Consider the following 576,716-nt stretch of genomic DNA (forward strand, 5'->3'; position numbering starts at 1 on the left):
AGTTTGTGAAGCTAGCATTGTTCTAGACTAAAAAGGTTACCTCAAATGAAAGGTTGCAGCAATGACTGCCTTCACAGCCCATAGGAAAATGTTGTGCAATAGCTTTTGTTAAAAATAAGCACTTGTTGAGATTCATCAGTTTTCTGGCATTTCTCTTTTCTCATTCAGCATGGTCCCTGAGCCCAGCAGAAAGCTTCATCCTACTAACTGCCAGGTAGCTCAGTTTCTGAGAAACAACGTTGCAAACTGTACACCTCCGAAGTCACAGCAATTGTACACATTAAAAAAACCAAAACCTTAAGCAAGTCCCAAAGGGAGAGTCAAGTTGTGCTCCTCGTCATGTTTCACAGCAGCTCTCTCTACCCAGGGGTTGCCACCCCTTCCCACAGAGGTAAAAATTAGCGCTAGCAGCATGACTGACAGCTTCCTGTCCCATTCAAGGCATCACTCCTGCCAATGCAATGCACTCCCTGTCCTCCCCAGTGTGCAGCTGTGCTATAACTAGGTTACTCAAAAAACCATCCTCCATATAAAAAAAACTTTTATATTTTTTAAACTCACATCATTACAATGATTCTTCCCTTAAAATAAATAAATAACGGTATCTCATGAAACTTCTACCTAAATTCTAGTCACAGTAACAGCTAATTGAACTTCATAAATTATTTGCTTGTAAAGCAAAGGAGGCAAGTGCAGGCAGATGTGCATTCTTTGACTGTTAACTCCAGAGCATAATGCTGTTCTCAGAGTTAATGCAAGCATTTCCAGTGATCATTTTGCAGAAATCTCCTCTACTTGGAGACTGAAAACTGAACTTGAAGAGGGAAATCTGTATTTCAAATACCAATCTCACTCTGTACAAAAGACAAGGAAGACACAATAAACATATTGCTATGATAAAGATCAGTTCCACAGTTTGGAGCTGTGCATTACTTTTGCTGGTAAAGGAAATAAAAGCTTTGACACACACACCCTTAGTTCTCATACCCCAGAACAGATAATATGCCAGCAGCATGGAGATTGCTCAAACTTCACAGATCTTTTCCGTACACCTAGTCTTTCAAGTAGATCCTAAAAGCCAGATTTCCCCAGCTGAATATATTGAGTTTCTTTCTTTCTTTATCATACTACAAATGTTATTTAATCAATGTCTGGTGACTATAGAAAACAAAGACGCACCTTTCTCTTGCTTCAGAGGCTGAATGAAATGAAAAGGAAGGATGTGTTTCAAAGAAAGAGCAATGGAAACACACACACAAAATCCCACCAAAAATAAAGATCCGAATTACCTCAACTGCGGAACATTTTGGTTTTAAATTTTTGCTTCCAAACTACTGCTGGACTACCAGACCATCACACAAACCACGCCTGACTGGTGCTATTCCAAAGAGCCCATATAGAAATGTCCTGACAACAGAGATAGCAGAAGAATGTTGAGTCAAGAAGAGAGGCACCTGCCAATATAAGAGACATCTTAGCAGCAGTTCTCTGCACATGCCTAGGTCAACCTACTTCTCTCTATCATTTTCAGTACTACTTAATACATCCACATCACTTTAAATTATAAATCAAAAATAACCTCAACTCACAAGCATGATGCACAATGGCATAGGATGTTCAACTGTCTTCCCAAAGAAGAGACTGAGCTTTCCTTCTACGGAGGACCACATTTACTTTGTGTGTGCACAGAACAGTGGCTTCTGTTAACCCACCCAGGTCCTCCACACCTATAGCTTATTTGCCATTACATATCTTTATATCTGTATTAAGCACACACTAGTCAAGATTCTTGATGAACACAGCTTTGCTATGTTTTTACCAGTGAATTAACATATACTGTGCTAATATCTTAATTACATACTAATGTAACATACTACATGCAACTCCCGTAGCACGTTCTGTCACAGCTATAAGGCACACAGATCTGTAGAGTTGGGGGGTACACTACGTCCTGGGCTGCAGCAGCTAGAAGAGACTGAACAGTTCTTGTTTCCCTATCAGACTACCTTTGCAGGGAAATTTGTTTTTCTTCTGTCTAGGCTTCCTTAGTGCCTCTCACCTTATCACTATGTATCCCTGGCCTCTCCATAACCTACTAGCATTAGCTGAAATAAAAACGTTCCCCCTTGAGCCTTCCTGAGGAGTCTCTCAGGTCTTCTTTCAATGAGATGACATGGGACATCCTTATTTCATAACAAGAAAGCCCATGACCAGTCTTAACTACAAAAGTAAATTTTCCCCCTTCCCTGCTCCAGCAGCTGTTATGTAACAGAAGCAGCCACCTTTACCCCAATCACACCCTATCTTTCAGAATCTCACTAAAACTTAACTCCTCACTGATTCTGCCTCTCAAACATTTCTGGAGATCACTTCTTAATTCAACCTGGTAAAATTGCATAATTTAGGAAAATGCTTAAGCAAAGCAGATCATTTTCACCTGGCTTTGCTTGGGAAGGATGGGGAACAGCTGTGCTTGCAAAATCCTCACCCCCTGCAGCTCCAGGAGGACATGCGACAGCACCACTTGAATTCTGCCTTCCACAAGTTCACATTCCTACTTAGAATCATAGAATTATTAAGGTTAGAAGACCACAAGGATCATGTGGTCTAACCATCAATCTATCCCCACCGTGCTTACTAATTACCCTACTACTATCTATCCTTGTCTTGAAAACCTGCTGAGTCAGTGACTCCACCACCTTCTTGGACAGCATCTTCTGTTTTGCAAAACTAAAATTAACCACCCAGCAGATCCTGCTAGTGCCCAGAACACACTGGAGTGGGCCTGGCTGTGAAGGCTTAGGGCTCTTAGCTCACACTATGTGTTCAGCATTGCCATGCTGCCACATGAAGGGAAAAAAGACAAAACATGCAAACCTGTGTTCTGCTTGCATTCATGGTTACCACTGCAGTTGAAGATGTGGCTGTTTAAATGAAGAAAGGTGTTTTGGGAAGTTCCCTTTTTGGAGATGCATACAACGAGCCTGTGGGCCCATCACACGCTCATATTGCTTTCTGGGATCTTCCCATTCCAGTGGTCATTTTTGCTTATTTATGTGTTACGTGATCTGGGAGGAGGAACAAATTATACTCCTTAATTAGCAAAGCAGAATTTGCAGGCAAAAAAAAAAAAAGAAAAAAAAAAAAAGAAGTGTTCACTACTTTGGTATGAACAAGAGAGAACAAAACTTTTCCTGATTCTGACTTTTCTAGATTAAAGCCTGAGGACTTTCCAAGAGCTGGCAGTCCTCACAAACAGTAAGCACTGCTATAATGCTGACATCATAAGGTGTCAGTTCTCTTTTGAAGAAAGCACTCAATGAAGTTCTCCTGAGTCTTCAGCAAATCTTTCCAAGTTCTGAGCAGAGCAGTAATTGTTAACACTATTGACACAGGTGTATAAAAGACCCACAAAACATTAGAAGGATTAATACTAAAAAACCTGTAGCATCAGCCAGAACTTGGATAGAGCACACCCGTGTATGGTGCCCTCGTCGAGTGAAAACTAAGCAAGTTTTTTTATAATCCTTAAAGGTTAAGAAATGTTAGTCAGTCTTGTAGACTGCTTTGTCACACCTGCCTAGCACAGAGAACCCATTTTTGGAAGTGCTCCCTACTGGGCATTTGCCAGAGCTATCACAACCAGCAAAGTTTGAACAGTAAACATGTAATGGCCATTCTGAAGTTCATTGGATACACATTTTTGTTTTGAAAACTTCTACTGAAATAACTTAGCTAAAAAGCATCAGCCACAGCTGAAGAATAGCAAATGATTAACTGATACTTAGCTTGAAGATTTGGTGAGATGTCTGCAACTTCATTCCAAAGGCCAGAAGCAAGGGTAAGACACTGGATACGTTCATACACTTTGTGCCCTTGCACTACTGACTTTGGGAGTCAAAACCTGTCCAAAGCACCTTCCCCTATGCCAGTGCAGTGTGTATCATGTCAGTCAGAGGGTGTCACAGTGCTATGGAGGGAAATCAGGCGTCCTTTGAGGTCCTTGCTGCCACACCACAGGTTTTCAAAAATGCAACACAGGTGTCTGGGTCTTGTTCACACAAAGTGATGCAGCTAAGCAAGTGTGAATTCTTGCATGCATGAGATAAATGTGAAGAAAATGAGTTTGTAGTTGTGCAGTATTTCTTCTGGAGATTAACACACCCACTAAAGGGTTTGGCGTACTTTCTCTGGCCTGACTCCCAAAGCAATGTTTCCACTTATAAGCAGCTGAGTACAGGAGAGAAAGAGGATCCAACAGGAGTCTAGCTGCTCCAGGAGTAGGTGTGTTTGCAGACTTGGCGGCCGTGAGGGGAACAGCACAGCAGTCATGCCATCAACCTGGGAGCAGAGTGGGGCCAGCACTACTCACTTGTCAGTACATTTTCTTTGGAAGAAATCAGGCTCTGAGCGTGCCAAAATCCACACAAATAACAAACTTCCAGCAAGGCTTTGACAACACAGAGAGGAGAGAGATGGAAAGCAGTCACCTTCCTGTGCAATACAGGAGTGAAACCCGGAGGCTCTCCTCCCTTCTTGAAGCACTCTTGCAATGGGCTGTATCAAGTACTGTGGTATTAACCTATACTGGCTCTAATGATGGTAATGACAGGAAGGAGAGATCAAAGTAAGCTCTTTGTACTTGAAAAGAGTTTCTTCCAAACCAAATTTTATATTGTGTGTAAACTAAACAAGACATCAGACACTTTGTTTGAACATCTCCCAATCTTCCCCAAAATCCTAATTCCATTTTTAATTCCAATCTGTTGTGTTAGGACACTTATTCCTCTCCCTGTTCTCTGTTGTACACTGCCCAGGAGGGCAACTGAAATGTTAACTCTCCCATCACCTCTTTCATTCTGCACGCCTTCAGCCAAATGCCTTCACCTGGCTTTATGAACAAGACTTCTGATTATCTTCTTCCCAGAAGAGGAATTTATGAGTACAGCTCCTTATTAATAACAATATTATAATTCTTATTAAGAATTTACTGTTAATAAGAAATCTCCCAAACACGTGACTGATTTATACAGCGCTCATTCTCAGTAATACCTATACTGTGAATTATTGATGCCCAGCAGTTGGAATGTCCAGCAATGCTAGAAACACTCCTCCAGCATTAGCAGTCACACCACCATTTCCACAGACTTGAAAAGATGGAGGGCAGCTCCTGTGCAAAAATCCTGGTTTGTCTTCCTGCTGCAAGCTACACCTTTTTCATTTTCTTAAGCCAAAAATGAGCAACTTGCAAAAACAACATCTGTCCAGTGCATGACTAAGAAAGCAAGAAACCTCATGTGAAAGCTTTGTGGTGCAGGGAATGTTTTGTGTACCCTTGGGCAACAGGCATGTGGCAGCATGGGCTGGTGAGTTCTTTTTTTCCTTCATTTTCCACATAAACTTTAAGATAAATAGTCCTCAGAAGGAAGTAACTGGCGAGGGAGAGAGAACACAGAGGCAAAATAATCCAGCTCAGTCACACCCATGCTGGTGCTCACAAGGGCGAGCTTCCATGCCTATGCACTGTACCCAGGAGCTGCTAGCACATACCCCAGACCAGTGCAGGTCCTTCTGCCCTGCCCATGACTATCACTGCAACCCTGCAGAGCAGGGCATCAGCCATCCCAGGTGGGAGGGAAGAGGTGCAGCAGAACAGAGACCCTTCCAGATGCACCCAGAGCTGCACACGCTACCAAGGGGAAGCTGAATTCGACAAGGTACAAACACTACTCATGTTTAAGTGAGGATTGCTTCCTTAAACATTAGGCACTCCCAAAAAATCTGGCTGCCACACTGACTTGGGCAGCAAATGACAGCTGAGGCAGTATGTTGCTACTGGCCATTAACTTCTCATGTCCTTCATGAAGGTACACCAAGGTATTCAGCCTGCTCCTGTTCTGCTGCCAGCCAACGCTGTGCTGGCTGCACCGAGGGGAAAGGCTGCCTGATGCTGAGGAGGCTCCCACACAGTTCAATATATTCTCTGGCAGAAAACTGAGATTAAAGGCAAGCTAAACTCAATTACTATTCGTGTAACTAGAGTATCCTGGTTACAAGGCTTGTAACCATAGCAATCATTTAAACAAAGCTCAAAAGAAAAAAAATATTCTCTTGTTATTAAAATGCTGATCTTTGATTCTGATTCAGCTCCTTGATCTTCCTATTGTCCCATGTCTCAGAGGTGCTGTCTGCCTGCAGGTTTTATAGCTCAGCTCAGAGCCACCAAATGCCTCAGCTAGTATTTGTGCCTTGTGCTAATAGAATTATGTTTCCTAAACATAATACAAAAGAATTGGATTGTCACACCAGGATTCAGGTTTGTGAACATCACACAAGTAATCTGCTACCAGTGATGTTTCTTACAGGGCTCAGGTAATTAAACTGAGCCTAATATTAAGCACATTCAAAAGAAGCTATTACTTAGTCTGGAGCCAAATTCATTCAAAACCTTAGGGATTGAAAAATAAAATAAAATAAAAATAAATAAAATAAAATAAAAAATAAAAAATAAAAAACATAACATAACATAACAAAAGATGGGTGCATTTGGCAACTCTATATTATTATTTACATCTTCTTGCTTTTATATCCGGATTACCTTCTCCAAAGACTTCATTCCACAGTCATGACTCTTGTTATTAAGAGTCATGCAGGCATTACACAAAGAGCAGCACTGATTTGTTATTCTCTATCCAGATAACCAGGGAGATTTTTATTTTGAAAAGATCCTGCTGGAGCTTTTCATTTATTTACTTATTTTTCAAATGCTTGTTAAATGAGTATGTAACCAGGAAAACAGGACACTGAAGCAGTATGATAGATGTGATCTGTACACGTGTTTTTCTCACAAGAAAACAAGTGCAGTGTACATTTAACAAAAGGGAGTAGCTTCAGGGTTACATTACATAATGGAGCCAGATGTAAACTCCTGAATATATAGCTCTCCAGGCAGGTCCACTAGAAAAAGGAAACCTTTTTGCTCATGGGAGGAAGGAACAATTTCTTCTTGAAGCATAGCTTGACGGCTGCTCCAGAATGCCACAACAGCTGGCTTAGTCCTGCAAGATTTGCTCACATGAGCACTGCATCAGGCTGTTGCTGGGTCAATGAGCTGTGCCATTGGATGTAATTTTTCTGCATAACCCATTGATGTTAGTTGGACATCTCTGAATGAAAAGAGAGTATTCAGCAAACCCAGTGACTAAGACATGCATTTAATGCCAAAAAAATACTAATGTATCAACTCAATGACAACACAGCAGCTGCAGCTGTAACAGGAAATCAGGTTTTGTTTTATATGGCCAGGTTTTAGTGGCACCAGAATGAACAGAAGTTGTTAAGAGAGAATTGTGTCAGAATAGAAAACAGATGTGAATATAGCTGTGTGAAACCTGCACATATATTTTTAGGCACATACACCTACACACATATGCAGCCTGAATAGCTCCTTCCCCATCTCAGATACAATTAGGGATGCCTCCAGCAGGAGTATGAGCCTAGGCATGCTTCTGATCCAACTTGCCTGTGTCTCCTCTATTAAACTACATTCTATGTCATGTAACAGCTTGAAAAGTTTGGGTCTTTTTCAGTCTTTTTATTTCTTCATGTTCTCCAGTGATATTCGGTTTCTTTTAGCAACACAGTAATTACCACTTCAGATCAAACCTGAGGTTCTGCGATTTAATGTTCAATACCATATGCCTCTCTAAACATGGCAAAGACTGCAGTAATTATCTAGGAACAGTCTCCCCTTCATCTTAGCTCTCATTTTGTTTTACCACTCAGTTAACCATTATCTAAGATACCTGTGGCAAAATATCAACGTGGAAATACTTCATTCTCTTTCAATTTCTCAATTATGGCTTATTTACGTTTCCACTCAAAACCAGATCTTCATGCAGGTATACACAGCACTTTCCACGTTTAACACGACACATGGTTATTCAACTTGAACGCTGTTTAAGTCAGCCACACCACCCACTTCCAAAATTAAACCTGAACAGCTAGGGCTGTCTCTTCACAGAGCACTTCCAGCCTCGTCATCACACCTCATCCCGTCTGAGATGGCACTCCTTCCCATGGCAGTATTTGCTTTACCTTTTCTAAGTCTGGATTGCCTCCATCCTTCACGTCTCTGTGGTAAAATGAAAAGACTGGAAAATCCTGCTGTAAGCACATGACAATTTGTCAGACTGCTGAGAAGCTCACACGGGCAGCAGGGATACGAGGCTCCCTCCCCTCCAACAGGGCTTCAGGGATGAACAACCATGGGAAGCCCCTTTGACAAGTACTACTGTACTGTACTCACTCCCTCTGAATCCCTTCTGAGATCTCTCAGGCACCAGAGGGCACATTTCCACGAACAGGATTCAACAACACACACAGGATTCAGCTCTCTGCCCTCTATTCATCCCTCTTGACAGCTCTGGGGATGCAGCTCCCAGACCACGCTAGGCCGCAGGAAGAGCATTTCAAATGCCAACAGAGCAACAGACCTCTGTTATGCCGAGGGACATGTCACACACCACAGCTTCATTTCAAATGACACTAAGAAACTGCTTTCTTGTAATATCTGAGGTGAATATATTACGTCTCGCTGCACAGGGCATGTGTAAGAAACTAGCAGACAGAAGAGCGGGAAAAGAAGAACCCACACTACTAAGTGTCCTGTATTTATTACTTTTTTAATACAGAGAAGTCACAACAAAATATTCTCTAACAACACACGCAAATGATATCATAACCAATTATTATAATTTCGTCAACATTCATTTGCTATGTACATATTCTTCCATCTGCAAAAGTGCAATCCAAGAATGTCTCAACAAGAAACCTTTACGAACAAGTGTATTTTTGAGGGGTTTTCTCACCAGTGGCCTTACAACATGTTTGTCCTCAGTTACCTGATACACCAAAATAAAGAGTACATGAAAACAAAACAAAACGGTGTTAGACGCCTCCCTTGTAGGAATACTCTCTATTTTCCCAACTAAATTCATTATGAATACACTGCTCGCTACTGGACACATTAATGCAAATAGACTGTGGAATAGTCCATGGGCTACAGAACACTGTAGTTTTCATGACTCTGCGGCATTAGACAGAACAAGAATTTCAGCCTGTTCACCTTGGTAGATGTCAAATTATGTGTCAGCATGTAAGAAACGTCCATTTTGTTAGTTATGGTTACCAGAATTTACTTTAAAATGTACTACTGATGGATGAATTCATTTACACATCCAAAATATTAAGTCTAGCTAAACGCAAGCCTCTCCTATGGAAAACATTGTTAACTACTGGAAAGAAAAGCATTTGCACATGCAACTCCTATTACTATCACAAGGAGTATCGTGCATTTCAGAAGAGTAGAATGTACCTCCAAATCCAGAGGACTGTATTCTCATTTATAAAACATACTTCAGGCACAGTTTAATCTGACCACAGGCCAGACTAAAAAGAACACACAGCATCAGAAAAAATGAAAGGTAATGAAGAGTAAACTTTAGCCAAACAAGCGAAGCAAGCAGCTCCTTACCTACACAAATCACTTCCCTTTAGACATGTTTAAAATCTCACTGACTCCATCCAACGGTCATCATGATAGATAGCAAACCAAGTGTTATCCAGTTCAACCTCTTAAACAGCTATCATGTCCCAGAGAAGTTAGCTTTGCCCTTGTGCTTATGCAACACCCAGCCAAAAGGGTAGGCCTAACTGCTTGTCTGGAATCTGATGCATCTAACAAAATCTCACATTTTGCAGTAACCCATGATCAGATTCCAGTATTAGCAAGAAGCAGAGGAAGCATTCTCTACAAAGGGGGGACAATTTATTTTGGAGGAAAAGGTCAAAGAATCTTTCAGTCGTCCTGATAGTTTCCATTGAGGATCATTTTTGCCATTCTACGCTGAAAGAGAAGCTTTGCAAGAAAACAGGCATTTCCACTATCAACAGCAAAGACTTACTTAATAACAGAATGAAAAGATGAATGGAAAGAAAACTTTTTTTCTTTGATAGATTTGTAAGTAACTTTTTGTCACTGTTAAGACTTTAAAAAGGCATTTCCACTCCTGCTTTCTCAGCCTGCTGCATTCTTGGTTTTGACTTGAACATACTGTTCAACCTTTCATATGCTTGTGTTTTCAAAAAGTAGCCAAATTTCCTTTTTTTCAACTTCTACTCTATCTCGATTGTCATATCTGGAGAGACATCTAGGTACTTAAAGAATAAAATTATAAATTAAGCCACTCTAAGGCAAGTAAATGAACAAGTATTTAAAAGACCTCCAGATCCCACTTCTGCCCCACCACATGCATTGCACAGTGACACCTCTGCTCATCAAATGTTTGAAAAAATGGATAAAGAATGCTACTATTTCGTTATCCATGTAGTGTATGTGGGGATTAATACCCTAGGCTCAAGGCCGGAGTGACTAGCACTCAAGATCAAACACAACACTCACATATATATCCTTTTTTCTCATTACAGGAGTTTTGTCTTTGCTGTGTGATTTTAGACTGCTGGAATAGGCCAGTGCTTGCGCTTCTAATCTGGTTCTTACAGTACTGCCAGATAATGCAACTCCAGACCACCCTAACTCCATCAGGTTTAGGGAACACACCATCAAAGATAAAGGGCCCAAGTTGTTAATTCAAACTATAACTTGTTTGTACTGTATAAGGGAAGATCGTAATGCACAGCTAATAATGTTTAATCTGCTAGCTACCTTCTTCCAGCCCAGGTATGCCTGGGTCAGATTCTGCTCCTGTGGGCAACAATTACAGCTTTGGGACTACTGCGAATGGGGTAGCTGTAACTCAGTTTGTGCTAAGCACGCCAGAACAGTGTTAAAAGTCTCTCAGATTTTTTCTCACAGTTTGTCTTAAAAAGGAAACAGGATTTCCCAAAACTTGTACAAACACAATCCTAGGGAACAACTGCACAAAACCCCAAGGATGTGTTCCAAACACAAACATGTGGAAAAGAAGTAAGGACAGGGCAAAGTGAGTGCCAGCGATGTAGGATAGCACAGCCTGCTAACATCACTGTCCTGGCTCACCAGTGTAACTGCATGAGATAGCCCAGCCCTATCCAGATGTGAAAATCATTAGCTTGAGTTGGCTGGCTTCTAAGGATATTACCACTCAAGTTAGGAGTAAGTGATCTTTGCCAACATAAGCCCTCTGTGCAGCTTCAGTATTATTTGAAGAGTGTCTAATACTAAAAAGAAGCTAATTCTGCAGTGAAGACAGCCAGAAATTAAACTGTGAACTTGGCATTTTTTATGCACAAAGAAACATGGATATTCAGTTCAAGTTTTATGTGCACATTATTTTCTTAGTTTAGCGGAAAGCACAGTGTATGCAATGCTTTTTTGGCTTCTGACTTTTTTGTCTTGTTTCCCAAGATGTGCAGAGTATCAGGGTCATTTGCAAGATTGTGATTTCTACAGATACATCAAGACAGTAATTTGGGGAAAACTGAAAAAAAACCTCAGAAGAAACAAAACATAATCCCATCTAATTAAGAGAATCAAAACCCATACCTCTTGAGTGACCAACCACTCCATAAATACATCATGAACAAAGAAAGACCTCGCAAAAATCTCTGCTAGCTTTAGTAGCCAAGTAAAACATCAGCGACCTATTAAAACTTTTATTAAACCTATTTAAAAACTTTTATTTATGGAAGGAAAAAGTGGGGAGTGACAGAATTTGCAGATTCTGCAGGGCCAACCCCTATAACACAAATTCACTGCCTAATGCACAGACTACTATATACAGCACAGAGGCATGTAGAAAGTAAATACACTGTCTGCTTTCTAAAAAGTCTCCAAGTTTTTAGGCCCTGGTCTTACTTAACTTTTGAAAGACAAAGGTGCAGCAATTCATTGACTTAAAAACCAGTGCCGTGTGTCATATTGGGTGCTTATACAGCTCTTACAGGTCTGACAGCCCAGATCCCACTTTGTGGTCCTCTTTCCAAATCAGTCACACCAGTCTGCAGTAGTAAGCAAAGCGCCAGCCCCAGCAGACACATACAAACATCCCCATTCAGTTCAGCGTGTTCCTTCCACTTATCACAAGGTCCTAAAATATCTGTGAAGAAATAGCTTTAAATAAAGCATTTTAAGATATTCAGCATGTTTTGGTATAAACAGATGACCCAAGTGGTAACATTACAACACTGGTGGAAGCAGCACTTTTGCCATACGATCAGTCAGTGAGGGTAACACACATCAAACATACATGGCAGGAAGACGCTACGCCAAAAAAATAATTCAAGATTACCTTTTCTGGCATAGATTTACATTCACTTGTCACAATATCTTTGCTTTCCCCCATCTCGGGAAACCTGAAAGAAAGCCCACAAAGATAACCACCAGTCTGGGGAATGTATCCTCCTGTCCTTATTGGGATGTGAGGGACTTGATGAATTTAACAGTAACGGGACAACTTCTTTCCAAGGATTTCCCCATTTCCACCATGCTAGAGGGACAACAACCCTACATAATTACCCACTTTTCATCTGGACATATTTTTGCATCCTGTATGTCTCCCCACACCCTTCTTATCGACTGTATTACAATAATACAAAAAATAAAACCAAATCATTATAGCTGAACTTTACCCCACACCTGGGATATACTCAAAGGCCATTAAAATTGGCTTGCCTCCAACCTTCACAGAGATCTCATCAGGAGGATTCTGACTGAACAACATGTATATATACATATTCATATGTACACAGACAAAGAAGCTGCTCTTTCAGTTAGAAAAGAAAGTAATTTCATCACAGAATGAGTTCTATAAAAAGATATGTATTAAAGTTGAAATACCCATAAAATAGCTATTACTAAAGCAAAGCTTTCGTCAATAAGCCTCCAAAACTTTAAATGAAGAAAATGGCTTCACGAAGTGGTAGTCTAGATTTCCACAGTGAGGACACTGCTGGACGTTGCTGTATTCGGAGAAATACTGCATGCCAATCCGTACGTCTATTACTGGCTTCCCACAGTGCTTACAGTTCAGTCGAGCCTTTAAAAAAAAAAAGACAAGAAAAATACTTTTGAAATAACCAGATTTACTCCCATTCCTCGCCTCAGCAAGAGATACACCGCCCCGGCCTCTGGTAATTAACAGCTTCAGACAGGAAACCCGCAGCCACAGTGCCTACCATTAAGGACATTTTTCACCCAGACCAGTAGATTACAGGCAGGTAGAGTTTTTTCACACGAAAACACCTACAGCTCATAAAGTCTAGAGTTCAAGTATCATCCACTCTGACTGACAGGTGGTTTAGAATTTCAAAGCTCATATATGCATAGGGCTGCTCTGTGTTGGCTCACATCTGAACAAATTCATGTCCTCAGCATAAGAAGTGTTGTCTCGATAAATCACAAAGAAGCTCTGAATCGAGGAGAGAAACTTCACATGTGTGCCATGCAATCCTTACCCTAGAGTTCCCACTATGTCTGTTTAGGTTAACATTTTGATCTCTCCATGAAATGTATCAGCACTTTAATCTTCTGGTTTAACAATCTAATCTTTCTGGTTTAACAAATGTATAACTCAATCTACTTCATCAGTACAGCATGATATTGTATCATTTTCAATATCTACTTACACATTTATAATACACACCACAGGTTGCTTAAAGCACAAGAACTACTTGACAAAACCCAACTGAGGTAGGACCAACATTAACTGAGTAGATAGGAGAAATAATTAAAGATGAAGGGTGAGGGCTGGCAGAGCTACTCATATTCGGCATTAAGAACAACAAAAAAGTCTTCAGGAGACATCCAGCTGAGAAATACAGCCCATTTCCTGTACAGAAAGCTCAGCAGGCAATACAAAAACACTCAGGAGAAATGGAGGAGACTTAAGATCACAAAGGATGTTAAGAGTAAAGATGACAAATGAGCAGCGAGGGCCTGATACATAGCACAGCTTAGCCCTGCAGCCTAATATGCCAGTGAGAGCTTCAGCTCTTCATTGAAAAGAACAAATGATTTTCTGTATCACCTTTGACTTCATGCATTTTCTTGGGAGGAGAGGAGGAAGAAATTATTAAAGTACTACTGCTGATGAGACAAGACACAAAAGAAAGAAAGCATGAAGACCTCAGATATCTGCTCTGCTTGAAAAGCAGAAATTCTAAGAAATACAGTCTAATGGGGAATGGATTTGCAGTATTTTCTTTTTAAAAAGTGTGCTTTTTCCTCTTGCTACGGTTCGGCCCATCAGCTAGCTGCTAGCAACCTGACAGCCGCTGTAGTTCATTATCCTACAAGCACATTCGTGGAGTACAATTAAATATTTTGAAATAAGGTACGAAATTATTCAAAACAGAAATCAGCAAGGCGATTCACAGTTAAATTATATACCGAATTTAAATGTCATTCCTCTGTATGCACAGAATCATCTGCAACAATTGTGGTGAAACAATAATATGCGTTACCCAGCAATCACAGACACTGAAGCTAATGGTTTTATATTCAGTTCTATTACTTACCTTGTACTGTCACACTGTCCATTAATCATACAATTAAGATTCATGTATAATGAGACCTTAATTCTTGTCTTGCATGTTCAACTGAAGCAACTCGGATTTAATTTTCCTGTATTTTATAGAGCCAGCAAGTCAGCACCACTGTTTTATAATTGAAAGTCCCTATTTTAAAATAGCTAAAATCTCAAGCACAACAACGGAGGTCATGTCTTTAGCTATAATCAATACGTATATAATATTATACATTATATCAATGTAATCAATGTCATTTTTTCAGTTCCAGGAACTCCACTTGTCTTGCGAGCATTGGTAGAAATGCTAAGTTTAAAATCTGTGTTTCACACAGTGGTAAAACTATATTGCAGATGTCTCTTGTGCTGTCACATCTGTGAGGCCAGGGTCTGCCTTCTTTTTGAGCCTCCCTCGATACAGGACTTCTGGAACTCTGCAGTAGTAAGAAGCAAAGACTCTGCAAAGCTTTGTGGAAGGGATCCACAACATGATGAACTGGTGGGACGCAAACACCAAACACCTTAGCAAGCACCTGCTGGAAGTCGGAGACAAACCCTTCATGTTTGAAGGCAATGGCTAGCTCCTGATGTGCCAGAAGGTACCACCAAGCCATACCCACGAAAACAGTACTCAGTGCTATTTCCATGACTCTCTTCTGTGCATCACCCCTACCTCTGCAGCAAAACTGCTGAGTTTCTACTCCTTGGAAAGAAAGATCTCTTGGATGCTGATGGTCCTGACGCTTCAGGCATGTGTCTGCTTTGGAGTAACCTGAAGCCTTGACTCTTTCCTACCCAAAACATACATTAGGTGAGCATTTAATGAAAGTTAAGCTGCATCAGGCTGTGGCAGAATACCATCAGCCTAGTCAGTTGCAGTAAAGATTAAGGAGAGATGAGTTATCTCCATGCACAAAGACTCTCTAGACCTTCCAATTTTCTTGTCTTTTTTATTACATTTATCTTAGGATAAAACAAAACTCAAGCAACTAGAACCTTGAGTAGACAGATCACCCGCTAAACAATGCACAAGTACTACTAGAATTGCATATGATGCCAAAGATACTTCCTAGTGATCGTCCCAAGCATCAGCTTTAATTGTGAATGCATTTTATTTATTTAAAAAAACAAAAACAAGCATTGATCACTGACCATTACATTAGCTTTTGTCTAGCTATAGGCCTTTGTACTCCGTAAGTTAAGATCAAGGGACAGGGACTCATTCAGCTTTGCTGTACTGCACTCATAGGCTGCAAAAGGAAGGGATGGGAGAAGAGAAACACAGACCTTTATTATCATTAGTGGAATTTCACCTCAGGAGCCTTATGTACGATACTGACCTGACAACAGGGAGATGCTGCCAGAATATCATAGGTATACATAGTTCCCAGTTGATGCCAGCTTCCATCCCATCGGGACTTGCACTTAATGCAGATAATTTTGTGAACCCCTTCTAAGCAGTCTACACAAACAGCATAGAGATGCATAAGCCTTCCTGTGGACAGGAAACACACTTCTTAAGGAAACTGTAACAGAAGATTAAAACAGACATTTCCCGCAATGTGTCATTTGCCCTTTAGTGATACAAATCATACCTTATTAAAATCTTACTTTTAAAAAGAGTGAAAGATAAGCAAAAATTGTTTCCTTATGGAAAATACATAGGACTTGACTGAAGATATTTTCCACAGTTGTGAAACTCAGGAAGAAGTCAACACTATGCCCATTTCTGATCCCCCATTCTTCTACTTGCTGTAGACTTTAGCAAAATACTTAAAAGAAGTTGCTTAAACCACAATAGCAGACGCCAGGTTATTAAGCTATATGACAAGCTGCAGTTTTTCCAACAAGAAAATTGAAAACGTGCAGAAGTGTTGAAGCTTTCTAGAAAGATGGGTACAGGCTCATTTAACAACTTGCCAGAATCTTCCAGCAAGGAGAGAACTAAGGAACTAATATTCCCTATGGGAAAAAAAAAAGCAACAACCAGGTGAGCAACTTTCTTTCCTGTACATTTTTCTGACGATTCATTGTTAGTAACTGTACTTAGAAACACTATATATTACACAGATTTTAACATGCCATACAAATCTACAAGTCTATCAAGCTCTACCATGAACTTAAGCCCCGTATACATAATGGCTTTCAAAAACTAATTTATACTGCCTGCCATGAAAATCAAGTGGTTCAGATTTTAAAACAAAATATCTTCTCTGCACAAATGTCCCTGAACACAACAATGCAAAATCCAAGATGCCAGCTTCGCACGAAACAAAAAGCCCTACACAAATTACAAAGATCTCAAGTCTTGATTAGGTCTGATTTGCAGCGATTGAATCGATCTGTAGTTTAGTAGTTGGCTGTTACAAGTGGGCTCACACAGGGTACTAATTCTGTAATTTATCATATTTTGCACAGCTACACAAGAAAAAAGTTAAGAAGTAATGCAGTTACAAATCAAATACAAAGCAAGACTGACTGAATACAGACAGTGCTTTGTTGGACTGCAATTTGTGCTCATTAGCATCAAAGCACTGGACACATCACATTTTGTAATTTAAAGAGCACACAATTCATGTACCTTCTCTACATAAGTGGAATAAAATATTAACAATGTACAATTAGTTCATACCAGATACTTTAAAACTAACAGCTTACTTATAAACTGTTTTATTTTTAAACAAACTACTTCAGAAAAATTAGAAGGAAAACCAGATTTCTTTTAAAATATATATATACACAAAAACATTTCCTGGTATTAGTTGGTAAACTGAGTTAACTCCACAACAGGGCGTTCAGCTCTAGAAAATGTGACGTGATGAGATTGAAGTGCAAATATAATGAACTCCATTCCTAAAGTTTAACAACTCGGGATTGGAGACTTTCAACTAACTCCATGCACTAAAGTTTTCTGTTGTATAGGAGGACAATAGTTTTCATCATCTGAAGTTCTGCTTCTGCGTATTAGAACACTGCACTTCCCCACCACTTAATTATCAGGATCCTACAGGATCCTTCCTTTGCTACAGGAAATGAGACTCCTGATATCTTACACATGCCTGAAAAAAAAAAAGAAAAGAAAAAGAAAAAGTGGTTTTCTTTACTGAAGAGAAAATAACACCCTGGAACAGCACCTTGCAAGCCTAACTTCATTTCAAAGCTGAGAATAGTAGTTCTGATAATAAACCATTTTACCCAGCATCATGAAGTGAAAAAATTAACAATTATTCACAGTATTTCGTCAGAACAAGTTTTTCAGGTGTACCATGGAATGAGTAAGGAGCAATTAATTAAAGAAAAAAATAGCAAAACATCTGGCAGAGTTTCATTCTTAGTGGCAAACAAGAAGTGACGAGTTCCACTGTTACTAAACCAGCTATTAGCACTGGTAAGATCACAAGCACATTGTGCATGCCTCCTCACAGCAGCCAGTAAGCACTGTTACCTCACACAGGTATATTTTGTCTATCTTAGAGATTTTTCAGCTTATAAATTTCCTTGCCACTTTTTCCCTTTAAAGTACATTAGATGAAACAGAAACGATAATGTTAGCATGAGTACAGGTCAGTGATTTAGCACACAGTGATTTAAATAAAGAAAACAATACAAAGTTTGCTGAGGAAAGAACATTATTACATAACAGATATTATGACCATGCATGAGATATCACAAATTTAACAAAAGGAGAGTTAAGTGCTAAAATACCTCCTGTTAATGTATTCCCATTACACCTTCCAATGCAGAACTTCACGTTTTTGAGCACTAAACTAGGAATAGTTTTTCTGACTTGTGTTAGCCATACTGGCTGTCAGCAGATGGCAGGACAGATGTGTTTTGCTTTCCTCACTTAGTTTGGGACATACTTTTCGGGAAGAGCTGAAGATCATCCCAGTCCATGTTTGTTTGTTTCTCTGGGAGGAGAAAACATAATACATGCCTTGGCCCTAGCTCAGCATGGAGCTGGGACACAGTCAGAGTGCTGGCCAAACAGGTGGGAATTTGGAACTAAATCTAGATCCCACACTACTCCATCACCACTTCTTCCCAGAATAATAAAAGCTTGCTTTTACTATGCCTATCCTCTCCAGGCCACAGAAACTGTCCTTGCCAGGTCTGCACTAAAACAGGCCAGACTACAGTCCTTGCCATGCAAAAAAATACCGCCTCCAATAAACGAAAGTGATATTCTCCAGTCTGAAAGCAGACAAGAGGCATGGCTGGCAGTACAAATACGACTTTCACCCGTGCTGCAGCACAGCACTCTGAAATGTAAAAGGTTGTTTAAAAGGCTGATGTACGTCTTGGGAGGACAACTCACAACATATAAATCAGTACATACACACTGAAACAGGGTGGCTGAAAAATCTTCCTACAGTCTATCTAGAAACCTGGTAAGATATCTCCTGATTGTAAAAAAAAAACCCACGAGGCACGAATCTTTCTGCACAGTATTTGTTTTTTCTAATCTCTGCCAAGAATTTCAACCTGACCCACATTGTAACCTGAACATGACTCCAAACTTTAGAGTACAACTCAAAAATGCAGAATCAGAATGAAAATCTAAAATGGGAGGTGGGGTATGGAAAGCAGTCCCACCACCAAATGAAACCTAGCATGATGGACAGACAACCTGTACCTTGAAGGTGACAGGGAACATCATATTCAATTTCATCGTGTCTCGATGGGCTAAGAAACAGGGTTCCATCCACCAGCGGAAATTGTTCAAACACTGGCAGTGCCCTGTGGCACAGTGCACAGTTCACAACATTCCTGTGGCTGGCACTAAGAGCAGCAAGAATAAACTTCCGCAGGTCCTCCCCTTGGCCCACTTGGGCATCATCTTCCATTCGCACATGAAAAGTATTCAATTTATGCCTGGGTATGTGAGTGAGAAGCTCGGACAGGTCGAGCCTTCTCAAAAATTGCACAGGGGCATCGAAGTGTCCCGGCCGATGTGCTTGCAAACCAGCTGCCCCATAATCGAAGTGCGCGTTCCTGAACATTCCCCCTCCGGCGATGCTCTTCTTGTGCGGCTCCAGGTGGATGGCGTTCTTCAGAAACTCTCCTAAGTACCGCGATGAGCGGGGGCCGCTGAAATGGGTTGGGGCAAGGATCGAGTACCCGGTTGGTGGGGACTGCCCAGGAGACACGCAGGGGGAACGAACGGCATAGCTGCTGCCAACGACACTCTTCTCTTGAGAGTTCTGCCTGTCCATCGAATGCCTTCGCTGGATGTCATGACTTAAGCCCTTCTGTGGCTTGTTGGCTGGCCTGCCCTTTTTGGCCTCTTCTGCCGATTCCACCATAGACCTCCCCGTGCTCTTTTCTAACACCGATTTCTTCTTCTTGTCATCCTGCATTCGTTTCACCTGGTACCAGTCGGTGTCCTTCTTTAAATGACCCTGCCCGCATCGACAGGAGCAGAAGCGAAAAGCGAGGTCGTATCCCTTCTTTGTCCACATGTTCTGGCGACACTGCTTCTCATTCCAGCTCCTCGCTCTGCCGATGCAATTGAACTGGACAAGAATGCTGCTTTCCCACTCGTAGAAGCACTGAAGGTGCATCCAGGTGCTGTAAGGGCAGTGCTCGTTGTTGCATATAACCTTCTGGTAGTCATCCTTCTCAAGGTCCACTGGCCTTCCAAAGCTACAGATCAGTGGAGTAGCACAAGGGGCTTCTGTGGAACGAAAGCAGACACATTAACGATGCACACTGCTAGTGGCCTGTTCAAATGTTCAAATGCTGTGCCAAATACAAACATGAGTTCTTACTCATATACCACATGATCAAAGAGCCTACAAGCATTAGGTCCAAGTCAGAACAAAAAAACAGTCCCTGACAAAAAGAAAAAAAACACGTTAAGTACACGGAAGAAGCTACAGAAAGAAAGGAAATAACAGAATAAGGAAGCAAACAGACAATATAAACAGTTCAGTATTCAAAGACAAAGCACCTCAGAAGCATTAACCCCCCTCAAGGCCCTGTGGACATCATCGCATAAGTGAGCGTTAAATAGAAAGCTCTGTGAATGTTTCTGCAGGACTGGAGCCTGAGAGGCAACATGGAAAAAACACACAGGGATGCTGGTTTGAAAAACAAGGTAATACAGACAGACTTTGCAGTCACAAGGCAAGGCATACACTGATCTTTTCTTTAGGAATGTGCAAGAGACAGGGGATAGGGAGAGAGACAGGAAGCAGAGAACTTTGAACAGCAAGACAAATAGCTCATGTTTCTTGTATGGAAAGGAAGATCTCTGTTACATTTTCAGGCAAACAGAGGACATACTACCATTGCTGACCTACTTGACAGCTAAATTTTACAAACCAAATAGTCAGCAACACACACTGGTTAGAAAGCTAAATGCCACATGCTCTTTTATCAGCAAAGCAGCAGCCTTTGCTACGTGCTTGAGCAAAAAATAGAGTATTTCAATTCTTTTCCTGTAACAGTATCAAATGCACAGATGTTCTGTATTTATGAGCAATAACATTTTCCCCTCCCTCACCTAAATACCACAGGCTATGGAATGCTTCAATTACTGCGCAGTTGCAGCTGGAAGGCAAGAAATTTACATGTTGAGTTTCCACTCGATCTGAAGTGAGTATAATCTCAAAGTTTCTGGGTGCTGAGTCAAATGTGACATAAATCTGTTCTTCTAACTTCCTACTTCAGCAAAAGAAGCACCACTTCCAGTAGGGCTGTCAGGCTGCCTTTTTACCTCTGCTTTACTGAATTCAAGTAATTGCAGGCTTCTTCAGGGTCTTCCCCAGTCAAGTGCTGCCTCACCCAGCAAGAAGCAGCACAACAGACTCCCTGGAGCTCCAAGTCCCAGTCAGAACCCAAGGACTTGCAAAGGGGATGCACCACACCTCATCATGACAGCCTGCTGCACACTCATTGTTTTTCCCTAGGATTTCAAATTTCTACCTAACAAGCCAGGAAACAGTACGCATACTCACCTAACACACTGCAGCAATACATAAAACACTTAGAAACAATGTGTCACTGGCATGCTAGTGGTTTTGTCCCTTTCTAACAACCTGTTAAAATGTGAGAAACAAATAAATAAAACATCTTCAAGGTAACTTGAAAATTCAAGATCACAGAAGCTCTACAGACTTATTCACCCAGAACACACATGCACAAAGAGCACAACAAGATCTTCCCAAGCTGTGCCCTGGAATAAACTACATCCTTCATCTTGCTTCTCTGCCTCTGCTTCAAGAGCCTGAAACAGCACAGATGCAAGGAGAATTTGCTGCAATACCTTTCCTTCAGGAACTGGACTATTAACTGCAATGAAGGAACATTTTATAGAACATTGTTCTGAATCAGAAAAAGCCTCATTCAGCCATAAAAAGGAAAAGAAGATTACCAAATTGGAGAGAACACTGCTAGACAAGAAAAGCATCCCTTCAGGACTCTTTTGGAAGTTCCTTCTATACAGGTGACATTCTTTCCCTGATGTCTCATGTCTCTGAAAAGCCTGCTAAGAACATGCAGGTTTTAGGTTATCATCTGAGAGATGTGGATTTCACTGGCAACCAAAGACTAATTTTTCTCCATGTTTTTATTCCTTATTATTGAATATAAAGACAGAGGCTAAGAGCAAAAGCAAATGATAACTTATCTGCTCCAAATCAAAACCAATGAGGCTACCAACCCACAGAGATCTCCGATTGTTCTCACAGAGTGCCACCCTTGATTCATACACACCAAGCATCTCCACAAAGTTTTTCTTCATCCTCAGTCACTCTTTTATCATATTTAGGAGCAGACAGCATAGTTTGCAATTATGGCATCTGATGCAGTTTATCTCAGGAAAAAAAAACCACACCACAGATAAATTGAGACCACTGAAGGCAAATAATCGTGTGCAGCAAGATCTAAAAGGTACCACCACGGACAGCTCTCACACGTTTCCCACATTTACCCATTCTAGTATGCATCCTTTTACGTCACTGCCAGAAGGCAGGAAGAAAGGACATGCCAACGATTCGCTTATGGTCCTCCTGTGCTTCAGAAGTAAATGTTCTAACAGCTGCACATATAATTATAGCTGACAGCCAAAAGCGTAACTGCACAGACATGTCTAGAGATCTCCAGTTAAGACTGTACACTTGTTCTTTCATACTGGTAACACTAATTGATGAGAAAAGAAAGGCATTTCGTTAATGAGACTTTAAACATGGTTCTGGATTCAGATGAAAAAACACCCGATCTTCAATCCTCTAAGAAATTTACTGCCTCTTCTCAATGTGGACAAAAACCAAGATCAATATGGGAAGCAACCGAAATATGGAAATAATAATAAAACCAGCAGACTGAATGTATCTCTAATTATTTGATTATATCTATGTTCTGTATGCCTAGAGACTCTTTTAAAGGTGATTTTCAGTAGATTTTTCCTCTTTTCAAATAGTCCATTAAGAGGACTGTGGAGTTGTTTTTTTCCCACATTTAACTTAATTAGATGACAACAACTTTTTCAGACATTTTCTCATCTGATCTACCTAACCAGTGTAAACTGGCAACAACATGGAGCGTTTATTATGGCTAATGAAAGTTGTTTCAGCATTAAGCCCTAACACTTCTGTGGTACCAGCATATTAAAGAAGGCAAAAAAACACCGGCTGAAAAGTCTATAAAAATGATTGAGCCAACCGTCAGCTCAGTCTACCATTACAAGTTTCATCCGGTCTATTTGTGAAAAACAGACTGTTCAGGACTAAATATCCCCTCAACTTCTCTTTATCCATGTCTCTATCCAAACACAATCATGCCACATATTCCTACATAAAAAATAAATGAGCAAGAGAAAGTAAAGCAACTTTTTTGCAAAACTTAAGTTCACAGCAACAGATATGTCACATGAGCAAGAATGTCAGCGTTCAGTTTACTTAGTACGACAGCCTTTATTTCCCATTAATTAGAAATGCATTTCAAGATGGTTCTTCAAAAAGACAGAGATCAGATCAACACGTTTGTGTTTTATTGTAACGTTACTGCAGTTACCAAGAGATACTCACAAATAGAGGGAGTAAACTGAATTTCACGTCAGCTAAACTACCCATCCATACCTTTTTAGCCCCAAGGTGGTTGGTCACCTGAACACAAACTGACTTCAAGTAGCTAATATGCCATCAGATTTCTCATTTCCAAGTAAAAAATAAAACAAAATAAACAAAACAAAAATAACAACAAAAACAAACAAACAAAAAAACCTGCAGGAAAAATGAAAGACCAACTGGTATCAGGGAAGCGTCCACTCTTCTGAAATAAAGCCTAACTGAACATATCAATATCTCCATTTTATCTTTCAATTTCAAGACATGTCTCATTCCTCAGGAGAACAAAACAAGACAGCAGGTAGTTCTGTGCAGCAGAACAGCTTTGGTGTGCAGACCCAAGTGCACAGCCGTAATGGGCAGGCTGCTGATTCGGAACTACAGCTGCACACTGACTCTTTCAAGAAGTAATGTTCCACATAAAAAAGAAATGTTTTCTCACATTCCACTACAGTGATTTTCATCAGTAATTCTGAATGTAGTTTTAAGGGGCAGCTCATAAATGTCCTCTAAAATAGAAATAATATGTAATAATCCAAGTAAATGTACATCTGGGCAAAGATCACTCACTGTTTAAACAAGATTATATTTTTGACAGAACTAACATAAAATTAAATTTTCTTTCAAAATCAAGAAAGAAGATTTAAACATCAGTAGAAGCTGGGAACATAAACAGATGAGACAAATTTCCTTCAACATAAACCACATTAACCTGTTTCTACACACACACATACACACAAAAAAGACTTTAAGATAGCATATGAAGCCCGCCCTTCCTTCTTCATGACACAAAGGAAAGCAGCAGAACATTTGCCTGAGGAACTTCTCTCTGATGAAGCAAATGGTGGAGAATGTTCTTTCCTTCTGTTTACACACCCATCAGAAAACCAAAGATGCGACCAGCAAGCCAAATGCCATGACTCTATGGCTTCAGTTTCATTTGTTCTAAATCCTAGATGCAGATGCCTAAAGCAAAATTAGTTCTTTCCTCCATGTTCCCACATTATCCATTGTGCAAGCACCAGAGGTTTTCAGTCAGTGAACAGAAACAGATACTTATTCCTCTCCTAGCCAGCTTAGGTTTCAGCTCACCACACAGACATAGGGCTGATCATAATGACTGATGTCTATCCAAACTTCTGAGAATCCATGCAGGCCGATTAAGATTAATTTAAGCTATTCTTTAGGAGGGAGGGCAAGAAACAGGACAGCAGCACCTAACTACCCCAAATGTAGGCTTCTTTTGTGTCACGAGACCCCCTGTAAGACCCTTGAAAAGAAAAGCCATCACGAGAACTCTATCTTCAGCAAGCAATGCAGGAGCACATCTCAGGGTGATGTGACCCTTGCTGCAGACCCACCAACATCACTCCATAAGAGCCACTGACTCTAGAAAATCCTTCATCAAAATGGGAGTCTGGATCAAAGCCTTCCATGGCTAACCACTTGCACGTTGACACTTACGTGCTGAGCTGGGAGCTGAATCCTACCCTCAAGATCCAAGTAGCAGCGGACAATATTTACACTTGGAAGGGACTTTAAGAGATCAAAAGCTCTACCTGGCAGCTTACCCAATGTGCGAGATGTCATGAGCTCTACTAGTAAGTAATCATGTGAGGTGACCACCTTTCTTAAGGGAAGACTCTGGGTAATCTGGAGTTGCTAAACCTTGGCTCACCCAGAAATTCAGATGAGACTCCTGGAGGGCTCAGCAGTGCTAGAACCATGTACCTACACCACTTCACTTGTGCTGACTTCATGCTTGGCCTCCAAAGACGTCTCTTCCCCAAAAAAGCTGAGAAAGGCCTAGCAACTACATAGCAGTGGGAAGATGCAATGGAAATCACAAAGTCATACCTGTCATGTTAACGCCTTCTAACCTGAAGCACTGCCAGAACAAATGCTTGTTTATGAAAGAAACCATTAGCACATGATACAGAGTTGGTGTTGTTTGTGGCCCTTACTCAATCATTTGCACTCTGTTCAGTCATCACCTCACCAAAGTAAGTTAGAAAGCCAAAAGTAAAACTGCACAAACTAAGGAGAGGAGGCACCTACATGAGCACAGAAGCTTTGCAGTTTGCTTACACAGCAGCCATCCATACTCCAGGCTGGATCAACTGCCAACATAGCTGGTCCCATCATGAAAAGTCATACAATCTTACAGAAATAACCAAAATCCCTATTGTTGTTATCAGCAAGCCAAACTAGCCACCACATTTTTGTTCAGGATTTGTTCAGGATGTACAGAACTTCCCTGCACAGGAAAAATCCTGCCCTGACTTGCTGCATATACTTAATCCAGGTGAAAACATCACTAGCTCACCATATCAGGGAGAAGAGACTCAAGCCCCTGTTTCTATCAGCATCACAGCTAATGCCAGTGTATTCCTGCTTCTTCATTCTGAGTTGGCATCACCATGCTAAGTAAGGATTTTTACAGAGACCCCTACTGTGATGGATGCAGAGATTGGTGACTATCACAGAACTGACAAGCACTATTATGTTCAGAACCTTGGCAGTGGTTTTGTCCATACAGGAATCATTCTAACAGCAAAGCACTTCCACCATTAAATTCTCTTACTGCAGCCTTCCAATAACCTGTAATATCCTGAAGTGTTACAATAAACTAACCCTGGAGTCATGGAAATATCTTTTTATCTAAAATATTCTAACAACTGAAGCCAATTCTAATGCAACGACTTTAACAAGTTTCCAGTAGCAAACTGCAACTCATGCTGAGAGTAAAGGAATAAAGGCAGTAAGGTAAACAAATCTGCAGGCATCCTAAACCACGCTCCGAAGTAAACATGGTAGACTGGATTTGCTCAGAATCAGAGTCAGTTAGCAACAATGCCCTACTCAAAAGCACAAGGTAAAGAACAGTAGAAAGAGAAAAGGTTGAATCAAATGGTATCTGCATCTTTTTTCAGTTTCAAGTCTAAGGGTATTTGTATCATTGGTCTACGCTTTTCAAGTTTCAATATGACAGTATTTTTACTTCCCACATGAAAGGCAAAATAAGCTGGTATAAACTCAATGGGAAGAGGGGGATGAAGCCGCCCTAGCTGCAGTAACGAGCATCTCTGCAAGACAATGTCTCCTGAGGTTGGAGCTGTCTGTTCCAATAGATGTCTCTCTCACTATGCTGTGTTGGCTCCCAGCCCCGCCTGTGGGCCATCTCTGGCATCTGTGCAGCACACAGAGACCTCAACTGTACACTGCTCCCAAAATGCTTATCTGTAGCACAGAAGCAGAGTTGGGGAATACCAGGCACTCTCAACAGCCAGGCTCTGACTGAAGCTAACTCCTCTCCCAGCAAGCATTCGAGACAGGAACAGCAGCAACATCCCACTCGAGCCCTGGCAGGAGGACTGAAAGACTCTGCCATAGCAAAAGATAAAGGTTAGAATGCTCTCAAGATAAATGTCACAGGAGTCTACTGGGAAGCGCCAGCACTCCACTCAAAATCCTGCAAGCTTTCAAAATGGAATTATCCACTCCAGTGACTAGATTACTACTTCAAGAGGCCTGTTTGAAATTATTTGAATTTCTGTGAAAACTGTTTAAAGAAAGCCCATGCCCTACTAATGCCATTCTAATTCAGATAATTTGAAGATTAGCTGGATCATTTTTCCCTGAACAAGATGCAAGTTTTACCGCTATTTTTTCACACGTGCTGTAGCAAGAGAAGCAGAGAAGGAAAGATGTCTGACAGTAATCACACTACTTTAATATCAAACAATGTGTCAATATGCAAGCCTGAAAGTGAGGTTGGAGGAAGAAAACTTAGAAACATTGCTAAGGACTGGAACCTGATTTGTCGCTGCTTGTGAGATCACTGAGAGAAAAACAGGGGATGAGTACAGACAAAGTACAGCAATCAGTTCAAAAACTGCATTTCCTCATATGGAATCTAACAAACATCAAGCCTAACCCCTACTCATACAAGCGTTACACTTCAACCAGAGACTGATCACAATGCAGAATGCAGACAGGCCTTGATAACCACTCTGATAGCAAAAAGACCTGTTATAAAGAAATGAAATGAGCATGTAATTGTATCGAGATATTTATTTTATTCAGTAACACTACAGACATGATCCTATTTGTGAGTATCTGCAGAACATGCCTTGCACTTACCATGAAAAGATATAACTGCACAGTTTTAAAAATTCTAAAGATGAAAGTCCTTTCAAAACCTATTTGCACTGATAGTGACGGTGAAATTTGCATTCAGTTGATTTCTGCAGTCAAAAGAACTCAATGGAATTAGAAAGAAAAATGGTTTTCCTTAACAAAGTCTCTATGAATTAGATTTTGACACTTATTGCAACAGAGGAGAAACCTGATATTCTAGGTGGCTTCACTGATACCAGTGGGACCCCCTCTTTCAAGCTAAGTAGTAACAAGTTCACAGTACGTGTCACCAAAAGGCTGGACTGGAGTTACATGTTATATGTAACAGGGAATATTCAACAGCAAATACTCATCCATGCTTAAATATTGAAGCAATTCATGCTCTAAAAATACATTTTTAATTGAATATTGCACTGACAAATCTTCTGACTCTCTATCATACTTCCAGGATATAATCTTTTTTCGTAAATCTTACTGGCTGGCCAGTCACAGCCTTCAATACATTAGACACTGTTGCACTGACTGATTTTCTTCATACATTTGTTCTGTGTTAACATCTTTATCTGAAAGTAAATAAAAAACTTACAAACTTGTGGAACCCAGGTAAAGAGTATGCAAAAGCGCAGCAGGCCATTTTAAAGCCACGTGGCTATGGTTAAGTTCTCTAGAAATCTTACACTAATACAAAGATGCTTCTTGGGTAATTCTTTATTTGAGAGGTTAAAAATATTCAACTCAATAGAGTACTTTTATGTGCTGAGACATAAAACCAATAGAGAGCGTCCAAAGGAGAGCCACAAAGATGGTCGGGGGTCTGGAGGACAAGGTGTACAAGGAGCGGCTGAGGTCCCTGGGTTGGTTCAGCAGAGAAGCTGAGGAAAGGCCTCATGGCGGCTGCAGCTCCTCACAGGGAACGGAGAGGCAGCACTGAGCTCTGCTCCGTGTGACAGCGACAGGGCCCGAGGGAACGGCTTGGAGCTGTGTCAGGGAGGGGAAGCTGGGGGTTAGAAAAGGTGTCTTCACCAGAGGGTAGTGAACATGGAACAGGCTCCCCAGAGCCACAGGCAAGGCCCCATGCTGCCAGGAGTTCAAGAGTCTGACAACACTCTTAGTTTTATAGTCTGATTTTTGGGTGGTGCTGTGCAGAGCCAAGAGTTGGACTTGATGATCCTTGTGGGCTCCTTCCAACTTGGAAGATTCTATGATTGCATAATATTTCTGATTGATGAGAGAAAGTTCTGGTACAGAGTACACTGTACAAAGCTGATGTGTACTCCAGTACTCCCGCTGTGTGAAGTGAACCTGCTGCACATCTCCCAAGAGCACCTAATTTACCAGGAAGGCACATTATGTTTTTCACTGTGTCCTTCTGGGTTCTGGTCCTCAGTGAGATGATCCATGGGGAGTTCCTGTTGGCAAAGATAGCTGATCGGAGGCAGGTGCGCAGGTGGGAGGTGCAGCTCCAAATCAGCCAGCCCAGCCCTATCACAGGCACCACTGGTACAGCCCTTCCACTGGCAAAGCAGAAACTCCACTTCAGGGAACAATCTGCCTGTGGGACCTAAAGCACTGACCTCCAATAGCTCTCCCACTTCCTTTACTCCACTGGAGGATTCTCACAACCAGCATCCTGTATAAACCTGAATTGTGGTAATTCCATGACACCCAACATACTTAGCTCTGCCAGTTTTGCAGTTTAAGGGCTCATTCATGCCAGTGGGGAAAAAAGTATGGCCTTAAATACACCGTAAGACAGTAATTTAGAGAGAGCTATGCTGTAATTCTTTGTTACTTTATCTTTGCAGTTTAAAATGAACCCCATGTTAAAGTGGAAAACTACAGACATGGCGAATAGACAGCCAGCTTCTCCTTTTTATTATCATTTCTCCCCCTCATTTTCTCACAGTACCAATGCCGGAGAATCCAGAGTGACAAAGATATGGCAACAGAACAGCAAGATGCTAAGACAGGGACAGAAACAGAAGGAAGAGGACTTGGGTCTACTGGACAATGAAACCAAGAATGGATGCAAGGCAAAGAAAACAGTCGGAAGAATTTTGGAGGTGGAAACAACTGCATGTGGGGACTGGAACAAGAAGTTTATGGGATAAAAGGTATAAAAGGTAGACTGGCTACTCCTAGAAGTGCCCAAGCTTGACAATGCAAAAATAGAAAAGGAATTTACTACTCAGAACTGCTAGATCTTATGTAAACCCTGCAGGCGATCCTCTGCTATTGCTCTGAGCAAAGGATCCACAAAACATCTTGATTCTTCATGCTCGTTCATGCCTGCATATGAAGACCACCAATTACTGCCGTTGGGAATTCCAGTACTCCACAGGGTTGAAGTCACTGAGACACAAACTAAGGAAGCTGCTGATAGAATTTTACATAATCATAGCTCAGATTTTCCAATTTTAACACGAAAACTAGCATAAAAAATAATCTAGAAAAATGCATTCTTTTAGGAATATAATTCAATCCCTCTGAAGACAGAAAGTCTAAGAAATAAGGCTATTACATCAAATTTCACTTTTATCGTGCACTATGATAGTTAAATTATTCCCCTGACCCAATGACCTGCATCTCACTCAGCATAGAAAATGAATGTCACTCTGGTCAAGCAAGATTGAGCTATTATATACAGAATTCCTCCTTGCTCTGAAGGAAGGTATATGTGTACCATGCTACCAGTGAATGGGAACTCTCCAGGAAAAGAGGTGAGAAGACTCAGAAAAAGAAGCAAAGGGAGAAAGAGGAATGGAAGGCACAGACAGAGAATGAATTTTGCTTGTGGACACTAAGCCAGCACCTGCAAAAAAGGTACAGCACAAGATGGAGAAAAGTCATCACATCTTGTCAGTAGCTATGGCTTCTATCCCCTTGACCCCCATAATCTGAAGCCAGAATCTCAAACTCAGAAGACAGAGCCCTCCAGAGCAGTTGGATCTTTGAATGCACATAAATGAAAACACTACCAAAACCAAACACAAGCAGGTGGCCAAAAATTCACTGATATTCTGGAGGAAAACTGCAAGGATTAAAGCGAAAGTTAACCCCTTTCCACTGCAAAGGGCTGCTGCAACAGCAGTTCTGTGTAACACCACACTGCTAGACCTCCCTGCAGAGAGAAGCCCAGAGGAAGTTAAAAATTCTGTTTCATTCCAGCATTTGGATGTTGGGCAGAATCAATACATAGACCACATAATGAACAATGAAGACTTCGATCTGAATCGCTATCCCTTCCTTGGATGAAACAGGGTCCTGATGTAACTGCATAATTAGACTATCATACCAACAACACAATGCCAAGTCAAGGTCTGCAGTCTTAATTTTGCCATTATTAAATCCTCAGCCTTCATCTCTATATACTTGTCTCGTCACATTAATGAAAGAAAACAGGTTATATTATTAGGATCATCAACTGCTCTTCCAGGGCAGAGATAGCAGTGTAGGTGAGAGGCAGCAGAGGGGCAAGGGATGCAGAGAACCCACGCTCATGGGCAACGCAAGCCACAGTGTGCAGCTGCCTGCTCCCTGGGCAGCAGCACAGGGAGGAGCCTCCCTGCACCCAGCACACTTAATCTGCAACCTAGATAATCTCCCATGAATAATCGAGAGTTGACTGCAGACAGAACTCCATTAACCTCTCAACTCGCTGCACCAGGCCGTGTCCCCAGTGAAGTGCTTAGTGACCATTTAACCTCAAGCGCACCGCCCCTCACAAACACCTCAGGACTAGAACCGGGACCCCACAGGCCGCTGAAGGCCTCCAGGCCTACACTGAGATGCTTCATTTCAGATTCACAGGTTTTGAAGATACCACTAGCATCATCTGTATCGGAATTTTATTTTTTACTTAGAAAGAGTGTGGGCAAGGTAGGGATGGGTTGGTGGTTGGACTAGATGAACTTAGTGCTCTCTTCCAACTGTAATGACTCTGTGATTCCCTGCACATGAAAACTGGGTGCCCAGCTCTCCTTCAGGACAGGAGCCATTTCTTCTTTCATCCTTTGGACCAAACCTGTTGAAAGCTCTGGATGTGTCAGTAAGAATACAATTTACAAAACTTCCAGCTCAGGGTTATCTGATGGGCAGGAGCATAGATAAAATAAAGCTCATAACCACATGGACTCCTCCAACCTCCAGCAGCAACTGAAACGAAAAATCTGACCGGACGCAGTGATCCTCAGAAAACACAGAGTAGCTGTGTCAGGCACTCCAAGTAAATTCTGAAGCCAACATCATACCACCGTTGTGAGGACACAAAAGAAGGGACTGGGGTGCCCAGAGGAGAGGACAATTCTGATCACTGGAATCATAAGGAAGCAAGGAAGGAGGGAATAAAGCAGCATCTCAGGTTAGATTCTGGAAAGGCAGCTTCAGTTTCATAGGAGCCCAGCTAGCTTAGCCAATACCTCAACATCAGGACACCACCTGTAAAGCACACATCCCACCACCAGACTGAAGTCCAAGAAATTATCCAGCTCTTGCTAATCCTTCTGACTTTTCCCCTTGCTCACTGACACAATACAAAAAAAAAAAAAAAAAAAAGGAAAGGAAAGGAAATTCTAAACAATCTCCATGACTCTCTGGAGCAAGTAATATTCTCATAAAAGTAGTATGGCAAAGACCTTGTTAGCTGAAGTGACTCGTAATTAATTGCTAACATTTCTAAGGAAAAGTTTCCATTAAGCGATACATGGGAACTGGACATCTTGAAAACTGCAGTAAGACTCTTGGATCTCCAGCTGGCTAACAGCAGCCAAGCAAAGCTACTGCCAGAAAGCGTGAAGCTTCACCCTCCCGCCTCCCCCAGTGCACTGGAAGGGAGTAGCTGAAGGCCAATTTCCAAGAGGAAAAAAAAAAAGAAAATCAGAATAAAGGGCTCTATGCAGTTCATTGTAAGTGTAAGGGCAGAACGTAGATTCCTCTTTCTGGATTGGCAAAAAGTGTACAGAGATCCCAGCCCACCTCCAGCTATAGCTCAAAATATTGTAGTTCAGAGACTGCCTCCAAACACAAACAGCAAAGCAAATCTCCAGAAGAAAAGAACCTTACCAAAACTGAATCAGAAACCAAAGCACCAATCGAGGGCTGCAGAGAATGGCTGATCAGAAAAACGAAACTTGCAACTACCGCAGCAGGACAAATGAAACAGAGCTAAAAGAAGGGCTTCATTTCGTTTTTAATCGTGGTCAAGTAAGGTAGGGATTCAATTTCAATTCCATTTCCACACCGAGCCCTGTCCTGCTTGGCAGCAAAGCCTCCTCGCTTCCCTCCAGGCACCTCACGCAGACGGAGGGATCACAAAGCAGCCGGGGCCGCTCCGAGCCCCGCTCCTTCCGCGCGGAGGACGGGCGGACACGCCGGGCTCTGCTCCTCTCCCCGCCGCAGCCCCGGGCGGGCGGCTCCGCTCCTCCCCGCCTCCAGCATCACCGCGCGGCACCTGCCCGGCCCCCGCCCTGCTGCGACCCGCACCCTCCCGACGCCCCCCCGGCCGCAAAGGCCGCGAAGAGCCCGCAGAGCTCAGCCCGGCCCCGCCGCTCTCTCTGCCCTCCCGCCCCTTCCTCCTCGCGCTTCCACCCGGGCCTGCCCCGCCACCTCCCCGTGGCCGCCGCCGCCCGCGACCCGCTCTGCGGCCGCTCCCCGCCGCCGGGCCCCCGCGTCTCTCGCTCCCTCCCTCTCTTTCCCTCCGCCCGCGCCGCTGCAGGAGGCCGCGGAGCCCGGGCCGCCGCCGCTCACCGCTTTTGACGTCGCCGGGCGCCGCGCCGCCCGCGGCCGCCGCACCGCCCGCACCGCCGCCCGCGCCGCCGCCCGCCGCAGCCGCTCCGGCCCCGCCGCCCGCCGCGGCCCCGCCGCCTCCCGCCGCCGCGGCGCCGCCGCCTGCCGCCGCCCCGTTCTCCTGCTCGTCGCCGCTGCTGTTGGCGCGCTTGTTCTTCTTGCCCTTGCCGCCCTTCTGGTTCGGCATCGCGGGCCCGGCCGCCGCCGCGGCGGCGCGGGAGGGCGGCGGCGGCTGCGGAAGGCGCCGCCGCTACCTCCGGCTCATGGCGGGGCCGCGATAGCCGCGCAGCGCAGCGCCGCGCCCGCTGTGGGCGGCGGGGCCCGGGGGGGGAACGGGGCGGGGAGGGCGAAAGGCGTGTCCCGCTCGGCAGTGCCGCCGCCCCGCTTCTTCCCGGCGAAGGCGCTGGCGGCGGCGAGAAGCGGAGCGCGCCCGGGGTGGGTGGGAGAAAGGGGCCGAGCCTGGGCTGAGCCTGCCGAGCGGAGCGGGAGGGGCTTGCTGCGAGGGGGGAGCCCCGCTCCCGCCGGCACGGGGGTTGGGGCGGAGGGGCGGTGCGCTGGCGTGGGCCTCGGCGGGCCCCGGAGCGAACGGGAGGGCTGCGAGGCGGCCGCGGGGGTCCCCCTGAGCGCTCCCCGCCGGAACCCCAGCTCCATCCTAAGCCGCCGCGGCGGTGTGGGCGTCCGCACAGCAGCTCTCCTGCGGAGAGCAGCTGGAGAACGTCACCCAGAGGTGCGGAAATATTAAAAATATATATCCAAATAACGTAGTCTCCTGTTTGGAGGAGGGAAGAGGCCTAGAAGCGTGACAGCTCCAGAACTGGTTTCGCTATTTTAGGGATGGCTGCGTGGGTGACGGGTAGCAGAGGTGAGGTGTCAAGAGTGCAGGTTGGATGGAGACTCAAAGCGCTGTGCTCGTGCAGGGCTGGAAGTGGCTGTGCCTTTGCAGGGGCTTTGTGGAGGGGCAGCTGCGGGATTGGAGGCTCGTTGGGAGGCACTACAGAAAATGAGTGACAAATAATGCCAGGATTTCCGCACCCAGAGTGGAGAGGTGCTGTCAGCCGGCTGCAAACAACACAGCTTCTCACTTGAAGTTTCGCCTGCCAGTGTGCTCACCTCAGTACCAAGCAGCTCATCCCACTCGAGAATTAAAAATACAACCCGTCATGAGAACAGCACACCAGCCGCCAGGCTGCGTGGTTATTCTGAGCCTCACAAGCTTTTCCTTTCACATAAATTACCTTTTTGGTTTTTTTTTTTTCCTTCTGACCCAAATCCTGCAGATTAGGTTTCCATGATTCCCTTCAGGAAGGAGCACCCAGTTGTGCAGAACGTGCATTTGTGGAGACATTTGCAGCCAGTGGCCTGAGGCTGACCTGATCTGTGAGGAACTGCCTGCATGGGCTGTCTGGGCTGTGGGGTCAACATGGGTAGGCCTAAACCTGCAGGGAGTGAGTCTCATGGTGGGAGGCTCCCGCTGTTTGTAAGTCACTGTGTGTCTGCAGTGTCCATCTGAAAGAGTTCCCAAATCTGTTCTCGCTAGAACATACCTGGCTTACCTTGTACCTGCAGCTGCTGCCTGAGTTCTCCAGGAAAATCAACCTCTGTGTTTCCAAACACCCTTTGAAGCAGCTATTGAATGAAATTTTCCGTCACATGACCCATTTCTTTGCCTGCAGACAGCATTTTAGAGAGACTTTAAAGCAGTTTCTTGTGTTGGTAGGAACCTGAAGTCATTTGCTTTGCAGTATTTTGTATTCCCATAGCTAAATGTCCTACCTACCTTAGCTCACAGCTCTGAAGCTTCTAAATTGCATTTCTGTCTAGAAACCAGAGGAACATGGAAAGTGTGGCCAATTTCTGAGGCTACAGGTTCAGGCAATTCCTAATCCCAGTCATCTCAATTGCAGAATTTCCATTTATTTTGGCAAGGTCAGATTTCACCCCTAGGTCTTAGGATTTCCAAGACAAAGAAATGGATCCATCCCACTGCCGTGCTCACAGCCTCATAAATGGGCTTGCCTGCTGTGATGGATATTGAGGAAATCTTTCCAAGTCTTCATGTTCCTATAAAGCTATAACGCTATAAAAACCCCATGGACACACAGTAGGGGCCTTATTCATATACATATTGAAAGTGTGGAGTTTCAGACTAAGTGTTCCAATTTGAGCAAAGGAGAAACTACGTACAGTGTCTCTGAGCTGCTGGAGAAGTAACAAATGACTGGATATAAGGAAAAATGTTTTTTACCGTAAGGGTGATGAAGTACTGCAACAGATTGCTGGAGAGGTGCTGGATGCTCCATCCCTGGAGACATTCAAGGTCAGGCTGGAGGGAGCTCTGAGCAACCTGACCTAGCTGTAGGTGTCCCTGCTTATTGCAGGAGAGTTGAACTGGATGGCTTTTAAAGTCCCATCTAATTCAAACAATGCTATGATTCTAGGAAATGCTGAAATGCCATGACTGGGTACCAGTGTGATGTCTCTACCATTGGCTTTGCAAATCTCAGATCCTCACTTTGCAAGTCATGCCTTTCACTTCTGTTTTTCCTTCAATAGGTGAGACTCTCTTGGGGTGAAATCAGACTAAAGGCCTCTGGTTAACATTTCCAAGGAGAGAAGCAACCCTAGCCACCAGGACATGCTGGAAGCCACCTACCTGGAAAACGTCTCTGCAGAAAGGGAACTGCAGGGCCTGATGGGCCTTGGTCCAGTGGGTTTTTGTAGAGTCAGAAAGACCCCTCTATGTTGAGTCAGCAGTCTCTGTTGGGGGGGGTGAGTAAGGTCTCCAGCAACCCTTCCACAAAGACCTCCCATTCTCCATCCAGATGAACAAAGATAGCTGTACTTTTGGTCCATGGGTCTTCATGACATGTGTTCAGTTGGGGCTTTTACTGGAGATTTAAGAATGATGGATGTTCTGCACAGAGTAGGTGTGAGTATTTCACTCTCAAAAATGTTATTAGAAACAGGTAAACAGTTACTGTATTTGCATAAAAGTTGAAAAACTTAACTAGATCTGCTCAGGCTTGGATCTTTTCCATTTATCATACTCTCTCAGGAATTCGTTTATCAGAATAGACCCAATTTCCTCCCATATCTATGGAGAATAAAAGTTCCCACCAGATACATATTTTGGGTATTGGCCAGTATTTCACTCTCAGTGTAATCTCTTCTGAGATTAAAAATGTGCAGAAAGCATCAATAACAGAAATAAATGACTGTGCCAACAAATCAGTATGATGGTATAGGAGGAAACAAGACTTTCTCAATGGAAAATGGAAATATTCAATAAAGATATACTGTATTATAAAGATTTTATTTAGATACTTGAATGGAAGTATAAGGTGAAAAAGAAGGAATTAGAATAAGTTTAAAACAGCAAAAAAAATCAAACTCAGACCTCTGCAGTTGTTCTGCACAACTTTAAAAAGTTTGTTGAAGTCCAATTTTAAGCTCATCAAATCACCCAGAAAGCAAAAGATAATGTCCTTCATGGAAGGCAAAATAGACAAATTTGATCTCTTTATTTTATTGCTAGTTACCACTCTCCTTACCCAGATACCAGGATGCTGCTCACCGTTACTCAAGCTAGCAGAAGAGTCACCTCTGGGCTGCAATTAGTTGTCTTTCAAAAACATTCTTGCAGAAGATAGATGAATTCCTTGAGCTCTGCAGTCCCCTCAGCAGTGCTGCAGTGCTTGCCATCACCTCCAGTCCCTGGTTATTGAAGCACCTGCTGACCACCCAGGAACATCTGCACAGCCCCCAGTCTTGCGTGGCTTTGGCTGAGACACAAAGCAACATGGGGTTTGAGAGAGGAAGTGACACTGGTTCCTCAATCCACTCCTCGTTTCTCCTAAGTAGAATTACAAGAGTCCTTCCAATTTTTAAGACAATGAAAGCTGGGTTCCTCAAAGCATCTTTCCTCTAAAAGTGGAACAAAGGCAAGCAGGCTGTTCTAGTTGCAGTTGGTTGTTGAAATTTGCCAGGGAAAAGTGGTTTAATCAGAAAATGTGAATGCCTCAGCTCAGAAATGATTTGTGGAAGCAGGCTGAATGCAGTCTCTTGAGAAGCTCCAAGTGCTTTTTAAGTCCTAGGAAATCCAGCTCCAGAGCTGCACATTATTATAACATTTTGCAACTATTGAGGGAAAATTGGTGGCATCTGTTACCTTCACTGTTACTATTCACAAGAAGGAAAGTGATGAAGTTACAGGAAATTATATCAATTTCACAGTTATTTTTGAGATGACAGGTGGAACACAGATTTTCCAAGGGAATATCGTGTGTCTGTGAAAAACATCCTTACCGTAGGAAACTGCAAAACATAAAATTATCCACAACCTGAAAAACTTCCACTTCTCCATGAGTGTTTGCTGCAAAGAAGTTTTTAGTATTTCTGACGGACATTTATTGTCCAAGAGGAAAAAGGAAACACGATACGTTAGCTGTTACTTATTCCCTGAATAATAGGTTTTTGCAAAGGCCACAAGCAATACCTTCTTGGTGTCTGTAGGAAGATGCCACACCAACAATCATGGAAGTAGAAGCAAAGAAGTCTTCAGGTCACCCTCACAGCATATGCTTTTTGAGTTTCAGAACGTGCAGCAGGGCGATGTTAGCAGCCCTGCAGGCTGGCTTTAGCTCTGAGGGGAGAGACACACCGGGTCAGCCTCCTGATACAGCTAACTACGTATAAACGGCTGGGTTTGGGGATTTATAATGAGATCTCAGGAGATGGGTTCTGCTGTTGCTAATTGCTGCTACTCAAATGAATGGGAAGATTGGTTTAGACATCTGTGGCAGGGAAAGTGCAGAGCACTGCAGAGCTTTCCATGAAATTAAATGGTCTTGTGTGTAATACTTTGTGCTCAAGTAAGCTCAAGTGCTGATGATCAGGAGTGAAGGCCCGGGCTCCAGCAAAGGGGAAGCATGAGGCTCAACCTGCATCAAGACTGTCCCTGCTGCATTCCCCACTATTGCAACTGGGATGCTGCAGCTTCGTGCCAGGCACAGGGTTTGCCTGAGCGCCACCACAACAGTGGGCTTACTTGCTCCTGGACAGGAGGGAAGGGCTCACATAGCAACCACTGCCAGCTGTGGCATGTTCCCTGTTTGGAGGTGCGTTTGCTTTTCAAGCAGCAGGGCAGCACTTGCTGTTCCCCTACAGACTCATTCCTGCCAACAGATGGGCTGTATACACAAGTTAGGTTTCTGTCAAAAGCAGTGATCAAAATAACCACTGCATCCACAAAGAACAATGAGGATTAGAGTTCAGCCCAGCATGCTGGGAGGCTTATTTGCATTCCCTGATCTGACTGCCTTCCTTTCCCCACATATAAAAGCAGCCCCTTATAAACATGTATGGCTGTCTGCACCTAAGACTAGAGAGCTAAAAAGCTCTCATTGATGAAGGGATCAAAAGATCATGCTCATCACACCTCATTTATGAGTCTTTCTTACACATCATACATGTCTTCCACAATTATCATTTAATTTATGCCTCTCCACAAAAATACACCAGTCGCCTCAGTGGTCGCCCTGCTTACCATTTCCAGCAGTGAGCACTGCTGCCAGCCAGGTGCAAGGACAATGCCTGGCCATTCATTTCTCCACACCAGCTGTTCCCCTCAGCATGAACTGAGATCGGGTCCTGCTGATAAGAGCCATGCTACGGCTGCTGCTGTGAGTTCAGTTTTATCTTAAGACCTCATCCAGGCTGCTTGTTCTTGAAATGTGCATAAGTCTAGTGAAAGGTAAGTACATTTTAGAGAAATGCACATTCCAGACTTTAAATTGCTCACAGAATAGCTTGTGAGCTTAAGGGTTACCATTTCCCCTAGATCCATAGGAGATGTGGGTCGGTATGATGCTATAATTAGCAAAAGAGAATCATTAACCTACCATCAGTACCCATTGTGTTCTGTGCTCCAGCATGTGGCTTAAATTGTTGACTTAAATCCCAAATGACAGCACTCACAAGTCCAGTACCTGGTAAAAGCAAGTGGATGCCAAGAAGAGCCCATGGTACATCCCAACCCTGCAAAGGACCCCAAGCAGGGAGGAACCCATTGCCCTGGAGTTGCTTGTGAGCATAGACCCTGGTGTGCAGCAGGCAGCTTCAAGGTCCTGGAACCTTGAAGTGTTCACCCAGGCTTTTTGTTACATGGATTCAACCAAAAAGACAAGAAGGTGCTGTTGTTAAGGAGATCATACTGAATTAGTGGCACAGGAGAGAAAACTAGCAGAGTAAGTGCCATGAAGTCTTTGATGCCCACGTTGAGGATCCAGATTCAGCCACTTGCTTTCAGAAGCATCAAAACCAGTTTCCCATTTAAAAAGCCAACAAGCCTTTTCAGAGCATTTCTGGTTATGGTTTCAAGTTATGCTGCTCTTACCAAAACATTATGCATGAGATTTTATAAAATTGCTTCAAACAAGACATTTTGTAGCAAAGGGGGAGGCATAATCAGCATATGTAGGAAAACAATGCAACAAAAAATGAAAGATTAAACTGGGAAAATCTTTTCTTAGACATAGATTTAGACTCAGTGGTGTCATTTACAGATGCCTTCCAACTAATTGCTGTTAATTGAATTTTTCTAATAGTTTTATTTCCAAACCTTCTGTATGAATATTAAATGGAGATACAGCCTTACAACTGTGGCAATTACATTTAACTTATACCAGTGGAGATTTTCCTTCCACTCTTTTTTTTCCTCACAATCTCTTCTATTACCAGTCAGAATCCCTCACCAAGGGACATACTTCTGCTTGTCAGATTTCTGCTTGCTTCCCCCACCTGAGAGAAGGCATTTGCTGGTACTTTCACTCCCTCTCCCTGCTAATCTAAGTTGATCAGTAGATGCCAAAGCTAGCTTAGTTACTCTGTGTTATTCCAGTTTTATCTGCCAGTAGCTGGTCATTCTTTGTGTTGATTTGAGTGTCTGAAGAGTAGCATCTTACATTCCTCTACAGACTAAGCAAAATAAACACAAATGGTATACTCTTAAATACAATGTCAAAACTCCCAAAGAAATGAAACCACCGGCTTCCAGAGCCCACTCAGAAATATCTTCAGTTTCAATAGACCTTGCGTTAGGGACTCAGAACTGAGTACATGGCCAATCAAACTAGTGGTTCAGCAATGGATTCTGCTGGCTATTTCTTGTGAGCATTGGCTCTCAGGGCAGGAGATTGGCATTCTGTGTCCAGCACGTCCACGTGTTCGCAGCATGGCATTCAGCAATCCAGCCTCTCTTTTTAGTGTAAGATATCCCAGTCCTTAAAACAAGGACTATGATGAGGCTGTCTGTTCTAAATTGCCTTGAAATCTACACATGAAATATCACCAACAGTATCCATTTACACAGAGATTTTAAGAGCCTCAGAATATAATCTTGAAATTATATGACAACACGTACATTAACTCAAGAACGTTCAATTTGAATAAAGGTGTCTGAAAAGGTCATATTTCCAGTTTGTGGACAACCTGACTTCTTATTTTTATTTTCAATTTTGACTAAACTCAGAACAAATTCAGAAGTGATTAATATTTGACTGCTTCATAATATTTATGTTAATTTTAATAATATTAATATTTGACAAATTCAGAAGTGATTAATGTACTGACACAGAGCTCTTGGAATGGGTCCAGAGGAGGGCCACTAAAATGATCACAGGGCTGGAGCACCTCTCCTATGAGCAAAGGTTGAGGGTACTGGAACCGTTTAGCTTGGAGAAGAGGAGGCTCCGGGGAGACCTCACTGTGGCCTTGCAATACTTGAAGGGAGTGTATAAACAGGAGGGGGAATGACTGTTTACATGGGTTGATAATGATAGGACAAGGAGGAATGGTTTTAAACTAAGACAGGGGAGATTCAGGTTAGATGTTAGGAGGAAGTTTTTCACTCAGAGAGTGGTGACACACTGGGACAGGTTGCCCAGACAGGTTGTGGGTGCCCCATCCCTGGAGGCATTCAAGGCAAGGCTGGATGTGGCTCTGGGCAGCCTGCTCTAGTGGTTGGTGACCCTGCCCATGGCAGAGGGGTTGAAACTGGGTGATCTTTGAGATCCCTTTCATCCCAGGTCATTCTATGGTTCTATGATATTTCCTTTTACTGGGGTGTTCCCAAGAAAAGAGAACCAAATAAAGCAAAACAAACCCCCAAACCAACAGTAGCATCAAGGAATTATGGCTTCAAAATAACTAAATTCCCATGTGAATTCTGTACTGTAGACAAGTGGTGCTTCAGGTACGGGGTAAGGAGGAAAAGAAAATTAGTATTGCAGAGAACAAGAGACACCTTGTGTATTAAAACTGCTGTTTCCCTTCCTGCTGTTGAGCAGGCAGGTTTCATGGGGATGCTGACCCAGCAGCAAGTGGGACAGTATGGGATGAATGCCACTGGGTTAAAGCTTCCTGCAGGTACCAGCAGCAGCCCAGCTTTGCACAGAAGACATTGCCATTATTTCCAGCATCAATAAATGCTGGTACCAGTCAGTAAGAGCTAAGAGTAAGAGCTAAGTAAGAGTCAGGTAGCTAAAAGAAAATTGAGATACCTTTTTCATTCCCTAATTTGCCATCGCTCCTTGATTTCTCCAAGTGACTCTGACAGCAGTGCTAACCCTCAGAGCTTTATGGAGGATAATCCATCCACATTATCAAAAGGTCAGAGGGAGTGAGAGTTACGTTCAGCCATCAGAAACACTGTGGATGGCTGAAGTTTCTTAGAAAATATGAGCTTTTTTTCCAAGTTCCCTCATCCCTAATGAGCAAGAGCACTTCTGTTATGTATTGAGTTTAGTTTCAGACTGCAGTGTTGTTTGGTGTTCTGTTACAAAAGCCAAATAGATTTAATGTCCAGGCCTGTAAATTCTCCGCAGTGAAACAGAAAAAAAATGAAGACATAGAATGGAGTGGGGTTAATGGGAGTGTAGGCATCAACAGCCTGTAGCGATTTCTCATTAACTGCTGTGCTGATTTATATTGTTGTCATCACAGTCTTTTGGTATTGTTTCATTCAACTCACACAATATTGTTACAATTAGATCAAAATTTGTCTTCATGGGAGATGTTGCCCTAGCTGGAGGGCAAGCATGATATTTCTGGGCAACCTGTAGCACAATTTGGTTTCAGAAGCTGTCAGCTCACACCCACTGTATCTTCATTGCTGTACACAGGGCCAATGATCACAGTGTAGCCCATCTGCACTAAGCTTTTAGACAAAAGGCAAACACAGACCTTTGTGTGGGGCTGAGGATGGGAAAGGCAGACAGCTCTGCCTGCAGGGCCTCAGCACAGGCAGGATGTAGGCCAGATTTTGTTGGGTTCCCACTCACACCAGCAGCAGCAGCCCAAAGATGTCCCCCCCGCAGGATGCGTGCATTCATTGTGACTAATCACATTCTGCACACTGGATAGTAAAAAGGCCAATTAATCATCATCTCACTTTGCCAAGTAAGTAAATGCTATTACCCTCATCTTACCTGAAGGAAAAACAAGTCATCAAGCTATCACTGAAAGAGCTGGGGCTGGTGCCAGGACTGGGAAACAGGTATCCAGATTCTCAAGTTTGCTGGCGTTCACCCAGCTTCTCTCAGACAACAGAACTGATTTCACATGGAGTCAGGCTCCAGCTGGCTCCTCTGCAGCAGAGAAAGGTGTCAGCCAACACATCCTGATGTCCCACAGAATGTCCTGGGCAGCAGGACCCTGCAGAATCACCCAATCATAGAATTATTAAGGTTGGGAAAGACCTCTAAGACCATCTAATCCAAGTGTCAGCCCATCCCCCCATGCTCACTAACCATGTCCCTCAGTGCCACATCACATTTCATGAACAACTCCAGGGATGGTGATTCCACCATCTCCCTGGCCAGCCTGTGCCAGTACCTCACTGCTCTTTCTGAGTTTTCTTAATACCCAATCTGAACCTCCTCTGGTGCAACCTAAGGTAATTGTCTCCTGTCCTGTCACTGTCTCCTTGGAGAAGAGGCCAACCTCCACCTTACCACAACCTCCTTTCGGGCAGCTGTAGAAAGTGGTAAGACCTCCACTGAGCCTCCTCTTCTCCACACTAAACAATACCAGTTCCCTCAGCTGCTCCCTGTAAGACTTGTACTCCAGCAGACCCTTCACAGCTTTGTTGCCCTTCTCTAGACACACTCCAGTGCCTCAATTTCTTTCTTATAGTGAGGGGCCCAAAACTGAACACAGTGCTCAAGGTGTGGCCTCACCAGTGCCAAGTACAGAGGGACGATCACCTCTCTGCTCTTGCTGGCAACACTATTTCTGATACAAGCTGGGATGCTGTTGGTCTTCTTTGGCTACCTGAGCACACTGCTGGCTCATGTTCAGCTGGCTGTCAACTAACTACCCCGACCACTTTCTCTGCCAGAAGCATGTTACGCTTCCTGGCTATTGTCTTCTTGTAAACTATTCATTTATTGAGAGGAACGGGGAGCTTAAGGACCAATATCACATCAGTGTTCCACAAAATGCTCTGCATAAAACATCAGGGCATAGTTTCCCTCAAAGGGAGTCTCCCTTTGGTGACTCAAATCCCCCTTTAGCCCCACACCTCCATGCAGTAGCTCTAGAGGCTTCAAAATTAACAGTTGGTGAGCTGTGAAGAACAAATAATCCTTCATTCCTATTTAATTTGCATGTGGGCATGCAAATATGGGTGCAGAACTATACTTCTCATTAGAAAATAAAACAAATAGCCTGGACTGTCCTTCAACTCAGAGGTATCACAGATGCTTCACAGGTCTCAGATAACCCTGTTCTTTTTGAAGGCAGATCTTTGAAAAAAATCAGATACTAATTTCTTGTACCCTAGTTATAACTCAGTTCATCTCATAGACTTGCTGCAGGTGGGTCCATGAGACCACCTGTCTTGAAATAAGTCATCAGATATAGTGCAGCTTACAGTGCTTCCATGTTGGAAAGGAACAAAGAAAATAAATAAATAAATAAATAAATGAACAAACAAACAAACAAAAAGAATCAAACTTACCAGAGGAAACAAGTGTTTGGCCAAACACGGTTATCTGGGGAAGATGACAGTTTATTTACTCTAATACATCAATAATTCTCCATGCTATAAAAAAACTATCTGGTTCAGCTTGTTTACTGTCCTGGGTTTGGACATCCCGGGCTGAAATCCCCCAGGCACACACTCAGAAAGGAATCCTTTTCTCAAAAACAAGAACAAAAAAACCCTTCTCTCTTTGCTCTGTACATAGCTGACGTTGCCCTTCCACAACACCTTTGCAGTGACTGACTGTAGCAATGCGGCTGCAATTTGTCAACAGCAGAATGCAGCCCCAGTTTGATGGCATAAGGCAAACAGATTTTGTCATATTTGGGAGAGCTAATAATGAGGAGGTCTCTGTGGTTATTACTAGATCAGTAGCAAAATTCTGCAGATGCACAGGAAAATAGATCTGTAGTACAGCAAAGGGAAAAGTAGGAAGAGACAGGGATTTGAGCCTGGCTTCAGGATTCCATTCCCAGACAGTCCTGGCTTTTGCATGCACAAGGATGGTGGGGATGGATTTTGTGCTTGTAGCTGGTTGGGGAAGGCAATCATCCCCCCCTTTCTTTCTGGAAGGTAAAAAGTCATCCTGCCTCACATTTCAAAATAGTAATAATAAAAAATCGAAATGGGAGAATTTCCACAGTGGACACTTCCTAGCCCACCTGTGCAAATACCTTTGTATCCATTGACAACAAATCTCCAAGGTCCATCTGCTTCCAGCCAACACCCACTGATTCAACCCCACATGCTCCTACTTTATAGCCCTTCATTTCAGCAGAACATAGAGAGGAGGAGGGAGAAATCCAAGGGATTTGTTTTAATCCTTGAATGCAGCTTTAGATCTGTTTTGTATGGTGTCTGACCCACTCCCTTGTCTGTAAAAGCAATGTCCCATGCTGAACAAGCAACTCTATCCTGCCCATGGGGACAGCAAGGAGAGAAGAAGGGAGTGTGAGAAACTGATACAGCGTATGGTTTGAGTAAGCAGAATATAGCAGAGGCACTCTTTGCAATTTATGTCAAAAGATGTCCCACAGTTTTTCTTGGCTTTATTACTAAAACTTGCTGAAGTAAGGAGGCAGAGTACGATTTTACAGACTCTGACACATTTGGCTGAATGTTAGGAAAAAGCTTGGGAAATACCTTCCACACTCAAACACACAAAATAATGCATCCCGTAGTTTGTATCAGCTTGGCTTTCTGCATGCCTAAGATTTAAATGTAAATCTTTGCCTAACGTAGGAGTTTTTAAGAGTGTTAATTACATAGCCCTTTTTACAGAGTGCAAAGTGATTTGAAACCGTTGGGGAGCATTAATACCTCGCAGGGAGAGCTGCAGGTTGGAAGCGTTCAGTTTGCAGTACTGCTGAAACATATAAATCACTTCAGCTACAGTGGAATGTGATGATTTGAAACCATCAGTTTTGGAAATGGAAGAAAGGCGTGATCTTGAAAGAGTCAAACTGCTTTGAATGTGTTGAGCCCAGTCCTACAGCTCTGATTGAGAGGTGCAACAAACATCAAAGCGCGTGCTGTAAGATCAAATATCTTATGCTGGAAAATTTTCATCAAAACTTGCCCTTCCTACCTCTGCAAGTATTTAGAAACACTGGGCCCAATTGTACAGCAGTTTGCACTTGGCATAATCACCTGCTGTTGTGCAAACTGAGCATAAAATACCTCTTCTGAGCCATTAATAATTGTACATCATTTTGCCATCTTCATGAGGTGCAAAGCTATGGTGAATGAGTGCTTTGTTCTATAAGGAGAAAGAAGTTGAAGTGACACTTCTCTCACTTCCACAAGATTGTCAGGCTATAATAAGCAGAAAAGACGGTAAAATGAAGGCTGCCTACAAAACTGTGAAGTTACATAAAATGGAAGTAAAAAAAATATGGAAGCTCAGCAGTTTCATCCCTACTAGCATTATCAGCTGGAGAGCAGGTAAACATTGTCATCTTCTTGTCCTCTAACCTTGCTCACAGTCAGTCTTAACTACAGGGAAAGAACAGCTTGCAAATTCTTAATGTATTATTTATGCTAAACCTGCCCTAGCTGACAGCTATACCATGCTAATAGGAAATTCTAGAAAAGGAAACCTCTAAACAGGAATCAAGAGCAAACAGTTGTTAATTGTTGATGCTCAGTGCTCAGTATGATTCAATTAGTGACAGCTTTTGAAAATTCCACTCACTACTAAAAGCCTTCACTTATTCAAGAGAAATGAGTAAGGTTACCAAATTTCTAAGCATATCTAAATCATTCTTCCTCTGAACAGGTTTCCCTGCCTTTTGCCATGACCTAGTTCAGCACTTAGGATGATACGAGAGAGCAAACTGGACTTGTATGTGCAGGTTATGAGGAGCTTCATATTCAGCTTGATCAGTACTTGTTATTGCAAAAGATATCCAACCTTTCTGGAGTAGCTGGGTTGCCTCCACTGCCTCGTAGCAAGCTCCTGCAAGTTGGAGGGGAGTGGTGGTAAACGCTCTGCTTTCCACGGAGCTCCATTCAAACTGGAATGGCCAACAGTGTCTTTTAGGTTGGCACTAGTACTTCTGTCATTGGCACTGACACCCCCAAAACCTGACAAAATAACTGAGTGTGAGCCCTACCAAAGGGCTGTGCCCATCCATGTGCCAAAGCGGGAGCATGGTGCTTGTGCACAACTCACACACAGATGCAGAGTAAGCACCTGCTTGTCCAAATCCTTTGTGGAGGACACCATAATGAGAAAGTGTTCCCATCAGCCTGGGGACAGAAAGGAAAAGAAGGAACTCCAGCCATGCCAAAGGCCTCTCTGCACAGATGCTGATGAAGAGCCTGCCTCCTTCACCTAGCTGCAATTTTTGCAGAACGTGCAGGAATATAACATCTTCAGGGCTCCCTCTGCTCTATGAGATTTGAAATTGGCTGATAAGTACAAAATGCATAAAGGAGAAACTGAGAGAGAGAGAAGGCCATCACATATTTTATATCCTCAGAAAATTCATGCGCATTCAATATCCCTCTGTATATGTGTGCACGCTTATATAAATACATATATGTTTACAATATGTAACCATTCTTATTGATATCTATAAAAGGTCTCACACACACCATTACATACTGTGTTCTAAGCTGAGCATGCTAGAATTCTAGAATTATAAATGACACCTTCCATACAGCCTTAATTCAGTTTCTTGTATATGTGCAATGGGAGATAGCCTTTAATTAATATTTTTTTTCATGGGGAGCTAGTCATATGGTGAAAACTGTGATAAGAAGTGAGACTGGGAAGTAATTACACTCCTTGCTTCATTTACTCTGTCATGTAGGAAACGAAACTTCTGCAAAGAGTAAAAACCATGAGAGAGCATGACTTTCGGAATAAAGTGAGTGAACATAAGAAAATAAAATTCACTTGTATCCCCTGCCACTAGTACAGACTTCCTTTCTGACCATAACACCAGCTCCATCACTCTAATTCACTGGCAGTAAGTCTGCAGGTTAGACAGGGCACAGAAAAAGAATGAGGGTTAGTGCAATACGGTCTGATGTTATAGCAGCTACAGAATAGGGAAGGATGAGCCTTCATAAGAATGGAAAGGTACAAAAACAGGACAAAGCACCCAGTGGGATTCTGTACCTATTAATACCCCAACTCCATGTCATACGATACAGTACTTCCACTATAGAAAACCTGCAGTTGTCAGAATTCCCCCTGGGACACCTAAGCTCTGCTGTAATGTGTGAAATACCCAAGTTTTCCAAAAGACCAGTTACTCTGCTTGAAAACAAGAGAAGTACTTCCCCAGTTCTCCTTCCCATCACCACTGGTAAGATAAAAGACTTCATTTCAGAGTTGACTTCAGTAGTTGTTTTTTAGCAGTTAGAAGAAATAAAGATGTGAAAGATCCTGACCAGGGAACCACTCCACAGCTCCAGGATGGGACAGTGCAGCTCATACAGCAGTGCATGGCTCCCAGGGCTGTGCTGTGCTGCCCACAGCCCCAGGCCACGGGATGAACCCAGCCACCACCAAGTAGCAGAGGAACCCACGAACATCTTCCACTCCCTGCCAGTGATTATTCCACCTGCATGGCCTCGCCTTTATCTAGGAGTGCAGCAATAAGTTCTCATGAAAAAATGTTTAGGACAGAGTTCTTACCCTGTAAAGAAAATCCATGTTGTCTCAAAGGACTAAAAAGAAGGAACCCTTCATGGAGGGGATCTGCACAGCATGCTGTGGGAAATCCCATCTGGGGCCCATTTAATACTGCATGAACACAGAGTGCCTAGCTCCAAATTACTTGCTATTTATTTTCATCCTATTATTCTGTCTCATTAGAATGGCTGTTTTATTAAGCCATTTATTGCTGGACCTTTCTTACTGAGATCCAGAAATAATGTAGCACTGTCTCTGCCTGTCCTTTTCCAGCACTCTCTCCCACCTCACCACTATGCTGATGCAAAATGATGTCTAGTATGGGACTTGTAAAATAACTTTTTCCTGTATTTATGAATGGCCTTGAACAGCTCACACACTACGTGTGCTTGGGATGGCAGCATGCACAAACAGTGAGTGTAGCGACGATATCTGTGATTTTCACCCTGACTGACCCTTGTTCCTATAGCCATGGCCATACACATACCACATGAGAGCATCCCCACTGACTGCTGAACACTGGCAGAACTATGAAATCCAAAAACATTATTTGAAATTTGATGTTAAGTGTGTTTCTCTTATGGCATCACCTTAACCAAGCTCAGCTTTTAGATTTTAAAAGCCTTGCCCTCATATTGTAGGCTGTGGCTTGAAAACACAACCCATTCGCAGCTAGAAAAAAAGAAGACGGTCAAGAAAAAGAACCTCAGGCATCGTTTACAGAAGAACTTTCTAAAACCTCATCTTTACATCAGCCTCTCCGTACTTTTGCAGCCTGACTCATAAAACACTGCATGTGTGTGTGGGAGAGGTAGAGTGGGAGTGAAGGGATGGCACTGCCATTTTAAAAATAACTATAAATAGATGAAAGACCAACTGCCTCCATTTTACCCTCAGGACATCATGAACTGCCCAGGATTGTTGCCATCATCTCTAGCCAATAATGATATAGATGGGAAAAAAAAATGATTTGTTTTGTTTCTTAAATTTAAACTAGAGTGTCACAAGACTTGACAGCAACACATCCATCTTGCAAAGTACAGATCAAATCAGGATTTTTCTAGATGGGTTTGGTTGTGTTTCTTTTACCTTTTAAAACAGAGATGACTGATAGTGCAACTTTTAAAAGGTGCTTTTTTAAATTATAGCAGTCTGTGTAAAAGCGAAGGAAGAATTTGCAGTATTGTGGACTTTGCACCATTGAAACTACTTATTTTGCTTCTGCTGAAACTGGCTGGTTTCGGTTTCATTTCTGCAGAACCTTAAGGTGTATTGCGTCTCACCCCAGCCTTCCTGTTCCAGCACGTCCCTGTGGTGCCCAGGCTGCAGCCTCGTAGGAGTGTGTGACTCTTAAACCCAAATGCAGAGCCTAATGTCTTTGGCTGTATTTAAAATGTAACAGCAACATGCTGAGTATAGGCTTAAACATAGTGATGATACTGAGACTGTAGCATTACCACTTTTTTTAACCCTTCATTTTCTAGCCTCTGCATGAGACTAAAAGTGTTCAGCAAAACTTTCAAGACCTTTATTAGGACATGCATCTGTGCATGGGGTCCCAAGGGTGATTAGGAGCTCTAATGCAAGGTGTGTGACAAGGACTCGAGCTAATGTGGACTGCTGGCTGCCAAAGGTGTTCGTAGAGAAGAAAACAGTTCTGAGAAGCTGCACCATGGCAGTTCCTGCCGTTTAGCCAGCTCGCTGGGCTTGTTTAAGTGTAACACAATACAAATGTAAATAAGCAAAGCGTGCATTGTTTTCAGCAAGGTAAAGTAAGACAGAGGTTGGGGAATTCCACCCTGCTGCGTTAGCTTGAGCAAGTTGTTCCCCTTCGATATGGTTAATGGAGGAGCCCTGACCAACTCCCTGTGGAGCCTGAGGCACAGGCTTTATTATAAAGTGCTCTCTCTCCATCTGCTGACATGTTTTCCGGCACACTGTGTGCCAGGCGGGAGGCAAATGCAGAGAGCCAACAGCTACCCACTACAGGCACTCCTGCTGACTCCAAATCGGAAGGATTTGTCCAGATAATGAAATGTCTTTTGGTGGACTCTCATAAAGAAAATGACAGACATTTCCGTACAGGGTTGAGAATCCATGCTTTGGAGAATGGATCCAGGAGAGTTCAGGCATGAATGTTTCCTGATCCCTCCAGGACATGGGGCTGAGACAGGCACTTTGATGCCCTGAACAGACAAGGTGACAATGCCTCTGGCTGCATGGAGACCCACACAATTTCAGGTTCTCAGCAAAGTTTTCCAGACAGAACTTAGATGCTTGTAGACTTGGAGCTGCCTGAGTCCCTTGGAAGTGTTATAACATACTTGAATTTCAGTACTTGAATGTCACTGAAGGTAGCCTTAATGCAACTATTTCCATGTTTGACTTCTGTTCTACCATGACACAATGCTAAACTCCTGTGGGATGGTGTTGAGTGTCTTCAGTTGCAACTACCTCTCTATCTTTTTTATTTTTTCTCAGAAAACTGAAAGCAGACATTCATGAAAACTATACTGTCATGCTGTGCTCCATGATTGGAAGACTGAGAACATTATTACCTATTGAGACAGATCAGCCTCTTGACTGTTACACAGACCTATCAGTTATATACATTACCTTCAACAGAGGCTCACAAAATACTTAACGTATAGTCTCAGTTCACAGAATGACAGAATATCATTATTTGGAAGGGATCCACAAGGACCATTGAGTCCAACTCCTGGCTCCACACAGCAGTACCCCTAATTCAAACCATGTCTGAGAGTGCTTCCCACATGCCCCTTGAACTCAGCCAGCTTGGGGCTATGTCCACTGCCTAGGGAGCCTGTGCCATGCCCACCACCCTCTGGTGCAGAACCTTTTCCTAGCACTCCCCAACACACCTCCATGCTATTCCCAAAGGACAGTTGCCCCTCTTAGCTGCCAAGACACACCACTCACTCACGTTCAACTTGTCACCAACCAGAACCCCCAGTTCCCCTTCTGTGGTGTGGTTCTCCAGACTCTTGCCCTGCAGTCTGTGCATATAACCAGTGCTGCCTTATCTCAAGTGGAAAATCTGGCACTTGTTCTTGTTAAACTAAACTTTTTGTGCAGGTAATTGCTCAGTTCCTCAGCTTGTTAAGACCTCTCCACCTTTGAGACAGTCAACATCTCTTCTCAATTTAGTGTCATTTGCTAACTTACCTAGTATGCATGTCAGTCCTACATCCAGGTCATTTAAATTCCTGTAAAGTAAGCTTCTGCACCATTTGATCGACTTAGGTCAGTTAATACAGCTCACTGTATCTCTATTCAAACATAACTGTCATTTATTAAGCATTTCCCTTCAGTTTTTGAATACATGTTGTACCAATATATTTGCATAATATGCATTAACAGATAAGTGGTATGTAGTATTGTTCACTCTGGAGAAACAGGTTTAAGGATACCACTTGGTTAAAAGACTTTCGTTGTCATTCAGCACGCAGTGTTTGTATGGGAAGAGCTTTGAAAAGGAGTAAGATCATGAACATAATGCTGTGGTGTTTGTTAAAAATCTTGGGTGTGACTAAGCATTCATCTGAAAGGATGTTGGATCTTATGAGACTAGAATCTGCAGTGCTTGTGTAGCTGGTACTACTCCCTTGATGCATACCAGCCTGGTGCTTCACCTCCTACAGCTGTTCAGGTGCTCTGGCAGAAATAAGCATCATCTGCGATTACATCTGCAGTACATCACAGAGTAACAATTTTTCTGGTGCTTTGTTCAAAGTATCTGCCGGGAACCTAGCTTCAGCCACTGAATCTGGGGCTCAAGCTGTACTCAAAGGCAGAACTACACTGAACTGCCACCCTCTGGAAAACTTTATTAGAACAACTTCATCTTGAGTAGTTTATGTAACTAGATCTTAAATGTACTGGCTTTATAGCTTATACCCTTTCCCTTCCCTAACCCGTACAGCTCTTTTTAAAATAAAGGAATACTTAGAAATACGGACTATACAAATTCTTCAAAATCATTATACTAGAGCTACTCTTAGGCCTGCTGCTGATTTTATTCAAGAATGCTATTTCAGAACAAAATGCAGAAGATAACTTGCCTGGAAAATCAAACCACAGAGGATATAGGTTGGCACAGATATTGTATTTTCGAGCAAAGACATATATCTGTTTTTTAGCATCATCTGCAACATCAAGGTACTATTTGAAGGTACTAAGCTATTCCTTTGTCTTTGCAGTCGTTTGTTTGTAGTACACAATAAATGCACAAAAGGGGTGAATTTTTGGGTCTTCATCATGAGATCAGAAGATGTTCCCAAAGTTAAAAAAAATAAGACTGGTCTGTAGGAAAGCAAGAACAGAGAGAGTATTTTGGCATATATCATCATCTTTTGAGCTGCAAAACAAACTATGCCATATTGACTTTTGTACTGAGAGATATTCAGCCTTCATTATGTCACTGGGTTATCAAACTCATTTCTATCATAGGCAGATAACATGTTGATCAGTTGAACACTTGACAGACACCAGACCTTTTTTTTTTTTTGTCTAGGAGCTCACTTCCTTCAAACTTTTTGGCTCATATTTAGGTCTGCCCTTTGTAGCTGACACTGGGATGAATTGCTTTCTTAACACTCTATCAGAAAAGAAAAAAAATCCTTCATTACAAAGCACACAGATGCCATATTGGCTTGAGAAGAACATGCACACTTTTGCAATCTTACTGACTTTGCCAGCTTCCAAAAGAAAGGCACATTGAAAGTTTTGCTTGTTTGTCTGAGTCTTTGAAACCATAATTCCCATTACACATCAGGCACACATCGTACATCAGACAGGATTTTCAGGCAACGCTAATCATGACTTACGCTGCACTGTTGTCGTGGTTTTATGATTTTTGGTACTGGTATTCCACATCATAACATCATGTGGTGCATTTGGAGTTAAAGAGTTAATGCTCCAGCTCCGTGGATCATCGATAGTTCCAGGTATACCTGTCTCAGAAGAGAAGAAGAACTCCATTCCCCAGAGGACTGTGTGATGCTTTGCGTTCTTACGTGTTTACGCTCAGAGGGAAAGATAAAAACTGTCTGCGGTCACGGGACACTCTCTTTCCTTTGGGAAAGAGAGCAGTGGGTGCAGTGAGCACTGCACTCAGCAGTGGGTGCTCGCTGCCGTCTGCCTTCAGCATTAGCGTAAGGCCTTCGGTTTATCGGACACTCTCTCTTGCTCATTTTATTTGATTTATTAGATTTAATTCCAATTGTATTACATTGTGTTATTTTGCTTTCTGATATCTATATAGTAAATTAGCTTTCCTCCTCAGATCGTTGCCGCTGTTTTGTTTCTAGGCCCATCTCCCTTTTCCCTTTTCCCTTTCCCCCTTCCCCTTTCCTGGGGCGTGGGTCTGTGGGTCCCCCGCACCAATCATCATGGAACCAGGCCAAACCTGCCTGTAAACCGTTGACAACTGTGTAGACCAAAACCTTAGGACTGTTCTTTCATACCATATGGCACTGATACAAAGACATCATTACTGGTAGACCTTTCAAAACTGAGCGGTATGGCCAGGCCTGTGGCATTCACCAGTTCATGCTGCAGTGCCTTAACAAAAGGCTCTGCAACTGTGTTAAGCTTGCTTAACAGCTACTTGGCGCTGCTGAGGGAGTAAAGATCCTCAGCCTTTTTCTCAACATCCAACATAGTAAATGTGTAAACAAAGCTGCTAAGTAACAGTGGTGATATAATCATTTCTTTTGCATGCAAGAACTTCCTGCTCCTCCTACTCTTCTTTCATTCAAGTGTTGTTTGCAACAGAAACTAAGTAAAGACAAGCAGCTTTACACAAATCTGAATGGCAAAAGCGGCACTGCTGTCACTGAGAGAAATCCCTTGAAGCGGAAAAAACTCCTCCACAAAGGCTTCAGAAAGGAGATGAGAAATAAGCAAAAACAAGATGCAGTTTCAACATTCATTCCAACATGAAATAGGGATGGGAAAGATAACATTGCATCCATTTCAACCCTTCATTTGCTCAAATTTCCCGGAAAAAAACTATCCTCACATGAGAAACAGTTGTGACAACTGAAGCTGTTACCACTCACTGCCAGAGGTTACACTAACCCAGGCCTCAAGGATTTCACAGCTTACCCAAAATGCCTTTGGAAGGTACGTTTACATCCAGACAGTGAATTTTGAATGGAAACAGCTGAGGTCAGCATACGTACTCCACTCCATAATTACTTCGAATGTCCCTGCTCAAGATAAAATCAAAAGGTAAAATCTTAAATTGTACCAGCTATATTTGCCAGGAGCACATCTAAACATGCTCCCAGGTCTTAAGATAGATAGGAAGACTGAATTAGTTAAAGCACTTTTAATCTAATTTCCTAACATTATTGCATGTGACCTCCAGTGCTGTTGGAAGACCTACAAATTTCACCCGTCACAGGGACGGCTGGTCCTTCTATTGCTCACAAAAATAGGTAATAGCTTTCCCATACTTAGCTTTTCTATTATCGTGTCAAGTGCTCCAGGAACCACAACTTGTGTCCAGGCCATTGGCTGCAGTAATTACTTCCCTTACAGAAGTGTAGTCCCACACACGTTAAACAATCTTAGCATTTTATTTTCCCTGGAAATATTAGAAATGAAGCCAGGAGTGCTTGCATGGAGCCTGAAGAAACCCTCTGGAGGCCTCTAAACATGTTGCATGCTGCAGTGAGGGCAATCTCTTGCAAGCTTGTTCACGTTGCTCCTCTCTTGCTTTCAGAAACAGAGGGACCAAGAGCCTCAGCTATCCTGGGAAGCACAGAGTCACAGACACCTCAGGTTTGCTCCACTGCCAAGCTCCTCCGTCTCTTGCTACTCGAGTTCTCAGGCACATCAGAAACATTTATCAGCATTGTCAAGAGAATAATGAGACACAAAATCTCTTTACAATCCTATAACAGCTCTAGTCCAGCCCTAAGCCCCGAATCTGCTGGTACTTCAGTTTTCAAGACTAAGGTCTCTTTGGTGCCTAAAGAGGTGCTGTCAACAGAACTATATCTTAAGGCAGGCTAGAATTCTTCTTGCCAAAATTCACATCCCAAAACTTCATGAAGCACTCAGTTTGTCAGCATGTTCTGGCTATCCCACAAAGCCAGCGAATGACTCAGGCTTCTGAGAAAATAGAAGCAGATGAAAAAACAACTGCGGTTATCTGGTAAGGCAGAACTGCCTGACATCCTCCCAAATGCAGAGGGCCTGGCCCCCGTCCCCATTCTTCCCGCTGGTGGGGCACAGCAGCGCATGCACTCATACACACAGCTTTGCAAACAGAACTGCTGCAGCCAGCAATACCAGCAGCCTGGGCTGCTTCTGACCGCAGCCAGCTCCAGTTTCCCCACACGGTCCAGATGCTGGGGCCAGTGCAGGCAGAGGCAGCAGCAGATCTGTTTGCAAACAGGATTTCAGCTGTTTTCCTGTTGCACAAAGCAGAACAAACAGAAATGAAAGGGACAGCAGCGGGGATTACACATCTTCATGGAGAATCCATAACCACGCGTGCACTCCCTGCACTTGGAAGTAAGATGTAGTTTCTCAAGAATTTTGCACATATAAAAAGCAGCTAAGGAAATTCAACCATCCTGCAGCAGAGGACAGGGAGCACAGAGCAGCACGCTGCCAGCTGCACCATGCAACATTTTCTCCCTAGTCATGGGAGTATTTTTGCCTGCTCATAGGAACTGTCACTAAGCTAGAAAACCATTGAAATTGCTTCAACCTCTCCCCACCCTGGACTGACTTAGACAGCATTAAGATTTCTGTGAAGGAAACAACCAAGTCTGGAGTTGCCATGCTACTCCCAGCGAACACGACATGAAGTAATTCAGGGTACTCATCACCTATCTCCTTCTGAAGTCTGGAAGACACAAATAAAAACACAAAACAAGCATACAACACTGTCAGAGATGAATGAGAATCGCTATCAGTCACGGTTTTCCGTGCACAATTTGGTCACTAAACAAGCTCTGACATGTGAGCAAGCAAAAACTTTGTCCCTTACAGCTCCATGAAAAATAAAATAAAATAAAATAAAGCTACGATTAAAAATCAATGGACTTAGAAACCCTAGCTGGAAAAACAGATCATATTTAGCATGTGTTTATGTGCCCCTTTCCCTTGTCAAGCTGAAGAAGCTCTACAGCTGCCTTAAAACTGCATTCCTCACCTTAGCTGCTCTGACAAAGCTAAAAGCAATGAGGAATTTCTGCAGCACAAGTACACAAAGGAGAAGCATAACAGGGACAGGAAGGGTTGGTGGTTACAGTAAACTCTGTTGAGGAGATTCAGCAGCACGTAAAATGGTGATCACAACACAGAAGAAAATTAGTACTGTTTTTTGCTTTGTAGCTAGAGCAGTGCTTGGTTTATTCTTACAAAGCTTTATTTCCTACTTACACATCCAGCTCTTAGAATGATTTCATTACCATTCCCCACTCCAAGGAATGAGCATTCTTCAACTGAATCATGCAACAGAATCATTTCTATTTCACTTGCATGCTTTCTGTCACTTAATCATGCTACTTACAGAAACTGACCGCTTTCATTTCCATTTGCAAATAAAAAGAGAGACAACTACAATAAGAATGATATAAACTGAAGCATGTTCCTTTATTTTTTTTACTCTCATGGCACATTTTGATTTGTAAACTTTAAAATACCAGTTCCGTTCTTCGTATGTTAAAAATAACCACCAAGTACATTTGAGAGTATTACCTGAGATTTATTAAAAAAAAAAAAGAATAAAAAGAACTGGCATCTTTTATTTTAATCATGTACAGTACTGTTTCAGGAAGAATTACAAAAGGGAATGGTTTTCCAAAATAGGAAAATTTCCTTTCAACTGTAAAGATCTAGAAAACACATCAAAATACGTCAGAATGATCAGTCTGATTCAGAGGATATTGGAAGTCACTGTCTCCAACAATTCAATTAACGCAGCTGAAATGCACATTGCATCAGTCCTGCAGTAGCATGATATCAACATTGTCATGAACACCTTGTAAAAGCAGCTCTCCTTGGTAAGTGACAATCTTTCGTCGTTTTGCAGCCTTAAGAGTTCCCACTAGGGCTTCAAAGAGGTTGGCACACTTTTCATCAGCAAACAGCACACCGAATTTCACACTCACTTGTCCATCAGCATCTAATTCAAAGACAAAACATAAAGCATTTGGAGACGTTCCTTCAGTTCGGAGATTCCCAAGGATACAGAAGTTAAAGGCAGAGTATTGAAGGTAATTCCCATGGTGGTGTTTCCCAGCTGCCAGCAACCTGGTGTCCGACTTCACTTCCATGAGGTTTGACTTTATAAATGGAACCATGCTATGAAAGCCAGTGATAAAATAGTAGACAAGGGTTCTGCTTACTAAGACTTGCCTTTTTTTTCTTAGGCTTACTCAATGACCACATACCTGCCATGTTTATTTCTTACTGATGCCTTTCTGAAACCTACAACTAACCCAGACTATTTTACTTCTCCAAAGCGTAAAGAATAAAATTGTTTTAAAGAATCAAAATGGTTTAAAATGCTAAAAAGTTCTTGTTTAAACAAGAATTTTAATATAAATACTAGTGTAACATAAGCTATTCTTCAACATGCAAGAGGTATGTATTGGGTTTGGAAAAAGCAATGGAACTGGATCAGAACTAAAATACATGAGTCCATAACACACACAAATTGGATAGATATCTGTAAAGAAACTGGAGTTTTAACAATGAAGCACAATCTTGAGAAGTCAATACTCCAAGCAAATTCAAGCAAAGGCTGGGACTACACCTTCTGAATAGAGCTTTAGGCACATGGATGAATTCCTTCTAACAGCAAGGAACTGAATGATGTTGTGATTTCACAACTGATGACTTGTGAAATTTGGAATTTACCACGGAAGGATGTGAAGGTAATAGTGCTGTTTGTTTGACAGTTGCAGCAAGTATCTTTGGACTTAAAAGGTAATTTGACTGTTGATCTCAGTGGGTGCAAGACTTCAGGCCTGCTTCCTCTCTGCTGCAAATACGTTTTACTTCACAACATGATCACTTCAAAGGATGGGACATAGGGAGTACCATGCAATCCCATCTTAAACATGTGTGTGATATATTATCTGAACCCATTTAGCTAAATTTGCCAGGTATAACATGAGTATACCTGTACGATCAGAGATATTACAGTGCTTACTTTTGGTTCCCAGCCGCCGAATCTCCTCTACTAAGAGGCTAATTTCATGTTCCACGTTCATTGTGGTCTAAAATACAAAACACATTTTTAACAAAATTATTAGGAGACGTGTAATCCTCTGCACACATTCATCCCACCACATTTTCAGTTCATCAGGAACATCACAACGTTTTGTAAAACCCAGCAGCCTGAAGGCACATCGTTAGAGGATCGCGTGATATTTCAGCCCTGAAAAGACATAACGCTTCTACAGCTCCATCAACTGCGGGGAAACCGACAGATGCTAACACCTCAGTACCAACCAGCACAAACACACGATGTACTAGTCGCATAAAGAGCATCCCACGCTAAGAGCAGCAGGCACCTAGAAGGCACCTGGGGACCAACACTACACGACAATGTACAAGCGAACGTGGAGAAAGGAAAGCAAAGCATCAAACGCAGCTTGCACTGCAGTAAGGTCTGCAGACAGCAGCTGGAGCCGAGTGGGGTCTGAAAAGGTCTCAGACAGTCCTGAGCCCGTCAGACAACAGCTGGGGACAAGGACCTGCTCTATTGTTCCAGGAAACAGCGCTGCAGCGCAGATCTGGTGAGCACGCGGAGGTACAAATCGGCATCCGGATGCAGCACGAACTCCTCGCACAAGAGCTCCCCCGCTTTTCCACTGAGTTCAAGCAGGCTGGAGGCGAATCCCACAAACTCGCCGGAGCGCTAAAGATGCTGCTGCTCAAGTCACCAGGGAAAACAGGGCCCACGTAACAGAACGCTGACGCTCCCATTAGTTAACGTCTCAAACTACCAACTTCACTATTTGGCACTGCGACAGCACCGCCAGCTCTTTAACGCTGTGCTTTCAACACCTTCAAAGGTCGCTTTTTCTCCCCGCTAACTTTCAGCACTCCAAAGTCGCATCAGTTTGAAATTCCCTTCCCTGGCACACGAGTACGCTGTCAATTTTAGGTACTAATATTTACAGAAGATGGCGACCCGGCGCCTGAGCCCGCCCGCACAGCCCCGCAGCCCCCGCTGGGAGCAGCCCGGCTTCACTCCCCCTCCCCTCAACACGCGGAACGAGCGCTCGGTACCGACGCGACGCCCAGCCCGCCACCGCCGCCAGGCTCCGCCACTCACCCGCTCCCACCGCCGGCTCTCTACGGCCGGAAGACGCAGACGGGAGCACCGCCCGCCTCCGAGAAGTGGACGAGGGCGGTGGTTGCGCGGCCTCGCCCCGCCCGGTCGGCAGCGGGAAAGAGGAGGAGCTGGGGGAGCCGGAGCCTCCTCTCCTCTCCTCTCATCTCCTCTCCTTTTCCCCTCGGTGCGGTGAGCTCTGGTGCAGAGCGGAAAGACAGGATCACCTCCCTTGCCCCGCTAGCCACGCTTCTTTTGATGCAACCCACGATGCGATTGTCTTTCTGGGCTGTGAGGGCACGTTGCTGGCCCGTGTCCAGCTTGCCATCCACCGATACCTTCAAGTCCTTTTCAGAAGGGCTGTGCTCTGTCCTTTCGTTCCCCAGCTTGTATTGATAGCGGGGTGTTGCCGAACTCCTGTAACACAGAAAAACAGTTGTCTTTCCAGAGAAAACTAGTGAGCTAGGATAACATCTGATCTGAGTGATCTGCCAAAGAAAGTAGAAGAGCTGAACAGTGCAAGGGCCAAGTGACTGAGTATGTTTTACACAGACTGCAGCAGAGAGCAGGAAATGTAAAAATGGTGGAGATGGAGATTTTCTGTTGTTCTGTTTCTACAAAATTGTATTTAAAAATGAACAAGCAAACAAGCAACAACAAGAAAAGAGTGAAATAGTCCTTTGCAGGCGCACAGTCATGGAGATACTGCTCATGCACATTTCATATCACTGGTTTAGGTCATCATTGCATTAATGATTCAGATTCCCCTTTCTGCGTTTACTGAGAGCTATCCTCAAAGGTCATGAGATTCTGCATTAAAACAGGCTATTCTAATTTGATCTTCACTGGCATCTCACTGTAGTTTCTGTTTTCCTAGATTCACAATCAAGGCAGCTAAAACCAGAAATTACACAGCACAAGATTTAAAGCATAGTTTGAGAACATCAAAGCAGATGTGCTGGATCTGCTCAAGCAATCAGTTTAATCCAGTATTTTGCCTAGAGAAGTGACCAAGAAGTCAGAAGTTTGGCAAAAGTGTACAATAAACATCATTTGATCCCCTGGTTTCTCTCCTGGCTCCTGGGACTTACTGGATTAGGTTAGGGATTTGCTGAGGTGAATGTTAAACCCTAATAATCACATTTCAGAGTCAGAAATAGACATTTGTCTGTGAATGTCTAATTTCTTAAACTCAATCTTTTGATTTCATGTCCTTCTATGGCAGTTATTGCTTAAATTTATGGAACAATGTGGAAAAAATGGTTAATTTTGCTTATCTTTGCTTTTCTTACCGAGAATTCACAAAATGGTTCAAATTTCCTATACTGTGACCAAGAAACTATTCCATCTTCACCTTTCTCCATCATGTTCATGACTAGAGCTCTCCCACCATTCATCTTATTTTCCAGTTTTAGTTAATCTCCTGTAAGATGAAGGCCTTCCCATGTGCTGATGCTTCTTGTTGTTCTGTATAATTTTTGCACATCGTTCCTTGTTCTTTTTTTGACATTGAATTACTGGAATTGCTAGCATTATTCAGTGGGTGGGTAAAGTATATACAAAGACATAACAGTGTTTTCTGTCTTGTTTTCAGTCCTAATTTCCCTCATTTCACTTGCCTTTTTGAAAACTGCTGAGCACCATCCAGTGATTTTGAAAGCTACTTCTAAAGCAATAGTAATTAACTGTTCTGTTACAGATCATTAGGATTATTCCACCTCCACTGTATTTATTACTCTGCATTGTTCAGTATAGTCTGCTGTTCTACTGTGTGATTTGAAATAGGCTTATACACACACTTTGTCACTTCTTTTCTTCTGTCATCAGTGACAATATTGAACAACGCAGATCCAGAGATCCTGCAAAGTGTACCCACAACATCTCTTCCTCGTGAATGTTGGCCACCAGCTCTGTCCATCTCCTCTTACCTTTGAAGTGCTTACTGATTGTGAATGGAGCTCGTCTTCCTACCCTGTGACAAATTCATTTTGCAAAAATGTGTAGTGTTTGCAGAGAACTTGCTGTAAACATGTTATTTGACAAGTTTCTCCAGAGAGAGGCAGCCCCAGTCTCAGCCTGAAAAAGACATGCAGAAGAGAGTGTCAGTCATTTGCTAACTAATGGTCACTTTGTCCATTTTCCAGCATACAGTAACTAGATATCCTTGTTTTACTGGTACTGTCTTTATAGTAGGTAATTTACACAGTTCTTGTTTTGTAAAACATTGTTCTCTTGAATTTTTATTGCATTATACAACATACTTGTAAATAGGCCAACACACGTACCACACGTATATGCAGAAATCTGTTGAGATTGCCACTAGCAGGAAAACACTAGAACTGACATTGTAACTTGCAGATTTCTACTGCTAAAAGAGATCATCTTATCTGCCTTTTCAAGTAACTCAGGCCTTATTTTGTTCTTTCAACAGATTTTTGCTTAATTTGTTGATTCAGTAGAGACATGAGTTCCCGCTGGATGTACCTGCCACCCATCCTTCTGCTACAACACCAGCAACTCACTCCTGTGCCACAGATTCCTACGAATGTCCATAATGTTGCAATTCAACCAGGAGTATGTGTACATGCCTTGTCTTAGCCCAGTCCCATTTCCTATCTATGCAGTTGGCCAGCCATGACTCACTTCTCAACATGGGTGTGCCGTGCTTTGCAACCCACTATAGAGTTGTGACTCAACCTAAGTAGCAGCTACTTAAGGCCTAGCTGCTAAAGCAGGTCTTTAAAAGTGTGTTTTCGCATGATTTAAAAATATCAAGTGGCAGAGGACTGACTACATTTCTAATTCCTGTGGACTTTGTAACATCACAGAAAAAATAAGATCTTTTCTTTGAACAAGATTGGGTCACTGCACTGAGAAAGATACAATCATGGCAACTCAATGCTGGCATAGAAATCTGAGGGAAGTAAAGAATAGTCAGAAAGTGTGGCTGTTTTTTAGGGACAGTCAGAAGAATAACTATATTGTTTGAGACAAGCCAATCAACCAGGAAAATAATACTATGTTCTCTTACTGACACCAGATCCAAAATTATTCCTGGTTCAATCATTATTTGTCTTTTCTCGCTGTTTAAATTTATCTGTTGTTTCAAGGGAGAAAATTATTTTTCCTAAACAACAACAACAACAAAATAGCAGTTCTTTTTAAAACCTTCTAAGAATTCTGCTGTAAAGCCTAATTTGAAAAGGTTAATCACATGGGCTCTTACTTTGCTTCTTCTATAAGGAAAAAAAAAACAACCAACAAAGCAATGCAAAACAAACAAAAATAAAGCAAAATAAAAACTTTTTTTTTTTTATCTTTTGGTGAGCTGAAACATTAACCTAGCAAAACAGAAGCATTTGTTTCAGTGCAAAGAAAACACAACAGATCAGCCTCAGAACAGGACAGACTATAAATACAGAGTTAGAGCAGACAGTCTTGGCACTCTAATAGGCACTTCCATGGGGGTTAAATTGGATGATTCACTTACACTATTATTCACCTGTATCTGGCTCTGAGGCCTTATTTCATAAATGGCCTCAGGGCATCATACTCTTCTTATCCACTAGAAGCCTCAAACAATGCAGTGACTCTTCTCCCTAGATTAAGCATGTAAATCTTTAGCACAGTTGAATTGAAAGGAGGAGTATTTAAAATCTGAAATGCCTTGCACTATAGTTAACTCTGGGGAATGAAAGACAGAAATATATTAAATCAGTTGAATCAGTTAAAACACCGCACCCATATTGTTAACACTACAGCAAAAGCTGCAAAAAGGACTACAATATGATCTCAGTCATTTTTCTCACAGCAGTTACCTGAGAACTGTAAGACAGAACTCAAAACATGCACAAATAACTCTCCAAACATGCACAAAGTCAGAACTAATACTGGATATATATTGAGCTTGCTAATGGTATTCCATGCAGGAGGATGCAAAGCAAAGATGATGTGCAGTAGTACATAAGCTGCTCCAAAAATAAAGTTGCTCCAAAAATAATACCTTCTATTTATTTCCATGGAAAACTACAGATATAAATAGCAGAATAACACTATTTGGTAGAACAAATTATAAGCTACAAAAAAAATATATATATATTTTTCAACGTAGTCATCATCACTAGCCATGCATTTTTGCCTGCAATGAACCAGAGCCTGCATGCCACACTTGTAAAAATCTGCATCAGCAGAGGTGATCCACTGTTTCACAGCTGCTATAATGGTGTAATTGCTAGGAAAATGTTGCCCACAGTCATTAGCCTGAGTGGATGCAAGTCAGAAGGCACCAAATCTGGACTCTGGTGGGTGTGGTAGCACAGTCCAGACAAGATTGGAAATGTGTTCTCTTGACTTCAAACCGGTATGGAGCCTGGCATTATCATGTTGCAAAAGAAAGGTTCTCTGTCCTGACTGAAAGTTCGAGCCTTTATCAGCTTAGTCAGTGTTGAGATGTAGCAGTCAGTTGATGATTTGTCTATTCCTGTGTGAGCATTCATAGGACCCACTTTGTGCAAATTTTGTGATGTGATGTTCAATGTTGCTACCATTGTTTCCAACACACTGAAGCTGATATTCAGCTCTGTACACAGTTCCCTGGTCATAATCTGCCAGTTCACATGATGAGATGATCAAGACACTATTCAGTCAGAAGAGTCAGCAGTGAGTGCTTGCAGCCCAGAGGGCCACCTGTATCCTGGGCCTGCATTTAAAAAGAGGTGTCCAGCAAGGAGAGGGAGGTCATTGTCCCCATCTACTCAGCTCTTGTGAGGCCCCATCTGGAGTACTGCATCCAGGCCTGGGGCCCCCAGCACAAGAAGGATGTGGAGCTCTTGAAACGGGTCCAGAGGAGGGCCACTAAAACAATCAGAGGGCTGGAGCACCTCTCCTATGAGGAAACGTTGAGGGAATTAGGCTTGTTCAGCTTGGAGAAGGTGGCCTTCCAGTACTTGAAACGTAAAAGATACAGGATCACTGGACTTAAACAATTACTGCAGTTTCAGGGTATTTATCTTACACTTTGAAGACAACTACAGAACTTCATTGATTTCTGCTTATGGATAAGTACATTTTTATGGTCAAGTTGATACATGAACTGCATTTCAGCAACTAATTTTTGGTTCTGAGATGAAATACCAGCTCTGAAATCCAATTTACATTCAAATTATCAACTGTTCAAGCTTTATTCATTTCATTGTCACTGCAGCTGCAAGTTTTTTGGTCCAAAATCATCTGATGCTGTTTGAAACCACAACATAGAACTGTGATCAAACTCTATCTCCAAATGCATCTTCTCACAGAGCACTGCTGATGTGTTCATCACTGGACCTAATATTCTTGGAAGAATTTCTGTCAAGCCAAGTGCTGATTTCAAACGGTAGACAAATAGCTACCAGTGAAGTACTACGAGAACATGAAATTAATTTACACTGCTGGACATAACATACAGGTTGCTTACAAATTATGTGCCAGCTTTTTCCTTCATCTAACATCTGAGTTTTATTATTTGCATGAATTTTTCATCTGCTAAGTTCATTGTAATTGTGAATCTAAAACTTCTGGGATAAATCTTACCCTTCTCTTTTTTACCTCGAGGGTTTTTTTTTCCAAGCATTTCTAATGCACTAGAGGTGACTAAAATTAAAAGCGTAGTCAAGAAAATCAAGTGTAACTACTTTTCTCTTTGGTTCATGGACACCTTATATAATTCCACTACATGTGCATAAGTGATATATGCATCTCAAAGTATTGTCAATGTAATATGTTGAAGCAAATACTATTTGTTCTATGTCAGACTTATGTCAATGCATAGAGAACACAGTGCATACAACTAATGTCCTTCCTGAAAATTCTTTTTTTTTTTTATTTTTTTTTCAGGAAACCTTGTTTAAAAAAATCATTGGCTAAAGTGCAGTGTTTGAGATTTTGGTCAGAAATTGAAAGTTCCCTATTTTTCAGTCAGGCTTTTAAATTGTATTAACTGTGCATGAACTGACATTAATGTCTGTCTCACCAGACTAGCTTCCTGAAAGTAAGGTGTCTGTTTTAATTTAGATACTTGACTCCCTATGTATATTTAGTTGTGTTACTATGGCAAAGAAGAGAGATAAGAATCTCACCTTCTGAAGAGCAGCACTATGGAGAGAGTTTCAGTAAATAGCTTAGAGCTATTTCCTAATTTTTAGATAGCTAAAGACATGCAACAAATAAAGGTTCTTCAGCCATAGTTGTTGGTTAAGTGACATATAACTCATAATGTGATAACTGAAGTACTGTATTGTTGATCCCCTTCTACTGATTACCAAAGATTCCTTAAGAAAATACACGGATGATCTTCAGTATTAGCAGCTTCTCCCAATAGCAAAATATCACCAATAAAGACTTACCATATCTGTTAATTAGTTGCTATAGCTCAGAGTGTTTCCATCAGAGAGGAAGGCAAACAAAGGATGGAAAATCTTATACCTCACTGGAACTGCAGACGTTTTTTTTTCATTCAATTTGCAAGGAATATACAACTTTTATTTAATTACTGGGAAGTGCAGTTTGGACATGTTCCCAAACTAAAAACTGACCGCAAAGGCTATTTTTCTCACAGGTCAGATGTGAGGAAACAGAGCCATTTCACTTCCTTCAACATCTCTATATAAAGAGAAGAGGAAAGTAGGACCAGACCTATTGTTCTTACAGTTTCCTGTCTCCTTTTACACCATGCCTCATTTGAAAAAGCACAGCTCAGACACTTAGAGTACATCATCTCCATTTAGGGCATTTGGATATTTAATAATAAATAAATGGCCCTTGTACTATGTGGACTACATCAGAAAGGCCATCATTTGATATAAAGACTGTTTGTCAATGGTTGCTGCTGTATCTGTTTTGCTTTCATAGTAAATATTGCAGCTCTTCTTTCAAAACGAGTTCTAGCTCTTCTAAGAGAAAAAGATGAAGATGCACAAGTATAGATCCTGCCCTCCAAAGCCTCAATAAACTACTCCCTCCCTCCCTCCCTCCCTCCCCTCCCTCCCTCCCTCCCCTCCCTCCCTCCCTCCCTCCCCTCCCTCCCTCCCCCTCCCTCCCTCCCTCCTCCCTCCCTCCCTCCCTCCCTCCCTCCCTCCCTCCCTCCCTCCCCTCCCTCCCTCCCTTCCTTCCTTCCTTCCTTCCTTCCTTCTTCCTTCCTTCCTTCCTTCCTTCCTTCCTTCCTTCCTTCCTTCCTTCCTTCCTTCCTTCTTCCTTCCTTCCTTCCTTCCTTCCTTCCTTCCTTCCTTCCTTCCTTCCTTCCTTCCTTCCTTCCTTCCTTCCTTCCTCTTCCTTCCTTCCTTCCTTCCTTCCTTCCTTCCTTCCCTCCTTCCCTCCTTCCCTCCTTCCTCCTTCCCTCCTCCCTACCTCCCTACCCTCCCTTCCTTCCTTCTTTTCTCTTTCTTTCTTTCTTGCTTTCTTTGCTTTCTTTCTTGCTTTCCTTTCTTTCTTTCTTTCTTTCTTTCTTTCTTTCTTTCTTTCTTTCTTTCTTTCTTTCTTTCTTTCTTTCTTTCTTTCTTTCTTTCTTTCTTTCTTTCTTGCTTTCCTTTCTTTCTTTCTTTCTTTCTTTCTTTCTTCTTTCTTTCTTTCTTTCTTTCTTTCTTTCCTTTCTTTCTTTCTTTCTTTCTTTCTTTCTTTCTTTCTTTCTTTCTTTCTTTCTTTTCTTTCTTTTCTTTCTTTCTTTTCTTTCTTTCTCTTTCTTTCTTTCTTTCTTTCTTTTCTTTCTTTCTTTCTTGCTTGCTTTTCTTTCTTTCTTTTCTTTCTTTCTCTTTCTTTCTTTCTTTCTTTCTTTCCTTTCTTTCTTTCTTTCTTTCTTTCTTTCTTTCTCTTTCTTTCTTTCTTTCTTTCTTTCTTTCTTTCTTTCTTTCTTTCTTTCTTTCTTTCTTTCTTTCTTTCTTTCTTTCTTTCTTTCTTTCTTTCTTTCTTTCTTTCTGTCTTTCTGTCTTTCTGTCTTTCTGTCTTTCTGTCTTTCTGTCTTTTCTCAGTATTTTTTTCTGAATCTTCAGACATCCGAGTGGCTGGAGTATGATGATCAAATATAAACAAGAGAAAGTTCTGAGTGATGAAGTACACTTGGCCCACTGTTGGCATTCTGGGCTGCTGGCCAAGGGCACAGTTCTTATTGGAATGAGCTGGGAATCGGTTCAAGAGGTTTCTGCTCTCTCCCAGCTAGAGCTGTAATTGGAGACCCGTGAAAGCATGCATGATCTCACAGCACACTCCCCACAGCCCTGTTTGCTGCCCAGTGCTAGTTTTGCCTATACAAGAACCCCCCCAAAAAACCTGCAGTGACCATACCCTTGAGTTATCCTATCTTGATCTCTCAGCCATTTTTAAGAGACCTCTGAAAACAGGCAGTTACCCAGACCTTTTCCAGTGCTGGCCATGAACAGCTAGCACATCACCCTTTCTGTTGGAAGGTGCCACTTTGTAGCTACTCTTCAATCTAGCCTGCTCAATGTTGCCAGTCAGCCAGACTGCATTAGTGCTTGGATTCCTGCAAAGAAACAGCCATACCTTCAGCACCAGATGTCTAGTCTGCTGTGGAGCATAGAAGAGATACTATTTTGGGACGCAGCCTTTCAATCAGAGAGCTGATGACACATTCTAGTCCTTTCGAAATGGAAGTATTTTCTTTGTAAAAGAGCCAAATTGCCTTTAGTCTGAATGAAAAGGCAGCTGGGAAGAGGAATGATGCAATGAACTGCTTCTTTGCCTCTTATTTCACCTTGCAGAATAGAAGAATAGAGAAATGCACCTTATACGCTCAGGGTGGTTTCCCTCATCTGTCACAGGAACAAGACCTGTCAAAGGACTTGTTTATCTGTGTCTGTTTACATGGGTTGATAGTGATAGGACAAGGGGGAATGGTTTTAAACTAAAACACATGAGATTCAGGTTAGATGTCAAGAGGAAGTTTTTCACTGAGAGAGTGGTGACGCACTGGAACAGGTTGCCCAGAGAAGTTGTGGGTGCCCCATCCCTGGAGGCATTCAAGGCAAGGCTGGATGTGGCTCTGGGCAGCCTGCTCTAGTGGTTGGCAGCCCTGCCCACGGCAGGGGGATTGAAACTAGGTGATCTTTGAGGTCCGTTTCAACCCAGGCCATTCTATGATATGATGTGATAGATATGATATGATATATGATGTGATAAAGGACTTTGGAGGGAAGCACACATGTGGACACACAGAAGTTAGCAAGTAAATGAAAAAATGTATGGATAGCAAAAGATGCAATTGTTTCTCTGTACATCAATTCCATCCTGCCAATTCCTAATGTACTCAATTCTATGATTAACTGGAAGAACTGTAGGATCTAAACCTTTTCTAGGATGTGCAGGCAGAAATAAAGGACTTGGCAATAATTCCTCTTCAATTCAGAGCCTTAGCGCCGTGCAGATTTAGCACCCATTCTACCAAATAGACTCCTTCAAAAATAACTGGAACAGAACATGATGTTTCAAAAAATAAAGAGATGCAATTTCTTTAGAATATTCAAATGTGTTATAATTAGGTGTATTTCCATTTGGTCAAATAATAGGATCAGTTCAAATATATATATATTGATTTCACATTACAGTATACTCATTAGTATCTGCTAACTGAGACATGTTTAGCAGGAAGGTATGGTAATAGCTTTGCATTAGGAATTATTTATGAAGGAAAACTGCATCTTTCTTCTCTGTCATCTTGAGTCACTCAGTGCAAGAAAGTTTCAGTTCTTATATGTTCTATACACCCTGCTTTGTGAAGAAATTTGATTGTAGAATAAAAGCAAAGTTAGAGAGGAGGGTGACCTTCAGTTATTAGACTCCTTCCTACGGTAACCACAGATGGAGCACACAGCATTCTTAATATTCCTTTTATATGTGACGAAAAGTCATTATAACAGGGTTGTTAACAAATGAAGCAGATTTAAAAGAAGGTTGGGGTGTTTTTGATCTAGTGGCTTTAAGAAATAGAAACAGACTGGATCATTGCTATCTTAAACAAATACAAGACTTAGTGGGAGTTTGTATTTATCTTAACATATCAAGAACAACTCACATCACCATGGAGAAAAAGGAAGGGATTAAGATCCTTGGGAAACTGATCTTAATGGAAACAGCTCAAAGAACAGGCTGAGTCAAGTTCTGACCAAGATGCTGAAAGAATCCCACTGTGAAATAACAAGCTCATGAACCCAAAAGAGAGTAGGTACCAAGGCACAGGGAAAAGATGAGTTGATGTACAAATGACAAGACTATTCAGTGGAAGGAAGGAAGGTGTAGAAAGGAAGGAGAAAGGGGGAAACTAAAACTCTTGAGCAAGTGATTATAACTAAAAATGGTTAGGGAAGAAAACAGGAAGATGGAAACTGAAATGTTTGATGGAAAAAGGAATATTTCATTTATACATACAGCTAAAAGCAGAGGAAAAGAGGTATATGTGTAACTTGGGAAACAAACTCAGACATGAAATTTAGCTTTCAGCTCTTCTTTCCACCCTATAACCAATTTCTGAGAAATTCACCCATGTGCCAGAAGTTTCCTGAAGTAGCCATTAACAATCTCCCTCAATGGAGGTCATTATTTAAGGTAGGGAGGGATAACATCCTTTTCCATCAGCAAGTAGGAGTGCACTTCCACATTCAGAAAGAAAGAGGAAGAAGTATGAGAACAATGGGAACTGCCCAAGAGCCCAAGGAGACAGGAGCCAAGTAAATTATGTAAGTAGCAAAGGAGGTGTAAGAATGTGTTTCAGAGAAGCTGTAGCAGTAATGTAAATTACTAGGGTTTCAGTACAAAGAAAGAATACAATAGAGACTTGAGTGTAGTGAAGAAAAATACATTTCAGTTTCACTTATCAAATTTAAAGACAGATGTTATCAACGTATAAAGAATTTTATAATTGCATACATTAGATAATGCCATAAAGTACAAAGAAAAGTTAAACTAACTTATCCTCCTGACGTTACTAAATTATAAATAGAGGCTGTATTTTAAAGGAGGATGTAGATACTGGTATAAATAATCTGTAAAAAAAATACGGCAGCAAGACCAGATGGATTTTGAATTAAATATTGAAGGGCTCTGAAAGTAGTTTTAATTTATCTAAGAAGAAACTTACTTGATAATTTAACACAAGTAGTAGTTATCCTCTCCTTTTGAAAGAAACAAGGATAGTTTTAAAATCTGAAGATAAGTGGGATTTGACCAATTGCTTTTGAGATCCCAAGGTAAATAGAAAAAGCATTCTCCCTTTCCTCATGTTCTGCAGGAGTTCCTCTCTGGGAAATACCAAGCACAAACCTGTGCTGGGTGTTGGGTGAGGGTAGATGCTCCCCACCTTTTGAGGAGTGGATGTGAAATCTCAGGTAGAGATCTGCCAAAATAAAAAAGAAATGGAGGTTTCTCTTTTCCAGTATCTTCCACTTAAATTTGTTTTGTGTTTTTTAAAATTAACCAAGCTTTCCTTTTGAGAACTTCATTTAAATCCTTGTTACTTTCAATTGCTTGACATATTGGATGAAAGAGAAAAGGGCAAGTTTCTAAAATATATGCAAGTTTCATAAAGACTACGAGATATATATATATATATATATAAATAAAAAACTTACAAGAGAGAGAAGGAAAACTGCGGGAGCAATGGTGAGTGATATAGAAAAAGGCATTATTCATTCTCATTTGTGGAAATTTTCATCAGGAAATATTAAATACTTCACAGATAGACATCTCCAGACAGGATCCCATGCATATTTCAGTGGTGACACAACACTGCAGAGAGGCTGCTGAGAAACAGTTATCCTTTGTCCTTATAGGATGTGCCTGTGCAGAGATGCAGGAGGGATCAGAATGACCACACTGTGGCAACAAAATCACTTCAGGTCCACTCTTGCTGAACACTCCTTGCAAAGGCATTTTCCTTGTGCAGGAAGAAAAGCCTGTGTTGGGACTGTCTGCTCTGTCACTCTCTGTGGAAGGAATTTCTCATTCACCACTGAAAACCAAATAACCTGAAATGTGGGACATCCTTCTGATGGAGAAACAACCCCAGCAGGACTGGCAGAAAAGAGGGTAGATTCCATGAAATATGGATGCTATTTCATAGAAAATAAAATGACCATAGGACAAAACTGAAGTTTTTCAATATATCAAGAGTAGAAGGAATCCATTTCCATCATGGATGGAAAGAGGTTACAAACTGTTAACATACATGCAAAAATGTATAAGTGCGGATATCTGCAAAGTGACTATTTCTGAATTAAAATGTAGCTTCTACACAAAGGTAAAAAGGAGGCTTTTAGAAAAGTGAAACAGGGCTTCCTTCATTTATAAATGTTAACATTCTGAAAAAATTATTCTACCTCCAAAGGTATCTTCTTTTTTAAAAGAGCAGGCAGTAGCAAAAAACAAACAACAAACAGCTCTGAAGTCAGAGGCAGCAGTTTTTTTAAACACCTCCCATTCATTTCTAGCATTAATGTACTTGTCTTTCCACTGGATCAGGACAGAACAAGTTCCTGTAACTCCTATGAGCTGTAAGTAAAGGAGCTTATTGACAGAGACTGTAAAACCTGCTGCACAGCATTGTGTTTGTAAAAGAACCGAGAAATGCAATGACAAATAACCTCAGGGTTATTTTCACAAACTTGGGGAACAAGATATAAGATGGAAAGTGGACCTGAGTTCATGTTTTAAAATGTTGGAAGCTCTTTAAAGATGCTATAATAATAATAATAATAATAAAAACACACAATATCTTAGATACAATAGAGCTTACTGCAAATAAGAGTAGTAGTGCGAGACCCACTGTTGTAAGAACTCAGAGTTTCAGAGGCCATCAAAACCAGGCACATCCTAGACATTGCATTCCCACCGAACCTGGTGAGGACTAGACTCTGCATATATGTATGCCTGAGTTATGCTTATATTGAGAAACAAGTCTCAGCATGTGTAGCAGGAGGTTCTAGAAACCAGTATTAATTTCACAGCTGATAGAATATACTGAAACCTTAGCAGTGTTTTAACTGGCACTTCCTTAAAGCAATAAAACTCTACTTTTACTTCTTTTTCTTTAGTAGTGTTGGACATATGTTTCTTGTAATATATCTAATTGTAATGTATTCATTTACTAAAAAAAACCTGATGTTTTACTGATGTATATAATTCGGCTCTAAGAGTTGTTATGGTCAGCAAAATAAACTTTCCCTTCCTTCCATCTGGGTCATCAGACTTGACCTTCCTATGATGATGATTTTCTCTGACTTTGATCTCTTAAAAGGATGATTGCTTCAGTACTAATAAGATGTCTAAATAGTTGCTTCACTGAAAATAAAAGACAGTAAAATTAGAGACCAGGTGGAGAGTAGCTGAACTCTTAGTTTCATCAGAACTTTGAATTCGCAGAACATGTGTTAAAAAGGGAGCATAAAAAGTACAGTATTTTAAAAGCTGAGAGAGTTCCTCCCCTTGCTATATTTAAATTGCAATTCAGTGCAGTTAATCAAGATTTTCATATTCCATAAACACAATCTACTACATCAAGTATTAAAGTATTATATACTTTGGTGGGTATTATTCCATAAACCTCTTTGCATATCTAGTATGAACTCTGGGAAATGCTGTGATAGAGATCTTTGCAAACCAAATGAACTAATAATAGAAATGTGGTTTCATGGTACACTAAGAAGTGCAAATACAGAGAAATTAATAACTTAGAAATGTAACTTAGAAACATGCAGCTCATCTTGTAGCATATTCTCCAGCAAAAGAAAACAGGGTAGAAACTCCCATTAAGAGTTCACTGAAATTATATTTTTATATATATGTATATATAACACACTAGCTTGTGAAGAATTTTATGGCTATAGATACACATATATTAATCTTTAACTGCCAGTGCCCACACTAGCATACAGACACTGATCGTGCAAGAAGCAAAGGCACTTGGAACTCAGTCACCTCCTAATAAGTACTTGGACAATCTCTTCTACAAGCGGCTCTGTATAACTAATAGAATTGCAGCATGCAATTTAGCAGTGGGGGTAAGGTTACATTCATTATACTTACAGAGATTCTGATGTGAAAATAGCTCAAATTAAGTGACCTATGATGCTAAGTTGGCCTTATCTCAGACTGTAAAATCATAATAACTAGGTATAATATCAGAAAATTACGTCTTCGGCATAGCCTATATTGAATAATTTAAACTAGCTGGGAAATATGATTTCAATATTTATATCATTTTGGGTTGCAAAAGCTTGATAATTATTCATTTTTGGGAGATCTTTTTGTCTATTATTTTAACTATAAGATTATTTATCAGAAACTTCAGTTATCAGTAAAAGGAGGATTGTGTATTTCAAACAGCAAGGGAGATGAATCTCTGGTTTAAGTCCAGAACATAACCATCTTCAGTAGATAGGCAGAAAGGATGAGGTGCTTAAGGGCAGTAGATCTGTCAGCAGCAGCAGTCTGGAAAGAGAAGAAGTGGGTGATCTGTGAAGGAAGGTGAAATGGAAAAGTGGAAGAAGGATAAATTAAAAAAAAAAAAAAAGAGATGCCTATATATTACAAAGTACTGAATTTAAATGAAATCAAGCCAGGGGACCCCAGCCTTTAGATTCGAGATGTACACGTCCCTGTTCATTGCAGGGGAGTTGTACCAGATGACCTTTAAAGGTCCCTTCCAACTCAAATGATTCTATAAAGATTCTGTGGTGATGATGATGAATGTGTCAAGGATGCTGGGCTCCTTCCAGAAGACAAGCAAGCCAGAAAGACCTTTGTTGCACTGCAGAGAGCCCACACATTTACTTAGTGAACATATGGCATCATGGAAAAGAGTGAGACACACAGAACTGGAAATATGGCTGAAGGGGTGAACAAGCTCACCAAACGCCGGTTCTTCAGCAGAGGGTGGTGAGCATGGAACAGGCTCCTACCAGGGCTGTGGTCATGGCCACGAGATGACAGAGTTCAAGTGGCATTCCGAGAATGCCATCAGACATCGGTTTGGATTTGGGATGGTGCTGTGTGGAGCCAGGGGTTGGACTGCAAGGACATTCCTTCCAACTCGGGAAGTGATTCTACGGCAGAGTATATTGAGGAAGGCACTCATGGCACAGCATGTGCAGTCAGTGGTGAAACTCTTTATTACCACGAAAGCCTGGGGCAGAACCCGAAGCCCGTACCTCCGTGGGGTACCACGCTGCTCACGCTGCTCCCACGACGCCAGCCTTGCTGAGTGAGGACGACGACCAGCAGAACCACTCGAAGCCAGGACGGCTCCGCGACCCACACCTCACCCACCCCACGTCGCCGCCAAGCCGGAGGGGGGCGCTACCGCCGGCCCCCCACATCCGGGTCCCGAGTCACCGCCCCCTCCCCCCGACTCCGGGGCCGCCGCTTCCGCCGCCGCTCTGCCCCGCTCCTCCCGGGCGCGCGCTCGCCAGGCGGTTGTGCGCAGGCGCGGGGGAAGGCGCGCAGGCGCGCCGCCGTGTGGGCGGCCGGGCGGGCGTTTGGCGGGGGGTGGACGGTGCGAGTTTTCGCTCGCGCGCGGCGGTTGGCTGGGGCTCGACGGGCCGGGCTGGGAGCGGGGCGGCCGCGCGCGGTCCCCTTTCCTCGTCGCCGCCGCCGCTGGATGCGGGGTGGCGGCAGTGCTGCGCGGAAGCGGGGCGTAAGATGGAGGGCCTGACGCTGAGCGAGGCGGAGCAGCGCTACTACTGCGACCTCTTCTCCTACTGCGACACCGAGAGCACCAAGAAGGTGGCGTCCAACGGCCGCGTCCTGGAGCTCTTCCGCGCCGCGCAGCTGCCCAACGACGTGGTCATGCAGGTAGCCGTGCCGGACCACGGCCCGGGCACCGCCCCGCGCCTCCTACCCACGCCGGGGAGACGGCCTCGGTGCGCGTTGCCGCTCCTCCCCGCCGCCGCGCCCGGCCCGGCCCGGCCCGCCCGCAGCCCACGCGGGGCTCGGAGCTATTGTCCCGGCCGCCCGCGGCCACCTGAGCACGGGCGCGGGGACAGAGAGCCCCGGCTGCCGAGCGAGAGCAGTGCTGCGTCCTCGCCTAGGGCACCGCTGCTGGGTGCGCGGGGCCTGCGGGCCGGGAGGGGGCTGCCGGTAACCTCTGGGCCGGGAGCTGCTGGGCTGTTGCTGAAGGGAATCTGGGATTCTGCCATTGGGTGTTAGTGAAGCTGGTCCGCTTCGTCCAAGTCTCACGGTCTTTTGGAGGGCTTGTGGCAGATGCTGTCTGTAGCTAACGCAATATTTCTGACGCTGGAAAATGCAGTGTTAAAAACGATGTATGTCCGTACTTAAAATGTGCGTACGGAGAGTTTTAGCGCTGCTTCCGTGACCAGGTGACATCTGAAAGTAGTAGGGCAGAGCTGCTGCCGTAGCAGACTCAGCTGTGATGTGTCTCTTGCGATCGCTTGAAGAAAGTATTCCCAGTGAATCATTCTCATCAACACCTGCTTGTAGCAGTTTCATGCTCTTGGAGTTCCTTGTTCCATGTTTATGTAGCGTTTTGAGCTGCCTTGAAAGTATGCTTTCAGTAGAACTGTGTCCAAAAAGCCATTTTATCCTCTCTGCACTTACATCCTTCTCTTACTATCCTCTCTACACCAGCCTGCTCTTATCTAGATGAGCAGCCCCTTCTATCAAAGCAACAGAGTTACTGTAGCCAGAAATACACTACACAAATGTCAGAGTTCAGCACCTTATGACCAGATTTCAGGAGAATGCTTACGTTTAACGAGAATTACTGATTTTTGGGGGGCCAGTAAGTGCAAGTGGGTTAGTTAAAAGGACTTTCAGATGCTTTGAATCATGTGCTCCAGCTCAGTAGGAAAAGGTGATAGTTGGCAGTGTTTTTTTTAAAGTAAAGAAGCAGGAGAGGGATGAATAAGAAAAGCTTCTTACTGGTAAAACTAGTAATCTTTTATTTGATGACTTGTTAGACAAGACTGAATGATTACAACCTGTGTGCTCAGTGTTTTGTGAATGAGCTTTCTTGAGGGCCACCCACTGCTATTTTTTGCATGTGGCTTGCACATTTCAGAAGAATCATCCCAGGAAAGTGAATGTTTTCATGTTTGTTCCATTTAAAATCTCTTTTTCCATAAAACCTACCTGTTTTATCTACACAGAGATCCAGACTAGTACTGGAGGTTGCTTTGTGTGTGCTGGGTACAAGAACTTGGAATTTTGAATGCAAGTGGCCACAGATTATGTCCTTATCTGTTGCAGAGGAGGTGAAGTATTTTCTTGCAAAGTAGAGCACATCTGAAGGAAAGATAAACTACTCAGGAATCATTCCATGGTTTCTAAATAAGCAAACTTAAGGAGCAGACCTGGCTTATCACTGTAGAGATCACAAAGAAAACCTTGCAGTTAAAACAGCAAACGAGATGTTAGATTGCGTGAGGTATGAAACTGTAAATAATACGAAGAAAGTCAAAATGCCCTTAGCAGTGTGACTCACTTCAGATGGCTTGTGCAATCATTGTGGGTCACCTGTGAAGTACCTTGTATTTAAGGACTGACTCTAGTTGCATAGCTGCTCTTGTTCTCAGTAAAATATGCCTCTTCTTGATGCCTGCACCAAGACATTGTATTTCCAAGGGAAATTGTATTTGCTGCTTAGAAGCTATGAATATCCAAATGATAGAGCTTATGAAATAGTGAAACCATATGATGGAGGTGGGATTTTCCTTTAACCACACAGTACTGTGCCCTTACCTGTTCATTTGAAGCGCCTGATGTTTGATGCAGAAAGGAACTCCAGTCAGTTTCTCAAATCTTATATAAACCTGGAATGCAGCGGTGAATGTGAAATGCAAAACAGTGCAAAATTGCTGTGTTCTTCAAATTCACAGGCACCAGGTAGTCCTGAGGAGCTGGCTGAGGTTTTGCTCTTCAGTCCTGTGGGTCTGTAAATAAACTCTGTATAATCCAGAATTGATTCTGTTGAAAATGAGCATGTGTGACTTAATTGTGTTTCTGAATCCGTAACTTGTTTTGTTTCTAAGTCTATTCTTTGGAGGTGGTTATACATGCAACCTTTCCTGCAAAGGGTTATGTCTGTGATTTTTTTTTTTTTTGTCTTAGAACATGATAAGTTAATACGTGTTCTTACAGTAACTGCTCTTAATCATTTTCCTTCCTGGCTGTACGGTTTCTCTCAGCTGCCTGTTAAAGGGGGATGAATGAACACCCAGAAGACTGAAACAATTGCAATTGGTGTATCCAAATTATATGCTCACAAGGCAACAAAGACTCGAAAGAAAAACTGCGCCTGATGCATAGCATGCACCTAAAAAGGTACAGCCTTAGCACTACAGAGGTGAGGAAACCATAGGCTGTCTTAGAGCCTTCATTACAAATGCGAGCACACCAGCATTTCCTTAACCTTCATTTCTGCTTTTTTGGTGTGCATCATTGAAATTAGCATTAAAGTAGAAGGTATGCATAAAATAATGAACAAAAGTATGTGTGTTGAGATAACAAGTCCAGCTACTTCACAGCAGTTAGTATTTGAGTACTAACAGTATGTATTTAAATTGCTCTCAGGGTGTGGTTTCCATACGACAGTTGAACTGATCTAGTGATGAGAAGCCACTGATGAAGGTGGCTCAGTCTTTCGTCAGCCATGTACTCCCACTTTCAGATTCTTCCACTTAGTGCTTGCCTGATGCTTTTGTACTGTACTGGTTCCAGAGGCTACACAAGTAGAAAATATTTTGTTGGTTTTTATCTCTGTATCAGCTATCAGTGAGGCTGAGTGAATGTCAGTGCTGGCATAAGGAAAGAGGCATGAAAACCTTTTGGTAAAAGAAAAGAAGGGAGCCACCTCCTTTTAGGTTGACCAGGTATGTCAATTATCACTTAGCATGGATATCGTGGTTGAAGTTGGGGCTGCCTCATGCTGGCACTGACATTCATTTGAACACACAATGAGCTGACTGAGAGAGCTTGTTTAGCCAAAAGCTGTGTGTTTGTTTTGGGTTTTTTTGTCAAGTTATTTTTTTTTCTGACTCAGTTACCTGTGCATTGGTATTTGTATTAGCAGGTAATGTAACACAGCACAAGTGATGCTGAGGACCTGGTGTTGACAGTGTATATGTGTTTCATGAGTTTTGCTTTGACAGAGTTCTGGCGTGATCTTGTAGACTGTTAGCATTAGGCGTGTTCCTAGAGTGTATCCTCTAGGTCACTTTAGTAGGGAAAAAATACACAGTAACCAGTTGAGAGGTGGTTCCCTAGTGTGACCTGGAGCAGTGCTGGTGCACAAAAGATTTGCTTCAGATACACTTTCCACATTTGACCTAAAATGCTAATGTAGACGTGCTGTTCAAGTCAGTTCTTGGTCCCTGTGTGCTGCCGGTGAAGTTGCTTGGAGAAGCTGTAGTCAGATGGAACAACAACAGAAGTTCATCGCTTAGGAGTGGAATTATTACAGTAGTTGTCCTGTTTGCTCAATCCGTTAAATTCTTATTTAACTGGTTTAATCACCAAATTTTATGGACTATCACTCTCAGAGTATGAATTCCATAAACTTTACAAGACAAGAATAATCAGTTGTGCATTTGAAACTCATCTGAAATTAAGGAGTCAAAGCATCTTGCTTTAAAAATACAGCAATACTACCGAACAACAAATACAAAGAACTAGCATGCATTTTCTCTAAGAGTAGTGAATTACCATCTTAAGTGTTGACAATGTGTGCCTGACTTGTGATTTTTTGCTACAAATTCTTTGAAATGACAGATCAATTGTACAGTTACTCTTGTTTTAATTACAAATGTGCCTATATTAGCCCATTTAAAACCTAAAGTAAAGCCTAGTTTTGGTCTTTGTCTTCTTAGCCAAATGAAGTTTATTTCATTTCTAAGGAGTCTGTAGGGATTAATTAATTTTATCAGTCTTGTCATTGACAAAGAAATTCCTGCTATTGCTTGTTTTCCTCAACCTATGTCACAGTTTGCTGCCTTCATATCAGGAGTGTAAGAGTGCATACCTGTGATGCATGTTCTTCACTGGAAGGTCTAGACTCTGAGTACAGAGCCCTGTTCACCAGTTATGATTTCTGGGCAGTGCAGGAAGTCAGCTAAGGTGTGGATGTATGTGGTCTTCTGTTCCCTTGTGGTGCCAATGAGAGCTGAGACATGGCATGCTTAGGTTTACCTGTGTGGTGGGGACATGCAGAAGATAAGATTAATTATGATTAATTTGCTGAATGCATCATCTTTTCCAGGCCGGAGGGCTGAGAAGTTAGAATGCCTTACGTATGGACACCCTATACCTTCCACTGGTTGAGTTTGGAGTGTATTTAAAAATTCATAGCACTTCTAGATCTCAAAAAAATGTGTGCTGTGTAAAAGAAACTTTCTTCTAATTATTTCTGCATAAACTGCAAACAGGCCCAATTTTTAAATAGCTCACTTAATTATATCCAGCATATACATTTGGTTTGCTTGTTTTATTTTAACGCTTACAGCTTTTCTATGTTTTAAAATAAAATTCGTTTAGAATTTGTAACAGCTGATTATTAAGGCTTTTAGTGCAGAAATGTGTAATTATGTTTAGTATTTTTCTTATTCATAATATTTTGTTAGCTCGAGCACCATGAAGCTGATGAGTGAGTAGCTCTTTATAATTATAATCATGTAATCTATATACATCATCCATATAACACTTGTTATGTGTTATAGGGATGTTTGTCTGTGCTTCATGCTGTGTCCTAGCTCTCATTTAGGACAAGAATTTTTAGAAATCTTCTGTAAATACAAACACTTCCTAGCTCTACAGCTGAGAATATCGTTTGTGAATTGCCCACTCTTTCCTAAAATGCTAGTGCAGAGCATTTTTCTTTCATGTCAGCTGAGCAGTAAGTTAAACTTGTTTCTTGTAAGGATGAGATATTTAAGCAGCCTGCTTTCTGTTAGTGCCAGAAATTGTGCTTAGTCTTTGTAACCTACGAACTGTGCTTTGTATTTTCTACAGAATTCTGGTACAGATGTTTTACACAAATGTTGTTACTCTCACAGAGGCTGTGCTGGCCTGCAAATTGTTTTCACGGCTAATTAGTTTGAGCAGTCTCATATCTCAGCAGCATTTACTCAGAGAATAATCATTGTTTTTTAAACCAAAAACAGGAAGCTGATGGCAAAACTTTAGTGCTGCAGATAAGCTCTATTAGACTTATATTTATTTTCAGCTCTTTTCTCACAGTAATTGTTTTTCAGCCTTTGAAGTGGACCGAAATTCATAATTCATAGTACATAATCCCTTCATAATTCCATATGCCAGCACAGCACTCAGAAAATTTCAAGTATCACAGCTTAGCTTTGTTTGGAAACAGTTGTGTTTTGTTTTTTTTTTCATGTGCCATCAGAGGATAGTAGGGGATGAATAATACCCATTCTGACATGGCAGAATCTCTTCAGAAATATTGGGAACTTTGTGAGATATGCAGCTCGCATTAGAAACAAGTTACAGACTTGTGCAGTGGGCTTGGGCTTTCTCCTGTAAAGGTAATTCTTTTGTATTGAACTGTTGACTTCTTCCTTCTTCCCTAGAAAAGCTGCAAACGTGCCTTCATCTTAGTCTAATCTTCAATAAGTATTAATTCACATGCTGGGGGGGGGATGGAACTAGATGATCTTAAAGGTCCCTTCCAACCCAAACTGTTCTGTAATACTATGAAAATTGTAGGACTTCACTAGCAGTTTCCATGACTTTTCAATTCTGTTTGCTAGTTTTTAAAATATTAGCTCTTGCAGACCAGTTTCCCATGAGTTAGGTCATAAATATTTGCCCTTTAAATTAGACCTTCTTAAGGATTTCTAGACATGAACAGAATTCAACTCTTTGCCTAAATGGGTTCAAAGGATATAAGCAATAAATTAACTGTCAGACTTCTTTGCTCAAGTTTGTGTAATGATTATTGCAGGAAGATACGTTTCCCACTTGCTCTTTTTCCTTTGCTGTTTCTCTAGATGGAATATTAAGCCAGCAGTGCTTAGTCAAGCACTAATTTACAAAATCAGTACTCAGTGTTTGTGGATGTGTGTGTTTCTCTCACTGAGGTTGTTGTCTAAATAGACCATCCCCTGCACTTGCTATGGAAGAAGTATATTAAAACTGTTTGTATATGAACTGCCTGTTTTTGTAACCTTTTGTTTCCTTCCTTGAGAAGGAAAGCAGTGTAAAGCCAAGTAACTGGTGAGGGCTGTCTGGTCAGCTTAATGCTGAGAACACGTAGATAGGAGAGCAATATTAAATAATAGTTACAGGAGCTTGTGAACTTATCTGGAAGTGCTCGGGGATAACGCAGTATCACAGAACTGTAGGGGTTGGAAGGGACCTCTAGAGATCATCGAGTCCAACCCCCTGCCAAAGCAGCTCCCTAGCCCAGGTTGCACAGGTAGGCAAGGTGTATCTGACCAGTCCTTTTTGTCTATGTTTCAGTGTGACCCCAAATTCTGGGATCAGGGAATGCCGTGTATTTTATTGTACACTAGTAAAAAGCCAATAGCTTGTGTTAATTCTTTGAAGATTTTCTGTCTTTCATTCTGGTGTAGTGAACAAATTTTACTTTTGATGACAGTACTGAAATCTAAAAAGTAAGAAAATAAATTAGCAAGGAATATTAATCAATTGTATAAAAGGTCTGAAAGGAGTAAAAATACGCACGCTGCTCTGTTCAGCATTTAGCAATGAAGAAATTTGCAGGAAGAATCCTCTGTAGCATGGCAGAAACATCCAGAGTTTGGACCTCCCATGAAGAAACTTGCACGAGTTATTGTTATAGTAATAATTTGAAATGCTAAATATATTGTTGCTTTAAAATACCTCTTCAGTACATAACAGAAGTTAGATAACTGAAGTTAGATGCCTTCTCAGTGATTATATGGCTACTTTGGCTGATACCATTTGTTCTGGAAAATACAGTCACTTGAGTATGATGGAATGATCCTGGGAGTCTGAAATTGTCATGGGCTGAATCGGTTATTGAGAGTTGGTGCTGAAATATGTTTCTTCCTCCTATTGCTTGAATTGTTCACAGCACCATCATGGAGAGGAGACATGCTTGTTTTGAAGGGAATTCTTAGTAACCTGATTTATTCACCTATCTTTCTGATCTAGAGAGGTTTTATTTGGACAGATGTACTTTGTGGAGCTGCACCTACTCTTGAAGTGACATCCTGTTCAGTTGCCTTATTTCTACCTCTTCTGCACCTCTAAAATGCAAGGCATAGAACTTTTTTGAGACTTCAGCCTTGCAAGAAGTTTAGAGGCAAATGAACAAATCATTGCTGCCAACCACGTGCTTCCTTGTAGATGCTTAAGTGTTCATTGGCTGAAGAGTAGGGGGGTTCTGTTTAATGAGGGAGCAGATAACTGAGTCACTTTTTGCAGGCTTACTGAGCAGACTAATCATACTATGTGATCAGATACATGAGAACCACCTAATGCTCAGGAATGGGGAATTGTGCAATTGAGAGCTGAGGAAGGAGGAGTAACTTAACAATGGTGTGACTGAGCGAAGAGCTATTTAGGTTTAGCTGTGATGTAAAATTGCACAGGTAAGAGGAGACAGGTATGTCATACGTCCCCTTTTAAAAGAACCTCTCTAGGTCTCCAGACTGTCTTTCACTGCTTCAAAATTTATTCCTCCCCAGTTCTTGCTGCTTAATTACTATTACCTTTCATATAAGCACCTACTCTACCAGAAAAAAAACAAAAGCAAAAAAAAAAAAAAACAGCAGTAGCAAGCAGAGAGCAACTTTACCTTGAGTTATTCTTGCTAGGATTTTGTATAGTTTAGTGATGAGGACAATAGTTGCTTTGTGAATGTTCATCTGCCTATCTGGATTTTCCTTTGTTGTTGCTATTAAGTATGTCAGAAAGGATATGCTGCTTCTTGTCCCATTTTTGAAAATATTTGACAATAATTTTTGCTTAAGAGTTAGGGTCTGGTGGGAAAAGTCTATGGCTCTAGGTCAGTAATTGCTGAAGAAAGGGCCTCTCCATATCACCATCATAATCTTGTGGGCAGTTCAAATACATGCAGAATATATCCCCCTTACCTTTATGACAAGTGTATGCCTTATGTACATCTGTGTATGTGTAGATCGTGATTGGCAGCCTTTACAGTGAACAATCAAAGCAAGAAGGGAACTTTGGAGGTTTGTATGAGAGGGTAATAGTGAGATTCTTGTGTATGACTACTACAGCTTTTACAGAAGCTGTTAGCAGGACCAGAAGGTTTGACTGGAAACGGAAAAATTGAAGCTAATGCATTAGGAAGGGTCATCCATGAATGAATCTTAACACACCATTGACACATGTGCTGCCAGGAGCAGCAGGAGTTGTTGCATGCTACTTCTGGAATGGGTTGAGGTCAAGAATGTCTCTTGAATATACTTTTTTGTTTGGAAAACTGCTCTGTGCTTCTTTCTTTCTGAACCCGGAGGTCAGATGTGTCGGACCATAATGGTTTGGGTATGTAGATTTGCACGGTTAGTTCAATTTATAGGATGTACTCCCTGCAGACTTGCAAAGTTCTACTACCTTACTGATATGTTGTCTCAAGTGAAGCTCTTCCTGCTTTAGAGGCCCTTTTATCTAACTGTGTGGATTACTCTTTAAAATGGATTTAGGTTCATTGCAGGTGTTTTTTGTTAATAGGAGAGCACCTACTAGATGACATAGTTAATAGTTTCTGGCGTGGTGCAGTCACCTCTCTAGCCTGGCCTTTGAATTCTTGTAGCTAGAGTTTATGTTTCTAGTGGGGCTTGGAAATCACTTAGTTCTATGTATGTTAAAATATGTTTTTGTTTCTCAACCTGAATAGATACCAGTGTGTACTGGGTTTACATGGTGAGATTTTGGGAGTAGGTGAGTTGAGGGAGTGCCATAGGAATGGCATCTCTGAGCAGAGATCAACCACAACTGCTTGGGGCCAGCTACAGAAGGGACTCATTGCTGGCTAGAGTAGAGCTGTGAATAGTGCTGCTTGTGCCTCAGGGGGAGCAGGTTTAAGGAAGGGAAAAACTTCTGGGCAGCAGCAGCTGGGAGATGAGTGAGAAAATGTGAGGAGGGCAGCCCTGAAGTCCCCAAGATCAGCACAGGAGGGCAGGAGGTATCCCAGGTGTGGAGCAGAAGTACCCTGCAGCCCAGGAGAGGCCCATGGAGGAGCAGGCTGTCCCTGTGCAGCCCAGAGATGCTGCATGGAGCAGATGAAGCAGCCCTCTGTGGAGCAGAAGTTCTAGGGAAGCTGCTGTCCATGAGGGACACTCCTGAAGAATGGGCCCTGTGGTATGGAGCTGTGTTGGAGCAGTGCTTGAAGAGCTGCAGCATGTGGGGAAACGCAGCTGGGCTCAGTTTGAGATGTCATCACATGGGAGGGACCCCATGTACTTCAAGGGAGAGATCATGAAGAAGAAATGAAGCATTATGGACTGACTTCCCCATTCCTTTTTCCCTTCCACTGTTCGAGATGAAGAAATATAAGAGGGTGTGTGGGGAGTAAGGTGTTAAGTTTTAGTTCTTGCTGTCCTTGTCTGTTATCAATAGACAATGAATTAGGTTAGTCTCCCTTACCCTGAGTCTGTTTGTACCCCTGATGGTAATTGGTGAGTGATCTCCCTGTCCTTCCCTCAACCTGTGGACTTTTTTTTTTAATCATATTTTTTTCTCCTGTTCTTTTGGAGAGTGTAAGTATGAGAAATGTTGTGACACTGAGCTATCATACAGTGATGGTGTGTTATATATAAAAAATTAGATTGTATAATATTATATATAACATCTGTGAAAAATATTTCTTTTGAAGTGGAAGATCTAAAATACCACTGCTCAAAAAGTAGGTGGAAATATTATTAATTCATTTTTTATTGTAGTATTCAGTGCATTCACTTATTAAAAGAATCATTTATTTTGTGTATGTGTTATAGCAGCATTTCATGTTTTTGCTGCTTTTCTATTAGTAGAATGGAAAGACCAACTCCAAATCTGCCAACCCTTACTGTGGGCTGACTGAGGGAATGGACATCCCTGTAAAACAAATTCCAAAATACCAGAGCAGAGTCAATTATTTTAGAGTTAAAAATACTGGGTCATTTTTTGAACACCTAATTAACTTATTTTTGAAGCAACTAATTCTGAAGTGTCTGATTTGTGTGCATGTTTGAACCTGAAATGATCTGTGTAATAGGGAAGCTTAACTCTTGAGTATGTGTAGAGAATTGGTACTTTGAACTATCAACTAGGATAGGTTGTTCTTTTTTCTGATGATATTTTATCAGTCTGCTTGCACTGTGCATACACAGTATGTGAAGACCAAGGGTAGGTAAGTATATGCTCTGTGTATGCAGGTGGTGGGAGACTTTAAAGTTCATTGCCAGAGTATGTGTCCTCTTGTAAGTACTTCAGTGCTGTTGATTTTATTTCTTTAAAGGATTGTGTTCTGAAGCCAGATTTGTGGCTTTGATTGAGATCAGTCTTTGTGGAATAGCTAGTAAGACTTAAAATAAATAAATAAATCTCATCAGTGACCCATATATATATCTTGTGTTTCCAAATTCTTAGTACCAACTAGTTCAATATGTTTACTACTATATATCTGAAGTACCTAGTAGGGTAAACTATGTATTAGATCTAGGTAATATTAGCCTTGCTGTTCAGCATGTGAATGTTTTCTACTTCACACTTAACTGGATTAGATGTAGCTGCTCTCTATTCTTCATAAATGCATTTTGCAAATAAATTTGGGATAGGTTTAAGACTCTTAAAATATTTGTTGGATGCTGCTAGTCATGGTGAAACAGAGAATCCTGAGCAATACTTGGGCTATTCTTTTTAGTGGCAGTTTGTTTGTCCTGTCTCCATTTTTATTTTTTTTTCCTGAGTGCCTCCACGTGACGAGGTTTGTGGAGCCCTGCAGGGAACTAGGTCAGAGACTTGTCTTGGTTAAAAATAACCCATCAAAAGAAGGATCTTTGTCAGTTCTGTCTTGTTGCTGCTGTACAGTGCCATAAACAACTGTTGCATCTCAGAAGCTACCTGTCTAGGGAGATTATTCTGCAGAAGGCAGCAAAATTCTTGATTAATAACTGATAAATATTGCTTTGTCTAGCCAGTGGTAGGTGAGAGTAGTTACAGAACTGTCAGCCTGGAGGACAGTGGTCTGCAGTTAGTGAAATAGATCCACTTCAGTGCAGTGTCAGGAATTGATCTACCAACAGATGGCTGCTCAACAATGAGATTGAAGGTAATGAATTGTGAGGAGAGATATATTCAGTTTAGAAAAAAAATAGGAGGGAGATTTTCATAGATTTTCTATATATAGTGATGCTAATCTTTTTCTGCTAAAATATACATTCCTGAGAAATGTTTTTTTTTCAACTGCCTTTATACTAAATTACATTACACTGTTATGATTAATTTTTGTTGTAGCTGACATGAGTGGATTACATGGCTTCAGAAGAGCTCCTTTGTATGACAGCATGTTTTAGTACCCAGCATTAATCTGTTGTGCAGTAAACTTAATTTAGACACCATATGTCATTTTCTGCTTAACATTTATCTGCAAAGAGCAGATGTTTAGGATTCTTATCAATGAATGACTACATACGGGATACAGAACTAACATTATTGACATACTGTTTGTCATTTTACACTATGAATGAAAATTAATCTCTAATCGTAGTTAAATTTTATTAACTGAAAAAAGAATACAGGTTATTCTTTCTAGTTTTTCTCAGCTTTTTCATCTGAAATAGACCCTTAGTTTCTTTTCCAGCATATTGCTTGTTTTTCATTAAGACCTTATGGTCAATATGCTCACCAAAAATGGAAAGTTGTGTACTAAGTACTAAAGCAAAAGTGCATTCGTGTCGTTTCTTTTAACTTTAGTTTTCAGATTTATGTGAAAACTTGTTTTGCAGATCTAGTGCATGGCTCGTATGATATAATTCCTGATCCTTGCTTCATTTAAACGTAGGAGAAAACTTTCTTACTGCAAGGGTGACTGAACAAGGGAAGAGGTTGCTTAGAGAGGCTGTAGAGTCTCCTTGAGTATCCTTGGATATACTCAGAACCCAACTGAACATGGCCCTAAGCAAAATACTGCAGCTTTGAGCCACGTCTGGGTGATCTCCAGAGACTCTCCCCAAACTCAGCTATTCTGTGGTTCTCTAAGCACAAAGGCAAGGTTTCTTTGTGCTTATGAATTAAAAAGATAATAATACCAAAAATTGGAGTACTAGAATACATCAAATTAAGAATCTGTTCATAAAATTGAGAACAAAATGTGTATTTGGGAGCTGAGTCCTGCTTCTTTCTTAATATCAGTATATTATTTATGTATATAAATATGAAGTTATTATTTATGTATGTGTATCTTTTTAGTGGATAGCATACTTAACATCCCAGTTTAGTTGATGTGATACAGAAGGCTAGCAGTGAGCTTGTTTACTCCCTCCTCACATCCACTCCTCCATCCACTGTGTGTCTTGTCACCACCAATCTTGAAAAATTGCCTCAGTCTTGCTCATTGCAGCTTTGTTTTGTGGAGTGGTTAGTACTTTAGTAACTCTCTTCAAGTACTTGAAAGATTTTTTTAAAATCTTTACTGCGTAGGTGGCATATATCTTACTTCCTTGCTTTATTCCTTACCATTGAAGAAGTTATAAATGGTTGTACTTCTATATAAATAATGCTTACAGATTGTGAGCTTAATTTGCCTTGCAAAAGAGCCTAGGGGCAAGGGACTGTGATAATCTTGGAGACTTTTCCAGAAAGCTTGTCTGAGTTGTGAAAAGTACATCTTAACACTTTCGATAGAGACGTGATTTGTTCTGCTTCACTTGAAAATTTAAAAGGTTCTTAGTCTTTTTGGTTCTCTTTGGTTAACAAACATCTCCAAGTCCAAGGACCTCTTGTATTATATCTATAAAAGTTCTAGAAGAAATGTGCTTGAAAAGTTTTGTCCACATACCGTTTCCTATGTGTGTCTGATCTGTGGCAACTCCTAATGTCACTGATGTTGGTGTTATTTCTTTGCAGTATGCAAAAGGGCTGTGTGTGTGATTTCATAATTGAGAAGAAAGCAAACTGATTTTCACGTCAGCAGTTCCAAGTAGTTTTGGAGCTTCAAAAAGTTGTTGCCGCTAATTTGCTTAATTGCAACAGAGTCACGTCAGGATCCTCACATCTGAGAAGATGAAAACAATCATAGACCATTTTGTCTTGAGGATGACTCTGCATTGCTTGGAGAGTTTTAGGAAATTTCTTATCTTCTGTAGTTCTTAGAAGATGAAATTCCTAAACATAAAACAAATCTCAGAAGCGATCATTTGATTTGATTTGATTTTTTTCCTGTCAGTATAGCTTACTGCCTGTTGAGTATTTAAATCCTCCTGTGTGGAGATTATAGGTAGTTCTGGGTATATATTATAGTACATTAGAACATTATAGTATGTTCTGGGTTTGTTCAAGCATATTGTCACCAGGCTTGGGGATCTTCAGTAGATCTTTGCATTTAATGATTTTACTCGGTCACATGTCGGGAAGGGAGATCTCCTTTGGTTATCTGTGGGTGGCTTTGACAGCTCCTTGTTAGCAACATGAAGGCCTTCTATTTTTCTGTATCCTTAGCATTTTTCAGTTTTCATGATACTCCTACACTTTTCTCCTTTGAATCCATGCATGTCTTTCCTCTCTAATACTGCCATTGTAGTTTAATTATTAATCCAGTGTTCAGCTGAAGTGTTTTTCTTCAACCTGGCTATGCTGACCAGCTCCAAAGACAACTATTTCTAGTCCAGCACTGACTCTGAACTGCCAAATAATTGCATAGGCTCCAAATATCTGTGTCACTGCTGCATTTCATAAAAAGCTTTTCCAGATTCTGCTGAGTTGTTCATCTGTTAATGCTAGATCACTGGGTCAACAAGCTTTTTTTAAGTATAGGCAAGTACACGGTAATCATCAGTCTTCCAAAATATGCTTAAGGGAAAAAAAAAAGAAAAACATTAATAATTTATTATTGCACTGGTTTTGTTTGTGCTATTTGTCTCTTATCAAATCTCTGCTGTTTTAATTCAGCCAGTTATTTAAACATAGTGTTTTTTCAGCCCTTGTTGAAGTATGAGCAATTTCCATAGTTCATGCCTCAAAGTTTTTATTCTTTGAGTTCTGACCTGCCATTTTGCTGTAATTTGTTTCCATATGGAACTTCTGTTAGCCTAATATATTGTACACTAATATATTGCATTGAAATATGAACTACTTTCTTTTAATATATAAATCTTACAAAAAATCTGTTGACACAGATAACACCGATGCTGTAGGACAGTGCGTGAAGCGGTCATATCCAAATTAACTAATGCTACTGACTTCTGTCCAGAGGGATTTATAAGCTCTGTGCACAGCAATAGGCCTCCTGCTCCTCCTGGAACTGCTTTGGAACTGAGTCTTTTTCAGCTTTCCAGTCCTTTCTGTGACAGGTTTCACAACTACTTATTTTCATGAGGTCCTAGAATCCTGGTGCGTGGTAAGGAAGAAGAAACTTTTTGTTGTGCCTTTCGTAACTACGCTTTAGTTAATAAACCTGTGTTTTATTGCACGGTGATTGAAATCTTTCCTGTTTCAGCAGTGGTGCAGCACATACTCCTCATGGACCTCGTGGTTCATTTTCTGCTATGTGAAAATGTTCACTGTTTCTCAGTTGCAACTTGCCAACAAAAAGTAACTGTGAGCTTGTCTGTCCTTCAGAACTGTTTCCTCTGGGAGCAGAGAATTCTTTCAGGACAACTTCATTTAAGCCTAATAAGTGTTCATTACAGTAGCTAGGAAACTGAGAAGGTCTATCAAGAGGCTAGACTTGCTAAACTGGAAACATGACTGTGCTGAGATGTGAAGGATGAGGGGGGAGGTGGTTGGTTCCACTTGATGTAGGTGAAGCTGAGATTCTCAGTGCCTTTTCTGAATTGTCATTAGTCAACTTCTTAAACCTGGAAGTAGGTTTAAAAGAAGAGAGGAACTAGTAGTAGTGTAAGAAGATGTATCGTAGGGGTTGGAAGGGACCTTTGGAGATCATCTAGTCCAACCCCTCTGCTAAAGCAGGTTCCCTAGGTTAGGTTGCATATCAAGTTAGTAGGACTAGATGCCTCTGAAGATACTGTGAGAGAACTGAATGTTGTTGCAAGCCTGCTTTCTTATCTTTGAACTGTTGTGAGGACTAGGGGACCTCGGAGACTGGAAAAAGATGTGTTGCAGCCATCTTCAGGAAGAGCAAGGGTGCAGGGATCTTCTTGCTGATCAGCTATGCACTGGTCCTTGGGAAAATTATGAAACAAGTCCACTTAGAAGCTGTTTCTTGGCACAGGAAGGCAAAAGTAGTGGCTGGGATTGGAAAGTGTGATTTCACCGAGAATACTTGTCAAGCAGATGACCTGCTGTGATGGAAAGACTATAAAACTGGGTAAGGGGAGAAGAGCGGTAATGTCATTTACCTTGACTTCAGTAAGGCTTTTATGATGGTGTCCAGCAGGATCATTGTATCTTATTTGAATCGTTATGGTCTAGATGTGGCTGCTCTATGTGTTGAAAGAGTCTGGATTGTTGAACTCAGTCGGATTTGGGATGTGTCATTTTTAATATCTTGCCAGTGCCTATCGGAAGCAGGAACGCACCTGTATCAAATTTGAGGTTGGGGGGAACAGTCAGAATGTTTGAATACATGGCTGCCATTTGGAGGGATCAACATTTGTATAATTTCATAACGTAAGATATAGGATCACCTTTGTATTACATCGTGCACAAGGAAGAAAGTGGAATAGGAAAACATCACTTTTGTGCTGTATTTCTTAAATAGAGTATATGGTGTCATTATTTGAAGAATCTAAAGTTCTGCTTTCTCTGTCAGTTCTGGTGTGCATATGTATATGTGTGAAATGACAGAATCATTTGAGTTGGAAGAGGACCTTCAAAGGTTGATTAAGTCTGACTCCCCCACAGTGAACAGGGATGTCTTCAGCTAGACGAGGATTCTCAGAAACCTGTCCAGCCTGACCCTGAGTATCACCAAGGGAATCAGGTCTCCCTAGAGCCTTCTCTTCTCCAGGCTAAACAGCCTCAGCTATCTCAGCCTGTCCTCAAAGAAATGTTTCACCCCTTGGATCATTTGTATGGCCATCCTCTGGATGCACTCCCAGTAGGTCTGTGTCTCTCCTGTACTGAGAACTCCACATCTGAATACAGTACCTCTGATGAAGTCTCTTCAGTGCAGAATAGAGGGGCAGGATTACCTTCCTTAATCTGCTGGCCACACTTCCTTTGATGCAGCCCAGGTTGTGGTTGGAATTCTGGGCTGCAAGGGCACGTTGCTGGCTCACATACATACCTGCCATCCACCAGTCCCTTTAAGTCCTTTTCTGCAGGGCTGTGCTCAGTCCTTTTGTGTAGCAGTTTATTGGGACAGTGGGGGTTGCCATGACCCAGGTGCAAAACCTTGCCCTTGTTTTTTTTTATTTTTTTTAACCTCGTGAAGTTTTCGTGGACCCACAGCTGAAGCCTGTCTTGGTCTCTCTGCATGGCAAATACTGTGAATTGTGGTAAATACTTTGTGTTCTGAATAAATGCTTTGTAGATAAATGTTGCAAGTCAGGAGTTGAGCAATAGTGAATATGTCAGAATAGGCTGAAAGGTAGTATTTGAAGTTTTCTAGAATGTTCACTTTTTATAAATTCCAACATAATCATGGAAATTTTCAGGCAGAAATAAGGACCGTTTCTCTAATATGATCAGTGACGCACTGTTCAGTTTTGTATGATAATTTCTTGAAAATCTTCGTTTAGTTTCTGAATTGCATCTAACAATCAGCATAATTCTCAAAATGCTGGATGTTCTTAAAAGTAGATTTTCTTCTGCAACAGTTAGTTAAGAAACAAAGACAGTATAGCTGCTAACAGAGTAGTTAGTAGTGAAGTAAGATTCTTACAGGCTTTCTAGTTGTGTGGGGTTGTTTTTTTTTTTTGTTTGTTTGTTTTTAAGACCCTGGCAGCTAGGGCGTTCTATTCTTTCACATCAACTGTGAAAAACTTCTACAAAGAGGTGAAAGAAAAGGTGGATAACTGGGGAAACTTAAGTTTTAGACTTGTCTGTGTGTGGAATACTGATAACAAAAATCATAAAACCATGACAAGTTGCTACTTTTGCTGGCTGTGAAGAATATAATATTCTCTGAGTCTTGCCATCTTAACCTGCTGTATGGAGCCTGCTCTGGCAGGGGGTTTGGACTTGATGATCTCTAGAGGTTCCTTCCAACCCTTACGATTCTATGATTATTGTATAGGATTCCATGGTATGATCATTTAGTGCAAGATGTGCTGCTTTTGAATGTGTGGAATTGCCTCTGAGAGCAACTTGCATTTTTAAGTTTCCTCATAGAATTAACTGTGTTTCGTTGCAGATTATGGAGCTCTGTGGTGCAACAAGACTTGGCTATTTTGGAAGAAGTCAATTTTATATTGCTTTGAAACTCGTTGCTGTGGCCCAGTCAGGTCTCCCTCTAAGAGTGGAAAGCTTAAATACAGGTAAAACAAAGGAGGGAGAGTGGGTTGGAATTGAGTTGTACTTTGCTTACAGATTCTGGGAGAGTAATCTTGAAAATTAATGTTTGTCTTTTTGTACGTGTTGGAGAGACCGAGGCAGTTTATTCTTATGCAGTAAATGTAAGATGAGGTACCTTACCTCCTGTTTGGTGAGGTAAGTACTGTTATCATGGGCCAAGTGGAGAAATGCTAGTGACTATTGTGTTAAGTACAGGTTAATTCTGTAGACTACTGTGTGATGACTTGTGTGCTGTGCCCTCTGAATAAAGTATTAGAATCATAGAATTGCTCAGGTTGGAAAAGACTTTCAAGATCATCGAGTTCAACCACAACCTAACCATTGTATTCTAACTCTAACAACCCACTGCTACATCATGTCCCCAAGCACCACGTCCAGATGGTTTTTAAACACATTCAGGGATGGTGAATCAACCACCTTCCTAGGGAGCCTATTCCAGTGCTTATTCATTGGTGCAATGAGAATTTGAAGAAATGTAACATTTGCATGCTTTTGTACATGCTGAGCTTTTGGAACCTTGATAGTAACAAATGCAAACTTTACTTTTCCAAAGTTGCATTCCTTTGCAATTGCTCTGAATTTTCTTCCTTCTGTAACCAAAATGTCAAGATTAATAGCCTAAGGTTTTTTAATTAAAAAATCTGACCTGTAAAAAGTTCTTTTATCAAACAGCAGCTGTTGTTTTCTCAAGGGTCAGGTGTGATGTAGAAAATAAGAATAGAAGAGACTCATTTTAGGATGAGTGTTCAGAGCAGCACAAAGTACCTTGAGGTTCTGCTGTAGCTTTTGGAGTGACGTAAGCTGATCCATGTCCATGTTGCTTTGTGAAATGAAGAGTTTCAAGAAGATGATGTACTGAGCCACTGCAGACTTTTGCAGCAAGTACACATTTCTCAGCTTTTAGTCTTCTAATGCAGCTTTGAACTAGGGTGAATTCTTTAGTAGATTTTGTCTGCAGAATTCATGTTGTGGTAGAGTTTGTGTATGTTGATAATATTAAAAGCTCCTAAGCTTTCTTTTATTCTGAAGAATATAGATTAAGTGAATTAGGTAAGGAGAATACAGTAAAAACAATATAATAGCTTTGTCAAATACTTCACTCCTATAATGGAATAAGGAATAATCATGTAAACTTTAAAGTTACGTTTACTATAGACTTCTAGAAACAATTTATACTATTTTCATGGGGTTTTTTTTTTTGTAGCTTTTTGGAAAAGCGCATGGTTTTAGTCAACACTTTGCTAGAATTGAAGTTCCTTTCTGCTCATAAACCACTGTGTTTATAAACTGTTTCACTGGTTCTGAGTGTTCCAGAGATCTACAACTTCAGCCAACTGTAGCAGAATGTCCTGGAATCAGCAAATTGAAAAAAGGACCTTCAATTCCTAATATCTGATAAAACTGAGTCTTGATAAATAATGATGGGATTTTTCCTCAAATGCCCATTGAAGAAGGCAAATACTATAATCTCTGTATGTTAGTTATTTCAGTGCTATTGTGTGCTTGATTTTAATGTGAGTTATCTTAACTCGGTTTTCTAATACAAAAAAAGCAGTTATATCAGAAGAAATTTGAAGGAAAGAATTGAAATGAAAGTACAGAATTATTCCAAAATATGAGAATTGGAATTTGTGTGATGGTGTTCGTTTCCTGGATTTATTGCAGGGCTAGGAATACTTGTAATGGTTTCTAGACTTCTAGGAGTAATTTTCTGTAACTTGTTGTATTTAGTAGGTTTGGAACAAGTATAATCGACAGAACATTTATTTTTACCCGAGCTGTTTTTAGCTTTGGTTGTCTGTTGCCTTGGTTGCAGTGGTTCCAGTCTTCTGTATAAAGTCCCTACTCCTAGAGTAGTTCAAGTAATGTTGCAGCAGCTATTAAATAGCTAAAATACATCCAAATGTAAGACTCAAGGTGATTCTGAACTTGGGTTATCTTCCTTTGAGAATTAAGTTTAGCAGCCTGGTCAGCAGGGTTCTATCCACAGTCCATCCGCAGGAAGGCTTAAAGAGGAATTGTTAGAGCCATCCTTTATGATCTTTTTCTCTTCAAAGTGAAACATTTAAAGTTAGTTAAATATTTTACTTCAGGATGTCTACTTTTTATCTCTATATACTATGCATATTTTTTCATTCAGTGATTGTCTTGTATATTTTTCATTATTCTACATTTTCTCTCCCCTTCCCTTCCCTTTTTGGTCTTTGATTCCCTGTGTTCCTCTTCAGCAGGCAGGAGGCTGCCTTTATGTGAATTGCTGAGTGCAGACTACAGTCAAATTTGGGGTTCTAAGTTCATTCAACATAATTACTATCCAGTTGATTTTCAATTAACCAAGTGCTTTTATGATTACACAGATGTAGTGTACTAAAAATACTGGCTTTAATTATTATACTACAAGCTTCTAAGTCTGGCTGGGTTTTTTTTTCCTTTTTTTTTTTTCTATGCCAGCAAATTTTCCTTCTAGTAAGCTAAAAATTGAGACATTAGTGCACAGTATCTGTTCAGAATTAATGTTTGTTTTGTAAGTACAGAATGCTGGTTTTGGTGGAAGAAAATGATAATAAAGATGTGGACTTGAGAAATACAGAGACCTTTTATAAATTTTTCTAATTAAAGATCATATTTCCATTTATAACTACTGTAGCATTTAGGATTTCTAAATTATAACAAATGTATATTAGAATGTGATTTTCTGCTCTTATGGGGAGAAGTAAAAAATTGCATTTTCCATTTCCCATGTAAAAATGTAGTAGTACAGTAAGAAGAAATCTGTATTTATCTAGTCTTGCTTTTAAAGATGACAATGCAATATTTTCTGTTCCTAACAATGAGCTCTGAATGTTATTTTGTGAGATAGTGCTAAATATCTCATGCCAAAACCTCATGTTGGAGCAACCAGTAGACTCAAAACAGAATTCCTTTGTATCAGAAATTCTAGTGTTCTATGTAACATGCATTCAGCAATACATGGGAGGAATTGAACATGACCCATACTGTAAATTGCTTTTCCAAAACAGCTAATATGAGTAAGCTGTTTGGCAAATTCAGTTTTCGATTCATGGTGGGCAAGTGAAAAATCTGGTTGGGATTCAGAACAATGGTATAAGTCTCACAGTGAGAAATGCTACATTTATGTAGCTGTAAACCATAAAGCTAAGGACCACAATTTTTTTTTTGTCATAGAAAGTTTGCTGTATAGGTGTTTAAAAAAAAAAGATAATTAAAAAAAAACCCTGGTAGTGGAATATTCCCAGTTGTATCCCATTAAAACAATTAGTTTAGCTTTTCATATAGATAAGTATATATACATGTTCAAGTAATATGTGCTATCCTTTTAATAAGGTTAGATCATATTGTCTGTAAATATACTATAAATACAACTGTGACAGCAGCTCACTAAAGGTGATGATGCCATATTTCAATATTTGTTTTGCTGATGAACCATTTTATGTGAAAACAATCTAATTTTATATATAGAAACAATAAATATCTAGAAATGGCAATTTCTAAAAATATTTTTTGCAAATCAAACTTCAGTAATGAATGTTGGTGTAACTCAGAAAAGAGCTAAGTCTGGATTGATTTAATGCAGATTTATAATGAAAAGTGTTAAGTTTATGGAGCTATGTGAAGTCTTATGAGAACTTGGGTAGCAGTATCACAAATTACGATGAAGAAAAGGCATTTGTTGTCAATATGGAAGAGGTCTAAGTAATTGAGATACGCTGAGATTTCAACTACAAAATAAAATACATATTTTATTTTTAAAACTCATACTTCTATGTAGTAAATGGCTTGCTCTTTTTTTTCTTAACAGTGAAGGACCTCCCTCTTCCCAGATTTGTTGTGTCAAAGAATGAACAAGAATCAAGACACACAGCCTTGTATTCTTCAGATGCTGATAACCCAGCTTCTTATTCAGGGGTGATTCCTCCTCCACCTGGCAGGATACAAGTCAAAAAAGGCTCTGTGAGCCATGATGCAGTTCAGCAACGTACATCAACTGATCAGCAGGTAAATTAAAAGATTAAATGGGACTCATAACTGCTGATTTGTGCATAGGAATCAATCTAATAGTGTTTCTTAACTTTGTTACTTTCAATATAGTCTCTTAAAAAAACATAGTATGTGTGTATACATGTGTGTATAAATACTACATACACATTTATAATACTTGTGTGTAGGGTTTTTTTTTAATGCATTCTTATATTTGAAATATTGGTGATTGAGACAGGGAGAAAAGAAATGTGTAAGATAGGAAGCTATCAGTTTCTAATCATTATACTGTTGCCTAGTTTATCAGAGTTCACATCAGCTTCCTGGTCTTCGCAACAGTGTTACTGAATGCCATGGAAGACTGGATGTCTAGTCCTTCAATATGCTGTCATACCTTTACACCTGAAATACTTTATTTAGAAAAATCCCACAGTTACTTCTCTCTGGCTTACATGCTATTGTTCATGATTTTGATTGTTAATTAGGGAAGGTGAGAACCAGAAATAGCAGATGCACAGACATTTTTGTGTAGTTTTTCATTGTTTTGTAATGATGAGAAAACAGCCTTTTGCTCACTGGTTCTCTCAGCTTCGGATACTTCATCTTCAGGATACCTGAATAAAGGACAACTGTATGGCTTTGTGTTTTCTCAAAGTTCTTTGTTTATTTAGTCTTTATGTTCTCTTGATAGTCCTTTTTACCAAAGCAAGAACACTACATTTGAATATTGTATTTTGCTGGGTGTTTCTATTTGTGCATAGCTGTTGAATGCCTGCTTTTCTTCCACTGTGGTATGCTCTTTCCTAGGCTTATTTTGTAGAGAATCAAGAAATTTGGAAATTTCTCTTACATTCTTCGGGAGTCCAAGAATTCACTCATAAACATTTATTAATCTCTTTGGAATAGTCCAGGCTAACCCAATAAAAACCAAAATATAAATTGGCAGAGAGGGCATCCATAATCACTGGTTGTCACTTCCTTCCAAACTGGAAATGGAGGCAGTAATGAAATGAGCTCCTACAATAGGTCTGAAGACAGCTTGGTTTTGTCTGGCTTTGGGGAAGTATGTTTGAAGTGCATTTCCAGTGAGGTCTGTGATCCACTTACCTGATGATGGGATTTTAAGTTGATTGAAGTAATATTTGTATGCTTCTATGCATTTTTCATTTTTAATGAGTGGCTGAAATTTTATACAGGAATCTGTCTTGGTATAACTTTGAAGCAATAAAGTCTGGTGTTTGAAAGCTCCAAGTTCTGACAAAAGAGACCATGTATTCACAAAGGTGCATAAGGATCCAAATTTCAGTTTACTATCTTGGCTTATCTAAGCAGCTTGGTATCTCTCTTCCAAACAAATCTGTATGGTATTATCAAAATAAAGAAACCTTGTGTACAAGTGATTTGAGAGATCTGTCCCAGAAAATAGTCTTGAAGTAAATGTAGCTGACAATACAGCATAGAGTCTAGCAGTTTGAAGTTGTATTCGTGGTTCAAAACTTCAGGGAAGTACTGTCTGATTTTGTATACAGTTACAAAACTACATCTTCTGTTGACTCATATTTCTTCCTGTATAACAAATCTGTTTAAGCTGCCTCATCTTGTCTAACATTTATATTTGGGATGTTATGTTAGAGGAATATGGAGGATTTGAATCCCCTTAGACTGAGAATGGGATTGGTACCCCCACGTCCCCAGATTTCTCACTTAATCATATAAATTGTTTGGGTTTGTTCCTTTGTTTGTTTACCCCAAAAAGTCTGATAAATGACTAGAGGACCTTTTTTTTTCCCTAGAAATTGCTGATCAAGTTGTCTTTACCTGGAGGTAATGCTTAGATTTCTAATATATAGAAGGAGGTCCAGACTGTGTCCAGACAGTGTTATGTGCCAAGAACGAAGTTGCTGAAGTTTGAGAAGTAAATTGTAGAGCATCATTTTCCTAGAGGTCACTTTTCTTTTTGGAGGAAATTAAGTGTCTTGAGATTATATCCTTCATTTGTAGAGTTTGGTCACTTAACTGTTAGATACTCTATTACTGACTCTGAAATTTGCTTTCTTTTTTAAACTATATACTGGCTTTGGCAATATACTTGCCACTTCAAAATGCTTTAATTTCATGAAGTACTCTGACTAAAATATTTGTGAAATCATGTGCTATCTTGGCTCTGATCTTTAAAAGTTTGTTACGTTCATGCACCGTTTTCTCTGTAGTGATATGTCACACAGATTAACATTTCATAATTACAAATAAACACATAAAAGAATTTCACTTAGGGCATTATGTGCTGAAATATTGAAAACTATTTCTTTATTGATGCACTGTTTGGCAGCGTTATTATTAACAATGCGTTCACTCAGATGTAGTCAGGTATCAGGAAATTGTAGTCAAGTTCTGTTCCCAGACAAGAGCTACAAATGAAGTTTCTCCTAAAGTAAGCACGGAGCAAATACAGGAACATTGTTTTTTCTGTTGCTACTTCTGAGGTGGGATTTTTAGTTTATGATGGTGTTCTGTAAACAGTGCACTGTCCAGAAGTTTTTTTTTAATATTGCTGGTATGAATAATAGTTGACAGAAGTCACACTCATCTGTTATGGAAGCTACTGAACTTAATCAGTACTGAATCTTAAGAGTATAGACAACTAAGGAAAGAAACCTTCACTGGACATAAAACACTGCAAGGGAATTGGTTTTTCTACTGGTGTAATTTCTTGTTGCCAAATAGACAGTAAGCAGATCAAAACTTCTACTGTCACTGTGACATCTGTATGAGCAGTTTTCTCATGTGGTTATATTAGTCATGGACTATATACGTATTTTTGGACGTGGGTAATGACACCTATACTACTAAAGTTTTAAATTAGGCCAGCTTTGTAAAACTGGATTCTGTAGAGTTCTTGTGCTTTTTTTTTTTTTGTAAACCTCCTAGTAAGTTTAGAAGCTGTTGTTGCTTTTTGAAGGAGTAATGTACTGAAAGCAGTCTCACTGGAAATACTCCCTAATTGAAACATAGCTGCTGCTTCCTTCTACAACTGGTTTATCTATGACTAAATGCTCTCAGTATCAGCCTATTAGATGCTACCTTTGCATGTTTTGTGTTTTGTTGTTAAAATCAGCAAGCAAATACATTTAAAACGTCTTTAAATGCGATCCAGATATTGAATCAGATACCACTTTAGGAAACTATAATTGGTTTACAGCCTTTTTCAGGAAAAGGGCAGGAACTAGACTGAATTGGTGTAGTGACTCTAGCAGCTAAAAACTATGTAAATCATAGCAAATTCTATAAGGTGAAACGTTGCTATGTCCAGATAAAAATAAAAAAGTAAAGCTGAAGGTACATATCTTCCTTACATATGGATTATGCATAACACTAAAAAAGCCAGATTGTGTTGAACTATTGCTTTATCAATGCAGCCTTAGTGGTGGAAATAGCTTAAAATCAGCACATATGGATACTGGATCACTTCAACTTTTGTAATGACATTGGAAGTTAATGTAGTATTTCTCTAAGGTTTGCCAATAGACCATTTCTCTTAGATTTTGTTTAGTATATTGAACAGGTAATTCCAGGTAAGAACATATATGCTAATAAATAAATTGCTTAGGAGCATAGAGCTGGAAGAAAACCTCTTTTGTTGCTGAGTCTAAGTTGCTATTTTGCAACTTAGATTTATGTATTAGTATTCCATCTGTTGGAATTCTCTCTTATGGCACCACACTGAAATATATTGAAGTTCAGGTTAAATGTTGTGCAATTCCTTGTCTAGAGAATCACTGTTCCTCTGCTGTCATGTGCAATTGTAATAGATAATCACTTAAAAAAACTAAACAGTCAGAATTCTCTCTTAGAGTTGATGTTTTATCTGCACTGGCACTGTTGGGGGAAAACCGTTCCTACTTCTTAATGGGAATAGGGTGGAATATTAGTGAGTATTGAGAATTTCCATTTAACTCTCCTCAGGTCAGGTATTACCTGTTATTAAAACAACTTCATATATAGTGTTTCCTGTAGAACACCACTAATATTTCCTAGAAAATCCACTGTATTCCCCCTTAGCTTCATTTTGCTTGACAAAATCTATAATCTGTTTTGTTTAACAAAATAGCTCATGTTAATCCTTGTAAGCCTTCTTTGCCTTTGATCCAGTTTGAATTCATTCTCATTGAAATTACCTGACCAGGCTTATAGTACTTGTTTCAAACGAGATCACACCAGTATTAGTATTATTTTGTAACTTACGTCCTATGTCTGATGAATTTCTCATCTCATACATCTTTAACAGGTGTGGAAAAAGCAGGTCTGTCATATTTGACATAATAGCGGTCTGACAGTTGAGCTATGCATCCAGTCTTCTACTTTCAGTTGGTTGCTTCTCATTATTCACTTCACTATTAATTTCTACTATTCATGGAACTGTTTTGTACTTGAAATTTTGATAGTGCAGTTATCTCTGTCCTCAAAATAATCTGTTCTTATGACGCCTCCTTTAAATTTGTAGTCAAATTTCATTAGTATGCTGTCTATTGGGTATAAGCAGTTACCCAAAACAGTCTTTCAGGAGCAGTATTAGAAGATTCACTTTAGTCATATAGTTCTCATTCTAATGTGGTTCGTTCTGTACCATTTCTTTTGCAACTTAGATTCTTGTGTTAAACTCCAGATTGTTGGAATTATCTTGTATGGCACTGCAATGAAGTATACCAAAGTTCAGGTTAAATTCAACTCGATTTCTTGTCTCAAAAATTACTAAGAAACTTGAGTGAAATTTCCAGTGCTGTGATTTATCTCCTCTCCAATTATCTCTGGATTTTTAGTTGTCTTCTTCAAAAGTAAACCTTTCAGACTGTTGGGGTCCAACAAGTTTCCAGTTGGCTGAACCACGCATCCCAATCTAAAAAATGTATAGAGCTTCATGTAGAGAAGCTTACATTGACTCTTAAACCATTTTATTCTTCAGTATGAATACTAGTTGATTACAAAATCATGGGTTCTGCAATGCGATTACCATCTCTAGCATAATCTTTCTTCATAATGGATCTGTTCCCTGACTCTTATGCAGGCTTTGTGGTGTCAGGACCTGGACCACAACACCCTTAAAGCTACCCTTCGGATACCATGTCTGGCTTCATTGTCTCTGGAATTCTCCTTAGGAGGCTTTCTTCTGGCCTGAGATGTGAGATCCAGGAAAAGGTTGATAATCCCTTTTGACTCATGTATGCTTGTAATTTCCTTTTGAGGTTGAGTTCACTCCAGTGTTGCTTTAGTACAGTTTTGTGTTGCCTTACACCAGTTTGACTTACATTCACTATGATTCTCCTTTTGGAACCATATATTATAACACCTTTTTCTAAATTAGTACCTTGTTTTTAGTTCTACTCATCATTCCAAAAAGATCCAAGTTCAGGTCTTTCATAGTGTATAGTAATACCAGTTTAACAAAAATAGTTTTTTTAATAACTCAGGTTAAATTTATTATTTTAATGTAATTTTTTAATTAATGTGATTACTTGATTATTTTTTTTTGCCTGTTAACTGTAACTTTCTTTATAATAAGAATGTTCTCAGTGGTTTGACTTAACATTAAAACATTAGTTAACTATTTATATCAACGTGTTTTTATTTACATCTCTTTTCTGCAATAATGTAGCAATAAGAAAAGATCGTAGAAAGCAGAATGTTGTAATTACTATTGGTTTTATTGAGTTTGTTTGGATAGAAGTTAAATCTTGTTTTAAATTTTTAATGGAATCGCTTTGAAAGTGTTAAAGGATTTTAGTAGTAGCTAATTTAATAAATGACGCATTGACTACAGTATGCAGATGAGTAAAATTGCCGAAGCTCCCAAAGAGATTAGGTGAGTAATTTCTGTTAAGTATGATGAATTTGAAAACCACTGAGTTATGAGTGACCTGAGTTACAGAACTGTTGCAATTGTTGCATGTTAGGATTTTGAAGAGCACTCCAGGTAGGTTCTGTATTAAAATGCTCTAAGAAAATTTAGTCATGGGTATTTCAGGCTTTTAAGATTAGTTTCTATTACTAATAGGTTGGACAGATGAGTATGAACATACTATCTTCTCAACTGCAGCGTATGCTCTCATAAGCAATGCATTTTGGGAGTTTGACCATGTACAATTGACCATTGAGGAATGAAGGTGATTCTAATGAAACCAGTTTACTAAAGCTTGAAGTCTGATGCAAAACCAAAGCAGAAACTTTGTACAACAAACAACATTTTCTTAGGCATGAGTGTATTGAATTGATAACTTTTTTTTATCATCTGCAAAGGCATGTATGTACCTAGTAGCTGACACGTCCACACATGTATATGTAAAATGGGTGAATTAACCCGTATGTAAGTCGGTTCAGTAAATCTTTTCCATGACTGCTATTGCATCTGACTCAGTGTTCCTATGGTTCTACCTTCTCAGTCTTTTCTGACCTGCATCTTCCTCCTTTACACTTCCATCAAACCATCAGTATTTTGGCTAAGCCATTTATATATATAATAGAAATTTTAAAGGTGTTCAGATGCTGGAGGTACCTAGTAGGGTTGCTTAATGATTGCTTGTAGTGGTGTGAGGGGAGGGCTGGGATAGCACAGAGGTGTGTTGCCACACTAATGCTGTGTTAAATGGGCTAAAAATGTTTTGGAAATGTGTCATGATGAAGCTGAAGATGTGGTAAGTCCTTCCAGAAGTTTTTTGACATCAGATTTATTTGCATATTTTCTTCTATTTATTGATTTTAAGGTCCATAAGATGAAGCTCCAGATTGTGAAATTCTGTAGATGTTTATAATTCTGACATAGCCTTGACTTGGAACATTGAAAACAAGGTTAACCATTATGCCTTTCTTGCTCCTTGTGATCTGTTCGCTACATACTTCATAGAATTGTGTGGAAAGCAAATGTTTAGAAGAATAACAATAGCTTGAGCATTATGACTGAAGAGTGACAGTTGTCACTTAGGGCAAGGCTGCTTCTTGGGATGAGTGCGTCAAAAGCAGATGTGCACATCCAGTTACTAGAAGTAGTGAATGGATTTCCTTTAGGTAGGCTATCATGCATTTGTCTGCTTCAGGGTTTCTTCTGTGTCCTTTTGGACCATCTGTCTTACTGGAATAAAAATACTGGAGCAAATCAGTAATGTCTGTGACCAAGCATTGCAGTCCCTACTCATGGTATTTGGTTGAAAAATTTAAATATCTTTCACTGGCTTCTATGCCAGTGAAAGAAGCTTGCCATTATCAGTGATGCATTATCATGGCTCTCTAAGAACCTATTGCACTGTGCTTTCTAAGGGGACTAACCATATCCTGGCTTCTTCTAATTTCTGCCCCATGTACTTATAAAAATAAGAATGTACTTATAATAAATTTCTTGTCAAGTAAGATGCTAAGACGAGGCAACTTCAGGCAAACTTCAGAACAGGAAGTAACTGCCATAATAATCTTGACTGGTAGAGATACTGTGAAAAATGGTGACTGTACAATTGGATGGTCCATGAATTAAAAATATAAATGTATTATTTACTGCTCTCAGCCACTTGGTAACACAATTATGGGCATCAGTTTAAATACTTTCAGTGAAACACTGGAAATGTTGTGGCCTAGGAGCATTAATTAATCTGTCTCAGTGGTCCTGCTTTTTAGGAAATACCTCAATTACAGAATCGACCTTGCTGGCCCTGTATCCCAGGGAAGACAGAAATCAGAGGAAAAGAAAAGGGAGAGGGTTTACATCAACACTAACCTGTTATCATGATCTTTAAGCTTTGTTAAATGTGTGTAGTTTTAATATGTACCTTGCTTGGAGCAAAGCTAGTTTTATGGCCCTTGGACTTGTAGATTTTAAAACAAAATTTCCTTTGTTTGGCAAAGTAAATCAGGTTTTGGGAATCACGTGGAAACCTACAGTCAGTGTGTATGCAGTACTTGATAGTATGTTAGCAGTTATTAGGAAGCTATTTCCTGGTTATATTCATGTGGCTTTCACCTTATTTGGATAGCTGTCTTTGAAGCTAATAGGAGTTTTGTTATCGGATGCATTCACGTGTGTTAGTAAATCCTTGAAAATATTTTCAATGTGTACCTTTGAATGAACTGGAAAGGTAAATAAAGGTTGTTGTTTTTTTTTTTTAATGTAATCAGGCAAAATAATTCCAAACATTTTTGTCTACTGCTGAAATAGATATTGAGATTTTTAGCTTTCGTTCTACTTCCCAGGGAATTCAGAGCTGAATCTTACCTTCATGTTGCACTTGTTTTCAGCTACTAGTTTAGCTTAAGCTGGGAGGTATAGCAAAGTAATTAAAAATTGCTTTCTATGATGTAAAAGATATAAATTCACTTGGTTCCATTTATTTTTTTCATAATTTCCTTCGAAGTGAAATTAACTGGTAATCTGAATGTCTCATGAGAACTGATACCAATGAGAAATCACACAGGTGATTCTATTTTCCTGTCTGTTCAGGGACAGTATAGAACTATATAGTACTAAAGAAAATCTTAAGCCTTAAAATTAGGAAAGAACTACCTTATAACTTATACAACAAACAAATATATCCTAAATGGCACAAGTGTTTAGAAAAAAATGCATCTATATTTTTGCATATTTAAAAATGTCTACTATACTTTTTAGTGTTTAATTTTGATTTCTCTTTTTAAAAGAAGTTAATTTGGATTATGAATTACTTGATGACATTTAGGTATGATCGTTGGTTGTACAGTAAACTTCTTTTGAGATCTGGGTTCAAATGTAACTTCTATCACAAGTGAAAGTGAGTCTTTTGAATCAGTTTCCTTTGAAACTATGTCATTTAACTTGATGTTGCTGTTGTCCTGAGAAAGCCTGATTAAGAATGTGGTAGATTAAGGTTTTTTTTCTTAAAATGAATGTTTCCAGTGCTGCTCATGCTGTACCTGATATCTGTTCCTTCATTTTGATAAGTGCTAAGATTTTCCTTATCCAAGTATATTTAGTGATGGCTGTTTCTAGAAATTATGGTTTTAGATACGCTTTTATATATTTAGTTATACAGTACAAAACTTAAAAAGTTCCTTTGTTTTATTAGGAGTCCACATCTCCCGTTGTTTCACCACAGCAATCCCCACCAACCTCTCCACACACATGGAGGAAGCACAACCGCCATCCCAGCGGAGGGAATAATGAACGACCTCTTGCTGGACCTGGGCCTTTTTGGGCTCCATTTAGTGAAGCACAACCAGGTATTAATGTCTTCTGTCATGCCTCGACTGTAACCCCAAATTGTGGAATTGTTAAAAACATGAAATAACTGAGTTTAAGACGGTGTCTTTCTATTTTCCAGTTCTGGAAACTTAGTTGTGGATTCAAATCTTCATGTTGGTGTCAGCATTGTAGAATTTGTGGCCTTGTGTATGGCAGATCTGTTTCTTAGTGTTCCTTTTTCTACAGGAAATACTTAGCTTGGAGGGAGGGAAGAGTGAAAAGTTGTAATATGAAGCTGACATCCTATTGACAGGAACTGTCAGCGTGCCCAGAGATACAGGGGGCTCAAAGGAAGAAGGGAGATAATGTATTGTTTGAATTTCTGTTAGATTAGATGACTTGTTGGAAAAATTAATTCTCTTAACTTTTTCTGCTTTCTTTAAAGTTTACATAAACATAACTGAAGCTGCTATATCTCAAATGTATCAAAGTAAAATCATTTGTTTCTCAGGTTGACTTTTGGGTTTAACATGAAGTCTCTTGCTATTGTATTACTGTGCTCTGATGGTAAAAAGTTTTCTCCCGTAGAATCTCAAAAATTAAGAAGTTCTGTTTCTTTTTCTGTCAATCTGTTTAATACATTTGGGAATAATGGAGTAATAGTAATTAATGTTTCATCTATCAAAAATGAAAAAAACTCAAGTATGTCACATCTTTATAGACTGTGATTTCAGATTGAGGTGTGGCTTGTTTGTTTATTTCAGATTTGGTATTTCCAATATGATCATTCAGTGTAACCCCCTTTCATAGTTAGAAGCATGAAGTTGTAATGCCATGTTAATATTTCATTTTGGCAGTGCTTTCCCTGTGATGTCTATTAGATAATATTTTCAGAAGTCTGAAAATATACTGAATTAGCTCAGCATACTTGAACATATGTTCCATTGTTAAACATCGTTAGTGTGTTTACAGTAATGTGGAGATATTGTGATTCTGCTAATGCTAAGTGTAGACTAAATTTACATATATTTAATAAAAATTGGCATCCTTGCTCACTGGATGATTCTTTGGCACTGCGTTTTGTTGAATTTCAGCTGCTGTAGACAGTTCTTCATTTTTCCTCCCCTTTTCTTGAGCCTGATTTTGTAGAAAAAACAGAGTTCTTCTCGCATTAAGGTGTAGAATAAGATAGATTGTTGGTTACCTTCTTTAAAATCAGTGCTGCAAACTCGTATTTACTCTAAAACAAGATGTTTTGAGAAATCAGACTATTTGCAAGTAATGTTATATTATTTCTTGAGGACTTAAGGGGTAGGACTATCTCATTTCACTTGTGATCCAAGAAACATAAGAACCCAGGTCTCTGCTTATATTGCGTGGTCTGAAACGCTGAGAATAACGGTAGATAACTAGGGTCCATCTCAAAGCATATGGCTCTCAAGTGCAAGCGTGACTCTCTTAGGTCTAATGAATGCATAGCATGAAATAAAGTTTATGGTTAGATCTCATCTTTAAACATCAGTCAATTCTATTAAAATCCAGGTTTCTCAAGTCTTCCAATTGTTTGTTTTTCACTTAAGGTTAAGCTGTTAAAAAATCACTTTGTTTTGGTTCTGACTTGTCTCTGTTTCTCCTGGATTAGCTTTCATGGAACAATAAAGTGGATAACTGAACCCTTCTTATTATAAGGTGTTGGGGGTCAACCTTTGTGGATGGCTAGGCACCATATACTTTCATGTACACGTAGTGGACTGAGGAAGAGGGAAGGAAGATTAGGAAGATTAAAGCCAAGAAAAACCTTATGGTTCAAGGAAAAAAAAGTTTAGTAAGTGAAAGAAGTGGAAGGACAGAGAAACCATTCAGTGATGGTCACCACTGATGTTGTGCTTGTTTCCAACCAAAAGATGACTGTCTTCTAAACTCCTTGAACTTTTTGATGTCTTATTGCTTAGCATGATACTACATGGTATGGAATATTTCGTTGTTAAATTTAAGTCATCTGTCTAAGATGTGTCCTCTCCCAGTCTCTGACACACTCCCCAGTCTGTAAAAAAAAGAACTCTTTAGAGTAAGAGTAAAAGTTTCTTACTCTTTAGAGTAAGAAACAGAAGGCTTGATGCCATGCAAACACTGTTCATCTGTAGCTAAATATTGGTGCGTTAACCAACATTGTTCTAGGCGCAAACCTAGAGCACAACACCATGTGAGCTGTTACAAAGAAAATGAAAAATTCCTGATACTTGGCCTTGTTTAAGGCTTTGTTACGTAGTCGTGGTTATTCAAGGAGGGAAGAGCTCTAAAGCATTTTATTATTGTACTTGTATTGATTTTATTTCATCACAAATTAGTGCTAAGGAGAGCTCTTGGTAGTTCACAAGGTTACTTGAAAAATTTGTTCTTATAAGGTAAACTCGTAGTTTATTTAAAAGTACAAGCTGCTTGTTCTTTGGGTAGACCACTTTTTGTATTTATGGAAGTGAAGGGGTGACTTTTATCCCACAGGAGGTTAGATCATCTTCCAGAATTTAACAGTGTGGTGGTATTCAAGCTACAGGAGAAAGATAAAGAGCAACCGCAGGAATTCAAGTTATGTCTTCATAGTAAACATTGTGCATTAAACTTCTCCACCTAGGCCTAATCTGGTATCTGATAATCAGTTTGAGGCATGCTCTCTATTCAAAGTGCTTTCAGTGGTGTTCTCTGATAAAAACACACAGACTTTTGAAGTGCTGATGGTTCTAAGTCTTCTCCGCAACTATTTTCTTCCACTTTCACCTCTACCTCAGTGTTCCCAGTTTGGTTTTGTAGTTTGAGAAGAAACTGGGGTGTGATTGTCTAATTAAGATGTGAAATAGATGTAGTTTTAATGATTGAAAATTAAGTTACTGGTTGTTACTTTGTAACTATGTGTGCATCTAGGTGTCCACGGTTACTACTAGTCTTAATTTTATTATGTATCCTTCAGCCTTTTATGATCTAAAAAAACCTGCATGACAGAAACAGTAAAACAAGTGTCCTTGAGATGATTGAAGAGGGAAGGAGAAAGGAAAGATCTCTTTTAGTATCTGTGAAGTACTTGGAATTTACAACAATTCAGTACTACTGGTATCCCTGTTAATGTGGCAGTACTACCTTGGAGAAAGTTCTGTGCTAATGGGGGGGTACAGACTGAACTGCACTAAAGCTGTTTGAATAAATTGAATAAAAGAGGAGTAAAAAGTAAATAAATAAATAAATCCCACAAACAACTTGGTGGTAAAGATGTCAGTGGCTGGGGGGCAGAGAAGGAAAGCTGTTTTATCACAAGTAAATTTTAAAAGTAGCATTTTCATAGGACAAATGGGAGGGACTTGCCTGATTCTCATTGTCTGCTTTCCCTGTGCTTAGAGAAAACAAACGGAAAGAAACTCCAAGGCTTTTTTACATGTTTCTTTGAGTGATTTTAGAGTTAGGCTGGCTCCAGAAGAACACCAAGGCAAAAAGAATTGTCAGTCTTATTACCTCTGTTCTCGGGAATTTTGGTCACAAGTCAAGTTTTGTACAGGCACAAAAGGAGTTATCAACAGTGGATTTTTATCCTAGTCAAACTAATTTAAATATATGAGATTATAATGATGAAATTCATAAATTCATAAATATAATCTTTTAGTTTTGAATATTCAATTTATCACTTCCAAACTTCTTTTATATCTTTCTCCTACTAGTAATCTCTTCTATAGTAATAAAATATTTAGTTCTGTAACTGCTGTCTAGATTTAAGGACTTAAGCATTTCTTTTGAAAGTGGAAGAGTAAAATGGAGTCCTGAGATTCTCACATGCTTAGAGATGCTTTGTTTTTCCTCTGATCTGACTTCCTTAAATTAATAGTTTTTAATTGCAACTTAATAGAGTTTTCCAGTTTTTGTACATAGAGCAATGGATGACCAAATGCTTCTGTGTTTGCTTCATTATCGTTTTAATGTTCAGTCTTAGAATATCAGCAGTATTTCTGAAGTTTGTTATAACAAGGTACTGGATGAATCACAGTTACTTAATATGCTGCTGGTGTCATAATTCTATATGGGTGCCTTTTATTACTATTGGAACTGTTTTAACCAACTGAGTTAGTTTAAAAATTAATTAGGAAAAAAGAATTATGCTGAAAAGCCTGTTGGTTTGTTTTTTATTTTTATTTTTAGGAGGAATTTTCAAGGGTATATTATGTAAATAACAAACTAAAAACTAAAAAAAAAAAAACACCTTAAAATGATAAGTTGTGTTCTGAAATCTTATGACACTTTTAAGTACTGTCTGTACGAAAGCTTATTTCAATGAGGAGAAAACATCAAGTATTAGTTGTATAAAATGTTTAAAACTCAAAATTTTGTATATGTGCAATAAGCTCATTCCTCACTTCTGTCTTTTTAATACAGATATAATTTGGTCAAATACAGAAGTCTAGAAGAGCTGACAGAAGGTCAACTTTGATGAAATTTGGTTTCAGTTCTCTTCATCATTTTGGAAGCATTTGTCTTCCTGATGGGAAGCTGTGTTTCAGGGTTGGATTTTTTTTGGACTGCTTTATGTATATGTAGTTCTTTCTGTTTTTTAGGAGTTTTTTGTTTGTTTGTTTGTTTTTGAAAAAAGGAATTTTCTTCTACTTTCAGGCTCATCTACTTCTAGTGATCCCATATGGTCTGGTCATTCACCACCACCTCACCAAGAAAATTGGGTCAGTTTTGCAGATACCCCACCAACCAGTGCTCTTTTAGCCATGCATCCTGCTTCTGTCCAGGTGTGACACTTTATTGGTATTTAATTTGCGTCATTCAGATGGTTGCAATCCTTTTTTTTTATATTTTTCACTGCAGGTGTTTACTGTGTAGCTGTGCTGTAGTCTGTTCAATGCTATTTACCCAACAGATACTTCATATAAGTGATGTAGTTGCAAGTTATTAATTTTTTAAAATGTCAACAATTATGATTCTGAAATATCTGCGCTTAGCTTCTTTGCGTATGTACCATGTTTGTTTTTTTTTTTTTGTTTTGCTTACATAACTGCAATCATTCCTACCCATTTGTATCCATGTGGAAAAATACCCTGTCAGCATCCTGTAAATGCACTCTGCTGGTAGTTTCTTGTAGTTTTTAAACTACTGTGAGTTTTAACTATGCTTTACTTTTTGAAGGCAAGAAGTTGAGAATTCATAAGAGCACTTTAGGTAGATAATACTGAGGAAAAAATATTTCATTTCAGGACCAGACAACAGTACGAACTGTAGCATCAGCTACAACAACAAATGAAATTCGTAGGCAATCAAGTAGTTATGATGACCCCTGGAAAATAACTGATGAACAAAGGCAGTATTATGTTAATCAGTTTAAAACCATTCAACCTGATCTAAATGGATTTATACCAGGTAAGTTACTCTTTAAAAAAATATAATTGTGGGTGCAGCAGTTCTGGTACAAAGACTTTGTTGGGTACTTAGGTTTGCATACCATTTCGAAGAAACTGTTGCATTTTAGAGGTAATGTGCTGGTAAACTGCAGTGTAATTCAAGCCACTTTTTACTTCATCTCTAGAAATTAGTGCTGTTTTTCCCTAAGTCTTTGCTAAATAGCTTACATTATTTACTGTAAATCTGTAAGTCTTCTGATGTTTTAAATTGGTAATTTTTCAGGATCTGCAGCTAAAGAATTTTTCACTAAGTCGAAACTACCTATTCTTGAACTTTCTCATATTTGGTAAGTGGCATGTTTTGAGATACTTGGTTTGAAAGATCATAGCTATCTGGTGTTATCTATTGATCTCCTTACTGGAAGGTGTTAAGTGTAGTTTCAGTACTATACTACATTCATTTCTATTCTATATATATTAATATTCTATTTAGTGGTTTTCAATGGGTCTAGATTGGCATCTTAAGCAGCATTCTGAACTATTAAAAATTTTTAAATACTTCAGAGTAAGAAGTACTGCATTTAAACATAAATTACGAATTCCTTATTCCTATATTTATTTGAGTCTCAGGAAGGAAGTTTAGATAAAACATACAGATGCAAATGTTTTTAAATGGGTTTAGTAGTAGTTAATGATAAATTGAGCTTGGATTTGGTGTAGGTATAGACCATAGAATCATAGAGTGGTTTGAGTTGAATGAGACTTTTAAGATCATCTAATTCCAACCCCCTGCTTGAGACAGACACCTCCCACTAGACCAGGTAGCACAGCCCTATCCAGCCCGATATTGAACACATTCAGGGAAGGGGCATCCACAACCTCACTGGGCAACCTGTTCCAGTGTCTCACCACCCTCACAATAAAGAATATATATAGATATACACTAATATCTAGTCTAAATATACTGTCTTCCAGTTTAAAGTCATTTCCCCATGTCCTGTTGCTACACGCCCTTCTAAAAAGTCCCTCCCCAGCTTTCCTGTAGGCCCTGTTCAAGTACTGATCTTTTCTTCCATTCTGTACTGGAATTTATAGTGCATCATTGCATTAAATGTCTTACCTTGAAAGATTTTGTCTTTCATCAGTGATTTCTAATTCAGATATTTTCCCGTTTTATTGAAAATAAATTATGCTGCCTTGGCAATATTACAGTAAGGAAGTGTTTATATACCAAAATCTGATAATATCTGATAATGTTATAATACTATCTTAAATGTGGAGAAAAGATTTAAAAACAACCGAACAAAAAAAGAAACTGGAGAGAGATAAGTGGGTTTAGGTCTGATCTTTAACCTCTAAGAAATATTGTTAAATAAAAGCTCATCTTTTTGGAGAATAGAGAGTGTAGGTCTAATATGGAGTGCTTAATATGCAAAAGTAAACTATAGGCTGCATTCTTTCTTCTTCCAAAAAGCATAACAGAAATATGTCTTCTGGAAATAAATTTGCTTTTATTTATATGGTGTTCTCCTTTTTAGGGAACTTTCGGATTTTGATAAAGATGGTGCATTGACACTGGATGAGTTCTGTGCTGCATTTCATCTGGTAGTTGCTAGGAAGAATGGATATGATTTGCCAGAAAAATTACCTGAAAGCTTAATGCCCAAATTGATTGATTTGGAAGACTCAACAGGTAAGATACACCTCTGCATAGATTTCGCTATTTGCAATTAATAGCATAATTAAAGTAACAGTATACCAGGAGATACTTGTAGGTTTGTAAATGAATGGGCATAGTGCTGTTCTTTGTAGAAGATGAGTCAGTGTGCTATTTTTTAGTAACTCTAATGGGTATTCAGAACTAATCCAATAAAATGTTTTCCTAAAGAGAGATGTAATTTAAAAATTACCACAGTGTAGATATCCAAATGTACTTCAGAATTCATTTCAGATGTATGTTTTGTTTGCCCTAATTTCTAAAAATAAAGCATTAGTTTTTAAGTGTGGAAGGTACTTAAAAATGTTCTGAGATACTATGGCAGAGGCAGGACAAAAGTGCATGTAAAAGTGCCATATAAAAGCAAGATGGTTTTGACCATCTTTCATTTTTTTTTATCATCAGATAAAGGAAGCCAAATACTTATCTACATTGTAAATAGTGTATTTGCAATGAACACTGAGTTATTGTAGGACTTGAAATAAAGGAGCTTGTATTGAAATTAAATACAAATGATTCCTCAGAATTCCATTCTTACCATTCTTGAAGATATTGAGTCATTCAGTTTTTATTAGTTAATAAAACTCGAAGCCTTTTACTTTACTGCCTCTTACCAGCTTATGTTTAGAGGAAATATATTTTTAGGTGCCATTCATTATTGATGAATTATCTGTATTATATCTTTTTAAAAGCAAAATTTTAATGCCTAGAAAAAAACATCAAATAATCTTTGCTCTAGAAGGTGTGCAGGTGGGTGCACAGGTATTGTTCTTCTATTGTTTTCTTCTTCTTTCCAAATACTTTAACAGGGAAGAGTCTCTTTTAACTGTGTAGGGTGTCAGAGACTTTCACTTGGCAGCTATTGAGGAGCTCTTAAGCTAGATAGTGTGTTTTAATAATTAAACCATGTTTTTTAGCTCAGCTCCTCAGCCTTTCAGCAGCAGTCAGCATCAACTATAGTGTTTTCAGTATGAGTAAGCACATTACTATGGCAAAGACATTCGTAAGTATCTACAGTTGTCTAAACATTAGCTGCTCTCTTCTTTTTTATGTCAAAGTGATTGCCAAGCAACTTCTTGACAGGAAATGGACTAATAAAAAAGCTATAGTTACAAAAATAACTGCATCCATACCTGATTTTCTACCGCTTTGATTGGTATAGGCAGTTTTGAGGATTTTGTCATACAGCTGAAGTTCTCTGAAAGTTTTATAAACTAGACATGAAACCAGGAAGTGTTTTTATTTCACAGGCAATTGTGATAAAATATATTTTCAGGAAGTACAGAGTAGTCTTTAAGTGTGAAGAAAAACTACTTCTAAAAGTACTGAATATTTTTCCCTCTTATCTTAAAGGAATTCTGCTTTGTTCTGCTGAATGTTGAAAGATTATGCTGTGTATGCTATGCTTAAAAATAAAGAAATATAACTAATACTTGATTCTGCTGATGTTTTTAAAGGCATTGATGAAAAATAACTTGCAGACTTGAGTATTATGCAATTGATTAATTTATTTCTTTATTTGGGTCTCTAGTTTTGGAAACAGCTAGCCTTCTTTAACACCTGACTTGGATTTGTCACCAGAACTTGTACATTGAATTAAATGTTTAAGGGGAGGTTACTGGTTTGGCTATAATCTCGCTTGTAATTGCAACTGTCCAAATCCCAATTTTACTGTTTTAATCTATAATTAAGTTACTAGAAATCCAAGGGCAGGTTACTGTGTATGTTGTCTGCTTTACTTGAGGACCACAGAGCAAGCCTAGAAAGATTATATTTTCCCATTAAAGGTATATTTTGATAATGCTTACTTTTGGACAGCCTTCTCAGAAATAAGTGGTGTAAAGTATGGGACTGGAATAGCTTTTTGAGTGGATGGGGTTTTTTTTTTGCTTTTTTTGTGATACAACTTTCACAAAAACAAAATAAATAAATTGTTAATGTAGTTATCTTCATCTGCAGTGGAAGCATCAATGTGAATAACACTTTGAGACTGTTTAAGAAGGTGAATTACTTGATTTTTTTTTCTTTGATAGGAGTTTAAACTTTTTCAGAGCACAAACAGTGCCTTTATTTACTTCTGTCCTTTCTTTAGAAACTCTTTCCTTTATCACTTCAACATGCGCTTGAAATGCTGCCTCTGCCCATTTTGATTTTGAGCCAGTGGCCGAGAGAGAGAAGTAACAGTGTTCTGTCTAATATCCTTCTGTTTGGACTGACACTGAAGACTCTTGTTGCTCAGTTTGGAAGCTGCTCCTTCATCAGCTTTTATGAATCCAAGGCCAATTGCAGGTGTCCCAAATCCATTAGTGTGTGTGTTGGTCTTCTCTGCATCTGCTTTTGTGACCAGAGATGCATTTCTCTCATATGACGTAGAGTTGTTATGCAATATTACATTTGTATGCTCCACTACAGAATTTTAAATGAACAATAAGGTGGGTTATACCTTTGTGTTGACCTGGGGAAATAAATGAGATGTTAAGTTCTTATAACAGTGTGGTGATTCCACAATAGATGTGAATAGGCTTAGAATACAGTCCAGTTCAAAATACTACAAAGAAATCTCTGGATTGCAGCAGCTTCACTTAAGATTTAACATTGTGATGTGACATCTCTAAGTAGGTTATGTCCACTTTTCAAAACGAATTGAATGTCTGCGTGAAAACAATCTGTAGAAGGAAACTGTGTTGAAACAGGAGAATGAAGTTGGTTTTACTTGGAGACCTCTCTCCAAGTCTTTAAGCGTGTATTTTGTGTGTTGATAGCACCCGTCTTGATGAAATTTATGATCTGCAGATGAAATAAGCTCTACTGTGAGTTCTGTTTGAAAAATCAATGTTAATATTTTCCAGTTAACTCAATTTTATCTCAGTTTATAAACGTTAACAATCTGCTTCAAAACTTAGAAGTTTTTGCTTTCCTGTAAATTTGTGGTGTTATTTTCCTGTTTAGTCTGCTGTAACAATGCCTTTTTTTTTTTTAAGGAAAAACTAAATTTACATCTGTTATATCTGATATTTTCCTCATTAACAGAAAATAAACTCATTTCTACTGAGTATTTTTCTTAAGGTTAATAATAATCTCGTAATTATATCACCTAAATAAAAAGAATTGTTATTCGTATAGAAAATTGAACTTCTTAAAATGAAATACTGTATGTGGATTAACTTGATGTTTCTGGATTACAGTTCGTAAGGAATCTGGCTTGCATTTTCCTATTTAGATACCTACTTGCTTTTCAAAAATGCAGGTATCTGTAAATGCCTTGAATTGCAGGTAGCCATACAGCCTATCCACAGCAGTTTTTTGCCTTTATCTTTTGAACTGATGTTTAACTGTAGTTCAGTTATCTAGCATACCACTGTTGAAATGAGAATTTGGAGTGGTTTTCAACTCATTATACACTTTATGCTTCAGAGCAGTGAACATGCAATATACATTCCCAAAAAATTATCACTGGCATGTTGAATTTAGCATATTAATTCTGTGTATAGTGGCTACAGTGTCGCCTTCACTACTTGCTGACATCATGCTGCCTTCAAAAACCATCTTGATTTTTTTTATTGCCAGAAGTTTTCTCCTAAAAGAAGTATTACATGCAACTTCTCTCCTAAAAAAAATTGTAAAGCAACTTTACGTGAAGGACAGGAGTACAAGATGTTGGGTATAATTGGAAACATCGAGTCTCAATCTGGTGCCTTGCTATTTACAGAAAATTTGAGGACTTTGAATTTTGGCAGTTTACTAATTTGTGTGTCGCGTTTGTTTTAAATATCAGTAACACCTTAGTCTCCAGTGACCACAAAATGGGAAAACTTCTTTCCCTGCTTCAGATATTCTTTTTAGGCTGTGCTTACTGCTGTCTCCAGCAGCACTTTGGAAATAGGCTGTTATTGGTTATTGAAGGTGCAGTTGATTATCACTGATTTGATTCATGTAGTATGTTACCTTGTTGAGAGTTTCAACTATTTGGTCTACAGACATTCTGTTAGTGTATCTAGCTACTTAGTTGTTTTTTCACCTATTCCTGTTACAGTTTGTATTTGTAATCTGAACTTTTTTGGTTTTCAAGACATTGCTTGCAGTTTGTATTGTGGGATCTGGTGAATTAGTTGACACTGTAAGCAGTATTGTCATGCAGAATGTTCGTTCTACTATTTACCATTAGGTTTGTCAGTTCTCTTATAGTTAGAATAAAAGCATGTTACAATATGAAAATCTGTGCAACTCAGAAAAGAAAAGGCTTCCTGCAAGGAATTTTATTTGCTGGAAGCCCAGGGAGAACTAGAATTGCAATAACAGTGTATACTTGCAGGGTAACAGCTGTTAAACTGGTTCAGTTTGTAAGATACTGTGAAAGAAAACACTAAGATTCTCATCATTGGGGTAGCACCTTTAACTCAAATCAATCTGTTTTGTCTGCTCTTTGAAAAAGTGAAACTAAGGGTGTACTTAGCATTTAGAATGGGATACAAGCAGCTTTTTTGAGAATAAACTGAAAGCAGTTCGTGATTTTGACTTAACAGTGATTACTTTCATTTCAGAAGTTGGGGAACAAACCAGTGAGGTTGGTTACTCCAGCTCTCCAGCAGAAGCACCTCCAAGCAAGTCTCCATCAATGCCATCCCTAAACCAGACCTGGCCAGAATTGAATCAGAGCAGTGAGGTTAGCACATCTGACAAAGTTATTTAATTGCCACTGTCAATAGCTAAGTTGTGTGAACATACTGAATTCATAAGCAGATTGTTCATCACCAGTTGTGAATGTGTTGACAAAATCTTGAGGACAAAGGGGGTTAAAATACAGGAAATTTCTATAAGTTTTAAATTGCAGAAATGTTACCTTTCCAATTTTTCTGCCTCATTGGTAGGTGAGATTTTTTTCATTAGTAGCAGTTAAGCTTCATATTTATCACTGAATTATCTCCTGGATGCTTTCTTTTTTGTAACTCTTAAGGATCTCAAGCCACTAATGTTAAAATTTAAATTTACTGTTTTTGCTGTTTCATACTTCAGTTATTCTCTTGGTCATTATTTGCCATCTGTATTTACTATATAAGATTACTTATATGGTAGGATTGTATTTTGTCAAAATTTAAACTAAAGTTACTAAAGAAGGTTTATTCACCTATGTCCGTTGTTTATAAAGCCCATAAGGGTTTAACTCCTAGAATTTGTTTTTCCTTATATGAATAAAAAGAAGGAAAAATATGGAAGCCACTTTGATTTAATAGTCTGAGAATCTCAAGAAGGACCTAAAACTTTAATGTCTAAGATAGCCCTTTCAGTAAGAGACGTGATAATACTTGACTATGCTAGAAATTTCTGTGACTTCATTTCTTGATTTGACTTAAAATGGATAGATCAGTAGTAAGAAACATAGACAAATCAAAGCAGAGTTGGTATGAAACAGAAGATATTTTTTTTCATGATAAAAATTTAAAAGCTGAGAAAATTTCTTTCATCTCTCAGGAGGAAAGACTTGGTAAGAGTTTATCCTTCCTTTTAAGGACAAGTGCAAGCCACACAGTGGTGCCTTTACCAAATAAAAAATATAAGAAAGTGATTCTTAGTTCTGTTTGACAGAATGACTCTTAGACTGCTTGTAGAAAGTATGTTTTTCCAGTGAAGTGAACAGTCATAGCTAGCACATTGAAAATGTCTGTAAATATATTTAAACTTTCATGGTGTATTCCCTCATGCTTACAATGAGGGTTTAATAAACTACTAATTTGGTAAGCTGCATCATAGATGAGCAGATTCGGTATCCAATGCAACTCAAACTAGTTGAATAGAATTGCGTAGAGGAACAAATTGTTGGTTATCAGCCAAAATCTTTACAAAACTGACATTATCTGCTCCACTAGACAATGTGATATTTTCTTCTGAAAATCAATCCAATCTCTTAAGAGGTTTGAAAAAATTCTCAGGCTAAATATACTACCAGATATTAACTATACAAGGAGTTAAATGTTAAGATCTTTTTTGTTCTAATTGATCTAATTTCTTAACTGTATTGCTATGCGTGCTTGCTTTGCAACATTTTATTTCCAGAATGAAACAGGTCAAAGTCCTCGAGGTTTTATTGCCATGAAAAAATTTCTGGTATTACAGCAGGCACCGGTCTGTTGGCTCTTTCAGCCTCTTACAACTGTCATCAACAAATGAATTGCTTGCAATGCTATGCAGCTTTGGATCAACTACCTCTCCAAGCAGTTTGAAGACCAGTTAGTTTTATAAAATATGGGTAAATCCATGTTTTCTAGCTCACAACTGAATTTTTAGTTTCCAAGCTCAGGTAATATAAATTCACAAAGTGTGTCCCAAGATGTCAACTTAAGACTTCAAAATAAAGAGTGGTATAAAAATCTATCTGGATACCACATGCTTAACATTCTCAACTACAGTCTACTGATCACTTGTTTCTTGCTTCAGAAACCTTTTCATTCCAGTTTCAATGCTGGTGCTGCACATACTTCTCAGAGTTTAAAAAACTGGAAAGCCTATTAGATTTTGATTGGAAGCAGGTGTCGTATTAGCTTTGACATAGATATAGTGTCTTTGGACTTCACAACTGTTTCAAATAGTTAGATGTTCTTTCATTTCAGATTGTGGTGAGTTCTGCTTTTTAGTAATTAACATTTGAAAGGTATTTTTGAGATATGTTTTTTGAGTCTTGAAGACAGGTATTTTTGTTTCAACTAATAGGACATTTGTCCTAGATGATTAGTATTACTGTCATTGCTCTTAAATCTTACTGTTTCAGGTGCAGTCCATAGACACTTAAGGTAGTTTTCAGTGTTATCAAGGAGTTAACAGTAACTAGTTTCTGGTAGTATCTCAGGATTAATGAAGTATTAATACCACATTCCTTCATTTAGTAGAAGGTGTTGATGTTCATCTGTGTGGTAGTTCTAAAATATATATTACTGCATGCTTGAGGAAAATGAGCAGCTGTGTAAAAGCAAGAAGCCAAAACTTGAAAAAGGCTGGCAAAATTTGGCTGCTAGATATTTGATTAGGTTTTTTTTGTTTTGTTTTGGCATAGGAAAAACTTTGTAGCACTTCTTGCAGTGCTGCATCTTTGTGACTGGATAGAGTACTACAGAAATGAGTTGATTCCTATTTGGAGTGGGATGCAGCATTTAGGAAGGGGAAAGCTTACGTTGTTGTTGAAAGGGTAGTTTTGTGGAGAAATACCAGCTGAATGACGTCATAGCCTTTGCCATTGTTAAAAATAGGATTCCTTCTCTGCTAGGAACCAGCACCACATGAGAAGGGTCTTAAAACTTAGAGTGAGTCTTGTTCTGATTTCATTTAATTATTTTCAGCTGACTGAAAACAGTTACTCAGGAATTTCCATAAAGATCTATTTCTGAAGTACTACTTCAGATTAGTTTCACATTTGGCCATTCACAGAATCACTGGGGTTGGGAGGGACCTCTGAAAGTCAGATAGTCTAACCCACTGCTAAAGCAGGTTCCCTACAGTAGCTCATATAGGAGAGCATCCAGGTGGGCTTTTAATATTTCTAGAAATTGAGACTTCACAATCTCTTTGCACAGCCTGTTCACTGCTCTGTCACACTTGCAGTAAAGACAATTTTCCTCATGTTTGTGTGGAACCTCCTGTGTTCCAGTTTGTTCCCATTGCCCCTTATTCTGTCGCTGCACCTCACTGAAGAGTGCCTGGCCTCATCCACTTGACTTCTGCCCACTAAACATTTGTAAACACTGATAAGATCCTCTCTGTATTATCTTCTCTAGGCTGAACAGTCCCAGGTCTCTCAGCCTTTCCTCATAAGGGAGGTGCTCAAGGCCCCTAATCTTTGTGGCCCTCCACTAGAAGTTCCCATTCATTCTCAAACTGAGGAGTCCAGAGTTGGATACAGCACTCCAGATGTGGCCTCACCAGGGCAAAGGAGAGGGGGAGGACTGCTTTCCTTGACCTGCATGCTCTCCTTCCTTGCAATGCCCTAGCCCACTGGATCCCTCCAAGTAGGTCCTTGAAGAAATCAAAATTGGCTCTCCAAAATTCCAGTATTGCAGTCCTACTTACTGCCTTGTTTCTTCCATGTCAGTTCCTGAACTACTCTATCTCATGTTTGCTGGATCCAAGGCTGCCCTTAGTCTTCACGTTCCCGACCAGTCCTTTCTTATTTGTAAGAACAAGGTCCAGCAGCATACCTCTCCTCATTGGCTCCTCCATCGTCCTTTGTCTCAGAAAGTTGCGTTCCTAGCACTATAGAAACCTGTTGGACTGTGTGCCTGAATATGGTTCATTCATTCATTGAGTATGGCTTTATATAGGAGAGTACATGATATTAGGTTAACTAACACAATATATTGTGCCCTATATCATCTAAAAACATACGCATTGATTTACCTACAGAGGTGGGGTGGGAATATTGATTTGTTTTCATCACTATACTAACATTCTAGTCTCTCTGAGTGATACAAATCTAAAAATCTTGTTCAAAACTTGGTGTATGGGGACTGCTGAGTCACAGCCTGAACCACTGATTGAGCACCTGAAGGAAGGACCCAGTCCGCCCTGGGAGCGCAGGTGAAGGCAGTTCACCTGTGTGACCTCTTAGACCTCATATAAGGGCTGACTGCCACTGAGGAAGGATCTCTTGTTGGAGATCCCTCCTTTGGAGGTTTTTCCCTGCAAGCTGAGATCCTTGGAAATGGGTGAGCATTTGTTCTCCTTCCTTTTGTAACATCTCTTTGTTTGTGCTGGTCCCTTTGCCTTTACACTTGGCAAATATTTGTTGTTATGCCAAGATAAGAGTTTAATGATCTTATAGTGATTTGTCATCTAGTTTCTGGATCACAGATGAATCTTATGTACTTTGCTACTTCATCAATCCAGTTGTGACAGTGTTTTGACTTATTAAGCATGAGGACTCTTATCAACTGTGTATTGATAGAGCACACCTATATCTTGTAAGACTGTTCAGAGATCAACTTAATTTGTTTGTAACAATCAGTGAGATGTTTGAATTTAATTCTTTGCTTTGTCAGTGATTTAGACTTGTAAAAATGCTCTTACAGAATAGAATCATTTCTCAGGGGTTGCACTGGCAAGCTGGACTGGTATAATTGGAGCACTCTGCTCAGCCTTCACTTGTCTGAGGTTTTTTAAGAAAATCAGTGCCTCCATAACATAACTGAAGCAAAGCTGAGGAACCCTTTTGTGGATCCTGAAATCACGGACTGCTGGCACTGACTCAATCTCAACAGTATTTGTTTGGCTTAAATGTTTTTGTTTTTTTTTTTAACTTGTATGATTTTACTAAGAACTCTGGAAGTATTTGAGTTAACTGTGCATCTGTGTCTTCACTATGAAATACGAATGTAAAAGGTGAATACTGACAGGTAACAAACTTGGTTGCAGTACAATCTCTGAAAAAGAAAGCTTTTTTGTGCATTAGTGTAGTTTCTAAGTACTGCTCAGTTGCAAATACAGTGCTTTCCAGTGCAACTTCCAAACTACTATGCTAAAATCTCCTCGGTGATCTTTTACTCCCATCTTTCTCATCATGCTGATTTCTCTCCTCTGTCTGTTTAGCAGTGGGAGACATTTAGCGAACGCTCTTCAAGCTCACAAACTCTGACCCAATTTGATTCTAACATTGCACCAGCTGATCCTGTAAGTCAATCACTTAGCTTGCTTGTTTGAAATTAATTTTATTAACACGGAATTTCTATTCATTGTGTATAGCTGTTATGCATGATTCCATGAACTCCTTTTTTTTATTTTTGGGAATGGTAACAAGCTTATTAATTATTTTGCTTATATTTAGGAATAGAATTTTTCTGGTACTGCTTATATTTAATATCTGAGTGCAGTGAATGTTTGCTATCTTGATTTTGATGCAACACTGCTGTCAAAAGCTCTATTAGAGAAAATATTTAAACATACTGTTTTTTGAAAATGAGGTAACTCAAGAGCCAATACCAATCATATATTGGTCTCTTTTTCAGATTCTATCTATCTTCAGTGTTTTTCAAGGTGCAAAATACAAAATTGTAATGGCAGTGCTCTTACTTAACTGAAAAAGCTGTCATGCGTCAAACCTCAGTTTTTTCACCAGTTTAGTTACTAATAGGGCTTTTATTATTTTTCCAGCTAAACCTATGCTTTTCTAATGACTTACTTAGTGAGGAATGCTTTGAATGGTGATGGATCTTGTCAACTTTGGAGCCAAAGATCTGTTGCATTTTTTTTGCATGTAACATTGAAATTGTTCTAAAATGCATTAAAATTACTTTATTTAGCCATTGCTTTTCCTTCTGCTTTTCTTACAAATTAAGTTATCGCTGTTACTACCATTTAAAACTTGATTATATAACAAAATGTAGCAGATGTGCATCATAAGCATTTAAATCATTTTAATCTTAAACTGGTCCCTTCTGAAAATATCTAATACATATATAAGTAGTAGCTATACGCAAATATATCAGAATTCTACTCTCAGAGGTATCACTGCTATTAATGTGGAAATAGCATTTCTAGATACTGAAAGTTAGAATTCAGACTGCACTATCTCTACTGCTCAGACTTCGAACAAAGCACAGCGTTACTTGGAGAAAACCAGCCTCTTTTCTTCTCAAAGATATAGACTTGAATGTACTGTGTTTTTGAAGTTGTAGTGAAGTAAAAATTATGGAAATCAGTTTATAGTTTTCTTATTTAATATAATTAATTAACAATATAGAGCTATCACTGTCTTGTTTCCGTAGTAAGATGATAATTTATTCCTGGACATAATTATTAAAGAACAGATATCTGAAGTTTGAAGTTTGCCCGTGTGCAGTTAACTTTAAAAGCAGAAGTGTAATGTGTGGAAAACTCAAATGTAGCCATGTGTTTGTGTGTATGCGTAGTTTATTCTGGAAAAGGATTTTTTTTTCTTGTGGTGCTTAGAATTGAGAATATTTGTGTAAAGAATGGAACCTTCTTTTTTTCCTGAAATGAGAACAACAGAGAGCACATTTTCAGTATTCAGACTTTTTTAAAAAATCTCAACAGTGATGCATAGGACTATTTTTTTGTTGTTGTTTTATTTATATTTTTGTTTCATACTACTCTTTCTTTCCCACAAGAGAAAATCAGCTTTTTTGAGTATTTAATAATGGATTTAAGAGTAAGTTCATAGACATTCATTTCCTGGTGTATGAAGGTGATTTCTCTGAGAGAAATTTGGCAGCATCTTAAGTTGCTTTGTATAAAATTAGATTATTGATCTGTATCAATACTTATATGTAAGTTCATTTAATTGTTTGAAACAAATTATTTTTATAGTAGCCACACATTAAAGAACTGAAGTAAATACAGCAAGAATGATTTTTTAATAATTCCATTACAGAGGGATAAGGTTTACCTATTTGGGTTTTGGGAAGGGATTAGCATTTTGGGTTAGGGTTAAGGGTTGGGGGGTAAGAGTTACAATTTGGGATTAAATGTCAGGATAAAAGGTTTAGATTTTGTGTTAGGGTTATTGGTAACCTTTTTATGTTAGCATTAAGGGTTACCCTTTGGGTTTGGGTGTTGCATTTCTGGGTTGGGATCAGGGGTTTAGGATTACTTATTTGAATTGAGGCTTAAGGGTTAATTTAATACATGGTTTAGGTACAAGAGTTACTGATTACCCTTTTAGGTTAGGGTTAAGTCTTACTCTTTTTTTTGTTAGGGTTAAGAGTTACAGGTTACAAAGTTGTTATGGTTACCTGTTTGGGTTAGAGTTGAGCATTACACCTTATGGGTTATGATTAAGGGTTAATGGCTACTCTTTGGGGTTGAGGGTAGAGGCCTAACCATTTGGGTTAAGTTTCTGAACTGTATCTAAGAAGTAGAAGTAGTTTTAAGAGTTTTTATTTGCGACAAGTAGTGCAAATCAATTTAAACAGTTCTAGAAATTAGTCATGTTAACTGTTCTTGGTGAACTGATATACTTGATTAGTCAAAATCGCATTAAGTTTCTCATACTAGAGCACTTATGAATCTTGATATCTTTTCCCGTCTCTTGTTTGAACTGCAAAGAAAATATAGAAGTTGTAAAATCAAATCTATCAAGACTTATTCCATAGAGTTGCTTATACTAAAACTTCAAACATTTTACTATTTTAAAGATCCTTGGAACTATTACTACAAAGTACCTATCTTATTGCAAATCAGTCATACTGTTTTAAAGTCTGTGATTTTCTGAGGCATCATAAATTGATGGGGATTTTGAAGGGTTTATTTTGCAGGTACTCTTGGGGTAACAGATAATAGCCAGTATGTCAAAAATGATGTAAAGTTTTCAAAATCTGAGTCCTATAGTCACAGTTACTTTGCAATGTTTATAATCCCCTCTTTAAATAGAATGCTGTATTATACTTCATATGCAGTTAGATGAACTTCGACTTATGCAGCTTTGGTTTTACAGGTATATTAAACGCCCTGGAACTGTGTAAAATTAATTTTTTTTTCCTTAGAAATCACATTTCATGTGGTGTCAGAAACTCTTTAATAGAACAGTTTAAAACTATATTAACACAACTTTATCTATTCCACAGGATACTGCAATTGTGCACCCAGTTCCCATAAGAATGACTCCAAGCAAAATCCACATGCAGGAAATGGAGCTTAAAAGAACTGGAAGTGGTAGGACATGTCCCTTGTTAATCAAGAAAGTTTTGTAAACTTAACTTGCTTCCTTAAATATCCTGACTTTTTTTTGTTCTCTTGTACTTTAAAATATCTGGAATTATAAGCAACATTACAGTTCATGAGGTTCCTGAGTTAGAAATTAGAGTATTGTCCAGATAGATGCAGAGTTAAATTAGCTATTTGCTACACTGACTGTAGTAGATTATTGCTTGGAGTAGTTCAAGGGCATCATGGTATAGATTTCATTTGAGTATCTGAAACTCTGGAGGTAGCTATGGAGATGGAGAACATAGGTTGACAAATCCTGAATTTAGCAGGAAACGGAACTTTGTAGAAGCAGCTTATTACCCGTAGTCAGAAATACTGCTTATTGTTTTGAAGGCTGATAGCATTTTAAAGTATTCACAGGCCTACTTTATATTCTAGTCAAGAATAAACTCAGTTGTTCGATAATTTTACTTGAACATTGGAGTCCACAGTACCAATCCTTCCTTATATTTCTGTGTAACTCGAACAGAATTCAGCACATAGGAATTAAGAAACAGTTCACAATAATTTATTTTAACATTTCTTTTAACATTTCCTTAACCTTGTAAATAGATGAAGATTCACAGCTCTCAACACTGAAAAAGGTGCACGATCAAAATGTAGAACTTCAAAATTAAGCTTTGCTATATGAAGTATTTTAAAGTACAGTGATTTTAGTCTTCAGAGTAGCAAATCAGTTAAGGACATCAAAAGCAATTGTAACATCTTAATGTTAGAAGTAAAAGCTAGTTTGAGTACACTTATTTATTTAAACTTAATTTTTCTGTTCAGATCATACTAACCCTACTAGCCCACTACTTGTGAAGCCACCTGATCTCACAGAAGAAAACAAAATGAGTTCATCTGTAAAATACACATCTGGAAATACAGTTAGTAAGTATCAAATACCTTCTCATCTCATTTTAATATTAAGCAGAATGTAGATAGATTCTTCAGTGAATGAGAACTTACTTAATGCAGAAGCTCTTAAATGAGATAAATTTATTCTGAGAACAAAGACAGTTCTGATACGAAGTATATATTAAACATGGTAATTAAGAAGGTTCTGTTTATGTTACTGGCGGTGTTTCCCTACCATCTGTCTTCAAAAATGTTTGTTTTCATCAGCTCTTTATCATCTTCACGTTTTCTAATCTTAGGATGAGAAATGGAAATGTATGGAAAGTGGAATTAACTAAGTAGCATTTGATTCTGTTTTCCTCAGAATCAGCTAGCAACGTGTTTTTTTGATGAGTGAAGATCTCTCAACAAAACTTAGAGGTGGTTAACTACTTCAACTACTAAGAAAATGAGATAGGCTTGTAGGGTTGTTTTTTTTCAGATGTATATTTGCTTACTATAGTATTTTTGATTTTCAGTATCTGCTGTGTCCAAAATATTTTGAATTATTTTGGTTTGATTAATCCAGTCCTAGATTGCAGGTAGCCTGAACGGGTTTCTAAAGCCTGTTTATGAGATCATTTTTACTGAAAATAAAGTTCCCAAGTTAAAGAGAATGGGAAAACAAACTTTGAAGAACTTGTTACTTTGAATCCTTCACTGTGCCTCAGTTTGTAGTATAAATTACAAAACTGGGCTGTCTAAATGGCTCACTGTCTTTTCTTTCTCCATGAAATGTTTCTGTGGCACTCACTTATACCTTTGTAATTTCTTGAGCCTGTCTCTGTTTTCTTTTCAGGCAGAGTTCTTTTTTCAGTAGGAAGTCCTCTAATGGAAAAGAACAAGCCAATATGATCTTACAGTGGAGAAGCTACTATAAACTATGCATACTACGTACAGCATGTATATACTATTATATGCACTAAGTTCTGAGACCCCTTCCATTCTCTTGTCTGAATGTGGTCTAACCTTTGCATTGAGTTTTAATGGTTAATTTAACATTATGGTTTAGGTACAAAACAAATTCTGTGGGAGGAAGACGAGGGTGAAATATAACCCACTTGTTTACAGTGTAACTAAAGCCACTCTGTAGTGTATCAAATTGTAGTTACAGAGAAATTTTCTGGAGAAATGGCTTTTGTCAGCATTTTAAGTAATTTGAATGGTTAATACCTTTTGGGTAAATCCTGAAGAAATCATTTAACACAACCTATGTCTAAAACCTGAATTTGCTGATGCTTAGAAAATGTCAAGAGTCTGATGAGATTTTTTTTTTTAGCATCTTTCTGTCTTGATAATTAGATTTATGCAGTAGTAACATATCTGACTGTCTTCTGTGTTAAATCAGTGGCGATATAGATAAAGTATTTCCTGGAATTATTGGGCTGATCTCATTTTTCTGTGTTTACTGTAGTTGCTTGTTCTTTCTCAACAGTGCCACAGTCCATTTGAGAATATGGTGTCTCAGTCTTCATATAACAATATTATGTTGCTAGGTTCACATGCTTTCTCTTGCATTGTACAGAAGAATATTGATTTTTTTAGCGATTAATTGATCAAAATTTAAATGCCTGTTTAGTTATTCTACTTCACTTAGTCTGCTGTTCATGGATCAAGATATTGAAGTAGTATTTGAAATTGAGAATAAATGGAGATTTATGAGCATCAGCTTGGTATAGAGAAATCTGCTTTTTGCTTCTATTTTCCATGCATGTTTTTCAAGAGTAATTCAGCTTGGAAGTGATAGATTTATGAAGAGTCTCTCAAACCTAATTCACAAAGCAGGAACAAACTTCTGTTGCACAAAATGAGTAAAGTCATTAGATATAGACAATGCACAGTTGTTTTGCTTTGCAAGTTATGTGATTTGGAACAAAGGAAAGATGATACAGAAGCTTAGTGATAACTGGAGAAGTTCATAATATTTCTGTTGCAGGAACCCACAGCATCAAAACTGTTGTTACACAAGTAAAAATAAAAGCAGCAAAAATAATTACTATGTTCCCAGATTGTGTTAACTTTGTAACAGTGTACTATTTCAGTATGTGATTAAAGACAATTCTGTGAATTTTCTTATAAAATCCTTTTAAATGATGTAAACAAGATTGTGGAATGGTGCAGTTAGAATACAAGGATAATCTAAATTACCTCCCTTTGTAATGAAATACCAACAAAACTGGAGACTCATTTGTGCTACTAGCAGAAACCACGCTCCTGAGTTAAAAAATAATATTGCATATTTTTCTAGGTCATTTCTAATAGGAACTGTACCTGACTGACAAGTAACTGGAAATACTCAAGATTCTCTTAGATTTAAGATTATGGTCAGAATTATGAATTATAGATTACATCTTCTGAGTTACCATCCTCTACATTATATAGCCATTAAAATTGTTTACTCTCCAAACAGCTTTGAAAGCACCTCATTCTGGTGTCAGTAATTTCTACTGAACTAATGTAAAACTTCTTGGTCAAGGAGGTCTTGTTCTTTTCTCTTTAGAAGAGTGATTGTTCCTGTTCCACTGGGTTGTGTAACAGCCTGCGTGGCTCCATTACTAAAGATGTTTGAGGAGAGATTATTTCATAAACCACATACCAACTTCTGCTTTTAGCTTTATTTTCTCACGTGGTCCCTGGAAACTTCAGTGTCATCTCATGGTAGTCAATTATATGTTGTTTTTAAATATTTCCAGATACTTTTTCTTTTCATATTTAAAAATACTATGTATTATCCATATCTGTTAGGTTATATTGATGGTGCAAAATGAATATTAAACTGTGTTTTCTTTCACCAGCAGATGGTTACAGCAGTTCAGACTCCTATACTTCAGATCCAGAGCAAATTGGAAGTGCTGTAACGCGACAACGGTCAGTAGAGTAACAACTAAAAAAGTAAATAAAATATGTTTAAAGAAATCTGTTCTGAGCTTCTGGTTGCTTGATAGCTCACTTATAAAGTGATGGCCAGGTCTGACTTGAACAGTGAGAAATCTAGACACGGTCTGTGTTTTCACATATTAGAATGTATGCTGGATCCTGTTAATGTGTAAAGTGAAACTTAAGTCCACATAGTTTCTTGGGATTTACCAATGACATGAAACTCTGTGTTCAGTCATCAAAAAAGACTTTCCCCCTATGAACAAGGGAAGGAAAATAAACATAGGTAATTGTAATGTAGCTTGAGACCAATTTTTGGTATTTAAAATATCCGTTAGATGTTAACGGGGAAGAGCCTTCTGTTTATTTACTGTGTTAAAAGTAAATAAGGACAGTAACTCGATCCCTTCTAATGAGCTTCGATGCAATGAAAGACAGTCAGAGACTCAATGTGAATTAAGGGACTGGGTAAAGCTATACAAACATATAACCAACAACTGACATAAGAGAATGTGCTATACCAACTGTCCCGCTTAAGTTCCAGTTGAGTAGTGCAATTCTTCATCCTTCCAGTCTTTCTGATTGTGTTTGATGAACTTGCAACAGATATCCGCTTGATGGTGGTCCTACCTAAGTACAAGTTGCAGTTCTTATTCCTAATGAACAGATCTGGAAAATATCAGGGAGAGAATTAGAATATCTACCTCATACGCTGTTACACTGCTTAACTTTTATGTGTATGCAGGCAGATCCTACAGAAATATTATTTTTCAGTGATATTGATCTGAAGTGTAAAGCTGAATTATGATATTGACTATATCTTAACATGCTTTCAAATCGTAATGACTGCCACGTGGATGGAATTTACCATGTGTAAGATTTTGTATTTCCAAGCTATCGTTGTTTGAGATGTGTATCAGAAACTATTGGTTGCCCAAATATAAATTGCTAGCAGTACTGTGAGAATAATTTGGAAAAATGAGATTTAAGTAAATAGAAATGGAAAAACAAATGTGAGATCAAAGGTTACCAGAAGTTTAAAACTGATTTTACACTCTTCAAAATCAATGGCAGTCATCAGGCCCTTATTTGTCTGTAGTCTTTTAATTAAGTACCTAGAAGAAATTTAGAATTTTAGTTCTTTGTAGCTGCCTGAAATCACTACAGAGCTTTGTCTGTTTTGCAGATCACATTCGGGAACATCTCCAGATAACGCTGCGCCACCGCCACCCCCGCCAAGGCCTCATCCTTCTCACTCTCGATCATCATCTTTAGATATGAACAGATCCTTCTCAGTTACGCCAGGTAGATATATTGTGTTCCCAGTGAATTTTATTTCTGAAGCAGACGGGATTTTTGTCGTGTGAAGAGAGATTACGATGTGTTTTTAAAACACCACTTCTGAATAAAAAGCTGAAAATTTAATCACTCTTACAGTTTGTATTGAAATTTGTACACTACTGCTAAAACAGGTAACTTAAGACTAAATGTTAAGTGATACCATTGCGTTCCTCTGGATGAATGTGGAAAGTAAAGTCAGGAAGCACATTTTGGTAGTGTGTTCATGTGCAGTGGATTGTATCTGCCAGTAAATTTTCAAGAAGAGTCCTTTTTGCATTGGATGTGTTAAAAAGACAGGTATTAAGTGTCTTAAGAAAATACTTTAAGATCACTTTTGGTACCATTGTTAAGAGCTTTTATTGTACTTGCAATTTGTCAGTACTTTTCAGTTCAAGATCACAAAGAGGAAACGTTGACAGTGTATGATGGTAGTAAAAGAAGAAAACTGAAATCGGGGAAGTATGACAGTGCATACATAGAACGGGAGGAAAGGACAAGACTGATGTTCTGATTCCTTGTTTTATCTGTTTGAAAATCTGAAATGTGACGTTACAGTAGTGATCCCAAATGACAGATGTATTTGTATGCAAAGCCTGAATATTTCTTCATTTTTGAAAAGTCGAAACTCTAGATACTGATGTAATGCAAAAACTAACAACCTTAGGTAAATCTGATGCTTCTTACAGGACAGCAACAGGCTGGAGTTGTTGCCTATCCCCCTGCAGTGCCTCCAAGACCACAGCCTTCACAGGTGATGTTATCCCTTCAGTAAAACTATACTCTAACTGGGTGCATTGGACTGATCTTTTTATCTAACTGCTGTATTTGAACTTGACAAAAATCTTTCACTTTTTTTTTGTTTGAAATGACAGGAGTGTGAATGATTTCAAAAGTGAAACTGTAGCCAAATGCTGGCCTTTTCTGAATAAATAATTGCTTCTGGTGGAACCATGCAAAGGAATTAAAGTAGAGATTGAGTGGCTTTTGATCTCTACATTGTAAGAATGGGAGGGATGTTACACTTTTGCATTCATTTACCTGTCCTTGTATAGCCATAACACAGAGACCTTTTTAATTATTTCACACTAAATGCTTGTCTTTGGATCTGTGGCTCTGGCACAGGTTACAGTTTTATTTACATTATTTTTACTCTCAAAAGGCATGATTCTGCTGCTTCCCTTGTCACATACGTGGTTGCTTTTCAGTTTCAGTCTGAGTCCCTTCAGTTAGCTGATTTAGTGGAAAACAGATCCTACAAAAATTGTTTTTCTTTGTCTCAACTAGATTAATCTTTCAAGTGTTTTGCAGATCTTGCATGGAACAGGTAGAATTGCTTTTCAATTGTTTTTCAGCAGCAGCTACTTGGTAGAGTTTGAGTCCCCCAGCAGTTATTTCTGAGACATGTTTAGAACACAAGCATCAGAAATAAAGTAGATTTCTCTTTTGTGAAACTGGTTAAGCGATGAAAATATTTAAGAGGGCTCTCTTGTATGTTTTCTCTGGTATGTATTAAATATTAAATGTATTATTTCATTAAATGTGTCGAAGTCAGTCAGTAATGAGAGAGATGCTCCATGGAGTATGATCTCACAATCAAATTTCCCTGAGGAACTAGACTAAAATGTTTATTCAGTCTAACAGAGCCAAGCTGGACTGTGGTACAGCAGAACCATATGTACTGTCCAGTGAGTCTTGCTTGTCCTGCTCTGCATGCATCTTTGTTCTCATCCACTAGATGACAGCACGTCTGACAGGGCTCCCTTTTTTTTAACAGTTTTACTATTTTTATAATCATATAGAATGAACTGTCTTAGGATGCATTTAGTTTTACTAATAACTAAATCTGCTGAAAAAGCAAATCTTTAATTCTGTATCACAAACTGTTATTTAATGAGAGTCTTTGCATCAGGTAACTGCTGAGAGCATTGTTGCTTAATTTATATTTTTTTTTTTGCTTTATTGCAGGGTGCAGGTCCTCATGTGCATCGCCCAGTGGATGCTGACGGCCTAATATCTCATACCAGTACCTCACCTCAACAAATACCAGAACAGCCAAATTTTGCAGACTTCAGTCAGTTTGAGGCATTTGCTGCATCAGGTGTAAACAAGGAGGAAGGTGATGAAATTGAAACACACTCAGAAGCCTTGCAGGTGGGTGAAAATGAAGATGTTGACAACTGTTTAGTACCACCAACAGTTAGGTGATTTTGTTGAAACCACCTTTGGGTTTTTGAACCAGTGGGGATTTTGTCTTACCCCCAATCCACTTATAGAAAGCAGTTATATTATTTATATATTTATATACTTATTTAATTATTTGATTATGCATGGCTGTGCTTCTTCAGTAACTAAACTACCTGACACCTAGGCAGAAAAAATTATTTTCCTCTCAATTCTTGATTGTATCTCAAAAAGATTTTCTGCCTATTAGCATAGATGGAAGGAAACAAACACAATTGTTTGCGCATTTAGGATTTGCACATCCAAAATTTATATTCTCTTAAAAATAGGCTCACTCTTCCCAGCCTCCCAAGTGACTTACCAAAATGTAAGTTTTAAAGTAGTTGCCCCAGTAAATGAGATGAATGGCAGGTGTTATAAATATCTGCTAAACCCTAGCAGTCTGGTATTGTTCAATACTGTTGAACAGATAGTGGAAGTGAATAGAGCTTTAACATATTTCTAAGTAGATTGAGATGTTTGTAGAGCTGTATTTCATGACAGAGGACTTCCGTGAGGCTCAACCTTTTACTACTATGTGCCTTCTCTGTGTAAGCTACTTCTAGATCAGAATGATCTGATCAGGATAGTTCTGCTCCAAAGCCTGTATTGCTATTGTATTCCAGCCTCTAAAATTCAAGACTTGAATTTTAAATGTTGACTGCATCTTTGTATCAGAAATGCAGCATAACAACAGCAGGACAGGGGGAAATGGTTTTAAGTTGAGGGAGGGAAGTTTTACCCTATTATTGAGGGATGTCAGGGGGAAGTTTTGTACAGTGAGAGTGGTGAAGTGCTGGAACAAGCTGCCTGGAGAGGTTGTGGATGCCCTGTCCCTAGAGGCGTTCAAGGCCAGATTGGATGGAGCCCTGGGCAGCCAGGTCTAGTATTAAATGGGGAGGTTGGTGGCCCTGCCTGTGGTAGGGGGGTTGGAGATTCATGATCCTTGAGGTCCCTTCCAACCCAGGCCATTCCGTGATTCTGTAGTTCTGTATTTTGATTCAACTTTTTCCAACTTGCTAAATCAAATATTTGTTAAGCAGTAATTTTCTAAATGTAGTTTATATCTCTTTAGGTTGAAAAGTCCTCTGATTCTGCAAGTTCTCTTAGAGTTGCCAAAGGAGATGGAAGAGTTGAAGAGAAAGTATCTGCTAATGTCCCCACTAGTGCGGTATGCGATGTACAGTTGGAAAGAGAGCACAGTTGTCTCGTGTATATGAAACTGCATCATTTGTTTGCTTTGCTGTGCCAACTTTATGCGCCTCCACTTGTTTCCTTAGGTTCAATGTGTGCTGGAAATAGGCAAACATTTGGTAAATTCTTGCTTCATAAGGTTTGTGATTAGCATTAGTCTAAATACGGATACTAAAATACTTAAGATTCTTAAAGTATCTGAAGTATTAAGGTACTTAAAAGTATTCAGATGTTTGAAACAGAGCAAAACTTTTAGTGCAGAGCTTTGTGATAATAACTTTTTTTATGACGTAACTATTGGAGGGAAAGGAAAGGGTGCACTTAAATGTGTATTTCCAGTTGTCAACTTCAGCACTTTTTTTTTAATCTGTGCAGTATGAAGAAAATAAGTGATGGGTTGTAAATTCACTTAGCTAAACAACCGATTCTAGGAGTAGGTAACACGAACAATGACACTGTGAGTCCAAATAAAAAAGCAGTTTCTGAGAATTAGTAGGTTGTGTTTTCCCCTTTAGGGTAAAGGCACTACCCCACTTGCTCCACCACCAAAGCCTATTCGCAGAAGATTAAAATCAGAAGATGAGCTGAGACCTGAAGCTGAGGAACATACACAGAAAACAGGTGTCATAGCTGCTGTTCTTGCTTCACAGCCATCTATTCCTAGGTAACCCGAGAAGTGTATAAATACGTATGTTATTGGGGAGTTTACATTTAAACAGCAATGTACACTTTATATTCTAGGAATTGCAAACAACATCAATGTGTTTGAATTAGAATCAGTTTACAGTTTAAAGTTTTTTGGGGTTTAAATGAGATAATCCTGAAGCGTCTACTTGTAGACCTTGTAGAGATCTTGAATTTTGGGGTGTGAACTTTTAACTTGTGCAAGCATTGCTCTGAGGTAAATGAATGTTGGATTGTATGTTGGAACTTGGAGGATTTGTTCTAAGAATTTGAAATGTGCTTCTCACTGTTTCATTGAAAACAAGCATATGTGTCTTCTGCACAGGCAGACAAGATTAATCAAGCCAGGCAAAAGTGAGAAAATTAACAATGGAATGAGTTAAAAATTCTGAGAGGAGGTTTCTGTTCATTTGAATAAGAGGGACTGTAAATGAGATATTCATTTAAGTAATGAAATGACATGAAATGCTTGTACTATATTCTCAGATCGATAGGAAAGGACAAGAAGGCAATTCAGGCATCAATCAGACGCAACAAGGAAACCAACACTGTTTTGGCCAGATTGAATAGTGAACTACAGCAGCAACTAAAGGTAATGTGAACTTTATTCAAAAGCAAAAACCAAACGCTGAGAACGATAGGTGACATTTCTGCAGATCAGTGATATGTAGAGAGTATGTATAGAAGTCACCAGTGTAAAATATTTAGTAGTTTTCCTATGTATTGTGAAAGGCTTTGTGAAATTAGAAGACTCTTGCACTACCACTAAATGCATTTTTAATGTGTTTGTTTGCTTTCAGCTATCGTAAAAATGCAGAAAACTTAATTTAGCATTAATTCAGAGTAGCTGTTACAGAGTTCAGGTACTTTGAAAGCAGTGCTGACAATTGCAGCTGATGTGACTTGCTTTCTTCTGAAGCAAAACACAAACCTTAAAGTCTTGAATTATAAATATTTTTAAACATATATGCGTACGTAAATGGGATTCAAAATGTATAGCTCATAAGAATTGTTACAGCCATCCATGTCTCTGAGTTAGCTATTATCTTACTGGATATGCAAGCACCATTTTTCTTAACATCTTGTGCTGTCTTCCTTACCTTATGATATCTACAACTAAGTACCAAATTCATTTAAAAGTTCTTAAATGCAGATGTGATCTGAAGAGATATTGTCTCATCTGGAAGATATACTGATTTAAAAAAAACAGTAGGATATAGCTGTTTGTTACTGTTTGCTAAAGAGTACTTGTCACGTAAAACTCTTCCCAAAAATTGGCAGTTTCAAATCTTTTATTTGAAATGAGAGTTTACCCCTCCGAGCATAAGACGCTTTATTTGAAAACGTTGTAGTTAAATTTGCAGCCAGCTTCAAATTTGTTTTGGGGTGACTCGAAAAGAATGGAGAATGAATGAATGGCTTCACTTCTGAGGAAAATACTGATTTATTTATTTTCCAGTTAAGACTACTAACTAGCTAGTGCTAACAGTTCTATTCAGATTTTGGGGTAAAGTTCTCCAGATTACGTAGAAGCCTTGATATTAGTTCTCAAAACTGGAGCTGACGTTTACCAGTTTTGATCTCGTGAGGAAACTTGATGTTAACTCTCTGCGGACAGTCGGTAGAAGATATTTCTTTTGTAGGATGTTCTTGAAGAGAGAATCTCCCTGGAAGTTCAACTGGAACAACTTCGACCTTTCTCTCACCTCTAAGCCTACTGCCGTTAACTGTGAAATTTACTAACTTTGAAAGGGGTATTGGTTTCAAAGCCTATTTAAAGATCCATGCGTCTAGCTCAGTGCACTCTATTCTACATTAAATGTTGTAGTTCTGTTTTGTCAGTTTGTCCACTTTTGTATTTAAGTATTTTAATTTCAGTACAAGACAAAAAGAAAAAAGAAAAACCTTTTTCCTTGAATGTGACACTGCCTCTCACAGTGTTTTCTGTGGACATCCGTGACCTTTGTTGGACTTGAGTTTGCAGAGTTTGTCGCCAAAATTTCCAACTGTAACTTTTTAGCAGTTTCTTTTCTTTCCCGTTGAAACATCTTTGCAGAGGAGGATTGCTGATCAGTTGACTCAAAACACACCAATTCTTCCTTTGCTGTGGCATTTATTTGAGTGTGCCAGAAAAGAGAAAAATCTGTCATTGGCCAATGTTACCTCCCAAACTGCCTTTCCCAATTTGAAAGTTGTCGCAAAGCCTGCCTCTTTGCAATAAGCCAGTTTAAATGGGTTGTCAGAGTTCTTGCAGGCTGTTCACTGTATCAACTGGATTTGGTTTCATCTTTCTGTTGCATATGTTGTAGAGTACATAACCACAGTTTGCCAGGTGTTCACATTTTGTCCATTCATGACCCGGATTCAGCTGCATGCGTGTGAAGACTTATGGTACAATTGGTGGTCTCTCAAACAAACCTTTTTCAGCCCTTTTTGTGAAGGAGGTGGGTGTAGGTCCCCAACATAATTACACATTTCCTAAGCACCACCTGTAGTTGCATGTTTCACACATTACCTTTTAATAGCAGATCACGTCCACCAGTCTTCACTATAACAAACTGTATTGTCAAGTAACGTGTCAATTCCCAGCAAAAAAAATAATAATAATAATAAATTTCTTTAAAGAACGGTTTGCTTCTTAGGAATTCTGGGATACCGGCCTTATTTCTCTGGCATATAGACAGGCTTCACTATTACCTGAGTTCCCTGAGTGTATCCTGCTATTCAGGTTGATGTACTGTATTAGGATTTGTTGTATATTGTATGATACACACCTTTTGATCTCATATGTAAATTTGCATTAATTGCTGACTAACAGCAGATATTCTATTTAATGGCTTCTTCTGGCTGTGGGATCATAGATGTTTAACTGCATGGATGTATCTCTGCAGAATCAGAACTAGCAGTTGTGTGATTTTTACACCAATAAAACAGCACAATATTTTAATTTTGTTGATTCATCTTTACGTGGGAATTGGAACCATTCAAATGGGGAGGGGCTTTGCAGGGATGTTTTTGTAATTCTGTGGCATGTACAAGATAATGGTCAAGGGTTTATGCAGCCTTTCTTTCCTCATGTATTTCTAGCTGTTGGTCAGAAGCAGCTGACTTCTCTTGGTAATCTGTGGCTATATTCCTTTTGTATCCTCCTATAAGCAAATTAAATGTAGCTGTAACTTTTAAAAAGTAAATGCTGGTACTGACTTGGGTCAAAGAATTGTATTAGTCCTTAGTCTTCATTTTTCTAGTTTGATTTCCTTGAGAGTACTTTTGAAAATTAAAACTGAATGAACTACATGTTAGCAGTCTTTATCTTCACTGTCTCACTCTTACGCTTAAATGAAATTCTCTTAATTTGCTTCTGCTGTGAGAGGATAGCTGAAGTCAGATTTATTTTTGTCTGTATATGCTTTTTCTTCTAGTGAAAATGAGCTATTTCCCATTTTGGTTATCATATGCAGACTGGTTAGTTCTTTATTACTGAAATTATTCCAGCATTTCAGGCATGGTGTTTAGAGGTGGTTTATATGTCATCCAACACAAGGTTCCCTGGTTTGAAAATCAAGAGTGTCATAGTTGCATGAAAAGTAAATACAGTTCTGCTGTATCTTGTAAATTAATAGATTAAGTGCAAACCTTTGATTGCAAGAAAAGAAGACAAAAAACAGATACAAGCAGAGTTATGCAACAGAGGAGAAAAGCAAAACGCCCAGAACACTGAAGGTGTTGGGTTATTCACATCTGTTGCAGTTCATCAAGTAGCAAGCATGTCGTTTTTATAAAGAATGCAAAGTGGTCACTTCACTGTAAACAAAAAATGTTGATTTTAAACCAACTGCATCTTGTCCATGTGGATTTAAGTTAAGTGATTTTAAAAATAGAGCTGTTTTCTTAGTACAAAGCCTATGTTTGTAGCAGCAGGACTCTCTATAAAGCAAGAGCTTGACATGTTAAGCTTCAGGGTAAAGAGCCTTTTTACATTGTAACATGAGGTGTAAAGTCTTCTGTATCTTTCTAGCAGAGTGCTAAGTTACGTAGTGTCTTAAGTGAAGAATTTAGGAAAATTGAACACTTTTTGTATCTTGCCAACAAGTGTACTTTAAGAGGTTTTGTGTTTATTTTTAATGCATTGTTTAGTACATTTTTTAACAGCTTTTTCTGATCAGAAGAGCTCCTAACAGAAAAATAACTTAGGTTTTAAGAGCATCACTGCCAGCAGTGCTCAGAAGATACCTCACGAAGTAATGCTACCTGTCTTTAATACCTTAGGAAATTATTTACTTGTCGTCTCCATTTGTTTAATCTTGATCCAACTACTTGATTTATTATTTATGAAGTTAGATTGTAAGCTCTTTGGGCAAGGAATTATGTACAGTACAAGAGTTGTTCTGTGTATTGGACGAATGAACGTAGACTATTAAATAGTCCATGTATGGCTCATATGCTCTGGTTGATGGGTAGCAACATGCATTTCTTAAACACCTGCAAAACGATTTACTTAGGATTTCTTGCTTGGAGGAGCATCTGCTTTCTCATTTGATTTGCCTTTTTCTGCTGATGTGCCTGTTTCTTCATTCCACCTGCTTTAGAGTAGCTTTTCAATTGCTTTTTCTCTCCATTGTCCATTTTTGAACTGCAGAGATGATTTCCAAAACACAGAAAAGCCACTTTTATTAAAGTTTGTTTTAGTAGAACCAGTGTCAGGTGGGTGTTCTGAGGCTTTTTGTACTTCATTTGCCCCTCACTTTAGTTCCGTAAGCAAAGGGATCTTTTAGTACTAAAAATGCTGTATGCGGGATAAACTGAAGAAAATAAATTTCAGTATTGTTTCTTGTGTCTCTGTCCCTTATGGGTAGGCTGTCCTGTGTTTCTGTCTCCCATTTAGGGCAAAGACAAGATAAGCTGCTCATCTTGGACTCACCTATGTTCAGAGTTGGTATCTATTCAGAAAACGTAAAACTGCGTTTAATTTCTTCCTAAAAGAAAAATATATCAATGTTCTCCTGGCTGTTTCCAGCTGAACAAAACAAGAAACAGTTTTAATTCCCTCAGTGAGAAATAGCAGTGCAATTCTTACTCTTTGAAAGGTTTTTAATTAAAAGTCTTTTCAATTTACCTTCGTGTTTAAGTAGCTAAAGTACTTCATAAAGCAGTTCATGTGCTATTGAATATTCAGTTTTACTCTTCAGAACTCCATTTTTAGAGCCATACAACTTAATTTCATCAGAATTCCAGCACATTTAGTGATGCAATTGATGAACTAATCATAGTACAGCTTTCTAGACAAAAAACACAGGAAGTCTAATACTTGTTTCTCTATTAAAATAATTGAAATGGTTGTGTTCTGTTCGTATTCACTGAAGCTGAGATTACTAACTGTAGCTGTTGTATGGGAACAATGTTAAAACTGTTTCTTTGCAAACACCCAAAGGAAGGGTGTATGGTGTTGTACATAGTACTAAAGGAAAGTACAGACCCTTTTTTTTTCCACAGGTTCCATTTAATTAAGTGCTTTTTAAAATCTGATTATTTCAGAAGAGTGTTTAATACTGTCTTACAGGTTTTTTTCATCTAACTTTAGAAATCTGACTGTTTCTCTTGTTGGCTCAGGTAAGGCTGCATTTAAAGTGATAGAGGAGGTTATGGATGGTTCGTGGGGTACAATGTGTTCCATATATATGTTGCAATAGGGAGCCAGGCTTGGAATCAGGGATTTCTTCTACAAGGAGCCTGTTTCTTCTTGTATCCATTCAGAAGACAAATACGAGACTACGTATGAAAGAACAGGTGCCTTCTGAGAAAGGAGACAGCAGCATCAGTGGTATATTCCTGGCATGCAGTTGGAGCTGGGAGTGGAATGAGTGCTAAACTGTAAATTGTGAACATTTGTGTATATGAACACTTGGTATGGTCTTCTGAGTGTGCAGCATGCCTGGTTGGGAATCATTTGTCACTGCTACAGTGTATTCTTGCTGAAGTTGTTACCATTAGCTAGTGTGATTGAAAGACTTTACTTCAAGATTCCATAGTAAGCTGTTTTGGGCTTAGTGAAAAAGTAGATTTAGTTTTGTTTTTTAATGAAAGGACAAGAGAGAACTAAAGGATAACTTGGTGTTAAAAGTGCATGAATCCAAATGATGTACTCGTTGAGGCATTCAGCTTTGAATTTGGCTTACAAATTAAAAAATAAGAATCTTGTACACACCTGCTTAGGAAAAAGTAGCATTTATTCCAGAAATGCTCATATGTGCATTTCTGTGTCTATTTGCCTGCTCCTTTTCATCTGCTACAATTTGTATAGAAATTAGTAGCTCAAAAATGCTTCCCAGGATCCAGATGTGCATTCAGTCATAAAACCAACCTAAGAATGTGCTGGGAATATGCCGTTCACGGCAGAGCACGCAGATGTCTTTTCAAATGTTTATACTGGTAGTTTTAAAAGGAAAAAATCTTTTTTGTAATGGAGATTGCAGGAGTGGAGGCTCAGTTTTAATGTCATAAGGCACAGATCAGTGGAGAGAATCCCTTGATTTCTCCTGTTTCATCTTGACAATACAAACGGTGTTCAACAGCTCTTCAGGAGACACTGCTAATAAGGGTTCCAGTCAGGGGAGATGAGAAGAGGAACACAGTAGTATTAGACCCAGGAGAAGCACCTAACTGAAGGCTGCAAAAATATTTTTGTTAGCATGGAAACAAATATTCTAGTAACTCTAAATTATTTCCTCCAGGTGTTAAGTAATACTGTTTTACTTTTATCATTTTACCCGAAAAAGTTCATTAACCCATCAGACGAAGTCTACTGCAACTCTCAAACGGTGTTTATTTTTGCTGATGGCATCAAAGGTGAACTGGCCTGACCCTACGTAACTGTAAATGTCGAGCTACTTTAAGTGTATATGAGCAGTGCCCTCTTCCTCTGCCCTTCCCTGAGCAGAGCACCATGCAGCAGGTTGATTCAGTGCCTAACAAAGTGATACTGCAGATTTATGACCACGCATGGTTCAGCCACTCTGTTTTTATATTAATAGGTTTAAGGATGGAGAGCCAGTCAGTGTTGTTGTCATATGGGAAGCAGGAAGTTTAAAACGTGCTTTTCGTATTCGTAAAGTGCAAATTACTCATGGTCACTTTCCTTGTAAATCTGTACTTGGCACATTTTGGTCTCTTCCTGGGGTGGTAAAGCTTTCAGATGTGAGTGACAAAGAGTAATGAATTGGTGTTGAACACCATTTCAGACATGTGGCTTTCCTTCAGAAACAAAGTCTAGAGCAAACTTCCAATTTCATTCACTTTCTGTTGGGTAAAACCCTCGCAGTTTCCATTGAACACATTGGATTTTGCAACCCATCAACCGCAAGGACTTCTGGCACGGAAGATGATGATTACAACTGCCCCAGAAGGCAAAGATATGTTAATTCATTAGGATGAAGAAAGAAGCTGAAATCCTCTGCTGAGGTGTTCGTGCAGAAAAACCTCATCAGGTGAGCACAGATGCCTGCATGTTTGATACTTACGTGCAGTACGTTGTTATCCTTATTAATCATTGCATTCTGAGAGTCAGTTTATATTTTGTGTCAAGATTATCTCCTGTATTTCGAACACTGTTTTCAAAAGAAGACTGATTCAATTGGTCTACCTACAAGATTTAAACAGAAACACCATTTCTTCCAAAGCAATTTTGAAGGGGCATGAGTTAGCACAGTGTTTCTTTGTTCTGTGAGCTTTTAACAGTTTGTAACAAATCACATCATGTGGTGTAAGAATGCAGAGATAACATGCAACGGTCGTAGTTTGAGATTGCTTTATTAAAAACCATGTAATAGTAGCACATCCTCAAAAACAAAGAAGCAAACCTGCAACCAGCCTGTTAGCATTGATACAAAATCTTTCTAGACTGCAGTGTACAAATGAAAACACACTGATCTGCAGCTTGTTTGCTTTACTCCAACCATTGGTGTATGGGATCTGCTAGGTCACAGCTTGAACTGCTGATGGGAGCACCTGCTGAGGGGGTGTGGCTGCCCGGGGAGCACAGGTAAATTGTTTACACTTGTGTTCCCCACCTGACTAGAAGGGGTGGAACCAGGACGGAGTTGCCCTGGGCTCATAAAAAGCTGCCCGCTGTACAGACAGCATCTCTTTGGACCTAGGCTGCTTCCTGCAAAGTGCTGTGTAGCCTCTTCACCAATTGCTTGTGTTCAGCTCTTCCTTCTGTATATGACTAGTGGCTTTCCTGTGAATGCTTTGCCCGCTGTTGCCAAGAACGTGTCAAATGCAGTTTTGCTTCTTCATGAGCACAATTGGTAACCCGTGACTTGCCCTGAGCCAGCTGAAATCCTGGAACTGCATTTAGATTGTTCTGCTTTATTGATGCATGTGTATTAAAACATCTTTCCATGTACTGTGCAGTTGCTTACTTGGCCTTGTCTAATCTCACCATACTGCTAAGTTTCATACTGCGTGCTGTTTGGCACCTTAGGAAGTGAACAGAGCGTTCGGTATGTATTGATTCCTATTTAATATTCTCACTGTCCTTTTCATAGCGAGTGAGGCTGACTGCGATAGGAAATCCCGTGTTCTGTGATGATGACAGAGATTGCATGAGGCACGAGTCACTGACAGTGAACTTATTCACCCTGCCCTTTTTGATGCAGCCCAGGGTACAGTTGACTTTCTGTCTGTGCAGCACCTTGCACTTGGCCTTGCTGAACCTCATTAGGTTCATGTGGGCCAACTTTTCACGCCTGTCCAGGTCTCTCTGGATGGCATCCCCTCCTTCTGTTTTATCAACTGCATCACTCAGCTTGGAGTCATCAGCAAACTTGCTAAGGATGCACTCAATCCTGCTGTCGAAACTCTGGATAAAGAGCAGCAGTCTGAAGACAGGACCCCTGGGAGACCGTATTAAGATCATGATCCAACTTTTTAACCACGTGAGCTTTTTCACTTTTTCAGGTGACCTTGCTCTTATGCCTTTGATTTTTGTGCTCTTGTGTTTCTATAGCTGTAAAACGAAATCTGCAGAATGCTAATAGAATCATGCCTTGTAAAATCTGCTGCGTTACTTCACACAACTTCCAAACAAAATTCTGCAGGCAGACAGCATAGGACACCTTAACAAACTTGCTCAGAAAAAATAAAATCAGTGGTTATCTGTTTAGGTCAAAACTCATTTGTAGCATTCTGCCTATCTGCTAAAGAGAAGATCTGCCTGAATGCTCTGTCTCACTGCTTTTGAAGAGGCAGCTAACATCACTGATTTGCCTAAGAAGAGGGGATTTGGAGGTGACTTCTTCTCAGTCTTTCTTCCTGACTTCTATTTTCTTTTTTTGTCTCACTGACGTTCAACAGATGTTTCTTGGGAGTAAAGGCAATCTGGAGTGTCAGTGCAGGAAATGATACTCAAAAAGAGATAACATTTCCATTGTCAATGTAAGTTCTGAGCAGGAACCATTCAAGATTAATACATTTTTATCTTCAGAAACAAGGTAACAGAAGGAGTTGACTTTCTATAGCCACTTGCAGTTTATGTAATGTCATGACTGCAAAAGGCTGTGTGCAGATATGTTACACTATTTTCCTTGAGGAGCTTAGAAACGTGATCAGTTTGTCACCACGCGAAGACACGCTCAGTCTCCAGAGGCTTTGCTTTCCTCTCCTCCTGAACCCAAGTGAACTGCAGGAATGCAATTTTGCTTGTTTAAATGCAGCTGTAATGACTTCTGGCACCCTGACTAGCATTGGGTCTTAACGTGTCTTGAAGTACAAGGCTGAAACTAATGCTGCATTGTTTGCTTGATGTTCTGAGGTATGCAAAAACAAGGTGGTAGCACTGACAGTGAAAAGCTGCTGGTTAAAGAGGGGAGAAGACGAATAACTAGGCTTCATTTTGCATGTTATATTTTAGTTCTGAATTGTTTTTGAACTTCATAACATCACAAGTATGTATCCAGTATCAGTCTGGGACCTGGAGGTAGTTTAAGGGAAGTGTCTGAATGGGACTGTACTGGCTAACCACTGAGATCTACTTGTTAGATGAGGTAGGAAATGCAAGTGTTTAAAGCTGAACTTGGAGCCAAAGACACAGCGTGCTTATCTTGTCTTCCTCTTGTCAGCTTCACAGTGCAGAGCTGGTGCTACGTGTGGAGCTGCAGCTAATGGAATTTTCGACTGTCTTGCAGCTGAAGCATCTTCTCCAGCTTGGTATCTTCTATTCACTGATGACTTGTCTACAATGGACAGAGGCTTTGCTCTTTAGTAGAAGAAAAATGATTTTTGCCCTCATACTGTAAGTACGTATGATATAGAATCTCAGTATATTATCTAAGAACAATGTAAAAAATCTAAAACCAAAGGCATAGTTTGATGAGTGAGGATAGAAATGTAAAGACATTTCTATGTAAAGACATTTCTATTTTCTAGACCTGTATGTAAAGACAGCGTTCTTTTCTTCCCGGCTGTGATTAGGATACCAGCTTCTTCCAGATCATTTAAAACATAGGAACAACTGCAAAATTACATATAACAGATTTATTGAACAATAACCTTATTGAATTTCTGAACATCACAGAACTTCATTAAATTTTATGTACCGTTAGCCTACATGCTAGTTCTGTTCAGTGACAGAACTAATAATAATTATTCACAGCAATGAAAAAAAGTAAACCCTGCAAATATTCAGACCATGCAAGAACTCTTTCTTAACACAGCTGAATAGATAACTTCTATAAATAAAACGGTATATACTTTTAAAATGTCTTTATTAACAATAAAATCTCAGTGGCAGCACTGATCAACAAAACACACTGAAGCTAGTGTGCGGATTGTCTATGAACTGATCAGAAAGGCAACAACAGCATTACCTGCACAAAACTGGAGAAATGCTATGAGCTTATACATACATCATTTGCACCAACATGAACAATACAGCAGAATGAATTTACTTCTGTGTTTCCCCAGCGTTTTCCTATTAAATAAGGCAGTGATATAAAGCATACCATCACAACAGCCTGCTTAAATCTCTAGGGACTGAGTCCTGACCTAGTGCAGTACTCAGAGGAATGTGCAAACGTAAACACCTGGACTTGCACTTCGATTCTTCATTGTGTAAAATAATAAATAATTAAAAGCTACCAATCCTAGATTCCAGTGGCATGGAAAAATAAACAAAAGAAAAGTTTTTGCAAGAGCCCAATCTGAGAAAGCTGTTTCTTCAGCCTGTGGTGCTATTTGGAATATCTTGAGCATCTGCTAGGTGTAGTTTTTGGCTGAAGCACACCATTAAGGAATAATGTTTTCGGGTACAGATACAATATAAACAAGATAGCAACATTAAGCTGTGCTACACTTCATCCTGTAACAGGCTTGCACCAGTACACGGTAATTCAGTTCCACTGAGTTCTATGCTAGCTTTCAAACACTACTTGAATCTTTCTCCTTGAGATTTAAGCATCACTTACCTCCAGCTTTAACTGGCAGATGAAGGGAGGATGGTGGATGAATTCTATTACTATTGTGTGGTACCACATTTCACTTGCAGTGTTCACGAGATGTAGCCTTGAACAGCTTTTCACAGATACTGCACTCATACGTATATTCTCTGTATCTCAAGTCACACCTAATTTAGTGTGTACAAAGCATTGTAAAATCAGAAATAACTAGACCAAATGCAACACTCCTCACCTTGATGTGTCCCTAGCTTATCAAAAGGACCATGTCAAATACAAGTCAAGACAAGTTTGTCTTTCTGATGGGCTAAGTGAGCATGCATTTGTTACCAGAGCTCAGCTAAGTAATCAGTGCCACAGTAGTTCAACTCTAGAAACTAAAAGTAAGATTAGCCCAATGTTCACAGTAAAAATACTGATAATGTTTTGAGGTAACAGGATTCAGTTAAATAAATCACTACACAAAAAACATCCTGTAATTAAGTGTTAAGATCCAGTAACTTACGTGTTGGAGGGACCTAAAATCCAAGCTAAATTACAGTACAGATTTTGAAGAAGGACTATTATTGAAAAGATTTGCCTCCCAGGAAGACAGCAGTTACTCAAGAAATAGGCTGTAACTTATAGTTAATAATTAAAATACACAGTAAGTATTTAAGGAAAAGGATACATAGACGAATTCAATTCTTCCAGCTGCAACATAAATGTTAAAACCATCAGAAATGGCATTTCAGTCAAATGCAACGATTATGCTGAGGTAATGAAAGAAATATATTAAAGCATCAATGGTTTGGGCTGAAATGGTTTACAAAACAGACCTGCACTGAATTCTATAAGAACAGAACTAAGTCCCAAAATGAAATTTAAATCTGCTTACCTCAAGAGATTTTTAAGATTTCATTGTTGAAATTGTTAATTTAGTTGTTATTGAGAATTGCATGTTAGCAATTAAACAGATGAGAGAAAGGAGAAACTGAAAGCATCGAATTTATAGATCTAATTTCCTTGTGTGGCCTTCCACAGATGTAGGAGGAAGGGCCACAGGAAAATGATCATCATCCTCTGACCCATAAGCAGAAAAAACCTCAATTAGACAGCAGAACCAGAATGCTCCACTCACTACATCAAGCAGTAGTCTACAAGAAGGAAACAACACAGCTTATTTTCTCAGAATGCAAATGAAGCAGGTAAGGCTTATGTCTTGACTTATTACAAAACTGTGTTTTCCTCAGCTGTAAATTTCTTAGGCTACGGTCTGTGCACAGAATCACTGTCCCTCCAGGACTGTTTTATTCCTGATCCTAGGGTTGTGGACCAAGTTCTGTGTCTCCTGCTTTCCCTGTACTTACATCTGATAGCAGCCTGTCCAAATTGGAGTCACTCGCTAGTTTTCTTTTATCTTCAGGGAGTTCTTCCAGCTCCCCATAGAGCTCCAGATTGAGGCGGGCGAGTTTCTCCTGCATGCTCCGCACGTGCTCCATCTGCTCTATGGAACATTCGTTTCCTAGGAGGACAAATGACGGCATTAGAGAAGGAAACCTGAAAGAACAAACGGAACTGTGAAGACAGCTTTTTACATCGGAGAAGGTAAATCTGGTGTTCAAACTTATAAGTTTATTTGCTTTCTGGATGTTTTCTTCCTTTTTGACTACTGAAATCCCACTGTGAAGAAGTTCCCACACACGCTTCCTGTGCCTTAGTTTGTGGCCATTTCCCCTTGTCCTATCACCACACACTGCTGAGAAGAGTCTGGCCTCGTCCCTTTGCCTCCCACTCTTTAGATGTTTATAGATGTGGATCAGATCCCCTCCAAGAGGCCATAAAGCACTGATACACTACAAAGTCAGGTGTTAAATAATGTATATCTTACTATATTTATACTAACATAATTGGTTTTGAAGTTCAACTGTCAGGCTGTCCATATAGCACATTTATTTGCAAATGTTACCATCACATAAAGGCAACCATTGTATGTAGACAATTCACACACTCACCAAATGCTTGAAGTTTGCCAGAGTGGAAGTCATTGAGGAGGCTGAGAAGTCCCCTTTCCATTTCCTGGACATCTGACACATCTGTGAGGAAAGAATGCTGGATTGGTGCTGCCTGTGCCCCTTTTGCTTCGCCTCCTGGAGGTTTGGCTTTCTCCTTTATTACTCTGAAGAAATGGTTAAACAATAATATTACTTTCTGCTTTTGCTTCCTTTGAGAATGTGAAATGTAGGTTAATTTGAGAACTGGGCTGCGAAATGAAATGGGAAATACATATCTCAATTATTCCCATCACAAGTTTGTCTTGAGTAAAGAAAAATCACTACCTTGATAGCTTAATACCGCAAAATAAGGATTCCAGCAGTCTGTTTTCCTATTAAGGGTGGAAAACATCAACAGGGCACACGTACGTAACAGCATTCTTATTAACTTAAAGATTATACTGCAGTATAAACACTAGTGAACATGCAATGAATATGGAAACTAAATGGATTTACCAGTGGGAAGTGGCACGTTGTCTCTGACTCAGAGACAGACCGACTCCTATGCTAATGCAATTTGGGTAGGAGGCTGTTTTTGCTCATCCCTGTGAGTACACAGCCCTTCTCTCTCTAATTAACGAAGAGAAAGGGTTTGCAGCATAGTAAACCCGTTCCTTCCCATGTTTTGAGAATAACAGCTTCTATGTCTGTAAGGGTCATACAGGCACTGCCTATACGCTGAACTAAGTGGTGGTCCAACTGTTACCAGTGCTGGTTCATCTCTGGGCAACAGGCCTCAACTCAGGTTTATCTTTCGATATTTCTACTTCAGTTTGAGTCAAAGAAATGTTTGTATGCATCTTAATTTTAATAGAATATAGTACCACTCCCAGGAAAAGTATTTCATTATGCTTTTGCAGATGAAGTACTCCTACACCACTACTGTAGCAACAATCCATCCTCACATTATTCTGTCAATTACCATTCCTACTTGGAAAGTTTGAGAAATGTGTGTGAGTAGTACTGTTTTCACTGACAACATGAGCACTGACATCTTCTTCCAGAATTCAAATGCTACTTGCAAATCTGGGGCAAGCTCCTCTCCAGCCCATACTGCGACTACATTACCACATTTAGCATGTTCCAGAAGAGTGATTTAAAGAAATACACATTTTCAGAATATATTCAGGCATATTTTCAGAAATATAGCTGTTGAACTGTCCCACTGTGTGATTAGATCTTGCTTGCAAAAGCTGTAATAGCTTTTAGATGCTGTGAATAGTCATGGAAGTAGCATTATACTCTACTCTGGAAATCATCTTGTAAGGCTGTTCTGTTTTAACATGAGACCTTCAACGATAGAAACATGATGATGAAAAGATGTGACTAGGCTTATCAAATATCAAAAGAAGCCGAATTGTCTCACTCTGGGAGTAGGTTGGGATGCAACAGGTAGATCACAAGATAATTCCCTCTATCCTTATTTTCCAACACTCCAGTATATATCATTAACAGACAGATTGCTGAACTCCTCTGTCCAAGGACAAGCAGATGCTCAGAAATAATGCCTCAGTGAGCAAACATAAGTAATTTATAGGTACCAAAATTGTTATATACTGAGCATGCATCAATGAAGAAAGTTCATCTAGAGAACAAGTGAGGAGGACCACTGGATGAAGTAAAAGGGCATCAGCTGGACTGTCGTGGTGCCAAAAGGGTGCTAGATGGTAGAAGAGACCATGGAATAGAAGTGTGGAAACATCACAAATTGCTGCCTGAGATAGGCATACGTTAATTATCTTGCAGGTAATTGATGAACCGTATGATCTGTGGAAGTATAATGGACAACTTTTGAAGTGGTTATGGTGGAAATATCCCCAGTGCTTCCTGGCACCGCTAATAAAGAATTCCTGACTTAACGGTAACTAAATTTTGCTGTTAAGTTTCTCAGCTTTGTTTCTTCACTTCTAACGTGCAAGAAACTTAACATGCTCAAGTGGAAATACACACAGCATCAGCCATTTCCCCTCGTCCTATAGCACGCACCGCAGCGTCTTTTCTCATTCTGTTTTCCCCGTTCCCTCTGAGCCAGCCCACACGGCCGTGCACGGGCAGCTGCGTGGCTCGTTTGTATGGAGCTCGCGAGGCTCACCGTTTTAGCTTTGGTTTCTGCCCCGGCGGTTGTGGCGCGGGGTTGGAGAAGGCGGTGCTTTTGCTGAGCGGCACGGAGCTCTTCTTGGAGTTCGCAACCTGCGCGGGGTGGGCGGTGGATGACTTGGGGCTCCTCCTTTTGATTTTCCTTTCTTCCATTTCCTCCGGTTCACTGCCTCCAGACCGCCTTCTGATCCTCCGAAGGGAAGAAGGGAAACGAGGCAAGAAGCATCGCAGTGCACCTCAACGGTGTTTTCGTTCCTTCGGAGCGGAGCGGCCGCCCGGCTCCAGCTGCAGCCCCGCCCCGCTGCCTGCGGGCGGCCCCCGGAAGCGGCGGGCTCGGCGCGAAGTCACGTGACCGCGCGAGGCACCGCGGGAGCCCCGCCCCCTGCGCTGCGGGAAGGGGAACTACCGTCTGCGCATGCGTGCGGGGCTCTGGGCATGCGTGTAGTGCGAGGCGTGTGGGGCGGCTGGTAGCGGGGCGGGGATGTTGTGAGGGTGAGCGGCTGTCCCTGCTCTGAGCATCTGCTTGCGGGGTTGTCACCTACAGAAACAGACCCCTGGAGCCGGGCTATCTCTGTACGCTCGGTGATTTCGGTGCCGGGCTCCTGTCAGTGGCCGGCCCTGTGCTCCAGGGGGCAGCATCACTCCGCGCTCGCCGTGCCCTCGCGGCTGGGCTCGCTCGTACCTTGGGTTTTTTACATCAGATGGACAGGGAAGGACCTTGGCCCTGGCATGCAGCTCGATAGGTGCTCCCAGGGCAGCTGCTGCTTGAAGCTGAATCGAGGGGACCCTGCGGCTGCATTAATTCGTGCGCTTCTGTCTTCTCTGACCTCAATTCCAACCTTAATGTAGCTGGCTGGCGGGACCTTAAGTGTCAGGGCAGGTGACGTTTAGCAGTGCGTGCCTGCTGCCCACGGGACTGATGAGCTCAGGTCCCCAGGGGCTGTTTCGTGGTGCTGCCTCCATTCTGGGGGGACTCAAAACCAGCGGTGTTTCCAAGCATTGCTTGTGTCACCGGGGACATGAATGGCTTTGCTGACGTGAGTGCTTTTTTTTTTTTTTTCTGGAGAAATGAACTCAAGAACTCATCATAAGTTACTTGTCAATGAATTTCATTTATTTGCGTTGAGATCTTGGTTCCTCCCTAAAACATGTGTTTGTAACTGTGTTTTCTGTCAAAAACTCTCTGGCATTGTTTACTCAGCATCTCTGAAGGGTAACAAAATCCCCAGCACTCGGAGTGGAAGCATTGCCCAGTGTCTTGGCTGGTGTTTGTGTGATATGCCTCCATATAAATCTGTTGGGCAACTTGACAGGTGTGTAGATAAGATGCATCTCTGTCTCAACTTTCTTTAATATCAAAAAAACAATTTCTCGGTTGTAAACTGATACTGAACCTTCTTCTGGATCTTGAATTAGTCTCAAGGCACCAGTAGCTGTAACAGAGTCTCAGCAAGACTTCCACTGAACGTTGCAGTTGTGAGATGCAGTGGCCACTTTGAGCCTGAGAAATGGCACTGCCAAAGGGAGATTGCATTTGCAGTGACTGTCAGATGAAGGACATGGACCAAAGGTCCTCTGGAGACAAATCTGCAGTGGAAGTAATTCCTAGGTAGCTGCATACAGTTTGGGTCTGAGGTGCTGAATCAGTTCTGATATTCTTAGGACAGTTTTGTTGCAAGAGATCTGAATCAGAGATTGTCGCTGATAAACTGGAAGTTTACTAATGGAAATGTTGTCTAGGGGAGTTTACGTGAAAGCTATGTGTCTCACAGGAAAAAAGCAGCACACACGAAAAGAAAGAAGGTATATAACACTAGAGATACATTAAATAAAAATGTAGTAGTGCAAGACTTGAGGGAAAGGTCGGAAAGCAGCAACATTTAGTATCTTTTTGTATTCCTCAACACAAAAGGCTTCTGATATCTGGCTTGGCATGCATAGCAGGAATATAAGAGCTGGCAAGATTCACATAGGCTGCAATCCAGTCATCAACTCTCTGCCCAAGTGGAATCCTCATTCACCCATATGTTTTTGTAGGTATTTGGGAGATCTGTGTAAGAAATACTGTTTCTCTGAAGTTACCTCTGAAGAGTTTGTGTTCCTTCATCTCATTATCTCATTTCTCACATGGTGTGTAAGCCAGTTAGTGTACTGTCCTTCAGCTTTGCAGTATGTGTAGAGAGGGTTTTTTTTCCCCGTAATTAATGGTGTTCTGTGTGTACATGATGAGGCAGAGAAGCTTGACTGTAACATTGCAAGATGACTAGGTACTCTTTATTTCTTCCAAAGCAGCTGAAATAGAATGTGTTCTGGACTTTATTAAATAAAAGGGTTTTTTCTATCTCAAATGTAAGCATTTTCAAGAATAACTTTTATATTCAGAAATCAACTGGGTTCCACTGTCACACCTACTGCAATATAATCTCTCAGGATGAGGGACCAAGTACTTACGTAGCTCTTCTTAAAAACAGAGTGTGTACAGTGTATGATTTCCCTCAGATGCCCCAGGAATGACCTACAAACCTTAGTATGCAGGTAATGTATTGCTTCAAGTACATTTGTTATCGCTGCACAGGTGCATTATGCTAGAACTGTTACTAAAATGTCTGCTCTCCACTTCTACATCTGGTTTATTGAATCCTACAGGGGCACACAATTGGGAAGGCATCAGACTTTATTCTGTGTTCTCATAGTGAAAGTAATTTTATAGTGAATAATTAATTTCTGATAAAAGATAGTTTCAGAGCAAAGAATCAAAGGTAGTGTGGTTTTGATTTGTTGCTAAAAATCTGATTGCATATAGTGCTGTTACCTGGAATCAAATGAAGATACCCTACATTAACCAGGAGCAGGGGGAAAAGTGTGTTTTGGATTATCTCCACTCAGCTGAGCTTTTGCATAGTTTTGTATTGTAGTAACAATATACAGTTTGGAAGATGCCTTTTTTCCCCCCTCTTCCATTACAATGTTGGTTTTGTTATCTTTTGTTTGTTTGTTTGTTTGTTTCCCTGGCAACACCAGCAAGCATTGCAGTGGTAGTGTTTGTATATGTGTATTGTTCCTATTCAAACATTCATCCTTGTATCACTTAACTGGCCAAAGTGATGCAAGGGGGGAATGTATTAATAAGAACAATTTTCACGTTAAAGTAGCAAATAATAATAATAAAAAAGAGCACGTTAATTGAATCTGAATTTATTTACATGTGTATCTCTCTGTAAACCAGAGGCCTACCTTGTAAGATGCTTTGAAAAGGAACATCAAGGAAAAAAAGACTGTATTTTGTTTTGAGATATACGTGCAAATAAAATCATATTCTCCTTTTTGAAAGCCCCGCTCAGTGAACATGAGGTAGTATGTTCTAGAGGCTTCCAACAGAGTGATGAAAGCATGTTGTTCTCTGCCTTATGTAATTCATCGTAGATGTATTTCACAGGGTGGTACCTTATATTCTCAGAAGCATGACGTGGTGCCACCTTCCAAAACAAAAACAAAAAAAAAACCCCACAAAAACAATGCCATGGGATGTAACCTCTTCATGTGAAGTGAAGTACTTCTTTTTTTTACAATGAGCAGCATAACAAAGTGTGTTTGTATTTATGAGTGTACAGAAAAGGCAGTAAAGTTGAAATGATACGTAAAGAAAATGAATTAATGCTTGAAATAACATGGGTGGGTTTGGCACTTGGTGCTTTGCAGAATGATGATACAGCCTGAAGAAATGTCACTGAAAAAGTGTCAGCGTGTGTGTCTGTATTCTCTCTCTCTTCACACCATGATTTGGCTATTTAAATGAATGGTTACTAGAGCAGATAAATATTTAGATATCTGTATTATTACTTATCAGTTCCTGCATCTCAAGCATGAGTAGTCCCTCTGAAGTCAGTACTGTTACATAAGGGAACGAGTAGCGTAACAAATCCGCCCCTATTATGTGTGCATCCAATGTTAGCTTGTGGCAAGAAAATCAATACTTAGTTACCAAAGCATCAATTATGTGACCTGTTTAGAAACAGCAAAACTCTAATGCCAGAATGTACACGTTGTATAAACAACCTCCTTGGGTCAGCAGCACAGTGATTCACGTAACCACAATGGAGTAACAAGGGGAGAAGGGAGGGCACACAGAATCGCTCTGAAAGCGGGATCTTTTAGGTTATGGACAGGTTTGCCTCTGAGGCCCTACACTCATTTTGTTCCAGTTTGCCCGTGTCCTAGTGTAAGCCAACCTCTTTAGCTTCGTGTCAGCATTCTCCCAGGTCTTCCTTAGGCAGTTTTGTTCCAGCCTTCCTCACTTCTGGAGGTCTCTGCTAAAGCTGTGCCCCAGTCCCTCCTCTTTGTCTAAATATATCCTCTGTTCTCTCCAGCCCTGCTCTGGCCCCTTGCTTGAAGGGAGTCCCTCAGAGATGGAGGTGATCTCTCTAGGATTTAGGAACTCCCTGGGAAAGAAGGTTGCTTCTACTCATGCTGACAGCTTTAATGAATGTCACCAATGATGTTGTCTCCAGCCCTGCCTTCTGCTGCTCCTGGCTGGACTCCCTGTTTCAGAGTTTGCTGTGCCTGGGGCTGTCAGGTTCTGTTACAGGCACCTGGTGCTGCTCACCATGCTCAGACCCAGTGGTGTGGTGCCCCATTGCTGAGGGCAATGAGGGCACCTGCCCTTACAGGGAGCAGATGTAGCTCACTGCTCTCTGACACCAGCCTACACTGCTCTTCTCTGAATCAGTAGATAATATTGCCTTTTCAAATTGCAAACAAATACCAATATTTGATTAGGGAATTCTTGTTATCTTTTATAGATATGGGTTTGGTCATTAAACTTAATCTTTCTACTCAGTATTGGATTTATACTGAAAGGCATAGAGGAGATAGTCTTTACTTATCCTAAACTTGATCGTTCAGGAGACAGTTCCAGCAGTGGCATGTGGCAACCTCATAACACTATTCCAAGTTATTCTGGCAGTTTACTTTATGTAACCCCTAGATTGTTAGGAAAAAAGGATTCATAACATTTGGTTCCAAGGATGCACACACAGTGGTTTTTGAGTAAACGTTCTCAGATGTTCACATTCCAGTTCCATTGATCTTGTGCTTTAACCTGTCCGCCTCAGAAGACTCCTAAGTTTTCCCAGCTATGTATCCTGAGCAAAGGAATTCTATCCTCCTTTCTGAACACCAGAAGTTGTCCTCTGTTATTTTTACTCATGGAAACTTTCCCTCCTACTCTCCAGGCCTTGTCTCCCAAGATCTTCTGCATCTCAACATTTTTTTCTAAAGAGTTCTCTGAGCCTCTGGAAATCTCAGCTTTCTTTCCCAAGACACCTGTATAGATTGAATAGGAACAACTGTCTACCCAATAACTCAAACAGTGGGTCTTCCTCCTTGAATTTAAAGAGGTTATTATTTATCACTAAAAATAACCAGAAGTGGTCCTAAGTGTAACAAAAACAGGATTGCTAGTGAATTATTTTTGCCTCTGTCGTTCACAAAGAGAAGCAGCGACAATTGACATTCCATTCTATGTTTTAAACAGATAAAAATGAAAGGAGAAGGTGACAAATCTTCTGTTTGGTGCTACTGATTTTAGTGCTGGAATCTTTGGAGCAGGAGTGAGGGACTGAAGGCGTGAAAAAGGGACTGCTAACATTCTTTCCAGATTGCACTTGTTAAAATATCTCAGGAAATTTAAAATAAATAAATAAATAAAGCCTGAAATTTTGTTGTGGGCTCCGAAGTCCTGAAATTCACTGGTAGCATCTCAGTTCTGTTCATCAGTTTCCCAATAGTGGTGCTAGTGTAAATATCAGATCAGTTCCTTTGTTACCTCAAATGCAAGAGGTCTATGCAGAGGATCTAACAGTTGGATGCTAGCTGATGATGCAGGTAGGTGGCAATATAATATAGCTTTGTTGAGGAGAAGCCACTCACTTTCCTTCTCTTATAAGCCTGGGAAATCATATTGGAAAGAAAATGTTACTAATATGTTCCCTGCTTAGTCTGAATTCAGTATTCACAGAATTGTGGAAATGGCTGCTGGGAAGTAACTCTTGAGGTCACAGCATCATAGGATAGGAAAAGGATCTCAGTAGATCTCCAAGTTAAATAGGGGCTCTGAGTTCAAACTGGGTTGCCCAGGATTTTACCCAGCTATCTTGAAATCCTCCAAGGATAGAAGTTGCACGCATGCTCTGTAGCACAGCCTCTTTCTCAGACCAGAGCTATTGACACATCAAATCTGTTACGGATTTGTCTTGAACCCTTCAATAATGGAGATTCCACCACTTGTTCCAGTACTGCACTATAGTTCTAGCGAAGATGTTTTCCCTAGATATGGTTGATCTGATCACCTTCTAGACATATATCACAATCTAATCTTTAGTTATGTAAAAACATGCTGATTTTATACATCTCCTTTTGTTCAACCTGTATAGAAGCCATTGTATGACCACATTTGCTTTTCTCTAGGTATTTGGTTTAAATATTTGTAGCATGCATTAAGATCCTCTGAATCAAAAGCAATTTGGGACTGTAAATTAGTTGCTTCAGTATTAATGTTCACTAATACTCCAGCTGGAAAGGAGAGAGTCTCTCATTGGTTCTAACATCACAGCCTTCTCTTCTCACTGGTGGCAGGTGACAGGCTGAGCAGAAATGGCCTTAAGTTGTGCTAGGGTAAGTTTAGGTTGGATATCAGGAAAAACTTCTTTTCAGAAAGGGTAGTTAAGCACTGGAATAGGCTCCTGAAGGAGTCACCATCCCTGAATGTGTTTAAAATCTGTTTGGATGTGGTTGTTGGGGACATGATGTAGCAGAGGGTTGTTAGAGTTAGGGAAGTATGGTTAGGTTGTGTTTGGACTTGATCTTTAAGGTCCTTTCCAACCTGAGTGATTCTTTGAACTGATTCCATCTACCAAACTGTTTCCACACGTACTAATTCAATCATAAATAGACTTTCACACAGGAATCAAATGGCTCGTTGATAGACTTGAGAAAAAGAAAGCTTGGAAATGCTTGTAATTTAAATATTAGATGAGGATGTATTTCATATATGCTTCTAAAATAAATCAAAATAAACCTGGGCAAGTCCTTTCTTCTTGGGCAACCTGATGAATTAGTTCTGCGATTTCACCACTAACTTTAAGTGTAACAATGCTCACAATCACTGCAAGATCAAAAGCATGGAATCTACAATATCCCATCAAGGTCGGAAAAACTGAGCTCTTATAAACCAAAATAGGAAGTAAATTCTGGAAACAAGAACAGATCAGAAAATTTGGAAAGAAGGTTTTTCTTGTATACAACAAGGGACTTAATGCGGGATGTGCTTTCTGATATATAATAGAAATGACACGTGATAGGAATTGTTGCATTTTATTTAACCTTAAATTCATAACATCTGTCCTTCCCAGGCACCTGCTCTTTTCCCCTTTAAATATTGAAATATTGTTTAAATATTGATTGTTGTTTATGATTAATTCAGTACAGCAAGATGGGACATGCCATGCCGCTCATATCGCAATCTTTTGTTTTCTGTAGTCTGCTTTTTGAACTGTTCAGTAATTTATCACGGTGATTATAATGGAGCAAGGCACTGCAGAAAAAAGAAACCAGTCAAGGTAGCAGTTGAAATAAAATATTTGCTCCATTGTTTTAAGAGCTTGGCTAAGTGCCTACAAAAGATGTTTTATTTTCTTTTCCATTGTTTACACTGACTGATAGTAGGATAGACTACCATCCATAATCCCTCTATGAACAGAGCCAGCATTGCCAGAACACTTCTGTATGCTGCTGAGTAATACTGCTAGTAAAGCATAACTCAGGGATGCTGGGCAAGGTCCTGCAAATAAAGTTTAACTTTTCAAAGCAACTTCAGCCTCAGCTTTAGTGTGTACAAGTGAAGGATTATAGACATAGTCATCTGACCACACCTTTGAATCTTCAGTCATAGCCAATAATCCCAATGGTACCAAAGTGTACAAACTCAGGAAGCACACAAAGGCTGTTCTTGTCACAAAGATTGTGAAACAGATGGCTACAAGACAAAAGAGAAAAACGAAAGGAAACAATTAGACAATCTGGATGTGTGTGATCCAGCATCCAAAGTTTAAGGACAGCAACAAGCAATTTTTGTTCTGTGGGCACCAAGGGCAAACGCTGTGGGCAAGGAAGCAAGGACGACTTAGTAGGCTACAGAAAAAAAATTTGTAGGCTAATTTGTTGACAGATTCTGTGGTGTAAAAGAAAAACAGGCAAAGGTATCATTTTTTTTTTTTCTGGAGCCATGGTTTTTTTTTTGTTGTTGTTGTTGGTTTTTTTTTTTTTTCATGGTAAACTCCACAGGAAAAATGATAGGCCTGACTCAGAAACTTTGATTCAACTCAAGAAAATCGAATTCCTAACTGAGAAGATTTGTGAAGATTTTGCCTGCAAAGAACCGTGAAGGCAAGAAAGTAGACTTCTTTCATTGAATGTGCTAAGAGCGTGAAATTTCACTTCCTTACTCAGACTGTTATCTTAAGATCAAAGTAGGACAATTGAGTTGTTCACAGTCTGCAAAATCTCCTGGTCAGAGGTGTAGTTGGCTCCAAGTCACTTCTTTGAGTTGCTTGTTAAAATAAGCCCTCTTCTCCTTCTATAGCTTGCTGGCTCAGGATAAATACATCCACCATGTCTTAAAAGCATTGAATGACTATTTTTTTTCCAGGCTAGAAGACATATTGCTGAGAAACTCTGCTAACCATGTGAAATCTTCCCCCAGACAGACACTGGAAGTCGTGTTTGTAATTTTAGACTCTGTTTTCTTAGACATACACAAATGCAGAACTAAAAATAAACATCTCATCCTCAAGAGAATACACATACACAGAAGTATTTGTATAGAAAACTGTTTCTAAGCAGTGCATATGCTACAGAGTATAGAAGAGTTTTTAATGTGATTTTGCTCAATAACTGCAATTGGGAAAGAAGAAGTTAAAGATTTAAAGCATTGTCCTTTGCATTGCAAATACCACATAGAAATAGGAGCAAGAGGTCTCAGGTCCAAATAGATCACCTGTGATGTGTGTGCTGTATTCCTGTATAACAAAGGCAGTCTGTGTCACAAAGTGACGAAGAGCAAATGCATGATGGAATACAATGGACTCGAGAGCAGCACTATTCCATTAAGGTTTATAGGCCAATAGTTAATTACAGTATGGTAAGGGAGTTATTAAACTAATGTTTTAAGATTTTCATGAATTTATCTTAGTAGAGTCATAGGTTTAAATGAGAAGTCCTTATAAAGTGCCTTAAAAACATCTATATAGGAATGCAGCTGACTTATAAGTTACAGTCTTCTGAATAAAATAACTCTCTCTAGACGTTTACAGGTTTTAATTGTGGGTCACAATAACTAGTGATCCAAACTGTACATATAATTGCCATTAAATGTAAAGCATAGAAAAGTGAACACACTGAAGAACCAGAAAGTAGCATCATCGTGAAAGTGTGTTTAGATTTTTTCTCTGCATATACAACCAAAGATTAAGTTTGCAAACATTTCTGAAAGAGACCATAAGGGAATCTCCTGGATGGAGTCTCAAAAGCAATCAGCTTTTTTCTTTCCTTCTGAACAAGTTACTTCTTGGGCTGAAATTCTTTAACACTTTCTTTCACTCTGTTTTTAAGGAAAGCTGAACAGAACTTTTTAAGGTACATTTCATTGCATTTAAATCTGTTTCCAGTGTTATTAAGCAAAGTGTTTATATGTTGATTTTTTTTTTTTTTTTTTGAGCTAACTAAAATTGACGTTGCCAGCAATGCCTAGAAGATTGCATATTCATAGTCCTCCAAGGAATTTGGACTCTGCCAAATTTGAAAATGCCTGGAACAGAAAGAAGGTCTCAGTGAATCTTGCAGACTGTGCCACGTTTTTGCACTGATTTATGAGCTTGGCTTTATGGTTTGTCTGATACAAGCAATGAAAGAAACACAGCTGCAGTTATTACACTGACTGCATAATCACATATTTGATGCCCACAAACTTTTGGGAAAATTCAGACAGTATGTTCTAAAAACCCTAATTTCATTCTCTTTTCCTAATGCTCCCACCTTCCGCTTATTTTTAATTTAACATAAGCTGTTCTTTGTACAAGTTGGAAATTTTAATCATAATGTTTCCGCAGCATCTGTAATTCAGATCCTTTATACCTGTTATAAGGCAGAGCTACAACAGCCATATAGTTGCCAGCAAAGGTGTTTGGAGGTGTATAGCTCCTCGACTGCTACTCCAGCTAGAGTAGACTTTGCTGGATAGCTGTAAAATGGTTTTTCCCTTACTGTCATTCTTCCAAATGATTACTTTGGAACTTTAAAATGTTTCAATAGGCTTTATTTATTGGCAGCAGGCCAGCCTCAGAGACCAACTGGGGATATGTGGACAGTTGGACTGGATGATCTTAGAGGTCTCTGTGAACCTTGGTGATTCTATAATACAAGCAGGAACACTGAGCTTTATGGCACAACACACTGAACCTCATCCCAACCAGCCATCAGGTAGGGGATGAGATGCAGGAGAACATACACAAGGCATCTAGAGATCATCTCATGGTCGTGCTAGTTGCTTCCCAAATGAATATTCTTAGAAGTCAGCTCAAAGCCAAATGATTTATTTTTTCTAACAATTAACAAAGAAAACTTACTGTAAATATCAAAAACATGGATAATATACTAACTATATTTGTGAAAAAAAAATATATATATTTAACCTAATAGTCTCAAGAGATACCCAGAACCTTTGAAAATGGAGGGCTGAGTTTAGCAGGGGGCATGTGCTGCTGGTTGCTGCATGCAGCAATTTCACTAGTGATTGCTTCATCCATGGTGCAGATCACAGCAGCAAACTGTGCTCATTTGCAAGGAAGAGACTTGGAAAATCTACACTGGCTGATAGGAAGTTTAGCACACTGCATTTTTTCAGTGACCAAAGCTGATGTTTTGGTTATGAGGCTTCTGCAGAGCATCAAAAATCATTTGAGGCTCACTGGCATACATTGATCTGTGTTCTTGAACTAAAACAAAGCAAGGCTGCATATTTTTTAGAAAGTATTACATACACAGTCAAAACTAGGAGAGGAAAGGGAAGAATTTTATTTCAGAAAGAGCAGTGAGGCATTGGAACGGGCTGCCCAGGGAGGTGGTGGAGTCACCATCCCTGGAGGTGCTCAAGAAATGCATAGATGTGGCACTGAGGGACATAGTGGGTATGGTGGGGATGGACTGACGGTTGGTCTTGGTGATCTTAGTGGTCCTTTCCAACTATAACGATCCTATGAACACAAATACTTCGCTGTATATGCAATGACTGATTGTGGGAAGGCAATACCAATGGAAAAGCCAAGTTCTGCTGCAGTGAACAGGACAGTCTGCACACTGGGGGGGAACTGAGGATCCAGATGTAGAGTTTGTTCCAAGCCTTGAAGCATTCAACTGAGAATATTATCAGCCTCACTAAAATAATACCTTTCCAAGTCTTATTTGACCAAAACTCTTTTAGTTGTTTTTTGTTGTTGTTATGATATGTAGTTAATGAATCAAAATGTAAACTGTGCAATTTCTTCAAAGGAGAGCACATGTAACACAATTAGAGAAGACATAAATGTGGTCAGTGTATTAGATAAATAAAAATCTCCTATGGAATTTATGAACGCTTTCAACACAAACTGTTCTCATTAAAGCTAGAGACAAGAAAAGACTTTGCTCAGCACTTATAATATCTCCATATGTTAAGTCTGACTTTCAGCTGATAATTTCTCCAGTCTTTGATTTTCCAGATGCAGTTTTTCTCTCACAAATGACACCCATATTCCTGTCCTACAGTCACTTGCAGCACCATACCTGTGTAACTAACTCAGTAATAATTAGTAATTACATGTGGTATTTGCATAACTGAAGTCCTCGTGAAGCAAAAACCTAAACACTTTACCAATTTTAAAGAGTGCTAAGTTTCCTTATAACAGAAGTTTTTTTCTGCCACAGAGGAAATAGAAGTGAGGAATGCACTTTGTTAAGACAGAGAAATGCTTCAATCAAATGAAGGAAACTGGTGCGGCAACTCCAGGAGCAAGCACTACCAACTCATGGAAATATCACTCAGCAAATTGGTTTCTTTTCTTGTTTGGGAGATCCGGCTTGGGGCTGCTTCCATTTTCATCCCTGTCATCCTAGGGGCAAGCTGTTTCTGAGTCCCACCCTATCCGAGGGGCTGGCTGTCTTCTGTTTGCACTGCAGTCCCTGGAACAGAGACCAAAAGCCTCTGGTGATCGCTGTGTGTTCTGGAGCAGCTGTAATGCTACACTCATGTTTTCACAGGCTCTGTAATTTCTTGCACATTTTTTTTCTATTCACAGCCTAGCTTTTCCCCCAACACTCTGCTCCCCTGAGAATGATGTTAAGTACTGTTGTGGCTTGAAGAGCAGAACCTGAGAGCAGATTTCCCTGCAACTTCTTCACAGCACCTCATTTTGAGCAGCTGAACTGCAGTTGTTCTACACTGAGGTTTTCAGATGCCTGCAGAGTAAAGCTGCAGTGCATGCGTCTGAGAGCAGGAACAGAAGGAAGGAAGCAGGGATGGGTGGAAGAGCTCCTCTTGTAGTGGCAGAGCTGCTGCATCTGGTTGGAGCTGTTGATTCATATCCTTAGGCCACCACAGCTATGGCTTCCTCCATGGGATCATTGCTACTGCAGTGAGCTCTGATTGTTCTGCAGCACTGCCGCTAGCAGGGATTTAATATTCAAAGACAGCTGTATAAAGTCAGGAAAATGAGAAAGGGCTTGAGAGTTGGTGCACTGGCAGAACACAGTGCTGATTCTTGCACTTGTGTACATATACAGAGCTTTGTAGTGTCTGAAGAGCTCAGGGACCAGCTGGCAGAACAACCTGAAGTCTAAACATCAGATTTGGAGAATGTATCTCAGCATGATGTAGGACCTGTGGAAAGGGGCTGACAGCAATTCGCTAGTGAATGACAATATGGCCACTGGAAACCCTGTTCAGGGAAGCAGGGCTTGGTATAAGCAAACTGTGTCAGGGAAATGCCTGTCGTCATCAGAGACAATGCTAGTTTTGAAAGACTATCCACTAGATTCTGTACTGGGACGAGGAAGGGATAGTCTGGGCTCTTTGGGGTTCCAGTAAACAGAAATACCTGTTCCTGGCACTTGTAGGCCGGAAGAAAGGTGGTGACTGGAAGTCCTGCTGCATCATCTACTGAAGACCATCTTCAGTCTGACACAGTGGCATTTAAATGTAAGGAAACCCAGCAAAACAGCTGTCATTTTTCTGTGGTGATCAATTTCTTTGTTTGTATTTAGATATAGCACAAAGTACATGCAGTCATGAGAGATCACCAAAGACATGGTTAAAATTCTGACACCATTCAACATTGTCATGAGTCAGATTTACTCCCATTTCCTGCATATCTCATACAGGCTTCTTTGGAAAAGGTTTTCTATTGAAGACAGCAATAAAATGTGTGATTGAAAGAGCCCAGTTTCCCAACTAGACTGGAAGCATCCACATACTTCTGGTTAACCAGGAAAGAATAAAATGTCAGAAAACATCCTTCTCTTGTAGAACGGCTCTATTTTAAGCCTTCACCAAAATTCTGTAGTACACCAGCCAAAGTAACTCAAAAATACAGAAGCTGACTATGTGCTTGCAGCATTGAGCTTGCTTTTTAAATTACAGACCAGTACTCATTAGCACTGCTCTGGGAACAACTGAGGAGCACCTCACCTCCTCCCACGCTATACCAATGTTTATTTCTACTTATCGATGTGTTCAGGTTTTGCTGGCACCTGCAGGCAGGTAGCTTGAAGCTGTGGGCTGAGCTACAACAGATGAGCCCAGTGATCCACATCTAAAAAAACACGTATCTACAGTTTCTACAGTTTCAGGAAGGTCTCCCTGATGTTTGATGGTTGCCCACGTGGCTCTTGCACCACCACTGAGCTTCTGAGAACCCAAAGGGATTGCAGAAGTGAGCCGAGGGAAGGGTGGTGCTCCACCGTGGTGGATGAGTAACTTCCATCAGTCTTGTCTTCTGCTTCTCAAAACAAAACATGAACTTTATTAAACGCATAATTTGGACATTGAACTTAAGGCTTAAAACCCTGAAGTAAGTCAGCTGTAATTCACATAGGATTAACTTTCCAGTGCTAGCATTAGAAATGAAATTAACGTTGAAAGGAAAATTCTGGTACAAATTTCTGCTGTCCCTCTCCCTGCCTTCCTCCTTTGCGCCTCTGCTCCTCCCATCACACTTTCTCCCACTGCTGACTGCGGCCATTTGCCACACTAACTCTGAGCGCAGAGTGCGGGAGGGCACAGGTATTCATCCCCCACACTGCCAGGAGAGGAAAAGCTTTCTCTCTAGCAGTGCCAGGAAAACAGGACCAAGTAAATTAATGAGAAAGAAAAGTATTGTTCTGAAACAAACATACATCCTTTGAATTTTTCAAGAATGCACTTTGAATTCAGGTTTATTTCTTTACTTAGTTCAGCTGTTGGCCCTAAGTAGGTATTGCTTCTGCCAGCAGCACTCGGGCCAGTGTGATACTGCATTCTGCAGTCTGCAAACATAAGCATTATTGACACTGGTAGAGTAGGCCTCCTGCCATGGGTTTCCTTCAGCTGTCACTTGAGCTGAGCTCTTCGCTTGCTTTCTGTGTTTTCAGTGTAAGCTCACGTGGCACTCAGTTCCCTTCAATTCTTTACAGTTTAAACAAAACAGATAAGAGGAGGATGCGTTCCTCCATCATACAGCCCACTAAGCCCAGCCTTGGGCAACTGACTGCCCCAAAGAACTCTGACAGCTAATAAAGGCACGATGTCCCAAAATAAAACCAGAATCATTTAATATGAGAGAACGTCTGCTTTCCATCTCCTGTTAATCTATTGACACCTGGGATTCTTTCTACATTCAGCCCCCATTAGGCCCCACGAGACCTGTTAACACTGTGTTCTTTCTACTGGTTTCTACACACACAGCACACATGCACTCAGCTGTCCTGTCTGCAGCAGGAATCTAGCCTAGGTTGTGGAGTCATCCATTGGTAACTTGTTTGGGCTGAGGTCTGAAGAAAAGTGCTTTGGCTCTTCAAAACATCAGGTTGAGTTGCTTTATATATGTGTGCATGTATATACATACACACACATATCTTTTGTGGAAAACTTAAAACATTTTTTTGCTTCATGGATTAGAGGAATGAGTGACTTGTGATTTTTGCATGAGTATCACCACTAAAAGCACTTCCTGCAGCTGTTAGCTCCTCTCTGTGCCACTGAGTCTTTGCTTTGTGCTCTGCTATCTGCAGATGTGTCCATGAGCTCCTCCAAGGAGCACCAAGGAGCCTCAGAAGAACTACGAGTGCTGTGGTTTCATTCCGACTTCCTTCAGTGCCCAGGCTAAAACCACATCTGAGCACTGCTGCGATTCAGAATGTTTTGTTCCCAGACTTGGGGCCACAAGGTGCTCACAGAGGGCGCAGCAGGTCTCTCCCAGGACCCCTCCTGTTTCTTTCATCACATCACGCATCAGCTGTGTAGGGGATGGAGCTGCTGAGGGGCAGACACGATCCCCGCTGCCCCTTTTCCCCAGAGCCCTTTCCACGAGAAGCGTGTGACCGTGCTCCTCTCTTCATCACGCAGCAGGCACGGAGCCCCCAGGCCCAGATAAGTAGTAGCTGTCGGCAATTACTTGTAGGCTGAATTGGTTCTCCGGGGGCGAAGAGCTGCTTGCCTCTTAGGGGACCAGAGAATGAGTGCTTCCGAGGGTTGAGCCCGGCTTCACTCGCACCACAGTTACGCTCCGGCGCAACGCAGTAGGAGCTGAGAGCTCAGCGTCACGCTTCAGATTTTGCTTTTCCCACCTTGGGGTCAGCCTCACTACAGTTAACCAGCACTCGCAGCCCCGCTTCCCAGCCCGTCTTCCCCGGAGCGGCGGCGGACAGGGAGGCGGAGTGGCCGCAGCTCATTGCCCCACGCGGGGCAGGCAGCGGCCGCCCCGGGGAAGCCCTGGAGCCGGGGACGGCGGCGGGGCCGGGCCCGTACCTCGGCCGTGAGCCGGCCGGGAAGGGTGAGGCTCTGGAAGAGGCTCCAGTTCGGGGAGCCACAGGTAGGCGGCGGCCTCTTTTTCTCTTCCCAGGTTCGCGGAGCCTTTTCCCCCCCTCTCTCCTCTCGCTCCGGCTCTCGCTTTCCGGGTTGGGAGTTTGGTGCGCTCGCAAAAGTGCCCGCAGCGGCGCGGGGTTCCCCAGGTGGGGCCGCTCCGGGCTTTTCTCTCCCCCCTCCTCCATCTCTTCCTCTCCTCCCTTTCTCCCTGGCCGCTTTCCCTCCTTTGTGGCCTCATCCAGAGCGCTCAGCCCCCCCTCCCACGCTTCCTCCTCTCCGCTCCGGGGACAGAAACCCGGGCTCTTTCCTGTCTCCCGGCCGCAGGGCAGCAGCGGGCTGCTCGGCGGCGGCGGCTCCGCTCCCGCTCCTCCTCCGGGGCCGCTCCCGCACATGGGCGCCGCGCGGGGCCTCCCCTCCGCCCGGCGGGCGGCGGCGGCTCCCCCCGAGCCCCAGCTCCGGCCCCGGCGCGCGTAGCCCGCCCGCTCTGATTCATTTGTTGTTGTTGTGCTCCCTCCCTCTCTCTGTGTCTCTCTGTCTCTCTCCCTCTCCTCTTTCTGAACTTTTGTCGCCGCGGCCGCTTGGCGGGCGAAGACTTTCCTCGCCGGGGACGCCCAGCTCGTCCCCGCCGCCCCCGGCCGCGATGCCGTTCCCACTGCGGACCCTGGAGCCGCTGAAGCTGTGCAGGTTGGAGGAAGGCGACGGAGCGGAGCGGGGCGGCCCGGCGCCGGGGGACCACGCCGGGGCGGCCGAAGGGGGCGGCGGGCGGCGGCGCGGCGCGGTGCCGCAGTTCGGGGCGCTGGAGCAGGTCAGCTCGTACGCGCTGGTATCGCTGCTCATGCAGCTCTCCGACCTGTCCCGCTGCGCCGGAGACATCTTCGGCGGGATCCTGAGCGAGGCGGACACGCTGTGCCACCGCAACGCCCGGCTCCAGCGCCGCCTGGGAGCCCTCGAGGCGATGCTCGCCCGCCTCGACCACCGCAAAGTGAAGATCCGTGAGTGTGTGCGGGGAGCGGGCGGGTGCGGGCTGGGGGCTCGGGCGGGCTGCTGACAGCGCGGCCGCTGCTTAGCTCTGCTGTGTGTGCGCGGGCAGAGCTCGGTAAGTGGAAACCCGGGCGCGGTTTCCAGCTACTTCTGTAGTTCTCCTGAGCTCCTCGCTTGTTGAGGAGGCTCCGCTGCGTGCAGACTCATCCCATGTCCGCACGTATGGCTTCTTAGAGCACGGCTCCGGGTCTGACTTAGCGCTCCCGCACAGCGACGGGCTGGGGAGGTGTTTCTTAAATTCCCGAATGAACCTGACACCGGCCCTTCGGAGTGACGGGCTGTGTGGCTGCACAGAGCTATAGAAACAGGGTTTTTATTTCCTAGCTCGGTTTAACTTTGGGAAAAGGAGCATCTGCTCCGTGTGGTTTCAGTGGTGCACGTCCTCGCCCCCCGCATAGGAAGTGCAAGATGGCTCTCAGCATCACTGTAGCATTCTCAGTGTGTTGGAAGCGGTCATAAAGCCTAAGAACTGAGCTCCAGCAACTGCAGAAAATGCACGGGGTGTCAGCCCAGCCTGGTGCGAGACTGGTGCTCTGAGGCCGCCAATGGGCTCTGTTGAAATGAGAGTAGCGAGGCTGCTTTGCACGGGGCATGCTTGTGAGCAAATCTGGTCACGGGCACCTTTCACAGATAAGCTTCAAAGAATGTGGACCTCGTGTGGGTAACTCACCTGTTGCGTGGCAGAATTATTCCTTATGCTGTGCTTCTGCTGATTCCCTTCTGCTTCCAGAGGAGGAAGCTCTCGTTGCTCTTACCAAAAGGCTGTTTCTGCAGTTTGTGATCATGAGGTGCCAGTTTTGTGATAACGTTTGACGTTTCAGTGCTTTGTAACTGCCTGACAAACTTCAGGTGTTTTTCTTCCTCACCAAGACAGGGATATTCTCTTCTAGCAGTATTGTTATTGTTATTGGCATGGCATGGTACATTCAGACATAAAATGAGGATGTTTCCTACTGGGGATGCCTGCAGCAGGGCTCTGCATTACATCAGTGCCCTGATAAATACATCCAGCCCCATTTCTCTCTTGTAAACATGGAGCTTATTGCTAAGCACTGTGCAACCCATCTATAGGAAAGGGTGAGGTGGGGCACCATGCAAGCCCTGACGTTTTGTATGTGTCAGGTGTTTGGTTGTTGCTTGTGCCAACTGATGACCAAGAATACTATTTATTTGCTACTTATATTTTTTATTACAACTCGGTTCTTTGTGCTAAGCCTGTTATTGTTTTTAATTTGATGGTCATTGAACCCAGCCTGGGTGCAGTTCCTATGTTTGGCTTTCCTCATTTGGTTTGAATTCTTCAGTAGGGAGCGTCTCTGCTGTCAAATTTAATGTTGCTACTTAGCAGTTGCATTGCTGCTAGCATTTACTTTTCAAAGAAATTATTTCTCAAAGGCTTTAATAAATGAGATGTTTCTAACTTTGTTAAAATTGCATGAAATGCAACCTTCTCGTAAAACACATGTATCAGTCACAAGGAATGGATCTGTAGTCCGTGTTGACATGGAGTTGCACATAAAGACATGTGAGTTTTCTTGTTGAGTGCTTGTTGCAGTCTGGCAATATCAGGGAAGGGTTCTTCAGCAGAGGGCAGTGGGCATGGCCACAAGCTGCCAGAGTGTTTGGACAGCGCTGTCAGACATACAGTTTGGATTTTGGGTGGTGCTGTGTGGAGCCAGGGGTTGGGCTTGGGGATCTCTGCGTGTCCCTTCTGTCTCAACGTACTTGGTGATTCCATGATTCTGGCCACGGATATGGAGTGAATAAGCAGTTGTAGTGAGCATCGTGAACTCTTCTGTAATGAAAGCTATCACAATTTGTCTGCAAATGTTACCCTGTTGCTGGCATTAAAGCTAAATATCTCAAAAAATGATGAGAAGAGTTAAGTCATGCAGACTTCGTTTGGAAACAAAGACAAGATTTTGTTGTGGTTTTTTGTTTTTTTTCCCCCCGTTACATTTTCATATCTGAAGACACAGAAATGTAATGGAGGAAGCGTCTGGAATGGGACTGTAAGAGGACCAAGGGCTATAAGATGAAATAAATTATTTTTCTTCTTAACAGATTCTTGCTCATAAATGTTTTCTTGTGCAGACAAAAATATTATCTACTGTACCTCTTGTGGCACACAGGCAGGTGAAACATGATGTTGTGTCAGATGATTTAAGTATCCCAGTCTGGCTTTTTACTGAAATGAGTGGATAGGAGATTGTACACCTGCTTTTTAGATCATGGGCAATTTCCACTTGAAAAAAATGGTTTGTATTCTCTTTGTGGGGCCCAGGCAATAATTTCCTCTTAAGGCTGAAGTTCCTGGGGTGGTCCCAGCATGATCTTTTATGGGAAGGACCAGAGGACAAGCAAACTTTACATATGGGCCGCAATCACTCCTTAGGAAGTAGCTGTGGGCTGGCAGCTAATGTAAGCCACTCTCTATGTGTTCCTGATGCTTGGGAAAGTACATACTTGGACAATGCAAGGTGTTGGTTTTTTGGTTTTTTGGTTTTTTTTTTTTGTGTGTACTATCATAATTTTGTTTCAAAATAAAGCTCCCCTGCAGTAGCAGGGGTCTGTGAGCACTCACCACAGAGCCATGGTGTGTGCATGACACAGGGGGAGCAGGCACAACAAACCTTTGTCTTCAGTGAGTCACTCTGTACAGTCATGAGCACTACCTGCTTGTCTGGCTGCATGGTACATGTGTGTAGGATCCACTGTAGCACTGCTATGGGATGGATGTTTCTAGGCATTAGACTAGTAGTCGTTGACTACCTCTTGAATGATCTCCACTGTTTCTCTTCTGTTACTTGCTCTTTGGCGTGCTTTAGTGAAAGCACTGCAGTCTTTCGCTATGCCATGTGCAGAAGAACTTTACAATTTCACAAAAGCATTGATACAATCCTCTGTTGCAGTAGGTGTTACATATTTGTAGCCCTTGCAAGGGGAAGACTTCTTGGAGAGTAGCTGCGTTTCTTTAGCGCCGGTCTACTGGGAGGCCATTTTCCAATCGTTCTGTACTGGTGTACTGCTTGCAGTTTAACTTACACTTTGGGATACTGAAGGCAGCTTTCAACTGTACATGATATCAGTGATGACTGCTTTTTCCAGAGTTCACCAGTAGAGATGGGATACACTGGGAAAGTCCATCTCTCTAGTCGGGTTTGGCTGTCCTAACCTTTACGTGGTGGCTGAGAGATCTCTGTTTATGATCCATGACTTAGAGACTGGTGGTTGACAATCTTATTTTGATTTGAGGTTATTTTTAAGACCATTTGGTAAAATGACTTCCTGACACTTATTTGAGCTTTGCATGATAAGCTGGGTGTTGTGCCATCAGAAGGAAAGTCAAAGTATGAGACGCGTCCCTATGGGGCTGATGACTGGTTTATAACTCAAAGCAGTGGGAGGCACTGGTGGCTCAAGGTGGCTTATGACATTTCAGTGCTGTGTGCAGCCCGGAGGATTAATTAGGTTTGTTAGATTTTTGACACTCTTTCATCAGGTTTTCATTAAGTTTGTGTACGTCGCTGTTGTGCATGGTACTTTGTGTTTCCAGCATGCAACTGCAGCAACATGGTTTGCACCACTGAGCTTGCCTAACAGCTTTGCATTTTCTAGGCACTGTGCGTCTGTATCTGTGACCTCACATTAAGTGATGTTGTTTTCATCACTTTCCATTCTTAAATGTCAGGGTGGGTAAGGACAAATGCCTCTTTGAAGTGATCAGAGCTTGTTAAAAGGTGTGTGATGGCAGCAGAGAAATCTGGCATGAATTACAAGGTCAGCTCTTGGGAAATGCTGTGAGGCCTTCAACAGTCATTGTTTTTATAGTGAATAAAGGAGGACATTTTTCCATTGCTATTTGTCTTCCATCATCAGAAGATATTTATGCAAAAATTAATATCGCTGCTGTTTTCTGAGTCCTGATGGTTGGGCAGACTGGAAGGCTGTTCTTCTGTCATATGTGCTATTTATTTTTAGTCTTTTTGAAGAGATGTTTTGGAAGATATGCTCAGAGGTTAACCTAATGACAAATTCTGGTTCGGCTCCTCCAGTTAGTAGGACAGGGTTTGGTCAGTTGTGCCTCCTCTTCTAACAAGAAGAAACTGATCCTGTGGGAAGGAGGAAGTGCTCCCTCCTAATTAGCACTGCTGTTTGAAATCTTTCAGTGTTTGGTTTTAAAGGCACAGCTTGCTCACATGATGTTCATGCAGAATTTGCATACAGATATGTTTTTTTCATGTTTAACACATTAATGAAAGTGAGCGGGGAAGTTGGGAAGGATGGCTTTCCATTTGTCTGCATGATGTACAGACAATCCAGTTTGCACTTCATCTCCTGCTATTTTGTTTAGTATTTTCCACTCTTTGTGTGTAAGGCAATCCTGGAGCACGTTTCCTGCTTTAGCTGAACAGGAAGCTTTATTCAGCTTATTCCTAGGGAAACCCCTCCTCCATCCCTCGCCCTAAAAGTGAGCGCTATTCAGGATGGGATCGTCAGCTGCTGACTTGCTGGACTTCCCATAGCATTTAGTGTAGGGAGAGGGGGTATAAGACATCCGTAATCCCAGTATAGCTAAGAGAGACTTTCTTAAGAAAAGGTGACAACAAAAAAAAAAAAAAAGAAAAGAAAACGGGGGAAAAAAAAGTAAACCATGATGTGTGCTGTTGAGGAAGCTTTAGCAAAAGACCCTCCTTTTCAACAAAATTCTGTTCTAACAATGTTTAGGAGCTGCTGTTTAGAAGTTTCAGATGACCATGCGCTGTGGTGTTTTCTCTCTCGATGCATGATAGGAAGATTCAACAATGAAGTTCATTCCATGAGGAACAGTGAATTGCTAAGTTCTTGTAAGGAAGAATCTTCTCTTTTACTCCATTGTATTTATTTAGATTACTGCTCAGAGGCAATATAACTCTTGCTTTATTTAGCTAGTGCAAGACTAATTATCTGTGGAAATTCAACCTGATCCAAAGGAGATTTCATTTGAAATAAGCAGGAAGAAAGCCTGAGTTAGGAAAAGATTTCCCATGGGGACAGTGGGCCAAGTCGCTGTCCTGCAGAGTGGCAAAACTCCAGTTGAATTCAGTCTGATGAGGATTTGGCTTGCTGTTTTGAAAACAGTTGACGCTCCTTGGCTGAAATCTAGGGTAGCTTTGTGTGTTACACAGAACCTATTATACAACACCTATGAACATTTATTTCCGCAGGTCTTATGATTGGCTGGATCATTCAGGAAAGCAGTGTTTAGGAGAGGTGGTTAATGAATTAAACATACTTGTATTTAGTTGTTCTCAATTGGGATGTATTTTGAACATTCATAGATATTTTAGGATACAATAAAATGTCCTCAGAAGTTTCTCTTCCTATTAACATTGGCACAGTCTCAGTTTGGTTCAGGGGAAGCTAGTAATCTTGGTCTTGTGGGCTTTTCTCCTAAGCTGCTAATACGAAGTTCCTGCAAAAGAGGCATTTTTTTTATGAACCTATTAACAAACATAAAACAACACAGTGGAAGCCACTGAAATTCCTCAAAACCTCTGTCTTGGAACTGAATCTGACCTCTAACTGGTGGAATTTGAGTGAGGTTTCCAAGGGGGATGGGGAGCAGATGACGCCAAATAAAACACTTGGTGCTGGCTGCCATCAGCCATGGGATGCTGCACCCAGCACGTCTAAGGCTATGTCCACTGAAGTAACCCCCAGCCATTGCCATGTTTCTGGGTGAAGGAGAGAAAATTTTTCTTTCCTCTTCATCCTTTTTTTTCTTCTTCCCCCCTACCTACATGTTCAAGTCATTGATACTAGAATCAACGCCTGCATTTTGGTTTATGTTATTCGGAACTCTGTCAGCGCTGAAGTACTGGGGCTTTGTGAAGCTTGCCCTGTACCCTAGAAGATGAGAGTACTTGAAGCATATAGGGAAATGGTCTAGTTGCTGTAATGATCAGCCTGCTTTTGCTCCTGGAGTACTCCTTATCGCACAACCTGGAAATGAGGTTGCCCTCCGTGATCTCACAGTTGGGTCATCGTGTATTTGTGTGATAGGTGGTTATGAAGTTATCATGTGTTACTTGGCTTTTTTAATTCCTGTTTCCTCAACTACTTTGACTGCTGCCTCTGAGGAACTGGTGTTAGCACGGTGTGAGCAGAAAGGCAGGTTGAGAAATAGGAGGAATTTAAAAATGCACATTGAGGGCTTGGCAATTATGCAAAGTCCCAGTTTCTTCTGTAGTCATAAACTAGTTATCAGAAGAGAAGATCAAAGCTGTCCATCCTAAGAGTTAACGAGATCAATTAAACATGGTAATTAAATGTTGTTCTCGGCTTTAGGCATGATGTGAAACCTGCTGGTTGGATGGTAGTGCCAGAGAGCCAGGGTGACATGCCAGTTAAGAGACTGGAAAAAATGTCTCCGTACCTGTGGGTTAAGCACAGATTAATGTGGGAGGACTTGGCAAGTTGTTTGTATTTGTATTGTGCTGTGTTTTAGTAGGGCAGGGCTGCTTCTAGCTTCGGGCTGTCGTGTTGGTTGGTTGTTGTTTTTTTTTCTTCCTTTGTCATCTGTGTGTTACAGTGTTTTATGTTAGACTTTATTTATTTATTTATTGGTCTCTTGTCCTTTAATCAGCAGGCTATGTATGAGACTTTGTTGTTCTTTGAGAATTAGAAGTAGTTAGAATATGAGCATTTAAGGTCCTGCTTAATGTGGTTTAGCTTGCGTCACCTCTCCATCTCGAGGCAGGGTAGTTAGGCCAGCAGAGAGTTGGCACAGAGTCATTACTTTGCCACAGATCCTCGGGATAGTTTTCCCAATAAAGTCACTGGTCTACACAATGTTGTTGATTTATTTATTTTTTTAGGTTAAGGCCTGATTTTTTTTCATTTTTCATCTTTTTTTAGTAGCAGTAGGCCAGGCTTCCCACTCCATGCACACTCTGTGTGAGATGCTCCTCCATGTCCAGTGGCCATCCTTCATGCTTTGAGCATGGGCAACCTGTGATGACCTCTGCTCTTCTCTGCCCACATTGTGCCTGATCTCAACTGCATCTCCCCATCCCGACGTATCACATTTTGCCTGTCTGATAGCTGGCAGAGTTTGAGAGGAAGGAAGGGATTGGGTGATGGTGACAAATGGGGTGATATTTGGTAGAGCCATTTCATGCCCCTCAGCTTTCACCTTAGTGTAAGGCTTTTTGAGCTTAAATGACATTTTAATGTTTCAGTGCATTTAATTTTCCTAACCTACATGTGAGCAGTAAGCCTGTTTTAATCTGGAATTTAGTATCTTGACAACCAGTTAAGTTAGTTGACTGGATATTCCTTTTACTGTAATGAGGCTTCAGTTTAACTAAGTAATTTTTTATTAATCTAAGACTGTAATTTCTTAAATTGACTTAGCTCTCACATTTCAGACATTAGGACTATAACAGATACATCTTGAATTAAGTTGGAACTATGAGTGCTTACTGTATTTGAGAATTTTGGCTGCTTAATTTTTTTTTACTAGCAATGAATAATAATGTAAGTTATAATGGAAAAAATACGAAGTAGGGATTCCAAGCATATTGAATAATAGTGACAACGTGTTTCTTATTTTTTATTGTTTAAAATTTCTTTTTTTTTCTGGATAAATTGCCAAGTTGAAAATGAAAACAACAGGCTTCTCCAGAGTACTGTACATGGTAATGTGTTGTACGTGAATATTCTTCTTTTTTCTCATTCTTCCTTTATTTTTTTTCCTTTCCTAATCAAAATGCTGGCTACAGAAGAGCTCTCATCAACTTCTATGTACCGGGATAAATATTGTCATGCATTGGCTTGCTACATACATTATTCTAGGCTGGTTGTCACATTGACAAGTCTTCCTAGCAGTTTTAGGTTGGGTAAGTAAGCAAGACCAGCCATTCTCCTGGCAAAAGGACATCTGTCTTCTGTTTTCTACTTTGGCTTTTGACAACAGATGGAGTTCTCCTACAGGAAATTCAGCAGAACCTTAGAGGAGTGCTTTGTAGGTTATCTCTAGTGGAACCTTTTGTTCTTGTTGTATGGGAGGAAAGAGCTCCCAAGTGAATGGTGTTGGCTTTTCCTTCCTATTCAATGTATAGTTGGAGCTAAGTAAAAGAATCTGCTTGAATGGCTTGAAAATGGCTTGAAAAACCAAGCAATGTTTGACTGATGCAGAGTCTGTATATGTTAAAAATCAAATCTCATGATGTTGCTAGCTATGTGCTCCTTAAAGATGCTTTAAAACTGTTGAATAAGAGAAAAGGAAGCCAATTGCCAGGAAATGGGAATAAGCTCTTACAAAGTGTACGTAGAATATTCCATTTCATTAGCTGTGGCAATTGATTTTCAGTTTAGAAGAAATATAAAGCAAGCAAAACTTGACTGATTACACAGCAAGATCTGCCTTCTCCCACTCTCTTCTTGTTTCAAATAAAATATTTTTTTCTCAGTTTTTTTCCCCTCCTCCTTCATGTGCAATGGACACTGAAAATGTTACGTTATAGAAATCCAGGAATCTGTGTTTCTGGAAATAATGACTGTAAGATTGATGTGTATGTTAATGTATGTGCAAACCATAATGAAGTGAAGTACAAGGGCTGCTCAGAAAGTAAAGCCCCCTATTTTATTATGTTGGCCTACAGTATCAGAGGTGGCTGTTGGTGCTATGGCAGTAGAGGCTGAACCTTCCCAACAGTGTTCCATTGCATGTTGTTGCAGTGTGATAGATAGCAGCAGAGGAGCTGTCTGACAGAATGACACCTGACGTGAAAGTGCATATGAAGCAAAGGTGTGTCACTGTATTCCTTTGCGTGGAAAAAATGGCATCCACTGACATTCATTGATGCTGAACATTTATGGAGGCCAAATGATGAATGTAGTGCAGGGAGGTGGTGGGTGGTGCATTACAGCAACAGTGGGTCACCCTCACTGGTGCAGATTTTTATAAGTATGTCATGCAGCCTCGTGTTCTTCTCTGGTGAAAACACATGTCTAATGGTCGTGGCTGTGTTGAAAAACAGTGTTTTGTAGCTGAAAATTTGCTTTATCAAATTGTGTTATTATGCTCTTTGTATCTGTTGTAGTTTCCATAGAAACAAATAGGAGGAATTAGTTTTGGGGAGTCCCATGTGTATTGTTATGGTCTATTTGATACTATTTTGATTGGTACTACTGGAAAGATATAGCGTATATCTACTGTGAACTTTGGCATTTCAAACGTGAGAAATCACTTGCTAAGCTGTGCTTGCCCTGGATGTGTGAGGTATGTTGCTGCAGCCCTGCCTCCATGCTCACCAAAATCCCCCCTGGCATTGTATTGGGTTTACCTTGTCATGGGGGAGGCGCGTGCCAGTGGTGGTTAAAATAAATAGATTATTGCAGCTGATTTTGAAATTATAGTCACAGTTATGATTAATCATGATTATAGTATATAGTGCGCAGGGTAGTAATTGATAATAATTGCCGCAGCTAGGGAAAGTAGGAGAGCTGAAGAGATGAGGTGGGCATGAGAAAAGTCTCTTGCCTTGCCTTGTCCTGGTGGCAGGCTCTGGTGGAACAGGGCTTAGCTCATCAGGAAGGCACCAGATGAGGAGGATGGGTGCTGTGCTCATCCTAAGGGATGGTGAAGCCATAGCCTTGTCCTCCTTATGATCTCAGTTTTCCTTAAAACATTTTTAAAAAGAGTTTGTGTAGTACAGCCTTGATACAGATTTAACTGTGGGCATCATGCTTTTTGCCCCAGGGAAGTCAAGTCTTAACACATGAAAAGCTAGCTGGAAGATGGCATTTTAGTTGTGTGGTTTGAAAAGATTTGTGTTGAAGAAACCAAAGTTTCATGATAGTTATGGGCCTTCTTGAGGTCTAGAGTAAGAGCAGGTAATTAGAAATCTACTGAGTGCCTGAGGCGAGTACCACAGACACATGGAGCTCTTAATATTTCTTTAGTTTATCACATTACAAAAGCCTCTGTTTGTTCTGAATCTGTTAAAGAGATGTTGTGTTTGCTTGATGGAAATAAAGACCAAAGCCATCTGCAGTACTCGTTATATCGCCTGCTCCCACTCACTGCAGGGGCTGGCTCCAATCCTGCAGTTTGTAGTGTCCCCTCTGAAGAGCATGGTGTATGGGATGGGAGGGAGTATGCTTTGAGACACATTTTTCTGGCCTCACTGCTCCAAGAGAGCATGTTCTCCTCTCCCTTCCCTTTTCCCAGCACAAACAGTGCAGTAGATTTTTTTCCTTACTAGTCATTTTGTTACTGTTAGTAACCTTGCTGGCAAGCTATGAAACTTGCTTTAGTCTAGAAACAGATACAGCTTCTCAACAGTGGGATGAATAGTACATAATTCAGCTTTCTGTATAATGTACTGCAGGTTTACACATTGAATACTTAGATAATTTAAATACATTATGCAGTACGACTGATAGAAAAATTAGTTAGATGACAACCATAAAAAGTATTTCTTCATTTGAACTTGTCATGTTGGCATGTTTGTGCTTAATTGGTTTTGTCACTAGTTTTGTCACACTATATACACAACATATCTCTAATTTAGGTTGTTCATAGTAGCTTATAAAAATAAAATATTTATATTTCCCCAGAAGTGGGAAGGCATCTCTGGACATCACCTAGTCCTACTCCTTACTCACACCAGGCTCAGACTGAGTTGGATGTTGAGAGCTCTGCCCAGTTGGGTTGTGAGAATTTTATCATAGAATCACTAAGGTTGGAAAAGACCTACAAGATCATCCAGTCCAACTGTCCACCTACCACCAATAGCTCTCACTAAACCATGTCCCTCAACACCTCAACACCACATGTAAATGTTCCTTGAATACCTCTAGGGTTGGTGACTTCACCGCCTCCCTGGGCAGCCAGTTCCAGCACCCGACTACTCTTTCAGAGAAGTACTTCCTAACATCCAGGCTGAATCTCCCCTGGCACAACTTGAAGCTGTTCCCTCTTGTCCTAACACTAGCAACAAGAGAGAAGAGGCTGACCCCTATCTCACTACAACTTCCCTTCAGGCAGTTATAGAGAGCCATGAGGTCTACCCTGAGCCTCCTCTTCTCCTGACTGAACAATCCCAGCTCCCTCAGCCACTCCTCATAAGACTTGTGCTCCAGACCCCTCACCAGTTTTGTTGCCCTTCTCTGGACACACTCCAGGGCCTCAGTGTCTTTCTTGCAGGGAGAGGCCCGAAACTGAACACAGTACTCGAGGTGCGGCCTCACCAGAGCTGAGCACAGGGGGACAATCACTTCCCTGCTCCTGCTGGCAACGCATTTTCTGATACAAGTCAGAATGTCATTGGCCTTTTTGGCCACCTGGGCACACTGCTGGCTCATGTTCAGCTGAGCATCGACCAATACCCCCAGGTCTATTTCCTCTACACAATCTTCCAGCCACTTTGCCCCAAGCCTGTAGTGTTGCCTGGGATTGTTGTGGCCAAAGTGCAGGACCGGGCACTTGGTCTTGTTGAGCCTCATCTTATTGGCTTCAGCCCAGCTATCCAGCCTGTCCAGATCCCTCTGTAGGGCCTTGCTACCAGCAGGCAGGTTGACACTTCCTGCCAACTTGGTGTCATCCGCAAACTTACTGAGGGTGCACTCAATGCCCTTGTCCATATGCCCTCACTATCTTCTAGGTGATGCGTCTATAACCAGTCTCTGCAACCTGTGCCGGCATCTGGCACCCTCACAGTTACAGAGTTTTTTCATGGTTAAATGGAACATCTTGTATTTCAGTTTGTTCCAATTACCTCTTGTCTTAAGCAGGAGTGCTAGTATACTCCTCCTTACTGGAAGGTTGGGATAACTTTAGTAAACTCAGGAAAAGTTCTTGCTGCTTATATTGAAGGACAAGAGAAAACACTTAGTGATATGAGAAAGATGGAAACTACCTCCAGTGGATACAGTAGAGGCAGTTTCCAGTGTTTCACCTTATGGATGCTGTTGGTGGTATCTCTTTCAAAGTGGAAAGCATTCAGTGTTTGCAGGAGGATTCCTGAACAACCCTTATGCATGCCCAAGAATTTCAGTACCAGCTTCCTTTTTGAAATTCTGACAAAGATTCTTGGCTAGGTTTTTGGAAACTGTCTAGGATCTAGGTTACGTTAAAACAATACCTTCTTTTTTTGCTTGTCACCAGGAGCTCTATTAAGTAGGTTAGGAAGGATAACATATAGTTCTGTTCTTCATCTTGCTGGGGACAAGCAAGAGAACCCCATTTAGAATTACAGGAAACACCTTTTTCATCATCCACAACAGCAGCTGGTTGAATGAAGTAGTCCCTCAGTAGCCTGAGTTGCTGTTAATTGATGCATTTTCCTATCCTTCCCCTAACTAAGCCCTCTTTTAGGCTGAGTTAATTGGCAGGACTGTATTCACTTGATGGTATTTTAAATTAAATCTGTGATTTAAGTGCTAAATAAAAGCTGTTGCAGAAAAAAATAGCTTTATATGTCAGACTCTGGGATATCTTACATAAACTATTCCTTACACACATGGATGGTAAGCTATTACTGTGCCTTTTTTTCCCTCTCAATGAAAGTATATAAGCTCTAGCTGAAGTATTCAAGTGAAAGAAGCCAAACTGGCATCTGATAAAGCTATATTTAAAGCTCTTGGCAGGACTTCTGCCATATGAAAAATGTTATATATAAGTTCTTGGAATAAAGCTTTAAATTGGAGATTCCAATGCAAAAGACTACCAGATCATCCTAATCTTAAGGGATTTAAATACTACATCACACTTTTGCATCAGAGTTCCCTTGTCCTATGCTCTTTTTGTATTGAACGTTTAACTTGATTTTTATTACAGCACCTCCGGGAAATATGCACTGGATAAGCTTGTAATTTCAGGTATTTGGCACCTCAGTTGCTTTCTGCTGTAAAGCCTTGCAAAAATGGGGTTCACTGAGAAGTCCGTCTGTAAATATTGGAGCATAAGGAATCTTTTTTTTTTTTTCTTCCCTATTTTGTGTCTAAGGAGAATAGTTGTAGCCTGTGGAATGCATCCTGTTCTCTCTGCTGCTGTGAAACCCTTGCTTCTATTCATAATAGTTATTGCTTTTTCTTCTTTACCAAGGCTGTCTGCATCTGACCTAGCGTTCCTTAAAGCCAAAGGCTAATTGAGAGGTGGTCCTTTGCTTTTACCATGGAGGAAAAGTTTTTTTTAAATCAGCTAGTATTCCCTGTGGTGTTTTCAATCAAACATTGAGATGCTGTGGAGAAAACAAAACACAAACAAAATACAATAACAAAACAACTAATTGACTGTAATTATCCAAACTAAAGGAAGCCAACTATAAATGAAGGCACTGTATCCTAAATGCATATATTCTCATTTCATTTTTCTAATTAGTATCATTAAATTGATAACTTAATCTGTTGTCATTTTTAAGTTTATTCCTTGATACACATTTTTATATAAGTAGATGGTGAAGTAAAAAGTCTCATTTTGCAAGTTTCTTGTTTGCATTTAAGGTCAGGAAGACACAGAGGGGTGAAAACCTGAGCTGACTTATGATTTACATTTTCCAACATCAGTTTTGGCCTTGAGTTGCCATGTACTAACTTGGAATGAAGAGCTATATCTAAGTGACTGATGGATGGGTTCTGGTAGTGAAGTTCTCCTCCCCCATGTTCACATCCTTGGAGCTCAGTCCCTGGTTGGAACTCTGTCTTCATATTCAAAAACTTGCTTGCTTCAGAAGGAGTTAAAAATGCTGATGTTTGCACTTTGTGAATGTCTGTAACAGTGAAGAGGTAAGAGGTGGGCAAAATAAGGTGAAAGGAATGTAGGTAACCTTTCCTTTCCTTTTTTTTTTTTTTTTTTTTTTTTTGTAGGGGAAGGTGATTATTTCCTCCAAAGTCTCTTAATACAATAGTTGTTTTAGGTTAATGTTTTGTTAAACATGCAGAATGTTTTTATATTCCCTTTATACTGCTCTTACCTTATCCCTGCAAGCACTTTGTGTGTGGGTTTGTGGTACATTAAAACAAAAACAAAAAAAAAGAAAAACAACCCTGTAATAAAGTGATCTTTTTTTGACCTATCTCTTTCCAGGTTTTCCACATTTAATTCAGTAGTTCTAGTTATAGCAGGTTCATGTTTCAGCAAAATTGCTCAGATTACCCATCATTCTTCTTCACTGAAATGCTGTAAAAACAGAAAAGGGGTTAGTTTGGGAGGAGAAGGGAATCATGCAGTGGAAAAAAACAGCCTGAATATGTCCAGGAATGCTCTAGAAGCAAGACTTCTGCAATACTGAAATTTGAAAACACTCACTATTTCTACCAACTATGGGTTACCCTTGAGTTTCTAATCAGGCTTTATTAATTTTTGGTATATGGTGGAGGAGCAGGACTGCTGTAGGGGTGGGTGGTGACATGTCAGGTCTGGTGCTGTGGACTTCTACCAGAGGCCTGGGATATCCCCAGATCAGAAAGTGGGGGTTGTGACTGACTGTGCTTCTGTAATTAGTTGATGTTTCCTTTGCATTTAATTATTACTACTTCTGCATGTGTGCATAAGTGGATGAAGAGAATAAAGTGCTTAGGGCAGGAGGCACAAATTGAAAAAGGAAAGACTGAAGAGATAAAAGATTACTGTGGGAGGTGGATATCAGTCACACTGAATTAACAAAGTTCTGTCCTCTGCAGCCATCCTGCAGCTAAGTTAGATTAACACACATGTTGTCTTACTGTTGTGCCTCTGAAGATCTCCAAGGAAGAAACTCCACAGCCTCTCTCTGAATGCCTTGTATTTTGCAGACTTTTTGCACCACTTTTAAGGACTAATAATTAAAAATGGAAGTGATTACGTTGTTCTCTGTATATTCCATACATTTTAAAATACAAGGCACTGTCTTTTGTAGAATCATAAAATTTCATCCCAGCATCACAGAACTGTAAGGGCTGCAAGGGACCTCTAGAGATCATCTAGTGCAACCCCCTGCCAAAGCAGCTCCCTAGCCCAGGTGGCACAGGTAGGTGTCCAGGTGGGTCTTGAACGTCTCCAGAGAAGGAGACTCCACCACCTCTCTGTGCAGCCTGTTCCAAAGCTGTCAAGAGTTACCTGTTCACCTGCTCAGCTAAGCTTGTGCCCAAAGACAATGCCTGCCACAATGTGATTAATGTTTGCTCCTTCAAATCCAGCTTGTGCTGGCAGTCCCCTCATTAGTCTGATGAATAATTCCTGTGCTGAAATCTTTCCTTCTTCTTCAACAGTCCTCAAAAGCCTTCCTTAAATATCCCCACTTTGATTAATTCTAACACCTCTTTGCAAACAAGTTAAAGGATGTTTTCACCATGGGAACTGGTTAAGGATTATAATGTACACATACCTCATGAAGTAGTTTCGGTCTGGGTGTCTGAGATTTTCTTCGGAGAGATTCAAATGCTTTTTGACTTCAGCTAAGTAAATTTCACAAAAGATGTATATATGATATCCCGAATGATTAATAGCTCTCAAATACTCACCCCTTCTAAAGTTATACAATATGAATCTGAAGAATTCCTAGTAAAAAGTTTGTGAATGGTAGACATTAAATGTCTGCAGTGGCTTTTGAAATTTTATATGTGGAAAGTGCTAATGGGAAAAGTATTTTACATAGCTCCTAAGGTAAAGATAGGGTCCAGAATTTTTGGAGTCCTTGAGTTTAAAACTGATTGAAAACTTTGAGGTTTTCCTATAAATTGTTCCTCATGCTTCTGGCAGAGTAGAAGTTGAACGTATTCAAGGAAATTAAATTAAGGCTGAGAAGTAAAAAAAGTAACAAATGGAAAGGTGTGTGCCTCACTCTAACTGCTGCATGTGAAAATATGCTATAAAACACATCAGATAGTATGATAGGGTGCTATTTCTATTTACCTCAGCGTGAGGATTCATTGTTTTTATTTTTTTAGCAGCATGCTTTTTCTTGGTTACATTGGTCCTAAATTTTGCAGTGCTTTCACTTGCAGCTCAGAAATTGAAAATGATTGTTTATGGAAAGAACATTGAGGATAGTATTCTGATCTGACCATAGAAAAAATTTCAGTTATGTTCAGAAAATTTGAAGTGAGATTTGAAAGTTTACAGCACCTGTACTAATAACAAGGTGCTAAAAGCATCAGGAAAGTTGGGATTTTCTTTAGTTTTGGCTGAAAAAGGAGGTTGCAGCCGTGTAGGCTTCCCTAGGTAGAGGTCTACCTGCAGGTAGAGCAGGTTGCTTCTTGTCCTGGAGCAGTGGGGCTGGAGTTGACTCAGGAGACCTTGCGTCGTGTGCCTGTTGGTGCAGGAGATGAGTAAAATCAACAGTTTCAGTGGTTAGGTGGAAAGGAAATAGAGTAAAACATTTGCTGTGGTAAAAGAATACATACCTGAATGCATGCATGAGTGAGATCTCCAATCCAGATAGGCATACAGGCTGTTCTTATCTTGCCTCTGTTGTTCACCCTCCTTGCCGCCTCTGAAAAAGCTTTGAATGATGAGGCCGCCTGTGTGCTGACACTGGCCCACACTATGTGCACTGCCATGGTCGTGTTCTCTTCTGTTGAGCTCTGTTTGTCAGTCACTCATTGGTCAACATCTTGACTGGTACCATGCCAATCATATTTTCTGCCCTGTTTACATGACAGTAGTTGCTTTCAGGTCTTGATGGCCGGTGTCCAGCTACAGTAGATGTTGCCTGCCAAAAATCAATAGGTGGCCCATGGGTGGAACCACTTCTGCAATTGCAGACTGATTTCTTCTCTGACGCTAAGAAGTGAGTGTTGGTGTGAATAAAAATAAAATCAGACCTACTGTGACTAAGGTGAGCGGTACTGAGAGCAGGTGACTCACTTGCTGACATGGTGTTCTGAGTGGTAGTGCAGGCTGCCCTGCTCCCAAAGCAGGAGATTTTGCTGGAGCAAGAATTGTTTCTAGACCTTGAGACACTGGGATGCTGTAGTAATGGGGCTTGCATAATTAGAAGCAATGAGAACTTTTGCTCAAGTAAGAATGCAGTGCAGTGTTTCTGTTTTGTTTTAGATCTCTACATCCAGAGACAGTCACGCAAGGCAGCACTGCCCTTTTGGTCGCAGGGAAAGATTGATCTTCTGCAGTACTTCATCTGGTGACCTTCTGGAGTAGCTTCTCACTGTAGTAATGGCTGACTTGGTCTGTACATGGTCCATATTGAAAGCTGATGATTAGATATGTGGAAGAGTAATGAGAAGCAAGGAGAATTCACCATACTTGAAGCAATAAAATAGTGGTAGCTCCAGCCACTTCAAGCTGGCTTGAGTTGTGGATATCAGGCTATGTCTCAATATCCATAAAGGGGAAGCAAATGTGTTATAGAACTGGAGTTTATAAACATTTAAAAATCAAATTGATTATTTTTTTGTTCTGAGGAAGGACACTTTAGTTCACTCATTCATTTAAGAAATGACTTCCTTTTTGCTGTTTTGGCTGTGTGTGCATATCAAATCAAGAGGAAATGGCAAAATGAAGTGTTATCTTCCTTCAGCAAAATAGGCAAAATCACTGGCTGGCACAGAAGCCGCTAAGTACAAGTGTGGGGCACCTGGCAGCTTCTGGTCAGCAAATGTGCCCAGCAATTTGTGGAAGTGTTGCCAAATGCTGCCATCTGGGACTGTTGCCAGTTAATGTGAGTTAGAGCAGCCCCAGGTTACAGTAGCATTTCAGAGGAAAGCACAGAATGGGAGCCAGCTCTGGTACTTTCTTGTCCAGATCTCCATTGCTTTATGACCTTGTGGTGTTGGCCTTTCTCCACCTCCTCAAAGCCAACATTTTGGAAAAGTATCCTATTCCAAAATAAATGTGCACATGCAGACTTGCTGAGAAGTAACGCAAAGTGTAAAATTAAAACAGATTTAGTTATTTTAGTATAAGTTGGTACGTAGTTTATGTAACCACTCCCAAAGTATACAGTAAATACTGTTTAAATGTAAGGCCTTGTATTTTCTTTCTGTATTTTTCTTACTGTTCACTTATCTATCTTACACTTCCTAAACTTCATTAGAAGGATGTTAATAGGAGACAGTGTCAAAAGCCTTGCTGAAGTCAAGGTACACAACATCCACTGCACTCCCCTCATTTACCCAGCCTGTTGTGACATCAGAGAAAGCTAACATACTGATCAAATGTGGCTTTGCCTTGGTGGCAGGAGGTTGGACTCAGTGATCTCTAGAGGTCCCTTCCAACCCCTGCTATTCTGTGCTTCTGTGAGTTCGTGTTGACGACTCCTGACAACCTTATTTTCTTCCACTTGCTTGGAGATGATATTCAGAATAAGCTGTTCCATCACTTCCCCAGGGGCAGAGGCAAGGCTGACTGGCCTGTAGTTTCCTGGTTCAATCTCCTGATCTCCTCACAGTCCTTAAAATAAAGTAGTCTTTCCTGTAGTCTTTCCTAGCTCCTGATTGCCCTAGTATAAAATACTTTAAAACATTATTTTTAACTCAAAACTAATACAGAAATTACAGGTTAAGTTTTACTAACCTTCTTCCCACCCCCTGCTACCTGTTAGCATGTGTGGCCTGATCTCTCGTGTGGAGCCATTTACAGTACTGACAGCTGATACTGGTTCTGGGTAATTTAATTCCCCTTAAGTAATGCTTTTTTATTTTTTTGAAACACTGCATGTCATCTCTGGACCCTGTGTTTATGATAAGAGTCATGTTTTCAACCATAGCAGTCTTTCTCTAATTTACATGCCTGGAACTGCACTCTTAGTAATCTCTTGAGGTACTTATTCTTGCAGTAATTGAAGTCTGGTTGAATTATTCTGAAGGTTAGCCAAGCTTGTCCTTTATGTATTGTTTGTTTGTTTTTATGGTTGTTACCTTTTTCTTTTGACAACCAAATCCTGAAGCTGAAATGGCAACCAAGCCCCAGCTGTCATATTACTGAGCTTAGCAACAAAAACTGTGACAGCTATCAAGCAGTGGGAGCAGCAAGTACAGAGGGCTAGGGTAATTTGAAGCCATGTGTAATGTTCACTCATACGTGGCAGTTTCTCCTCATTCAGCCTGTTAGGCTGTGCATTTGTTTAAGCTGGAGGAAATAAATCTGAAGATCAGAAGAGCTTCATAAGTTATTTACTCATAAGCTTTATTTACAATAGAAAATCTACAAGTATTTACAAACAAACCATAATGAACTGGTCTGTGTATCTCACAGAGTCAATGCCAGATGTCTAATACTTAATATTTTTTTCAGCTTTATGAAGTTTAGTGAATATTCTTAAGCTTTTAGCAAAGTTAGTAATGTTAGTATATGGAATTCTTCATTTTTGGGTGTTCCCCCCACCCCCCTGCCTTGCAAAGCTGGGCAGTGTCCAGCTCCTCTAACAAACTGGGACTGACCGCTGAACTTGCATCTGCTAATTACCCGATTGTTGAGGGCTGCGCTGCCATACCATCTGTTAGTCATTATACCTTGTTTAAAAATAAAGCAGTAGGAAAAATATATGAGGGAGAAAAACAGTGAAGCATCAGTTTAGAGCACAGAATTGATAACAAATGCTGCATTTCTGGTTTCAATGCTGCTGCAGAGGCCCTTGCCTTCATACAAATAATACAAAGTCCTTTCATCACCTGTTAAATGAAGTGTGCCTGCTGCTCGCAAGTGCCTTGATTGTGTTTAGCTACTGTATGTATCAGTAGAAAGCTTGGAAAATTCTTGGTTTTCTTTCTTTTTGTTTTCCCTTAGCTTGTGATGTTGTATTTTGTTTGTTGTCGTTCGTTTGTTTTCCAGATGTGATTCTTATCTTGCTTTTCTTTTGATGGCTTTTCACTTTATTTCTAAAGCACAGTGGCACAGGGAGCACTGAGATTGGAGCTGCATTGAACCAAGGCAGAGGGAAGTGGTTCTGACTGCACTCTGGGACAAACTTGAGATGTCGCTGCTGGTGTTAGCAGCTGCCTGCAAGGACCTAACACAATGATGAGCTTGAGTTGAGATTTTTAGAGCAACGACTAACAGAATTTGTGCTGTCTTTGTGAGAGGGTCTTTTACTTCAGTTCTTACAGTTTTCATATGAAATAGAACGGATATGGCTGCTGCTTGTTCCCAAATAGAATAGTTGCTTCACTGTACTGTATGAATGGGTCTTCTTTGCCTAATCTGATGTAAAAGAGATGGAGCCATGTGCTGTGGGTGTGCCTCTCTGTTGGAGTGGTGCTCTGCATAAAACTGCAGTGTGCTTTAATCAATGCTGATTTTTGTTTCAAGCTCCTTCTGTGTCTTTTCAGTAAGTTTCAACCTTTGGAGTGTGTAAGTTGTAACCTGGCATAGCCTGTCTAACCATATGTAATATGCCAGGAGAGCTTGGCGTGGTGTGTGTCAGGCAGGTAGCAGCTCTCTTTCATGGCTTCTACCCTCTCCACTGTGCCAACTCAGGGAAGTGAGCCAAGTTGAGATAACTGTGAAAAGAACCTTGTAGGAACTCTTCATCTGCCACTGCTTACTACAAAGCCTTACATGCACAGCGATGTCCTTGGGAGGATGCTAAGACTAAGGAGTTTGCACTTGACATCCACCTTACCTTGCAGGCTAAACCTGAATGCCTGAACTCAGCTTATGCCTTCCTCTGTGATGTTTTAATTCTTTAAAGACAGCTATCGATACTTTTCATTGAGTGGTCTCTTCAGACTGAAGCCTGTCTGTGTACATAAGCTTCAGATACTGGGCTGGTGGGAAATAACAGCACTTTCTGTCTTTCCTTTTGAAGCTCGGGTCCTTGGGACCAGAATGCATAAGACGAGGAAAGAAGCCTCCAAGGCACAATAGCCCTGGAAGATAGGACACTTGGTTGATTTGGATTAATAAAGGATTGGGTCTGTCCTCCAGGATTTTTTCTGCTTTTGTCTAGTGATTTTTTTTTCTATGTCTTTAATAATGATAATACCAACTATTACTAATAGAAAGTCCTGTGTTTCCAGTTCTGAGTTCAGTTCCATGTAGCTTAGAAATCTTAATTCCTTTACGTAGATAGCCAAGTATTTTTGGCATGTCAGAGTGGAAAGCTGTGCTCCTTGTATTTCTCTGGAGTATACCTCCCTTCTCTTGCCATCTCTTGTCTTTGTCTGTATGGACTGAAATTTTCTCTCAGCTGAAATTCCTGTTTCTCTTGCACACCTTGCGTATTCATTAGTTTCACCTATTGAAATTGATGCCAGACCTGTGCGGCTTGATCTACTGCTGCTATTAAATGCAAATTAAACCAGTTTTGCTCAATGTTAGTCTGCATTGCAACGCAATGATTAAAAATGTCCAATGTCTTGAAAAACTTGAGTCAGTGAACTCCTCAGCCTGTTACAACAGCCTGCGACTTAACGTTGCAGAGGCAGAAAGCAACTGCTTTGGAGTTCAGAGCACAGCAGTGTAGGTGCCTCCCAGATACTAAATATGGAGGAGACAGGATGTTACCCCTTCCTGTTCGCAGCTGCTTTCATAGGTATGGGAAAGGATTTTTTAGATGGTTGTTCACAAATGGTGCACATCATGAAACTAGAAACTAGCACTCACGTCCCAACAAGCAGGTCCACACTTGCCTTTTTTTGGTTGTTGTTGTTCTCTTTAAGTTTTCAGGAATCTCATAGCTTTTAGGATGGAATCCTGCTTCCCTGGAGCTGGGGCGGGAGGGCTTCTCCTTCCTGCCCAGCACTGCTGAGCTCTTCTTGCAGTCATTGGTTTCTCCTCTCTTTTTGCATTAAGATGGAGTTTCCTGTTCCTGCTTAGTGTTTTTTCCCTCTTGCCCATTGTTATCCTGTTTTCACTTGTTATATACATTTCCCTTTAGTATTGATGCTTCCTAAAAGTTCTTCTGCTCTGTAAGTGTTCTGGTTGTAACAAGCACACCCCTTAAAATCAGCTCTGTTGGTTTTTTTTTTGATTTTTGATTTTGAAATTCCCCTGGAGGTGGGAATTTGTTATTGTTCAGCAGGCATTCCCTGTATGGTGCTTATAAGCACAGCTTCTTACACAATTTAGGTCTCAGTGCTGTATGATATGTAATAGATGTGCTTGGTATGAGCAGGCATATTGTTGTTTATGGTGGATAGCTATTTAATGCCCAGCAATTATTCTTTAATTACTTCTTGTTAGTGGTGGTGATGCTTTTTTTTAAAATCTGGTTTCACCTCTATGTATGTGTTCATTTCGAATGCTAGTCTTAAAAAGTTTGAGATACTTTCCTGAGATTGCCAACCCAGTGACACTCCAGGGGTTATCTATCCAGGGTGATCTGATTTGTGATCATCTTTTGGAACTTCTTCAATCCACATGAAGAAGGCATTTCTGAAAACTAGTCCCAAAGCACAACCCAAACACTGTGGTAAGTGCTTGCTTTGTTTACGGTGTCACTAATTGAAAACTTTATTGAAAGAAAATGCTTAAAATTCATGGTGGTTCTTTTTCTTGTTCCTAATGTGAGGCCATATCTAGCCTTGGTCCTGAGTGCTCAAATTGTAGTTTGTCAGTAATGTAGTTTGAGCCAGGATTTCTGGAGTTTTAGCATGATGTGGTTTTCTTTGGTACCAGCATCATAAGCATCCAGAAAATCTTTTTGCTTTTGTTGGGTAAGTATGAATTTATTATTACAAGCCAGTCTGTAGTTCTAGTCACAGAGCAGTGAGCAGAATGATCAAATATTGCCTTTCCAAAAGTTCTGAGGACTGGCTAGCTAACATTAAACTGTTTTTCATCCTTTATGATTTGTTTTATGAAACCAATGTTCCAGCACTTGAGGGTTGATCAAGCTGTTGATGTAACAGAATCGTAGAATAGTTTGGGTTGAAAGGGACCTTAAAGGTCATCTAGTTCCAACTTCCCTGCTATAGGCAGCGAAACCTCAGACTAGATGAGGTTGCTCACAGCCCTATCCAGCCTGGCCTTGAATGTGTGTGGGGAGGGGACATTCACAACCTCTCCAGGCAACCTGTTCCTGTGTCTCACCACCCTCACAGTGAAGAATTTATTCATAATATCTAGTTTAAACCTACCCTCTTCTAGTTTAAAGCCATTTCCCCTTGTCTTGTTGCTATCTGCCCTTATAAAAAGTCCCTCCTCAGCTTTCCTATAGGCACCCTTCAAGTACTGGAAGGCCACTATAAGGTCTTGAAGCCTTTTGTGAAGTGCCTGGCTGGTTGACCTTGGACACTTCTACACAAGGGTGTTATGGGTTTTGCTGTGATAGCAATATTTTTGGCTTTTCATACATAAGGCTTGAACTTTTATATTAAATGCAAAACCAAAATGCAGAAAGCTCTGGTTTTAGGGCTCAGGCTTTTGACCCTTTGTAGCTTTCTAGGAACATCTAAAGTAAAAGTGGGGAGATATTGTAAGCAGGAAAGAAGCGTGTCACTCATATTTTAAATTTGTGTATGCAGATTGTTGTCTAGTTGAATGAGCACTGGAGTAGGCTGAGAAGGCTTGAACTTTAATTCAGACTCTACCATTAATCACCCACAGAAGCAGGGAAAATACTCCCTGTGTCTCCATATATTCACTAGGAAATCTAATTCAAGTGATCTAATAGGAAGCATTGAACAATTCAGTGAAGAGCATGTTTCTTCAGCCCTTCCTGTTGAAATCAAGGCCTCTCTCCATTTCCTATTTTAGCCTTGTTACCATTAATAATCCCAAAAAACCAACATCAGTGCTGTAACTCTAAGTATTCTGATGCATCTGAAAGCTTTGGCTGCCCAAGAGCATGAGTTAGGTCACAGAGCAGGGTCCTGAGGCAAGATTGATGCCCACCATTTTTGTCCGTAATGCCGAATTCACCTCAGCGTGAGGCCTTCATCTGCTTCTTTTGCCACTGTATTCCCCACCATGCCCCAAATTGAGGGTTTTAAATACCATACTGCAGAAGCAATAGTAAATAAGCTAGGAGACCTTGTCATGCTTTGATCCTTGCATCCTGAGCTGCTTGTTTACTATAAACTGTGAAAGCAGAGAGCCTGGGGAGCTATGGGGAGGCATGAGCAAGGGGCTCTATGGAGCTGCAGGAAACCTGGAGAGAAGGAGAAATCCAGCTGCAAGCAGAGATGATAGGAGTGCTGGAAGATGACTGCAGCTGAGGGATGAAAGAAAAGTCCAAATTAGATTGGCAAGAGGGAGAGAAGGAAGGGGAGAGTGTTGTTTGGTTTGATCTTAAGCGAACAAGCATAAAAACTGTCAAGAAATGAAATTAGAGAGGCTGACAGAGGCTTAGAGCCTGGTTGAGATGGTGCTGGTCTGTTAGTTATTGTGATATGTGTGGGAATGAGCGTCCTCAGTACCAAATCTGATACTTGTAGACTATGTCAGAGATTTCTGGTTTGGAGTTAGGGTTTTGTGGTATTGGAAAAAAAAGCAAATGTTCTGCTGTGCAAGAGGATGTGTCTCCTGTTAGCAGAGATTTTCTGTGCTGCCCTCTCAGTTCATTGTCATGGCTGAGATTGTATAAGATCTTGCAGCAGAGCGTAAAACTGAAATATAACCCATTCACAATGAAATGTTTGCTTCCTGATCCTCCTCAAGCACTAACTTCCCAAGACTGAAATATAATTATCACTATTTTAGCATGCCCAACCTTGCTTACTGCCCTTTCCCAGTAATTGTTGCTGTATGTTTGGAGAGGAATAGCCATTCATTTTTCTCAAGAGATTTACATGTTCTTACCATAGGTTGGGTCTTTTCCACAAAATAATGAATATGATTAACGTTAGAAAAGAAGATCCTTGCCCTCTGCAGTACGTTGTTGGTGGAAGTCTCATGCAGCTCATCTTTGCTTAAAGGAGTTTTCTCCAATTTCAGTTACTGTGTGAAATGCAGAAACTCCAGAAAACTGCAATCAGCAATCTCAGGGGAGGTCAAGTTTAGAAATTATACTTAACTGTTTAACATGAGTCCACTTAAAAGCTAACAGAAATAGAACTCAGCCACAAATAATATAACGCTGCAGCAGTAATAGTAGAGTATATTCTATTTTTTTTTCTCTCTTTTCTTTTATGTGCTTCCCTGCATACAATTCCTGGTAGCTTGGTTTTGGGCATCAACCTTGTTCAGTTTCAGATGGAGAATGCTCTGTGGGAGAACAGTGGCTTTTACAACAGCAGATCTCTGCAGGGTGTCCTCTGAACACAAGGATTGTTCTTTCAAGTCAGGTCTGGTTGGGAAAAACTGATTCAAGATCAGTTCTCACCAAGGCAATCTAAAATGATTTGGAATTTTCTTTTCTAGAATTCAGGTTCATCATTTACAATTGCTCAAAGCTTTTATGGTGAAAAGGAATCTAATTACTTAGATACTTATTTTTTAGTCATTCAGCTAATACTAAAAGCCTATTAAAAATAACAGTTGAAATTACCTGCTGTTGTAATTGCTTCAGATATCTCAAGTTTGGGATCATGTGAACAGTGTTTGTGTGTATAGATGAGCAGTATTGTTAATGGCAAGACATCCCACTTTGGAAACTGTGGAAAGTGAATGGCTGAGAATAATACAGAAGCCAGTGCCATGAGTCCTGGTCTTGTGCTCTATTCTTACATCTCTTGACTTTCTACTGTGGATATATATATATATATATGTATATATGTATATAAGAAAACAAATTTACCACTCATTTTTAGAGTGGTAACTCCTCATGTGTCTGTGGGGGGGAACTTTTGAAAATTAGCATATTGGGTGAAAGAGAAAATGTATTCGGATTTAATCATAATATAGAAACTATTGGTTTTAGCACCCAGATTGTTTCTGTTTTTTCCAGTGGGTGTTGCTCTTTGATGTGTTTTGATAATGGGACTCACAAAAATCTGCGGTCATGCTTTGTCTTGGTGCCTGTTGCAAGAAGCTGAGTGTGACATCCAGTTCCTTTGGAAATGAGCTTGAAATGCTTCTTTAGGGCACTGTGTTCTGTCCTTTGTGGATGGACTCACAAGCTGTGAAGATTCACAAGCATGTGTTGAAGAGCTGTGGAATATCTAGTTTCAGAGACCTTCATCCTATGCTGAAAATAACATTTCTGTGTGGTAACTGTGTAAGCAATGGGTGGTGGAGGAGATGTATTGTGTCAGCAGTGGGGAGGTGGACTGAAAGCTGAGAAGCTGCCACTTGACAGTAAGGGTTTCCCTGCTTACTGTCAGGTTTCTGCAGTTATTTGCTTACCTGTTTTTTTGCTCGCAGACCAGCAGTCATGAATTTTGGTTATTCACAATGGCAGTTTGGGTTGCCCAAGGGACTGAGGTATGTGCATTGTGGGGTTTGTGCATGATGTTATGTTGAACAAGAGTTTGCAGATGGCAGAGTGCGAGGGTTAGGGAGCAGAAAGCACACAGCAGGAGAGATGGTGGATTTATGCCTGAATGTGGGTGCTTCTTTCTGCTGCTTCTGTATCTGCAGAGCTTTTGGATTTGGCTACAGTAGTGGGGAGAGGCATCTGGGAGAAAGCCACAAACCAAGGGGAACCAGTATGCATTAATGCGAAACACTGAAGTTTCTTGAATCCTTGCAAATTGAAAAATCACAGTAATTTTAGCTTTAAAAAGGCTTTTGGAGATGAACTGGTACTTTTTTTGGGGCAAGCTCCAATGGCCTTTGCTGTTTTTAAGCTGCTGCTCAGTTCAGGAGCAGAGGTAAATTTAAAAGTATGTTGATAAGCAGTACAGGCACGGCATGTGGATAGCTTGTTTTTGTTTCATTTTCAGGTTAAATTGAACTTTTAATGTGGGTGAGATAGTTCTGTGAGTTTTTTTTAAATGCCAACATTATCAAGTATGAGCGCTACAAGGCCATCAGATGCATCATGTGGGTCAGAAGATGTTAAATAAAGCAGACACTAGCTCCATTTTTTTAAAAGTGTCTCTAAATTCATCCCCTTGGTGAAATTCTCTCTCTTTCAATTGGCGTTTTGGGATTACTGACTGAAAATCTCTGTGACTTGACTGGTTACAAATGTTTTCATGCAAGCACATTAGCTTTTAAGTTGGTACATAAGCTGCTTTTTTTAAAACGGGAAAGCGAATAAGCTTGTAAAATAGTGTGTTGGAAACAAAAAAAGTCTTTTTTTCCTATAGACAGATCTGATTCATCAGAAAACATCAAGATAATTGTCACGATTTTCATTTTAAAAGGAAACCAAGAAATCTTGGCACAAGTGTAAAACTTTCTGTTGCTATACTGGCCTGTTGCCTGGAGCTAAATATTTGCCTCATGAATTCTCCTTTCCCTATCAGGAACAGGAAGCAACGCTACAAATGAAATGTGTTACGGTGTGTAAGTGATGCCTGTTATTCAAAAATGGAAAGATGCCATACATGTTACATGACAACAAATAAGTTGCAATGAGGAATAGGTTTTTCTGACTGAAATTCAAGTAGTCACTATTTGTCATTTAAGTATTTCCTGGTGTGGAGGTATGTACCTTCTTGCTGGCAGTCTCCTTCATCCGGACAACTATATATTAGAGTCAGTGTAGTGTGTACAGTTTCCGACAGGTCAGAATGTCTAGACACATTTTCTTTTTTCTTCCTGGGATGAGGTAGAGGATGAGCAATTCCTGTTCTCTCAGTCATGGGCCAGCAAACTGCATGGACACAGTTGATAGTATGCTGAATAGTTTTCAGTATGGCTTTTTTTCCTCCAACTTCTTTCTTTTTCTTTTTTTTTTTTTTTTTGGTAAGACAATAAAGGTAATATTGCCAGCTTTGATTGTCATTGAGACTGATGAATTGCTTTTTCTCTCACTGTATATCGTGCAAGATCTCTTCCACACATGGAAAATATTAGCAATACTTAACAATAATAAGCCATTCAAGCTGCATTTCTGCTGAATCTCTTGCTCTTGGCCCCATTCTGCTTTGTAAGTAACAGTTACCTTGTTTGTAGTAATAAAGGATAAAATGTAATGTTAAAATAAATTAGATGAGTTTCCGGGCTTTAATTTTTTTTGCAGTTTTAATTTAATTTAATTTTTTGCTACTCTGTGTCCGTAATGTTAGGAGTGTTGCTTCCCTCTTCCTTCTTCCAGGGCACATCATGTTATCCAGTGCTCAGTTATTTGCCTTCCATAATGTACCATACAGTAAGATTTCTGATCACCAGTGCAGACTTGCATTTTTTTAATTACCTTTGTAGTTAATTCTTGTGAGTTTTCTTTCATTTTGCCTATATCATGCAGCTGTGAAAGGACTTCTTTGTAAAAGATACATAGCATCAGCTGTTCAGAGTGTGTATCTTTGCCATGCATTTATGGTTCTTGTGTTAAGCTAGTCTGAGTGAGAGCTGGACACACAATAGAGTTTTTCCATCTCTTCTGGAAGAGCTTTGCTTGGTAACAAGCACTGAAGCACTCTTATTCCCCAGTTCAGTCTGCCTTCTCCAGAGCCTTGATGAGTGGCTGCAAGGCTCTGTGATGCCTGTGTGTTGTGCCTACCTGTGTGTGACCAGGTGACTCTGTTGGAATTAGACACAGTAGTTTTAGAAAACTGCTGTTCTGTCTTTTATGTTTGCGTTTTTTAATGTGTGTAGCTTTCAGTGGATCTCAGGCAATCATAAAAAGAGCAGTCCTACGAGGGTCCTACCGTTGGCACTGCATTCTGACTTCAAATGGGGAGTTGGAGGAATGGAAGGAGAGCTGTAGTGCTTGAGGTGTGTGGCTTTGGGACTGTGCCCTGTGGGCTTGCTTTGGAGCTGTCAGTGATGGAGGTGCCTCGTTTCTAATCCCTCATGCACACAAGGACACTGTGTTGCTGTGAAAACTTTCAAGCCCTCACTGCAAATTCTCTCTAGCTACAGTGAATTATCACCCACAGCGATTTTGTCTGGCTGTTCTAATGTAAATGGACAACATTGATTCTTCTGTTGGAGGAAAAAGTGATATTGAATTAACCATCTGCACAGTCTCCTACCTAGTACAGATGCTGGGAATATCACTGCTTCATTCTGCTAAGCATTCATTCGATGATAAAGAGCTGTTTTTTATTTGTACCTTTTAACAAAATCTGCTTCAGTAGCAATTCCTTTGGCTTTCTGGTTAAAGTAGGATTTAAACTTTGGGACCCTTGACTCCTGTTTTATTTTTAACAGTGAGACAGTGTAATTTGTTTCAGAGGATCTCTTAGATACCAAATGGTGTCATATAAATTGAGTTAAAATCTCTGATAAATGTGGACCAAGTCACCAACATTAGATTTATTGTTTCTGGGTTGTTTAACTTTGGGTCACTCATTGAGGAGCAAGTAGAATAGCCCAGCAGCATGTTTACAGCAGCATATGCTGCAGAATGCGCTTTCTAGGGCTTTCTATCCACTATTCAGCTTGCTGTTAGCTGCTTGTTTTCTGTTTTTAAAAGGTGTTTTTGTTGATAAACTGCATCCAAACGATTCGGTTGGAGCAGCCCATTTGCTGCCACAGCTGGTGCCTGGTGATGGACACAGAATATTCTCAGCTTAGTGGTAAATATGAGTCTTCTACTTATGAGGCTGCTTTTAGATATATTGATTTTTATCTGAAACTACTTTATATGACTGTGATCAAATGTGAAAGAGGTCACAGTGCTGTTTGCAGCTCTGAATATGAGCAAAATCCTATGCATGTAAATATGTAAAAAAAACAGGCAAGCAGTGGGCAAAAACAAATGTTGTCGTTTGCTGTGATAACTAGGGAGGAATTTTGTCTTCTATTGTATCTGAAATAATAGCAACTGGATAAATATATAGGATTATAACAGAGTTTGGTAGTGGATCAAGGTCTTTTGTTTAATCTGACCTTTCTGTTCCTTCAAGGCTAAATAGCAAGAACTGAGAAGGAACTGGAAAAAGGAATTTGAAATGCCTTTCTTGGTGAAATAGGGAAAAAAGAGAAAAGCCTGAAAACAGTGGGTGTAGTGTGAGTGAAAATTTTATTGGAAAGATTGCACAAAAATACCTAAAGGCATAGTTAAAAGAGATACAGTAGCCTGTGTACTGCATTTTTAATTTACTGAAGGAGTTTCTGCTCAGACAGTGTCATACCAGGTAATAAACCAAGGATGGATAGAGAAACCTTTCTGATGTGTTTCTAGAAGCCTTGTTTGTGTATAAGGAACAGATCTAATTCTTAGAGCACCATTCTGTATCTTTTCTTGTTATCATCTGAAAAGAACTGCTTAAATGGGGCAGTCAAATTTGAGAGCCTTTGGAGGATAAAGTCTTAAGTGGTCTAAAAAAAAGAAAGACCCTTAAAATATTCTTACGCTTTTAAAAGTTTTTAATGCATATGTGGAGCTGGTATTTTATCTCAGAATTATGTGTCGGCATAATTTCTGCAGTGGAAAGCCCACGCTTGCTCTTTCTTTTCTGTTTCTCCCTCTCCTTTGCACTCCCTTTGAGGTGTTTTTCTGGTGCAACAATCCAAAAGTTATTCCCTGCTAAAAGTGTCGAGGATACCCAGTGAGACTGTACTTAAAAAAATAAAAAGTTTTCTTTATTTTGATGTTGAAGAGCTTTTGTTCCTCTTCCTACTGTCCGCATGTTGATATTTTACATTTTTAAGTAATTAATTTTGAATAGTTTCTTATTAGTGGTTTGGCCCTGCTTCACCGTCAGGTTGATTTTCATATGATTCTCTTAGAAAAAGATAATCCGAAAGGCAGATACACTAATGGGGAGAAAGAGCACCCCTGGATGACCACCTGGGCTTGTGGAGAGCCAAAGAGCTGGCCATCACAGGAGCAGGGACATGGCTGTTGGCACCCAGGGGCAGCCACTGTGCAAATCACATTGACTGCTCATTTTTGCCTTCATCTTCAACCTAATGTTGGTTCTGATGGACAGGCTGTATCTGCACGTTCTCAGGCGAAGTATATCAGCCTGGAACTTTGATCTGGAAGAGAAATAAATAGTGATTAAATCATGGTGATGTATTTTCCACTTGCTGAAGCTGGCGGTAGCTGCTTAAGAAGACTACAACGCCCTGCTAACTTTGCTGTGTCACTGCTGTTTTTGATGTCATTATTAAACCATCTTTTGTTCACTGCTGGTTTATATAGCTTTTCCTTGTTGTTTTTAAATTGGTGTTACCCTCTGGGAGAAGTTCTGGGTTTGTATTTGTTTTGGAAGAGTATGAATGCAGAAATGTGCCCCTCCTCATGGTGTGTAGGCTGAAGTGAAATCTCGGAAATGTTGAGAGAGAAACTGCCATTATTTGATGTCAACAGACGTGCGAGTAAGCCTTTTTTTTTTTTTTTTTAATTACTGGGGAACCAGGATTTGTATATTGCTCAGAGCCGCAAAATTCAGAGGTTATGGAGAACAGAAGAGCCAAAGTAACTGAAAAATGGAATGTAGAGATGCTACCTGTTTGGGTGTAGATCTGAGTAAACTGCAGCCAAGTTGCTTATGTAATGTGTGGGGACTTTTTATTTGAGTTGAATATCTAAACGTCTTGTATTTGAGAATACAATCATGCTGATTTTTATATAGAATCTGAATTCTTTTTCCATGAGTTTGTTCATTATCTCAAAAGGGATAGTAGCAAAGTGGAATCGAGTTACAGTAGTACCCAGTTAAACTACAGAGATGTAATAGACAATTTTATCAATTCTGTTCTTCTCGTCTGAGTTTTTACAACAAGAAGAAAAATATTTGTGTTTGAGATCAGACAGGCCAAAGCTGAAATTTAAGACTTCTCTGACCATTTTCAGATCCTGCACATTTGCCCATGGGTAACTCAGAAGCAGTATCCCTTGGAGGCCTCTTGCTCTCTCTGTGCCATGCAGATGGCTCTTCCTTCCTGTGATTTAGAAGTTAAGCAGCCTTGCGTAGCTGCTAACAAAAATGAATGAATGAAGATCTCTTTTCTATCAATTGGCAAATTGGCTCTGATGCTTTAATATATGTAAAAGCTTCTGGGAATCTCAAGTGAAATTGCTTTATAATGGTGAGGGAAGCACAGTTTTTCCTCAGCCACATTTTAAGTTTAGCTCTTGTGGAACTCAGAAGTTTATAGAAGAACTTTCTGGCATTCATTTTATTTTCTACATTCTTGGTTTTGTTCCTCTTCCAGTGTCATGATTTTTCAAGCTTTTGATTTTCCAGGGTAGACAAGATCTGAATTTCTAATACAAAAACAACAACAGCAAAGCCATATGTTTTTTACAGATCATTATAGAACAGAAATACACAAAGATTCTCCAGAGTTAGTATCCTGATGATGTCTCATGAATGCAAAGTAATTTACTCAAAACTTACAATGAAACTTCAATTGCAGTAATTTTCCTCAAAATCTGCAGTATCCACAAATTTTTTAGTATTATTTTATAATAAAAAGAATTTCTAGTGGTTGAGGGTTAATTTTTGTAGTTTTAATATAAAATCTGCCTTTTCTAGAGTTGATAATAGCCATGCAGAAAATACATTTATATACAGAGTTTGTTTAGTATCATGCACAGGGTCATAAGGTTGGAAACTGAATAATGAAGAATATGGAAATAGGACATTCCTCAACAATAAAGTGCATTAAAAATATTTTAAGAACTATTTTTTGTTGAAATGTTTATTCTGATACCTCACTGTATGGAAAAAAAAATCCAGGTGTGCTAATGCATTGCCATTATTTTCTTTTCCACAATCTCCAACTGAACTGGAGCCCAGCTCCGTCATGGTTTTCTTTTCCCAACCTATTCCTCTTTATTCCTACTCTGCAAGAATATAATTTAAAAAACACACCTACTCCCTGGGCAAGAACCAACAAAGTGTGACTTGTTCTACAAGACGAGCTCTTTGACCAAACTAATGCTTTCAAATTAGAGCTGGAGCTGGGTTGATGAAAGCAATATATTGAAGATTGAGAGCTTGCTGATATTCACATTTCCCATATAGAACTTCAAACAGTTTCATATTTGTATTTGTCAGATATGCTATAGTCTGTCTTGCCTTCATTCAGTGGACTACATATATCATTGAAATCAATGTGAGTTTCACATAATCAATATTGGTTACCAAGGTTTATAGGTAATGATGAACATAGTAGTGGTGTTTTGGTAAATCCTAAATTCTGGTGTGGCACTTGTGGTAAAAGGCCACAATCAAGATCGGCATCCTTGTGTGCTTGGTAGCTCATACAAACAGATTGGCTTCAGAACACTGGAAGTTGCTTTGGGGATAACAAAAAATTGGGAAGTTGGTTTTGGCTATAGTCTTGTGTTCATAACTGACTGTTATGTTTAATTGTGTTGCTCGCAGTTCTTGAGGTTTCCTTTTTATTTCTTTTCTTCTCTTGGGCGAGAAGAGAAGAGGTCAAACATTCATGTTAACACATCACATGATTTGAATGTTACTTAGGCATCAAATAGGTTTTCATATGCATTTAAGGGGAATAATGCCTAATAGAAGGAATTGTAAGTAAGTTTTAGCAGAAGGGGTAGTGCTGAAAGCAGCGCAAGAGAAAAGTTGGTGACAGAATCAGATATCCCTCAGTATGCTGTGTGATCCCGCACAGCTCCATGGTGGGGCTGGTGCAGCTGTTTCCTGGTGCTGGTGGCTGGCCCCGTGATGGGAAATGATGGGAAAGTTGAAAACAGAGGTTCACGTAGAGGCTACAGTTGACAGGCTCTCCCACTCGCTCACATGCAGGAATCTGCATGGGGCACATCCTGAGGTAAACAGTCTGGTTTCTGGGAGGAAAAGTGCATTTCTACATTTCTGATTCATGTGCAGATTAGCTACCTTTGCCCTGGGACATGGTGGAGGGTTAGAGATAGGAACAGCTTCACTTGACTGATTTTTACCAACTGCTAAAGAAACCCAAGGAGAGTTTTGGTGCCTCTGAGGAAGGAATGACCACAGTGCTCAGCAAGTTCCTGCCCCCGGCCCACTGGTGCAAATTAGTTGCCTGACAGCCAGGTCTTCCAAAGCTTATCTATCAAGTGCTTTATCATTAAACTTCTTTCAACAGTTCATCCTCATTCTACTTTGAGGTTTTTATATAATAGAGATGTAAATAAGGCAGAATATTTTCATGCTCCTTTATAAATCAAGAAATAGTTCACTGTTCCTGTTCCCATTTTTACACAAATTTGTATAAACCACAATTTAATATAATAAACTGCAAGACAGTAAAAATTCAAAACAGATATCATTGTAATTTTTGGAAATTTGTCCTTTCCAGAGAGTATGTGCCTTCCTTGAAAGCATTAGCTTGTCCATATTTATTATTTTGCTATTTTGCAATTAATGTGTACCTAACTTTTAACATCTTTTACCATTTCACTGTGCTGTGAATGACAGTAGTGAATTACACACTGGTATTCACAAGTGAATGTTTAAGAAGCTTTTGCTAATGCTAGGTAGTCCAAGGCTTTAAAAGGAGCAACCTTTACTTGCATATATGATGAATGCCCCTTCCCTGGAGACATTCAAGGTCAGCCTGGACCAGGCTCTGATCTAGTCTGATCTAGCAGTAGGAGTCCCTGTTCATTGCAGGGGAGTTGGACCAGTTGGTATTTAAGGGTCCCTTCCAACTCAAACGATTCTGTGATTCTATGATAACCATATTTCCAGTTCCCTGTTCTCTGTGCTTTTGCCTTACGTTCCCCGTCTGGACCACTGCTGCCCTTGCCTGCCTTCAAAGGAGGCAACAGGCACACCAGGCTCCCTATGTATTTGGTTTCAGCCCATTCTCCCAAGCTTTGCTGCCTTCCTGATGCTCGAACTCTTTCGTCCGTGTTCTTGGCATTGTACTTTCCTTGTTGGTGATGTTACTGAACTGTTATTGCTGCTGATGGTAATGCAGTAATTGCCTGTCTTTCCCTGACTTCCTTGGTGTTTTATTTTTCCTTCATTTGTGTGAAATATAACATATAGGAATATATGAATGTATTTCCTTCATTTCTATTGTGTGCACGAGCTTTTGCTGACTGATACTTGTAGCACTGTTCGTCATGTAAATACACAGAGGTTTAATACATACCCGAGTCTAGTGAGTAAGGAAGCAGTTGTTTAAGCTGCAGTACTATTTGTATCTTGTAACTCAAAATAAACAGTGCAAACCTACAGGCTGTGTTCCAACTACCTTGCTTGTAAGAGTATTACGATGCTGCATTCTTTTCTGTTTGTTCTATCCATCAAGCCCATCATTGTTTGTTATCCTCATTTGTTTTACTTTCTCTTAGGCTGTGAATGCCCAAAGAAAAGGTTGCTTTTTCTGATGTGTTCCTGCCACTCTGATTGGAGTCTCTTACTGTAAACAAGGGGAGGTTTCCATGGGAGTGGTGCAGGTGGAAAGCACTCTGGCACTGACATTAAAGCGAAGAGGTGGGGCCAGCATTAAAATGAGCATAAGCTTCAAATTAGGATCTGGATGCAAAACTCAGGTGGCCTGTTTTGCTGTTCTACTGCAGTCAGCTTCAAACTATGTTGTTTTTTTTGGTTTTCTTTCCAAGCAGAGTCTCAGGAGGCACTCAGCCAGACCTCTGTCTGCACAGCTCCTGCAGCCTGAAATCCCTGCGCCAGGCTCTGTAACACCCGTCCCCGCACATCACCTCTCTTAGAAATCTCTTTGACAATTGGAAATTATAAAACACAAAAATGTTTTTCTCTCTTAGAGATACACTTACCCAAAGTGCATCTCAAATACTGCTCCTCTAACCTTAACAGTTTGCACTCTGCAAAGTACGTAAGAAATGCACATTTGAATAACTTTCTGAAGGGAATAAATAACCAGAAAATATCTGAATTTAAGTAATTTTTTTTCATAGTGTCTGTGTTCCTCTGGTGTTATTTGTGTAATTCCTAATCTATGGAAAAGTCATGTCAGGTTTTCCATCTGTATGCAACACTTCATGATAGGACACTGAGAGGCCAAGTACTCAGCAAAAACACAATGCAGAGAACTCCAAAACCCAGCAGCTCTTATGCTAAAAATGGTGCCTTAATCTCTGTGTGTTTGTCAGCTATGTCACTTTTGATTGAACATACAAAGTTTGCGTCCTCACAACAGGGAATTTTCTAACACTAATGCTTTTTGCCAGGCAGGCAGGATCTATGGTACGTGTGGCACTGTGTTCTGAGAAGCAGGCAAAAAAACCCTCTCTGCTGCATTCCTTTTGTTTTGCAACCACTGTCAACAGTTTTGTTAGATGTACGTAAAATGCATCTTCCTGCAGAAGTTTTCATAAGAAGCATGAGTTTCTCACAGCACCTGCGGAGTATTTATGTGCTGGTATATTGCCAGAGTCCTCTCACTGTTGTCAGAGCCTAAAGGAAATGAGAAGCACACACTCAGTGTGTTTGGGAACTTTCTAGGAAATGCTCAAATGTGAAGAGAATAAAGTGAAAAGGAGACCTTAGGAAGTTAGCTGGGAGAGCTGATAAAATGTATTTTGTGCAAGTGTGACTACTTGCCCCAGTTTTCACCTAATTAAATGTGCTGAGGATGCACTTCCAAACCTTCCTGACTTTTTTGATTGGGTGAGTGGTATATTGCCAGAAGCTGGCTTTGGGTGACCCATAATGTGAAGGATCAGCTTTGCAGCTTATCTTTCAAGTGAGCTGAAAGTTTCTACACATTCCTGCTAAGTTTGATTAGGCCACCTTTTGGGGCTGCTGGCTTAGTTCAACTTTCAGGTGTGCATATATCTGCTATATACTGGATGTACCATGGTTCTCTGAGTTACCGATTTATAAAAATATTTGGAATAAGGGTTACAAGGATATGTCTGTGCATCGAGGAATCATACCTTTTATTTCTGTGTTAATAAGAGGCTTATGTTAGTTTTCCTTGTCTGAAGTAATTGTGAAGTTTGCTGTTGGAGTGGGAAAAAAAAAACAACAACAAACAGCTCTGTTATGTGTATGTCTATAAATATCTAAGGAGCAGGAGGCAAAGGGATGAGGCTGGACTCTTCTCAGCAGTGCATGGTGATAGGAGTAGGGGAAATGGCCACAAAGTGAAGCACAGGAAGTTCTGCACAAACGTGCGTGGGAATGTCTTCACAGTGAGGGTGATGGAGCACTGGCACAGCTGCACAGAGGGGTGGTGGAGTCTCCTTCTCTGGTGATGTTCAAGACCCACCTGGATGCCTACCTGTGCAACCTGGGCTAGGGAGCTGCTTTGGCAGGGGGTTGGACCAGATGATCTCTAGAGGTCCCTTCCAACCCCTACAATTCTATGATTCTGTATTTCAAATTATTCTGTCTGTGCACATGAGTTTGGTTACTTTATTATCCCAAGTTCTCTTTCACAAGAATTAATCAGACCCAAGACTCTCGCTAGTTCTCTGCATGTACTTGCTACACATGTGATGTTTCATGCACGTGAGGCTGCCTGCACGTTCCACAGAAGTGTGCCAATTTTTTTCTTCTGCTTCAAAGCTGGAATTACCGTCTGAATGTTTTGTCATTCAAGTGTCAGAAAGGGTCTGTTTGAGTTTGCTGTTGTAACTGAAGATCTAATGCCCAGCAGAAGGGGAATCAAGCATCTGAAAAGATAGAGAGGCTTTTAGGTTTGACTAAAAGTGATGCATATAATTTTTTGAGTGTGGGTCGTGGAACATTGTTTGCTCTCCATGAGAGAATTCAATAGTTGATCAAATCAGTTCTAATTTAAACAGTTGTGAATGTGAATAAAAGAAAACACAGAGTGAAAATAATGTGAATAAATGAGAAAGTTTATCATTTTTTAGTTTAAATTAAGGCAGTTTGGAACTAATAGAATATGAAGGAAATTAACAGGCATTTTGCTGCAGTGACAACTCTGGTTGTAACTATGAAGCATTTTAGAAACTGGTTTTTTTTCTTCTTTGAAATCAGAGCTCTGTTTGAACACAGATATTGCATTGGCTCTCAACAAACTTCACAATTACTGTAGGTGAGGAAAACAAACTTAAAGCCTTTTATTGGCACAGGAATGAAAGGTACAGTTCGTAGATGCATCAATGTTGCATTTGATGTTGCAAGTGCAGCCTAGCTACGTGCGTTTTTCTGCACGCAGATGCTCCCTGAGTGCAGTGACAGGCAGCAGTCACCTCTCCTGGGATGCGATTTCGCAATTTGTCCTTCTGTGACCTAAAACCTGGCTTACAGCTGGGGAGTGCCAGCCACAGGCGGTGGCTCCAGCAGGCAGCTCGTGCTGTACGCTCACGCTGTAAGGGACTCTGCACTCTTGTGACAACACACGTGGTCGGTGGCTGGGAGTCAGCATCTTCGAAATGTGATGTTACTCATTCATGCCTTGAAAATGTGTGTCAGCAACACAGTGCGGTGCTGCACGAGATGTAGCTTTGTCTCCAGAAAGGCTTATGCGGCTGGGTTTTACTTGCTCATTTATAAATTCCTCTAAGCCTAGATAAGTCTGTCTCTGGCAGGGAGTACTGGCTTAAACCGTGTTTTCACAAGATGAATTCATCTCTCTTGTTCCTACCCTGCACTTGTATGCACACCTCTCACTGTTGTTCCAGCACAATGGTGCAGCTCTGCTGTGATCCTGATCAGGGAGCCAATCTCATTTAGAAAAGGGAAAAGGGGGTAAAAAAAAAAAAAAAAAAAAAAAGAAGAAGAAGAAGAAAGAAAAGAACCCATGCTTCATGGGTTGTGTTTCATTCTGTGAAGCCAGATCTGATCCTGATTCCCAACGTGGCTGTCCATACATCTGTACTAAAATCACTGTATATGCAGCAGCATCTCACTGAACACAGCCATGGCTGAAATCATGTCTGCGTGGTACTCATGCTGCCCTCCCACCACTGCTACGCTTCTGCTGAGTTTTCTTCCTGCTTCATTCAGACCTCTTTCCTTTCCTTGGGATATGAAATATGCTTGAAGTCATTTGTAGGCTTTGGGAAAATAGCACATTCAAATGCGGGTGGGTTTATGCAGGCAGTCTCTCTCTAATGGGGCTGGCAGTGTCAGTTCCTTTTGAAGCTCTATCTTTGAGACACTGCTTATTTGTTTTCCTTTTTTCTGCTCAGAAACATAGCAACTTCTTTATAGCTTCCTTTGCATGTCCTCTCTTCACATGGGAAGCAGTGGTACAAGTTGAAGAAAGTCTCTGACAATGCTGATTAAAATAAATATTTTTCTGCTTCTTTGCAGCTTACCCCTCCAAGTTAGTCTTTAAAACCTGCTGTGCAGCAGCTGACCAAAATAATTTAATTTAAATACTTTGGAAGGCTGTATCCTCTTTCTGTTTGGCTTCCATGTCCCATGGGCTGACAGCAGTGTTTTGTTCTTTATCTCACTTAGCTGCTGGGGTAGGTTGCAGATAGGTTTCTAATGTGAGAAGGTGGCAGAAGCTGATGCTGTTATTACTGGGTTTTGAATATGCTGCAGTCTGGTATTTTCCTGCGTCTGGAGCTCTTTGAAGAGCTTGAGAACCAGTTGTGTGTGCTGTTTGAAGTCCTTTTTCTGGAGTGAGGAAGGAACCCAAACTGGTTGTCCCTGCTGATGTGTGAACCTGAGAGCTTCTCCTTAGGACTGCATCCTAAAATATGGATGCAGTGATGCAATGGCCACATTGCTTTGGTTTTCCTTTTCCTGTTTTCCTTCTGCTCTCCCAGCTCACTGAGGAGCAGCAAAGCTGTGCATGCTTAAAGCCACCTGCATACCTGCAGCAGTAGGATTGGCACGGAAATGAGACGGCTTAGCCTGAGGAGTTGGGGGTGGTCTGATTCTTCCTGCGCACAGTTTGAAACAGGTAAACTGTGTAAAGTCATACACAGTAACTTGAGTAAGGCAAGATAAAATCAAGAGGAAAGGAAACAAGACCCAAGGGCCTTTACCATGCCCTTTTTAAGCCTGCAACCTAAAGATGTGTAGATGTTCTAATTAAAGATCAACCCCAGCCTGCTTTTACACCTCTGATCTGAATATTACAGTTTCAAAGGGGCAGGATTAGTTTGACTTTTCAGTTAATTGAAGAGAGAAAGGGAAGTGAAAAACGTCTGATTCACCAGCTAGAACGTACCCAATATTGTTATGTTGGGCTTCAGTGCCTTTTGGACTTCGATTTCCCCTTCGCTTAATGCACAGGACAAACCAGGAATGCCAGAAGGGCTTTAAAGGCATCTCAGAAGCCAGCTTGTTTTTCTGGTAGATCAAATGGGTGTCATTTCATTTGTTTGAATGTTTCTGACCAGGGAGACTTAAGCTGTAATTTGTTGATGGAAGTGCATGCCGTACTCGGCTCCCACCTTCCCCAACAGTTTTTTTTGTTTTGTTTTGTTATTTTTCAAAAATGAAAATGCTTGACTGCCCCCCTCGGGTATTTTAAGACTGTTCTAGTGTTGTGATAACTCAAGAACACAACTGCTGTGGATACCCTCTTTATTTAGGTCATTGTTCAACTGCAGCAACAAATAATAGGTGGTTTCTGATGATCGTAAGGTAGATTATTCCCCTAAGAATTGCCAGCACCTGGGTGCAGGCACGCTCGACTTCTCTGTGAGCCTCTGCAGCTCCAGACAGCCTAGCTGTGTCTGACAGGCACCAGAGACATTGCTGTAGACTGACCAGGCGCTGAACTCTGCCTGCATGGCCAAAGCTGTGTTCATCCTGCTTACATCAGCACTCTGCTGGCTGGAGCTGGCCTGCAGCAAAGTGGGATGCAGCTGGCACGGGGACCCTGCAGGGCCAGACCTCACCCTCCTGGTGGCCAGCAGCCCTATAACGTCCAGAGAAAAGGGAGAAACAAAGGAGGGAGGGATGGGAATGGTGCACATTAAGTGTGAGTGTGCAGGCTGTACTGCAAAGTTATCAATCTAAATATAAATACTTAACATCTTTCATTTGCCATAATTGTGAACCAAATCCACATTCAGTCATAACATGAACATGACTCCATATAAATAAACAACACAAAAAGTTATTTAGGAAATAATCCACATTTAGTCAGTTTGGCACAACTTTCCCCGATCATAGAATCACAGAATATCCTGATTTGTTAGGGGCCCACAAGGATCACAGAGTCCAACCCCTGGCTCCACACAGGACCACCCAACATTCAAAGTGTATGTTCGAGAGTGCTGTCCAAATCCTCCTTGAACTCTGGCACTTGGGGCTGTGACTGTAGCCCTGGGCAGTCTGTTCCATGTCCACTGCTCTCCAGTGAAGAACCTTTCCCTAACACCCAGCCTGACGCAGCTCCATGCTGTTCCCTCAGGCCCTGTTGCTGTAGGGGTCTCCACGAGACCTCCATGGTGCTTCATCACCTCCTAGTCCCTACACCACCAGCAGCATAGCTTTTCAGTCTGCTGTTCAGAGGACAACATTCAGAAATCTCAACTGATTCATTAACAAACACCTCCTAGTCCCTACACCACCAGCAGCATAGCTTTTCAGTCTGCTGTTCAGAGGACAACATTCAGAAATCTCAACTGATTCATTAACAAACACCTCCTAGTCCCTACACCACCAGCAGCATAGCTTTTCAGTCTGCTGTTCAGAGGACAACATTCAGAAATCTCAACTGATTCATTAACAAACACAGCTCACAGCCACTAAAGTTTTTCACCAAGGTGCTTTGAGCAGATTTTGGGAGGTCAGTGGTGCAGTCAATGCAGAATGTGTTTTGGGAAGTGAAGCAGAGCAGCCTACACACACACACACACAGCCTACACACACACACACACACACACACAGCAGTTGTGCTTGGAGTGATGCTGCTATCTAGGCTGATATTGCTGGTGTTGACTAGTTGGTGTTGTGAAGCAGAGATATCAGTTGGATGGTTATCTTTTGGGTGTGTGGTAGGATGCCAAGCAGAAACATAGCGCTGATTTGTCACCTGGAGTTTGGCTTATGGTGAGAGACAGAGGTTGAAGATAACAGCCAGGTATCTAGTCCACAGTTAGATTTCCTTTACTGTCCTTATGCATTTTACTATGCCTGCAGAAGTGTACATTCCTCCAATTAAATATAGTAGCCCATGCATAACTCATGTCCCTGTGCAATTACCAGTACAATAAAAACAGGAAACTTTTTCTTAAAACTGTAAATAAGCAACAACATTAAAGATCTCCTGAAGGCTGTAATTATCTGTCTGGAGATCTGGTAGTCTTGTGCACATATGTGGGAGCTGTGAAGCTCCTAAGTCCTCCCCTTGGCTTCAAAAGCAACTGCCATGGTGGCAAGCAAGTTGCATCATTTCTGCTCAGGTTTCCGTGTGAAATAGTTTCCTCTATTAACTACCCAAATAGTTTGTTTCCTCTGGAGAACTTCATCAGGAAGCTGCCAAACCTGACTTATGGTAGAGTCTGCCCTCTTCCCGGGCTAGTCCCATTGAAGTTCGTGGGTGTGCTTGTTAGGCTTTAATTAGACTTTGTTATGAGTAAGCAGCATTGGGCTATAAACATAATATCCTTCTAAGATGAGTGCTTCTTAAATAATACGTAGTGCTCTGTTTTGTCAATCCAGTCCAGTTTAAATCCTGTAAGCTTTCAAAATGAAACACTGTATTGTATGGCTGTAATAATTTCCTGCAAGTAGCAGCTGTTTCACAGCTGCATTTATACCTGCCTTATACTTGGGAAAAACACACGTGTGTTACCCACCGATGTTACCTTTACTTAGTAATATGCACTCCTTAATTAAAAATGTTTTTTATTCAAATATCTTTCTTTTGCAAATTAGCTCTTCCTATTTGCACCTGGCTCCAATCCTAACTCATTTCACCTGTCACTGTTCTTTCCAAAGCAGTTGCCTCTTACATGCAGTACTATGCTTTCCACTGATGGAAACTGTTGGGCTGGTTTGATCAACAGGGAGCAGGAGGGGAACTCAATTTGGGATGAGCTTTTCCAAGCTCCAGTCAGCTTCATCAGGGATGAAAATAGGACGGGGTGTGCCAGGACAGGTCTCTGTGCTTGGGTTTGCAAGAAGGGAGGCACGTGGAGGAGATGGTCTGCCCCTCTGGCACATGCTCCGTGCTAGCTGGCTTGTTCCTACTTGGCTCCCACCTCCACAGGAGATTTTCATGAGTTTCCACATTCCCCTCAGGCCCTCCCTGAAGGCAACAAGAGGAACAAAACCTGCCCCCAGATGATTTTTGTTTTGTTTTGGTAGAAGGTATAAAAACAATCTCAGAACATTTGGTGCCGTATGGATGATTTAGCAGGCACCTTTAACACAAAGTTCAGCTGTTTGAAGTTGGTTTTCATGGAAGTTGTATGTGTGTCTCCAAAATTTCCAGATGTTTAGATATTTGCGTAACAAGAAGTGCTTGTTTTGTGTGAGCTAAACCCAAGACCCCAGGTTTGCTTTCCTAGGAGACAGAGCTGTAACTTGTAGTCTGGAGGAGTAATTGCTGGGGCTTTCATTTTTCTCAACAGTCTCATGCCCCTAGAATAAATGTTGCGTTTTCAGAGCAGGGTTCCCAGCTTGGAATGTCAGTTGCTGGGATCAGCTTTTGTAGCGCTGTCATCTGCCCTGTGGGGCTGCTCCTGCCTGACTGCACAGTGGAAAAAAGGGAGAAATCACAGAAACTTGCAGAGATGCTCTGCCCCAATTATTATTCTTTGTGGAGGAGCCGCGGTTCATCTTTGTGCATGAAAAGCACACATTTGCAAAGTGTGCACTCCTGGAGGTCCAGGTGGAAAAAAGGCCCCTGTTCAGGTGCAAGCATCATTTCTAACACAGCTGCTCTAGGTTTAAATGCTGTCGGTTCATTTCTGGTTTTGCCCTTGCAAATTCTCATATTTTTTTAAGCAGGGAGGTATTTTAAGTTTCTTTTTACTATGTTAAGTAAAAATGGGACATGTACAGTCTGCTTTTGGAGCAGTGGGTATGGCATCCAGTGCATGGCTTTGATAAGGCAGTTAGGGGAACAGAAGCACTTTGTTTTTTATTTTCCGCAATTTAAGCACAGTAAAATGCTGTCAAATAAGGTCTATCAGGATCCCTTAACTCTGATGAGGCCCTTTTCTTGCATTTTTCTTCCCTGCTAAGTTACTTGCTATTCCATCAAACTCCAAACTTCTGCATGCTGTGAAGTAACGAAGCAGAACATTAAATCTTTTAAATCCTAAGAGTGGTGGCAATGTACTGAGCATTGCTCAGTGCTGTGGTCAGTGAGGAATGCATGCATATTCCCTACATTGTAATCTCCTGAGTGTGAAATGAGATCTTCCAATTTCTTTTTCTTTTCTTTAATTCTCTTTCATATCAAATATAATATATAGTTTAATCTCCCTATCTGTTTCTGAGTCTATAAAGCAAGGGATTACCCCTTTGATAAGTAGATTTCTGCCTTTTTTTTTTTTTTTAAGGCATACAGCTTAATACTACAATCAATAGAATGAATGGTAGTGTGAAAAATTAAAGGCTTTTTTTATCCTTTTATTTTTCAAGAGTGTAAATATTCAAAAGAAGCTCCCATTGTCTGTCCATCACATCCCTTATATATATCCTTTCTGTATGTATGTATATTCTTTACATCATTATATATGTAGTAGCATGTGTGATGAGAATAGCTTTAGTAGCATGTTATGAAAGTTAGTTTTAATGAGTGCTTTCAAAACATTAGTTTACTAAATATCAATAATTTTATATCAATCTCAAATTCTAGTAGTGTTGTAAGATCAGTGTGCCTTGCTGTGGCTTTGTTCAGTTAACTTATGGTTGACCTGAGTCATCTTTTGACTTGAGTTTCAACAAATTAGTAAAGTTTTTTCTCACCGTCTTCAGCTTTGAAATAAGACCAGTGCTCACCTGGCCCATGGTGGGGCAGCCTGAGCCTGGTGTGTGTGCTGATGCAGCTAATGCTAATGCCTGAGATTTAGGAAGGGGCCAGGAGGAACAGGGAATGCTGGTGATTGACTGACATTAGTAGCTGGCACCAGTGTCCCCTTATCTGCAAGGAGACATATGGGCAGGGGCGGAAAGACAGGAATTAGATTATTCAAACTAGTCCAAATCAAAGGGATGCAGTGGTGCAGATAGCTTAGATAACAGAAATTGCTTACTCAGTGCTTGCATACTGTGCGTCCTTCCTGTGGGGTATGGAAAGCCTCCGTGTTATGAAGAGCAGAGAAAATTCATGTTCCTGCATAGGAAGTTGAGCTTGGAGATGTTCCTCAGAGGAAGCAGCAGGTAGTGCTTGCTGTGACCGTGTCGTGAGTTAGCAAATGTGATGAGAGCTTGTCTAATGGGCTTCCGATTTGTTAGAGCTGAGGAAGACACAGGTGTTGATTTCCATATCTCTTAGCACAGGTTTCTGGTTGCAGTCATTTGCTGTGTAAAAAGTAATTTTGCATCTGTGTAAGTGAGGTTTCATGCTTGGAAATAACATGGGTACATCACTAGTCCATACTTATTGCAGGTAGATTTAAATAGGGGATATGTATTTAACATTTAGCTGACTAAGCAGAATTTTATTGTGCTTTCAAGCTTGCAAAAGAACGAGTTGTCCTTGCTGTGCTGAATAATCTAGCTTTTTCATCTGAAAATGAAGTCACTTAAAAAAAAGTTGTCAAAGCATACACAAGATCTGTTCAGAGAAACCCATGTATTCTTGCCGTTAAACAAATGAATTTATTCACTGATTTATCTTCAGTAAAAGTGTTGGAATTACAATGTGATGAAGCTGTAAGGGACTTTGATGTAAGGAATCCTGGAAACCCAAGTGAGAACTGAAACTTCCTGCTACCAGTTAAGTTCACAGAGACTGCAAACTAGCAAAAAACAAAACAAAACAAACAAACAAACAAAAAAATAATCCTCCAAAAAAGCAATTAAAAATGCTTTTCCTTCAGGCTGATTTGCAGAAATATATATATATATTTATGTTTGTTAATGCTAATAATAATAAAAAATTTGAGGTGTTTGTACATATCCTTGTTTTAGAGTCCTCTCAACTTCCACTATACGTGAAGTCTTCTGTGATCCTCTATTAGTACCCTGGTAGGGTAGAATGAAGCCATGTGCTTTGACTTGCTATGGCCTGGCCTGTTTTTCCTTTTTTTGTAAGAAGTGCAAATATTTGAAATGTTGGAATTTCTATTAAGAAGCTGCACTCTGGGCTTTCACTTCCATTATCTTTAATCTGGTTGAATATGTCTAAACAACTACTCTGACATGGCAGTCATCATCCAAATGTTTACATTGTGCTGCAAAGTAAAGGGAAACACATGAAAAAAAGATCAATTATTTGAGATTTATTTGACATACAGGTGCATGTGGTTTCAGGATGCTGCTGCATCCCTTGTTTCCTTGGGAGTCCTCTGATATAATAATTGTGGCATTTCTGCCCTGTATGAATGTTGTTTCTGTTAGCTACACTTTCTTGGCTGCTGTGGTAGATACAGCAAGATCAGAGCGGAGGAGAGCTCCCTGGTTATCACTTTCCTTGCAGAGTGGTGCTGCATTGGCTTCTTTCTTGCCTCCTGCTGTGGCTCACAGTGGTGACTTGCCTGTGCCCTTTCCTCATACGCATGTTTGTTAGTGTAGTTCTTGCTCATGCTTAATAAAGTTAGGGCTTTTGGTACTGTTGGCAGGGCCCTCAGCTGCATTGAACTGGCCAGAGCTAAAGTGTAATGAAGTCATGCTCACTTTCAGCCCAAAAGGGTTTTGAAGCTTGGCAAGAAGTATGTATTTCCTCACATTAGACCCATCTTAGTAATCCTGTTTTAAAACTGAGCAAGGAAATGTGGTGAATCTCTTTATTCATGACATTTAGGAATATATCTGTTTCTGTGTGGGATACTGTCTATCTAGAGACAAAGTTCACCAAAGGAAAAGAAGCAAAGGTCAGCCAGGTGCAAAAAACTGTATGCCTGGTACACTTCGTAATCTAAACAATTTTGTTTTAAGAATGTGATTTAAAAGGCTGTGAAAAGCTTTCCTTCCCCCATTTTGAGGTATTTCATGATTCTTTTTTTTTTTTTTTCAGAGAATACAGCAATAAACATTGTGATTGGGTGAATCTTCCAAATCTCATTAAATTACCATTTTAATTGGAAAATGAACAAAAATCTGACTATCATAACCGGAGGCAAAAACAGATATGAAAGAAAAGAGAATCCTCGGAGGGTCTCTGTCCCTTTCTGGAGAGGCTTTTAACAACACACTTCAATTATTAATATCAAAAATTTCAGTATGAATAATAACCTTTTGGTGCTCCTTCAGTGATGCTCTTTGGAAAAACTAGTAGCTTTTGAGACCAATTTTTGAATGTTTAAAAACACAAATTACCCTTAAGTGGACGAGGTCTTGTAACTAATAATATTGAGAACTGGCGAGTTCCTCCAGTGATCCTACTGCTTCATAAATAGTCTAGTGTTGGTTCTGTTAAAATTAATGAGAGTATTGCCACTGGCTTGAATGGATGCAAGCTCTGGCTCTAATTAGTTGAGCTTCGCTTCACTGCAGTTTGGCAGTAATTGCAAACCTGAAGCACAGGCGGAGAATTGGAAAAACAGACATGAAACTTCAGCCCTGTAGAAATTAATTGACTTGTATTGTGGGTTTCCTCTCAGAGTATTTTAATGACCTACTGAGTGGAGATAACTACTGTTCTTTAGTTTTCTGTTTGTAATGTGGAGGAAATGATAGCATAAATCACAAAGTGCTCATGGGGCTCCGTTTATTAATAATCTCTAATGGAGTGTTGGGTTGTTTTGATTGAAGCATGGTGTGGACATGTAGATAGATTATTGAGTGTGTTGTACTCTAATAATAAAATTGTCTCTTTCCTAAATACTAATTCAGTAATGGAAACACAGCAGAAAGAAATCTTCTTTGTTAGGAGAAGACATATTTAAGCAGATACTAATTAATTCTGCTGAGGTATTTGTGACTGGGTGGTGGTTTCTGGCAATGCTATCTTCTTTGTTGGTGATCCTTGTGGTGATTTGCTTTGTATTTTCCATGTACCGCTGGAAAGTTAAGAACCATGGTTCTACCTTCATAGTATGGATGCATGGCATAGGATGCACGTCTTTGTAGAAAACTACAGTTGCATGTCAACAGCAACAGGCTGTGTTATCCTGACTGCGCTGGATCTCTTCCAGGAGAAAGGAAGACCAGAGGTGCAGTGTCCTCATGGGAGTTTGGGATTTAGAGATCAGTGCATACACAGGGTGTGGGCCATGGACATCAGCTATTTGGGTTGTTTCTCTGAGGCTTGAAGAAGACATGCAAGACCATGTTGAGGGAAGCCATGACAGATTTTTCTGTACAGGTCTGTGAACTACTGTATGAGTAGAACAGTCAGCAAATTCTTGTGTCTCATTGATTGCTTGCTTTGACTGTGCTGCTGTGACCACCCCCCCCAAAAAAAAACAAAAAAACTGAAACACAGCTCATGAATGTTTGGGTAATGGTCCTCATGCCGCTTGGCGGAGGATGCAGGCAGAGCAGCTGTGAGTGGTGGCTGCTGAAGCTGTGCTGCTGCCAGACGTCGAGTCATGGCTTGCATATAGCTCACGCTGCTCTAATACTTAGCTTAATGTATTTTGGCTTCCCTAGAGAAAGTCATTTGTTATGAAAACTTAAATGCAATAACATAGCCTGACTAATTCCTGCCTCATTAACCACGTGATGTGCAACAGGGAACAGGGAGCTGCTTGAGCTGGATGAGCCCATTTTTCCCAAGGCATGTGGGATCTTATGATCCTGTCAGGCTGAGGTAGTAGTGCCTCTGCGTTTTAGTAGCCTGCATTGTAGTGGATATTCAAGTCACAAAAAAATGATCATTTCCAGTTTGGTTTTTTTTTAACAGGAATGCCTAAATATTTAAAATACTTTAAAAAGATCTTTATTGTTATATTGTTGAATAAAAGCTCATTGCCACCATCTGCGTTCTTGGGACACAGTGTAGAAACAGGATTTTGCCACAGCTATCACAAAATTGGATGTGCTTTGAATCAGTGTCTCTCACCAGGGTAGTGAATTTTGACAGTGCAGAACATCTCATAAAATATGAGTGGCTTTAGAAAAGTGTTGCCTGGTTTGTTTGTTTGTTTGTTTGTTTTCAAAACAAATATCCTCATTTTTAGTTGTAGATCAGTAACAGATTTTTTAATAGGAAAGGAGGAAAGAAAGACATAAATTCTGTATAGTTGTTCTTGCTTTGAAGGAGTCTACTACCAGTGCATTTACTTCTTAAACACTAGTAACTGAGATACCTTCCATTTGCAAATGGATCTGTTTGCTGTCTGCTAATTTTAACATAGATGAGCCAAATTAGAGATCGGCAGTAACTGTTCGAAGTGGAAAAAACTGAACAGAAATGAACCTAATGTTTCCCCTTATAACTGTGGGAAATACATGATCTTATCTGAGGCAGTGGTTGGCTACCAGTATATCTAGTAATTACAACTGTTACAGAAGAAGTAAAACAGGAACACATTTTTCTGACTATACATGAAATTTGTTGTCAGTCAGTAACAATTGCAATGAACCTGCATTTTTTGAAGAAGTCTATGTACACAAATAAAAAGATAAAATGTTGCTTGGCAAGCTGACAACTTTACAGGAGTTTCTGCTGACTCCTCTGAGTTTCCACTGTGATCTCTTTCCTTTGAAAACAGGACAAACGGGTTCAAAATTATCTGGCTGTGCCGTCTAAATGAGCCTCTTTTCACTGTCACGGTAAATGAATTTTGATTAAAGAGATGCTTTGAGCAAAGGTAGTGACAGGTTTATGCTCTGTAAAGCCTTACCTGGTGACCTGAGTCTCTAGGCCTGGAATTATTCTATATTTAGAAGGGAACAATTAAATATAGCAGGAGCAACTGAGGATTTTTTATTACAGTAGTTCAGCATTTCTCATTATGCAGATGAAGGCTGCACTTTAGTTTATGGATGAAAACTTCACACTTCTTTGTGTGTAAAAGCCAAGTCAGAGTCCTGGAGCACAGATTCGAACCTAAGTACGTGTCCTTTTGATTTCATAACAGGTTTTAAATCAAGCATGAACAACAGCAGAGAATGCTGCTGAGTAACTTAATTCAATGAATGGTTGGAAGAACTGCTGTAAGGAATTGAACAGTAAAACCACACAGAGGCTCTAACTCCTTGTTTTTTAAACAGTGCTAGTGAAGTTGGTCTTCAAAATTTAGATTTACAGTACCGTCAGATTAGTTTCAGTGTTCTCGCACTTGCTCCAGATGGGGGAAATTTATTGATTGAAGTGTACTTTGGGGTGTTTCTAAAACTAATATTGAAAGCCTTGTGTGCTCCAGAGGCAGCATCTTCTTTTGGACAGCATCTTGGTTAGCAGCTTTGTATATAGGACTACAGATACTGGGTAGATTTAAATAGCGTGCAGTAAATAAAAGGAACGGAAAGTGTATATGTGTAAATAGATATAAGCAGATACCTGATTGAAGTAATTTCCTACAGAGAGAAGGTGCCAACTGAATATACTCCATTCTTGCACCTTGATTTTGTGTGTGTGTGTGTGTGTGTGTGTGTGTGTGTGTGTGTGTTAGATAGAGCAGTATGAACCTTTAATGAAATTATCTGGCCATTGATTCCTTTCATATTAATTTAAACATTTCTGTAGAACTCTGTACTAATCGCAAGGATGGTGATCTGTCCGTTACGTTGTCCTAGTGGATTTAATATTAGTAAAAATGTGCAATTGTAGATTTGTTATCTGTTGCAAATAACTCTTTCACTATCTGTTTTGATGTGGAGTAAACCTGAACCTTTGACTTTTGATTTTTAGAGTCTTAAAATATTTCACTCCCATCCCTCAATTCTTCCATGAGGAGATTTTCATGTATTTTTGAGTTTTATCTGGCTTAGATCCTTCATACGCAATGACTGCTTTAAATCAGAAAATTGCTACTTTTTCTTTTTGAATTTCTATTAATTTCAGAATTAATACCACTTGCAAGATTTGTGATTACTGTGTGTGTTTCTAAAGAGGAAGTTGTACGGCCGTGTAATTTGGCCAGATTTCACCAGATACATTGACAACCTTGACAGGTTTCACCAGATACATTCACAACCTTGACAATGCCCATCTCAGACCAGATAATGGTGAGAGGAGGTGGCAGGGATGGAGGGTGAGCATCATGGCTGAAGTGATGCCAACGAAGAAGGTGACTTCTTCCCCTGTAGTGAGAGGGGAGGCCAGGCTGGCTGCTGTGCAATGAGGCTGGCCTCTGCCGTGCCAGGAGTTTTTTGCTTCCCACCTGGAGGCCATCAGCGGACCCTGTGTTTCTACTACACTGTATCCAAATTTAAACAGTCTGGAGATCCTAGAGCCCATGGTTTGGTAAGAGGACAAACTATTTTTACATGCAGAGTTTAAGGCCAAAACTGCACAATCCAAAAATATTACAGGAAAGTGCTGGTATGCATAAAAAAGTACACATACAACCGTGCTAATATCAATGCATTCATGTGAAAAGTTGCTCTTAAGGAAGAGTTCATATTGCATTGAGTCCAGGTTTCAATAATGAACTCCAAGATTCTCCAGTTACTGATGAGTTTCTTATATAGTGCTGTTGTGATTTTTGGAAGGAAAACAGGAGTGACTTCATACGAATCAAGGGCTATGGCATTTTTCCACTGTCTCCTGTAACTAGTCTGAGAGAAACACATGTACTTGGTATGCCTTCCCAAAACTACTGAGCATCCATGGTTACAAAGCCCTCATTAAAATGTGGCAGTCCTTTTCAAGTAACTACAAATGAGAAATGAATCACCAAGCTTAGGAAAGAGTACGCTTTGCTCAACAACACTTTCTCTTTAGTGTGGCAAATGTAAAAAATAAAAATACAGAAACCTGTCTGGTTTACAGTTTCTAGGAGTTTTCTTGGCTTTCTACAGTTTGCAACAGCAATACTGCTTACTTCCCCTGTAGAAAATGTGCTGATAATATAAGTGGTTGCCTCCAAGAAGAGCAGGAGGAACAGTGAAGAGAGGACAGGAGAAGTGGTAGCAGGAATGCTAGTTTGACCAAAGAGCAAAGATCCTGGTATTTAGTGAGCAGAGGATGGGAGCCTTGCAGAGATGAAAGGGTGGTAAAATGGAGATTTAGCTTGGGAGATTTTCTGCAAAAACGTTGGTGCAAGTAGGAGGAGGGTTTTCCATGTGGTAGTGTGTTACCATGTTTTCAGCCACTCCATGGGTGCAAGAGGCGTATCGTTTATAAAAGACCAAAAACATTGCTATGGGATTGTTCATACACGTGTGTAGTCTGCAGTGCCTGTTGCACCTGGGCAGGTGCCTCCAGGTGGCCCTGCTTGAGGAGGGCTTGGCGGCCTTTCTTGCAGATACCAGCCTCGGTGTTGTTGATCTTCAGGGGGCTGCCTCAAGCCCGTATGTTTTCTACAGGGCTAGGCAGGTTGGCTGAAATATTTTGGCAGGAGGTCAAGCTGAGGCCAGTCTTGCACAGCTTTCCCTCACTGAAGGCCCATGTTGTTTGGCAAGCAGGTTGCTGGCTGAGCTGGTGACCAGTGATGTGGGCTGACACACTCAGCATAGCTGCAAATCCACTTTCTAGACAGGGGCCTGCTTTAAGCCCCAGTGGAAAAATGCAACTGGGCAGCATTTTCCCTAGCCAGAGTGTATTCGCACCCAGGGGCACTGTGAGTAGTTTCCCCTTCAAATTTGCTCCAAATCATGTTGAAGCAGTGTTGGGCTGCTCCATAGAGGCAGAGCTAGAGCTGTTCTGCAGAGAATTTAGAAGACAGTATATAATAAAAAACAGGTTGTGAAATGACATCATTCTTTGCTGTTTCATAACCATGTGCTGCATGTGTGGACAGTGCACAGATGTTTTGCTTTGATAACTTGCTGTGTAGATTTGTGGCCAGAGAACATCAGTAATTAAAGAGGTTGGCCATATTTTGAGCTTCATGAGATCCTGTGTAAGCAGGTATCAGATGTTGAGTTACATCTCTGTGATGTTTAGGGTGTTCTAGTCAGAAAAATTCACCACTTTAATATTTACTATTTTAACTATTTTCTTTTAAAATTTGAAAATTATTTCCAGACATTATTTGCACTATGATGAAGACCTCTGACACTTGCCCTTTCTTTCTTTTTTATTTTTATTTTTATTTTTTATTTTTTATTTTAAGCATAATACGTGTGGAGGTATTTTGATTTCATCCTCTTGCTTGAAAGAGCTGTAAAATTTGAATGCATGTTTCTTGCCATCAGGCTTTCCTGCCAACAGTGTCTGATGCAAAAGCAAAATAAAATAAAATTAAAAAAAAAAGAAAGAAAGAAATCCCTGGAGAGCTTTCTAATGGTTTTTCTTATTTTATTCTTGCATTCCAGACTAGAATTCTATTGTGTCTAAGAGCAGGATTGATATATGGTGCATGAATCCTCTGATTACTAGAGAACAGCTTTGCTAAATTAATGTAACACATGCCATAGGTTTCTCCCTTTTATGGTCTCAGTTAGAAATAGTTTCCTAGCTGTAGTATGGTTTAGTGACTGCATTCTGCTTTTAAATAGACATTCAACATATGTGCATCTGCTTTAACAAAGGGCTAATAAGCCATAGATCAAATAAAAAAAATCATTTTTCAGTTTGATCATATAATCCTACTATACTGAGTTTATTTGTTCTTGTGCGTGTTTTCTCTTATTTCCTAAGTTCCTGTTCTTTAATATTACCCCAAGTTTCCTGAGAAACTCCTGATCAAACGACTGGGACACTATTTTGGTCTTTTATGTTGATGGTACAGAAATGCCATAAATCAAGAAGAAGGGGGAATTAAGCACTAACATAAATATAAGAGATGGTAGCTGTAGCAGGCTGCTTCAGCAGACCAACTGTGATTTAGAGTACATCAGAGTTCTTTTTCTTCACAGGAGATTTGTGTTTCAGACCAGTGAAAGAGATCAATAAAGGCGAATAATTTGTTCCTTTTGTATCATGTAAAGAAGGCTGTACAAAGTTATTAAAGAAAAAAAACAGCAATGAAAGCAAAGTACGACAAGAAATGATGATCAAATACCCCTTACTTTTTGTAAAATCTTGTCCATTCAAAGGAGCTTTAAGTCTTATGCAGGTGAGGGAAATACTCAGCCTCTTTCATCCCCAAATTCTAGGTATATTGTTGTGTCCAGCCTTAAGCAGTAGGTAATTTCCATCTTTGTGATGGAAACATCAGCTCTTATTCTGCTGATTATTATTTTCAAATCCCTAGCAATAAGCTCCTGTGTTGTCCAGCAGTCTCAACATTCTCTTCCTCTTCATGCCAGTAGCATGCAGTGTTCATAATGTTCTCTAAAGTGTTATTTATTTCCAGTTCTAAAATGTTAGCAAGTTCCAAAGTACTGTGATGAGTATCTTTTATCAGCTGCCTATTTGTTTGATCATACAAACAGAAAAAACAGACTGGGTTGAGCACTCTTGTTTTCAAGGCACACCTATCACTTGGTGTCTTAGTTTATTAAACTTCAATGAAAACGTTTTTGGTATGTTCTTAATTTATCAGCCATTTATGCAGCTTCTTTCTCACTTTTCAATATTGTGGCTTAATTTTCTCTAACAAAGGGTCTTCATGGAAGAAAGAATATGTCAAATGATAACAGATATAGAAAAAGTGACTGCAAATTGGTAGGCATGTTTGATATTCATATCCACAGCATTCAGCATCTGTTTGGGCCACTCTTGCATTTTTCTAAGTGCAGCTTTTATTTTGAGGCAGATCTGCCAACTGCAAATAGGAAATACAAACAAGAAATTTTCAATAGAAACTCGTGACTTAATATTTCACACCTCACATTATAAAGATCTGTTGTGAATTTAGTGGTGAACTGGCTTCAGTAGAGGCAGTGGTTGGATTTTTAGTACCGTGGCTTTAGCCTAAATCCAATACTAATGCATAGAAAAGGAAACAAGATGAGGAGGACAGCTTAAGTATAAATCTTGTGACAGTAATTGATTCTAATGTGGAGACGCCCGTCCAGAGCTATGTTCTCACATCTGCACACACCCAGCTTCTTGTGATTCAGAAAGAGGCTTCTTCTACAGAGGACTAAGCAAAGGAAGAGAGATGGTCATCTCAGGCAGGGTTTACTTTGTGCTGAAATAACTTAAAAAAACAAAACAACAACAAAAAGAAAACAAATCACACCCTTTTCAGAATGAGAGCTTTTAAAGGGTTTGATTTGGCTTTGTTTTTTTAACATGAGATTATTTAACAACTGACTATAATCAATGATGGCAGTTTTTAAAGAAAAAAGAAGTTTTTAAAAATCAGACTTTCAGGCATTACTTTTTGTAGAAAATGCATATGCTTGGACACGAATTTAAGTTATATTTATTTAGTTTTTGACAAAAATGATTTTAATCACCTGTGTTGTCTGTTTGGTTGTATGTTTTCTCAGGGAAGTGTGTGTCATTGGTTTGTAGTGGCTAAAGTCTATACCATAGAGCAAGCTCTCACAGGAAGACTGCTGTCGCTTCTCTTCTGATGCTTTGGATCTTACAGTATTTTTGTTAATACTCTTGTTCTAGCTAGTTTGAAGTGAGCAGTTACTTAGTAAACTGCTTTCCTTAGCAAGGGTGTGTGCCCCATTCTCCAATAAGGAAAAGCCTGTGTTTTTCTTGTTTCCTCCCTGTTGGTGCATCACCCTGATGGGAATGACACAGAAATTGCTGTCAGTTGAAATGACTGAATGCAAACACTCAGCACCCTCTCCAGGAAAGCATCCCACATCTTGGTGCAACTGCATTCCTGCAGCCTAACTGCTGCCACTGTGTGCAGCTTGGCTAAGGCTTTCCCACCTGTGGAAGCGTGCTTAACCAAAGCCTACTTGAAAAAGTCACAAGTTATGAAAATAGAAAGGATTTAAAAAAAATACATATAGCTGTTGAGGTTTGAACTTCTATGATGTTTAAGTTGTGTGATTTTTTCCCATCCCTCAAATGAACCTTAGACCTTCTCTGTTTCTCTGAAGATAAAGGAATCTTGTCCAGATCTGTAATTCCCAAGGATGGGGCTGTGGGAAGAAGCAGGCACAAAAATGATTCACCCTGGGTTTTGCAGAAATTGGCAGCTCTATAGAAGGCAGGAGGAAGATGATGCACACGCAAGGTGTTTTCCCCTCCACAGGCAGAGCAGCAGCCTGGTTGCTCCATGGTACCTTGCCTGCCTCTGCGCAGTTCCCACTTGCTTGTCCTAGGAAGCAGTGCATGGAGCTGGCACGATCATGTGGAAAATATTTGATGAGGTTAGAGAGAGTTTCTCATGTGTGAGTATGTGGCTGTGACTAACAGTGTCCATCACCTGAGAAGAAAGCAGTCATTACAGAGAGGCTGTGGGATGAGAGGAGAAGATAGGAAGGAGGCCTGCCTCCCCTCCAGGAGACTGCTGACCCAGTTTTACAGGCAGAACCTGTAGGGCAGCCACAGAGGAACCTCTGCTGAAGGCATGCAAAGGCAGCAGCCCTCTGCAAGCTCAAAGTGGGCTGGCAGTGCCTGAAGGACAAGCGCCTGGGCATGCCAGTGGACCTGCTGCTGGCAGCAAGGAGAGGGTTACAGGAGGCATCTGAAGCTGCCACTCTCAAAAGGGATATGTGTGTGTGTTTGCTGGTGGAGGAGTGAGTGCATCTCCTCACCTCAGCCGCCAGGCAGCAACTGCTCTTTTCCACAGGGGCTGAAGGGCCAGAGGACTCCTGGATTCACTTCTGCTGTTGGCAGTCACTCATCATTTTTTCCTTTTCTCTCCATCACAGAAATATATTTTCTCCATGTTTTGTAGCTGCTTCCTGTAGTAAGCTCTGAAGGTGCAATTTCCAGTTAGAGGGGGAAAAAAAAGTGTTGAAAGCCAAGCAGCAAGCAACAACGTTGCCAAGAGAGCCTACAGTTAAACATTTGTAAAGGAAATAAGGATCCCTGGAATTAGGGTGGAAGTACATTTCCACTTAATTTCAACAGGCTGCCCTAGCAAATTGTAATGTCTGTTTGGCTGGCAATGTAGAAATAACCTGTGAACTAAAAGAAAAGTTTACTTCAGAAGACGGCTCTCTTAAATTATTTGCCTTGGCTTGGTCCTCCCCTGAACTGAGGAGAACATAACGGTGTTTTCCTTACTTGATCCCTGTCTTGGCTAGTTGCTTTTGGATATAATGAAATTTTCTAAATACAGTAGAGAACTTCCATCATAGCAGAAGTGATTGCCTAACTTACATATGTACATATATATTTATTTATATATATTTATTTTAATTGTCTGCATCCAGTAATGAACTTCTCATAATCTCAGATGCCATATTCCTTTTTGCACTGTGCCAGTGTCTCTCACAGTATATCAAGTGATTTGAGCTTTTTGGTGACACCATTCAGATAAATATTTTGAGTGCTCTCTTCTCTTAACCCTGCTTTCACTCCTCTGTGAAGCTTTGTTGTTGTTGTTTTTTGTTCGTTTGCTTGCTTATTCGTTTTTCCTACCAAAGTCTTCAAGCATCTTTCTCCCACACACAGCGAAAATAAGGAATGATGTATGAAGAAAAAAAGAGGAAACTACGATTTCACCTCGCCCCCACAAACAGATTTTCCATTGAAGAAGAGTTTGTTTGAAAGCCAACGCTTTTGTTGAAGTTCCAGGAAAAGACTGCTCCCAACAACTTTTTCTCATCACTGCCTGGGATTGTCCAGAAGGGAACTTTTATTTTCCAGCTTTTCTTGGGAACAAAAAGAAAAGGCACCAAGGTTAGAGCCACACCTGGGGGCAGCTCCCACTGAATACCTGGGAGGGGAGGGGGCTGCAAGCAGTCTCTGGACTGTTGCTTTTCTCGAGATACTTGCAGTGTATCTAAAGCAGCCCAGAATGTGGGAGACATAAAGGAGCTGCCCAGTCTGTTTGTTTAGTTGTTGCATGTATAGCTTTAAAGTGGCTTTTTCTTTTTTCTGAAATAGCACATGCAGGATTCTAGCTGAACAACTCAACTGCCTTTTATCACTTGCAGTTACCCATTCACTGATAAGGTTGCTGGCAAGTGCTATTTACTGTAGGCAAGTTGTGGCTTTATTTGTTTGTTTGTTTGTTTGTTTTGGTGAAGTGGTCTTTAGAGCTGTCAGCCTGTTGCCTTTTCCTGGCCTTAAACTAAACAGAATAGCCTGGGATCAGGTAAAAGAGCAGCTCCTAATATATGAAGGTCTTTTGTTAAGCAGAGAAATAGTAACTACGCTGAGAGTTCCTGAAAGTGGGTGGTTTCTCCTACGAAGCTCAGTAATGCTTTGTTGTAATGAGAAAACAATACTGTCTGTGAGGAAAGATTTAAAGTGTCTCCCAGCATGTCTCTGTCTACACTTGGGAAAAGGTGCCATTGGATGAGAAGAGCTAATCCTGCTCTGGCTGCACTCACACTTGAAGGAAATACTTTAAGTGCCACCAAATGCCAGGATGTCTTTCATGAAGCTAATTTTAATTTATTTTTAGACTAGATTAGTAGTTACTGCAATATTTGCCTTGCACATTTTTAATGGAATGCTTTAAAAAATTGTTTAACGTGATCTCTTCAGTGTAACCATGCTTTCATATGATGTCTTTGGTGAGAATGAAGTAGCACAGTTGTACCCAGAATTGTTTGGAAGACACCAGTGTGAAAACTAGAGATGACTCACAATGCCTTGGAGGAAGGAGAGTTAGCAATTAACCACAGAGCATACTATTATCTCTGTGCCAAAGCTGACTGGGAAGGCTGGTGTGTTTTACACTTTGGAATTTCAGAGAAAAAAAATATTGTAGAGAAATACTGGCTCTTTAAGCAATCTTGATAATCTTGACAACCTAATGAGTTCAGAACAAGTAGTATAGGAGGCATGTGAATCAAAAGAATGTGGTGGTTCCCATCTATAAACCATTGTTGTTTTTATTTGATGAATAAATGCATATAAAACATGCTCCTTATTTGTCAGTGTACTCCTCTGGATGAGAAAAATTGGTTGCATAACAAGAACGTGGTATGTGATAGAGCGTGTGATTAGATAATAAGTATTTCTGCATAAATTTCTTTTGTATGTAATCTCATATGTCTGTACTCGTATTTCTGTAGGAATATCTATATGGGCATCTGTTTCTACTACTGGTAGTTTGCCAGATGCCTGTAAATAAGAGATCCTTATTGTAAGTTAAATAATAAGTATCTTCTACTGCTCATTGTCATTTGTTTTCTGTTTTGTGTTTAGTTCAGTAGGGTTTGCGTTGATGACTTTGCAGGCAGAACTGGAAGAATACACAGATTCTGTCTTTATTTTGCTTTCTTTACAATAAAAATCTATCCTTTATAAAACATACACTGAACATGTTATCTTTTGATATTTCATTTAAATTAGCTTGATGGCTTTTTTCTTTTGTGTCTAATAGCTTTGACTTCTGCCTATACGGAGAATACAGAAAGGAGTTAGCTTCCATGTTGGGTTCTACTCTTCTTCCTCATTCCCTGAAAAGACATTTAAATATACTGCTGTTATGATGCACTGCTCTGGGACCTGGGCTGGTTTCCATGTATGCATCCTGCTGCACCACTTTTTCTTGCGTCAGCATGCAAGTACCAAGCTTGAGCCTCAGTCCTTGTTTCCACGAAGCAAAATGTGAAAGACCTCCTGAGATACTGGATTTGGCGCCTGGGCTGCAGTTGAGCCAATTGCATTACCTCTTCTAGTAAAAAAGAAAAAATATATAGGTAGGAATAGTATTTTGTCGTTGGTCATAGAAGTCATGCTGAAGGAGCTGTTTGGGAGGTCACTGTTGCATCAGAATTGATACTGTTTCCAAGGTACCAGAAGAGGAAGGTTCTGAAGAACTTGTGTGGTGAAGAGCTTCAAGTTGCTTTCAGACCAGTATGGTATTGCAAGATTACATTGTGGGAAGAAAAAAAGCCCTAAGTGAACTCTAAGCGTATAATTTAATCCACTGCTTAATAGTGAAATGTCAGAGAGGCTTCATTTGTAAAAGAGTATCAAGGCATGAAACTTTGCCTTGATGAAACTGCTTGGAAGAGCAAGCAGCAATTGGAATATAGCTTTGAGAAGCGAGTAATTCTGCTTTCTGAAGGGTTTCTTTCCTCCTTGGGAGAAGCTGATTTGGGATGTTAGTATTGTGGCAGACATCTTCTGTGCTATCAACAGATTAGAATCTGATGACCAAACATTTTTGTACACTGGTAATTTCAATAATATGAGATTTCTTCTTCACTTTCTACCCCTCCCGCTTTGTATTTCACTAAGCACTGTGTCAGAAGATGCTCTTTCTTCGGATTTGTGTACAAGATCCTGTGGTGCAAACTGCAGAGTGCAAATCCACAATTCAGCTGTCCCTACACAGAAAAGGGCAACAATGTAAGAACTGCCACTCTCCACTTTTTAACTCCAGCTATTCTGTTGAAGCTTTTTATTTCACACGCTAGCAGTTGAGCAACATCTTAATGTTATTTCTGCTGCTAGCGTGAATGTCCTGATTTATCCTGTGTTCTCTTCTACTCAGGATAACTTGGAGTTTTCATTTTCCTTTCTGCCTTCACCTTGTTGTGCCAGCTGATGAATAGAAACTCTTCCTATGTATCAGTATGCTTTCCATACTGCCCACTTGGGAGCAGCCTCAGGTCTGCGAGAATGAATTTACCTACCTAGTCTTGTGTATTCCTGCTTCTTGTTCCACCTGGAAACTGCTATTCATAGGGGAAAATATTAAAGCATTTCAGGGTTGCAAAAGAGAATTCTAGTTGGTTCCAGGTCTGGATGTGGCAGAAGGGGAAATGGCAGGGGGGAATTTTTCTCATTTGTCACAGTTGGTGCTCGTGCTGAATACATAGATATGCACATATGGAGTGAGCATATACGCAGACACTCCATATAGAGAGAGTGCATGCAGAGGCCATATTCTATTTCTGAAGTTTTCTCTCGCATTTTTAACATGCTTTTAACAGGGCTGTTTTAATTGGGATTAAATTGAACTATATATGTAGGAATGTAACTGAGACATAAACTTCACGTTTTCCTCCTTGCTCTCTACATGTCAGCAACATTCCTTGTGCTCATCCCCCACCTAGAAATGAGTTTCTTTCAACCTAGAGGCTGTTTTGGGGAAGAGAGGGGATTGCAGCATTCCTCTGGGCGTGGCAGGGCTGGGTTGCATTTACAAATTCTCTCCGGAGTTGCAACACTTCCTCTGTGCTTACCAGGCTAAGCAGGCATGCAAACGTACAGCTGCACTGAGAGGGCACACCAGCCATCCTGCACCTGAGCACATGCATGTAAAAGTGACACTTCAGTATTTCTTCTGATATTAATGCATAGTTTACTGAAATAATACACTTCTAGCTTGCCTCCTAGAAAAGAAATAAGTACTATGTCAGTAAAATGAAGTCATTTCACTGTTTGTTTTTGGTTTTTGTTTTTTTCCAGTGTGACTTAGTTTTGAAATATGTTTTCAACCCAAAGAACTTGAGACCAAAAGAAGTCCACAAACAGCATTCGTGTCCATACAAAGAAACTGTTTCATTTGCTTTGCATGGCAAATTATGACACTCAGTTATAGCATGTAAACGAACTGCTTTTTTGGTGTTGAAGACCTCATGTCTGCCCATGCATCTCCCTGGCTTCTGAGGTTCCTTTTTTTTTGCATTTGATTATTGTAAATGCCAAATAAGATTTATTGAAGTGCATATTTTGTAAGCCAAAGGGTGTATAAAATACAAACAGAAGAATACAATACCCTTTGCATTTATGGATCTAGTAAATAAGCTGCAGAATGAGAATTTCTGAGATTGCTGATGCTTTTTTTCTCTGGTGCTTCCTTACCCACACTTCCCCACCTCCTTTTTTTTTCCTTCTTTGTGTGTGTGTGTGCATGCATGCATGTGGTTTTGATATCTATAAAATACACAAACTTTTGGATTTGTGTGTTAATTAGTTTATGTTAACCAACAGAGGACTTTTCTACCTCAAAGCTAGCATATATGTCCTCTCTCCAGTTTCCCTGGTATTCCCTTAATCAAAGAAGTGGTAAATAAAGACCTTTATTTAATTGTCTGGGGTACTTTCCTGCTTGCATAATGGTTCTCAATTATATGTTAATAAGTGGGGTTTTTTATACAGCTTTTTTTAAACTAGTTCCCAGTTGTTTTTAATAAGGCCGTCAGCATTTCCAGTAAAAGTTTCTCATGCTTCACCAAAATCTCTTATTTCTCAATTTCTCATGTAACTGGTGTGCTGCAAGGCTTCATGTATATATCCAGGTATTAAAGTTGATTTGAGCTCCTTTTTTTTAGTATGAAAATAGCATATGCTGAGTAAAACAGTAGAGAAAAAGCATCTTCCAGTTTAGTTTAAAACAATGCAAGTTGTATTATAAGGTCAGAAGTGGTTTTAATGTATGTGTTCATGGTAGTGTTAGGGAGGGCTAAGTAAACAGAGGCAGAAAGGAATACAGGTGAAGCAGGAAAAGGATTTTATACAAGGACACGGCTTTCCTTGGGGAGCAGGAGCACAAAAAGAAGCAGAGGGTGGTTTGGTTAAGAGCACTCTTTGCGTGAGTGGGGACAGCAGCCTGGGGACTGGTTCCAGGGCTGTCCAAGGGGCTTCGTGTTGGTGAGAACTGCTACTGATCACCTTCTGTGACTCAACGAGCAGCTGAGTGGCTGGAAAAAAAAAAAAAAAAAAAAGAATTTTTTTCAGGCAGAAAACATAATCTCTCCTTAAAAATTCAGTACTTCTGATAGTTAATCTTCATGGACTCATGGACTGTCAGTACTTGGGATTTATCGACTAGCAGTTGTGAGCGGACTCAGGCAGCCAAGCTGCGACTTGGGAGAGGGAGTGACCCTGTGGTTGGGAGATTTTTTGATGTTTTGCTTTTGAAAGAGATTTTGTGTTGTGAAACCAGAGCCCAGGGCGTCTCTGAGCCGAGGCAGCGGCCGCAGTTCAGGACGGGAGCTTTTGGTTGCGCGATTTTATTTAGTGGCTGGTCGTTCCTGAGTCAAAAAGCACTAGAACTGTTAACTGCATTTTAAACAGCGGTAACAACAACTTTGCCTACATAACTTGCTAAAAAGCTAGATCACGTTGCCTCCCCTTCACGGATTGAAGCAGCACCTCGTTGCCTGCTGCTGCCACCTGGCGGTGCCTGCTCCCGGCCCGGGCCGCGCTACGTGGGACTCCTCGCAGGGGTACAGCGATGGGAAGGAGGGAGGCTGCTGCCCTGTGCCTTAGCAGGACGTGTGTAAGAGCTCTCCTGCTGTCCGTGCCATCTGCAGGCTGGCTGGCTGTGGCCTCAGCGAAGCCTGAGGTACAGGTGGCACCTTGGTGCAGCATAATAGCAAAAGATACATTACATTATGATTTGTAATTCTGCCCTCCAAAGACCCTGTGGTAGCTGTGAGAGGCATTGCTCTGTATGCGAGACTGGGCTGATACTGAAGTAGGTCATGAGGCCGGTCGCCAGGAGACCTACTTTCTTCCCATAGCTTTGCTGCTTATCCTTTCTGCAATCTGGGGCAAGCAATTTAATTTTGTTCCTTTCTCCTTTACTCCTTTTCATTTCATTTCTTTTCTTTTTTCTTTCTTTCTTTCCCCCCCCCCATCCCATTCAGATTGGAAGGGAAAGATATTCTTGCTATCTGCTTTGTACAGAAATGACCACCATCTTAACCAGATGGTTCAAGCCCTGTTGTAATGCCCAAGTGTGCTCTGTCCCTGTAAATATAACTGAGGAATATGGATTACTCTCTGTGTTGGTGCTGTGACATGTTACAGGTACCTATGAGCGCAGGCACGCTGTAGATGAAGGCCTCTGATGGAGGTCAGATTCACAAACTTCCTGTAGCCGCTGTTTCCCCCACATCTCTGCCTGGAGGTGATCAGTGGTGCTGGGGAGGTGACCACACATGGATGGTGTGATTTGGAGCTTCTTTCAGGGACAGGGAGTCACTCTGCACCAGCCACAGCCAGAACTGTGTGGTGAGCAGTTGAGTCTATAGGCAGGATGCTTTCAGCAAGCTTTTTGTCTGTGCTTAATCCAAGTGGCTTTACGACTGATTGGTGATGAGTTGTTATCACCTTAAGGAAAACACCCAGGAAGCCTCAGTGGGAGGTGTCCTCTCAGTGGTTGGAGCAGTTGCAACCCCAGGAAGCTGCTCAGTGAATCACTGCTGTTGCCATCTGGTTGAGTCATCATAAATGATAGACTAGGAAATGTAAAAATTAAATTAACACGTGAATTGTGCCAAAAACCACAGCCCAACTGAAAACAGAGCACTTCTGTGGTGTTTGGGTTGCTGGTTGGTTGGTTTTTTTTTTTTTTTTTCTGTTTTGATGGATATTTTACACTGAACAAAAACCTTTTCCTTGCAATGATTATTTATTTATTTATTTCTCTGGCCTTAGGGGAGCATGGTGGCTGTGAGCCATATACATGTGTTTGCTTCATAGCTTTTAGAGAGTTCTTTGAAGAACAACTTTGTGATAAATGGTGAAAATCCTGATGATGTATGCATATTGGCTTTTGCTTATCTTAAAAAAAAAAAAAAAAAAAAAAAGAGGGTGGACTATAGGTTTCTACTATTTTAGATTTCTGCTTCAAGCTGTAGTTTTTCTCTTCTGTGGTTGCTTCACAGTCTTTACCAAAATGGATTTGTATTTAGTAAGTCAAAAGTAATGCCTTAATCTTTACTTATATAGCCTGGAAAACATGAAGCCTATTTAAATGTATGGCAATTTCATTAGGTAATTTAAATTTAAATGTATAGGGTGGACTGTACTGTATGTAAATGTATAGCATGTATTTAAATGTATAGCAATTTCATTTTGATAATTTCATTCAAAATAATCAAAGCTTATTGGATGTGTATCTTCTTTCTCTCAAAGGGCTTTGCAAAGGGTGTTACAAAATTAAACTGAATCCAAAGATGCTGAAGTTTTTGACTCATAAGACCTTGTGCTTAGTTACTGATTAAAGCATGGATTAATCTGTAATTCTATTTATGCTAACAACTATATATTGTTTTTCAAATGGTTATTACTGTTTCTCTTGATCTTGGGAAATTTTCTTTGATCCTACTTTTCAGCAGTGTATGCTGATCCTAAGCTTCCCATCACCTGCAGATGAAAAGCATTCTGTGCTAGTGGCAGTATCGAAATCTTTACCTGTAATGAAATGTAGTAACACCCAACTGAATGAAGTATCACACCGATTTGTATTTACAGGAACAGATGGAATAGTTATGGTCCATCACTTAAAGCAGTGTTTTCTCCTTTGCATCACTGGAGTTGTGACTCAGCACCATAATATAAAGCCAGAGCTTCAGACAGGTTAGGAAAATTCTTAAATTCAAATTGCTGCCAAGTCTCGGCGCAGATCTGTGGGGTTTACTCTGGCATTTTGGTTAACTTGAAATGTTGCTTTCTCTAATCTGCTCCTAAGAGGCACAGTGAAGAGGGAATGTCTGTGATCCTGGATTTCCTGCCAAGTTTTTGTATGTCTGGGTTTGTATAATTCAGACAATAATAGGCTGTGGTAGTTAGCAGTTCTCTAACTGTTGCAGTACTGGCAATTTCAGTGATTGCTTTTTCTCAAAAGAAACAGTAAGTTGACTTAAAACACTTTCTTTGATTTTTACATGAAATGTAAAATCCTGCCTGTTTGATCATGGACTGTCTTAAAGTACATATTCCAGTGGTTGAACACAACCACATTCTCAGGTTCTTTTTTTAAGCAAAAGGTCTAAAGAGTAAAATCAAAAGAACTCCCTCTCCAGAACCCTACCCAAGACTCTTGTCTCATCAAGAAACATAAATAAATAAATGAGCAACAAGGTGTATTTTTAAGAAGAAAAACTCAAGGACTCAGTAATGAGGTAGTGAGAAGAGCAGTTGTTAACAAACAGTATGAAGTCTCATTTCCCCACCCTCTCAGTCCCATCACACCATCACTTTGGGGAATGGTGGAAGACCACTGTATGTATGTGTATATACATTACCTCGCCAGATGAACTCAATTTAAATGCAGCCTATTAAATTATTTACAGAAGACAGTTGGCCAACCCATTGTACTATGTTGTAGGAGCTAAAGGTCACTTTGGTGTGCCTGGTTGATTCATAGGGTAATCTGATATACTACTTAGCTCTTTGCCTCCCAGTCAGTGGGTTAAACCTTATCCTCTTATTATGAGTCAGAGAACCATAACTTTCAAAAGAAGCCAAAGCCTTTGTTTTTAAATGATTTTTGAAGAGACCGTGCAGCATAATCCAGAGGGCTGTGAGAGCATGTGATGGGAGATCAGGGAATATTCTGCAATATCAAAACCCCAGCTGACAACATGATAGCTGAAACTGTACTCTCGTTTTCTTAAGCTGACAGTTCTTGTGCTAACATCATTCGGATGCTAAGGCATTCACTTTTATTCTTCAGATAGATAGCACTTTTAGTTTATTTTAGTTTTCTGGGTTCCCATCTGCCAGCTTCACCTTGAGCTGGTTTTATTGGGTACTTCATGCATTCACGTCTGTTCTTTTGAGACAAGGCACAAACTTGATCGATTTTGGAGAAAAATCCCATCAATGGACCCAGTATGGGGGACGTCTGGATGCTGTGTAAAGCAGAGTGTTCCTTTAAAACCCTGTCTTTGGCTCCCAGGCTTGGTCCCTCCTGTAAGCAGCAGTGATAATGGCATGCAGGACAAGGACTGGTGTTGCAGCAGCAGCTGTTGGTGGGGTCTGACTCTTTAAGACCTTCACAATGTGGAGTGCTTTTTCCAGATGCTGGTTTAAAGCAAAGGTGACAGTACATGGCACAGCTGGGAAACCTGTTTCTGAGCAGCTGTCACACCAGTGGGAATCTGATCTCTGGCAGTGTCTTGTTTTGTTTTTTTGTGTTCTGTGCACTTGTCCTTTTTTGTTCTTATTTTTTTAAATGTTACCCCTAGGAACACGGACACAAATGTTTTCAACACTCTATTCAGGATGCTTGTGCAGTTTATAAGCCCCAGAATATTACTGTCCCTCTCTCCAAGTCCGCAGAAGCACACAAGTGTTTTTCTATTTCTGCACACAAGGTTTGGAAGTTTGCACTGCCACCGAGCTGCCTGAGGAAAGGAGGGGTTTTGCTCCTGTGGTTGTGCTTTTAGGAAAGCGAGCCGATCGTATTTCACTCTAATCCTAAGCGATAGCCACGCAGCCTGTCGTGTTGTGAGGAGGGTCTTCCTGGAGCTCTTCCGTCAGGCTTTTCATCGCAGGAGAGCGGGGCAGCCAGCATTCGGAGAGGAGCACGGTGGGTCTGCTAGCCCTGCCTGCCCGCTGCCATGGGGTGTTGCTAATGCACCAGGGCAGTGCGCTGGATCATGTGCGCTCCTAGAGAGCGATGCCAGGGAGCAGAGCAGAGCTGCAGCTTCTGCTGTTGAGTGGAGAATGGAGAAAACACGTGCCTCAGTGCTATATTCTGCTCAGCCGTTACATGCTTGCCTGAGCCGCTGCAAGGTGCCACTTTCTGCTGCTTTCCAAGCCCTTTGTTTTCTTTGGCAGCTCACGAAGCGCTGTATCCAAACAGCTCCGGGGGAGCTGCGCTGGCACGGTGACCCGCCTCCACACTGGTGCTGCTGTAAGTGCAGCGAGGGGAGACCTGGATGGAAGTCACTTTGAAATTGTTTAGCCTTCCACAAAAACCCCTGAGAACGCGGACGAGAGCGGTTTCAGAAAGGTCGTTTTGGAAGCAAGGCCAGTAGCTGGCTTAAAGGAAAATGAAAAAGGAGTGTGTTTCAAGATCTTTCAAACTCAAACAAAACACAGGCTCCCTCTCGCGTGCTGTAAGCTGGATAAATTTCTCCTCCTTGTCAAGGCAGACAAAGAGATTGTTTCGCAGCGATGGTGAGCTCTCCTCCATTTGCGTGCAGCAGGTAGACGAGGATGATGAGAACTGGACCTACAGGAGCCCACGCAGAAAAGGTGACTCGCTTTCTCTTTCACCCTCGTGGTCGGTGCTGGTGGTCAGCCACCCAGGTCCTGCCGAGAGCCTGGGGCTGCTCACTCGGGAGCTGCAGGTGGGGCGGGAGAAGGAGGAGGAAGGCTGCACGAAAGCCGAGATGTAGCTCTCCCTTACCTCGTTTATTTTCTCAGGTTAAAACCGTGCAAGCTTACAGTAATCTGGAAATAACTTTAATTTCTTGTGTAGGAAACATAAAGGTACAGATTGTGTGGTGTGTGGGTAAGTTTTGTTGATGCTTCATGTGGCCAGTTGTGGCTAGCAGCAGGTCTTCTGGGCAGGTGCTGCGAGAACCTCTTCTCTCTGTGAGCTCCTTTAGACTCCTGGTGGCACACCAGGTGGTTTCTTGAGGATTGTCTTGTGGCCCTGCTGGAAAATTCTAGGTGTATTTTGTTTTATGAGAGTTGATTTAGAAGGGGTCAGAGATGCAAAGCCAAATTGATGGTGGGGTGGTAATTGCTCTACAGAGAAGAGGAGAAACATCCAAGGTGCAAGATAGGCAGCTCTGAAGGAACCCTGGAGATGCACAGCTTGGAGTATATCTTATCAGAAACCTTAAACAATTGTTTTAATGTTTGTTTTGACCTTTTTTAGGAATAGCTATTGTCAGGTACTTATCCAAGCATGCCTCATACTTGCCATAAATCAAAACAAATTTCAGAACTTTGCTCTTGAAATTGTAATTTCTGTTGAATTGCTGTTATTATCAAATGACTGTTACCTGGGCATTTACTGGCTGGCAAACTGTAGTGCACATATGCGTGCATAAGTGTTTTTAGAAATACTTGACAAAGTGACTTGATTGTAATTCCTCTAGTGCTGCCAGAACACTGGCTTGTTAATGGAAAGTGTAAGGCTGACTCAATTCTCCTGTAAGGTCTCTTTTGTAAGAGCAGGCAGGCTCTGCAAGGACGTTTGAACTTCAACGTGATTTTTATTTCTTTTTACTTCTGGGAGCAGTTAGTAGCTATTTGACCAGAATTTCAGTTCTGAGTCAGAGTAAATTGTGGCTTTAGCAAATGGTTTGGAAGCAGGAACATTAGCACAGGATGTATACACTTGAGCTTTGCACTCAATACGCTAGGAGACCATTTTAATCTGTGCTTTGAAAGTTGTTTTTTAACCCCTTTCACTGCTGAAATACAACTGGAGCTTTCATTTGCAGTTGGTTGCTATATATTATTACTTTTAATTGTTGTCATATTTGTGCTGTGCAGCATCATCAGCACTGCTTTCTGCGTTTGAGACCTGGCAAGCTGATCAGTTCTGCCACCAGTTGCTGCCTAACTTCCACAAAGTTTCTCATGCTGCATTCTCTACCCAGAACTTATGCCACAAGGCAGAGATGGGGAAGGAAGCTTTGCTTATGGATTAATGGTGTACTAATTTTTCTGAGAGCCTTATTGTATGTGTGATTTACATAGAGAAACCATTGTGCAGCCCATAGGGGGAGGGCGAATTCCTTCTGTAATTGGGCAGCAAGCTACGAAAGCCTCCATTGCCTTCTCCTATTGGGATGATAATAGATTATTTTTGAAAGGAAGGTGGAGGGAGGTAATGGTTATGAGGGGCTCTTTTCCCCTGTACAGGGTTATAGGGTACCATGTGACTTGACTTGTAAAATCAGTTCTGTGTGCTGCTGTCTGACTGAGACTCTCTGGATGGAGGGAGTTGACAGAGTGGCAGGGGATGCCAAGGCTGAAGGAAGTCTGGCTTGTATCTAGCATATTCTCACAGTTGCGACTATTTCACCCAGTGCCAGAGGTCAGGCTCACATGGCACTGGAGTGGTTCGAATGTTTGTACCTGGCTGAGTTGTTCTGGCTTTGTGTACAAGGGCAAAAATGTCTGATAAATGAATGCTTAGCTTTGCTCCATTGGACCATTGCATTATAGCTTGCTAGCCTTTGTAAAACTGTGGGCTCCAAACAGCATTGTCCTTAGTTCTTAAGTTAACCAGCATGGTTTGAGGCAAAAGCAGACTAGAAAAAGTGAAATGTGTAGCAGCCTGGGAGAGTGGATACTGCTGTATAGGAAATCAGACTGTTTGTTTTAAGTTAGCTGAAAACCTATTAAAATTTCATCTGTCAAAATAATTTTGCCTCCAGTGTTCCTCGATAGAGTCTGGCAAATCACTGGTTCTTCTACCTTTTTCCTTGGCTAACTGTACATGTACAGGAAGGAGGGTTAATAGAAAAACAATTCATTTAATTTCAATTTCTTTCTGAGCTGTTTCTCTTCCTGTCTTTTTAAACCTCTTATTCTTCTGCCGCTTCATTGCTCTTCCCGTCTCATGTTGCATTCCCGTGAGGCTGCTAGGTGACAAGCACAAGGCAGCATGTGTTGCTTGGTATTTCACCAGCAAAATGGCTAATCTGCATTGGCTGCAGATTGAGACTTGCAAACAGTAGCAGGCAGTGAGATTGGCTGGATTTATCAGTTTAAAATGAGTGCAAGAAACAAAAAGTAAATGCTGAATGCAAACATGGGGCACACCCTGACGTCCTGCTCGACCAAATTGTGTTTGCAAGGAAGGCAGTTCAGGTCCAATGGTGCATGCTTCATTGTTAAAACCCTCAGAATAGCAAGAGTGTATTTTGGAACCCATGGCAGCAATTAGACTTCACATCTGATGAAGCAGTTACCAAACGGGACAATGAAAGTCTATAGCAAAACAAAGGTCGGTTGTTTGAAACATTTCTCACTGATCCCTCTTCCTCCTCAGCCCGCTGAGCTGAAGGACTTTTGAATTGTTTCTTCCGTGCTTCTCTTCTTTGATCCGATTTTTTTTTGTTTTTGTTTTTTAAATATGCATCTTAGTAGCTTTTGAGGCAACATAATATTTCTTTACGCTGGCAAGGGTGGTGTTTGTGGGCTGAAATGTCATACCTCATGTTTCTTATTTTTAGCTGGAGAAATTAACGTTCTAGTAAGGCTGGAGGGGGGGGGGGGGGGGTGAGCCTCAGCCAGCTCCTTACCCACAGTTTGAACTGGCAGAATCGCACATGGCTGCACATGAGGTGACGATGAGGTGTGGTCTGGAGGTGCCTTCCCAACTCATGGAAGTCACTGTGTTGTAGAATGGCTTGGGTTGGAAGGGACCTCAGGGATCATCAGGTTTGAACCCCCCTGCCACGGACAGGGCCACTAACTTCCAGATCTGGTACAAGACCAGGTTGCCCAGGGTCCTAGCCAGCCTGGTTTTGAACACCTTCAGGGATGGAGTATCCACAACCTCTCTGGGCAGCCCATTCCAGCATCTCACCATCTCATTGTAAAGAACTTCCCCCTGACATCCAACCTAAACCTTCTCTCCTTGAGTCACCCTGCTTGGTTGTCACTGCCTTTGTGGCTGGTGCTGCTGAGCTGTGTCCTGTGGCTTTGTAAGGCATTTCTTTGAGCACTTGGTAGTTTACTGTGTGAAGGATGCAAGCCTGGTCTCCCTCACAGAAAATAATCCTTCTGGGAGTACTTTGAAGGGGCAGGTGTAGGAGAACAGAGGCATGCCACTGCTCCTGCCACCAGGTATCCTCAGACTGTAACTCACAGTGTTTTTTTCCTTTAAATAAAATAGGGAGTTGTTCTTTGAAACTGGATAGAAGGCACTCAGCACATGAAGAATTATTTCTGGCATAAGGAAGTATATAAAAGTCATCCATGTGAACATTTTTCCCCCCCTGACCTGTACTGTTACTGTGAGCATGACAAAGCAAATTAACTTCAGAGACAACACCCGAGTCACTCTGTGGTAAAAATCTCATTGTATTTACCTTGACTTGGCAGAAAGTACGTCAGGTCACATTGCAGCTACAGAACAGCACACCGAGTCCAAGTTTGGCTGTCTTTTCTTCTTCCTATCAACATAGGGATGGCCTGTTGAGCTGTGTGGAAAGCAGAGCTTTCCTCTGGAACCCTACGTTGCTTGGGCTGCTGACTATATTTATTGTGTGATTTCCTCTCTGTTGTGACCCCTGTGAGGTCTTGGTGAGGTTCTGTAGGCTGTGAGATCTGCCCGCGGGTGGCAGTGGGTAGAAAGATTTTCACCTACACATGCTTTCTCCAGTCCTCTTCCCCCAGCTCCCATCTCTTCTTACTTCTCTGTTTTTTTACCCACTGCCACTGTTTCTCTTGGTCGTTTTCCAACCCTTCAGCAACACAAGAAAGTCAAAAGACTTGGCTGCTTTTTACCTCAGGCTGTTCTACCTGAAAAACCTCTTTGGACTCATTAGTCAGAAAAATTTCTTTTCTCCTATAACTGTGGTCTTTTAAAGGCTAATTCAAACAGAGTTCAAAAGGTGGCAGCCACTAGCATTTTGCTGTCTGTTGGCCAAATCTTAATATAAAGGTGCTTGGCATAGCTGTATTTATTTATTTATTTTTCTCCTTCCAAAACCAGTATAAACGTCAATCTTGCTTTCAGTGTTAGAATTTCTTTAAATTCATGGGTAACTCCTTGTGGGTTCAGCCCTAGGTGCCACTGTAGTGTGTCTGATGGAGGGAATTCTGTCATCCTGATGACGGCTCTGACCTTAGAAATATCCAAACTGTAAATGAGCTGAACTTCCTAACTGTCCACCATATGGGGATGTCACTGTCACCAGGAAATTGAATTTCTGTAAACATAATCATTAATTTCTTCCATCACAGTAGCAATATTGTTGCTGCCTTGATACATCATTAAAAATTGCCTTCTTTAGCTATTAATCTATGCTATGTGTGGTTGGTTTAAGTATTTGGAAGTATCAGACAAGTTTGGTAATATCAGGTAAGTTTTCCTCAGTGTTCCAGAGGCACATTGAGGACTCCAGGTCATGAATTTTTTGTAATGGTGGGGAGTTTGTGCTTTCAGTGCTTGTTGGAGAAGCAGTTTTGCGATTTACAGCTCTGACATCATCTAACTTCAGTGTAGAGCTCAATTCTTAAAGAAATGGATGTTTTATAGACACAATTTTATGTATGAGTAAGCATATAAAAATCTAAAGATGTAAGAGGAAAAAGTGAGTGATTTGATATGAAGTGCGGTTATTGTTCTTGTCATAGATTTTATTGCCACATGTAAGTTCTATATGCAAAGATAAAACTGGTTGTATTTATATGTGTTTGCAACATTTTTAGCAGTTAATCTGTACAGACAGGTTTGCATCTAGTATTGAAGGCTGACAGTTCTGTATTGGACGTTTGTGGAAGCAGTTCTCAGCTGGGAGCAGACACTGCTGAAATTACTGAGGCATGCACTATTTGTCTTAGTGTGTTTGTGCAGTTGCACAGCAGAAGGTTGTTTAAAACTTTAATGATGTACAGTAGCAATCAAAACTTTTCCTGCTGATAAAACAGCTGGAGCTATTTGAAAGTCTGATATTTAACTACAGCTGGAGGTAGGAACTTTTGCATGCTTGTACATAATCATAAATTTAATCAAAACGTTTCCTTCATTCTCGTGTGTCTTCTGGCACACATTGCCATACATGGGAATCTGAAAGTGGGTTTGCCAAACAAAAATTTGCAAGCTACAGAAACAGATTAAGTTCAGGTAAGAAATGTAGATAGGTGTCACAGAATCATTTAATCAAGAGCACATCTCTACTTCTGTTTTATCAAAAACTATGGATCCAGCCATTTGTTGCTCTTTGTTTCATAAAATCCTTGCCAAATTTCATTCCTTGCTATTCCTATAGTATAAAAAACTTTGATCCCCAAAAATGAACTTGTGGTTGCAGCTCCTGGGGAAGATGCTGATTCCTTCTGGCAGCTTTGTGCTGCTGATGTTGTTCTTTCAGGTATTCATTTATGGCACCTGTTATCATGGAACTGCATCTTCACCTCTGAAGTGACATTGTTTTGATCTTCTGTGTCTCTCTTTGAATCTCACTTGCAGTGTTTCTTGGTCACTGTAGAAGAGCACAATCTTGGGAAATGCAAATCAAACAAACAGAGCAGCACCTGTGCGAGCTGTGCATTTCCAGAGTGAAAAGGACATCACAACCCAGTTTATCACAGAGTTTGTCTTGCAGTTTAGCTTTACTTGACATTTGAATTAGCACAGTAGCCAGAGTAGTGTTCTTTGTAGACCAGCATGTCATTTGTTTGCTTCTTTGAGCAATGAAGAAATAAACACGGTGCTATTTTTTCTTGTTCCCAGGATATTTCTCTCCTAAATCCAGTTGCTTAAAAATTTGGATAACTCCCACTCAGTAGAGGGGCAAAACTGATGTTGCCTGACTTTCATATTTTCCTCTTAGCTCTCTTCATAAAGCAGAGTGGATGTTTTCCTGCAAGACATTGTATGCAGCATTTGAGAGGAAACAATGCGCTGTATGTGCTTTCCTACTCCCTGCTAATAAAATAATAGCATATATGAAATTTTGTGTTTGCATGCAGTTATTATTCAGCTGCTCATGAACTGTCTGCTAAAACTGAGGGAGCCTTTGTCTTCAGAGTGGTCATAGTTCACCACTCTGGCAGGACATTGCAAATATTATAGCTCCTTGTTTTTCTTTTCTGATCTCTATTTCGTACGGGGAAAAAAAAAAAAGTGAATTTGAAAGTTAAGAGCGTGGTTTAATGACTGAAGCTAATGAATTTTGCAAGAGTGTATTTAGTTTCTATTGCAGTATTTGGAACTACTAAAAAAAGGGATTTGACAGCTTGTAATTTAAACTGTGAAATATGATTTCTTTTTGTGTTTTATCCATAGAATCTCAAATGAAATAAAGCTAATTAAGCTCTAGATTTCCCCTCCATTTATCCATCCACCTGCTCTTTTGCTGACATTTATCTGTTAATTTATCTACCAGCCTTCTTTCCCTCTCGTAGCTAGAAAGCTCATGTTGTCTGTTTCTGGTGAACTGAAAGGAAAACTCAACTATAACCTTAAGTGTAGCTTTCTGCTCCAAAGCTAAAACTGAAGTGATCTGTTAACGTGTTAGTCTTAGGTGCTTGTAATATCTGTGCAAAGTGTATTATCTGTGTGAGGATGCACACTGGACACGTTTTCCATCTCAGAGAAAGGTAATTAATATGTATACCCTGTGGTCCTTCTGGAGTTTCCCTTACATATGGTACAGCAACTCTTACTTGGCACTGTGTCTTCTTGAGGCAGATGGCTTCCCTGGACATCGAGCCTTGCAGTGCACCAAAGGGAGCTATGAGCTGTGAATTAAATGCACTGCAATTGGTGTATCATTTGCGGGTGAATCACTCAAAACAAAAAGATGTGAGAACTGCATGGAAGGCTTTTGACAAAGTTGTTCAGAAGTTGTCAAACCAAACGCCAAAGCAGATAGGATTGCAGGATCCTGTGCAAACTATGGGCTATGTCCATTAGCCACACGTACAGGTCTGATGTGATACCAGTGGCTGCAACTTCTCAGTGACTATATTAATGAAAGAGGGGCTTATAGAAAAAACATACTTGTAACTTCAGTCAGCCATGCCTGATTTCAGTGCTTGAAACAGGTGCAGAGGTCAATGAAGAGTAGAGGATGTACTTGCTTGTAATTTCCATTGATTCTTTTAAATCTTCTTTTCTCCATTGTTGTCATCAGTGCTGAAGAGTAGGCAAGTCAGGGTGGTTATAGCACAGTGTACACTTACATGGGAACTTTCATCCCAGGGGTTGTTAGCTCCATTGTCAACCTCGAGTAATGCATGTAATGCTATATATGATAAATACAATATTTTCATCTATGGATGAAAAAGAGGTAATTGTGACATGCAATGGCAGAAGCATATATGACATTTCACATCTGGCTTGTAGCCAGCGTGACCCATGTTTGCAAAAGGAGAGCAGTGAATGGCACAGCTGGGGCCACCAAGGAGATTGTCACCTCTGGCGAAGGCCATGATTCACCTAGGATGAGAGGAAAGCAGCAAACCCATTAAAATAATCAGGTCAAATGAGTCGTATCTCATTTAGTTCTCCCTGCCCTGTGCTTTTTATACATTCACACAGGCAACTCCATCAAGAAACAGCACTTCTGTCCGAGGAGGAGTCACAGCACACAGCTGGGGGCTGGCTCAGGTTAGTAGCTTGGAAGGAGCTGGGACAGGTAGTGGTGTGGGAGTGTTTCCTGTCGTGGTGCTGTAGTAACCCACACACTGCTGCTGCATCCCTCTGCATGCAGATGAAGCTCCAGATGAAGGCATTAGCTTAGTTTGCAACTCAAGGGCGGCAAATACCAAAGCGCAAATACTTCTATGTTCTTGGGTGTCCCTAAAGAGAACTGCTTAATGTAATGCAGGTTTTATCAAGCCTCATATTTATGTGAGCTACTTGTGGTTTGTTAGATGAGTATTTCTGACTGTGCAAACAAAAACTGCTCCCAGTCAGTACTGATGGTTTGCCTCCACAGTTGAGCTCCTCAGACAAGAATAGAAACTGATTTTTCTTTTTGTTTATTTGTGTTTGTCCTGTGTTTGACAGCCTCATGGAGCTTGTAGAGAAAAGGTTGCTCTGTATTAAGTTAGGCTGTGTTATAATTGTACCTATGCAGAGAGAGAGCCTGTTCTGTTCTCCTCCTTGCAGGACAGTGCACAAGGTACAGTTGTCTTTGTCGCTGACTGGTTAAGGTGTGATTTGCCTTCTAGCCTACAAAGAAAGCAATAGTGCAGGTAATTCCAGGTGTCTTTACTGCCACCCTTCATGTTGATGATCCCCATTACCTTGAAGCATTCTTCATCAGTCCTGGTGAAAGTCTGAAGGATCAACCTGTGGGAAGCCCATGTAGTATCCTTGTGGTGACCTGCTGGAGCTGTGTATGGATGACTGAGCAAATAACAGTGCTTATGGGTTTTTTGTTTGTTTGTTTGTTTGTTTGTTTTTTAATTATTATTTTGTCTAATCTTGTTTTATTTTACTAGTAAAGTTCTGTTGCATCAATTAACCAAAGGTAATTTGACATACAACCCTGGCAAAAGGATGACTTTTTATTTAGGGGCCAATCCACACTGAAGTTATTGGATTGTGGTTTTTCCAGGCTTTTTAGGACTGTCAGTCACAGTTTCAATATGATTGGTTTTCACCTTGTCATATCGTCAGTCTTCATGCTCTTTTGTCTTCTTTGTTCAACTTCTGTGGTAAATAAATTCCTGAATGAATTTGGAGAAGATGGTTTCGGATTCCTTCCCTGGCTTGCAGCAGCTTTTAAAAAGATTTTGTCCTTTCTGTGCTCTTGGTCTGAAGACTAAGGCAAACAAAAGATAAGGCAAACTGATTCATGGCTTCGTTTTATTTGTTTTCTTCCTTGCCTAAGGCAGAAGATAGCCCATTCTGAAAATCATTCATTTCACTGTTTTTAATGCCAAGCACTTTTCACCTTCAGGAACTGCTGAGTTTATTACAGATCAACTCTTTGTTTGTAGTAGTCTGAAGCCATAATTTCATGTGTAATGTCTATTTGCAAACTCTGCCAGTTACAGCTATAACTATTGTAGGAACAGAAATAAAGGTGTATTTTGAAAACCTGTTTCATATATATATATATATTTATATATATAAATAACGGGTTTAAATGTGGCTCCTGGATTTACATATAGCTGAAGTGGAACTAGTGCCTCCATCAAATGAAATGTCAGTGTTTTAGGTTTAAAGAAAGAGAACATTTTGAAGTTGTTTCAGAAGTTTTATTGGAAAGGAAGAGGATGGTTTTAATGATGGGCAGCACTTTCAGATATTTATATGGTTTAGTTCCTCCATGTTGCTCTTAAGTGCTCAAGAGTCAATTTTCTTCTTCCTCTGAATACTTAGAAAATTCAGTTTCTCATGCCATTCTTGAGAGGTATGGCCAGCACGTTTCTGCAAGTTCAGGACTTAGTTCAGGACACAGTAGTTTTATGTTATAGCTGGAGCACTGATGGTTTGGGAAGGTCCATTCACTGCAAGTCACTTCCTCAGGTTACTTTTTGCAGGATAGGATACAGCCTTTTGCCTCCTGCTGTCTTGCTAGGCCTGCTGTGACCTTCTCCAAACAAATTTCTTCTTCTGTAATAATTTGTAAAATATTTCTTTCCTTTCTCACAGTGTGAGGAAACTCCACCCTGGTCAGTGAAAAATTCATCAAGTGGAACTGGTAACATAATAATATCAAATGTAAAAGAGAGCAGCAAATCTTTTCTCTTGCTTTGAAGTTAGGAGACTACCCAGTGTTACTTATCAAAAGAGAAGTTAATGTCCTGTCAGCTGGTGCTCAGTCTGAGACCATCCCTTTCAGTCCATTAGTGAGGCTGACCTCCTCCTCTCTTACCATCCCATGGCCACCATTCCCAGTAAGCTCTGAGACTGGCTCTTCTCTGGGCCTGAGCTGGCTGCAGATAAGCAGTGGTGTTAGGTTTTGAGAACCTTCAAGTCCAAAATGGTATTTTGACTCCAGCTGTTTTCTTTGGATAGTTTTTCAGGGCTTTTTTGTTTGTGTGTTTACACACAGTTTGAAAGGGAAATGTGTCAGAATGATTCAGGCTTTAGAAAATCTTCAGAAGCTGGTTGGCATTCATCTATGCTATCAGAAATGTGCATCTCTATGGACCACTTCGGTTCAAAAAGAAGAAGTGTTTAATCAGATGTCCCATGAGATCAGGCTTCCTAGGGCCCCATCAAACCTGGCCTTGTATCCTCCAGGGACGGGGCACCCACAGCTTCTCTGGGCAGCCTGGGCCAGTGCCCCAGTAATGGATTTTCCATTGACATATATCCTTAATTTCTCTTTTTAATATTTAAAGCCATTGCCCCTTGTCCTGTCACTATCTGCCCATGTAAAAAGGCATTCTCTCTCCTGTTTATATCTCCCTTTACATACTGGAGGGCCACAGTGAGGTTTCCCCAGAGCCCAGGTCAAACAAGCCTAACACCCTCAGCCTTTCTTCATATGCTCTAGCTCTTTGATCATCTTTGTGGCCCTCATCTTGACCTGCTCCAACAGCTCCATGTCTTTCTTGTGCGGGAAAGACAGAGTTTGATCAAAACTCATGACTTCATGTGATGGGATCCTTTCCCTTTAGATGACTGAACTTGTATAGAGATGCAGGGAATGCACAATTCTCTGTGACAGCTGTGGTCTCCTCTATGAATCCAGTCTATATAGCATGGCGTTAGCTGGTTAGAATGGCCTTGGCAGCTTTTGGAAGACTGAGTAAAGCTGCAGAGAATTTGGGACACAGCAGCCACGTGTGTCAGTGTCACACTTCTTTTTAATGTTGTTAACCTCGGTTTTTCTTCATATGTCAAAACTCCTGACTTCATGTGATTGGAAAAAAAAAAAAAAAGGCTTCAGACCATCCTGTTTTCCACAGACATCAGGATCCCAGACATGGGGATCCCATTGCAAGCTTCTCTGCTGCCGATGAGGGCACAGAGATGGTGGACAGGACAGAGAGTATTGAAGAGCACCTGCTTGTTGAATTTACATTTTTTCCCCACTGTTTATGCTGCTTGATTGCTGGTTTCGCCTCTTTTTAGTGCTTTTTTGCTCTTGTCTGTGATCCCCATGGTATTTCTTGATCCCCACCAGAGTGTTGCAGCTGCTCCCACTCCCCTGTGAATAGCACTGATGCATTGCTTGCTTCCCCTTCCAGGTAATTAATGAGTAGATTTAACAAGATTGAACCTTTAAATCCCTCTGGTATCTGAGTAACCTTCCTCCAGCTACAATATGGTTCTGTTTGTTTTGTCTATATGAAGTGTTTGTTCCTGGAACTCTCTGAAGAGTTACAATAGGAAATCGCACATGTATTCCTGGAACACCACAGAACAGAATTAAGAGAAAAAGGCCTTTTGCTTTTTTGAGCATAGGGAAATCTTGATATTACTCTGTGACCTTTATATCAGGATTTGGAAAAGAACAGGTAGGCTAAGCTGTATAAAAACTGTTTCTGGATTTGGGGCTGCTTTGCTGCAGTGTCCCCACGTTTTGGATGCAGAATCCTGCTCTTATCCTGCTCTAAAATGAAGCCACTTTAGTTGCATGATGACAGATGACTGAAATGTGATACTTTCAGACCCAAGCATGCCTAATGGTACTGGGCATCTCACTAATGCTGCCTCAGCATCTATGGTCCAAACTCCTGTTCTTAAGGTGTCTGCACCAGGGTTTTTCTCTAAAACCCTTCCCAAACACAACGTGTTTACTTATGTCCTTTATCACAATGTGGCTTTACTGAGGAATTTTAGGACAAGTAATGCTTTTGGAGAGGGATGCTGTTCTCAGCTGTTGGTGAGAGTTACCCTGACCCTTTACCTTTCATTGTTCCCACATTACTTTGCTGTTTAGGGGTCAGACTCTATAAAAATGAACTCCATGTAGTCCTGGTGTGCTGCATATGAACCCAAATATCACCAGCAAGCACCGGCACTGGTGGCAGCAATTTGTGTCCCATATAAAAACAAAGCCCAAGATTGAGCACTTGTCTTCCTATAGGTTTCCTGCGCAGAAAAAGGAAGCATGCAAGGAATTCTCTGAGCTGCACCCCCTGTGATTTTTAGAGTCACACCACAGAATATCCTGAGTTGGAGGACACCCACATGCATGACTCCCAAGCCAGTGAGGGGTCTGGAGCACACGTCTTAAGAGGAGCGGCTGAGGGAACTGGGATTGTTCAGTCAGGAGGAGACCTTAACACTCAACAACTACCTGAAGGGAAGTTGTGTCAAGGTGGGGGTCAGCCTCTTCTCTGTGTAATTAGTGATAGGACTAGAGAGAATGGCTTCCAGTTGCACCAGGGGAGGTTCAGGTTGGATGTTAGGAAATATTTTTTGTCCAAAAGAGTGGTCAAGCACTGGGATGGGCTGCCCAGGGAGGTTGCTAAGGCACTGCCCCTGGAGGTGCCCCTGTAAGAAACGTTTAGATGTTGCACTGAGGTACATGGTTTAGTGGGAAGCATCGGTAGTAGGCAGACGGTTGGACTGGATGGTCTCGGAGGTCTTTTCCAGCCTCAGTGATACGATTCAGTGCCTGCCCGTTAACTGGCACGTGCACAGAGCAGCTGGGATGGACGGAAGCTGACCGCGGCCCTTTCATCTCCCCCTCCCCGAGCCGCCTTGCATCTGCCGGCCGGGACCGGGCGGGGCCGGGCGGCGGCTGCGGGAGCTCAGCTCGACGCGGCTGGAAGCGGTGCGGGATGTTCTGCCTGAAGGGTGAGCGGGGACGAGCCCCGCGCTCGTTTCCGGCTGGGTTGCGAGGGATGGAGGAGGGGCTGCGGCGCTGAGATGCTGCCCTTTGTTGGGGGGTTGGGAAAGAAAAAGTTGATTCGTTTATTTGACGCTTTATCGGGAAGAGCGTGGGTGCGTTGCTTCTTTTGTGAGCAGGGAGCGGGACGGGCGGCCCGCGGGGACGCAGCAGTGCCGGCAGACAAAAGGATGGGCGTGTGCTCGGCTCCTGCCGCCCGCTGCGGGGTCGGCTCGGGGCGGTGGGCTGCGGCTGCGGCTGCCGGGGGAGGCAGAGCCCGGGAGGAGCAGGGAGCGGGGCAGTGCTCGGCCGGGGCGGGACGGAGGGATGTAGGGTTTTAATTGGAATTCCTGAGAACGTGGTACTAACGTTTCTATTCAAAATCGGCGTTGTCGAGGCGTTTTGTTACCGAGGTGCGGTCGTGGAAAGCTGACAGCGCAGAGCTGTTGTAAGGAGTTCAGGAGCTGTGAAACACACCCTTCCCCCGTGGAAGAATACCGGTTGGATTCAGGGCTTGTCAGCTCCGTACTCAGAGCGCTCCGCTCCTCTCTCGGAGCCGCTGAAAACGCTGATGACTTTCTCTCCCAATAACTTCTAGAGAAGGCCCCGCTAAGGATCTCGGCACGCTTGCCAACCGTTAATTAAAAAGTAGAAACGAAGTTCCTTTCCTGCCGATTTTGGAGTAGTGAACCTGTGTTTCTAGACAAAGCGTTAATTAACGTAATGGCTCGACTTTGCTGTGCGTTGGTTTATCTTAAATTGGAATTGCTACTGTGTACTAAGCACAAACCAACCAAAACAAAACAGCTCTATTTAAACTGCAGAGCAAGGGTTTTTCACTCTGTGACATAATTCAGTGGATCACTGGAATTTAGAAACAGCGACAGTGGAAACCTTTTAAAGCATTAACTTAGAGATAGATACAGGCCAGAAGTTGTTTAATAAAGAGCATAGCAGATAAACCATTTTGGGTAACTAGGTAGCTGGTAAGGCTCGGTCTTCTGTATTTTTGAGCACTTGGTTGAAAATGAACCCAGGAGCAAAGTTTTTGGAGAAGTCTTATGTCCAGCAATAATTTCGTATAGTGAAATTCATAATAAAGGCAAAGTGTCCATGCTTTTTAGTGCATCTCCAGTTGAACGTGTGGAAACTGCTCTCAAGTTTTTCAGGTTGTGTTTGTTAGGAAAGTTGTCGGCTTCCAGATACAAAGACAGCCTTAAAGAACACTGGTTACCGTGCAGTACGTGATTAACTTGGGTTTGAAAATAAGGATCCTGAAATAATCAGCTGGGGCATTACCATTGATTTCTTTCTGTTATCCTCAGCTCATGTTGGAAAGAAGTGCTTGGGAACTCATTAAAGGGGGGGGGATTTGTTTGCCTTTGAAGCTGCACAGCAAGTCTGTCTCTGTGATACTGTTTTTGTTTAGGCTCTGAAGACTCTGGGGGGGTGGTGAAGTTGTTTACACGCTTCCCTGGCTCCTACCTTGTGTGTTTGTTTTTTTTTTTTTTGTCTTTTTTTTTTTTTCAGTCTTAACAATGAGCAGCCTTGATATGACAAGTTGTGGGTGCTGAGTTTGTGGAGGGGCAAAGTTGGTGCGCTTGGTGGGTGTGTTCCGTGTGTGTAGGATCAGTTGATGAACACTCACATCTTCGTGTATCTTCAGGGGTCTGGCCATGGAGCTGCCTCTTATTTTTCTTTTCCTTCTGGTAACTTTTTCTACTCTCCTTACGTAGTCCCCGGTGATGGCACTGAGCCTCTCTTTGCAGCACCCTTCCCCATTACCCACAAGATGCTCGAAAGAAAATGAGAGGTGGTGTGTGCCTCTGCCTCCCCACCAAGGTGGTCTTGTGCTGCTCAGTTCTGTGGTATGGCTGCTGAGCTCACCCTGGTATGCACAACAGGAGTTGCATCAGTGCTTGGTCAGAGCTGGGCACCCGCAGGAGAGGCAATGCAGCATGACTGTTACCAGTATTTGGAATCAGAGTGAGAGAAATGGAAGGCTGAAACTTCTTCCAAAAGGCTTGATTCCTAGAATGTTCATGAGCTGCAATTTGTTGGCATGTGCTAAAAGCGAGGTTGCGTTCATCTGATATTTGCCTGGAGTTTCTCTTAGGTTTATAGTTTTGGTTGAAGGAAAGTAGTGCCAAGAAACACTGTGAAGCAGACATTTGTGCTTACTGCTGGCCTGTGCATGGGAAGTATTTTCCATCGTTGCTTGTCTTACAGCTGTGGATTTGAGAGGGAAGTCTTTTATACTAATAATAGCAAGAAGTTATGATAGAAGTTATCCGTGAAAAATCCCAGGCATGTGCTGCTTGCTCCCTAGAGAAGGGTTTCATGGTAGAAATTGAGATTTTTTATTATTATTTATTTGTTTAAAGGATCACAGGCCTGCTCACCAGTTGTCTTATGTGTTCTGTGCATGTAAAGGCATTCCTTGGATTCTTTTCTTGGCAATGTTCTCGTGAAATATCCAATGATTGAAATCAGAAACAGATTTTCTCTTTAAACAAATGCCTTTTCCAAGTTGAACTGGGCAAGCAAGATTTTGTAGAACTTGCTTTCTTCTTTTTATCTTTCAACTTTTTCGCACACAGCAATCACATGTAAGGGAAGGGACTTGCAGTCTTCTAAATGGAAGAATTTAAGTTAATTTAGTAGTTTAAGAAAGCAACTGATTGTGTGGTATTTCTTCTTCAGACTTTATTTCAGGTTTTTAATCCTGTCTCAACTGTGTGTAATTGCAGTTGGGCCTGAGAGTCAGATCGATTTCCTTTTGTGGTTATTTCTTCGTCATAGGCATTATTTCAGTAGTGAAAACAACTTTGGGGGTGCTTCTTATCTGCCAGTCTTTAAAATATAAAAGCAATTAGAAAATTTTGTAGAATTAGTTCAAGCAAATCAGAGTTAAATGTCAGCTATGTGACTGTTTAAGTTGGTGAGTCTGTGGCTATGAGAAGCGCTTTGCTGCATGCTTTTATTTCTTTGGTAGTCCATGGATTTACTCTTTCTGCTATGGTGTTTCCAGGCTATTCTGTGCCACTTCTTTTTGTGTCCCTATCCATGCCATCGCTGCCTGATTCACCTGTGAGACAGCTGTGAGCTGCCACTGAGGGAAGTCTTTGTATATCTTGATCTTAATAGCTACATCTGCCAGAATTCTTTGCGTGGCAACAGTAATGGAGAGGTCTGTCAGATACGGTATGTTCATACACTGTGAAATAAATCAATTTTTACATCAATACAGAAGGGATTTTAACGTTTAAGTTTGCTTGAAGTTTGAATTTTTTGTTGATTGTACAACTCTTTTACCCTATACTGAAGGAAGGAGCAGAGTTGAAGAGATCTGTTTGTGGCTGTGCATGTTCATATCACCTGACACAGAGACTGCTTCAAACTTTGCCTGAAAGTACAGATTAAAATTGAGCATAATGAAAGGAAGATGGCAGGTTTGAATAGCAGAATTCTCCCTGAAGTTAGTCAGGTGCTAGGGAGCGTTGAAGATCCCTATGTAGTTATGTTTTTTCTCTTGTGTAGCTAAATACTTTGGAAAGGAGCATGTGGGAAGGAGGGCAGCTTATGTAGAAGTGAAATGAGCTTCCAAGGCAGCTGAGCACTGAGGCAGTGTCCCTTAGCTCCACCTGTTCCCTTGAGTCTTTGTGCAGCTGAAGGGGCAAATGGAAGCACAGAGATACTTCTGTAGTGAGGGTGGGCAGGAGAGAGCTGCTTCCCAGCTCTTGGCCCTGTTATGTGGAGGTGACCCCTAACGATGTTTGTTCATCTTGTTCAGATGTGTTATGCTCCTTGGGGCTCCTTCATTTGACTGCCCTGACAGAGGCCACCAAACAGCACTCGCTCAGGACCTACCAAATGAATGCCTTTTGTTTGGTGTGTTTGCATTTTTCTTTTTTTGGTATCAGAACAGGGTGTGGGTATGTATTTTTTCCGTTAATATTTTCAGGAGGCTGATGGCAGTGGGTGAAGCTGGGCAGAATGTAATCAGGTGCTAGATAAGCATCTCCCATAAGCATGCCAGCTCTTCCCAGGGCACACAGTTCTTTCATTCTGCTACCCTAAACTGGGGTGGAAACAAAGCAGGTTGCATGGGTTTAACTGTGAAAGCAGTTAGAACCTCACCTTTAGCAGATCTTTAGCAGATCATCAGAAATGAGGAGATCGGGGCAGTTTTCAGTATTTGAATGTAGCTTGGGCTTTTTAAATGCAGCCATGGGTACACGCCCAGACAGAAATACTTGAGGCTCGTGGTCTATTCAGGCATAGTTCTTCAGTCTTAAAGAGTTTATGAAAGTTGCCTTGTCTGCTGTCACAACCATATAATTAACACACATCTTTGCCTCTAATTTTACTTTCACGTGTTTATTTAATGAATTCCCTCTCTTTCTGCTCCTTGTCTTCTTCACTGCAGGCTACGGCAGAACTCTTTTGCACAATTCACACAGTGCTGTAATCTTGAGGAAGGATTAATGGCAAATGAATCACTGGTAGAAAGATAATCTGCTGTTTTCCTTGACCTGCTAATGTTTGATTTTTAAACAATATCAACCCACTATCACCTGGAGGTTTGTGACCACAGTACATACAGATGGTGATTGCTGTGCATCGCAGCAGGAGAGGGCACTTCTGCCAAAGTGCAGCAAGAAACTAACACTCTGCAGTTTAAACTGCAAAACCGTGGAGATTAGAGAATATGAAAACGTAAGAGTAAAGTAGCATACACAGCTGATGGGATGCATAAGTATTGAAAGAATTCCACATTGAAGTAGCCTTTGAAACAGCGTGCACACACTTGGAGACTGTAAATATCTTCACGCATTTTTCAGTGGTTTAAGCTTAGTAATGGTTTTGCATTAAATACAGCATTACCAGATTTGTACTATCCGTGCTTGTCACTTGTTCTGATTAGCTTTTTATTTTTATTTTTTCCCCAGCAGCATTTGTGCAGAAGACTGATGTTGCTTCTGGGGAAATGCCATAAACTTTTGTCAAATTGGAGATCTGCTTCCTTTGAAAGCACATTGCCCGGCATTAAGAGATGGAAATTTTATTAATTCTTTTATTCATAGTCCTGTCACAGCTGTGGTCCTGCCTGTGGTTAATGTCTGGTGAAACAGTCTATAATTACCCCAGGCATCTTATTTTAATGCTGTCCTAGTGCTCTCTGACTCCCAGTCCTCTAGAGCTTCCCACTCTTTTCTATCTGTATTTTAAAAAATTCAGAAAATGTTCCTGGCATTTAAAGCTCTTGTGTAACTTATCTGGAACTTGACACTTGAAAATATTTTAAGCTTAATTTCTGATCTTATGCAGAGAGGTTACAAAAGCGTGGCTTATTTAGTCTATCTGGTAGCTTGGGAGGTAAATATCACTATGAGAGAGGAAACTTGTTGAAGTACAGTATTGGCACAAGATGAATGATTTTGAGCAAGTTGTGAATTAATTGAAGTCTGACATTAAAAGATCCCAAACTGTCTGCGGAGGGAAGTTGTGGAACGGGCTTCCAAACAGGATAATGTGGACAAAGAAGTGTTTTTAAGATGGCTTTTGATAAGTTTTGGTCAGAATTTTCTTTGATAAGTTTAAGTCAGAATTTCTGTACCTAGTGAGGTTTGTAGCAGTGGTCTTTAGGGCTATGTGGAGGTCTGGGCACTGGTCTGCATCTGTGCTTGGGCTGGTTGGGTTTCCTGGTCTCTTCCAGTCCCCTTCTAGCATCAGATATGCTCCACTTGCAATTTGTAAAATTTTCTACTGTCATAGGGACCTCAGAACTTGCTGACATCCTTCTGCGTTCTCTTGCTCTTTATCTGTGCTGCTCTGAAGTTACGTATGTGGCAAGATACTGCAATATCTTTCTGTAGGCTGCTTCTTAGAGGGCTTTCTTGATCTGAAAATCCTCCTAATTGAGAAATCTGTTGGGAATCTCTTCCCAACATGGCATCCCAGCCCCTTTCTGTTTCTCAGTTTTAATCTGCACTTATTCTACTTTAAAACTCATCAATAACTTCTAAAATGAAAAGATATAATGGCAATTATAGCCCCACCTGAAAGTGAAGACGGGCTAATGCTTGTGGTGCTGAAGCTTCAAGGAGGCCAGGAGGACGCGCTCCAGGAGGGACAAGTGCTCTCTGCTTCAGCCACATGGATTGGTGGGTTATTTTGTGCATTTTTTTTTTTTCAGTCTTAGGAGAATTGCTGCCTCTTTAACACGCTTAAGCGAGATAAAGAAGCATGAAGACTAAGTAATGAGGAAAACCCAGGTTTTTCCTGCCTTTGTTATCGAGGTCAATCAGCTGGACAGTCTTGCCTGAAGGTTTAATTTTCAAGGAAGATTTTTTTCAGTAAGTTGGGTGAAAACTTCCTGCTGTCCAAATGCACATGTGCATCCTTCTTTAATCAGTCAGGTTTATTTTTTTTTGTCACAGTTTCATACCTCAGATGAACTCAGATTTTTGTAGATGCTGGCAACCATGACAATTCATTTGTGCAGCAATCTATGGACATTTCCCCATTCAAATCAGGTGCCTGCTGGAAAACAGGTTCTTCCAACACCAACACTTTCCTGAGGAAGAAGGGTACAGGTTGGTTTTAAACTTCTTTCCTGGCAGGAAGTATGCTAGGAGGGGGGTCCAAAGTGGGAACTGGGAAGATGTGTGGTGTGATGAAGGCTGTGGAAGTGGTGGTAGTATATGCTTACTACATTAATTAGAATTTTAAAATGAAATATTATTTTTTATCTTGCCTGTTAGACAGCTATCTTCTGAAAATTTTATGGGGAGTAGGATCATTTTTGTTCTTTAGGTGAATTGATGTTGTCATCGTGGTTTCTTTGTTGCTTTTTGAAGGCTTGGGAGCAACACTTTTCTGTGCCACGGAGTTTCACTTTACTTTAAACTCTGTTGCTGCATGCTGCTATGGGCAGATTTCTAGGTGGCAACAGCAATTCTTGGCAAGGCTGAGGCCAATGCTCTATGTAAGAACAGAGAAGAAAAGGAAAATAACACCCTGCTTTCCTGCATAAACAGATTTTGATTTCTTTTCAAAGCCTTATCTTTCCTCAGCCCTTCGCATATCTACTGGTACTATTGTGACTCTGAGCGTGCTCTGCAGCAGCATGACTCCAAAGACAGTGCCACTGCCTCGTGTCTGTTTTGGAATTGCTGCCTTGAAGCGTTCTCAACCCCACTGTGTCAAACAGCTTGGATCTGAGCTGGAGAACTGAGATATTCATGTATTCTTCTCCTGATCAGAGGTTGATTTTGTTTTTAGACCCTGTGTACATACAAGCTCATGTGGATATGCATGAAAATCATTTCATGTGTGTAAAGGCCATCTGTGTTAGGAAATTTATGAATAGTATTTAAAGTATGAAAACATGCCACAGTTTCATTGTTTTGAAGTCTAGTCTTGAATTGTCATCTTCCTTTGTGCAACTTTACTGTCATTTTTTCCTTTAAAAAGAAGTTTTGGGGGGCAGACAAAGTATGTGTAAAGTCTGAGTGACTTCAAAGTAGAAAAAAGTTTATAATGATCTGTTCAGCCTCAAATTTATCTTGATCAGTAGTCTGAAGATTTTTTCTGTCAAAATCTGTAATTTCATACATAATATACATAATTCTGAAATGACCGGAAGTGTAGACTTGGAAAACTACATAAATGTTCTGTGTCATGGTTTGTGGTTTTTATATGGCCCATGATGCATTTTGCATCGCTCAGTCAGGGCTGTTAAAGAGAAAATCTCCCTGGCACAAGGATGTCACTGTGTGGGGAGAGTAATCTAGAAGGGAATTTACTTTTCACATCATTGCTTGAAATTTCACAGGGTTTTTTTTTTTTTCCATTTTATTTTCTGCTAATGAACAGACTGATATTGAAACCCATAAACTATGGGATCTATTAATTTGTGTATTTCCTTGTGGCAGGCATTCAGGTGGCTGCTCTCTCTTTACCATGTGTTCAAATCATTTAATAGCAATATTCAGCACTGTAAATGTAAAAACAGTTGACTTCAAACATTCACTTTGTGTTCTGCATAAAACAGCAGTCTAGAAAAGTTCATGTTAAAGATTCAGAAAGAACAAATCAATGCTTTTTTTTTGTTTTTGTATAAAAATCAAGGCTGATATAATTGGTACTAAAAGTTACACGGCAGACAAATGTATTATTGATCCCTGGAGTCACGAGCATTCTTAGTGTGTTTTTTGTCCTGGATTGAAATGCTATGACTTTGTACTGTTCCTCGTTAGAGTAATCTTTCCATGATAGTGACCACATATTTTAGTGTCTTTCTACTGGAATTTGTTGCCATGATCTACGAATCCCAGAATTTACTTAATTTTTTTTTTCTAGAAAATAAAAAGTACTTTGCGATCTTCTGTAAAGTATGCAAGCTATATCTAGCCATAAAAAATGGATTCTAAGCTGACTTACCTTGCATAAATACAATTTTTATCAAACTGTGACATTTTAGATTAAAAATTTTGAATATTTGATACAAAATATTTCTCAGCAAAGTATACTGAACAATAAGCCTCAGTCTGCTGGCAGAAGTGCATGACACAGCAGTGAATAGGAAAATCTACACTAGTGAGTACTGGGGGAAATGGACTCATAGCTGGGAGTGATGACTGTGAGTTCCCAGTGCCTGTGGCATTGCCCGGAGCTGTAGGACAGGGAGGTGGCAGGGGGGTGCCAGGAGAGGCATCAGGAGCTGAGGAAATGTTTGACCAAAGCCTGCGTGTCAGCCTGAAAAATGTGATTACTGAATTGCTTCTTTCTACATGAGGTTCACCATGCTTGCTCCTTCACCATTGTTTTAATATTAATGTATGAGACTGTAACGTATCTGTATAGAATGTGTCAGCTGCTGCTCTGTGCCCTGAGCTCAGTTGCACGATTACCCTGCAGTGCTCCTTGGAGCCAAATGCTGTGCCCTGTGCAGTGGATGATCATGGCACTAGGATTGGAAGGGTTGCTGAGCCTTTCTCTCTGAAACCAGTAATAGGTCTGCTCATTTTGTAACAGCTCTTGGTTTGCTTAATATGTGCTCAACTAGCACTCTGATAGCAAAACTGAGTTTCTTTCTTTCTTTTATGTAATGGTAAAGGGCAGTTATTTGTGCCAAACATAAAGAGATATTCTGACATGCAAAATTGAAGCACTTTTAGAAATACATGACAAAAAATGACCTCGCTTTATGCGAATTTGAATCCTTTAAATCTTTCCTGTTGTTTTACTCCTGAGGTCCCCTTGATTCTCAGTGGTGCCAGTTCCAGCAGAGAAGCTGGACCGTACCTCCTGCACAGAAGAACATGGGCCTGGTGCAGCAGCCTTCTGGTAGATGGTTTTGATAGCAGGGTTTGTAAAGTGATGTAGGTAGCTTTGTTTCTGTATTGAAACCCACCTGTGCATGAACTCCTGTGTTAAATTTCTTGAGTTGAAGGAAGGTTGCTGATGCTCCATGTCAGAAGGATGCTTCTGTCTTTGAGCATTCAGTGGGAGTGGGGAAATGACTTCTTTCTTTTCCTGTTGCCATGGTAATGAGTTTAGTAAGCAGACCTGCTCTGGGCAATCCTCCTACAACTCTGTCATTATTTAATACGAGCTGTGAAATAAGCTGTTAGAGGTGTCACTCCTTTGTGTGGTATGTGGCTGTGTTAGTACAGCCTGCTTGGCTATCCATTGTGGCTCCAATTGGACAGCTGTCCCCTCATCCTGCTTCTGTTGAATCGTCTTTTACTCCATGTTCATAATCACACAATATCCTTTCATAACACACAATACAAGAGTCAGCAAGCCCAACTCCTGACTCCACACAAGACTGCCGATTTCAAACTGTCTGAGAGCACTGTCCAAGTACCTGTTGAACTCTGTCAGCTTGGGACCATGACCACAGCCCTGGGCAGCCTGTTCCATGCCCACCACTCTCTGCTGAAGAACCTTTTCCTGACACCCAGCCTGACCCTGCTGTGACAGCTCCATGGTGTTCCCTCCGGCCTTGTAGCTGTCACAGAGAGTGGAGCTCAGTGCTGCCTCTCTGCTCTGGGCTGAACAAAACAAGGGATCTCAGCCATTCTTCCTACACCTTGCTCTCCAAACCTTTCACCATTTCTGTAGCCCTCCTTTAGACACTGTCTTATAGTTTTATGTCCTCCTTATATTGTGGCACCCAAACCTGCACCCGGTATTGGAGGTGAGGCTGCACAGTGCAGAGCAGTTCAACCCCTTCCCTCACCCAGTGGCAGTGCTGGGTCTGATGTACTCCAGTATATAGTTAACCCTTTGGACTCCCAGGCACACCGCTGACTCAGATTCAGCTTGCTGTCATCAAGAGCCTTCAGATCTCTTGCCATGGGGCTATTCCCCCAGTCTGTGCCCCAGAGTTGACCTTTCTCATGTGACAAGTGGGACCAAGCTCCTAAAGCCAGGCAGCAAGAGTAGCTGCTGTTGAGACTGCCACTAGTAACAGCTCCTCCTAGGAGGTGTAATCTCTCTGATGATTCTGTCTTCTCTCCCAAATGTGCATCATCCCCTTCCCAAAGGCAGCCTGGTTCATAAAAAGCACTAACCAAACTCTTCATCCTAATAAGTCTTATTTCTGTATGGCACCAGAGCTAAAATAGAAAAGCATAGAAATATTTTTTCTGATCCACCTGCTGCTTATACTTCTGGCTTTGCTTGCTTTTCTTGTTTGAATATTCCAAAGCAACAATCAAGATTTGTCACTGAGCATCAGTTTGTTGCTGTTAAGAAGGCTTTCAATTTGAAAGTAAAGATGAATAATTGCAACACATAAGTGTATTTCTAAGTTCCCAGGGACTATCAGTAATATAATGCAAAGTGCATTTTTTCTCCTTCAGTATCTTTTTACATGCTATATCTCAAAACACTTATTGGATTAAAAGTAATTACAGAGGGCTATTACAGAGGGCAAAGGAAGAAATGAAATTAAGATACGAAAAAGAAAGTAATGGGTATCCCTAGAGCTGATGATGTGGCGAGATACGGGGAGATAATTCCAGATCATAATGCAGTCTCAGTGCGAAAGATATGTATACAAAGAGGCAGAAAAGAGCTGCTGGTGGAAGCAAATATTTGAAGCAATCTGCATGGCTTTATTTGGAAGAGTGTTAGTATTGAGCTCACAACAAATGTGAGACTAGAGAAGCTGATTTGCAAATAGGAATTGAGTTGATGGAGAATGCCAGAAAGAAAGCAACTTAGGAGGGTTTGTAGATGTTTTTGCTTTCCAACAAGGCATTGATTATTTGCATTGCACTTGATTTATTTTCACTTAGGTTTTTTTAATTTCTTTTTTTTTTTTTTTGTGCCTAGGTGATATGGGTGCCTGCTGTGTTGGCAGGTCTGCAAACTCCATGCAGTGCACAGGTGCACCAGGAGCCATAGTAGCAAAACACCATTTCTTAGAGTGGTTTGCATCTAGTTTGTTACACTCCACCACTTCATGAATGGGGGTTGTGGTGAGGAGAGGGTGGGCCTCTTCTCTCCATGGTAAATAATGACAGGACGAGAGGGAATGGCCACAAGTTGCGCCAGGGAAGATTTAGATTAGACCTGAGGAAGCATTTTTTCTCTGAAAGAGGGGTCAGGCACTGGAATGGCCTGCCTAGGGAGGTGGTTGAGGCACCATCCCTAGCGCTGTTCAAGAAGCGTTTAGATGAGGTGCTGAGGGATTTGATTTAGTAGCTGGGTAGGGATAGTGATAGGAGGACGGTTGGACTAGATGATCTTGTAGGTCCTTTCCAACCTTATGAACCTATGAACATACAGTTGCCAGGAACACATGTTGTAGCTTTTTACACCGTGTACTGTTTTGATTTTAGTTACTTAAGTCCTTACAAAAAAAAAAAAAAAAGAAAAAAAGAAAGAAAAAGAAAGGTAGACGCTAGGTGTATGTTGTATCATCACAAGTGGCTGATGAAAATAATTCCATGACAGAGCTTAGAGGAGCTCCAAGCACACCTGGCTGTGGGGCAGCTGCCCTGCCTCAGTCCTTTGTCACGGGTCCTCATTGATGTCTCTTGGTATTCTAAGAGCTCTTCAAGTGTTTGATCTGCTTCAGAAAGGGTGAAGCTGGTACATCCTGCTCCTTTCCTGTTTGATTTACTGCTTTTCAGTTAGAAAAGGAATTACAATACCTCGAGGTTGTTGGGTTTTGGGTTTTTTTTTTTTTTTTTTTTTTTTTTTTTTTGTTTTGTTTTTTCCTTGCTTTTGAAATTCCTTTGTCTGCTGCTTGTGTGCTTGGTGAATGTGAGTCAGGACTTGAGATGCACTGTATGTTTAATGCGCCAAAATGAGGAAGGGGCTGTGGGAGCAGCAGTGTGTCCCAAATCCATTCTGGCTGCTGCCAGCTCCTGGGGACACTGGGGCACTGCAGTCGGGCACAGCTGCAGTCCCATTGGTTACCCATTGTCCTTCTGCAGTCTGAATCCTTGCCTTCTGGGAGCATTGTTTTGAGGTTTATTTCACGTTATGTGGCTCCAGTGAAATATGCTGGAACTAGATGTTCTTAAGGGTCCTTTCCAACCCAAACCATTCTATGATTCTATTTTTAATGTATAAATAATGATTTTTTTTGCTTGTTTGTTCTACAAATAACTGTACCTACAAATTTAACCTTCAGCTGATCAGCCAAAAAACCCAGGGTATATCAGCCCTTAGCTGCTAAAAATAGAATCGCTGTCTAATTAGGGCAAAGTTTATCCCTGTGGATTTCTACCAACTCTCTTTAATTTCAAACATGGCTCTTGGGCTTGCATTGAAAATTACTTCATTTCGTGGTTTTGTGGTGCACTGTTATATATGTTTTTGCACCAGTATTTTAGGACATTGTATGTAGGCAGAGGATATACGAATTGTGTATAAAGACCCATGACAGAATTTCTTATGTGTATTTTTGAAGCTTATGTTGATAACAGAGTAGGACTGACACGCCCATACTTTGTGATTCTTAATGTGTTTCCATTATGTATGTCCTACAGGCTTTTAAAACTCCTACATGTACTAAGTTATCAGCACCACTGCTGTTTTTCAAGGTCAGGAGCACGTAGGCATGTCTGATAAAAGTGCTGATGTTTTCTTTGGTTGCATTTTTATTTTGTTTCTTGTAATCATGGAGTTAAACACGATTTGAGGCATCCATGAAACTCTTAACAACGTTCTTTCTTTAGACCAAATGTTGTTTCCAGTATAATGTAATCATTTTCCTCCCCAATTATTCAAGCTCTCCCTAATAAGCCTGTAAAGAGAACATTTAGCAAAAATGAAATACTGATAAAAGGATGAATATGCATGTCTAACAAGCTGCTCAGGGCATTCATACTTGGATTACTAATAGTTCAATTTTTAAATGGTGTGAAAAAGAGTAATAAAAGCAATTTGGGAAAGTCTCTGTATTAACAGTAGCTCAAAGCTGAGAAAAAAATGAACAGCTTCACTTCTGTCTGTTTAAAAAAAATAAAACTATTTCAGCTGAAGTACAGTTGGGAAGTTTGATCAGGAGTTTTCTGGTTAAGTTTTCAGGTGAAATTTTCACACAGATTATTTGTTCTGTATCTGCACAGTATAAACTAATTGTTTTTATAGCTTGTTTTGGAGAAGAGGGCAATGGGTTAAGTTGGCAAGATACACTCTGTCTTTCTCACATGACAGCAGTGCATCCACCAGGCATCCTTTTCCCAACTGTTTATGATTTCATGTTTTTGGTAGCTCAGATAACTGTCATCAAATAATCTATCATATGTGTTATGTATCGTATATGTTGCCAAGGTCTTCCAGGTGTCAGAGAAGAACAGTTTGACTCTTCAAGTGAAAAATTTGTGTGGACATTAGTGCCTGCTGTATGGTAAATATACTTGTTAAACTGGATTTCAGCCCCGATCCCATTATCATGCATCAGTCTTATTGCGTGAGCACGCATTGAGAACGTGGCTAATGGGGTTTATCTGTAGTCCAGAGAAGTGCACATTAAATGTTATTGGGTCTTCAGGCCAATATGTTATCCTGTGTCATCCTGTTAAGTGCTTGGGAACATCTCGGTCTGCTGAGTGTTGAGTATTGCCTTTTTTTTTTCCTCTATCGTATTGCATCCCTGTTTGCATTGCATGATAAATAATAACACTGAAGGCTGTCTAGACACACAGTTATTGTGATGGACACAAGATATCTGTGTGGTTTATGAGAGAGCTGAACTCAGACTGTTCATCACAGTTTCTTTCTCGTAGTCTGATGAGTAAATTTACTTGGCTTTGTGTATTTGTCTTTGTGCTGGTGCCCATGGGTTCCCTCTGTGTGTGTGTAAGAGCCGCTGAGCTGTCAGCTCTTGCATGTCCTGTTGGTACGTTTGCTACCAACTTTTGAAATGGCTGCCAAAAATTATTAGTTTGTAGGTAGAGCTTGTTCCATCCCTACTCATTGAAGTCTTCTGGCACTTTTCGTTCCAAGACCTGCTTTCTTCTCTTTGCAAATTTGCTGAGATTCAACCATGTGAGGTATCTGTAAATCATTATACAGAGACAATTACTTCTTCAGATCATTCTCCAAAGTAGCAGAGCGCTAAAAAACAAGCAAACAAACAAAAAACCCAAGTACCAAACAAGGCAGCTTCTTGCTCGCTTCTCTGTTGCCAGCACTGCTGGCTCAGTTCTGCAGATGCCTTCTGCTGGGTGGTGTGTTTTACGTGGTGCTGTGCTGCAGGCAGCCTGCAAGCACACACTGTTCTGGGGCTGGGCTGGAGCTGCAAACAGCAGCAGGTGATGTGCATGGTATCAGGGAGGAAGAGGAGCAGTGTCTTACCTGATCTGTTGCTTTTTCCTTAACCAGTGATTTTTGTGCCCAGATGTTTTTTCTAGCAATCAACTTGACAGCAGAAAAGTCTTTTTTGCTACATAACTAACTTTCCTGATGTTTCCTTGTGCCTCAGTACAGAGAGCCTTCACGAATGGTATGGGTTGTGACTACAGCGTTAGTGAGGAGGAGTTAAGGAGACCCAGAACTGGCTCAGTTAGTTCTACTTTACATGGACTTCTGGTGTTGTCCCTTTTGTAAAAATGCATATCCTCTTGTGTTGCCTTTCAAACAATGTCAAGTAAAAATCAAACTTTAAAAATCTGCTGAGGACAAAAGGTCATATGTGGTTTGTGTGTGTCTTTCTGTGCTGTTTTTTCTTGCAGTCCCGATCCGAGCATGCTGTGAGCTAACTGCAAAGCCCAGGAAAGGCATGCTTCCTGAGCCCCAAAGGAAGATAGCGTGTGGGATGTGAGATTAGGATTGGTGTGGAAACCAGAATGGAAACTTCCTTAGCAATCCAGTCTCTGGGAGAGGCCCCAGAGGCTGTTGGCTTGTGGATGAGGGAGCCCAGAGGACCTGAATTGTAATCCTGGCTTTTCCTCTCTTTAGGCAGGTTCCTAAATCCCATTGAGACTCTTCGTCTTTAAATAGGAATAATGCCTTTCCTCTAGAGATGTTGTGGGATTTATTTATTTATGCAGGACTGAGTACAAAGTGAGAACTGCTTGTATTTTGTGCTTGCTTACCCTGAAAGATACCTGCTGCTTCTTTTGGTGACAATTACAATGATTCTGACTTTGAAAGTCAGCGTTCTTCCCAAGCACAGAAATTGCAGTACATTTATTTTATTCCAAGTGTCTTTTCTGCTCCCGCATCCTAGAAGAATGGAAATGCTCCTGCTCTTGGCAGATCCCTGCCCCAGTAGTGGTGGTTCTCTGGCTGTCAGTGTGTCAGTGTCCAGCGATTACAGCCTGTTAGCTTTAAATAAGCTTCTTGGTTGTGGCCATCTGTGTATGGCCCCAGTACCTGCTGGTCAGAGGGCGGTGAATAATCGGGGATAAGGCTTAAGAGGAGCAGTGGGCTTGTGTGGGGGCAGGAAGGGAGAGGCCTGAGGAGATGACTCAGTGTCACAGCTCTGTGCTGTGAGGCAGGGGCTGGGAACCCAGCAGCCAGGGCGAGCAGTTCATTAGACAATTTTTTTTTTTTTTAATTTATTTATTTTTCGTAAGGGATAGTAGAACCTGGCTCGAAACAGTTTGGATAAAAAACAAATAGTTTACTTTCTCTTAAGTATAGGAGAAAATCTTCTCATTCATAGCGCTTTGAATGTGCCTGCTCACGGGTTCTGCGCTGGCCACTCCCTGTTGCTCTGAACTAGCCACTGGGGACAGCGGGGCCATCCTCGAGAGTAGCACAGCACAATGATCGCCTATGTGCGCTGCCTGCCTGCAGAGCCGATGGTCGGGTGCCTCAGCAGCAGCAAGTGGCAGCCAGGCTACAAGGATGAGGATGAGGAGGAACTCATCCCACTGCATGCTGGAAGGATGGGCAATGTGTACCCCAAGTTGCCCGGGCGCCTCAAGAGGAAGCTGTTGAGAAAGGAGGATGACAACTTCTGGCCGAGTAAGGAAGTTTGGGTCCTTTTTGTTGGGGGCTGTATTATTATTGTGTTATTAAAGGAATAAATAGATAAAATGCATTTGCAAGTGAGGAAAACATCCATGATTTTCTTACTCTTTTAGAGAATGAGGAAATTGGGAAGAATTTTGTTCTGGAGAGAACATATTTTGACTTCAGAAAATGTGTATAAATACAAAGGTGGGCCAGCAAAGCTAGAGTTATATGGTCCTATCCTCATGCATGTGCTCTGCTTGTGTCTAGGAGGTGCTGAATGTTTGCTTTCAGTTCAGTAGTGCTCCTCCTTAGCAAAATTACAGGTTTAGATGAGTGGAGCTGTTGACGTGGTTCTCTAATTGAAAGCCATAGAAATAATTGGTGGATGAAAAGGCCAGGAGAAATAAGAAAAAGGTCTGAAACTCAAAGATCTTTAATGCAGCTGATGCGTACTTAAATAAACCTGCTTTTGAATAACCTTGGGTCTCTAAGGTTGTTTTCCCTCTGAATATGAGAAAGAATTCCTGAATTGTGATGACTCTATCTTTTTAAAATCTGTATAGTTTCATGTTTCATTAGCAAATCCAGATGGGGAAAAGGAGAGAGCATAGGCTAGACAATGGCAATGCTCAGCTGTTTCATTTTTAGCCTTATCGCTTGCCTTCATTTTTTTCTGATCACCTAAGCAAAGGCACCCAGCTGTTCATGGAATGGTTGCTCTGAAAAGTGTGTTTAAGGGTGATGGGGGGCAAAATTTCACAGGACAAAAGGAATTTTTCCTCAAAAAAAACAAAAAACAAAAAACAATACTGAACAGCTGGCTTTCTTGCACTAGGCCGTTTTGTTTTTTTTTTTTAGTGTATTGATATGTTTACAGCTGTGTTGATTTTCTTTTCCTCATTAGTCTTATGCTGATCATCTGACAATGTCTAATGACTACCAGATCGATAAATTTAGCCACACAATGCTAATGCCAATCAGTGAAATTGCATGTATGTCTTCTTTCTCTTATGCTCCTTGTAGGGTTCTGTGGCCTCTGTATTCTAGAGGAGCTATCAGAGAGGCACCCAGAGGCACTGGGAAGCCTGACCAGTGATGCTGTGGATCAGGACATGACCCTCTCAGTGCTATGTCTACCAGGGGGAGGCTTTTGGCAGCTCCTGCTGTACCACATTATAAAAGTTGGGAGGCTAATAATGTAAGGCTAAGTTTGGAGGTTTTGCCTGTAAATAGTTCAGTTTCTTCAAGGCACCTTTCTTCTGTGAGAACTTGATGGTCTTGGAGTTGTAATAATACAAATAGCTTTCTGGAGAAGTGTCCAGGAGATTTTGTTGCATCTAAAGAGTGGGTTTGAGAACCCAGGTGCTTTCCCTGTCCAGTTGCATTCATTTTGTTGGTGTGCTTCAGTATATTCCTAATGAAGAGAGAAGAATCCCTTCAAGTTCTATTGACTAGCTTAAAAACTATGCACACGTGTGTAATGTGGTTGATTTGTAATATATATGTAGGCAGTTCAGTGGTTTGAGTTGTGATTTCTGAAGCCTATTAGCAATTGCTTACCAAAAGCAAATTCTGTGCCCCAGTTACAGAATTTTATGCATTTCAGAGATTATAGTTGGTTCTCATGGGTTAAGTTTCACTGGTGTCTAGTACAACTCTGGGCAGCCTGATCTAGTGATAGGCAGCTTTGCCCACAGTTGGAGATTGATGGTCTTTGGAGGTCCCTTCCAACTTTAAACCGTTCTATGATTCTGTTTGCATTATTAGAATTATGAACCATTGAAGCGTCTGTATGTAATGCTGAATCCTCTAAACTGAATCCAAAGACCAGCTGAGTGCTTCCCGCCTTGGTCATACCAGTACCAGTGTCTGTACTTGTGTTGGGCTGCCAGACCTGCCCACTAGCTGCCTTCCTTTGTGTTCCTCCTCAGCTCATGGAGACAAAAGAATGGAAACGCAATTAAGCCATCAGTTAAGTGCTATTGGCTGAACAGGTCCTATTTTTCTTTGAGATTGGGAGACTTGTGCTGCTTTTAACCTCTGTTAATGTTTATTTTAAGGAACAAAAGTGTTTCAGAGTGGAAGTACTTAATGGGAATGGGTCAAGTGATAGCTGCTGAGCACAGCAGGTGCTCATTGGCCAGCATTATCTCTGGTGATAACGGCCTCCATGGGAACCCCATCGTGGAGATTTCACATGCAGAAAATGCTCTAGGCAGCGTTGGGGTCGTTTGCAAACTCTAGGCAGCCAAGTATTGTTCTCCGTGCCTGGGGGCAGTTTACTCATCGAGGCGTGTTTAGCCCCCGGTGCTCCTTCTCACCGCACAGTGCTGCTGTTGGATGATGCTCACGCATGCGATCGGGTTGGGGTGCTGCAGCCACAACCACCTAAGGACCAGGTTAGGGTTTGTTCAGCAGTAGCAGTTGTTGCGATGAAAATGTCAAGCAAGGGATGCATGAAGAGGAGGTTGAGCATTACCAACTTGGTCGTGTTCCAGCATCTGTGATGCCGTTCTTCAGCTGTTACTGCTGTATTCATTGAAAATAGGCTGTGTGTGACTGAAACAAGCCAGAATTCAGCAATACAGTTTCTCAGAGCCTCCCTGCTTTGCTTGGAGGAAAAACAACATTACAGCAGTTGAGGGACTATCACCATCTCATGCGGATCCATGACTCCAGCGCTGTTGTGTGTATGCGGTTACTTTTCCTGCAGCAAAGCTGGTCTGAAACTTCGGGCTGACCTGGCAGAATTGCTGAGGTGGTTCTGTTTTCAGTACTAGCTGGACTGGGTGAGGGCCTGCTGCCTCCAAATGCTGCCACCTCCTGCTCAGAGCTTTGCCTGCCTCTTGTGCTTAGCATCTCTGCTTTGTTTTTTTTTTTTGTTTGTTTGTTTTTTTAAATCAGATTTCCAACGTTTAAAGGCACTTTAGGCTAGTGTAGCTAAACTGCTGCATCAGTCTGCTTTTGTGTGATGTTTTGGTAAGAGTTTTGGAGGGTTTTTTTCCTTCTTTTGCAAGCATGGGAGGGAGCCAACCATGGTATTGGATTACTTTTAATGTTTGTAAAGCAGTAGCTTCATCTATTGGAACCTTTTATTCATGTTTTGTTGCCCAGTAGCTGAAGAAATAATGCTCTATTCTTTTTCATTTGTTATCCTTTCTAGGGACAATTGCTCTGACTTAGCTGTGAATCTGAGACCTTTCCGCATCATGTGTACTGTATGGAAAAACATATATAATTTGAAAGAATAATGATTGAATCTTTTATAAATTAATACGGTGTTATGAACCAAAGAAGGAATTTTATTTTTCACTATTTGTTATGTTCTTTTTCCCCCCAGGCTTCTGCTCCCAGAAATATGAGATATAAATTTTCCAATTAAAGAATGTTATATTAATAACATACCCAAGTACTTGTGACTTGGGAGACTTCATTCTTTGCCCTTTCACTTAGCACTGGGAAACAAGGACCATATCACTCTGTCTCCCTCCTGAGCCTGGCCTTGTGGAGCACTGAGCACATCTTTGTGGCCTCCCATATCGTAAGTGACAGTGGGGTTCAGTCTCCGCTAGCGAGTGGCCGTGGTGGCTGCTCACAAAGCACGATGTAAGTGGCTGGCCAGCCTGGTGCCCAGCTTCAGCTGCTGCTCCAAGCCTGTGCCTTGCAGCTGGAAAACACAGCACGAACAAGGCTGGTTTGTTTCTAAGAGAAGTAACTTGAATATAATTTTTATTGCATGCCTTAATGAAGGGTTTTCACCTTCCCTCCCCAACCCCCCCTCCCATTTTCTCTTGGTGCTCTTTGGGTTTTCTTGAAAATGTTGTCCATTTAGACAGAAAAAGCCACCGATACCTTTCAAAGCAAAGGAACTTCTTAATTTCTAGAAAGTTACTTCTGGTCTTGGTTAAATAAACAACAGTCTTTCTGTTGGGTGACACAGGGTCCTGTGTGAAGCTGATGTGGCTTGAAGATGGTGGCTGCTAATGGGCTCAAAAAGCTCCTCAGTGCTGCATTTGATTAAATCTCTTGGGATGGCAGATGTTTGCAGATCTCACTGGGAGCTTCTTGTTTTGTAGGCTCAGGTCTCTGCAGATCAGCTACTGCCCCTGCTCCTGGTTCCAAGAGCGGCTGTGTGCCTGCCCTGTCTTGGTGTGGGGCTCCTGCACTGCTGGGTTCATGTGCAGTGCTCCTGCAGCAGTAATCTTCCTTTCCGATCTCTTATTTTTCCATGCCATCTCCTCTTCATAGAGTGCCCCTATCCTTGTTTCCCCCACCCCACCACATGCAGTTGGGAAGCCAAAAGCTTCAGTATCAACCCTTTGTAGAAGTACTGTGTACCCCTATGTAGAAGTACTCTCTGATACTCTCTGGAAGAGCCCTGTTTTGCCCTTAACCCTTGGGTGGCTTGCACACACATTCTGGAGTTGTTGATAACTTACTTGCTCTTGGCTGTCCCCACAGCTGGCAGCTTGTAAGTCTGACTCTATGATATATTTTGGTGTTAATAAAACAAGACATGTTGAAAATAATCCCAAATGCCAATAGGCTTAGTGACATTTAAGCATAAGTGATGCTGTAGACAAAGGCGGTACATCTCAATTTGTCTAATTACATTGTAACATGCAGAGCAGCTGCTTCTGTGAACAAAAGCAGTTGATCGCACCATTTTATTAATTGCATATTAATTACTGCATTCATGTAACCATATGGAAAACAGTGGAAAGAAGAGAAGGCTACTTAGCGGTGGAAAGGGGAGAAGAAACTGGCAAGAGTGTCATCAGAAGATAAAGCTCAGAGTGACAGTGTCCATGGAGAGTTTGCAAATGGGATCTGATTTGTAGAGTAAGTTTGTGGGATTTATGATTATTATTTTTAAAAATGAGAGAGGTTTGAGTAGATTGTGCCTGGAATGATAGCTGTGTATTCCTGGAAGCACTCTGCAAGTTGGTTTTGGATGTGTGGGATACTTAGCTAGAGCTGGGCCTGCAGGCATGAGGCCATCTGCACCTGTCCCAGTGGGGCCACCTGCTCTGCTAGGAACAGTATGACACAGGAGCAGGGCTTAAAAAGCCAAACAAGGCATGAAAACTTGCACTTATTGTGATTTTACTGCAGTCCTGTAGTCTAATCCCGTAGTCTTTTTTGTCTTGAAGTGATAAGCTTTGAGCTGAGCTGGGCTTCCTAGAGCAGTGTTTTCCATCTTTTTAAGATGGAGTAAAAGATAAAAACCTTGAAGCTGTGGGGTTAGTTGTGTACAGTACCTAGAGCAATGAGCTGGATACTGCAGGTGTCCAGCATCGCCTTGTCTTGCAGGGTGTTGAGTGATGTAGTTCCTGAAAGCAGGACTTCAGAAGCTGCCCTGTGCTTCCTTGCAGTGCTGGATGACTCCAGGATTTGTGAAGGTTCTGTCAGACAGCAAATGTAGGTTATGAGTCCACAAGCAGTGACTCCTCTCCCACCCCCAGACTGTATTAGCATGGTCTGGTGGGTCCTGCTGTGCTTAGTGAGTGGGGTCGGCGCTGCAGATGCCAGCCTCTGTGTGCAGTGGCAGACTGCTCTCCTCTCCCTTGCACCATGGCAACTGTTATTTCTTGGGGAGTTTAAACAGTACACTGGAGGAAAAAACCAATGCACAGCTCTTGTTGTTTGAGTACTAGCTCATTTTTAGACTGTCATCTAAGCTGTATATAGTAAAAAATGGAAAATGGTGAACTTCACTTTCTTTGTTGTAGAGGATACTTTATTTTCCTCTAACACTACAGATGTCCTTTGTTGGTTACATGCAGTTTGCACTCTGTGATGCACTGATTTAGGGACTGAGGATTGTTTGATTGAATGTGTTTGCTTGGGTACTGTAAAGTGTTTCTACAGGAAGGGCTTAGTCCCACCTCTTTGCCAACAGATGGCATTTTGCTTGCATTCTGAAGTCTCTCTGAAGAGTTGCAATTGGGAGAGATTGATTATTTAAAAAAACAAAACAAAGGAGGGGGGCAATCTGTTGCTTTATTTCACATCTCGTGCAAAAAAAAAAAAGAAAATACAGTATTCAAATTCTACTGGAAAGGCACAAGGATTGCACAGTTAGGTAATTAATGGCAAGCAATTGAAAAGTATTGAATAAGTATCCTGGACCCAATCTATTGTAAGAATATGTGGTACTAAACAACAAAAATTATGTTCTTACTCCTACCCAGAAATCGGGACGCAGAGGCTGTGTTATTTTTTTTTTTATCAGAAAAATGCTCATAATAGCTATGTCTCAATTGATGTTGTGCAATGGGATCTGGACTGTGGGGATGATGCGTGATTGGAAAGACACAGCTTGAATTTTGGATTGCCCGCGGAGCTTGCAGCTACAGCAGTTACAAACACAGCATCTCGCTTGTCGACTGACCTGGAGTCACTGGGAGAGAATAAATCTGAAACACCATGATGCTGTGTCTGCAGCCGCAGCTGAACAGTACTTAATCAGCCTCCCCGCGTCTTCCGAGTGCACACAGACATGCAGGGAGCTGAGCATTACTAATTTAAAGGCAAAATTCCCCAAAGTATTGCTTGGAGCTGTTGAGCTGCAGGTCCTTTCTTTGGTTTGGAAGCTGTTTTTCAAAATGCTGGCAGCCACACTGGTTTGTAGCTACATTTTGTCCTGGCTGGGGGAATATGAAGGTATTGCTGGGAATAGAACTTCTGAAGAAGGCTGAAAAATGTGTGAATGTTGAAGTGGTCACTCAGTGCTCATCCTGGGCCACTCATCCCGTTCCCCTCCCTTCCCCCCCCCCCCCCCCCCCCCCCCCCCCCGTTCCTTTGATTTCTGATCTGAGCCATACTGACTGCTCATACTCCTCTGCTGTAGTGCTCTGTCTGGCCAGCTGTCTTCTGGGCATTTCAGCGAGAGAAGTTTAGGAACAGGGAAGTTTGACACTGAGGGCTGCAGAGGCCCTCTGCTGCTTTTGAATGGTAAAGTGTCTCACTCCTCCCTGAGCATGTTTGTCACTGCCAGAATGCGTGAACAGTTACATAAATGGCTTTCTACACCTTTGTGACCTGTTCCAGTTTAACCTTGCAATTGGGCAGCACCTCCAAATTGGGGCTGCCACCTCTGCCATCTGAGTGACCTCTCATGGCTTTTCCAGCACCAGCCTTCAGTGGGCTGCTGTACTTTTGTTTGTCACAGTGAGCATGGTGGCGTGGCCAGAGCAAGGGACAGTGTTAGCAAGTCCCCATGCAGATGGTGGGATTTGTCTTAGGGTAAATAACTGATAGCATCAGAGAAAAAGACACTGCTTTATGCCCAGTAGCTGAAAGTGAATGCAAGCTTTTTCCCTTGTGTGATGTTTCCTTGTCCTGTCAGGGCTTAAGTAATAAGAAGAGGAGCAGGATGCTAATTGCCTGGACAGAACAAGAAGCACTTCCAGGGCGTATATGAACACAGTGCTTGAATGTCTTCATTCTGGGCCAAAGTTTGCATAGTGCTCTATTGCAGCATCCTTAAAAATAGGCTAGAACTTCATTTATCATTATCCATTAAGATAGCAATAAGGAAGAGGGTCTTCATACATAATACATTTTGCAGAATAATTTGGGGAAAAGACAGGTTTGGTTTTATTGATTTGTTTTCCTGAGGGTGTAAACTTTAGTTATATAGACTGTATTGCTATGCCCCACCTTCTCCTTTACATTCGAATCAGATCTCTGCTCCAGGTTGGGACCTGCTCTGGGGCTGCTCCCAAAGGTTTCTCACCTGGCTCTTCCAAATCACTCCTCTCTTCTCTCCCCAATAAAATCCCCGATAGCTGGTGTGCCTGCAGGTCCACTCTGAAGATGTTTGGTGTTGAGGCACCTTTTCACAGGGGCACTGCTTAAACCACCAGGTGCGTTTTGCTAGTGAGCAAATGAAACACAGATACTCATCTGTGAATGCTGAGTGAACACAGCACCTTGGAAGGTTTGCTGGATTTTGTAAGATGAATAGTGAGAGTATTTGCATCTCTGACTCTTTTAATCTTTAAGTTTCCAGAATTTATAGTATGGATGGTAAGTCAACCAATTAGAAGCATAAACTGGCGAGCCTTCCCTTTCACTTTGAAGTATTTGTTGAGAGTTTCTAAAAAGAAAATGCTGACTACGCAAAGGTCATCTTAAAATTTGTTCTCCAAATCTATTGGTATTTGGTTATGTCTGGTACAGACAGGTGTGTGGGCAGCCAAAACCATCTCTGGAGATGCTATGGCACAGATATTGGCTCAGTGTTTTCCTTAGCAGCTTGAAGTAGATCGTTATTAGGTGACTGTTACATAGGATCAGTGCCTGCCTTTAGTTGGAGAATGTTGTTTTTCAAGGTAGGTTGTGCCTGTATTTGATTTAAATGTTCAGAGCTTTTAAGATTTTGTCAGTCTTATGACTTCAGAGAAAATACCAACATCCATCAATAGTTTGTGAACCATAGTTTTTAGTTGTCAGTATAGTACTGAATTGTACAGATTCTGTTTTGGAGAAATTTTTGCAAGTTTCTAACTAAGATAGAAAATTTATTTTCAACTTGCTGTGTGAGACAGCACAAGCCTTGCTTGTTTTTTGAGTTAATGCTTATACCTGCTAGATTGGTTTTAGGTTTTTTTCATGTACAGATTGCAAACTTCTTAAGAAGTTGAAGCACTTGCCAGCTTAATTATAAAAGTGTCTCAGAGCTTAAATATATGTGTGTGTGTGTATATATATATATCTGCTATATCCTTATCCCAGGATAATCCATATATAACTGCATATGTCCCAAAGTGCAATGTTGGGAGGGGAAATTGAGGTATGCTGGAAGAATTCTTTCAGTGACTTTAAATAAGTGAAATGAGTGGGGAGTGTTTCTCTTTTGAGACACTCTTAAAGAGAATGCAGACTGAGATTAATTTAAGAAATCTGTTGGTTATTAGAGTGGGTCCTCAAGTGTGCAGCTGCTAAAGATGGAATTACAGACCCAGCCAAGAGACAGCACGGGACAGAAGTTGAGAAATGGTGTTTGTGAAGTCTGGTTTTGTTGGTTTCGCATGATGATGATGTTTTTTTCCATCACTTACTCAGAGAAGTATCTTTACTATGGATTTCTAGAGCAAACAAAAGTAGAGATTTTGTAAAGATTAGCTTATTGCTGCAGTCACTTCTGCTCAGTTCTTGAGGAACATTGCAGTGAGTTTGGAATTTAAAAATCAGAGTATTTCCCGGGGGAATTTTAAAGGAGTTTTCCTACGGAGAGAGCAAAGTACTCCTCTGGGAGTTGATTTTTTTAATATTTTTTATTTTTTTAGTTCAGGAATGGACAAAGGAAAAAGGATTGTGCCCTGCGGTTCAAAACAAAACATTCAACAAAATCGCACATTCATTACTGTTATCTGTGTTCCTGTCTGCAGATACAGTGTCGGGAGATGCTCTAACCAAAAGAAGTTACTCTTTTGTCTGTATGCAGCTCTGCCAGAATTCTCCCTTTTCACTCCGGTGATGTGTTTGCATGACAGAAGATCTGTGGCAAGATGTTTTGAATTGTAAAAGGAATGAATTAGCTTTATTGTGCTGTGACCTAAATAGGATCATCAGATCAATCAGTCTGCTGCTTTTCTGTCCTCTCCGGCTTAGGCTATGCTGCTTCTCTGTCTCGCCTTCCCCGCTTTTCCTCCACGATTAGCCCCCCTTGGGTGAACAAAAGTGGTGGTGGTGGGGGGAATCTCTTCAGGTTCATACCTGCCCCGTAGTTGCCTGCATGGAGACACGGCGCTTCCCTGCGAGTTCAGTGGTTGGACTAGATGATCTTAGTGGTCTTTTTCAACTTCGATGATTCTGTGATTCCCTGAGCCATGGGTCCCTCTCGTCTTTTGTGGTTGCTTTGGGATCAAATAATCCTGCTCCTTTGTTCCTTCTCCCCTTGCATGCTCGTCCTCCTCTTCCTCCCGATGAGTCGATGAATGGCGATTTCTTGCTGTCTGGAGAGGTATCGTGCTTCATGAAGCTGAGGGTGCCTTGAAAGAGACCATTGTGAGTTGGGGAGAGGAAGGCGGGTGATACCCCCGCCTGGGGTGGGTGGATGGCCTCTGGGGGGAACACTTTTGTTCTCCTGAAAAGTGCCGGGAGATGGCCAGACACGATTGGCTCTGAAAGGAGGGGAAGAAAGCCCTTATATTCATAAATTATTGATTCCTGTGGTCTGAAGGGCCTTTAAACAGCAGCAAATGCTTGATGGTATGGGTGAAGGTGGCCAGAGCAGGAGTGAACTTTGGGCAAAGCTACATTCAGCATTTCTTATCACAGGTGCTTTACACTTCTTATTTAGAAGCGTGGTGCTCTCAAGTAGAGGTCAAGGCGTGGTTTTTAGGTTGGCGTGGTGTTGATCTGCAACCAGACAGACCCTTGTAACCTGCAGGAAGTGCTTAATCTTGGCTCAGACTCACCCAGCAGGTGCATCCGCAGGCAGGGGGCTGTTAGGTGCTGGCTCGGTATGGCATCTGCTTGCCCTGGCGCCTGCATCTGTATGGAGGGATGGGCAGGGTGATGGGAGCAATCCTGAGCAGCCAGCCCAGCCCCTCAGGAACATAGTAACAGTGGCATTGCCAGTAGTTTTCCTTGCACACTGCCAGAGTGGTACAGTGGGAACTTGCTTCAAGTATGTCTCATTGTTTAGAGGGCGTCTGCTCAACAGCATTTTATCTTTCCCCTTTGCTTACTGCATAGAGACACATTGGAACAGCTCTCACCATACAATTCCTGTCTTAGTTTCTGGGAATATTCCTTCCTTCCCAAGCCTAAAACCAGTGCTATACATTTGTTTAATGGAAGATGTTTCTGTTGTCTAAATAAAATTTCTAAGGTTTACAGCTAAAATGCTGATAAATTTGTCTGTTAGTGTTATTTAATGAATTTAATATGTGTTGGGCTCATCTCAAAAAAAAAAAAAAAAAATAGTGGTACCATTTCTCAGCTTCCTCAGGTGCAGTGGTGCAAAGTGCAGGGCACTGAGTTACAAATGGGGCAGGGACAGAGGTGGGTGTTGTGAAACATTTCTATGGAAGCCATGTATTTACAGGTTGTTTCTTGGTTGCCAGTGTTTTGTGTTGCTGGGAACGTCAAGGGGTGGCAGTCCCAGATGGCTGCTGCAGAACAGGTCAGCTGGAAACCTCCCTCCAAAGAATGGGGCAAAGGGTGTGGGGGGGGTTATGATGTTTTCAGGCAGTGCCTGCAGATACAGACACTCATCTGTTCTCATATGCCTACTGAGGACATTAATGGTCTTCACTATGAATGAGGCTTAAAAGCAAAACCAATACAAATAATTTTGATGGGAGAAAAAGAAGCACAGATAAGCCAGTCAGGGGTTAAAATCTATTGTATGTGAATTTTGCCATTGGCAGTGTGTTCATGATTTGAAGCAGCTCCTTTTGCCTCTTGTATTAGCTTTGCTTCTATCTCTAATTTGTTAGTTAGGATGGAGCTGCTTCTAGGCCAAACTTTTAAATTTAACAGTCCCTCCAGAATTAGTATTTGCTGGAATCTTTCCAGCGTTTTCTGTATTCATTGTGCTAGTATCTACATGAGATGGCAAGTGAGTGTCACTGTTTTTCTGAGGATGTGGGAAGGGAGGCTGTAGGTTAATATTAACTAGCTCAAGGTGAGCTAGCAGGTGTGCCAGCAGCCCTTGAGTCACTGCTTGTAAAGAACTGGTACTGCAATGTGTGCACGCCTACTGCTGGGGCTGGCTTCGTTGCACCGGAACAAACTGTATCAGTCTTTCTGCCAAAGTGGTTTAATTGCTGTTCTGCTTGTGTGTATCTGATTTTTACTGTTGGGATGGCAGTATACATTTTCTTGAACAGTCCCATACACTTAATTCATGCTTTCTGCTCTAAGAGAACCATCAGAACCAACTGTGGTGCAGTGAAAAGTGGTTGTGTCAAGACAACACGCTGAATTTAATGGAAGCTACTGGATTTACCTCCAGTGGAAAAGAGTTTTGGATGGTTGTTGAACTAGGACAGGCTGAAAGATGCCAGTGCCAGCACCGACTGGAATTTCTCTTGAGGCATCACTTCCTGGTACTGATTTTTGATGCTTGGCCACTTGATCAGCATTGGCCTAAGGGAAGATGGGGAAGACAAAAGGCAAACATCATCCTGTGGATTGTTTCTTATTGGTTTTGAATAACTGTGTCTGGAGATCGGGGCTTGATGATGGCTGTTAAGTGCTTGTTTTCAGAATGCTTCTGGCTAGGGGAGGATCAAGAGCAACCTTGGACATGGGCAAGCTGCAGCCCTGGGTGAAAAGAGTTTCCAGAACTGTCCCAAGTAGCCTAGAACATGTTAGTACGCGGAGACTTGAGCCTGAAATGGGGACAAAGCCCATCTGCGGAACTTGAAAGCAGCTGAGAAATGCATAAAAGCCTTGGGGATATCTTGCATCTCTCCTGTAGCACAATCTCCATCACTTACCGGCTTGAAATTGATGGATTTTACTGTGCAAATGGGCTATAGTTCTTCTTCCATCTTAGAGACACTTACTACATCCCCCAGAAGATCAACACCACATTTGGAAAGGAGTCCACACCTTCTAGGTGTGCCACTGCATGGCAGTGCTGCTGGAGATGCAGATACAGGCATTCTGGGCTCACCTTCAGGTTCTGTCCAGTGGGAGTGCATCTCAGATGGGTTTAATGATGAATGGGTAATGGTAAAACGCTAATGGGGATGGTATTGTGTGATTTTAAAAAATCTTTGTATGAGGTGCTTGATGGAAATCAAGCAAAGCAGAGCCATCATGGCACAGGTGAGCCAGTGCTTGGGTGCAGCTGGAAGATCCTGATGCTCGTGGCAAACCCGTGTTGTGAGTGCACATTCTGTGGAGCTGGGGAATGCTGCTTATACCAGTAGCCTTCAGACGCTGATGGAGGCACTTTGTGTTCTTTGCTGCATGGCACTGAATCTCGGGGATGTGGTGAAACTTGGGTTGAGCTCCTGCGGGAGCATCTGCATTTCACACCGCAGAGGCTGTGTGTCCCGCTGCGGCTTGGAGGTCAGCCCCTGACCCCCGCTGCCGGCTTTTTTCCTTCTCCCTGAGGAAAAAATCCCATTGTTAGAGCGGCGCAGCTTACATTGTGATGGAGGGCTCGCTCCTCGAGCCTTAACATTGTGCGAAGGGCACGCCCTGCTGAGCACATTGATTCGCCGCTCGGCTTGTTTTTTTCCTCGCTCCTTCTGCAAAAATCACGGCTCCTTCATCCCTAGGAAGGAGGGGGCTGCACCTCTCGGCGCTATTACTATTTTTTGGGGGGGATATACCCGTCTGAAAAGTTGCACAAGTTTTCATTTGATGGAAAAATAAAAGTCTGGGGCCGGGGGCGGCGGGGAGGGGCCGGGCGGAGCGGCCGCTCCGCCCGGCCCCTCCCCGCCGCCCCCGGCCCCATTCCCTCCCCTGGGCACACGGGGCACGGCCGCCGCAGCCATGGGCAGCAAAAGAGGGATCGCTTCCCAAACTCTTCCTTTCCGCCGCCACCCAAAACTTGGAGAGGATGAGAAGAGCGGAGTGAATAATAATTAACTTTTCTTTTTTTTTCCTTCCCTGTTTTGCATATGGGAAAGTGGCTGTCGGCAGCCCGCAGGACTACACTTTTGAGGAGGCGGCTTTGGGGCTGAAGGATTGGAAATGGTTCCGTGCGCTTAGGTCCAGACGGATCTAAAGTTGAGATTTAGGGGCGATAAAAAACAGGAGGGAGGGGAACTCTGGAGAGGATAAATTATTACGGTTTCTCCAGGATCGGTCCGGAGACCAGTCACCTTCCTGCAGCTCCGGCTTCTTATGGGATTTAAGCTCCGAGATCGCAGCGAAACACCTTGAAAATGGTGGTTTTCATCAACACGAAGCTTAAATCTCTCATGAAACTTTTCAAGAGAAAGAGTAAGTAGCTGTGCGTGCTGGCCGTCCTAGTGGGGAGCAGCGGAGCCCCGCAGGAGAGCGCAGCTCCGGCTTCTGTGCTGTATTGTGATTTATGCCACTTTGTTGAATACTTTGTGTATTCTACTATGTGCAGCCTTATAGGACGTCTGCTTAGGGCTGCTGTGAGGCCCTTTGTGTGATGGGCAGCAGCTGGACTTGTGGGGTATGGCTGGTGCCCGTGGGTACAAGGTGTGGGGAGTGAGGTTTGGGGCAGCATCCCACCTGCCCCGCACCGCCCCTTTGCTTCTACTTGGAATGAACGTCTTTAACACCTGACCTAGCGACATGATGGATTTCAGGTGAATTAAATTTAATTCATTAATTCGTGAAGATGGACAAATTGCACTAGAGAGTGTAGTTTGGGACCATACTGTGTTTCTGTGCACTGGGTTTGTTGGGTGCTCGTGATGAGCAGAACCCATGAGTTTTGGTGTGGCAGGCCTGGCTGCCCCCCTGCCTCCTCTGACAGCCTGGAATGGGTGCGTCAGTCTGTGGTTGGACTGGGTGATCTTGAAGGCCTTTCTCAACCGCGATGAGTCCATGATTTTATGGCAGGGTGCTGAATAAACCTGCTGCCTGCCTTAGGGCAGGGCCAGGCACTGCCCTAACGAGTGGGGTGGTGTCTGTATGGGTGGTGATAGATGTGCCCTCTGGTTACAAGGACACCTGCACCCAGTGCTAAGGGATGGGTGGGGTGTGGGATCAAGCCGTCCTATGGATGGAATGACCAGGCACTGTTCTTCATTAACTTTCTGTGCTCTGACGCTAATCATAAATAAAATAAAAAGTGTAGAAATTCAGTTAAGGATTTTTCCCCCTCCACAGATCCTTTTAGGACAAAGCAGCATTGTGTTGCAGACAGGTTTTGAAGTTTAAGACATAGCTTATGTTCTCTAACGAGCCCAGATTATTTCTATCCGAGCTGATCCTGGCAGATGCACTGCGGTGATACCAGTAGGCTGTAGCTCATAAGCTTCCCAGCTTCTGCACATTGCAGGAACATCGCTGCTGGATGCTGCAGGCAGCCAGCAGAGCAAGAGAGGATGTGGAGTTGCTAGAAGGCCGGTGCCATAGCGCTGAGCCAGCAGAGCAGGTGCTTAGAAGGAGACGCAGCTGTAGTGGTTTGGTTTTTTTTTCCTGCTTCAGAGAGCTAAAAGCAAGGATATGCTGCATGCTGGCTGAAGGCCAAATGGTGCCTGGGGGATCGTAAAATATGACCCCCAACTGCCCTTTTCCTCTTATTACGGTGTGGAGGGATAAGACCATTCAACTGTAAAAGTTTTTATTGATGATAAACTTTAAATGAAAGGTAATGGCTCTTTCTCGGGAAACATAAACGATAAACAAATCTTAGGCTTATGCATTTTCACTGATTCATTACTGGCAGCCTGTAGGGAACTTTGAACCAGAACAATGTCACTGTAGTGTTTTTGTGCATATGCTGGTTGGAAAGAGGAAGCCGGTGCCATCCCTCCTCATTGGTGCTGTGCTCTGAGCAATATTTACCTGGTGAGTTGCTGTTGTCCAAGTCTGCTTTTCACTCATGGAAAAGTAAAGAAGCTGATTTGTTGGCTTCTGTCAAGTTTTAGTTCTTGGTTTGAGCGAGCATGACGTTGGAGAAAGCTATTTTGTGAGCCCACAAATGAGCCTGTCGTAATCTCTCATGGTGGCTCTCACATTGTAAGGGTCATCCTTGAGTAAGAGGGAGCTCCTGGCAGGATCAGGGACAGGAAAACTGATTTCATTTGACTGAGAACTAGCGGGCAGAAAACAGAGTCAAAGGTCCACATAAATACATTAGCAAGTTAAAACACAGGAGGAGGAAAAGAGGTTTCCTACACCCTCCTCAAGAGAACACGTTTCTCTCTCCTATGAAAGAAAGTTGTGGGACCAGGGCTTGTTTAGCTTGGACAGGGCTCTGAGGACTCCTCATTGTGGCCTTCCAGTACTTGAAGGAAGCTTGTAAAAAGAAAGGGACTGACTTTTTACACGTTCTAACAGTGATAGCACAAGGAGAAATGGCTTAAAAGTAAAATAAGGGAAATTTATGTTAGATGTTAAGAAGATATTATTTACACATAGGGTGATGAGGCAGTGGAACAGGTTGCCCAGAAAAACTGTGACTGCCCCATTCCTGGAGGTGTTTGAGACCAGATTGGGTGGGGCCCTGAGCAGCCTGAGTCGGTGGGTGGAAGGGGTCTTGGAATTAAATGGACTTTAAGGGGTCCCTTCCAGCTTAAACCATTTATAATTCCAGAAGTGAGAGGAGGTCGAGGAAGTGAAGGTCTAAAGAGTGTTTTGATACGGTGGTTACAGTCGTCTTGATTTCAAGATGATGCATGATGAACATGTATGTGGGGTTACACAACAGACCTATCTGCAGTAGCATTTACTTCCTTTTGTCTTTCTCTGCAGCTGTTTCCAACTTAGATGAAGAGAGCAGATGGACCGTCCATTACACTGCTCCGTGGCACCAGCAGGAAAATGTGTTCCTGCCTTCCTCAAGACCGCCTTGTGTGGAGGACTTGCACCGGCAAGCCAAACTGAACCTCAAGTCCGTACTGAGAGGTGAGATGCTGCTGTCACTGATGTATCCTGAAAGCATGGTAGTTTTTGTCACAGCCTTTGCAAACTCATCCAAGGTGTAGGCTTCTGAAGAATCTTGTCTTGTTTTGCTGCAGCACAGCAAGAGTACTGAGTGGTGTTTACCAATAGCTGAAGTAATTTTCCTCAATCAAATAGCAAGGAAGTTTGCTACCTGGTAGAGTGGTATTCTAGAATGGAAAAGTGGAAGACAGTGTTTTTTGGCCAGTTTCATTGAGTCTTTGGAGCACTTCAAAATGGTGCCTTCTATTTCAGTAATTTCTGAATGATTCCATTTATGCTTCAGCATAAAAGCCAAGTCAGAAGTATGTCATTCAGTAACCTCTGTTACCATACAGTGCCATTTTTTGTCAATTTGTGAAAAGTTGGAAAAGAGGTTGAAGGCAGAGAAGAGAAATAGGGAATAGGGCACTCGCAAGGAGTCACCGAGTGATGTATCTTCTTCCTTGCAGAAGAGTGCAGTGTTTGTCTGAGAACCAGCTTCTCCCCTTAGTACCTTTGTTGGGGGGCGTACCTGCACTCTGTGGTGCAGGAGGCATGGTGTTGTGTTTGTGTAGTCCTGTGGACGCGGGAAGGCAGGGAGTGTGAGGAGGGCTGTAAGAGCAGGTGTTTCTGAACCAAAAGAGAAGTTGGAAGATGGAGCTTAACATCCATGTTCTGGAAATTGTTAACACAAGAGTTTTCTTTACGTTTGTTATTTGACAAAGAGGATTTCCCTGCTAAGAGCCAACTCAACACTGAGTCCCTTTTTGTTTCATCTGGAATCACAAGTATTTGATAGCTTAAAAAGTGAATCTGATTTAGAAGAATGGTGTAATTTTGTTTATCGCGGCATTTCTGCTTTTTAAACATACCGGAAACTTCATTCTGTTTATGACGAGGAAGTGGGGGGAATGGGTTAGGGTTAGGGGAATGGAGAAGTGTTTGGCTGCTATGTTTTATTTCTCTTGCTATTTCTCCAGTTAATTAATTTTTCACCATCTCTTACTAGGTGCCTTTTGTTATCATTTAATAGGGCAGTCTTGACAGCTGGAGTTATTAGCTCACGCATGGCTCAGCAGATAGCCTGTGTGTCCTCTATACTTATTATTGGATTAATGCATTTTTGCAGCGCTTTAGCCTTGAAACATTTACTGTTGCCTCACAGATGTACCAGTTCTTTCAAAATAAATAAAATATATTTTCCTGTTTTAGATTGAAAGGAATACTACTTGCACTTAGCTTTTTGTATACGTTAACTACTCATTCATCTATTTTTAATTCTCTGCTTGAGTCCATTATCAAAGATAACTGCCCAGGCTAAAATGCTATTTTGATTTTTTTCTGTACTTTATTGGAAATGTAACCTCTGTATCTTCTACTTCAATAAATTTGTATCCAATATATTTTTTGAAACCAATTATCATATGCTGCTTAGCCCAATTTACACATCTGAAATTATTTCTGTCTCATGGGGCTTTTCTCTAGAGCTCCTTCTCTTTATAAAAACAAAAGCTATTCGGTGCTACTCAAACTCACCAATTAGACGTTTGTATAAAATAAAACTTGTGTGTGTGCCCGTGGTCTATGACTCCTTTGTACTGAGCTGAATTTCAGTTTCTTGCTTTCAGGGTAGTAATTGAGAGAGGGGGATGAAACCATGATGCCTTCAGCCGACCTCAAGCTCCTGACATAGTCAGCGGAATTCTGCTCTTGTTTGCTTATGTTTTGCCTCAAGCTCTTTCCTAGGACTTGTTTCTTCCTTGCTGTGGCCTTTAGCTGCCCTGATTAGCTACAGCATGAATTTAGCGCCATCCTCAGTAATTCCATCAATGCCTGTAGGGGCTCTGAGCAGTAGGAGTGGTGCTGCCTGACGTTTTATCAGTTTTACTCTTCAGTGGCACTGTGAGATCAGGAGGACATTGATGCTCCTGAGCACCTTTGGCAGATTAGGTCAAAAGTTCTGTACCCAGAGCTGACTTTCATTTAGCACAGATGTGTTGTAGAAATTGTAATGTAGTTGTGACTGTTACTGAACTCTTTTTTTCACCTCCTGTTTCAGAAAAGACCCTTTTATCCAAAGTTTCTTAATGGATAGTAAGTTGCTTAGAGCTATGTGATTGTAGCATGGAAGACTATAAAGGAAGAGTAATGGTCCGTAGCAACTTGATTGCAGGTGATTACTTTGTTATTGCGCTCATAGCTGCCCCAGTGAATTAGAGAAGTATAAAGCTTGGGTTACTGATAGAAATTCACTTATAGAGCATAGTATTATTAAAACCGCTTAGAAAAATATTGAATGTATAAAATCATTCAAAATAATTCAGGAAAGGTATCCTTTCTGTCTAGATTTTCTTATCCATCTGGATTCATCTCTAATACTAACCAGATAAAATACTGAGTAACTTTTAAAATAATGGAAGGTCGAACATATTCACTCTGATGCAATTTTAAGAGCTCAGCAGATTTCTTTTTTGATAGCATGGATGTAGCAAAAAAAAAAACAAAAAAAAAAAACTAGTGCAGCTGTCTGTCATAGGGAAGAAACTTAGAAGCACTTCTTGGAGGGCAAAAAACTTATTACCACTGCTTATTCTTAAGCTGGCTTAAAAACAGAATGTTAAGGATAGAGTTATTACAGAACACTGATAAGAGGGAGCAAGTTCTCTGCTTGGTGATCGCTGTGAACCCTTCATAACTTTAGCAGAAGCAGTGCTGTGTTTGGAAGAGAAGGAGGAGAATTCTGTTTGTTTTTTAAGTGCTGTGGCTTATTACTCGGTTGAGTATATGATATATTGAAATATCATTTGCGTATTGTGCTATGAAATCACATGCAGAATATGATAGTAGATGTTACATGGCGGGATTTTCTTTTTTTCTGATCTTTGTACTTATGAACTAGGCTTCTATTCTACTGTGCTTTTCCCTTTTCCTTTACAAAATTACTTTCAAGCACCAGGAAGTTGGGAAGTTGGTAATGCACTTATGTATGTGGCTTTATTTGGGCTTTTATTAAAATCTAAAGTTGCTGTTGACTAAAAGTAGTGGTTTGAAAAATGTACTTGAATCTATTTTAAAATGAAAGTTGTTAATGTCTCTGTAGTGTCTTCAAGACTTAGTGTGGTAGCTAGAGTGGAAGAACAAATTCAACTGCAAATCATCATCAAGGTATCATTGCTTAATGTTTTTAAATGTGGTTTACAAAATTATCCAGTTTTTCAACTGTGATGGTAAATCTGGGACTAAATAAAGGACTGCTGTCTGGAGGCACGTCTCAAGTGTAGTGGTCTTTAGTCAGGAGCATAGATACATCAGTGCATAGCAACCTTGCAAATATTTGGATAAGTGTAAATGGAGTGCAATTCTTACTCTTCTGTAGTATAGTCTGAAAATGTCAATGAGCAAGTCATTAAACATGAACATGAGGAGGAGGCCCAGCACAGTTGTAGTGTGTCTTTGTTTCACTGCCAGGAGTGGGTCTTAAGTGTGTCTACATTCCAGTCAGGTTTGCAGTGTGTTCACCAGGGTTGACCCAGTCACCTGAAAGGAAAGTCTGAAGTAATCCAAAGTGCACTTGTCCCTGATAGTTTTGCAAGCTGTGATGAAATGTACCTGTTGCTCGCCTGAACTGACTTTACTTTTGTATTTTATTTTATTATTTTTTTAAGTACTCTGTGCTTTCTATCAAACGTGTCTGCTGGAGTGATGGGAAATGGAAGAGGGCATTTAAGACCTGATTTCCAAGGAGCAGTTGTCTTCCAGTTCTAGCAATTTGCAGTGTAGGGTCCTTTTGATTTAAAAATAAATGTAAAAAAGGCTGGAAAGGCTGTCACCTGTTGCTGCTTAGACATGGCAGGAATAAAGGGAAGAGATGAAATAAACATATTACTGCTCAAGGGGAAGCGTATTAAACTCTGAAAAAGTGATCAGGCTTGAGAGTGATGGCTAGTTCCTCAAGGATCTCAGGAAAGCTCTTGCTGGTCAGGTCAAGTTGTAGATCAGGGACAATTGTTGCATGCTGCTGTTTATTGCTTGAGCTGGTTGTTATTTATAGTAGATTAAGGCATCAGATCTGTACTGAGAAATGTTATCTGTAAATATTGTTCACAGTCAGATATTCTAACTTTCATACTGGTTTTCAGGCTACAGCTGCAGAGGTTTTCTGCACCAGTGACTGCACTTTGTGCCTTTTTTCTCCAGTGTAATTGTGTTGACTCAGACTTTGTATGTAGTATAGTGCTCGTTGTTCCAGTGTCTGTGATGATTCATTTATTATCTCATCTTCAGAAGAGCTGGATTTGGCTGAGTGTAGCTTCTGTTTAGCTTTGTTGGCCAAATTCTAGGAATGTATTTAAGCAGCAGTGATTGAAACACTTGATCTGTTTTCCAGAAGACATCTGGTTAGCATTGTCAAATAAAACCGGATTTAAGTAGTTACTCATAAAGCCTCTATTATGTCTTGCTGCAAGACCCTCCAGACAGGTATGTGTTTACCCTTTGTTTTCTCGGGGCATCTGCCAGATCACTGTTCAGATGAGCAATATTAGGGTCAGCCCTACTAGTCGATAATCCTGCTGAGAAGATTATGGACTTAAAATAATCTTACATTTCATTAAAGAGCTGCAGAGTAGTGGGGAACCACTTCATAATAACAATAGGCCTAGCTCAGGTTCAGAGAGATGCCAATATGTGAGCTTCCTACCAAATGGAAGCCTTAATGAAGTAGAAGGCCATTAAAGGCAAGGGGTAGACCATATGTTCTGGAAAGGCATTGGAGCTGTAAAATAAAACACAAAGGAAAAAAAAAACAGAGGGAGAAATAACTTATTTGTAATCATTTTAGTTGTAGTGGCTAATTTGGTGCCAGTAGTTCTGCTCATATATCCTGTTATTTTTACTGTTTCTGAATTAATTCACAGTATGTCTTCTGATGGTTTTGGCTGGATTCCATACTCTAACCACCCTCTCCAACAGAGAGTTAAAAAAAAAAAAGATTATTTAAATTAAGTAGAATTTGATCAGGAGTCTGCACCTTGTGTTTGAATGCTGCACTTACGCCAAAAAAAAAAAAAAAAAAAGGTTTACTTGTATTTAGATTCCCTATTTGTAGGTTTAGTTGTGTAGTGCTATGCTGAGTGTAAAAGCATACAGGTAGGTCATATTGATTGCATGGTTTCCTGTATGCATTATAAAGTGATAGCTTTTCTAGTGAAAGTCTTAAGAAGTCTTGACATTTGTTTCAATACACTAATGATAATGTATTCATTCAAACCAGATTAATGTGTTTTCTCAGTATTTTCTAATGTAAGACAGAGGCAGTAAAAGACAAAGGTAAAAGATTATTTAATTTAACTCCATTTCAAATTAGTGTCTTCAGAGGAGAGAAGAAATTTGATCTATGGCTGCCATAGTTTCAGTGCTAGGTAAGCAACTAATATCACAAGGAACATCAGACTTTCAGTTGTTTTCCTGTTTGTGTTTTTTCCTCCTTCCTCTCTCAGATCAGAAGTATAACATGTATAGAAGAAGCATGTATAGATGAAGCATTTTAGATAGCTTTAGAAGTTGAACATTGAGTGTTACAGGAGAAAAACTAATAGAAATCTTTTCAATTTTTATATCAACCATGTTCAGTAGCCTAAGAAACAACAAATATTTGTAACAATACCCGAGAAAAAGAGAATTATTTTTAATGCCAGCATCAAGCATGCAAATGGAAGCACAGAGAAACTGTTAAAGACATCTTGTCACCAGTAAATGTAGTGGTATAACAGTTGCAGAAATTAACTCAAGACAAACAGTGATTTTGAGCACTCTCCAGTGACAGCCTGTTAACAGATATAATCTGTAATGGCTGTAGAATTTTGGTGCCATTAGAAAGTTTTTCTGAATAGCTAGATTATATAGGCCACCTGGGGAGCTAGGGATAGGTCTATAGTAAATCTTTTTTTGAAAGGCTTAAGGAAGAAAGCTATGGTCAGTGTTTGCGTTTACTAGAGCTGTAAAAGGTGTTTTCACGTTTCAGAGTTTTTTACTTAGAATCCTTCCTAAAGGCTTGCACCTGATCTGGACCCTTGAAAAATAAGTCTGTCTACATGCTTGCTTTACTTTAATGTTGCATCTCATTCCCCATCCTTGTTGTTATACAAACATTGCTTCAGCTGAGCCCCAAAGCAACCTGGGAAAGCTGGACTGGAGGGTCAACCTGTTACTGTGTAAGGATGCTGTTCCTCATGAAGAACTTGTCTCTTTTCAGAGTGGACCAGTGCAAGGGGCAGCAGGCACAAGCTGAAGTACTGGACATTATCTCCAAACACCAGGAAGCACTCCCGTGCTGTTCAGGTGATGGAGCACTGGCACAGTTTGCCAGGAGAGGCTGTGGGGCCTTCTCTTCGGAGATGTTCAAAAGCTGCCTGGATGTGATGCTGAGCACCCTGCTCTGAGGATCCCTGCTTGACCAGGGGTTGGAGCAGAGGGTCTTTCTGACCTCTACCATACTATGATTCTGTAAAAATACATATCAAGAAATAGCAATTTAAAATTGCATTTTGGGGGAAGAGATGTGAGGCAGGGCAGGTGGCTGGGTTGGCAAAGGCTGGTATTAGCCAAAGCATCTAGATAGAGCTGTTTTGTTGGTTTTTTTTTTGACTGGGCTGGCATGGTAGTATATCTTTTGAAATTCTGGACTCATTAAAGATGAGAGTCTGAACAGAACAACACACTGAATGTATCACAGCTGAAGTTCATGAACTTGCTTTACAGTTAGAATTGGTCACAGTTCAGTTGTTACACGAGTGCATCGTTGCTGTGGCTTTACAACATATTTTAAAGCTTTGATATAGAGCACTCCCTGTGATAATCAAATTCTGCGGATGATATGGGGATTTATACGTTTAAGGAAAATGGGATTTGATCCAAGCTGAGTGAATTTTTGGGAGGAATGAATATGAAGTGGTAGAGGCAAGCTGTCTGCCTCATTTAGATCCAGCAACAAAAATAGATGCTGCATTGGAATTAAATTGAGATCTTATTTATTTATTTATTTTAGTCACATTTAGCATGAGATCTTTGTTGAACACCAGATTGCCTTTGTACAGCCCTGCACGTATTCAACGTGTCTCATCCACACAAGGAAAGCTGTGCATTCTTATCTGCATATTGCACATGACAGACTCATAAACTGATGACTTTAGCTAGCTTTACCAACTTAAATAGAGCTTTGAACTAGAGAGTCTGTTTTAATTATGGTTCTGGGCCTTATTCTCAGCTAGCTCTTAATCTTCTGAAGTTACGTCCTGAAATTCCCCATTAATGGTGCTTCTTCATTACATCTAGAGTCTGGAGTCCCCCATCTTTGTCTTTGTCATACTGTAGAATAATGCAGAAAGCAGGCCACGAGGCAGTCTCTGAGGAAGGCCCAGTTTGATAGATGTGCTCAGAGTGCATCCCAATGTAACACCAGTGTGACCAGTCCCACACAAAATAGAGAGGTGGCAGTTATGTTTAAGGTAGCAATCCTTTTGTTTCATAGTGCATACAGTTAGAAAGCTGGAAGGTTGTCGGCTGTGCTGGACCTGGCACTGTTTGCTTATGTGGTGGTGAGGGACAAGAGTGAAGGCAACTCGGTTTCTTCCTTAGCTGCCTTTATCCCAAAGTGTGTCATGTACCTGTGTGCTGCAGGCAAAGCACTGTGGACTTTAGGAGGCATGTTGGTGGAATTCAGATTGTGTCATGACTACGGGTGTAAAGTTCTTGTCTGGACCTAACCCATATGAGTTCTCTTGGGCAGCAGCAATACCAAGTCATCTGACATCCAGTCTTGTCTGTCATAAAGTCATGATAAACTTCATTGTCTCAACTCAACTGGAAAAACAAATTCTGAATGTGCCTGAAAGAAAGCTATGTGCAATTATTTATTGGCTTTGAAACAAGTCTTATTCTATAGTAGAAAGCAGTTTTGTATTACATTATAGTGGTGATTAAAAAATTGTGGTGCGTAAAGTCATGTGTCATTTTTATAAGTTTATTTTCACAATATGTTTTTCATTCTGTTGGAGAAGTTTAATGAGACAAATATATGTTGTACTGTGGTCTGTCAGTACTCATAAGATAGAGCTTGTAGTCCTGATGTATGGGGAAGGAGATTTGTTTGTATTTACAGATAAGAAGGGGTTAGCTACAGTATTTAAAGCTAAAAAGGAAAAAAAAATTCTGACCTAAGGGAATAAAGCAGTTTTCCAGTGATATGCTCAGTGAGTGGATAAACGTGTTTTAATATGCTAGTCAGCAGATTTATTTCTATAGTTGACAGTTTAGCTGACTCCTGCAGTTAACAGGCTTTCTCTAGTACCAAAAAAAAAAAAAAAAAAGGAAAATCCCCACACTACAAAACACAAGTTATTACATGAAAGGCTCTGCCAAAAAGTCACCCTGAGTGGAGCTGAGATAATTTCTTGAGCATGCCGACACAGCTGTCATCTTGTCGCTTGTCCATTCTTGCTTACAAGACAGCAGGGAATGAGGCACACTCGGGCTGCCTGCTGCTCCCTGCCCCTCCTCTCTCTGCACCTCTGAAGGCATTTTCACTCTGGGTTTTAGCAACTGGTCCCAAGGTGCAGGCTCCATTCTTTGATGCAAGGCAAGCTTGAGTGTTTGTGAGACATTTTATCCCTGCTTGTTCAAGCCATCCATTGATTGCCTACAGGGCTTCTTACTTCAAGCAAGTCGGGGCTGTTTAGATATTCGAATAACTTAGATGCTGTATCTCTGAACTGTGAATATCATGTTAGTTTAAAATTCAAGGCAACAGTGGTTGCTAATGAACACTTAGAAATGCTGACGGGTGGATTATTTGTATTGAACTCTTACATGCTCTCTCAAGCATGCATTTGAGTGGACAACTACACTACAGAGCTTAAGGCCTGATTTTGCAGCAGTCACGTGAGCAATGTTTACTTACACGTGTAATCTCATTAGAACTAATTTAGTAAGTGGCAGCTGCACATTGAGGCCTGAGGCAGTGGGGCCTGGTGCTGATTGTGGTGGCTGTGTCTTGCAGAGAGACAGGCTCAGGTGGGACCTGTCCTGAAAAACCAGTACCAGGAGCCTGTCTGCCTGCAGCCAGGGAGCTGGCCTATGAAGAGGCCTGTGAAAAATGGCAGTTAGCCTTGAACAGCTATGTTATGATAAGAAGAAATAAATTTCTAGAAATCTGCTAAAGTGGACCTAATACAAGTTGCTCCAAAAGTAATGCCTCCTGTTTATTTGCATGGAAACTACAACTGATACAGAGGGCACAATAACACTATTTGTTAGAGCAGATTCTCAGCTACATAACATTGTATTTCAGCAGTCACTGCCTTGACCTGTGCATTTTCACCAGTGATGAACAAGAATCTGTTTGCCATACTTGTAAAAATCTGTATCAGCAGAAGCAACCTGCTGTTGCTGCTGCTGAATGTGCCACCCAGTGACTTACTGTGTTCGCATCCATGGTTTGGTTCTCCATAAACGTTCAGCAAGTGTCAGTGGATATCAGTGGCTACAATTTTTTTCTGCATGGAAGAATTCAATGAAATAGGAAGCATTACTTTTGGAGCAGCCCTTTTACTTCTCTCTCTCTGACCAACTCTGTTGCTGGCAGGGCAGTGTACTTTGCTTCATGTTAATTTCCAAGACTCCATGATTAATTATAGTGGAAATATTCTGAGTGTATAAGATGTTACCAAAGGAGAGGAAAAGATCCAGTGCATCCTAATAAAACCAAGTGTTTCTTGTGCCATGGAGCAGTGAAGTGTGGATTTTAGACTAAGCAGACAAGTTACATGTTAATCCTGGTTTTCCATAGTAATACCATGTCAAGTGAATTAGTGAGGTATCAGGGCTGTGCCTTCTGTTCACTCAGGTGATTTGTGACTCAAATTCTCATGTAGCAATATGGTTTCAGATTGTTTGTAAAGCTGTAAATCGCTTGGACATACAAGACTTGCAACTGTGTGTTATCAGCTCAGGGTCAAATGGAATTAAACGTGAGTTCTTAGTGTAAAATGGAGATATGTGGGATTGAGTGGCCTTTGTGGTATTTTGTACCCATGGCCTCACTGCATCCTACAGAGGCCAGTAAGGTTTTTTATGGAAAGGCTGAGCTATTAAGCTGGGGTCTGATTTTCAGACATTACCTTATGGAATTGTTGTCATAAGAATTAATAAAGTTCAGTAAGCTGTAGAGTAATACAGAATTCAGTGTTTGTGGCTCAAAATTCTGATGCAGGATTGCACTCAGCTCCATTCCCTGCAAATTCCTCTTTTGGAAGTGGGAGCTGTGATTAGCTCTTGTGTTGCTGGTGAGAAGCGAAGTGTCTCTGTCAGGCTCCTGTCTCACACCAGGATTTAGCAATAATGAAACACTGAGGAGACGTATGAGAGGTTGGTTAAATGGCAGCTACTCAGATATTATAGTATGGGCAATGACAGCACTAACGCATTTTTTGTCACACATCCCCTGAATATTGTTTCTACTCTATGAACTGTGACAGTGATAGGAAGCCTTTAAAGGTCTTTAGACCACATTTCCCACACACTTTCTTTATGTGTAGCTAAAACCACCCTGTGAGCAGCAAAACTCAACCTCAGGCAAAATTTCCTTCTCTGGGAATGATTTAACTTAACCACGTGAGTGAGGAGAAATTAGATTATAACATAATGTAAGTGCAGCCATTTTTAAGCAATAATTATAATACAGAATAAGTTTTGCAATTTAGTGTAACGCTAGTACAGAATGAAAAGAATGAGGAATTGTTTTATGGCTCTATAGAGAAGCACTTGGAAGGCATCAGAAGATGGTGCACAGCACCTCTCTGTGCTTATCCCCAGGAGTTGATGAGGAGGTGGGGACATAGTTTTGCTGTCATGCTGTGGCACCACCCAGTGCTGCCACCGATTGCAGTTGTCAGCCAGAGAGGCATTTTTTTAGTCATTGCAGACAAGTGGAAGCTGTTGGTGTAAGAAAAACTATTTCATCTGGGCCACAGTACTGCTTTTGCACCATTCAGATCAGATACACTCAAGGTAGTGCAGCACATAGAGCATGCTTTGAAGTACCTGTGCGTATACTGTAGAGCTGATTTCAAGCATGTCCTCAGAATCAGTGTTTATGTCCTGCCGATGCAGTCTCCTGTATTTTGCTTTGGCAGTTTTTAGGCAGAGATTTTTAGTCTGTACACGTTTTTGTGTACTGGAAAGCATGGGTGTATCAGCCTTGACATGAGGTTCAGGACTGTGTGTCCATGGCTCAGTTAGGATTCACATACTGGTGCATTCTTGAAACTGAAGGTTATTAATAACAGAAATGGCCTGTCTCCTAAAAAACCTTATTCAGACATCTCTGAAATAGCATGAATATTTGTAGGAACTTTTTCACTAACTCTGTCTAGCATTCCTTTTTTTGCATAGTAGGTTGCAGTATTGCTCCTCTGGGAGAAAAGATCCATGTCTGGAAGTTCTCCTAAAATACTTCTTCATAACTTTTTTTTTTTTAATATATATAAATCTTTTTGCTGAAAAATCCAAAGCTGATTGCTTACAGAAGACCATGCGTAATTTATAGAAGCCTTCAGATGAGGTGTGTGCTTCCCATCTAGAACAGTTTTCAGACAGAAGTTACCAGGTTTGGTGTGGCTTTGCTTGGGTGCAGTGACTGACCTCGTGTTAGGCTGTTATGATGTGAAGTTACAGATACCTGCCTGAAACCTTTGCAGAAGATTGCCGGCTTCATGTGCTGTCAAGAACTGTGAAATGTGCTATGACAGTAAACAAACAACAAAACTATTTTTTATTTAGTTATTTATTTAATTATTTTTAATTACTTGGGACTGGTCATCTTTCTCTTGGTGAGTTTAGGCAGTTTGTGGCAATTCTCTTGCCTTCTGCAGATGCATCATTGCAGTGACTTCTGATATTACTTGGAAATGGTATTCTGGACCAACAAAAGTTGTGAGCTTGATTAACTGCCAGTGTTTTACTATCAGTTCACTTGCTGAACTTGCTGTGCACTTGAATCCTTTGGTTCTGACTTCCTCAAGAGTTCAGGGAGTTATTTTGGGACCTCCTGAAGTTCACTATTTATCGTTTCCATCTCCTTAGTTAGAAGAATAAATAAAGCTAAGCAGCTGGTATCAGTGCATGCATCTGTCACACTCCATTGAAGCCTGTGCTCCTTGAGGCATCCATCCAGTGACACCTGGTATTGGAGAGCCACAGAAGTGGTTGTTCAGGACCCAAGGCCATCCCAGGAGCTGAAGGAGAACTAACTGCACTGCCATCTACATCTTGGATTTTCTTTGTGTTGGTTTGAAGTGATGAGTGACTGATCTGAAGGCAAAACTTGCAGTGACAAAGTTGACAACTTGGGGCATTAGCCCCATCAGCAAGTTGACACAAGTCTTCGTACTGCTCCATTTTGCAGCAGCCTGCTTATTGCTGCTGCTTGTAGTTCACACCAACAAGCTGGCCCATCCGGGTGCTTGACTTCGTGAACTTTGTGCACTGGGTTTGCCTGGAAGCAGTGTCAGATCTGGAGTGATGGGGAAGGAATTTGTTTCCCTGTGGTTGCTGGCATCCTTTTCTCAGCCCCCTCTGAGGCCCAGCAGCTGTTTGCCAGATGCATGTGGTGCTGACGCACTCACATGTGTGAGATGGGTACATGGGGTTGCTAACTGAGCTATTAGAATGTATGTGGATCTCAGAACCTACTACCACCAGGTTTGGGTCTTGAACCGAGGAAGAGTGACAGATTTGTATTCTTTTGACTTCATGCAGATGCATGCAACAGGTCAGGACTTGCATCTGTCTCTAATGGAAATGGCTAGTTGTCAGTTGTATACTCTCTCTGTTGATACATGTGTGCATATGAAAAGGAGTCTGTTGATTAAATGATTGCAGAGCAGTGGTTGCTTGAGGTCAGTTAAATATCCCCATGGAGTCCTACAGACCCCAGTTTTAAAAGCGTCTGATACAACAAACACGTGCTGAAGTTGCAAGTCACGACTCCAGTTATTCGTTTGACAAGTGAAAGCTTCTATAAAATGTTTCTCTCAGTATAAACATAACATATTTTCCATTTTAAGAGGTATTAAAGAGATCAAGTTAGGGGGACAGATAGTACAGTCACAGAACATCTTTCCCCAGCAAGTGATGACAAAAGCACTTCATGTCACGCCAATATATTGTGCAGAAATTTCAGTTCCTTGGATAGAAATCTAACAAATAATTTTCTTTTTGCATTCCTCATCTTTCAGCAGATTCACATATCTGTCTCTGAAAGCGTAAAGCTATCAGTTTGACTGGGCTGATGAATTTGTTTGCCACATCTTGAACATCTAATTTTTCCTTATGCTCTGGCGTCTGTTCTTCTAAAGAAGAACAGTCTGCTAAAGCACAGTCACACTGAATATCAATTAGGAGGCGGGAGGACAGTTAAAGAAGACTTGGATCGGGGGGGGGGGGGGGGGGGGGGGGGGGGGACAAGGTGCTGACTGTGATCTTGACCATTTTGAGTAGAGATGCATGTTTGCTCTGAATTCTTTCCAAACTTTGAAAAATCTTCGGTTATAAACTATGTATGATCTGTGCTGACAGGAGATTTTGAGGTTTTCCCCGTACTTTGCATTCCTCTCTGCAGAATCACAGTAAATGGTTTATTCTGTAGGCAAGAAGACAAGTGGTCAGTGCCAAAGTTACTCAGCAGATGGTGCTTGAGTTGTGAGTAATATCATCATTTTGAGTGCAAGGCGCATAATGGGTGTCTACCGGCCTGGCAAATGAGACCTTGGTGTTACTTGCATGGTACTGTCTCTTATCCTGCAAGATGCTGCCATCTGTCAAGACACTGAGGCAGACCTCACTTAAAAACCAACAAATAAATAAATTTCCATATTCTTTCCAAATCTTTTGCCATCTCTTGATTTAAATAAAAGCCACATGTGTACGTGCTATGTGTGGGCATATGTGTATAATTAATGAGAGGGAGGCAGAAATATATATTAAAAATACGAGAAATGCCACTCGGTGTTTGAGTACGTGGGACAGACAGTGCTAATGTGTAATGTGCTAACTGCTTTTCGTAAAAAACAGTATATTTTGGTAAGTGTAAACAGTAATGGCTCTGGTAATAAATTGATTTCCTCTTTCCCTGTCTTTCGGCAGAGTGTGACAAGCTGCGGAGGGATGGCTATCGGAGCTCTCAGTATTACTCTCAGGGCCCCACCTTCTCCTCATCCTCCAGTGCAATCTCTGGAAGTTACCAGGATGATTATGAAGAAATTGAACAAAAGGTAATGGTGAGGAGCAAAGTGCTGGACTGAATATATGCCTTCTACAGTTTAATTTCCTGCAGCTTTGCTCCTCTGTCTTCACCTTACTCTCTTGTGTCTGTGTGCTCCAAAGACAAGCTGTGGCTAACTTTGCTGCTTCAGTGCTGTAAGCTAAGATAGTACTGGGGTAGTCAGGAAGATGCTCTAGAGCCTGGCTGTCCAAACCTGAAGTGCTGGAGTTCCTGGGATTTTCAAATCAGATATTCTAGAATACTTTGCCCCCAAAACATTAGTTGTAAAATTTAACTTTTTTGAAGTGTTACTAAATTGTATGCGCTTTTGTAGCGCAGACCAAATAATTGTCTGTATGTGTGCAGATCCTGATAACTCCTTTTCAGGGTGCAATGTTTTCAGTACTGTCTTCCATGCTTTTAAATCACATAATAAAAATTGTTACGGAATATGTACAGTTCCTCATGCAGGATTTGATTGCTTTGTATCTGCATATTGGCAGGGAATGTTGCTACACCCCACTGAGTTCTTTGTGCTATGTTCTGGCTGCAAGCCACGTATGTAAAACATGGACAATTTGCAAAACCTTACTGAAATCAGTGGAATTATGATTTGCACTAGTGACAGCATTAACTGCTTGAAAAATCTGAATGCAACTAGCTATGTTTCAAGGAAAGGATAGCACTTGAATTTCAGATGCAAATAGCTTCCCTTAGATATTTTTCACTCTAAGTATGACTCAGAGCTGATGAGAAGGTGGTCAACTGATGATATAAGGTGCTATACTGATTGATTATCTCAAAACTTTAAACAAAACCCTATTTTATATGGGTAGATAATGATAGGACAAGGGGGAATTGTTTTAAACTAAGACAGGAGATTTAGGTTAGATGTTATGAGGAAGTTTTTCACTCAGAGAGTGGTGATGCACTGGAACAGATTGCCCAGAGAGGTTGTGGATGCCATGTCCCTGGAGGCATTCAAGGCAAGGCTGGATGTGGCTCTGAGCAGCCTCATCTAGTGGTTGGTGACCCTGCCCATAGCAGATGGGTTGAAGCTACATAATCTTTGAGGTCATTTTCATCCCAGGTTATTCTTTGATTCTGTGAACCCTGACACTCTTATTTGCAGCTTTGCAATCTGAAGCCAATTCCTTACAAATTTCAACATACTCCTTTCATGTTGTAAAACTATTACTTTATGATGACCTTTGACCAGCATCATTTTATTTGGCTTGACATTATGTAATGATCTAAAATTTTACTCATTTTTTAAATGAACACTTAACAGGTCTCTGAAATTGAATTACAATCTCACTGGTAAAATATGAATACTTCCGATAACTCTTATGCTTTGAGACAGTCATTTTTCAGATGTCAGGAGGGTTCTTCAGTAACAATGTGAAGCTGAGGTCACAAAATCCCATGATTCAAAATGTGAACTCCTTACTTCTAGATAAAAGCTTTGTGGCTTTGTTGTCTATTCAAAGCAAGAAAGACAACATTTAAATTCTGTGCATGCAGCACTTCCAAGCTGAAATTTGAGAATAACAGAGTTATCATAGATGAATGAATTACTATTTATTGTTTCTAAATTTACTTCTAAGTTGACCTGTTTGTTATTTCATAAAATCTATATTTTACTGCATGGTGCTTTCACAAAGGAAGCTGTCTTTCCCCACTGTTATACTCTACTGAAAAAAGAAAAAAAGAAAAAAGCCAGATATTCCACTTGTCTGTCTTCACTGGAGACATAATATGAAACCGTGGCTTAGATCACACAAGAGAAGACCTAGACTCACAAACATTCTTTTGTTTTGTGGAGGTGGGTGTCAGTTACTGGAGGGTAATATTCATACTACAAAACACACAGTTCTTACACGATGTGTACGTGTTACTGTTTCAAAGCAAAACCCATAGGGTGAAACAGGCAAGTTAGCCCAACCCAAAAAGCAAGCAGGCAGAGGTAGAAAACATGGAAAGTTGAAATACCTTGAGTGTTAGTTTATATAAAACAAAGTTCTTTGAACTACCCTTTTACTCTTAGGTTGATTAATGTAAGTTGCATTAATGAAGCACAGATCGATCTCCACTTCAGTGTATTTCTGCTAATCCTAATTGAGTTTGTTGGTGACTAAATTGGTTTATCTGGATTTTACATCTCAGTGCTGTAACCAGTGTCCTCCTTTGTCATCTTTAACATACCACCATTGGTGACACTACTTGAAAAGCATTCCTTCAGTATTCTGGTGTGACTTCCTGGCATCAGGGGTGTATTGTAACCACTTTCAAACTCTTCCTGAAATGTACACGTGTATTTTAAGTGTATTTGTCTTTTGTGTGTGTGTGTGTGTTTTTCCCCTCATTCTTCCTTCCTTGCCTTTTTATCACTCATTTTCTTTCTTTCTTTTTGTCTCACTCAACAGTCTAGTCTGTTAGACTGCATCTCTCAGTCTTGCATTAGCGCCTGCTGTAACTTGGTTCCTGGGAGCAACAAGGTACTTTGCCCACAAGTGGGACCATCCAGCTGTCACATTTGCAGCTTGATGTTACTTGTAGCATTTAGCACATAAGCAATCTTTTCATTCTGCCTTCAGTTGTTACCTGTTTTCTTTTGAATATTAATTAAAAATAGAAAAATCAATGCCATGCTAGGTTTGCGTCCAGTATTTTTCTTCGTTACTTCTTTTGTGTGTGTCTGCAGTCAAATATCTTTTATTTTAGTAACTTTTAATTGCTTTTGCTCTATTAACATTTGCTTCCTTTAAAACTCCTTCCCTGGTGAACACTGTGTTTTATTTATTTGGCTGTGTGGTTGTTTGTTTAATTAGCCAACGAAAAAATTTCCTCATTGGAGTAACGTAACTTTTAAATGATGAACGTGAGTTAGAGAGAGTACTTGCAGACACGCAATTTATCATGTCTTTATTCCATCTATTAAAAATCTGAGGGTATTTTTCCCTAGGTCCTGTTATTTGACATAAGAACTTTGTCTTGATAGTCTTTTAACTTTAGGTAACAAAACAGCTCCTTTGCTTATTTATGGGGCAAAAAAGTGTACTTTTGATACTGTTTCCAGCCATACTGAGTTCTTTAAAGAAACTGTTTAGAATGTTAAGTGAAAACAAATGTGTTAACTGTATTGGCTTGAGAGACTTGACAATGTCTGAAGTAAAATTTGGCTTGGTGTTGAGAGGGACTGAAGAAGTGTGGTGCTTCAGGTTGGAGGTGTGAATATCTGGGAGCCTTGCTGCTGTTGGCACACCTGGAGATGCCTCCAGACAGTGATGCCCTTGGCTGGTCCCTCCTTCCCCTGGCTGTAATTGTGTGTGGGCACACTTGTAATCAGCACGGGTATTTTATACTGCTTTGCATTTTTTCTAAATGCTGATCAATTTGCTGGATGAGACAGCAGTTCAGAGAATGAAACGTGTTTGTGAAAAAAGGCACTTGAAGCCATTAAAACTAATAGAAGGCTGGAGAAGAAATAGGATGCCGGGAGACATCAATAGATGGCTCAATTGGTATGGCTCGCATTCACAGCAGTATGGAATTTTTCCTCAACTATATTTTCAGAAAATTTGTGATTTTAGGAATGGTTGTGATGAATGGTGAGGTAAATGACACTCCTACAAGTTTTAAGGTCCTTTGCTGTTAAGTAAAATTTGTATGGATTGGGTTTTCTTCCTGGAGGTCCTGTCTTTTTGAGCAGCGTAGTATAAACCTTTACAATATACAAAGACTTAAGAATAAACAGGGACCTGGGGCAGGATGTGCTGTGGGATGCGCAGCATGGCATTGCTTGTCAGCTGGGACCTCTCAAGCAGCATGTATGCTGAAGCTGTTTTGTGTCGCAGTGCCTGAGCAGACAGGGGACAAGAAGTCAACAAGGCGGTGGTGAGATTCTGGTTTGGTGAGCCAGGTAGCTCCCCTCTTACTGTGTGGTATTCATGGGCCATTCTCTCCTGCGTTCTCAATTTTGCTTCCCCTTTGAATGTTCAGGCTTTTTCCCCTCTAATGCGTATTTATGGAAAGACAGCAAGGTCCAGTGTAGTCATTTTCACTTACTGCCTTCCGTCCTTCCCTGGTCCATTGCAAAGGACAAATCCAATGGATTTTCCAGAGGAGGTGGGTGTATAACATCTCATTTGGAAACTGCATAGAAATTCCATCATAAAATTGTTTTGAATCAGAGATGCTTTAAAAATGAGAGTGGTGCAAACTGTTCTGTTAAAAGCAGTGTTTATGATGAGTTTGCTGAGCAGATAGTGTGATCTCAAAGCACTGTACAGTGCTATTTGTCACATAGCAGGCCTCGCTTGAAAAGCTTTTCCTGTCTGCATAGTAAAAGTTTGTTCTTTTTGCAAGCTTCTGCACTGAAAAACTGGAAACGTTTTCTAAAAATGTATAACCCTCACAAGGGAGCATAAAGTATAAAATATTTTTTCTCTCTTCTCTAATCTCATTGTAATTATAAAATTAGATAAATAATATGTGTGAGAAAAGTTGAAGAATGAGCTGCTTTCTACTCTGCTCAGGAAAGTTAAGGTACAGCTTTTGACCTGTCCTCCCCTTTGAAAGAATCTTTGTATCAAAAAGCAAGAAAATGTACTACTTTCACTGTGAGTACTTCGGAAGAAAGCATGTAAGTAGAGATAGTCATGCTTATCCAGAAACCACAGGAGATGTACCTGCAGATGAAACACTAATGCTCCTTCCTACACTTCAAACCAGCAGATCTCCTACTGAACTCTTTTGCAGAAGTATGCACCACTGTGCAAAAGCGGAGACGTTTTTCCTGGAGCAGTGCTTGACCACAGCTGCACAATAACTCAATTGCTTTCCATTCATTATGTGCTCACTGTACTGATCAGTTTCTGTCCTCTTTCCTCTGTCCTTCTCATTTTTCTGTCCTTTTAGTTCTGTAAAATTTCTGATTATTGTTTCATGCTTTTTTGTATAACTAGGATTCCCTTGTAGTCAGTGCTTCAGTCCTCCAGTTTTTCTATCTGTATGTATTTTATATCAGAAGTGTCCTGCTTTGTTTTGTTTTTTTTTGGAGGGGAAGGAAGGGTGTCTTCGTAACCCGTATCTCTGTCACCTGACATTGGAGTAGCCCCTGGTGATTGCTGACTGAGAGCTGGTGCTGCACTGGCACTGTCTGAACGTGTCAGTTACTGGTGCTGATGCTGTCACCCAAAGCAGAGCATCTGTAGGTGGCTGGAGCTCAGACTCACCACACAAATTGCAGAGCCCGGCTTGCAGTGCCTCCCTTGTGCCATTTCAGACAGGAGCAGAGCTATTTGAACAAGAGGGAAGATGTTATTTCTCTCCATCCTCTAATTAGTCCTTTGAGTGCTTGCACACACACCCCCAACACCAGTGATGTCTCATATGGGCCAGCGCACAGATGTGGGTTGCAGTGCCTTTTTTGCTTCGAGCTGTTGTGGAACAGACTGGAGGAAGCACAGCCTGGTGGCAGCTTTCCCATCTGCAGTGGTGTTTCTCTCCCACATTGCTCAAGCTAGTGAGTTTTTGTAAATGTGAGTGATTTGAAATAGGAAAACCCTTCCATTGGTGTGTAGGTACTGTAGGTGTGCCTGCATTGCCTACATTTATAAACAAGGTACATACACAGACATGCATTAAAAAGTAACGTTCACATTACATTTGTGTATTATTATTACCTGAAGAGACTTTGCTTTTTTTTATTTTTACTTTTTGCCAAGAATCTGCTTTGATTTATTGATTTGTGATGAAATGTTTGGCCCTGTCCTATAGAATTTACAGTCAGAGCACAATGGCTTAAATAAATGGTTATTTATTTAAAAACAATAGGAACTTCTCATGGTAACAAGGAGAAAGTTAAAATCAGAAATGATAAACAGTGGTTACAGCATGGTGCTTGGGAATGCCTTTGTGTGCCGCTCAGCTTCAAGAGAACAGACCACTTAGACTTAATAATGACAGAAAAAGTCCATCTGTTACAAACAGCAGTTACGCCTCTCTCAATCAGCCAGGGAAAAACTCCAGGGAGAGTGGCAATCTAGTGCCAGCAGCCCCGTTTTTGGTGGTATTCTGCAGTCAGCAAGAGGAGGGAACAAAGAGAAGGTGGTGGTAAAAAACTGTTTTGGGGCAGAGTTCAGAGTCTGCCTTGCAGAGCAGCCGACTCAGCCAGCTCTGAAATGGTCGTGGTTAGTAGCTACAGAGGTCTCTGCTGTCCCCACAGCTTCAACACAGCCCCTTGGAAGTGTTTGTCCTCTTCCATGTTGTATCTGGAGGCAGTAGGAAGAGGAGCTTCTTTTTCTCCAAGTCTTTTTTCCTCTCTTGCTCTTGGGATTCCCTGGGGTCTCTTGCAGTGAAAACAGATTTGCTCCCCTTAAGCAGTTGTCTATTTTGGCATTGTAAATTTGGCTGGTGGAAGGATTTGTACAAGCTGTTGCAACATCTTTTTTTTGGTACAGAAAGGTTTTATTCTTTTATATGAAGTGAATTATCCACCATGGATTTGATATCTTAACACTTTTGATAAGGAACGACTTCAGAAATGGCCACTGTATGTGTACTAATATTGTTAACCACTTCACCCTTTAAAAACAAGCAAAGCATGAATTTCTCCAAAGCCAGTGCTTTTTCACAGTGATCCTTGGCTGATGGTTATGTTGAACCTATTGGCTGAGTCTTCTACTGACCTCTCCCAAATGCATCTTTTCCTAATACGTCTTTGTTATGTGCCTCATAGCTTAGTACAGCTAGATCATAGTAGGGTTCAATCTCATCTTTCCAATGTGACACTGTGAGGAAGGAGGGGAAGGGTAGGCAAACCCCTATCCATTCTTTGTAGAAATGAGAGGGGTTGGTTGCTGAAGGAACGATGTAAATGTGTAAGATATTTTTTTACTGTGCTTATCTCCTCTTTCATTTCTATGGTCCTAAACCTGCTCAGGTGTCTTGGGTAAAACCAGTCCAGAGTTGTTTTTCCTTTGTTCTGTTTTGTTTTTATTTTTTGGTGGTTGTTGATTTTTCATTTGTTTTAAAAAGTCACTCGTAAATCAGCGTGCAATATTTGTGAGAGTGTATTGACTGAGCAGCAGTGCCTTAGTATTTAGTCCTCTGTTTTTCTTGTAGAGAACTGACACTGTTGCATATATTTCTATTTGCAGCGTTCTGTCTCTTCCCCAGAAGAAGAAAAGCTCATCACCATCAGAAGGCCTAAAACCCCAGTTTCAGATGAGTTATCAGATATCAATACACAAACCAACTGGACTAAGTCACTTCCACTGCCAACACCAGAAGAGAAGATGCGACAGCAAGCACAAGCAGTCCAAACAGACGTGGTTCCTATTAATGTGACTGGTAGGCTTTTTATTTCAGTAATTGTATTACATTGATTAGGGAGGGGAGGGATTATAGGAGATCCATTAGATGGTATTTTAACACTCAGATATTATATATTTGATGCACGAATTTGATGTTGCTTCTTGCACCTTTCTTTGAAAACAGTGTTTTGTATTTAATAGTTTTTGTCTGCACTTAATGGGAAAAACTCAACATTTCTTAAAGTAGACATTAATGAAATTAGTCTACACAGTGTGGGCTTGAAACAGAATTACTCATTAAATGCAAGACAATTGACAAATCACTTGTTTCTGTAGGTTTCATTAAAGATATATAATGGAAAATAATGTTTTATAAAATATTAATGACATTCAAGATTTTCTTCTAGGATCTTTACTTAAGGAAGGAGAATTCTGTGTTTTGAAGGCTAAATGTTATAAAATTTGAGAAAAGAATTCTTGAGTCTTATTTTCATCGACAATAAGAGGTTTAGGTGTCAAGGAGGATAGGGAAAGAACAGATAAGACTAATGAGTCTGTCCTGGATTGAGGCATTTGATGTGATAGTCAACTTACATGACAGTAGCCCACATTTTCTGTGTCTGTATTGATTCTTCATTTTCAAAATGCTCTTAGGTTTTGCTATTACAGAATTCTTACTCAATTAAACTTGAATTACAATGCAAATATATTTTGATGTGCGTAAATAGAGTTTGTATGAAAGATTGAATAATCACTTTAATAATCCTTCTTTCTCTATACAGTATCAAAATTGTTTATTACTAGTTAATACAAATAACTGACCATTTGCCTGCCAAAACTGGGATGATATTCAATATCCAATTTAATTCAAATGCCATATGGCATTCTCTGGCTCCATGCGCTCTCTTACAATCAATAGCTTTCAACGTTCAGTTTTGTTTTGAAAGTAAGGTAGGAATTCTTTTTTCTGTGTTATTATCATTTTTTTCCCCGCATACATTTTTATAAATTAAATGTTTTGTAAGCAGTGGAGCACTACTTCTCATACTGAAGACGTCTGATTAAGTTTTAAGATGTCACTTGAGGCCATCAGAGAGCTCTAAGAAATCAATAAGAAATGTTTCCTTAAGTAAACAGCAGGAAATAGTTAAAAGCAGCGCAAGATTATGAACACTCCACCTCTGGAAAATGAACAGAAAGCATAAATGCATTTGCATAAGTTACACTTCTAATTTCAACCAGATTAATTCAAATGTTTGGCAAACCATGTGCCCCTTTGCATGAGTTGGCTTGTCCCCAGCAAGTGCAGCAGTTCTCAACTTTACTGGTGAAAACAGAGCAGGTTTATTACACTTCAGCTTCCTGGAATGTGTTGTGTGGTATTTATTCCTTAAAATCATGGTAGTTGGAAGGCATATAAAGTGAGGATGGGGAAGGAAGACTATTCTTGCAGTATGTGAGTTCATCTCTGGAAACCTGTTTCCTTTTGCTTTGAAATAGCTGTATCGCTGCTTTGCAACAAGACAAGTGAGAAAAACAGACTCTGAGCCCCACACACATACAAAAAAAGCTGCTGTCCTTGTTCCCCTTTAAAAAGTCACAATCTGCTCCCCTCCTCTGCCCTCCCACACTGTGAGTAGTTCTGTTTTGTGAAGTTCCTTATGTTATTACGTGAGGCAGGAAAAAAATGACCAAAAATTCGGTTCCATTTGTTAAGTGTGCTGAGGAACAAACCATGGCTGGGTTTTGTTTTGATTTGGCTTTTTCCTTTGCTTGTTCTTTTTCTCGCTCTCCCAGAAGGGAGGTAAAAAAATTTTCATTATTACTCCTGGCATGAAATAAAACATTAACCTCAGAAGAGGTGATAGAATTTTCAGCAGTGAATTAGTAATGATCCTGCTACAATGGCCTCTCACGTGGCTGTGCAACAAATGCTCCTTTAGTTCAGCTTTTGGGGCTCCTTGGTGAACAGATTGCAACTAATACTGTGGTAGTATAAATCTGTTGGACAACTTAAAGGTGCAGGGGCATTACATTAGGCTGACAAGCTGCTGACTAGGCATTCAATTTGTGGGATGTTTCAGTCTTCGGGGGTGGCTGGGCTGAGCTTATTCCGGCCTGGAAGGAGTTGGGCTGAATTTGCAGTGGTGGCCAGTCTTTGCTTTTACATATCCTGTGGGTTAAAAGATGTATAATGGTGTCTCCTGTAGTGGGTTTTCTGGAACTAACTTTCTTTCCAGATGGAGGAGTCTGGTGGTGGTGGAGGTGATAGGCAGCAGACTAAATCCTGGAAAACGTTTAAGCATTTCCTTGAGTCCTGCTTGACTGACTTCAGTGAGATTTAAAAACATACTTAAGTATTTCCAATGAATCCAAGAAAACTGACTAAACTTTGTGAGGAAGAACTGAGTAAACTAGATGAGGGACGTTTAGATGATTTATTACAAATCCAGGGGAAGAAAAGTATATTTAAGTAATATGTTAACATCAGTATTTTCTAAAAACAAGATATCAAGAGTACAAAAACGACATTTTTATTTAGATTGTTGACTTTGAGTTTGTTGAAGCAGTTGCTTAGAAATTCTATAAATTTGCACAGTGTTTTTCAGAAAGCTGTTTTGAAACCATCAGAAGAAGGTTTGGTTGAGTTAGCTCTTTGTTAGCACAGAGAAGAAGTTAGTGTGGATCAGCTGACACAGTAATTTTTCCCATGGTCATCTTGCTGATGTACCTCAGCTATCTGTCCTTGTTTGCACCCCTTTTACTTATCATTTGCATAGTTATTTTAGTCCAGGGTATCCAAAGCAAAATTTTAATTTCCTTGTCACCTATTGACTCAGGCAAAATCGTTGGCTTTGAGTGGATCAAGATATGCTTAGAGATGCCAGCCATTGTCTTTTGAATTCCTTAAATTCATTATAATGTGGCCAGTTGTTATCCCATATGGAAGGTTTATCTAATGGTCCCAACTTAGACTCCATATGGGCAATAACATCATAATAGCAGTAATGCTACAGACAGTAGATAGTTTGTCTCAGTATTTTAGGGCTTCTGTGAAGCCCATGGGATTCATAGCTCTATATCTCACAGGGGGATTCTCCCCATGGGATTCTTCCTCCCCTAATCTGCCCTCACTTCAGTCAATCAGAAACTCAGATTAAAGTGACTCTTCTTTGTAGATGCAAGGATTTTGCCTAGCACAAGTGCATTTCATGGGATAACAAGATCCATTTAAAAAAAAAAGAGTCAGAACCTTTATATTTAAGATGTGGTGGTTGAAACTGCTTTGTATTTTTCCTTGTATTTTCATAATTCCATATGCTATGCTTTACTTTATGACTGTGTCTTTAACTGTTTTAGTGGTTTTCTATACTATCTGCATGACACACATCGTACCGATGTGTAGTCTACCAGGGATAATATTTATGACATGTTAGTTACTGTGCATTAATCACTTTTAAGAGGTAAATAATTTGGTCATGAATTTTCAAGAAAGCATAAAAGGCAAAAAGCATATACATCTGTATCAAACTTCTGCTTTTAACCTTCAATAGATCATCTAAAGGATACTTTAGATGTTTTTGTCATTGCTTTAAAATGTTTTAACTTCTAGTTAGGGGAACTTAAGTGTGAGATTGGGGATGGGTAGATTTTTAGAATATGCATAGAATTGTCTGAGCTCTCAGTCTAGAGAGAATTTTCTCTTGCTATTTGTGAAATGGCCAAACTATAAACCTCTAAACAAAAGTGAATTCCTGAAGAAAAGCTGCTCCACCTTAATGATAGTGGTGCTTCTGGGTCCCATTATGATACAGCCCATGGTCATCATAAGGTTTTATCTGGCAACATGCATTTACATGTTTTTTCAGCTCTTTTATATGTATGTATAGTCATTTATGAAATTCCACTTTTATGCAGCTTCCACTCTAAACGAAATATTTATGAGATCCTGTAACCAGTTTGATCTCTGCATGCTCTATAGAACTTACTTGTATTCGTGTTAAAAGATCACCACCAGAAATATGGTAAACTTGACAGGTTCAGAGCAACTTGGTATGAAAAAGAAGTGTCTTGTGTGATTTAGTGATGGAGGCCTGCAAGGAAATTGTAATACCTGTTGCCAATAGCAATGTCTATTCCTGTATAAACCATTACATTCTGTCATTTTTGTGAGCAGATTTACTTTTCCCACAGCTCAATATTAAAAAAAAAAAAAAAAAAAAAAGCAAAAAGCAAAAGCCTCCATCCATCTCCTGTAACCACCAAAAAAAAAAGAAACAACAACAGAAAAAAAACAACCCACAAATCCCACAAAGTAGAGGGTCAAATTAAAGCAATGATTCTGTTCACCTGTGGAATTACAGCTGCTTTCACCAGATGTGAATTGGGCTCAGGGGAAGTCAAATTCCTTTTGAAACTTGCAGTACTGAGCAGTACATATGCATGTCTAAAACCTTACTGTGTCAGTGTGCTGTATCTTTTCCTTCAGTGTAAGCCTTCACTGTAGGATCAAGCTAACATCATTTATTAATGCCTTTTTTTCATTTCTACAACAAAGCTAGTGGAAGAAAGTGCATGATGTCAGCGTGCTTGGAAGTAATGTTGCTTTGCTTATTCTACCATGTATTAGGGGAGAATTTCGACCGCCAAGCCAGCATTCGGCGGTCTCTAATTTACACAGACACGGTGGTAAGACGGCCGAAGAAAGTCAAAAGGAGAAAGACTATAACAGGAATCCCTGACAACATACAAAAGGAGCTAGGTATGGCTCATCAGAACTGTATTCCATCCATTGTTCATTGTCACTGCTTATCATTACTCGACTAATAACATTACCAGTGCTCATGAAATCAATACAGTCTGATAGCCGATTACAGTTCCAAACAAGCAGGTGCCTCCTTGCCACTTGGAAATAAGGGCTTTTTACCTGTGGACTTCCTTCTGCCGAAGGGAACGTGCTATTTGGAAAGTGGTTTACTGGTACAATGGAAATCTACAGAGATGTAATTTTTTTGGTCTTTAATACCTTTCTGGAGGTTTGGTCCACTCCCCTAAGATGTTCATTGAATGAAAATTGAAGTGGGCAGGTGTTTCAGCTTGCAGTGTTATCCAGCGGAGTAAACAAATTCATTGATGCCTTTCTGGATGTGCTGGGAGTTGCATCAACAGTGAAAAACCTGCAAAATTTCCAGTTTAGTTTAGATCTAGTTGGTAACCACTTACATGTCAACATTATTTGATTTCAAATAATTTACATGTTACCATTATCTATTTCATATACATTACAGGAAAAATGCAGAATTGGTTTACATTTACACTACTTCAATCCGTAATCTTTTTACAGTTAATAGTGTACAAGAGATTCAGAGCTGATGGAACCAGCTGAATTTGGGCAGCCCTTCAGACACTTTGCAGAGCTCTGATAGTAGCTCTTTGTTATTTTTTTTCCTAAAAGATATTCCATTTTACCCAAACAATGACTTTACAGATGAAATGATGGCCTTCTGCCTCCTCTCCTTCCTTCTCTTTCTTTCTGCAGTACAGAAAGAATATCTTAAAATAGTCTGGCAGAACATAACTTTAATTTTTTGTTGTTGTTGTTTTTGTTTTTTTTACATGTGTTATCATGTCACATATTGACTCAGTGTTTCACTACTGTGCATCTCTTAAATCACATTTTTTCTTTTTTTGGTTATTCATCTAAACTTTTCAGAAATGAAAGAAAGAAAAAATACATAATATTTCCAGATGGATTTGAATAAGATAGAGAGCTGGCATAGAAAAATACTGAAAATGAGAAAGTACATGAAGAGCAATTTGTGTCTATAACAGTGCTCCATCAGCATCTGTAGTGAAACATGATTATCTTCTGCCTCAAGAGGGAAAATCCATTTGTCTTAACCCTGTATTAAGTCTTCATGTGGCAGCTTTAAATGTTGTTACTGTTGGATCTCACATAATGATTTTGTACCTAACTGCTGCTCTGAAATTTGTCCAAAGCTATGAGGGATCTTTGTCTGTATCTTCTTGTGGAACAGATACTGTTTTGTGCCTGCCATCGGGAACTCCTGAAAATATGGGTTTTCTTCCTCCTGTCCATAGTGGTCCTTTCTACCTGACAGGAAACATTTATCAGACATAGAGGCTGAAATTTGAATTTCTTCCCTGAGAGAATAGCATTTTATCAGCCATGCAGTCAGCTATAAGCAATCTCAGGAGCTAAAGTGGATTTGTTTTAACCAAACAAAACTATATGAAAATAACATTAGATTATTATTAATAAAGGATTACATTTTTCTCTTCTGGTTCTTCTGTTTGAGGTAACTTCTCAGATAGCATGTTTACAGCTATCTAAGTAATAGCAGAGGCAGTCCAGATCTTCCCTTGTCTGTTAAGGTGCTCAGGATATTTTATATCCCATTTCTCCATTTTAAACTCAATTTCTTTGTTCTTTAGAGCAGAGTTGAAATGACTTTTCTTTTTGTGGTCCTTAAAAACCTTTGTGCCAAAAGGTTACATGTCAAAATGACACTGGGCATCACTTAAACTACTATATGTTTTCAGGATTGTTGCAGCCTTACTGAGGCCAGCATGGTATTCTGAAAGTGACATACATACCAAGGTCATAGTTTTCAGTTTTCAGTAGAGATTATCTGTGACATACGTAGGGCCTACCTTGAGGGCAGAAAGCATAACAAAGCAGAGTTCTTTGTTCAAAACTACCTTTTGTCACTTGTAGAGGTTCCTGATGCTCTTTCAGGCATGTGAATTTTGAAATGAGCAACAGCTGTACTTGTGTGGATGTGAGGAGAATGCTTTGTGCTGACAGCATTTCTAAAGCTTGGAGGTTATATTTGTGACCACTTCAGACTGACAGCGCTTGAAAACATTCATCTGTAATATATCTGGTGGAATGAACTGAAGATGCAATTGGCTTCCATGTTAAAAAGAAATCTTCAGTGACTATCTTAAGAATTTGCAACTTTTGCCAGTCTGTTTGCAAAGGGTGACAGGTTCTGTGGTCGTGATTTTGTTCTTTCATCTCATAGTGAGCACATGTTGTGTAGTGCTGATGGAAGGTTTTCCTTGGCTCCTGTTTGAAGCCACGGAAATACTAGTGCTGACAATATCTCACTGTAGGAGCTCTCTCTGTCCAGTTCACTGACCCACAACTGGCAGGCACGCAGTGCTTTAGCCATCTGCCCTACTGTGGAAGTTGGCTTGAAGTAGTTTCATGTTGCTTCTGTGGTGGCTGTGTATTGTCCAGACAGCAAAATACACGCCAGGAAATCTCTCTGATGGTACTTTGCATCCTCTTAGCATATTGCTTTCCGTTGCTATAAATGAAGTGTGTTTGGAAAGAGAACATTTATCAGTGCATTCATCTTACAGATGGAAAAACTAGGCGTGCTGTAGTAAAGGGTCTTTGCAGGAGTTGCCCACCAGGCCACTGACAAGGCTGGGAATAAATATGTCTCCTTCACCCTTGTTCAGTGCTCTTTCTGCCCTCCCTCCCCTGTCACTCCCCAAATATTTCTGTAGCTGTCCATTCCCTATTTCTCTTACGCTGTCCCAAAACAAACATTGAGTTGTTTTAAAACATTCCACAGTTCATTTGATCAGAACAAGGATCCGGACTAAACTCCAAATCAAGCAATTGCATTGTACCTATTGACATTCTCCCTGTGGTTTCAGCTGAATAAATCTCTTTGTTTCTCCTAAAGCATCACTGTGAATGGCTATAATATTTACACAAAGATTAAAATCCCTTGGTGCACCAGAGTTGCTGTGCACAGGCTGAATAACCAACACATACAGCAGATTCTTGTTACCTCTTGTTTATTCTTCAGAAGGAAGCAGAAACTTGAGAGAACCTCAAAGCTTCAACCAAGCCTGAAATATTTTCCTTTCTTGCTTGAGAGCCTTGAGGAGCTTCTACTGGGCCAAGCTGCTGGGGTTCTCCCCTGACTGCTTTGGCCCCTTTAGAACAAGAAAGACCAAACTGAAGAGAAGCTGCATGCTGATCGCTGGCATGAGTTCAGCAGCCACGGTACTCTCACAGAATTTAGCTACTCTCACAGAATTTAGCCAAACATACCAAAAGGAATCAATAATGGTACTCATGAAACATGTGCTGAAAATACCTTTAAAAATTCCTAGTTTGGGGCATTATGATACAGCCATGTTGTCACAGGAGTGTTCCAACAAGTTAACTCTCTCTGCTGAGTGCAAAAAATGCTATATCAAAATGCAATGTGATGGACAGAGTTCTGAGGCAGATTAAGAGTATTAGATGCCTGTTCATTTTAGGATGCCAGTTATTCTCTGAACAGTTACTGTCTAACAGCAGGAGCATCTCAGTGCTAGTTAGTAGAGCAACACAAAAATAAGAGGAAAGAGCAAAGTATTCTTTCTCTGTCAAACACAGGAAAATAAAAAATAGTTTCGCATACTTCTGAATTATCTTAACGTATATATTCAGTGTTCAATAGAATACATTCAATTCAATTATACATATCGTCAACGGACTCATTGTTAGATCAGAAAGGCTAAGAATCTTTCAGGTGATGTTTTAGTTTTTATTTTTGGGCAGTCTTTGTTTCTCTGCTCCGTTTGCATTATCTATCCATCACCTCTGACTCTCTTCTTCAGATGTTACCTTTAATATACATCAGTATTTTCCCTTCAGACAAGGTGTTTCCCTTCTTTTTGGTGCAGATGAGCAGCTGTATGGGAAGACCCATCACAGGCCTTGCTCTTTTCTCAACTCCTGATAATCTTTAGCTTTCCTCATATGTTCCAGCTCTCCAGACCAAAACAAAAGCAGCAAAATGCCTTCTATTTTTCTGGTCCCTTTTCCATGTTTAGTGTTGTAGGATCTGTCTCAGACTAACTTTCAGTTTGTGAAGCTACCAAGTCATTTTGCAGGTATTTCTTCAGACGTCTGCATCAGTGCGGTACCAGATAGTGCTGAATAACTTCAGCTGGCCAGGACTCACTGTCTTGCAGGCGGGGCAGGTCCCAGAGTACAGCATCTATTCTGCTACACACAGTGCAGGTCATCATCAGTAATTGTGAAATGCCTCATGAGAACAGCAGGGAGGAAAAGAGCTTCAAGTTTTCTGCCTTTAGATGTCTTCTTCCTCTGCCAGGCATTTTGCTTTTCTTTCTTCTAAGGAAAGTTTCTGTCCTCTTCATTTTTAAAAGAGAGTCTTAGAAGTTCATGCTTTGCATGTACTTCCCTTGAATGATTTAGTTACTTTTTTTTTTTTTTTTTTTTTACCTTATGGTGTAATTCAGGGCCTTTATGTCTCCATGATTCTTTACCCCATCTAGTGTTTTTTTCCCTTTTTTTTTTTCTGAGCAGAAGAATTCAGAGGGTCATGATGACCTCATGTGCTTATTTCCCTGCCTCCCATTTTCAGCAGCTCACAAGAGATTGCCTTCTGTGAAGCCTCCTGTCAGTCATCAGGAGGGGATGTGTCTAACAGCTGAATGAATGCCTTGCGGTGGCACAGCTTAGAACCCCTGTTGTTACCAGCTAGCGTTCCAGGTGTCACTTGGGAACATTGAAGCTTCTCCTTTGAAATGTTTTAGAGGAAACTATTACATCCTAAAAAATGTACATTTGTATTCATTTGATCTTTGAGAACTCAGCTGTTCTCTTGAAGACTCAACTGATGGCCTTTCTTAATGAGTCCCTTAGGTACTAGTAGTCATTTAAGCTATAGGTCTCACAGGTAAAAGTCATAGAAACCAGTGATCCTACAGGAATACCATGCAAGAATGCAGCTGTTGTTTGAGCCAAGTAATTCTGAATCCTGGTTCTCTTTACAACTTTAAACTCTCCATTATTTTTCCTTTTAGCCAATACCAGTTCTGTAGCTGTAGCTTCTCAACTTTGCTTGTTTCTATCACTATTCAAGCGGAGTATTACAGAGTAAGTAAATATCATCTGCTTTTGGGTAATGGGAAATAGAAGACAGTGGTGTCAGAGATATATTGTTTACCAGAGGCTAGATGTTCAGAACCAATAAAACTTCAAATTCCCTACATTTTCATCAGAACTCTCCCTTGCAGGAGAATATGCAAGATTGCTGGATAGTTTTCTAGCTGACAGGGTAAAAAAGTATCACAGGATATTCCACAGCATTTTTCTCCCCTCTGAGAGATTACAGATGCATGGACCACAGTCAGAATTCCTAAAATTACCATGAACCTGACGTATTTGTCTGCTTCTTTTTGGGCATCTGTTAAAAATCTTAAGTATGAAAACACTAGGAAAAAATTGTTCTCTAGCTTTTATTTATTCATTTGTAATGTTGTTGAAGTAATGGTGCCTGAATAGTATCTTGGCCAGGTCTACAGGTTTGGAGGATTGCTAGGTGGGGCATGAGCAGAAGAGATGAAAGGAACAAATCTAGGAATGTGCCTGCAGCACAAAAGACAAATGCCTGCAGTAGAAATGATTTGTCAAAAGTAGTCTGGAAAGAGGGATTGCTTCTATATACTAGTTGAAACAAGCGATACCAATACACACTTTATCCTCTCAAATCCTCAGTTTTTCTGCCCTCCTTTTGATGCACAGGACCTTCCTGCTGCAGCAATCTGCTGGTGCCACCAGACTCTGCCAGAGTCATGGGAAGCCTTCTATAGCTGTACCCAGCTCTAGGGATTACGTGCAGACCTGTTCTTTTTCTTCCATCAAGTTTGCACAATCAGTCTCAGTCCCTGTCATATCCAGTTACCACCAGAGCAGGTTACACCAGTTTTCCCTGTCTTGAATCTTGGAGCTGTGGTATGAATTTGAACCTGTTCTCTGTATTCATACACAAGAGATGTGGAATATATTGTATACTTTGCTTGTTCCAGATACTGGATGCCCTTTGTTTGCTGCCAGACTCTATAGTGAGCATGTGCATTAGGAAAGAGTATTTGCAGTTGAGAAATCACTTCCAACATTTTCGGCATAGCAAAAAGTATTGTAATGAAGAAGAAAGGAATCTGTACTGAGTTCTCTTGTGGTGGACACAGTGCTGAGGGGCTAGTGAACAGAGGATAAAATGCAGACAAATACATTAATAGTTTTCAGCTACGTTTATCATCCCACCTGTAAAGGCAGTAGAACCAGTGTTGGATATGCACAATGAGGTGTTACAAAAAAAACAACTCACCTGCATACGAAGATCTAGGATTGCAGGAGGAAGAGCCCATAAAGGAGGGGTATCTAGCAAAAGGTCCTTCCTCTGTGCCAGTCAGCCCTCAAAATGAGGTCTAAAAGGGGAGGAGCTGGGCTCCACCCTTTCTGGTCATGGAGGTGAATTGCCTTCACCTGTACTTCTAGGGCTGGTTGGGTCTTTTCTCCAGGTGCTCAAGCAGTGGTTCAGGTCATGACTCAACAGTTCCCATATACCACCATATTACAGCTAGTTCTGACTTTGTCGTGTTTAGGATCTGCATCCTGATGTCTGTTTCTGTGTTTGGGGTTTGTTTGTTTGTTTTTGCTGCTGTCTGTTCCAACTAGAGAGGTTAATGGATGATATTCCTTAAAAGCTCAGAGTGAATTCTAGCACTTTGGTGTTATGGAAATCTGGTAACTTCTGACTGTTACTTAATCAGAAAATTTCTGATAAAGGTAGCAATTTTGATTTAATATTCAGTTTAAAGTTTGAAGTACTCCGTAGAATTGGTGTGTCCTTCTTCTAACTTCAGTACCACCAAAGGCAGTTTGATTTCAATAATTTTTGGAAAACAAACAAACAAAAGCAACTTACTTTCTAGTTACTGTAGTAAAGAGTTTCTCAGTGCATTTGGAATTCAAAATTAAAATAAAATAAATCCTCTACTTTGAATTCAACCAAAATCTTAAAGCCCTGAACATTTTAAAAGACCACTTGAGTCCTCAGTAATCGTGTTTGTTTGTTTTTGAACCTGCTTCGCTGCAGATTTCTGATGTCCATCTCCAGGAAGCAGAACTGTAAAAAGAGTGGTTGTAATCATATAAAGGGCTAGTAAATCTTCACCTGTTTGCTTGAAATTGTGCATGCATATAGAGCCAAAAATAAAGGTGGGATAATTTCAGCATATCCTATGTTTCTACAAAAATTATTTCAAAGCTAATAGCACCAATGGTAAAGAGCTCCTTCCCTAAACACATGCAGATCATGACAGGATCTAGCCTCTGGGGCTGGGCTCTTTTTACCCCTCTTAGCAACCATGGTTGTCAAGTTTTCATGCTGTTGAGGCAATTTGTATTTCCATGAATGCATTAAACTGGACCCAGGCTATATCTATGCCAATAATAAACCAGGGTAAGGGCCTGTGCTCAGCAGTGTCCTGCACACGCTCACGTTGCCTCCTCATTAGCAAGCTGCTCAGGCACAGCAGGCATGTGAGTACAGTCATCCATATAAGAACAGAGCTTGGCTTGGATTGGCATGAGCAGTCCTTAGCCTCTTACTTAATAGCACAGGGGATTTAGATATAACACCATGGCTTAATTTGTAGTTTATGCATTTTAAAGTATAATTTGTATTTGCAGTCAACAGTGTGTCCCAATAAAGAGGAGGTTTGCAAGTTCAGTGTTGTGCTATTTTGCCAGTTGCCTTCCATAGCAGTAACTTTTAAAGCAAGCATAAAGTGTCCATGTACATTAAGCTGCTTGTGGTCTGCTTTTAGCTTCCCTTGTGAATACAAATAGGTGATGTGCTGAAATGAGGCTGTCTCAGCCTCAGGTCAGTATTTACTAGATACATAGTGCTTACAGCTTCATTCTGCAGCACCAGCCCTCTCATTCCCCCCTGTGTGTGCATGTGTGTATTTCAGAGTGGTAGGAAAAGCACCCCACCTTTGTGGTTATGTACATGATTGTTTATTACCAGATATTACTCATTGGCTAACAGTTGTCATTAGGGATGTCACAGCTCCTGTGCATGCATGTCAAAATTAGACATACATAATGTCTACTTTGATGGTTTTCTCTCTCTTAACCCAAGGGAGAAACTGATACTTAAAAAAAAACAAAAGCAAAAATAAATGATTTTACTTACTGTACAGTTCTTAATGACTGTACAGAATATGCAAATACCTATTTTGATTGGCTGCAGTAGTCCATCTGTTCTGACAGTATCTCAGATTATCCAAGACATTTGACAGCATCTGAGTATCTAGCTTTGCTCTAAATCTCTACAAGAAGTGGAAAGAAGTTACATTTTCATGAGAGCAAGAGAAATCTACACAAAGCAAGCTAAATAGGCTTCAAGCTGCTAAAAGACTTCTTACATAGCTAGGGAAAAGAAGTAAACAATCTTTTTGTGTGTGCTTCTTTCACTGTAGTCTTTTCAGAGCCCTCTTTTCCTTATCCTAAATGCCTCTTGTGCCTGCCTAGAATAAGGATAATTAAACGTCTTTTAAGTGGTGTTTAAAGCTGCATGATAAGAATACCTATCCTCCTGATCCAGCTCTATATAGCAAATACAAAAGGAATGCAGTCCTCTTGTGTATGCTACTACACTGCTCCTGAGAGTAGTATTAAGGCGGAGATTTGAAATAACCAATTTTCCCTGCAGTGACATATGCAGTATCCTTACAAGCATCTCCAGCAGCATGGCTGCCTCCTGTGTTTGCTATTTTTAAAGTAGTGCAACTGAATTGAAAAGCAGGAGCCTTATGCAGACTGTTTTTTAAATTTGTTCTCTGATTCTTGATTTTAAAAGGAGGTTAGCTCCTTTTTAAACACAATTGCGGATTTAAAAGAACCTTAGGATTCTTTCTGCTGACCCAGGGATAACTGTATCATGAATTAAAGCATTTTTTTTCCATTGCCTTCAGAGTTTGTTTATGCCAATATGTGATTATTACATCATTAAATAAAGTGCAGGTATTTTTGGTTTTCTGATGGTGCTGAGGTTGAGACAGTCATTAGTACTGGTTGTTTCTTATTCCAGCTTCTTGGATACTTTTATTTATGATAAATAGAAAGCAGTTGTGTGGAGAAATGTTACTTGATGGTTTTCTTTGCAGTGTTTTTTTTTAATAAATGTTTTTATAGCAGACATATTGTTTGTGGTAAAACAATGCACGTTTCAATGTGTTAGCCTCCTTGTAGAAGAATGGCAAGACTTGGATAGCTCTCCCTGTCTGCTGAATGGTTTTTCTGAAGTGTAATGCTTTTAAAAGGCAGATATGACTATTTGCATTAGTCTCCAGATTTCCTTCCCCTTTTCTTTATTGCATGAAGCATTAGCATGGAAACACACTTCACATTTCTCAGGCTTTTGTCTGTTCCTGCTGCTTTGCCTCCTGGAAGTCAAACAGTGCTACTTGGTTTCTCACACAACTGATTACTATGGAAATTATTACTGTGTCACATAGAGAGGATTTCATGTATTGAATGTGCTGCGGGAACACAGACTGTTCTGTAAGCAGAAAATTCCTAGTAATAAAGAAAAGGGGAAGAGAAATGCAGAAAATAGGTGGTCGCTGTGCAAAATCCGTTGTTACAGATTTCTCATCAAAAGGTACAGCCTTCAAGAGATTGGGAAGCAAGCAGATTGCTGATATATATATATGTGTATATATATATATATATATATATCTTTATTTATTTATTTATTTATTTTTAATCACTAAGAAGATAAGTGTGAATTTGTGCTTCAAAGAATAATTATTTTATTTTGACTCCAGCAGTTGGCACTGGCCAAAGTGATTTCCGAGGGCACTCAATGTATGTCCCAGATCACAGTTCCACGCTAGGGCGACTGGACAGCTATCGCTCTGCTATGCAGCGGTCTGAAACCAAGGACACCAGCTGCCAGACCGAAGAAGTTAAAGTTGTGCCTCCTTCAATGAGAAGAATACGAGCACAGAAAGGACAAGGCATTGCAGCTCAGATGTCTCAGTTCTCCAGCTCATCAGGAAATATGTCCGTGATGAGTGACTCTGCTGCAGTTATATTTGCTTCACGCCAGAATAGTGACATAGGTTTTCACAGTTTGCCTCGGGCTGGTGCAAGAGTGTCTCTGCAGTCCTTAGAACAGACCCAGAGCATCTCCAGGCAGACAGAAGACATCGCTGGCACTTTGCCTCACCAGATAAGTAAAATGCAAGTGAATGATGATGTTGTGCATCTGAGAAATAGTGCCATAACAGGAGCCCCTTCAAGGCCAAAGTCTCAAGAGGTCAGAAGTTATGACAGTGAAAAGTCCACTAGCCCAGCATGTGTAGTCTCTCCGCATGCCACCTACTCAACAAGTGTCATACCCAATGCGACACTGTCATCCTCGTCAGAAGTTATTGCTATTCACACTGCCCAGAGTACTGGATCGCTGGATAATAAAATTAGCAGTTCTGCTGTGTACCCAAAGTCAAGGGACAATCCTGTTGCCAACAATGCAATAAGTGGGAAAGAAGATCACCATTCTTCGAGTGGTAACTGGAGTGAGAGTAGCTCCACACGTCACTCACAGACTTCAGATACCATCCCATCTAATACTGTCATGATGCTTTCTCTTGGAGACTCTGCTGTCTCTCTCAGCACTCCTGGAAATGCAGAGGCTGGCTCTCAGGGTGTGAATTGCAGTAGCAATCTTGCTTTACCAAACCAGTCCCAGGACAGTGATGGTAGGAGTGAATCTAGCTATTCAGGAGAGCGAACACAAGGTGCAGTGAGCAGCACAGAGCACTGGCTATACAAGTCTGCAGAAAACAATGAGACTGGATCACGCAAGGTAGCTTATACCACACCAGGCTGTGCCACTCCTGGTAGCAACTTGAGCATCAGCAGCCTGGAGAGGACATCAGCCAAAGAAGATTCCACTTCTCTGTATTCTGTAGACCATGATGGTTATTATAGCTCTATGAACATGGATTCTGGACTGAAGTCAGACATGCCATGCTATAGTACTAATGGTTTTGGGAACCCCAGAGACAGCGTGATTAATGTCTTTGAAGGAAAGGAGAAGAAACATCAAGATGACCAGCCAAGCCAAGGTGAAAAATCCCTTGCAAGAAACATTTCTCTAAAAAAGGCAAAGAAGCCGCCTTTACCACCCTCTAGAACAGACTCACTCAGAAGGGTACCCAAGAAAAAAGCTCAGTCCAACGGACAGGTACTTGATGAAACCCTCATTGCCACCCTCCAGCATTCTCTGCAGTTGAATCTCAAGTGCAAAAATGGCAGCTCTCCTTCCCAAAGCCCCTGCAGTGACTATGAGGATCCCTGGGTGTTGCGCTCTCGCAGCCAAAGCTCAGTCAGTGCAAGCAGCAGCATGATGTCCACTGCTGCCCCAAATCTGTACTCCATCTGCACAGTCACTCCCTCTCAGAGTGAAACGAGCAGCATCAAGTCGGAGTATGCTGACCAGTGGGGTTACTACAGTGACTATGCTGCAGTAGCAGATGACCAGATGAAGTCCCCAGTGACCCATTCTGCCAGTACCTCTTCTGCTCTCAGTGATTACAGCATCAGCCACTTCAGTGATAGCTCAAGGGCTTCTGTGCCACAAGTGCCCAGTGGACTGGCCAAACCAAAGAGCACTTCTCCAGAGAAGTCCCACCGAGTCACATCACCATCCAGTGGGTACTCCAGCCAGTCCAATACACCCACTGCACTTACTCCAGTGCCTGTGTTTTTAAAATCTGCATCATCAGGAAATGGAAAATCCAAGCTGAAACCTAAAGTGCCTGAAAGGAAATCCTCTCTTCTGTCTTCAGTCTCCATTTCTTCATCCTCCACTTCTCTTTCTTCAAATACATCTACTGAAGGGAGTGTGAGTGTAAAGAAATTGGACCCCACCCCAAGCTCTCCTCTGGATTCTGGTGCACCTCCTCCTCCATCTCTTCTCCCAGCACCTCCTCCACATTGCCTCAAGCTCTCTCCACCCTCTTCCCCTCCTCCTCCTCCAGCAGATGCCGTAGATCTTTCACCATTGCCAGCCTCTCCCACATTTCCCCCACCTCCGCCAGAAGCTGATGTAAATTCTTCCAGTGTCCAATGGTCACCACAAGAAGCTTCCATCGGTTCCTGCTCTTCCCCTGTTCCTCCTCCTATTTTCCCTTTAGTTGTCCCACCACCAGCACCACCTCTTGATCCCAAACTGACAAAAGGTGCAATTATATGCCCACAGTATTCATTTAAGAAACATGATCAGGAAGATTCTTGCTACAGTGTTGTGAAACAACCATTCAGCAAGCAAGATTCATCAAGACCTGTGATGCCCTTAGTAACCACCAAAGCATTGCAAATGGTGCAGCTGAGATCTATCAAAAAAGCAACCGAAGGTGACCCATCACCTGAATCTGCTTCTGAAACCATCTCTCAGGAAAAGGGTATTGTAAGTTCATCATCACAGTCTTCCTTAAGACCATCTCTCTCGCTGAGGCTCAGCAACAGTGAAGAGGAGATGAAGATTCATGGCACTTCATTTAAAAACTCACCTCAAACACTGGCTCAGAGTTCTCCTCTGATACTCTCTGACAACATACCCATGCTTGAGAGCGATCAAAAATCTGCAATTACCATGGGGCTAAACAAGTCTTTGGAACCTGATTCCCCAGGGACAGCTCCCGAAGCCACACCCAAGTCCCCAGTGCAGAGCGAAGACTTCTATACTGGCATGCCACTGCAGGGGTCACCAGCGTCTCCAGACAAGACTCAGGCCATTTTTCCATGCAAGAAACCACCTCCCATTTCAAAGAAACCCAAACTGTTCCTTGTTGTACCACCTCCACAGTTAGATCTCACAGTGGAGAAAGTAGCTGAAGTGAGTGATACTGTCAGAAGCACATCAAGCCCGACTAAGAGAGACGCTGTGCTTACACACTGTGAGGAGGCGAGAAATTGCCTTACAGATGGACTCAGCTTCAGCGAGATGGACTCTGGCAGCCTGGTTCCTGAGGGAGGAGCTGCCAGAGTCACCTTCTCTGAAGCAGTGGGAGCTGGTGCCTTTGTGGTACAGCCCGCTGCATCACCAGTTCAAGAGGAGCCCAGGCAAGAGGAGCCGTCAGTTTTTGATGAAGGAAGCAGCTCAGGCAGCAGCCAAGATAACGGCAGCAACGCTGAAGGACACCTGTCTCAGGAGAACGAAAGTGGTGAGTCTGCTTTCTCTGACTCTTCTTCCGACATAACGATAGCTATGTTAAAGAAGATGCAGAGTGAGGGATAGCTATTGTAGCATTCAGCTGGTCTTCTGTAGGGAAAAAGGAGCTCTTGCACTAGCTAGAGCTAAAAGCCTAAAGGAAGTTGCAGAATTAATACTTGATGAAATCTGTTGCAGTTCCATTCTGACTTCTTGCTATTGCAGACACAGAAATGAAAAGGATGCTTTATTTAACCGTGCTGGCAATAAAACATCCCATGAAGACATAGTTATCTTTGTTAATTTTGATTTTGCATTTTAATGCAAATCATTAAAACGTCCTTTTAGTATTGTACTCTGCATGTGTCTGAGCAAACGTAGGCATTTCATACAGTGCAATTTCTGAAGCAAAGAGGGGTGGTTTCAAGATCATAAACCTGTTGGTTCCGTGGCAGACTGACAGTATTGTTCATTATTTCTGCGTAGCTGAGGTGTTTGAGTCAGATACAGCAAATAGTTCATTCCTGCCAAGCAATAATTATGGGGAAGAGACGGACGGAGTGGCAACACCAGCGAGACCAAGGACTACTGAGGATCTTTTTGCAGCCATTCACAGGTACTGTAGAAATTGCTCTTTCTATACCATCTGATTTGTTATTTCTCTCAAAAATTAGTTGACGTTGCTTTATTAAAACACCCCATTGCAAGTCATTGCTTTAACTGGAAGCACACATTTATCAGCTTTCTACTATGACTATATATGAAAAATGTATGGAAAAAAGCTTGTATTTTATTGCTATACAAATATATTTGATCTATTCTGAGCTAAAAACTACCTGATTAAATCAATACAGATTACATAATAAATATCCTGCCCCTTAAGTATCAAGTTACATCTAAGTATTTATTGTACTGTTCTTGATCTGCCATATTAACTCTACTGTTGCTTTTTCTGTGTATCTTTTTGCTTTCATTCTCGTTCTCCATCTCTTTTTACTCTTCGCTGCTTATATGGTGCAGTTTGGGACAGAGGCTCAACGCTAATGCTTCATGGCAAGCGTGGCTGAAACTGGCAAGTAACGCAACATGTCAGTCATATGGCAAAACATATGGCAAACGCTGGATTATAGTTTGCCGTAATCCAGCCTGAAGTCGGGTGTTTTGTGTCAAGCTGGTTCATGAATGAAATGTGCAATACTGGCTCTTATTAATGTCATTATTCATTTCCCTTAAAAAAAAAAAAAAAGGTAACAAGTTTTCAGTGCTTGTTAGGTTCACGAGGAAAAAAAAACCTTCAAAATACAAAATGAAATGTGTGCACCATTTAAACAGTACACACAGAAGACCGTTACCACTCTGAGTACTACCGGGCTTGCGTTTAGAGTAGATCAGTGTAGTGGTAGTGCCATCTTGTGGCTCTGTCCTTTACTTCAAAATCTGGAGAGGCCATTCTCCTGGTCACAAAGTGCTCAGTGACATCCGTGTATGTTTACCTGTGTGTCCAGTCAGTTTGCACGTATGTGCGTGACTTCTGCAGCAGGAATACTGAGGGATGAAAAAAGCCTTTTTGTGAGAACACAGCTGGAATTTAGGAGATGTTACCAAAATTACATATATATAATATCATGTAAAGTTGCATATATATATAATACTGACCTCTTATAACTTCCTGTTATCCCTTAGGATATGGCCTTGTGGAGCTGTTCTAAAAATGGCCTGTTGCAGTCATGCTGCATGGCATTCAATAGGACTGCGACATGTCTGTTTTTAGAATGTAGTGTTGTGGCCAGTGACCTTTTTTATTATGTATGCAGATAGAGAGTGGATCTCTGTGTGTGCACATATATGGAATTCATGATTTTATGGGGAAATGGACAATGGAACTGGATGTGGCATAGTTAAAACTGCTTGACGCATTTGTTGTTAAGAACTTGCTTTTGTTGGCTTTAGACTTGAACTGTCCTTCTTGGTTGAAAAATGTTCCCTCTCCTCCCAATTTCTAAAAGGTATTATTTCAGTGATTGGCACTCTTGAATATGTGCTTTGGAGTAGGACAAAAAATTTAGTTGTATGTGCGTCAAAGGTAGGATGAAAAATCTAAGTTTAAGAAACAGTTTTGTTTTTATGTGTCCTATCTCTGTCTGAAAAGCCACCAAAACCAAATTTGGTTCTTAATTTTAAGTCTCTACCATAATTTATACATGCTAAGAAAAATTGCTTAGATGTGGACAGCGATCTTACCATTCTGCCCTGCATTCAGTGTATTGCTGAGTTACTTCAAGCCAGAATAACCAAGTCTTTCCCTGCAGATCTTTGAAACTGAATTTTGCTCCATATTTATGCAGAATTTAATTTAATTTTTGGCAGCAACACAGCCTCAGTCTGGAGTGTTTAAAGTTACCCTTAGTTGGCCAGAATCCTACCAAAGGGAAGTCTCATGAACCCATTTATACACAGCCTTACTGAGCATCCAAGCACCAAATCCACTTGCTGCCAGTGGTACTGACACACGGTTAAATCTATACAAGTTGCTTATGTTTGCCACTACCAAAGTAACAGTTTTATCCTTTTGCTGTCTTCTGTTGTCCATTCAGCCTCAGGATGACAATATTACATTCTTCTTCCCAAAAGAAAAGTGGTAGTGGTGGTGACAGCTGAAAATGAAAGCTGTTATAGTTGCCTATGGGGGGTACCACAAGTGATCTGTTTGTGAACTTCACCACTTCGAGAGGTAGAATTCTTCCTAAGTCTTGGCAGTTTATGGCAATGACTGTTGCTGCCACCCAGTTGGATGATGGATCCTTTTCCTTTGTTTTGTCCTTTTTTCTCAGTAGGCTGTAATACATAAGCACATTTGAGCTTGCCTTGGCAAAATCTCAAAGCCTTTAAGTACAGCTAAAGATCACATTGAGTAGAAACCCGTTTCACAGGAAGAACTGTCTGCATTGAATATGCTTGATAAAAATTAATATGGAATTATAGCATGATAATCTTCTGCTGTCTGGTTATAAACTTTTGGCAAAAGAGTATGGGTTAAATTAACATTCATTCAATCTTTTTTAAATTTATTCTTGTTTAGACTACAAAGAAGATAATAAACATAATGAGATAAGCAGTATTACTACAGATAAGCAACACTAATATACATAGGAGGCATGTAATGCGTTCCTATTTATAATATATTATTTCTAACAGTGGAAAAAATGGAGTAATACAACTCCAGTTTCCACTTATTCTCAGTCCTATGATTGTTTCTTAAATTCATTTTTGTTATTTTTGTTTTCATTAAGTTAAAGCCGCTGGGCCCTTTCACTTGGGAAGATAAAATTCAGTCAGGAACTTGACCTCTTCTTTGTTTAATCAGAAACTTGCAGTGGAAGAGCACCAACAGGACTGTGATTTTTTCTATGCCTCTTATTTAGAAACTGGAAGACTCAGGTTTCACTATTGGCATTTGTATTTATGGATGGATGGTTAGGATCTGCTTTGTTTACTTGACTTTAACTGTAGAAACAGTGCATTGCAATATCCTTTTCTAAAGGGAGGTGCACTGAACTACACCACCTGTCCTCCAGGAAGCATCAAATCAAACAGCAAAAGAAAATGGCCACAATAAAAATAAAAGCAAAACAAAAACCCAAGATATTTGATGGGATATTTTTAATCAAGAAAAATCACATTGAGAATTATCTTTATAATTAATTATTTTTTATCATTTGAATACTGACTCCAGAAAGCCTAATTTGCTAAACAGATTCAATGTTTAGGCTTCAGACTTCTAGAGTTTCACTGTTGCAGATTTGCAGAAAAAGAATAATAAATGTAGCTTATACCTCCGATACTTGCATAAATGCCTATTCAGCTTTGGTGGTGTTCTTCTTCATATTTTAGATTTAGATTACGTCTCCCTTTTCCCTCTCTTGGCTGTATCTTAATTCATTGTCATCCCTCTAAGCAGAGATTAATTAGGAGTGGTAAAAAGTTTCATTTTTTGTTTTGTCTTTCTTGTTTGTTTTTCAAATTCAGATCCAAAAGGAAAGTCCTTGGCCGTAAAGATTCTGAGGACGACCGTACCCGCAACCATTCTCCTTCACCCCCCGTAACACCCACTGGTGCTTCCCCAACCTTATCTACCCTCAAACAGGCAGGATCTATTCAGAGAAGCGTTCGCAAGAGCAGCACCAGCAATGACAACTTCAAAGCCCTGTTGCTGAAGAAAGGAAGTCGCTGTGACACCAGTTCTCGCATGTCAGCAGCAGAGATGTTGAAGCACACGGATCCACGGTTCCACCGAGCCAAGGTGGATGCCTCTCCTGACCTTTCTGACAGCCCTGCCAGCTGCTCGCCCAGCAAGAGCAAACGGGCCCAGGAGGAGTGGGCCAAGAGTGAAGGCTTGATGCCAAGGAGTATGTCCCTCTCCAGCACTAGGTACGGCCGATCACGAACACCGCCCTCTGCTGCCAGCAGCAAGTACAACGTTCGCAACCGCATCCAGAGCAGCCCCATGACCGTGATTAGCGAAGGAGATGGGGAAGTGGTGGAGCAGTCAGAGGGCAGGGTCCAAAGGACTTTGGATGAGCAGCGAGAGAGGCAGCTCGATATATTTAACAGTGATGAAATAGACATGAATGACTTTCCGTATTCTGAGGAGCCGGACTGCAAGGAGACTTTGGATCCAACCCATCTAGACTTAATGGCTCAGCCGGGTACTTCAAGGAAGTACCTGAGTCCTTCAGCAGAAGAAAGTTAAGAGGAGCGGCAGATGGCATTGGATATTAGTCTAGAGAATGACAGAGGACTTGATTCCAGAAGAAAGCCCAGATCAAGGACAAGTTTACTTCGCTGAGCATTTATTCCATGAACTGCATGTGTGTGTTTAAATGCTGAAGCAGTGGTAGTTCTGCATGGTTGGGGTGGGGTGGGGAGGACTTGCTTTGAATGGGTGGTCTGTGGCTTACAGAAATTAACAGCTGAAACTGTTGTGTGAAGCCTTAGAAGTCCTTTTGGGGGCGGGGGTAGGGGAGTTTTCTCAGAGCCTGTAGGGGTGTGAAGTTTTTCTTTCTCTTGAGACTGCAATTGTGCAAGTGAAATTTAAACATAAGCCTGGAAAAGAAGAAGAGGAAGGCTTCTGTGGTACAAGCTGGACATTTGCTTCAAAAGCATTGTGTTGGTACAGCGTAGTGCATTTGTTAAGCAGAGAGGTAGGATGAGGAACCTGTAGAAGGTAGTAGGGTTGGTGCTGCGGCCTCATGGCTTCTTATCCAGGTATGCCCCAGCATTAGACGAAGCGTGCCCTGCTAATGCCAGTAGGTCACCAGGTTATGAATTGGTCCAAGGTACTTGGTTTTTTTCCTGAGGGAAAATGAAACACAAGTCTACACAGACAAGGGAGCAGAGTTTTCTAACACAGTACTAGCTGCTGTGCAGCCATGCACTTACACTTGGTGAAACACTCATTTCCAAGTGAGCTGCTTCCTTGGCCAGAGTATTCCCTTAGAGAACTGGAACAGCTGGGTATGTGCAGAGGATGTGCGCAGACAACAGAGAAGTGGGAGAGGAATTCAGCAGTATACTGCCAGAGTTTGGAATGGTTACGTTTCTGAAGTCTAAAACAGTTTGAGAACTTGCACTACAGAGCTGTAGGTGAAGCCTATCTTTCAAAATTGAAACGGGAGTTACATTTTGCCAGAAGGCTTTCTTCCATTTGTCAAAATGGAAGAGTTATTACTTTTCATCACTTGAAACATGGATACTTGCTAACTTTTGGTTACCAAAGAATAAGTTACAGTTACTTTCCTTTTTGATTTGCCTGCAGTATTTCTTTTCCTTTTTTAACCTTAATACTTTAGTAAGGTTCATTTTTATTGTATATTTTACGGATAATAAAAACATTTAACGGTTTTCCAATTGTAAAGAAGACCATTAATTGAAACTGAAATATTGGCTGGAGTTTTTGCTTCTTAGTAGGAATTAAGGTTTTAATTTGTAAGAAGAATTTTGCATCATTTGATGGCATGAGCAGTTTTTGTATTGTTTGTAAATATTGAAAGTTGTTAAAATACCTTTTGATCTCCCTACCGTAGAATTTATACATTTTTAGATTGCTTTTAAAAAGAAAAAGCACTCTTTGTAGATTATTTATTTTAGAGAAATATGCTTGTAATCTCTTTCTTCATTCCTTTACTTGTTAGTAATGTAAATTTCAGGGGCCTTTGTTTAACTCTTCCCTTCACGAGAGGGGAATAGTGATGAAAATGCTGTGAGTTTGCTTCAATAAAGAAGGCGGCTGCCAGTTGCCATATTGTCTTTTGAGTTGATTAAAATCTCCTTCAAAAGATGTGTCCATCAGTGTATGGCAACACACTGAATGCCATAGACCATGCATCCAACTGCTAACCTACATTTTTCTTTGCAAAAGTTACTAATTCCATGTAGAGGCGGAACTAAAGCGTACTTACACATCATCCCATTTTGGCATGTCAGTGCTGAAACTAAAACACCTGAAATAATCATAAGCTTTTTCCAGTATCATTTGTGAATGTACCTGCTACTTCTTACTTGCAACCTGTCCCAGAAAACTAAAACAGTTGGAGAACCAGATTATAAGCAGAGTGAGAGAGAAGTGGAAAGTGAATCTGGCTGCACTCAGGGGAGCAAAGGTGGGACTGATGAACAGCAAACTTCCTACTGTTTGTGCATGCTATTGGAGCCATGGGATTTTTGGAATTAAATAGAAACCTAACTGGGCAAAATAGAGTATTTCAGCTATTATTAATATTGATCTGAATTAGATACAACCGCTAGATGTCTACTGACATCCTTTGATGTTTCTTTCAGAGCTGTGGTTGCATTAAACATAGAGCCCAGGAGAGTGCCTGGGGAACTTTTAACAGCAGGTATTTTCTTTCTCAAAGCCATGTGTACTTAATGTCTTGTCATACCTCCATCCTGACAGGAAAGGACTCAGGCTTCGCTTTGTTGTTTACAAGTGGGGAAATAGTCTAAGTGCAAACGTGCAGTATTGAAGAAAGTTATGATTCTGCTGTCTGCAACTTCTGCTTTGCAGCATTTAACAAAGAAAATATAAAAAAATAACAATGGTGCCCCTGGGAAGGAAGCTGGCCAGTTTTTTTCCCTGATGCTGGCCATTTGATGGCCATTTTCATAGGTGAAACGGGAAACCCTTTGGAAAGCTGTGGCTTACATGTATATGTGGGTAGGTGGGATTAAAGTTAAAGATAGCATGAGCTGATTTTTTCTCCTACTGAGCTTGCCTTGATGCTCACATGAAGTTGACGTTTAGTGTGTGTTTGATCTGAGGCCCAGGGTCTGACTAGTGTGCAGAAGGCAGTGTCTGTGTAATCCTATTGATGTTGCTACAGGACTACATTTAGGACAATATGAGATGTAAAATGTGTACAGTGTACTAAAATACATTTAGCAGTGCTTATAATTACATTCATGTAGGTAACTGATGTAACTTATATGCAGGTGTCACCATATCATCTATCCTCTGCAGCTGGTTCAGAACTGGTAGCTCAGATTTTTTTTCAGCTGTGTTCTCATCAGCTCCAGTGTTTGCAGCTGAACACAGCCCCAGAGAACAGCAGCTTTAGGCTGCACTTTCAGAACTGGCAGTAACTCTGGTGTGTATGTAATTATGCTAAGGAAAACATATATTATGTTGTACATCCAGCTTTGGAGTTAATTTCTTCTGTTACAATCTTCCTGCTTAGGAAGTATTTGCAATTGTGGTGGTCCTGCTGGTCAACAAGTATAGGTTATGTTTGGGAAACCTCTGCTAAAGGCATCCGGGGCCCTTGGAGGGGAGGAAGAATAAGGAAATTTCTGCCCTGCTAAAGAGGTCTGGTGTCATCCTGATGATTAATCATACTATTACTGGGCTTGGTCATAGTTACAGTTGGTTTACACTTTTCTTCTAAAACAAGAATTGTTGTTAAAGCTAGATCTGAGATTAATATGTTTTTTCCTTTTATTGTGAATATTTACTTCACCATTTCTCTTTATTTTGCTTCCCTTATCTGTGTTCAAAGTTCTTACTTGTGTCAATTGCACGCATCCCAAACTCCCCTTAGAATTCGAGCCCTTAAATTATTAAAAGTAAGTACATCCATAAGGCTGTGTGGTATTTACAAGTTTTCACCACTGATACAGCAAAGAGAGGAATTGATTAGTTGAAATGAAGAATGGTTGTTCAAGGCGCGATAGCTTGGTGAGAGGAGGTTTGGAAGGCTATTGGAAACCAGTGAAAAGAATTCAGGAAGAGGTGAATTTGAGGAAGAGGTGGTTTTGAGGAACCAGGGTGCTCATGCGTAAGGCTGTTGGAAAGAAGGTATAGAATAATGGCAGAAAAGGTGAAGTAGGGAGATTTCTGAAAAGTTGCAGTGAATGCAGAGAGTGACAGTAAGGTATTATGCAGACAGGCTAATGCAGAGATGAAGTTTCAGGTAGTGCAGAAGAGATAAAAGGGGCACGATAATTGTCGGATAGACACAGTTTCTTCACAATGCAAAGGGTATGGAAGACAGAATCAGTCAAACGTGGATGAGTGTTTCAGAAAAGGAAGAGGCAAAGTTGTATGAGCTTAGGGAAGTAATAGGCTGAAGTGAGGAAACATCAGGCAGTATTTGGCAGGCAGCTGCAGGCTTGAGCACAACAGCTGGGAGGGCCCTGTGTACAAAAGCTGTTACCTGAGAATGGGAAAGAATATGGGATCAGAGAGGATAATGCTCACATTCATTTCTACCAACATCCCCATGTCTGTGGTTCTCCAGAATCACTATACTCCAGTACTTGCTAAACTTTATCAGTTATTTCCTGGAGTGAAGAGAGGTCTTCATTGTAGTGCAAGCAAATATATCTTGTCAGGTATTGTTCAGATCCTACAAAGTTCTGGAAAAGCCATTTATAGCAGCAGTCACTGCTCGAACCAAACCTTTGCTATGGTGCGTTAAGTGGTTCAAAACGATGTATTTCTCTGCTTCTATAAGAGATTATTAAAAGGATGGACTTCTCCAACAATAAAGTGTTAAAAAAATTGGAGTGGTAATGAGGAATTATTTTATCTGTTTTATTTAAATGAACTTCAGTACTCATAAGGGCATATGTAAGTACTCACAGAGGTATTCGTTATACTATCTTTCTGATTTTACTTGTTATCTTCTGTATGCTGAATCATTTTCAGAAGTTGCTTCTTTCACAACTAAGCTGAAATTAATGTGCATTGAAGACAGTAAGATACAGAATGCTTAATAAAGAAGTGCAATGTCTTGGGCTGTTCTGAGAGACAGGATAAGTGTCTTAGAAGTGCTTCAGCAGCATAATGAATATGCTTTGCCTTGCTAGTGTACCTCTTTGCAGTTAGGCTGTTCACTCATTATGAGAAATAAACTTTCAAGAGCCAATCAGTTCTCGTCCCAACAATTCTAATGCAAAATGCCATTGATTTTGAGTAGGAAATTGCCTGTTAATAATGAATTCAAATGTGTGCATCTGTGTGTGTAGCAGGGGGGGTATATACTGAAGTAATAAAGCCCAGTCCCAATACAAAGGAGTTTCTTCTGTTGGTAGCATACTGCTCTGTTTGTGCACCAGAAGTTATAAAACCAGAAAATCTTAACTGCTAGAGGAATCAACAAGTGAAAATCTGCCAGGAAAACAGGCAGGCTGCAGAATTTTACGCATTTCCACTATGGGTTCAAAAAATAAATAAGTAAAAATATGTACTTGGAAAAATAAATGTTCCTTTCCGTAGATATATGAATTACGACAACAGTCAGATAAATTCTGGCAACAGAACGAGAGAACAAAATGCCTTATCCGCCATCTGAAGAAGAATGCTTCCATAGTAACGGTATTTAAGTTGTTTTACTTGCATATTCTTGGAAAATTATCACCTTCTTTAGTTAAATACAGTCTACCCAGTCAAATATACTTTGTATATCCTGAAGGCAAGGAATTTTTCCTCCATTTCTCTACAACACAGCATGAGACGAGTGTTAGAAACACAGCTAGTTTGCCTTTGGAACAAGTAAACTGAATTCTGGGCCTGTTTAGACTTGGTGAAAGAGCCATACAGCAACAGATGTGGTCAGTGTTGGTGTGCAGCAGCACCAACACCAGCTGAGAAGCTGACCTACTTCGATTGTATTATTTTACTCCATTTACTGATGCAGTTTTTGATGAGATATTTGAAGAGAAGACTGTGGGAGGTGAATAGAAGTTGGCAAGTGATTAAAAAAATCACTAGCACGTCTGTGTTTCTGGTTTCTTTTTTTTTTTTTTTTTTTTTTTTTTGAGTCCTGGTTCATCAAAACCACTCTTGAGAATGTGGCAAATTGGTCATTGTATTCACAGGATGAATTTCTTGCATGATGTGACAACTTCTGTACAACTGGTCCTTCTATTGTTTGGCTTTGGGGAATGTGTTAGGAATGGAGAAAGCTCCCCGTGGGCAAAGCACTCTAAAGACCTAGCAAATAGGTCCCTGTAAGGTGCTTATTAGTTTCAATATTTATCTCCCTCTGAGGAGTAGAAAGAGTTAAATTTACTTGCAGATGGGCAGAGAAAAGAGCACAGCTGCCTATGGGACTGGAAAAGCTATGCCAGGTGGAAGCTATTAAGCAATTCTCAAAATCAGCACTAGGATCTAATTGAAACTAGCCAAGAAAGATTGTTTAAGGGTTGCTTTAATTTCTGGGAAATCCTTGATCATGCTGCAAAAAAACATGTCACATGTGAAACCTTAAGATCTACAGTTATTGTTGATGTGAGCTTTGAAAAGTTCTTGGAAGGTGACAGTTGCTTTCTGTGGTATCTGTGGAGCAACTTCTGCCTTCCTCACCATTTCTACAAACCTGGAATGATCTCAGTGGGGGCTGCACAAGCAGATTAATGTGATTAACTCAGTGGGTGTGTATGGGGGGGGGGAGGTGAAAATGAATCTGCTGCTATTGCCTGACCAGTAGCCCTGTCTCTAAATCTCTTCTGATTTTGCATTTAAAATAAGGTATAAATAAACTAGAGAAGAATAATAGATCCAGAGAAAGGAGCCTTCTGGCTTCCAAGCTGCCTTGCAAAGCATAAAAGGCTGTATCAAGCGGCAGTGCTTCCATAGTGCTGTAGCTTACACCAGATCTTGGTTTTAGGAAAAGGAAGAAGTGCTTGCTCAAGTCCTGGTTCGTAAATAGATGTTATCAGCATGCTAACTTGCTACTTTTATAACAAAAATATATTCTGACAACCTAGGTCTTGAATGTTGGAAAAATTATAATAATAATCATCTTATGTTTGAAGGAAATCCCCCAGGACTTACTGGAAAGCATTTGCTTTGGTCACAGAACAAAGTCAAAACAAAGAATGCTGAGGTGAGTTTCCCTCCAATTCTATGCCTGCAAACAAATGTATGCGACTGGGAGTGGCTGGGCAAGTTCATTAGGCACTGATGGAAAATCAGTTTCACCTGCCCTGAGAACTGCTGGGGGCAGTCTGTGAACTCCCCTCTCCTTCCACAGTGCAGGAGGTGCGGCTAAGGTACTCTAGTATGTTTTTATGTGGTGAGCAGGAACCTCCACGTTGTTTGGTCTGTCTCAGAGGCGCCAGGAGGGATAATAGTGAGCTGTTGGCTTGGGCATTCCTGGGTCCAGAATCTTTGCAATTGCGTGGAGTTGATTGGCAACATCCTTACAACAGCTGGCAGCAGAGTGACACCAGGCTAAGGACAGAACAAGCCTTCATCTTCCTGAGACTGGATAGCATTGGAACTGTGATTCAAAGGTGAGAGGTACTGTATTCCATTATATTTTACAGTAACAGGGAAGAGAGTTTGGAAGGCTTTATTTATTTATTCCAGGTGATATGCGGTGGGGATACTATGTCTCTTAAAATAGTATGCATTAGATAAACACTGAGAAGAGAATTTAATGTACCTTTTTCTCTAGCGGTGCTAATGCTTCTGCAGTTTTAATGTGCTGATGTGGTTATATTGCATGCATGTGAATCAGCTTTCCTAGTCACCAATTATGGCTGCTTAAAAGAAATGTGCAGACCCCTGGTATCTCTGGTCTACAAGCTGGAAGTTGGAGGTACAGAACAAGAGTGTTCATAAACTTTCCTGTTTCCTGTGCAATGTAGTAGGGTCAAGACAACCTTGTTTCATGAGCCCTCAAGCTATGTACGTGGGTAGTGAATGAAATGGTGAGACATAACTCTCAAAGCAGGGAATCCCAGAACAAATCTCAGAAGGCTTAAAGGTGGGGGGGAAAGAAAAGCAATGAAATATGCAGGCAAACTAACAACTCTGAAATTCTTCATGAGCTTTAGTCTGATAGATTAAGAGCAAGAGAAAAAATTATCTGTTTTAAGAGGAATGATGGAAAATTAGAGACAGAAATAAGTATTCTTTGGAGATATCAAGCCATTCTGTATGGATTTCTTCTTTTCTTTCTTTTTCTTTTATTTTTTTTCTTCCCTTTAAAAGGAAAACAGGAGGAGATAGGAAAAAGAAGGATGATTAGACTTCAAGTGGAATTAATTCCCAGGCTTAAGGAGAATGAGGGTTTAAAACCAAGGAATATAAGCACCATAACAACAGAAGTTTATACTTACACAGAGTCTTGCTGCCTTATGGGTGTAAGTTGCAGCACCAGGGCTGCTAAGGGGGAAAGATAACAGCACAAATCAGATCTCCTCAATATTCCTTGGTTGGAGGCAGGAATAGCATTGCTCTGGTTCATGCTCTCTGTGCTTGGAAGTCTGTTAGAGGAATTCATTTTATTAGCAGTTGACTTAAAGACATGCATTCATTTATGAACTGTGTTCATAAGAATTATACTACTACTAGAGTGTACGTATTTCTTGCTAGTGGAGTTTGTGCTGGCAAATTGTACTGGCATTTGTGTGACCATATTTGGGAGTTTTGTGGGTTTAGGGACCCAAGGAAAATCCTTGTCATTGGAGATTAAGCCATTTCTTTTATTATCGGGGCCACCAGTTGTTGAATGATTATAAAGACATTCTGACTTGAGTTTTTCGTTTTCTTCCACTTCATAGAAACCAGGACTGAATTACTAGTCAAAATATTTAGTATGAATGAGCATCTCTCCTCGGGGATAGGTGTGTGCTGAAATGCAGCTTCTCCCTTTGCACACCAGTGACAAAGATTGTGTTCTAGATCAAGGGTGGAAAGTGGTTATTTCAGAAAACTAAGCAGTGTCTGTCTTGTTTTGAAAGCACATTTCACCACTGGCAAGTACAAATAAGTGAGTCATGAGCTAGTTGTCAGCATAGCAACAAATAGGTGCCAGATGCTCTGTCCGTATGTAAGCATGAATCAGTTTTATTGAATATTTCATTTTATGAGCATCTACTGTGGTTAGGACATTCTATTAATATTAAACCATTATATTATTGTAGGAGATGTGAGCTGTATGCTTTCAGTGCATATTTAACAGAGCCATTTTGTATAAACTACCAGTTCTCTTTTCCTCTAAATGCGTTTTGATCATGAGGCTTTCATCTTCACAAGACATGTGTGCATCTCAGTCCGCAGAGCAGTGGGCAGTAAGGGACTCTGACAGCTTGTGCAGAGAGGTCAAGTGCAGAGATTGCCCTCTAAGCCTTTGAAAGCCTTTTTAGTAAGAGGGTGCCTCTACTATTCCATTGTTTCACACTAAATATAAACAAGTGGTTGTATATGTGCTGGCTGTTGTCTTACTAGAAAACTGAAGCGGTGTCACCCTGCATGTCACAGTGAGCCCCTGACTCAGAAAACTGCATATGCGTGTTAGCAGCAGGTTTTAATATTTTTGTAAGTTCTAATCTTCATTGGATTAAAACAAAAAAAATGTAAGCGCCTCGCGGTTATATAGTACAGGCTTACAGTGGTCTATGTGTGTATGTGAGAAATCATGGTGTCTGCTTTTCAAAGAGAGAGACATTTATTTGCTTACAAAACTTAGAAACAATGAACAGACTTTATTTTTACACAGCTGTATGATGTAGGAGCAGGGAAGGGCCCAGGGAAGACAGCTAAGCATTCCTTGCTTCAGCTAGCATCCTTCACTGCTGACAGATGATTGTTTGACTTCTTGCTATAACCAGAGATGATGCTCTCAGTGCTTTGCTGCCCTTTCAGACTGCAATTTCCTTTTAGATTTTATTATTGTTGCAATTTAACTAGGGACAACTAACATGCAAGACCAGACAAAATGGTGTTGGAATGAGGTACAAGACACTAATTCTAGATGAAATTAGAAGCAGCCTATTAGAAAAATGAACTGAAGTAATGGGGGTATATTTTGTTCTTAATTTGAATGTAAGCAATTATCTGTTCTTAATTCGTCTATAGGAATGCAAACAAACAATTTGTCTAAGGCAGAATTTGAGTTACCCAATGAACACTCTGTGGGAGATGATCGCTCAGTGTTCTTGGAGGGAATAGCAATTCTTGGCTAGTTCTAGAAGTACATCAGTTTTGATCACTGGAAATATCACTCAAGAATTTATCTGACTTGTAATGAATATAACTGGAGAGCAGCTTAGAACCTTGAGCCTGGGGTTGCTTTCAGGCACTAAAATGGCAAGAATTAACTGCTGAAGAACAGTGTAACTAGTTTCAGAACATAGCAGATATTTTAAGGCAAAATATGCTACATTTGAAACAATGAAGGCTGAATTTTGTCAGTCAACAAGAACTTCTGTCAGCCCAGTGAAAGTACTTTTCTGTAAGAAGGAATTCAAGATATGTCACTCTCTAAAGCAAGCATGTGCAAGCCCTCCTGAAAACCACAGGCACCAACACATTTAAAAGGTATTTACTTCTCTCTAGTGGCTAAGAATAAGTGAATGTAATGCTGTTTCAAAATACCAACCAGATTTCTTTGTTTTGTGGGTTTTTTTTCCCCTGATTATTTAACACATGGTACCTAAAAGGTCACAGAATTTATCGTTCCAGACTTGTAAATTGGAAAATAAGCCAGTAGCCTAGAACTTTGGGATTTTGCAGACATCGTCTTGTAGCAAATGTGTGTATGTTTGAGCTTGTGTGTGACGATGGTGGAGTCTTCCTCAGCCAGAATGATCTGGTCTTCTCTGGATATTCTCACTGTTTGATCATGGTAGAAGCCAACATTCAGGAACAGTGCATGGTTGTAACTTTGGGGACAGCTGGAAAACTTTAGAGTTCATTTTCTTTCCTGAGTGCTGTGATTGATTGTTCCAGAGCATTGAAGAATGATGCAATGTTAGTACATTCTGACTAAATAAATCAGCTTTTCAGAAACTCATTGAATAATAAATACATTAAGTAGAAAAAGACAAACTGGCATAGGTTTATGCTAAAAGCCCTTTTTACAACTGGTAAATCTTCAGTATAATTTGTCATAGAGTCATCTAGGCTGGGAAAAATCTTCAAGACCATCAAGTCCAGCCATCAGTGTTATGTTTCTTTGGGTTTGCAGATGGGCAGATTCTCATCTGTCTGTAAGTCTAATCCTTGTACAACATACTCCATTCTCTCAGATTCCCCCATTACCAGTCTAGAACTGATGTGGTCTTTAGCCTTGCTTCATATGGAAGATACTCTTCACTTTGCTCTAGAATATTCTAATTCCTTGTTACATTATGTTTGCTCCTTTACAATTCATTGGTTTTGCCTCATTTGGATTCTTTGTGCTAATTTTAAAGGCCACAGCAGATCCATGTTTGTGCCATGAGGGGCAGCATGCTTCAGCTAAGGTGCTTCCGTAGGAAGCTTATTTGGTGCTGCTGGATGGCAGTGTGCTCTCTTCATAAGGAGGCACTGGGTCTGGAGAGAGCTCAATGTGAGCCTCATCTAGGACAGTCTTAGTGGTGGCCTCCTCGTAGGATGGAGGCAAGCACATGGAGAGGAATGTGGCATCTGGGAGCAGAGTGGAGTAGTGAAAACTCTGCTCGCTGTTCCAGGGCAGCACAGAAAGGAAATTGGACACGTCATGCTCAGGCAGGGCCTCGGGGAGGTCAATGCTGAAGATCTGCCCTTGTGGGATGGGACGCTGGCAGCGGCGGTACAGGAAGAGCAGCAGGAATGCCAGGAAGAGCATCATGGTGGCAGGCAAAATGATGCACAGAAATGGCTCTATGTCATCTTTGGTTGAACTTATCTGTTGTCTACTCTGTAATAAAAGCAAATAGGTAGTGTGTTGGATGCATGGAGACCTCTTAATCAGATTTAAAAACATATTCCCCCAACAATGACCTAGCAGTTGCATTCTGATAGTTTTCTGTTTACATTAGCACCTCTAGTGCAATGTGTTTTTCAGGCTAGTGGTTTGTCACATCCTATTTGCAGGTCTATTAAAACAAAATACTTCAATAACTAGAGACAATATAAATGACAAAGTAACTAAGAGAGATGGGCTTCTAGGAAAATCCTTTTTCATGACTGGGGCAAAATACCAATAGTCTGAAACTGTGTGTATTTTGGTATGTGTCTTTATTACTCTTGGATTAACTAGGACCTGTTCTCTGTATGAGAGATTGGTTAAGCATTTAAAACTTGAGACAACACTGAATTGCAGAGGAGAAGGGCTAGTCATCCACTAGATAGTGCTGTTTCTGTTTGGAAAGCTCTACTGTTAACTTTAAAGAACAAACATTATAATAGCTGCCCTTCCATTAGCACCAACCACTTGCAATACCTGGTCTTTGACTGCTCTATCCTTATGGGCCAGCCCCAAATAAAACTTGCTTTGTTAGGACAGCCAGAACTGGGGCTCTTCCTTGAGCCTGTTCAGCCAGCTATCCTGGAATAGTTTTCTCTAGCTTCTAGTAACTGGATCTCATTCAGACTTTCTAGAATCTACAAAATATTTCTCTGCTCATCCTTCAAGAATCGTGGTTGTTCTGATAGCTACATAAATGCTATAACCTCTATTCAGCTGATTATCTGCCATGCATTTGTTACCTCTCCATTTAGTAGTCATATTTTTAAATTATTTGTATGCAATCATGCTTAAGAAAAAGAACGTAAATTGGTTTTTACTTGTAGCAGCAAAACGGAGCAGACTTCTGCCTTTTGTTTTTCCTTCTGAGTTGTTGTGGTCTGAGGCTAAGTCAATTTAAGTCATTTTGAAGCACATAGAAACTATTATCGATTGTCTGTTAAGCTTTTTTTCTCAACTATCTTTTAACCACAGAAATGGATACTAAAGAACTATCTCATATTTACTGATCATTTCTTATTAATGACCTTCTGGCAGTACAGGCTGTTGTCTTACCTCATCATCAAATGAGCTATGAGAACTTCAAAGAAAACATCTAGCTGTTATTCTAAAGCAAGCATTAAAATATTTGATAACTGGCAGCAGGATTTTAAAGAAAATCTATATTTGTTTTTATTTTACCTGATGAGGTTCTGAAAACACTGCACATGAGAAATGAGGAAAAAATTTAGTTTCAATACTATGGATATTGAGATTCCCTGACCTGTTATGCTAGCAGTACTTTAATGGATATTTGGAAGAGCTGAGCTTTTATGAGATAATAAAAAATGCTATCAGTGAAGACCATGTTTTAAGTTTGAGGTTTAATTTGTAGGGAGCAAACTGTCAATCAGATTCAAATACTTTTTTTTAACATCTGTGAGTTGTGTGTTGTTGTGGTTGTTGTCAAGGACAGAAGGTGAGATTGCCAGTGTTTGATATCTGAGACTAGTAAAGCGTATATCAAGTCCCGATTCCAGCCAAATATTTCACCACTAGGAATGTGGGTTTTTTTCTTTCTCAGTTTGGATATTAGGAAAAATTTCTTCACAAAAGGAGGAATAATCCATAGGAGCAGGCTGCCGGGGAGGTGGTGGAGGCACCGTCCCTGGAGTTGTTCAAGAAATGTGTAGATGTGGCACTGAGAGCTGAGGTTAGTGGGCGTGGTGGGAGATGGGCTGATAGTTGGACTAGAAGATCTTAGAGGTCTTTTCCAACTGTAATGATTCTGTGAATTGCACTGAAAGGAAGTGCAATTTTGAATAATGGCTGGGGCCCACTGTTTCATTTCTATGCTGATGGAAGCACAGCCTGGTGTTACAGTTGCCTGGTGCTGCCTGACCTGAGACTTGGCCTCCTGCAGGGACTGAGATGTTGAGAACACGCAGTGTGGCAAGGAGATGAGAATGGACTGAGGGACTAGATGTGAATTTACAGATGCTTAGGACCTTAAGTATAAACCACAGTGAGTTACTATCCATTGTGATGCAGCCTTCTGCCAAACATTTTTCAGTCTGCTTTTATACTGAGACGTAGTTCAAGAAAATTTCACTGGAGCTGATGAATAGCTTGTAGGTGTATCTAAACACAACTAAAGTACTGTGAGACAATTGAGCAGTGTTGGTCATTGTACTTCCATTGTGATTTTGTGCCTGTTTCTGAGATGAGTGGCTATGTGAGCTACTGAGGAATGTTGCAGAGATCTTGACATAAAATCTAGGAAAATTCTATAGCCAGAAAACACACACAAAAAATAAACATTTTTTTTCTGAAGTTCTAAAGCTAAAAATGAAACAGTGGGCCAGTATGTATGTTGGAAAATAACTGCTGGAACTGATAAACAAAATACCCTGGAAATGAAGCTGGATTTTCAGTAATCAAAAATTCTGTGTTACCTTCAGCTGTACTGTACTAAATCTACTGTAGGTTTTCTAATTGACAACAATAAGATTTGGACTTACAACATGAGATAAGCTACAAGAACACAAAGAAAATAGCCCTCGTAATAAGAGGAAGGCAGGAAAGTGTGCAACAGTAAAAGGTATTAATTTTCTAAAAGGACCTGTTTTTTTTCTGGAACTGATTTTTAGTTGGATGGTCTGGGCATTGTGGATTGCTTCCTGCCATATGAATTGTTTTCTTTCTCACCTTTGTGAGAAGTGAAGCAAAGGGTCAGTTTTCCAAAACACTGAGCACAGCACAGAAATAGAAAAGCCTTTCATCAGTAATCTGCCTGCCTACGTTTTTTTTACTGTGCTGAGCATGTACAGTTGCTGGCTTACAGATTATGTGACCCATATGAGTTAAGATGAGCTCTTCCTCATGCCTGTTGGTAAAGGAATGGAATGGAGAGTGCAGATGAGTTGTGTGGCATTTCCATTATGAATTGAGTGTGTTAGAACTGAGCACATGTTTAGACAAAAGAAATCTGGTACCTACTTTAGGAGAGAAGGACCTTATAAAGGCAAAGCATGAGTTTAAAGGAAGGTTTTGTGTAAGGATAGAAAAAGGAAAGTTTATTTGCCTTAAATTCTTGTTTAAGTGGTTGGTGCTAAAATTCATGGTGTTGCTAATGATTTGCTAAGGTACTCAAAACTTCACTTAAATGAATTTTTTTTAAATAGAGCTTATTGATACTAATATTCTTATATAAGGCATTTGAAACTGAATCAGGAAACAAACACTTCTGAAATGTTTTTAGTGGATTTGGAACAAAGTCTACTTTGAAGTCAATAGCAGTGGCCCGTGCCCAGGTGTTTTTCTGTGTTCCACCTTGCTGCTTAAAGCACAATTTGCTTGACAGAACTCAGACTCTACCAAACAGGAAAACATTTTGATGTGTTTCTGTGTACATCAACAATGATGCACAATTTGAGGTGAGCCTAGATTTGTACTGAATTGTCAAATACCTGTTAGAATGCAATTCTATCGTTGATGCTTGTTTCCCCCAGACAGACAAAACCAGTTTCAGGATGCAAAGGCATTGCCATTCAGACACTGGCAGTCCCACTGATGAGACAGACTCTTAAAATGTCCCCCACACAACTACTCCCTTTTCTTTTGCAGCAATACACTTGATAGCTAAGTAGCATGACCAGTGTACTTACTAGAGGTTATCTCAAGTTGACATAAACATTTACTGGGGTACGTGTGCACCTGAAATTAGTTACCCTTTCCCTACACAAACGCACACGCAGGCAGGCTGTGTTTTCCACTCTGATGTCTACTCCCCTCCCCACTCCCCTCTCTGTGATCCTCTCTCAGAAGTAATCAGCATGCAGCTTAGAGAACGAGAGTTCATCGTCGCCTGATACCCACTCTTAACATCTGCAGAAAGGCTTCAAAGGACCAGATCCAAAGCATAAACGTGTATTAAAAAGAAAGAAAAGGAATAGCACAATGTGTTCTGCTTAAAAGAGAGAAACTTATTTAGCAGCCACTCCAGCAACATTTTCCTTCTAATGGTTTTTCCTTCACCTTGGATACGTTTAAAACAACAGCAAGAAATAAATACTTTGACTCTATGTAACTGAGCATTATTGCTTTGATATAGCTTGATACCCCCATGTTGACTCTGCGCTATACACTGAGGCGCTGCATATGCTCATGTAAAGTCAAAGGAGGTGCCACAGACATGGGCAGATACAGACCTGGAGCTCTGTTTCCAGAAGTGTCCCACCTGGTTCAGTGTTCAGCCAGTCGTAGTTTCCCCTGTCAGCGTGTCCAAATTTCCTCCAGCTGCTGCCCAGGAGCCACCTCATGCTTTTGTCCCCCTGCTCTTCTTCCTTTGTGCCTCCACTTTGCTTCACTGCTTGTGGTTGAGTCCCCGCCTCCCAGCCCTGACCCCGCTGGGCTGCTCTCTGCTAATGATAGCGTGGAAATTGTGTCCCCTTCCGAGCCCTGAGTGAAAGGAGAAAACAAATAGAAACCCCTGTGTCAGGAAGCCAAACAAACGGATTTCTGCTTCTCTCTTCACTTCCAAGTCAATCTCCCTGGATTTGCTTCAGTGGCCTACATTACCAGCAAAGCTGGCATCAGGTATCAGGGCACCCGTGGCTGATAGTGCTCTGATTGGAGGGTTCCCCGCATTAGGATTATTAAAAAGGGAATTTGCATGTGAAGCTGAGACCACATGGTCCTGACTCAATGCAGATAAATAACCACCCATATTTAGGGATCTAGCAAATGCTTTTCCAACAGAAAAATAATTAAAAATCTCCTATGCCAAGAGTGAAAGTTCCTTCTCTGTTACAGAGTGAAGGAACCAAGGATCTAGGCAGGTTTTTGTTCCTTGGGGCTGCTGCCTGCAGTAAACAGTGAGAGTGTCTGCTGCATAGAGAGGCAAGGACAGAAGGCTAAATGCTATGCTGAATTATTTAGCAGCACGAGAATGCAAGCATTAATGGTAAATACAGAGAGAGAAGGCTGCCAGGGCAGCTTTGATCACTAGGAGTATACAAGCACTTCCAGTATCAAGTTGTCAGTGTATTTGACTCAGGACTCGCTTACTGGTTTCTAGGGTGCACATTGTTAAGTGGAGCTTGTTTTGAGGGAGAACCCCTTGCTGTGTTCTTCAAGCAAATAAAATGTCAGGAATGTATATTAACCTCTAAAGAGAGCAATATTCAATCTGAGTTGGCTCAGGGTTCAGTTCTTACTGAGAAAGAAATTCGTAGAATCAAAATTGTCTGAGTTGGAAGAGACCTTTAAAGTTCATCTGGTTCAACAGTCCTTCAACGAGCAGGGATACCTACAGCTGGATCTGGGTGCTCAGAGCCCTGGATGTCTCTAGGGGCAAGGAATCCACCATGTCTCTGGGTAACATGTTCTGGTGTTTCACTACTCTTACAGTTGAAGGTGACTTTTTTCCTCTGAGCAGAGAGAGGCTGTGGGTAGTACCCAATTCTACTGCAGTGTATCTTGTATGGATTCTCAAGGTCAGCCTGTTCAAACAAAATTTCTGTTGAGGGCTGATAATGCAAAATCACGGGTCAAGATTCTTCAATTTTATTTCTTGGTTGGATTTATTTCCTCAGCTGTTCTTTTGAGGTCACTGATCCCAGGAAATTGTAGACTTTGTTCATAGCTGTCAGTGGCAGCCCAGATGTGAACTGCTGTGTTCTTTGGGCAGCTGGGTCTTGACTCAACAGGTCACACTGAGATGGCCAAATTCCTTTGCTTGTTGTTCCAGGACTCTATGTGGAAGCAGCAATGGCAGCTATCCATCCTAAACTGTACTGTTAAAATAAATTCCTTCAGGAGACTTGTGACTGCGTGGTTTAAATCTGTAACCTCATGTGCAAGCAGGAAATGTTCATATACCATCTTAATTAGGGTCTTAATACAACCCTTAAGATTGAGTTCTATTTTTAAAACCTTACTATAAATTTGCTTTGGGACTGCCATGAATAATGAAGAGAAGAGAAAGTTGATGTCTGCTTTTGGTATTGACATCCTGTTTGATTAATTTTAGCTGAAATAAGGTGTACACTTCAATGACTAACTGACCTCACTTAGCTAGTGCTGTGAATTCTTGGCCTCTGGAATACCTTCTAGAATTACTTAACCTTGTACAGATGAAGCCAAGTGGGAATTTGGGGAGACATGGTGACCTTTGACATGCAGGTAATTGGAATATAGAATGATGATCGCATCTTTAGCTTTATAATCTGTGGACCCAGCAGGAAGATTACTGAGAGCACTAGAGGTAAAACCTTTCTACTGCCAGGGGTCTGCAGCTCATGCAATATACTGCATCTGTATAGATCTACTTGTGCACAACTGAAGTGCTGCCACTTCAGTTTGAAGCTGTGGTAACTCATCAGACAGGTTTCTAACAACTCTGCGGATCACTTGAGATCTATTTCTCACAGAATTCATAGATATTTCCATAGCTTGGGCATGCTTTCCTGTGGAGACTGTGGGGAGGAGCATCCTCAAGTCCAAAACTCAGCTAGATATCAGGCTTGCTGCTTTGAAGTGTGGGGGAGACAGAACTTTGGAGCTCTTCAGACCTTAGCATGCATAAAAGTATTTTTTCTTTTTTCTTTTTTTTTCTTTTTCTTTTTTTCTTATTCCCTGCCTTTGTTCTTTGAAATAATTTGTTATCTCATTTTGATTGATCCTGTCAATCTGGAGAAAATAGTTGGTGTGGAATGGTATCACGTGAGTGATTAAAGTTTAGTAAAGGTTTATTGGTGTGTTGATAATTATCAGTTAGTGTTGCTAATACTACTTCTAATGTCCAAGCAGCGAGAGGCTTTCTTCAAAAGCCAGTGCATAAAATGGGTACCTTCCCAGTTCTCAAAGTGAAGATCTGATCATAAATAATTCATACTTCTGATCTGCTGAGACATTAGAGGCAAGTGGCAGTAGGAAGTAGAATATCTGTTATACCTTGAATCATAGAATGGCTTAGGTTGGAGAGGACTTCAAAGCCCACCCAGCCCCAACCATTGCCATGGGCAGGGCTGCCATCCACCAGCTCAGGCTGCCTATGGCCCCATCCAACCTGGCCTTGAGTGCCTCCAGGGATGGGACATCCACAACCTCCATGGGCAGCCTGTGCCTCACGGACCTCTGAGTAAAGAATTTCTTCATAATATCTGACCTAAATCTCCTCTCTTCTAGTTTAAAACCATTTCCCTTTTCTTGTCACTATTGGACCATGTAATATATTGATTCCTCTCCTGCTTGTAAGCTCCTGTCAAGTACTGGAAGGTTGCGATGAGATCTCCCTGGAGTCTTCCCTTCTCCAGGTTGAACAAGCCCAACTCCTTCAGCCTCTCTTCATAGGAGAGGTGCTACAGCCCTCTGATCATCTTAATGGCCCTCCTCTGCACCTGCTTAAGCAGTTCTGTACCCTTTCTATACTGGGGACCCCAGGCCTGGACACAGTACCCCAGATGAGATCTTACAAAGACAGAGCAGAGAGGGACAATCGCCTCCCTCTGCCTGCTAACCACGTCTCTTTTGATGCAGCCCAGAATACCTCTGGCCTTCTGGGCTGCAGGTACACACTGCTGGCTCATGTCCAACTTTTTGTTCATCAGGATCCCCAAGTCCTTCTTGGCAGGGCTAATCTCAATGAGTTCTTCTCCAAGTTGGTGCTCACGACTGGGATTGCCCTGACCCAAGTGCATCCTCCCTTACAGATCTATTGAACTCTCCAATATTTTTGCGCCATTTGCAACAAATCTGTAAGACTCTGTTTATTGTTTGCTATTAAAATGCTCGAAACTTTTGAAAGACTGAGAAATAACAGCTTTTGAAATACATTCTTGTCCTGAAGCCTGCTTAGCAGTAACAGTAAGAATGCTTGAGTTGATAATTCCCTGTACAAACTGGTGCAACAGATGTAGTTAAGCTTGTGGAGTGGGGTGAATTGTGGTTATCTGTACATGCATGAGGATGAGCTGTATGACGAAGCTGACCATAGCCAGCATAGTAGGTGACCTTCAGGGTCTGTGAAGGGATAAGTGCTGTTTACTTGCTTTTCCTTAACCTCTTTGTATGACTGATTTGGTACCTTCTCTGATGCTGTAGATCCCATTTCTGTGGGAGACAAATGTTTGACTTTGTGCCCTGCTGTCAAGGAAAGGCTCCCCTTCAGGAAGAGGGAGAAAATAATTCCAATCCACGGACTTCTGAATCCATGCAAAGCTTTCTGAATTGAAGTGTGCATTATTTATCAGAGGATCAGATTAAAGGCTTCTGGTAATTTTGCACTGTTTTGGTTTAGGTGAACTGGAACAGTGTTTTACTTGAAATAACACACATTTTGTTTCAAATAGCACGTACACACACACTGCCTGTTTCAGCCTGAAGTTTGCATCCTGAAACTGAGTCTGTTCTAAGCCTGAAGACTCCTACTTACAGCTTATGGTGAAGGTGTGCAATCCCCTGCAGCCCGTAAGATACTTTGCTCTAGAAATGAAATATGTGAAGAAAATCTTATGTAGAAAAGTGACAAATGTAAAGACACAGCAAAAGCTTTTACTTTTCAAGTGCAGTTGTTTTTGCTCTAGCTTGTGGACAAAGCTGCAGCCAGGGCTTGAATCAAGGATGTGACCCTTGTTGCACAAAGGCAGGAGGAATAACCTTAAATGCACGCAGCTTTACAAGCAGGGCTGGTGGCACACACTGACCTCAAAGTTACCTAAAGGAGCAGAAAGAAAAAGAATTAAAGAAAGAAAAGGGAAAGTTCTCCTCACCAGTGGGAGGAGGAAAGAGGGAGTCTCAGAGAGGTGTCCTCCCTGGGGTGTCCTCTCAGTGCAGTGGGCACCTCACAGCAAAACACACATCTAGTCTGGGAGATGTCTGAATGTTTGGAAGGAAATAATTACAAGTTATTGGACTGTGAATGTGTTGAGAACCACTGTCCAGTCTGGATAGCCTTGTATCTAATTGGATGGGTTTTGAGTTGTATAGTGGTAAAGGCTTGGGTCCAGGAGCATGTGGAAACTAGATTCTACCTAGGGAAGTGATGTGCAGAGTCAGCTGCTTAGGCAGGTATGTAACTTCTGCTGCAAAATGAAAATCTTACCATCCTGTGTCCAGGTTTGAATCTCTCAAGGTGTCAGGCTGTGTTATGGAAGAGGAATCAGGCATCTGCCAGGAGGAAGATTGGGCCTGGGCTGTAGGGGTACAACTGGACCTGACTGGTTGCTGTTATGGCAACCTTGCTATAAGGTTGCTGTACCTTGCTATAACCCTGTTGTTATGCTTATGGCTTGTTTTTTTTTGTTTGTTTTTTTTTTTTTTTGCTTCATTTGGCTTCAAACATTACTTTTTACCATATCTAGGATGATGCTTCCTTGAAAGGGATGCTTGCCAATCCATCACAGCTCATTAATGAGGGCTCATACTCAAGAATAAGATGTGAAAAATAGAGGCAATAGACACTGTTTGGCGCTTGGTGTGACCCATCATCTTCTTTCTACATGTTACTTCAGCAATCACTGCCCAGCAGTGATTACTGAATCACTGAATACGAGCTGAGCAGGGAGGGAGGGTGGAGAGGTGCTTACCAGGGACCCACATTTAATAATGTCTTTCTCGTCCCACTCTCAGCACAGTTATGCCTAAGGTATATGTTGCAGGCTGTTACGCTGCACTTCCTTTCCATTGCTCTCACTGCTTTTGAAGTACTAAGGGAGATTGGATTGGAAGTTTGCAAGAAAAAGCCGTATTCACAGACTAGATTTTAACTTCCACTTTTTTCTTCTTTTCCCTATGGTTGGCTTTGCAATCTTTACTCTCCCGGGTTTGGGGCTGGTCACAAAAGCCCACTTTGAAATCTTCAATTATTTAGCGTCCTTTTAAAAGGAAAGGTATTGTGTGCAAGGGAGATGTAAGATCTGCTCTGATGAACACCCCTGTAGCTGGGACTTTGGAATATCATTATCAGGTGCACAGACTCTCTCCTTGCTCTTATGCACAATCATTACATTTCTACCTGGGAACAAATTCCCACGTTTTGTCAAGAGAAGATTAATTGCTTTTGTAGGTAAGGGTTTCAAACCAACCGAGATCCTCATCACCTTCCTGTCCTTACACAAAACTATTTTTCACTTTCTCATTATGTTTGACATTCTTACTTCCCGAGCTTGAAGGTTTATCTTTTTCTGACCTCCTGAGCATATTTACAGGGACAGATTTAAATACAGCATCTTATCCAGTTTTGTTTTGGTCAATTAGTCTCCTCAAAGTCTCTGGCACAGAGGAGACTCTGATTTAAAGTACAGAGGGGAAAAAAAGGGCAGAAATTTAATGTAACAGTCAAAAATGTAGTAAATAATTGTGAAATGCCACCTTGAATAAATATTCTAAACAATTATTTTTAGTCATTTTATTTGAGTGTGATGGGAGACAAGGATGATGAGACCTCCTTAGAGGTTAATGCTAACCACAACAAACAAAGTGCTTCAGTATGTTTCCTTAGAGATGGTGATCCACAGGTATTGTCTCTACTTCACAGGTACAGATCTACCAGTTTCAAAATAACTGCCCTCAACAAGCAAGCAATTAAACCCCCCAAAAAACAAATCAAGCCCAGACAAAACAAAACAGAACAACAGATTTACTACTGCAGATTTTTTATTTTTTTTATCAGGACCCAGAACATTAGGCATGCAGCCTGGCTTTGATTATTTGGGGTTATACTGAGTTTTGAACCCTGGACACTGAGTGCACTGTTCTAAGAGATTGTATCAGGCATCTGAATAAAGGACTCAACTTGTGTTTGTTTACAGTGAGATAATAGAATGAATCATAGAATGACCTGGGTTGAAAAGGACCTCAAGGATGATCATGTTTCAACCCCCTGCCAAGGGCAGAGTTGCTAACCACTAGACCAGGCTGCCAAAAGCTCAGAAATCAGAGATCACTTGTCTCATGTGGTTTGGCTGACAGAACTTAAATCTGATTCTACCTTTTATTTCTACCTCCTTCTTGCACATATTCAGTGGACAAAATGAAAGATCAATCTTAGACACTTGTAATGGCAGAGAAAGGAGATCTTTACCAAAGCTAGCTACTGAGGGAATGTGTGATTTTGTGTGGTTTGGTGGCAGTTTTTCCTCCTCTGAGCCTTTAGGGTGACTGTCCCTTGTTGGACTGTAGACAGTTGGGAGAATTGCCCTTCCTTGACTTAAAAGTTACCCTATTAACCGTTTATCTATTTTTTGCTGACTAACATGTTTGTTGAAAATTTCTATGGGAATATCTCACCACTGGTTAAATCACTGTACCAAAAGCAGTCCATTAAACTTTGCCTACAAAGCAGTGTGTTCAGTGGCCACTACCTTTCTTGCACCTTGCTCAGGAGTCTGGTGTCTGACTTCAGTGACTCCACGGAAGGAGAGAAGACTTGAGGTTCCATTGTCTTTTTTTTCCTTAATTTATGTATTCATATAATATATATATATATATATTTGGTGACAGCTGTTTTATTTGGCAAGCCAAATGGGAGAAATGCAAGTGTCTTATCGATGCAACTACAAGAAAATGTCACAACTTGTACCTTGTGTGGGCCTCTTCCTCTCCCACCCAGTGGCAGCAGAAGCCAGGCTCTTCTGACCCCACTATGAGGATGGGCAGGACCTCATAGATGCCAAGTGTTAAGGCAATAGTGGAATAGTATTATCTGTATGCACCCAGTTGCTGTTTTAAATTACAGAATGTTGTTCAGGAAAAAAAAATCTTTTGAATGGTATTTAAGTGAGATATGTAGAGCAGCAGAAGGTAGTTTCCTGGAATGAAATTAGATCAGACTTGGGATTTAACACCCTTGTTTCACCAGAAATGCTGTAAGATTATTAAAGCATTACAGCTTCGTTTAGTTGCTTCGCAATCTGCTCTAATACATTATTTTTAACCTTCCTGCTGATGAGGCTGTTGTGTAACAGACACTGAAGGCCAGAGCTGGTGTTGCTCCAGTGCTTAAGTCACTTCAGGGAGTAACATTATCATGGGGATAGTCAAAGGAAAAATCTGTTCAGGACAGAGGTGAGAGTTGTGTGAGCAGAGATGCCCCTTACTGGCTCTAACATAGCGGGATGGAGTGCCAGGAACCTGGCCATGCAGATTCAAGCTCTGATTCCACAAGACTGCCAGGAGATGGCAGTAAGCCTCAGTGGGACAGCTGGCAGCGAAATTTTCACTCTCAAGACTGTGGAAAGCCTAAGTGCACAGCGGTGTACCCTAAATGTTACATGGACTCCTGTCTTGTCAATGAAGCACCCCTGCTTTCTTTCTCTGTATCCGCACTTTGTTTGCATTTGAAAATCTGCATGGTGGTTGAGTAGGAAGTGCTTTCATGTAATTGTTCCTTTAAACTAAAAATTTTGGAACAGTGGAAGAAATCATTGATCCAACTTGGATCAAAATGAGTGATTTGGGTGACAGAGGGTGCCCTAGTATAGCCTTGACGAGGAGGGAAGCATTACATCGCTCTTGCTGTTGGTATGAGAATGCATTCTGAATTCCACCATGCAGAGTGTAGCTGGCAGATATGTCTGGGGAGCATATGGCTTACAAACCCAGCACAATTTGGCTGAGAACTGGTACTTTGTGGATCTCTGCTGGTTTCTGCAGCAGCTGTGATGCTGGGAGCATGGAGCAGGGGAGAGGCACTGTCGGGACTTCAGTGTCAGTGAAGCAGTATATGTCAGTGTGTAAGTGGAATGTTAAGAGTTCAGCCACAAAAGTTACGTTTCAGGACACCTACGTGATAGAAAGTAGATGTCCTTCCTGTTACAGTGTTTTCTTTCTTGTTCTTGCTTTTCTTCCCCAAAGTACCATCTCCAATAGATTCACTGCCAAAAAGTATTTTTGCTAGTTATTGCTTAATGAGGGGAGAATTGCTTGTTTTGTGAAATACTGCAGGTATCTACTTGAACCTTTAATATCTCGGTAGCTTAAACCCTCTTACCCCCACTCCCTGCCCCTTCCCAGCCCAAACTCTGGTGTGAAGTACTGTAGGGCTTATTTGTTATATGGTTTAGATCTCAGCTCTCCTTGAGAAATAAAAACCAAAATTAGTTTGAAGTGGCTGAACTCCCCAGGCCACCTGTGGAAGCTGCAGTCCTGGAGCATTTCAGTCCTCCTCAGTTCTGCTACCTTTTGCTTGATTATGAACTGCAAAATAATTACCATCAGACAAAACAATATAATTTTACATTTGTATATTTATTCTACAACACAAGCAACATAAATAGTTTATAACTTTTTTTCTTTTAAAATATTTCCATTTCAGAATTCAGTCTGAACAAAATATACACAAAATACAATTTGCAAGCCAGCTTACAGTGACTTCCTGACCAATGGACACTGAAGAACCAAACAAAGCAGCACAACAGAACGCAGCAGATATAGGAGGGTGTTTTCCTAAAGAATAGGAGAAAGGTAGAGGAAGGAAACATGAATGAAACTGGGGAACTGCAGTTAGGTATGAACTCTGTAGAAGGTAAATCCAGTGTAAGAACTCTAGACGTTTACAGTCTCTTAAAGGCTCCTCCTGAATATACAGCTATAGAGGTGAGATCCTGGGAATAATGCTTTGCAGTAAAATGCTTTCTATGGCAGCCACTGTCATGGAAATAGAATTTGATTTTTATTTTGGAATAGGAGTAACTAGATCTTTGGCAAAATGGAGTGTTTACTCCCTTTGGCTTTCTATCAGTTTTCAGCTCTGGTCAGAGGGCCTATGAAAGTAAGTTAGCGGTACCATAATTAATGGCAAAAATGGAGGCGGGGAAGGGGAACTGAAAGAAGGTGCTCCCTGCTGTCACTTGATACTTTTAAATCTCTTGCTTTCATCTGATCCAGGAAATGGCATGCAGTGGAGGGCTCTGCTACTCCATGGCTTGGCCCTTCCTGGCTGCTTTCGCTCTGCTATCTTATCGTGTTTCCTTTGACAGAACTGGGGTTCAGGAGCCATGGCCTGAATGTGGGGGTGGTATTTGTCCCTTGCTGAGCTGCTAGCTCAGCTCTCCTGCTTCAGTTTACTTCTTGGGGAACAGCATTTCACCACAGCCTACACTAAGCAAAGGTGTGAAAAGGAAATGGGCCTTAATGGATGGAAGTGCGTAATTACTTTTTGATAAGTGGGATATGGAGTTGTAAGAATTGAAGTAGATCCTCCTGCCCCTTTTTCTTAAAAATAAAAATAAAAAATGCTTTCCATAAACCCAGTTCCCTGAAACAATGTGGCAAGGGAGAGTAAGCAAACCTATGCTTGTGAATTTGCCAAAAATAAAGAGGATTTGAGGGATCTGGTCCCACAGGCAAGCTCGTTATTGCATTAATCCAGGATCATGCGGTGTAGCTCCACTGATATCCACCGTCAGAATTAGAGCATTTCCCCTTCCTTCTGCTTCTAGTTCAAAACTTGGACCTCTCAGCATTAAGTGAAAAGAATGATGCATTCTTATGCTAGGTGCTTTGTTACTTTCTTTTTAAGCAAACAGCCAACCTGTCACGTTTGTCCAAAGCTGTTTAGTATGAAATGAAACAGTAGTTAGTATCATATATAAAGTGTATGTTGAGGGGCAGTAGTGGAAACAACACAAAGAGGAGGTGAGATTTCTTCCATGCAACTGTACAACTTCCTGGAGACACAGGCATGTTGCTGGTGAGGGCTTCTAATAGACCCTTATGTTGTATCCCTATAGAAGCTCTACTCAAAATCAGGAGGCTCAAAGAAGTGGGGTCAATAGCTGCCAGATGTTATCTACATTGCATAAAATCTAACATTTGTGCTTTTGTGCTATGGTAAGTTGGTCCTTTTATACTGAAGAAGGTATGTATATATATTTAAATTGATGATATTGCATCATTTCTTCCAAGAAATGTGGAATGATCAGAAATTGAGGAAAAAGAGATCAGCTATCTATCTGTCTATCTTGTTTCACATGCCATGTTCACTGATATAAACAGATCTTCCCAGAAATGATTATAGCCAGAGTAATGATTAAATTGTTTGCTTAAGCATAATCTTATCATACCCTCCCCCCTCCAAAAAATAAGACATGGGAAAGAAGGAGTTGCTTTTGTTTTGTCAAATTAAAACAAGTTTATCACTGAGTAATAACATTTCTAGAATGGGTTGCTAAAAGTGAAAATGGCTAAATTCTGCATGCTCAGTTTCCAACTAAGCTTGTACACAAGAGCTGGTTAGAAATGAAGGCTTGCTATGGTTGGCTTCTTGCACATTAAAAATGGATCTGTGCAAGAGTGAAGGTTCTAGCTCTAGTCTGGGGGCACTGTGATGCATGCAAATGTATGCTGGCTCTTGTGGATTTTCAGGCATGAGCTGTATGAAGGCCCACAACAGAGAAAGTGATAGCAGGAACCACATAGGACTTTCCCCTTCCTGAGAACTCGTAGTCTTGATTGCAGGAGCTGAAGGATTCAAGGACTGAGTCCAGAGTAGAAATATTCCCACTAATAACAATAGCTTGGGCATTCTGAAAGTGGGCCTAAGCTGTAGCAGGAGATGGCAAGTGCAGGGAGCACTCACAGCTGGACCGCTCTACTTGTTAGCCTGTTTGACACTCAAGTTTCATACTGGTCCTGCACTGAGTTCTGAAGATGAGATATCACTACATTCAGAGCAAATGGAGATTATGTAAGGTAACACGGGATATTTAGAGATGGGAGTTACCTCTTGGGCAAATGAATTTTACAGTAGAATTAAACAGAACTTTAAGCTCAAATTAAAGGCAGAGAACCTTATCAGAACACGCCACAGGTGAGAACTCTGGGCTCAACAGAAGCCAGCTATAGTCCAGAGAAAGTGTATTGTTTTGTCTGTGAAGAGATAAAAACTATGTTCCTGTATTTGGTATTTTACAAGAAAAGTTCTGCCTGGGTCTATGTAATCCCTTCCTAATATTTTTTTCCTGAATGCTGAATGAAGTCAATTATTCTAAAGTAAGTGCCTACCCTAGGAGAGAATTAAATCCTAATATCCTGATGAAAACAGATTAACCTGGAGATAAATGTTCTGATGCTTTGGTGGGGGTGGGTGGACTTGATGATTTATAGAGGTCCCTTCCAACCCCTACAATTCTGTGATTCCGTGATTCACCGGTGGTTTGTCCTATGCTGTCGTTACCTTGCACAGTGTGTTACAGGGCTATAAGTAAGAATCAAATTATGTTATGTAAGAAAGATGGGTGGAGGATTGCTGGATCTGCTGGATGTGCTTGGGGCAGCCAGAGCTAGGGGCAAGTGCCAAGATCCTTCCCTGGGACCATTCTGTGCAGGTTCCTTTGCCCTGTGCTGGCAGCTTTAGGCCAAGTGGTCCAAAGTATGAATGGAACGGAGCAAACAGGCCTATCAACTGGTGACTTCACACTCACCGTTTTACTTCCTTGGGGCTCACTAACATCTACTGCTAAAATAGTAGAAAAGAATCTGATGAACCAGCTCCACATGTTGCTCTCAGGTTAATAGTTCCTGAAGCAGCAGTAAGCTGTCCTCACCTGCTTACCATTTCACACAGAAGGAAAAGGAAGAGCAGCGTCTGCTAAATATTGCTCACCTAAAGCCTGCAGTTACAAAGATTCCTTCATACTCATCCCATCCTTATACATGATATTTCTGGGATGACGCAGTTACATGTGTCCTCATATGTGGTTCCCTAAGGGAAGGGGTATGGGTGAACAGAGGCACTGAGGGTGACAATGGGCACTTAGTGCATAATTTGGAAGGAGAAGTTTAAAATGCATTGCAATACAGCAGTGTTTTGGTCAAGCAGCTGGCTATGCAGGTAACACTGGGCTGTGCTGTGTTCAGGCATTTTCATTTCTCGAGCTTCTCTTTCTGATTTATAGGTAACTTGTAACCACGGTGTTTCCTAGATAACCAGCCCCCTTCTGGAATCCTGAGTGACCCCCTTGGTAGTGCTATCAGTTTTACTTCTCCAACATACATCAAGGACTTGCTTCAGTTTTAGGTAAGCACAGTGAAGCTCTCAATCCCTGAAACAAATGTATAATGAAAAACAGTGCATTTGAGTGTCCTTGCATACAGGTGTCTATTCTGGTTCTTGTTGTTGCCTAATGAATGTCCTGCTTTAAAGGCAGTTCTGTATAGATGCCAGACAAAAGGATTAACAAAATACAACCACCCTTTTACTCAACCTAAAGCTGTGTAAGAAAGACATGGCAACACTATCTAACAGTATGCTCAGGGCTTGGTACGTAATCTCACCTACCCCCAAGGAAGTATTCCATTTGTTGGGAAAACTGACAGTTGATAACATTAAATTACTTTTTAATAAAGTCAATGCACGCAGTAAGAATGAGTTGCTTTTAAGGAATTTTGGTGCTCCTGAAACAATTCTGCAAGTGATGTTCTGAAAGAAAGGGAAACAGTGTGACTGACACCGCAGAATAATATAGGAAAAAGTACTCCCCCACACAAAAATCTAGCAGTTGGCAAATGGGGAGTGGGTTATGGAGGGCAAAGGCAGGATGATAGTGAAACTCTCAGTAAATGTATTAGCTTGGGTGATGGCTATTCAGCAGGTCTTTTTGGACCAACCCTCTATTTTTTTTTAGGTTCAAGATGCTTAAAACATTTAGTTGTGTAAAGTCCAGGATTGATGTAAAAAGATGACAGTTTGAGGATGCAGGGACTGAAGCTGTATATTTAGTTGGTATGCATGTTTCAAAAGCCTTGGGAGAACATCATTAAGGGATCACCCAAGATTAAATCAGTTCTGACAAATTATTTAAACATCTAACCAACAAATGATGTAGTATGTGAGTACAAGTCCCAGGGGCTGTGACATAATTTTTGAATCAAAATAACCCTTCGCTGTGTCCAGTGTGAACAGCATCACATATGTATTTGACAATACAGTAGTCAACCCTTCCACTTCTCTCCCTGTTAATAATATTGGCAGATTGTAGTAGTCCTTATAGAAGCACTGCACAGAGATAGAATTTACCTATATAAGACTGTTCCCTCCTTGTTTACTGCAGCAGATGAGAAAGGGGAGAGAAACAGAATAGTTAGTTATGCTCTTTTCAGACTATTTTCCATCTTGATTAACTTGAATGTAGAATGACAGGCTGAGTTTAATGTAAGGTGTAAGGGTCCTTGCTCCAGTAGTTCTACCCAGAATTCTAGAGTTCCAGTAGATACTTAAGTCAGCTTAGGTGTAGTGTTGGTTGAACTGGAGGAACAATTCACTCTGTTGTGAGTGCTGGATACTGGCATGTAGGATGGCTGTAGCTTTGCTCTGTTGTATGTCTTCCCCTCTAGCTTCAGAGGAAACAGCAGAACAAACTTCTCTGTGGCCTTTTGGGGAAATTATACATGTGGGAAAATGATCACCTGTGATCATAGCTGAAGTAGCCAGGGTGGTGCTGTAGAAAAAGCAGTTTGACAGCACTTTTTTTTTTTTAAACCCCCCCATCCCCCCCAAGCATTACTCCACAAGGGTAATGAAGGGATGAATAGCCTGTGCTTGGCTCACCAGTTTAAGACCTGGAATACTTTAATTATCACTCACTAGCTACCCTGAATGAGACCAGATTTCAAAGGCTCTTCTCAGAACAAAATAAATTTCAACTTTCTTCAGTAGGAAGGCATGCACTGTTGTTATAATCTTTTTTTGGCTTTCCTCTCTCATGCTAATTTCAGAATGGAAAAGGTTACTCTGAACAAGTGCCACCTTTTTACTCATTTTCAGTTATACGGGGCTTGCTTGCCTGGTTTGATACTCATGTGCCAGTTCCATTCATAGCTAATTACAAGTGTGGAAGTTTACCTAAAGCTTGATGTGGCTCCCACTGTTGTACGTTTGAACTAAAATGAGGGTTACTGAAATGCATTTTGCCTTTAGGTACCAGCATGATTTACTGGCAGATTCTGGGGTCATTCCAGACCCTCCAGACACATTCATGCTTTGCCTCCTCTGCTAGTATGAGTGAAGGACACACAGTCTCAAGTGGATAGGGGATATACACCAACAAGCTCTTTGTTTCTTAATTTATCACCAACGAATAGGCAGTTAATGAACCCCAAATACCTCTGTGCTATGCATCTTGGCTGTCTTCTCCACTTTGTAACAGAGCACAGTTTAAACAATGATATCGTAGACACGGCCCACTCTTCCCAGCCATTCCCGTACTGCCTGACGGACACGGATATCTGTCACATGGCAAGTCAGCTGGCTGATGCATGGGAACACTGCTGGCTGGAGGGCTGTGAAAGTTTGGTCTGGCAGGGCCTGAATCTGGTTGAGAACTGTCAGCACCATGTTGGTCCATGCCTAGAAACAAATTGGATTAAAAAAAAAAGACTCTTTAGAAGACCTTTCCATATGGAGGAGTCTCTCAGTTGAGGCAGAAAAAAAGCTATCATCTTGTCACTGCAGCTTCATGAAGAGGGCAGAGTAATGCTAGCATATTAATTTAATGTTAGCTGTGTCTTGTAATTCAGTACTGGATGATGCTGTTTGACTTTGTATTTCACATATCACGATCGCTCTTCATCACCTATTATTTCATCTGATAGCAAACAAAGATTCCTAAATTTAATGCTTTCACTGAATTGCTTACTCGGACATGCAAATAACAAGTTCCTATTTAGCAACAGATCCCAATAGTTATGCTTTGGAATTAACAAAAAGCTTCTTAAATACAAAAGCATTGCAACACATATCCTCAGATTTTCAAGAGCCCAAAGTATGCCAGAGCCCATAACAGTAAGCAAAGAGTTCATTGTTGGTTGTTTTTAGGAAAGTGCAGCTTTGGCCCTAGTCACAGAAGAACTCTTGGAAGCTGTGCTGGTATATGCCTGATAACGCCTCCCCTAAAGAGTGACTTTCTTTTGATGGGTCAGAATGAGGTTTTTGTCAGTGCTAGCTGCTGAAATACTCAGTTCTCATCATGATGACTTATTTAGGTATGGAAGACATTTTATGAGGTGACCACAATTATTGCAATAAAAGCAAGTGAAAAACATTTCAGATGTATTTTAGCTTATCAAATGCTAATAATGGCAGTAAGTGTCCTACCTGTATCTGGGCCTCAGCGTCCCTAACAGATATATTCAAGGAGCTGACTGTGGATCCTGAGCGTGGTCGCTTCTCTTGTCTAAGAATCTCTGGGCCGGCACTGAATGAATGCCTCATTTGACCTTGGTCTATAAGATGTTGTGGCCGCTGGAGTACAGGTGAGTCCTGTCCTCTGGAGCCCAGGAGCTCCCCTTTCTTTTCCACTTTGACCTCTTTGGTGAAGGATGTCATGGCCTGCTGCTGCTTTCTTTTCTTGTATTCCGTCATGAACTTAGAGATGGTTTTGTCGGTGGCTATGGTGTAGATCTTGTTGCCAGCGCTTTCCCACCATTCTTTTTTCCTGGTTTGTTCTTTTTTCTCTGTCTTTGGACTTGAGAGCGGAGGTAGTAGCAGCATTTCTCCACTTCGTGGTGTTAGGATGTCTCCCAATTGGTCCCTTGTTTGACTCCGGTCATCTTCTGATGGAGTGTCCTTTCCAGACTGTCCTCCAGTTGATGGGGTGGAGGTCTCTGAATGAAAGGATGGTAAAATGAAAAATGGGTCACCTTTGAACACTGGAGGCTCCTCTACGTTATTCTCCAGGTCTAGGTGCATCTGGATATAGTTGTTGCACAGTTCCATGCAGAGCTTATGAAGTCGCTTGATCAGCCATCCCCAGTCTGCATTGCTGACAGGCTGTACACTCAGAGATGGTATTCGAGCCCTCCACTGTCTCTTCTCTTTTCCCCGGGGGGGACTGACCTGGGCAGTTTCTTCAAAAATGTCTTCATCTTCTGAAGAGCACTGCTGTGATGAGTCAGTGCTTCTCTCATCATCTTCAAAGAGGATCCTCTTCACTTGCTCTGCAGTGATGTTCTCCTGGTTTGTCAGGATAGCGCAAATCAAAGCATGGAAGTAAATATTGAAGCTCATTGCTGATTGGCGATACAAGTTGGCAGCTCCACTAATGCCAGACACTTTTTTCAGCAAGCACTTCAACCCAGGTCTGCTGTCAAACTCTCTAGCTGTTCTGTATGAGTCCAGCAGCAAGTCAAAGATGACAGCCAAGTTTTGCATGGAGATGTACCTGAGAAAACCAGCTAGCTTGTTTTCTGGTACTTGTATTGTCATTTTCTCCTCTAGGTTAGAAGGGCCTTTGACAAATTCTTCCAGTAAGATGTCATATAAATTCTGGAGCAGTACTTGGTGTGACAGCAAGCTCACCACTATTGTCCTGAAAGGAATACTTGGTAAACCAAGCATAGGAAAGAAAAAAATATATAAATGTATGTTATGCTTTCACTAGAAGTATGGGAGTATTTCACGTTTTAGAATCTAACATGAAAGATGCACGTGAAAGGCCAAAATCTTACAGCCTTGTTACAAAGAAATGGATGAACGTGAAGTTGTCTAGAATGGTCTTTCAGCCTTCCTAGAAGGGACAATTCTTGCATCGTGTTAAGTAAAATAACTGACCAGAGCAAAAGCATTAATGGAACTTTGCAGAGGCAGTATTAGAGAAAGCTCTATTATTTATTTATTTCATTATCTTCACTCAGATTAAATACTCTGGCAGCTACAGGCACTCTTAATATTTTCAGACTGCTACAATTAAGGAATTTGTTAACACAAATTATGCAGCACTTTTGCCCTTGGGCCCTGAGTACATTTTCTTTTTTTGCTGTTGATGAACTCAAGGCTAAGAATCATCCTTAAAACCCATTCACTGACATTTCAGCAAACCTTAACTTTGCCATGACAAAATTGAGGCTTACGTTGGTTTACCATTTGCTTTCCTTTTCCAATCTCAAAAATAAAATACAAAGAGCCAACCAATAAAAAAAAATCTTCAAAAACAAGCAGTGCAATGGAACATGCAGAGAAGCTTAAGTCTTGACAAACATTTACTTTTAAGACTTCAGTTTGAATACTGAGATCCTAGCCCTATTTCTTACATGTAACACTGGGTGATTCTCTCCTGTTGGATGTTATGAGCTGTTCTAGATCTCACTGATATTTTATTTGCACAGGGAACATACAAATGGCAAACTCCCCCAGGCAAAGTTTTTAGATGATTCACTAATAGTATTGGCAGGCTTATAGGCAGGGAAGGTTAAAAAGAGTTGGATTGCATTATATTTAAAACAAGACAGTGGCATCTTGCAGATTAAAAATTATAAACTGTGAAGCCCATCTTAAGTTACTAATTGTAAAAAAAAAAAAAAAAAAAGTCTGCATCAGATTCAAGCTGTGATATTTTAGAGTCAATGCATGATACATACTTTCTCTGATCTAGGGAACTGTGAGGGAACACAGTTTAAGCAGCATTATTACCAGGTAAGAAAGACTTTTCTGTTTGTTTTCAGGGTTAGTTCATCTATGTCAGCCCACTTGCTTACTATAGCTGTAGCTGTCAGCGCTGATACAGTGGTTAAAATTAATAGTCTTATTACCTGACAGCAGTACAATCTTGATGAACATTGTGGGGAAGTAGTTTTCTGCTGTAAAAATCATCAGAGACTGTGACTCAGAAAATCTCTTTAAGAGCACATAGAGAGTTAAGAGTCAAGAGGTGTCAAGAGACATTCCAAATTCCCCATTCCAAAAGCGGAAGCAGTATGGAGAAGATCTAATCTCTCTCTAGTAGCCGTTGAGGCAATTCACAAGGACAACTGATTGAGACTACTACTCAATTAATTACAAAACAAACAAACAAACAAAACCAACAAATAAAACCACCAGAAAACTAGAGTAGAACTATGGGTGAAAACATGATGCCTAAGCTGGTTAAGGACAGTATTTTCTTATTCTGACTAAAGTTTGGACCTACAGTATATAATTACTTTTTAGGAAGAATAAAAGCTCCCTTACCCCAGCTTCCTGTGAAACAATGCAGCATCAGGGAAACAAAAGCAAAAGGGAGAAAACTCCACTAAGGTTAAAGTAAAATTTCAAAGGCCACAGTTACTAGCATGCAAGACTGGCATATTACTGTGCTGCTAGCAAGTAATATGAAAAACAGTGACACAACCAACTTTTCAGCCATTCTGGTGAAAAATGAGTGTTGCTGGGGTAATATTTCCCCATCGGGGAATACACTTTTTGCAGTTCTTAGGCAAAGAGCAATGTGAGATCATTCAGAGTTGTATTAATTGCAAGCTTTATTCGTTTAAAGACAAACTTCTTGCTCGCATGGTCTTTCTTCCTGTCCACTCAAGGAAGGGCCATCACATTCTGACTTCCAGTTGCATGCAATAGTTTAGTTTTGAGTGAGAATGCCTGAAGTTGTTCAGAAGCAGGTTTGGTAACTGGTATAATACTATTTTATATCATGTATTATATACCTTGCAATATAAACACAAACCCTGAATGCAGCACTAATTCTCGACCCTATAATACTATAGTGGCTGTCCAAACAACCACGTGCAAGCAAAAAGAAATTTTCTTTGTCAGGATAAGACTAAGTGTCATGCATTACATAGTTTTCTGAGATGGCAAAATACAAACAGTTTTCTTCAAAAATAAAAAGTGCCAAGCAAAAACAAAAGTTCCCTAAACTAGTATGCTGACAGCTTTGCAGTTTTTCATGTAGCTTCTTTATACTGCTTCAGATTATCCATTAGCCTATTTCAACCTTATTAATCCAATAATATGAATTTAAAAGACCAGTAAGTGTATTAAAAAAATAATTTCATTTGCTAGGTATCATTACAAATACAACAGCACTGAAAGCTTTCTTCAAATTTTTACTCTTTTAAGAAAAGAATCTTAATATGAGGAAGTATTAGGAAAAATCTTTCTATAAGAATTCTTTGCCTAGTTTCATCTACTTACTTTATTTTAAAGCTTTGTGTGACCTCCTTCAGGTATTTGCAACCTACAAACTCTTAGTATCTATTAGAAGTCTTTTCAAGAGACCTGTAGAGAGGCATAGCCTCTGTTCCCATCTCTGCCAGCCTGACAATAATCTTATCTTGCTTTTAATAACAGTGTTCTCCTGAGAAGATATTTTACCTTCTCTGAGTATGTCCATTTGGTTTCTTATCCGGTGGCAGGTCAATGACGAGCACACATGACTGGGCATGTTCGAACCCTTCCTTGTTGCTAGGGGTCTTTGGGGAGCACTGAGTCTCTAGCATGAAGACCTAGAAAATGACAAATTACATAAAACAATTAGGTTTAGCACTTGCAGTGGGTTCATGGAGGGTCTGACAGCAGAATTTCATGAACTGTGGAAGAGCTATGCCAACTTATTTTACAGTGATGAAAGGAACAGACACAGAAAATGACAGATGTACTTTTTCATTTAACTTGTACACAGCATTATACCAAAAGCCAAAGCAAGCTTTCTATTGCCTGTATACTACTACCTGTAAGTACCACATATAGCAAAGACCTGTTTACATAGAAAGCCCATTCAGCCTAGAAAGGTTTGTTGTTGGAAGGTCAGTTTTCAGACAGAAAGAGACAACAGCCACCTAATTTGTAGTTACTTGGGAGGTAAGCAGTGAAACAACTCTCAGTTGCCATAGCTTTTGTTTCATAGCTTAGTAGCTGCATCAAATCCTTGCCGAGAAGAACTCAGGCAGTGCCTCACCAGGGTCTCTCCTAGAGACATTTCCTACTTTATGAGCTTTGCCTCTCTAGAAACTTAATTTCAAAACACTTTCTATTCAAACAAAATCTACCACTGACATGTTATTTGTGATCACAAATCCTGAACATCTGAGACATCCTAGATTTTCAAGCAGCTTCAGGATATGATTAAATCAGAAATTGATACCAAAAACAGCCAACAGAAGTTTTACTCCAGCTGCTTACCCATGAAGAAACTGCCATATAATACTGACAATTTAAATATACCCTGCAAGCCATTAAGTCCAGTTTGCTTATTTCAAGGAACTTGTTTCATATAAATACTTTCTCAAAATGAACAAATCTCACTGTAGATAAAACAACCCTGAGAAGGTTTTCTCCCAGACTACTTTGTTGACTAGGGGTTAGTGATGACTTTTTTATTATCATTTGTTCACTGTCAGCATTATCTTCTAATTCTCAGTATTCTTCTTCTCTCCAATCCATACCCACACATTTATGGACACACAAAAAAAAAAGTAGATTCCTCTTAAAACTCTGAATTGATTGGTTGAACAAATCTAGTTTTGCTAGTGTAATATCTCTGCTAGTGTAATGTCTCTGTTCCAATGTTTTTTTTTTTGCACTTTGAATTCACCACTCTGAACAAAATAGTCAGAAATGCATATGATGTTCTAGGTGACTATTCATAGTGACACTCTTTCCCTGTCAGAAAGGCTTCCACTGATGTACATTAGAATTGCCTTTTTTAAAGCTATACCACACAATAAGCTCATAGTCCCGACCTATGCACCTACTCCCAGCCAAGTACTCCCCCTAACGCCCACTTACCCTGTAAGTTTTAATGTTTTTGTAATGAAAGTAATGAAAAGTTTTTCTCACTACTAGTGTTAGATAAATAAATGATAGCCTAGCAATGAGGAAGTCTCACTGATTTGCGCACAGGGTTTGTGAGGATGCCTGTGCTTAAAATGTGCTCAAAGAGAAGCACCAAGTTTAAAAACTTCTCCAGCTTTCCATGAAATGTCAGTCTCTACCTGTTGTGCCATGGCTCTGATTCTCCAATATTCAGCTTCAGCACTCGGTGAGAGAGAGGGGGCTGCCACCTTCACTTCACAGGCATCTCCACTAAAGCTTTCAGAACCACTGTGGAAATAGCCCAATAGGTTCTATAGAGAAACACAACATCAGACTTTCACTGTGAGTTAAATGAAGTCAGTGACTGTAGAATTGCCGAACCCGTTCATGTGTAATACAGAATTCACAGTTAGAGTGATCTTTCCCGGTACTATTGACAGACCACCTGCTATTCAATATTCAGTGTGTTTGATGCAAATGCATTGCAACAACTTAAGCAGTGGTGAACTAAAAGAGAATTTTTTGTCACATAGCGGCAAGATTAGAAATCATTTATATGGAGCATGCAGCAACAGGATCAAGAAAGCAACTCTATCTTCTGTCAACTTTTAACCAGTTAAGAAGAACCGGAACAAAAGTTGAGGATCTCCTGATTTCTTACCGTTGGGCAATATAAAGTTAGTGACTACTGTTGTCTGTAATCATTTCCTCTAGCCCCTGTATTCAAAACTTGTGTGCCTGTGTGACAACCTGTCAAAATTTAGTGTCTATAATTAGTTTTGACTGTTAGGAAAAAGGCAGTTTACCTTTACTGGCTCCAGAGTGGCAGAGAATGCATCCTGCAAGGCACAACATGCAAGCCTCCACATCTCTTCAGTAAAAACAGGTCCTGCTGTCACTAATACATACCTACAAGTAGGCACACAGGAAAATGTTACCATAAGAACTGAACAGTTCTCACCTGAAATGGGAGAAGGTTGAAAACTAAAGAAAAGTACTGCTAATTAACTAGCTAATGATATTCAGTCTCCTAACTGATTTTCTGACTGCTTTTTCTTTGCTTTTCCTTCTTAAGCAATCCGGAGAGGAGACATATGTTCTGTAAGCATATAATAGAGTGCTTATTTTGACTATGACTGCAATAAACTGAAGACTGTAAAGATATCCACTACATCCAAAGACCTGTGAACTCCTACAAGAAAGCCTCTTAATTATTGTTCCTAGGGATTAATTATTGACTAACCGTACAAGTATTTTTACAGGAACGACACACACAGCAATGTCCAAGACTACAGATTCTGAAGTAGACAGAAAACAGTTAAAAAAGAAAAAAGGCTGATAAGTAAGTCTAATATAGAGATATATTGCAGACTGCTTCTGAGATTCCAGCCACCTCCATCAGTCCACAAGTACTTCAATGATATAGATATCTTTTTTTGAATATGCTAACAGAGTGAGGAGATTGTTACCTGATACAAGAGCAGCCAACTCTGGAAATAATTTCTGTTGGTTCTGCTACACAGGCAACCAGCAACTTGAAAAGATCTTTTAGCATAGTGTTGATCATATTTTCATAACCAATATCTATAAGGAAAAGACACAGACTGGTTTTATTTAGCACCACTGCTTTTGTGCTGTAATTAAAGATAGTCTCGCTACACTTATGCAATTCAGAGACTTTGCAAAACCAATACTTTTTATGCAGATATCAGTAGAGTTCAATTTTGAAACATGCATCACATCCTACTGAAATGATAACTTGAGGTTAACAATATAAAATGTCTAGACTTCAGCTGCACTACAGAAATTCTGTTAGCTACTGTTTCTGAATGTTATAGCTCTTTAAGATCAAAGTCTAGTCTTCTTTTGGAAAGTGAAATAAACATTTTAATTAATGAACATTTTAATTTTGAAGTTAGCCCTTGTCTGAGCAAGTGTGTGGATTAAATAACCTCCACAAGTCTCTTGCAAGTTGTATTATTTCTATTTCTTATTAGAAAAGAAAACAAACAAATTCTTAACCCTCCTCCTCTTGTTTTACAATTAAGCAATCAAAAAGCAAAGAAGTCTCCTCCCCAGGTAGCTATTCAGTAACATACCATCAAATGACTGTCAGGAAATTTTACAGTGTTAGGACATACCTGAGTGTATGAAATTTTGAATGTGCTCCACTACAAGTTCACAAGAAAGGCCAATGGCATGCTTGAAATTAGCAGATGCCACATCCCAATAAGAGTGGTCACCATGGCTGCGGTGGAGCCAAAGGGACATCGTGGGAAGAAGAAGATGTACAACTGCATAAATGCCAAATCCTGGGCCTTAAAATAAACACAATGATGGGTGTATATTTCTACTTACAAAGCCTACATTAAAGATACATTTGTTAATTCATTCCAAGCTTGAGGCCAGGGGTGATTCTAAAGAAGGCAGGCTCTGAAACTCTTTTCTCATGGGTTAAGAGAGTAATCCATTGTAGATTTAGTTGTGAGGTTTAGTTCTGAGTACAGGAATGTTTACTCAACCATGAATCTCCTGTGCTTCCCAGGAGTCTATAGGACTGTATAACTTAATCAGTTTCCTGGACTCCAAGCAAATGTTTCTGTAGCCAGAACACTGCACTTCTCTATTTGTGCATGCAGGACTTCAACATACTCCTACAACATGCCTTTTTATCACCATGAAACAATAGGCTAACTGGAACCACAAATCCCATTCCAAGGAAATTCCATTATATTTGAGCATTTCTCTGCACAGCTCTACTGTGAAGAGTATCACAGTTTATAGATGTGGGTTAGAATTCCAGGAGGGGTCAGGCCAGGGCTCCAGTAGCTTACAGTTTATCAAGTCCTTTAATTACCAGGTGTCTTTGCAACATCCCGTAGCAATTCAAAGAGCAGATCTAGAGTAGGAGGTTGGTGCTGGCGGGGACAGTTCGATATGGCAGTTGTCAATTCTTCCAGCAGAATAATCCACACATTGATTAGGCCTACAAGTAAGGAAACAAAGTTTAAAAAACAGTGTAATACTGCACTGACCACAGTTGGAACTTACTTGCTCTCAGAAAGTGATGGAAACTAAGGAATTAACTTAAAGATAATAAGCATTTTCTCATTCGCTACTGCTGTATAATCGTAGAGGGCAATATCAATTTTTGAAAATATTGTTTCCTTTTCTTTCCCTTTAATTAAGTTTCATGTTTTGTCCCACTCTTCCTCCTCCACACACTTTTTTCTCATCAATTCTAAGTAAGTTTGCTAACCCCACCAGTCCAGTTCTTATTTTTAAAATTTTCAAGACTTGATTGACAAGTTAGCTAATGAAAATTGGATCTTCTAGTTCTTTCTTAAAAAGAATATAAAATGCAAAGCCTAATAATGAAATGAATGCCCTCTGAAGTGTTTTACAGAAGATGCAGATGTGGTACCTGTTACCTGTCCAAAGAAAATGCACAACCCCTTCCAATATGCTTTGAATTGTCCCTACAAAAAGATTCAGCTAAACTAAACGTGTTTTATTTACACTTTGAAATTTCAATTAGAAAAATTAAGCCTGTAAGAATGCACAGGAAATCCTGCAAGCAGTACAGTTGTATGTGAGACACCTAACCCTAAGGGATTTCATTAGTACTGCAAATCCACCCAGAATAGTTTGTACCTGTTTTGTACAGAATTATTTAATTACCTTTCTAAGTAAGGAAACAGCACACAACTCAGCACTAACTGTGGTTATCTTCAAATCTGGAAGAGCTGAGAAACATTCTCTTTTAGCAGTCTCTTGAAGAATTTGGCATGGAATCAAACACTATGAAAATATATTGCACCACCCTACAGCAAAGTAAGCTAAAACATTTTGCAACATCTTGGAACCTGACTTCTCATAGAATCACAGAATCACCGAGTTTGAAAAACACCTCCAAGACCATCCAAACCAATTGTACAACTCCCACCAATATTTCCCCACTAAACTGTCTCCTTCAGTACAACATCTTATGTTTCTTAAACACCTCCAGGGACTGTGACTCCAACCACCTGCATGGGCAGACCGTTCCAGTACCTGACCACTCTTTTGGAGAAGAAATTTTTCCTAACAACCAACCTGAATTTCCCTTGGTGCAACGTGAAGCCATTCCCTCTAGTTCTATCACTAGTTACATGAAAGAATACTTTCAGGGAGTTGTAGAGAGCTGTAAGGTCTTCCCCTGAACCTTCTCTTCTCCAGACTAAACAATTACAGTCTCCTAAGATGCTCCTCAAAAGGCCTGTGTTCCAGACTCTTCACCAGCTTTATAACCCTTCACTGTACACATTCCAGCACCTTGATGGATGCCTTTCTTGAAGTGAAAGGCCCCAAACTGAACACACTACTCAAAGTATGGCCTCACCAGTGCTGTACAGAGGGATAATCACTTCCTAGCTCCTGCAGGCTATGCTATTTCTGATACAAGTCAGGATGCCATTGGCCTTCTTGGCTACCTGGGCACACTGCTAGTTCATGTTTTAGTTGGGTGCCTACCAACACCCCCAGGTCCAGGTCCACTTCTTTCACATAATCTTCTAGCCCCAAGCTTGTAGTTGCCAGGGGTTGTTGTAGTCAAAGTGCAGGATCCAACACTTGGTCTTGTTAAACTTCATCTCATTATCCCTAGCCCAGCAATTCAGCCTGTCCAGATCCCTCAGAGGCACCTTCCTACTCCACGGCAGATCACCACTTCCTCCCAACTTGGTATCATCTGCAAACTTACTGAGGGTGCACTCAATCCCCTTGTCCAGGACACCAATAAAGATACTAAACAGGACAGGCCCCAGTACCAATCCTTGAAGAACATCACTCATGACCGGTTGCCAGCTGGACTTAACTCCATTCACCAAAACTCTTTGGGCCCATCCCTCTTTACCCAGCAAAGAGTGTACTTGTTCAGGCCTTGGGCTGACAGTTTCTCTAGGAGAGTACTGTGGGATACAGTGTCAAAGGCTTTTCTGAAGTCTAGGTGGATGATGTCAACAGCCTTTCTCTCAGGGACCACAGTACCTGGGGTGAGGCATTAGCTTCTGTTTTTGTAAAGTCAGTTTACCTAGTATTGTTCTAATGCATTACCAGCTACTACTTCAAAGGGCCATCATGGGTTCAGAAGCATTAGGTCTGCGTTCCTCTACTTCTTGGCTCCGTGTACATCTATTTTCAGTGTTCTTCAAACACGTGGTTAATCCACAACCCATAAAAGCAATACAATAACCAGGAGAATAATGTTCCTTGTTTTTCTGGAGGTCATCACACTTCCTACAGATTTTAGTTCATTTGGTTCAACAGACCATGGCACATAAGTTTGGACACATACTTAAGCAAGTATTCTTTATCTGTGTAAACTTTAACTCAACACTGATAAGTTTTCTGTGAAAGGAAGGACTGCCAGAATCAACCTTAAAAGGTTTTCATTCCTGTACTGTAGCTGTGGTTTCAGAAAGTACTTTTGTGTTTGCTCTCAGACATGTATTGGTTCTATTATAAATATCAGGGTAATTAATTTTTTTTCATTTAATTACAATGCTAATGCATTCTCCCATGACACTGGTTGCATTTTTCTCATATGTGAGCTGTAGCTTTTAACATACAATAATGGACGTGACCTGAACTCCAAGATGTATTTGTATATAGACAACAGGCACAATAAATTCTGTGCAGTTTTTCCCCTCCTTTTTGCTTTCAGCAGTTGGCAAAATTTACAACAACATGTAAAAGAAGCAACTGACTAATCTTACATTTCTTGCTTTCAGTGCACTTACCAGTGTCATCATCAAAGTCAGAAAGGATACACTCAATACCATCCTCACTGCTAGCTGACTGCTCCTGCACTCTTCGGGGCACATTAACCAGCCGGCTACTGAGGAAAATAGGTTTCAAGGGCATTTTGTAGATTTTGGCTAATAACTTAAAAAAAAAAAGAGAAAAAAATACATAGGAGAAATGTTACTACTTTCAGCTGTTTTACAGTAACTATTTAAATAAGAACTTATATCACTCTCAATGTGTTATTGTTAGGTTTTGAATGTTTTTTCCCCATGTTCTCTTCAGCTCTTAGTGCTGTTACCTCCTCACTTTTCCCACTGATAGCTGGCTCAGTACAAATGAGGGTCCTTCAGATTGCCAATCTCTATCTGGCATTGCAGCCACTTACCAGCAGCCATATAGCAAATTCTGTTGTTGTTCATGCACATTACTAACCGGTGATGCAAAGCCTCAAGGTCAGGACTGTCTCCTAGGCCATGATAGTACCCATGCAAGATTATTCACCATACCTGAGAACATCTCCTGAGGTAATCAAGAGCGGGAAGGCACAAGTCTGTAGATGCTGATCCTGATCCTGGCACACAGTCACCCATCTCCTTACAATCAACTTCCCCTGGGGATGGCCAAGTCAGCATTGGGAGGGACAGAAAAGAAACAGGATTAGTCTTTGTTTCTCATGTGGTTGTACTCTAGTGCCTGAATAGAATGCAGAAATCATCCTTTGTCTGATCTTATTAGATAGCCTTCAGATAACTGAATGATTCTCATATCTTGCTTTTTGATGTGTAACCACAAATGGAATGAACTTATCTCATGAAAGTAAGAAACTCAAAGAAATATGACAGCATTTCTACAGAAGGGAGGCAAGTTCTCCTTGCTGCTACCAGACAAGCAAGGTTGTTCCTCTTTTTCAGTAATAATTACTGTTTCAGTCTGTCATCACAAGCTGAATTCTGCCCCCGCTGACATAAGTGGTGAAATAACTTCATAGGAAATGAATAGTTGCAGTTAGGTACTTACAAACCTTAATACCTCTGTGGATCCTTTGGCTAAGTTGTATTGATACACATAAAGAAAAAACAAAGTTCAATTTTACTGCATACTAGAAATTTTGCAGTTCACATATGGGAAGAATATACCAATTTCACAGTTCAATGAACTGCAAGGACCAAGACAAGCAAAGGAACCTGTGGGCAGAATGACCCAGCAGCACTCTCCTTTATTCTGAAGTTTGGTAAAACATCACAATTATACTGTGACTTGACACATCCAGTCTCAGTCTCTGCTGTCAGCAGGAATGCAACAGAAAAATTAACACTATGATCTCAATCAAGGTTCAGCAGGTTTTCAGCACTGCATATGCAAAACAGTGCTGAGGTGGGAAAAGGTATAAAGAAGCCACGTGGCTTTGACCTCTGAACATGAGATATATCACCTGTTACAAACAATCTGTGCTGTCACTGCACAATGTCATGGTCTTATCTTCATTATTGTACTCTTTTATTTTTTAAAACTGAACTTAAATGAGTCCTGATGTAAATAAGATCAAATGACAAAAACATTTAAAAGAGAGAGGTGTATTTTTGCTGCTATAATAACCTGAATCCTTGATAACATTCAAAATGTTTCTGAAGTTCTCCCTTAATCGTGATTGTTGTTTTTTGTGTATTTTTTTAAATCATTTTGGACTTAATTCTTGAGAAATTGAGACACTCCCTCTCTTTTTCCTACCACACTCTGTATTACAAAGCAGGATTCTCATTTTTGGCAGAATAAAGTTTGACATACCATAGCTTAATAAAATAAAGGGAAAATAAAAGTATTTACCCAGTCCTTTCACAAACTTCATAAGGCACATAATATAACTGGTGGCGGCATTGGCAAAGACCTGGATGCTGTCTGTGTTTAGAAATGCTTCAAAGACATCAAACACTGGGGCCTGGCATTTCCCTGTAGAAATAACATGATGAGGACATTTCCCCATCCCCATAAAGATGAATTTCCAACAGTTTATCAACAATTTAATTTAATCCGTAGAACCAGCTCTGTTCTGGGCAGAGACAGTAATGCTCTAGTGATCTTAGAGGTAAAAACTAATATACTTTTTTCTTTTGCTCCCAAGGCAACTTGTGCAACTCTATATTGAAAGTAATGCTGACTCCCTTCTTCACTATATCCATAAAAAATATCAGCTTACCAGTGCCCAAATGGTAAGGGCAGGTATGGGTACTCAAACTCAGTTATGTAGCTAACACTTTTGCTGGGTGGAGCCTTAGCGCTGTCAAGACGACACAGCAGTCACATCAAAAACTATTCTGACTCTTCTGTTACAGTGACAAAATAGCATGGTTTTTCCTAAGTAGTCAGTCAGTCTTCAAAGGCTGTATACACCTGCATTTTGCCACTGATGGTACAAGATCTGACAGACAAAATTCAGAAGGCAAACCATATCCCTCCATGCATGGCTTATCACATTAATTAATCTGTCAATGTGGCAAAAGGACAGATTAAAATTATTTGTCCTCACTACCCAGGTTCCATATGAGAAAACTGTGGGATAAATTGTACAACAAACATGGTTTGTAACAGCACTAGTAATAGCATCCCTGTGATTGAGTGTTTGGACAAGTACCTGCCTGGACTACCACACCAGCTGACTTAGATGTGTAAGAGCAGGATGTGATGTGGTAAGAAAGATAATCGACAAGAGAGGTGGTGACTATATGCAGTCACTGAGCAGGGGCAGCAACAAGGGCCCAACTATGCTCAGAGTTCTGCTCAAAATATTCAAATAGATTTGAAGCATTTCTTTCTTATTCTACTCATCTGCCAGAACTGAAAGGACAAAAAGTAAATTATCTCTGCTTTCATTCTCCATCTGATAAATCAGATTCTTTGGTCAGTCCTAGAGTATTACAGTGCCACTGCTATAACTGTGAGCTATACTGTTTCAGAGCATCTGTTCACATCAGGCATTTAAAATGTACTGATTTATTGTGTCCCCAAGGAATTAAATTGGGAAACAAAAGCACATACAAAACAGCCAGCACTGAAGTCCTTACCCATAGAATATTCTCCTACAAGGTACTCTTTAACCTCTGACTTATTGCTGCTGTGAACTGTTTCCAGGGCACTGAACAGGGGTCTCCATCCTGACTGGATCTGGGTAGAACACATTTCCACCAACTCTCCTATGGAGGTGACCACCTGCAAACAGTGTAGGAAAAGGCTCAAAGAATAAAACCAGAACTGATACATAGCTGGACCTGCAGAAGGAATGAGGAAGACTTTAAACACGTCTAGATATACTCTTTTGCCTGGATTTCAAAATTTTTTTTTTGTTTGATAATTTAATTAAATCACTTTGAAGCCAGATGCACTTCTACTGAAGAACTAGTCTAAGCAATAAACAGGTAAGTGGACAGGGACAGAGTTCTGAAAACACAGTGCTTCTGCAATTGCACAAAATCATTCTCTAAATGTACTGTTCTAATACCTGGCATACTAGAACCTTGGGAAATAAAACAATTATTTGGTAGGTTAAAGTATCATGTTTGGGTCTGCTTCTGAAGGAAGACCTGACTGAAGAACATATCATTTAGCAATTGCTTTACAAAATAGAAACACTAAGCTACTCTGAATGGCAACATATCAAGGCTCTTTTGAAGTACAGAAAGATACCTGTACGCTACGATAATGCTGGCTTAGGTGGGCAGAGCCCTCATGAAATCCTGAAGCTAATTGAGGGACACCATTTGAAGGGCATTTGGGAAACGTTCAAGTAGACCAAGTGTGCTCTGGTGACCATCCTTCTTATGGGCACAGGAGGTCAGATACAGACACCCTAACCAGGGCTGACTTGCCTGGTCTTGCACATCCTCATCACACAGCTCCAGCTGCATGATACGCTCAAAGGGGCGGAAAAGTGACTCGTTGAAGTGAAAATGAGAAGGCTCATTCCAGTCTGTCAGCACTTCAGTGAGGATGTCATGGATGAAGGAAACAGCCTTTCGAGATACATGCCTCTCCTTGTGACAGGCAGCCTGCAGGGAGGGGAAAAGTGTTAAGACTTTGCCCAAACACAACAGCTTTTCATGATGCTGAACCCTAATGGGAGCTTCATTATGAATGTAACTAGGGAGACCATTGCAAAGAAAATGGGAAATTACTGCTATGAAATTGGATGACTGAGACTATGAGCTGCTTGGGGTCCCACAGACGCCTAAAGAACTGATGAAAAGTGAAGGAGCAGAGAGCTAAAAACTAATTAAACAAACTCCACAGAACAGATCTCTTGTTAAGTACTGCCTTTTGTTGCTACCAGGTGACCACTTCCCTTTTAAAAGTTTTTACATATATACACCTTATTTCATAAAAAGTGGCATTTGATCGTGTTTATATTTGGCCATTTATGGAACTTAGAAGTGAAGAGAACAGACCAAATAGGACACGATGTTAAGACCACTGAGCCTTCTACAGCTGCTTCAGTTTTGCCATCCCTTGCACACATTCCCATTAGCTCCTCAGTCCTACCTCCACCAGATGAGGTGCCACCAGGCTCCAGCAGCGCATGAGGTGGAGTAATGGGCGGGATTTACTCCTCACAATTCTAAGCATGGCATCACCAAGTCGGAACAAGTGAAGTGCACTTCTCCTGTCCTGGGTAGATTTTACTTCCCCTACAAGGAAGTAAAACAAAATAAACAGAAGTGTAAACAAACAGCTGCTCCATCTCTGGAGGACTAAAGAGAAATCAGGTTAGAAAATAATAATAATCAGCCAGAAAGAAATTGTAAAACACAGCTTATACCTGGGTAGCTAAAAGAACAGGAGATAAACCCAAGCATTAAGAATAATGCAATAAAAACACTTCATTTTTATTTTAGTGAAGACTTTTTGGGAACATTTTTAAGAGAAAGACTTGGGAAAGTAACATATTATAATTCAATTACAATATCCAGTATGGGTAAGCACAGTGTCAATGGTTTAATAGACCAGTTACGTAAGGAGGTAAACGATTGATAATGAGAACCTAAACAATAGTTGCAAAAACCTTTGGTGACATCTACAGGAAAGAATAAAGACCGCAGATTATTTAGCTTTGGTTTGTCTTTTGTACTTACTACTGTGCAATCGGTGAGAAGCAGAGAATTTGAGAAAAGGATCATGTGTGCCTACTGAGAACAACTTATCTTCCTTTCCTCTTACAATACTGCAAAGCACTCTTTGTTGTCTCATTATTTTAAAACATGGGCATGCCAATTTCAATGCAAAAATAGGGCAATAAATTGCATATATATCTTAATGTTAATGTCATTATTACTGACCACTGTTGATTTACTGCTACGTATAAAATAATGCTATAACTTTTGTTTTATTAAAATAAAAAGGTAAATACTAAGCCTTGGAGACAAGGATGAACCAAAAAAGAACTATTAATTTTTAAACTGAGTTAATGTTAAGTAGCACCTCAGGGAGAGCGAGAGGAAAAACCAATTAAATTTATCTCAATTTCTGCCACAGAGCAGACAACTTTTTCTGGGTTTTGTATTGCAAGGTATAAGCTTTACTTTGCTGGAGAAGAGTAAGCAAACAAATCCCACTGCTGTATTTTTTGTTTTTCAATTGTGCGCTTCATTTGCTATCCCTTATTTTATGAACGCTTCTAAGTGAATGTCCTCTGAAATGTTTCACAGCAAGTATGGATGTGGTTCTTGTCTAAAGAAAGTTCTCCATCTTTTCTAAAGACTGCAGTACTCCTACAAAAAGATCTTATTACAGTAAATATTATTTTCTTGACACCTTGAAATTTCAAGTGGAAAAATTGAAACTGTAAGAATACAAAGCAAATCTTACAAGCAGTACCGATGTATGTGAGACAGCGTGTTCCTTTTTTTTTTTTTTTTTTTTTACCTGGCATTGCGAGGGAATAATCAACTGTATCTGTGACAGAATGGAAAAGTTGGGCCTGAGAAGCCTTCTTGAGCTGGTAAAGGAAGCCTGCTAGTGCCATCAAATTTAACTTGTCAGCAGCATCTTCAAAGAGTCTGTGAATAAAATAGAAATCAACTGAAAAATTCATGACACGGAGACTTAAGTGTGTTTGTGAGAGGAAAACCTTTATGTGTACATAGCTGCTGCGTGCTGCCTCTGGCAACCCACACAGGAAGACTTTGATCCAGAAGTACTGTTAATTGGAGGGTGGGAAGTAGTAGTGTTATAGGACCAGACAGAACCCTTCCAAGATACAAATGCAGTACTACAATAAAAAGGCACTTTTTCAAAGAATCTCCACTATCCCTTAACTGTATCTTAATTGCATAAACAGTTCATGAGCACTAATTACAAAAACTAATATGCTCAGCCCTCCCAATTGAAATCATCAGAGCTCATAGCAGTTCACTCCATATGAAAAAGAAATTAATTTAACCCTTGGATTTAAAGCTCTGTATCTGAATTGCTATTTAGGAATATAAACAATAGCCATTATTTTCAACTGCAAAGAGCTCTTAAGATTTAAGAGTTAAACCTGTACCCCTAAACAAGTAAAATTCTGCATAGATTGGAGGCATGTTTCTATATAATCACAAAGAAATTTCACATGGTACAGCCAGAAGTTAACATAACTATGATTTCCTAATTCTGCTTTTCATGAAAATCTTTCTGTTGACCTGACAGTAGCAGCTGCTTTCCAACTGATGCTGGTCTTGTGACTCAGTCCCTTCCTGTCAAGACACAATACCTTTTTTTTTTGTGTGTCTGCTTTAATGAGCAAACACAATAGCAAACACATGCAAGCAATAAAACTACCATTCCTTGGATGCATGTGTTTTACTGGCAGATTAAGACATTCCCAGCCCAGTGCTTCCAAAAAGCAGGGCAAGGACAGCAAAGGTGCAGAAAATCAAGTCAATAAAGAGCTGCTGGCTGTGATATGTAGCTCCCTTGCAAAACTCAACTGAAGCAAATGACTGCAATAGATGTAAAGATCAGGCCTCACTGCATCAAAGAAAGGTCCATTTTAGTCTTGTTTTAGGAGCAGAGAATCTAGTGATGCTTCTACCTGTCAGCTTGTGTGGAGAGTGTGAGAACAGCCTTGGCAGCACTGGTCCCACACAGCAGGCTGCCTCCACGGAAGTCAAAAGCTCTGCCCTTGCTGCTCTCCTTGACGAGTTCCTGGATGGAAACTGGCTGAATAACAGGATTGCTGCTGAGGGTAGTCTCCTGCTCAGGGGACTGTTCCTGAGGAGCCTCCCCCAGCTCAGTGTCTGAGTGTGGGCCTCCAGGTGCCTGCTGTGACTGGGTGATGGTAAGGCAGGGCTGGGAGGTGCCATCACTGAAGTGGGTGTGCTCCAGAGTGCTGATGTACTCACACACCCTGAGAACGGAAGGAAAAGATGGATTAATGCCACAAAACAACAGCTCTTGTATATCTAAATCAGAGGACTCACTGAAGAAATGCTTGAATCTGTACTCAAGAGGTGAGTCAGAAGTATAGTGTAAGTAAAGCTCTCAGACACATCACAGCCTGTCACTTACATTCTTTGGCCTTCCATATCTACCCCCAGATAGCAAACAGCCTGTTGAGGAACCAGAAGTGCCATTTAAGGTTTCAGGGTCTGTTGCCTTTTGTCAGCACTGAATCTTCTAAGTATTGATTCTGTCTCTGAACAGAGTTGAAGTGATTTTTTCTCTCATAGATATTTACAGTTAATTTACTCTGTTACTGGTTATAGAGAAGACTCCCAGAATATGTAAAGCCCTTTATCTCAGTCTGGTACTTTGTAATAACATGGTGTTAATTATATTTCTTTTGGGAAAGCTGCTGAGTACCTGAACACATGAGGCCAGCAGTCCTGATTGTGGCTTCCCATCTCCAGGCCCACATTTAGGACTGCATCCATACACAAAACATGAGCAGTGTGTAGACAGACTCCCTGCACTTTTCCCATTTGCTCAAGTTTCTGCTCCACTTTCTGTTTCACTGCAGCACAAAACACAAAAAGCACATTACTGTCTCCAACTTTTAAACAAACGCTTCTATACATGGTGGTGATAGAGGTATACATCCTGAAAGCTACACCAAAATGTAGAATATGGGCAAAAGAAAAAACAAACCAGAGCTTTTTTATATAAACATAAGGCACTACTAAAAACGAAAATCTATTTGGATTGATTTTATGAAAAATCAATCTGAGACTGACAACCCCCTATCCTCAAATTCACATCTTACTGCCTACGGAACAGCAGCATTGCCAGCAATACTAAATGGTTCTTTTTTTGTGCTGGCTGGACTTTTATTTATTTATTTTTACCAAAATCTCTTTTGCAATAGAAAATAAGGTTTATGGATTTTACATTATTTCCATACAAAAGATTCAACAAAGAGCTTTTGATAATAATGTATACTCTTATCAAAACAAAACTAATCCTAATCTGAACTACAGGCATTTGGACCTCATTCTTTACCATGAAAATCTCTGAAAAGCTTCTGTTTCATGCTGCACTGGAATATAAACAAATTCTGAAACTATCCAAATCTTCCATAAAACAGATCTGTTAACCTCTGGCTACCACTACAACCTCTTCTTTGCATCTATGTGGCCTGGCCAGCCCAATTCAGTTATATTGAGCAGAGTGGTCAAAAAGATAGCTAGCCCTCAGACCTATTCAGTTTGTTTTCTCTACTGAGACACCAAATTACAGTGCCAGATAAGGTCATCAGTGCAAGAGTATATTTTGTTATGGGTTTCTTGCCATTAGAAATCAGATATTATCTGATCTCCAATCAGCCATCACAGACCTTACTGACTTTCACTGGCTGTAAAACTTCTGCAGAGGGGTGCAGAACATTTCAGCTGTTATACTTTTTAATTTTTTTTTTTTAATTTTAATTACAATTCCAGCTTCCTTTAACGTGATCCAAGACAAGTCAGGGAGAGAGGGATGCAAGTTCAGCTTATGTTATCACACAACACAGCAACAAAATACTGTTTTTCTGATGCCCTTTGATTGTATGAGTATGACAAGCTTAGGAAGTTAGGGAGTGCACGTTTGGAGAAAACAAACAAACAAACAAAAAAACAATTAGCCTACCTGTTGTTCAGCTGATTTCAGTTCCATATAAATTACAATTAACATGACATATTGTTAAGAACCTACAACAGCAAGACATTTATTGAAGCCTCTGGACTTATGTCCTGTATGCCTACAAAAGAGTAATGGTGACATCTCACCCTCTTTTGTTCTTTTGTATATGTCAAAGTACCTCCTAGCTGCATCTCTGCAGACAATAGGAGATTAGCTGGATCATTTAATCACATTGTTACCACGAGATAAGCTAGACCATTTAATCATATTGTTACCTTGAGCTATAGCATCACTGGGCTCCTGGGTTTCTTTTTCTTCTTTCTCTTCTTGGACACAGGATGCAGCAGCCATTTGGGCAAGAGCAGATGCACAGTTAGCAGCAACTCCTGTAAAGGAACAGCAGAATGTTTAACTTGCACTTCTTCCCTAACTCTAAGCAATCTGAATGACAGGTTTTTTCAAGTCAAAGTGGATGTATATGTCTATGTCATAGATAAGGTGGACTCTATGGGGAGCTCTACAGGTTCCTTGATCATCACAGACCAGAACAGGATGCTGATTTTCTCTGTCCCAAATTCATTTAAGGAAAGTTATCAACGTATTTTATGAGTCTGCCATGACAACGTACAACACAGCAGTACCTAGGGCACAGCTCAGGCGGGCTGCCCTCCTCAGTCCATCCAGGCTCACACAAATTGAGTCCTTCTCCTTTTGGTTCTGCTCTTTGGCTCCTTCTGCTCCCAGGATGAATGCCAGCCCCTTGGAGCTGCCTGCCATGCGACCAGTTAGTGGTGTGGACAAAGTGTCAATCAAGTTCTTCCAACAGCCAATTAAGAGGTATCGGGCAAAAGCTACTCCTGGAGTGAGAAATGCATTAATAATGTTACTGGAAAATAATATAACAGCACGTTTACTATCAACAGCTAAAAAAAGGAAAAAGAAGTCATGATTGTCCCCTGCATGCTGGACTGTCCAACTGATTCATATACAGGAAACAATGATACACTTCCTTCAAACCTTGAAGTGCTGATCTTAAACCCAAGTGTGTTTATGGTATAGAACAATTCAGCATTAGTAGATACACTTGTGCTTACAATATTTTCTCAATACCTGCAACAACAGAATCATCCGTCTTCTGATTTTGGGAAAGAGGAGACTGAGCTGAAGCAGATGCCATCAACTGGCCACCAACTGTACTGCTTCCCAAGCCATCGATGTCTGCCAGAACATTAAGGAAAACAACAGATTACTTATTACTCAGCAAATAAAGTAAGTATCTCTTATTGGCTCCCTGTTCAAGCAGGTTCTGGTGTTCCTGATTTCTCAGGCATGCTTTTTAGTCCCTCTTTTCTGTCAGTCTGGTAAAGCCCTGGTCTAAACGTTAGTTGTGGCACTTTATATGCAATCCATGGTATTATCAGCTTTTTCTCAGAGAGTGGAAATATCCCCACTCCCAAAAGCTCCCTTAAGTTACACAGTCAGCGTAACTCTTGGTCAATATTACATAGTATTTCTTATAGTTCTTATGCACAATCTCTGCATTTCCACGTATTTCCTTTCAAATCTTGCTAAATCCTGTAACTGTGTGTTCCCAGATTTCATAGTCCCCCAGACACACTGGGATCCTATGTTCTAAATGGAATCGTTAGTGGGTCAAACCTATGTGGGTTCAACATCAACAAAAGAAATGCAACATTTTCTGCAACATGAGACGAGTTTGCAACACAGAATTTAATATTAAGGACATTGGACTGATTCGCTTCCTAGAAGCCCATCTGTCTCTTCTCCACATGGCTATTATTTTTCCAAAAGTGTTTATTTCAGCTTCCCAACTGACCATTTATCATACAATATTTAATGGAAACACTGGGCTCAAAGCAGTCAGCAAAAATCCCTCAGAACATTGCTCTTTGATTACCAGTTAATGGCTCAGCTGAAGTCAGTTTTCTCCATGTGTACACTGTTCTAATTACTTTGCAATCAAACAGTGCATACACTCACAAAAATAGTGTATTTTACACCATTACAGTATCACAGAAATCCTGCTGTCTTTCAGCAAATCATATATGACCTTTTCTTCCCCCTCAAATGAAGCTAAGAACTGTTTTTCAGTACTTGTTAGAGGTCCTCTGGGTTTTCAGCTTCTCACTACTTCCATTTGGCATATCCCTAGCACAGCATAAATCTGAACCAAAGGGAGACCAGTGTGGAAGGCTTCCAGGATCAGACTCCACTATTTGTATTTGTTAGTGCCAAAGGCATACTGAAATGGCTTTGCTATGACATCAAGAAAACAGCAGTCTTACCACTCATCATTAACAGGTACCTAACCTGCTGTAACTGAAGCTGAGAGAACTGAAATGTATTCTGGTTCAGTATACAAATCTACCCTTCCTGTCCTCACCATACTTTCAGGAGTCAAACATTCTTCCGTACTCATTTGGCCAGAATATGCAAAACTCTCCTTTATGCATACACTTAAATGTATCCTTGGACAGATTTAAAAAAATTTCAACTTTATGAGGCACAGTGGTATTGCAAAAGTCATCCTATGGAAGCAGAAAGCTGCAGATCATTCCTTTATGTTGTGTAAACTGAAGTAGCTCAGAGAAGTTCAGTGAGTCACTTAGCCTGTAACTGACTGGAGAGCCTGGCAGCTCTGTGATTCAGGTGTATTCATTACATATGTCAAGGTTCCAGATTACAAGTCATTTTAATAAACATCATATACTTTCTAAAGGTAACCAAAATTCATGTTATTTTACACACAGGTTTTTAGGAGCATCAGTAGGTTAGTGGGTCAAATAGCATTTCTTCCTCACAACTCCTGAAGTCTATCTGTACCTCCTGAAGTAAAAGGCTTTCAGAGAAAAGAGCCTTTCAGACAAAAATAACAGAGCCATTTTTATGGCCATATCCTCATCATTCATCTCACTTAGCAAACATTCCTCTTCAGGCAATAAGAAGGGGTCTCTGCTCATTTGGGTCCTGAGACTTTGGTGCACTGCCACAACACAGATGATAACACACAAGTTGAGCCAACAAGACATTCCAGTCTATTCAGCTTTGGGCCACACTGACCACAGAGAGTCAAGACGACTACTAAGTTTCAGGGTATTTGTTTGTTTTTAAACCCAAGCTTTAAAGTTTTCTCTCTGATCCAGAACAAACACTTAGTTACCTGCCACCACTGAGTCTGTAGTTGTACATTAGTAAAACACCACTCACTACCTGACCAAACAGTTTGGTATGTAATGGAGTGAAGCAGAGTGTTACTGTAGCTTCTAGACATGATTGGAAGTTAGTTCCTACCATCATAACATTGTACTAACCAGTCAGCATGGTGATAAGTGGAAGGCTGTGCTCTTCAGGGCTTCCCCAGTATCCAGCTTCCCCTAGCATGTTCCTTTCTAGTACCTGGTGGTACAGTTCTTCAACCCAGGCTTGGGAAAATATCATCAGTACTCCACTGGACTGGACCTGCTTCATGAACTCTTTCTGCAGGCAACCACAAAAGGTAGATGTAAGACAGTTAGGACCTACAGTATGAGCTTCTAGCACTAGATCCACTCCTGAGCATAAGGTGATGCAAGAGTAGAAATGAAGTTATTCAAAACTGAGAATTAACAGGTCACAGTGTGTCTCTATGGTAAAAATGACATGAACATCATTCTCATTGGAGAATGACATGAATGAGGAGCTTTCCCTTCTCTTTTTGCAGATCATGCAGATACAAACCATAATGACAGTTCTCATACAGCAACAAAGGCACAAGCTGATGTCATGCTATTTCCACAAGGCGGAGGTAGGATCTCAACTACCTTAAAAACAAATCTGTGGCACCTAATGCTGCTTGTCCAGCAGTCTGGCACCTTTTGCATTGAACAGCTGTCACAGACAAACTGGGGGTCCAATTAGATACATCTGAACCACCTTCAGTAACACTTAGATATTAAAACCGAATTATCTTTTATTCAGACAACTCATACCTTCATCTGTGTAAATGCAAAGATAGTATTAAGCAAGTTATTATGCTCAAAAATAGTTGTAAGATGAAGGAGGTGTTCACCTTCACAGTATGGACTAACAGTACTTAATGCATCACACAGTGGTAGTGAAGATTTGTTATGAAGATGTAGTCTAATCTATCAAAATGACTGCTACTTTAATGATAATCAGTAAGCAGCATTCGTTCCTCCCTGAATTACAGATAAGCTGTATAATTCAGGTGCATAACATTTATCGTGCAAAATTTATAAGCAGTTTGCTTCATTTGCAATTATTATTTCTCCACTAGTAGCACGAATGACACTTACACGTGGGCTGTTTTATGCGGAAGGAAAAGAAACAAACATTCTTCCTGTATTCACCAACTCACCAGCAACACAGGGGCTTGGGGAGGCTTCTTCCTGTAGTAATCTGAGTTGGCCAATTTTAGGTTTAGCAGCAGAGTATAATGAGAGACCATGTAGAGACTGTCTCCATTCATCAGAGTTTGGAAGCAGAAATTTGGGTTTCCTTCAAATCCTGGTGAGTGCATCGTACCTAACAAAAACACCATGTGAGCTCTCACATTTTACACAAATTATGCCTGGAAAAAAAAGATCAGAAACTAACCCCAGCATTCCAGCAACAACAGATTGCTAGAATAGTTAATGAATCATCAGCAGAAGTTAATCTATTAAATGCACAAGAGTAGGGAGTAGAGAACTAAACAGTCCATCCATAATGCAGTGCTGCAGCACACTGAACAGTCCAGTCACAGTCCAGCCAAGAAATATGCTTAATTTGAAACACATAAGGAGCACCAGTCTACATCTGCAGTGCCAACCAGAAAGATGAGGGGCAGAGGCAAAGCCTGCATACTTATAGGAAACTGAGCTTACTTGGCATAAATGGTGCTAATGAGCGACACAGACCTTTTAATATCCCAGTAAACCTGTTCCAGCTAAATGAGTTGCTGGATGAGGACTGGAGTGCTCAGCACCTTGCAGGGTCAGGCTGTAATCAAAGAATGGCCTAGGTTGGAAGGGACTTTAAAGCCTATCCATTCCAAATCCCCTGCTGTGTGCATGGTTGCTACCCATTACATCAGGCTGTCAAAGCATCATTCTTTCCATGGCCTAGAGGTATGTGTACAAATATTTGGAGTCAAGCTTGCTGAAACCTTGTTGCAACTCCAAGCCCTGTTTATTTAGTTCATGTAACACCTGCTTTTTAGACAGCTGAGCACTTGGAGCATTGTCAGATCCATAAGCCATCAACTGTAAGCACTCAGTACTCCTGAAGACACTATCTGTACAAAACTACACCTTACAGTCATGCCCACTGGTACAATCTCTTCTTCCTAGGTAGAATAGGCAGTAGATACACTTTCCTCTGAGACAGCTGGCCTACTGCTAGAAAATAATAAATCAGGTATGAGCAATACTTAATCAAATCCCTTTGAACTATCATCTGAGCCATGAAAAATCCAGAAATGTTTGACTCCCTCCCTCCATGAACCACATCAGCTATGAAATCCATTCATATAACATCCATCAGGGGGAAATTAAGGAGTAAGCTTTCTCCTGAAGGAACATTTGTAATAAAACAAGAGAGAGCTTCCAAGGTTTTTTACATGATGAAGCACAGCTGAGTTGTTTAGTTAACTGCTGAAGTGGCTGACTGTGAACACATTCCTCCCACCACAAATCTCATGCCTGTTCTTAGACAAAATACAACAAATCATCCAACATTAAAAAAAAAAATCCACACACAGAAAAGAAGCAAATGTTTTTCTTGCCTCGTGAGGGTTTGAAAGTTCTGTGCTGCTGCCTTCTCGGACTTTCCACTGACGTCACTTTGGGGGCGTGGATAAGGTGAATAACTGTTTGAGGGTGGATTTAGAGAGAGAGTAACTGTTCCAGGGTGGGTCTAAAAAATGAACAACTCTTTCAAGGGAGCAACCTTTGTGGAAGAGGGGTGATAGGACTGTCCACACACTATAGCAACACAGATTTCTATGTGTTTTTGGTAGGTTTCTTATGGTAAATGTTTACCTACAGAGAATCTTCACCTAGTCCCAAAATAATAACCCCGTGCTTAACAGTAGGCCTGTAAGGAGCTCCATGACTCCATCACTGAAGTTAAATATGGATCTTCACACTTTGCTGAGTGGTGGATCATGATCTTGATGTAGCTAGAATATACTGATTTGATGTCTAGTATCTTAAATAAGTACCTCTGGACCTAGAATCAGCTAGAGTAATATCAACACAATGTAGAGAGTTATGTAAATGAAAATATGGGCTAAACTGCTTAAAAAAGCACACTTGTATATAGCTGCACATAAAAATGGCTAGTGCAAATAGGCCACGTATTTGAGTGTCTGGAAAAAATCTGACCCCTAACTCCTTCTAAAGGAAGGAGTTGACAGAAGCTCAGCTCTCAAAAAGAGAGGACGAGTTGATTGACAAACTTGCACTGATACTTAACAACTCAAAAACCTTGCCACTAAAAGCAATGCAATCAAAATCTGGTGCTAAAATGCTTGCTGTGATTATTAACACAATGGCACACAATTAGGGATTTGATTTAGTAGTTGGGTAGGGATAGTGATAGGAGGATGGTTGGACTAGACGATCTTGTAGGTCCTTTCCAACCTTATGAACCTATGAACCTATGAATTATTAGGATTAATTCCTTGAAACGGAATTCATGAGAAGAGTAATGTCTGAATTAAAAGAATACTGATCATCAATTTTAGTTATAAAAACATCTATCAGCATAGCAAACAGCACTTCCTTAACAGAGACAGTTCATTTAAATTGCAAGGTCAAAGAGAGCCCATGCAAAATGCAAACAATGTTTTGTTCAAGCCAAGACAATATTGATCATTTCTAGATAATTTAGTATTTTTTAGATTGACATCACTCTCCAATGTCACTAGGATCTTTTAAGCATTGATTTTATCTAGCAGCAAGCAAGGGAGAGCTTTCTGAAGAAACATTATAACCAGTTTTTAACCAACTTCCAAATCTTATTTTCCTTTAAATTCTGACTAGCTTCCTTCTCTGATTCCATTCTTATATTCCTGCATCAGCACCTCAAATTCCTACCTCTTTTCATTGTTTTTCAGCCCTACAATACCACAGTGATGTTACAATGCTGTTTAAGGATCTAGCTGGTAGGAAAGACTGCTAAACTCCACACTAACACGTTTCACCACTCCCTCAGTGTAAGAGAAATCAATGAATGAACGAAAGCACCTAAATAAAGACTCGGAAACAAAAGTACTGTTTCTGTGTGGTTTGGTCTTAGAACTACATCTGTCTCTTCTTCTCAACCTGAACCTTAACAGATATTCAAATTTCCTAATGTATTTCACAGTAATTACACATGAATAGATGCTATACATCCAAGGAGTCAGACCAGCTCCTTCAACTCCATCACATAATCTGTGCCTTGAATTTCTGGTGCTAATGAAGGAGTTCTGAAACAATAACTTAATATTCCCCTTAGAGGCAGAACTGGTGTGTCGAAAGCTCTCTAAGAAAGAGTTCCTGCCCATGGATACATTTTTTTTTTAATTCAATAGGTCTCTCTATGCAGGCATGGCTCTCATCTATACCAGTCTTCACCTCAGGAACATTGATAGACTTCTAAGGTACACGTTAAAGGATTGTTTCAGCTCAACTGAGCCCCATATTCCAGATGTCCTACTGCATAGACCTTGTATAAAAAAGAGGAATGATCTACAAAAACACTAAGATACCTCTCCAAAAAAACAGCAAGACACCTCCTGTAAACTAATACAGTGACTTGTTTTTATATTTGTCCACAATTCCTTAGTGAGTGTTATCTTCTAAGAATACTTCACCAAATCAGACTGGAAACATGGTGTATATTTTGAAATATGGGCCTGGTCATGAGGCTGGCTTTCTTAGAAATGTGAAGGGTCTTCCTCAACTCAACAATCTTAAGTCCAAGACTGGCTATCTTTTTAAGAGGAACATATGAAACAAAATATTGACTTAAAGCAAAAATGGACTACTATCCTTCTATCTTTCTCAGTGTATTAGTCATACTGAATGACAAATAAAAGGTACAACTTGCTTTAAAATCTGGAAGTCTGCTAGGTATACCTCCTTCAACACTTTAAAACCTGCTACAGGGATTTGATAGACAAAAGGTTAAGAAAAAGAAGCTGTATGCTCATCTACATACAAGCTAACAAGACACACAGGAGTCAGAGTTTTAATCCTGGTCTTTTGCTAGAGCTTCATTATTCTACAGGAAAATAAATTATTTGTGACAGGATGAATGCTTTAGAGCACCTCAATTCAGAATGAAATCAATGTCCTTTTGAAGACCACTCCTTTCTTACTAATGCTTTACTAGCACCTTTCTCAATTAGGCTTATTTGGGCAGCATTTAAACAGAAAATCAGAAATATCAGCCTATTTGTGTGGTGTTAACACATTCACCCAGCTTCATATCAAAATTATGCTGTATGAGAGAGGAGGCATCCCTTCTGACTCTGTATGAAGAATGTCTGAGAGCACAATGAATGAAGCAATGATTAGGAGAGAAGTGATGGAAAAAGCAATTGTGATGAATTAAATTTAAGGAACAGAGAAATATATTTTAATGAACGTTTCCACCTTTGCCACTGCCCAGAAAAACAAAAAGAAACCTCTAACAATATGTGCATTTGTGTTTATCTTAGTTATACTATCAACAAGACAAACTCGCCTTTGCGTAGCCTTCTTTTTTGTTTGACTGACCAAGTCAAAATCCCAAATCTAGCACTGAGAGAAGAGTAAGTATTCTATCTCTTACAAGGTGAGATCTTTTAATTATTTTTCAGTTGGTCTGGACTTGGAACTTTTAATTTCCTGACATGATATATTGCAATATAAAAAAAAAGTGAAAAAGAGGAGTTGATCCTCTCATTTTTCAATAGCTTACTGTAGTGGGATGCCTACTATCTTCTCTGGAAGGCTTGGCATTACTAATAGTACTGTGGTAATGTATTAAACTACTTGAATCCCTTTCAAAACAGGTAACAGTCCTCCCCATACCCAGTTTTCATGCTAAATGGCAGCCTCTCCTCAATGTCAGCACATGCAAATTTTCTCAACAGATCTTCACAAACCTGTGAAGAGTTATCTTACTACAGAAAATTTGATTTTACTATTGACTGAGGACATAATCCATAGTCTGAATATGCAGGCCAATCCACTAACACTTAACAATTTGCCCCACTCTAAACAGATACCTGCTGTTGCAGAGGTACGTGCTTTGTATAGCACAAACCTTCTAATTCTGGATATGTTCTCCGAAGGTGAATTCCTACAAGAGAATATGTGTACAGTGCTCTTACAGCATGCATATTGGTTGGACAGTAAATATTTTCTTGCAAACCTGAGCAGAAAGCTGAAGAGAAGTTCTGCAGTGCTCCATCCACTTCTTCTATGCTGGGCAGAGCTATGAGCCGAGGCAGAAGAGATTCAAGTGACTGGATAAATAGCCGTGCGCTCTGCTGGTCTGCTTCCTGGTTTTTCAGTAATTTTAGAGAGAGAGCAGCAGTACGTAAGGACCTGGTACCTGGACAGTCCCGTGGTGTCTGCTCCTCATCAGCCAGGGAGCAATTGTCAGAGCCTATGTCTGAAACATCTGACCTGCCAGAGTCCTTCTCTGCTGCCATGGAATACTGGTCGCACGAATCAAACTCAGTCCTAGAAAGATCTTGGTCATCTACACTGAAGTTACTTTCACTGTACCTGGATCCATAAGACCGGGTCTTGCAATCAACTGATAAGAAGTTAGTTATATCTGGATAGACTATGGTGTGGCTTCTCTGAACAACATCTGGTTGGTCAATGGTTTCTGACTCTGGTTCCCTATAATGAATCTCTTTGCTTTCAGGTCCAGCTGGAGACGGTAACGAGTTTTTTTGACTTTCCAGATTATCCTCCGGAGTTGTCTGTCCCATATCTCCTTCCAAAGTGGTCTGACCAGTGTCTGTGGTAACACTAATGCTAATATCAGGACTTTTCTCATTTCCTGATTCCCAGGCAGGATTTTCTGAGGATAGAATGCGCCTCTGCCACCTGAAGTCAGCATCATTGATCTCCATGGAGTCCCTGCTTGTCTCAGTTCCATCCTTCAATTCATCCAAGCGCCGGAGGAGTAGATGGACCTGCTCCTCACTAAGACCCCTGCCTTGGCTTAGCTCATCCAGTGCTCCAAGCAGGGCAAATACGCAAGACACTGAAGCATAGCATGCTTCAATACCACCCTTGATGCACGCTTCTGTCATTCCATCCATGATACTACAATTAAAACAATGTTTACTTAAGTGATGCAGCATATATAGTGAGCCTGACATTATCATCAAACACTATCCCTCCAGAATTAGGAAAAACAGAAGTGGAATTAACCTGTAATACTACTTCTGAGAAAGACAACTAGAATCACAACAAATAATTACATCCCAGTGCAAATATGGCATTTTGTAAAGGGAGTGTGAACCAGGAAAATAGTCACTGTGCATTTTTACCAGCATGTACAATGCATTTTCCCATACAGACAAGCACTTACACTGAAAAACAAAATAAACAAACAATCCTCCCCTCCCCCAGCTGAAGTTAAATTATGTGTTCCTGAAAATTATCAACAACATAGGGTCTTCATGAGAATGGAGAATGCTTCATGCCCAGTCTGACAATTTGGATTGTAATTTTGGACTACCTCCTTTGACTTCATCTTGGAAATGTACTTCTAAATAAGCATGATCAGTTCATTGCAATGTTAGGACCCAAATCCAAGAATTTCCAGCTGTAAAATGATTTATATGGGTATTTTTGAAAACTCCTCAAGGTGGTTACTTCTACAAATAGTCCCAGATTCACTAAAAATCAGTAAAAGCTTTTACCCATCATATTGTTTCACAGCTTATTGAACGTGGCAGATACCCTGGCTTATACATGCGTATGCTTCTGAAGGTGCAACTATTTAACTCTCTTGTGCATGCAAGTTTAAGAGCCTAAAGGAGGAAACGAAGCATACAGCTTGAGAAGATCCAGATGGGACTTCCTTTTAGAAATAGATCTCTTCCTGGATTCTGACTCAGAAGAGCAGGGCCCTGCCAAATCACAAAGCCTCCGGGGACTGCCAAGTATCTGAAAGGAAAGGAAAGGAAACAGAAGTTACTAGAGGGTAATTTAAGTGTTATTTAAATACAATAAATGAGTCATAGTTTGGCCAAATGCTGGAACATGAAGCAGCAGTACTGCAAATTCTCTCAGCAAATGAAAACAGCATACTGAAGTTCTATTTATTAAAGCTATCCTTCCTCTTTTTAAAAGGAGAAATCCTTATAGAGAAAAATGGCATTTATAACATGAATCACATATAGATTGTTGTCTAGTGCTTTACATTACTGAGTATGTATCAACTGAACTGCAACCAAGACAATCTAAAATGCCTAAATATACAAGTATACTGCATTATATTACATAGTGAAGGGGGCTTTGCTCTTCAGTCAACAGATTACAAAATGGTAGTCACACAAAAACACACAATGTGAGTAGAGAAATGTACTAATGAGGAGAAGGAGGTAACAGATAGATCCTCATGGTAAAAACACTAAACTAATATTTTCCTAAAATATCTTAAAAATGAAACACAGATTGTCATTTTACTATTGTTTAAAATTATAGGAAGGTATAAGCACCAGAATAACTGGGAGTTCTAACAGCAACCCGTGGGTAGCTGTGGTGTTAGGAGGGATCTTCAGACAGCCTCTTTACACACAAGCTAGAACAGAAGTCCTCTAATGAGACCACCGTTCATACAAAGCTGTTTTGCAGCCCACAATATGAAAAGAATGCAGCTGATGTGAATGTGCTGTTCAAAGAAGCCTCGCAAGCACTGTCACAGGTACAGGGTGACAGGCCACAAAGGACAGCTCTTGACATAGCCACTTGTGACACTGGCAGTTTTCTTTTGGCTACTTAAATACAGCTCAAGGAAACCATACTTCAAAAATCTGGCACATAATCAAAGCATACATTTGCCTTAATGTCAGGAACACTACACTGTGAGGATGCATGTCTTCTAGCAAGAACAGGGAATGGGGAAAGATGCCAAAGGAGTTGAGAACAGAATCACTACGCTGTATCTCATCCAAAAGAGCAGTCATGACTCAGTGATAAGACCAGCTCCAAGCACGAACACTGAGTTGCCATAGCAGCTTGCATTATGGAGACAAATATAGCTATTACAAATCTGTAAAATTAAAAATATTTGTCAGAGTAGCTTTGATGTAAAAACTGTACTCAGAAAGGGCAATTACAGCATCACTAGCACTAAAATATGGAATGGACAAGTATGTGCATTTCAGCAACATTTACTATTAAATTAACATTTTGCTTTATTTGCATGGATTTGCACCTGGACTTTACATCCTACCTCTTTCATAATTTTGATGGCTTCTACTCGGTGCTGAGGTGGTGGGTAAAGCAATATCCGGTGATAGAGAGACTGCAGCACAGGCTTCATGGATTCCACTGTCCCCACCAGCCGAACCAGTTCTGCAGCAATATAGTATATGGTCCGTGCAACAGGACCGCTAAGGGCAGGTGCTGTGGATGAACAGCCTGAACCCCGGCCGTGATCAGAGACCCCTGAGGAAGGTGAATCAGCTTCAAGACAGATGCTGCTGTGGGCAGAGGTGATAGTTTTGTCATGGATTGGATTTCCCAGGATTACTACTAGGGCTGGACACAGTTGCTTCCTGAGAAAAAGAGAAAAAGCAGCAGAGGGTAACTAGAAAAATCTCACAGGAACAGAATGAAAATAGCCCATAGTTAAATGCAGAGATTAGACTGAATAACAAACTGTGAGGCCCCCATCTCCCAGGCATCAGCGTGCTAGCACATACAGAAATACTTTTGGGGGGTTTAGAAACATGATACCGATTTTGCAAGTTCACACCATGCTGTGTCCTTCACAGAACAGCATTCTCTGAAAAGCGCTCTTTCTTTAATTAGCAACAACATACCTCAAGGTAGAAACACCAGGTTTCTGCTGGCAAGCGTTTCTTCTTCTACCCAACTTGGGAACTTAAAAAAAAAACCTGACCAAATGGAAAACAATCTCTGCTAACTACACAGTTTGATGATCCATCAGTGATCTGAACATGCATACATGTAACTAAGCACCCCTAGTTGAGAGCCTTTGTGTCTCTGTGTTGATGGTTTTTGACAATGTAATTGAAGTTCTCCACAGTAGTTCCAAGTATGCAGTGTAAATTCTTATATGCCACTAAACACACCATCATTTCTTAAAATGTCTTTCTGCAGGAACGTTCAAGTAATTTCACACCAGTTGATCACTTCTCTTCCTCTTCATCCTCCTCACCAACATGGTGGAACCAGAGTCAAAACCAACTGAGTCCTCTGCTCATTTAGCTGTTATTTCAGCCTTGCCTGTATGTACTTGCCATTTTACTCTAGCCTGCAATACTGTAACTTAAAAAATTCAAGTGCTATATGAGAAAGCAATCCCAAACCCAATTTTCAATCATGTGCCTCAGAGGCTCAGCCAGCACCTAGTGCAAGCACCCAGTGACAAGTAATGCTTCAGCATAAAAAGTAAACAGGTACTTAAATCTTATTTCCCAAGATATTTGTGCTGCCTAGAATTTTCACTGCTTCTCTTAGAAGCGTTTACTAAAACTGTTAAGTCTCCTGAAGTCACAGTATGAAAATAATTTTTTAAAATAGTTAAAAGATAATGACTTTGGGTCTGCTTATTCTATTTCTTTAAAACATAACCAATTAGGGACATTTCAAAATGTTTTAATTCACTGCCTCAAAGCAGGCATAAGTACAGGTTGCAACAGCAACATATTCCCCACATTAGTCCCATTGAAGTGCTTCTGTATCAAACTATGGAGAACACTCTGACAGATGAACAGAGCGCTAAATCTTTTTTATCTTCTAAAGAACAAAGGCGATTATCAGTCTGGCTCACAACTTCACTAGACAGTTAATGGATTAGGGAATGCATACGCTGCTAAAAACTGCAGACATCACCTTAACTATAAATTGTTCCATGTCTTCCCTGCATTTATTTTATTCATCTTAAGCATGTGCCTGGAGAATACATACTCCTTGGTAGCAAAGCAGGTTTAAAACGTCCTGCCCCTCGTGCCTTGCCCTCATGATATGCAAGCACAAATACAAATCTCTGCAGATTTGTAGTTTAAACTGGATCATCAAAATAACATAAATTTAAATAACACAGGAAGTATTTTCTTTTAACTGATCATTTCAGTGACCTTGCTTACAAGATGACCACAAAAACAGACACAGAAGATTAAACAAAAGATTTTTTGAAATACAAGGGAAGAAAGTTCTAAAATGCCACGAAAGAGAGAATGCTGTAGCTCCCAGAGGCTTCAGTACATGCTCTGCATGCAATGCTGCCAAGTGTTATCAACCTGAAAAATCTCCCTAACTTGCAGACACTGAACATCAGGTTATGCAATTTTTTCCTGGGACAGCGAACAAAGACCTTCTGTACACTGCACCTTTAGAAATAGGGCCAGAATAATACAATTCAACCTCAAAATCACAGGATAAAATTTGAGCTTGAGGTCCTATGAAATCTTGTATGAAGTACAGAACAAACTGACAAAGGGTTAATACAGAGCTCTGCTCTTATCCGATTATTTACTGCAGGTTTGTTTGCATGGGTGGCGGTGGGGAAAAGCCCTTCTATAGTTACTTATAAATAGACTACTTGTATTACTCTTCATATCTACTCACCATATTAGATCAGTGAATCCTTTGTGCTGGTGCATACTTGGAGAGGAGCTGTTTAACATGGAGAGGATGCACTCCAAATAAAGAAGCTGAAGTTGCCGATTGTCACTGGCAAAAAGAAGAGATGCCAGTCATGTCACATTGAGACAAAGATTACTTACTTATTTTTAAGAAACTACATTGGTTTGCTTGCAAACCATAGCACGATTTACAGCAAAGATTTATTTTGCTACTCCCAATGGATTTACAATGGTATGATTGCTTTTATCACCCCATTTAATTTGTACAGTTCATGTGCAGCAATCTACTACTTTTTGTAGGGAACATAAAGAAAATAGGTTTAATTCATCAAACTTCACAGTAAGAAATAAGAAATTGATGGCAATAATTTTTCAAATTCAATCTGAAAACTTGAGGTAGAAGAACCTCTTAAAAAAAAAGGAAAAAGCGATGACCAGAGGCATTGGAATAATCAACTTCTTCAGGCAATCTGAAGGGCATTTAGACTTCTTTCTCCTAGATATCTTTTCTGTTTCCTTGATGAAAACCCACAGTAGTTGCAAGTCAATGTCTATAGGCAAAATCTTACATGATTACACAACCCCCTTTCAGAACCTTGTCAGACATTCTATAAATCAAATGCAACATAATCTTGAAGAGGAAGAATGTGAAAGATCATGTAGTCACTTAGTATCAATGTGCTTGTAATGTACAATGTACTTGTACCTATTCTCAGAACTAGCTGCAGGATTCAGGAGACAAGAGAAGTTGAGGTCTGCCATTTCCAGTGTTGGTGGCAACACTGGAATATCAAAAAGTTTGTACCAAGTGACTCCTAGAAATGCTTGTACAGGAATAGGAAGAACACAATACCTGAGTTTGTCAGGAACTACTGAATCAATGTGAGGCTGAAGGTGACAGTTTCATGGATCACATCATTACTGATGATGAGATGTGATTTTACCACTATGAGCCAGAGTCAAAAGGGCAGTCCACGGAATGGTGACATGAATTCTTCATGAAATTCAAGATCACTGAATCACAGAATGGCCTGGATTGAAAAGGACCTCCACAAACATATAGTTTCAACCCCCCTGCTGTGGGCAGGGTCACCAACACTGCAACGCCAAGATGCAGCCATCAGCAGGTAAAGGTAATATGCACTGTCTTTTGGAAAAGCAAAGAGGTGATCCTTCTGGATTTCCCAGAACCTGAACAAACAGTCAACTGACTACATGGTGATACTGACTAAGCTCATGAAGGCTTGAACTTCCAGAGTCAGGTCAGAGAAGATGACAGCCTCTCTCTTGCAACATGATAATACCAGGTCCCACACCAGTTTGAAAACTGTGGAGTGTGCTGCCAATCCTGGCTGTGTGATCCTTCCACACCTACCATATAGCCCATTCACTCAGGTTGATCAAAAATGGACTGTGTGGGCAACATTTTCCTAGCAACAATGCCATCACAGCAGCTGTGAAACAGAGGGTCACCTCTGCTGGTACAGATTTTTAGAAGTACAGCATGCAGGCTCTTGTCCCTCACTGGCAAAAATGCATAGATAACAGTGGTGAACATTGAAAAATAGGTATTTTTTTAGCTGAGAATTTGCTCTATCAAATAATGTTACTGTGCTTCTTGAGCATCTGTTGCAGTTTCTATGGAAATAAATAGGAGACATTACTTTCAGAGCAACCTATGCACGACAGTAGGTAAAGAAATCTGTGAAGAATGTTTGTATTTTAAACAAAATTGAATTTTCTGTCAGACTGTCTCAAAGTGTTTTGCTCACCTAGATATTATAATTTCCACTACATTTCACCACATGCCCTGTAATTGTTCTCTTTACAATGATTGCTTTCATGACACCCAGAAACCAAAACAGAAAACCTGTCCATTGACAGACTCTTCACTACTGAATGGAAGTTACTTACAGACTAGATTTTTTGGAAGCTCTTCAAAGCAAAGCAGCACATGGAGAAGTCAAATTAGTTTCTCGTCTCAAGTGAGAATTAAATAAGCACATTATGAACAGTACTTCTTCTCACAAACAGTTTAATCACAGTTTTGCTCCATAGTCTCAGAACTATGACAACATAATCACATGTATCAGTGAAACTCCCAATCTCCAGGTAACAGGTTCAAATTATAAACTGAAATAACTCACTTTATGACAGCCTGGAGCTTCTCACAGAGCACAGTGAGGACAGATACAACATCATCACAAAGAGACTCAGCTGAAGTACCTCCAAAAAGGACAAAGATCAGAAGCATTACATATATGCAATGGGATTACAACCTCAAATCACTGTGTGGACTTCCAGAGTTAGTCAAAGCTTATAAACAATAAGCAAGGCAGCCAAAATTCAGGATGCAGAAGTAAAAGTCCTATACTAGAAACTGATCTCCATACAATGACAAAGCAGTAGTAATAAATCCGATGCTTATGTACATTTAGAAAAGGTTAGCTGAAATTCAATTCAGGAAATAAAGTAAGCAAATAATAACAATAAAAAAGGGACCAGCTCCAGTACTTCTCTGGGGAGCTAAACACCTCAGCATCTCTCCATGCAGTTTGTCTTTCCTCCACAGAGATCTTAAAAGGGGATTGTTGTTCATTTTCAGTATTTTAGCCTCCATCCACACAAGTTCTCCTGCAGAAATCCAGTGAGAAAATTCAAAAGCAGGGAATATTTTGAACTATCAGGGAAGAGAGTGGATGGTAAGTCAGAATAAGAGTGGAAAAAACATCTCTTGTAAGGTTGTATGTAATTTGACAAGTGTGAACTTTGCTAGTAATGTGCTTTCAAAAGCTGCCATTATATAAATGCCATCCCTGGCCCAAAATACAGTAAACAGAGTCATTTTCAGATTCCACATCCTGCTTTATGAGTCTGCTTCAATTTGGGAATTCACTTATTAACTCCTCCACAGTACTGAAACACCTTAATTACAGAAGTTAGCACTGTGAAACCATTTAAAACTATGTGGAGAGCAATGCTGTTAACATGGCTCAAATGAAGACACTACTGGAAATATCAGAAGCTAACAGGGCTGTTCTTTGCACAAGTAACACAGACAGTAACAAGCTATGAAGAAGGTAAGAGATCCTGAAGATGGAATTACTGTGATATCAACAGTCGTGCTGAAGAAAAGAAAGTGAAGTATTAATAAGCTGGATTGAAGGAGTCACTAAAAAACTTGTACCAATACCTTGACTCTTGAATTTCTGCAGGGCCTCATTATTTTCAATTGTCTGTTGAGGAAAGACACATGTGGTATAATCAGTGCATGTAGTAAAAAAGCCACTGTACAAGCAATGCTTTAACAGCAGAGCTTTCTTAGCAAATCCAAGCACTCTATCTGTATTTCTTTTGTTGTTTAAGTGAAGCTTTTGCATTAAATTTTCAAAAATTCCTTAAGAACTGTTTAAATAATTATTAGATTTAATAAATTCACATATCATTTAGCTGAACTAGGATTTGTAAACTCGAGATGTAAAGGCATTTCTTTGTAAAGGGATTTCCTATGTCTATGAAAACACAGTAATAACTAGGCACATAGGTCCTACAGAAAATAACTGAGAAGAAAGTACAGTTAAGACTTCACAAGGTACTTAGAAACCCAAATCCTTTGAGTATTGGACAGTTTATCTCACCATCATCATTAATACAACAGTGCCAATGCACAGATTAACGACAGTCAGGAATTGGAAATGACCTCTTAATATCATTTGGCTAGCTGCTGTATAGAACTTCCTTCTATCAATGCAGCTTTCACATATCTTCACCTACTTTGCATTTAGAACTAACAAAATTCAAATTTCAAATCCAAACTCAAGTTCAAAAACTACAATTTCCTTTTTTTCTTTTTTTCCTAAATATAATGGGCTAGTAAAATGAGCCTACTTAACGCCCAGAGAAGATAAGTTTAAGTAAACCTATGAATTTGGTTCCACAGTTGCCTATTAGGATAAAAATAATCTAGTCCAGCAATCCAAAACAGAAGTGGTCACCTTAATCCAAAACAGGTACAGGGAAAAGAATATGCACAAATATAGTCCCCAAGGTTTTCTAATAAATAGATACTGACCTTTACAAATGGTAATTTTTTTGTTTATATACAAACAAGCATAAACAAATTTAAGAAGCCAATGTCATATCATACATGCCCAGAATGTTTACAGTTTTGTTGACCATGTGCTGGAATTTCACTCAAGCAACTCTCATGGATTTTAATAATGCAATAAACAGAACTAACGTTTTTGTCAACAGCTGAGCAAACAAAGGATTCCATTAAATTACCTTCATTAAAAAAGAGTAACAATAAAAAACTCAATTACACTTTCAACAGCTGAGAATTTGTTTGGTTTATGTAAATATCTGTAATGCAGAATATTTTGGCAAAAGGATTTCCACAAATCTCAGTAAACAAGCGAACAAAATGAAAAATAGAAAAGGTCAAGGCAGTCTGACATCAGAACTAAGCCTCTTTCACTTAACAGAATGAGAACAAAATCTAGCCAAGTAGGGCTGCCAATGTGAGAGTCACCTTCCTGATAGACTGCTCTGAGGCAGGCACAACATCAGAGCCCAACAAAGCTTCCAAATGGGATTAGTTGTGGAAGTTGGAAATAAAATCCATAAGGCACAATAAGTGAGTACAACACACTGCATTCAGAGAAACTAAAAGGTACTCAGCTATTGATATGGAACCATTTATTGATGCCAGAAGGCTCACCATATTTTCTTGCTTTTGGCGTAACTGTAAAGTCAAGTCACTCAACATTTGGCTGAGGGTTGCCCGCACAGCGGTGTTAATGCTCCGCTGGTGACAGCTAGATACATATGTCTCAATGCAAACCTGATGAGGAAACAAGATAGCAATACGTAGATATTAACTGTAACTTACCAGTAACACACTTCAAGAGGATACCAAGGTCTCTTGCATGCAGATAGTCAGCCTTCTTTGCTATTCCATATTGCCTTATTAGCACATGAAAAATTTTCAGCAATATGGATAACTGAGTAAATAGCACCGAGAAGCAATATGCAGCTCATCAGTTAAATAGCCTCACAGCTGCAGGAATGGTAAGGCAAAACTGGCAAAAATCTTCCCCTTCTGTCAAGCCCAACTGAGTTTGGCACTTGCCTCGCACTTAAAAAAAAATCCTTTAAATGTTAGTTTGATTGTTCTTTTCTATATACTTGTTTGTATTTGTAATCAGCATGAGGGCAAATTGTGCCTCACCAATCTGGTAGCCTTCTACAGTGCAGTGACTAAATCAGTTCACAAGGGAAGATCAACCGATGTCACGCACCTGGACTTCTCCAAGGCCTTTGATACAGTCCCATAAGACACCCTTATCTCTAAATTGGAAAAATATGGCTGTGAAGGGTGGACTATTTAGGGTCTAGTTGGACAGTCACAGCCAGAAGATTGCGGTCAACAGCTCTGAGTCCGAGTGGAGCCTGGCCATGAACAGTGCACTTCAGGGGTCCATCTTGAGACCCGTGTTTTTCAACATCTTTACCAACAACACAGACAGTGGGACTGAGTGTTTATGGATGACACCAATCTGAGTGGTGCAGCTGATACAACAAAAAGAAGGGATGCATCCAGAGGGACTTGGACACACTTGAAAAGTGGGCCCATGTGAGCTTAACAAGGTTCAACAAGGCCAAGTGCAACAAGCTGCGCCTCAGTCAGGGCAATCCCAGTCATGAGTAAAGACTGGGAGAAAAGTCCTTTGGGTTCAGCCCTGCTGAGAAGGACTTAGGGGTTCTGATGAAAGTAAAACTTGACAAGAGCCAGCAGCGTGCACCTGGAGCCCAGAAGACCAGCTGTATCCTGGGCTGCACCAAAAGAGGAATGGCCAGCAGGGACAGGGAGGTGATTGTCCCCCAACTGCTTTACCCTCATGAGGCTCCACCTGGAGTACTGCTTTCAGGTCTGAGGGCCCCAGCATAAGTAAGATGCAGAGCCATTAGAGTGACTCCAGAGGAGGGCTATGAAGATGACTGGAGGTTGAGACAGTTGGGCTGCAGCACATATGTATACACATATGCAGTTATTATTTAATATGGCACACATATGCATCTGAAAGCCTCTAAATAAATGGCTTTTCTTACTACAGAAGATACTACTGTGATTAACCATAAATTACATAAATGGCTGCCTTTAAAATACTGGCAATCAACCTGAAGACTCCTAAGCTGGGAGAACACCAGTGAGAAGCCTGCACGAAGGAACATCATTCATCATGTGTCATCTAGTTCCCAGCTCCATGCTCAGTTGTTTGCTGTTTTTTGACACTGTATTGTGACCAAAATTCTGCTGGACTCTTGCCATAAGGTGTTGCACAAATAACTACCAAAGCATAATACAGCTGGGATCGAGGGAATGTACATTGGAAATTGCAATCCCCATCCTTCATCAGATTTTTTCTTGGGAGAGGTTTCCTACTGAACTGTTGTAATCACTGCAATTTCTTAAGCTACAAAATGGGTAATGTCGATGCCTTGACACAGTCTCATAGGTTTTCAACAACTGTGGAACACAATCTTCTGAGACTGTAAACTGAAGAAGCACTATAGAAGGGACTGAACCAACACTATGACTCAATTCGTGTTGCTCTTTCTTAAGATTCTAAACCCCTTCCAAAACAAATGATTTTATTGATCTTGAGAGCAACAGGCATGTGAAGGTGATTTTGTAAGTTAAAAATAAGGACCAACTATTCCCATCATTCAGCTATCTCCCAAACTCCAGAGAACAAAGAATCCTAAAGCCTATTAACCACAAAGAGCCCTTCAGAGAGGCCAAACTATTCCAAATGCTGCTGAGCTGCTGGCAATGGAAGCACAAATGTTCACAATCTAGATCTCTTTTTCTAGAGTTCCTGAATTAATTGATGGAATGCCATTCTCAGAGACAGGCTGACTTTCTGGTAAGAGCATGGTTGATATCATCTTTTTCTCCCCCCTCCGCATGCCTGCTAAAGAGCAGCAGTACTGTCCACTTGAACACTGATCTTATGGAAGGCCTGTGTTCTAAAATGGCTGGGCAAGGTACCTTTTGAAAAGCCACTGATGAAGGAGCACCAGTACAAATTCGAGAGCTCAGGGCCCCAAGAAGGTATGCAATGGACATTTTGATCATTTCATGCATTCGGGGACTTCCAGCTCTATTGCATGCAAAACACAACTAAGAGCAAAACACAGAAGGGTTAGCTAATGAAACAACAAAATCAAACAAAACAAGATTTCAAAATGTAGATGGGAGTAACAAATACACATGAGAAACAACACTCAGATCATGAATTAAACTTTCTTGTAGTGGTCCAGGCAAGCATGGGAAGTTGCACACAGGAAGATTTAATCTGTTTTCATTACTTACAATACTTAAACCATATAATATAGTACTCCATGTTGGATGCTTCATTTTAGGCTGAAAATATTCAGTAAGATTCGTGGTGCCACTGATTTATACACATGAATGGAGAATGAGTAGACAGTGCAAAACAACCAGCTGGTAGCCCAGTTTGTCACAGTGAATCCTCATACAGAGGTCCAGCAATAACACAGGCAGCATCTTTCCAATCCTGCAGTGGCTTTTACTATGCTACAGAGGGCAGGCTAGGAAAAGTAAGGGACCTGGAAAGAAATGCCAAATAGCAGGTACAGCAGAGTGCGTAGCTTCTCTCTACCATCTTTCCATTAGAGAAGTCAGAACAATAAATGCTGGGGCTAAACAAATGCTGAACTCAGAAATCATTATCTGTTTACTACTGCTTATATACTGTAGAATTCAGGTACAAAGGAATACTGAGTCCAATTGATAAAGTCTTTGCCTTACCTGAAACTTAGCTGAAAGGAACCTAAGGAAGCATGTATGTGCTTGAAGGGATTTGCAAATTAGAGAGAGGTAAGCATTCAGTGAAACATTTTCTCAAGGATTGTGGGGAAAACTCCTGTTCCTCCAAACACACTAAATAAAAACATTTGCATTCTCTATCACAGTTCATTCTAATTCCCTAAAGGATGTAAAAGTTTTGTTTGTTTTGATGGCAGATCTCATCAGCGTTCATCAGCGATCCTACTAATTTTAAAAGAAAAAAGGAAACTGTCACTGTAACTCATACCACTATACTAGCAAAGGATGGACTTCTGGGAAGTGAACTGCAGGTGCCAACAGCAGGGTTCAACTCAATTTATGAAAAAACATTTTCAGGATGTTTTAAATGAAGAGAAGGTCTATTTTTAACCAAATTTACACAGAGAACGAAAATATGATTTCTGATCACAGAATTGTAGGGTTGGAAGGGACGTTCCTCCACATTTGTGTGGAACTTCCTATGCATTAATCTGTGGCCATTTCCCATTGTTCTATCTCCACACACTGCAGAAATACAGAGATACAGTTTATAGCACACAGAACATGACTTGCAGATCATTTTCCTCTAGTCTTGAGCTGAAATCAGAAGGGTTTAGAGCCATTAAATGCTTTTCCCAGCACAACACTTTGTCTAAGTTGGAGCTCCTTACTTGCAGCAGAGATGGACTAAGCTGAATTAATCATCTTATGCCATGCATGTTGGAAAGTTTGCTGAGAAAAACTGCAGCAGGGAATCAATCTGTTTTCCTCTGGGTTGTTAACTTAAGGAATGCTTAGTAAAACTTAAAATATTTTGACTGGCTCTAAATACCAGTTGAGTTCAATCTTGCTGCAACCTTCACAGGTGGGCTTACAAGGACCTCCAAAAACAGCCACACCTCATGGAACTGGAAGCCTCACATAGCAAAAAGAACAAGGTATGAGTTGGACAGAACATCCATTTAAACAAAAAAACACCACCTACAAACAGTAAAAACTGAGAAGGAATTCATCCCTAAGGCTTTTCATACACAAATTTCACTTGGAGTCTACCAAGAAACACTTTAAGAACACCCTTGCTGTGGTCAGGTCTGAAATATGGCAATACTAAGAACTAATAAGTCTTTATTTTCAAAAAGAACAGTTTGCATGTACGTTGGAAGGAAAGAGATGTTATGTAAAAATTGCAAGGATGTGTATATCATCCTCATATTGCTCCACAAGCATTAGTTCTCCCCTACATTAACAACATAATTTCAGAAAATATTCCGTACATAACATAACAGTGTGTGCTATGCAGGAGGATGAAATGTTTCTGTGCACCTTCTCTAACGTGACTCAGCAGTCCAGTGGCTTGCTACACAACGTACTGAAACATTACTCATGCTAAAATGCTCACTAAGTATATCTGCATGTATGTTTTTGTGCAGACAAAGCTCCTTTAAAACTTATGACTGTTAGACAAAAATTGATTGCAAAAAAAAGGGAGACAAATGACTAGTAGCACCTAGATAACACCACACATTCAAAGATATAATAAATCCTTTACTTGGAAGTATTAGGAAAAATAAACACAAAGCCAACAGGGCATATTGTGGTACTTTTGCTGGGAAGGCATGTTATAGTCTACACATCTCTCTTCATTAAAATTCAGTACTTCTAGAGTTGCACCAGGTAAGGAATTTGCACAATACTATGTTATTAAGAACACAAGGAAGGTTTCCTATAGCAAAATGCAAAGCAAAATAAATACGAGGAGTTGTATGCTACAGCACTTCAAGTTTACTATCATCAGTCAATTTCAGGAAGTGTGCCTTCTCATGCAAGCCCACCAGCTCCGTACAACTTGCAGCCATAATTTCATACTAGACACAAAGTAGTATGAATCCTTAAGAGGACAGCTGTAATTTAGACTACTTCAGAATCATGCAGGATACGCACAGAAAACACAGTCTAGCTAGTGGGGAAACATTAAATGACTCCAACAACAGTACAACTGAGGCACTTACCTCGGCAATCTTCAACACTGAGCTCCCATTCAGCTCAAATGTGGAGGTATATGTTATACAGAGCAAGACCTTGAAACGAGAAGGAAGAAGGAAAGAAAATTTAAATTTCATCTGTTATTGCTTCCCTTCCCCATTCATGCATTTTCATCTACCTTTCTTTTCATTCTTAGAGTAAATATCAGAAGATTTTTAGCACCATGCTACTGGAATAAAGGGGTTGGCAATATCAAGGAACTTAGTTGCTTCCTCCTAAGAAGTTGCAACTCTTGGCCCCAGAAGTATAGCCCAATGGACTACTTATCAGTCTCCTACATCCGAACAAGGAAGGAAAGACAGTTCTGCCATCAATCCCAGTCTTGAAAACCAGTTGATAGCCAAAATCCACTTATACTTCATCCTCAAGCTTTTCAAGATTTATAATCAGTCCATTCATTTATTTCTGTTAGCGTGACAAATGAGGGAGGGAAAAATGTATAAAATACAAATTATTACTCAGAAGACAAAACACGTGTATTATGTGAAACCAGCCATTAATTGCTGCTTAACATGGAAAGGATTTCCAAGCCTAAGATATTTCCAGTAAGTATATTGTAGTCACTCAATAATGAGCAATAAAAGTAATTCACAGACCCCAGTTCATAAGGGAGTAAGAACTAAAAGCCCTACACCTTACTTTGAAGGGAAGGGTGGGGGAAATGTGATGCTTTCCACCATGGGATAGTATTATATGATGTTTTCACCACCTGGCAACACCCTTCCTTCCCCCTTCCTCTCTCATCTTTCTTTCCAATCCCTCCAGCACTTGGGAAATGGATAGAGCCTGATCTACTGTCCTTTCTCCTTCCAAATATAAGATTTACTCAGTGTCAGAAGTTAGTGGTATTCCTCAGGGGTCAGTGCTGGGTCTGGTCCTGTTCAACATCTTCATCAATGACCTTGATGAAGGGTTAGCAAGTTTCCTGATGATATGAAGCTGGGAGTAATGGCTGACACGCCAGAAGGCTGTGCTGCCATTCAGGGACACCTGGACAAGCTGGAGAGTTGGGCAGAGAGGAACCAGATGAGGTTTAATGAGAGCAAGTGTAGAGTCCTGCGGAAAGGATCATTAAAATTTTTGGCAACAAAACTGGTGAGGGGCCTGGAGCACAAGTCTTATGAGGAGCGGCTGAGGGAGCTGGGATTGTTTAGTCTGGAGAAGAGGAGGCTCAGAGGAGACCTTATTGCACTCTACCACTTCCTGAAGGGGGGTTGTGGTGAGGAGGGGGTAGGCCTCTTCTCCCTGATAAGTAATGACAGGACGAGAGGGAATGGCCACAAGTTGCGCCAGGGAAGATTTAGATTAGACCTCAGGAAGCATTTCTTTTCTGAAAGAGTGGTCAGGCACTGGAATGGCCTGCCTAGGGAGGTGGTTGAGGCACCATCCCTAGCGCTGTTCAAGAAGCGTTTAGATGAGGTGCTAAAGGACTTAATTTAGTAGTTGGGTAGAGATAGTGATAGGAGGATGGTTGGACTAGATGATCTTATAGGTCCTTTCCAACCTTATGAACTTATGAACTTATGAGTCTTGTACCTACTGCATGCACAGGTACAGGTTGGGGGATGATCTGCTGTAGAGGAGCTCTGAGGAGAGGGACATGGGTGTCCTAGTGGATGGCAGGCTGTCCATGAGCCAGCAGTGTGCCTTGGTAGCCAAGAAGGCCAACAAGATCCTGGGGTGCTCTAAAAAGAGCGTGGCCAGCAGGTCAAGGGAGGTGATCCTCCCCCTCTACTCTGCCCTGATGAGGCCTCACCTGGGGTATTATGTCCAGTTCTGAGCTCCCCAGTACAGAAAAAGACAGGGATCTACTCGAAAGAGTCCAGTGGAGGGCTTCAAAGATGATGAAGGGACTGGAGCACCTCTCTTTTGAGGAAAAGCTAAGAGACCTCCATCTATTCAGCTTCAAAAAAAAAAAAAGAAGACTAAGAGGGGATCCAATTCATGTCTAAGGTGCGGGAGGCAAAGGGGTGAGGCTCGACTCTTCTCAGCAGTGTGTGGTGACAGGACGAGGGCAAATGGTCACAGACTGATGAACAAGAAGTTCAACACAAATGTGGACAAGAACTTCTTCACAGTAAGGGTGACAGAGCACTGGCACAGCTGCCCAAAGAGATGGTGGAGTCTCCTCTGGAGATGTTCGAGATCCACCTGGATGCCTACCTGTGCAACCTGGGCTAGGGAGCTGCTTTGGCAGGGGGTTGGACTAAATGATCTCTAGAGGTTCCTTCCAACCCTACAATTCTGTGACTTTGCATGATTCTGTGATTATGGCCTGAAACAGCCTGAATTTCTCAAGATAAGTGTGCCAGAAAAAATACCAATTACACTAACAGCAATACATCAGTCCCTAGAACTTCCTCAGCCCCTAGGTACTACTGTTCTCTGTTTCAAAAGGAAACTCAGAACATCAGACAAGTTAGCATTACTGACTGTTAATTGTTTCCCTCATCTATTTCACGCTTCTCAGTGGAACTAGGATTTCTTCTATTTGGCTCCTTGACATCTACTGACATAACATGCTAAGGTAATCTCTAGTCTGGAATGCAAAACAAACAACTTCACTACAGCGCATCTGATTAGATTTTAGGAATTGAACAAACCAAAAAAAGGAAGTAGTGGCAAATTTGGGGAGATTATCGTCTTAATGTCCCTGTGGAGTATCGTTTTCCTGACTTTACTGTGTTAAGATTTCCACAATATGTTGGAACAATAGAAAACTGATGTAACAATTCAAAGAAGCAAGCTGGATTATCTCTGTAGATCACAACCATCTCTACAACAAAGTCTTCAAAAAGAACAACAGAAAACACCCCAAACAACTCTACCATAGTGCTGCTTAAGCAAGCTCCAGCACCTGAACCCTCATCATCACTATTTAATCTCTGGGGCAGTTCTCCTCTGCATTGTTGTTTTGTACCATAGGGGAAAAAACCTATTACTAGGAAACAAGCAACTAAATAATTTTAGGGTAATTTGAATTCTACATACAAAAGAAGCTTTGAGCATTATCTATGTGAGAGAAACGTCTGCCCACGGACGAGTGCAGCATTTTTCAGTAGGACATAACTTCCTTCACATTTTGACAGTCATTATGAAAAGCTTCTACCCACTGAAATACACGGTATCTTTACAATTTTTTTTAATATTGTTATTTTTTTTTTACTTTTTCCAGCAGAAGAACTGTAATTCACTACAAGTTATCACATGTTATCCACACTTTATTTGATTGTATTTTAATAATATAAAGAAAATATTAGTCAGAGGCTTGATCCTGTTCTTAGGAAAGATGGCTCCAAGAAAGCCATTATGTAACAGCAGATTTATATAGTTTATATATAATATCTAGCCCTGATTCTCACTCAGTCCTTGGTAAGTAGATGTTGACAGATTTGGACAAACTCTAGAGGTAATGAGAAATGGAAAGGAAATGCTACTCTTCTGAATTACAACATTTGTGCGCTATTATCTCATTTCTATATATTTAGCATTTAAGCTTTAGAGCTAAACAGTTTCTAAGCCAACTTTCTTTACAGTTTTCAAAATCACAGAAACATAGCAAGTTATCTGCCAGACTGTTTGCATATTCTTGGCTTACTTCACTTGTTACCCTCTTCCCTTACAAATTATTTCTAAGATCTGGAAAACAGTGTCTGACCATGCAAAAGTCTGCCCTCAGCTATGATTTCTATCAGCACTGCTGCAGAGCTCATTTACAGTCTTGGCAATGTTTCAGGCACTTAACTCATGTTTTCCCATTTCAATGGAACAGGATGACAGCAGGTTTTTTTCCTGAGATTACTGGATGAAAGATGGGATTAAACAAACAAACAACCCTTAATCATCCAGATCCACTACAGACACTGATCCTCTAGGCAGTACATCCCTGTGGTGGGTTAACCTTGGCTGGCCCCCAAGTGCCCAACATCCTGCTCTCATTCCCCCTCCTTATCGTGCTGGAGAGAATGTGTGATGAAAAACTCACGGCTAGGATAAAGACAGGGAGATTGCTCACCAATTACTGTCAATTAATTTAATTTATTGCAAATTAGTAACAGAGTAGGATAGTGGGGAAAAAAAAAGCCAGCAAAATTCAAACTACCTTCCCTCCTTTCTCCCTGCTCTTCTTCTTCCCAGGCTCAACCTTACTCTCAACTTTTCTACTTCCTTCCCCCAAGTAGTGTAGGGGAACAAGGAATCAAGGAATGAAGGCTGCAGTCAGTCCATAGTCCATTATCACTGCAGCTTCTTCCTGGTCACTCTGCCTCTGCTCCAAGTAGGGTCCTAACCAAAGGATGCTGTCCCTCCTGAACCCCATCCTGTGTGGGCTTTTTACAGACTGCAGCAATCCAAGCACTGCTCCAACACTGCTCACCCTTCAGGCACTGTTCCAGCATAGGTTCCCATGGCAGCAGCTCCCCCAGCCTTTCCCCACAGTAGACTCCTCTCTGCAGGCTGCAGCTCCAGCCCAGGCTCCTTCTGCAGGCCTCTCCATGGGCTGTACCTCCTTTAGGACATATCCACTGCTGCACCATGGGCTCCTCCATTGGCTGCATGGGGAGATTTCCACATGGCATCCATGGCCTGCTTCTCCATGGGCCTCTCTTGGGCTGCAAAGTGCTTCTGCTCCACTCCTGGAGCACTTCCTGCCCTCTTTCTGCACTGAACTTGGGGGCTGCAGGACTGCTTCCTCACATCTTCTCATTCCTCCCTTTCATAGCTGTTGTGCATCATTTTCTGCTTTTTCTTTCAATATGTTATCAATGAGGTGCAACCAGCATCACACACTAGCTCAGCTCAGAGCAGCAGCTGGCTCATTTTGGAACTGGCTCCTACCTAACATGGGGCAGCTGCTGGGCCCTTCACACAGAGGCCACCACTGCATTACCCTACTACCAGTGCAAATCCAATGCAATCCCACAGGCTGCTTAACTGCTCATGATACTAATTCAAGCAGTCTATATTTAAAAAGTTAAGAAAAGAGACTTCCTTACGCAATGGTGAAAACAAAACTCTTTTCACAACCACTCGTAGTGGAAGGGAAAAAAAAAAAACACTACAAAGCATTTCCTAGTACCAACTTCAGTATAAAACAAAGTGAAATCAGCTTCTGCTCTGTGTTACCATGGTAAATTCTTAATTGGTATAGACTCTAAAGCAACCTTTTGTTTTTAAAGGAGCTTAGATAACTGTAGCGATAGTTTAAAATCACACAGCCTCTAGGATGTTATAACTGGCTTGTATTATCTTGCAAACGCCTGGATAAGATCAGATTTCTGTAAATGGCTTACCCATAATGAAAACATTAATTTTAATTACTGTTGAAGCTCTGCCTGTCATAGAACAAGAAATACGATCCCCACTCCCTGGAGTCCCAGGATACCAATTGTACAAGATTGCACACACACGCAGTTTTCACAATAAGTAAGAATGAAAAAAAAGTGCTTCTAAGGGTATACTGAAAGTCAATAGACACAAAATGTCTTACAGTATTTGAACTACAATGGAATTTAACTTACATTACAATGTCTATTTTAAGGAGATCTCATACAGAGGGAACATTTCAAGTTATGAGAGCTCTAAGTGTTGCCAGCCAAGTTCCCAAGCGCTTAGTACGTTTGTAGTGAAAGGCAATTGTCACACTGAAGAGCTTATGGTAGAATCATGTGAACTCAATGAGATATGAAAGCAAGCAAGCAGGCCCCCAAGATAGCAAAGGAGGGCAAAGGTACAAAGCTTAAAAACAACTGTAATCTACAATGACCCAAGGATGCTTCATCAGTTCACTGCATTTAGGTGCCCAAGTCTGATAATGATACACCAGTGACACCATTTTACTCTTCCGGCAAAGTCCCATTAGTGAAATCCTCCGAATATCTGTTTCTTCTAGCTGGGATTCACACAGTCAATTTAGACCTCAGAGAGATGAATTTTGCAGCCACTTCTGGTCTCTCTAAGGGACTAGTGAAATAAGCCTTTCCTGACTTATTTTACTTGTAGTCTAGTAAACTTATATGCAGTATAGCATACTCTTGAATGATTCTTAAAACTTTCTCCCCACAAGAGTGAAAACAACCAGGAAACAAGGCAAGCATACTCCTGTCATTTAATGATTCAAAGTTTAAAGCAGTCATCCAGTATTTCTGCAAAACAGAACAGCAGATGTCTTTGTATTCAGCAGAGTAACTAGTAACCTGGGCACGTTGCATTCTTTGGCTCTGAATGAAAACAAGGACTGAAGAAATTAAATACATTAATGAACTTTTGCACACAGCATCATCATGCATCAGCGTACAAAATACAGCAAGTTTTTAATTATGAAGAGAAAGGAGACAGTCTACCATGAATCAGTAAACCCATGAAAGGCCTTGCTATGACCAGCAACTGGTGCTTAGCATCAGGCATAGAGCAGGGCTTCAAACAAAAGAGCTGTATCTGCTGTAGAGGAGCCTCACAAATTATTAATGGTGACATGCTGAATGCTCCCAGATGACCATGCTCATTAGTTCTCTAGATTATAAAGAACAGAACTGCTGCTGAGCACTATTTATGGTGGTATGAAACCAACTGGAACTTCTGCACACTGCTGCACCTTGTACAGCTGTGGGAAGAAAAGAAGTGTCTTAAAGCAATTGTTTAATAGATATTTAACTGACTTTCTTAATAGCTCTGACAGCAGCTTTGCCTTAGAATTGTAACACTTAAGAGAATGGAAGATTTTGGAAGAAAAAAAAAAAGGCTGACTTGCACTGCTAGGATTGTATTTCCATGCTTCATAGGTTACAATGTATTTAGGTATACCACACTACTTTATGAACTAGAAGACAGTTAAATTGAGCAAAATAAATACATAGATTAATGAAGAAATGCAAATTGAAAGATGCCAAAGTTCTAATGCTCCTTTTCTCATTAAGCGTAACATTTTAAGGAGAGATTTAAGTAGATTAGTCATGAAGTAAGTGCTTTTTGGTCTTCTCACCCAAGACGCTAGGAAACTCCCTTAAAACAGAAGAGGTAGTATTATTTATGAAGCAATAAATGGAAAAGAGGAAAGGGGGAAGTGTAAAAAAAATAAAAATAAAAAAGCAGTTAACTAGTAAAACCCAAAAGAAAGAGAACGACAGTGAGGAAGTGGAGCATCTAAAAACAAAGAAAGAAACTTAGAGCGTTGATCTGTTCCATGTGTCTATATAACAAATATTCTTAAGGCAGCCATTTTACATGCAGATGGACATAACTAATTACAGGTTTGAGTACTGTTTCCTAGCTACAGATTATGCTTGTATTAAGAAAAAGATTGCCGTATAATTGATTAGAAATTGTAAGAAAGGGAAAAGCACAAGAAAGGAAGTTAGGGACCAGTCATTCATAGCGAAAAACAAACTGCATGCACATGCAACAGCAATTTTGCTATATTTTTCTTGACATAACATGGAGCTTTTTTTCCTGCAATAGACTAGTTTGTTTAACCACTTCGCAAATTACACTGACTGCCCTAAGTATTTCTTAGATACATAAAATAAATACATTAAAGCCTCTGCTTCTCAGCTGCAATACCTTCCCAATGAACTCAGTTCCCACATACACATGAAGTTACTTGTATTCACCCACAGCCAAGAAGGAAACAAGAACTAATGTATTTCCTGGGTGGGAGATTTTGCCATTTACAAATTTTTTTGATAGGAAAGATTGCTGTGAACTTCCTTAGCTGTAGTAGCTGAAAAAGCAATAGGGAGTAACCATAGTAACCACAGTAACTAATGACTAAGCTTACACGGTAACTAACGGCTAGGCTTGACTAAGCATAAACAGTAGTAGCTATAGAAGGAAGCAAAAGAAGAAAATGTGGCGACATGGGGTTGGTAGATAAGGTAGGGACAGACCCTAAGAGGCGTAACTATGAGAGGTATCGAGAGGATATAAGGAGATGTACTGAACAATAAAAGCGGAACTTTTGCCACACCACATTGGTGCAGTTTCTTTACGTCAGGCAGCACCAGCACCATATAGTTCCCAGACTTGTCAGTGTGACAACACTTAGCCCAGATACATGGATACATGGAATACAGGCAAGGCTTCAAGAAAATTACACCAAGGGAACATCTGTGTGACAAGGTACTTCAGGACAGCCAATTTGAGCTTCCTGTTTCAAGTCACTAGATTTTTTGGTAAGAAGGTAGCCTGAAAATAACCTAATAAACAGTGCCCCACAGATCATCTTGCCTGCCAGAGCACTTTACCCAGTCCCAGACCATCTCCTGACCTGCATCCAGGAAAGAGATGATTAAAAAGCCAGATAAACTGTTTCTGTGGCTCCTTGGCACTATAATCTTCAGTAAACAGCAATGTCTGGCTGCAGAGGAAGGATGAAATGGCAATATATGCAAGTTAAAAGAGTTTCTGTACTTGGCCTTGTGATCATGTAATGTCTCTGCAGTTCACTTCCTTAACAGCTAAGTGATCCCCAAGTTCTTGGTATACATCTAAGACTAAAGTCTGCAGGAGCTTGTGCTTCCGCTTCACGCTGAACAGCTGTTAGTTACATCATGTCTTCCAGAGCTGGAGACATGCTACTTTCCACACGGCACAAGGAAATCTGCAGGTATGACTCAGACTCACTGCTTGCGCATGTGGCCTGGCACAGAACAGTTCAGTGTAAGATGGCAGAACTGTTCAAGTTACCCCATTTCTTCTTTTTAAGACAGTTTTTCTACAAAATCGGCACTCACACAAAAGGAGATGCCAGTCAAAAGCACTCCAAAATAACAAATAAACCTGCAGAGACAGCAAAATCTGTGCAGTATTTGATCACGAGCATTACTTATTTATTTGTTGCCCCTTCTGTCTTATGCTAGAGACTGACGAAAAAGTGACCACAAAGGATCAAAAACCCTGCCCTCCTACCCTTCCCTTTCTTCTGTAGCCATTATAAAGAAAGCTCAGGTATTTCAATACTGTGGATACTGCTATAATGGTCACCTAAAAATCAGGGGGAAAGGGGACTATGACTTTATAGGAATATCATAATTTTAATTATGAGTACTAGGCATTTACTACAGTCCTAATTAATTCAGGAAAGAATGAACTTATCTCAAAACACACAAAGTAAGTCACCCAGTTCATTGGAATTAACCTGGTTACTTAAAATTAAGAATTAAAAAAAAAAAAGAAAAGAAAAAGGAGAGAGAGAAGTGAACCCAAGAGAGTCTGGAATTGCAGTTGGCCTAAATTGCAACAATTAAAATTATAGAAAGGATGAGCTGAGGAGCCTCTAAGAACCCTAGCATAGCTAGATGGGACTGACTGTAGACAAGGATCCTATGTGCACAACATTATGCAGGTTTTTGCTGACTCCTCTCTTTGAGGGCGCAGACTTAACAGATCTATGAATTACAGACTGGACAAAAAAAAATCATCTATTGTCTATTGTTCATATTGGGCACCACTATCACAAGAAATAATGGTCACATTCAGGTGAAACTTTCATCTGCAAATTTTCAGCATTTTCTTTTTTTTTTTTCTTATTAATATGCATTTAAGCCAGTTCTGCATTAAAGCATGAGAATAAAGTTGAGTATTCATTTTTTACTGTATATGAAACATGTAGTTCCCTAGCTCATAAAGAGAATAGAATGCAATTTGTATTGCAAGTGATGTTGAAAAATGTTTCCAATAATGCAGTGCACAAAATATGCACAAAATATACTGAGAAGAAAAAGTTATCTGGAATCACAGAATTATTTATTAAAATGTACTGACTGACAGCACCTATTAGTAACTAGAATGCTGATTCATATTCACCATTTACCAGTCATAATTTTACTGCTTCACCAATGAACGCTTAATTTTAAATGTGCCCTGGAATCACTCTTTTTATTCCTAAATAAAGCCACGATACATACCATATCTCAAAGAGGGAGTATAGAGAACTTAGTCTATAAATACATTCTTAAATCCAAGTTGTTCAATCCAGCTCTCCTGTCCATTTGATGACACAAGTCAAGAAAAAGCAAAGCAGTTATAAATGATATTCTACTAAGCAAAAATCAAGTTGTTCGTGGAAAGATATATTTCATAAACATTACTCTTAAATCAATGGGAAGATATCCATGCTTGTGAGAGCTTATTATATTAATCAGCTCATTAACCAGTATCCAAGGTAAAGGTGCAAAATATAATTATCCAGGGAGACCAAAATTTTAGACTTGTGCTCTGTCAACATTTCAGATCAAACATTTTAGAACTATTTTTCAAACACAGTAATATTTCCTCTGTCACAAAGGGCCAAAGCAAAAACCAACCAAATAACTCCCCTTCTTTCCTCCTCAACCTAAAACCAGCATTTCAGAGGCAGAGGTATTTGAACCATTCCATCTGCACTTAGATTCTCTAATCTTCATCACAGAACTCTAATTCAGATTTCATTTCTGACTATAGCCAAAATCAAGAACTGAAGGTCCAAAAAGAGCTGTCTAGTATTATTGCTGGAGAGCTCCCAAATGTTATATTATTGCATCAGTGAAGAGGTACAGAGAGAAGATTGTTGTAACACAGCACATTAAGCAAGGGTTCATTAAATCTCATCCAAAGCTTAGAAAGAGTTTTGGCTGACTCTTCACTGAAAGCCTATGGAATAAAACCAGAAAAAATATGCTCATCAGCAAATAATACACCTAAGTCACTAACAAATACGAGTTACTGGTAATAAACTAACCTTTCCTAAAGGAAATTGCTGCTCATCGCAGGTAATAGATAAATACAGGGATTGCAAGAATCTTCCCTCAAGCAAATTTGGAAGAACAGATTCTGATTCCAGAAAATCTACAAATCTATTTCAAAAAACATCACACGTAGAGTAGCCAGATATACTGTGTAAATGAATCCTCCCAGAAATTTTAAAATGAAGCTTTAAAATGCAGCTTCTGCCTTCATACTATATTTTCCCTGCTTTGGCACCAGAGTTGTGTTCAGAGCTAAATTCTGGTTCTTCCAGTTGAAGAATTACCAAAAATCAAAGAGAGAAAATAAAAATGCTCAGCTATACATTCATTTCATTTCATTTTCCTCTGCTGATCTGGCCATATCTGATGGTGCTTTTGTCAATATTGCATGTGCTCTGGCAAACAAAGACCTAATTAAACAAAGCAGAAGTACATCAGCCATTTTAAAAACATCTGAAGCCAGAATTTAAAAGCAGCTAACCAAGAAAGAAACCAAGATCCTTTGTACCCAACAGTCATACTCAAACCCATGATATTTAACTTTGGTCAATAATTTCTCAGAAATCCTTTCAGCTGCAGACTCCTTGCTTGCTCATCTGGGGTGAAGGCCAGCAAAATGTCCCCACTCCTGAACACGAGATGTACCCTTGCCTTTCACTCAGTTATAATACAGCCCTATGTCACACTACCAAATTATTCCCACATTTGAGCCAGTCATATTGTTGGTCTAATGTAAAGGCTGAGTTACTCCTTCCCTCCCCCAAATTTTTCTATAGATCAGCAAACATATCAATAGATCACTGAGTCGCAATCAACCTATCAATGCATTACAGGAAGATCAACAACAAGGTACTGTACAACTGTGTGATTTTCCATTCCCTTGACATGGCCAGCTGAGCATAGGAAAAACACAACCAGATTCAGCATATATGAGGTTTTTGAGTGCGATAACAAAATATTATAGCAACAGCAAAGTAAATGCTAAGGTGGCCTTGCATTAGGTCCATTGTTTCTGCTGACCACACTTTCCAGACTACTTGGTCTCCTAACATTTTTTAACATGATCTAAAACACAGCCCAATTTAGTTCTCAGTGTGAAAATACTAATACATCTTTCAAAATGTATTAGAGGTACAGAGAATACGCAAGCAGCACAGTCATTGAGATACCTAAAGATACATGACGCTTTGCACTTAAATAGCATGCAAGACTCATACACCGCTAAAACCTTTCACTAGTATACAGGAAATCCAATGCAGTCAGTATGCCTGGAAGTTTCAGTCCTTTCCACTTCCTCACAGAGAAGACCAGCAACTTCTTTTGTGCACATTACTACTGTTCATATAGGAGTTGCCTGGTACTTACTAATACTAGCAGAATCCTGCAAAAAGATTAGCAAGAACTTCAAAGTAACTACTCTGGAACGTTCTCCTTTTTTTTACTCCTGAATTTCATCAGTAATAATCTTCCCTGCCTGCCCAGGATATAATTCAGCTTGTCCTCAGCCTTGCTCTCAGCACTACTGTTATGCCAATTTCTGTGAACCTCCAATGTGGTTACTCTGTGGAGCATGCTATGACACTCACTATTAAAAACAAGGAGGATCTGGTACCCAGCAATAAACTACTGAGTGCTGTTCAACTTGAGGTAGTGGCCTCAGCTACTCAGTTTCTTCAGCTCTGAATGACATCCAGCTAGTATTCCTTTCCATTTACTTACTGCAACAACTGCAGTTTTCCTACTCCATTTATACCTCTTTTTATATAATTTAATCAAATATTTAAAACAATATATAAAATAATATTTGATTAATAATAATTAATAGTCCCCAAAAGCATATCAAGGGAACTACCTGCACTTAAGCCTCCATCCTGTGTTCCTCCTTTTACTACCAATCCCAATTTGCAGTCACCTGAATGTAAAAAATTAACAGACTGCTTTCCAAGCTAATCAAATACCTTCATACTCATTTGCAACATCGATGAATGACAAAGAGCCATAAAGATAAATATACCAAACGTTTTCTATGGATAATAAGTGTGACTTTCTGGTGGATACTTGTTGGGAACAACAGGAGATATTTTGGATATGATTTCCAAAAAAAGTTTTAAAGTGATTCGGGAGCTTAGGTGCCAGCAACTTACAGAGAGATATACAGTCTTGTACTTGCATTATAGAAACTATTTTACATAATTAAAAGCTTTTGGTTGTATTGTCAGTACATGGAAGACTACTGCAACCGTAAAGCAAGTCACAAAGAACCAGACTGATATCACTGCTGACCCAGTTTCATACAAATCTCATATTTAGGAGCGTTAATATCTGCAACGCATGAAAATGTATTTGAGCTCCACTGGATAGAATAACCCAGCCTAACATGTATTTGTATGGTGACTTTACAACACTACTCGGTGACACATTTTTATCCCTAGATCAGCTGAGACAAACTGCTTGAAATCCCAAGGACTTTACCCTACTCCCAGACCTCCAATCCCAGAAACACTTGCAACTGCATCTGCAACCTTCAGGTTATAAAATGAAAAGATCTATTGCTTGAATTGGCTTTCAGTTAAGCCTCTAGAACATTAAATGCTCTGTTTAAACATTTGGTTGTCTGGTTTTCCTCAAATAATAAAAATACAAGTTTTATATTGTTCATGGGCTGTAAAGATGATTTTTACCACATACCCATTTTTACCATTCATTTATCCAGAATTTTAGGATTTATACATTAAAAATCCACTCAGTAGAATGAAGATAATGTTTCCCTTTCTCTTTTCCACAAAATTGGAAGTAAACATTGCTTTTGGTGTCAGTGGTTTGTTCATTTTGAAAAAGGTACATAAATATTTTATCTAATTATTTTGCTTATTGCATCATTGTTTCAAAGAAACAACATGAAGATCCTGAACCTGCATTACTCAGGATGCTAAACAAAAAACAAACAACAACAAAAAAAGCGAGAAGGTGCCAGCTCAGAAGTGCTGCTACTCAACCCTTCTCCTTTCTCACTGCAGACAGGAAAGAAGCGTGCTGGGTTAGAGCTGCAGATCTGAATGCCTCAAGATAAGCCAAAAGCAAAATTCTGCCTTCATAAAATGTGGAACAGACAAATGCTCATCCTCTTTCTTGCTAGGCTCAACCTTCTGCATCTTCTGGCACAGAGCGCATGCTGCAGGCAAGCAACCAGCCTCATTGTCAAGAGTACAGCTGGTACAGAGAAGTTTCAGAGCAAGTAACATATATTCTTTAGGACAAGGATGTCACACAAGAAAGAAAGAAAGAAGGACACCTAGTTCATGCACTTGGAAGTAAATGACAGTTGAGTAAGTAGATCCAAATATATTTATCAGTACTAGGTATGGTGAACACACATGAAGACTACTAGAAGAGTCTTCTTCTAACAGCAACTGCACAATAAACCTTGAAGTACAAACTTACATCCAAACACATGGTAACCTGCCACTGCTGTACTGCTTCATGTGAGCAATGCAGGTATTGGAAGTCACTATTTTCATGTCAGAACTAGCAAGTTATAATATACCAACACAATGACAGGGCAAGGAAAATTCACAGCACCTCCCATCCAAAACCATACTTCCTGGCACCTAGGCTTCCTAACACACACTCAGAAGAACGCTAAAGCATTTCTAGGGCTGAGAAAGTTCACTGAGTACACAAAAGAATAACCTCTCTTATGATTTAGTCCAGGAATATTTTGGTGCCTAGACACATCACGCACCATCATTAACATTTTGCAAAGGGAACACAAGCTAGCACTTCTCTGTTTCAAAATTTCAAAACTGCACAGCTCAATGCATGATCACTAATACCAAATTCAAACTTCCAAATCTTCAAATCGTTTACCTGTAAATTACCATGGAGTGAATTGTTTATCCTGCTTCAGACTGTATTAACAGTAGCAGTCACAGTTCTTTTAAACAATCTTCTGTTAACCCATGAAAACACTAATCAAGCAGAAATTAAAGCAACTGATGTCTGCCAACAGGAAGCATGGAATCAAATACTGCCCCCTACAGTGAAGATTTCCAAGACAACAACTGATTTGTTTGCTAATCCCAGCAGTTACATATCCTCTGCTGCAGGCAGACATGTGGGAAACACTAACCTTCATCACTTCAACCTGCAGATCTTCGTTAAGCAAAGGAGTCACTTTGACGGCATTCAGCATCTGATTAAGCAACTGCTTCTCATCTGAGTCAGTTTCCACGGATACAAACCTCTCATCAGACAGCAGCTTCTGTAGAGAGAAAACAGCAATGCACAGATTGAAGACAACACTGCCTCTGACTAATGCTGGTGTTAACTACTCTACCAAGCCTACTAAGGTGGGTACTATAGTGGCTATGTTCTATGTACAAAATTCAAAGTAACATAAGAAAGTACAGCAAAAACTGGGAAATCCACACCGTGATTAAGAAAAAGTATCTTTCAAACTAGTTGCCATTCCAGCAATGCCTTTCCCACCCTGCTTCTGGAGCGTCCAGAAGAAAGCAGTTACCAGCAACTGATGTGAGATCACAAACCATTTCAAGTAATTCCTTCTATCCCTCCAAAACAACAAAAAATAAAAAATAAGTATCTCCAAATAGGCTGGTGCCCTGACCGCAAACTAGTGCTAACAGATACTCTGCTTGGTGGGAGACAAGAAGATTCAGCTGTTTTCTAATTTTAAAAGACAAAGAACACTAAGAACAGTGGACATAACATTTCTGACCACTGATGAGACACGTTTAGTGTCATTCAAAAGCTGACATCATAAATGCTATCAAATCCTCAGAAGGAGAGTACTGCTTGCAAATGAGTGGCATAGGAACCACAAATATGGTACGCAGGAATGGATTCATTACAGACTGATTGAGCTTCAGGATAAATATTTCAGACCAATCAGATTTCCTCTATCTTGAAAAAGCCAGTATCAGAGCCAGCATCTTCCAGCAACTGCAGATGTGTGAGGCTGAGGGAATCAACATGAAAAATATTAGCGGAACTTGAGAGAATATCACTAGGTTTTTATGAAAGTCTATTTTCATGCTTGAAAGTATGACTGATAAACAGCAACACTTAACTGAGCTCTTCATGTTATGTTCTCACTCCCCTGAGCTAACCATGCCCCATTTCAAGAAGATTTCAGTTATTTCACACTTCTGCCATAAAAATCAACAAGTTTCCAAAAATAACTTCCTCTAACATTCCAGTCTCAATTTATTCACAACCAGTTCATACCCATAGGTGCTTTTTCTACCCAAATAAAACACTGTTTACCTCTGCTTTTTTTTTTTTTCCCCTAAAGGTTTGGGAGGTTTTTTGTTTGTTTGTTTAAAAATAAACATAAAATCAAACATCTCCACTTTCATTTACCAAACCTGAACAAACCAGGCTCTAATAGAATTCTACAACAAGACTGCTAATGTTTCAAATACCATAACAGCTCCAAACTATTTTCAATGCATTCTTACGAAGAACAAATAATTGAATCAGAATCACATATTAGGTAACACACCATGGGTGCCAATGGCCAGTGGAACCATTTTCTCAGAATTCTACTGGAAACCACTAGAACTGCTTTCATTGGTACCTCCTATTAGTGGCAGCTTCTTGCAATAAATGCACTCACTCAAATCTTTTTCCAGAACTGGCTCTCCTAGATGTTCCAATTGCAGAACAAAACTACCTTGTCTTAGGATCCAGGAACAAAATCTTGTTCTGTCCCTGAACACTCTTTGAACAGTTCACTTTATCCTGTACTTTCTCCATCATTTTTGTCCTGAAGCTTCCTCCCAGCTTTAAGTCTGTAGCATTACTTCAATTCTACTTCTATTTTTATGCTTACACTTTTTTTCTGGGATAGAGTTAATTTTCTTCATAGTAGACAACATGGCATTGTATTCGGTATTTGTGAATAAAACAGCATTGATAACATACCAGTGTTTAGTTATTACTGAAGAATGCTTAAACAGCACCAAGGTCTCCTCTGTCCCTTATTTTGCCCTGCCAGCAGGTAGGCTAGGGGTGAAGAAGAAGCTAGGAGGGAACACAGCCAATATAGTTGATCTCAGCTAACTAAAGCAATATTCTCTACCATATGGTGTTGAGCTAAGCAGGAAAAGCTGAGGGGAAAGAAGGAGAAAGGGAGCAGAGGAAATAACTACAGCATTTATCTTCCTGAATACTCTTAAGACAAAGACCAGAAATTTCAGTAACAATAAAGAAAGTATTTTTTTTCCTAGATAAAGCCTCATAACTACCATGTTGTGCCTCCATACAGATCACTTCCTCTAACAGAATGCCTGATATCTCACATGCAAAGTTAAGTGAATTTGAACTTGAATCCTTACACTCCCCAAACAATTTCATGTTTGTTCTTTGAGAGAGAAGTTTCTTAGTTAAAAACAGTAGCAGGCATTTCCAAATTCAGAATCATACGAGCTCCTTCCACAGCTAGCATCTCTCTAGTGATGAGAATTCACTGATACATAGCTATTTGTCCAATTAAAAGAAAGGTAAACTGTTTTAATTTTATACTGTCAAATACTCCAGTGCCTTTTTTGTTTCTATGCTGCTGTTCTCATCTGCAATTTCAAAAACATTCAAACCCAGTGATATTGAAAACAACGTGGAAAAAACTCCGCAAATAGACAATACAGCTTCAGGACTTTTTATTAACTTCGTCATCACTTCACTCTAGATTCTAAAAAATGAAGCAGCTGTAAGGTACATCTTTCTGAGGACCACACGAAGAAGACAATGTCTCCATCTCATGTTGAAAGTCAGGAACTCCCACCTATCTGCAGAACATTTCAAGCTTCTACAGAATCAACAGCCTTCACATGCACCCTGAATTCTGAACACTGTTACAGAAACATGAACATCAATGTTATATCCACCAGAAGACAGACAGATCTTCTGTAGTATTTTTTTCAAAATAAATGCCTATATTTCCTTGACACCCACTTCTTACAACATACACCCCATTCTGTATCCATACCTGCATCCCTGCTAGAGCTTGCTGGGCCAATTTCATGCTTTTCGATTCCAGAGCCAGTTGGAGAGGAAGGAGACACTTCTCCCTGAAGTAAAAATAAGAAAATAAATGTGAATGTTAACAACAGAATTAAAATAAGTGTTCAAGAGAACAGTGTTCCTGAAGGACTGTATAACTTTCAGTAAGAATTTCACAAAATATTTATCATTACCATTATATGTGCATAAATGAATGCACAAAGCACAAGGGGATTCACAGATCACTACTGATTCTTCATCTCGGCATTACAAGTATAAGTACTTCAGCTACTTGACTTCTATTTAAAATTACTGTTTCCAGAAAAGTAGTTTCAGATCCCACTTGTTATTGGTGAAGTTTTGGTCTATAATCTCCTTCACAGTACAGTGTGACCTGTGATGTTAGCTGCCCACAGCCAAAGATAGTGTAGACAAAAGCAAACATGTTTACAGATGCTTACATCTGATATAGCATGTGCAAGAATTATGATTAAGCTGTACACTGATTATTGAATAACAAATTTTGGCATGTTAAAATAAATCACTGACCCAGGTAGTAGATTAGATGCTTTTGACTCAGTGCTCAGACATTGGATTTTTCTTGTTTAGTGACCAAACCAACACCGCCTGGAGCTGTAACTTCTCTCTACATTCATTGCTCTACATTAGAGAGAGTTTGCAACATCTGGAGAACACTTAGCAACCACAGACCCTTCTATGGGAATCTTGTTCATTGGCAGGAAATACATTCCTGATCAGAGATACTTATCCCATGCCTGACTGCAGTCTCCCTGAAGATCTGCAACACTTCATTAGTTCCTGTATCATAAAGGCACCTATCTGTACTCAGAGTCTAGTTTTGCACCTGCATAACAAGATTTTCTTAATGGCAAACCATCCTGCACCAGCCCTGGAGAGTCTTAGCTCTCCAAATGTCACTAACATACTCCAAAGAGTCCCTTTGGAATCACCTGCATGAATTCATGAAGACAAGTGTGTGGAGGGCAAGAAGGAAAAGAAGTTATCTAGTAACCTGTTTTCTTATCTAAATGCAAACTACGCATGCCTGACCATATGGAGCATGCTTCTGTGTTAAAATCTCAGTGTATTCACTCACCCACTCTGTATTCTCAAAGTACAGTCAGAATGTTTGATCTCTAAGAATACCAAAATGAAGTGCTCTCCCTCTTTTACTCTTCTTTCCTGTGAGCTACCTTTGAACTGAATTCACTTCGTTTCAGTTGACCAAATGTTATCTGTCAAAAAGCATATAGAAATAAAACTGATCAACTCTCCCTAAGGATCAAATTCTGACAGATTAAAACACTTGCACTACGCCACAGTGTATAATCTGCTTCTTTTACAAGTTCTTCATTCATAACTAGTTAAGAAGTTCCAGGTTAGAGCAAAAACTGCTGCAGTTTCAGGCAATTGCCAAAGCTAATTAAATTCATGCCCTGCCACAGTCTGCCCATAACGTAATAACCTCCCTCCAAAACTGGCAGTCTACAACCTGAACTTTCTTTTTTTGTTTTGCTTTGTTTAAATAAAGCTGACGTTACCAAACACTGTCTATTTCAGCTTTGGGAAACTCAGCTTGAAACTCCTTCAGCAGATCCTGTCTACAGCAGGGACTGAATGTCCACTCCAAAAATCAACTTTATATTGGGTGGGTCCACTTGGTATTCCTCTTTCCATCCACCTGGCCCCTTAAGGAGCACAAAACTGCAGTATACTCCTTGAAATGCAGCTCTCTCCTCTTTAATGACAAATTAAAGAGTATAGTCACAGGCATGGCTCAGTTAAGCAATCTAGAAAGCATCTGTACTTGGCAAAGATCTCCTGAGACAAATCTGCAGGTCTTTCTGTGTTTCTAAGTTCTTCGTGGTTATGGGAACTTGTAAAAGACCATCTGGCATGACAACAAAAACAGCTTTTAAAATAACCCTGAATTGAACAGACTTCAAGTAGACTCTATGTGCATCTCAAAAGAGGTTTCTAAGAAAAAGCTAGTCAACTTGCTTCACTCTGAATGCTCTGAGAAATAGGAAGGCACAAAGCACAATTTTCTCACAAGATCCTCCCTGTAATGCCTCTGTAATCGCTTTAGCTAGAAATATCTTTTAAAAACCCATAGGCTTCACACGGAAAACAGCTAAAACTATGGAACACCTGAGAAACATTTTCTCAGAGTTCAGTCATCTAGATACACAGACACTGTCAAAACAACTGGTTCAGCACTTAGACAGCAACCCTTCGTCCAGTATAGAACTGAGTATCACCTATGCATCTACTGTCTACCTTGACCAGACTTGGGAATACATGTAGCAGGCGGGTAAATTGTGAAAAGCACTGCTGTGGCAAGTCTCTAAACCAAGAAGTCATCTCTAACACAAAGTAAATTTAAGTTTATCTTAAAAGTTGTCAATATAACCCTCTGGGCAAAGTCACATTTGAAATAAGTAGATCAGCAAATGCCAAAATATTAAATGCAAGTGCTATCCAAAGAGCCAAAATCACACACACGACGTACTGTACCAACTGCAGGAATGCTAAAAATTAACAGTTATTTAGAATTGCACCTCTTCAGGACAGAATATCGTATCTCTTTCAGTCTTTCTACAGTTCACTGCAACACTACGTAAATATTTGGTGGCATTACTGATACACAGAAAACTTATTTTTGTATTAAAGTGGATGAGACTAGTAGTAGAGGAGAAAGGGAATGCAGTCCTAAGTCGCTGGACTGGATCCAGTTTAGTTTCATTATAATGAAGACAGGTAGGAGTTCCTATGGCATATGTGTAGCTACTCTGCACATCAGCATGTCGCCTGCCATCTGTCGCCACATACTGTAATCAGCAGAGAACAACAAGAGCTGTTTCTTGAGATATTTCCCAAAATGAAGAGCAAAACATGACAAACAGGGATGGAAATTAGAACAGATTCAATTAGCAGAACTTCTCATCCTTGCTAAAATGTTTAATTGAAAAAAAATCTAATTAAGCTAGCTGCAGCCTCTGTTCCCATTGTATTCTGAGAAATTAAATTGCATTGTGTCATTTCCTGTTCTTGTTATACACCATCTATAAAACCTCCAGCATTTCCATGCTATAGGTACAAAAGATTTGCAGAGATATCTCACAGTGTTTGATTATCTTGACTATCTTCCACACTTCAATATGACCTGACATTCAGATGAATCACCTGCTAGTATGAGAACACAGAAGGACAAGGAAGTCAGCCCTTCAGAACAGGAGACGGTGATGATGTAAATAAACACAGTTGCTCCCTATTAAAGCGTAGCCCTTAAGAACTGTTTTCAATAAGGTTGTGCAAGGGATAATATAAACCGTAATTCAGTTTCAAAACACAATTAAGAAAGGGATTGAGGTTTTCCCTTACACCTTGTAACTGTTTTGTAATTACAGCCCGTTTTGAGTGGTCTCATGGTGTCCTGCCATGTGATCACATTGCTTACTTAAGTGTTTGCAATACTACATCAAGTTGATGATACATTCAGCTTGCATAGTGCTACACACGTAAGACATTTTATTTACATGAAGTTCTCAGAATAAACTAGTACACATTGATGGGCTTTAAAATAGGTATAAATATTTTCTGTTCATGTTACCATAGAGAAACAAGTTTCACACTAGAACACCCAAATTCACTTACTGATACACACAAGCATGTATATACATATAGGTGCATGTACCATCAAACGAGATGAGTCAGGTACAACATAGAGGGGGATGTGAACACAAAGGGGCACTTTTGATCATTCTTTACCTCTTAGCTAACATGTGCAAAGGACATGGTAAGAGATATTCCAGCAGAAGGGTTTAGAATAATGACTTTACAAGACAAGGTAGTTGCAGAGAAACAGAACAGCTTTACCAAGCTTAATGTTCCCATTAAAATCTGGTATAAAACAAGCAAGAACAAATGAGCATAGCATGAAGGCAGCCTCCTCCCTTGAAAACAAAAGAGTGCCACCCACTCTCTTCTCCTGACTCTGAAGCCCAGTAAATAAATAAGGGCTTCAATCAGTAACTATTTGCACTAACAGGCACCCCTTCATCAGAGAAAACAGCACTCTTAAGTGCAGACCTTGTAACACAGAACAGAATAAGCAGAGAGAACCAAGGACGAAGAGTCAGTCCTGCTTCTACTTAAGCCATCTGGAGTTTTGTCACTACACCTCTGCAGTGTGGAACTGAATCCCAAGAGGCCTCCCCAGGGTCAGTCAAAAAGGCTGAGATAAGGACAGGTGTGTAATCCACAACCAGTATCTTAAGAAGGGGGTCCTGCCTGAGCTACTCCACTCCACCACTGCCAGATTAACAAACTGCAGAATGAGTCATGAGAACATAAATAGCCTTTATATTCAGCACACTGGGTTAAAACGACCTTTCTAACAGTCTGAGTTTGCCATGGCTCATCAACCCACCTCTATCCCTGCAGGTCTGTCACAAGGGATGATACAACAGGCCAGTCAAAACAGACTGCCAAAAAGGTCAGAACAACACAGATGACTATTTTAAATAAGAGATCATAAAAATCTTTCTATCCTCACTGTAGCGGAAAAAGCCTTCAGTGAGAAGAGAATAATGGCTCATTAATTCAATCTCATGATGAAAATTGTAATGAAAATAGGAAAAGGCACACTTAACTCTTTCTTGTGTGGGCCTGAATTAGTCTCAGGGCTCATCTAGTATCTACTATATTGACTGAAGGGCACGGTCACTAAAAAGAAAGTTATTTGTTACCACCACATTAGTTATTTCCTTTCTCAAATGGTGTAACCATAATAGTTTTTGGAAAATGGATTAAAAGGAGATTAAAAATAAAATATCACTCTGCATTATCTCCCCCCTGAAAATTACACAGAAGAATTCAGAACCTTGGAGCTGATAGCCTCCGTTATCAGCATGCAATTTGCATTCCATAGAATAATTCACAACCCCGTCAAAGAACAGATAATGACTTGATTCACTGTTGTTGCCATTTTCTGATAAGCTGTTTGCTAAGCAGCAGAACAGTCATAGCCAGAGTCTGACATTTTTTAGTCAGAGTAACGCTGACAGTTGAGGAGAGCTTCTCTGCTTAAAATGAACAGTCACAGCACACAACACCGTTAGCCTCACTTACTCAAGCAGAAAATCTGGCCCACCACGAGAAAATAAAGGGTAAAGAAATTCTTAGAATTCTGGACATATTCACAGCTGTTACCATTAAGTACAGTAAAGAGAAACAAATACTATCCCCACACAAAAAGCATGATTCAATTTGCATTAAACTCCAGCAGCGTCAATATGAATCCATATGAACATAACAATGTATATGTATATGGACATAACAGAAGTACTGAAAACCTGGAGGACGAATGGAAAATAAACACATTTTTTCAAGCAGAAACTCTTGGTGAAAAAAAAACAAACCCATTCTAAATCCTTGTTTACACTCAAGGTATTTACTTTTTCTACTGAAATAAAATATATGGATATGCCATTTACGAAGAGTAATAGTAGTCAAGGGGTTCTCAATCCTCCACAACGCAGCAAGGCAGACCAGATGACTGCAATGGACCCTTCCATACAGATACAAGATTTTTGATAGTATTTGTAGAAATCTTAAAGCAATAGGATAAAAGACAAAAGCTGAAGCCTTCTGGTGATCCCTCCTTTTGCTTTACAAACCAAGGCATAGGGTGATCCCCACAGTGAACTGAACACATCTCAGGAGTGAAGCATGAGTTGCATATTAAAGGAAACCATGATGGAAGGGAAAAGAAAAGAGGAACAATGTCTAAACTTCATACAGCTCGTTAGCTAAAACTTTAACAATTATTCAGTCTGACATGTTGAATGAGATTATAAGTTAAAAACTAACCTTTTAATACCAATGTCTTATTATCTACGTTTTCCAGGATTAATGGATTTGTGCAAACAGCAGAAGTAAAGGTCTACTAATGGAAAAGGCAACCATAAACAATTAGATCCCCCATAAACAATTAGATCCCGCATTCAGCTGAGACAACAGAACTCATACCAACCATAGTAATTAAATAGCTCAGAACTGCTACTCAGCTAGACAGTGCTTTTAAGGTCATTTGCTTCCTTGCTATACTTGTTAATAACATTTTGATTTCAACAGTGTTCCCAGATAGTAGCCTGATACTGTTGTCAAGAGGAAAAAAAACAGCAAAAACAAATAAGCACACTGTGTACCTTCCATGAAAAGGAGAAGAGAGACAACAAAAGATTATACACAGTATTGAAGTGGACAAGGCTGAAATGATAATCAAGGTGCTTCCAGTCTCCAAAGATGCCACAATCTCTGTGATACATTATCATCCTCTCCCTAAAGCATCCACCCCACTAGTTGCCCTTTTTGTGTAAGGTATGGGAGACACCTAATTACTCTGTTCTTAAGTTTGATCACACACTTCTTCATTATAAAATAATATGTATCCTTTAGCTGATTTTATTTATTACCATTTGAATAAGCATAAGGATGAGGTGAGGGTCAGATTACCTGTTCTCGGATACCACCTGGCCACCACCAGGGTACAGCACACACTACCTGAGCCTGCAATTCTGAAAGCTTATCAAAGAAAACAGTTCACATAGTTTCAGCACAACTCTTCTTTCAGACTCCCAGCCTCCTTTCGCTATCTAGGGCAATTACCAGACTCCTGATTTTCTCACTTTCTCCTCCTTTGCAAGTACTCAAAGCAATCAGACGTTTAACACACACACACTGCTATCCCATTATCATCCTGAGGGCAATGTTTCACTTGTTACAAATTGGACAAATGCTCCAAACAATGACAACTCTAACCTTTTCTTGGTGCTATTCCTATTCTGAATAGGTTACATAAATCCCACAGTAACTGCAGGCTTTGGCCACAAATCCAGAACAGACGTTCAAGAAAATCCATAGAAAGAACAAAGGCAAAGCAGTGGTGAATATAAAGTTTCACTGCTACAAAGAATGTCAGTAAGGGTAAAAAGCTGGTTCATGAAACAGCATAAACTTTTAAATGACATGTATCTTTAAAAACACCAAGACTAAATAACCAATGGACACCACCACACAAAAAACTGTAGATGTCTCTGTTCACTGCAGGGGAATTGGACTAGATCACCCTGAAAGGCCCCTTTCACCTCAACTCTAAGAGTAACAGAAATAAGCTTCCAAAACCATGTACTTTTTCCCACATTACCAAACTTTCTTCATTACTTTCAAGAGCCATAACCGTGGCTGACAGGTGTTTAGGGACTCCTAGATGAAGGGGCTTTAGAGCATTCCTGGAATCATGTCTTGACAGCAGGAATTCAGACATGGAAAATGACACTATGCACTCCTTACCTTCCCTATGCTATTATGTCTCTTTTGTGATCCCAAAACAGATGCAAAGCTCTGATGAGACAGAAATATCTGCCCATCAGACAAGAAGGAGGGCAAGTTACAAATCTCCAAATAAAGATCGCTCAAAATCTTGAATCAGACAGTGCTGTACGGCCTTTCTCAATGCTTGGTCACAAATACATTAGGATAAGGAATGCAACTTTTTAATTGAGATCAGAGCATACACAACATAGGCTACATTAAGGCTCCCAGACTCTGGATCCAGCATGTAAACGGACAGCACAGGAAATACAGTTCAGCAATCCAGACTACCACTGGAACTTCTTGTCCATAGGCCTTCCAGGCAACTCATTACACACTTGCTGAGTGCCAGGAAGCGACTCTCTAGCAGTTGAGCAGCATGAGTCATGTACTTAGCAGTCAGGTTCAAGAGGAAAACCTAGAACAGTTAATGCCCAGTTGTTGTGTCAGTAAGAACAGGAAGCAATGTTTTAATAAAGAGTAAGACAGATGTATGATCAAAACAAGCTGTTCCCACCCCCCAAAAAAAACAACAAAAAACAACCCCAGAGATAGTCATTAATTCCTCCATACACGTTTCTCTTAGCCAGGCAAACTGCTATACTCATAAAATACTCCCAAACAAAGCAATAATTTAGTGTAGTGCTATCTGCATGTTTTAACAAGATACCACAGTAAAACCAGCAAACAGAGGAGGAAACAAATGGATAAATGAATACTAGTTAAGTTGTTCATTTATGTATCCATTATTTTTTTCCCAAATTAGTTATCCAAAAGGTTCTATATGATTTAAGATAGGTGTAAAATGAAATAAATCATGAACTCCAATGTCTTACCAACCAGCGTATTAATATACTACTTTACAATCTTGATTTTTTTGTTTTTAATTTCCTACTGAAAGATGCATGCTCTATGTTATTATCTTGGCCTTTGGCATTCAAAGATCACAGTCTCAAGAGATACTGTGGACAAACTCTTGAATTTAAACTACAAACTGCAGCTTCCTAAGTTTATGTACGAACATAATTCAGATAATCTGCTTTGTAAATCACAGAACCATTATCAGAAATACCCACTTATCAGATGGGACAGCACATAATGGATAACAGAACAGAACAATCAGCAGACTATTACATTTCCCTACCAGCCACAAGAGACGATAGATGACATACTTCTTGAGTCAGAAATGACAAGCCTGCTTATATTCCTGATAGATCTTCCCTTCTGTTTATATATTCCACAATAAGCACATGTAAAACTTTGTTTTAGCAGCATAGTTCTCGCCAGGTAAGTACACAAGCAGTAGTAACTCAGCCTACTCACCATCCACTTTAGGTTTGCTTAAAAATTCTGAAGTAAGAATTTCCAAAGACAATTAGTTAAAAGTCTCCTTGTAGCTAGGAAAAAGAAAGTTAGGGGTGATAAAATAAAACCTTCTATATCATATTAAAAAAAGAAAGCAAACATATTTTTTTAAGATCAAACTCGGAAAAGAACCATAAGGACTAATCAGCTTTCCTATCCATCCTCATCCAGCAAAAACTACGAGAAACAACACACAAGATAAAGCAGATAAGAGAAAAATTGGATGATGAAATTACAAGTATTCCTTCACAATGTAGAAGCCAAGATCATGTATTCATCAATGTAGAAGCCTCAAGATTCTTTAAATGGATTAACCGTCTGCAAAGGTAAGTGAATGGAAGTCTCCCCGGTATTACATTTGGTCACAATCATACCACGTTTACAGTTTTTACTTATTGAGCACATACATGATAAAATTGGTATGCTGTTTTATTTAAGAGTTTATAAGCCACAATTCCTTCTCAGCTTGCCACATGCAAAACTACAGATGTAAAAACAAATGGTGAAGTAGAACCTCCAACTGCATCCTCAAATTCCCATGACTACAGAAAAATCACAAGTAGGGTAGGGATTTCAGAAGTTACCTAAAAATAAGACTCGCTTCTGCTCCTGACTCTCTCTACCACGCTGACTTGCCAGACTTCACAAATAGCCCTTAAAAACTAGCACCAAGATGAGCACACAAACGGGAGAGACAGAACTGGACATAAGCTGGTTATTACATAAGAACCTAGTTCTCACAAACGGTTCATCTTTCCAGCTCTAATCCCCAGAAACACTGTCTAGTTTTCAGAGGTCAGTATGAAATACCAGAGGGATGCAAGCTTTTGCGGTAGAAACTGTTTCTGACAGAAACAAGCTTATAAACATTCAGCATCTGTGAAAGCCACAGTCTGTATCTGCCTGATTACACACACAAAGTGGGTATCTTGAAGGCCTGAACCTGTACCTTTGATTTAATTACTTTCTGCAATCAATATGTTGAAGGGAAAAGTAAGCATTTGGAAGGCCTTCCTGCATTTTCTTCGAAGAAAGAATGCAAGCTACATTACTTACTGTGCCAAAATGCTTCAGTCATCGACATATCTCACGACCATTACTTTAACATCCACAGGGGAAAGTCAGAGCTGGCACAGACAGTAACTGATACTATTGAGAGTCTTGCCTATGCACGTCTGTGTTCAATCACTCTCCTTCAGGATCAAACTCAAGTTTGTGACAACACTTCTACTACACCGACTAATGGGCAAATTATGCATTTGCCCATTGTTTTGGTCAGAAGAATTTCCTCACGAATATTTATTTGCCTTCATCAGTTCTTTTTAAGGGCTCAATTCCTTGTATCTATTTAGTTACCCTTTTCAGAATGTATTTCACCCTTTAAAACCGCAACGGAAAAACTTGCCAGGAATTAGCCAAGAAGAGAGGCTAGTTCAGTGTAGGTAGTTGGCCTTAGGATAGAACTTGTCAATGAATAACAGTGAAACAAACGCAGCCCACCTTAGTAGCAAACAATTGTTGGCTGGCAGACAGCATTAAGCTCTCTCTTAAGCTAACTTCCATGTGATCGATTCCTTTTTATCTAATTCATTATTTACAAGTCATTCATCCTGTCTCCTCAAGCATTTAGCACATATTTAATTTTCAAAATACTCGTTCATCAGAGACAAACACCACCATTCTACTCAGGCCCAGGTGGGGTTACATGACTCTCCCTTCTTAAAAATTCAGTAGGCATTAACGGCAAAGTTCATTTTCATCCTATATCTCTCTACTCTTTAACATTTCATATTCTTGTTGAATACTCTGATCACAAGTTGATGTGCTGAAAAAACACATGCATATTTCTACCTCAAGGGAGAGCTGGCAGGACTCTGTGGGAAATCTGTGTCTTCAACCATATTTGTTGAAGATTTGAATCTCTAGGAAATGAATCACTTAAAATCATGACCCTTTCAGAATTAATATTCAAGGTCATTAACTGAGTTCATAAGTCCAATTAAAACCAAAGGAAGCTGAACAGCAAAATAGTCTCATTTAGCCATCTGAAAATATGCTCAATAGATCTCTATTAAACTAATTAAAGAATGACATTCCAGACTGAATGCCCAATCATTGCACTTCCTTGGGGAAGAAGTATTCCAGGTGCTCGGGAATACAGCAGGTTATGTGTTGTCTAAACTGCTGGCGCTGGAAACAGTTCTGATACAAATGCTTCAGCTGAGCCAGCTACCTGCCTGCACTTCAAGAAACAGTATCACACAGCCTGCTCTATGCTCAGGAGCAGAGGCTAAGCACAAAAGCAGAATCTGCAGACAAGCCACAAGCAAACCAGAACAATGATAAAGTCAACTACAACGCCATGGTATAGACAAGTACATAGCTAGCTAAACATATACAAACCATCTGAGCTAAATTTCTCATCTCTGTTCTCATACTAAGATTACTATCTTGAAAGAAAAGTTTGAAGAATCTCTACTCATCCAGAACTGTGGTTTCAAAAGGAGCAATGGCAAAAAAAACAAAAAACAAAAAACAAAAACAAAACAAAACAAACCCCCCCCCCCCCAAAAAAAAAACAAGGAGAGGGCACAGGAAGAGTAACAGTTTATATCTCCTCCTCGTGAGCTGAAATCACTGTTCAGTTCCAGCAGAAAAACTATTCAAATAACAGCACAGCCTCTCCATCTCTCAATTTAAAAGGACTAACACCAACAGAAGCAAAATATTGTTTTGTGACTACGCACTTACTAGATTTGCTATTTCAGGAACTGAGCTAGTATTTACCTCAACTGGACATAACAGATCATGAACCTCCACCCCAAGTTCTCACGCAGCAGAGATATGCTCTAGATTAAGTTTGTCAAAACATAACACAGGGAAGTACTGATGTATTTTTCTCGCATTCAGTATATTCAGTGACTCAAAATATCTCCTACGAAACAAGTTTAAACATCATTTCTGCACAAAAAACACTCATTTGTCTTACGTTCTTAGAAAAGAGCTCAAAAATTTTTCTCTTGAACTATTTTTGATGCTGTCCCTAGCACTGCTAGTATGTTGCAACTAAGGATTTCAGATTCAAATTATGGACTAGGGTCACTTAGAGTGAAGACATATATCATTTTTCCACCAACTCTAAGATCACAGAACACTCCAGACTACATCCCAGGCTCTCTGCTACATCCAGTAGTGCTAGAGTGAAAAGGGTGAATGGTAGATTCATAGTGGATAAGCAGCCAAAGGCTGATGTGCATTAAAGCAGATGATGCAATCTGCTGCTGACCAAGATGAAAAAAGGTAAGGAACACAGTCAGGATCTCTCCATGATGCATCAGTTTTAGCCTTGAAAATGAGGCAAAGATCAGAAGTGCAACTATCTTATTACAGTGTAGAAAGATGGTCTTTTTACATCAAGGCATCACAATGCTGTTCATTAGCAACTAATAAAAAAGAACTTCTATCATAGTTTTGCTGGTACATCATAAAGGCAAACTCCAGCCTAAGACGATCATCTGGAGCCCAGTAGGAAATTGTTAGCAGAGAATAGAAGAGTAAGCTTAGAGTACTGGTGAAATTAGGGATGGTCAGGGGTTGCACGGCAATGTCGTATTGAAGATCCCACTACCAAAGCTGCTATTCAAAGTCTCCAGTGTACCTTCCATTTTCTAAGGAATGATAAACAGCAACAAAAAAACACATACTCCCTTCACATCAACACTTGTCAAGATATTAGCTTTATTAAAAAATAAATAACAGTAAAATTAAACAAATATGACATTAAAAACATTGGAAGAAGAAGAAAAACAGCAAACTGTAAAGAAGCATTAGGTGAGTGAAAAATGAGCTGACAGCCAGCTAGTTCATACAGAATGAAGAGTACTTAAGAGACCATATCCTGTTGAAAAGACAAAGGCTGGCAAATGGGAAGGTAAAATGCTGTATTTTCTCCAGCCGCACTGCACAGTAAACAATCTAATGGATCTCCTGGGAATTACTCATCTGACTGTGTTGGAAGTGCACATATCTGGAATTGGTTGTGTCAGACCCATGCTACATCTATTCCTGATTGACAGGAGGCCACTTACAGACTAGCTGACAGGCATCCAAGAACAACAGAACTGTTCTTATTCCTTCCCTGTTGGGTGAATAGTCTAGAAAGATGAGTTCTTCAATTCCATAATTTTCCTTGTGCAATGTTGTACCAAGATCAGTGAAGAGAAATTGGGTGATAAAAATACTCCCAGGAGAGTATTCTTGTGGTCAAACCAAAACAAAACAGGATCATCTTTGTCAGCAGTTAGTAGTAGTTGCTGTCCAAAAAGACTACAGGACAGGATAAATCCATAGCAACACTTCTAAGTACTCTCCTGTCAACTCAATTATGTATTACTAAATACTTTTAAATAAGAAGGGCCACTTCTGCATATGACAGACTTCAACTGACTTCTTCCATGGATATGTTGAGGGGACTTATGAACTAATGCAAACTTTTTTAGCATTCACAATGTTTTCTAACAAGGAAGGCCTAAACATTTCACATCTTAGTTACAAGTGATGTGAAGTAGTATATACCCTAACATTTTCAACACTGAACTTGCTATTCTCATCTGACCCTTCCTAGCGGTTCTGTTGGAAGTAACATCTGTGGATGCCCTAGCCCTAGAGGTGGATAAAGCCAGGCTGGTTGGGGCTCTGGGCAGTCTCACTTAGTGGGTGGTAACCCTGCCTATGACAAGGTGGCTGGAACTAGATGACCTTTAAGTTCCCTTCCAAACCAAGTCACTCTATGGTAGCAACTAAGTCCACAGATAAAATTTCTCCCCAGATCTTAAGTAGCACCTCCATTTTATAAATGGACAAATGAAGATAAGAAGAAAGGACAAGGCTTACTCAAGATAACCCAGCAGGCTAGAGGAAGCAGGCATAGGAACTGTACTATTTAAATTCCTAGTCAGTGCTAGCTTTACAACTATAAGACTTGTTTCTACAATATTTATTTTCAGTAAACTGGAACTGGTCTAGATTTAAAAGAAAATATAGATGCAAAGATGGAGAAGCATCACTGAAGTGAAAACAAACTATATCAGACCACAAAACAGCCCTCTTTTCTAAGTGAAGTGACATACTATACGTACTTCTGCCCATTATTATAATTTTCCTTGCGTTTTACTCACATACTGAGGCTAAGGGTATATCAAGAAATTATTCATTAGGGTTAACTTAGTGATGTGCGTATATATGAATTAACAAAAACAAAGATTTAAGCATCTTCCTGTCTACCTCACTTTTTTTGAATTTTTACTTTAATTTAACAAACGCTCACAGCTCTACCAGACTCAACATTGCAAATTCTTACCTTAGCTGATATGGAGGTATCTTGATAGCAGCATCAGGAGAATCCAGTGTTTCTGTAAAACCAAAGGAAACAGTCTTAAAATAAACCCTGAGTTACACAGTAGTAAAAGAACCTCTGGACCAACGATCCCAAAGCTTACACCTATTCCAGCTGACAGAACAACTGCCACAAGTGCTCCAATTCTCCAAAGATCTACGTGGCTCAACCAGGACACTGAGTGCCAATGATTCTGTGCTTCTCTGATTCTATGAAATGACGTGTTTTCCTCAGTGAATTCCCTTTCACGTACCAGGGCTTCATCAGCACAGAACTGGAACGGCACAGAGGTTATCAGCATGGCTGCTGTGCAAGCACAACATCGATTCACGAAGCAGTACATGGAGTATCAAATAGAAAGGCCAGTAATGAGACAGCAACAGGTGTACCGACTACCACAGGCTCTGCTGTAACAGTGTAGCGGTAAAAACAAAAGACTGCCACGACAAAAGCAATGTTGAGTACACAGTTATCTTGATACGTGCTTCTGGTCACACTGACCAGAGCTCCAAGCAGTCATTTGCAAAAGAACCCCAAATCACAGCCAACGAAACCTGAAAGATTTACCTAACCTTGCATTCACCAGAAAGAACACATTTTAGCAGCTATGCGTTTCGTTACACGGCAAGGATCGCAGAGCTCGTGGAATCCAGAAAAAAACACATACATAACAATAATAATCCAGCTTCGGAAATAGAACCCCGGACTTAAGTTAGCGGTAAAAACTGCACTAGTGCATTCGTTTGCAGTGATTTATGAAACGGAGAGGAGGGAAAGGGTTGAGATGACACAACACTCAGGCAGAAGGGAACCGGTTGCCACTGACACCCGCATCCGCCTCGGAAGACCACGAAGCCAACCCGGAGCTCGGGGCGGAGGGCACACGGCGCTCCTCGCACGGCCGAATCCGCATCACAGCACCGAGCTGCCCGGCCCCTCGAGCCGCTGGAGGCGCTCCGGTCCCGCCGCAGGCAGAACAAGTTTGCCGAGGTCTCGCTGCCGTCGGCGGTACAGAGCCTGCCCCGCATCGCTGCTGCGCCCGCCCGAGCCCCCGGCCCTTACCGATGGCCCAGGTGCAGCTCTCCTTGATGGCTCTATGCTTGCTCCCCGACGCCTCCTTCTGCAGCTTCCGTAGGATTTCTTCCATCTTGCCTTCCCGTCGCGTCGCCGCGGGGGCACAGGTACAGGTACAGGTACAGGTGCAGGCAGCGATGGAGGAGATGGAGGAGCGGCGCGATGCGGCGCTGGAGCTGCCCCCTCCGCGGCCGTGCCTACGCGGGGAAGGTGCGCTGCACCCTACAGCCCGCCTGCCACCGCTGATGAATCACGCCGAGCTCCATGGCGGGGACACGTCAGTTGTTGCCGCGGCGGAGTCCCTCCTCCTCCTCCTCCTCCTCCCACCCCAGGCAGGCTCCCGTGGCGCAGCCGGGCTGGGGCCGCGCCTGGCCCCGCCCGCCGCAGGCAGAGCCCGGCGGCTGCGGCCTCGCTGCTGACGGCGGCGAGGGCTGTTCCTCCAGCACCGGGGGGAAGCGGCGGCTGCTGCCCCCGGCCGGGCAGCGACACGGGGTCGGCACCGTCGGAGCCGCCCGGGGCCGGGGAGGCTGCAGCCTGGCTGGTCGCCGTAGCGACCGGCGGCCCCTGCCCGCGGGACGCAGGTGTACCCGCAGCCTGACTGCGGCTTCGCTGAGCTGAAGCACGGGTCTTGCCGCCGGCCCTGCCTCGGGAGGCAGGCGAGGGCGAGGCGCCGCAGCGGGAGACAGCCGGGCCTGCCTAGCGGCGTGTGCTCAGGGCTTATCTACCTCTGAAATGAAATCAATGGCCGCGTGCCCATCAGGATTCAGGATCTGCGCTGCTTTTCCCAGCTGGAGTATGCTAGGGGCAGGCAGCACGGCCTGCTCTCCTCCGCCTGTGCCCTCATCGTGCACCTGTCTGTCCCCAGCCAGCCAGCTCCAGCACTGTTAGCTCACATCTGCCTTCTCCTGCCCCTGAACGCTTTCTGCCCAGCACCAGGGTAGTACTCTTTTTCAGAATCTTGTTTCCCTGCCTTAGCACTACAAAATGCAACTTGCCCTTTCTGTGACTGCATCACGTTAATTGGCAGTTCTGTTGCCATTGTCTTGTTGGAGAATAAACTCTCAAAAGGTGCAAGAGGACAAACAAGATAAGAAAAGAAAAAGACAGCGGATCAGAGAGGCAGACCATGGTAGCAGCTGGCTGTATTAGCAGTTATGTCTCCTACCACTAATTGGAAGAGTACCAGTTGTGAATCACCAGACAGAATATTGGCACATGGTGAAACAGCCATTGCATTTCCCATAGGACACTGAGCTTTCAAAGACTGTCTTATCCAAATTCTTACAAGGGCTGATCCTGCTCGTGTTGGAAAGTATAATGAATGCATAATCCATAGTTGCATTTTAAAGCCAGAGTGTAAAACTTATGTCTGAAGAAAAGGATTAAAATGATGCTAGCAAGGTCTGGAGGTGGATAGGGAACATCTAGAATTGCAGCACTTTAGGATTAATAAAACATGCTCTGACAGAAAACTCTTCAGATTCTAGGGTGCAAACCAGCCTCTCAACAACTGGAAATAGTTTTCCAGAGTTTTTTATCTCTAACCATGCTCCACCACCTTCCTTGGAATGAGCACCTTTCAGTAACTTCTGGCAATAGCTAGTGACCAGGGCTGTCTGTATACCATGATTCTCTAGGTCAAGGATCTGGCTGAAATGGAGATGAATTATTCCCTACCTACGTCTGTTCTCTTTATTCTGTGATGTGCTTAGTGGAATAAGCATGAGAATCAATTTCTATCTTTTTAGATCTTTCACATTTTTTCCTATGGGGCAAAATGAATAAAATAAAATAAATTGAAAAGGACTGTGATAGTGTTTGAGGTATTTTTAATGTACAAAAGATATATCAGAGATCATTGGGACCCATGGAGCACTAAAAAATATGTATGTGTCTATTCATTGTAAATAACTAATTGCTTATTTTCAGGAAGCAGTTGATTAAGTTAATTTTGAATTCTAGATTATTTTCTAGATACATGCAATGCAAATACACTAACTTCACTGAGGTCTCTACAGGAAATCCTTTGCAGCTGAAATCCACATGAGAGAATGCTGATTCTGCTGTCACTGAATCAAGACTTGCTCTTATAATCATAGAATCCTTACAGTTGGAAGGGACAGTTGAAAGGTCATGTATTCCAGCTCCCTTGCAGTGAACAGGGGCATGCACAGCTAAATTAGGTTGCTTGGGGCTTGATTCAGCCTCACCTTGAAAGTCTCCAGGGACTAGGCCACATCTCTGGGCAATCTGTTCCAGTGCCTCACCACCCTCACTGTAACAAAGACTTTTTCCTTATATCTAACAAAAATCTATATTCTTTAAGTTTGAAGCCATTTGACATTATTCTATCCATGTTGCTCTTAAACACTTTTTTTCACAGCTGTCAAAAGAGTGAGAGGACTGAAGATACTCCTTAGAGCATTTTAAGATATGTCTATAAGATTATGCAGTTGGAAAAAGAAGTAAGCCATGATGAATCTTCCCAAGCAAATTCGTTTCGGAATATGAGTCTGTTTGCTGACACTGTTCATATGAAGTCCTCCATCTCCATGGACAGTAGTTCATCAGTCCTTGCTTCTTATCTATAGTAAGCACATAAATACTCAGGAACCATGTCCTGCTAGAAGTCTTTAACTGAATGCATTTTGTGCCGACAGGATGTTACATTTATTATGTGTTTTGGGCTCCTCTCCAAGGAAGGTGGTCTGGAATGTCACATGATCTGTAAGTCTAGTTACAGAGTAGGGAGAGCTGGGAAGCATCGTCGCTCTTAAGTCCTTCTAAGACCTCCTTTGCCATGGCCTGGCTCTTAAATGCCAGCAACCTTCTGCAGTGGTAGAAGCTACAGAGGACTTTATCTCCTTGCACAGCTCCAGCCTTGTTCAGTTGGAAGTCAGAAGAATCTATGCAGATCTCCTAACTGCAAGATGCTGTGGTTATACATTACTGACAGATATGCAGGACACCCCTGAGACTCATTTGGCGATGCTGCTGATCTTTTGCAACATGGGAATGCAGGTTATATCCCAGGATAGATCCATGACTGAACCCAACTTAGAAGTGTGTGAACAAAAACAACCTACACAACATATACAAAGCACTTGAGTAATATTAGTACAACTAATTAGGCTTGTAAGCAGAATTCTGGAACAGCATGTGCTTGCTTCAATGCTACTACAGTTCTACTACGGCTCTGCTGCTTCTGGTAGCCAGGGAAGGATACGTAATGCTGGTTTAAATCTCTACATATATTTGTATCATCCATGCACACACCTGATCTGTCTCTGTAGTGTTTGAAACCCTAAAAATGAACAGAAGATGCAGTCATATATTTGCTATTAGTCATCATCATTCACATATTACCTGTTCTTTAGCCTTTTTAACAATCATGAAAGGCAGCAAGGCTTTGGGAAGCAAGACCTTTGCTGGCTTTTGCTTTTAGTTTTGCTTGTAGAGGTTGTAACTATGTCACTGATGATAGGACGGCACCTGTCGTTTTTTTGCTTGACTACACGGAGTAACAAGAGGCTGGCTGAATGCTCAGTCAAGTTGTTCCTGAGCAGGTGCTGCTTCCTGCACCCTGCACAGCATGACCTTGCGTAGCAAAGGCAAAGTGCTATGAAGTGCGGTGAGAAAGGGTGCTGCTGAGAGCAGTGAGTGGGAGCTGTGAGCAAAGCTAACGTACATTCAGGAATGTCTATTCAACATAACCATACATTGTTTATTCTGTAAAGAACATATGAAGCAAAAGTAAAGTTGTGAGACCTGTACCAGGATAGAAATGTGGGTCAAGACTCTGGCCCTGTTGATGTACTTTCTACAAAGACAAAAGAAAAGCAAAAATCCCCCTAACTGCTTTCAATCTACGATAATCTTCTCACCTCCCCCACAGAATTGCAAAGGCAATCAACAAGGGTGTCAGAAATGTAAAACAGCCATTCTTGGTCAGATCAGTGTCCTTACTATCCACAGACTTATTTGTGACAGATTTGTTGTGTATTCTTGGTAAGGATGGAATGAGTGTCCCTTCCTCTGGTAAGCTCCCACAGTTTCTGTTCATTTGCAGACTAAGCAGTTTCTGAGATGGGGTTTTATCTTTACGTATTCAGCAATACCTGGCAGATTTTTCTGTGTGAATCTATCTAATCCTTTTGAACATTTTGACCTTCAGAGCCATTTTTTGGCAGCAAGTTCTGTAGATGCATGGCACACAAACAAAAGAAATATTTTTGTACAGTTTATCTTTTTCATTTTTTTTTCTGCTAATGCTGCCAAACTTTTAACTATGAGAAATACTGCATAAGCATTCCTTATTCACTTTCTCCATGCCATTTATTATTCCTTATTCATTGAGCATATACTTCCTCAGCTGTTTTCTTTCCAGTGTACAGGAGACTGTTGTTAATTTTTTCATTTATCATCTCTGGTCATACTAATTGCCCTTCTCTGTACCATTTCCAGTTCTGTTCTCTTCTGAAATGAGAGTCTGGAGAGAAGAGTGAATATGTGGAAAAAGGTAGCATGGAGATTTGAACTAAAGCTCTTTCTTTGGTCAGACTGCTGAAAAGAGGGATGGAAATAAAAAGGCTTCAAGAGGAAAGAAAATTAAAACCAACTATAGAGGTAAACTTACTATGACTGAAGCTCCAAGTTGACTAGAAAGATAAATTTCAGAGGACTCACTGTGTCCCACTATTCATGCTTTAATCCAGAGGGTTTCCATAGTCTTAATCTATGGAAAGAGAAATAAAAACCGGAGTCAATGATCCTTATAAGTCCCTTCCAATGTGGGATATTCTATGATTCTATTCTAAATTGTAGTAACAGTACATACTTCAGTTGAATGTAAAAGCAAGGATGTAACACTTGGCCATCATATATTTAGTATATTCAAAATGTTCAAAAACAACTGTCTGAAGCTGTGTCTAGAAATACACTGAACTGATAATTTATCACAGTGCTGTGTGAAATGTAGGTCATTCAAAATTACAAATGAATTAAACATATCTGGGGTTGTATACAGTTGAGGCCTTTGACTGAGAAAAGTATTTCTCATTCTGAGGAAACAAGGACTTCATAGCATCTACATCTGTCAGATGCTTGTGAAGCAGAGCCGAGAAAGGTCAGCAAGACCTAAGTATATCTCTCCACCAGGCCAGAAATTGGTTATGATTTACATACTCTGGTGTTGAACGTGGAAATAAATGTGTTGAAGTACTAGAAATATTACCAGAAAAACTCAGTTTGAGTTAGGATTCTATCTAACGAGATTTTAAAAAATAGATAGGTGGATTTTTATATCACTATTTTGAATTTTAATATATGGCTCCTCTGAGACAGATCCCTACATTTGTTAAGCATAGAAACAAGTAAACAGAAGTACAAAGAGATAGAATGAAGAGAAATTAATTTGATGGTGTTCATTTAATGCTTCTGTTCTGCCACAGACAGATCAGTCTGAAATGAATCCCCTGGTTTCAGTGGAATGTTGCCGGTTTTACAATGCAACAGTGACAAAATTAAAATCAGTCTTCTTTTTATGCATTCATATGCTATTCACCTATAAAGATTAAACATGATAATTTTGTTCATTATTTCTCTGTGTTATCTCCAGAAAGCTCAGAGATGTGGTTTAACTCTTATTTAATGGTGCTTATTTGCCCAACTTTAAAGACAAACTTAGAAGATTTAAAAGCAAAATTGTTCTGAATTAAGAGAGTAGATTAGCTCCAGAACAAACTTTGGTTCCTATTTGGTATACTTTCTTTTCTTCACCATATGTAGAAATTTATTTCAAGGAAGGTAAACCTTGGACTCCAAAATCTCTTCCAAAAGATCTGTTATGGACCATATGCTTTCATCCCCACAGACACTACTTTTTGTTATCTCAGAGTAAATCATGTTCAATAATTCCAACATGCATCAGAAGACTATCAGTTGCTTATACATCTATCCCTGCCATGTGATCAGGCTCAAGCCTAGATTCTTGAATTTGACATTTAAATCTGCATATTAACAGAAAGGTTGATCTGTAAGTACCTGTGATATAGTGACAGGCTTGGAGGCTTTTCATAGGACACTCAAGAGAGAAGTCTGCAGTAAACTGACCCATGATCTTGCACACTGAGTGATGTCCTTTTATATTTCACTGCTTCTATTAACCAATGTGGAGTCAATGCTCAGATTACTATTGGCATATCCTCTCTGGAACTGTAATCGAGGCAATATAGAATTCAGCTTCCAGCTTTCCTAGAATAGACAGTAATTGCCTTGAAGTCGTGATCTGAAAATCCAGTGCTAAGTGGCTATTGACAACAGCTCTTATTACAACAATAGGCACACAAGCACACAGCCTTTTAGGGTTAAGGGAGACTGCTAATATCGAAACGCGCATTTCTACAAGCTTTTGAAAATTGCTATTATATTTAAATGGAAACCATAGCAGAAAGACACAGTGTTTGCTAACATCTAGTTTGAGAGGGGATTTCAGAGAATGTCATTGCAGACTTCTGTGCTGGGATTTCTGTAGCTTCCTGCTCAGTTATACTCAAGATATAAATGAAAAAAACTTGAGGAAATGGGAATCTAATAAACAAGGCTACTGGTGTTTCCAGTTTCTAGAAGTCAAATCAGATTCTTTCCTATCTGTGGTGCACATGAGGGTAACCAGACATAAAAACAGGTGACTGGGATATTATTAGAATGATGACCCTTTAAAAACCAATGACTATTTAAAGGGATACAGCCTGAATCTATTTAGTTGGCTTGATCTTAAACATATTTGTACACAGCAGAATCCTGGCTTCATTACTATTGTTAAGTCTCATTGATTGCAGTGGTGCATGATTGGACCTATGCAACTCTTTTACTTGACATTACTGCCACAATTGCAGCCAGTAGAACTGTCTGAAATCTTGATGATTTCTGACTTAGCCCTTTGCCTTTGTAATATACTCTGTCTTCTGATCTGTAAAAGCTTAGACTGCTGCACAGTAGCTGCACTGATTTGCCCTTTTTGTCTCCTCCTGGACACCTGGGAATAGGGAGATAGGAAAGACAAAGAAGTAAGATATCGGATTGAGGAGGACTGTTCTTTTAATTGAGGATTGCCTTTTCAGTGTTTAATTCCTCAGAATAATTTTGTGTATGTGGAATATTTTAAGGGAAGATATTAGCCTGTAACATGGAAATTTTCCTGTCTAAAATTTAAAAACCAAAGAATGTACAGTTACATACAATAATATTTTCGGTCTAGTTTGATTTCTTAATGTTCTCAGATAATGACACTATGATTTCTTGAAAGCTAGTTAAACAAAAGGTAATGATTACTCTGTCTTCCTTTCTTTTTCACCTGTCTTCGCATTTCTGTCCACCTACTTCATGCTCTAGTATTAGTATTCAGTTAAAATATAGACCCAAATGTACAGTTATTGAAAAAACATTGAGGTACAGCTTGTTCATCATGACTAAGTCTAGATACTAATCCATTTTCATGCCTCCACACAATTTCAACTTCTTTGTTTACCCACATTTGCCATGGCTTCTTCGTCACATCTTCTCTCTTTGTGCATATCCTTTCAACTATCCTTACTGCCTTCCTGTCTCACACTTCACAACAGATAAAGTTCACCCCATATAAACACTAATGTGCCAATGTCAAATCTTAGTCAGCCCTTCTGTATTTTTTCAGGGTAAAAAGAAAATCTATACCTTCATAGATCTTTAAAGTTATATGACATATTCCTGTAACTGGGACAGTTCTACTCTGAATTAGGTTAGATTAACGTGGGCTGAATTACATGCTTCTTCAGTAGTCTCCTTCTAGGACATGGGTAACCAATTTATGACTATGATGGGCCTTGACCTGGACACCATTAGGGTACAAAAGAAGCAAATCTGATTGCTCTCAGCTCCTGCATTGCATACTCATGACAGCCCACATGTATACAGGCTTACAAATGCAAGAAAATTATTATTTTGTTCCTTACAATGCTTGAAAGCATAGAAAGACTCTCCAGTTTTTCAGCTGATAAAAAAATGTGTAGACAGATATTATGAAATTCAGCAAGATTTGGACAAGTTTTCAAAAATACAGCAAGAAGCATAACTCTAATACACAAGCTGTGTGTACATTTTATTTTAATTCTTCATGCCAACTAACAGTGGCAGCACATCTTCTCATAGAAAGATTATCACATTGTGTTGACACTGGTAAAACCTTTATTTTGACTAGTGAAACTAATCTGATTGAAATTTAAAGCAGTCACCCCCTATCCAGATGGAAGATTTCAGCCCTGTTTAGTGTTTGGCAAAGCAAATGAAAATGAGATTATACTGTGGCAGCTGCCAGGTAAACTTCAAACTGTCCCACCTAGAATACCAGCCAACTGGAGTTGTGCATATGTTTTACAGATACAATCTTCGTTTCATACAGCCACAGTATGTCATTAAGAATAACAGTATGGCTCATTTCTTTTACTGTGGCATTTCTGACCTGTTTGGAGGATGATAACAAATACCAAGTGTCTAAGTTCATTCAAGAACAAATTAGTCCAATGGTTGCCCACATCAAGGGAAAGCTGGTCTTTATAGTTCAGAAGAACAAAGCATTGTTGACTCATTACAAACAGCAATGCAGATATCAGAATAAAAGGATTTAGTCATGGTGCTTACAGATATCTAAATGCAGGTGTATGAAATATAAAGAATTCTTTATCTCTTTTAATTAAGTTCCTAGGTTCCATTTCATAGAACCACAGAATCATAGGAGAATTAAGATTGGAAAAGCCCTCTAAGATCACCTAGTCCAACCATCAGCTCATCCCCACCATGCCCACTAACCATATTCCTCAACCATGTTTCTCAAATGCCTCCAGGGACAGTGACTCCACCACCTCCCTTGGCAGCCTGTTCCAATGCATTACCACTCTTTCAGAGATGAAATTCTTCCTAATATTCAACCTGAACTTGTTTTGGCTCAGTCTTGTGCAAAATGTTGTAAACTGATTTGCTGTTGTTGGCTAATGAATCAAGACAAAGGCCAAACACCAGCAGAGGGTTTCTTTTCAGCAATGGAGGTAAGTCCTGTAGTTATCAGTCTTACCCAATGACATGAGTTAACATACTTCACATATATCGTGCTGCTGCTGGATGCTTCAGTGCTTGTACTCTCCTGGGAGGGCAACAGTAATTCCTATATTCTCTGCCTTCACTCGCAAAGACTGCTACTTTATACAGAGGGTAGCTGGTGTCTGTATTTGCAAGACTGTATATATTCTGTATGTGTCAACTGATCAAAATGTACTTCTGAGAAGGAAATTCAATGCATATCCCTGAATTGTACCATAAGGAATCAATTTCTCAGATGCCGTGATCACACACAAGGTCATTAAAGTCAAAAAAGATAGTCCAGTAGAGTTACACCAACAGAAGAACTAGGTCTATCCTGTTCTATACTGCAGTATACACGTGCCACAAGTCTCTAGTCTCATAATCCAAAGAGAAAATAAAACAACTTGATGCTAATTATATTTTATTAACTTAATTAACTTGAAGAGAAATTCAAGGAATAGACATACTGCTTGTTAATCTTTTCATTAATGATCTTTGCCCACTATGTTAGCAATGAAACCAGTTCTGCAGTAATTTGCATTCTACACATGAATGTGAGACATTAGATTACAACTTCATTTAGTGAGGGAAAAACCTTACGTAGACATTATGTTTCGGATTATGTTGTATGGATGGTTCATGTCTTTTGTCTTTATGTTTAAAAAGAAGCAAAAATACCATGTAACAAAGCTGTGTGTCTAGATGAGGATTTGTCTCAAATTGCAAAATGTATGCTTCCTATGGTTGGCGCAACTTTACTGACACCAACATGTGTCTCATCAGCTATTTTCCACTCCCTCAATCTATTCCCTTCAGCATTCTGTGCTTTCTGATGATTATTCTCTAGAAATGTAGTTGCATAGGTTTCTCAAATCCTCACAATGCTGGAAAGCCACATTTGTATTTGTTTAACTTCCTCCTTGCTGAACATGACACTGGAACATGTTTTCAGTGCACGCCTTCTGTGTTCCCCAGATATCTCACATCCTTGCTGTGGTGTTCGGTTACGTACAAAAACCATTTATCACCTTATGCATTCCTCCACCAGAGGCATTATCCCTTAAATAATTCACACTCTATTGTGCCTTACCACCTGAGCTGCAAACAACATAAAAGACATTTAAGGGCAGTCTTTACATAAAACTCACATAATTTCATATATGTACAGTTGAACAGTTGTGGAGGTTTGCTTCAAGAAAACTCCAGCTCAGAAGGAAATTTACTGTGTCATATGTGAGCTGTTTGTCTCATGATTTGTTTCTGAATCATGAGAACAACTATCTTCAGTGAGAGATGCATCCTTAGAGGAGCATGTACAGGCAAATAATCACTTTTATTTTCTTGCTATGATTTGGTTTGAGGTTGGTTGGTTGGTTTTTGTTTTTTTTTTTAATTTTCATTATTTATTTATTTATTTATTTATTTTCATTTACAATGGGGACAGAGGCTCAGCTTGGTGTAACATGTCCATAAAACAAGCAAAGCTGTCAGGGAGCCTTCTCTCTGTTGTAATTTCATTTCACTTTCAGGAATATTTTTCTTTAGCTGGAATGAACCTCAAAAAATTGTGACTGTAGGAAGAAAGGAGCAGCAGAACATAATAATTCTGTAGTTCTCTTTGAGTTCCTACAGAGCTTCTCCCTTAAGAAAGTGCTACTTTGGGATTCCCTCCTCCACCAGGTATTGTGTTCTGAGAACACTTCTAGGAGTTCCTCAGTTGTGCTGCTTTTGCTCTTTTATCATTAAAGTTGTTTTTGAGAAGTGTGGAGCAGCAGGAAGCTGTCACACAGGCATCAGCACTACATGTGTTCAGGACAAGACAGAGCCAATGTCATAAGTGCTGCCTCGTTAAGTTCTTCTCATCAAGTTCCAAAAAAATCCCAAAACTTTGAAGCACACACACACAAACCCACATACAAGCAAAAACCCTTAGACTTTTATTCCCACGGGATCTGAGGTAATTCCTAAATATCTTATGAAAATATAACTGAAGCATAAGGATGATGGAGATTTGTTATTTCTGCTACCAAAAGTGCCCAGTGTACCAACATACACAGTCTGTTACATACAGATAGCAAATGGCTTTGTCCCAAAATACTGTCTAAAGAGAAAATGCAGGTTGAACAAAGTTCAATTTTTCTTATTTCTTCTCTAAAGAAATTAGGCATAGATTTCTTAAATTCCTTGACTAAAGCCACACACACAATTTGAGGAAGTGCTAAATGCTGTGTCTGAGGCAGAGTTTTAGGCAGAAAACTCCTGATTCACATCTCATCCTTCCTTTTTAGAGTACTGGCGTGTGAGAAAGCATTATTCAAAGATGCTGTGAACTTGGAATGGCTCTTCTCCTTATAAATGAAGGAGTGGCAAAAGGTAATGATAGCACTGGGCAGCAAAGATTATAACTGCCTGTGCACTGTGTTAGTAAACTCCCCTTTAGATAAATAGGTACAGGAATACATAGGAAGCTGAAATCTAATCTGTCTATAATTTATAATACTTATATTTTGGGGACAGCCGTTTCTTTGTGAAGGTAAGTTCTTTTATTTACAGGTGGAAGCTGCTCATGATTTGCATGCTAATGCATTCACAGCTGCAAAGCTTACAAATTAGCCTCCAGTTCACTATGGCAGTGCCATTGTCCTACTTGCCAGTAAGTAATCTGATCCCAAATGTTTCTAATGTCCTCAGAATAAACCAGCCTGAAGGAAGACCTTCACTCCTGGAGTATTAGCACACACGCACACAAGTTTTTTCCACTGAAAAATAAAAGTAAAAAAATGAAGTCAGTGGAGGAGAGGAAACTGCTAAGTGTTTCAAAAAAATAAGTACAAAAGCCTAATGCTCAAGAAAATGGAATGCTGTTGCTCTGTTCTGAGGTGCTAATACATCAGTTCAGCCAAAGGGATGGATTTATGGCAGTTTTTTAATGGGCTCCTGATAAAAATATCTTCATAAAAGATTAAGTCACTTGGTTGTCAAGCTGTTTGCATCCTAATGTGTCATATAGGAGCATTCATGTAGTGATTAGTGTGCCTAGTTATCTGAAGCAGACACTGAGGATCTTTTCATGTGAGTCTCATAAATGGATTGCCTACTTTCACATAGTCAGGAGTTTAGGATCATAACAAGATTTTGCTCCTTCAATAAGCTGCTCAAAAAGATGATATGCAGTGCAGACAAAGTGGGCACCCATGCATGACTCATAGCTGCAAGATACCCCCTGTACTAATTCTCTTTGCCCAAGTTACCCAGATGGTATTGGACCACTTGCTCCACTACCAGTTGTTCAGCAGCTGACAGCTATACAGGCTCAGCTTCACTACTGCGGCAAAGTGAAAAGCAACCTCACCTCACTTGGATACACTTCCACCCACTCTTGTACTTTCTGTTTGGTTGCTTCAACTGTGCCGAGGGGCAGATGTGCCATCCTTCAAATACGGAGAAGTGAAACCCTTACAAACAACCCCCAAACCCTCCCTTTATCATAGGAAAGATCTTAATCAGAGTGCAGTGATAGAGCTACTGTTAGCAAGCTCTCAGCCACTGCCCAGACCTGTCTTTGCATTACCCTACTGCTTGCATCATCTGGTCTTTTCATCTCTTCCCCTCAGCTCTCCACCTACTCTTCCCCAGAAACATCCATTCATTGCTCACTAGAGGCAGGTGACCATAAATGAGAGGAAGATCTGAAAAAGAACTCTGTCTAGATCTTCAGAGGAGGAGTGGGACAAGGCTCCAGGTCATTGCGCAGGTGGGGTGTTGGATTCAGGATCCAGATGTATCTGCACACAGCAGTACTAGGATCTTGAATTTCTTTATTAAATTCTGCTTGGTGATGAGAGGTAGTTATTTATTTATTTACCCGTAAATCTCTTGTTTGTCAGAGCAGGTTGCACAGGAGTGGAAAATCAGGGCTCTGCATGAGTTATAACCCAGAAAAAGTTTCTGCCAGGAATACAGATTACAATGCTTTGCAGCGTTGCCTAGGTGATAGGCATCATCCTGCTGTTGTTGTCTTCATGTTGTCAGTCTCATACAACCACAAGTGACAAGATTCACGGTGATTTATTGAAATGAGGCTGTAAGTAGGGATATCTCCACTTCATTTTCTTATTTTTGTCTTTTTCATACTGCCATAAGAAAGGGGAAATAGAGCATGAAGAGAAATAACTACTTGTTTAGAACAGATAGGAATATAGAAAAGTTGTTATTGTTAAATTCAGGATTTACAACTCAATACAGTTCAATTCTACTTTTGATGTTGTAAAGAACAGCACAAGGTGAGATGCAACTCTGAGGCCCAGGGAACATTCATCCATCTGTGCTGCAGAGCCTGTTACATGGGTGGGCAGTGCTCTGCCACCCTCTGCAGTCCCTGCAGCTGGCAGGTAACTCACAGGTCTAACATGTAGAGAAGTCCCACTGAGCTCAGCGGGACCTGGCTAGCTAAGAGCTTGGCTCAGAGTGAGAGGGGAGTGCCTGATGTTCTTACTGAAATCAGACTCTGGGTAGCTGAAGGAGTTGCCAGTATTTGAGAAGTTCATCAATGCTTCCCATGATTATTATTTCTTCTTTTTTTTTTTTCCACTTTTTTTTCCCCAGCCATATGAATGACAGAATTCACTGGATGTCATTGTTTGGACATCATTGAAAATTATAGCACTGGAGCCCAAAACAGAGCTGATTTCCCTCTTGTTTCTGATTGCATTCACTTTCTGTACATGGCACCACTCTCTTTACAGCAATGTGTGTGGAGAAAAAAGGTCTTGGTAGCGTTTTTTATTCAGATCAGCTGTGATAAAGCCTCTTTCCTCTGGCTGTTTTGCTTTCCTTTAAACTTTTGATGAATCTATATTTTGGACCTAGTTCCATCATAATTTCGTACTACAGAAATCCAAGGTACTGTTTCTTCAAAAATGATGCAAGGAAAAGCATGCAAAAACTAGAAACAAACATTCTGCAATCATGGTTTGAAAGCATACATTTTCCTCTGTGTGTATTTAACACTTTACATCTTGGCCATATGTTACTCTTCTCATCAATTTGCCTTTTAGATTGTTTTTTAACACTTGCCTATTTTCTTGCTTCTGTAACAGAAGGGAAGTTGATCTTTCATTTGTTCCGCAAATATCCCTTATTGTCCCAGGTTTTATTACCCCATCTGTTATTGTGTGATCACTTGAAATCTCTTGTGGTCTCACTTTTCCAACTGATCAAACTGCACTGCAGGTTATATTTCAATTTAATTGCTAACTACCATATGATGTATAAACTAGAATGAGAGAAACAGAGAGATGAGAGTATTTATTCCCCATCTACCATTCCTTTCTTCCTCTGTAAGCATACATCGGCAATGCTTACTTATTATTGATGACAGCATTTAAACCAAATCCCTCACCTACACTCTTTTCTACTCAAATCTGATGCTTCCAGCTCAGTGTTTACTATTTCAAAGAGCAATAGTGTTTACAAAGTATGATCACCAACACTGGAGAGTAATGTGTAGACAGTGTCCCACTCCATGACCTAATGAAACACACCCTTACCAACATGGAACCTTCCCCCCTGAGCTCAGTGTTTCCATTTTCCCCTTGTTTCCCATCTCCCAGCCCTCTCTTACTACTCCTAGCCATTACTCTTGCTTGCAAGTAGTTGTTTGAACTCTGCATATCTGTGCAATTTAAAATTTATTTTACATCAAATGTTTTAGTAATTTACAGATACTATCTTCTGCAAAGTCACAGTGATGTTTCTGCAAGGGAAAGCTGATTCTGGAAGTGTGATAGCGCTGAACTGAAGAAGATTTCGGCAGCAGAACAGAGATTTCTCTCTCTGTCCAGTGCTATGGGAGAGGAAACAGCATTATTTATAACCATTGTTTTGCATTATAGAACAGCAAAATGGGTCAATGCCAGGGAGGAATGCAGAAGCAGCTCCTGCTGTAACAAGGCCTGGGAGAGGATGCGTAAGAGACAGCCCCCCTGACTTGCTCCTCAGATAATGACTCAGTGTCCTGACATTCATGCATGCTGAGTGAATTCAGTGCCACGTCCACATGCGCTACTAATTTGGTTTTGTGATCCATCATTTGAGTAAGTACTTAAAGACCAGACTGTCACTTGTAAATCAGGCTTCAGTGGTCTGAGCTATAGCATGAGTCATTTATAAAAGCTAAGCAGGGTCTTTGATGCAGAGCTGTGCAACAAAACGTAGCCTGTCTGATTCTGCATATGCACACTGAAATTAAATGTATCTCAAAAGATCTGGTGCTACTGCTGGGAACCAAGACGTCATTTTACACAAGCTAAAAAGAGCGAAAAGCTCGGTCTTCTACAGTGCTGTGAGAGAACATTTGGGATGTGGGTGGCTTTACACTAGTGGAACAGAGACTGGAAATATAGAGTGAAGCGAGGGAATGAAAATACAGTATAAAGGAAAGCTTCTGTAGATGTCCCCAGTTTTTGAGGTGTTTCCTGCCCCCTGCTGGTAGCAGCCGTCCCCGGGACGCTGCTCTATGGGACGAAGGTCGCCCGGAGCCTGCAGCAGGAACGCCGGTTCCTCCAGGCTTCGTGCTTCGCTACCATCTGGGTACATGTGCATCACCTCTTTTAGAATGCTGGAACCGCAGCAGGAGCCTCAGGTCTCAATCAGATCTTCAAATCTGAGGAGAGTTCTCAGAATGGCATAAAAAGTGGACAGCATCCCCACTGATCATGCCAAGCTACAATATTTCCATTTCCAGGTTTTCTGAAATACATCTTCTCTCAACTTATCTGAAGTGAAGACATAATTTAGAACAAATATGATCATGTTGCTATTCAAGAATTAGTAACTCTCCCCCGGACCTCTATGAGTAACAAGAAAATGGAAAAATAATCAAACAAACACACAAATGGCAATCCATGAAAATCTACAAACTCTCACAAAGAAGAATACACTGTGCCTCAGGTTTCCTTTGCAGGAGGGGGGAGATCAAAAAGAAATATTCTCAGTTAGAGAAAATAAGATTTACATGCTGTACCCAGCTCCCACCTCTGAAGTAGCAGTTTCAGTGTCAGGCAACACTGAGGACTCTGTTGCTACTGTTTAGCATCATGCATGAAGATGGTCATACCATGGGTATGGTACAGCCATGGTCTAAGTGATCTTGAGGCCTCTAGAGAGCTTTAGGTTAAAATCTCTTCCACCAGAGACTGTCATTTCCATCATTAGAGGCAGAATTTTGTACAGTGCAGCTCTGAGATGGAACAGAGACCTCTGCACAGCTCAAATGCAGAAAACTTCAGTAGCTGAGTCAGTGCCCTTACATACACCCTAATGCCTCTCTTCATGGCCACCATAGACACACTGTGTGCAGAAGAAGGAAGGCTCTTTACTATCCTTGTACGTATACAAGGGTGTGCTGGAATGAGAAACAGTCAGCCTCTGTGGGCTGTGCTGTTGCTCATCCAACCTGGTATTTTTGCATGGCTCTTGAAGCAGCCTCAGTGGCACATCACTTGCACAGAGCATAGCCAGGGATGGATGAGTTTCTATGTAAGCTGAATTCAACCAAGAGCTCCTGACAAAAGCTAGTCAGAAAAAAATAGATTTCTTTTAAATTCAGGTAATGACAAAGTCTTAGTACATATAAGGAACCAGTCATTTGATTTGGAAACTGCTGGAGTGTTCGATGGGGGTTGCTCCACCTCCCATCCCTATCCTTTTTTATGGCTTGAATGACTACCTTGTTTTGGTGATGCTCGTCAATGACTAAATAGAGATATTAGTGCCTGAAGAAAGATTAAACAGAATTAGGGCATTTGAACATTGAGGAAAGTGAGCATAAGACGCTGCAGAAGGACAACACCCATAAATTATAAAATAATTGGATTTACAAGTGTTCAGTCTGTGGACATTGCTTTTTTTCCTGAAGGCTTTAAACAAGATGTAAACAGAATAGAATAAATGTCTTCAGGTAAAATGGGAAAAGGAAGAGAGCTTGAGCCCTGAGGGGATCCTGAGGAGACCCCTGCCCTGCCCCATAGCTGCCAGAGTGGGGACGGAACTGTGACTTGGCTCTCTGCTGCCCACCATGTCCCCCAAATGCACCCTTGGGAACCATCCTGCAGGTTCTCACCCTCATCCTCTGCAAAACTGTACCTGTGAGAAGACTGCCGTGCCTGTCTGGCCTAGGTCTGATGGCTGACCTTCACTCAGAACTGCCTCGCTCTCTCTGATAGCTTGGTGAATAATTGCTGGTAGTGGTAAATGATTTACTCTATGAACAGCTCTGTCTGCTAGAGAGGCACATCCCCTGTTATACTGAAGAGAAAAATACACCTATGGAGCACCAAAGACTATGAAATGAACTAAATATTGGCATAATAAGTAAGTAAAAGTAAGAATAGTGGTGGTGAATTCACAATTCTTTTTTTTTTTTCCTATGGTAAAAGAAAAATTTGAAGCAGTAGTTTAGATTTTCATAATAACCACAGAACACATAACATTGTTCATAGCTGCAAGTAACCTCCATTTGACAGAGAAGCATGATCCAAAATGCCTAGATAGAATCAGGCATTTCCAGTCACGTGGTAAAGCAAACCTTCAGTTGGGTTTTTCAATTGGATTTTCATGTAATTAAACATTGGGCATCTTTTTTTCATGATCATAGCACTACGTGCTTTTCATGCACGTATTTTTGCAGCCCCACAGATTACTACCATCTGGTCCCTGTGTTTGTGCTGGCTACACAAGCTGGAGGTGACAGAAACTACATATGCTGCTGGAGCTGCCTATTTTGCTTGCAGGAGGCATTGGTTTATTAGTTTTCTAGCTTTTCTCACTATTAAATCAAACAACACTGTAACAAAGTAACACTGGAACTGAATGCAGATAACTTATCTGCACTTTAGGTTCTTCATCACATGAAAGGAAGTCTGGTGTGTTATGTTTTTAATTCAGATGGATTTCCCAGTTGGTTTTTCTTTTTCCTGCATGTCATCTGTATTGCATGTTGGTAAATAGCCTCCTCATAGGGACTGACATTTCCATCAATAGTACCCAGAAATGCAAGGAATTGTAAGGGAAATTTTCACCTTAAGCTATTCCTGCTCTGTAAATGTAATGTGCTGGTGTACAGAAGGCAGAAGGGAAGACCTGAAGCACAGGGAGGTAGGTAGGAGGACATCCTTGGGTCTCCATTGAGAAAGCCCCATGTTAACAACTGAGAGGGGACTTATCTCCCTCCTCATGCAATTTCTAGGAAGTGGTGGGCAGGCCATGAGGACTGTTGATGATGAAGGAGGGCTCTGGTGGGCTTGGTATGGTGTGACACTGTGGGACCATGCTTCCCAAGCACCCCAATTGGCTTCTTGCCTCTCTGGACACCACTGCAGGGCATTCCCTGACTTGGCAAACCCATTATTGGAACTAACAAACACAGCAACCAGCCCTAGATACCTTTCTTTGATGGGGGAAAGTCTCTAATGTCTGACCTACTAATTGAGTGAGCAATTTCCTGAGCAGTGTTCCCACTATATTTCTCACAAAATAGATGAAATTAACCTTGCTTCTCTTCCAGCAATAGACAACATCTCCTGTGTTTTCTGCTAAAGCAAATAGCTTCTCTACCTACTTCTGAGGTGACTTCAGTGCTGGCAATGAGCTACTGAAGAAACGTCTCTCAGCACTGAGCACACAAAGTCCTCTCTAGAAACAAAAAAATAATTCTCCCTTTTCCTCTATTCAGAAAGTTTGTGTTGATGTATCAGGCATGCAAGCTAGTAGTTCAGGCAAAATTTATCAGTTTGGAATGAAATCTGAACAGCAGGCATGGAAATAAGGAATGAATGAGGAAAACTATTTTGGTTGCAGTGTGGTGCCAGTGGTCTGACCGGATGTGAAAAGGACCAAGTTGTGGTAATCAATTCTTCAAAAATGATAGAAAAAACTGGTAATAATTTAAATTGGTATCACAGGAGAAGGGTGGCAGAAACTGAAGTGTGGAAGAGGAATTAGAAACAAGAAATATACACACACATAGAAACATATATGTGCATAGTTATATGTATGCACATATATATGTATATATGAATGTGTATGTATATATGCAGATCACCTAAACTGGAAATTGATTATTTTGTCACAATCTCAGCATGCCAGAATCAAAAGGCCATTAATTCTTCCAGATAGGTGACTTAAAAACAGATTAGGTATTAAAATTAGCCCTTCATTATTTTTCCAGCTGGTATGAGCTTGATAAGCAAAAGCCCCTGGGACAGTAGTAACTGGTCCCTCAGCACTATTCTGAAATGGATAATATTAAAAACATCAACTTAAAAATACCCTTCTACAGTTTCCATTAAATATTACTATAGTCCATAGCTATAGCTTTTCATTTGCACTTTGGAAAGCCACACACTATACCAAAAATATGCAAATAATCTTGTAAAGCTATTTTTTAATACAAATTATATACTTTAAATGTCATTGACGGAATGAAGACTTCTCACTGTCCTATTTTTCTCTCAAACAAGCACATAAAAATACATCATTTCCACATACATATACCTTCTTCATAGATTTTTTCTGGTGAGAACTTTGAGGAGAATGCTTAGAGGTCTGGTGAAATTTCAGTGAATTTAAGGTAACTTGTCTGAGATTTTTGCAACTTCTTCATGGTGATATCATATTACAGTTCTGTTTTCAGCACCACAGTACTCAAATGAAGTTAACTGTACCTCCTCACTAGAATGGCATGGAGCTGCATTAGGGGAGGGTAAGGCCAAATGTTAGGGAAAGGTTCTTCACCAGAAGACAGTGGGCATGGCACAGGCTGCCCAAGGCAGTGGGCACAGACAGCCCCAAGCTGGCTGAGTTCAAGGAGTGTTTGGACAGCACTCTGACATAAAGTTTGATTTTTGGGTGATGCTGTATGGAGCCAGGGGTTCAACTCAGTGATCCTTAGGAGTCCTTTCCAACTCAGGATATTCTGTAATTCTATGACATCAGTCATCTTGAACACATTTGGCATGGCTGTGTCAAAATGCCATTTGGTGCAGTCCAGTATGAATTTATAGCCCCATATCCTCCTTGAATCCCATGTAATTCACCATACCCAGTAATTTCTTTCAGTCCTTCAGACCTCAAACATTTGCTGTCCTACTGGCCTCTTTACTGAAACCTTGAAGCTGCTCTAAGACTTGACCAAATGTGTGTGTTATAAGCCCAAAATGCATGCGGACCATGTGATAAGCACATCTGACCATATGAGTAGAGTTTGCACTCGTGCTAGACAATGGGATAACATGGGGTGTGTGTAGATCTTACTGTGAGAAGTGTTTCTCCTGTGATCATGATATTAGGTGAGCATTCATGTCAAATAATGGGGAAACTTCCATTTTGCTCATCTTTGTGGTGCATTTCCAGACATGAAATGGGGAAATGCATGGGCATAGAGGTCCTGCATGCCACTCCTGTACTGTGTCTGGCACAACCTGGTTGAATGTCAGGGCAGAATAGCAATCAAGCATTTCAAAACCACACATTTGTTTAATGCTAACCTTAATGCCATGATGCACAGTTTCCTTGTGAATAATGTCATACTCCCATCCTCAAATAACACATTTCTTTCTTCTTCTCATTTGCATTATAATAGTCCAAAAACTGGACAAGGAATTGACTATTTCAATCATGAAACAATATATATTATAAGTATTCAGTACCTGAAGTGCCTTCCATCATTAGTGTTACTGAGTTTGGGTAACGATGATCTGTCTTTATCTGGTGATTGGAGAGGAGAAAGATGAGCCAAATACCTGGGGAAAAAGACAGGGCTTGTGAAGCACAGCTAGGACCAGACGTTTTTGCTGTGGTTTCCTACAGTTGCTGACAGGACATCTGCAGAGGTGGGGAGAAAGACAGACAGACTTGGGAGGATCTGTTGGGTATAACATAGGGGTATCATGCAGAGGTCATGTAAGAAATGGAGGTCAAAAGAAGGCTTGTGTGTAGTGAGGATCTGACAGGCAGAAAGTGATTGTGAGGATGCCCTAGCCAACATGTAGCACTGTGTGTTTTAGGACAGTGACATTTAGATTAGGCATGGTGATGCATCCTGATGTTGGAGCTGTCTGAGGTTTCCATACTGGTGGTTTGGGGGTCCTATGGCAATTGTGGCTTTTTACCTGCGACTGGGCTGTCACAAGCAAGGGCATGTAGCCACACCACAACCAAGAAGTGGAGTTGGACACAGAAGGATAGCAGCTAGCAAGGAGTTAAGTGTGGGACAGGAATATAACTGGACGTTCGCTTGGCACAGAAGGAGCAGGGTCCGGGTGAGGAGCAGGACCCAGCCCCACATTCTCCTCTCCATTCTGCCAGCCCCACAGGTTGCTGCCGCCACGCTTGCTCCCAGGAATGTGGGTGGGACTCCCTCCTCCCAGCGCGCTTTAAAACTGAGCTCCGACAGCCAGCCAGCCAGTCTCTGCTTGGAGGAGCGTCCTTGCGGCACCCAGCGTCCTTCCCTCCCCGAGCAGCTCGGGCTCGCAGGTGCCCCAACAGCCCGGCAGGATGGTGGCATGCAGCCTCGCCTGCTGGCGGTGCCGCTGGCTCCTGCCCCTGCTGCTGGGCTTGGCCATCATCATGGGTATCATTGCACTGGCAGGCCGGGGATGGTTGGAGTCTGAATCGGAGCCTTATGTGCACCAAGCGTCGCTGTGGGAGAGCTGTACACGGGGCGAGCAGGACCTCAACTGGAACTGTGAATCCCTCATGGACTATGGTAAGTGGGGAGCCTGCCTGTCTGTGTCCCTTCAGAATCCAGAACCTCCAGAATCTTCTGGAGGCTGCACCTCAGGGGAGCTAGGGCTGGAAAAATTTGTCCATCAAATTTTCCTTTGCTGGCAAAGCAAAGGCTGTCAGCCCTTCTGTGGTGGTGTAGCTGCTGGCGGGGATGGGGTTTTCCAAGGCAGAACCAGTGCTGTTTCAGGCCTTAATGAGCAAAGAAAACTGGACCTCAGACCACTTTAGGCATCTTTCCTATCAGGAGTAATGAACAAGGCTTGCTTTTTATTTTTTATTTTTAAGAAGTTATTTTATAACCAAAGTAAGAGAGCCAGCTGGCCACGAGTCTGCTTTCAGCAGCTCTATGTGCTCTGCAGTGCCAGCAGCCTCACCCTGAAGCTCGCAGCTCCCTTGCTGACCCACTACAGGAGAGTTTGCACTAGACTTCCCTGCACCTGGGCAACAGCAAAGCTGCCTCCTTGCTGAGGAGAGGGTCTTAACCCTGCCTGGCTAGAGAATGCTTCCCAATCAGCAGCTTTGGTTTGCAAATAGAAAAAATGCAGCTTCCTGTATATACCTCTCTATTGCACTGTCATAAATCAGGGAGTAACTATGCGTCTGCTTTATCATACATAATTTCTTTATATCTGGCATTGCCAGCATAATATTCTTAGCACACAGTCCCTGTTTGTCTTTCTGAGGGACATTCTGTTTTCTTTTTTCCTAGCTGTGATCTGTTTTGCATCTGCTTTTCTCACAGACAAAGTGTTTCAGGACAAACACACAGGCCCGCCCTACAGTCCTGGATGAGGGTACCTTGGGGACTGTGTGTGGAAGCTGGAAGCGAGAGTTCCAGCCTGCACAAGGGTGGCAGGGGAGGCTTCCTCCCAGCACTGCGCTTGCCATTGCAACTCAGTGAAATCTGGACTGTTTTGCAAAAGCGTTGCCATCATTTACCTGCCAGGTGATTGCTGTGGGCTTTACTGTGGGTGGCAGAAGTCTGGTTGTCCCACTGCCCAGAGCCAAAAAGCTAGTGCAGGAGGGTGGCTGAAATCTGCATCGCATGAAGAAGTGCCTGTGCAGCAGTGCTGCTGAGGTTTGCTTTTTCGTGTAGTGTCCCTGCCTCTTGTTCATGAGTGATGATGGGTGTGTGCTTTGTTTCAGCCTTGAGTCTTCTGGGGCAAGAGTGACTTTTTGAAGTTTTCAACTGCTCTGTCAAAGGAGAATGGTATCCCTGACTTTGCTTATTTAACCTTAAACCAAGGCTCATTTAAATCCTTGGCTTAGTCAGACTAACTTGGCTTTGCTTCTTCTCTACCTTTGAGGAAATCAGCGCTGCTGTCTGCTTAACTGCTATTTGCATCTAGAGACAGGATGTAAAATATGAGTTTGGGTTTGATTTATTTTCTTTTTTCTATGCTAATGCAATTAGGCTCCAAGTAGGTGAGGGCATTTGCAAAGGTAGAAATGCCTAGCAGGCCTTAACAGCACTGCCACAGGAAAATAAAAGTAAATAAATTGAGATGCACAACTTTTGTTTTGCATATGATAACTGCTCTAGACTAACCATCTTGCTACTCCTGATGAAAACAAAATTTCAGAGTGGTCCCTATTAATAGAAAGCCGCAATAGACATTTTGTTAATTGAGCTGTGGCAATGTATGCTGAGAGAGAAAAAGCAGTTGGGTCACTTATTTTAAATGGGAAAGAGGGGCAGGAACAGACAAACAAAGTTTTGCAAATAAGAATGTCTCCAACACTGAATTGCTTCTTAGTGCACATTTTACAGTCCACATGAGACAGGAGAAATAAGAAGGGGAAGAGTAGAATATCCTTTAGTAGGGAGGTGGGGAATGGATTTTGATTTGATATCTCTACTGGTTTGCATCTGGCAAGTATCTGCCTGGCAGTATCTGTGTGTTTATTAATATGTTGCAACACAGAGCTGCCATACTACATAATGTATGACTCAAGATGACTTCGTTTGTCCCAGCGCAGGATAAAACTCTTGGCTGTGTTTGAAACATATCAGTAAGCCATCAGATATGAGGAAGATTATTTGCAGCGTGGTTGCCTGGAGAGTGTGATTGCCTTTGTCTTTACAGTGATGACCTTATATGTTTAGGGACAGTGTTTGTGGGCGACAGCGTCTACCAAGACCTCAACGCCTGCTCCCAGTGACTTTGGTCTGAGTTGTCACAGTGAGGGATGGGTGTGTACATGTGCAGTAAAAGTGATTAACTCCTTCTTACGCTCCTAACAGCTGGTTGGTATTCATTAAGTACACAATAGCTGACTTAGAAAAATGAAGGCATTCATCTGTATCCTCAGTAAGTCCCGAAAGGAGGAATAAAAGGAAAAAAAAAAAAAAGAGGTGGGACTTAGGGTAGGAGCATGCCTCTGTGAATCATATTTCCTTGCCTCTGTGCCACTGTGCCCATGGCTCAGAGAACTGGACTTTGATACCACAGGTCATTAATGGAACTGCGTGCACATGCCACCTTCACCAAGGGGCCAGTAAATAAAGGAGGAACATTACAGGTACATTCACCATGCCCTAGCCTCTGTTTAGACATAGTTTAGTCTGATTTATGGTGTCAGGATGTGTCCTAGCAAACAAATGTGCAAGGTGAAGGCACTCAGAGGAGGTCAACAGAGAGAAGCAGCAGTTGGCATGCCCAGCTACACCCAGCAGACATGTCTTGAAACTCCCCACCACAAGAGCCCAGGCAGCAGGATAGGATTGCTGCCAGCGAGGAAGCACACCTCTACTGCAAGCAGGAGGGAGGCAATGAAGGCTGGAAACAAACAGGATTTGGCCTCTCCTGACTTGCAGTCAAAGGGCTGCAATCAGATTTTCATTTAGAATTTTGGTAGTATAGCAATTGGGTTTTCCACACTGCTAAAACCAAGGGAGAGCTGGGATACCTAGTGTTAATTCCTAGCAAGCTCTTCAGGCAATCCTTCAGTTCTGGGCTGCCTTATGCTTGCTATGGGTGTGCACATACTTTTCCCTCACTGCTTATGTCGTCATGGAAATCTGCATGTTATGAAAGCAAGAAAATATTGCTGGCAGTGCTCTCTCGCTGGCAGTCCACTACTCCTTTGTTTTGTCAACAAAAGTATATTTTCTGGGCTTTCCATGCTACGAGCTCTCAACACCAAATAAAAATTGCCACTGCCATTTATATACAGAAAGCTATTATCACTACAGTGTAAAACTGTCTCAAGTAAGCATGTCATAGTAAAAACTTCTACTTGAAGATTCCAGTTACCCACAAGCTGATACACCAGCTTCTAACTCGGTAAATAAGTGAACTGAGATGAGAAGGGTTTGTTACTTCAGATCCTGCAGTGCTTTATCTTCCTGCTAAACTATTTTCTCAGTCTTTTCATTAATTTCTCCAGGGAAATCTCCTATAAATGTCCTGTGGAGCTCCCATCTCAGGTTGAGGCACAGCCAAATAAAATCAGGAAGTACACCTAAAACTGAAACTTCTGTGTCTGTATGTTGTTTTTTTTCTTGGTTTTTTTTCATCCTATTTATGGTGATCACCATTAGCTTCAAGTAATCTTGAGCCCTCCTAGTTATTTGCATGCTAATATTTGCAGCTTAGTTCTTTTGCAGAGTCATTATCAATTAAGCTGTATAATAAAACTCTTAATCCTTTCTATCAAGTATAGTTCCTGTTTAAGGGTTTTTGGTTTTTTTTTTCCCCTCTGGAATGTTCTTTTAATGCTTCACTGCTACTTTGATGCAAAGGACTCAACTCTTCTTTGAGTAAAGCTGACCTGAGTAACAGAAATGCCTCAAACTGTTCAGCTTCACTGTTCTCCCATTCTTCTGACTTCCTATTTATACAGCCCTGAATTGCTTTGGCATTGTTGATTTCATAGGCAGATGTCATATTTATACTTGTTTTGACTTAGTCATTGTATTGAAGGGTCCAGAGGCTTTATTCATTTCTATGGCAAATATAGATTCTGGCAAAATCTCTCATGGTTACAATGTTCTCTGAGCACAAATTCAGAAGTTGGTGCTCATCTGTCCTTCTCAGACTGTGATCACATCTCTCCCACAGTTAGGGCAGAGACACAATACCTACTACTGTCCCTGGCAGTTGGGTGCCACAGTTGAAGAACTGGGGCAGAGGCAGGTGCCTGCAAAGGCTCAGCAGCTCTTTGAAGGACACAGAGCCAGAAAGCCTATCTTAATAGGCATGGGGATTATGGGGTTAATTTTTTTGACATTTCCCTTCTGCTGTATATAGCCAGACATTCCTGCTCTTCCTGGAATTCCCTTCAGTGCTAGTGTGGTGGTCTGGCTGCTCTATAGCTGTTATCTTGTGTCCTGAGCAGAACCATCCGTCACAGGAGCCAGCGCCAACTGGCTCATCTTATCAGGCCTTGTCAGTATTATGTGCTGATAAGTGCTGCTGGAGTAGATAACCCAGAGGGAGGAGGAAAGGTATGTGCTCATCAGCACTGAATTTTGTTGCATGTGAGCACAAAAACCACTGCAAATTTCCCAATGATAGTGCCTGCTGTTGCCCTGTTCCTGAAGATCTGAAAAAAAAAGCTGGGTTTGAGAATAATGTTCCTGACCACATACCTCCTGTAGCTATGTGCTATCACTTTCACACTGCCAAAGACAAGCAAATCAGTCACCGTGAGCAGGGCCAGGGCTGACGTATCCAAAAGCTTGTTGTACTTGTAAAGTAAGCACCAGAGCCTGGAAATAGCAGAGAGCGCTGAGTGCTTTGCAGCCTGTGTCTCTTGCAGTCCTGTTTGAGCTGCAGCAAATGTCAAGGCATCCAGCTTGGTGGCAGTTTTGGGTTTGCAGTCTAACCTGCATGAAACAGATGCCAAGCTTGGTTCTGCAGCATGCCAGTGTATGTAATGCATCTGTAGGGGAAAGCACTTTGATATCTAAGAGTTCCTGCTTGCCCTTGTTACTGTTTTTCTCCTAATAGGGGAGGTATCAATAAATAGCACTCATAGTTTGTTTAGTCTGAATTACTTTTCCTAGGCTGGCTGTGTAGTGGCTAAATATTCCTTTACAATCCCTAAATAAATCCTGCTGTGGAGATGATGCCCAGTACCTGAATTAGGCACATCAGATAATATTTTGAAGGAAAAGCTGTTATGGAACCACTGACACCGCCGTAATCTCCAAAGGCCAGTGGAGTGTCCTCCCTCCCTCCTGCCACTGCAGCACTCTCCCTGGGGAAGGGATACAAAACACACAGGACTGGCTGCAGGAGGCTGACAAGAACTGGTTTGAAAAGATTCTACTGTCTCAGGCAGTTCCAAGAGAAGCCTTTTGTTTACCCTTTCCATTCCAGCTTGACTTCATTCAGGAGGACGTGGCAGCTGAGGGCTTGGGGCTGAAAACTCTAGTAGGGAGCTGGTGTGTTTCACTTCTGAATTTTGAATAGGGGTGAGAGAAACAAGATCAGAGTGGTCTAGTGAAAACAACTGTAAAATGCTTTGCTTTCAAATAGTAAATTGCTCTATGGAGTAGAGGTGTCTGAGATAGTTTTACTGCATTCTCTGCCTCAAATTACTATTTTTCCTTTTTATGTAACAGCAGAGCACATGAGCTAAGGTGGAGGACTAACTCTTCAGGAAAATGTTCTCTGTTTCACTAGCTTTTCTTAAAAAGAAAAAAAATTAAAGCTTTTACACAAGAAGGACTTGGCTTACAGAGGTTATGTGAAAAAGAAAGTTTCTCCAGAACCATTTCAGCCCTGCTACAACAGACAGCTATGATGAAAGGGAGATTTTCTGGAAAATACTCTGGCCTAGATCTCACTGCTGCCTTTATTCCTACATTAAAGGGAGCTCAGGATCTGGCCATTAACTGTGACTGAAAGCGTGAAAGTCAGAACCTATGTAGGCATGAAAAGGGAGCTACGCTTACAGCTCACTGAAACTGGTGTGGATACAGTTACCCCTGTGGGTAGGTGTCCTGCCTCTAGGTCAGGAAACACCTGTGTGTGTTGGTGTTCATACTCAAACTCCTGGGTCATTTTTAAAGAGAATGAGGTCTGCCACAGTGGGAACCTTTCACAAGCCTGCATCACCGTGAAATTTGAATTTCTGGCTGTCTCCCAAGAACTCTGTACAGTGCTCAGCCCCAACAAATCTCCAAGTAATGAATCAGAGGACTCTTCTACTTTACCTCTGACTTCACTACCTCTCCACCCATGATATTTTACCTATTACTAAGACTTTTTGGCTGTGAATAGATATTTATCTTCAAGAGCACTCTCTTTCTCTTTGTCATGTCTCAGCTCAACTACTCCATGTCTGTCTTTGGTCACACTAATTTTACTTCACATGCAGTGTTCTTGTCATGAGCAAGCAGACAGGAAGCTGCATGGTGACAACATTATTAACATTATTATTTCCCAGCAGTTCTCCCTATGGTTGTACTCTCTTGTCTGCTCTCATACTTTCCTGTGCATGGAAGTGGTTTTGTAAATTTGCATGTCAAAAATGGAGTGATAATGATAAAGCACATTCTGAGAGGTTGTGTGCACTATCTGTGGGTCCCTTACAGATACTGAGTTTGGAGGTGTTATTGCCATTACCACGCTATGCTATATCTCTCTTTCCAGCAGGACAGATTAACGGGCAGAGAGTTCAGTGCTGCATCTCTGATGGTCATATCTCTCTGCAGCTGTGCAATTTGGAGCTATTCGGTGTTGCTTTGACAAAGCATTTGCTTTTTACAGTAAAGCATTTCAATAAAGAATGACTAAGAGAGAGAGAAGACCTGCAGTGACCTAAAGTTCAGTGCATTGCTGCCTATGACACCTTTACTCTTTTCTTTTCAAGGATGGGGGAGAGCAGCAGCTGCCACATACCTCGTTGGCTTTGTGATCCTGGTCATCTGTTTCGCCCTCGCAGTCATCGCATTCTCAATTGAAATACTTCGCTTCAACTTTGTGCGGGGAATTGGAGGCTTGCTTTTTGTTGTTGGTAAGGCTGGGTGTAAAGATAAGGCAGTATTAGATGTAAAACAAGCATGAGCAGAAAAACATGCTAATTGGAGCCTCCCTTGTGAAATAATCTGTCTTTGGTTTATGACTCATTTTCATGGAAAACAAGAGAAATTAGACCTATGCTCTGAGCTCCAGCAGTCAGTAAGTTCCCAGAAACAGCACATAGGGGTAACCAACAACTTTGACCCTGCAAGTCACATACAAGTCCAGCTTTGAAGCTGGGAGTCCCAGGCCTCCCACTTCCCAAGGGAGGGAGGAACTATGAGTATGGTAGAAGCAGGAGGTGACTGCCCCATCAGGACAGGCACCTGACTGTGGGATAGGGCTGTTCTGGGCACAGCTGAGTACCTCGGTGAGGCAGCAATACCAGCTGTAGCTGCCACCAGGCAGCCGGGGACCTGCTCAGACCAGGAATCACACACTGCTGCAAGTTTGGCACTGGAGCTAATCCTTACATATGTAAGGCAATGCAAAAATCTCAAGATACCTTTTTTAGTGGAGGACATAACAAGATTCACTGTCATTTACTCTTGGTTTTCTTTGCTTTCTTTCTCTAGCTGCATTCCAGATCATAGGGTTGGTCATCTATCCAGTGAAATTCACAGAAGAAATTCCACTGATGGGAGCTAATATGTTCAGCTGGGCCTATGGTTTTGGTTGGGCTAGCACTGTCGTTGTGATAGGTTGTGCTTTCTTCTTCTGCTGCCTCCCCAATTGGGAAGACGAAGTCCTGGGAAACATCAAGCCAACCTATTACTATTCCTCTCCAGATAGAGCACCATACTTAAATTGAAAGGTTAGATCCAACTTCAATCAACTGTCAAAGCAATAGAAGAGCACCTCTGCTACAAATGTTGGTGCAGTTACAAGAGACTGAAAAAAAAAAAAACAACTACTTTGTTTCTTCAGTATATTTCTTACAAGCACTGGTTAAAAAAAAAAAAATTAAACATCGGCATCTGTAAGCAAATAACTTTTACCTAAAGCATTATTTACATATTCTCATGTCAATTCCTTTTTGGTGGTTTACTTGCTCCTTTCCCTACAAACTAATTGAGTCATCCTTATTTTATTCAAGCATATCTTTACAATTGAAGTCATAGTGTTTCAGGTATGGAAAGGAGAAGAGATTCTAAACAACCCTCCAGGGGGGGATCTGCAAGTTATTTTATTTTTTCACCTGTGACAAAATGGCCTTAAGTAGAAATAGGAAAAAATAAAACCCTTCCAAAGAAAGCTTTTTCTTCTGCCAAATATTAGTCCAAAGGAAAGAACTTTACTAAGTCTTTTACAGTCATATGCTGCCTAAGAATCACTTCTTGCTCCTGTTACTGGACCATTGTTGACTATTAAGTGTATGAACTAAGGGGAAAATAAAAATTATTTTTTCCACCATCTGTTGCAGCTAAATGGAACCAACATATACAACGGTGGCGAATGTAATGCTTATTAACTCTTCTGTGACCACTGCAGGATATGCTACAAAAACATACATAAATAAATATACATTGCCACAGAGAATGAATAAATCTTCAGATGTTAAACTGCATGCATTATTATATGGTATTTGGGAGATGCTTGCTTAAAAAGTAATTTTTAGTAGAAGCATGCATTGTTCTTTATGTCTGCCATTTTGAAGCTGCAGAGTTTTAATTATCAGGCATAGTATGGAAGGAAATCTTAGCATGAGCTGTTGAAAAGCCTTCAGAAGTTTCTAAAATCCACTGTGGAGTCCAGGGACTAGTAAACCTGGAACGCTTTGCGAGTCACTCAGGATACCAGATAGAAACAGAAAAGCAGCCTGTGATCAATATCTGTATGCAAACTTCGTACAGACATATCTTGGGGAGTAACCTGCTGAGCTCCCAGCTTGTCTTTTTGGAGCTAGTGACTCCAAGCAAATTTTCCAGTGAGACAGAGCCACATCTGCACCTGTCATAGACTAGCAGCAGCTTATGGCATATTTAATCAAGAACTGTCATCTCTGTCAGGCTGGAGAAGAAGGCAGTTCCTCTGCCTGCTGTGGGGGCTGAGACAGGTTTCTGAGAGGGCTGTAGTTGTGGAAAGTAAATGCAGATAAATTGTAATTTATCTGCATTTATATATCAGTAAATGTTACAGGGCTGCTTTCCTCTTACTGCAGCCCCAGTACCTCAGAAAGAATGTATGGGTATGTACATTCATACATATGCACAAAATAGAACTTACACAGTGCTAATCAGAATCCTGTAAAACTAAAGCATTTATAACTAGGCCTTTTTAAATGCTCCATATATCTTGGTATTATACATTGTTTTATGTTCCACTTTATAACACTTTTCTAAATTCATAACTCTGCATTTTGTACTTATGTATGTCTTAAAGTCCCTTGCAGATCTGTATTTTATAATTTTACAGAGCTTAAATATCTCCAGGCTTCAGAACTATGTTAAACACTCAGTCATGCGTGGCACATGGAATCCACTGTGTGAGCAATTCCTGCCGGACAACCTGTAAGAAATGCATCTTTTTGTTCTCTCCTCAACATCACTCCTTCCTCCCCACCCCCTTCCATACAGTACTGGAAGGGTTATATTGGGTAGATGTGATACAAATAACTATAGTAACATTCCAGTGAACCCAAAACACTGGAGAGAGTCTCAGGTCTGGAAAATCCTTGCACAGCCAAAGCTGAGAAAAGACACAAGAAAACGGACATCCTAATGAGAAGGACAATAATATGGAAATAAAGCTTAGTGTAACCTAAATGTTCTGTATTTTTTAATAAGTTTGTATGTCTTGTAAAAAATAAAAAAAATGCACCCATGTAAAATAAACTTGGTTCTGAATATAGTGGGTGGAAGCATAAGCAGCATGTTATGCAATTTAGATGTAGCTGAAGTGATAATAATGTATGTGGTATTCCTTTCAACTGTGGTGGCCTAATTAAAACTGTTCTAATTGATAGGTTTAAAAACTCAGCATTGTTTCCATTTCATGGATTCATTTCACGTACTCAAGAAAATAGCCATTCTTTTCTTCTTTTTAGAACTCCAAAACCTGTGAACTGTTGGGTTAATAAACTTGAATGAAAGACCTTAACTATCCAGGAGGTAACAACAGCATTTCCAGTCAAATAAGCTTAAGTATGCACTGCAGAACATCATCAGATACACCAGCCATAGGGAACTCTTAACTAACACAAAAGCTCCTAAAAGCTTCAGGAGGAACCCTGGACCCGTTAAGCACACTATGGTCCAAAGAGGGAAAAAAAGATAAAAACCATATGTGGTCAGCTTGCCCTCTGTAACAAGAGCTGACAAGTAACTTTCGTATACTGATAAGCACTGTCTGTAGGGAGACAAAGATGAAGTACTCACCTAGCATTTTCAGTGGAAAGTTACACTTCTCCAGTGACTAAAAACCTCTCCGTTTCAAACCTCACATAACGCACAGCCTGTAAGTAGCCTGTACTACTGGCACAGGTCACGAAGAACTCTCCCTCTGACTTAATACAGATAAACCCAGCGCTGGCCACCACTGCATCAAACCAACCTGGGGGTTCTCAGCTCTGGAAAGACAGATTCACCATCCTCCCAATATTTTCAGTTGCCCTTTTCCTTATAAGTTTTAATTTTAAAACACATCTACCCACCCTGGATTCTAGCTATTTCACTTCCCATCCCCCTCTCTATGTCTGTTAGCTTTACAGACCCAGTTAGGGAAAATATTAGTTTTCCCACTTCAATTTTCCCAAATGCCTTTAAAATAGCCGGTTTATACAGTACCCTTTTTTTTTTTTTAAACAAAAATAACATTAGTGCTACTGCTTACCGAACAGCCTGTAGTGTATAAAAGTAGAAAAAAAAAACCCAACAACACTATCTCTCAGATTGCAGTCTGATTCCCTCCAGCCCAGCACACATGGCTCTCCACTCAAGGGAGTGAAGAACACTCAACAATTCGTGCGATTGGCTGCAAGAGAAGGCTAACTCATCTGAGTGGGGTGAGGGGAATGATTAAATCTCATGGATATGGGAAACACCTGCCACACCTCACTGAGATTTTCTATTTTCAGTTGATGTAACAGGTGGGTTACTTTTTAAGCAATTTCCTGATGAGATGGAAATCTCAAGAAATATTCACCTGGCATCTAATTCTTGCAAAAAAAAAAAAAAAAAAAAAGAATTAAAAAGAGTTTCTGAGTGCATGGTGCATTTATAAATTAACGATGAACCAAGCGCAGATATATGTCAGTGGAAACCAACATGCTTTAGAATGTTCACATCAGGCAAAAGAACTGAGTATTAGTGCTACAACTCAGAGCAGCAGAGGTTGCTGGCAATAGAGAACAGCAATCTGAAAAAATGAGATTTTCAGTGCCAGTAGGTGAGTCAATGTAGATTTTGAAATGAAATTGTATGCTGATATTCACAACCAGAATGAAGCACAATTAAATGTGTTTCCCAATGGCAGGACATAATGAAATATGGGTCTGGGGTTACAGCACAGATGCAGAAGTCATCTGTGTAGATTTGATGGACCAAGGATACATTGACTTTAATATGCATGTGCAGCAATGCATCCCCTGTGCAGTAAGTGGCATTGTATGGGATTTGCTGGTATCCAGAGCTGCGAGCTTAGCTGCTTCCAGCTATGGAGCTCCACATCCAGAAATTTCAGGCAAAAAAAACAATTCCTTCAATTTTTTCAGCATACAACTATATTTAAATGACTTGGGAACTGTCAAAATAATCAAGATTCTTTTTTTTTTTTACTATGACTTTGGAACATAAATTTCATAAGGCTGAATCTGTAATAAACATTGTAGTGGAAAAATGCTGGAGTGTCTAGAGCTCTATAACATAAATAATATAAACGCAAATAATATAAATAAATGATAATGTAAGAAATATGCATTATCTGACATAAATAATGAATGTTAACTTCTCCATGAACTATATTTCTCATGGGTATGTCTTTGCAGGATTGGATAATATTTACCAGAAGGGTTGGTACGACTGTTGCCTTTTATTTATTTATGGCAATGAAGCCAATGCATACTATTTTCCATAACACTCTTTGTGAATATGGAAATGTAAGTATTGAAAATTGCAAAGCATTGGGTGTGTACACTGGAAATCAGAGTTCCCTGAGACACAGACAGCTGCAAGAGCTCAGACAGGTTCAAGATGAGATCTCACACGGGAAACTGTGAGCCCAGAAGCTTGAGCCTGTTCATGCCTGGAGCAGCTGAACATGCCAATCAGAACAACTATAACAGGCATTTTGTACAAAGATGGTGTGCAAATATGAAAATGTTGGTAGCAGACCAGTGTTTTCTTTTTAGCCTGTTTCCCAAAGACATTGCATATCAAGCTCTTGAAACTGAAATAGTCATTTCACGTAACATTTTGTTTTCAGTAAAAACCTAATTTTGACTAGAAATTTCACAGTGAAAATTCACAGCTGAAACTCTTAAAAGTTATGTTTGGTATGCATGCCTTATCTGTAGGTCTCAGAGTACTTACAGAAGTAGCTGGTGCTACTCCCCACTGACCCATAAGGCAAAGTAAATGAAGCCATTTCTTTGTCAGAGAAATGAAAGCAGGGAGTGGCACCTGAGAATTACCTGTGTGAGGCAGGTTTTACTTCTCTCCTAAGGCAGCTGACCTGTATGATCTGTAAGAAGTTACAGTTAAGATCTACTATGTTAGGACAGCTATTTAGTTTGTCTTGGTATGCTGCAGGGAAGCCGTGGTCTCCAAAGCAATCACTTAAGTACAATTATTAGTGTAAAAGAGCTAACTCCTGACAGGCACACTAAGAATCTGCAGATCCCCCACATGGTTATAAATCTTTAGGACCCGACTGTAGGTATGTGGTTGTTTTAAATGACTCTTATTGATTATAACTGCTGATGTAGGAGGAAAGCTGTATTCATTAAACCTCTGCAGGGCATTGGTAGGAATTAACTGTGGATGAAGCCACAGCATCACATAATATCCCATGTTGGAAGGAACCTGTAAGAATCATTGAGTCCAACACCTGACTCCACACAGCACCACCCAAAATTTAAACCCTGTGTCTCAGAGCACTGTCCAACTGCTCCTTGAACTCCAGCAGCTTGTGGCCATGCTTACTGTCCTGGGCAGCCTGTTCCATGCTCATCACCTTCTGGTGAAGAACGTTTTCCTAACCCCCATCTGCCTTTCCCCTGACACAGCTCCATGCTGTTCCCTCGGGCTCTGTTTCTGTCACAGAGAGCAGAGCTCAGTGCTGTCCCTCTGCTCCCTGTGAAGAGCTGCAGCAGCTATGAGGTCTCCCCTGGGCTCCTCTGCTCTGGGCTGACGTGACTTGTTCCAGCACTGAACTTGCCCTAAAGAAAGCAAATCCTTTAACAAAAACTGAGAACAAAATGCCTACTCAGACACACAGAGGTTTTACATTTGTGTTTTCCTAATGCATCCCTGAACTACCAAGAAAAATAATAAACATGGGTGCAGTCTTATGTTCACAAATCCGCTGTTAAAAACTGCTATTACCATAGTGTTTTTGCATGTATTAACCTTGCTCAGAGAAGGAAGAGTCCTTTAACTGTATGCATTTGTCTTGTTGAGGATGGCCTGTTTTACTGACATGTTAGCAAGCACTAGATGTGGGGCAGGCTTGGGAGGTCAGGCAGCATGTCAGTCCTGGATAGCTTTTGCTGTAAGTCTTCAGAAAATCCATGCAGATTTTCATCCAAGCTCAGCAGCCAGCAAGCAGTGGAGGTCTCAAGCAGAGCTTTCCTGTGCTGCTGCAGGAGTGAGAGGGGATGTTCCTAGCCCAGTGACAGCACTGGCCATTGCAGGGCCACCCCACGTGTCACCTCAGAGCTCCTGTGTCCAGCCACTGCAGTACGTGGGAAAAACCAGGGGCTTGGCTCAGTGAGGTGAAGACCTGGGAGCATGTGAGAGGAGCAATCTGCAGCTTCTCCCCGAGAAGGGCAGTCAAGAATAGATCTGAACCTCTCTTTGTTGGAGGTTCAGTCATTTCCCCAATCCTGTTCTTGTTTTGGTTTGAGTCCTATGTATTTAAACAAGAACACAGGACCTTCAAAATGACAAGATTTCAGCTGTCTTCAATTTTTAATGTGGGTGTTCTTATTTTACAATGAAGTAAAGTTTAGTCCTGATCAAAATACATTTTCAGTATTCTTCTAAAGTAAAGGAAAATTTGAAATCTGCCTCGAATTACTTTATGAACACTTTCATGTCTAAATATATTTTTCTGCATGTGCATATCATGGGTGAAGTATTAGCCATACTGAGAACAGAGCCCATGTCCATTACCTTGGTGTAGAGGAGATGCAGAAAGAGGCCCACAAGGTATGCTTTAGCCTAAATATAATTTTGCCAAGTTACATCACTCTATGGGTTAATTTTATAAAAACAACTGTGCTTGCAAGGCGAGATACACTTGTCTCTGAAGGGTAACAGCAGATTGGCATTGTCAGAAAAAAAGGACCCAGGGTTTGTGAATGGATCGATAACAATAGCAATTGCCATATGATTTATAATCGTTCAAGCAGAAAATGTTTTTCAGTTGTTCAGTGTAACTTGTCAGATATAAGATAGCACATGATGGAATGCATCATAAAATCATTTCATCAAGCTTTTTAAAGAAACAGCTCTGGAGACTAGTTCATACGAAGTGTGAATATCACAGAATGAAAATGCTCTTGCTGTAAAAGTCATGAACATGTCCTGCAGTTGGTGAGTCCATGTTAATCCACAGTCATAAATATAGATCACTTTAAATGAAACATGGATGGAAATGATCTCTCAGGTGTTTGTTAGCTTCTCCTTCAACTGAGAAAATCATCTGTGTCACAGCTGAAATGGACATATTGTTATTTTTAGGTCTGATGTCTTTAAATTGTGTGCTTTACCAATACCTTCCTGCTTACCTGATTACTTCAATAGCAGTGAGAATTTTTAAAAAATATTTGAGGTGCAGAAAAAGATGCTAACAACTTTATCATTGCTGGTATATCTTTATTTTTGTAATAGATGATGCTGTCGTTTTCTCTGAGGGACTATCTACAGACAAATAAAATACAGAATCGTGGTCTCACACAGCTCATACCCTGCAAAATGCAAAGCCTGCTATGGGTAAGTCATCACTTCAAATCACATACTATGCAACAGAAGTTTTCAATCATTTTTCCCTGTTTGCCACAGGAGTATCAGAATTACATGTGATACATCATTGTGTCAGCTTTGAATACATCTTAATCTCTTTTGTCCCAGATCTTACAAATTACTCTTATACTGAATGTGAGCACTGCTTGTCATTTGAAGATACTTAAGGATGACAAAGATGGGCAAGAGGCAGGAGCACCCTCAGTGTCTGAACACTACTCATCTTTCTTTCAGTGTGATAAATGTGTTGTGTGTTATCATCCTGCAAATGTTAACATGACAACGTGCATGTCATATAAAGGTGTGTTATGACAAAAAGTAATGACAAATCCTTCAGCCAAAAATGGGTACCTAAAAGGTGGCTGAGCACTCAATAAAAAAGGGAAATTTTTTTTATTCTGCAATGTTGCTTTCTCTGAGAAGGAAAAGGCCAAGTTTTTATAAAGCTAACGCTATTCTTGAAAGACTGACACTTGACAAGAGACAAGATATAGACTGCTGAGCAGCCTACTGCCACATGTATGAGTGCTTTTGAAGTCATCATTTAGAAACCCAAATCTTTGTTGCCTCAATCTTTTGGAGATTTTGTGACTGTCTTTACCTCAACTGTGGAAACAGAAAGAATGTATAAATGTATGTGGACAGGTTGCAGGTATCAGCATGTTGCACTATGGCTGAGCTTCAAACAGTAGTAGCTGTTTTAATGTATATATAAAAATTCTGTGCACAAAAAACAGATGTAACGCAGTGTGTTAGAACTGATAACTAACCTTTTAAGCATTATGTTTAGATTAAAGATAACTGACTGTGGCTTGTAAAAACATGCTCCATAAGGATCTCTTTAGAGTCCTTTAGTGTCCTTTATAAAAAGGGTTTTTTTGTTTGTTTGTTTGTTTTTTGGAGGGGGGTTGTTTGTTTGTTTGTTTGTTTGTTTTTGAGATTGTCCATTATTTCTTTCCCAAAAGAGCAGCTGAGATGTCATGATAGTTGGCTTTTGCTTCAAGTGAGACTCAAATTCAAATGTCAGTCTTGTAAAGAAGTCTCCTGCTCTAACAGAGACCTATCAAATATCCTTTATGGGCCTCTCAAAATCTCAAGAAAATGGTCTGACTGTACTGCAGGGAGCCACTGCTAGAAGGCCTCAGCTAGCCAGAACTGCACCAGCTGGAGGAAGAGAAGCAAAGCAGACACACCACTGCTGATCTACCACCAAGCTAATCAGCTGTCTCCATCTGGAGATAATGTGGTGTCACATTGACGCATTCAAATTGCTTTCATGATGGAGCTAATGACTCTTCACTGTGCTGCAGCTCGCTGGTGTGGATGTTCCAGTTTGGGTCTATGCAAGCTCAAGACCTGCAGCAGGTTGCGGAGTGGCTGTGGTTCATCTCTCTGTTGTGCTTCCAGCTCAACACAGGCAGGCTCAGGCAGGCCCTGAGCAGTGTGTGCGTGGTCAGATCCATGTGCAGACTTCCCGAGGCACAGCCAAACCAAAGCCTAGTATTCATTCTCCCACAAAGGCTATACCCTTACCATACTATACTTTTAATGATCAACTCCTATGGCTTTCCCCCCCTGCAGCTACGTCCATAAAGGGATACAGAGGACACTTAAAAGCTCTTTCTTGTGTCTGTTTAATAGCAGCTAGAAGAATTTTTTTTTTGTAACTGATTGTCGAAGATAGGTTATCATTCATTTTTAAATAGAGTTCAAGAAAGGCAACTTTGAACCTGCAGGTGGCAAGTTTTAGAAGCAGCCACCACCCTCCAATGCAAACAGTTGACTGGGTTCCTGCATTTACCTGCCTTGCTGCAAATCCCTCAGGAGAACAGCTTTGAGATACTCCTTCTGCTGGGGAGAGGCAGGAAGGAAAGCGTTAAACGCTGAGGGTGAGCAGCACCCGCTCTGTTACTGAGTCAGCAGAGCAGAGAGGATCCCACAGACAAACCCAGCCTTGCAGCTTCCCCTGGCCCAACTGGTTATTGCTCAGTGGTGGCTCTTACTCATTTGAATTTAGGTGGAGCTGCCTCCCTCCCTCCCTCTCGTGTCTGTCCTGATTAAAAAGCTTTTTTCACACAGCTGAACGTCGGCTGGCAGGTACGGGTGCTCCTACTCAAGGCATTTTGCAGAAGCACCCTTTACTTGGTGTGGCTGGATCAGTAACAGAGTCAGCTCTCCCTGCCCTGCCAGCAAGATGGTGAAGTACGGCCTCGACTACACTCGCTGCAGATGGATCCTACCCCTGCTTCTGGGCATCGGCGTTATCTTCGGTATCATTGCACTGGCAGGCAGGGGCTGGCTGGAGTCGCAGACCTTGCCCTACGTGCACCAAGCATCGTTATGGGAGAGCTGCAGCAGGCCTTCGCAGGGTGGGGAATGGAGCTGCGAGTCTCTCATGGGTTATGGTAAGCATTGGCAAGGGCGGCGGGGAGGTCTCTGAAGCAGTGGGTCACCTCTCTGAGCACATCTCCCCTAAGCTTTCCCAAACATTTCTCCTAATATCTGACCTTTTTAAAAAAGCTGTGGAAGATGGGAACCAGCACTGAAATGCATCAGTGCTTTTTGAGAAACAGAACAAAGACAAAACGTGTCCTCACCTCTGTGCAGAAAGAAACCTCGGCGCTTTAGACCATGACTTGTGTAGTACAAAAAACACATATGGTAGTGTATGAGTGCAGGAACTGTTACAGAATTTAAGATTTTCTTCCTCTTTTAGAAGAAGCCAATAACCTTTCCTCACTAATCACAGCTTTCCAGAGCTTAACTACTGCTGAACAAATGTCCAAAAAGCAAGTTGTGGGGTAAGCCTGGCACAACTGTAGGGTAAGCCAATCTTCAGTGTCAGGAAGAAGTTGGGAGGTAAAAAAGTAAGATGATACAAAGATATCCCCAGGGAGTGTCAGCCTGTAGAATGCTGCTCCAGTAGGTGGGTCATGTGAATGAGCCTTTTTGTGATTATGAAAGAAAGCTCTGAGAGAAGAAAAGATTTATGCTTGTATTGAATTTTGGCTAAGTGTGCTATTAAACAAGTTGACGCAGCTTGAAAAGTTTTAAACCGCTGTGTCTGGGAGACTCAGCCAAGATTAGGATTGTTCTACATATGTACTGGTTCTCAGTTATTTTCTGTATATCTGGTAAGTGCAACAAGCTAAAGCAAGTTATTGGCTGTTAGCCTGAGCCAGGAGAAACTTTCAAGCTTATGATTTATGCTGATGCCAATTCAAATTTTAAGGAAGAACATTTTCTCTAAAGCTCAGAATCTCATCTGCTTTGGCTGAAAATTAAGGCTTCCCAGTCCTTAGCTGCAATGAGAAGTGAGCCTTGTCCTGATGTCCTGTCCATGACAGCTGGCACTGTCCATGTCATGAATGCCAGTTTTACCTGGGCAGAAAATTTTCAGAAGTTTCACCACACTTCTCTTGATAATACAGATGTTTCCAGGTCCTACATGATTGTTTGGCATTTCACTTCCTTCCTTATTCTGCCTCATTCTTACATGCTTAGATCCTGCATGCACAGTTTCCCACTGGGAAGCATCTATAGACAAGCCAGGTAGGTCATTCTCCTCAGTTTGGACTATCCCACCATTTACGGAGTTACCACAAATTACAACCTCAGTAAGTACAATTTGGGACTTACATGTTGGACTTAGGACATACATTTCTCCAGAATATTCTCCAGCACATGCACTGAAGAGTTATCTGACACTTTTGAAAGCATTAGAAATGCTGTTTTTGTGCTCCATGACTGCAGTACAATCTCAATGGGCGTGCATCTACCACTTGACCTCATCAAGGTTACTAAAGACCCTGAAAACCCAAGCAGATGATCAAAATCTCTCTGGAAATAAATCCTAAGTGGAAAAGGAGAATATGGCTGAGATGAGAGTTACTTGGCCACTGGAACAATATGTGAGTGCTGGATGTTAAAAACAAAAACAAAAAAAGTATGTAGGCCAAGTGACAGTGAATTTCCCTTTTCAAGATGATGTCCTTCCAGTGTAAATCTGAGCCATTATAGGTGTGGTTACACCAGTGGTGAGAGGACTGTAAACCTGCTTGCCGTGGTGCAAAGTCATGTCACTGTCTTTTCCAGCCCTGAAGATGTAGGTCCCTACTCTCTCCTAGTGTAAGTATGGTGCCTGCAGCACTATATTGTAGAGATGTTGTCCTTATGTTTTGTCCCTCCTGTTATGTGATTTTCCCATCCATTGTCTGGGGACCAGCACCTAGTAAAGAAGACCGGGGCTGAGCCCTCAGGCTGGAGTGGACCCATGTCCCTCCTTTCTTATGCAGGTGTGCTAGCAATACAGATGCTACCTGGAAGTTGCCAGAGAGAAGGCAATAAGAAGCACTATTTTCACTGCTACTTCAGGATACCATTACGAAACACAGAAGAGTAAGGATGGATTGGAGTTTCTTTTGTTTATTGAAAAGCAAATGTAGCCAGTTGCATGTATCTGAGAACTGGTCTCAGCTCTGGGTCCTGAGCAGATGGAGGTGCTTTCTAGACAGACTTCCTTCAGGCAGCTTATCTCCAGAGGTGGGTGTGTTCTGATCCATTCTGACCTCTATCATTCTGTCCTTGCTCAGTAGATGTGGGGTTGGGAGATCTCTTCTGGGAGCCTTGTGCAGCATGCAAGTGCCTGGTGCTCATATTGGATTCCACTCAAAAGGCCAGGCTGTGTGACAGCATCTCGCTTGGAGGCATACATCTTGTAAGCATACATCTCACTTGTTTTGCATTAAGTCTGATTTTATATGCCCTGCTGCTGGATCATAGGTTTCTGATAATTCTGGTATTACATTCATCCACAAGGTCGCAGAAAACAACCATTCAGTGTCATGTTCTGTTGATATTTATCGTTCTCTTGTGCCATGCTAAACACCATGCTTGACTAACAAAGTGTAATTACACGCCTTCCTGAACACAGAGACAAAAGACATGTAAATAGCAAGGACAGGAGTGTTTTACATTTTCTAGAGATTAATACTTTCATCCCCCCTCTATCCCACACTTCCTGTTTGCTTTCGTCTGGGCTTTATTCTCAGCTTCTGAGGCTGAGCGGGTTCTGAAATTCACTCTTACTGTGGGGATAGTTTCACTATAAATAAATATATAAATGTTGCAGACATATGCATGTCTGCAACAGCAACTGTCAGTGAATATGCCCATCACGGCTTGGACAGTAAGGTACCTTAATCCACCACAGACATCTTCATCCCATTATAATTAGATGTAATTATAAAGATCTTGCAAGTTGTTCAATACAGTGTTCAAATTCAGATCAAATTCTCCACCTACAATGTCTGTAATTCCCCTGCATCACTACTGTTTGGCTTAACATATGTACATACACAGACAAAAAAAAATCGAACATCCTTGGGATTGGCCATATGCTTCAGTGGCACTATCTGGAGCTTTAGGAATCTCCTGAATTGTTGTTTAAGTTGACAGGATTTGGAATGTCACAGGGCAGACAAGAGGGTTACACAATGGTGCTTTTTTGGAAAGCCAGAGTAACTGCTTCACTGGTGCATTAAGCTTCTGTGCATTAGGCTGTTACAAAGACAGACTTAATGGATTGGTAACAGGCACAATATGGAATGTATCTGGGACGTGGCTGAGCTTGCAAAGAAAATGCAGAAGTTAAATCCCTTCATGAAGCTGCCATGGCACTCCTTTATTTTTCTTGATTTTGGCTACAGGACCTCTCTTGTACAAGGTGTGACTCAGACCTGTTTTTCAGTGCGTAATTTATTCAACTGCAGGTTCTGAAGATGTTTAAACTTGTGTTCTTTGTTGGGAGGAATAACTGATTTTCGTTCATTAATCTTAGTATGATGCACAATAAGATGAAAACTTAGGAGTACTTGTTCCATCTTATATTTTACCTGGCCCTGTAGCCCTTCTGTGTGCAGATGCTGCCTTCAAAATAACTGCAAGCTCAAGCCTCTGAACTTAGGTTGAAATAGTTGGCTCATTTGGATGATGCAAATAGAAGTGCTGGAAGAATATTAGGAAAAAGCATTTTTGCGTAACAGATGAAATCCAGATCTTCATTATAGTATTCAAACACAACCTTTTCCTATGATGCATTATAGTATTCAAACACAACCTTTTCCTACGATGTTTGGAGTTTATTGCCTGTGGAGTGTAGAAGAAGGTTGAATGATTTTTCCATCTGGAGAGGACACATTTCTTCCTATCTTCTTAGATAGTATTATTTTGAACCGTGAATGTTGGTGAAGTATTACAAGATAGGATGACTAGTATAGTATAATAATAGAAAAACATTAGTTTAAATATGGCAACAGATGATTGTCTACAGCATAAGTGAAGAAAAGGAATGCTTCAAAATGCATTCCCTTTTTTCACTCATAATCTCACAAGAATAGTACTGGTAAGTAGATTTTCTTCTATGTTTCGCCTGTATTGAGCTCTTGGGTCCAGTGAAACTTTTGCCACACTAAAGCCACATTTACTATTCCAGAGGCATCATGCATGAGTGGAAATTACTTGCCACCTTCCCCTAGCTAATGATACTGTGGTGGGGTACATGGCCTGGCCCCACATCTCTTTCTCGGAAATTACCTTCTCCAGCCAGTGACTCATCACACCTAGGGCACAGAACAGACCAGACAGAAGTTTCCCCATTGCCACACTGCCTACATAAAATTGTTTTTGCTTTCTCCCATGTTCCTACCAGGGCTGACAGCCAGGCACAGGGAAGCCCTTGCTTGGCTCAGGCTCAAACAGGCACCCTGAGGAGAATGGTACAGGGACATTTCCAGAGGGATGGACTGGGACACAGCCCACTGCAATAGGATCTGAGAGAAGCTGCCTGTCCCAACTGTTGCTTGGCATGCAAGGGTGTGTGCATGTAGGAAGAGGAGTGAAGCAAGCATATAATTGTGCTTTGAAGCAGGTCCTGTCTCAAGTCACAGGGCCATTGTTGCAGTCTTTCCCTGAAGCTAAAGTTCTGCACTTAAATTCTTTCTAGATGATAGTGACATTCAGGTAGATTTGTCAGCATGTCCCTAAACATGGGAAACAAAGGCTAGGGAGGTTTCTGATCAGCCCAAAGAAGGCCATGAGAGAGCTGGAGCCAGCTATATTCTCTGTGCATTATCTGATTTACTGGGTTAAGTCTCCACTCTTTTGGTAGAGAGAGATGAAAACAATTTTTTTTCTGTTTCTTCTTCCTGTAAGTGTGAAACAGTTATATTTATATACACAAATTGCCAGTAATTTTACTGACACTGTGCAGGGTAACATATCATTTCCTAAGTCATCAGTCCCCTACAAATTACTTCGGACTAACCAGTGAAGAAGGCAATGACAAGATTAGTTATTTAACAACTTCTAATATTCAATAGTTATTCAAAAATTAGAATGCTAGAACATACAGCCTTAATTAAATGTGTTAAATATATTTAAGGAACTCTGATGGAAGAACAAAGGAACAAGTTCGATTTTTTCTCAGTTTGTAGAAGAGACTCCATTTTTTCTATGGATGTATAAAGAAGGGAATCAATCCCAAAGCATTACTTGGCATGACTATTTTCATTTCTCATCTGCAATTGCAAATATGCTTTCTCTCACAATTTTAGGGTTTGTTCTTTTATATATTTAGTGGCAAAATCATTTAATCAGACTCTTTTAAAATAGTAGTTATGCTCTTCAGCAATTAACTCTACAGAAAGCAATTGCGTATGGCATCCCACTGTTTATCACCCAGCCTCCGCTTTAACAATTACAGTTAAATTAGGTGGGAAAATATCAGTTGTGTGGAGGGCTCTTATCTCCCTGTGAGGAGTTGAATTGCTGGTGTTGAGGACTTTGCAAAAATGCTCACTGTTTTGAGTAGGCAGAATCTGAAGTCATCGAGTGCATACCATTAACACACACAGAGAAGGCATCTCTGCTGAAAATTTATGGAAACTTGTGGCTATCTTCTTACTTCTCTTCAGCTCTTATCTTCCTTTAGCTTATTGAGGTAATCTGATATAACAAGGCTGTAGTACTCTCTCTATAGTCTGAATGGCGATAAGAACTGCAAGGCTGAATGTGAATTCTACGTAGGGTTAAAGAGCCAGATTACTTAAGCAGGAAAGCAATTACTTGGGAAAAGAAACAAACCTCTCTAAATACTGTTACTTTTACATTTTCATTTCTTCCTGACAGCTTGTATTGTTCTAAGCAACTTTGAACATGTTCAGTCAGCAAATGTTTTAATGCCATGCTTCTTCTTTGTTATGTGCTAGTGCAAGATCTCTCATCAGTCAGAAATTCTCAGAATTCAAATTAGTTTGTGGAGTGAGGATGTCTATGTCTTTGACAGATGTCTCTGACTATATCCCAATGAATAATGGGGATCAAGAGTAAAGAGAACAATACTTGGTGCATATAGAAATGATATATAAATTCAGTGCTCTTCAGACAGAATTGGCCCTGGGAAATTCAAACTCAAAAGGAGATTTTTGGAAAGGTTCCACCCTGCTGTTTCAATTCTGAGTTCTAATTCATAACCTGTGTTGTCAGAAGTTTATTCTGGTTAAGTCACATTATACCTTTTAATCCTTATTATAATTCAAGAGCAGTTAGGAAGCAGATACATCTTGCTACCATGAACTTATTTGTCAATATCTTGCCTGTATTATTTGACCTTGCCCATCCCCATATATACATCCAAGTTTAAGTCATCCTGCTTTAGCTTAAAATAAATAGGAAGAATAAGAGGAAACCTATTGTAGTATCAAACTGTATAAAATCAAATCGCGATACCAAGATATTTGCAGTGTATGCAACTGCTTCTGAAGATAATGTAAGCTAGGGGTATTCCCTGACTCTCCCTTGGTCAAACCTTTAATTTTGAGCCACTGTGTGAATATTAATTTAATAGCTAACTTACTCACTTGGTGATCCCTTTGATGACAGTACTACGCCTTCTGCTTCTTCTGCCTCCCTAGCACTAAGTAAGTGCTGAGGAGAAAGCCCTCATTAATATAGGATTTGCAGAAGCCAGCACCTAAGTCAAGCTTGTACATGTCTGGGCTTATGGTGAGATGAGTTTGAACCACTCCCTCAAGACATAACTACTCCTTGCCTCAAAATTCAAGTCAGAATAGCCCCTAAGCTGGATTGTTTTCCTCAGTAAGAGAGATTTTCGGAAATACATAAAGCCTTGAACACAGGTGCTGCCTGTATGCGTTAATTACTGAAATCAGTGCTTGAAAGTTAATAGTTATTTGCTTTAAATAAGTTGAAGTCCACCAAGCTGAGCTGAAATGTTACTTTAGCCCTAAGCTATGGTTAAGATACTATTTTCTGCTAATAGATATTATGTTTTTCTAAAAGGTGGTCTGTATGTGAAGGTTCTTTACCTTACTGTTTTCTTTTAAAGATGTTACTATGTGGTAATTGGAAGCCCTAATTCTTTCTCATTTGTATGATAGGACCTACTACTAACCATCGAGAAACTTTAGCAATGGAATTATGTAGTGTGAAGTCTAACTAGGTCATTCTCTGTCACAGTGGTTGGCTCATAGGTAGTGGAAAGCTAAAAGGTTTACGTGGTTCCTGCTCACATAAAAATAGCTTGCATATCATAAGATAATACTCTATTATTAAATGAGAAGTCCTTATTGACTGCCAATAAATTCTGAACTAATGCTGAGGAAAAGAGCAGAGTCACTAAAAAGGATGTCAAAAAGGAGAACAGAAACTGTATTTTGTATTCCACTTCAAACTTAACTCAAAAGCAAAGAAAAACAAAGCATTGACCTGCCAAGGGAAAGATCCTTAGAAATCAGTTGTTTTAAGAATAATTCAGATGCAATGAAGAGCAACAGAAGATAGAAGCTCAGAGAATAATACACATCCAATCATGCCTTTGATTTTTTTCCCTGATTTTATTCTGTTTGTAAATTATTCTTGACTAGTATGTTATTTTCTTTGTTTTTGTAGCTTTTATTTTAAGTTATATTCTGCCAGTAGTTTTCAGTCTGCACATATTGTTTCTTCATAAGAAGCTACTTTTAATAGTTTCTGATTCAGTTTCAGCTGCACACACAAACACACGGAGACTGGTATTTCAAAATCAGCTCATGTGATCAGCAAATGCTTGCAGAACATTTTCAAAGAGAGCATCAAATTTTCTCATAGTTTTCTTATTACAGGTTATCTGATTATAACTGTCAGAAGACAAGATTTTGTGCTGTGCTATTGTAAAAGGAAATTCTGACCATGCCACTTAGAGTCCTGGATAGCAGTGCAATATACAACAACAGTTCTTAATTCTTCAGCTGACAAATTCAGTTTGGGATTAATGACTTTGATGGATGAATTTAAGATGGAAGCTGAGGAGATATAAAATAGGAGAACACTTTCAGTTTAATTTATCATTTCAATGGAAACAAATCAAAGAGTTCAGAGTTCGACACACCCTGATGAAAAATGTCAGGTTGAGAAATCCAAGTGAGTTCAGCTTTGTTTTCAAAATAATGCTCTTTCCCTTTAATCAGACAGTCATAAAACAGGTTGAGCTCTACAAACTCAGTCTAGAAACATTCTCATTACGTACAATACAGAGATGAATCACCGACTTGGCAGATTTTAGTTCTTGTAAGAACTGCTATGTAAGACAGGAGCTAGAACAGCAGGATTTGTGTTTCTCTCCTCTGATGTGTGAAGGATAACAAAGTAAATGCTGTTTTCAAGGCAATCTTGCTTTTTTTTTCTCTCCTTTGTATTGGAACTCTCATCCATAAAATTGCTGTACAACTCACCCCAGAGGGTGATGTGATAACATGATCAGCTGATAAGAATGTGTCAATAATTTCTTGATCTCTGCAAGGTGACAACAAACTATTTTTCTTTCTAATGCTAGTTGTGTATTTAGATTCAAGCTAGGAAAAATTTTTGAATAGACCTATTCTTACTGATTTGTCTAGAAGTACTCCTGAAGGGGGTTCGTTTCAGAAAATATGACTCAAACAGAGACACTCAGTAGTTTGTGTCATTTGGGGATGCCACATCAAGAAAGATATGAGATACAACAACGTTGTAAATGTTTTTTCACATTTTTGAATCATATTCAGTGAAATCAGAGAAATTTGTAGTTATCATGAGAGAGGAAGGCTTCACATGTTATTTTCAAAGCACTATTGTGAGCACTAAACATATGGCAAGCTAAGAATAGTAGAGTTAGTGGTCCAAAGTTTTGACTTGGCTTACTGCTGAGCAAGGAAGTTTGCTTCCTTATGTGTGAAGCATGAGCAGTGTTTGCACTTTGGGAAAATGCACAAGGTTGTGAAATCAGGAAGACAGGAAATTGGAGATGCTCCTAGACCTGGATTTCTCATAAAGTCAGTCAGCTTCCACATGGCTGCAGTCAACAACAGGATATTCAGAATATGTTTACATGGAAGAATACAAGAGGCAGTCATGCTACTTCTAATATCTTAGCTTTAATACCACTGTAATAATGCCATGTTATTATTAAACAGTCTCAGCTAATTATCTTGCTCATAAGCGGCGGCAAGCTCTGTTTGAGCATGGGTGGACTCTTTCTGTTCTCTAAATTAGCTGAGGTTCTCCTTGCACAGCAATAAGCATTAGATGGAGGGCACTTATTTTCATTTTCCAGTAGTCACATATGGCTGCATTCATGGTGGGTTGTTTGGACTCCCAGAAGTCATTACTGACTCATGCACAAGACACTGTACACAGAAGCACATTTTCCTCTGCTTGAGATGGGCATGAAAATGGGTGGTTGTTTTCCCTATGTTGGATTGCAAAGTCTTGTTGTAAGGACTTTTCTGTAAGACAGAATTGCTCAGAAAATTGCCAGCTGAAAGGAGCTGAAGAGGGAGGATGATGTGTCACCTCCTGCAAACTCTCTCATAAAGATCATTTGCATTTTTTCAGCTGACAGAGGAGGCAAAAAGGGAGAAGTAGGATGAACATGCAAGTGTTGCATTATCCTGACAGTTTTCCAGGACACTTGCATGAATACACACCTTTTTTCTAACTAGCACATTTTAACTATTAAACAGCCAAATCATCACTGCCATTTGGGGAACCTGTGAAAACAGTCCTCACAAGTTCTTGAACATTTTCACTGATTTAGTTTGATGTTGTTTAACCTCCTGCTTTGTTTCTATTTCTGATTTTATGACAGGGACTTTCAGCTTTCAACTGCTCTCCTTCTAGAATCAAGTGTTTGTTGGGTTGGCATTGCATCCACAATAATTCTATTACTTGGATTTCTCATTTTTATGAAAAAGATTTGCAGTTAGAAAAAAAATTATTTATGCTTTAACTTACGCATCATGTTAAAGAAAAATGTAAAGAAAAATAAGACTATATTTGGTAACAATTTAGCTGCTTGGTTGCAACTAAATCATTTCCTAAATTCATTCAAAAGTGATTCCTAATAAAACATCTATTCTGAAATGTACTTTCAGCAAAGTACTTTACAGCCTGTGGAAACAGAGCCTGTGGGAAGGGTGTTGCTGCTCAGCATCACAAGGATGTTCTTGTGCCAAGGCTTTTGAGACTGCTCTGGAGATGCAGAAGACATTTTGCGGTTGTAATGGCTGGAATTACACATTTTTGTTCTTTGTCAGTGTTTTCTTATCAATGAAATTAATCTAATTCTGGCATTTTTGAGGAATTATAATTATTTGTTATACTGGTGAAGACACTAAGGTACTCTAGTACTGTCTGCCACAAAGTAAAATAAATATCTTGGAAACAAAAACAGTTGCAGTTATTCCCACATCAAGTTTTGTTACTTTTTACCGTAGGAAGGTAAGGTGTTTGCACACTGTGTTTTCAGACCACTAAAACCTACTGCTTTTTATAAAAGACGATGCAGTTGGGTTCCTCAAAAAACAAAACAAAACAGTCCACAGCAGTGGCTCTCCCACGGAAGCCTATTGCCTTACAAGAGCTATATACTGGTTTTCCTCCAACTCTGAGTTGCATTTTTTTCTCTTTTTAAAAGTGCCATGAAATTGGCTGTTACATGATTAAGCAATGAGTCTTAAAGATGTAGGCATCCTCTAGCAAACATGTCTCTTCTTGCCTTGTATGCAGTGCCCTGCAGGCTGGGCATATACCCAATCTGTTTTCATACAGTCACAGCGCTTGTAATACTGCAAAAAAACAACAACACCTGGGCAAGGCCAGAGGAGTGAGATGGCAGCATGGACATGGTACCACCACACATTGCTGAGGCCATCAAGTCACCTCTGAGCTTTTGGCATGGTCAATGCTGCCAGCTGCTGGATGGTGACTGTCATCAGCTCCTCATAGGAAGCAAGGTAGGTCAGCTGAAGTGCTCCCCCTCCAAGCTCAACCCTGCCTCTCCACATTGTATGCCATACCTCTGTGCCTTCTCTAAAATCCCCAATGAAAGAGTTTGGGCTAGAATATCAAGCTAGGTACTAAGATATAGGCACAGCTTTGCCATCTCTTCATTTTTTCTCAGGCAGCTGCCTGTGTACAAGAAGAATAATACAGCTGAAAAGTCTTCCAAAGCAGATGGAAACTCCTTGGCATAAGAAAGAAAAGAGACACAACATAAAACAGAAAATGTAGTGCAATGGTTAGAATGGAGCAAAAGTTGTGAAGTAGAAAATACTGGCAAGTAAACAGAAAGGTAAATTGATTTTGTTGGGCCAGCAGAAAGAAAAGATGGAAAAGATGGAAAATCCTGACACATTTTCTGTTCAGATTGTAGAAGTAGAGTAAGACTTAGAGAAGAGCAAAATGGTATTGCTTACCAGGTTCTGGACACTGGCAAAGCCCAGAGGGCTTTCATGCCAACCCAGCACTGGCAAGTGGAAAAGGAGGGTAGTTTGCTTCTTATTATTTGAATTCTCTTGTTTGGGTGACTGTCTTTAAGACTTGGCTACTACAACAGCAGGCAGAGACCAAAAGGTTATATTCTGATCATACTGACCCAGTGTGCAAGTGACAGACTGTTGGGAAGCTAAAGATATGATTTTTGGGAGACAAAAGGAACAACTGGACCCTGGGGTGGCATCAGCGCTGCCAGCCAGGTGAGATAAGGGGATGTTGCACTCAGCTCTATGCTGTGTAACCTCATCTCCAGCACTGGGTGTGGTTTGGGTGCCACAAAAAAAGAAGGACATAACAATATTAGAGAACATCTAAAGGAGGTCTGTGAGGATGGTCAAGGGTCTGGAGGATATGACGTGTAAAGAACAGCAGAGGTTCCTTAGTTTGTTCAGCCCGGAGCAGAGGAGCTGAGGGGAGGTCTCGTGGTGGCTGCAACTCCTCACATGGAGCGGAGGGGCAGTGCTCATCTCTGCTCTCTGTGACAGCGACAGGGCCCGAGGGAACGGCATGGAGCTGTGTCAGGGGAGGGGCAGCTGGGGGTTAGGGACAGGGTCTGCACCAGAGGGTGGTGGGCATGGAACAGGCTCCCAGGGCAGCAGTCATGGCCACAAGCTGATAGAGTTCAAGGAAGATTTGGACAGTGCTCTCAGACATAAAATCTGGATTTTGGGTGGTGCTGTGTGGAGGCAGGAGTTGGATGTGGTGATCCCTGTGGGTCCCTTTCAACTCCCAGCGAACCTGTACTCTATGATTTGATGAACCCCCTTAGGCCTACCTGAGAAAAAATGTTGGAACAAGGCTGCAAGGGAAGCACCACTGGATCTGGAGGCAAAGGTGTCTGCCTCTTTCTTCGGTGTGGGAGAAGTCGCATCACAATCGTTTACCATTTTATGACCAGTGCAATTGCTATCACTGAGGATAATGCACTGTAAAGTATTGGCTTCTGCTTCAGACCAGAGTATCATCACTGACATTTCCTTTGCTCCTTGTGTAGTACAAGTTGGATTACAAGCAAAGGGAAGCTATTCATTATATAATTATTATATTACGAGTTTAGAAAGAGCTTCTATTGCAGCATGAACAAGCAGCCACATTTCACATAAAAGGCACAAAGCTTTCTGTTCCTATCTCTTCAACAGTTATTGGTTTTAAAGCTGTCAGTTTTTAAGCTTTCCTGAGCTCCCCACAATTGGACAGAATGGCTGACAGCTGAGCTGCCTGCCAATCATTCAGCCATCAATCAGTCAAAGAGAAAGCAGGGGGAAAGGACCAATATACATGCTCAGAACAAGCTTCTTCATTCCACTTCAGCAGATTAGTATTAACATGTATTTTCGTCTACTCGTACCTGATTATTCTTGAGATGTTTAGATATCTGAAATTCAGGGTAGCTCATTCTTCTGTAGTCCAAAGAGAGCTTTCCCCAGGTATGCTAGGGAATGAAGACCCTGAATTCACATGCACTGACAGAGCTGTATTGAGAATGTGGACTGGCAGTGTTCGGCACATTCAGTACAGTCTTCTGATTGAAGCAGTCAGGTTGGTGGGCTTTTGAATACTAGAAATCTCAAGTAACTTGGTTCCATAACAAGACTTTACTGAACAATGAGCACTGAATTTGAAGTATGAAAATCATCAGGCTTTTTTGGGCTGTGGTAATTTTACAGAATTAATGCTGTATGCATTTGATACAAAGCCAACACCTTGCAAACGCATAGTGCAGGTGAGGGACTGAAGTCTGTAAATGCCCAGCAGAATGTAACTGCTTATTCTGTTCACACACAAAATTTTAGAAGTGTCAAAGTGGGCTTGTACAATGTGAAGACATGAGACACTTGGATCACTTTGAGCAGTCGTCACCCCTCAAGATTTAAAATGTTGAATAAATAATTTTTTCAGTTGTTATTCCAGAACTATGTGCTTAGCATGTTTTAACATGGATATATATAATTTGATTTTTTTTTCAAAACAGAACAGTTCCAATTTTGGATCAAAAGGAGAGATTAAAGTTTTCTACAAAATAAACTTAAGATCTTTAGCTTCACAGAGTTAAATAAAGGATGAAAAGGCAGAAATTTCTGAATCTTGAAATGTATAGAGTATTGCCATAGTTCTAAATTTGCATGCCAGTGTGATAGTGCTTGTATATAAGAATATAATCAATTTCAAGGATGGTCTACTTCTCCTTGTCCATGCAGAATGCTGCTGGTTTTACAGCATCTGCTGAGGTAATGGCATTTGTTGTTGGAGTGTCCACTGTTAAATCTCTAGTCACTTTTTGCTCAACTCTTAACTGTTAAACCTGAACAGGAAATGTATATACAAGCTCCGTTGCTTTCTTCAGGGAGGTCAAATGTGGTGTGCTTACACACTTTGTGCTTAATGAATGATTTCTGTAGGGTCTAAAATGTTCATTTGCAAGAGGAAAGAAAGTTTCCATGCTTTTCTTCTTGGAAATTCTTTTTTGTGTTTGTTTAAAATTAGCATTTCATTATAAACTGGAGAAAAACATGTTCTCATTCTAATATACTTTCCTTCTGATTTCAGCTTGGGGAAGAGCTGCAGCTGCCACATATCTTGTTGGCTTCCTACTCCTTGTCATCTGCTTTGCTCTGGCCATCATAGCATTTGCCATTGATACACTTCGGTTCAACTTCATAAGAGGGATTGGAGGCTTACTTTTTGTTGCTGGTAAGACAATATGTGAAGCAAAGTTTAGCTCATGCAGATATATTGATACTAGAACTGCTGTCTACTTCTGTGCTCAGTTCTCTGTCAGTATGCGTTTGAACGCTCAGTGAAACTAACATAAAATCTGTCATGGAAGTGGATCAGTCTCCAAATCCTCCAAAACCTGGGTGGATTTAGCTACAGGTATTATGGAGGTGGGCAGTGTGATGGGTTTAAGTTTAATCTACTTTTTTTCCTCCTGTTTCTTCAGCTGTGTTCTCCGTCATGGGCCTGGTCATTTATCCAGTGAAGTTCTCCAGTGAAATTGAAATGACAGGAATCAATATGTTCAGCTGGGCCTACGGCTTTGGCTGGACTACTGCTATTATGGAAATATGCTTGGGTTTCTTCTTCTGCTGCCTTCCTAACTATGAAGATCAAATCTTGGGCAATGTGAAGCCCACATATTTTTACTCATCTCCATAATCACCAGGAGAAAAATATTTGTATTCAAGAGGTATCTGATAGACCATCTACATTTTCCAGTGTAATATCATCAGATGCTAGTAGAAAAGGTTGGAAACTTGTAAAATACATAGAGAAAAACAGTACTGGCATTTTAAAATAAAGTTGTTCACTAATTTCTGAACCTTGGTATCGGATGTGGATTGCTTAGAAGATTGACTCTAAACATTAAAAAATCCTTGTGTTTCCTCATTCATTCCCATGAATGTGGGTGCATATGGATTCCTATGCTTTTACATTTTCAATTAAATTCAGAAAAGAAAACTATCAGTAAACAAAACATATTGTCTTTCTGAAGAAAATCAGCACGTAGGAATCCCATTTTGTATGTGTTAGTTTTTTCTAACCTGAAGATTTTGTGCATTTTTCAAGAAACCAAATGCCTTAATCTCCTGACTGTCAGAGCCAGCACTTCGTGATTTTACTTCCAGTTTTGCATTCATTCACTTAAACTGTAGGGATACAGTAAGAACAGGGCAAGAGAGACTCCCACTACTAAAGTTAGCATCCTGACTTTCACCCATCCATTTACAATGTAAATATTTATTTCTCAATATTAGTATCAGTAAACTAAGACCACCAGTAATCCAAGTATCCTTAAAAATTCTGGCATTCTGTTGTTGATGCCAGCACAGAGCGAGCAAAGATGGAGGAGATTTCCAGACATTTCCACAACCTATGGGTCTGGTTTGAAAAGGCTCCTGGCTCAACTTTTTTTTTTTTTTTTTTTATGGGCCTCTCCCCCTTTGATCAGCTGCATCAAAACCTATGGCTCTAAGAAGTTCTGTTTTACTGTTCCAGCTGTTTTATTCTGGATGAAAGGGTCAGGAAGGAGTTATGCAGAAGTATGAGCCCCTCAGCAGTCTGGGCACACATCAGGAGTGGGCCTGGAGCAGGGTGATTCTAGATATCAAACTTCTTCCAAAAGGCCCTTTTTCATTAATTTAATGTTTATAGGTATTCTAAAAGTAGAAAATTGTATACTGTAGAATAGAATAGAATAGAAATTGTATACTGTAACATGTGTAAATACCAACTAATACTAGGACACAGTGAAAGAAAACCATCATAAAATACCCTTCAGTATCTTATACACCATAGTCCTGCAAGCCTGGGTATATTGCAAGCCAAGAGGTATACTCAAGAAACTGCTGGCTTCTGCACTGCTAACTCTAGTTTTATAATGCTCAATTTCTTGCTTTCTGTAAAGAGAGCTCCCACTGAAATCTGTAACTAGATAGAATTATTATATTGTAATACATATGCAATTTTGTAACTATACTTTATGAAATGCGTCCTGCCAAATGTTCTTCACTGCAAAGAATGAGAGGTAGAAATTTTATTTTAGTAAAACCTCTAAGTATCTAACATTAATAAAGACACAGGCCTTAATCTTCTTCCTTTTTCTTTTTTTTAAATATATATTTTATTCATTATCTTTTTTTTTTAATGCATTTAACTCCATTTAATTTTATAGAGTGACTCCTAACTTAGATCAATAAACATGAGAGATGCTTCAGAACAACATGGAGTGTCTATATGACAGGGACAGGCTAGAAAAAAATTGCATATACATTTAGAAGGTAATTCCTGGCTGTAAGAAAATGAAAATAAAATAAACACAGTTAGGAAAACAGTTTGTATAAAATGGCTTTCAGTTCTTTAAGTAATGTTACCTGTCCAGGAAAAGAAAATCACAACTCCTTCTATTATACTTATTGTACCTAATAAATGATGGTGTCTATGTATTGTTTCAAAACTGAGTCTTAGATTTTGTTCTTTACCAAGAAGAAGAAAGCATGCCCCCACCCCCCCCTCCCCCCCCAAGTATTTTCTTCTAAGGCACCATACTGGAGTATCTATGTGTGCTGGCTGGATTTGAGAGGGGAGCATAATTTATAAATCTAACATAAAGACATCTTGCACTGCTCTTCAGCTGACTGTATCCTGGGGCCTCATTCTTATTCATATGAGAACACTGATTTTGCTCTCTTGAACGTATGGTCTACATGGAGTCAAGTAACTATATGCATGGTTCTGTACTACAGTGTGTTTCAGCTTGTTTTAGCGTAGGAGACAGTGTTCTCATGTTCAGCAAATAGGAAGGCACTGTGGTACTGCTCAGTGCTTTTGGATGTGTCAGTCCCTTGAGGAAGCAAAGGTGAACTTGAGCAATCACTGATTGTATTTATAGTTTCTTTCCCATTAGCTGAACGCTGACCCAATATCTGGAGGTGGAGAAAGATGCACAAAACATGATTTAGGAGTATGACTCCAAGCTTACTGTAAGAGCAGAGCATAATTAAAAGGCAAAGAAAATCTTAGTGACAGATCATGTCCCCTCCTCCCTTCTCTCCTTTGCTGCTCTCAGCAGCTTCACCATCTCCTCCTCCCCCTCCTCCTCCCTAAAGGCAGCAAAGCAGCATTAGGGTTGGTGATGATTGCTCTGTGGTATGCAGCCCCAGTATCCATTCTCCAATACGACTTTCAGGAGGGCTGAAGTGGCACTGCCAACACCAGCATAGCCGGTGGGAGCCCCTCTCAGTTCCCTTCACAGAATCCATTGTCCAGAGAAAGACTTTCTCCACGTCAAGGGAGGGGGGCAGGTGGATATCCAACACGCAGAAGCAGCACAGATGCCAGATCTCAAGTGCCTTTATTTCAGCCAGTTTGTTTTCAGTGATTGAATAGAGTCGTAGAATAGTCTGGGTTGAAAAGGACCTTGAAAGTCCAGTCTTTCATGGGAAAAGGGAACATGAACAAGATTATGTAGTACCTTGTCTGAAATCCCTTTGCCACAGCAGCGGAACCAGATCTTGAGAGTGCATGGTGAAAGCAGAATGCAAAATGCAATCCATTTTAACAGAAAAAGGTACTGAATCCGGAAGCCAAGAAGGTGGCTAGACTATATTATCAACTAATTATCAACTGGATAAGTGACCATCTTGCTAAATTATCAACTAAATTGTTAAATTAACCTTCAGCAAGGTCAACTAAATTGTTAACTAAGCAAAGCGGTGAATGATTTTAAACAGTCAACATATGAGTCTAGATTTGGAAAACAAGGAGATATCAGAGAAAGAGAAGGCACCCCTCATGTTCTGATTCCTGTTTGTTAGGATTCTTAATATCTCACCTGTGAGAAAAAAAAAAGGCATTTAACCATGAATACAAGTAGACTTAGAACTTCTTTGTACCCAATGGCAACGCTAAAGAGATACCAAGGAAGAATAGATGTCTACAAGATCTGTCTTTTGAGATCATACACTCTGCTACAACAACAGAAATAAAGACCTGACTGCTAAAGGCATTGCTGTTCCTCCTGTCAAATTAACTATTGGAGAAACAACCTCCAACAAACATATTTAATTTAATTCAACTATATTACTAACAACAAAAAATTGGAAAACAGCACTGAAAACAAGTGGACTGTAAAGCAGCTTCCTAGGTACAAACTCAAGCAGAAGAACTAATGAAATCTTTCTAAGGGTAAGTTGGTATATTCTATTTAATTTATGGTGTTTCTGCCAGAGCATGTGTGGCATGTTGACGTTTTGGTCTTTGTGGTTCCTTTTGCAAATATTTCTATCTTTCACTTTGTATTTTTCAGGCACCTACCATTTGGTCTTAAAGTGTAGCCTGCCTAATCAATAATTAAAGTGTAATCTAGTTTGCAACTGTATTAACGTTGTGCATATTTTATTGTATGAACTAATGCTGTGGGTGATATTTTGACCCTGTTGACATCACTTGCAAATCCATCATTGATTTTCTTGGGGCTGACATTTCATTCTTGAAGAGAAAACACTTTTTCCTACATGTGCGTAGAATAAATAAGCATCTCTGTGGGCAGCTCCATTGATTTCAGCAGCTGTGTTCACTTCTGGCGTGGGACACCAGTCTGTACCAGGTAAAGTACCAGAGTTATAGAGAGCAGGATGGTTCCTAGGAAAAAGGACAATTCAGTATGTGCAAGACTTGCAAAATCTGGGTCATAATTGAATAACACTTTTTAGATATGTGTGCTCACAATAAGAGGAATCTTGTTAGATCTTAGCTCTACAACAATTATTACTTCTTATAATTTAATTTCTTGGAATACTTCCTTACATGTTTTTATAGTCAGTGAATTTATCTGTGCTCTGAAGAGTAGATTTTATAAAAGAATGAAAGAGTAGAACTTGTGGTCAGAGGTGAACGGACTCATTTGTATGCTCTGGCAGGAAGCAGTAGTCAAACTATCTTGCTAGAGGGCTATTGAACAGAACTACCAAAGAGTTTCTTCTGAGATGTATTGGAAAGTAAAATAAGATGACTCAATCAAAAGGCTGCTGCATAGTTAATAAGGGAGAAAGAGGAAGGAAGTCACATAGATATTCCCTTATTATTTTTCCCACGGTTAAATTTCTGATATTGCTAGAAATTTTGGTTTTGAGAAGTTATTACTCAGGAGCAGCTGTGTTATAATAACTAGGCCTAAATTTTGCTTCCAGAGTTCTTCAATACCCAAACCTAGGAAAGCAAATGGATAACCTTAGGATTGCAGAAGTTTCTGCTGTAGATATCAGAGCTGCTTACATCGACAATTCCTTAAGTGAGTTAAAGATTAAAGCCTGTGTGCTTATCTATACACACTGATTAGCTCCATGGATTTCCTGCATATGGTGTAGTAAAATTTTTCAATTTTCTTTTCATATAATCAGAATGAAAATGTGGTTGGATCACAAAATTCTTCATGGAACTTCTGGGTGTGAGGAGAACTTACAAGGGACATCTTTCAAAACAGCTTTACTGATTATGATAAGAAATTGGATTAAAATGTCCTCATGTGAACAGCATTATGACACATCCTTTTACTTGTGCTGCTGTTTGCCTAAGCCATCTGTTTCTCTGTAAAAACAGTTTAGCAAAAGGCTACTCTAATGAGCCTATCATACTGAAATTGCATTAGATATCCATGGACAGCCCATCATAAATCACTCTAAATTGCCCTTGACCGTTCAAATACAGTTCAAGCAGAGAGAGTGGCATGCTGCTTGAAGGACTTTTCTAGAGAATAGTGTAAAACCAATGGAAGAAAATTCACTCAATTGTCAATTCTTGACTTGGGTTGCATGACCAACACCCAATTTCTTATGAAGGAACTAATTAAGGAAAATGATTACTTGCATACATATATACATATATATATACATACATATACATATATACACATACTTTGTATCACTAGCTTGTCTAAAGTTGATCTCAATGTGAGGTATGTAAAACACACTTGGATTTCCACTGGTATTTTCAGTTTTCCATTCTTTCTTTTCTTTCATGCAGAAATTTTCTCACCTCGCTTCTTTAAAGCTTTTCTGCTCCTTGATAAGCTGACCATTTTACCACACCCAGTCCTGGAAAGCACACCAATGCTTGCCACACTTATACCTGAAGCCTATATGAAGTATTAATGTAACCAGGTTTTAATCCCCTTTCTCATTGCTGCTTAAAAAAATAAGGGTTTGAAGTAATAAAATCTTGCTGACATTAGGCAAATTAGAAGAAAGGGATATTTTCCCAGTCATTTTAAACTGTACTTTCAAAATAGCAAGGACCAGTGTTGAAGAGAAAAACCCAGTCTAGTGTGAAAATGGCATGCTCAAGTGTACTTACTATCCTGACTGTTTTGGAGTGGTAAGCAGCCAAACTACCCCTGCAGCCTTCACCTTCATATCAGTGTGTAGTTTCAGCTGAGAGGGTTGTGTGGTTGGTAGACAGAGGCTGGAGACTTGATGACTCTTGGTGGTTAGCCAAAGACAGAAAATAGTCTCATAAAATCAGAAAATCCTGTCACGACTTCTGCCTCTCTTGTCATGAGTGCCACACTGAACAATTGTCGTAATTTAGAGAAGTCTGCTGTGCAGTCCCTCAGGTTCCTCCTTTCCCTTGCCAAGTTTTGAGCACAAGTTTTGAGAATTCACCATGCAGCAGCCTGCTAAGGAGCAGCCCTCACTGCTGAGCAGGCTGGAGGGGAGCTTTGCTCATCTCTGGCAGTGCAAGGTTAAACAGCATCTAGGTCAGTATGAGGGAGCTTTGCAGGAAGAAAATGTGAAGAATGAGGTGAAAACAAACTTCTTCAGGTCTCCATCTGTTCATTTAAGACAAATAAGGACAGATTAACTGTTTGCCAGAACCCTTTTTGCAATGGTGGACTTGAAATGACATGCTCTGCCTTCGCCTCCCAATTCCTTGAGGCACTGGGGAACAGCAGTGCTCACAGGAATGAGCCCTCCTGAGGTTCAAAGAAAGAAGGAGGATTTCTCCACGCACACTTCCACCTCATTCTGGCAATACAACTCAAAGATTGCAATGGAAGTATAAATAACACAAAGTAATCAAATCAAAACATCTCCAGAGGGTTCAAATGGTGTAGTGGGCTGTCCCTCCTGGGTATGTTATTTTGCATGTAATATTACAGATCACATATGGATTACATACAATCCCTGCTTTGGGAAAGGCTACTTCATTCTAATGTATTAAGAGTGCTCCAGATGAGATAGTAGTGTGGGGATTTACTTTAGAAATGGGAAATGATATTTAGCAAACTCAGTGTTATCAAAGCAGTTTCCACTTCAGGCTGTGGGTCTTTTTATTTTTATTTTTTGAAGTTTATCATAGAATCATCAAAGTTGGAAAAGATCATCCAGTCCAACCACCCACCTATCACCAATATTTCCCACTAAACCACATGTACAACATCAATAAATTTCATAATGAGGTAACCTAAATTATTGCTTCTTTGGGGCGTTTTTCTCATTTTTACTAGGCTACTTTTGTGAGTTCAACCCAAAACAAAATTTAATTTTTTAGTTTCCTTTTGTCAGCATGTTGTTTTTTTTTTTTGGAGTTCAGAATAATAAAATTTTGAAAAGAAATATTTTATCTTTATTTCAAAAGTACGCAGGTACAACATTTCAACTATTTTAGTTCTATCTACAGTGGATGAAAATATTCACAAATAACAAATCTGAGAGTTTAAAGTCAAACTGAAATCTGACTTGTTTTCAGCGAACAATTCTTTTGCCACAGACCAGCCTGGTTCTGCTGTTGTAAATATAGGAGCTGTTTTGCTACTAGGGACAGTAGTACAACTAATGCAATCTGGGGAGACTGTTGCTTTCACGCCAATACCAATAACTGAGTGAAATGTAGGGAAAGGCAAGGCTTTGAAGGTTATCTGATGAGAGATCACAGAAGACTGAGCAAAGTTACATAGAACTGGGATTGCACATGGCCCTTCCTCATTCACTTGCCTGGTTTTGAGAGTCACTGCCAAGCCAAACGCAAATAATAAGACATGTTGACAGCCTGTGAGAAGAGTTTTGAAGGCAGGGAGGCTCTGCAGATAAATGCCAAATAATTATAGTGCTGCTGCCATGCACTTTTGCTACTGAAAGCTTAATTTAAGACTCACTGTACCTCTGCAGGTATTTACACGTGTAAATATAATACTTAATTATCAAGCCTTGCTTAATCTGTATTAATAAAATGAAGACATAGGGTGAGTTATTGATAAAAATTAGCAGTTTAATGAAAAAACTAATGTGCAGGAACTGTCCTAAAAGGGAGTGCTTGTATCCTTCTTACAGAATTTCACCATAGCGCTTCCTCCGCACTTCACTGCTATTGTAGGCAGTGCTATAATCCAACTCTCATAAGAAATAAATATAAATTGATACCCTTCAAATATCAATTCCCATTTGGCTTTAGGATTGGCAAAATTACATGTTGAAGCAAATATCAGGCATTTGCAATATCTATTAGTTCAAAAGTTAAGCTTAGCATGAAACAGTTAATCCAGGCAACAAAAGAAAGCCTCTGTTTCAGATATGGGGCAGCCAGTTTATGTCTCCTGTCGCAACAGATTAAGAAATACACAGCACAGTGCTGGAAAGCTGAATCAGCAGAAAATGCTGGGCTGAGATGCTGGCGATGAGACATCCAGTATCAGTTCTTGGGCAGAAAATGCTCCTCAGGCTAGGGCTGGACCACACCAAGCCTCCTTGGTGAGGCTGTGTGAGGCACAGGCTGTGCAGCCATATTACACCCATACAGGAGCAGCTCCTCTGCGATTGCTAGAGGGCAATGAGACAGCTGGCAGAGTACCATCACAGCACTGAAATTAAAGTTACAAGCTGCTTTCCCATGGCAGTGCTGGGACATCACATGGTGCTTTGTAATTATGTTTTAGGAGCCTCCACCCTCCTGCTCTAATTTCCAGTTAACAGTTGTGCCCTTCCAAACAAACTGTGATTGCAAACATCCTGCATATAGGGTAAGGAAGCTCCCTTACGTAGGTCAGTAGCAGGCTGCAGTCTGGAAAAATGACTATATGTCACCACCAGCCACAGTTTTTCAGCTGTGTTTCTTAATTCTTTGTCTCTTGTAGCCACACTGTTGGGATGGTATGATTAGAGCCACGGGGTAAATGTCCAGAGGGGAATGGTTAGTGTGGTGGGAATGGAAGGAGCAGCAGTAGTAACAGCAGCAACAAGGACAAAACAAAAGAACAAAAATAATTCAAAACTATTTGCATACATTTATTTACATATGTTAACAGTATAATAATAATTTATCTAGCACTTCAAATTAAAAATATGAAATTTTGATTTTTATGCTGGTCATTTTTATCTCCAGAAGTTTGTCAACAGACATTTTCTTATGACTTTAAATGACCAGCTGAATGCCAAGCAGCATGAATGGAACCATGACATCAGTTTTGTGATGGAGGTTGATGGCACCCACTTCAATGAGAAAAGTATAGGTAACTACCAGAAGTGCTTTTTTTAACACATCTGAATAGGTAGGGTTTCCTTGTTGGGTCGTGGTATTTGGTCAGTCTGTTGCAACTGTGAAGGAAGTGCCACTTGTCCATCAAGAGATGCCTCCTCTGACACTCTCTGCTGCTCATTTGTTCGTAGAAAGAGAAGGGTTTCATAACAACAGGACCTTATTCTGCATAAATCCAGTCTTTTCATGTGGGCATAAATTAAGGAAAGACCATAATCTCATGGAGTTAATTTAAACCAACAACTTTACCCATCTTCATAACAATAATTGGACGCATGCAAATATGATGTTAAAAGGATGTTTCTCCCTTCATCTGCGTAATAGTTTCCTTTTAACTTTAATAGTCCTTGTTCTAGTATTTGTCATCAGTAAAATGTATTATTAGCAACAAATACAATTCATATAATTAGAGATTTATGGGCTTACACTGAACCATTTACCTGCCTGTTTTTGTTTCTGTACTGTGCAGTTTTCTTGTTTGTTTTTGTGACTGGCTTCACCACTGAAATAGAAATTATGAAAAAATTTTGTAAGGAAAGCTTTCTCACTGGAAAAAAACATTTAGAAAAGAAACAAGTCAAAACAACTTTTAGTCAATTCTATTTAATAAAGCCTTTCAACTAAAATTGGGACTTCAGCCTATTTGGATAGATTAGAACCTGCCACACTGTGAAGTGAAGTGAAGTGAAGCCACACGCAAGTTGACACTCTAGTTGTGCTTATTGTCAACATGGATTCAGTAGAAATACAAATAACAGGCTTGTAAGTATAAGACAGTACCTGATCTAAAACCTGGGTAAGAATTGTATTTTGATGTAAAGCTTAGAGGCACATGGAAAGTTATGTACACACTTATGACTTTAAAACTTGGGAATTTCTGTAATTATGTCCTCTTCCTTTGGTACTTGAACATTTATTCATATATCTGCTAAATGTTCAGGCATCTTTTTTTTTTTTTGTAGCCTATTAAAATTTGTCACCAATGAAAAACCATAAAGGCATCTTGATGTACAGCTGGGAGGAGAGATATCTCACAAATGCATGTTAAACTCTCTCCTCAGGCTCCTCAGCCAGCCCTAAACTAGAAGAACATAGCTGGAGTCTGGCCTTGAGCTTGCTTGTCCAGACCTGAATTCACTGCACACTTCAAATAGGGGACATAGCAGGTTGATGTGTGACTGCACCTGGGGCCAGCCAACCTTGGATATATGCACAGACTTAGGGGGCAAAAGGCTGGAGAACAGCCTCATAGAAAGGAATCTGGGGATATCTGTAACCAGCAAATTGAATCTGAGTTAACAGTGTGGCCTGGCAGACAAAAAGTCCTACTATACCCTGGCGTGCATCAGGTCCATCACTTCCAAGCGATGGAAGAGGTTGTCCCACTCTGCTCTGCACTGTGTGACCCCACCTGAAGCACTGGGTGTCATTTGGGTGTCACACAAAAAGGACATAAAAATATTAGAGAACATCTAAAGGAGGTCTGTGAGGATGGTCAAGGGTCTGGAGGATATGACGTGTGAAGAACAGCTGAAGTTCTTTAGTTTGTTCAGCCCGGAGCAGAGGAGCTGAGGGGAGGTCTCATGTCAGCCCACTGCTCTCTGTGACAGCAATAGGCCTGAGGGAACGTCATGAAGCTGTGTCAGGAGACAGTCAGGTGGGATGTTAGGAAAAGGTTCTTCAGCAGAGGGTGGTGGGCATGGAACAGGCTCCCAGGGCAGCAGTCATGGCCACAAGCTGATAGAGTTCAAGGAAGATTTGGACAGTGCTCTCAGACATAAAATCTGGATTTTGGGTGGTGCTGTGTGGAGGCAGGAGTTGGATGTGGTGATCCCTGTGGGTCCCTTTCAACTCCCAGCAAACCTGTACTCTATGATTTGATGAACCCCCTTAGGCCTACCTGAGAAAAAATGTTGGAACAAGGCTGCAAGGGAAGCACCACTGGATCTGGAGGCAAAGGTGTCTGCCTCTTTCTTCGGTGTGGGAGAAGTCGCATCACAATCGTTTACCATTTTATGACCAATGCAGTTGCTATTACTGAGGATAATGCACTGTAAAGTATTGGCTTCTGCTTCAGACCAGAGTATCATCACTGACATTTCCTTTGCTCCTTGTGTAGTACAAGTTGGATTACAAGCAAAGGGAAGCTATTCATTATATAATTATTATATTACGAGTTTAGAAAGAGCTTCTATTGCAGCATGAACAAGCAGCCACATTTCACATAAAAGGCACAAAGCTTTCTGTTCCTATCTCTTCAACAGTTATTGGTTTTAAAGCTGTCAGTTTTTAAGCTTTCCTGAGCTCCCCACAATTGGACAGAATGGCTGACAGCTGAGCTGCCTGCCAATCATTCAGCCATCAATCAGTCAAAGAGAAAGCAGGGGGAAAAGACCAATATACATACTCAGAACAAGCTTCTTCATTCCACTTCAGCAGATTAGTATTAACATGTATTTTTGTCTACTCGTACCTGATTATTCTTGAGATGTTTAGATATCTGAAATTCAGGGTAGCTCATTCTTCTATAGTCCAAAGAGAGCTTTCCCCAGGTAAGCTAGGGAATGAAGACCCTGAATTCACATGCAAAAGATAAAACCAATTAGGTATTACTTTCTTCAAGAAATGCAGTGATTGTGAATGCTCAGTCAGTAAGCGAGTTACAGAAGTCATGCATGGAGAGAAGGATGAGAAGAAGGCCATACTGGAAGTATTTGTAAAGAATGAAATGACAGTAAGGAAGCAGCTTAAGGACTGCTGGAAGTGACTGCTAACCCTGATGTGAGATGTCAGTATTCTAAGTTCTGCAATGAATTGCTCTCATTTTTCAGCTACATCTTGATGCTGCTGCAGTTAGCAATCTGTTTGGGAGTAAAGCAGCGCGAGATTTAGTGACCTGTATGTACAAACTGTACTTCAGTGTTTGGGTTGGGAAAGTCTGCACCTTTTAATAGTTTGTTGAGTGTGAAAGGTTAGGAGGAAAAGGAACCTACATGGGGTTGAGCTTAACTGTGATTTCCATGAGTGGAAACCTCAATTTTGCCTACAAGTGTGGCCAGTAATCCCAAGATTACTGGTACAGAGCACTGTAATCCTTCAGATTTTTTTTTCTTTTCACCCCCTCCATTCTTCTATTTCCATCTAAATAAAGTTACGTAGAGCTGTTGGGATGGTGAATATTTGAAAGGTTCACTGAGTCTGCAGATGTTTTTGTATTTAGCTATAAATGATTGCTAAAACTGGCAAATAATTTGAGCCTGTTGTTCTTCAGGATGCCAATGCAGCCACTCCTCAAAGGCAACACCCAATGCAACACCACCACCCTGATCTTGAAAGAAATGAAGAAGCTGTTTTCCTTCCTCTTACTCCTCAGTGTCCCCAAACCCCAATTTGCTCACGTCAGACATCACTATGATTGAAGCAGGTGAAGCAATACTGTTCTTTGTGTACTTTCCCATGCCCTAGAGAAGGAGCAATTGTGACTGTACTGAAAGTACTGAAAAAAAAACCAACTGAAGTTACATACTTCAGTAGGTGCGCATTCAAGATACTCAGAATATTTTCAGTAACTTTGATGATTCGGAAAAGCCTGCAAACTATCTGGGAGTTGTATGCATCCTAACAGAAAACATCACTCTTTTTTTCTTACTGTTTGCAGGCCTAGTTGCAAATTCAAGTTAGTACACTAGAGACTTGAGAGTCTTCAGCCCTGTCACCTGCAGTGAAAGCACTTCCCCTCCATTCATTGTCATTATGGGGTTTACTACACTGTGCCGAGGGCACAGGGATAACTGTGATCACTGTACTAGCAGTGCTGGCATTGTGATTTTCCTCCCAGTTTATGGTGTGGCAGCAATTGGCTCAGGTGACTTGATGCTGCTTCTGCAGAAGTCAGTTTGTTCTGGTAGCTGAGCAACACGTTACTATTGCACAGAGGGGATGATGAATCACAAGGGTGTTGGTTCAGGCTCAGCAGGCCTCAGCTCAGAGAAAGCCCTCAACAAAGAAACCTAACAAAGCTAGTACAGAGCAAGAAAATACACTTATGTTGTCACTGTCCCAGTCAGGGACTGAAATGTGTAACAGATTGAAGGATACACAGGAATAAACTCTGCCTTCACTGCGAGAGGTGCCAGGTAGCTGTGTGATCTCGAGATCCTCAGCACCATAAAACAAATTATATTTAGTCTGTTTTTTTCACCCCGAAGATTACTTTGTCTTGTACTATATGAAAACAAGGTCTTAATGTTTGTGTGTGTGTGAATACAGAAATAAACAGCATTTGGATAACAACTTAGGAGCAGCAATGGATTTTAGTGCTTCTGACAGAACCAGCAGCTTTCAGATTCAGAAACAGGCAAACTTAAGGAATGGACCTGCTCAATAAAGTTTTCTTTTAATTTTGAACAGGTTAATGAGAGTTTTATGTCCTGTAGTTAGCATTTTCTGCTAGTAAAACAGGTAATCATGAATGACAAGGCTGAATCGAGTATCCTATTTGCTTAGGCTGGTAAATAAACAAGCAAAACAAACCATGAAACACAGTTCTTGTGTGAATAGGTGTGTAAAGCTACAATTTTACTAACCAGAGGCTATGCAAACAACAGTATATTTGGTGTAGGTTTAGGTGTCTTGGAAGGCAAGCCTCAGTATCAGGGAGCATCCCTTAGTTGGTTTCCTCAGTGGGCAGAGCTGGTTGAACATCATGGCTATGAAGGTATTAGAAGGAAAAGCTGTCAGTGACAGTATAGAAGGTGTGATGGTCTTAGGAGTTTCTTCTGTTTTCCATGGATGTATGCCCCAAATAGGTTCTAGATCCTTGTTAGAAAGCTCTGTGGTCTGATGACTTTGAACTTAAGAAGTAAGCCTGGTAAATAGTTGAGATTTCATAGCTGTGTAAGGGAGGTTTGACTCCTTGTGTGTTACAAAATTTGCTTCTTACACTATATGGGAAGAAATGGAGAGTATGTTGTAGCAACAGTATCAGCTATGCCTCCTGAGTCCAGGCCGCAGGTTTCATGTCCACAGGGTCTTAAAATGTGAACACGGTAAGCAAAGATGATGAAAGTTCTCAGAGCTCTAAAAACTGCAAATAGAGATATTGTGAATAATACATCCCTACAAAGTCTCATGCTGTCAACACTCAAGCCTTGGCAAAAGCTTAGCTGATCCATGCAGAAGCAAGCCACAGATACAGAGCTATAGAAATCTGCTTCTCTGAGTATCCTCTGAGAAAATTTCTCAGCTCACCTCTGCTCAGATTGAAACCAAAGTTCAGTTTCTCAGTTCTGGTTTCAAGTTTTTAACAGGGAAGCATTTAATCGTCTGTCCAAGCCCTGTCTGTCATCAGCTACTAGTTGATGGGCATGTGTCTACTAACCTTACAAGACCTACATGTGTGTGTAACAAGTGCCATCACCATTTCCCTCTTCAGTGTCACACTGCAGTGACACTGCTGCTTGTTTACAGCTGTTAAAATCTTGGGGAGGAAAGCTACACAAGCCACTCAGCAACTTGCTTTTATTTAGCAGGCAAGAGAAGAGAACGTTCCACTTTCCAAACCTGCTGATGCAGAAGCTGCTATATATGAGCATACAATAGAGTGCCCTGTAAGGGAACAAACACGCAGTGATGTGGCTGGATTGGTGCTGCTGATGAGCAGGGCCCATTAGCGGCTGGTAGTGTGTCATGCTCAATAGGAGCAACTAAAGCGCACTAATTGCAGAAGGAAGAAAAGTGGCTGATATAACTCAGTGTCACTAAAGTGAAGGAATAGAAATGAAAAATTAGAATTAGTTGAAAAGAAAGCCCAATCCAGAAACACTAATCAGGTCATCAGGAGAAGGCTGGTGAAGTGTTGACAGAGCAATTTGCGTTGCTTCCACTACCTGCTGATGCTGTTCTGCCCCCAGTACAGTTGATACGTGCCCCATGCCCACTACACCATCATAAATGCTCAACAACATACCGAATAAGCCATTTCATCTCCTGGAATAGATGTTATTCTGTCTCAGAAAGCTGTGAGAGGAGAGGTACAGTCAGCCAAGTACCCTAGGCTTCAGAGAACCAAAAAAGAACATTGTTCTGCCTGTCTTTCATGCCCCTTCTGGAAATTTGGGAAATTGTTTTGGGTAGATCTGTAAAGGATATCTGTACTTTTAAGGATGCAAAATATGAAGTGTTTGAAGGCGAGAACAATTCTTAAAAAACTGCCTTTGTCATAGCATTATTCCTTGGGGCTCAGAAATACATTTTTCTCCACATGAGACCTTTATATTAGCATCTCCATTAACACAGTCACCAAGAGCTTCCCAGTGGTGGCCATTCTGATACTCAGGAAGCTGGTAACTCCCTTGCATATATTAGTTCAGCAGGAAGGAGACCTGTTGGCTCCCAAGGTGGGAAGCCATCTGCAAACAGCCCTACTACTCTGTCTTCCTACTGGCACTTGTACGCTCCCTCATAATATATGAGACAACAAAGGAAACAAGTAAAAGAGCAAAGCAAGAGACCAAAGGGATCATTGCTGTGAGCTCAGAGCTTAGTACATATTACCTGAGGTGAGTCCTGAGATTATGCCTTTTCCTAAAGTACTAGATTCACTTTTAAGAACTATGGTATATACAGAAGCGTGTGTTCACAGTAATGAATAGAAGAGGCTGCAGTCTAGTTCCCCATGCTTTCTCCCTTCTCTATCACAAAAAGCACACTACTTCCACAGGCCAGTGAGAAGTGAAACAATAAGACTATAACTGAGGGAAGAGGCAGAGCTACAGACATGTTTTTATGGGATGCAGCTGAACCCAGGGCTCCTATAGCCGTGTGATTACTCAGCTTGCTGGTATTTACCAAAGTTCAAGGCAGCTGTGGGACCTAGAAATACTTAGGAGCAGCCAGCAGCTGAGCAGGAGCTTGTTTTGAAACTTTGTGCTTCATTCTGACAGTGCACCATTTCATTCTCTGTCTTTTCAAGATCTCTATCTGAAAGCTCAATATTGAAGCAAGGAGGAGAATACTCAATTGATGGGGAACATACAGGCATAAATATACTGAAAGATTAAGAGATTATAGATCTTAGAATAATGGGCAAAAATACTTAACAGGTCATATCCTCTGAGTTAGGGATAAAGAAGTCACCTGTGTGATTCCTTGCCAACCAATGCGAGACTAACATTAATCATACATAATTTTATAATTTCAGCTTGTACAGGTACATTCTGGCTCCCATCCTCCTACTGCATTACAACTGCATTTTGATTATCTGTTGCTGAGGCCTGCTGAAGACACAGAGGAAACACAGATTGTCATCAGTACTCTGACAGGCAGTACCTTTTTTTCTATAAAGCACTTTAAGGTCCATCATAGGAGTTTCCATCACACTCAGATGCTCTCTTTGAATGCTTACTCTCTCTTGCAGCAGGCATTTTCGACGACTGCTGTCGTCAGCAGCACTGTCTTAGCTCTGCTGGCAAGAAAGCCCAGGATATGGTCCCATTTTTGTCTATCAAGTCCACAACAAAAGCCATGGTTTTGGGAAAAAGAGTCACTGCTTGCATGCTTGCAGGAGGGGGAGCAAACTGCAGGAGATTCATGGTAACAGCCTCGCAACAAATAGTTAGGTGGGCAGGGTGACATTAGGGAGTTAATCAGCAGTGAGGCAGAGATTAATGTCTAATTGTAGCAACTCCAGGCAGTTTAATTTTCTTCCCCTGGCTTGGTGACAGAGTGAAACTGTCAGTTGGAGCTGCGTGAAGCCTGCTCCACCCAAACTGGGTGGTTTCAGCCAGACAGCGCCTGCCAATCTGCCCTTCCTGTATCCCAGCATGCATGGAAAATCATAAATCATGTAAAACTCTCCAATTGCTAAGCTGTTTTGCACTGGGGGAATTACTCATGATTAGGTACTTGATGGAAGCTGCTGTCTCCTGAAATTGGTTAGGCACGTTTGCTCATGGAGAGAAAGATAAAGTGGCTGAGCAATTTGAGATTAGTTTCTACCTTCTTTTGTTGAAGCTGCGTTCATAGCGTGTGGCTTCAGCCTACACAGGGGAAGGAGAACAAGATCAAAGGGATTATTACAGAACATTGCAATTCTGCCCTGAAATACTTTTTGATTACCCCTCTTTTCTGAAAGGCACACTCTGCTGCAGTGAGTTACATCGGAACTCCGTAACAGGGTTACTTTGTACTGGCACTTCTCTTGGACAGGGACTTAAAGAAAAGTGCCATCTGTAACAGCTTTTTTTTTTTTTCAAAAGAAGCCAATATCACCACTTTGTACAGTAATTTCACTCCCTGGTTCCTTAAAAAGGAGTTGATTTCCAGCACACTCAGCTGTGCATTGCTGCTTGGAAAGCACTTGTTTGTTGCATTAGCAGCAACTTAAAGCTGCAGGGTAACTTTTAGTTAGACATGGAACTGGAATTTGGCAAAAAGAAACCCACAAAAACAAACTAGATTAGTTCTTTTACCTTAAGAAACATATGACAGAGATCATGAAAAATCATGATCTTGGCTAAACCCATAGCCAATTCCATAGCAGTGTAAAATTGGTTATTCCCCAAAACCAACTGAATCACTTTCTTTCACTCAAGGCCTCACTTGCTTTAGGATTGCTTCTCAGCCAGCCTTTGTTCTGATGGCCATGTGTACAGGAGAGGTAATGCCTTGGAGCTCCCAGCATGCAGGCTGGAGGGCATATAGCCAGCCAACCTGGCAGAGAGGTACTGAGGCTGTGAGCTCAGCCTTGGGTGCCCCAAGCTGGAATTAAGTACTGCTTTCAGCCTTTGTTGAGGTAGTTCCTAAGCTATGGAGTACACCAGGCTATACCACACCTGCTCCCTGGTGGCAGCCAAAGGTGAGAGGGCAATGCCAGGCAGGGATGTGCCAGCAGTGCCTACCTCATAGAAGAAGCAGATACAGGGCAAACACTGCTGTGCTGCTGAGTGCCTCTCAGCTCCCAGCTACCAGGAGTCTGAGGACTTATCCCAAGCTGGATGGTTTGTTTCCTGTGAAGAGCTAACCTGCAGATATATGAATCAGTTTAAGAATACTCTTAAATACATGTGCTCTTCATTTTTGTTTCAGCTTGAATCAGATTTTCTCTGACCCAGAGAAGAAATACTAAAATAGCTTTTTTAGAAAATAAATGGAAAAACATATTATTTAGCAAATAAACCCATGTGTAAATAGATTTCTGCAGAAAAAAAGATGCCAAAAGTACACCATACATAAGCACAGGAACACTGGATTAATATGAGGAGCAATGTAGCTGCTGCCATTTCTAACAGGAATTAGGTCTCTGGCATTGGTGGGAGTTCAGCATCCATACCTCACTATGCTTGCTCTTTAGCTACCCACAGCCAAAAACTGAGATGGCCAAGAGGCCTCTTCATATTGGACATAAGACTAAAATTTATGCACTGGACAGGGAGGAAGGGAATTTTTTGCTTGTGCATCCTCTTCCTCTAAAAGAGGATCACCACTCATCACCACTAAAGAGCAGTGCTGTATTTGTTTTTGAAAATTGTAAGCAAGAAACAAGAAGGAACCACTAGATGGCTGTATTTAGTAACAAAAGGCCACTCATGTATTATGCTGCTATAATCCATAAAAGTACATTATAATTTTTCATGATCTATTGGTTGTTTCATGAATAAATTCATGTGGATAGGTTAATAAGTCAGGACAACCTATCTTGAAAGGATTATTGGTTATATAACCAATCTTGATTATTTTTTGTATTGGTAGTTGGGGTACCACAGATGACGAGGGCTGTGCTGTGCAGTTCAGCGCAGTTTAGCTCTTCACAAAACCATCCTGAACAGCATAATTGGGTCAGCACTTCGCTTGAGCTAGTTAATCTTCATCTGACCTCTTGTACTGTACTGACTACAATGAATGCTGGGGCATTCAATGAGGTATTCCTGCCTGGAATATGGTGAGGCTCATTTGAGATGATGCTGTGATTCTCAGATGCAGCATATTGGTCAGCTGGTGGCTGTGCCTGGCTGTGCTGTTGGCTCGGAGGAAAAGGAGTATCCTTCTACCCCTTCCACCAAAAGAGAAGTCCATGAAAACCAAAAGAGGACCTTGAGTTAACTGAGTTAACTTTGGCTAACAGATAAATGCCCACTCAGAGACTCATTCACAGCCTCCATCTCCCTCTCCCCTGCCTTCTCTTTTCCCTGAGAGGACAGACAAATATAATAGGATAAAAAATCTTGTGGGCCAAGGTAAAGACAGGGAGATTGCTTACCAGTTGCTACAGCAGGCAAAATTTCAGGAATATCCCTCTGCTCCAGTGTAGATCCGATACACCGATGAAGACATTCTCCTCCTTTCTCTGACCTTGGTATTCCCTCTGAAGTTCCCCACTCTTTTCTCCCTCTTCTTCAGTCTCTAGAAATCACAGAAATGAAATATTTACTACATCTACCTGACTTTGAGTTTTCTTTCAATGAAAATTTGGGAAGGGCATGCTCTTAGCTGTGCTGGGAAAGGGCACCTGAGTGCTCTGTCATTCTACAGAGTTTCTGCTGTGCTGGGAGCAACCTGGACACTTCTGAATTCTCTTCAGCATCTCTGAAAGAATATATGGGAGCAGTAGACTGGAAGATATAGGTTTGTGTGAAACCTGTCAAGGCCATCATACACAGATCAGGAACTCCAAGCATCGTGTGAGCAGGAGCTAGCTGTGGAACTCCTTGTGGGTGATACTGTCTGGGCCACTGGGGTGGCTTGCCACAACTGCTAGCTGACCATACTTGCTTATGATAGTCCTGAGCTGATGAGGAATTCATCCAGCTTGGCCAATGGGCAAGGGAACTGCTGGACATCTCTTAGTGAGGCCCTACTGTACAGTCGACAGCTATGAAGTGCCTCTTTTTTAGCTTTCATGGGATTCCCTCTGTGTGCGTGCTTCAGCAAATAGTGAGCAAGGACAATTTTGTATGGCTTAACAATGCAAAAAGCAGGTTTGTTTTCTGAAAGGCATGTCTGAGAAAGCTGGTTGTACATATATTTGTTTCTTGTACTTCTGTGGACATGAGTAAACAAAACATTATTTTATTTCACTTAGTAATCCCATGTTGATCTTTGTTAGCCACATTTCAAGGTGTGGCTGACTTACATCTCTTGCCATATCCAGCTATGGATTCACAGTCCAAGTGATAAAAAGGCAGAGTTGCATCTCTGTTTGCTAACAGGAATTCTATGTGTACAGCAAGGTCTCTACATCCTGTTTCTTTGCTCCAAGTTTTGCACACCACCACAACAGAAAAGTCAGCAGATGGGCTTTGTGAGACACAGAGCACATCTGATGGTGTGGTTAGTGGTTATACTATGTGGTTAGGGTGATAGAACAGTCTTTTTGAAGGTAAAAAAAGGGAATTTGGGAATGGGGTAACATTTTGCTTGCCACATTAATGTTACTGTATCTTGAAAGACTTGACTACCAAGCCTGATCACAGCTCTGTCTCACTATCAAGTCAAGGTAAAGATTGCTTTGTGGTGCTTCTGCATATTACAGTGAGGCAATATCTCTTATTCTGCATAGAAAATCCAGTGACTCATGTCTAGAGATTCACAGTAAACTCTAGTTCTCAAATAAAAGGCGAAATATTTTCTGCCAACAGAAAAGGTACCACTGTGGTCAACTGAGACTACAGTGAAAGTCAGAAACAGAATATCTCTGGTCACTACAACCTAGAAAGCCAAACTTCAGTTCATTTACATTGTACTTAGCTGAAATGCTTTTGAATGTTGATTATACTGTCAGGCCCTCAATTCTAGGTACTTTCTAAACTAGGACCATAATATAACTAAAACTTCTGCAATGAAACTTGAATAATGTAGTTCCCTTCCCCTTCCCCTTCCCATATCCAGGCTGATTTTACAGGCAGAAATTGGAAACCTGTCTCTACAAACAGGCAAAGAAAAATCTATTATTGTCTTGAGTATGGCAAGTTTTTCCACCTATGGTTCCTGGAGATATCTTATTCTTGCCCAGGCAATTAAATCCCTTCTTTTAAGGACATGTGATTTTTTGTTTCTTTGGTTTGATGTTTTTTGTTTTGTTATTGTTTTTCCTGTAGAGCAGCTTATTTGTTTCTACATAGACTAGATAATTTTGTTGTTATTATTACTGTAAATAGAATGCATTTAACAGTTCATCATGCATTTAGAATGTGAAATTTGTGGCTAAATATGAAAAGAGAAGTACAAGACAATTCTGATTAATTACTTAATCCCAGTTACTAAGCGTTATTATCAGAACCCAACAACAGGAAATTCTTACTTCTTTATCCATATCTGATAAAAGTTTTTAAACAGATTCTTATTTCTTTACCTAATTAAATGTAAATAGTAGATAAGAGTGCCAGGTTAATCAATGGTGCACTCTAAAACAGTACTGTGGCACCAAAGAAACTCTTCCCAGTTAGGTTGGGTTTCTGATTACTTGTGGAAGATCTGTTATGTGCTGCCAGGGACTAAGAAAAAAGTGGTGATGGAGAGTGGCAGTCAAGTTGCAGGCTAGCTACCAAACTAACTGTCCCTCTGTGGGAGAATTGGTGCACCTTGTGGGTTATGAGAGCTGTCTTCAAAATCTTATAGCAAGTTCCCACACAGTAGCTAGGTATTTTTCTACAGCTTTTCACTACTCCAACAGTGACACATGAATGTAGATTTTTATGTAATATATTCAAAACCAAACTACAGGAGCCAGCTGAGAGGACCTGAGATGAGATTTAGCTGAGGCTGAAGTGATTTAATCAAATTTTTACCTTCGACTCGGTCTTTCAGTAAATATACTGCTGTTCTTCCAGAGTATGTCATGTGAAACTAGTGACTGCACATATTATAATTATATTATATTATAATTATATTATATTATAATTATATTATTATATATATTTATAAGAATTCATAAAAATTGTGCAAAACACGTTTTTTGTTGTTCAACTTAATGTCATAGTGATAGGAATCAGTGTAAATTTCACATGGTAGAAAGAGCTACACAAGTGTACTCTAGAGACTTTCTTATGCTGAAAAATGATTTATTTACTAACTTTTTGAGCACTTAAATCAATTGCCAGTAAGTCTCAATTCTGCCAGTTGTTTCTAATAACATGACCAGAACTCATACAAATTCAGAGAAAACATGTGATTGCAGCTTTCTCAAATAGGGAAATGAGGGATTTCTTAAGAGTCCATCAAGGTAATCTTGAATTCCTGTTTAGTCAGTATTCGATGAAACCACCTGTTGTGATGCCAAATAGAAAGAGAGTTGTGATTACGAACCTCTGTTTAGAGCTTGCTAATCACCACACTAGCTCTGACCATCATATTCTCCTACGGAAACATCTTACCTTCAGAAGATAAGGGTGTCTTTTGTTCACTGCACCAGCACTAGGAAATATTATTAGATATGTGTGCTTCTGTGTGACATCTCAGACACCTGGTCTAGTAGATGAAAGTTTTATACAGAGCAGTGTCATTATGAAAACTGTTTAAAAACAAAATAAAATAAAAACAAACAAACAAAACCCCACAAACCGAGGCATTGATAGATCAGATGTCTTTTCTAAGATATTTGGTAAACTTGCAGGAGGCTCAAGAACGGAATTCATCTGCCTGGAATTCCCAAATAACCCACAAAATTCTTTTATTCAGAGACAAGACTCTAGAAAAGATTCATAGACGATCTGAATAAGTGGAGCTGTTGAAGCAGGTCGAGAGGATGGTCACGAAGATCATCAGAGGGCTGGAGCACCTCTCCTATAATGAAAAGTTGAGGGAATTGGGTTTGTTCAGCTTGGAGAAGAGAAAGCTCTGGGTAAACCTCATTGCAATATTCCAGTACTTGAAAACAGCTTATATGCAGGAAGGGGACTGACTTTTTATGCAGGTAGATAGTGGTAGGACAAGAGGGAACAGACTTAATCTGAAAGAGGGAAGGTTTTGGTTAGATGTTAGGAAGAAATTCTTCACTCAGAGGGTGATGAAGCACTGGCACAGGTTGCCCAGAGTAGTTGTGGATTCCTCATCCCTGGAGGTGTTCAAGATCAGGCTGGATGGGTTCCTGGGTGGTCTGACCTAGCTGTTGGCAACTCCCTCCATGGCTGAGATACAAGAACCAGATGATCTTTGAGATCCCTTCCAACCCAAGCTATTCTGTGATTCTATGAATAGTAAGTTGTGGCAATTGAACTCCAATACCCTTGAGTCCTCCCTTTGTTCACTTCCTTATTGTCTGTGTGGCTGTAAGTAGTAGACATTTGTGCTACATGAAATGTACCTTACTGCTCATGGATACAGACTGTTTGTTGTGTGTACCTTTAGCAACTGGCACAAATTCCATTAGGTACATTCTTGTATGAAATTATGTTCTGTTTTTTTGTTTGTTTGTTTGTTTGTTTTGTTTTGTTTTTAAGATGTGGCACATAACATCATTGATTAAGACAGATGAAAAATACAGCTGTAAAACACTGATTCAACAGGCTCAGGGCTGCTCATCTGGAACCCAGGGCATAAGGTCAAGTACTTCCCCTTATTCAACCACACACAATACCCATGGTTACTCTGTATTTTTAGCTTCAAGCATTTTCTATCTTTGGTACTGGTTTGTGTTTTGTTTGTCTTACTTTTCTTTTCTTTTTTTTTTTTTTCCACTAGCAATCCCAGCATCAGTAAAGTTTTGAAGCGAAGAGCTGCCAGGAAGCTCTGCTGGAAGGCTTGTGGTGTTAACCCAGATGCTGATGTACCTCCCACACTCAGATCTGCAGGGGTGGTAACAAGAGTTTTCAAGCTGCTGGCACAGGGCACCCTTGTGCTCCTCTAGCAGACATGCAAAGCCCTTTAAATCTGTACAGTGTTCTACAAGAAGGTAGAAGTGACACCTCACTCAGGGGAGTGGCAGAAATACAGCAGTTAGCAGTGGAATTATCTGGGGACTTCCTTTAAGGGAGAACTGCAGGATATTGATGAGCAGCATCCTGCCTGACTCGTGGTACTCCCAAGTGTGGTAAGAATTTTAATTGCTGCTCAGGGCAGTTTCAGTCACAACACTGCAATTTGTATTAAGTTTGAGAAGGGGTTCTTCTCTGATCTCATTTTGCAGTTTTAATCAATTAATGAGTATGCTTAGGCAGACAGACCCTTCTCTGCTTGCTAGTAACTTAGCCTTCACAGCAATGTGTTTAGACATTTGAACTGACAAGGTATTCTGCTCACTGAGAAAACTGTCACTGATTACCTCCAGTGTTCAGCTGTTAACCTGGTCCACCCAAATTACAGGATCTCTCTTTTTCAGTTGTAGAAAGAAACATAGGTCAAATTTCTCCCAAAGGTCTGAAAAGCGTTCCATGCTCTGGTCCTTGTTGGGTTATTTGTGTAATGCAGAGTCAGCTACTGCAGCTTGTGCCTTTTGTCTACCTTCAACAGATACTGGATCCACCTGGATGTCCTTTTGTAAAATGGAGAGAATTATTGAAGAGGGAGGTAACATATATCATGGTACCTATGTGACACCTCAAGTCAAAAACAAAAACATATAGTGTAATGGCAGGAAGTGGTTCTTGAAGAAACAGTTCTCCCAGGCTCTTGTGCCATTTTAAGCCTTGCTCACCTAAGCAGAATATAGCAAGTCTTGAAGATCCCTCACAAAATGACAAGTCTATGGGACAGTATAGGGGCACACTGCCGTCTGTCCAAGGTGGAGCGGGAGAAAGGGCACTTGTGTGCCACTGTGGGGGTGCCTCCTTAGCACAGACAGGTATTGAAGAAGTTTGTAGAGGACTACAGGTGACAGGCTGGTTTCTCTGGAAAACCTAAGGAATACTTTTTCTTTCACTGGCCATTTGGTAGTGTTCTTTAGTTACAGTTATAAAGGAAACTTAGCCTTGTGCTAGCGTGGCAGCAGAGCTGGTTGTTCTGGCTGGCAGGAGATAAGATAAGGCTTTACACCCACATCACAATCTCCAAAATGCAGATAGCTCAAATGCTAGCTTTGTCTTACCCAGCCGAGGGTCTGGCTGGGTGGGGCAGGGGATGGGTGCAGCTCATACAGATCAGCTGTCCCTGGGGCCTCCCATGGCTCTTCCCAGAGGACAAGCACTTTCTACTGAAAACAGATGCAGCAAAAAAAAAAGTGAAAATAGCTCAGCACAAAACCCAGAGCCTGGATGCATTCCCAAGCACAAAGTGGATTAAAGCTACTCACAGCTGTGTAGGCTGCTAATATCTTGGTGGAAATATTTCTTAATTCTGCAACAGGTGGCCCTAAATAACCTCCTAGAAAAAAAATCACACACTTCTTCCCTCTTGATGTCACTCTTTCTTAAAGAGACAGAGAAGCAATGCAAGAGAATGCAAGCAGGCAGCCACATCTGTGCCACCACTTTTCCAACTGACAGTGGCTTGTCCCCATTAGCATGTTAACAGAAACATGGGCATCTGCAACATTCCATCCTTGGTCTTTCACCCGGTACAGAGTAGTTGTCAGTTGAAGACAAAATGCTGTTGCTGTATAACCATGTTTACAAGTACTTCCACCAAGCACCATAACAAATTACTTACTAAAATAAAATAAATAAATAAATGAAAAAAAAAAAACCATAAAAATGTCTCTGCTAGCTATTTTCAAATATTTTAGCTCATTCTTTGGAAGGTGTGAAGTCCTGCAACCTTCACAAGCCTATTATGGTGCTTGTTTGCACCAGAGATGACAGCAGGCTGCAGGCTGCTGGCCACATAGCCAGGAGGCTGCGGTGAGAGAAGAGAAGGCAAAAAGTGACTAAAAGAGGAACTGGGAACAGGAATCTGCCCACAGGGAAGTTTTCTCAGCTGGCAGTGTCACAGCACTCTCACTGCACGGCTGTGCGACCACAAGACAATGACTCGGGGTCCTCAGCACCCACAACAGCTTCCCTGCATAGACAGGCAGCAATGCGCCTCTGACACTGGAAAGCACAGATGTGAAGATATCAGGAGTTCAAAACAGATGGGAGAATATTCACACAGGGAAGCTGTGGAGATCTGCCAGCCCCTGGAAGATGGTAGAGTGGTGGGAACAGAAGATGCCCTTTGGGGATATCACTTGGATTTGCCTGGTGTGCTGGCTCCAGCCAGGCTTGGTTCACTTCTGGAGTTTTCTTTGCTTAAGAAATGGATGGAAGTACCCTTCCAAAGTGACATTTTGGAAAAATATAACAGTGTTTTCACATTGCTTGGAGAGACGAGGTTGGAAATGTGACCTGTGTCTGAGACAACTCAAACTGAATTGAGATAAAGAACAATGGAGATTTATGTACAAACATTTTAGCCTCGTGTATATAGATACGTGAGAGACACCTAGGTAAAGTGTCTGAGGAGCAAGAACTATTTTCACGTGGGAAAGGAAGAGGTTGCATGAATCACACCATGCTTTGAACTTAGATTTTATAGTGATGGCTTAGAGAGGGGAGATACCATCTAGAAGTTGGTAGAATTTATTCTTGAAACACGTCTGTGGAAATGCTATATCTTGGACCAAAAAAGCAGTACAAAAAAAATAATTATCTGAGTCTGAATAAACCACTTTGTTTAGCAAAACATCTGCATGATCTGCTTAACTCAATCTTGTAATAAGCCACATTAAATCTGTGCAGATTGGTAAGGGGTGGGGAGGAGGAGTCTGTGTAATTCTGAGGCAGAGGACAAGTAGGAGATATCGGCCAAAAATTTATTTCAATTTCTTTCAAGTGGATATTGATCAAATGACATTAACTTTGTTTTTGTGGTCACATTCCTCTGGATAGCAGAATACAGACATGATCCAAGCAGAAGAAGTAGAGGAGCTGCTAGGTGGTCCAGTGGTACACCACAATTTCCCTGGGGAGAGAAGGAAGAGAGACAGAGGGAGAGCCCCTGTATTACCGGTTGGCACAGAGACCAGTCTCATTCAGCCTGGGTGAGTATTTAAAAGTGGATTTTTTATTAAGATCTTTCCATGTGAGCCCAGTACAAGAATTCAGAGAACGAAGATCCTCTTCAGACCTATCAGATCTAAATACAGATCTAAATATTCTGGTGATAAATGTTCTGACCCTGAGGTGTTCTCAGTCCTGAGAGCCCCAGCATAGAGTTGTTGGAGATGAGAGGGACAGGAAAATCAGTAATAAATGGACACTGCTCTCAAGAAAAGGCTTCCCTTGGGTTGTTGCCAACCAAAGCTCTGACACAAGGCCACTGCTGAGCAGGACCAGCCCCTATAGAGAAATAAATATCCAGTACACAAAATGTTAATAGAGTGTATGTCTATAAATATAGGAGTTTTTGTTTCTATTTTAGGGATGCACTATCCCGTGCTTTGTCCATGTGGGAGTGGAGGCAGAAAGCCCTCACTCTTTTGCTTATGCTCTTAAGTAAATCTCAGTACAAATACATGAACTACTGTTTCTTAAATTAATGCTTTCCTCCTGAAAGTTTTCAGAGTTCTGATGGAGGAAATCCATAACACATTGTTTTCTCTTATTCAACACAGGAAAAGAATAATATATATATTGTTTTCAGTCATGTTTGCAGTTTGTTTAGCCTTGGTACAACATAACGATTGGATGGAACTACAAATAAAAGCCATCACATTTTCCAGGCTGAGAGAGAAAAGAATCATTTTCTATACTGAGTCAGAATAATGTGGCAGCAGGAATATGGCAATGGAGCTGGATGAATTGTGCAGACATGTAGGAGGAGGAAAGAACTTTCTGCATTACCACATATTAGCAAAACCTGAAGGCTGAACTGTAAGCTGGTACACAGTATGGGTCATCCCTTAGTTCATTTGACATCTGAGTTGTTTTTTTATAGCATGATCACTTCTCACCCACATTACAGGGATTGAAACTCCCCAGAGTCTAGCTCCAGATGGCAGAAGGTATGGTAGTTTGCATGTTTGGGATAGAGGGTAGGTAAAAACGTTTGCCTGGTATGAAATTTTTCTAAGGGTTTGAGTTTGTATATGCTCCATGAGGTTTTTAGATGGGTTCAGAAACCACTAAAGGTTACTGTTATTGAAGAATTTCTACACTGTGCACTACCAATATAGGTCAATTTTGGCCTGTGTAAAATGATTACATCTTTTCAATATAATTCCATTTTACAAAAACAGCATACAAACATTTGCAGAAGGAGGAACTTAGGAACTTTTAGGACTTTTTCACTTGTCCAACTTGCACTCACATTGAGGAGAAATCAAAGGTTAGCAAAACGAAAGGCAATAAAGATTTTTATCATCAAATTCAACTCAGAAGTAGTAAATATCTCCTCTGCAGATAGTCAATTCTAAATAAAGAGGTGGAAAATGTTCTGTAAACTTCCTGTGGGTTATTTATTTATTTGTTTGTTTGTTTGTGTTACGTTAAATGCAATAGAAAGTGCTGTTCTTACGTGATATAAGTAAATTGCACCACTTCTTCCTGAATTCAACTTACACCCACAAATCCTGCAAGAGTTGGTTAAAGATGAAGGAAAATTGCTCCAGTTACTAATGTGATTTATAAAAGTAATGATGTAGACTTCTGTAAGGTACCTGATTAAATATTATACAATGTTGTGTCAGAAAAACTACAGTAACTATCGCTGCAAAAAAACAGCATGCACTTTAAACTGGAAAAAGAGGCTTGGCATTAATATAGCAAATGGCTTCTCTACTTATTTTATGCAGAGATCCATGCCGGATTTGATCTAATTCAACCTTTTCTTCTGTGGGCGTGGAAAAAAATAAGACACTACAGATAAACCAAAATGAGAGAAAGACTATTAAAATGGTAAAAAATAAGGAGACAGAAGAGTCTGTAAAACAGTGTAAAATAGATGGATTAGCAATCTAGACCTAGTGAAATAAATATATTTTAATGCAGGAGAATATAAAAGGAGTATTATAGCCTGAAAACAACAAAGAGGGTAGGAGGGCACAATGGGCAAATTTCTTAACATGAGTTCATTTGTTGCAGAGGTAAAGAAGAATTACACAGTTGGTGGGTGTATAAACAAGTTAGGAGAATAAGTGGTTTTTCCCCCGTATTTCTCATTGCTGAGATTCTTTTTCCATGGTAATAATTCTAAGCTTTTACTGGTACTTCCCAATTCTAACTGAGATCACAATTTTATCTTTATTAGGAACATTTTTCCACTGCAAGGAGGGTGTTTCTTCCTTGATTATGGCAATAAATCACTGCAGTAATAAGTAACAGCCAGAGATAGGAGGAGATGAGCTACTTGCTTAGCTTCCTTGTTCACACCACAGTGGTTTATTTTCATCTCCCTTGATAACTTTGAAAACCTCAGAGTAAATAAGTGGTCAACTCTATCCCCCATTCATAACTCTTACCATCGTGTAAGATGGATACAAATTCTTGCATACATCTTGATCTTTATAATCTGAAGAAGCAAAACGTAATGATCAGTAGCGAACCAAAAGTGTTGTGCAGAACTGTGGCCCAGTGCTCCACCTTGTAGTTTGAAAACATTTTGCTCTGTTAGAAGGAGAAATCGATGATGGAGACAGGTGGTTCTGTTATGCAATTCCATCTACTGCAAAGGAAAAGCCTGTTTCTTTGGACATATTATTGATGCAAATGGAGCTGGCATTGTTCTTGGTAACAGTGTCAAGTGTCTTGCAGTTTACATTCAGTACAGACAGCCATGCCTTCACATCACTGTACTTACACTGATTTTCTATGCTGGAAACATACAGAGTCTGAACTGGCAACTATTTGGGAATTCAAATACGTTTCTTTAACACTTGAAGTAACTGTGGAAACAAAGTGAACTTATTATTTAGGTAACTGTTTAGCACAGGGACATGTATCTTGTTCCACGTGCTCCTTATTGGCAAGTTTCATCTTGGTTCTTGTATATCCAAGGAGTACCTGAAAGAAAACACAACCTAACTTCAGGAAAAAAAAAAAAAGATTCTCTAAGTTGAGCTTCAGTTGGTCCCAAAGTTACACTGTCAGTGGGGAACAAGTATATCATCTGTATAGATAGAAATATTAAGTATAATTATTTAAGTATCAGACCTTTTACTGCAGGATGTCAGTGCATATTGTAATCATTCATCAGTTAAATCTCATAGCTAGTGAGGGGAGATATATATGTTATTTCTTCAATTTCTTGCAAAACAAATATAAACGTGGATGGAGAGTTTAATTTCTCCAGAGATGCAAGGCATTTCATTGTCTAATACCCATTGATTTTGGGAGGCATAAGTTGCCATAAGTTGTAAATATTTTCATGGCTTGCCCAGCATGAAAATATGATTCGTTAGTAAGTTACAAATTAAAAAATAATCTGCATATTGCCCTAATTTTATAGCTTTCTTCAAGAGGAAACATCACCTTAAAAATGGTGCATAGAATTTATCTACTCCAATGCGTCAACTTTGCATTGTAAATGTCTACATCTGAACTAGTCATCAGGCTGCTCCTTGTAGTCAAGGGAGAGAAAGACAGCTGAGATTAATTCCACCCTGGGTGTCTGTACCACAAAAGCGGAATACCAAAGTGCAGCCTACACCAGCTGTGGTCATCCACTTATCCTTGCCTTTCATATTTGCTATCCTGAGATTCACCGGAAAAAATTACAAAGTGCATCCAGGGGATTTCCATGCTTGATGCTATCTTTAGAGTGCTCAAATGGAGTTGCAGAATAAAGAGCTTGTTTGTACTTTTTCTTGTGTCTACTTGTCTCTGCTTCACTCAGCTGAAAACAAAAAAGTTTATAGATTAAACACTGACTAGTTCCACATGCCTATGAAGTTATCATCTCCTGTTTTTGCCATCCTCTCTGATGTCCTGCAATTATTTTCCATTTATTACAGGCTTTGCTGGATTCCTTTTACATATTGATGATATTTTCCTTACTGCAGAATTAAAACAGATTTGTTCAGTGTTTACAAATTAGCATGTTCTTTCAAGTATCTTTCTCCTTGTCAACCGGGTAAAAATAACTCATGACCAATATGGTTTAGCTACACTTTCCCTAGCAATGAAAATATTTAGTTACACCCTGAAACATAACTAAAAAAGCATGCTAATAAAAAAAGGTGAAGAACAAACACTGTTTTGGCAACTGTACTATAGATGTTATTACCACAAGCTGAAAATTCATTGTGGGGAAGAAAAAGAAAGAGATAAAGCCTATCTATATTTGCAGCTGAATTTGATGAGTTTAATTTGAAGTTATTTCCAAATAGGAAGTGATGTCAACTCAAAGAGGTAAAAACTGAAATATGGAAGGTCCACTCTTTGCAGAGCTCAGCCAAACTTCTGCATTTTTACGGAAGAAGCCATCTACAACACGAGGAAGGCAAACTCAAGGAGGAGTGTTAGTGGCTGGATGTTTCCAGCAAGCTGCACTTTAGACTCTCACCCTCTCCAAAGCCACAGAGCAGAGGAACACATCCTCCCCAGATGCTGACCCAGTCAGCACTGTGACTAGTGTGAAGGTGGGGGACAGCAAAACAGAAATCACCAGGAGACAAAGGGACACTACCACAGGCACTCTGGGGAGCTGAAGCTGAAAACCTACAGCATGTGCAGGCGCTTCCGTAAGTACACGGGTAGTCGTGTGGTGGAAAGTATTATGAAGCTCTGTACAACACAGATCAGCTTGCTCTTGTTCACAGTTGCTGGTGGGTTGCTATTCTGGTAGAAGAAAGCCAGTCTGGATCAATGCACACGTGACAGTGAGGTAACATAACATTGGAGTGACCTTACAATGTGAGGACACAAGGAAAACCAAAGCCTCGAGGAGGTCTGAGTGTACTGTGGACATCTGACTTAGGCCCAGTGCAGGAGAGAAGAGCAAAGCTCAAAGGTCTGAAGTAACAGCAAGCCAAACTGAAAGTCAGTGAATTATATAATGAAGCTCCAACAGTATGAAATTCTGCCTTAATAAGTCTTCCCTGCTGAGTGCCCAAAAGAAAGAGTGAGAGAAAGAAAATTCTGACGATGAATATGTTAAATCTGACATACACATAGCCTCGGGTTTGGCAGAGCCCAAGCTATGTGCCTGCTCTGAGTAATGCATTGTGAACTTTTGTGGTTCACTTGACTGATATGACTCAGATGCACAGGAGCACTGGCAAGTACTGGAGGCTCCAAGCACCTGCCCCAGCACCAGCCTTCAAAGAGATCAGCTCTGATGAGGGTCAGCATTCATGGCTCTATTACCACCCTCCCAAACTTCCCTTTTTTAACAAAAATGTCTCTGGAAATGATGACTATTTTTTTTTCTTTCTTTCAGGCCGTTGATGTAGGCTGGACTAGACATGCACATGATTGTGAAACAGCGTGCAACATCATCTTTTTTGCTGGCTGTGTATTAATAATATCTAATTGAAAAATAATGTGATCTGTTCCCTTAAGTAAAGATAAGTGTTATCTTCCCTGCAAGCTATAAGTTACAGGGTAAGTAAGCTATAACCTATGGTGCTGGAACATTGGTCAGGCTAATTTTTTTAGCTTTTAAGTGATTGTGCACTAAGGACCACAGAAAAGGCTGAGATACCTCTTTATCATTTTGCTGCAACCAGCAGCCAGTGCAAGGTGTGCCATTATTTACAAGAGGATTTTACAGCGAGGTCTGCTTACTTAGGGATGTCTTCGTGGCATATGGGTTGCAACGGCAGCAGTTAAATAAGTCTTTTTTTCAGTCCAGAACACATAAAAGGAGGTAAGAGACTGTTTGCATAAGATACCTGGCCAAATTCGCATCCTAATTATCCTACAGAAAATCTAGAGTAAAGTTGCTGAAGTCAATCAAATTATTAAGGGTTGACATCACTGTAAATGTTATCAGATCTCACAGAAAAATGTTTACCAGGCATCACTTCAGTGCACACTGTTCTGTCACGAATGTCAGACAGGAGGAAACAAGATGGTTGCTGCAATCATTGATGTTAGTAAGGGGATTCTGGCTGTGTGATCTCAGGCTGCACAGCACCTAATGCCACAGCCAGGGCTTGTCCCACAGTACCTGAGAGCAGCTGGTGGGAAAGGCGCTTGTTTCAAAGTGAGGAACGTTGCATAGGTCTGCCGTGCTTGGAGCTGAGCCTCAGCTCACCAGCTGCGCTTTACATTGTAAATGAGAAGGGAATTTTGACCCCCTCTTGTGACATGTTGCTGAGCAGTGGCTTTGAAAATATAGAATGGGGTGGGAATTGGATGAACTCACCATTTGCAGTCATATTAGATCATATGAATCCCTTGAAATGAAGGCATAAGCAGAGAATAAAACCTAAGTTTCCCCCATGGTAATTCACCAGGGGAAATCTTACTTCCTGACCAACATCATGCATTTGTACCAGGTCCTTAGCAAAAAAAAAAAGAAAGGTGGTGGGGGGAAAAAACACGAATCAATAACAAAAAGAATTGTTGCTGTCAGAGATCAAGGGTAGTGGGAGGGGGAGAGATTACGTACACAGTATTCAGTTTAGAGAGGCCGGAGGAGGGGGCAGTCTGCATAGCACGCCGTAGGCTGTCTTTCAGTATTAGACACAGGGAGTTTTTTGAGAATTAGCATTAGTACAAAAAGATGTCATCATAAAACTCCCAAGCAAAACTACCTGCTCTTATTTCAGGTTTCTGTTTGACCAACATTAAAGACGTTCTAATATATATACATAAAGGCTTTTTTTTGAATGAATGTTTGACTTGATATCTCAAGATGCTGCTGCACCGTGCTCACCGGGTTGCCTACAGCAGCAGTTCGCTGGCAGAGGGCAGAGAGCAGTGGCAGAGGGCACAGGGGACTGCGGGGGACTGACCAGTTCCTTGGGAAGATTATGGTGGGTTTCTCCAAAATAACCACAGCTGGCCAAGGCAAGGGGAATTAACAAAGTGGCAGCTCAGTTAAGCCACTTTTGAGCATTTTCTCTTCCCTCCTGTGCTGCTAGGACACCCTTCTGAACCAGGCAAGCATTGGTATTACCAACATGTTATCACCAATATGAGAGACAGCAGCAGCACATAGATTATTGACCAAGTTTATGTGTGCACACTGAATCTGCTCCCACCAGGAACAGGTTTGCTGCACTGCTCATTAAATATGGGCAGCTAAAAATTGTAGCTCCTTATTCTACATTTCGTGTAAACTGAAATTGTAACCACTAAGCATTGTGGTTTTCTTTCTAGGTGTTTTGTATAGTATACTATTGCATCTCAGTCAGATATTTTTGATACAATTACATAATTACTACTCTGTGCAAAACTTGCATCACATCACACTAAAACACTTATTTTACAAGGACTGAACGTGCAAGCATTTTTACTTCTTTCAGCAAAGTAGACCTCCTTCACATAGCCACTTGAAAGTTCTTGTTGCATCTGTTTGAAATAGGAGGTTAGAGCTTTCTCACCCAATCCTGAATGAGAAAGACTCCTGAGAGTATCCAGAGAGCTTAAGTCTCACACTGGGATCTCTTTAATGCATGTATCCAAATCACTGAACTGTCTTTTCTCCTACTCCTATCACTGTCAGTGTACAGGCCATAGTTCGCAGATACAGATGATACAACAGAGTTTTGGCACAGAAAGTTGCCAAACTACAGCTCCAGATAAAGTCACTGATACTTAGCTGGAAAGCTGTGTAGCTGCATTTGCAACATCAATAATATAACTAACTTCTAACTAATGGAGTAATGTGCAAGCCCAAGAAATTGTTAGAAATGCTTTATTTTAGGATCTGAAAATGTACCAGTGACACGCTGACCCATAATAAAATAAATAAATAAATAAATGATGAAAAAAAATTAAAGCTTTGGAAATTACTAATATAAGAAAAAGAGATGGATATCAATTTCTGTTGAGCACCTGCCATTTCTTGCTCCCAGAATAAATGACAGCAATTCTCAAGAATTTGCTTTAATCAAAACATTTCTTATTTACAACCAAAGCATCTGAGCAAAAACAGATCTTAGGGACGCTGAATCAAGCTATGGGTGCTGAGTCCTAGGACAACTTCCAGTGACCAGTTCACATCCTTGTGAACTGCCCTGGTGCCTAGCCCAGGGCCATTCCCCATGGGAAGTTTGGATACGCCATCACTTTGGGTGGTGGAATATTTTCATGCAGAGCTGTGGCCAGAATAGATCACAGGCCACTGGTTGTGTCACTGGTGGACTTCTCCCGCTCCAAAGGCCCACATTCTGCCTAACAGGTAATATTTAGATCATCTATCTACTCAGTCGCGAAGAATTACTGAAACTATCCCTAAGTATTCCTAAACAAAATGAATATGGAAGCACAGCCCGCAAAACAATCCCTTCCTGCACCATGTTATAAGGAATTTCAGAACAATGAAAGCAATTGTTCCATGCTAGCTTTACCCTTCCACACAAAAAAGAATCTAGGAAACAGTTGTATCTCAGCAAAGAGGCTTCTTTCTGTAAGTGGTCTTAAAAAGGGAGAATCCAAATAAAAGTTCTCTCTTACAGAATTGGGAACTTGAACTTGAGGAGCTGGGCAGACAACAGAAAGCATCAGAGGGTCAAAATCCCCACAGAGCATTAGGGAAATACCAAAGTATTTAAAAAATAAAATAATAAAATAGAAATAAAAAAAAACACCACTAATATCTTTAAAGTTCCCACACGAGTCAGCCACTTACATTTGAGCTTCAGAACAAGACAAGCCACATGTGACTTCAAAGTTATGAGTAATGGGCCTGGAAAGCAGCAGAGAAAATCAGGGGGATTCAGACATTTCAGCTGAAACCCTTCTTCTGTGCAGAGGCTGCAGTCAATGGCAACTAGAGTTAACCAACCTCCCCCCTCCCAGCTCCCCTGTCAGAATCTGAGGAATCGAAATACACTGTAGAGATGGGGTTGGTAGGCCTGAGAGGCTCTGTCCTGAAGGAGCAGATGGACTTCAGGCTGTCTGCTGTGAAAGGATGTGACACACAGGTCCAGCGGGAGGTGGGCTAAACTCTGTATGAGGAAGGTGGGCAGGAAATCAGGAATGTGAGCGATCTGTGGGAATTACAAACACTATCTGACCAATCACAATGTACTTGAGAATGTAATATCTATTTGGTTTCAACTGGGAAGGTACTGAAACAGGTGCTGAAGCATGCTTATGAATAAAGACTGGAAGGGTCAACTAGGGCAGGGAGCAGCTGACCAGGTAACAGGGTGAGCAGGGTCAACTCTTAGGGGAGGCTCCTTGGTCAGAGAGCAATGGAAGGTTTGCAGCCCCCTCTTCTTTTCCCTTCAGACTGTAGACAGCACTTAGAATTCAGGGTGGCATGCAGTACTGCCTGTCTAGGCAGAGGCCTGAAATACTGGAGCACCAGTGCAGGCATCCTCATGCCATGTGGAGAGAGCGTTGCATTTTAGAAAAACCCTGAAAGCATGGCTGGGTTTGGATGAACTTGTGATGAGAAGAAAACACCCCTTTCAGGTATTATTCAGCTGAGCAATTAGCAACTTGCTTTTCAGGAGCTACCAAACAAGCCAGATACCAAGACTAAAAAGGTGAAGGCTTTCCCTGCTGCTCCCGGTGAGAGGAGGTAGTAGGGCCAGCCTGGGCCTTCACTCCTGCACACGTGGGGAGCTCTCATGAACATCACCGCCTCCCAGGATGGCACTCAAGCCAGTTGGGAATCCTTGGGGTAACTGATGGATGGATAAAGAAAGCAAAGTCAAGTCTGTCTGGCTTAGCTTCCCTCACAGCCTGGTCCAGCTCCATCCTTTCTAGGTCACACTCAGCTCTGGGGACTGAAGACTGAGTACACACAGAAGCTAAGTCCTGACATACACTGACTGCATGGTGTCCCACAAGGTACCAAGAGCTCTGCCTGAAAGGACACTGAGCTACAGAGACTACACAGAGATGCACAACATGCTACGACCTTCTGAAAATGCTTAGCTACGCAACCTGAATCAGGGGATATCCGTGACATGCTCAATGGTCATCCTGGACAGAAATCCTTTTGTTGATGGGTGTCATGTGCTCAACTGTGTTCCCTCTCACCAATATAAAATATCAAGTTCAGTTCTTCAATAATTTATTTCTTTATATCTGAGAATGTTTTTCAATCATACATTTAGGTTTGCAAATTTCAACACAGGAGTAAACATACTTAAAAAAAAATCCTAGATGTGCAAATTTCAAGTTGCATTGTTTGAAATAATATAAATATTTTACTAAAACATATGTTCACATTAACATTAAAAATATATAAAATTTAACAGAAATAAGTTGAGATATTTTAACTTTTTGTGTCTTTTTTTTTAAAAACCTTTTTTTGTTGTTTTTTAATAACTAGAAAAGAAGATTCTAAGCTTGACAAGGAAATTAGAAAATCTATCACCTCCAAAACAGCAGCAGCAAAATAGACGCCGAAAACTTAAAAGAGAAGAGAAAAGAGAGCATCAGGCACAACAGTAAAGGTAAGTTTTCTAAAGTATTGCAGATTGAGAAGTAAACACATGAACACCAGGAGTAAAGTCTTGATCCTAAAGCATCCCACTGCCAAGCTCCAAGCTATTAGCACAATGTCAGAATCACAGTAAGGATAACAGAAAAAAATGAGAGAGATGGGGTTATGAACAGCAGCATGTGTATTTCTGACAATTACAGTGGAAGAGAAGAAAGTTGCTTTGGCTTCAAAACTGGAGCCTATGATGACAAGTCTTGTGTCTGTTTTTTCTTCTGTTGAAAACAATTCCTTCCATATGTGAGGAGAACTTCAGGATTCAGTCTTCCCATCACATACATGTAAAAGTTGCTTCTGTAATCACATTACCTTTCCAGCTATCTTTGAATTTGGGAAAGGACCTAAATATTGACCACTACTGGTCTTGTTTAAGACTGCAGTTTGCCAAGGACTCCGCAAACCCAGAACCACTCACTGATACCACCCTAAAATGCTGCACAAGCTCTAGCCTTGCTGGGCTGCACAAAAACAGAAGCAAGGAAGTGAGCAAACCAAAGCAAGTTTCTTCAGGCAACCTCACTCTGTTTTGACTGCAAGTTACATCAGCCAGTCCTGGAGGATCTCTCTCAGCAAAGACTCGCCTCCGACCAACATACATCAACGCAGATTTCCTGCACTGACAAGGGTAGCTACGAGTCACAGAATCTCAGAACTGTAGGGGTTGGAAGGGACTTCTAGAGATCACTGAGTCCAACCCCCTGCCAAAGCAGCTCCCTAGCCCAGGTTGCACAGGTAGGTGTCCAGGTGGGTCTGGAATGTCTCCAGAGAAGGAGACTCTACCACCTCTCTGTGCAGCTGTGCCACTGCTCCGTCACTGCACTGTGAAGAAGTTCCCACACACATTTGCGTGCAACTTCCTATGCATCAGTTTGTGGCCATTTCCCCTCATCCTATCACCACACATTGCAGAGATTCCTCCTTGTGTGGGTGCTGGGGAGGTATTGACAAGGAGGCAGAACCAGGGAGCTCTTTGGAATGAAATGCTTCAAACTTCCAACTGGAAAGTCCAAGAATTAAATACAGCACAACAGGAGCTTACTCATGAAAGACAGCTCTGTGCAGAAAGCAACCGGCCCTTCTTAGCAGTTCTAGTATGCAGTATTTAGAGGAAGTACATACTTATTCCCATTCTTGAGAATAAACAGGAACAAGGGCAGACAGCTTACATTTTCCCCCCAGCCCCCACTTCCAGGACTGATAAGTGTTTTGGACATAGCACCATTTCAGTTACGGAAGGAGCTGGTATCGCTTTCTTCTTCTTTACCAACTCTTCCTCTCTGCTAGCCATAGATCTGTTTAAACTGGTAGCATTCATTGCAATAACCATTGCACTTGTTATTACCATAGTGGTCGCAAGCAGGGGCACGGCAGCGTTGCTTCGGGGGCTCATCTGCTGCTGGCTCCCTGGGACCCCCCAGCTGTGCAAGCTGGCCAAGGCGCTGGCACTGCTGGCACAGTTCACTGCTTCTGCAGGCTAGGTTGTTTCGACATGAAGCCACGGCACACTGTCTCTTCTGGCTACTCAGTGCTGCTCGCTGTAGATCTCTGCGCTGTCCTGTTCTCTTGAAACACATTAAAAACAGTCAGCTGTCATGCTGGCATCACAAGTGGAATTTCATTTACTTTCACCTGCTCTAACATATTGTATACATGACCACTGGGGGTTTGTTATCAACCACTGCAAAAACTGCAAGGGCTCTGGGAGACTGCACTGTAAAGCAGAAAATTCTCATTGAAGCTAGTAGTCCTTCCAGACCCTAAAAAGATACATAGTTCTTCTGAAGAGTATGATACCAAGAGACAATTTGGGCTTTACCAAAGAATAGCAAAAATTGTCACCTCCTAGAAAAACAGTTTTGTCTTTGGCAATTCTCAACTCTAAAACCAGAACAAACCAAGTATAAAAGCCTAGAACAGCAAATCTGTAATGTGCTCAATGAAAAAAAAGCAACGTGAAGCAGACTAAATCTCTCGATGTAGCTGCATAGCTCTAAAGGTATGAATGAGAAGCCCGTACAGCCAGCAAACAAAGCGAACTGTGGGTCCAACTGCTTCCACTGAAATTGCTGGTCAAATTCCAGCAAGAGAAAACTGAGAACCAATAGCCACAATAATCCTAAATCGCAAATGACCATTAGAAATGCTGCTCAAGCTGTAGCAAGTAGAAATCATGAGATACCTTACACTAGTCTTCCCATGACACCTAGAAAATTATCATGTTGCTGCATCCTATTACATGCTCTGAGTCATTCTCACAAGGAAAAAAAAAGATTCTAAACAAGAGGAATATTTTCAGAGTTCATACTTACTTCAGGCTGTCTTGCTAGCTGTTCTTCTGTCCTCCTGGCTTCCTGAAATCGCTGGCTCTGGGCTTTAATGAAACAGTTCTGGCAGTAGCCCTCCAGCATGGTGCTCCCCAAGGTGCCACAGTTCTGCTGCTGGCAAGACACTGTATTGTGGAAGGTGGCAGCTGAGCTCCCCTGCTGACCAGCTGCTGAGGAATTCCTCTGAGATCTCCTCTGATGGCGTAGTGAAGCACTGTCTATAATGCAAAGGAAGGATGGGGAATCTGAATGAGCCCAACAGATGTTATGGCCCAAAGTGATAAAAAAAGCTCCTCCATTTACAAAGAAAAAACAAAACAAAACAATCTGCTAGCCTCAAACACTGAATTTTGGCAATGCTAATACCTCTTGGTCAAAAGCACATTTCTTCAGTTTACACACACAAAGGGTTAATATAGACTGATCTTTACATCAAACAGCTGATTTGAGAAGAACTTGTTCTCAGCATGGAAACCAGATCTCATTAAAGACAAGGAAAATCACCATTTGTTTCAGAATGTCATCCAGGATATATCCAAACTCTTCCCTTCTGTCCTTCATTTCAATCACATGGGGTGGTGGAAATACAGTAGTACAGAGCTTAATAGGTTAATGTGTCCTATACTTTTTAATCTAATTAGGTAATCTTATGTATTCCACAATCATTAACAGTTTTCCTTGTGAACAACACTCAAAAATAACCTTTTGCAAGCTAGCATAATAGGTCCTTAATTTAAAAGTAAACGGAAAGTGTAGCACTGATATGCTTGTCAACAACAGAACTGTCTTGAGAAAGGTAAGTATTACTTCCCTCTCACATGCGCCTTCCACCCTCTGTATCCAAAGGTAATTGCCCATGTTACAGCAGCAGCATGAAGTTGGAAGATTTCACAACATGACTTACTGACAGACTACTTTAGGACTTGATTTTAAGCATATGTGCACACTATCAAGAAACATTTCAAGGTACATTAGAACAATATACTCCCATGTTACTTTCAAAGACATATTCTATATTATCTATACATTATATTTGCACATTATCGACAGACAAATTCTGCTTGCTCTGTTTAACGATAAGATTTCAGTTATTACTCCAGTGTTGTATCTGTTAAACTCAAAATGGATACAGACCTTCAAATTCATGCCGTTTTTAAGAAGCCTTCCAAACACAACTGGTTTTCAGTAACATCAATACAACATCACTTCCCTCACCAGTTCCTACAACTGGTTCAGCTACGATGAAGTTTAATCTGAGAAAATTCATACCAAATCACTACTGCAGTGTACGGCGGGAAGGCATCAAAGATAACACTTGACTGGTCAAGTTTTTATTTCACAAAAGCCAACGGGAAGTTCTACAAGACTTCACATATCCCTCACTGTTACTGCATGCCCTTTTTTTGGGATAGTAATAGCCAAAAAACCCACATTTTCCTTACAATACTGCTTCCACTACACAGTGCTTGTCACCCCTTGACCTTTTAGAGCACAGCACATGCAGAACTTCAGTTTCACCATCTGCACCACATCTGACAAAGCTCACATCTTCACTTACCATGGTTTTCCCTGTATTCAAAGAAGCACAGTGTGCAAAAGCCCTCGTTCTGAGCTGTCCCGAAAAACTTGCAGCCAGGCTTCCTGCAGAGCTTACTTCCCCTCTTCTCCTCCAAAGCGTGTGGGGCACGAGGCAGCGCGGCTAATGGCGGCTCACTGCAGCTGTTGTTGGGAGCTTGCTGGCAGGAATGCTGAAGGAGGTTCTGTGGGATCTGGGATGGGTCAGATGTAGATCTCTGATGGCATGTGTGAACAAAATCAGGGCTCCCATTCGAGGAGCGCTCTGTAGTCCTTTTGAAACAAGTGCTGCAAATGCCATTAAATGTCCTATTTGCCTTCTGAAGGCAGACCTTACACGTGGCATAGTCCAAACATCTCTGGTCGTCCAAATTGTTACAAGGAGCAAGCTGCCTGGCATTGTAGCAGCGTTCACAAAGTCCGTTGTGTTGCACGTTTAAGGTGAAGGGGCAGTCTGGAGTCCGGCATTTCATGGCAGTGGTTTCACTATAGAGGAAAAGGCTGGGAGCAGTCGGGGGCGCAGAGCGAGGCCCTGTTACAGACTCCTCAGACATCCATCCCCCAGGTTCACAAACTTTATTGCAGGAGGAACCCAACGCAGCTGCCTTCAGTTTCTCGGGTGCTGCTTCAGAGACCTGCTTTCTTCCTTTGCTTCCTTGTGACCTCCGCTCAAAGCACTCGTGGCAGTAGGGCTGGGTGTTCACAGACATATAGAAAGGGCAGTTTGGAGTTTCACATTTCACCTGTAAGAGGGAGAGCTGGGAAAAAGACAGTTCCTGTCTGTTCCTGGAGCAGGCCTCTTTTCCAGCAGGTTCAGCATTCTCCTGCCATTTCTTGTACTCATGCTGCACCAGTTGAAAGTAATCTTCCACAAGGTTTATTTCTTTGGGCAAGTTGCCTTCATCCAACCTGATAGACATAAATATATATATATATTTATATACACACACACACAAAATGGATATCACTGGTTGAAAAGGGCAGACAGTGGGAGTGGAGGCAAATATAAGCCATGTGGGGAGGAAATGCAGATTTAATACACATCCATATTACTCAGCTAGAAGATCCAGGATGTTGAACATAAATGGAAATAATTTTAAAAGCAGGTGTTCAGTGATGTCAAATAGAGACTTTCACATCTGAAGAAATGGCCTCACTCAGTGCTAAACAGAAGTATTCTTGAAAGGATTTTCAAGGTGAGGCTTTTCTGTCTCTGAAAGCTGTCTGCGGGAAGAATAATCGGATAATCTTTCAGAAATAAAAAGAAAATCCCCCAAATTCTAAATTCGTCTGAAGACCAATGCTCAGTAGAGCTGAAACTAGAGTGTCAGATCTCACTCTTCACCAACCCATGCTAAAAACAAACCTTTCGTACTCTAGATACTCTAGACTCAGTACTTCATGATAAACTCCATTATGAAATCTGCTCCTGTTTTTGCCCTCTGGGGTCTGTAGCTACTAGTCAAATTCTTCGAACAAAATAGGTGGCTTCAGTTCAGTACATGCAGTGCTAGTACTCCTAACAGAATCCCTACCAGGATCCTGACAGAAGGGTAAACCCCAAATTGCAGCCTTACCATGCAATACTTTGAAGGATAAGGAGCTAGTATTGCCTGTACTACTCAAGAACCAATTGTGACAGTAGGAAAAGGTCCATTACTACTACATTTATCCTTTGGGTAGAAGGCCCCGAAGCAAAACTCAACAGCAAGAGATATCCCTGCAGGCTGCAATGGAAGTAACACAGAGGACACAGGCAGTCGTGAAGGGGCAGGCAGACACCACTGCCAGTGATCCCCACGTGCAATGAGCTGGTGATTGCAGTCAGTCTCTCCATGTGTTACTGACTGCGAGGGGCATGAGGGCAGATGCCAGCTCCTTCATTGGAAACAGCTTCCTGTCTGCTGCACCACTGCAGGAACACAGACTTTCAAGGCATCTGTGCTTTGAAAATATTGCCAAATACTTTCCCTAGCACAGACAGAATTACACCACATGTGCTTTATGCAATTTACCCTTGCATAAAGTACAGGGGGTCTGTGTAACTAGATCCTGGTTTTAACTGCTTTTCAGCCACTTCCTGAGCAATCTAAAAGTCAATGAAAGTAAGAAAGTAATCCACTGGTTTTACTTTTCTAAAATATTAGGCTCAAGCTGATAACTCTGAAGACATCTTTGCCCTTGAACGTGGTTAGATCTCATACCACTTACAACCACATCAACAGAAATGCTAATATTTTTTATAGTACCATGGAAAGGAAAGGCGAAAAGCATGCACACAGGGCTGTATGGATCCTACCACTACCTTAAGTAACTTCACTGAGGAAACAGGAATGACACTCACTTTGCAGCATTAATTAAATGAGTTGTGCCATGATCCCAGCCTTGCACTGGAATTTCCATGACTATCAAGTAGTCTTTCAGCAACTGCTCTTTCTCCCTCTCCTCTGCATCTGTCAGAAAGTGCATGCTCAAATCCTCGAATCTGCCTCGTTCACTGGTGACCAGAGGGACAGCCCGGATTTCTGTGTGGAAACACAAAGGTTTAGCTCAGATATTTTATCAGACAAGAGTACGAGACACAACATGGTTAAGACATCAACACTCCCACTGAACTTGGGGGAGATAAGAGAATGGCTGGCAAGATCAATTGGTTTCTAAAGAGCACAAGTGAGAGGAGGCAGACATGCTCTTACTACAGATCAAATCCCATCCTACTATCATTTTAATGTTTTATAATGAAAAGAAGGCTAGAGCACTGCAAAGCCATAATAACCCTTTGAATGATCTCAGTCTTGATGCAGGTGAGATGTTCTCCCTTTTCAGCTGGCATTTTGAAGACAATCTTTAGTTTCTATTCAGATTTACAGACACAGCTGTTTCTCTTTATATTTTAAGAACATATTCCAAAGGAATCTTTTACATTAGTTTTAACTTCTAAAAGGCAAATTTTAACTTAAAAAAATGCTTTAGCAACATAATAAGAAGAATCTATGCAAATGCAAGGCAAACTACTTGAAAAATACCTGGTCCGCTGTCCTTCAGAGTCACAAGTGGTGTAAAATGCATATTGTCGTAGCCAAGCACAATTGGATATCTGTAGCATTCTTCAGCTGGCCAAAGGAGTGGCAGGTAAACACCACCAACATTCAGTGGAGCAAAACTGGAGCCTGATTCTAAACTTCTCACAACTTTATCTACATAAGGAAGGAAAAAAAAAATCTGCTAAGTCAGTGCTTCTGGCAGGAGAAAAAAACATATTCTGGGTGCTTCAGAACAACTCCCAATTCTGAAACAAGCCTACCTGAAAGCAACACTTAGCAAGATCAGATTACTAATAAAATACAGACTAATGCAGTCCTTAATGAGAGATGACTTGCTGGACAACTCACCTGCAAGGACAATGATTGGTCTTCTGAGGATGTTAGCGAGAATGAAAATGTGGATTTCTTCTAGTGCATTATAAGGAAGTCTATTTCGAGCCCCAGAGGTTTCTGGGGAGGTCATTTCAATGAGGTATTCCCACTCTTCCTCCCAGTTCTGAGAAAAGAGACAACCAACAGTTCAAAAAAGGTTCAAAGACACAGGGGTCAGGAACCAACTGCAGCACTGAAAATATTCACATTTTTCCATTTCTTACAAAAGAACAACATTTCTTCTCTCCATTAACAGTGGAATACACAAAGCCAAAAATCAAAGAAAATTAGCAAGGCAACCGTGACAAGCATTCAGGAAGCAGCATGATTCCTTAGGCCATCTTACCCGGGTGTCAAAGTGGAGTCCTGTTTGCACAAACTCCTGGGATTTAATAGCCTCCCGCTGCCAGCGCAGCTTGAAGTTCCGTGTGTCAACCTCCCTGAGTGCACTGAACAATGTCTTCCTTAAGACGAGGTCAACATCTTCAATACCCCACATGTACTGTGATGCAGCATGCATGAGGCAATTCCCATCACCTGCATTAAAAAACCGACATTGTTTTTAAATGGCTACTTAAATACAACCTCACCAACATGAGAGATGTGAGAACACACAGCACATACACATATTCCACGTGGCACTTCTCAGGAAATCTCTGCCAGAAGGCTTTTCACAAGCAGATCACAGCTATCAACACTCTGCTCAGGGGAATAAAGCAAGTTGTTCCCTCTCCTCTGGCTGTCCCTTCACTGGTTGGTAAGCTGTCACTCAGCAGTGGTGGGAAACCTGCTCTTTATTTAACTTGGACTGATGCCATTAACTAAATTTTGGGTTGACTGCAAGTAGCAAACATAGTTGAAATAGCTTTTAAACATAACTGAGTCACTTTAAAAGTAAAACAAAATGTGTAAATCTTCTTCACCAGTGCTTACACTAACGTACACCTGATGGCACAGGGTTGAGATAATGGAAAACACTAAGAATATCCTATAGTAACACCAAGACTCACTTCCTCTGACAAGGGCTGCTCTGTGGAAGAATTACAATGACTGAGAGACAGTAAGATATTTATGTAAAGTAACTGTAGGAACACCTCGTGCCTATCTCTCAGTACTGACAGCTGTATACTGCACTGGTGAATGCTTAAAGGTTTGCTTGCCTAAAACACAAAATTAAGATTAGCTAAATGAAAAACAGTGATTTGTTTTCTATTTAGACAATCCCTTCCATTGAAAGAGTCCTCCCTACATGTAGTAAGGAAAGCAGTGCTCTGCAGTTTCAGAGGGGAAGAACTGAGAATCAGAGTGGTTAATTAACTTAATTGAAAGGTGTGACAAAGTATGCCTGTGGCTGGGGTTCAAATTCTGCTTCTAGCCATCCTCTTCAATAGTCTTTTGAAAGGGAAATATCAAGACTCATTACTGCCATGTCCCCATATGCAAAATTAGGTCTGGTGCTTAACACAGGGGGAAGCAGTTTCATCAAAAATTAAGAAACCATAGTAATTTCCTTGGAACAGAGGACAAACTATGATAGAACTACAAGATTTTTCTCACGTAGGAGAGTTAAAACAAAAAAATCCACCACCATACATACGTACTTGAGGCCATGCATAACGAGCTCAACAAAGTCATTGATGAACACTTCTCTTACTTTTTCTGATATGTCAGAGAAAAATCTACAACAAACTCCGGAGCCTGAAAAAGCTATCACTTGAAAGGTACTTAACATTTCATAAACTGCTATGGACTCTTTGCACACCAGGTTCCTTACACTCCCTTCTGGTTTCTGACTGACATCTTGCACAGCTTACTTAAAATCTGCAGCCTGCCTGTTCGAACTAAAAAAATCAGGGAGCAACATATAGTATAGAAAAACTGCCGGGTTTCCTTCTGAACAAGAGAGATGAGATATTAATCCCATTAAAATTTTCCCTTCGCGAAATCTAGAGCAAAGATAAGATTTTTTTTTTTCTTTCAGAGCTGACTTTCAGTTCTTTATTGAGAAGCACCGCACCAAATTCCTTACACAGCACTCGGAATTCCCCAGCGCTATTTGACTAGCAGTTGAGCAACAGTCGTACTTTTTGTTCTGCTGCCCGCACAGCTGAACAGCGAAGCCTCCCTCGGACTTTCCCGGGGGTGTGGCTGGGTGAACTGGAATGAATGCCTATTCATTATACAAGCGAAATAGCTGCAGCCAATAGATGATGGAATTTTTAGTTTTATTTATTTATTTATTTAAAAAAAAAAAAAAGCAGTTTCCATTTTTGTACCGCCTTCCCTCCTCTTCTCCCTTCACACGTCCGCAAATAAACGTGTGGTGGCACAAAAGTTGGGGGTTTTCTTACGCCATAAGCTCGTGTACATATTACGTAAAATATACATTAAAAGATTCTACAGGAGAATCACTTTCTTTGTTTTGAACAATCAAAACCGTCAGAAGAAAGAACACAGATTTTTCTTAGAAAAACCCATCGCTGACTGAAGGAACTAATGTATTCCTCCCACATCTATACGGGTTATGCAGTTGAATGCAGTTTAAAATACTCTTCATGCCACGTGGAGAAAAAAAAAAAGCAGCCCACATTTTTTCCCACTCACTTGAATAACATTATTTTCTAGGCTAGCACAGGGCTCCTCCAGGCTTCCGTCCTGTTTTTCAGGGATCTCTCCTTCAGCCCAGTTTACCTTCCCCCTCCTGCAAAGCTACGACTACTTTGCATAAACCGCAGGCTCTCAGAGCTGCTCCTCCCCTTTTTCCATGCCCTCAACGACCTTACAGCACAGAACCCAAGCTGTGTGAAGTATGGGGGCAATGCAAACCAAACCCTTGACTTTTTTTTGACTTTAGGCCATTCCTAAGCCAGCCCTTATATTTCAGCATCCTACATATAGGTGCACCTACAGATGGGATCCCAGTTCACAAATTGCTCCCGTTTGTAATAATGGTGTACAGTCATGACACAAGGCAACAGACCCCCATCCACTGAATATCCTGTAAGCAGCAACAACCTGCTCAGTCAGTACTGAGCTCTGCAGAACTACCACTATCAGATGTGGGGCTCCAAAACTACACACTTTGCTGTGGACAAAACCTGTTAGATCTGTTAGAGCATACTCAAGGGATAGGAGCAAAGCTTTGAATACTCCACATCTGTAGTAATGTCACCCTCCTGGGACTCGCCAAGCACTTGGCTGCCCTAGCTGGAATCCTGATCCTCCTGGAAGTCCCAAGATTACGCAGCCTTTGTGGGCACCCAACTACAACCAAATGCAGATGCAGCCCACAAAGCCCACCATAAGTTCAGTGCTTCAATTACAGTAGTGGAGGTGTACATCTGGATTGGGCTTTCCAAGGTCACAGCAGCTCCATCTACATGGTGGTTCTGTTTTTATGGGTTTTGTAAAGCACAGTTGTGTATAATCAGACAGGGAAGAAGAGACTGTGGCCTAGAAAAACAAGGACTGTGTGTGCATAAACAGATCAGAAAATAAACACCCAAAGAACACGATGCTGGGACTTGAACTGGGCTAGAGGTCCACCACACCCAGTGTTTCCACAACCAGCATCACCTGCTTCTTGAACAAAAAACGTCTATTTCCCATGTTCTTGGAGTCATTGCTCTCCAAGACAACCCTCCCATATAGGGGTACTCTATACAGCAGGGAATCCTGAGTCTGAGTTTGCAGCTGCATGATCATAACTCATAACTGTTACCAAATCTTTCCTGCACTGAATGTGAAATCCCAGCAGTTCTCACAGTCATGTGCTAAATTTTCCTGCTTGACAACAGGGCCTCTTGTACCCTACAAAGAAATATTTGTACTACCTCTATTTCATTTATAGCATCTGATACAGTAAGCATAAAGTAACCCTAAAGTGAAGCCCTATAGCCAACACCAACCCTTGAGAGAGAAGGTCATAATATTTTTGCTGCCCTAGGTGTGCAGAGGAATGGCTGTCAAGCTGTGAGGGAAGGCAGAAGCTCACAGACCCCACCAGGTAGCTTAGCACCAGGGAACTGGCAGTGTGCACGGCCAAGCCTGCCACCAGCAAGGTCACCATGGTGGAGCTCCACAAGGGTGCTATCATCTGGCCTGTATATAAGAGAACATGTCCCTGCTGCTCAGAGTATCCCAAGCCTCCACCTGCCTGGTGTTAAGGGCTGATCACCGCTTCTGACAGGAGAGCTGACACATCAAGAATCAGCTGTGCAATGGAATGGATGACAGTATTTTTCTCTGGCATGCCACAAGTTAGTGATGTTCTGAAAATACCTGGGAAGATTTCAGGCCACTCATCATGCCATGAGATGGGCAGGGGGCTGCTACTGACTCAGAACAGCACGCCGCATGGAGAGAGTTTTAGCTTACACAACTAAGATAAAAAGCCAGATCCATATGACCTATTTTAAAACGAGTGCAAAGGCCTGCTTGTAACTTACCATTAGTTTTCAAAGGCACAAGTCTCCTGACCTCCATGCACCAGTTCAGCTTCCTCTGGCGCTCCAGTGATGTCTGGGTGGCTTGGTCGGTCAGGGCCTTCTGAAGTGTTTCCCGGAATTGAGGGCAAAACTGGCACATTCTGAACATTTCTATGGTGTATCTGTGCATAGTCCTGAAGTGGTGAATTATTCCACTGGGGGGTTTGACCAGATCTTCAGGTGTCCTCTCTCTAATTTTCACAGCTTTCAGCATATTGCTCTGATACAAAGCCTGAGGAAGGATGTGTTGGCCAGCCATGTTTCTAGATGAAATCTGAAATGAAAAAGAAAAGGATTCTCTTGCTGATTTGTTCAGTGCCCTTGCACTGTAGTGCTATCAGTTCTGGAGAGACTGAGAACACATTTCTACATTTGGGATTCTTGCTGCTGTTTTGACCATAAAGCATACAGACTGGATGCCATCCACTGACACACATAGATGACTATTTTTGAAGTTCACCTCCATCAGCTCTTCTGCAGTGCTCAGAGATAACTACTGAAGAGCTTATACTGCCTATTTACTGTGATCATTTATTGAACTACCAAAGAGAGTTCAGTCATCGCTAAGAAGATTACATAGTTATTCCAAAAAAGGCACTTAAACGAAAGCAAGGATAGAAAAAGGCAAGATCAAGGGAAGGAAAAACCATCCTGCAAACTTGACTAATTGTTAATTGCACGGTGTAATACTATATGAACCTGCTGAACTTTCAGCATGTTCCAAATTCTTGTTTTGATGACATGCCAAAAAAACAGATAATGACCATTTCAGATTTCCGCAGTTCTGATAAGTGATGCTGGGTATGGCATAAAAAGAGCCTGGATATCACATGCTGCGCTAGATTCTGTCCCATACTTACATTGTCTGAAGATGACAAAGGAGTTATTAGTGGCAGACCAAGCACTCAGGGACAGACCTGCGTTACTCTTCTTGAGGCTCCTTCTGTTTTGTGAGTAGAACAGCACCTCTGAGGTGTTCATGCAGTGTGTGGGGGTGCAAGCTGCAGTGCCACTATTACTCAGCGGTAAGTCAGCATCGCTGAAAAAGCATTTCCACTTGGCTCAAAAACCCCAATATTTTTCCATAGTGGGACAAGCCCTGTTTACTGCCCTGCATCCCTTTCTTCAGTACCTCTGGCCTGATGGGCTACAGCAGGAAGAACAAAGAAAAACCCCATGACTTCAAAGTATCTGTAGTCTGAAATGCTCATTCTGAGCATGCTAACTCTGTGGCTAGCTGCAGCCAGATGCAGGAACCACATTCACACATCCCTCCTGTGCAGTGAAGTAACACTACAAGCTATTATTTTCACATGGAGAGACTACATGCTGTCCACATAGACTACCGTTCTGTTCACAAAGCCAAGGTTCTATCAAGAAAAATAACAGTTTGCATACTTAATGTTTAGAATTCTGCTGGTCACACCAGGAGAGTAGATCATGAATTTAGGCACAAATACCAAATTACTGGTCTATATCAAGACCTCAATACATGCCATACCAAGTACAGGCTGACCAGAAACAAGAGAAAACTTTCTAACAGCTGCTTCTCATCTACCCCTAACCGATATGCTTTCATACATGCCACTCACATAAATCATCCATACTTTTAAACATAGGATCAAGGAATGACATATAAACACACTGATCTGTTTAATAACCACAGCTCTGCTTTGCTCAAGTACGATCAGAGTACTGAATTCCATAGTTATGTAAGTAGAGTCAATGGGTCAATTAGTTTTTTACCCAAATAAAGACTTATCAGATGATTAATCTCTACTAGCATGGACCCTTTAAGTGGTTATTTCCAGCTTTAGGTAACAAAAAGTACTGAGTTTACAGAAGCATTCACTGGAACCGTGAATTCAATGTTCTATTCTGCAGGCACATTTTCCCCTCCAAAAGTGGAAACTACTGTTTGTGCTTTTTACATCGAACGTCCAATTGCAAAAAACAGAGCAATGAAGCAGCTCAGCGGCCACACAAGCGAACAATTCAGAGCACAGAAGGGCTTCAGAAGCTCCATTGGCTCGTACCGCACTGCATGCCACCCTACTGCCGCCTTTTAACACGTAATTGCTGAGTTGCAAGAAAAGAAAAAAAAAGAACAAGAAAAAGCTGTAAACAGTGCAGCACACAATTCCCCAGCATATACCGTGCTGGGCTCGGAGAAAGCTGCGCTCTGCTCTGACATGCGACAGAACTCCAGCTCTGCTCTCCATCCGAAGGAGCCAAGGCTAAGCAAGCTCCTGGCGGCCGAGCGCTGCAACAAGGCGAAAGGCGTTGCGCAGCCTCCTGCCTCCGTCCTCCGGAGCCGCGGCCGCCCCATCCGCAGCCAGGCCCCCGAGCCGAGCCGCCTGCGGAGCGCAGCCCGCCGCCTCCGGCTCTTCTTGCAACCCCGGCCCGCCGCCAGTCAACAGAGGACACAATTCCACCGCTCGCCCGGGGACTGCCAACAAAACCTCGTGAAATCAGTCTCCCCGCCCGAGCAGCAGCGCTCACCTCTCGGCCGGCGGGCTCCTCCGGGATCGGGGTCGATCCGCCGGTGAACGCAGCTCAGCAGCCAGGCCGCGGCGGAAGCACGCAGCCGGGCTCGGCCGCCATCGACGCCCGGCGGGCAGCGGGCCTGGGTTGACCTGGCCGCGCTCCCCTCCGCCGCCCCCTCCCCCCTGCGCGGAGCTGCTGCCGCCGCTGCCTCCGCCGCGGAATGAAGGGCTGAGCTCAGCCTCTTGTTTTCTTTCCCCTTTCTGTTTCAGCGCTTGGACAGAAAAAAAAAAAAAAAAAGAAAGAAAGAAAGAAAAAAAAAAAAGACAACAACATTAAAAAAAAAACCCCAGCGGGGATTTCCACCGTCAGCGCTTGGGACTTTCCGACATGTGACAACAGCAGCGCCGGCTCCCGCGCCGCCGGCAGGGGGCGCCGCAGCGCTCCCTCCGCACACGGCCGGGCCCCAGCGCGGTGCCGCCGGGCGCTGGGAGCGGGGCGGCTTCCCATGCTGTTGGGTGCGGGGCCACCACGGCGGCCTGCAAGGCCCGCGGGCATGTGGCACTAGTGCAAGGGAGGCACGCGCCGTGCTGGGCTCGCCCTCACAACCTCTCTCCACTGTAACGGCAGTGAGAGAGGCTCAGTGTTGCCTTCCAGTTGTTTCTTTGCTTTAATTAAAGGTTACGTTCTCGGTACATAATCGCATAGCTGTGTACACAAGCCTGTGTTAACAGGCTCTTGTGCAAGCCCTGTGCAAGGCAAGGCTGTGGCAGGCGAGGGTCAGAACTGGAGACTGAGATGATGGAGGTCTTAGTCCTGGAGCTGCTGGCCACACCTGGCATCTCATGCCTTTAATGCAAGCACATAATTCGCACCTTTAAATAGTATCCCAAAGTTTGTGCAATGGAAAAAGTCTCTGAATAAAACACTTTATTTAGGGCCTCTAAGTAAAACTTTAGGGTGTGATCTGAAGTGTAAATGGAGAGCTTCTCACCCACAAGGCTTGCAATCTGAAGGCAGGCAGAAATAAAATACAATAAAGTTTTTTTCAGTCCCAAAACACTTTGTACAGATGCTGAATAGCTGTGAGCTTCAGAGCACCCATGAGTCCCAGTGACTGGATGGGAAGCTGGGGCTGCCCCACACGTTGAAATCAGGCCTGTCACAGAACAGGCAGAACTGGGGAGAGCTCACACCTAAGCTTCCTTGCCTCCATTAGCAACAGCTGGCTCAGCCTGTGCCCTGGTGGCAGCTGTACAATTCTGTGACAGCGCGCTCCTTCCCACTGCTGGCAGCCTTGTGTCTGGCTCTGTGTGGCCTGCTGTCCTCTTTCTCTGCCTAGGAAGGCTCTGCAACTGGATCTGAGTGATTACTTGTGTAACTGGGGCCACGTCTCGGGTGTGGTTTACCTAGTGGATGTTTCCTGCAGCAGCAAAGTGACATTTAAAAAAGAATTTGCCATTCCCTGCTCATGGGTATTCTCCTCTGTCCTCTCACATGCACTTACGTTCTGAAGTCATACGATTAGAAACCAGCGATACGTATGCATTTATGTATATACACATACACACACACACATATATATATAACATAACCATTGTCCTCTTATTATTCGATTGCAGGTCACTCAGCCAGTTTTATAGAGCATTTAAAGTGATGGTAAGCTTCACCATGGAGTGAGAATCAGGAGCTAGGGTAGGAAGTATGGAAAAACATGCCGATTCATATGCTACTTTGTGTGTAAAACTGCAGCAAATAGATTAACAAGTCATTCTAGACCCTTCTGTTTTTTCTTTTTTTTCCTTTTATTGATTGATTGATTGAGGGGTGGTGTTGTTAGAAGCAGTCGTAACAAAAGGAAAATCAGTGTGAATAAAAAGTTCTGCAGGTAACCTGTGAGAGAAATACTGAGTCTAAGGAAAAACTGTAAGGACCAACAGCTTATTTTTGTTATTTTAAGTTCTGAGCACAAATGAATATTCAATTACTATTTACACCTTGATAAACTAAATGCTGATTGCACGTGACTAAGGCTGATGTTTATCATACAGGTCTGAGCAGGATGTCAGGAATTCATTTGATGAGTTTGCACAGCTCAAAATGAAGCTCAGTCCTATCAACCACATCTCCTATGCAATATGCATGAAAACATAAGCTTCATCGATAATTATCGAATAGGGGATGAAAATACATTCCTCTTTTCAGATTTACTCCTGCAACTCGTAATTACACTCCAAAGTTCATCCCACCTGCTGAATATAAACATTATATCATGATATAAACATATATATGTATATGAGAAGGGCATTTTTCTTCTTTGAAGTGTGTCCATGTACACACATACATGTATTTAATACATATTTTTATGCATCTGTATACATAGACATATCTGTCATAGGGAATGGGAAACTTCTCCTTGCCATCAAAGACAGGTGAGAAATAGTGAGCTTGAGTTGCAACTACCTGTATTCTGGTAAGGTATAAGGGGAAAAATGCTTACATGTGGCAAAGTTAGTATAACTCCAGAGCAGACTATTCAGAGAAGCTGCAGAATATCCATTGTAGGAGAATATTTAAGTAATTAGTTTGCACATTGATCAGCAATTGTGCCTGGGAAGAGCAATTAATCTCTCAAGAGGCCTCATTCAGCTCTGTTTTTTTTTAAATCATTTTATTATTTTACTTTTTATTGTTCAAGAAGGAGGAATTCACACTTACTAAACTATACCAAGACTTCAGTGTGTTCAGAACACCATCACTAAATGTTTTAGAAATTGCATTAGGAAAGATTGTCATAACAGTACTCCTATAATATTCTATCACAGGATGATGACTATGATAATATTTATGGATAGTTCAATCACCAGCCAGGTCTTTTACTATCAGATAATTCTGTAAGATGTGTGATTCATTCTGAAGGGAGGAAAAGGATCATAAAAGGGAAATCCCTACTATTGCAATAGCAGTTCTTGAGGTCATGCTGGAGTTCAGCACTTCTGTCTTCCAGAAGCCCTTTCATTACTTCTTTTCCTGGTGGAGAAGTGATGAGAAGACCTTGCCGGTATATAGAGGAAAGACAGAGAGGAAAATCCCTTAAACCTGTAGTGGGCAGAAAACTAGTGCTAAGTACTGAATTATGTAGTGATGGTTAAAACAAAAGAAAAAAAATTACTCAAACTCATCTCTGTCACTTAGAAAGAGCTGAACTGGTTTTATGAATTTTCCATTACACTCATCCAAATACAGTAAGAGAAACTCCGTATTCTGACGGAGACTTCTAGTATGTTTTGTGGCAAGGGGCAGCACTGGAAGTAGAGTTTCTTACTTATGCCAGTGAACCAAGGTTCCGTTTGTTTTTCTTCTTCTTTTCTTCTACCTTTTTTGTTTGCGTGTGTGTGTGTGTGTCTTTTCTTCTTATTAATCTCCATGCTAAAAACATCAGAAATGGAAGTACTGGTACGGCAATGGTGCAATGGATTCCAAAGAAGTTGGACATTCAAACTCTGCCTTAGTGACCTCTGTTGAATTGTAGGTTAAAGACCAGGAATAATATTGTACCATTAAGGCTGCTGACACATTCCAATATATTACCTGTGGAAGCAAACATTTGACATTATATTAGCTAGAAGTATCTGTCTCATGGTGTGAAGATAGTGGGAAAAGTGGAATCTTGAAGTATTTTTCCAGCAGTGTTAAGTGTCATTTTGTGTTCAGTGTGAAAAGTTTGCAGTGGCGATAGTAATATCTTTCCATCTTGTTTTTTTTGTTCTATCATACATTCCTCTGATATCTGTCCATACTGGATCAAGCCTCAGGGCCTCTGAAAAGCGCAGAGACCATAAGCTGTGTACATATATGTACATACATGTTTGAGATAGCAGCAAAACTCAGTGTGACTGACAGTCTGCAGTGTATAATACAGAGAATTCTATTAGGCCCCCAACCAGAAATAAGCAGAGACCAAATATATTTTTGTCTAGGAGAACAAAGGATATAGAAACAGGCTGAGACAGAGCTTGTGGCTAAACTGAAGAAAATTATGTAGTGGGCCAAATCAAAGGCCCATCTAGCTCAGTGCACTGTTTCTCACAGTGGTTAAGAAGATGCCTAGGAAAGAGTGAAGAAATGGTCTGAGTTGTTCCTAATAATTTTCCAACCTGCACTTTGCCACAGTTTTCCTCTGGGATTTTGGTCTGTTGTTTTTTATTGTAGTACCTCATTTTCTTATTTGTACAGTAAGTATAAGAATGTTGTTTTTTACTTCTCAGCCTTTATGTGTATTTCTTGTTTTGGCTACAAACTCTTCAGGAGAGTCTTCCATTGTTTTCTGTTTGACATATCTTAACAGAGACACATGGACGCCACTCACATTTAGAAAGCATGTTTCTTGCTTCAAGAAAGTTACTGACCAAGCGTAGCAGACTTAGCAGTCAACTATTAATATCATAACTACCTTTGATATAGGTTGAGGGTTATAAGCATAAAGCACTGCATAGGTGATGCTCTGAAGGAATGGGTTCTGCACAATGGTCTCTCTCTGAAACAGTAAAAGTCAGCATACCTTAAAGCATGTGGCTGTCTTTAGGTAGTGTAAGCTCACTTATTTTAGCCTTTACCTTAATCAGCCTGAGGCAACAGTGTTGCCTGGATGTATAGCATGCACCACAGCAGAGGGATCTGAAGCAAAGCCTGGATATCTGAGCTGTTTGTTTCAGTTAACAGTTCAGCATCTGTAAGTCAGCGACTGGTTAACAAATAAATAGTCAATGCCTCTTTTGTAGTTTGATGGGAACTGCTGTTGTTTTCTTTTCTAGTAGATTCTATTCTGCTGTGATCACATAAGCACCTATTCTAACTTTAAGTGTAAAGTAAGCATTTCATAGAGCTGTGTCCTCTGGGAGTGAATGAGAAGGGCTGGAGGAATGGAGCTAACTAATGCTCGCTCACCAATTTAAAGCCCTTACTCTTCCATTCTTTGTTCCCTGAGCAGTTTCAGCATACAGTTGCAGTCAGTCATAAGTCAGCCTGCAGTTCAACAGACTTGCCAATATTACAGTCCTTAAAATGCCACATTATGTTAACTCCTTTTCACAGTGAAATTAGTCACAATAGAAAAATAAAATAAAATAAAATAAATAAGAAAAATAAAAAGAAAAGAAAATCCAAATGGTAAAAGTCAGTGTAACATTTTCTCATTTATTCTAGATATTTCTAATAACATATTTTCTTATGCATGTTCCACTTATAAAGCCAACCTTACATTCTTTAAAATCAGTAAAGCTCTTTCAAGCTGGGTGTGAATGCATGTGTGAATGACTGTTTCACCCCTTACTAACATGAGAGAACTGTAGACACTGTTTTCTATACTCAACAGCTCTCAGCAGTGGAATTATGTAGGGACTGCTAAGTGAATAAAAAGCGATCATGTGAAGGTAGTCTTTGGTCATGAATCACAGAGCATGAAACTTGTTAGTCATTTCTCTGCATCATTTTTGTATTTGCCCCATTCATCGGAACATGAAGGAAAGACGAGAACTGTACAAGGAATATCCATTTCTGCAGTACATAGTGAATGCTTCTGATGGGCATCTCTTGTTCACAATTGTCTAGTCTGACCTACTCAATAACAGAAGCCATTTAACTTCATCTATTATTTTCTGTATCAGACTTATACTTTCATCTAGAAGTGCAGCAACTTTCAGGAAGATTATTTTATTTCCATCAAACAGACTAGAATTGTATGAGGGATTTTGTAAATCTTACTGCAAATCTTTAGAATAATTAATGTAGGTGTCAGAGGTAATCTAGTTTGTAATAGCACCAGCAAAACAGTTTCAATCGGGTTTTACCTCAAAACAATTATGTATTGAATAGGTTTCAGTATTTTGTATTTTAAGAGGTTAACAATTTTGGATACTTTCAAAGCTCACAGCCATTTTCAATGACGACGAGGAAGTGAATTCATTCCTGGACTTTTGAAGCAGAGGAAAGGCATTTCCTTTGTGCAGTGCAAATTTGTGCATGGGGAATAACATGTGAGCTTTATATATGTGAGTAGCCAGAAATTCAAACTAGTTTTCCAAGTAGAAAGAAAATCAATTTGTCGTTTACTAACAAATCTCCCCATGAAAAGCTCTTCCAAAGAAGGACGTTTGCTTATGCTCGGGAATTTACTGGCATTTACTGAATTAAATAGTCAATAGATGATTTGTTTTTAGGAAGCAATTGGCTCCCACCAGGAAAATGATAATTTACTCTGTAAACATGGATATTATGAACGGAGTCTGTGAAATGAATCTGACCGTAAGTTTTAGTTCAAGAACTATGTTGTTTTCCATGGAATTTCTTCTGACTCATAGTGATTTCACGGAGAAGGGACTCCCCATTTTTGCAATGACAGCATTTATTGTATTGGTAACACTAATGTAATCATTTATTCCTATTTTCATGGGGAGAGCTTTGTAGGATTTCCAGCATATACATCAGGGAATGTGTTTCATGTCACATGCCCCCACTTCTGTAATTTTTGTAGCAGCAGAAAACAGCCCTGAAACTACTTACCATAAATTACTGTTGACTACTGATTCAAGTGGAGAAGTACTCTGTCAAAAAGGACTTGTGAGCACTGGTGGATGGCAGGTGGGACATGAGCTAGCAGCGTGCCCTCGAAGCCCAGAAAGACAATTGTATCCTGGGCCGCATCAATAGAAGTGTGGCCAGCAGGGCAATGGAGGTGATCCTGCCTCTCTGCTCTGTGCTGGTGAGGCCTCATCTGGAGTACTGTGTCCAAATGTGGAGTCCTCAGTACAGGAAAGACATGGCCCTGTTGTAGCGTGTTCAGAGAAGGGCCAAAAAATGATCCGTGGAATGAAACACCTCTCCTATGAGGGCAGGCTGTGAGAGCTGTGGCTGTTCAGCCTGGAGAAGAGAAGGCTGCAAGGTGATCTGAGAGCAGTTTTTTGGTAGCTAAAGAGAAGCTAAACTCCCAAAGAGTTTACTCTAAAGAGTATCTAAAGGGGACAGACTCTTTACCAGGGTCTTTGGTGACAGGACAAGAGGAAATGATTTAAAACTAAAAGAGGGTAGTTTTAATTGGATATAAGGAAATAATATTTTACAATGAGGGTGGTGAGATACTGGAACAGGTTGCCCGGAGACGTGGTGGAGGCCCCTTCCCTGGAGTCATTCAGGGCCAGACTGGACTGGTCTCTGAGCAACTTGATCTTGCTGTGATGTCCCTGTTCATTGCAGGTGAGTTGGACTAGATGACCTTTACGTGTCCCTTCCAACTCTAAGGATTCTATGTAAAAGTAGTCCTAAATAGATTTGGGAATAGTAGATAAAGAAGTAGCACATCACATCTAGGAGATGCTAGAGCAGCCTTCTCATCTCTAATCTGTATGAAGCACCCTGAGTAACTTTGTTTCAATTCTCATGCTCCTTACAGTGGAGGACTGCCCAACTCGAATAACCTGTGCCAAGTAAATTCAGGTCTGTGTATATTGGCCTGCTTCATATCCTTTTCAAGATGGAGTCACATATTCCAGAATATGAAGGAAATTGAACTTTGCAGGGTTTGCAAATTTTTGATTTCTGGAGTGTTCTTGTAATTGTTCCTTGTCCAAAAGTGTGTTGTGCTTTGTAATTGGACTGATGAATTTGCCATACATTTTAGAAGAGGTTCTTCTTTCTTTGGTGGACCAGATTTACAGAATACTGTCTTTCCTTTTTTTTTTTTTTTTCCTTTTCAAATGATAATGCTGCTGAAATGCTGAACTATTCCTATTCTTGGTGATCAAAGTAAGTCTTACCTTTCAAGTCTTTTCAGTATTGAAGAATAAATGTGTGTAAGAAAACTAGCAAGATACTTTCAAACTGAAGATAGATTGAAGCAGTATCCTCTAGTGGACAAGATGAAGACTGGAAGTTCAATCAGAAATTTAAATACATATTTGTCCTAGCTGGGTCATGTCTGACATGTGGAGCAACAGTCAGTCAACCTAAAAAGGGCACTGCACAGTTGGTGCAGATATCCTTGGCTTCTTCATTGTAGGGTTCTGCCATTTCCCCCTGTTATGGTTATATACATTGTTTGAACTCATTCATTTTAAAAATAGGTTAGAGGGAAATACTAACTACATGGCTAATTCCCACTAACGTCATGAAGCTTCATGAAAACATGAGGGAGAAACACAAGGAGGTTGTAGTCATTAAATATTCCGTGGAATTTGTTACCACAGTGAAGGTCAATAGCTATGCTGACTTGACATATTTTGATAAGGCCAATTATATCTGCCTACATATATTTCTCCTTGCAGTTTCAGTGGGTTTATGGCATCTTGTCATTTCCTTGAGTAAATAAAGTTTGCTGTGCACAGAGGAGCAGCTGTGGTATTCTTATGAAGAAATGGCTGTATTATAAGGTGATTCTTGTTTACAAGAAGAAAAAGAGAATGATTATCAAAGACACATCATCTGCTGAGAAACACAGAACAGTGTGTGCAATTCAAGTACCAAGGTGTTTAGAAAGGCTTGATGGAGGGAAAATAAACTACTAATCATTATATATGTTAACAGAAACATAACTCTTGGCAGTGTACAGATTTACAGGACAGTAGGGAATGCAGTGACCAGAAATGAAAAACAGAGAGGTTAGCATGCATTTTCATGTATACAATGTCTCTGACTGAAACATTATCAAAACAGAGTGCAGAACTAGATTTCCCTGCCTTTGGATAGTAGTTCTCATATTCTGAAAGTAATACATGGAGTGTATGCTTCATTTACTATATACACCTGTGTATAGATGAGCACATATGATAGAGAAGTGGAACACAGAAGGTGAAACCTTAAGATGACAGATGCAAAAGAGTGCAAACAATGGGGTTAAAAACTCTAGAGTGAAATCTACAGAGTATAGAGTGGGTGATTTTTGCAGATTACTTTCAAATTTATTCTTTGATCAATAGATTTTCAGTGAGTCCTTACCAATGAGTCCTCTGAATCTTTATGTATTTCTGTTCTTATACATGCACGCAGCCAGTCTGAAGTATGTACTCATGCTTCTCAGCTCTGCCTGTGTTACGTTCTGCTGTGGATTTCACTGTGATACAGTTAATTTTATTCATGGAAGCTTGTTTGGCTGTGGTGTTAGCACAATGATGGTTTAGTTGTTACAGAGCAGTACTTAAATACATAGAGCCAATGACTTCTCTGCCTGTTGCACTGCCCTGTCAGTGAGGAGCTGTGGGTACACAAGGAGATGGGAGGGGACAAAGCCAGGATGATTGAGTCAGACTTGTCAAAAGGATGTCCCATACTTTGTGACATCATGCTCAGGAATAAAACTGAAGGAGGAGAAGGAACATTTCAAGTGATGGCATTTGACTTTCTAAGGAACTGTTACATGTACTGAGCCCTGCTTTGCTGGAAGTGTCTGAATATCTGCCTGCTGATGAGAAGCAGTGAATTCCTTGTTTTGCTTTGCCTTGTCACACAGCTCTTTCCTTACCTAGTCACCTGTCTCTATCTCAGCCCATGATATCTCACACTTTTACCTTTGTGATTCTGTCCCTCATTCCACCAGGGGTGAGCAAGTCGCTGCCTGGTGATGACCTGCTGCTGGGTTAACCCATCGCACACCCCTTGAGCTCCTGGCTGTGGGGCTGAGCAGGATCTACACTGCCCTTAACCAGTCCTCCTCCTACTAAACAGGGAAGCATTTCTTCCAGAGTGTCATGCAGATCTAGCAGCTCAATAATCAGCTACAACTTTGATTGATGATCCACATCCTGAGAGGGGAGCGATGTTTTTCATTCCAGTGTGATGGAATGTGAAATGGAGCCATAAACTTCAGTCTGTTCTTGTAATGCTTCAAGATCATAACTTCTGAGGGATAACATCTTAGTGTCTGTGTGGCTGGCTCAGTACACTGATGTGGTCATGGCATCTGGTCTGTGTGAGCCAAAGTACACTGAACAGTTCTGTGTTGTAAGTTCCTCCATCTGGAAGAACAGTCATGAGTTATCCCTACCCACAGAGCAGGGCTAGGCTTCTGGAATGATGTTTACTTAGAGTCCCTGAAATCCTATGACTGTTTACTCTTCTGGCTGTAGGCACATGTAAGAGCAGTATCTATCTGGCTTCTCACTTTTCTCTTTCTATGGTAAAGTGAATCTCTAAAGATGCAGGGAGGAAGTAACCTCTACATTCTCTGCTTTTGTGTTAGGTTCTTGTGGAGGTTGCAGAAGGGAGATCTGTCCTCTACTGGTTGCTTGACATACATATCATAATTGGGGAATAATGCCACTAGGATTACATTTGACCTTCTGTTTTGCAGAGAACATGTGGCTCTAGAAGGGGAATGATGTACAACAGGCCAAAGTAGAACAACACTGTTACTTCATTGTTCAAATTGGGAGTTGTCAAATTCTGGAGAAACTTCCTGGAATAGAAACAATCTCAGGCAGAGAAGGTGACTCCTTCTGATGAAGTCCTGCATGATTCTAACAAAGCTCTGCAGCAGTTTACCTAGTTCCACTGAACTGTGCATAAAAAAACCCACAGTGCTGGTGTAGTCCATAGGTAATTTAACACGTGAATTGTTCATAAAAGGTAAATCCCCTAATTGGATTCCCAATTATGATATCCCCATAATTGGTAAATCCCCTAATGTGTTTCAGTAAGATCAGGCAAAAATATCTCACTAAAGCTCTCAATATCATTGGTGTTAAAACTAATTTTCCTGTTTTTTTTTTCCATGTTTGTTAAAACAATTTTTTTTTAATGAAGTGTCTGATTTAGTCTCTACTCTGAATTTGAGACACGGGTTGAGAAAGAAGGAAAGTCTAATTAAAAGTAATTCATTTTTTTGAAGGGTGAAGTCTGGGGGAAAAAGTTATTTTCCCTGTTTAAAAAGAAAATTCATCAACTTTTTCTTTAAATTTCCCAGATGACTCATTCTTTGGAGTAGAAACACATGGCAATAGAAAGACTTAGGCTCAGGGGGGATGTTATAGCTCTCAACAACACCTGAAAGAAGATTGTGGCAATATAAGTGTTGGCCTCTTCTCCAGTGTGACTAGTGATAGGACTAGAGGGAATGGATTCAAGTTGCACCAGAGGCAGTTCAGGTTAGGTATTAGGAAAAATTTCTTCTCTAAAAGAGTGGTCAGGTGCTGGAGCAGGCAGCCCAGGGAGATGGTGGAATCATCATCCCTGGAGGTGTTCAAGAACATTGAGATGTTGTACTAAGGGACATGGTTTATTGGGAAATATTGGTGGAAGGTGGATGGTTGGACTGGATGATCTTGGAGGTCTCTCCCAACCTTGGTGATTCTATGATTATATGACTCTATAGGGACTTGTGTTTCAGGGATGTGTTATTTGCAACTCAAAGAAACATCACTCCAAACCTGTTGCTAGGCAACTGAAATTTACACTTGTGGTTAAAGATTTTTTAAGATTAAGTTTCAGGTGGTTCTGTAGTGAAGGACCAAATGTAAATTCCCCTTAGCCTCTTGTGGTGCCTCCACTGACACAAGTTGCAGGTGGTCTTGCCTTTCCCTTAGCTGCTGTCTGCATGATGCAGACTTGAACAGGTCCACAGAGCCTCCCTCCCTCCTGGCTGGAGCTGTCTCTGGACCATGTACTGTAGAGCTCATCCCATGTTTTGTCTTGTCTGTGTTGTTTTCTGGGAACAATATGCTTGCCTACTATCCAAGAAATGTTGTTCAGTTCAAATGAAACCATCAGAAGTCAAATCAAATACTTGCACCCTTTCAGGGTGAACACAAGTGGAAGTGGTGATTTCCCCAAGGGGAGATGGCACGTGCAGAATGTGCTTGGCAGTCTCCCACAGAAAGCTAGATGAGGGCAGAGGCAAACCTTTACCAGGTTTTCAGGTAAATGTAAATGTTCGGGTTAATAAAAGAAACAAAAATTGTCATTTTCCTCTTTTTTTATTCAATTGATCTTTCATCAAACCATCTTTAACCAGTAGTTGAGTAAGTTGCCATCCTTCAACTGTGTGCTTCTCACCGTGACAGAGCTATGCTGTCTCCTCACTGGTCCCATGTTGCCCACAAAGTGCCACTGTGCAGGGTGATCCAGAGAGGATTTGCTGAAATTCAAAGCAGTGTGACAAGGTTGGATTTACTGCAATGACTGCTCCCTTGAGTCCACATCAAGGTGGGAGGAAATGTAGATGAGACAAGCGAGCTTTCTTGTTCTTTTAGTGTCTTTCATCTTGCTAGCCAGCCTGGAAGAAGAGAATACTTCTCTGTGGTTTGGGAAGAGCCTGGTGTTATTGGAGCATTAGCTGAGATTTGGTGGTGATTGACAATATCCAAAATTGAAAACTGAATTCCAGAATTAAGGAAAGTGAACTGAGGCCTTGAATGATTTCTGTGGCAGATGGAGTATCTGGAGCTGTGAAGCTGCATCAGGGAAGAGATGCAGTCAACCAACTCACTAATCAGTGATACTAGAACAGAAATGCATTCTGGGAAATCAGTGATGAAGAGAGAATCAAAAGAGAATAAACTCTTCCTAGGAGCTAAAATATAGGATAAGAAATATTCCTAAGGTGACGAGGTTAAAAAAAGATCAAGTAAAGCAAGGAATTGAATGGAGAAGTGAATGGAGGAGTCCAGGGAAGAAACTAAGATGAGGAGTCAGAAAACAGAACAGGGAAGGTGGAGGCTTTGGCAAAATGACTGATATTATGCATAAATGAAAACTAGAAAAAAGGGCTGGAATTTGACAAAGCAAGGAGATCAGAGCTCAGTGGAGAAGCCTGAGGAATGGAGACAGAAACTTTAAGAGAAGGTAATGAGAGGGAAAAGAAAGAAACATAGGGAAAAATGAGAAATAAAAAGGAGAAAAGGGTAGGAGTTGAAAGAAAAATGTGCTCCCCTGTGCAGTATGTGGTTGTACCTGGTCTAGTGATCAGTTTCCACGAGCTCTGCCATTCCTACAGCAGGGATCATCCATGATGCCAGCTGAGTGATGACATGATGACATATCTTACGAAGGCAGATGGTCTGGCCAATAGCCTGAGGGACAGATATCTGCACAGTGGACTGGTGGCTGCAGTCATGCAAATGAGACAGAGGGGGGAATTAATATGAAGTTGAACGGTGGAATTTTCTTCTCCATGTCCCACACTTCCTAGCACTCAGGGAGAGTTAAATGGTAAAAAGACTAAAGTCCCAAAGCATAATTCATGAGAGTGCTTGTCACCTTCACTGTGCTTAAAACATCAGTCTTGAGGGAGGCAGGGTTGTGAGGCATAGTGAACAGGTCATCATCCTTTGTGTGCTCAGGACCCCTTTCTTGCTTGCTGCACCACCTAAGGTGCAGAGAAGTCAACCACAGCCTTATAGTGAGGGTGGCTGTATGCTGCCCTGGGAAATTGTATTTAACTTTTTCTTTGCTGCAAAATTTCTGTGCGGTACCAGGTAGATTTCTGAAACCTGCCTTGTCAGAGGTGGTGACTGACTGGGTGTTCCTTGTTTTACATGTGTGGGTGGAGATTTCAAGTCCAACATGAAGAAGTGCAAACTTCTCACAGCTGTAGCTGAGGTAATTCACACTGTGCTTTTAAGGCAGAAAGTATAGTATCAAGTAAACTGAGAATTCAGGTCCCTGGGAGTACACAGAAGTAATGGAAACTTCTGACCTTAATTGCTTTGTGCTTCAGTTCCCTGTGCGTAGAATGTTGATTGTCCCACCCACTCATGTTGCAGGACTTACAAACAAGGATTAGCTAATATGCAGAAATATTCAGATGCCTGAGCAATGAGGTCAGACCAAGAAAATCCAAATAATGTTATTTTCAGAGCCAATTTTGAGTAGTAGGTAAAGCACAAGTTTAGGTGAAAGAACACCAGCTCATCAAATGACTGGCTGCAACCTCTGCAGCAGATCATGACACAGGATGGAAAAAGTGATGATGAAATTGTAAAATAACTTTGTTCTAAGGCACAGAGCAACTAAAACTTACCTGCAAAGGTGATGGAGTCTGGGATTTCCTACCTTGAGTGTTAGGTTTGTAAATGTCAGATGAGGATTTTTGTGTACAATATAAACTTCTGCTAGCAAGGAACAGTGCATAAATAAACACAAGTCTTCAGTTTACCCTTAAGTCCAGTGATTGTCCTGTATTGGACACAATTAGGGAGAGGTCTGTGATGAATAGCTGTTTGTGAACACTTAGCATGATAGAGGAGAAATCCAGGCCTGATGCTGAGGGAAATCTTAACAAATTTTATCAAAAACCTGCAGAGTTTGCACAGGTCTGATCTGATGTACTCTAAAGAATTAATGGTGTCAATTCAACAGGTTCAGGTCTGGGACATGGATTGGGGTCTAGCTTTGGAATGAAAGAAAATTTCCTAGAACTAACATTTACTTGTGCCTTAAATCAAAGGGTTACTCCTTTCCATTGTACTGAGAGTATGTGGAATCCCCTCTAATATGTGATAATGAAACCATAACTGATACTTTTAAAATCATACATCTGGTGGTTTGTTTTTTAAAAATTTCTGTGAGTCAGAGGAATCTGTGAGACCAGTTGGCAGCAGGGGGAGTTAATGAAACCCTGCATGAATGTGGGTAGCTAATTATCAAAAAGTCAATGGAGAAAAAATAAAAGCCCCAAACCAAGTATAGGTCTGTAATCCAGTCACTCTTTTGGGTACAGAAACATATAATTTCTGACTGAAAAAATCCCAAAACTTTCAATGAATTGTGTTTCCTTCTCTTGGATGAAATGTTAGAAAATAAGATTGGAGTAAGACTTGTAAATATTACTGGTCTATAGATTCAGAGCATTTGACATCATGTGGAACATTCATCAGTAATGTTAAAAACTCGGTATAAATTATTTGCCCCATGGTTCTGTTCAATGGGGATTTTCTTGGCCTTGGTCATGAGTTTCTCTTACCTTCTCTTTTGATGCAACAACAGCTGAAATTGTGGGGCTGAGATCAACTATGTGAAAATGTTTAGTATCACCTGTGAGCAGAAAATGCTGTGGGCTTTGGCATGTGATTTTTTTCACCACAAACTCATGTAACTCATTTGGATTACTGATTCTCTCCTGTATATGCTGTGCTGGTGCATTAGGATTTGTTTGCAACAAGTTCTGCCCATCAGGGATCTGTGGCATGGAGGAGACAATGGGTACGAATAGCTCCCGAGCTGAGCAAGAAAGTGGGGAGCCTTGGTATGTTCAGTTCTTGAAGAGAACATAGAAACAGTAATACAAATCAAGGAGGTCTGTTACAAAGATACTATTTACCATTTGGTGTGATAGTACTAATACATAATGCCATTATACACAAACAGACATAAATATAATTAAATACATACAAAATGTATTTTTAATACCAGTGTAACTTGCTTACATTCAATAGCTAATAAGTAATAAAAAGTATTTACCATAAGTGCTAGAACTTTCAGCAGCACAACTGCTTTGTCAGAAAATCACCTTTCATTGGTGTGGTTTGTATGGATAGGAAAGGAAATTGAAGTCTTGAGTATTTATCCCAACTTTGTCATGATAAGCTGTGTCTGAAGCAAGAATTGTACTACTTCAGGTTAAAAACAAATAAATAAATCACACCCCTCATTTATAGTTACCGGCCAAAAATCTGTGGTTGTCTGTGACACTTTTCACCTTTGTTTCCTTTTTTTTAAGCTGGGACTGACTCCAGTCAGGTGGAGGGCTGTTGGAGTGTCGAAATTTCAATTTGCATCCTGAAATCCAGTAAACTGAGATAGAATAGACCTGCGTGAGTATATACTGGATACAAAGTCTCTTTACTGATACATACAGTTGCCTGTAGAGCAAAGCAGTAACGCACTCCAAAAGGAAGTATAATTCTTCCCTATAGGGCCTTTGTCTGCAGTTGTGGATCACAAGAAACCTGCACATGCTTTCAGTAATGCTTGAAATGACCACATCGTATAATAAACATCTTTGGAAAGCTATATTTTAACTGAATTTTGTATGCACAAAAATGGTAGCATTAAGGAGGTATATAGAAGCACTCTTTTTTAATATAATGTAAATAGTAATTATTTTTAATCATCTTCCTTTGCCACTGAGATCTTCAGAGATTAATGGTTATTTTGGGGTGCCTTATGTGTACCGTACTTAAGCCACTCAAAAGAAACTGAAGCATGAGGCTTCAAAAGAAATCCAAGCAGGACCATAAACAAATCTCTTCTGTCTAAGCATACCTCACAAATGCACACTGACAAATGAAAACAGGTGAGATGAGCAGTCATCTGGAATGTTTTGCCCCATGAAGACAAGAGTGTGCCTTGGCAAGTATTACTTCTGGGTCTATGAGGCACTTGAGCTCCATCGTTGACAAACACAATGTTAGTCAAATTTGGCATCTGCCTGCTTAACAGTCAGGACAGAGTAATTTCACCCTGTGAGAGTTGCCTCTGGCCCATAGTGCAATGCCACTTTGGAGGAAGTACACGTTTATTTATCCTGCTGTTATTTCCTTAGTGAGGAGAGTCTGCTATTGTTGTGTGCTGATGAAGTATTTGAAGTTGAACAGTAACTCAAGTTGGTGATGCTGCATCATGGTGACATGGGCTCAGCTGTTAAGTTACTATGTGGGCTTTAAGGAACAGTGTTCTGGCAGATGTGCACCTACAGAATCAAAATAGTTAAGTAAAATATGCTGATCTAAGAAAGAAGGTCAAACCACTTTCATCCTTTCCAGTTGTCTCCCTTTGTTTCCATATCACACTGACATGATAAAACATCAGTGACTGACTTTCTCCACAAATAATTCTGCAGCTGTTACTTCTCTTAAACTCATCTATCCTTCTCATACCAGTTCGTTGCCACAACAGACCAGTTGTTGCTTAGGAACAGCTGTTGGTATCCTACCTATTTTCTTCATCCTAGTTCATATCCTAGTTGATGTGTTCAGTATCAACCCAAAAGACACATGTTTGGATCACTTGCTGGTATAGCCACTTCAAGATCGTAGTCTGATATGCTTCTTGTCTTCTGCTATGCATTGAGGGGAAAGACCCATTCTTAATGGGCTGCTGTGGAGTAAAACTGTTCTAAAGACAAATGCAGGTTGGAATGAAAAGCCCCTGTGAGTATAAAAGCCACTATGTTCTTAGAAATATCATCTTGAAATTGTGTTAGTGGTCAGCCATCTCAGCCCACTTCTTATACCACTAGATGTGGGTGGAATGACGTGCCCACGCTGCATAGGTACAGGCTAATTTAACATTACATGAGTGCTTTCTTTTAAGCACTATCTTCTTTTCTCTCTCTTTTTTTTTCTTTTTTTTTTCTTTTTTTTTTTTTTTTTTTTTAAAGGGGAATGCCAGACTTGACTAACAAAGACAAGAGCAGACTAAATGTTTCCTTAACAGGAAGCCACTAGCTCTTCACTTAGCAAGTGGGGAGGGAAAGCCTTTAAAACAGTTCAAACTTTCTTATGCAAATTTCAGTTACACACAAGTAAAATTTTTGGGAGAATGTCCCCCGGAAAACCTGTTCAATTGGCAAATGAGACTCTCAGTTACTTCCAAAAGATGGCTGTAGTCCATCAGTAAAATAAATGCATAGTAGAGAAAACTGTGAAGCACCCCACAAAAATCTAAAGGGAGGAGAAGGGTGTTCCATTCTCCCTAGAATCCAAGGTGTTATTCCACTTTTTCTCTCTCATCTGATTTCAGCTGAGGAGAACATATTTTCTGAGAACAGTGTTAGAAGATCTTTGAAGAAAGGCAGACAGTTGAAAGACAAAGTAATGCAGATCTACTGCAGGAATGTGACAGTTTGTCAGATTAAGGCATTTATTGCAGTTGTAGTCAGAAAAGTAATATTTGATTGACTATTTGAAACATCTGCATAAATAAATACAATTATTAGAAAATGTTCTGGAATCCTAGGATCAAGGATACTTTCTAACTGCTTGCTCTTCTCACATACATTAGTAAAACCTGTTCTGTTTTCAGAATTTCTGCCTTGGACTTGGGATCCCTATGTCTACTTTCCTCATGCTTTTAGCTGTGTTAATCACATCATGTAAAGATAAGTACATGTGAATGGGTCTAGGCCTTAATCACAAAGAAGATACAATCAGAGGGTGAAGCAGAAAGAGTGATAAGTGAGGGATGGGCCATAGTTTACAGGCTGTGTTCTCTAGCCCTCATGGTAAAAAAGGAGTCTTAACAGATGTGAAGTAGTTCAACTGAATTATGAGATACTACAACTACTGTAATGGTTTTTCTAGAAAAAAAATGAGTGTTGATACCAAGCAGTCTTGCATAAACCACTGCCTCTCTATCAGTAGGAGGCATAGTAAATGTTTGTGAGGGCTTCTATTGGACTTTGTGGGACAGTTTGCAGAGAGACAAGTGTCCTGATGTGTGTGTGTGAGAGGTTGTCTTAAAACAGAACTGGCTGGCACTTACAGTCCAAGCTGAAGGTAGTCTGTGCCTGGCCTGGTGTCTGTTGAGACCACTCTGAGGTTGTGTTTTTATATAGGACAGCATCTAGTGGTCCTAAGGAGGTCATACCACAGCTGAGGATTAGTAAGCAGAGAGCTGCTCAGGAATGTGCACTCTCTCCACATCCTAGCCCCTACTATCAGGCAAGGAGGCAGCAGCTTATTCTGCCAGAAGATGCCTTTTGCATCTGCACTTGGGTGAGTTACCTGAGGCTGAGTACATTTGCCTGCCCAGACCAGGCATAGAATCCAAGGAGGCCGTTCCTGCTTCAGTTGGAGTAGTTCATCTCTTAATCTCTAGGCTGAGCTTCCTCAGCTCACCACCTTCACCAAAGTGGGACAGTGTTATATCATGGTGATGTGGCAATTTATCTTCATGAAAACTCTGCTTACTAGCCAGCTCTTGGTCCCCAAGACCTGTGTTGTGTTCTTGGATTTGCTTTGGAATCTCTCCGACTGTTTCTTCATCTGTTGAATAAAAATACTAATGCTGCTCTCCTCATCAAGTCTGAGCAATGAGGATGACAGCGGTGCACAAGGAAGAGGAACTGGCAGGCAGTTTGAGGGCAGAATACAATGCTATCATGCCGTGATCTCCAGTATGCTGACGTTCCTGTTGTGTTGTGTTACTATGCACTGGGGGTGGGATCAGCAACACACATGTAGTGACAGTTGTAATGCTTCTTAGATAAGGAGAGAAATAGTCTGAGTTACTTAGGAACCCCTGTTTTGCTTGCCTTTTTGAGGGAACCACAGCTTTTATCCATGTGGCTGATGTCAAGAAAAGTGACCAATGCTGAGAGAAGTGAAAATGTTTCTTGGCATGCTAGAGAATTCCCTAGCAATTAAACAGAGTACTTGTAGCCAAGAAATAACCCCTCCCAAATCTACTGTCTCTTGCTGTCCACAGCCTTAGATCATCATACTACCTCACAGCAGCTGGCTTTGGGCCTGCTGAGGGGTGGGAGATGAAGAAAGAAATTTCAGGGTGCTGCAGGTTGTAACGTGGCAGCAATGGAAGCAATGATTCAGGAAGCAGCATTATTTTATCTGAGTCACTGCCCATCCTTTACCTCTGCCTGATGTTAGAGAAACTATGCTGCTGATTAATTGCCATCTTTCATGTGATATTTAAAACTGAGGTTTTGACACTTTTTAGCATCAGTGGAGGCTATAGCACACTGTTCAGTAGCAGGTTATCAGGAGTTTTTATTGAGTCATGAGGAACAAGGTAAGAAGCCCAGCACTCAGAGGCTATCTGCCCGGCCCCAGCCCAGAGGCATAATGCATGGCACTTCAATTGTTCCCCACAGATACCCGTATTACCTGTTAAATAATTGCAGTGATGGTGATAATGTTTTCTTACTCTCTTGCTGATCTGTTCCTTAATTTTATTAGCTGGAAGTGTTTCCTCATGTTTACCTGCAGCTTCTTAAAATGTGTGCTCTGCAGTTGGAGCCAAGCAGTATCAGCATCACTTTGTACTTCTACTTTTTAGGAAGAAAGTGAAGAATTCTATTTCCAATTAAAGAAATGTGGAGAAATCAGCTATTTGTTATGCAAATACCTAGTTTCAGACTTTGCTTTCTGTCTTTATAGTGATAAGCCAAACTAGAAAAACCACCAGTGCTGGCAGGATGTCACAAGTGTGCCTATTCACCTGCTCTGCACTTAGGATTAGTGACAACACTGAGCCGTACGTTCCCTGCACTGATTCCTGCTGCCACTGCTGCTGGCCCAAGCCATGGCAGTCAGCAGAGCAGCAGGCCTGGGCACACCTCACTGTTGTGGTTCATGGGCCTGCAGGAAAGCTTGAGACCATTTTGATGGGCACAATTTGGAGTGTACATGGGTGGCTGAGTCACTGTGAGGGTGAGGCAGGGCAGCAGTCCCGTTTCGTGACCATGTCCTCATCTGCCTGTCCCCAAACGCTCCTGCGGTCATGACCTGGGTGACGAGAACTGTGGAAGTATTCCTTACGTGGACAGTGTGGATATGCCAGAGCCTTTTGCTGCTGTGGATGGTACTCTGCAGCCATTGCCAACACTGCAACTCCTTTATTTTCTCTTTTCACAATGGCACTTATCTTCTCCTAACCCAGCAAAATGTTGTCCTCAAGTGCCAATTTTGAATAGGTGTGCATGTATTGTATATCCACGTGCATGTTCATTCATGCCTGTATGTCTCTGTAAGCTATCAAGAATTTTGCATTAATCAACGTCATTTTCTTTTTTTTGAAATTACATAATGAGAGGAAAAAAGAACAGAACCACTTGAATTGTTCATATTACGTATCCACTAATACCCCATAGTACATCTGGATCAGATTTATCAAGAATGTGGCAATTTCACAAGAAAGTGGCACTTTACTGAAAGTGATTTTTAGCTGTATGACCAGGGAAAGCCATTGCCGCTTCTCATTTCCCAACAACAGTGAGTTCAAAACTGCTATTTTGTAATATCTGAAATTAAGATATTTTCTACCAGAGAGTCCGGGTGACTTTACCATAAGACCAGCAACACTGGGCAGATCAAAGTGGATCATTTCCCCTAAGAAAAGTTCATCAGCTTTGTTGCAAAAGTGGCTACTGATTGCAATGGATGGCAACTGATTAGACAAATAGTGGATAATTTTAATGAACAATTTTTTTGTTTGCTTGTTTTTACTTTACACTGGTTTTCTACCTTTTTTGCTGTTTTGATAAATGTTCCAGAATTGCTGAATTGCAACAATTTTCTATGTAGCTCTGCTTTTAGTAGTATCATAAAATCATGTCATTCAAGGAAATGTACTTCTGCTTAAATAGATGTCAGCTCTAAGCAGGAAAGAGATTTTTCTTTCTTTTTCTTTAATTATCACATTTTAAACTGACAAACGTATGTGTGATTTAGGTGATTGCAAGCCACACCAGAAGGCTTGTTCTGTTTGCTGCAGCTGATGCCAAGGGCTGATCTCATTTACACTGTTTTTACAGCAGTACCACTCTACTGACGTTGTTTGGCTTCCTGTTTGGTGAGGCTGCGCACAGTCTTCTATTCTAAAAGTAATCAGCAACTTGTCTCTCCCCCCAACCCCTGGCTTTGTTCACCCCAGTCCTTTGTGCATGTGCATAGGGTTTGGTCACGATCTCAGTGAGAAGAGTTTGTGGGAAGGGAATGTCCCTGTGCAGCCATTTTGGTCACAAGCGAGTGGGTGAAAGCAGTGTGTGCAGGTGGCGAGGGAGTAAATTTTGGGCACTCTTTACTACCGTGAAATACTTTAGTGGGTGTTGTTTCCACCCACATACTCACCATTAAACTTTAAGGTTTCAAGTGGGTTGAATCCTGTCAGATCCCAAGCACATTATAAAAATAAACACAGACTTCTGAGGTGGAGAAGTTATCAGTGAGGGGGCAGCAGCATGGCTAAATCAGATCATCCCTCTTTCTGGTAAATACAGAGATTATAGTCAACTGTTCCTATGTTCGGGCTGAAAGGCTTGGAACACCTCACTGTGTTGCTGGAGCCGGTGCTCTATTGCATGTGCTGGACAGCCACACCAAGTAAAAGTCATGCCCACATGTGCTGTTTTCCCATGAAAGACAAGAAAAATAACCATGGGTGGTGGATCTCTCTGAGAATGGCTGAGAGCAGAAACAAAGGGCTTACCTGTCCATCCTTTTATTTTTGAGATATTACTTAGGGAGGTGGCTTCAAGTGTTATACAGAGGAAACCAGGCAGACAGCACTTCTCATGTTCCAGGTCTGTCCTACTGTAATAAACTCATGTAGAGTTTTGTGACACAGATAAATCATAGTATTTTCATAAGCTGAGGACTGCAGTGCCTGCAATATTCTGCCATTTATAATTAAGAGGCAGTGCTGTGTTTTGTCAGTGGAAGCAAGAGAAAAAAAAAATAGAATCATAGAATGGCTTAGGTTGGAGGGGACATTAAAGATCATCCAGTTCCAGCCCTCTTCCATGAGCAGGGTTGCCACCCACTAGATCAGGCTGCCCAGGGCCTCATTCAACCTGGCCTTGAGTGCCTCAAGGGATGGGGCATATATTTCATTCTCCTGCAAGTACTTATTTCTTACTGAAGACTCAAGCCAGAAACACGTGCTCACAGCAAAGGAGGACTATAGCATCCTGCACTGTGTTAAAAGGAGAAAAAACAGTAAATGGAGGGGAGAGATGCATTCAGTGCTGATCAGACCACATCTAGAATACTGTGTCCAATTTTGTACACTCTTCTCCTTCCTAAACTCAGGAAACATACTGATAAGTTGGAGTGTGTTCCACAGAGGGCCACCAAGCTGAGAACAGGGTCTGCTTCAGGCTGGAGCAGAGACATCTTTGAGGGAACTAACAGCAGCCTTAGCACCTACAGAGAAGTCAGCAAGAAAATGGTGCCAGGATCATTACAGCAGTATATAGGCAGAATATGAGAGACAGGGGGTAGAAATGGAAGCAAGAGGTTTGAACTGGATATAATGTTCACCATGAGGACAGTCAAGCATGTGCAAAGGGGAAAGTAGCAGCCATGTTCTCCAGCTTGAGCAGAGGCCTCAGGTCCCTGGGCACTGGGCTGGGTCCCAGTGGCCTGGCAGAAGCAGTGCTGGGCTAGAGCAGCTGGAGGAGGCAGCTATGCTTGATCACATCTCTTTACCTCACCTAACCTCTGACATCCCATCCTCTGAATGTCATGAAAAATCTCAGAAGTGGTTGACAAGTTAAAAAGATAAAAGGAATATATTGTGATCCCTCTTTCCACCTTTGACTGACTGATTTAATTTCAGTCCAGCAGCAGTTTTATTCTTCTGATTTATCCTCCTGTGATGATGCAGTGGGCTTACATAAGCATTGATTTGGCACTTAGTATCTTAAGATGTCTCCTTTTTACTTGTGAATGCCTTTTATGGCACTGGGAGAAGGACATTGACTGGCTACCCTAGCTATCCTAGCTTGTCCTTCTGAGCCCTCAGTGAATAAGATGAGACTTGAAGGGATGCATGTGCATGCTGACTGTGAATCCTCTATTTCCTGTGCTGTGTTATTGTATTGTCTGTTGAAGAAACATCTTTATACTACTGGTGAGTTTTGCTGGATCTCTTCTGGGCAAGGATACAAGCCAAGGAGGGAGTGATTGTGACGACCACAAGTTTCTGAGTGACAAATGTACATTTGGAAGATCTGGGGGATGTAGGAGGTTGGAGGTTTTTTTACATATATGAAGAAGGATACTCCTGTGTGGTACTGGTGGGCAGGGAGATGGGTGGGCAACCTGTTCCTGTGCCTCACCACCCTTAAGGTAGAAAAAAATTTTATTTCTATCCAATCCAAATCTCTCCTCATTTAGTTTGAAACCATTTCCCATTGTCCTATCACAACAAACCCAGCTAAAAAGTCTGTCCCCTTCTTTCAAATAGCTCCCCTTGAGACACTGAAATGCCACTCTCAGGTTTGCCCAAAACCTTCTCTTCTCCAGACTGAACAACCACAGCTCTCTCAGCCTGTCCTCATAGGAGAGGTGTTCCATTCTTGGATCATTTTTGTGGCTGGTGCTGCTCCTTTCTGAAGAGCTGCTGCTGTTAAATGAAAACAAGAGTCAACCAAGCAGGTGTGCCTGATCCTGGAAGGTGCAGCGAGAGGAACAGGAACCCATTTGTGCCAAGCAAGACATGCTGAGTGGAATATCCGTGATAAGTGCGCTTCTGATCTATGTGGCAACAAAACAAAAAAAAGTAGGGCTGGCCAGAATTTGCATTCTCCAGATATAAAGTGTGTATTATACCACAGCGTTAAAATAATTGCTGTTACTTGTGGTATTTCAGTTTCCAGCCTGAGATTATTTGTGTGCAAATGATTATAATTTTAGCTCTGAGAGTAGAATGCTTATGTTGTCTATGGGGCTGAATGGTGCAGTTACATCATGCTTCTTCCTTGCAACTCTTGGCTGCCCTGTCCCCTCCCTGCAGATCCCAGTGCCACTGGGAGCCAATGGATGATGCGGTATTGTTTTTTTTCTTTCTTTCTTTCTTTTGTTTTTAAGAATGCAAGAATTACCACAAGTGAATGAATAATTCATTCATGAAAATGATGAATTAAAAAGAAAACTGCTTCCCTGTTTTTCTTGGAAATGGTTAAGTCAGTCAGTTTCTGTTTGGTATTTTTTTTTTTTTGGGGGGAGGAGGAGTGTAGATTTTTTGTTTTGTTTTGTTTTGTTTTTCCTGTGTTGTGGCAGAGCTGGCAGTGCCTGTCACTGCATTTGTCCTCAGTGAAAGTTTGCAGCTCGGGGGAGGAAAGGTGCACGGCTTCTCAGGATGAACCCAGACTTACCACCACCCAAGACTTTGGTGGGTGTTCTCAGAAAGTCCTGCCCATCCTCCCCGTCTGACTCAGTGTCAGCTGACGGAGCACGCGCAGGAGCCCGACAGCCCCAGCAAAACTGGAAAGTACAGGGCGAATTGAGTGTGCGTCGGAAAAAGAATATGACATGCAGTGACGTGGCTGTCTGTCTGTCACAAGGCTAGAAAAACCAGTGACTCTAAATTCCTTGTGGGATTCAGAGGTACTTGGTGCCAGGAAGCCACTTTTATTCTTGCATGAGGGTATCGTGGCAGAAGACAAGATCTACCACAGTCTCTCTGAAGGCTTGAACTTTATAAGACAAATGTGGTATTAAATCCTTTCATGTACACATTGTGCTTTGAGGCTTTTAAAGTACCAGCGTATCAAACCTATTCTATTTCCAGTTCCTATTTCCAGCAGACAAGAAGCGGAGACCTAAAGGGATAATACAGTGGTTATAAAGGGGTATGAGTGTAAATGCAGCCCATCTTCTCATCTTCTTCACAGAGGGCTCAGAAGGGCTAAGATAGCCAGTTCTGTGCATTAGCACTGGAGCTTGTGAAACCTCCTTCCGTTCAGGGCTACAAGAACTTGTGGCCATAAGCTTTGTCCTGAATTTATCTTGTGACTGGTTTGCTTGTAAGCTGCCTCTTGTCCACAAATGCAAAGGTGCTTGAGGAGACCCACCATCCAGAAACAGCTTCCCTCTGCCCACTTGGATCACCCTGATTAACTGCCTCTTCTCACAAATTGCTCAGAATCAGTTTTCTTCACAATTCCTTCTCCTGAGAGCTGTGCCTGGCATTGTTCAGCAGGCTCTGGATGAGCTGGCAGGATGCTTCTGAGAGGGGAAGGCAGGAGGGACAGACACACACACACATTGGGACTTATCAGAAGTAAGGCAGCTGATATAAGTGGCTGCAGTTCTATTCTGCCTCCACAGCACTCCTCCCAACCCTGAAACACAGAGCCAAGCTGTGGGAATGTGGTTCAGAAACAGGGGATATGCTAGGTCCATAACAGTAAGGCCTTTAAAACTCCTGAGTGAAGATAAAGGATGGGCTTGTGTGGAGCAATGCAAAGATATATATTGTGACAACCACTAACAGGCCTTTCCATGGCCCTGCCTGGACATTCCAGGGCTATGTCTGACCCTGATCCCACTCACCTGGCCTAGTGTCCACACACAGGCCAAAGTTCCATCCCTAGAAAGACAGTGGATGCCTGGGGCTGCCCCTGGTGCCCCCAGCTGCCCTGCTTCTGGCTGGGGTGGGACGAGCTCTGATGACCTCTGGACTGTCATATCCAGTTTGGGGAGTCCCCCACCCATTTCCCAGCCCCCCGAAGCACCCTGGACAGTTCTATGATGGCCCCGGGAGGCCCATCGGCTGGAAGCAAAGTATGCTGGGGATGCTGGAGGCGGAAAGATGCCCATTAGTCAGGAATGAAGGGTTTTTGGGCTGCTGGAGGTTGATGGGATACAGCTTGTCTCCAGCTGCAGGTGAGCTGTGGTCTGCCAAGGAGGACAATCCCGCAGTCCCAAATCCTGCTGATGAAGAGATTATTCATCAGAAGCAGGAAAAAGTCCTCCTGGTTTCAAACCTGGAAGGAATATTTTGGCTTCAGTGTTGTATAATATAAACCAAACAGTGATTCAGTTCTGATTCATAGCCCCTGCAAAGGACACATACAGTTTGCTTTATCTCTCTTTTCCTTCAAAGGACAGTTCTATGCAAGTGTAACAGCGCAGGGAGTTTTGAATGCATTTCCCCTTTCCTGTACAATCTGTAGGGGGAGGCTTTTGTGAGAGGAGTCCATTGAAATGCCCAGCAAACTGCCCTCACTTTTCTCCAGCAGAAAGGTGCTATTCAGCAGGCATAACTCTGCTTAGATTACTTGGAAATGGTGCTCCATCAAAGTCAAGGTGCTGCCACTTCCCACAGTGGGACACTGATAAGGAGGCACAGTGGAGGCCCACAGATGTTCCTACTCTACTTCATTGACACATCTACCATGGCAAGTTATGTGTTATATACAAGTTATGTGTTATATAAGTTATATAACTATGACGGTTCAGGTGGGTTGGGTTAAATCATCACTTGAGTGGTTGTCCTAATATGGGCAGGTCATAAAACTCGGGAGTTTAAAGAGGGAACTGATGCTAATGTTTAGGGATGAAAATAATCGAGTGTTCCTTTTTTCAGTGATAGTGACTGATCTGTGAATATGTGGGAGATTTTTCAGAATTGAGGCATGTACTTTCTGTGGTTTACCTTGCATGGCAATTGTTTAAACTATAGAAACTATCAAGACCTTTTTTTGTGAAGAGTGTAAGAGAGAAAAATAAAAACAACTCTAAATACAACTGATCTCTAAAACATTCAACATTTCTTCAAATTAAAAATTAGTAGCACTAGTGTGTGAGTGAGGCAGCTTGCAGCAGGCACTGTGCAAGCCTCCTTATGCTGAGCAATAGCTCTGGTCCTGTGCTTAGCTTCTGCTTTTTGGTCAGTGAAGGCAAAGGAAAGAGCAGAAAGGAGGTGGTTGTGTGGCTAAGTGGGAACTAGCTATTTTGTATTTACCAGGACGAACTGGAACTTCTTTCTTTTTGTATCTGAGTGAATGTTTGTTTTCCAATTTCCCTATTCAGACACAAAGGCACAATGCTCAAGAATCCCTGTAGCCTAATACAAAACTACAAGGACTTGACAGCAGACAGGTTTGTGACTCTGCAGTGAGTGACATTCAGGAAGTCAAGAATGCTAGAGATGAGTTCTGAGGAAACACAGCCTGACCCTGCCAGAGCTGCTGGCACGAGCCCTTCAGGGCACAACAGCCTGTACTGCCAGGACTGCAATGTGCAAAACCGCAGTGCTGCAATGCTGTCACGGTTAGCCATATACATGTACATGACATAGCATCATCAACACTGCTATGTCATGATGCAGCTCCAGGGAACTCCACTGTGTGTCTGGTGCTGTGCCAGGTACAATAAACTCTGTAAACTGACCAGGAGGATGGGTTTGGGAATAGCCCTCCCAAGTGCACTGACTCAAGTGTACTTGTGCCCAGAGCAAGGCTGCTGAGTGTCCAGTCTACAGTGGAGGCAGTGCCTGCAGTTTCCATGTCAGCCTGGGTGATGGGAGAAGCTGATGGGAGAAGCCAGCCTGCAGTTTGCTGTGCTAAGCATCAAAACACTGAAAGCTTCATATACAGGACTTAGCCCACTCCCTACTCCTCCTCCTTATTGTCCCAGCAGATGTTCTGAATGCTGGGGCTGGTACTTATGCTGGTAAGGAGCTGTAACATCCTCCATTTAGTATGTCAGAAGTTCTGGGGAAAAGATTGCAAAAATATGGCTTTTGTTTTCCTTGTATGTCTACTTTTGTAAGAGAATGAATGAAAATATTATAAATGCATGAAGAATAACAAAGAAAAGAGATGAAATTGCACCATAATTCAAAAAGGCAGAAAGAAACTCCAATACACGCTTATATTTGTCAAGCTACTAAATGGGTAAGATGAAGTAAAAGAAAATTACATTCAATCTTCTCCTTAATACATATGCAGATGACTAAAAAGGAACAGATAAAACACTTATGATACAGGATGTGAACTGGTGTTCCTCATTTTCATTGAGTCCTATGGATTGCAAGGACATGATGATCTATTAATCAAAAGCAAAACACTAAGCAGTGACTGAAAGGAAGCCAAAGGTAGAAACAAAGGAAACTCCCTCATGCTGATTCCACAGTTCCTCTTTAAGTGGTGCCCGAACTGGAGGGGGCAGCTTAAATCGTCCACTGCCATATTGCTGTGCTTCCGTCAGGGGCTCCATTGCTTCCTGTGGCAGTTGTGCTGTGAAGTAAGTGTGAACCACTGGCCTAAAATATTCCTCCTTGCTCTACATCATAAATTCCAACTTCTTGTAAGGAAATGTGCAGTGATAGCAGATAAGCTACTGTAACCTAAATATGGTTTCTTCAGAAGAAGAAAGAAGATATGAAAAATACAGTGGGCACATTAACAGTGAAGAAGGCATAGAAGGTCAGTGTTTTGCCTAAGCACAGACATTCTGCTTGAAGTTAATACAATTGGAGTTTGTGAAAGACCTAAACAAACATAAAGGTGCAAACTGTGATGGAATGTTCTGTGAGTGTGCCTTAGTGTTGGAGCTGAGAGACTGGAGGCAGGAGGACAGAAAAGTCCTCCTGGTAGGTGTATTGCTTGTCTTTCCCAAGACTGTCTGCAGGACTGTTAATGAGATGCCATGTCTAAGAGATATCTCATGGGTACATTTCATCCTGAAGGGAAGCCTAGAAAGATTCCTGGTTTCCATCACTTTAGGATAACTGTGCTGATGCCTTGAGGATCGGTAAAGGAAATCTTTTCCATGTGAAGGCCAGGGATGAGTGGTGTCTCTCAGGGGTCTGTCTTGGGACCAATACTCTTTAACTATTTTTATCAATGACATAGATGTTGGGATTGAGTTCACCCTCAGCAGGTCTGTGGACTATGCCAAGCTGAGTGGTACAGCTGATACCACAGAAGGGAGGGATACCATCCAGAGGGACCTGGAGCAAGGTATTGCACTTGGTGGGGCCAATCTTAGATATATATACAAATTGGAAGAGGAACTCCTTGAGGGCAGCCCTGCTGAGGACTTGGGGGTCTTAGTAGATGAAAAACTTAATGTGAGCCAGCAGTCTGTACTTGCAGCCTGGAAGGCCAATGGTATCCTGGGCTGCACCAAAAGAGAGGTGGCCAATATGACAAGAAAAAGGTTGTCCCTCTCTGCTCTGCTCTCATGAGGGTCCCATCTGCAGTACTACATTGACATGTAGCTCCCAGCACCGGAAAGACATGGAGCTTCTGAAGTGGGTCCAGAGGAGGCCATGAAGATGATCAGAGGACTACAGAAACAGGCTGAGTGATTTAGGCATGTTCAGCCTGGAGAAGAGAACTCTCCAGAGAGACCTCATTTCAATCTTCCAATACTTAAAAGGAGCTTAGGGAACAGGAGGGAAATCAACTTTTTACATGGATAGATAATGATAGGACAAGGGGGAATGGCTTTAAACTAAGAGAAGAGGGCTATCGATTAAATATTAGGAGAAAATTTTTTCACTAAGAGAGTGGAGCAGTGCTGGAACAATCTTCCCAGAGAAGCTGTAGATGCCCCATCTCTGGAGGCATTCAATGCCAGGCTGGATGGAGCCCTGAGCAACCTGATTTAGTGGTTGGTAACACTGCCAGTGGTAGGGGGGTTGGAATTGGATGATCTCTGAGGTCACTTCTAAGACAAGCCATTCCATGAGTCTATGATTTATCCTCCTAATTTATTTCTGTCCTTTTTTTTAGAGAGCTGTACCACAAATACTGCTTTGGAATCATTAGTCACGTTCAAAATGCATTTTCAAGCAAAAGTAGGAACCACTGTATGTCAAGAACCATAAAAAAATTAAGAAATGGTCTTGAGTCTGTTTGGTCTGTTTGCAGACTTGGGTTTCTGTGTCCAATTTCCCCACTATTAAGAATGGAAGTAAATAATACTCACAAGTTCATGGAGAAAACAACTCCATCTTTGATGTTGTGATCACTACAATTGCTGTTAGCAATGTGTGGGCTTAATTTTGAGCAAAATGGATTTGCAAGTCAAACTGGTGCTAGCCACATTTAACCTAGTAAAAAGAGAACGAGAAAGAACATTTAGTTTAAATAAGGTGAAGTCTCTGAGAACAATTTAAGCTGACAGAGCTGGAATCTTTCTGTGCTGCTTCTCCAGCAGACTCCCACTCCACAGAAACAGCAGATCTGCATCCTGCTTGTGTCTTAGGCATCCTAGATCACTGCTTGATATTCCAGGCTACCTAGGGAGTCACCATTTAAATCATAGAATCATAGAATGGCCTGGATTGAAAGGGAACATAATGATCATCTAGTTTTAACCCCCCTGCCATGTGCAGGGCTGCTAACCACTAGAGCAGGCTGCCCAGTGCCACATCCAGCCTTGCCTTGAATGTCTCCAAGGATGGGGCATCCACGACCCCTCTGGGCAACCTGTTCCAGTGCATCACCGCCCTCTGAGTGAAAAAACTTCCTTCTAATCTCTAATTTAAACCTCCTCTGTCTCAATTTAAAACCATTCCCCTCGTCCTATCACTATCCACCCTCGTAAACAGTCATTCCCTCTCCTGTTTATAAGCTCCCTTCAAGTACTGGAAGATCACAATGAGGTCTCCCCAGAGCCTTCTCTCCTCTAAGCTGAACAAGCCCAGTTCCCTCAACCTTTCCTCATAGGAGAGGTGCTCCAGCCCTCTGATCATCTTAGTGGCCCTCCTCTGGACCCACTCCAAGAGCTCCACATCCTTCTTGTACTGGGGCCCCAGGCCTGGATGCGCTACTCCAGATGGGGCCCACAAGAGCTGAGTAGAGGGAGACAATCACCTCCATCTCCCTCCTGGCCTCCCCTTTTTTAATGCAGACCAGAACACAGTTGGCCTTCCGGGCTGCAAGCGCACACTGCTGGCTCATGTCCAGCTTCTTGTTCACCAGGACCCAAGTCCTTCTCCTCTGGGCTGCTCTCAAAGAGATCTTCCCCCAGTTTGTAGAAATATCTGAGGTTACCCGGACCCAAGTGCAGTACCCTGCATTTGGCCTTATTGAACCTCAAAATTTGTCACACCAACGTACTCAAAGGGTAGAGAACCATAGCTTTGTGCTCAGATTTTGGCACTGTTTTCTTCTGCCTTCCCTTTATGGGAATAGAGGAACCTCTAACTTTGGTTCTTGGTGAACTAGAAGGGTCAGTAACATATTAATCTGTCCTGGGTGAATTTTTCCAGAGCTTGCTAAGCTTAAAAATAGTTTTCAGATGGGCTCAGCTAAAGAAGAACAATTTCCCTGCATAGATGTGGCCAGAGTTTCTTACAGTACTGACCTAAAAAGGAAGAAGGAGCAAGGTCTAGAATTTCCACCAGTCCCCACAAAGCCCTGTTCTCTGTACTCATTTTTTTCCTGAAGAGCTGGAAAATATCTCTGGTTTCTGCTACGAAGGACACACTTTATGCAGAATTGAAACTTGATTTTCCCATCTTTGAATTCATGCCACCATATTTCCTGAGAGTTCAATCCCTTCTCTCACAAAGTAGAAAAGAGAGATGAAAAATCAATGTTATTTCCAGTAGAGAATGAGGTTTGTGCTGAAGTTTCCAAGGCGGTGCTAAGATGCCAGAAGTTCCAAGGCTCAAGTACTGAAGAGGCAGCTACCCCAAGCAACTGACAGCAGAACTCTACTTCTCATTACTAGCATGATAAATGCCATTACTGTGCCTGCCCAGCCCAGCTCCAAGAGTGGAGAAGGCAGTTTTGGCCTGATGATGGGTGTTGAAGTAAATCAGGTGAGGGATGAGAGAGGACAGAGAGGTGCAGAGAGGTGAGACCTCAGAAAAGATCTGGGAGGAGAACACCACGGGTAAGGAAAAACAGAAATGTAAACAGAGATAGTAAGATCTGCACTGAATATGGAACAGGAAATGTATGGAGGATTTGGAGAGTATGTGGAAAGAGCACAGCAGCAGAAGAGGAAAATGGGCATTCGTTTTTTCTGCCTGTGCCATGGAGTTGTACCTGTGACTGCTGGCCATAGTCGCTACACCCGTTAGTCATGGAAACCAACACTGAACAAGCACTGTCAATAAACAAGATGTTTATATCCTATTCCAAGCCAACTCAACTGGTTAGCCTTATGGTTCACAGCAAGCTGTGGTGGAGTAATCCATCTTTTGCTGGAGCTGTAGTTACAGCACTGACTACCTTGCCTTCTGTGCATCTCTTAAAAAATATTCAGGGATGTTTCATTGCCCTCAGCTAACTGTGCTCCTCCAAAACAGAATGACTCCAAGATCACCATGAAAAAGCTCAAAATACATCCACATAAAAATTCACCTCATAAGAAATGAGATTTTAACAAAATAAGTCCTTGCATTTGGGAATTTTTGATTTTGGGAGCAACCCTTTTTAGGCTGAATTTTACTGAAGTAAAATTTGAAATATCATGTATATTTCTTTTTTTTTCTCTTCCTGGTTATGAAAAAATATATAGTTATTATGAATTGAGCAGCAATGTGTAGTCAGGGTTTAGAAATGGAAGTAAAAATCCTTGTGTTCTAGATCAGTGTAGTTTAAAGTTGTAAGGAAAAATGCTCTGCAACCGTAGTCCAAGCACATCTTTTCATGGGCAAAATGGATACTATAGTTTTCTATTTATTAACAGATTTTTTTCCACTTTACAGAAAGTAAGAATGGTTAATTGGATTAAGAAGCACTCAGTCTTTGGAATACTTGAGTATCTGAACAAGGATTATAGTGAGAGGATTTGTATTAAAATGCTGTTAGGTAGCATGAAATCCTCAGGGGCCAGTTGTCTAAAAAGTCAGAGCCAGGGCTAGTAGAAAACATTTTCAGTGGAGAAAATGGCCTCATTATGAAAAGCAGCAAATATATTTCCATTCTCTGTAACCTTGATAATTCTTGGAGATTGTCACAGCAAAATCAATTTTTGTTTTGTTTCGAGTCTTTCATCCTTCCTATAACTCCTTCCACTTTTTGTTTTCTTAGCCCTCACTTCCCTGTCCTTTGCAAGAAATTTTGGGTGACTGACTGATAACATTACTTTTCTTTGGAAAGGGCCTTACTTGTCTGTGTCGTGAATTGGGTACCTTCAAAGGTGAAGTCCCCCTTTTGAGTAAGAAATTATTCCTCCTAAAGTACAGTAACTAAAGGCTGTCTAACTGGAAGAAAATCTCAGAACAGAAAACAGAAAGAGAAAGAACTAGGAAATGGAAATAAATGGAAATGGAAATACAGCTTTTTTTTTTAGTTTTAGACTCTCTAGGAAAAAAACACCTCCATAGGACCAGTGAGATTTAGAATTTCACCCCTCCCTTCCATTCTCTAGGAACAGCTGAGCCTGGAGTCAGTACCTGATGTGCTGCTGTCAGACCAACCTTGGTACTGTCCACGTGTCCAACTTCATGGTCTAACTATGCCTGCTTGAAACTGCCAGGCTTGCAAAATGATGTTGGAAATGTAGGTAGAAGTTAGTACAAAACTGCTGAATCAGTTGCCTAACATGCTGTGTCACAAAGCAGGAATGCCAACATTTTCAGCACCTAGGTTACTCTACTCCCTGGTGAGAGTGTTTCCTTAACATTTCACATTTTCAGATAGAAGCCATGCCTGCTGTGGTGTTGCCTATGCTGGAGCAGCCTCATGGATCTGTTTTCCCCTTTGATGACTCCAACTCGCTCACCAGATGGATGAGAGGCACTGACAGCTGCCTGGAAAGGCTGTCACCACTGCGGTTGGTATCCTGTGAGCTGCACCAGTAACCCGTCACATATATACTTTTTGCTTTAAATTGGAATTATTTGCCTTAAATTAGAGTCCTGAAAGTGAGCTCCTTGTCAGACGTGTTTACATACCATCCTTTTTGTGATGT

At 40.8% G+C, this 576,716-nt stretch overlaps 10 protein-coding genes across 19 annotated transcripts; 4 read left to right on the forward strand and 6 right to left on the reverse strand.

Moving 5' to 3' along the window:
• Nucleotides 1-10,025: 10,025 nt before the first annotated feature.
• Nucleotides 10,026-33,802, reverse strand: HECA (hdc homolog, cell cycle regulator). Of its 2 annotated transcripts, none has more exons than XM_065733171.1 (4): nucleotides 33,482-33,801; nucleotides 19,162-20,202; nucleotides 15,866-16,020; nucleotides 10,026-13,037 (listed from the first exon to the last, which is right to left on the reverse strand). In XM_065733171.1, exons 1-4 carry the CDS (start codon nucleotides 33,705-33,707, stop codon nucleotides 12,873-12,875), a joined length of 1,587 nt encoding a protein of 528 aa, XP_065589243.1. In that variant the 5' UTR covers nucleotides 33,708-33,801; the 3' UTR covers nucleotides 10,026-12,872. The 2 variants fall into 2 exon arrangements, with proteins under 2 accessions (XP_065589243.1, XP_065589251.1); XM_065733179.1 differs by lacking the exon at nucleotides 10,026-13,037 and adding an exon at nucleotides 15,046-15,775 and having other exon boundaries at nucleotides 33,482-33,802.
• A 23,482-nt stretch (nucleotides 33,803-57,284) lies between these two features.
• Nucleotides 57,285-60,126, reverse strand: ABRACL (ABRA C-terminal like). The gene is made up of 3 exons (XM_065733046.1): nucleotides 60,041-60,126; nucleotides 58,910-58,976; nucleotides 57,285-57,877 (listed from the first exon to the last, which is right to left on the reverse strand). Exons 2-3 carry the CDS (start codon nucleotides 58,968-58,970, stop codon nucleotides 57,693-57,695), a joined length of 246 nt encoding a protein of 81 aa, XP_065589118.1. The 5' UTR covers nucleotides 58,971-58,976; nucleotides 60,041-60,126; the 3' UTR covers nucleotides 57,285-57,692.
• A 15,426-nt stretch (nucleotides 60,127-75,552) lies between these two features.
• On the forward strand, nucleotides 75,553-138,810 carry REPS1 (RALBP1 associated Eps domain containing 1). 7 transcript variants are annotated; one of them, XM_065733127.1, is made up of 20 exons: nucleotides 75,555-75,868; nucleotides 93,513-93,636; nucleotides 97,494-97,690; nucleotides 106,750-106,903; nucleotides 111,513-111,640; nucleotides 112,103-112,265; nucleotides 112,530-112,593; nucleotides 113,785-113,939; nucleotides 118,505-118,626; nucleotides 123,534-123,614; nucleotides 126,527-126,614; nucleotides 127,440-127,541; nucleotides 130,346-130,415; nucleotides 131,611-131,729; nucleotides 132,452-132,516; nucleotides 133,731-133,916; nucleotides 135,061-135,156; nucleotides 135,695-135,843; nucleotides 136,350-136,455; nucleotides 137,507-138,810. In XM_065733127.1, the coding sequence occupies exons 1-20, from the start codon at nucleotides 75,716-75,718 to the stop codon at nucleotides 137,573-137,575; spliced, it is 2,391 nt and encodes a 796-aa protein (XP_065589199.1). In that variant the 5' UTR covers nucleotides 75,555-75,715; the 3' UTR covers nucleotides 137,576-138,810. The 7 variants fall into 7 exon arrangements, with proteins under 7 accessions (XP_065589223.1, XP_065589199.1, XP_065589207.1 ...); XM_065733135.1 differs by having other exon boundaries at nucleotides 118,508-118,626; nucleotides 130,343-130,415; XM_065733112.1 differs by having other exon boundaries at nucleotides 75,556-75,868; nucleotides 130,343-130,415.
• Nucleotides 138,811-146,295: 7,485 nt separating this feature from the next.
• On the reverse strand, nucleotides 146,296-151,675 carry CCDC28A (coiled-coil domain containing 28A). The gene is made up of 5 exons (XM_065733058.1): nucleotides 151,439-151,675; nucleotides 149,308-149,471; nucleotides 148,663-148,817; nucleotides 147,984-148,006; nucleotides 146,296-147,133 (listed from the first exon to the last, which is right to left on the reverse strand). The coding sequence occupies exons 1-5, from the start codon at nucleotides 151,594-151,596 to the stop codon at nucleotides 147,079-147,081; spliced, it is 555 nt and encodes a 184-aa protein (XP_065589130.1). The 5' UTR covers nucleotides 151,597-151,675; the 3' UTR covers nucleotides 146,296-147,078.
• Nucleotides 151,676-167,664: 15,989 nt separating this feature from the next.
• Nucleotides 167,665-328,638, forward strand: NHSL1 (NHS like 1). 2 transcript variants are annotated; one of them, XM_065733068.1, is made up of 8 exons: nucleotides 167,665-168,582; nucleotides 282,458-282,610; nucleotides 296,828-296,955; nucleotides 304,109-304,301; nucleotides 308,895-309,026; nucleotides 318,950-322,354; nucleotides 322,828-322,957; nucleotides 326,368-328,638. In XM_065733068.1, the coding sequence occupies exons 1-8, from the start codon at nucleotides 168,231-168,233 to the stop codon at nucleotides 327,089-327,091; spliced, it is 5,217 nt and encodes a 1,738-aa protein (XP_065589140.1). In that variant the 5' UTR covers nucleotides 167,665-168,230; the 3' UTR covers nucleotides 327,092-328,638. The 2 variants fall into 2 exon arrangements, with proteins under 2 accessions (XP_065589140.1, XP_065589149.1); XM_065733077.1 differs by lacking the exon at nucleotides 308,895-309,026 and having other exon boundaries at nucleotides 168,347-168,582.
• A 9,476-nt stretch (nucleotides 328,639-338,114) lies between these two features.
• Nucleotides 338,115-342,862, reverse strand: SMIM28 (small integral membrane protein 28). Its single transcript, XM_065736680.1, has 2 exons — nucleotides 342,752-342,862; nucleotides 338,115-338,513 (listed from the first exon to the last, which is right to left on the reverse strand). Exons 1-2 carry the CDS (start codon nucleotides 342,860-342,862, stop codon nucleotides 338,115-338,117), a joined length of 510 nt encoding a protein of 169 aa, XP_065592752.1.
• A 14,147-nt stretch (nucleotides 342,863-357,009) lies between these two features.
• On the reverse strand, nucleotides 357,010-436,731 carry ARFGEF3 (ARFGEF family member 3). The gene is made up of 35 exons (XM_065733202.1): nucleotides 436,647-436,731; nucleotides 435,549-435,600; nucleotides 421,413-421,494; nucleotides 418,533-418,664; nucleotides 403,649-403,717; nucleotides 400,839-400,970; nucleotides 398,505-398,627; nucleotides 396,978-397,020; nucleotides 395,932-396,010; nucleotides 393,768-393,872; nucleotides 391,405-391,729; nucleotides 390,001-390,113; nucleotides 388,354-389,264; nucleotides 383,324-383,490; nucleotides 382,278-382,443; nucleotides 380,056-380,163; nucleotides 379,587-379,802; nucleotides 379,221-379,331; nucleotides 377,689-377,839; nucleotides 376,919-377,233; nucleotides 375,769-375,902; nucleotides 374,389-374,534; nucleotides 373,719-373,898; nucleotides 372,918-373,062; nucleotides 371,683-371,805; nucleotides 370,365-370,468; nucleotides 369,852-369,996; nucleotides 366,929-367,057; nucleotides 366,213-366,389; nucleotides 365,541-365,655; nucleotides 364,878-364,980; nucleotides 364,251-364,382; nucleotides 362,632-362,762; nucleotides 358,639-359,863; nucleotides 357,010-357,891 (listed from the first exon to the last, which is right to left on the reverse strand). The coding sequence occupies exons 1-35, from the start codon at nucleotides 436,729-436,731 to the stop codon at nucleotides 357,700-357,702; spliced, it is 6,666 nt and encodes a 2,221-aa protein (XP_065589274.1). The 3' UTR covers nucleotides 357,010-357,699.
• A 21,524-nt stretch (nucleotides 436,732-458,255) lies between these two features.
• On the forward strand, nucleotides 458,256-466,829 carry LOC136046582 (p53 apoptosis effector related to PMP-22-like). The gene is made up of 3 exons (XM_065733192.1): nucleotides 458,256-458,538; nucleotides 465,384-465,527; nucleotides 466,108-466,829. The coding sequence occupies exons 1-3, from the start codon at nucleotides 458,328-458,330 to the stop codon at nucleotides 466,341-466,343; spliced, it is 591 nt and encodes a 196-aa protein (XP_065589264.1). The 5' UTR covers nucleotides 458,256-458,327; the 3' UTR covers nucleotides 466,344-466,829.
• An 8,959-nt stretch (nucleotides 466,830-475,788) lies between these two features.
• On the forward strand, nucleotides 475,789-490,906 carry LOC136046497 (p53 apoptosis effector related to PMP-22-like). The gene is made up of 3 exons (XM_065733084.1): nucleotides 475,789-476,120; nucleotides 490,135-490,278; nucleotides 490,529-490,906. The coding sequence occupies exons 1-3, from the start codon at nucleotides 475,910-475,912 to the stop codon at nucleotides 490,741-490,743; spliced, it is 570 nt and encodes a 189-aa protein (XP_065589156.1). The 5' UTR covers nucleotides 475,789-475,909; the 3' UTR covers nucleotides 490,744-490,906.
• A 30,202-nt stretch (nucleotides 490,907-521,108) lies between these two features.
• TNFAIP3 (TNF alpha induced protein 3) lies at nucleotides 521,109-542,627 on the reverse strand. 2 transcript variants are annotated; one of them, XM_065733101.1, is made up of 10 exons: nucleotides 542,398-542,627; nucleotides 539,857-540,169; nucleotides 535,755-535,945; nucleotides 535,385-535,532; nucleotides 535,019-535,189; nucleotides 534,337-534,517; nucleotides 531,976-532,901; nucleotides 530,403-530,635; nucleotides 529,436-529,655; nucleotides 521,109-521,355 (listed from the first exon to the last, which is right to left on the reverse strand). In XM_065733101.1, the coding sequence occupies exons 2-10, from the start codon at nucleotides 540,152-540,154 to the stop codon at nucleotides 521,348-521,350; spliced, it is 2,376 nt and encodes a 791-aa protein (XP_065589173.1). In that variant the 5' UTR covers nucleotides 540,155-540,169; nucleotides 542,398-542,627; the 3' UTR covers nucleotides 521,109-521,347. The 2 variants fall into 2 exon arrangements, with proteins under 2 accessions (XP_065589173.1, XP_065589165.1); XM_065733093.1 differs by lacking the exon at nucleotides 521,109-521,355 and having other exon boundaries at nucleotides 528,951-529,655.
• Nucleotides 542,628-576,716: the final 34,089 nt, after the last annotated feature.

The sequence above is a fragment of the Cyrtonyx montezumae genome, unplaced genomic scaffold, assembly GCF_038088225.1.
Source record: "Cyrtonyx montezumae isolate F1298 unplaced genomic scaffold, pur_monq_1.0 scaffold_0, whole genome shotgun sequence".
NCBI lineage: Eukaryota > Metazoa > Chordata > Aves > Galliformes > Odontophoridae > Cyrtonyx > Cyrtonyx montezumae.

Coding starts and splice junctions, on each gene's coding strand:
- HECA (XM_065733171.1), bottom strand. CDS start 33,707: ATGCCGAACCAGAAGGGCGGCAAGGGCAAGAAGAACAAGCGCGCCAAC. Junction 20,203..33,481: donor GCCCGGCGACGTCAAAAGCG/GTGAGCGGCGGC, acceptor TTCGTTCCACAG/AAGCCCCTTGTGCTACTCCA. Junction 13,038..15,865: donor CAGCATCTCCCTGTTGTCAG/GTCAGTATCGTA, acceptor TTTTTTTTAAAG/GCTCGACTGAACTGTAAGCA.
- ABRACL (XM_065733046.1), bottom strand. CDS start 58,970: ATGAACGTGGAACATGAAATTAGCCTCTTAGTAGAGGAGATTCGGCGG. Junction 57,878..58,909: donor TCGGCGGCTGGGAACCAAAA/GTAAGCACTGTA, acceptor TCTTTGAATTAG/ATGCTGATGGACAAGTGAGT.
- REPS1 (XM_065733112.1), top strand. CDS start 75,716: ATGGAGGGCCTGACGCTGAGCGAGGCGGAGCAGCGCTACTACTGCGAC. Junction 111,641..112,102: donor TGCATCCTGCTTCTGTCCAG/GTGTGACACTTT, acceptor ATTTCATTTCAG/GACCAGACAACAGTACGAAC. Junction 126,615..127,439: donor GCTTAAAAGAACTGGAAGTG/GTAGGACATGTC, acceptor TTTTCTGTTCAG/ATCATACTAACCCTACTAGC.
- CCDC28A (XM_065733058.1), bottom strand. CDS start 151,596: ATGGAAGAAAGGAAAATCAAAAGGAGGAGCCCCAAGTCATCCACCGCC. Junction 148,007..148,662: donor TGGACAGGCTGCTATCAGAT/GTAAGTACAGGG, acceptor TTTATGTTGCAG/CTGGAAGAATTGAATTCGTC. Junction 147,134..147,983: donor GAAGAATTGAATTCGTCTAT/GTATCCTTTTCC, acceptor GGTGTGCTTCAG/CCAAAAACTACACCTAGCAG.
- NHSL1 (XM_065733068.1), top strand. CDS start 168,231: ATGCCGTTCCCACTGCGGACCCTGGAGCCGCTGAAGCTGTGCAGGTTG. Junction 168,583..282,457: donor CCACCGCAAAGTGAAGATCC/GTGAGTGTGTGC, acceptor CTTTCTCTGCAG/CTGTTTCCAACTTAGATGAA. Junction 296,956..304,108: donor ATGAAGAAATTGAACAAAAG/GTAATGGTGAGG, acceptor TTCTATTTGCAG/CGTTCTGTCTCTTCCCCAGA.
- SMIM28 (XM_065736680.1), bottom strand. CDS start 342,862: ATGAGGTGGCTCCTGGGCAGCAGCTGGAGGAAATTTGGACACGCTGAC. Junction 338,514..342,751: donor TTCTGGAAACAGAGCTCCAG/GTCTGTATCTGC, acceptor CTTTTATTACAG/AGTAGACAACAGATAAGTTC.
- ARFGEF3 (XM_065733202.1), bottom strand. CDS start 436,731: ATGGAAGAAATCCTACGGAAGCTGCAGAAGGAGGCGTCGGGGAGCAAG. Junction 403,718..418,532: donor TGCAGGTTGAAGTGATGAAG/GTTAGTGTTTCC, acceptor TCTCGTTTCAAG/GTCTTGCTCTGTATAACATA. Junction 391,730..393,767: donor GGATTCACTGATCTAATATG/GTGAGTAGATAT, acceptor TCTTTTTCTCAG/GAAGCAACTGTGTCCAGCCC.
- LOC136046582 (XM_065733192.1), top strand. CDS start 458,328: ATGGTGGCATGCAGCCTCGCCTGCTGGCGGTGCCGCTGGCTCCTGCCC. Junction 458,539..465,383: donor TGAATCCCTCATGGACTATG/GTAAGTGGGGAG, acceptor TTTCTTTTCAAG/GATGGGGGAGAGCAGCAGCT. Junction 465,528..466,107: donor AGGCTTGCTTTTTGTTGTTG/GTAAGGCTGGGT, acceptor TTCTTTCTCTAG/CTGCATTCCAGATCATAGGG.
- LOC136046497 (XM_065733084.1), top strand. CDS start 475,910: ATGGTGAAGTACGGCCTCGACTACACTCGCTGCAGATGGATCCTACCC. Junction 476,121..490,134: donor CGAGTCTCTCATGGGTTATG/GTAAGCATTGGC, acceptor TTCTGATTTCAG/CTTGGGGAAGAGCTGCAGCT. Junction 490,279..490,528: donor AGGCTTACTTTTTGTTGCTG/GTAAGACAATAT, acceptor CTGTTTCTTCAG/CTGTGTTCTCCGTCATGGGC.
- TNFAIP3 (XM_065733093.1), bottom strand. CDS start 540,154: ATGGCTGGCCAACACATCCTTCCTCAGGCTTTGTATCAGAGCAATATG. Junction 532,902..534,336: donor CATTTAATTAATGCTGCAAA/GTGAGTGTCATT, acceptor TATGTCTATCAG/GTTGGATGAAGGCAACTTGC. Junction 530,636..531,975: donor TGAATACAGGGAAAACCATG/GTAAGTGAAGAT, acceptor TTTGCATTATAG/ACAGTGCTTCACTACGCCAT.